General features: G+C 38.6%; 12 protein-coding genes across 16 annotated transcripts in view; 8 read left to right on the forward strand and 4 right to left on the reverse strand.

Annotated features, from left to right (window-relative positions):
* The window catches only part of LOC134800258 (uncharacterized), a 10,278-nt gene extending 5,240 nt beyond the window's left edge, over nt 1–5,038 (forward strand). For both annotated transcript variants that reach the window (XM_063772766.1, XM_063772767.1), the window contains exon 4: nt 4,850–5,038. In XM_063772766.1, the coding sequence (XP_063628836.1) occupies nt 4,850–5,032 (183 nt within the window). In that variant the 3' untranslated portion in view covers nt 5,033–5,038. The remainder of the gene's footprint in view (nt 1–4,849) is intronic.
* Nucleotides 5,039–16,166: 11,128 nt separating this feature from the next.
* On the forward strand, nt 16,167–42,929 carry LOC134800268 (fatty acid-binding protein). The gene is made up of 4 exons (XM_063772778.1): nt 16,167–16,323; nt 39,493–39,659; nt 40,995–41,105; nt 42,408–42,929. The coding sequence occupies exons 1-4, from the start codon at nt 16,254–16,256 to the stop codon at nt 42,456–42,458; spliced, it is 399 nt and encodes a 132-aa protein (XP_063628848.1). The 5' UTR covers nt 16,167–16,253; the 3' UTR covers nt 42,459–42,929.
* A 2,559-nt stretch (nt 42,930–45,488) lies between these two features.
* LOC134800279 (unconventional myosin-XVIIIa-like) lies at nt 45,489–187,597 on the forward strand. Its single transcript, XM_063772789.1, has 21 exons — nt 45,489–45,810; nt 71,667–71,846; nt 83,822–85,045; nt 90,139–90,276; nt 157,207–157,389; nt 157,818–157,997; nt 158,397–158,521; nt 160,347–160,484; nt 160,938–161,081; nt 161,376–161,605; nt 162,492–162,633; nt 165,883–165,993; nt 166,755–166,884; nt 167,768–167,864; nt 168,396–168,519; nt 169,056–169,203; nt 169,804–169,904; nt 181,358–181,494; nt 181,667–181,842; nt 183,109–183,194; nt 187,411–187,597. The coding sequence occupies exons 2-21, from the start codon at nt 71,679–71,681 to the stop codon at nt 187,595–187,597; spliced, it is 3,969 nt and encodes a 1,322-aa protein (XP_063628859.1). The 5' UTR covers nt 45,489–45,810; nt 71,667–71,678.
* LOC134800221 (uncharacterized) lies at nt 101,923–104,886 on the reverse strand. Its single transcript, XM_063772719.1, has 4 exons — nt 104,735–104,886; nt 103,825–103,948; nt 103,299–103,543; nt 101,923–102,536 (listed from the first exon to the last, which is right to left on the reverse strand). Exons 1-4 carry the CDS (start codon nt 104,876–104,878, stop codon nt 102,096–102,098), a joined length of 954 nt encoding a protein of 317 aa, XP_063628789.1. The 5' UTR covers nt 104,879–104,886; the 3' UTR covers nt 101,923–102,095.
* An 11-nt stretch (nt 187,598–187,608) lies between the features above and the next one.
* On the forward strand, nt 187,609–327,341 carry LOC134800160 (unconventional myosin-XVIIIa). 4 transcript variants are annotated; one of them, XM_063772634.1, is made up of 18 exons: nt 207,102–207,410; nt 230,776–230,903; nt 267,198–267,470; nt 293,716–293,805; nt 306,231–306,374; nt 306,852–307,085; nt 309,577–309,693; nt 310,483–310,644; nt 310,896–311,072; nt 311,531–311,660; nt 312,273–312,420; nt 313,239–313,344; nt 314,446–314,643; nt 315,491–315,700; nt 316,317–316,483; nt 317,643–317,852; nt 321,510–321,617; nt 325,564–327,341. In XM_063772634.1, exons 1-18 carry the CDS (start codon nt 207,359–207,361, stop codon nt 325,649–325,651), a joined length of 2,742 nt encoding a protein of 913 aa, XP_063628704.1. In that variant the 5' UTR covers nt 207,102–207,358; the 3' UTR covers nt 325,652–327,341. The 4 variants fall into 4 exon arrangements, with proteins under 4 accessions (XP_063628705.1, XP_063628704.1, XP_063628702.1 ...); XM_063772635.1 differs by lacking the exons at nt 207,102–207,410; nt 230,776–230,903 and adding an exon at nt 187,609–187,743; XM_063772632.1 differs by lacking the exons at nt 207,102–207,410; nt 230,776–230,903 and adding an exon at nt 253,497–255,731.
* A 1,908-nt stretch (nt 327,342–329,249) lies between these two features.
* On the forward strand, nt 329,250–353,813 carry LOC134799951 (AP-1 complex subunit beta-1). The gene is made up of 18 exons (XM_063772381.1): nt 329,250–329,301; nt 329,494–329,679; nt 329,812–329,982; nt 331,362–331,559; nt 332,893–333,010; nt 336,024–336,214; nt 336,985–337,167; nt 337,757–337,939; nt 340,938–341,132; nt 342,182–342,274; nt 344,056–344,177; nt 344,642–344,832; nt 345,491–345,585; nt 349,802–349,906; nt 350,276–350,423; nt 351,367–351,484; nt 351,895–352,021; nt 352,665–353,813. The coding sequence occupies exons 2-18, from the start codon at nt 329,572–329,574 to the stop codon at nt 353,064–353,066; spliced, it is 2,748 nt and encodes a 915-aa protein (XP_063628451.1). The 5' UTR covers nt 329,250–329,301; nt 329,494–329,571; the 3' UTR covers nt 353,067–353,813.
* Nucleotides 353,814–355,002: 1,189 nt separating this feature from the next.
* LOC134799952 (PAX-interacting protein 1) lies at nt 355,003–403,592 on the reverse strand. The gene is made up of 16 exons (XM_063772382.1): nt 403,395–403,592; nt 400,741–403,305; nt 400,189–400,356; nt 399,330–399,422; nt 398,261–398,339; nt 396,017–396,153; nt 392,873–392,957; nt 391,704–391,827; nt 388,588–388,672; nt 378,995–379,171; nt 378,065–378,211; nt 377,436–377,648; nt 363,523–363,675; nt 359,654–359,732; nt 357,804–358,017; nt 355,003–355,967 (listed from the first exon to the last, which is right to left on the reverse strand). The coding sequence occupies exons 1-16, from the start codon at nt 403,488–403,490 to the stop codon at nt 355,403–355,405; spliced, it is 4,980 nt and encodes a 1,659-aa protein (XP_063628452.1). The 5' UTR covers nt 403,491–403,592; the 3' UTR covers nt 355,003–355,402.
* A 17,493-nt stretch (nt 403,593–421,085) lies between these two features.
* On the forward strand, nt 421,086–435,487 carry LOC134800184 (serine protease gd-like). Its single transcript, XM_063772671.1, has 9 exons — nt 421,086–421,402; nt 424,277–424,436; nt 424,996–425,277; nt 425,629–425,761; nt 426,516–426,721; nt 431,367–431,528; nt 434,492–434,607; nt 434,935–435,079; nt 435,264–435,487. The coding sequence occupies exons 1-9, from the start codon at nt 421,190–421,192 to the stop codon at nt 435,470–435,472; spliced, it is 1,626 nt and encodes a 541-aa protein (XP_063628741.1). The 5' UTR covers nt 421,086–421,189; the 3' UTR covers nt 435,473–435,487.
* A 995-nt stretch (nt 435,488–436,482) lies between these two features.
* On the forward strand, nt 436,483–453,457 carry LOC134800181 (serine protease gd-like). The gene is made up of 9 exons (XM_063772666.1): nt 436,483–436,771; nt 447,312–447,468; nt 448,304–448,474; nt 449,064–449,376; nt 450,211–450,416; nt 451,361–451,522; nt 452,132–452,247; nt 452,669–452,819; nt 453,204–453,457. Exons 1-9 carry the CDS (start codon nt 436,559–436,561, stop codon nt 453,413–453,415), a joined length of 1,701 nt encoding a protein of 566 aa, XP_063628736.1. The 5' UTR covers nt 436,483–436,558; the 3' UTR covers nt 453,416–453,457.
* Nucleotides 453,458–454,131: 674 nt separating this feature from the next.
* Nucleotides 454,132–459,661, forward strand: LOC134800214 (N-glycosylase/DNA lyase). Its single transcript, XM_063772711.1, has 6 exons — nt 454,132–454,301; nt 454,392–454,757; nt 455,193–455,304; nt 456,193–456,363; nt 457,131–457,322; nt 459,535–459,661. Exons 1-6 carry the CDS (start codon nt 454,225–454,227, stop codon nt 459,613–459,615), a joined length of 999 nt encoding a protein of 332 aa, XP_063628781.1. The 5' UTR covers nt 454,132–454,224; the 3' UTR covers nt 459,616–459,661.
* Nucleotides 459,662–460,806: 1,145 nt separating this feature from the next.
* Nucleotides 460,807–469,746, reverse strand: LOC134800206 (beta-chimaerin). Its single transcript, XM_063772698.1, has 8 exons — nt 469,555–469,746; nt 469,266–469,467; nt 468,743–468,973; nt 467,870–468,093; nt 467,154–467,405; nt 465,444–465,575; nt 461,836–461,941; nt 460,807–461,187 (listed from the first exon to the last, which is right to left on the reverse strand). Exons 1-8 carry the CDS (start codon nt 469,586–469,588, stop codon nt 461,019–461,021), a joined length of 1,350 nt encoding a protein of 449 aa, XP_063628768.1. The 5' UTR covers nt 469,589–469,746; the 3' UTR covers nt 460,807–461,018.
* A 4,314-nt stretch (nt 469,747–474,060) lies between these two features.
* LOC134800273 (RIMS-binding protein 2) lies at nt 474,061–513,744 on the reverse strand. The gene is made up of 21 exons (XM_063772782.1): nt 512,956–513,744; nt 491,733–491,936; nt 490,978–491,182; nt 489,648–490,574; nt 489,446–489,569; nt 488,709–488,886; nt 487,968–488,100; nt 487,232–487,422; nt 484,503–484,706; nt 484,221–484,418; nt 483,454–483,648; nt 482,978–483,256; nt 482,017–482,076; nt 480,886–480,969; nt 479,887–480,126; nt 479,045–479,263; nt 478,699–478,929; nt 478,348–478,510; nt 478,082–478,216; nt 476,583–476,656; nt 474,061–475,128 (listed from the first exon to the last, which is right to left on the reverse strand). The coding sequence occupies exons 2-21, from the start codon at nt 491,928–491,930 to the stop codon at nt 474,757–474,759; spliced, it is 4,410 nt and encodes a 1,469-aa protein (XP_063628852.1). The 5' UTR covers nt 491,931–491,936; nt 512,956–513,744; the 3' UTR covers nt 474,061–474,756.
* Between the last annotated feature and the right edge of the window lie 4,203 nt (nt 513,745–517,947).

Genomic DNA, 517,947 nt, shown 5'->3' on the forward strand with positions numbered 1-517,947 from the left:
TTATTTATACGTCATAATTTCATAGAAATTTTGACGTTTAAAATAACACTCGCACTGCGTGTGTTATCAAAATCGTTGCAGAATTATCTTGGTCTAACTCTAGTAATTTTCTTAAAAAACTGCTTAAGTAACATCAATTTCAAGGACATTGGGTGTTGACAGCCCCATAATATTTGTGTAAAAGCGGTTTTATGACATTTTTTCAACGATTTTATCAAGTCTACAAAAGGTTCGGTTTCGGTTTCGGTTTCGGCCGAAACTAGAGCCAAAGCCGAACATTCGGTTTCGGTTTCGGTTTCGGCAAAAAAACATGTTTCGGTCGGACACTAATATTAATTACACGATGAGTCGATGACGCAACGGCGATGACGCAACATTCAACTGTTCGTTAAGAATCATATTGTTGTACCTAATTATTTCCAGTTGTTACAGAATACTCAAACGCAATTCTTTCTCGCTTTCTATTTCTTTGCGAGAATGGATTCCATAATAAAAGTTGTTCAGTATGACGTATGTCACTACGCAGAGTATGGCTGGTGGTTACCCTGTATTAAGGCTCCGCCACATTGACGCGGAAGCGTTCCGGAGCGGAGCGGTCGCGGAGCGGCGCGGTAGCAAGGCGGTGATGTGTCATTATTGAGCGCGGTCGGCGGATTGAAAGCGTTTTGATCGCGGACCCGCGTTGCAAGTTACCTACGGCTACAGTACTACAGTATAATACTAGTGGCGCCCTCGTTGTGTACCAATGGAACTAAAGTTGACAACCGGTTTAGCCTGGCGGGTATTGGTAGGTAGTAATTCTGTTGATAATCATATTTGTTATCTTCATATCACGAAATATATGAAAGATGCAAATATTACCCCTTGTTTGTGGTATTATCAATTGATTTAAATAAAAGGCATAAGTATTTATGTTTAAAAATAACATTGTATTATTTATGAAAAAAATTTTTACATATAGAAATATACCTACACTGAAAATTAAACCCTGACAACTTAATAAAAAATAGACATTAATAAAGCGCATTCACAAAGTTTTCAGTATAATACAAATAACTTTCATCATCATCATCTCAGCCATATGACGTCCCCTGCTGAACATAGGCCTCCCCCTTGGACCTCCATACGTGCCGGTTGGAAGCGACCCGCATCCAGCGTCTTCCGGCGACCTTAACAAGATCGTCTGTCCATCTTGTGGGTGGACGTCCTACGCTGCGCTTGCTAGTCCGTGGTATCCTCTCGAGCACTTTTCGACCCCATCGGCCATCTTCTCTGCGTGCAATGTGGCCTGCCCATTGCCACTTTAGCTTGCTAATCCGGTGGGCTATGTCGGTGACTTTAGTTCGTCTACGGATCTCCTCATTTCTGATTCGATCACGTAGAGAAACTCCGAGCATAGCCCTCTCCATAGCTCGTTGAGCGACTTTGAGTTTTGAGATGAGGCCGATAGTGAAAGACCACGTTTCGGAGCCGTAAGTCATCACTGGTAACACACATTGATTAAAGACTTTCGTCTTGAGGCACTGAGGTATGTCGGACGAAAAGACGTTGCGTAGTTTCCCGAACGCTGCCCAACCGAGTTGGATTCGGCGGTTGACCTCTTTCTCGAAGTTGAACCTACCTAATTGAACTACTTGTCCTAGTGTCACGTAAATATTCCTTGCCCGGCTGTGGGCTTTCCCTGAGGACACTCACGGACAATTAAAGTTACTAAATTAAATAAAAACTAAATCTTACCAAAAGCTCAAGCAGGTGCTAAACTTATTTCCATCAGCTATTCAGGGCAATAAAGGACATGAAATGAAAGTTAGTTTTTGTGACACATCATTTATTACTAATTCGAACACAGGCAGTTATTCTACATGTAAATCATTAAGCTAGCGTAAGCACCTTATATTATAATGTCAGGCGATAGAGCTGGGTCGTGCCAGAAATGGTTCTAAAATGATTTACAAGCAGACCTATCTAAATTTGTTAGTCCCTAGATTATCATTTGCCATCACATATGATTCTACTAAATTCTTTAACTTTAAATTTGGAAAATGCTTCTAGGATGGAAGGAAAGCGTACACCAACCTCATAACACTGTTCCACCAGTTCAAGCCCGACGTGTCATCCTCCGCTGTGCCGGAGCCGATTTGCAGCAGCGGGACTCTGACCCGACACCGCAGAGCAACGCCGAAGGACTAAGGTCTCAGTTTGAAGGTGACGTCACCTCCATCCAGCAGAAGAGCGAAATTCTTATGGCGAACTGCTCACCAGTCACACTTGAAGTTTTAGGAATATGGACAGACTTCCATACTCTGATATGCGAACTGATTTCACATACGTAGTAACATAAAACCGAAAACCCCAATCAGCTGAAAGAAACAATTCAAGATTAATAACTAGAAGCATGTGCTCTGCTAACCTAAGAGACATTATATGATCTAAGTTTCTCACCAGCTGGAAATTCCTAGAGTGGACTCATCTCACAGCTCTGATATTACGTCCCACCAACATTGTTTTACCAGCAGACTGGAAACAAAGCGAAATGGTCAAACAAGGATTCAACAAGGAGTTGCACCTGAGGACATCTATATATTATCATATTCTACTTACTGTTTGTGGCAAAATAACAACAGCATGAGCTCCCTAGCTCATGGATGCAGCGGCTACTGCATAACCAAGCCTCTGATCGATGCTACCAGAGCATGATGTACTTCGCTTCACTGTTCTATGTATAAAAGATGCCCATCCAGGGCGAAAACCAGCCAGGAAATGATCTCAAACCATTCTGTCCCTGGGATGACACAATCAAAATAACAGTAACTAATGAAATTCATGGAATAATTTTATATGCAAGTATAACCCAAAGAAATAAATCATATTCAATTATTTGAATATATTTCAACCTATTTTGTATTTATAAATTAAGTTTTTGATTTAAATATTTATTAATATTATTCCATAAATTTAGGATTTAATTTGAAGTAGCAACACCATCAGCTTCAATTTGTTTCCTATTGGCTGAAAGCCTGTCATGTATATTGTTGCTACATCAAAGACCTCCTTGCCATAGAACAAAACTACACTATATTCGAGACAATCCTAAAAACGTTAAACTGAACTAACCATACAATTAAAGTGCCGTGTCACACTAGGTAGATGTACGAGTCAACAACTTCGAGTACCGAGTTCCCAACAGAGACAAATAACTTTAGGCATATAATAATAGGTAGGCCTATTACAATTTACACACACAGATACACTAAACTTTACACACGGCATTTTACACAGATTTCCAACTTGTATTCATACATTTCTTCACGGTTAATTAATACGCTTTCCAGATGCGTTATGACTCGGTTCCTTCTGAACCCACTAAAGCTGTGAATTTCACTCAAATATGTATCTTCAACAGCCGTTGCCCCGCATTTAGCACATTTTCTATGTGCATTGCTGTAATCCATGTAGGTACAGACTTACAGAGTCTTAAGTGGTAGTACCGCTTCTTCTTCTTCTTCTTCTTCAGCGTGTGTTCGCCCACCGTTGGGCATACGCCTCTCCAATCTCTCTCCATTTTGAGCGGTTGTTAGTCTCTCTTATCCAGACTGGTCCCGCAGTCTCCTTTATGTCATCGGACCAACGGGCATGCCTACAGAGATGTAGTACCGCTACGTTGTATTTATTATTTAAAAATTTAATGACTAAAATTTTCGTTATGAACTTTAACCACAGCAGTTGGACAGAGTCATTGACAAATATATTTTTTTATTATGGTGGGTAGACGTACGTACTTCTACCCTCCATATATTTTATGAACATTGATAAAGACAGTTAGAAGCAAATATTCATTATAAAACTTAATCGCGTGTAATTAAGTCCCGCTATATGATTAATACCTAATCTATAAAATTCGTGAAAATTTAAATCACAGTTGGGAGCAATGTTGCTGTAGAAAAATGTTTTTATTTTTATTACTGGTAACTTTTTCTAGGACGCCAAAGCACACATAGAAGCTTCAGGCGCACACATGCGCAATTATAATAGGACATAACTTTCTTAAGCCCCCTCCAGACTATGTGCGTGAATCGCGGCGCGACGTCGCGAAGCGAACATATCGCGAAGTTGACGTATGACTCCACACTCGCACACTTCACGGCGATTTCGCAGTTTGGTTTGCGGCAAGATGGCGGAAAAGCATCAGCTAACTGACTGATCGGAGTTTAACTGTTAGTTATCTATGGCATCGTACGTGATTTAGCTGTTTTTTCATTTTGTTTTCTTGTGAAACCGTAAAATATAGCTGCTTAATATAATATAATCATAATATACATAATTAATATTTATCTTGCCACAGAAGAGCCAAAATTGTGTGTAATGTGGAGTCTTGCAAGTTCGCGCTTCGCATCTCCTTTGACGCGGGCCGAAATACCGACAAAAAACGGAGAACAAGGCGCGAAGGCGTGAACAATCTGCGAAATCGACGCCACACTCGCGTTCGCGGCTTCGCTCGCGATTCACGCGCATAGTCAGGAGGGGGCTTTAGGAAATGAACAGGCCTTGGTGACGAGTGAGTGACCGCAACCGCGCCGCTTCCGCCTCGCGACCGCTCCACGTCGGTTCCGCATTCGGTCGGCGTATCGAGGGCGGATTGAACGCGGTGCCGCGCTTCGGCAATGTGGCGTAGCTCATAACGTTCAGCCCGCTCCACACTCGCGTTCGCGGCTTCGCGCCGCCGTGAGTGTGGCGGTCGCTTTCTGTGCATTCCCAGTTGCGCGGTACCACGCGCAATCCGCGTAGGTTCCGCTACCGAGCCAATGTGGCGGAGCCTTTATTATATTTAAATTTAAACCTACATTCACAGGGAGAGTACCAGCTAGACAACTACCTCGTGGACGTAGAAGAGCTGTCGAAGAAAGGAGTATACGGCGAATACCATGGGCAAGGCTACATAGTGAAGGACGGACAGGACATTGCGTGCTTACGAATGTCCGTTAAGTTCGAACCGATTGACAACTTTGGCTCTATGCCGTCGCTGTATGGTTAATGGGGTTAAAGTATTCCAAACAATAGATTCCAAATTATTGTAATTGTGCAATGGAAATAATTGCTTTCGTTTAACCCTGACTTCGCACTTCCTTTGACCCCCTTTTTACATTTTTTTCTTAAGGCGACTACCCACCGCTACCGGTGGGTAAAATATCAGATTCTGTCAATTTGCCCCATTTCACACACAAGCGTACTTCACGCACACTACCTCACTTTACTGGGACAGGTCAGTGACACATCATGTTTTTTTAAGATTGGACTTTTAGTTTAGTATTGACCACTAGCCTCCTTTGAGGGTAAAAGCGTTCCATTTAAAGATGAAAGAAAGAGAAACAATGCATTTAATCTTGCTTTCCTCTTAAGGCGACGGTAGCGGTGGGTAAAATATCAGATTCTGTCAATTTACCCCATTTCACACACAAGCGTACTTCACGCACACTACCTCACTTTACTGGGACAGGTCAGTGACCCATCATGTTTTTTTATGATTGGACTTTTAGTTTAGTATTGACCACTAGCCTCCTTTGAGGGTAAAAGCGTTCCATTTAAAGATGAAAGAAAGAGAAACAATGCATTTAATCTTGCTTTCCTTGTCTGTTCATGTCACACGTGACGTACCTATTTAATTCATTTGATTGTTGACTGTACTATAATACTGTACTGTACTATTATACCTAATATTGCTTTGTCGAGATACGCGTTTTGTACAATTAAAGCGAATAAAACAAGATGTCATTAAGTCAGATGTAAAATGTTATTTACTACTCTATACGGTTTTTCATAAGGTGCAAAATCCATTCAATAGGAATTTAATTAAATAAAGTTTCGGCGGGGTGGCAATTCCATTTTGGCGGATAAAGCAAAACAGAATAGTTCTATCGAACCAGCTTACAAATTTTCACGAGAATCAGTTGAGAAATGTGATCTGCAAAGGAGAACATACAAAAGCATTTTTGCCCAAGCTGAAACGGAGACCTTTGCTAACGCTCGGCCAATGATGGTTTAGGTACCTATAAAAAATGGTTGTCCCTGCTGTAATTTTAATATCTTTATATTTCAACCGGTATAGTTTTACCTTCAAAAATAATCGGTATCTGCATAACTTGATTGTTAGTAAACTAACCTGGAAAATAATCTCAAAATCACCGAAACATTTATGTACAGTCACCTGCAATAATATGTTACGTCATTAGCGCCAACTTTGCCTACAGGGAAACTTTGCCCAAAACGACAATTTTAAACAAATTCGTTAATGTAGAAAAATTGATAATAGTTATGGCCACCCTGCTGTTTTTAGTAGAAAATAGGTTATATTTCTGACAAAGTATATGCCAAACTTGTGCATAACTTGACTTGGGAATTTTGAGCGTGTTGTATTAGGGTATATTTCGGCGGGCAAAAAATTGATAAATAATGAATGCAAGTAGAAAAAATTGAGAACCCTTTGACAAATATTTCCGGGTTTCAGTTATAACACATGAAGCATAGATTATGTCTATTGAGATTTAAACTAAAAAGGCCTAAATACACAAAAGTTTTAGCGGTGGGCAAAGTAATCCGGTAATTTGGCATCCATACCAATATTGCCCACCACCAAAAACGGATTAGGGTTGTCACTTTCATCTAATTTACCCATTTTCGCAAGTAAAAGAAGGTTATGTTTGTACACTAAAATAAGTTTATAAATATATACTGTATTTAATTTGGCTTATTATCCTTTGTACTTGAGACAAGCTGCAACTTGAGACAAGCTGCATTTAAATATTCATGTATGTATAAGTACTTACCATCTTTTTCTGTCCCTTCCGCAACTGCCATTCAAACTCATTTTTATTGTTTTACGTAGTTCTTAATTAAATTCTCAATATGTTTTGTCGTAGTTCTAGTAATTGTAGTTAGTATGTATTATTTTCGCTTATAAAACTTTCCAACACGTGAACTATTATGGCTCACGTATATTTGTTGTTTTTGCTTAACGCGTTTTAATCCTTGCTGTGTTGTAACAGATGGCGCCAACTGCTCGACACTTATGTCACAATTGGTCGCGTTCACATTTTAGTCTTTCGCCATTATTTCTTTTGGTTTTTATTTTATTTCCATAAAATGTAATTATTTTATAATATTAATGAATTACTGTTATTTATTTATTTCCAACTCGTTTGTTTTTTTGCCACTGTTCATTATTTAAATGTTGTGTACTTTCCGTTTCCGTGATTCACTCGTCCATGGCCCCGACGGAAGACCAGCGTTGGCCCATCAAGGCTAACACCATGCTGAGTCGGGACCATTTCGTGGCTATTTACTTGTTCTGTTATGTAATGATATGTGTTGTAATGTTAAGTGTAAATTTTAATTTTCGTTCTTCTTTTTTTCTCTTTTGTCTGTTACCAATTTTTTATGCCACGAATAAACTATTTCTATTCTATTATATTCTTTATTTAGATGTTTTATCCCGTTAACGAATGAAAACACAACAAAAATCATATTTTTGGCCATTAAACTATTGTAACAGATTTTCTCAAAAGTGACAACCCTAGCCTTTGTAAAATGCTTAGGTGAGCCTTATTTGGAAATGGGCAAAAACGGGTAGGCAACATTGCCCAGCAAATTTATTTAATTTTTTTTACACTTATCGCTAAGTTATTAACAGGGAATGGTAGGATTGCCCAAAACCTTTAAGTGATCCTTAGACATCATCATCATACGAGCTGTATTTGAATACCAAATTGACGTGGGCAATGTTGGCGAAAACCCCGGTTATTTTTTATTTTTTTTAGTTGCCCGCCCTCTAAAACGCAAAAAAATGGGTAAAAACACGATAAAAAAAATTTTTCTTCACATAAACTGATGCGTTTGATCACAATGGACGTGCTGAGCAAAAAAAAGTCATATGATGTGATTTTTTTTGAGAAATTCGTGTTTAAAAAAAAAAGCGGGCAAAGTTGGTGATAATGAGTAATGACGGAACCTACTCTTCGAAGGCCGCAAAAATATGTGACATGCTCTTATAGTTCTACAAATAAGATCGTGTCAGATATTTTTGCGGCCTTCGTTGTGTAACATAAATTGCAGGTGACTGTACATTTGGAATAATTATTTTATTTAGTTTCAACGAAAGTTTCAAGTTTAGTACGAAAATACTTCAGATATGCAATATGCACAAAATGTAGACCTAATCGAAATAAAACATTGCTTTGTATAGTAAATTTATAAAACATTCGATACATAGGTATACATAACAATAACCAGGCCACAGCGCTAATTGGCCTGTAAACTTCATCTCGGTCTCCAAAGCCGCAAAAATTTGCTAGTACTTAGTGCTGGTCTAGCCGTTATTTTTTCTTGAAGATTTTCAGAGAACCGCACGTACACGCATTATACATAGACGGAACGAACGGCATAATCATAATAACTTATTCGTCGCAATCCATGGTATTACAGATCTAGGTACAAGACTTTCAGGTATTACTTATACCAAAAAGAATAGATAGTATAGAGGGGTCCTGTCATTGTAAATTTTGTAGTCACTGTAAATTTACTGCCATCTATCGACACACGACTAAAACTCAAAATGAAAACGTATAAAGTTATCAAAAAATGTATACATATGGATAAATGATTTTATTATTTTTATATCATTTTGATCCATGTTCATTCACTGATATCTATGTGTTAAAATTGTTAAATATGAAACGGTGTCGTCACGCCATCTAGCCGAGGATAGGCTAAAGGTGTGTGCGGCATCTATTCGAGAACGACTTTTTACTTGAATTCCGAGGCACGTTTTTTCCTTAGACTTTATTCGTCTTTTACGAAGTTACATATGTCTTTGCTTATACGAATTACATAACTCTTCCTGTTAATAGGCAATATTTTAAGATAAAAGTTCAATAATATAATACAAGATTACAGTTGTCATCAAAATTCATTGACATACAGAAGTCAAATACGTTTTTAAAATGACTCAATGATACCAGCATAATAAAAATTGATCCCAATCAGTAAAGATGAGTCTTTAAACTTTTTTCATTTTAAGCGAGTTTTGAAGGAATATAATACTTAAATTCGACTGTTAATGACCCGTAAATAAGAGCAAATCAAATTTAAATGAGACGCGAGCTGATATTTATGTACCCTATTTTTTGAAATACAATTTATCTACTGGTATGCTTTCTCGTGTGCGTATATGATTTAATGTCAATATAATTGTCAAGAGCAAGAAAATCAAGCTGTCATTTCCATTTGAAGAAGTACACGTGTGCTCCGGTGTAGCCCCAACGGAAATTGTTCGAAAGATTACATTTCAGATTGAATTTCTGTGTCTTTGTGAGTAAAAATATAAATCGATAATAAATTGGTAGCTGAATTATCTAGCTTCCAAAATCATACAAGGTCGTTTCTCAAAAAGTTGGCACCGCCAGGTTAAAATTTATGTTTTTCAAAAATTTTGGATTTTCGCATTTTTTTTTTATTGGGATAGTTAAAAGGCAACTTAAACTATTAGAAAATGTAGAAGGGAAGCAATTCCTTCAATTAGTTTAGAAGATATAGGCGTTTGAAATTCAGGAGAATGATATCAAGGACAGGTGAAAGATATTTTGTCTCCAGGTTATCGATAGTAGAAGCAGGTTATCGAGAAATAAGTACAAATTCCAATGAAAATATTGACAGGTTATCGAGAGGCTACATTAACCTGTGTCCGTTGCCGTTAACCTGGTTTCTTGTCATCATTCACCTGAAATGGGTGTCATCCACCTGTCCACCACGTCAGTTTTAATGCCTTCTAAAAATAATCAAAAAATGTGTCATTTTCTATAAAAGGGGACCTTATTGTCCACTACGATGATTAAAATTTTGGATTCTGACCCACCTCACCTTCGATTCGATTCCCAATTTAACAACAAGTTTCTGTGAATAAGTAAACATTCAATCTTGCTGTCTATTCACCCTGGCAGTACCTAGTGGAACTCAGGTTTGGTGCAACATAGGCACATGCAGTTTTGGTCATCCAACTCGTCTTGGTGAGCACATAGGAGAGCAGAACTCAAGATAGAGCTGATGCTGGACCATCGCAGTACCTAGTGGAACTCAGGTTTGGTGCAACATAGGCACACGCTGTTTTGGTCATCCAACACGTCTTGATGATCACTTGGAAGAGCAGTACCCAAGATAGAGCTGATGCTGAATCCTCGCAGTACCAAGTGGAACTCAGGTTTGGTGCAACATAGACACACGCTGTTTTGGTCATCCAACACGTCTTGATGAGCACTTGGAAAAGTGGTACCCAAGATAGAGCTGATGCTGAACCCTCGCAGTACCTAGTGGAACTCAGGTTTGGTGCAACATAGACACACGCTGTTTTGGTCATTCGACACGTCTTGATGAGCACTTGGGAGGGCAGTACCCAAGAGAGAGCTGATGCTAAACCCTCGCAGTACCTACTGGAACTCAGGTTAGATGCAACATAGACACACGCTGTTTTGGTCATTCGACACGTCTTGATGAGGACTTGGGAGGGCAGTACCCAAGATAGAGCTGATGCTGAACCCTCGCAGCACCTAGTGGAACTCAGGTTTGGTGCAACATAGACACACGCTGTTTTGGTCATTCGCATGCCTTTAAGATTTGAGGAGTTCCCTCGATTCCTCATGGATCCCATCATCAGAACTCGAGATTGACAAAAATGTGGCTTAAAAACTTAACTTGCTTAACAAACATAACGAAGAGGACAAATCTTCAAACGTGAACTATGCGTCGTTGAAGAGTTCCGTTCTGATCATCATCAGCAGTTCCACTTCATCAAATGCGACAGTTTTTAATAAAAATGCTTGATTTTCTGATGAAAATACAAAAATCTCTATACGCATGCCTTTAAGATTTGAGGAGTTCCCTCGATTCTTCATGGATCCCATCATCAGAACTGGGTTTTGACAAAAACGGGACCAATCTGTATGCATATACATACAATCAAAAAAAGAATTTTCAAAATCGGTCAGGTAAACAAACGTTAAGCATTAAGGTTTCAGATTATCATCATCATTCGCTTGCCCTTGCTCATTCATTTGGGGTCGACGCAGCATGTCTTTTTCTTTTCATCCATACCTCTCTCTCTCGCTCGTCATCTCATCACACAATAAACAAAATGAGCATGTTTTCACCTTTTTACAAAACATTTTAATAAATATCTAAAACTAAATACCCTCATAAGGTACCTTTTCCGTGGGACGTCACAAATCTACTTACGACATTAGTGTAACAAAATTATTTTTTTCTTAAAAAAACCCAGGGAGGAAAATGGGGTGTACGTTTGTATGGAGAAACAGTTGTCCACTAACGACTTAATAAACATAATCACTGTTTGAGTATATGTAACGTGGATTTTAAATAGTTATCGTTCACCTGTCATATGGCAAGTGAATGACGCTTCATTCACCGGCCATTGCATCATTCACCTGACTTTTTTGGATAGGTTAACGAGACTTAAGACAAAAGTACACAAATTTGAATAATATGCAGCTTTAACAGACAGGATAGTTTTTATTCCTAAATTAACACACAAAAGCGATATAACCGCGATATAATTATATAGTTACGAGTATTAGTTGTGGTATCAGTGACATTAACCTGCCGCAAAATCTCATCCACCTGGCAGTTTTAGCCAGGTGGACGATATGCAGGTGATGGGGAAAATGGCAGTTATATCGCGAATACACAAAATGTATTAGCTTGATGAACTCCATACTTAGGCACATAAAACTAAACTATTGATTACGTTACATATCTTAATAGTAATGCGATAGGTTACATAATTAGCAAGATATCGACGCCAGGATAAAGAGTACTTACCCATTACAAACTCCAATTTCCGATACTTTGTCGTTTGTGTTTTATTTGCGAAGCACAATAACCACGTCTTCGTCCTGCCAGGTGATAGCTGATGAGTGACGGCTTCGGCTTGTGCGGAGTGAGACGGGGTAGGTGCGGTGGGGGTTATACAATCGTCGTGAACGTGACGCGCCAGGTGAATGTTAAGAATTGCCTTGGACAAACTTTGAAGCCGAAGAACTTAAAATATAAGTATAATATTATTATGCGATAGTAATACTTTAAAAGTTAAGGATATATGTTAATAAAATACGGTAATGGCGTTAAATTAAGTTAATAATTTGTGTGGTTTTCATAGCTCGAAACATCAGTACCTCGCGTTGGGACACGGCAGGTTAACGGATAAACGTAGTTACAATATTTTTTTTTGTAATCAATATTTATTCAATCTTTTTCAAAGTATTAGGCCTCTGTGTAAAAAGTCTCTCTAAATATGTGTTAAAATTTTATATATAAAAATTATACATAATTATACATACTCACATACTCCTTTGGCATACTAAGGTGGACTCAGACCGAGCTGGACGCCCTGGATCGGAGGGTCCGGTCACTGCTCACCACACATCGCATGCTACACCCACGCTCGTCAGTTATGAGATTGTACATCCCACGGAAGTGTGGAGGCCGAGGCTTCCTAAACGCCAAGGATCTCCACAACCGCGAGGTGTACAATCTCAGGAATTATTTCCTTAACAACGAGTGTGGGATGCATCGTGATGTGGTGGCAGTAGACAGGAACCTCACGCCGCTCTCCTTGGCAAACGAGAACTGGCGCAAACCTGTGGTACTAAGTACTGCGGATCGCAAGGCGGCATGGGAGAGTAAGGTGCTACACGGGCGGTTCTACAAGGCCCTCACGGGACCCGATGTGGACCTGCTCGCGTCGGTGAACTGGTTACGATTCGGGGACCTCTTCGGAGAAACCGAGGGTTTTGCCTGTGCAATTGCGGACGAAGTGATGATGACGAACAACTATCGGAAATATATCCTGAAGGACGGTACGGTCGACATTTGTCGGGCATGCCGCCGTCCCGGAGAGTCACTCAGGCATATCATTTCCGGTTGTTCTCATCTTGCTAACGGCGAGTACTTGCACAGACATAATCTCGTAGCCAGAATTATTCACCAGCAACTTGCTCTTCTATATGGCCTTGTGGACCGCGAAGTACCGTACTACAAGTACTTACCTGCGCCTGTTCTCGAGAATGGTCGTGCCACGCTCTATTGGGATCGATCAATCATCACAGACAGGACTATTGTAGCCAATAAGCCTGACATTGTGATAATAGATCGATCGCAACGTCGGGCCGTGCTCGTTGACATCACCATCCCCCATGATGAGAATCTCGTGAAGGCCGAGAAGGACAAGTCCAGTAAGTACCTAGACTTGGCTCACGAGATAACCGCCATGTGGGATGTTGATTCGACGATCATTGTCCCGATAGTCGTTTCAGTGAACGGTCTAATAGCGAAGAGTCTCGACCAACATCTTGAGAGACTCTCGCTAGGTGGTTGGATCAAGGGTCAGATGCAGAAGGCGGTGATCTTGGACACAGCGCGGATAGTCCGCCGGTTCCTCTCTCTGCAGCCCTGACCACCGGTAGCTTGGGCCTTGCCCCGCTGCTGGCGGCACCCTAGGTTAGGTTTTTTATAATGTGTTTATATGTATTTTTTATCGTTTTGTAAGTGTTTTTATATTTTACTTTTATACTCACATTCTAAAATCCTAACCTAAGACCCTAATTGAATAAAGTTTACATACATAATGAAAAAAAAGTTCTAACATAAACCTATTTACAGGTGGCGGTGCCAACTTTTTGAGAAACGACCACAATAATTCAATTACTGTCAAAGACAAAATTGTTTTGCTTCTGTCTCAAACGGAACTCCATATTTTGATTTTTTGATACTTTTAGTGTCGATGAGTCGGTACACGGTTTCTTCGTGAATAAATTTTGCGTGTAATTTAATGCAATTATTAAACATTTATTGAACAAATTATGGTTACAAAGTGAGGTCTAAATCGAAAACGTCATATACCGGCCCCTTAACCAGAATCATTGCTACTATTGAGCGTCGAGGTATGAACTCACGACCACTAAAATCTCTATGGGGCCTGCTCTCCCAGCATTGGGGGCCCCCTTTTGTAAGTATTAGGCTGCGTCTCCACCAGAGATGTGCAAGGATAAGTAGCGAGGGATGTGTTTGTTAAGAACCAATAGAATCACTTCATTTGTTTTCCTCGCTCAGCGTGCAGTGATTCTGTTGGTTCTTAAAAACACATCCCTCGCTATGGCATCCTTGCACATCTCTGGTGGAAACGCGGCCTTATGGTCCAAAAGGGATATAATATAAGTACTTAACACTGGTCCTTTGAGAAGTATCTAAAAATGACTATTGAATGTCATAAATAGATACTAGGATTATCTTGCAACAATAGATACTATTGGAGGTTTATAAATAGATCGATGGATCAGTGACCATTGCTTTGAAAGTTTTGTTGCTCAATCGTTCGGTGAATGTGATAAATCACTATCGTTTTGTGTCGTGATTGCGCCTGATTGGATCATTCCGGTGACTTTGAGAGGTTTGAAATTAAAAGAACGTGAGGAAGAGAGTTTGCAGTCTTATGCCTTATCCTCGTAAGGCACAATGTGTAGAAGTAGAATAATCGCGTAGTTGCGTTATATTAGGACGACCCCGTCCTAACGCTATATTATCGCAAGTTCGCGAATTTTAATCGTGCGAACGCGCGATTATACATATTGAACTCGAATAGGTGTCTTAATTGACAATCGAGCGACTCGCAGGATTAAATATCAAAAATGTAGGCGCGAAGGATTATCGTCTCATAGAAAATTTAGAATTTCGCGCCTTTTTCTACTGACAAGATTTGCTTGACCAAGTATAAATAAATAAATATTATAGGACAATTTTGCTTTTTTTAATTTTTATTTATTTATTTTATTTTATTTTAGTATAAAATTTGCGATAATCGCGTAGTCGCGTTGTACCTACCTATTACCTATAGGATGATCCCTTATAATGTAGATACACACTCCGTTTCAATCTAGGTAATTAGAACTATTAAGAACCTTTCATAAACCAAATAAAGTAACATTTCTTTTTAAAAATACGGAATTACCTATTCCCAATAATCCCAATTTACTAATACAACATGGTTCAAATTAATAATAGGATTTTTTTGTATGGCCTTACGAGGTTATGGAAAATGGTCGAATTAATGCATAGTTTAAACACTTTAAACCAATCGAAGAATCGAGTGTGGAGGGAGTAGAAGCGGAAAACCAAGGAAAAGTTATATGAGCCAAGTAAAGGAGCATGTAGGGGCCGTGTCGTACCAGGCCCCGTAGCCAACATGCCAATCGCTAACGCTACGTAGCGAACGACACGCAACTGTCACTGTCACACTAATATGGAAGAGTGATAGAGAGACACAAAGCGATTCGACGGCGAAACGCAAGCGATCGTCACCTTGGCTAGGCCGCCTGGACACTAAAGGGCTGGCTTCGGATCGACCAAGGTGGAGACAACTTCATCACGCTGCACCGACAAGAACCCAGCTCTTAAATTGAAAGAAGAATGCATAGTTTAAGATGCAATATTCAGTACCTATTCGCAATGAGGTGTGAGTCATTTTTGAGTTGAGATGAGCAGAAGGGTAAACAACAAATTTTTGCTCCCTTGTTATACAAAATTACAAATAACTAGGTATTTCAATAGAAATAAAACTTTTAGGTAGGTACTTTCCATTACGTATTTTTGCATTTCATGACCGTATTGTACCTTGCCTACTCGTGTCTCGTAACTACACTCTACCCTTCGTTATTTATTAAGGGTCAATGAATAGGGGTGCGCGTTGAAATCATAATCAAGTTTTGTGGGTAACAAAAAGAGATGACAATATAGACGAAGTGTTGTAAACTTGTGATCTAAAACATCGATTAAAATAAATTGCTAGAATGTTTATCGCATTACGCACAACATTTCATTATGAGGTCACATAGGACTCGGGTACATGAGAGTTCATTCAAATATTCGTAGTTACTGAATGCTTTTCAGACCAACCGCGGCGTTTTGCACAAGATTACTCTGTTTGTGCGAGTCCATTGAACTCGGTCTCGATAACCGAGACGCATCACTACCAAGGTCGAATGAGTCAGTTCGTTCCGTTCACTCGTTCAGCCGGTCTCCCATTCACTCAATGAGACGGGCATGCGTGCTGTGGCTGTGGCGCGTTTATTCATTCGTGAATCGTCCGGTACGGCGTCAGCTAGGTCATTTTTTACGAAAGAAATAAGTACAAATTGAAAATGGAATTCGTAGGCAAGAAATACAAGATGTCGGCGTCGGAAAACTTCGACGAATTTATGAAGGCTTTGGGTGAGTTTTTACTTGTATTTAATCAATTTTCTTTTAGAAATCGATGCCGGCCGGCTTCTCGATGTCTTAGCCGGTCGACGGCTCTCTGCGTTACCACATACCTAACTGTTTTGCAACTCCCTGTTATTTAACCGGTCGATTGAGTTTTATGAGTTTTAAGATGATTTTTAATGAAGTTTCTTGAACGTTTTTACGGAGTTCTTCAAGACAATTGCTAGGTACCTACGCAGGCCAGATCCTACATATAGGGTTGGAGCAGGTTAATTACTACTTCAACTATTTTTAATTAATTAATTTACAATGCAAATTCTGTATAGGTACATTAACTTAGTAGCATTTTTGAGCCAGCATTTTCAATATTAACACAATGTCTTTTATATCAAATTAAATCGCGTGTTTTATTTCATAGTTTTCTAAACCGGAATGTATTGGCAATTAGCAAGACTGCATGTTTTTAAATAAATTAATAAATAAAAGGGTAAGTTTCGATCGCAAGTTTTCGATGTATTGAAACTTATTATAGTTAGATTTAAAATAATTTCTACAGTCGAAATTTAGTAGGTACCTAAAGTTCCAGGAGTTTTAAATCTTTTTTATTTTCAGATATTCAAAATTGAAATTTATAGACTACTTTTATGTGTGTAATAAATAATAATCTTTCTGTGAATGGGTAGCAATGTAGCTTATGTAGCCGGCATAGTCATTATCGAGTAATTCAGTGACACCGCATTGTAATGTTCAATCTACCCGCCATTATGCCGGTGGATAACGATCTGCCGTGCTGGGTTAAAATGTACCTATGCTAATCCACACACCATCCACGCTGTTCACTGACCAATCCTCAACCTTGTTGCTATGGTATAAGGTCCATTGATGATCAGTTATGAGTGGTGCTCTGGTGCTATTTAGTTCACGAGATATGTACATACTTCGATACCTACTGATATAAAATGGATAGATACTTGGTATATATGGCTTAAACCAACCTTTAGAAAAAGAATTTTCGGCTGAAACATTATTTTAAGCTGAAACCTGCCGGAACCAAAACCGTAAATTTCGGTAGGACACTACCGAAAAATATACAGTTTCGGAGCGCTGCCCTCTTAAGCTAAAGAGCCGTATTTGCATTCAATTTTCATACAAATTGACTGCAAATACGGCTTTTTAGCTTAGGAGGGCAGAGCGGCCGTAAGGTTCAGAGGGCCTACCGCGAAAATCGTAATTCGCAAATTGCGAGGATCTTTTTCTCTTTGCCAGAAAGATGCCCGCAATTTGAAACAGTTTTATGGCCTAAACCGAACCTTCGTCCGAAACATGATTCTTATGCCGAAAGTGAAACCGAAACTCTTAACACTTGTAAAATGGCATGTGTTTTACACAAGTCTTTAATCGCCTACCTACTTATTTAGCTAACATGATTGTTACATTTTTACAGAAGCTTAAACTATGAAATGTCAGTGTAAAATAACACAAACGACTATTTATTTATACTGCTATTATATTAATGTATCCTGGAATAGCTACTGGCCACAGAATTACAAAATAATATCAGTGCCACATCAGTGCTCAGTCAATCGAGAGTCTGGCAATTGAAACCTAATCGGTTAGTACTGAAAATTACCAAGGCCAAACTCATAAATAAATATAATATAGGTACGTAATTATTAGCACATCAGGTATTTGGTTTCGTGTTAGCTCATAATATGGCAGCGAAGCGAATCAATACGATTTTCACAATAATAAAACCACAATACTTACATCGGCAGCTAGAAAGGTACCTCTACCTAGACATAGTCTCGGTGGAACTTAGTTTGTATACAATTTGCCGTAAGTATTAGGTCATTACCTATGAAATTGGCGTTTTGTTCGGAGAATTTCAACGAAACACGAATTTCCATACAATTAATTTTGCGGATATTTTTTTGATGGCTAATTCAAACCAAACAAAATTTTTCCAGTAATTTTTGACACCTTTAAGGTATGTTTTCAATATCTCCATTTCTTGAAAATTGGTACCATTAGAAAAATATAAGTAATTTTAATACTCGAACCGACAGCACATGAAAAGACCTATTTTCAAGGCTTAATTCTGAACACTTAACAATAAAAAATAACAATTAATTGTATGTAAAATCGTTGTTTATTGAGTGCACTAGTTTTATTGTAATTGTGTATGTACTTTTGTAAAAAAAAAAAAACTAGGATCAGACTTATATCTATGAACAAAAACGCCAATTTCATAGGTAAGGACCTAATACCTACTGTAGGTAGGTACCTACTTACCTATTTGTAGTAGGTACATATTAGCCATGCTTGGCCATGCCAAAGAGAATGGCCATGCTTAATCATGTATTGATAGTACTGATACTAAGTTGTTAAAATTAATAACTATATGCGTATGTTAATTAATATTTACGTAGGTTAGGTTACTATACAAGATTATTAACACATAAACTTAACACCCGCGTGTACAACTGTAATGTAGGTACGTACACCTTTGTGTTTAAAAAAGCTGCCAAGCAATAACTAATAGTTACATGTTGATCCCAAGCATTATATTAGGTGAATAGGTAGCATTCGGGTCATTATATTAAGTGCATGCACGAAGGATGCATGTCTCCTCAATGATTCAAAGATCATCTGAGAGAAGCAAAGTTCGACACGCGAAGATTAAAAATTGTTCCATAATAACTACATATAAGATTAATTGGCAATGCCCTATCAGGGCGCCATGTGTTCTACAAATTTTATTGTAAGTAACAAGTTTACTATGTACCATAGGTTCGCAATAAATATTTCTATTCTATTCAAACAGAAGTAGGTACAAACTACGAACCGTTTTAGCTACACAGTGGATTATTTTTAATGATAGTGTTTTAACAGAACGTATTAAAAAAAACCGCAGGTTCAGAACAACAAAATTGTTATGATCACACTGTTTTGAATTTTAAATCCAATTTACTTTCTTGAATTAGATCTATCAGTTTTGATTGATACGGATGGACATAATATAAAATGCTAATTTATACCAATTGAGCGCGGGGGAACGACTACTTATTCATAGAAACTTGAAATGTAAGATGACTTAGGCCACTTAGGGGAATCAAAATAGGGGAATAATTTTATGAAAACTGATATATTTTTAAAGTCTTAGGACAAAATAATTTAAAAAAAGAGGTGTATCTTCGTTGAAAATAACTTTGCTGTATCTGTCCGCCAAGCGACAAAGGGACACATTTTATGTTACAATAAAAAAAATCCTAATTCAATTTTTTGCCAGATCGAGCGTGATCATTGCTTTTAGTTTACCACTTCCCACTTAGCACGTAGCGTTGCCAGTACAGTAGGTGTTGTATGTGCAAGTAGTACAACTTTGCGAACTAATGTAAATTATAAACATACTTAGTACAGCTAAGTATATGTACACAAACGCACACATACTTAAGTATGTAAATAAATTGTGTGGAAAACCTTTGTTAGTATGATCTCTAACTTTAGTCCGTCTTGCACTGTACCTACGAGTATTGTATATATAGGAGTAATTTTAACGACTTATAAAAGATATACGTTTATAAGTCGAAATGCAGTGTATAGTTAGGTACATTTATTACTGAAGCTAAGAGACATACAGTTCTGTCAGCCTTAACTTAAAATGTATAAACCCATCCCCATTTTTATATACGACAACGCACTTACAAGCCCTCCGGTGTAGCGCATGTCCGTCGTGACGGTAATTGCTTACCACCAGGCGATGTCTGCTAGAATATCATTTAAAAAATAAGGGTCAACTGTCAAAATCAATTCTCACGTTTCTGTGTTGTCGAGGCCTGGCTTAAAAATACACATTTCCACGACCGGGGTAAAGTGCCCGTAGAATCGTTCTCGCTAGTTTTGCCTGCTCACCAAAAAAATATCGTAAAGTGGTGTTCAACCAGCCAATACGTGACTTTGGCACATATCCGAGTCCAGAAGGCGATGCAAAGTCCAAGCGCGCTTGCATCACGGACGTGGACAATTATAGCATGAGTCGGCGATGTCCGCAAAAAAAATGAAATTGCCACTAAATTTGTTAAATTAGCTATAAGACCAGTATAAATACGGGTTAGCTTTGGCATTGAGTTTGTTGGCTGTGTAATTTATAAACTAGAATAAATGTCATGTTCATGCCCTCACAGTGTAGCATGTACTATTTCTAATAAATTATATTTAACACCATGTATTCTGATGCATCACTGTACTATAATACACGTTTACAATAAACACAAATACATATACAAAACTGACCAAGGCCTCCAGTGCCCAGGGCAACGCAGGGGTTTATAGTAGTTTCTACTTGAAATAACACAAATTAAAATTATTTTCATAGAATAATTAAATTATACTCCGAGTAATACCTACCAACCTACGTACTGTGTAATTTATCAATAGATCGACCTTGCACTTGAACAAATAAACATGGAAAAGAAAAGAATATAATGTTGTATTGTAAAGTTTCTTCCAAAAAAGGACATGCCATGCCGTCTGTCTAGTTGAGAAAATTAATGATACCTGATTATACTTGAAATAATTTATGGAAAGTTTCGACGTTATATGGAAAACAATACGTGTATGTGTAGGTATAGTAATATATTAGTCACATATTTATAAATATAAATAAATACCTGTAGTCTGTATCATTAGGTATTTAAATAAAAGTAAACAAACAATTTCTAAATTTTCGGGTACTTAGTTATAACATTTATTGGTTAACCAACCAAATACAAAACCGCCTGGATCAGTCACTGAACGAGCCGACTTTTTAACCCAACTTTAACCTACATTATTTGATCATGTAATGTTTTCATCTACCCTCAACTTGTTTAAGGAGCCATTTGAGGGTAGTTTTTGTCTACTTTAATTTAAATACCTAAAGATACAGAGTATACCTAATCTATGAAAATATTACAAGTCATGAATAAAGAATGAGAGCTCAAACTTTGAAACAAAATAAATTGAATTTTTAATGACCTGATTTTCACATTTTTATCAACTTATGCGGCATACTTTTTTTTTTTATTGCACAAATTCCATCGATGAACAAGTGTTTGAGGCACAATAATCATTCATAAGGCATTAGATATAAAGGTCCTTGTTCTTTACATGAAAACAACAAGTATTCAGTTCCTTATCGTGTTGAAGTTGACAGTGCATGCTTTATTGAAAAAAAAAGAAGGTCAATCTTATCACATTATGAAATGCGCGTTCATTTTTATAGCGATTCTTAACTATTGCTATGGTTTTCCTGTGCCACGATAATAGTCTTTATTTTATTTTAAGCTGCAATTTGGGTAATTCCGAAGGAAAGACACATTTAAAAAAGTGGTGGATAATTCCGAAAAGAATTTCCATGAATAAGCAAGGAAGTTATGATTTGTTTTTTCGATAAAAAAAAGTTTTCTGGTGTAAAGTTTGCACTTTGTCAGTTACTATGTTTCGGCTTTTTGCCATCAATACTTAACGTTACGACTATAACGGACATAATTAATTGGTAATTATTTCATTGGCCGGGATTATAATAACTATCTCTATTTTTAAAATGATGCGTTTACATTAACAAAGTTAAAAACAGTTCATAATTAGAGATACGACTTTATTATAAAGACCAATTCATAAACTGGTTTGCATTGGTTTTTTCCATGTTGTTATATGTATAACAACAGTATAGCTATGTAGCTATAAATATAACTGTGGTGCAACAATATAGCTTTTTATAGACGTGTTGATGAAATGCTGAACGGATCAGGTTTATCAATTGTTTATTGCACTCTTGACCAAAATATATCGCTATCAGAAAATCCATAAAGTTTAACTCGCTAAATTAAGTGGATTAACTTACGTTGGCATGATTGATACTGATAAGTTTCGAAGTCTCTAGATAATAAAGCTACCTGCTACCATACCCCCAAACGTTAGGTATAGCCGGAGAGCTAGCCACGGAAATAGGTATGCAATTTATAGAGCAACGAAATCCCTCTAGTCAGTGTGCCATACTATCATTATTAATTAATCCGGGCGCCTGGCAGCTGTTCAGCGGTGGGTACGGGAGTGGATGGCCAACAAAGGGGTTGTAAAATCAATTGAAGGTGTGCAATTTATAGAGCTTTGGTGTGATATAATAGCTAATTATGTATTTAATTCAAATATTACAATGCCAGGCGTTTTATTTGGGGGAAAAGTAGTGTCAGGTGATGAAAATACACAATCACTTGTGCGCCTGCAGGAAGATCACGAGCAAATTTCACCTGACTCACAATCTATGCGTAAAGCAATTGTAATTCCTGCAGGCGCACAAGTGATTGTGTATTTTCATCACCTGGCACCACTACTTTTCCCCCAAATAAAACGCCTGGCATTGTTATATTTGAATTAAATACATACATAATTAGCTATTATATCACACCAAACACAGAGCTCTATAAATTGCACACCTTCAATTGATTTTACAACCACTTTGTTGGCCATCCACTCCCACACCCACCGCTAGACAGCTGCCAGGCATCCGGATTAATTAATAATGAGAGTATGGCATACTAACTAGAGGGATTTCGTTGCTCTATAAATTGCATACCTATTGCCGTGGCTAGCTTGGATATCGGCAACTACCGTACCCTACCTATACTATACCTATAACTATACCTATAGTCTGTATCTTTAGGTATTTAAATAAAAGTAAACAAACAATTTGTACATTTTCGGGTAGTTACAACGTTTATTGGTTAACCAACTAAATACAAAACCGCCTGGATCAGTCACTGAACGACCTGACTTTAACCTACATTATTTGATCGTGTAATGTTTTCATCTACCCTCAACTGGCTGAAATAGCCATTTGAGGGTAGATTTTGTTTAGTTTTATTTAAATACCTAAAGATACAGAGATGTCAATTTCACCATTTACTATTCTTAGTCGTCATCGTTGCATTTTAATAAAATAAATAATATTAAATAATCAGCTGTTTGAAAACAATAATCTTAGTTATGACTTGAGTAATTATCCCAACAAAAACTTAAATGTGAAATGATGCCAGCAAGTCAATATTTAGAATATGTGTCGTTCTTGACTCGCCCACTAAAGAATTGAGTTGAGATCTATATGGGTGCCAAGTTCTGTGCTGTGTAGAAAATCCTGAAATTATAATGGATTTGACTTGGCTAGTTTTTACCAACAAACCAAATTTTAGAAAAGTAACATTGACAATAATAGCCATAAAGCCACATAATAATAATAGGTATACGTAGTTATTTTACGACACATTTAACGTTTTAAATGCAAATTGCAATCATTATGCGCGTGCCCACCATGACCTGCGCGGTCTCGGATCAAGACCCGGGTTATGGATGACATAGGGCGATTGTGCACTACAAGGAATTTTACTGTCCGGCAGTCCGAGTTTTTACGGTCCGATATGGCAATGGCACGCCATTAAATGTATTAGGTCATTACCTATGAAATTGGCGTTTTGTACGGAGAATTTCAACGAAACACGAATTTCCATACAATTAATTTTGCGGATATTTTTTTGATGGCTAATTCAAACCAAACAAAATTTTTCCAGTAATTTTTGACACCTTTAAGGTATGTTTTCAATATCTCCATTTCTTGAAAATTGGTACCATTAGAAAAATATAAGTAATTTTAATACTCGAACCGACAGCACATGAAAAGACCTATTTTCAAGGCTTAATTCTGAACACTTAACAATAAAAAATAACAATTAATTGTATGTAAAATCGTTGTTTATTGAGTGCACTGTAGTTTTATTGTAATTGTGTATGTACTTTTGTAAAAAAAAAAAACTAGGATCAGATCTATGAACAAAAACGCCAATTTCATAGGTAAGGACCTAATATATAGTAGCTTTTGCACTAGACGTAATTTTACTAGGGATGTACCGACTAGTCGGGAAAGCCGACTATCCGGCCACATTTGTAATCGGCGATTAGTCGGCGACTAGTCGGCAAAAATGGCCGATTAGTCGGCACTTTATAGTGACAGAAAAACAGAAAAAAAAAGAAATCAACAGTCAATATTTACCATATGTTTTATGTTTATTTTACTAAAATACCTATTCAGGGTGCATACGAAAACTTTTGTTCATATAATTGACCGTTTGATCGTTATCATATGTTGGTGGGATGTTGTTTTTCTCTACAGGGGCCCGATTTTTGAATTTTGACCGCTAGATTTCGTTTATTTCGTTCAATAATATCTTCACTACTAGGCATTTAAATTCTACGAATAGAATTGAAAACGAGTGGTCAATGCCACTCGATTCCATATTTCTATCGCTCGTATTTCAAAAATTAGCATTTCGCCGTTTTCCACCGATTTTCGAGTGACGAAGTCGAGCAATCGAAATTCAGAAATCGCTCCCCAGGTCGATCTCAACTGATTCTCGTGTAATTTCATGTGCAAGTTCGATAGTTAATTTTTTTTTATTATTATTCAGTTTTTGTTTTTTTTTAATGGTCGAGCCATGAGGAACTAATTATGTTATTGCAAAATTTAGAGACTTAGGGCACGTTGCTCGTATAAAGACGCTGACCACAGGGGATAGGTTCTTAACTGGCGACTACGTACGGGAAGTAGAGCCTTGGAAATACCTCCTACAAGCTGTACTGACGGTCTGCTCAGGATCGCAAAATAAAAGAACTAAAGACAGAAATTGAACGAGGATTATCGTGATAGGTTTTTGAACCTGTAGAGAACACCTTTTAGCCAAGCTAAATTATGATGAATAGCGCAACCAAAGGAGCAAAACTATTGTTTTTCACCTGAACTTATACGAAACTAATGATCTGGCCGACTAGCCGACTAGTCGGCCGACTAATCGGCCATTCGAGCGCCGATTAGTCGGCTAGTCGGCTAGTCAGCAAAAACAATAGTCGGTACATCACTAAATTTTACCGTCCGACATTTTACTTTTCCCCATTCCGGACAGTCTTTTTCCGGTCCGAGATGACAGCTATGAAAAACGTGTTTATGCTTGTGCACTGCGTCTGGAATTAGTAGCCGTAAGCGATATTTATGTATGCTTGATACATTGTTTATATTCATTTAATTTGGTTTGGATTTATGTAAGTAAATTTAAATAATGTACTGTTTTAGGTACTTACCTACATATTAGAAAAAGTCTGCTAATTTTCATATTCCGGCCGCATTCCTGACAACCGGCTAAAATTCCTGACATGTCAGGAAAATTCTTGACATCTGGTAACCCTAGGCTAGATGCTACGAAAAGTCACGTGATTATTTCCATAAATTATTTAAGTTTAAATTGGCGTTTTCTATCAACAATTGTCATCTTGGCTAGTATAAGGTACCTGCCTACAGAAAGCAAACTAGTCAGAGCCACACCCGTTAGCTGGTTACTAGAAATCCATTTTATCGATTGTGAAACGATAAGGCAGAAGGCCTATGATGACCGGCTTTTTATCATTTATCACCATGCCTGTCACATTTTAACAAGTATGTACCTAAGTGCGAAAGTGACGCATGACGTGACAGATGATAAAAACGCGACCATGATACATCGGCAGGTTTTATGTTAAAGATAAGACATGATCTAGCAAGATCAGGTCCATCGGGTGCAGATGGCATTATATGTCTTACTTATCTGGCCCTTATATTGTATTTTTAGGTATTTAAATAAAAGTAAACAAATAAGTCTGCCGTAAGTCGGCAGAATTGTGCTGGACTCATATTTCTATCTAACATCTGTGTTAACCATGATTCTAGCAAATAAATAAATTACAATTACAATAATTTGTACATTTTCGGGTAGTTATAACATTCATTGGTTAACCAACCAAATACAAATCTGTCACTGATCGACCTGACTTTAATCTGACATTATTTGATCATGTAATGTTTTCATCTACCTTCAACTGGCTTAAGGAGCCATTTGAGGGTCGATTTTGTTTACTTTTATTTAAATACCTAAAGATACAGACTTTAGTTCTAGCTCTCATTCTGACTCATTGTGACAACAGCAGCGGTTTCGGCATAAATATCATGACCGAAACTAGAGCAAAACTGAACCTCTGGTTTCTGCAAAAAAATGGGTTTCGGTCGTAGGTACAAACAGTAACGCTCCTACTGGACCTTATTACAAAAGGCATAAGGTAACGTCCACCGATGTACAGTTAACAGTGTGGGCGGTGGTACTGTAATTTATTCGAGCGTTAAGGCTTCGTCACACAGGCGCGTTTTCCGGGCGGGGCGTGAGCGGAGAGTGAGCGTTTTATATGTAAAAGCGACGCGCCCCGGAACCTTTAGTGCCCTGTGTGACGGAACCTTTAGTGCTCCGCTTTTTGGTGCCCATTGTAAGGCATAACTGGTATAAGGTGTGTTGTACCCGATCTTCCCTACGCGATTAGCATATTAAATAAAAAATAATTCTTGTCTTATCATTTTAATGTTTATATTTTAATGGCTTGTACTTGTAATTAAATCAAAAATACACATAATACAATAAAGAATTTTAATGACTTTCCCATTAGATATGAGCGCCGCGCCGGCGCGCCGCCACCGCCGACAAAATTTACGCGCCGCCGCCGCCGACGCTGCGCTATCGGCGTGGCATCGGCGTGACCTTGTTAGATACTACTACTTTCAGAATCAGTCAATATATATTTTATCTAGTTTAGATCTGTAACGGCGCCAGCCTGAATAGCTTATAGACATTGAAAAGGTATTTTAGGTCCATATAATTCTAAAATATCGATGATAAATTCAAACTTTTCTGTTTGGTAACCGCGCTACTAGTGTTAGGGCAACGAAATGACTAATTTTGCCAGCTGGCTAGCTCATCCGTCATTCACCGCGAATTTAACCATTGCAAGCATGGTTGAATGTCTTTAAACGGTGTAAATGGGGGTTCATTTCAGATATTAAGCGTTTTCACGCCCAAAGGTCCGGCCGTTGGCTTTGCACGGAAGGCATCGGAAACGGAATCGGGTCTCATTTAAGCTTGGCCATTGTTCAAATTTCAAGTTTTGCTCTCTCGCAGCCTAATCTTTGACCTCGCATCGCTCGCATAGAAGTAAGCCGCTATCTGAACCTCCAAGTTTTCGGCCCTGTTTGGAGCCTAACTTTTAGCCTCGCTTTTAAAATGCTTGATCATTGGTTCTTCTCCGATCTTAGCTCCACTGCAGCACGGCCTTGGGCCTCGCACGAATGCACCTGCAGGTATGCTCCAGGTCTTTAACACTATGGCCTCGGTCTTTATCGGCCTTCGGACTTGCTTACACTGGACCAATTCCAGGCTCTGCTGTCTTGCAGCTTGGCCTTCGGCCTCGCACAGAAGCGCACCGTAATCGGCACACCGGCGCATTCTGCCGTCAGCCAAGCTCACACTTGGCGTTCGATTCTTAGCTGTATGCTTACCTGCAGCTCAGCCTCTGGCCTCGCATGGGAAGGCGTCGGAATCAGGTCTTCGGTGTTAGGTGGAGCTCGGCCTTGGGCCTCACTTTTTGACATAAACCGGTTTGTTGGGTCGATATTGGTTAATAACGGAGCTTGATTTTCCTCACTTCGGCTCTTTGGACTGTCGACCAGACGTTTCCCTGATACAGTCAATCCGCTACTTTTTACTTAGCACAAAAGATAAGGGCCTCGCAAAGATCTTCCGGCCAGGGTCTCGCCAAGATTAAGACCGGCTCTGATGCCGCTCGATACCGTTTGAACCTACTATATAAAACTTTTTTCGTAACTTTATTCAATAAATTTTACTTGAAATCGAAAAAGGCACTTATTTTATAACTTTGTTACAGCAAAAACATGTAATTTCGGCAAAATTTTGGTTAGAATTGTTTTTTCATTAATCAAAGGTGTTTCAAGGCCACGCCGCCGATTCGCCGCCGCCGCCGACCGATTTTGACCGGCGCGCCGCCGCCGGCTAAATGCCTATCGGCGCTCATATCTATTTCCCATACTAAAGTCATCATCATCAATATAAATTAGTCAAAGAGCTGCCGCGTCGTACGATCTTTTCAAGACCAATTATACAAAGGCATGAGACGTCTAGCGATTACCCATTGGTCGCTCTCTGTCGGCCAATTGTCATAAAATGGTCGACAATCAGCACCAATTGTGGCCAATCACGAGAGAGGCCCGGGTTCTGTAACGATTTTCATCCTATTCCGGTGTCTAAGAATTGCAACTGTCTCTGAACAATTGATAATAATTAGGGTATAGGTAATTTTATGGATTAAATCTGAATGAAATAAATGTAGTTCGAGTTAAGACTAAGAAAAGTGTGCAGCGATTTTAGATAGACTACGCAGTGTGTTATTTTAAATCATCGTGCTCTCACACTGTTGAATGCGCTCCTGACATCAGCTACTGACTGCGATATGTTTGCGTGGCGACGATGGACGGCTGTGTGCAGTGAATGTCTGAGGTATTGTGAGAGGATGGATGATTTGGATGATAGTCGTTGTTCAACTGTAATAATTTAGTCAATCTTATAAATGTATCATAATACTGTAATCTAAATGTAACTAACTTTCATGGTGCATTAGTTATACACTGTAATGTCATGTAAACGTGTTTTCAATAAATAAATATATAAATAAACGTCAAACTTCTATGAATTTATGACGTATAAATAACAGTTGCACTGCGTGGGCTATCAAAATCGCTGCAGACTTTTCTTCTACTAACTCTAGGTGTCATCCCGTCGTCTAAATTAAAACAAATCATTTTTGGTCTAGACTCTTCTAACGGATGTCTATGACATATCTGACAAATATGGTCTGGAAAAAACAGGGTGCCTACGCCCAGCGGTTTACAGCGTTTATCTGAGTGGGCAAGCCGTAGGCGTCATAACAACCGTAATAACATGAGCGTTACACATAGTCATTAGGTGTGTAGCCAAGGTGCCAATCGTTTACGCTCCGTAGCGAAAGAAACGCAACTCTCAGCTGCACTAATATGGAAGAGTGATAGAGAGTACCGTATCGTTCGCTATGGAGCGAGCGATTGGCATCTTGGCTACGCAGCCGGTTTGATTATTTTGGTTCATTGAGGCGAACGGTCATACGGATGACGGGAAGGTAAATTGGTTGGCATGTTATTACTTGTTATTTATAACAAGGTAGTCGAGATGCAACTTGAAGAGCGTCAGAATTACATTACCGCTGATGTATCTATTATATATGGTGATTAAATTGTCGGTCGATTCTTAATTTGTCATGTTTAGTTGTTTATAAGTACTATAATATTAAGTTGATTGTTACCTAGTTACCTACATCGATATGTGCCGATGCACTACCTACTTTGAAAGAACTCATATCTTGTTCTGTCAATCAAAAGAAAAATGTGGTATCTACATGCTCAAAGGGTATCTACGTATGGGATGCATACAGATGCCTTTCAACTTTGAGTAGCAATATGATATACGAGATGTTTCAAAGTAGTGACGATATGTATTAATATGTGATAATACTTAATAAATATCATGCAATCAATTTAATATCGCCGCGGCAAATATCTCTCGATCTTCTTTAAAAAATACTTAAAAGTTCGGGTAACAAATACCTACGTCCTTATCTTGATATCATCAAAACAAGCAATAAAATAACTCTTTATTGGCATGTATGTCGGCGGCCGATCGTAAGATCAGGCAGATCGTAATGTTCCTGTGTAATGTTTTGACGATTGTCACATTAACTCAATAGATAGGTAGGATAGGGTCGTTAGGTTGCTTCAGATGCCCGAAGGGCAAACTGCCCAGAAATAGTCAAAGAAGGAGTCAAAGATTTTCACGTTTCACGATATGCCTAGGAATTTCACGATATGCCTGATCTTACGATCGGCCGCCGACATATATATTATAGGTACCTCAGACAAAAACAAAACTGATAGGTAGAGGTTAAAGGACAGGAAAAGTGATAAACCATCACAAAAAACGATATCTTTCAGACATAACACATTCTTTACTTTAAACTGAAACTAATGACATACATTATATCTGGGAGAGCGGCGAGCTTTGCTCGGGAAACATATAAATTATAAATCTATGATAAAAACTAAACAATGCGCGTTTTCCCAGAGAATACCTAAGACATATCGAAATCCTTAGAGCCGTTTCGTTTCGGAGATCCCTGAAATATATACATACATATATATAAATAAATAAATAAATATACAAGAATTGCTCGTTTAAAGGTATAAGTATGAAGAAAAAGAATCGAACGTTGTTGCGCCGCGCAAGCTGCAGACGTCGGTTCGATTCCGGCCTCGACCAGTGGAGGGCTTGGTCACTTTTTCTTTAGTAGGTATAAGTATGACATCTATTTCAGTTTATAGATTATATACAGTTCGTAGACTACTTAAAAAAAAAACAGAAATAAAAATATATATTTAAATAAAATAATAGTTATTTGTACAACATGAGATCAAAGTTTGATATTTCTTCGAGTGCTTATTTTAAGTCCCGTGCAAGCGAAAGATTCTATAATAGATTCACGAGCGTAGCGAGTTAGAATCTTGAGCGTAGTAAGGGATTCAAAAGCGCACGAGATGTAAATAACTTTGATCTCGTGTAGTACCTACACAACAATTTTCACCCTAAGCAGTGAGAACATACCTAGAGGGACAGAGATAATAGAACCCAAGTATATCGAACTTGTATTAGACCCCGCATGTTGAAATGACATTTGACTATAAAGGCCACTTAAATGTCATTTTGTCTCACTCAGTGAGCAAAATCGCATTTTGCTCACTGAGTGAGACAAAATGACTCAGTGAGCAAAATCGCATTTTGCTCACTGTTTTTAAGAAGCAAAGTACCCTTGTTCGAGCTGCTGAGGTGAAAAATAAATTGTTTCCTAGTTGATTATCTTCAGCTTTTATGAAATCAGGTTTATTGTGTCGGTTCAAATTGGAAACGTATTTGCGATAATTACGATGGCATGTGGTGATTGTCGACACGCGACCGGCGATGCGGGCGTACAGTAGTACACACAGCAATACTTGTACTCCTAAAGTACATCGGTGCACCTTATTACAAAAGGCATAAGGTCCACCGTTGTACACTTAACAGTGCGGGCGATTGTACAGCAAGTAATCGATACGGAAACTCAATCTGACTGGGAGATGACAAAGATAGGGGCTTAGCTTGATGAATCTCAATACGCGACGGACCTAAAGCCGACCACTGACTAACAGTCCGCCGGACGATATCGGCCGGTCAGTTGTTCGGAACTGTCAAATATTTGTTCTAACTGACAGGCCTATATCGTCCGGCGGCCTGTTAGCACAAAATAAATAATAGTACTAGGTACAGAAGACTCACTCTCTAACAAAACGCGTCTGTTACGATCAGGACAGATATGGCCGCTATAGTTCGTTTTTTTAGCATTAGAAAAAAGGTAAACAATCTTGACGTGTCTTTTAATTGAAAAACACTTTAAAAATAAGTCACGGCAAATATGTAACAATTATGAATCTAATACGTTCATTTTTATACTTCTGCTTTCATAACTATAGCCACCAAAATTGGTGTGGAACGGATGTACTTGTAGCTACCTGTTGCAAAGCGACGAAATCGCGGACTGAGCCACGCCTGCTGTTAGTCAGTGATCGGCTTTAGGCGACTGAATGGCGCTAGTCTGACCAAGCTAACTCTGCGTGGCATTTGCAATTACAAAGTCAATGTCATCATTAATGTCAAATGTTTTTTTTGTCATTATTATTATCGTGTAATGCTTTTTATTTTTTGTTCTCTAATTAATTGACTTGTGTAATTGTGTACATATATGTATAATGTTAGGTTTAATTAGTTTTAGGTGTGTGTTGTGTTTTTATCGTTGTTTTTGACATGTAGCTACGTTTACACCGTAGTAAACGATCTGAATCTGAAATCACTATCAAAATATAACGCTTATAATGACATATCCCCTAGCCGCCCATGCAGAGGCCTATAAAAAGTCTCCCGTCTCCCGTCCCGTCTCCCGTTCCATTGTATCTTTATTTTGACAAATCAAAATTGTTATTTTTTTTCGGCATGTTATGATGTCTGGGTGGCTAGAGTATATAAGTACCTAATAGGATTACTATTTCAATAGTTTCTCCTTAGCACTCCGTATTCTGTAGGTATCGAGGTTTTCAGTCTCTTGCGATATCGATACTCGCTTACGTTTCGCCGAGTAGAGGTGAGGTGACGCGTTGGACATTGAACCGCCTATAATTATCTCCTAGTCTATTCATAACTATTTGTTTGTTTTCCTCTATCTGCAGTTGAGATGACTGCTCATTTTATTATGCTGCTTACATAATATTCTTGTTTACGCCCACCCAATATTCTTATCAGAAATGAAACGGATTTAATGGATTATTTTTCCTGTTGATATGTGGATTATTTGAAGCAGTTTATAAATAAATGGATACTGAGTGTGTTTTCTTTGAAGCAGTAGATACTGAGTGTATTTTATTTGAAGCAATGGATAGGTATAGGTTACCTACGCTACAAATGTAAGAAATTTATATCGTATCGAAATCTAAAATAAAAGAACATTTTGTCAAAGTCAAAACCTGGCAACTTTGTTGCACTTTCGGGGGTATTCGTTTATAAATAAATGGTTACTGAGTGTGTTTTCTTTGAAGCAGTGGATACCGAGTGTGTTTTATTTGAAGCAATGGATAGGTATAGGTACCTACGCTACAAATGTAAGAAATTTATTTCGTATCGAACTCTAAAATAAAAGAACACTTTGTCAAAGCCAAAACCTGGCTCCTTTGTTGCACTTTCGGGGGTATTAGGTGTCCGCTACCTAAGTAATTCACATATAAGTCCGTACAAATACATAAGTAAGTAAATATTCTTTATTGTGCACCATAAAGTTAGTGGCCAACTTTTTAAACGTGAAATTTTGCGGCAATCAACATTAAAATATTCCTGTGGTCCAAACTATTCTTTGAACATGCGAATCGTTATCGATAAAGTCGGTAAAAGAGCAAAACTAAAACGACTACCAAATATTTCAAGCCGTTGCCCTTGAATATTGCATTCCTCGCGTGTAGTTTTTTGTCCTCGGTAATAATGGTTGCAAAAACTTAATTGGTTGGCTGTCGTACCAAAAAGCCTCCCATTGGCGAATACTGTAGTGTAGTTTAATTCTTTTGCAGTTAGACACTGATGATTTGGCAGTGACTTGTGTAAAAACTCGCGTCTAAACATTTTGGAATTGGAGTGCGAAATAGATTCTAAGCTCCTTTAGGATAAATTCAGAAAAATAGGAGGGGTTATGGGGTTCTTAATGTAACCTCACGAGGCGAATAATGGCAACATTGAATGACTAACCCTGCCTTTGTGTTAAGATGTAGTTCAGTACTGCATTCTCAACGTGGTCTGCACTTACCTACTCGAATGATCCCGTAAACTGACGAAATTAGGTACAACATGCTCACACACATGGTCAAAAACTAATTTATTACTTATATATAATAAGTGTTATAAAATGAATATAAAACTAAAATTAACTACAATTAAGATAACTAAAGCAAAAAAAAACAAAATACCTATCAAAATTTTTCGCCCCTGATAGGGTGCCCATCACGCAGGCAGCGTTCCCGCGCTGGATTGCTATGGCCAATCTTTGCGCGAGAAAGCTGCCTGCGCGAGGGTGACCTGTGGCCTAGTACAGTCGAGTTCATAAATATGTATACATTTCTTCATCTTAATCCATTGCAAAAAGGTGGTAAAATGTATACCTACATATGAACTCGACTGTACAGACCTGAGTTTATGAGGCTATGATATTAGCTCTAACTGTATGTTGCAAGTGTAGGTAATTTAAATCAAGAAAATAAAATAACCCATCTAACAATAATATGTTGCGGTAAGTAGGTACCTACTTTCGACATATTGCATATAAAGCTGTCTATAGTCTAGTATCTTTAGGTATTTAAATAAAAGTAAACCACGAAGAAACAAACGATTTGTACATTTTCGGGTAGTTATAACATTTATTGGTTAACCAACCAAACACAAAACCGTCTGGATCTGTCACTGAACGACCTGACATTAACCTACATTATTTGATCGTGTAATGTTTTCATCTACCCTCGTATATTTTGTTTACTTTTATTTAAATACCTAAAGATACAGAGTATATAACGCTGCCAACATTAACAACCAACAGCATAAGAAAGTATTTTCTCCATGTCGTTACACTTGAACAGCCAGGCCCCTCTAATCCAATTCTCAATCATTATGCAGCCCGCATGAACCAAAGCACTCCCTCCGGACTGCACATTGGACCTGCATTGGAATGCAGTTGCCGAGAACTGACACACTAGAGGGAGCATGTAGCACGTAATATGGCTATTTTCTACTAGCCGCCCAAAGACCTATAAAAAGGTCTCACATTCCATTCGATTTTGAATTTTAATCTTGACAAATCAAAAATTGCTTTTCTTGGCAAATTTTGAGGTGTAGCCAGCTAGAGGATATATAATATCGTTAAATTTTTGCGGATGTTTTGTTTATGGTCTTGTTGCCAAAAATATTTCAAGGCGGAATCGATTTTGAATTCAGTAAACGATTCAAAAAGCGTAAACAAACCAATTTACCTTTGTAATCCGAACAAATGATAATTATCTACGTTAAGCTTGTTTTTATTGACATTAATTTTATTTCAAGTGAAAAACACTGTTTATTTGATAAAATAGAATTCACGAAAATATTAGGTTACCTACTTGCAAGTAGGATTTTATTTTTATTAGCCCACATGAAGTCCTATCAGGGGATACTTGCGTGGTTATATTATACCTAGTGGAAGGTAGAGTAGCCTAGTTTTAGGTGAAATCTACCTATTTAGTTTTGACACGCAGCCAAAGCTACACAGCTAATGAAGAAACAGTAGCAATCAATAGTGTGAGTTGAAACTAACTGGCTGCGGTTTGTGACCCAGTTGTACAAGTATAAAAGCACCTGTCTGGCGACTCGGTCTTTCTCTTAATCATGCATGTGCTAACTCGGGGCACGAATACTTAAGTGATTAGGTATGTTATTATTTATGTCTATATTTACCTAATCATAAGTCTTAATATCAGACTACGAACCTCTTTATAATAATAGAGAATTTTCGAAGAGCACATATATACTTGGTCAAGCAGATCTTGTCAGTAGAACAAGGCAAGGCAAATTTGAAAAATGTAGGCGCGAAGGCATATCGTCTCATAGAAAATTTGAATTTCGCGCCTTTTTCTACTAATAAAATTTCGATATAAGTAAAATATGTAGTATATTATACTTATATCGAAATTTTATTTATCGGCATGAAATCCCTAAAATGTGCCAGAGTTAAAACGGTATGCTCATAATGCAGTATCTATGAGAGGTAGTTCTATGTGTGCAGTAAAACGGTATAATCAATTCTTCAAACAATACGTCCATTCAAAAATCGGCCGTATCCATGTAGAAATAAGGTGCAGTAGAATTGAGACTATTGTAAGCATGATTGCGCTAATGCTTCAGATGAAATATAGGTACTTGAAGTAATGCCGTTGGACGAGACAAGAAAGACGTTGAAATATCTTGTTTGCTTCTGCGCACCGTTTGCACATCGGTCAAATACAAATAATCGCATCGTGTAAGAAACTCGCTGAAATTTAGCTTGCCTGCAAACATTGTAGGTTTTTTTTTATTTGGTGTCGATTTTTCGTCAGGTTTCGATGAAATTGGTAAGTTTGAAGAGTTCTTCATTCTGGGCAGAATAAACAGGAAATCTTAATTGGGATTTGTAACTCAGAAAAAGAGTTTGTACTGGGTACCTATTACATGCGGTGAAATTGCGCTGCGCTTATTGTTTAAACTATCCACCAGATTATATCTGACGAAATGGAAAATCAACAGCCTATTAAGACAACATTATCAATTGATTAAAAGAAAAGTATGTATAAAAATAACATTTAATTAATATACATATTTTCCGGAATGATAATGTATGACCTACAATGTATGGACCAGGTTCTGGAATTCTACTAAAAGCAAATGACAAATGTGTTGGTCGGCGTCTACACACGCCAGAACTGCGACTAGCTAATATTTGACGTCATTGAAGAGACAAATAGAGGCAGAATTTAAGTGGCTTTGGCAAATAGGCTTGTTAAACAGATTATTGGATTAAAGTAGTTATCGTGTCGTTCGCGAACATAGGTAATCAAAGTCCATAATAGTTGAGACTCCATTTAGGGATCTAAATATGCGAATACGAGCATATAGGTTACATGAGACCCACCTTATGTACTCTATATACACCGAGTTAAGCATTAAGTAGAAACCCTCCAAGATGAGCTAGCTAAGTAAGGAAAATTTAAATGAAAAATAAAACCAGGAAACGTAGAAAACCATCCTTGGTAACATTAGGATCCAGGGGACTTGAGCCGATCGAAAAAAATAAACATTTTATTTTTAAGAACAAGGAATTCGCATACGTGGCAAACAGCAAGATGAATAGAATCAGCTACCTACATATCCAAGACTAGATGTGTACTTTGGCCGCATTACAGACATATACGGAGTAGTTGTTTGCATATCTATGTATAGGTAAGTACTAACACAGTATAAGAACAGTAGTGAATCTTCATAGAAATGTGCCGCTACCGGCTTGAATGTGTGCGTGCGCGCCGGGCGCCGTGTACGCACGCGCTGCCACGCACACATTAGCATAATATACGGGGGAATACGGTGGCGGCAGTGTGGGCCGTACCGCGACTGTGATCGCGCGCATTCGAGTACGCTACGCTACCCGCCCGCTCGCATTTGTCTGCTCTGACGGTACGCCTTAATTTTTTTGATCATGACTATGAACAGAGGCAATAGTATAAGTAAGGTACTAGATTGAAAAGCTTGATTATATCACTATTGTATACAATACTTTTTCTACGAATCAACAAAAATAATACTTTAAACTAGTAGAATCATACAAACAAACCAAACCAAAAGTATACACTGTATACAGCTAAGATACGGGAGCAGCCGCGATACCTTCATAATACTGGTACGCGCCCCGGCCGCCGCGTTGGTTGGTCAATGACACCTTCTCGTAACTCATGAGGCCCTGGTACTTGCTCCGCGCTAAATTCAATTTTTAGACAGTTGTTTTCCCGATTTTGGCCACCGTAGCCTATGGAGACTAACAAGCAACACTAAGTGGTTTTCGTAGTCTATGGATGTTGTTATATTAAGGGTGTCACATGCGCGTTTCTGATTTATTACCCAATTGTTTCTACTATACAACCTAAAATTAATAATTAATTTGAGCTATGGTTTTGTTTCGCCCTCTTGACCGCGGCGAGCTGTAATTGGTCATTTTCATTATAGTTGACTAAACTGTATCGAAATGAATATTATATTTGAGTTGGGAGCCCGTACATTAAAAATACCCATTTGCAGTTTGGTATAAGAAATCTTAATTCAAAAATTACAGTCGTACAGTAGAAAAAAAATATAGTGTCTCAATAACGACTCCTCAAACCCGGACTTGTCATTCTTCATAATACCTACTTGCCCATGCTTCCCTAAAACCTTTTTACTAAATTTATACGTAAGGATGAGAATTTACTTTACTTTAACCGCTAACAATAAAGCGTTCCGAACATGCAGAAACCGGAGGATTTTTTTCTGTATCGAATTTATAATTTTTTTAATATCTGCCATTTCCTAATGTTAATATTTAAAAAGCGTTTTATTTATACTTCATTTATGAATTGATAGAACATTTCATTATATTATAATAAATAGAAACGTAGTGCTACTCATAATATGCAAATAATATTTAACTAAAAATAAAAGTGACAACCCTAAGCGCAACGCAAGAGTAGGCAAATAACTTGCCGAGCGGCCTTAGATTCACTACTGTTCTTAGTGTACTGTGGTACTAAGTACCTAATCTCTGATCTATCCGACAACGTCGGAACGCGCGGACACGGTGGGTGGTCTCAATTTTTGCTCGGATGCTGTATACGGAATTACGGCATTTTCGCTTTGTCATGAACTCACATCCCATTTTTCCTCGGATATTATGAGGATCCTTTGTGAGGTGTTCAAAATTACCTGCACAAGTGCACACGCTCTTATTCTCTTAAAAATATACTTGGTTGTGTTAAAATCATTTTGGTCGCCGCGCCTGCTTTGTAATTTCTGCTGCTGGATGTACCTTTCTTGAAGCTCTTATCAATTTAATGTTTGTACTGTTTACGTACCTAAATTCAAACTTTAGGCAAACTACTTATATAAATAGGTACCTGTCGACTTCACACGTACCTTTCAGGGCGGTTTCCTAAATCAATCGGGAGTTAATTTCCCTTTTGTCTTCATGAATGAATGCACGTGGGACCTCTTGACCTTGCCTAAAATTTTCCATAAGATTAGATTATTCATATTAACAACATCAACTTGTTGTCATTATTATCAGTATCAATCACAAAGTCAACTGTCAAAACCCATCCTTAGATAAATGGAACACCTAACTGACCTATCTGTGACTAAACTCTGACAAACCCACCTCTTTATGCAAACTGACAGTATCTTATCTGACATGTGTCACGTCCGAAACTAAAATAGATATTGGTTTCACGTTTTATCATTAAGATTAATCCATTTTCCGTTAATTTCAGAATATGGCTGTTAATGTAAGCTTATATCCGTGGGAGGGGAGGAAATATAAATTGGCGTCTTCAAAAAACTTCGATGAATTTATGAAGGGTTTAGGTATGCTCATCGTTAAGATAAGATCTTCCTACGGAACGCCTTGGTTATTTGTTTTATACCCTAGTAAACTAGGCACTTTAACATTCGACTAAATAACCAAGGGTACCTAAACAAGCTTCCGACGGTTCAGGATCACCCTGACCTTGGTCGGGACGCAATACAATTTGGTGGCAAACTACCTACTATGCGGTCAGATTCTACCACGCTCGCATTGCTCGAATGCCTCGCTAGGTAGTAGGCGCTAAACACTGGTTAATATGTGTTGGCCCAACATTGTTGGGTGATGATAATCCACTATGAAATTCTACAATTAAGTGGTGAAATTTTCTTTATTTCACCTCTATACTTCGATGTCTCGCTTACTGCAACAGGCTAGAAAAAACTAATTTGAAAAATTTGTTTCCAGGTGTGGGTCTCATCACCCGCAAGGCCGCCAACGCAGTGACCCCCACCGTGGAGCTCCGCAAGGACGGAGACCAGTACACGCTGGTGACCTCCTCCACCTTCAAAACCACGGAGATGAAGTTCAAGCCCGGGGAGGAGTTTGATGAGGAGCGCGCTGACGGCGTCCAGGTCTGTTCTTACTATTATTTCGTCTATCAGTTTAAAGTCAACGAAAACTGGCTCCATCACCAGACTTATAAACTTGCAAGACCCCCACCGTGGAGCTCCTCAAGGACGGAGACCAGTACACGCTGGTGACCTGACCAGACCACGGAGATGATGTTCAAGTCCGGGGAGGAGTTTGATAAGGAGCGCGCTGACGGCGTCCAGGTCTGTTCCCACTGTTACTGGTCCTGTCAGTCTAAGGTCAACGAATGTAGGGCAACAACTTGAAGTACTGAACAATACCGTTGAAAGGTGCCAGACATATGTCGTCAGGGTCTTACAAATGCCACAAAGATAATAAATAGTGCCATAAGAATTTTGATACTGCCATACAATGTCCAAAAAAAGCCATATACATGTCAAAAGCGCCTTATAAATGGCTAAATAGTGTCATACAAATGTCGATATTTAAACGTCCATATCTATAAAAAGTAGAGTGGTGCCCGTACAGTATATTTTTTGTGAACCATCCTAAAACGATGATTATAAATCAGATTTTCCAAAAATAAAAAATTGCCGTACATATGTCGAAAAAACACCCTCTTCAGAAATGTACCCTTTATAACAACTTGTTGCGGGTTTGACCTTATTTTGATACTTTGAAAATCGCTCATACTGATTGGTGCGTGCAAAATTAAGTAAAAGTCGTGCAAGCGTGAGATGCGCGCCAATGTAGACGATCGTCAAGGTCGTATCAAAACCATAACAAATGATTAAATTAGAAGTTGAAAGTATTAATCAAAAACAAGCAGTAACAAAAACAGACTAGATTATCCTTAACTCGAGAAGTCTCCGAGAAAAAATTGAAGAGTTCCGCTATTTACGTCGTCACGCCTGACTATTGCCACAGTGGTAGTAAATGTCAACTCGTGTACTTAACTAATCAAATGAGTCAGTAAGCGAGTTGACTTGTTTTGTTTCATGACAGTTATTTCCAAATTTTCATGAATCCTACCTAAATCAGGCGTGGCTCACTCCGCGATTTCGTCGCTTTGCTACAGGTAGCTAAAAGTACATCCGTTCGACACCAATTTTGGGGAAAGCCATAAGCCGCGCGTGGCGCTGTCGCCACCTAGCGGCCATATCTGTGCTGATTGTAACAGTCGCTTTTTGTTAGAGAGTGAGTCTTCTGTACCTAGTACTATTATTTATTCTGTGCCTATATTACAATTTAACAGACAATCCATAAGGCACAGGCATTATGGTAAATCGCTCTCTGACCCAAGTGACCCATAATAACATAGATAATAGATAAAAATGCACTTACACTAATTACCGATTACTTATTTGTATTTCCAGGTGAAGACTGTGTGCTCGTTCGAAGGCAACAAGCTGAAGCAGGTGCAGAAAGCCCCTGACGGCCTCGAGGTCACCTACTTGCGCGAGTTCGGCCCCGAGGAGTTGAAGGCGGTAAGGGTCCAGTTCCTATTCAAATGGAGTACCAACTGAATCTGGCTTTTCTATCCTTTTTGAGTCGCCCCACACTAGCGTCTAACGAGCGTCGGCGTCTATTCTACTAGCTGCTGCTTGACGCAACGTTGGCGCAAATACGCGTCACGCCATTTTCCATAGCGCTGACTAGACGCTAGTGTGGGGTGGTCCTTTAGGTTCTTGTGCTAGCAGATGCGACAGAACTCATCATATCATATCCTAGGATTGGTACAAACAAGACCATATATATAGCTTCGTCAGAAGCTGCTAAAAAGAGGCGGTCTACTCGTGCAGTCCTTGCTGAGTTCATATAGGTTGATATAGGCTAGCACCAACCATAGCCAAGTGTATATTCCGGCCATTTTTTTAAAAAGGAATTAGGTAATATGTTAAATCGTCCCGCCGTCTCCTTTATGTACCTAGTCCTTTTAAAGTTACACGAAAAGAAGTTCTTAAAAGTGGACTTTGTTAGTCTGGTAAAAGTCATTTCACCCTCGAACTACTGACGCTCTCATCCAAAATATAATCCAATGTTCAATACACATCAAGTTATTAGTATGAAGTCGTTATCTAACAATGTAATGTACATACCTTCTACTGCAAGTCAGGGTCACCGAGATAATGTCAATGCTAAATGCTAATGCACATAAAACGCTGTCTGGATATGATAAAGATGAATCATTTTATAGTTTGGTATGTACTGTCAACGTACCTGACTATTACTTATTACTATTCGGTCACTTACAAGTATATCTTACTAGCTTTTGCCCGCGACTTCGTCTGCGTGGAGTTAAATAGTAATTTGGGTAGCTTATTTTTCATCCAATCTGCTTTTTATCGATTCCCCATACAAACTTCCATCCCCCTTTTCACCCCCTTAAAGGGTGATTTCTGTGATAAAAACTACCCTATGTCCTTCCTCGGGACTCAAACAATCTCCATACCAAATTTCAACTAAATCGGTTCAGCGGTTTAAGCGTAAAGAGGTAACAGACAGACAGACACACTTTCGCATTTATAATATTAGCACAGAATAACTAATAGTACTACCGATATTAATAGTATGGATTAATAGATTATCAATTAACTTGGAAAAATCACATAGATGACTTATGTAAGTACTTGAGCTAATCGTGATATAGTTCTAGTAGCATGGACTAGTAGTATTAAAAATCAGATACGGCATATTTTTTGGGGAAACTGTAAATCGCGAGGCCGCTTAATTATAGCCCAAAAGTAAGAGATAGATCGACTAAAAACTGTATCTTATTTCTTTCACAGGTCATGACCGTGAAGGACGTCACCTGCACCCGGGTCTACAAAGTACAATAAGACAACCACTCAAGACTGCAGGGCGGCGCCCTACTTTTGTCCTATTACTTATAGCACAACTATTTTATAAAATTAAATTATGTTACTACGCTCCTACAACTAACTGACTGTCCTGTGAAGCTTGTGTGATCACTGATCAGCCAATCACAAAGCAACAGCTGATAGATTTGACCAATCAGAACGCAATTAATAGATTTGACCAATGATCACACTCAACTGACTTCACACCTGACGATTTCAACGATTTTTTGAAACAAAGCGCAGATGGCAGTCCTTTATTTGTAGAGTTTAAACGAGTATATTATTCTGTCAAACATATTGACACTGCTTGTGAACTCAAATGTTTATTTTTGTATGATTTGGTATGCGTGTTTGCCAAAGTTAGGTTAACCCTGTACTACGCGGTGATGCGAACGTACTAGTGTATGTTTGCATAAGATATGGCGTGTTAAATAAACTCGTTTTATATAATTGTTGTTTTGTTGTTGCTTAGGGCCACTTGCACCATCTCACTAACCCGGGGTTAAGCGGTTAAACCGTTAACACAGTGTCAAATTGTCCTGGTAACCATGGTAACTCCAGGTTTAACCGGTTAACCCCGGGTTAGTGGAATGGAAGTGGCACTTAGTGTTCCTTTTGTTTCTTCTTCTTCGCGTAGCCTTTTCCCATATCATTTGGGGTCGGCTCTCCTCATCATCATCCTCGCCATTAGGCCAGGCGTATCTGTTCTGTGTCGTCGAGACATCTACAAACTTGGGCTTTCTTATAGCTAGATGTAAAAACGGATAAAAAAATAGATTAAAAAGATTCAGACGGCTAAAAACTTACCTTTATATTATAAGTATTAAGTTTTAAGCGAGTTAAAAAATATTCATGATACCATAATTCTACCTCCCATACAATTTTTTGTATGTCTTTCCCATCACGGAACAATGGTGTTCCGGAGGTTCCGGACCTTTGGGAGGCGTGCGCGGAACCGAAGCCCACACGTAGAGTCCCTTATGACACATTAATGAAATGTAAGGGGTACACCGAGCGGATGCTGCCCTTGCCCATAGACCGCACGCAGAGGCAACACCCGCCAGGGTGTAAGGTATGTTGGGGTAATATCGGATGCGGGGGAAGAACGTAGGAAATTCATTTCCGCCAAAATAGGCTTTATTTCTTAATTTTGACAACAATGTGCAAGACGCTATTTCATTGCGCTTCGGACACCAGTGTCCCTCCGCCTCTCAGTGATATCGGATGTGTTCTACGCGCCTTTAAAGGGAGCAAGGTAATTTTGGTCATTTTTCTGGCCATCCGATCTTCGCCCTGTAATTTATGTCGAGTATTGTGATAAAACTGTGGTTGTTTTTGTGATTCAGTTGATGTCAAATTTCGTTTTGAAGGTTTATCTTTAAATTAATCCAATCAAAACAGACCTAGGACTGCTGTAGACCGATTTCCGATCTTTACCCTTGCAGGTAAAGATCGGATAGCAACAATCCGACCTTTACCCATTTAAAATTCAGCAGTGATAGTCAAACTTTGTTTTTTTATGACTGCAATAACTCTGTTTTTATCGTAATTATTTCGTTCCTTTATTTTTATTCGAGGACGGTAATTCAAAAGGAAGATATATTAGCAGTGTACGTTGCTATATATGTATGAATGTATTACTTAGGAAATTGTTTCTATTGACATATCACACTTTGAGAGCCACAAATTTACCAAATTTTCGTATATGGGTCAAGATCGGATGCAAAAATGCAAAGTTTTAAACATTTGAGGAGAACTTTTAAGTTTCCAGCTATTCGTGGCTGAAATTCATATACGTTGGAGGAGGTTAAACATCGGATATACTCTTTTAGATACCTTATTATCTGAGCATTAGAGCCGGTTTTTTTTCGCCATCCGATGTTCCTCCGGGATGACAAATTCATCGTTACCCTCGAATAAAAATATGTCTCATCTTTACACTCGTATAAAACTGAAACCGTTGAACATTGAAGGTTGCCAATATTCAGGCTTAAAGTTCGGTTATTATTTAACGATTTGCACCATATTTCTAGAAGCTGACACGTACTGAGCTCGAGAAAAAAAAATATTTCGCGAGGTCTCCCAATTAGTCCCAAATCCGTCCGGTATTACCCCAACATACCTTAAGGACTATATTTCACTTCCACCACTGGAGGTTATGGCTCTAACGACTCCACTCTGGCCGGCCGGCTAAGGCAAGCCCTAGGCAGAGAATCCTGTCCCACCCACCCTCCTCAAAAATAGTAAAAAAATATAACATCGATTTTCACTGCGAAATCTGTGTTAGAAGTTGCAAAGGCTAAACTAAATCATATTTATGTAAATATATTTAATTATCAGTAAGAGATATCGAAAAATCGCTCTCTGTGGAGATCCTTGGGGGAGGCCTTTGTTGAGCAGTGGACGTCTTTCAGCTGAGATGATGATGATGATGATCGAAAAATCTCACTGCCATCAGATAGGTACACTATTTGTGAATGTGATATTCCTATGATAAAGTTTTTAAATATAAAATCAACGACTTCGGAATCCAGCAATATAAAAACTAGTTTCGCCGTCCAGCCGAAAGTATAATATTACCGCCATCTATCGGGTGTTTTAAAAAACATTTGGTTAGTATTCATATCTTCAGCTTTAATCCAGTGAACACTAGATGTCACGACTATTAAAATTAATACCGCTATTCGTCACTAGATGGCGCTTTCGAGAGAAACTACTGCAGAGGCGTTTTTCAATTTTTTCATACCAATTTTATTACGACTGTAGTAGTTGTGCTGTTTATATAATATTTTTCTCATTCAAATAATATAAATAATACTTCATCAAGTTTTTTATTTTTATTATTATTTACAACTAAAATACATTTTATTATTCAACGTTAAAAAACCCCATAACACGACAAAATAATATAAGTCTCGTTACTAACTTCCATTACCTATTTCAGTTGGCTTCTCAATTTGGATGTATTATAATTTGTACTACGGTTATGCTGCGGCCCGGTGTTGAATCGGCCGTGTTGCCTGCAGTTCGTATGCTATGATTAGTTTATTTGTGCCTTGAATAGGATAGCCTGTGTTCGGGCGCATTGTACAGAACGCGATTATTATCGACATCTGTCAAATCTTCAATTTTACGTGTTTTGTGATAGAGATGGTGGATTCTTGATTTACTTGCTGTGCCGGTGCAAATTCACTCAGTGTTCAGTTAAACTAAGCTTTATAATGGTTGGAATTTGTGATTTTGTGTTTTGTGTATAGCAGGCTCGTAGCCAAAGTGGCGTTTGTGGATTGAGGATCACACACTTGCTTATTTGGATTAAAATTACTCTCAAGTAAGTAAATATTTACTTAACATCGTAACGCTATGTTACAGTTTTAACATGATACTATTTTACGGAGCAGGCGGGTGCTGGCTAGGTAATATGTTGTTTTTGTGCGGCTAAAACTAGGTACCTAGTCAGTTTAGGAACTGTTCATACGCCCATTGGTATTTTGTTGTTTTATGCATTTAATTACACTACTGCATTCCAAGTTATTTCCAAGTTGGTTCTCGGTTTCGTAATACTATCTTAAGGTTGTTCTTCTGTTTGTTTACAAAAAACAAACAGTACAAGTGTAATCAGTGAATATTTGTCAAAATGTTGATATGTTAATTGAACTTTTAATTTATTAGATAGTTGTCAATAATTAATTAATCAAGTGTATTAATTTATTAGATAGTAGTCAATAATTAATTAATCACGTGTAACAACCAGTAGTGATAAGAAAGTGAACAACAACTATACAAAGTACAATACAGTTAATAACTTCATAATTAATTATTAAAAACAGACCACAACTATATATGTAGGTAAAACATGTAGGTATTGTATTATTTACCTCATTTAAATTTTCCTGTAAATTGCCAATTGTATAATATCAACCCATTCCTGACAATCTAATGTAGGCACATAGTAAATTTTTAGGTGTAAATTGTAGTTGTAAATAATTGCATAGTTAGCAAAATGCAGTTACAATGTGGGATTTGCCAGAGTAGTTGACCTTAGAGCAATTTACCCTACTAAGTTATGCTGAATTTTAAGTACATACCAAATATACTCATTGTGTATCTAATAAAAGCTGGTTTTGCTGCTGGTGGTCAAAATTCATGGTTGTGCTGTATACCTGTATAGGTATAGTCAGAAAAAAAATGTTCTCATAAACATTTTAAAAGATAAAATCTTTATAATTAGGTATTATGATTTATTATTTGTCTGTCTTTCTATATCTTGGGATCATGCGGTCCCAGACCTTTGGGAGGCGTGCATGGGGCAAAAGCCAACAGCGCAGAGGCCCTTTAAGACAAATTAATCTAAAAGCAAGGGATACATGTGGCAGATACCATCATTGAATGCACAATGTGATACATCCGGAGATGGTCCCCGCCAGGTGCAAAGACTTGCAGTGCAGCACTTTTGTGCTGCGATAGGAACTAAGGTCATAGGCTATAGATATGACTGTTGGATGGACTGGATGGCTATGGCATGTTCTGCTTTAAATCTTAAAGATATTAAAAAGACGAAAGGCGATTTTTTTATTCACAGCTGCCAAACAGCCTAATTATTTTAATCAAAACCAAAATATTACTTTGCTAATCCGTAAGATAATGTGCCAGTCAATCTGTGCTAACCTGTAATTGCAAAGTAATATTTTGGTTTTAATTAATATGGATTTCCGCAAAGTAACGCCTGATTCTATTCATTATTTGCCAAAAAGCCTGACAAAACATCACAACACTTCTGTGTACGCTTCTGCGTACACACATATATTTACTACACTACACAAATGTGAAAAGCATTTACTAATAGTCACTATCACAATGGTGTGTTTACGTTCCTAGTGTTTTGCTGTTGGTGAGGCACCTTTATGGCCTCATATGTATAATTGTATGTAGGTATTATGAGATTTATGAGGTGAAAATAAGAAAACTGTGCTCCCTGAACTCACTTCACCCTCATCCAAACATCTATAGATTTTGTTGAACCTACCCACCTTCTTAAAATCCTAAATAATAAATATCCCTACAGGACCTAAGACGTTTAGCCAAAACACGTTGGCAGCGGTACGTATAGCCAAGTCGATCTAAAACCAACTTTATTAAGTTAAAATTAAGGTGCATTTTACGTCAGTGCGTGTTGCCCGGCAGAGGGGCCGGGCGCAATCGATAGAGGGCCCCCGGCCGTCAGCTGAGCCGTCTGGGTGAGGGCATAATTACTTGTGATAACTCGGTTTTTACTTCAAATGTGAGGCCGCAGTTAAAGTTCGGGAGGTCATTCAAAGCGAGCATCACTACACCTTATAAAACAAAGTCTTCCGCCGCGTCTGTTTCTGTGTATGTAGGTATGTTATGTTCGCCATAAACTCGAAAACTACTGAACGGATTTTCATGCGGGTTTCACCTATCAATACTTAGAGTGATTATTGAGGGTTTAGGTGTATAAATTGTTAAGGTTTTGTCTAACCCGTGCGAAGCCGTGGCGGGTCGCTATCTAGTACCTACTTAATAATATTCTTGATATTATACCCCTGGTATTAGTATATCGCTAAAATAAAACTGCAGTCTGGCAAGAGCAAGTAATAGATAATACTAGTAGTAACAGCCTTTTTTGTACCTACATAGGCTCCATAAGCTCGTAAGCTACGCGCATGCCAAGTTTCATGCTTTCTTCCAGATGCGACTGTATTTTGAACTAAAAACTCGAACTATAGAGGTAGATAACTAGATATTAAAGATAACTTGTAAGTTGTGTTGTGAGACTTGTGAGTGAGCCTATATTCTCCTTTGCGTGCACGACCACAGTGCGTTGTAGGGTTGATACAACATGACGTCCCTTTGGACGTATCAACCCTAATAATTGCTCGGAGCAATGCTGAGCCGAACGGAACCGAGTTTGCCCGAAGTCAGGAGTTTCGCACCCCTGACTGAAACAAGGTAATACTAAGCCTTTTTAACTTTCTTAATACTACCGTGCTTACTACATAACCTTGACTGGTTAAATGTGTCACATTGGTTGGTCACGCGCCTGGACTGGCTGAACCAAATCGAAGGCCACCCATTATTTACAAGCCTTTTATTCTTTTGTTGCGTATGGACAAAAATAAAACGCCGCCGACTCGCGTATAACTATGTTTCCCAAGAATGTTACCTAAGCTTCAAATCAGTAGCGATCTGTTGATTCTTTCTTTTTAAATTCGACTTTTATTAAACAAATTTAATCTGCAAAATTCTAACATACTCGGTAATGGGAATTTTAAAAACCTGTGCACACCGGCTGCGTGTGCTTGACGTGTACGTGCGCGTGCGGCGTTGTAGTATACAGATCCTTATTAGAGACGGTACACCGCTTGCATGACGTGTGCGTGTGCGGCTCCAACATTTTAGCGCACGCGCACGTGCACATCACGCACACGCAAGCTGGTGTGTACAGGCCTTAAACTGAAATAAATGACATATACTGAGAAAAAGTGACCAAGGCCTCCGTGCCCCAGGCCGGAATCGAACCAGCGTCCTCTGCTATCGCGGCAAATATAATATTTTCTGAAAATAATTTAATTTGTTCTAATACTTCTAATAGTAACGGGAATTTTCATTAGAAATCGTCACAAAACTGACGGTCAATGTCAAATATACATTTTGTCAGGAATACCGGTTAGACCGTTACCGAAACACGACTTAAGTCGCGCTTTAAATTACAAGTTAAAATGAAATTGCCGAAATATGCGATTTATTGTGTAAATATGAACATTTTAGGTGGTACAAAGTGCGATAGTGGTCTTTGCTTTATACTCGTAAACATTTGGTCCCATTTTGGTTGGGTTGACTTGACGCAGTGCTCCTTCTATGACAACGCACGCTCTACGAAATAAGTCATTGATAGCACCTTATGGCATAGATTAACAACTAGGACAACTAGGTCGAAGTACTAAACTATCCCCTGTTAGTAAAGTGTATTACCTACTGTAGTACTTCTTTTTTAACTGCATACCGACTCAACGTTTCTCTAACTAGAAACGACCATCCGGTCAAACAGTGGTAATTATGCGGTTTATGCCTGGTTTTCCACTCCAAATTGCCTGTATCTTCTAGTTAAATGCATTCCAGTCACACGCGTAATATTAGATAATGTTCAAAAGCAATTAACGTTGTGTCAACATTAATTATGAACTCGAAAAGGCTACTTTATCCTTTTTCACGGTAGCTACGGATAATTATCCGTTGATTAATTAATCAAGGTGGTATAATAGCACCCTACTTTAGCGTAGACATGGCGTGCGATTGACGACTAATTTGGATCTAATTCTGTAGACATTGTTCCTGTATTTCTTTTCTAAAATATGTAGTAGATTCGTGATTGCTAAGTTTACTTGTGCCTATTAGTCACATTTTTATATGCATGCTTGTTTTAGTCTTGCTCGTTATAAATCTTTTTCACTTCTCATGCTCAAAAAGTGCACCTTTATGTCGTGCGTAGACGACATAAAATCGCATTTTATGCTCTAGACTAGAGCATAAGAGTAAAATTTTCTTCTAAGACTAAGGTAATCGGTCTCAACAGCCAAACAGTTAAAACATATTGCACAATTTACTGAGCAATAAAATTGTGTAGATGACAAAACTTGTTATATTATTTTATTTTTGCTACAATTTATTAGAAATCTGTATTTTCTGTCATTAAATTTAGTAAATCACATAAAATAGGAGTCGATTATCGTTCAAAAATGCTCCGAAATGTTTGACTTGGCAGTAAACCAAGCGTCTGAAACTCTGATCACATGTTGAAAAAAAAAAAATTAAAAAGTTAGTTGGCGGGAATTGGTTATGTATTATGTTCTTTCGCTTTACGACATTTTCGTGGTGTAAATTGCCGTGAAAAATATAATTTTATTTTCCTCGCAATCGAAGTGAAAAGCAGAGTGTACAACAAGGGCATAAATGTCCATTTTTACCCTCGTCTACTATTTTGGTCTTCGCTTCGCTCAGACCAAAAAATTGCCTCGGGTAAAAATGGGTCACTTTATGCCCTTGTTGTACAATCTACTATATCACGTCAAGATGTAGCATACTCCTCCTCCCTCCTCCTCCCGATAGCGACATAAGCTGTGATAACCATCAGCAAATCTCTGTTTCGCACAGTGTTCCGATTATCGGACGTTGCATTGCATGGTGACGTCAATGCTTGCAGCTTGGCGGTAATCCCATCGTGATATTGTTATCCGATTAGTCAATGGGGGCAATAGTGCATTCTGTTCCAATAAAATGGACGGCTACCATGTGGAATGGACTTTGTTAACGGTCTAATGTTGATACTTTATAAGAAAAATAAAAAATAAAAAACCTTGCTATGTTAAACAGTAATCTCTGCATGTATTAACGGCTTTTGGGAATTCTCCTTAAAATATAATAATGGAAAAAAAAACAACGGGTTGCACTCCGGGAGTGCCGACAGAAGTGAAAACTTAATGACTAGTCCAAAATGTCTGCAGCACTATGTATAATTGACCCATCCTCCTTTCTATTGAAAAACTTTAGTTCAGAAATTGCTGGCCAGTGAGCTTAAATTTCCGTTAATTGTTTAAAATTCGAATAGAAATTGTAAAGTTACCTTGCAGACCTCGCATCTAAATATATTTGGTCATGATATTTTCAGTTTTATTCACCAGTACTAGAGTTCACTTTTATTAGCGATTTCATCAAGATGTAGCTTTATTGAATTATATTGAAGTCATATAAAGTTAGAATGTAACTGTGAGATCCTCGTATTTCAGCCCGTACAAGATTAGAACATTGAGCTTTATTGCTTAATATAAAAGTCCAGTTTTAAATAATTGACCTGATTATGATACGTTATGACTAAAGTTCTTTGGTGAATTACATTGTCCGTCACACATGACGTCAGCGCGTTACGCGTTACGCTGTCTCGCGTTTATAATTTTTTCCCCACCTCAAACAGTGCACAGCGCAGCGCCGCTAAAGAAGTTTTCACTTCAAAAAATATTTGTTCCCGGATTATGAAATTTATGAACTTATAGAAAAATAAGTTTATTTAATCACTTAGAAATTTATCTTATGAAGGTGTACTTACGAGTATACTGCCGTCTAGTAATTACCCACAAAACAAACTTTATTAAGCTAAAACTGACAATAAGTTTTTAGTAAGATTACCATTTAATATTTATTTATTTAATTATTCCAATTTCCCGCAAAACCTGATATGCTATTGCAATTGAAGAAACATTTATAAAAAACGAAAATTATGACATTCAAGAAGCTCTTTAGAAAGTAAAACGGTTGACTGGCAGATAACGTAAACCGCGGTAAAGCCATTAGTGTTGAGTTAACATTAAAATTTTATTTTACGGCCTGTTTACTACTACAGATAAGCGCGGGAGGACTTTCCAAACTGGACGCAAATCGATATTTTAACACTTTCTTTACCAGGAACTGTCTTGTCTAGAGCCAGACGGGATCAATTTCATTCATTTAAGCGCTTTCCACTGCGTAAAAATTAACGTTAATTATATTTGATGACAAGAGAGCGCTGGTAGCCTAGCGGTAAGAGCGTGCGACTTCCAAGGCCTGTGCACACCGGATGCGTGTGCGTAGACGTGCACGTGCACGTGCGCGTTGTATTATACATATCCTTACGAGAGACGACACACCGCTTGCGTGACGTGTGCGTTTGCGGCTCCAACATTTTAGCGCACGCGCACGTGCACGTCACGCACACGCAGCCGGTGTGCTCTGGCCTTCAATCCGAAGGTTGCGGGTTTAAACCCCGACTCGTACCAATGAGTTTTTCGGAACTTGCGTACGATATACAATACAATACTCTTTATTGCACACCTCACATACACGTAGTAGTATCATTTGTAATTTAATTTACCAGTCGCTTTCCGGTGAAGGAAAACACTGTGAGGAAACCAGACTTGTGCCAATAATCCCTAGCTGTCCCTCTGGGCAGGAAGGTCAGAAGTCAGAAGGCGTTGCTTTCGTAAAAACTAGTGCCTGACGCCAATTCTTTGGATTAGTTCTCAAGCGGACCCCAGGCTCCCATAACCCGTGGCAAAAAGCCGGGACAACGCAAGGAAGATGATGAATTATCATATTTGATATCTGGTTAATAGGTTACTTACACTTTTATGAAACTGGAATACGTAGTCACCTGCATTCATATGTTACTCTTCGATGAAGGCCGAAAAAATATGTGACACGCTCTTATGGCTCTACAAATAAGATCGTGTCAGATATTTTTGCGGCCTTCGTTGTGTAACATACTATTGGAGGTGACTGTACTAGAATGCATTGAGTCATGTCATGAACATACGACGTCGGGACGTCGCGTGATATCGCGGTCGTGTACCGAGTGGCCATGAATAGTTACGAGTCTGGAAGTGATTATCCTGCACAATCAACACATGCTAACCCCATATGAGCTTGTGAGTCACAAGTTGTGACACAGTTCACGTATGAAATCTGGAATATCGCGCCGAGAAAGCGGAAGTATTTTTGAGTTTCGACCGCTCTATTTGGTATATTTCGTTTAATACTATTTCTACTACTAGCTAGGCAAATTGTACTAATAGAATTGAAAACGAGTGGTCAATACCACTATAGATTCCCAATTTCTATCGCTCGTATTTCAAAAATAGGATTTCGCCGTTTTCCATAAATTAACGGAGTGATAAAATCGAGCGCTCGAAATTCAAAAATCGGCGTCTGATCTGGCGTCGGAAAGTCCACATGGAATTTTTTTTTAAACCATCTTATATTTTTGTGTATGAATTAAAATATTCCATTTCCATAAAGAAAGTTTCCCCTATTTTCCGTGAAAATTTCCTGAAATATCCTTTATATATCTTTCCGTAATTTGCACAATTGCGCATTATTTGTAAGCTGAAAGCAGAAGGGTGTGTGCCGCATATTCGAAGTCAGTCGGGGCTCGATTACGATTCTTCAGAGTTCAGATTTCGAGCGCGAAAAGTGCATGCATCGTATGCAGGTTAATTGTAAAACACGTAAAAAGGAAACTAGGTGAATCGATCGTTAAAATAATTAGCTACGTGGTGTTAGTTCACTGTTGCACCGTTTTTATAACAGACATGCGCTTGCATAATCTGCAGTCACGAACAATTACTTTAGTGTTTTCAGTCGTATCTTATACCACAGAATAAATAATAGTACTAGGTACAGAAGATTCACTCTCTAACAAAACGCGTCTGTTACGATTAGGAGAGATATGACCGCTAGGTGGCGCAAGCGCCACGCGCGGCCTAGCCACCAAAATTGGTGTGGGACGGATGTACTTGTTGCGACGCGTCAAAATCGCGGAGTGAGCCACGCCTGCTTATACACAAATTACACAATGGGTATTCTGAAAAACTTGAAAACAGTATACAACTAGCTGATGGTAATGATTTTATTTTACGAGCTTTTATTCATTTTAGGTGTGCACAATGCATATTATCCACATATTTTAAAGTTTAGGTTTGATTTTCAATTACATTTAGTGCAATATTGCATCCACGGGTTTATAGAGTCTGTGCGGAAAGAGAAGAGTCGTGGAATGTAATAACCTAAACCCATGTAATAGATTCAATGACTGAGGTGCGTGCCAAGAGTTAGGAGCTTTCAAGTTTGCAAATTATTTTGTACCTAATTACCCTTAACTTTTATAATACTAGTTAAACAAATCGAAATATAGTCCGTATAGTCGAACGTAGAGGCAAAGCTATGGTTAAGATAAATACATCAAATTGTCAATATCCAAAGAGGAAAATTAGGACTTCGTTTGTATCGGGAAACGGTCGTCTACTTTCCCCCTAAGGCCAATTTAAACCAGGCCGTATCCAAAACAGTTTAAGACTTTGTTCTTAAACCAGATAACATATTTGAGCAACAGTACACTTGTTAAACAAATGTTTGTTTTCCGCATGAATTACTTTCGTTTGTATCTATTGTTGATATGTGGGTTACTTCACAGTAATCTTTGTGTACACATACGTGAACGATTTGTCTGTTACAGGTTAGAATTTAGTTAAAGAGGCCGGTTAAAATTACAAAATATAATATAAAATTGTAGTATAATAATATACTATAGCTCTTGAGGGTTCTGAGTTGCCCTGCGGAAAACTAAACGTACCAAGACCATATTACATATTATTAATAATATTATACATATAGGTATACGTCACCTCTATATTTAAGCATAATCATGTGTTTAAAATTTTAAATTATGAAACGGCCTCTCAGGGTTTTAGAATACGAAATGCAGAATACTGTTTTTATTTCATACCACGTCGATAGAAATTGACAAGCACATGGGATATGGTTAAGCGGACACCGCAGCTTACAGACGCTTGTAACTCTTGCGATGCTACACACGGTTTGGCAACCCTTATCGAGTGAGTTCACAGGACGCATTTAGAAACATGAAATTACAAACTAGTTCCATTGGATTCCCTATCATGAATGAACCATCGTTGACATTAAATAGACCGTTTGAAAACCTTATTACGACGATATAAGGCCTATAAATTGGTCAGTGTGATGCGGTTTGTACTCGAGCAACACAGTTGCAAGGAAATTGCACTGTTCCGTCATTCATGTTTCATGCCAGTCACAATTGCTGCCGTCTGGCCCACTAACACTGTTGCTTGCCACGGAACATTCAATACATTCATCCTTTGGGCTTTTCATCATTGTCTTCCTACGCATTATGCCATAAATTCCGTACATAATTTTGGAAAAGAACTGCTGGATCGATTTATATCAAACATAGCTAAGAACCACCGCAAGGAAACTCGCCTTCACATAAAAGACCGGGCAAGTGCGAGTCGGACTCGCGCACGAAGGGTTCCGTACCATAATGAAAAAAAAAAACGGAAAAAAAATGCAAAAAAAAAAACGGTCACCTATCCAAGTACTGACCACGCCCGACGTTGCTTAACTTTGGTCAAAAATCACGTTTGTTGTATGGGAGCCCCATTTAAATCTTTATTTTATTCTGTTTTTAGTATTTGTTGTTATAGCGGCAACAGAAATACATCATCTGTGAACATTTCAACTGTCTAACTATCACGGTTCGTGAGATACAGCCTGGCGACAGACAGACGGACGGACGGACGGACCGACGGACGGACGGACGGACAGCGAAGTCTTAGTAATAGGGTCCCGTTTTACCTTTTGGGTACGGAACCCTAAAAAACCGCATTGAAATCGTTCCATCCGTTTGAGAGCTACGATGCCACAGGCAGACATTGGCGTCAAACGTATAACACCCCTCTTTTGTGCAGGGGGTTATAGTAGTTTATGTGACTGCTACATAATGAAAGGCATTAAAATACGAGTGTGGGTTTATGAAACGAATGAAATGAGTTTCATAATAGTATCACACGAGTGTTTTAATGCCTAATTATGTACAGTTACATACACTGCTTTATCTACACACATATTATAAACTTTCTATGATATATTTACTAACCTCATATTACAGCCGACATTGGGGCACTTTCCTCTCTGGCGGAACTCGCGGATATGAGATGGCGTCTCCGAAATATCTTTATCGCACATTTTACACGAAACTTTTGTTATAGTTACTTTAAAAACAACAAAACAAATTATTTTTTACTTACAAACTAATTAAAAGATAAACTGTACGTCAAATGGCGGCAAATGAAAACTTTTTTCACGCATGTCACGCATCCGTTGTTTTTTTTTTAATTCAAAGACAAACTAGAGTCGGGGTCGATTACCATATCGTCCGATACCAACTTACAAGCGAGATTTGTCAATATTGTATGCAATTGTCATTTGATTTCGAATAAAACGTCATCTCGACTGATATTAGAATAGGGGTCAAATCAAATTGCCTTTTTTTCCAGAGATGTTCGAAATTTGAATGTCATTACCAAATCGATTTTGATATAGTAATGAAGCTATTACCACATTTTCACAGATAAGAAATTTGCTGTAACAAAACAGTTTATCGTAATGTGGGCCATTATTTACGGATTTTGAAGGTATCATAGAGAGTTTATGATATGTGTGTAGATAAAATTAAAAGTCTGACGATCTAATTAAGAAAACACTGTTTGATGAAAGCAGCCTATTTTCCAGCAGGCCTAGTCAGGATGAAAACTGTACATCGACAAACGAAAAAAAATGTATCGGATTGACAGAGATGATACAAAAAGTCACGTCACTATTTCCTTACATTATTCAAGTTTCGATTGGCGTTTTCTATCAACGATTGTCATGTACCCCCAGGCGTCTCAAAGCTTTTGACCATGAAAAGGTCACACTTCTACTTCGATAAATTCGTGCTGCCAAAACTTTGCTATTCTGGCTACTGTTGCTGACGCCGGCCCTGCCGTCGGCTCTCTGTCTTCCTTTTCGCGGGCCGCAGTTTAGAATCCCCGCCTTAAATTAGCACAGAATCAAGTTACACGTGTTTGCTACAAAAGAAAATAACTGTGGCAAATAGACTTTCAATTTCCGTTACCATTTAAGAACTTCCGTCCGACAAAGAAAGTAGAACAGCACGTGTAACAACTTGTACTTCAGATCCATAGGAATCGGAATAATTTTGAAAATGGCAACTAACTAAAACTTTACTGTATTCTACAGCCTACAGCTAAACGTCTTAGTATTGATGAGAGGCCGGCAACGCACTTACAACACAAGTATCTTGTGTTGCGGGTGTCCTGCCAGCCATTCGTCTGTTAGTTTGCCTCCTATTATCATAAAAACTAATTACCAAAACAACGACGTACGATTACCAAGACGTGTCTTGGTCTTTGTAATCTTTGCCGAAGCATAAAAGTTCCCAATAATGTATAAAGTGCTTCTTATAAGTAGTGGAAGATTAAACCTTGCTTGCGTCTTGCCTGATCGCATGATTGCAGCGCTTTCGGTGCTTTTATTCTATCTGAAATAGTTCGTAAGAAGTTATATGTAATTGCTTTCTAATATATGTACTTAGTTGTTTGCGACCAAACTTCAATGGCTGTGTTTTGGCTTAGTTGCAAATTAGGCTACATTCTGGTGAAATACCAATGCGCAACTACCTTGCTACCCGTCTCAGTTGAGAGGTAGGGCTTTAGACTCATTGTTTATTAACAGTGCTGCAACAGCTACCTATTTAACAACACAGTAATGACTATTGTTGTTATGACTCCAATTATCACCTGCATTAGATTAACACAAGACAGCTAACACAGTTAATGTGGTTATCCTACTTCACACAGGGAATAAGTAATCAGCTAAGTACTCCCATTCCATGAATCCACGATGGAGTTGCGTTTCAAGTAATTAGTGCAACTACGTGACCTAATTAGGGCTGGTACTGTGTTTCGCATTATGCCGGGGCTTAAGCTAAACTCTAAATAATTGATGTTCGGCAAACTTTTGAGAAGAAGGGACAACCGCAGTAGATATTAGCAGTTTTGGGTATCTCAAAGAACCACAGTGCTGATTTCAGTGGTATTCTAAATGTTGCCCGTGAGCCCCAGTTTGCCGACCCCTAATCTAGCCTATCCCATGCTCTTACATATTCAAGCGATTTAGGTATAGTTGTGCTAAAGGCGAGGCGAGGCGTATATAGTAGTAAAGATCTTGAGTTCAATGTCTACCTATACTTTGTATACACTACACTGTTCATTGTAAATGTTTTATATGTATAATGAGAACCTGGTGGCTGCCAGCCCTAACCTTCAGTCTTAATTGATGGTATTTGTGTTGAAATGGTGTGTGTTCCACGTTGTGCGTCATATGCTTTTACTGTGCGGTCAGCGTCAAATACCTACTTGTTTAGCGTTCTGCAAACAGGCTCAGAGGGCCTACCGCCTACTGCGAACACCGAAAATCTAAATTCCCTTATCTTCCTCTTTATCGCTCTCACCCATTTGAGTGATAAAGAGGCATATAATGAAAATTCGATTTTCAATGTTCACGTTTTAAGGCCTGGCCAAACAGCCGGCGCGACGCAGCGCCGCGTGATGCCGACGCGATGCCTGTTCAAACAGGGCGCGCGCGGATCGCGCCGGCCTCACGCTCTCAACACGCCCTCATCGCGCGCGCGAACGCGGCGCGGCCGCGCGGGAACGCGGCGCACCGCTCGCTGCCTAACGTCCGATCCGACTGATCTGATGTGACCCAGCGCGACGCGGCGGGCCGCCGCGTCCGCGCGGCGCAGCGCTGCGCACGCGCCGCGTGGACGCAAGGGGCCGCGCGGCGCGGGGCGCGACAGAAGCGGGGCGTGATACCGGCGGGACGCAGTCTGTTTGACGTCGGTAACCTGTTAGCATGTGTCGCTGCGTCGCGCCGGCTGTTTGGCCAGGCCTTTAAAGTTCCAGTTTTTGTTACAAAATCAACAATGATTGAAATCATCTCTGAGATCACAGTATCCTTTCCAATCAGGTCCATTTCGTCTCCGATGCCATAATTTGTCTTATTTCATCAATAGGAACACCTTATAAAATAAAGTCCTCCGCCGCGTCTGTCTGTTTGTGTGTTTGTATGTTCGCGATAAACTCATAAACTACTGAATGGATTCTCATCCGGTTTTCACCTATCAATTGAGTGATTCTTGGGAAGTTGTAGGTGTATAATTTGTTAACCCGTTCGAAGCCGGGGCGGGTCGCTAGTAAAGTCTAAATAGGCGCTTTCGGCTGCGGAATTTCGTATCTGAATAGTCATCATCATCATTATTACCACCAATAGAAACAGTGAGATGAAAAAAAATACCGCAATCTCAATTAGTAAGCAATTAAGCATTTACAGCTTAATTAAACAAAAGAAAGGCGCACTCACCCAATTCTGAAGGCCTACCGCGAAACACGAAAGTGGAAATTTCGTTATCTGCCTCTCTATCACTCTTGCTTATTCGAGCGATAGAGAGGCAGATAACGAAATTCCTTTTTGCGGTAGGCCCCCTGATTCACGCGGAGTAATTCGCCGTGAGTATTACGATCGTATTCCGAATGCGTAGTTACGAGACATTGACCTTCTGGGCTCTGAATAGCTATCCTGCGTTGTGTAATTGAAAATGTAACTGTACTATACACATGGATATGTGGAACTGGCTTGCGTGCCTAGAAGTCGAGGTATGAAATAATTGTACTCCAGACTGTGATGTCATGGTCATTCTTAGGGCTTTGTAATAATTGTAATAAAAAACAGCGGGTCTACCGCCATCAACATAGGAAAATCGAGAACGTTATCTTATTCTCTGTCGCTCGAATATGGAAGAGCAAAAGGGAGTCAGAAAACCATTTTCGATTTTTCGATGTTGGCGGTAGGCTCTCAAATTTGCGAAGTCCGTTGTCCGTCCGTCAGTCTGTTCTGTCTATTTTTGTCCGCGGCTTAGTTTAGTGCCCCTAAACGCTAAAACTAGTGTTGACCCTTATATAAGACTCTCGAGGCTTAACGCCTCAAAGGCGGCAAAGACGATTCTCAAATATAGTCGAGTCTTCAAGACTTACGAGTCTTGACGGCTCGAGTCTTTAAGCCTAAAAATAAGCGTTATTCACAACACTGGCTAAAACTATTTTATATAGTTTTGCGTCTTCTGTCCAAGTTGCGGAATTTTCAATGATAATTTCGTATATTCGTGGATGTTGGTACAGAAAACCGCGTAAATGCAGTCATTATATGTTTAAGCGTAATAATTAATCTTGATTCTCATTATACCCCATGCTGAGTACCCTATAATGTTAACCACTGATTATATAATAGTTCTTCTTTACTCCGGCTGACTGAAGACTAGCTTCCACTAACTAGATTAATAGCTTTCGCAGTAACAACCAACGCCTTACGTCATTAGTTTACGGAATCAGAAGCCCGTTCCCTCGGGTGGGTGCTATTATTATACCATTCATCGTAAAAAGATGGATTGCGAAAACGGCTTCCGCAAACCTAATTAATCAGCCACAATACTAGAACAAGGTACTATGTTCCACTAATTTGTCATGGAAGTTTTTACGTTAAAAACGTACCACGAGGAACGAATTTACTCCGAAATTGGAAGGGTACCAAGCAATTCAATTGTCGCTTTGGAGTACAACGACCGTGCCGAAAAGTACGTGATGCGCCGTGTCCGGACGGATGCGATAGAATAGCCCTTAGAAGAAGAACGATGTATATGCCTATACAGGCTCTAGTCATACGAAGCTTTACGCTTGTAGATCTTATGTCTAACGGGGTTGCAGTATCTGTAATGCATCATGTGGGCCAGGCTGTGATCGTTAAAACGAAACTTTTGAAACTTCAGAGCTCGTATAAGAAAAGATGGTATGAAAAAAAAATATTTAAAGAGCTTTAAATTACTTTAAAGACGAAAACGTGGAAGGATGATGTTTCGGATGTATGATCCTCAATCAAAAATATCAATATACTACTTTTACTCTAAGATTTATGTTAGTTAGTAATAGTTAGTGTTAGTAAAATTACATCTCAACTTCAATACGATATGGCACTGCTTTGCTTTGGTAAAGAATATTCAATACTAATCTTATGTGCAGTGTTGGTTAGTTGTTTTGGTTTGGTTTTTCATCAATGTTTGCTTTTTAGGGTTCCGTACCGTTACTAAGACTCCACCTGTCCGTCTGTCCGTCTGTCTGTCTGTCTGTCTGTCTGTCTGTCTGTCACCAGGTTGTATCTCATGGGCCATGAAATTTTCACAGATTATATATTTCTGTTGCCGCTATAACAACAAATACTAAAAAGTACGGAACCCTCGGTGGGCGAGTTCGACTCGCACTTGTCCGGTTTTGCGATTTGTAGAGTTCTAAGCAAGAAATATTATGTCAATACTCAATAGATATTGTTAGAATACAAACTAATACAAAGCCTTTCTAAATATCGTGCAACCATATTCGGACACCAATTATGCATATTTGAAATTTGAACAAAGCGTAATGCGACCTTTTGTTTGAATTAAATATCAAGTGCAAAAACGAGAGTCAAATAGGTTGGCACGTTCGTTATCCCCTCGTTCAACACAATAGAACTTTAACTGGAGTTGACAGATCGTTTGGTACAAATTGGCTATTTCTGTACACGCTACTCTTTTTACAATAGAAGGAAGTCAGTAATTACTAATTAGCAATCTAAATATTATTTCATGGTTATTATTAACAATAAGCCACTATAACATTAAAAGCGAGCCATGTTTTTAATAATATAACTGATCTAGATCTTGATGAAAGATTTAATATAAGTACAGAATTACAGATCCAGAAAGGCAGAAAGTATTGCTCAATTAAAAAGCACGTAAATTGAAATCTATAAATTTAAATAGTAGACTTAAAAGCTCTTTTTTCCTGTCCAAGTTTTATATTTAATCTGCAACATTACGTTTCGGTAATACTTACTCTGCAACTGCAACTTCAAATCAAGAGTGTATTCAAAGAGAAGGATAAAATAACCAAAAAACTTTGACAAATCCAGCATGTGTTGGGATGGTGCAGGCAAATATGAAAAACGGGTCCGTAATGAGCTGTCACTGAAGGCGCTAGGAAAAAGCTGCCTATCACTCCTACAGAAAATAGAATATTAATAAAAACTGATAATTATTTAAATTAAAATTAGCTTTATATTCTAGTAATCCTAAAATCCAAAAATCCTTATCAATTGCATACATTTTTTCATTTGAAGATTACATATTTTTTTTTCGTTACACCCTTTATCTTTTTCTAGGTCAAAGCATTCTCAGCTATTAAAACTAGTCGAAAGAAGTCTATAGAGTATTGATAACAGAGGCGTTTAGTATTGTCTCCGCAGTTCTCAGGCTATTAGCAGCTAATATAGGGCTTCTGTAATCCGTACCAGCACAATGGTCCAATTACTCGGATACAAACCTCACCCGCAATCTACGGAACCCTATTTCATTGATCCCAAGACGGCGAAGTGACAATTTGAGGGCTAGGGAAGAAAATAATCTATTGAGTAAATGATCCTGGATTGAGTAAAGTTATTGTTAAGTTATGAATGAACTAAACTTTCGCTTCTTCCCTTCCTTAAACTACGAGTAAATATGTCGCTTCAAACAAGTAACTATATTGATATTGATATCATTATTTAAAACTACTACTTCTATCAGTCATAAATTGTTTTCTGTAAGCATTAATATAATCTTTGTACTCCTTTCACATGTCGTTCTTATGGTTATTGTAGTTACGCTCGTTATTTACTTAATATACTACATAATACATATACATACTCATAACTGCAGTACGTTTCACACCTTACGCTTGCATGTTGTTGTTGATACTATGATACTCATCTCGATTGTTAGATGTTAGGGTTCCCCCACATATGTCGACGCGGAATCGGCAAAATCTCGCTCTTATTGCGCGGACATAAAACTTTTTCCTATCGGCTTTTGCCGAATGCGCGTCGATATATATGGGTAGACCCTTACTGTGTCACTTGTTTAATAACCGTATCGATCGGTTGAAACTACAAACATCAGTATTGGCAATGAAGTATTAATTACTCTCTACTTCATATTAGCTTCAGCATATCAAATTGATACCTTGAGAAGGCTGGCAGCTTTTCGGTGAGCGATTCTTAGGCATGCGGCAGCAAGTCAAGGAAGCTAGGCCCGAGGATATATTATTACAAATTTCCTATGTTACGTTCCACTGCCTCTCGCGACAATCACTTGTGCCTCGAGATCTGTAGGGCTAAGATGGTCGGGTCTTTATCATTTGTCACCATGCCTGTCACGTTCTAACAATGTAAGTGCGAAAGTGACGGGCATAGTGACAGGCGATAAAAATGGAACCATGCTGCCACCGCTGGCAGCGATAGTCGGCGTTGCGTAAAAAATACTATTACTCGTACAGCTTTGAAGCCGAGGCATCGAACTGGTTTTGGGTTGGCCCCGTGCGGTGTTTTTATTCATGAGTCATGAGTCATAATTTATTTGTATCGGTGTTGATACGTACATGACGGTATGTGTAGTATTTAGGAATTATTATCACAAATAAAAGGTAATTTTATATAAATAAGCTTATTTAGTGGATACAATTAATCATCTTTGACATGATCTCTTCAACTAGACTTTTATCGACCGGGATATGGACCTTGATTACCTTAACCAACCGTACCTGATAACTAACCGTGAATCATTCAAAACTGTTATGATCTCTTCAATTTCGCAGTTCAGGTGATTTGTGTCCAACAGCTTCTCACCGATTGATTGAGTAAGGAGATGTTTTTACCCCTCCTTAATATAAAATACTTTTACGCTACCCTGTTCACGAACATAATTATGAATATAACTGGGGATAATGCGGATGGAACAAAAACAAATCTTTATCTAATAGCAGTAATAGGAAAAGATATAGTAGGGCATGATTATACTAAAAAGCTTTGATGAATGATACTACTAGTTGACATTTCAATTGGAGGCAACAACTTTCAGATAGCATTGATCTAGAATAAAAATTGCAAATATTTACAATGTTCGCGTGTTTTCCATCTACGGCTGCTCTCATTACGAATAAAGATGAAAAAGCCTCGAGGCTGGTTGCGTAATCAGGTGATTGAACTCCAGACGTGTTGCGTACTCATAGTACTGCGTGCGAATCGAATTGTTACTCTTATTAGGGTTGATGATGAAGGTTATTGTGGTTTCGCTAACTTTTTGCGATCGTTTTGATTTGATTTGTAATCGTTTTTTAAATTTACTGTTTGCTTTTAATGTAATTGTTGATAATTAGACTCAAAATCTTCAATGACATTATTACTATCATCTAAACATTCTAAACCATCTTTACTCTCAAGCTCGAAAACAACGGTACTATAATGTTTTCCATAATTACCGTAAACAAATTCTATTCAAGTTTTGTTTGTTCCTGACAGCCCTGCAGCACAGATTACACACGCATCGCTGATAACGGTTATTGCCAACATAACTTGGTGTAACAATATAACACTTAGACGACCGTGTACTAACAAAAAACTTTATGCGTTTCTTGTCTACAAATTTCACATGCTGACAATAAAGTTTACGATCATACTCGTAAGCCGCAATTTTGTTGTTGAAATTGTCTTAAAATGTTCTCTCTTTTATAGTAGTTTTATCTCTAATAGTTTATACGTGATTGACTAAGTAATGGTCTGTCTGGACATAATATAGGTAATGGGATCATAATACAGGTGTAAGAGTTATTAGTAGATACTAAAACTTTTGACAATTTAGAATCGTCATAAATCTTAATTCAATATTATATCAGTAAGTAGGTACTTGTGCATACGGACTATATAATTGTGGCTGGTGTGGCGATAGCCTGAAGCTATATGACCTTTACTTGTACAATCTGATCTCATTCTAAAGTAATGGTATGCAGAGATGAAAATGATCAAGTCCCATAACAATGACCGGCGGTATTTAGTTCTAGTTAGCTAAATATGCGTTACGTGGTGCATTCCTCTCCATTGTTAGATTATTACTCGCATCGCGGCGGTCGCGCGTGTGACATGCCTTTATGTTTTGTCATGTTGCATGGCGTTTGACACTGTCTTACACTACCGTAAACAGTTGTGTGACGTTCGCGCCCATTTTCTTCCATATGTATGTTCTAGAATTATCATCGTGTTTGGGTTATTTTATATGTGCATGTACATTAATCCTGTTAAACGAATAAATAAGGGTTTGTTAATTTTATAAGTGCCACGCCAGTAGTAAGTTTGCTTGATGGTTTGCTTCTTTTAATTCTTTTTTTTTCCTTGTCCTCAACTTCTCCTTAGCTAATCAGAACTAAACTTTCCGTCTAAAACGGTACATTTCGTTGTTCTGTTAATTATTATTTAAGCAAATCATGAATTAAATGTAATAAAAGTTTAGCATACGCCGATCTGAGAAAATTTTTCTTCGCATTATTTTTGTTTATTTTATCCGATTACGTTTATTATTTCTTTCAACTTGTTAGTACCTATCTTCGAGTGAATCATCATTATTTAACTATTAACCTCCACCATTTGCCGTTATTTATTCTTTTTGTTCTCAAGAACGAGTCGGCAATCGGCATTCATCAGAGCCTCTCACAATGACCACTCATTTCAGATTCAATGAAACTGATTTAATTGATTGTGATGCCTCATTGACCAAAGCCTTTTTATTATCATAATTATCATAAAATAATGCGAATTCTCTCATTGAAGAAAGTGATGTGGATTGATGTGTGACGTATTAGCTATTGTTGTATACTTCTCCTTTTCATATGGCTAATGTGAGGCCTGACGATTTGTACCAGTTCTCGAATCAATATTAGCTGATGCTTTATCTCTATCAATCATTATATTAATTTCACCTGTCGTTATTTATTACTGAACAGTATTTACGGGAGATGATTGATGGGATTGAGGATTCAATATTATTACACAATATACGTATAAGGTACAGTCACGTCAGTCACGGACTTTACTTATTAGCCATTTAGTTAGGTTTTTCTTTACAGTAACGATTCATATTGTAAATGATAGACGACCAAATTAGCCTAAATGATTATACTTCAAATAAACTGAGAGTTAACAGGTGATAAATCACCAGATATGAGTGACGCACCTAAGCGGTATTCGAGAAAAATCTACCAATATGGAGCAACTCTCGCACTAATGGGAATGTACTAATATCCTCATACTACCTTTTAATATCTGGTAGATGTTTACCCTTACTATGCCTTTAATAGGTTAATAGCTACCGTTTTATAGTTTTCCGGAAATAAGTATCATTAGAGCAAAGTTATATTGCATTCCTGAACATTGACCTCTCTTATCTGTTTTAAAAATTCCATTATTGATTTATAGACCAGCTTACTTAATATAGACTTAATCCTATTACTGAGTCCATTAAATGTTGCAACATTTACGATAGCTTAATGATCTATCCTTATTTAGTTAGTTTTTAGCTGTCCTACGTATGCACCTTATTTGTCGTTTGCAGTGATTATAAATGTTTCTACTTAGTGTTTCCTCTAATCATTGACACACGGATTATAATATCCTTGAGTAGGTATTCTTTAAAAGATAAAGATAAAAAATATTTTATTTAAGTAGGCATATTACAATGCGCTTATGAACGTCAAATAAAGCTGGCGGCTCCGACCCTACACCTCTGCCTCGAGAAGATTTAGTTAAATATACGGGTAACGGTAAATTATGAATTAAATATAAGAGGAAGGAAGTATAGCTACTCGTATTTATATAAAAGTAAACATTTGCATACCGGAAACCTTAACACAGCATGAGTCTCTAAGGACCCTGTGTCGATAGATGGTTATTCTTGTCGCTTCCTGACCGCAAGCGAGCAATCGCTTCAAAGAACCAGACAGACGGTATATATATTATAAGAACATGACCTCAAAATACGTAAAGCCTTTGAGTAGTTGGAGATCACACTATGGTGTGACAGACAGGGAATTGGTAAGTATTATGGTTGGCGTTAAATAGAGAAAAGTGCCTGGACGGAGTAAAGCAGAAAAGAAAACTCATTTAGTAATGTGGAATGGACAAGATAAAGAGGACACAAAAAAAATATTAGACACATTATCGAGTTTTACAATTAACGGCATAGAAGGAAAGATTGAAGTCAATCGAGGGAAAAAACCAAGGAAAGAAGGAAGTCACGTTGTTTAATCGATTAAGGAAATAAAAGTGACACTAGACAGGATTAGTGGGTTCGTTGATCGAGTATAAACCCACGCTTTACAGTCAGCAGTAGAGAAACTGACTGAGATGACTTCCTTCTTTCCTTGAGAAACTGAAACCCCGTGCTACAAACTTTACTGTATGCATGTAGTCAAATTTCGCTGCATCTGATCGGAATGTACATCGACAAGGACAAGAATGTGACTGGATATCGAATGCAACTGGCAAATTGATATTTTTTTAGCTTGTTTGGTCTAACCTAACGCGATCAGAGACGAATTGTGGCATATTGCCTTTATGTCCACCAGAGACTATTTCTTTACGATGATTAATTCCAGTCGGGTTGAGACGAACTCTCGCCTGCTCTCTGTATGTGACAAGGAATAATAATCTCATCAATGTGAGCGGCGTCGCCTAGTCTCGCTATTCAGGCCGATGCCCACTGACCGTATATTCTCTACTAATTTTTATACTTGTCACGCTGCGATTGAATAGTTTATTTCTGTTTGGCTCCTTTTAGCTCGTAGAGACTTCTGTGTCGAATGCTAATGACTATTACGGCATACGATGACTTGTCATTCTTATTAGTATTTTGGCCAAATTGCACAGGTTGTAACATATTGAAGTCAATAATGGATATTGGATATTATCACCAGAACAAAAATCAGCTTCTTGTAATTTTGAGTAGTTTGAGAAGTGGTAAAAGAATGCAGCAATTAATTTGGCTATAAATATAATATACTACACGTTAAGTTTATTCAGTCGATGGTTTGATGGATATTTTATTCTGTTTTAAATGTTTTAATTCCACGACGCTATAAAATTAGTATGATAATTTTCCCTTTAAAAAAATATTTAAGTGCTCATTTGACTGACAACCTTTGACTGTTAAAAAAGTACCCACTCACGCCGACTGCGTTGCAATCAGTCGTAGAACGCGAAGAAGATGGTGTTCAAATATTAAAGTGTTTTGTTTAGTAAAACGAACAATTGTCCGAAGAAAGGGTCCCAAATGAGTTGCATCGGTCGCATTTGGGTCATTCCATCACCATTATTGGAGTGCAGTGCGTCGACTCGACGTTTCTAATTTACATGCGTTCTTAGGATGCGATCTTAGGATGCGTTCATAACTTGTGACTCTATTACGACTATGACACCATTTATCTTTAGGCGCTAGGGATATTTTCTTTAAGAAATCAGTGAAATAACGGATAAATTACTAACTAACACTTTACTTAATTTTCAGCGAAACGAGCTCTTCATTGATTTTTGATAGGTGAAAATTCCAGGGTGCGTAGACAAGATGCCAATATTGCCAATAGTACCGCTTCGTAGCGTAACGTAGTTATCTCTCTCTGTTACTCGTCCTTATTAGCGCGACAGAGACAGTTGCGTTTCGTTCGCTACGGAGCGTTAGCATCTTGTCTACGCGCCCTGGGTTCACGATTTCACGGCGATTCTCGCCATCCTCATTATCTATTTGATACGTTCGTTTGTTTTGGTTGATTTTATAATTTTTACCAGAGTACGTAGTCATTTAAAACACAACCCGTTACTAGCTAACATTTAGCAAATGTTTCTTGCTCTTTTATCCGAGCACAAAAGCTTTGATTAAGGCCACGATTGACGTCTGCGACAGACTTTATCCAATGGCTCGTATTCAAGTCACAATCGTACAGAATGTGTCGACAGTTAGCTCGGATTCGATTCTAAATAGTAACGGTGTTCTGTCTTTGTCACATCATGATGGCTTTTGGTGAATACTTTGGGCGTTGTTGTAATTTACTAATGTAACTACCACTATGTCCTTTTACTTAAACGGTAGAGAGGGCGCCCGGAATGCGCCAAAATCGTTGCGTTGAGAAGGCGGGTTACAACGAACGTTGAACATGTCACCTATGTGTCTCGTCCACATTTAGCCACAGCAATATTAATTTTTGTATCAGTAGCGCCAATAGCATGAGCAAATTGTACCTATTAGCTGGGTTGCTTTTGTAAATGTAATGGGTTGAAAAAATTGAAAATCTAAAATTAAAAACATTTTTTTTATAGACGTGACGGACAGCTTTAGGTAAATAACGGTTACGTCACTCATCGTCATGTCATGACAGATGGTGAACAAATTGGGCGGTGCTGTGATTTCCAAATATCACTGACAAGAGATTTGCGGTGCGGAACGTTATAAATAACAAACGTAATCTATTCCAGTAAAAGAAGCTACAACTACATCTGCCATTAAATATAATATATATGAGCGGTCAAGGTGCTCACAAATATCTGAACAAGGCTTTGAAGTTAAATTGAATATTTATGATGACTCCCACTTTGATATCTTTCTACCTACTGGCGACTGTCAAGAATTACAAATAAACTGAAAAGGTTCCTTAAATAGATCCAGCAATCGAAATTGGCTGGTATCTTTGGTAAGTCTGTTCGGAAAGAGAAGAGTCGTGGAAGGTATTGGGCCCCATACATTACACGACTCTTCTCTTTCCGCACAGACTATACGTCTCTGACTGACAGCAAAAGGAGAGAATTTTTTAATGTAAATTTAAAAAAAGTAATTTATCCTGCTTTTGCTAACTTCATTCATGAACTTTCCATTACGTAGTGGCATGATGCTATAGATCCCGGTGTGACCGCATCATAACCCGAAACTATTTAAGTGCACGGATGCAAGTCAATAAGCTTTATTAGGCTGTCCGCGGTAGCCGCCTTCATTAAACCGGGCTATCGGGCTTTGTTTCCAACCAAAACTGTTTACATACCAACGTCTACCCTGTTAATTGATCGTAACCCTTGATGCAAAGGTATTAAGGTTCAACGATGATCAGTTAAAGATTCTTGCTGGTACCCAATCGTCGAAATTTTTTTCTGACCATTCGTAACCTTTATTGCAACGAGATAAGATCGACCATTGATTAGTTAAATGTGTTGCTGTTAGTTCGGGCATAGCATATGATATATTTGATTGCTGGAACTGTAACTGGTACTTCAGCGTTCTATGTGATCTTCGTGTATTGGAAAACTAACGGAGTTCGATTGACAGCCTGAAGTTATGTTAGTCATACTGTGAAATTTACTTATGAAATAGTATACATTTGCCAATCTTTGTTTTATGTTTATGCCCTGTTCTTTGAAATTTAAAGGTCATTTACCTTCGTCTGTAACTGTAAGGCAGCTGTTCCACCAGTGACTATTGAGAAGCAACTAGCAGTAGAAGAGAATTTTCTTTTAATACAGCAAAAAAATATTGCGCTGGCGCTGGCAATAAATGTGAACGGGCTGTATCTGCAATCAATGATTGTTATTATGCTGCTATTTATCCTGCTTTAGCTACCTTCGTTCATAAACTCTCCCAAGATATTTCGCAAGATGCTATAGATCCCGGTGTGTTCATTAAACCGGGCTATTGGGCTTTGTTTCCAACCAAAACTGTTACAACATACCAACGTCTACCCTGTTAACTGATCGTAACCCTTGATGCAATGGTATTAAGGTTTACCGATGATCAGTTAAAGAGTCTTACTTAACCCAATCGTCGAAAGATTTTTCTGAACATTTTTAAGCTTTAATGCAACGAGATAAGATCTACCATTGATTAGTTAAATGTGTTGCTGTTAGTTCGGGCATATGATATATTTGATGGCTGGAACTGTAAACTGGTACTTCAGCGTTCTATGTGATCTTCGTGTATTGGAAAACTAACGGAGTTCGGTTTACAGCCTGAAGTTATGTTAGTCATACTGTGGGGTTTACTTATTGAAATACATATTTTCCAATGTTTGTTTTATACTATGTTCTTTGAGATTTAATAGTCTTTTACCTTCGTCTGTTAGGCAGCTGTTCCACCACTGACTATTAGTGAGAAGCAACTAGCAGTAGAAGAGATTTTTCTTTTAATACAGCTGTCGGTAAAATATTGCGCAGGCACAAAATGTGAACAGGCTGTATCTGCAATCAATGATTAATATATGCATTTATTTTATAATACATATTTGAAAGCTGGTCTGGCTATGCGAGAAAAAGCTGCTCACTATCTGCTCAAACACAGAAAGGTCTATTAAGAATCTTTGAGATACTTGGACACATACTATCCTCAAACTAAACTGACTACAAGGGTCGTAGAAATTCTTTCTCGTCGGTCGTAGCTAGTAGGTAGAGCGAGAGATGAAGTGAGATGACCCCGGTCCTAAGTCCGATTTATGGTTACTATAGACTAAAAGGGGTTTAGTCTCAAGCTGTTGGTCATGCTATTATGATTGTGTTCGTTGGTCACATCAGTTCCTAGTCCTTTATCTCTTTGTCTCTACCCTGTATCTCAGTGAATTCAATATCTACTTCATGTAATGTCAAATGTGGCATTCCATGCCTAAAGGGTCTTTATGTTCCATGTGCTGGACCCTCTTCCGGTTCAGAGCCACAGATTGTTAGGTTAAGAATTTGTATTATGTATAGCCAAAATGCCATCACTAAATTGTAATTTTGTTCCAGAACCCGGTCGCCATGTTCAACTTCATGAAGAAGTCGACCGTCCTCGCCGGCGACACGGGGGGCTGCGAGGAGCGGGACGGGGAGAAAGAGAGACGGAAGAAGGAGAAGAAAGAGAGAAAAGAACGGGAGAAGCGGGAGAGGATAGCGGCGGGGCTGGAGGAGCCGTTGAGGCTTGAGGAGGTAAGGCTTTCTTAAACTAACACGGGGGCTGCGGGGAGTGGGACGGAGAGAGAGAGACGGAAGGAGAAGAAAGAGAAGGAACGGGAGAAGCGGGAGAGGATAGCGGCGGGGCTGGAGGAGCCTTAGAGGCTTGAAGAGGTAAGACTTTATTTTTCAATTTAACTAGGAATATATTTTAACGTCCTCCTAGCCTAGTCGGCGACCCTGCCTATGAAGCAGCAGGTCTCTGATTCGAAGACTAGAAAAATCTCGCGTATTTAGTTCCAACTTAAGTGATCAACAAGAATACTACTAACAACAATCCTATTTATGGAGAACGAGTTATTTACGTTATTGTGCAATACTAGTTTCGTCTAATTTATGCCGGGTGCTTGAACTTACAAGTTTTAATCTAATATTGTTCCACATTCTTGCTAGAATACAGTAAGGTCAAGTTTACACGCCCACTTTCGATATTAAAAATAATAATATATAGCCATGAACTCTATTAACTCCAAACATACCTGGTATACCTACACATATGTACATTAAGGGCATGCTGGGTCCACACCTGTCAATTGTCAGCTTGGTGAAATAGGCCCCGGATGTCTTAGTGAGGCACTTGTCCCACCAAGAGCGAGTAAGCGATTAACTATCGGCGATTTTCTCGCCCAAGAAACGAACAAAAGATTAGGATCCTGTGTTAGTAAAAGAGACACATATATTAATAGTTCATCGCTGGCTGTTCACACTGCCGGCGAGAACACTCGCTCTACTAGTTTGTTGCCGCGATAAGATAAAACTAGCTCAGCGGGGCAGCGGTACTCGCTCGGCGATGCCCACCTCGTAGTTAGAACTCAAGCTGCGAGACCAATCAGTCTGCGTGTTCGGCTACGCTGCACCGCCCGAGCGAGTGACGCGAGTAATAGCCCGTCGCACTCGAACACTCGCCTATAGCCAAGCGACAAAACTATTGGAGCTAACACTCGCTTCTCGCCGCTCGCCCACTCGTTTGGTTACATATCAGAATAACGAAAACTGATTTACCTAATGTTGAATCACCTATGCTTGATTCACCTATTTTTAAATTACCTATCGATCATTTTACCTAAACATTGACTGACCTAAGTTTATAATACCTAAACTCAAATAACCTAATGGACGAAACACCTAATGCACGATATACCTAATGCACGTTTTACCTAATGCACGTTTCACCTAAAGCTATTATACCTAATGCACGAATCACCTATAGCTGATATACCTAATGGATGATACACCTATAACTGATATACCTAATGAACGATATACCTAAACTTGATTTACCTAATGGACGAAATACCTAAAACTGTTAAACCTATCGAGCGAAATACCTAAAGTTGATATACCTCCTGAACGAATTACCTAATGTCGATATGCCTAATGCACGGAATACCTAAAGTCGATATACCTAGCACACAATACATATCATTTTGCCGAATGATCAAGTGGCAACTCAACCCAATAAATCGTATGATTTCCCAACCTTGCAGTAAAAACTGTTTGTTTGGATAACAACTTAAAAAAACACTTTTCAAAACGCTACGTTTTAGTAGTAGAATGATTTCGTAAGTCTAATACAAAACAAAAAAACTTTATTTTTGTAAGTTAACATGACGATGAAATAAAAGTCAGTTTTGGCACTGTTTGGTCGCAGTTAACCTAACACGCTCCTCCTCGCTTTGCTCGTCGTCGCACCTATCTCGACTCTGTCAACTGACTAGACCTTATATTATAATAAAAAAACAGTAAGCCAATTTAATGATTTGGCTAAAAAAAATATTACTATTGTTGTTTGTCCTATTAATATTCCACTAAACAATAATTATATTTTCGATTTTGATTTTAGGTATTTCGTTCATTAGGTGCATTGACTTCAGGTATTTCGTGCATTAGGTGTATCGAATTTAGGTATTTCGTCCATTAGGTATATTAACTTTAGGTAATTCAATCATTAGGTATACCGACTTTAGGTAATTCGTGTAATAGGTAAGTTAATTTTAGGTAATTCGATCATTAGGTTTTCCGACTTTAGATAATTCGTGCGTTAGGTATATTAGCTTTAGGTATTTCGTGTATTAGGTAAATCGGTTTTAGGTATTTCGAGCATTAGGTGTTACAACTTTAGGTAAATCGACCATAGGTATTCTGAGCTTAGGTAAACCAATTGTAGGTGAAACGTGCAATAGGTAATTCATTCATTAGGTGTTATGAGCTTAGGTTAATTGGTCATTAGGTATTTAAAAAAATAGGTGAAGCGAGCATAGGTGATTCAACATTAGGTAAATCGATTTTCGGTATTCTGATATGTAACCGACATAATTAGAGTGTCAATTTTATTATTTTTAGTTTATCCTAGAACACTAAAACGGTTCAATCAATTATATTACCAACTAGCAACCCGCCCCGGCTTCGCACGGGTACCTACTTCAACGAATTTTCACAAAACCTTAACAAATTATACAACTTAACCTTCCTTAAGAACCACTCTATTGATAGGTGAAAACCGCATGAAAATCCGTACAGAAGTTTTTGAGTTTATCGCGATAATAAAGACAGACAGACGCGGCGGCGGGGGACTTTGTTTTATAATAATACTAGCGACCCGCCCCGGCTTCGCACGGGTTAACAAATTACACACAAACCTTCCTCAAGAATCACTCTATCGATAGGTGTAAACCGCATGAAAATCCGTTCAGTAGTTTTTGAGTTTATCGCGAACATACAAACACACAACCAGACAGACGCGGCGGGGGACTTTGTTTTATAAGATGTATTGATAAACTGCTCTAGCAAAGTCCACACCGATTTCAACGCATCATAAGTTAACTCAGATAAGTTTTCCTCATGCATTATGCAAAATGTAACGGTTGATAACCACGTGTGTCTTCCAAACGATTATTTATGGATTGGAAATTGGTTTATTGATATTTGCATCGAACAATCGAGTTATGATAAGACCAGTTTACCGACAATATAAGCCCAATTTATTCATATCTCTTTTAAATTCCAACACATACAACTTTCTCTTAAACTGTCGCATTAGTGCATACGCTTGCATGGTTTTAAGTTTATAGACCGCGAGCCACGAACAGATTTTCCATGACCAATCGCCTCCCGGGTGATAACTCGTATATTGGTTAACGGCTATGTATGATGATCCCTCATGGACGTCAGCTGGCACTCCATTGGTGGGTTGAGGAATGGCAGCCACCGAAACATGTAAAAAAATAAAAAATAAATTGTCATCGCCTCCCGTTTCATACTTTGTCAGAAGATAGTTTAGATGTTATTATAAATAAAAAAACCGTCAGCCGTTGTATAGCGGTGGAAACACCGTCAGCTACTAGAATAAACATGTAAAAAATAAGCGCTGTACCTTTTTATTATAGTAATAACCAAATCATGAAACTTTGCATGTAGGATTTTATTACGCATTTCAATAAACGCCTTATGGATTTGTGGACATGATCAACTGACGGTCATTCATTCCACCGCGATACAACCGGCTGACTATTTTTTTAATTCATGATAGCATCTAAACTATCATCTGTCAAAGTATCAAGCGGGAGGCGATGACTGACGATATTTGCTCCTGGCCCGCGGTCTATTAAGATTCAAATAATCCACTGAGCAAAGTGAGATTTTAGGGTTAACTAGGGGTACACTAGGGGTGACAGGTTTGTAAGTTCCATGATTACTATCAATATTATCATGTGATCAACGCATTTCGCGTACCATATCACGCAATATGATATGAATATCACAGTAATCCAAACGATTTGAAATCGCGTTAATATTGACGAACGTAGTTCCTATAAATATTATTTTTAAGATCAAACATGGGAAGGAGCCTGACAGTTCAGGAGTTACAGAGGTTGAAAAATATGTGCGTATCGCGAGGTCCATGTTGGGGGATAACTACTACTAAATAAGGCTTCGTTAACACTTTTTATGGTCCCGTACCCAAAGGGTAAAAACGGGACCCTATTACTAAGAGTCCACTATCCGTCTGTCTGTCACCAGGCTGTATCTCATGAGATACAGCCTGGTGACAGACACACCGGGATACGGGAACCGTGATAGCTAGACAGTTGAAATTTTCAGATATGATGTATTTCTGTTGCCGCTATAACAACAAATCAAAACCCTCAGTGGGCGAGTCCGACTCGCACTTGTCCGGTTTTTCATTTACCCATCCCTAATAAAATCACATTGCACAACGTCCTCTAGGTACTATTCACTGTCATATTTTGTCAATAAAATACCATCAAGGTTTTATTGACTATTAGTATTATGACCGCTTGCGCCACGCGATACAATCACTTATTTATTTGCATTCACCTGACTTGTTAGATAAATCAATGACGTTCACGTTTGAGAGAGAAATGGTGTAAGTGGCATTTATTACTACAGGTACCTTGCGTATGTTCTTCTTCTTCGTCATGTATGAAGAAGATCGATCTATCAGGGATTTTAGCGTTCAAAATTTTTCAGATCTATTTATCCTGTCTGCCTGCCTTACAATTTTATATCGGTAAAAGGCCAATGTTAGAGAATCTTTATAATTACTACTGATACACCCATAATAAGTCTGTTGGTATTATGTTCAGCGATAATTAAAGGTTTCGGAGAAAAGAGAAACGTAGAGTCTTTACCTATTGATCGATTAAATTGATCAGTAAGGTCAATACGGGTAATTTAAGTGTGGCATGATATGGGTAAGTGTGGCAGGCCGTCACATTGGGCCTGTTTACACATACATTAGTGTTTATTGGGAGTTCAAACATTTGACACTATTATGCGCAAGTAACAAATAGGCAATGTATGAAATGAACTCGCTATAGGTACTTATCCTAAACAGGTCCCAATGTGAAGACCAGCCATACTTGACCTTACATCAATCAATAAATATATTTTTGTGGTTCATATTTTACTAAATATTTATATACCTACAAACATATCGTGTGTGACGTTGTTTCTAAGGCTTGGCTTGAATATAAAACACGGTCAGCCTAGTTTACTCAGCGGACAGTCTGAGATTGTAAACTTCTTGCGGAACGGATTGTTCGGGGTTCTGCAATGATGTTGATCTTATTTAAATGTTAGATTACAAAATTGACATCAGCTGACCGATCCAAGAATCTAAGATCTTAATCCGTGACTTCTATATACTTTCAAAGGTCAAGAATAATGTATTAAAATGTAATGTAAGTTTCGTCATATACTGGTTGAGAACCCAGCTTCTGCCCGCGACTTCGCCTGTGCAGAGTAATGATTTCCGTGACACAAAACCTTAACAAATTATATAGGTACCTAAACCTTCCTCAAGAATCACTCTATAGATAGGTGAAAACCGCATGAAAATCCGTTCAGTAGTTTTTGAGTTTATCGAACATACAAACACACAAACAGAGAGACGCGGCGGGGGATTTTGTTTTATAAGATGGAGTGATGATAAAGGCTTGGCCACATACAGAGCGCGACGCAGCGCCGCGTCCACGCCGCGCGACCGCGGCACATGCTAACAGGTTACCGACGTCAAACAGACTGCGTCCCGCCGGTATCACGCCCCGCTTCTGTCGCGCCCCGCGCCGCGCGGCCCATTGCGTCCGCGCGGCGCGTGCGCAGCGCTGCGCCGAGCGAACGCGGCGGCCCGCCGCGTCGCGCAAGGTCACGTCAGTGGGATCGGACGTAGGCAGCGAGCGGTGCGCCGCGTTCCCGCGCGGCCGCGCCGCGTTCACGCGCGCCTTGAGGGCGTGTTGAGAGCGTGAGGCCGGCGCGATCGGCGCGCGCCCTGTTTGACCAGGCTTCGCGTCGGCATCACGCGGCGCTGCGTCGCGCTCTGTGTGTGGCCAAGCCTTAAGGACGGGCATGTGAATCTGGAGATGGTAAATTGGTAATATTTTTTTATCGTATATGAGTATTACCTAGTAATTAGTATTGATAGTAATCTAAATTTAAATTTACCTATAGGTATGTAATGTATACTGTATGTCATCCGGTTATAAGGTTGAAGGGTTCTAATGTAAGATGTTATCTGTCGCAATAGGTCATGATGTTCCGCTCCAAGCGTGCCATCGTATTACCCAACATTAACAATAATGTCAGGCATTCAGCAGCCTCCCGAGGCAAGTAAGTACCTACGCTATGACGACCTAGATACCGGGGAACAGGTCAGATCCTCGGTGAATTGTACAATTTGTACACTCTTGCTTGATCGCATCCTTAATAGTGATGTGCCGACTATTGATTTGGCCGACTAGCCGACTAATCGGCGCTCGAATGGCCGATTAGTCGGCCGACTAGTCGGCTAGTCGGCCAGATCATTGGTTTCGTATCGTTCAGGTGAAAAACAATAGTTTTAGTCCTTTGGTTGCGCTATTTCATCATATTAGCTTGGTGTTCTCTACAGCTTCAAGGACCTATCACAAGAATTCTTGTTCAATTCCTGTCTTTCTTTTATTTTGCGATCCTGATCAGATCGTCAGTACAGCTTGTAGGAGGTATTTCCAAGGCTCTATTTCCCGTACGTAGTCGCCAGTTAAGAACCTATCCCCTGTGGTCAGCGTCTTTACGATCAACGTGCCCTGTCTAAGTCTGTAAATTTTGCAATAACATTAATAGTTCGCCATAGCTCCACCATAAAAAAAAAACAAATCCATACTATCCATACTAATATTATGAAGGCGAAAGTGTGTCTGTCTGTCTGTTACCTCTTCACGCTTAAGCCGCTAAACCGATTTAGTTGAAATTTAGTATAGAGATAGTTTTTATGTCGGAAATCATCCCTGAAGAGTGCAAAGGGGGGTGGAATTGAAAGAGTTAATGAAACGCCTAATAATTGAAGTAAGCAATGCGCGAATTGAATGATTCCTATTAGCATTATCCAGGCGCTATACCTACGAGTACTTTGGCTTTTGTCACTAATTCCACGCAGACAAAGTCACGGGCTAAAGCTAGTACTGAATAATAATAAAATTATTTAACTATCGAACTTGCCCATGGAATTACACGAGAATCAGTAGAGATCGACCTGTAGAGGAAAACACCATCCCACCAACATACGATAACGATCAAACGGTCAATTATATATGAACAAAAGTTTTCGTATGCACCCTGAATAGGTAAATATATATATTAGTAAAATAGACATAAAACATATGGTAAATATTGACTGTTGATTTCTTTTTTTTTCTGTTTTTCTTGCACTAATAAAGTGCCGACTAATCGGCCATTTTTGCCGACTAGTCGCCGACTAATCGCCGACTACAAATGTGGCCGGATAGTCGGCTTTCCCGACTAGTCGGCGACTAGTCGGTACATCCCTAATCCTTAAAGATCATCTTCACATCAAGCAATCATCTCATCTGTCTTGTATGTAATTAACTGGTTTGGTTTGGCGTAAATAAATGTATTTTCTTTTTTTTCTTTCATGCGTGTCAAGCACCTACAAATTGTGCTGCAATTTGATGTTTACTTTCAATCTTTTGGTCTTAGTCGATCCCATCAGATGTCTATTGGTTTAAAAGTAGGTGTCAATAGATTGACGTCTTTCAAAATATTTGCAAGCACCTTTACGTAACTGAGGGCCTACCGCGAACCACGTTCGACGTGTTGCCTCCCCGTCACAGATACGTACGAATTTACAAGTGCGACAGAGAGGCAACACGTCAAACGTGGTTCGCGATAGGCCCCCTGCGATGGGCCTAACAATCACTTGAAGCTGGTGGTTAACGATCAATCGCGATTTCCAATCGTATGTGCTTGTCAAGCATGCTTGATGCTTGATCGTCTGCTCAAGAGGCTGCTGACAAAAGGTACTTAAGTCCAATCCAATGTAATAAATTTATTAAAACTCACTCACGTATTTTAAGTCGAAAATTGCTAAATAAATCGCCAATGTAGGTATCTGCAAATGTCGACGACATTAAATTATTTACTAGGGCCCAATGTGTAGTCTCCGACAACTGTCAAGGAAGCGGGATATTAAATCGGAAGAATCCTTTGTTATCTCTCGTTCCTATCTCCAATTCTCCGTGTACTTAGTTAGGTATTAGACGGAAGTGTTGTGCCAGTAACCCATTCGTTTATCCCTAAAGGAAGCGAATTTGAAAATAGTAAGAGGACTACAAACGTAAGAAAATATGATTGGAATTCATTTATGCATTTCTTTCTGTGACATACCTATTAGAAAGAAAACTTATTTTACAGCATTATGGAACGAAACATTAATTATAACTAACAGAAACTATGCGCAGCTACACGAATCATAAAACCTTGTTATTCCTATAAATATGTGTAAAGCTAGTAATCATTATCTTGAAGAAGCACGACATCCGACAATAAATACTACTGCTAAAACTGATGTATTGTGCTGACCATTATTAAACCTTATCTCTTCGCAATAAGATTCACAATCGTTTAAACAATGACCATAGTATACACCACCTAATTACAGTCCATCGAGAAAAGCACGCCATCCTATTATGCTATTACCATCCATCAACATAATAGGGTATCTATTGATTGATGCCTAATATTATGACAGGCTCAAGTACGCGCAGTGATAGTGGTGAAATCTTATCTTTTATCGGAGATTGGGTTTTATAACTATTTGCTTATAGTTGGTAGACTGAGTCATGTTGAGTTACGCCTTTATTTGGTTTAGGCGTGGTCATATGAAATATACATTCTTGGCATTTGTACTAGACGAGCTACTTTAACTGCTTATTGGTATAGGCTATAGTGATTTGTAAAAAACCGGCCAAGTGCGAGTCGGACTCGCAAACGAAGGGTTCTGTACCATTATCTATAAAAACGGTCATCCATCCAAGTACTGACCCCGCCCGACGTTGCTTAACTTCGGTCAAAAATCACGTTTGTTGTATGGGAGCCCCACTTAAATCTTTATTTTATTCTGTTTTTAGTATTTGTTGTTATAGCGGCAACAGAAATATATCATCTGTGAAAATTTCAACTATCTAGCTATCACGGTTCGTGAGATACAGCCTGGTGACAGACAGACGGACGGACGGACGGAGAGCGGAGTCTTAGTAATGGGGTCCCGTTTTACCCTTTGGGTACGGAACCCTAAAAAAATTGTGTCATATTTTGACGAGATAATAGGTCCCAAAATGTTCATAAGTAGTTTTTATTTCGTCCACTTTGCTCAGCAAATATATGCGAATAGCGATCCTGATTTCATAACATAGAAAAGTACGGTCGAATTGATAGCCTCCTCCTTTTTTGAAGTCATTTAGTAAATAACTTGGTCTTTTTATTATGACAAGCTACATATGATATTAAATGTGCTATTTCGGTGTACTGCCATCTCGCCGAAATATTTTTCGCCTAATTTCACTTCCCAACCAACTTATTGCAGTACTATTAGTTGGCAAACCAATGCTTAGCATATTTTTTATTTGATCACAATTTTATTTATGTTCATTTTACCACGATTTATTTAGAAAAGCAAGTCACTAAGCAAATGTTTTATTATACCTAACTATTTATTGTTAAATGCCTAATGTTTGCCCAAATTGAAACTTTGCATACTTTTTATTTGATCACAATTATATTTAGCATTTTTTTTAAGACCCGTAAAACGAAACTGTTCCCAGATATAGGTAGGTTATGGTTATTTTTTTATGACCCTAAAAACTAAACTGCTCCCAGAGATAGGTAGGTTAGGGTTATTTTTTTTATAACCCTAAAAACAAAACTGCTCCCAGAGCTAGGTAGGTTAGTGTTATTTTTTTTATGACCCTAAAAACGAAACTGCTCCCAGGGATAGGTAGGTTAGGGTTATTTTTTTTTATGGCCCGTAAAACGAAACTGCTCCCAGGCCTAGGTAGGTTATTCACAATATTAGGCGAAAAATAATTTATGCCTATCAATACATTCGACATAACAATAAAAGACATTTTGAAACATGACCAACTAAATATTATGCCATACAATAATATTGTAAATAATCATTTGCGACATGTTATATATGCGAAACATTGGTTTGCCATCTGATAGTTTTGCCATTTGATACTATGGGAAAAATAGTTTGGGAAGTGATAATTTGCCATACAATTTTCGGCCACATATTAGTAAAGCGCTATTTCTACTGTAAGTTCTACTTGAATTATTTTGATAAATGTTTTCACCGTTTGCATTTCGGGAAAACACTTAAGATAACATCAGCTTCATAATTCAGTTCAGATGTTTATCTTTAATAGTGAATGGAGTGAGTAGCGTAGATATAGCCTTATCAAAATTAATGAACGTACTTCCGACGTTTGGCGTCACGATATAGCGTTTTCACCGGATATACTAATAACGAAGTATATTATCTGCGAGTATTTGTATGAATGTTATTTCTTACAACGTGTCAGACAATCCCGTATTGCGGTCAGTTCGTCAAAGTTCCACATACAAAACAATTGCGCATCGCATAGGGTAACGGTCGCTCTGTAACAGAGACGATGGGAGAGTTTGTTCCGTCACGGTCGCCGCTCGCGGAACCGCTGTACCATCACACAGATCACGAATACCTTATCGCGACTGAATAAGGGCGGGTATCCTTTGGTAATGCCTGATAGGGTTTTGTACACTGGTTTGAAATAGGCCGATAGAAATGACATCCGATCTGCGTTGTTCACAACATCACAAGGCTCAGACTGACCATTAACGTATGGAAACCAGTATCTCTTATGGGCTTCAATAATTATAACAAATCTTTAGGTCAAAACTTAATATTTTCACATCACCGCCATTTGTTACCTATAGTTAGATATATAGTTGATTTCATGTCATTATTACTTGTTAGTAAATTAACTTGGCACTATGTCGCTATGTCGGGAGTCGTAGAAGACAAGGCGAGATGCCTTTGCCCAACAGTGGGACACCATGATAGGCTAGCAAAAAAAAACTTGAATCGTCCCGTTAAAAAATAAATGTTGGCTAGTCTGCATCTAGTCTGTAGCTTTAAATTTCTAACTGTAAAAATCAGCAAGACTATTATTTGGTTTTGGTGCATAGTTTCTTCTGAGAATTTTACTAAAGCGGATACAATTAGTCAATTAACTTTGAATAGTTTTATTTATGCCTTAGTTTATGCCGCTCGAAATTCCTTTGATTTAAATCGGCAGCCTCCATAGCATTGCGGCCAATTACATACGAATGCATTTAAAAGGTCGCGGTAATTCCCAATAATCCTTATTCAATAAAACATGCGCAACGGACCAATTACGTACACTGTTAAAAATTATGTAATTTTAAATTAAATTATGTAATTTTACATGCAAAAAAATTACATTATCCTGTAAAATTCCCGAAACATCTGGGAAATTTACGGAAAAATATGACATTTTACGTAATTCTCGTAAAAATTTACGAGAATTACGTAAAATGTCATATTTTTCCGTTCCGGGAATTTTGCATGTAAAATTACATAATTTTTAACAGTGTAGTTTTTGCACGCTACTTAAATAACTCGGCAAAACTCAACAGTTACAAAATGCAGTTCGACCACAAATTTATGGACGAAAATATATCAGTGTCCAGTTTTAAAATGATACCTTTTTTTCCTACAAACAGCCTCAGCGGTTGTGCACGCTTCTGTAGGAATGCGGCTTTTTGCAATAGCAGGAACTTGTCAGGCTTCATCACTATTCAATACCTCTGTCTGCGGCGCGAAACCGAAAGTCAATTATATCTGCAATCCAATTTGTTCTCGCTGCGTATGTTTATTATTACATGCGAACATCAGCTGATTTATAACCTGTAGTCTTATGACGATTCATTCATAAACACAGGTAATACGTAGTAACGCGGCAATCAAGAATAAATATCTCGACCTCGATAAATACGATACGATTTTATCAGATCTTTATGATCTTGTTTAGTTTAACCTTCATTGTCATTCAACCGTGACTTGCTTAATCAATATTGTGTTTTTTCAACAGGTCCGACGCTCACTCAAACTGCGAGGCAGACGCAAAGAAAAAGAGAAACTCCCCTCCGGCATCACAGCTGACTACACCGCTTCATTATTCGCGCATCTCGAGCAAGACTCCAATTACTCTAACTATCCGCTAATACCCACCTCGGGATCCAACTCCAATCTCAGCGACGAAAATAACCATCTTTCTCCCGGATACCCCACCACGCATGTTTGGAATAGAAAGGAAGGCGTTCTTCAGTCGGATAGCTCGGAGACATCGCTGAATTCTCTAAACAACCCCAATAATGCTAATAGTAGCCCGCGGCAGCCACAAGTACTACCTCCCATTCCACCCAGACCACCAAAGCGTGGCATACTTAAAGGGCCCCGACTTAGCAATACTAGTTCCAATTCCCAAGAAAGTAACATACCAACTGTTGACACCGTCGATTACATCAACGGCCAAGATTCCAATGTACTAGCGCGTAACACGCAGCAAAACGAACTCATTTCGTATGGAATACCGCCGTCTAAAAGCACCTCATCCAGCGATGATATGCAGCAAGTACAGAACTTTACTAAAAAGGTCATCCACAGTCCAGTTGAAAATCAGGTTAAGAATAATTACAAGAACGGTGGCAACCCATCTATCACCACTCAGGACATGGATGAGATGCCAAAAACGAATGGTAGCAGTTACTTAGGAGTGACATCAACATCTCCAAGCGCTGATTCGTTGACTGACACAACTACTAATTCATCATTCGCTACTCCGCCCTTTTCTACATCTCCTGTGGGCGAATCTCAGGGCTTCCATAGATGGTCACGAACAAGCAATTTCGAAGACGTTTATCTCCCTTTACCATCCCTAAAACCGCTGCAGCTTCCCAAACCAAGATTGCTGACAATCCAAAGGCAGAAAGCTCCAAGAAATGATTTCGGCTTTAGTCTTCGTCGCGCAGTGGTACAAGAAAGAATTTTTAGCGGCGATTGTAACGGCCATGAAGAGAACGGATTGACCAATGGTGATAACAAATGCAACGGTAACATTACTAGTGCAGTTGCTAGCAAAGTTATACAGAAAGCTGTGATTCTCGCAGAGCCAGGGTCCTATCCTGGGGCCAGTGAGTCGGGCTTACTGCCTGGTGATAGACTCCTGGAAGTCAACGGGGTTAATGTTGAAGGCAAGAGTCGAGAGGAAGTTATAGACCTCATCAAAAGCAGTCAAGATTCTGTGACCATTAAGGTAAGAATACCCATATTTTCAAAACTCAGGTAAATGCCAGTGTCACCAGGGCTCTTGACTCAGAGTCATGAAAAGTTACGTTTTTATTGGAAAAGTCACAACTTTGTCCTTGCATTATAAAATAAAAAGAAAACCGGGCAAGTGCGGCCGTAAATAAGTCACGCACTTGTCACAAATGAGGGCCTAACGTCACGAAATTTTGTGACTATCTCGCAACACTGGTAAATGCTACCTGGTACTGCTACCTGGGGCCCATTTCTCGATCGATATTAGTCTAATATTATTAGTGTGTTGTCATGGCAACCCATACGATTTGACAGTTCGTGGTCGAATAATATTAGTCTAATATCGTTCGAGAAATGGGCCGCTGACCAACACCACTCAGCATGATAGCGTTTTTCGTTTCTCGTCATTGTAAGGTTTAATCAAACATTACGGTTATCTTTATGAAGAAGGCAATGTCATCATTTAAAATAAAATATGGCTACTAAACTTCATGCCAGTGAAAGGCATTTAGACCCCCAAACAGTTAATAACAGTAATCTGGCAACTTTAAGATTTTTTGATTCAGCCGCTCTCAACTAATAACTATAGTATGTTAAATCATAATAAATATACCATTAATTTTCGTTAAGATTAATTGCCTCGTCCAAGTGGCAAAAGCTATGGCTTTAACAGTTATAAATGATTTCTTATTTAAACGTCATAATGTTTAGATGAAAGTTTTCGCAGGCATTTTGATTGGATCGGACGTTGCCGGTTGGGACTTAATTATTTGTACAATGTACACTGTCTAGAGTCGTTGACTTAAGTTAATTAAACAGGAGATGACTGACAAAGCTCTTGTAATAACAGTTCAACATTGTTAATTGACTTTGGAATTACAGTAAAATATGGAAATGTTCCTAAATCATGTAGTACACGCAAATTTGCCAACTGTTTACTTATAAAGGTGCCAATTAGAGGACAATCACCTATGCTTTATCTAACAAACATTAGTGTGAAACATCGCACACGCCAAGTATTTGTGCTAAGATGTTTGCACGCTTTTTGTAGTAGTGTTTACTTTTGGTAGCATTTTTATCTTATCTCCTGTATGTAATCAATTATTTTCGCAATTACATAGTGTTTGAAAGTGACAGTAGTCTTTACGCAGCGATAAATGATAAATTAAAATACTCAACCATAGGTGATAAAAATAGATGCAAAAAGCTATACGAGTCTACTCATTCAACAAACATTGAATGCCTCCGGTGCCGTATCGAGGTTAGATTCAAATTGGCTAAGAAAACTTAACGGGATACTCAAGTACGCGATTAATTTATGTAAAAACACATGCTCACGCAACTTTCCCTGCGACCACTTTCATGCACAACGGCATTGATTATTCAGGTCTGTAATGCGATGTCTTAAGAGCGCTCTTACAAGAAAAGTCGAAATAATGCAAAATTGATGATACTAGTCGACGAAATTCAGGACTTTGCGCTCATTATTAGAAACAATGAGTACTTGTTCCAGTAAAAGCGTCTTCTTATCTTTATAAATATCGTTGTAAATATTAGAAAAAGGACTTATTAAATTAGTAATGATTTTTTTTCTGATGGTCGTTTCCGAAAAACCCCGTGAAGCACTGAATGGCGAGCTCTTATTTGGAAATGTTGAGAATTTTACTCTGCTAAACCTGGCTATTTTGTATTACTAATACCCTGTACTTTAGGCATATCAAACTATATTTTACCTACATACCTTTGAGAAAGAGAAAATCAAAGTAAAACGAACTCGATTTTCTCTCCGAAACAAGTGTCAATTCCTACGAAAATCTACTTAATATCGAAGTCATTTTCATACTCAAGCAATCTGCAACGTTTGCTTATACTGTTGGTATACATTAGTGTTTATGAAATTCTACTATAATTTTTTGGCAATTTTTTGAAAACTACTCTATATTACCGATGACGCGCGCTGCGCCAGCTCAGTGCCGCGGCAGAGCTTGTAGAGGCAGGACGTGTGTCGGTCGGCTCCGCACATTTTCAACGGCGACGACGAGGTTTTTTATCATTGTGTGCGGCGGGCGCCGTGTAAAACGCTATACTGTGTGCGTGTAAACCGCAACGAGAGACTTTGATCCTAGCACCGTTTTTATAGTATTATAATTTATAATGGTACAGTTTAATAAACTACCGGACAGGATTAAAAATATTTGAAACGACCTGACATTCTATATGTATTTATTTGACTCAAGATAGTACTCAGGGTCTGATGATGGAGCCGGAAGGTGGTCACCGGTACCAATCAACCATGCAACTAAACCACTTCGTGTTTAGGCTCGTTTTATTCATCTCAACAAGATCTTTGACACAAGATAGTACTCAGGGTCTGATGATGGAGCCGGAAGGTGGTCACCAGTACCAATCAACAATGCAACTAAACCACTTCGTGTTTAGGCTCGTTTTATTCGTCTCAACAAGATCTTTGACTTAAGATAGTACTCAGGGTCTGATGATGGAGCCGGAAGGTGGTCACCGGTACCAATCAACCATGCAACTAGACCACTTCGTGTTTGGGCTCGTTTGATTCGTCTCAACAAGATCTTTGGCACAAGATAATACTCAGGGTCTGATGATGGAGCCGGAAGGTGGTCACCGGTACCAATCAACCATGCAACTAAACCACTTCGTGTTTAGGCTCGTTTGATTCGTCTCAACAAGATCTTTGACACAAGATAGTACTCAGGGTCTGATGATGGAGCCGGCAGGTGGTCACCGGTACCAATCAACCATGCCACTAAACCACTTCGTGTTTAGGCTCGTTTTATTCGTTTCTACAAGATCTTTGACACAAGATAGTACTCAGGGTCTGATGTTGGAGCCGGAAGGTGGTCACCGGTACCAATCAACCAGGCAACTAAACCACTTCGTGTTTAGGCTCGTTTGATTCGTCTCAACAAGACCTTGGACACAAGATAGTACTCAGGATCTGATGATGGAGCTGGAAGGTGGCCACGGGTACCAGTCTACCGTGTAACTGAACCACTTCGTGTTTGGGCTCGTTTGATTTGTCGCAACAAGATCTTTGACACAAGGTAGTACTGAGGGTCTGATGATGGATCCGGAAGGTGGTGACCGGTACCAATCAACCATGCAACTAAACCACTTCGTGTTTGGCTTCGTTCGATTCGTCGCAACAAGATCTTTGACACAAGTTAGTACTCAGGGTCTGATGATGGAGCTGGACTGTGGCCACGGGTACCAGTCTACCATGTAACTGAACCACTTCGTGTTTGGGCTCGTTTGATTTGTCGCAACAAGATCTTTGACACAAGGTAGTACTGAGGGTCTGATGATGGATCCGGAAGGTGGTCACCGGTACCATCAATCAACCATGCAACTAAACCACTTCGTGTTTGGCTTCGTTCGATTCGTCGCAACAAGATCTTTGACACAAGTTAGTACTCAGGGTCTGATGATGGAGCTGGACTGTGGCCACGGGTACCAGTCTACCATGTAACTGAACCACTTCGTGTTTGGGCTCGTTTGATTCGTCGCAATAAGATGTTTGACACAAGATACTACTCAGGGTCTGATGATGGAGCTGATGATGACAGACAGGTACCCGTCGCCACCTTCGCGCTCCATCATCAGACCCTGAGTACTACCTTGTGTCAAAGATCTTGTTGAGATGAATAAAACGTGCCTAAACACGAAATGGTTTAGTTGCATGGTTGATTGGTACCGGTGACCACCTTCCGGCTCCAACATCAGACTCTGAGTATCACCTAGTGTCAAAGATCTTGTTGAGACGAATCAAACGATCCTAAACACGATGTGGTTTAGTTGCATGGTTGATTGGTAATGGTACCTTCCAGCTCCATCATCAGACCCTGAGTACTGTCTTGTGTCAAAGATCTTGTTGAGACGAATCAAACGAGCCCAAACACGAAGTTGTTTAGTTACATGATAGACTGGTACCCGTGGCCACCTTCAAGCTCCATCATCAGACCCTGTGTATCTTCAGTGTCAAAGATCTTGTTGAGACGAATCAAACGAGCCTAATCATGTTACTACATGGTTGATTGGTATCCGTGACCACTTTAATCATCATCAGATCCTCAGTACCAGTTCGTTTTTAAACCCTCGTTGATACAAACTTTACAACCTATAGGTACCAAATGCAATGACGAAACATGTAAATAAGCGAGTAGGTACCTATAATTTCTTTCGAGTAATATACCTTCATAAGTACAAGTATGGGGCTATTCATAAATTACGTCGTTTCAAATGGGAGGAGTGGGGGGGTCTGGACATCGGATGATGGTAACATGACGTAGGAGGAAACAGATTCATCCGAAGCTTGATTTTTGGATGATTTGAGGGGGGGGGGGGGGTCAAAAATCGTCAAAAATAGATGACGTAATTTATGAACAGCCCCTATGTACATTTGCACTGCATTTAGTATTTTCGTTCTTACCAAATAACAGTTTTAGAACTTTAAAAGTTAAGTACAGTTAGTGTTGTTATGGTTGATTTCAATATGCTTCGCGAAGGATCAAGAATGTTTAATCCATCATTGTAGTGCGAGTGTGGTAGAAGGGATCGGCGTACTGAGCTCGCACGGCCTGCCGCAGCGCGTAAAATACCTAAACTCGCTCAACGCCGAAATGTAATAGCGCTCTTAATAAAGGATTATCCAAGTGATTTGGTGCAAGACTGCAATCATTTTTAGAGCCCCGTACAATACTTTGTTCACGGTGCTCTTATGGGATCACTTCGGTCTTGTTTGTAGCTAGGCTGGCTGTGTTTAATAGCTAAATCATAGCCATAAAGATTTTTTTTAAGCACTTGAAGCTTTTCGGATTTGCGAATCACATACAAACAAGACAAGATACAATAGCTCTGGTTAGTGATGAATGTGATGATGATAAAATACTTGAATGACATACTATTATAACCCCAGATGTTCCAAAAAGTTCTACGCGATAAAAATAACTGTGAACTTTTAGGATACAAAATTTCTTGGGTGACTCTCGAAACACCCACGACCGCAGTGCGTTAGCTTTAAATGTAATAGCTACTCACCTCTGCAATATTGAACAGGTGCAGCCGATAGCCGAGCTCTCGGAGCTGTCGCGAAGAAAGGCGGTGGACGGCGGTGGCGACGTCGAGCTCTCGGACAGCAACGTCCGCGGCGGCACGCTCAGCCGCTCGGGCAGTCGCCGATTCACCAGCACCCAGGTAAGTGTTCGACACCAGTGTGATGGTTGATGACAGGTGCAGCCGATAGCCGAGCTCTCGGAGCTGTCGCGAAGAAAGGCGGTGGACGGCGGTGGCGACGTCGAGCTCTCGGACAGCAATGTCCGCGGCGGCACGCTCAGCCGCTCGGACAGTCACCGCTTCACCAGCACCCAGGTAAGTGTCCGACACCGGTGTGATGGTGGATGACAGGTGCAGCCGATAGCAGCTCTCGGAGCTGTCGCGAAGAAAGGCGGTGGACGGCGGTGGCGACGTCAAGCTCTCGGACAGCAACGTCCGCGGCGGCACGCTCAGCCGCTCGGGCAGTCGCCGCTTCACCAGCACCCAGGTAAGTGTCCGACACCGGCGTCATGGTGGATGACAGGTGCAGCCGATAGCCGAGCTCTCGGAGCTGTCGCGAAGAAAGGCAATGGACTGGAAGAAAGGCTACGTCCGCGGCGGCACGCTCAGCCGCTCGGCCAGTCGCCGCTTCACCAGCACCCAGGTAAGTGTTCGATACCGGTGTGATGGTGGACACAGTTTCTGTGAAGTTGATTGACTTGTTTTGTGTAGGTATACCTAGTAAAATTGGGGTTACAATGATCTTGCTAATGAATATTATGCCAATCAGTTCCTCCTTTTATGCAGTTTTACTCTTTTTGACGCCTCGATGCAATTTTAAGTTGACTGGAAATTTATTGAAAATACAACGGAATTGAAACGGACCCTAGGCTCCGAAGCAATATGGAGGATGCAACCGGGATAAACGATAAAATGAGAGAGAGGAATATAATTTTCGGGGCTGGAGGATAGGTGCCTTTCTTGCATTTCTAAAGGCCTTTGCCATATGACATGATTAAGTCATCCTGACTCTTGATTGACCTTTCCCAATGAAATCAATTTAATACTCATATCCTTAATCATTGTTCAGTCACCTGCAATAATATAACACCACGAAACCCGCAAAATTATCTGACACGATCTTGTAGATACACGACACGATGAGAAGAGCCATAAGAGCGTGTCACATATTTTTGCGGCGTTCGAAAAGTAACATTATTGCAGGTAACTGTACTACAATTTAGGTGCCCCTGGCACGTGACGCAACGTAATCCGTCATACGATACTCGTTCCCACTATGATGTTGGTTGCACACGCAAATTGGCAGGCATGTCAAAACGATCGAGTCAACCGGCTGAGGGCCCTTGCCGCAAAATCAAGTGCCTACGTCGCCTGTTGACATTACTTTGATCTAGATTTTGCTTGTGTATTGCTAATTAACTTTAAGCGTGCTATAAGTAGGTAAGCACATTGAGGTAGTGTTTTCTCCCCTTACCAATAGGTAGGTACGCGTTTTGATGCTACTTCAGTGATTAAAAAAACTTATGTATAAACTGTCAGATTATCGCATTTAGGTGCTAAGGACATAGGCTAATCAAATTAGATCGATAAAAAGCATTTTGTGGAATGAATACTTGAGCAATCCAAGGAAAAATATATCACCCAACTCTCCCAAAACGTATGCACACCTCCTGGGATTGCGCAAACTCCAATTACACGCATTTAGGACCAAAGGAAGGTATAACACGATTTCCAGCTTGCTGGAAATTAATTCTTCGAAAAAATCTAATTTTATTGGCATAACATCCCATGCAGCCTTTATATTTACTGTGAATTTGCTTGTTTAAGCCTAACGCTTCCCTTGCTACTGGGGTGCTATCGTGTTTGCTAACATATAGGAAAACGGCCGGAAATATTCAAGGGGTACACATCCCTCTTCAAACACAACATACTTTATTGGAAGAAATGCTTTACTTTAGTCCTTTTAGCGAAGAGAATACGGGAAATATAAATGAATTAGAGGTCGTAAGTCTATGTCACTTGGTGTGGGTATTGGGGTTGATACTCGCACACAGTTGAAAGTAGCAAATTGACCAGTATCTTGACTCTACACAACTACAGATATACAGGGTGTCCCATAAGTGACACGTCACAGTGACACTGGAGGTAGACCAGGCCAAAAGGACCCAAACCAACTTAACATGACCCCAGTAAAAGTGGCACGGTTTTCGAGTTATTGCCAAATTAAGGTTTTTCATGAATTTTGACCGTTTTTAACATTGTTAGTGCCAGTGTGCATTCGGAAAGGTCTCGAAGTTAGTTTTGTTTATGTGTACGGCATCATGAATAGTTAATTAAGATAACAGAACAGGCATTTTATCGATAAACAATGTAAAATGCAAAAAAGTACTGGTTTAATCTTGAATTAAATTCACAGCGAAACATTAATTTCGACTTTGACCACCTGTCGTGAAAAAAAATTACTAGTAAAGTAATGTGCAAATAACGTCAAGCTATTGAACATGTTATGCAGATTCAGAAATGGTATAACACATGTACCTTCCTGCAATAAGATAGGAATTATTATCATCTTTCGAAAGCCTTATAAAAAATAAGTTAAAACTAGGAAATCTGCAAATTCTGCAATCCGTTGCTAGTTAGTAAAAATAACGATTTATGGTAAGATTTTTGTAACTCTGGATACAGAAATAAAAAAACGCCTATTCAGTATTTGCCGAAGGCCTAAAAGAAAGAGATGGAAAATGGTTATCTCCCTTTTTAAGGATATCATTGAGTTGATAAAGGTTCAAAGAAAATAAAATACTGCAGGTTGAAGTTTAATCAATTTATTAAAATAATTTTATTTTACAATAGGAGCTCGAATCGTTTTCCCCGGCTCGTATGTACGCTTGGCACCGTCTTGTAAAACTTCAAGTTAATTTTCTTAAATAAATTTCGGATATGTTTCGTGCTGCCTCGAACATGCCGCCGTAGTTCCTCTTGGGACGCTATTGGCTTGGAGTAAAATTTATCTTTTAAGTATCCCCAATAAAAAAATCTAATGGGCTTAGGTCCGGGGAACGTTAGGCCATGCCACTGGTTCCAGTCGGCCGATCCATCTTCTTGGAGCTGGAACCACAGCAAGATGGCTGCCCAGAACACTACGCTCGCGATGTCCGCGACCACCTAACACAGAAATTTCCAGATGGATCAGCCGATTGGGACCAGTGGCATGGCCGCCGCGCTCCCCAGACCTAAACCTACTATTTTTTTTCATTGGGGATGCTTAAAATGCTTAAAAGATTAAAGTTTACTCCAAGCCAATAAGGTCCCAAGAGGAACTACAGCGGCATATGTTCGAGGCAGCACGAAACATATCCGAAATTAATTTAAGGAAATTAACTTGAAGTTTTCCAAGACGGTACCAAGCGTGCGTACGAGCCGGGGAAAAACAATTCCAGCTCCTATTGTAAAATAAAATTATTTTAATTAATTGATTAAACTTCAACCTGCAGTATTTTATTTTCTTTGAACCTTTATCAACTCAATGATATCCTTAAAAAGGGAGATAACCATTTTCTATCTCTTTCTTTAGGCATTCGGCAAATACTGAATAGGCGTTTTTTTATTTCTGTATCCAGAGTTACATAAATCTTAACATAAATCGTTATTTTTACTAAGTAGCAATGGATTGCAGATTTCCTAGTTTTTGACTTATTTTTTATGAGGCTTTCGAAAGATGATAATAATTCCTATTTTATTGCAGGGAGGTACATGTGTCATACCATTTTTGAATCTGCATAACATGCTCAATAGCTTGACGTTATTTGCTCATTACTTTACTAGTTTTTTTTTTCACAGCAGGTGGTCAAAGTCGAAATTAATGTTTCGCTGTGAATTTAATTCAAGATTAAACCAGTACTTTATTGCATTTTACATTGTTTATCGATAAAATACCTATTCTGTTATCTTAATTAACTATTCATGATGCCGTACACATAAAAAGAACTAACTTCGAGACCTTTCCCAGTGCACACTGGCACTAACAATGTTAAAAACGGTCAAAATTCATGAAAAACCTTAATTTGGCAATAACTCGAAAACCGTGCCACTTTTACGGGGTCATGTTAAGTTGGTTTGGGTCCTCTTGGCCTGGTCTACCTCCAGTGTCACTGTGACGTGTCACTAATGGGACACCCTGTATATTCTGCATCTTGCGGAAAGTTTCAACAAATTGGAATAGTTCTCGGAAATACATATTAGGAAAATTTCATAGGAAATTAAGGAAAGTTTAATTTTGGAAACGGAAAATTTCGATCCCAAGATTTAGTTAAATTGCTGATTTAGTTTACACATTTTCAGCAGTAATATAATAGGTGTAACATTTCGATTTAATAATATAAAGAAATCAAATAAAATAAAGTTAAGCTAGTGCATATTATATTATAATACCTATTCCTATATACAGTAAGTTTTTCTTGCGGTCAGAGCAGATATGAATTACAAAATAGGGCTCATGAAATATTTATAAGCGCAATGTGCGGCAAATCAGTTATATAGACTGCAGTTATATATGACTATATTTATTATTCCTGACGGTCAAACATTCGTTTGGTGAAGTTAGGTTAGGATATGTGACGTTATCAACCAAAAGGTACCACATTGTCGGTTGTCGATAAGGTTCATTTCAAATTGAATTTATATAGAAATAGCGCCTTATTGACAACCGACAATAAGTACCCTTTTGGTTGAGAATGGCACATATGTTCTTTAGGCATTATTAAGAAAAGCCGGGGTGGTTTAATAAATGTGAAACTATTTACTTCCAATTTCATAATTGCGATAGTCCCCACACTTTTAACACATGTCAAATGTTGTGACAGTCCCATAGTGATAACGTGACGAGGTCTAAATCTCAGCCCCTAATTCGTGCTCAGGGCTCCAACAATGTCAGAACATGACGTATCTACCCCTAGCATAAACAATGAATGACGCTAGGAGCATAGATTAAGTAGACCTACAGGATTAGGTATATTATATAGGATAGATATCCCGCACAATCGTCGAAAATTTACATTAAGTATAATATATACTTAGTTTAAGAAAAACGCATATATACGAAAACAATTGCATTGGGTCATGGATGATTAGTCGTATCGTACGGGTCGTATACTTGTTTGCCACCGACGTGGTACCTATACAAAAAGGTACCGTATTCTGCTATAGCTAGGTGTTTATTCCGGGAGCTTCTGGGCATTAAAATTACCTACATACTTCTAGAATCAAGAAATCAAAATTCACTTGTTCTGTATAAATTTGCTTCATTAAATGTTTTCTTTAACATAGTTTATTCTGACTAGTTATGATCATAAATTTGCGGGCAAGTCATGTCTCATGCACCCTGTATGTATAATCTACTGTATTGTACTTACCCTAGCCTAAACAATGGCCGACCATAAACGAGTGAATGAATGACTTGAATGAGTAAGTCACGCTGGAAGATTGATTGGGTCCTTTATTTGCAGATATTTGGAAATTTTGGTCTAAATTTACAAAATTTGTGGAATAAATGTTTTATCTAAAACTTGCATAGACAACCCATGTCACAAGCACCCTAGCCTAAACAATGGCCGACTCCAATACCAATAATGCTCGACAATGAACGAGTGAATGAATGAGTGAGTCACGCTGGAAGATTGATTGGGTCCTTTAATTGCGGATATTTGAAAATTTTGGTCAAAATTGTCAAAATTTGTGGACTAAATGTTTTATCTAAAACTTGCATAGACAACCCATGTCACAAGCACCCTGTATAATCTGTACCCTAGCCTAAACAATGGCCGACCCCAATACCACTAATGCCCGACAATGAACGAGTGAATGAATGAGTGAGTCACGCTGGAAGATTGATTGGTTCCTTTAATTGCAGATATTTGGAAACGAGTTTGAAAGCTATTTGGTACGTTTTTGAGGTTGTTCGATGTAATATTAATTTGTAAGTCAATGAAACGTTTTCAATGTCATTTTTGTTTATATTTTGAGTGTTACTGACATTCGGTAATACCTTCTCGTATTAAGGGACTTAAAAGCTTAAGTATACTGTATTATTTTGGTACCTCTTGATTGTGTAGGTGGTGAGATAAGCTTAATATTTATAGTAAAATAAGACTGTCCGAGGGAAGTTTGGTGATGTATTTAGAATTTACTTTGCATACATTTTAAACTAGAATATTCACTCTTAACCTTTACACTTTTTTTCTCACTACTTTCAAAATCCAACAGATAAGGCTGTAAGTTTAAACAAGATAGCACTTTTATTCTGAGCCGTCTAAGTGCTAGCTGAAAACTACAACTAGGTAGACTAGACGTATATAATAGTAGTCCCAAGTACATCGTTAGTTCCGACAGTGGGAATCCACGCACTATTCATCCGGCCACTCAGTCGGGACTCTGAGGACCCTTGTCTCGCCTCTATGCATCTTTGATGTGTATGCAGGGATGTTAGTTCCGCCAACATCGAGCAAGGCTTTAGATCCAGTGTAAATGCGGGACTCCAGTAAATCTGAACCCAAAACATCAATTTTAGCTCCTTAACCCGAGGAGCGCCCTAGTATCACACGTGTGATGTTAACTCAATTTGGGTCGTAGCGACTCAGAATCACACGTGTGTTACTACAGATCAATATGGGTCAAATTGCTTTGCATCAATTTGCTTTATGGTGGACATTCGACAGGTTAAGTGATCCAAATAACGCGATTTTACGAAAAAATGGCTAGTCGCAATCGACATGCCGCCTCGCGTCAATCTTGCAAAAAGTTCTTCTGGTTTACCTAACTTTAATTTTCATTCATTCAGCCACTCAGTCGGGAGTTAGTCGGGACTCTGAGGACCCTTGTCTCGCCTCTAGGCATATTTGATGTGTATGCATGCAGGGATGTTATACCGAGGCCTTCGTCTTAGTCCATAGAACCAGGATGAATGCGCTGGACCAATTCTGAAAAGGTTGACTTTAGTAGCAAGTTAGCAGTAGCACCATAAGGTGTAAAATATTGTTAGGCCGCATAGATTTTGATATTTGTTTTTCATATGACTCGTTGTATTTGTTTTATTAATTTTTAATATCCTTGAGATGGCGGTTTAATTTAGTTTTCAACATTCACTCACCACTCTGTCATCCGCTGTGAGAAAGGCAAAGAAAGTTGTATAAACTCTTATTTATATCTTTTAGTATTTTCATCAGGGATCATATTAACGCAAAATAGGCTAAATACAATCTGCTCGGTGAGCTTTAGGAATAACATCACATCATACTTTTGATGATAAAAAAGGTGTAAATTTCACGTAAAACTACGGTTAACTTACGTCGTTTTGGTATAGGTATTTAAACGTTTCGGTGAATGTCCTACAACACTTCACTGTGTCTGTACCTAATCTATAGCCGTGGCATATGCAATGCCTAGCTTTGGTTTACATAGTGTAGACACTGTGGTTGTTTGTGATCGTTTGTGAGAAGCCTTTGATGTTCGTATGTAGTTTACAATAAATATTTACTTGCTTTGACAGGTTATGTGCCTTTGAGTTACGTAGCGCCTCTAAGTTGAGGTTCCTTTGAGATTTTATGTATTCCAGCTGGATTGTAAGATAAAAAGCAGTCATGCATATAAACGCTAGGGTAAGTATACTATGTATGATGAGTGATGACGGCTTTATGATGAGGAAAAGTTATATAACTCGTGCTATTTCGTGACAGGATTTTATTAACAACTTCGCCTCACGAGTAAGCTCTTACTTGAGACAAATCCGGCCCATGCCGCCGTGGCCCGGGTGGCCGAGTGGTCTAAGCATCTGCCGCGAATGCAGCGAACGCTGGTTCGATTTCAGCCCTGGGCGCTGGAGGCCTTGGCCACTTTTTCTTTCGTGTATGACTTTTATTTCAGTTTATAAATGTAATCGGTTGAAGACTCCATAGACCTAACATATTAACGCCCCTAAGATTTGAGTGCCCAGCCAAGATGACAAATCGTTATTAAAAAACGCTACCTAATAATCGAAACTTAAATCATCAATGCATTGCTGCTGGACCCTTGGTCAATCTTCAGTTACTTACATACTCTGTGTGCTACAGGCACGGCATTGATGACGCGCGAACTAGACTTAAAGTACGCGTAACCACGAAGCTTATCAAGACGAACAGTCCATTACCTAGCAATTATCGGCTTGTAAACGTAATCGACTGATAGCGGGGCGGCGACCCCGTCTAGACGGCACGCCCTCCGGGATCGGGTCGTGCGTGAAATCAGGATTGCCTGAAAAGGGCAATTTTGTTGCACCTACAGCTTAAATAAATGTGCCTACCTTGGTCTACAAACTACAATTTATGTCAGGTTGGTAAAGCGGTGATTTCCTTGTTTGTCTATATTTTAGTAGGTAATAATAAGAGCTAAGTTCAGCGTGAATCTATCGTCAACAATTTACTATAATATTATCCTTTACGAGTTGTGTATAAAATACATTATGTTCAGGAAATTTCCGATAAAATTTGCTTGTTGACTATCCACCATCCACATGTGTCATGTACAGTCGATGTCAAAAATATGTTTACATTTTTCGGCTTATTACAAAAGAGTAAGGTGCAAAACTGTAAACATATCTTTGACTTCGACTGTACATCTATTCCACCTTTAAAGTATTACTTATATTAATCCTACGTTGAATACTAGTTATTTAGTTACTCACCTATTAGTATCAGAAAGTAGTTTTTTGCTAAGTTGGTGGTGGTTAACCTTTAAGCGAGGAAGACGTACAGCGTGGGAAAAAAGGACACTTTCGTGGGTGAACTTTCATGATATTTGACAGAATTTCAACTATCATATACCTAATTTATCCCAAGAATGTAATGGGCGACATGGCGCCACAATCATGTGTCAATATAAGGGCAAAAAATCGTCCTTCTTGGGAGTAACATGCGCTAGCGTAAAACAACACCCCATATAAGCAAACTAAGTGTTGAAGAAAATAACCTATTACTATCACATTCCCTTTTATTAGAAGACGCTCCCCTGCACGCTAAACATCCATTTTAATTATCCATAATGTCCACAGAAACATCTTAAACGACTCTAATCGTACATTAAGATACGCCCTTTCTACACCCCTATTCACATAAACTGGACACATCGCAGGGGCATTCCAAAAAAGGTCTACTTTGTTGGGGACATGGCGCGTCTGACAGCTACCTTAATAATAATAACCTTCAGATTTTTTTAGCTAAGTTATTAAATGTTATATGCCAAATATCGGCTTCTTAGCTTTATCAGAAGTGTTTAAATACATAAGTTTTTTGCAAAAAAATCATTTTTGGTACAAGCTTTTTTAGCTGACTGTACATTTCTTTCCACAGGCAACTAATACTCATCGAGACAATTCTAACAACTCCAAACACAATTCGGTTGCGTTGTTTTACCACAGTTCCTATGGCCACCTGTTTTCATCATCACTATCATCAGATCAGCTCGACGGTACCATAATATTGCATTGTCACCACTCCAGACCATCCATCCATCACCAGACCAGACTTACATTACATATGGATGCAATTTTTCAGCCTCATTGAAAACCGGGAAGTGGGTCAAATTTAACTAGATTTGATTACAGACAGAACGGGACATGTAAAACTAAATAGAAGCTTGTAAAAAATAGCGTCACGCAACCCGACACTTTTCTGTAATGTCCTCGCAGTAAAAATGAGCAATAAATCGACTTATAGCTTTCTTGTTTAGGGCGACCCTTCTGTTGTTGGGTTGGTTGGTTCATTGGTTTTATGTGTTCAGTCGGCTTGATGTCCGGTTATAAATGTCCGGAAGTCAGGATGTTTGGACACTGACCCGAATTGACAGGACTATTTACAGTATCCATAGCAGTTTAAAAACGCAGCTGATGGTAAATAATAAATATATTAAATATGTAGTACCCAAGTTGACATTTGTGGTTCATATTTTTAAAAACATATAAAATACTTATTTATTAAATATTTAACATTATCTTTACTATTCTTACATAAAATTACATTATTATTAAATTTTACGTACTTTTAACTTCAAAAATGTGACTTAGGTAATAAAAATAAGTCACACTGTTCACACGGAAATTATAATGAATCGACTTTTATGTAGTTTGGCGTACATACGCACTAGGGTATTCAATACCTGACTTTTTTTAAGTACCTACCTATCTAGAAACCGCCTGTGGAGATGGTAGAAATGACACAAATCATATGCCACTAGTAGTCGCGGGCACCCAGTATCTTAATAATTCGCTCGACATCTTGATCTAGATATGACAAGCGAAATGAATGCGTTTGGCATCAGTTTCGCCTAGCCTAGCATCATTATAGCCTACGCTGGTCTAGGTGACATTCCGAAACGTGTCGAGGTCGGGCGGCTTTGGGACCAGTTCGTTACGTAATGTCATAAGCAGGTGCATACGCATACCACGGACAAAGTAATAAGATGAGTTTAAACTAAATTTGCACATACTTGGCTGTAAGAATGCATTGTACTCCATACTTGACGTAGCACAACGCATGAAAACTTTGCATGATCTCACAGTATAAGTAATATTGTAGCAGCTAATTCTAGCTGAAGAAAATGGCTTGATAACTTAGGTCATAAATCATAATGTACCTACTTATAGTGCGAATAGTAGAAATAAAATAAAATAAATAGTAGAAATTAAATTAAATGGAACTAACAGATTTCCATACTAGAGTCTGTTCGGAAAGAGAAGAGTTGTGGAATGTATGGGGCCCATTCCGTTCATTGGGCCCAATACATTCCACGTCTCTTCTCTTTCTGAACCATGCGATGTTTAAGCATTTTACGTCAAAAATGTGACAATTACGTAGGAAGTGGCGCCCTCAATAATATTCTTACAATTTCTTGTCGGAGTACATAGAGCCATCTCCAACAGCTGGGAAATGTGCAGACCAAAATTTTTTTTACGCATTAATTGTTTAACAACTACCAACCAACTTTTTGCACATTGACAACTAAAGCAGTTACAGTTAGAGTCGGACCAAGCCAACTCTGCAATCTCTGCATGGCATTTACAATGACTAAGTGTGCCAATGTCATCATTAATGTAAAATTTCCATGAAAATATGATGTTTATAATGGTACCTCCTCTTTGTTCTGTTAAAGTCTGTGCAAAGTTAACTTGTGTTGCTTAACTTCAAACTCGGGTAAATCCATTCGACCCTCTCAGCAAATATCTACCCTATTACCTTTTCTTTATACCAAAATCGCATAATCTGACAGATGGATTTACCCCAGTTTGAAGTTAAGCGTCTCACTTAGACTAGTAACATGTCAGTGACACTAGTAGCACTATAGTTCCGTTTTCTTTAGCATTAGAAAGAAGGTAAGCGATCTTGACATGTCTTTTAATTGAAAAACGCTTTTTAAAAATCAGTAACTATTACTTATGAAAGCAGAAGAATATAAGTGATCGTATTATAGATCGTTTCTTTAGCATTACAAAGAAGGTAAGCGATCTTGACATGTCTTTTAATTGTAAACGCTTTTTAAAAATCAGTAACTATTACATAAGAAAGCAGAAGAATATAAATGATCGTATTAGATTCATAATTGTTACATATTTGCCGTGACTTTATTTTAAACCGTGTTTTTCAATTAAAATACACCTTTTTTGAATGCTAAAAAAAACGAACTATAGCATGAAGAATTGTGATTGCTATTATCAATCAAGCAACACGAGAGGTGAAGTTAGTATAAGGATAAAGAACATGATAAGATATATTATGCCTTTATTCAGAAACAGGATCAATAATACCACTTTCCAGTCACAGCATAGGAGCTTCATACTTCGTATGTAAAATCATAATTTCAAGTCTTAAACACTAATAACTAAAACAATGCACTCCACTGACAGTCTTAAACATCCTGTACATGTCACAAATAACCTAAAAATTCTGTGGGCTTCTATCAAAACTCTGCATTTCATATTTTGCAATGACATTGCACACTTCCATTTTCACTTTAGGTATTAAATTTGGCTGTAATTTCTTTACGCTGGCCGCCATACTTCTGAAGAACACATCTATTTCATTTGTGTTCTCTTTTAGCACCTTTTCTATGAGTTTGTCCAGCGTCTGGCTTCTTTGCTCAGGCGTTTTTGGTTCCTCCACGTATCGGAGCAGTTTTGGCCCGTTCATGAGTATTGGTTTCGGCAGAATCTTGATCGGTTGCAAGTTGCGGGGCATTGGCACGGATTTCTTTCTGCCGGCTTTCTTGACCACTTTCTTAGGGGGCTCATTGGTTATTATTTCGGTTTTTGGCAATATTTTGAAGAGCGGTTGCTTTAGCTGCTGGTGTTGTTCTGTTGGGCCGTCCACCACTGTGATCTGGAAACATAAATTTAACCAAATTAGTTTGTGTAATTAGGTGGTCCTGCTGTTATTGTATAAAAAGTTATGCCTTTTTAAAGTCCACATAAAAGTTTATGTATTTTTAAAGTTTTATTTTTATCATACAGTTTATATTTAAAATGCACAAGTAAATCTCTAGATTTTGTGGCACTGATTGACTAGCACATTATCTTTTCCTGGATTAGCAAAGTAATAATGTTGGTACATATTAATTAATATGGATTTCCGCAAAGTAACACTCTATTCATTATGAACTGTAACCCCCTTATTCATAAACGTTTACTAAAGTTGACAAGCCGATAATAATCGTTTGTCCCTTTCCGACGTATTGGTATGATGGAAAGGGACAAACTATTACTATCGGCTTGTCAACTTTAGTAAACGTTTATGAATAAGGGGGTTAGTCTTTAACCGTCCAAGTAGCTCCTTCGTATAGTAATTACTTTACCAGTGTATTGTTATATCCCATGCACTAAAATGACAGTTTAATCGCCCCGATTTGTCCAACAGATCTGATTCAAAATTGAAATGGTAATGTATATGACTCTAAGCGCCACTTGCACCATACCATTAACCCCGGGTTAACTGGTTAAACCTGGAGTTACCATGGTTACCAGTCAAAATTTGACACTAGGGACCAAATTGGCATTTTAGTGTCTGGGACATTATAAACAAAGCTTAATACTGTAGGGATCACACCTTCGCACACCTGTTTCACTATTCTACTAACATACTTACTTCATAATACTCCTGGCTATCAGTAATGACCTGCTGTTCCGTCACAACCTGCTCCTCTTGCACCTGCTGATCCTCGTCCTCCATGGTAGCCTCCTCAAGCACCGTCTCAGTGCCGTCCATAGAAGTCTCATCAAGGTATTGCATCTTCTCGAACACGGGTGCCTTGGTTTTGTGCATGGTGCCCATCCGCTTGCTCCTCATGTAGCCATCTCGTAGACCTCGCCAGCGCTTCTTGCATTCTTCAACTGGAATTATTGTTTTTGTTTTTAGCCACAGCTCTCCTGTCCTGTATTTTAGAGTCTGACGTAGACATTTTATAGTTAGGCGGTTACTCGTATCAATTTTGAACTATTTGACACTATATTTTAATAATATGATTTGCAATTTAAGTTAAAAAACTGTCTGAGAATCACCTACAAAACGGTTATAGGCGTATTTTATATCACACTGATGTGCGGTGCAGCATGCAGCACAACTTTTCACTCTGTTACGATTTGGTTACGATACAAATTCCCGTTTAGCTTACCTGGCTTGTCCAATGCTTGAGCTATTTTCTGCCATGTAGCTTCTCGTGCTAAAATATTCTTTCGCGAGGGATCAAGAACGTTGTACAAATAACTGTGAGGTTGCACTAATTGAGCTAAAGTTTGATCTTCTTCTAGAGCTGAGCGTTTTTTTCCGTAAGTGTTTTTAGAAACACTTTCTTGTGCTGTAACGAAATAACAGTTTGTGGCAGGAACGACAAACTGTTTTTATAAAAACGATGACAAAGAGGCGGCGACATACGATAACATAGTCGCGCATAACGGACGCAACTATCGCAAAGCAAAACGCAGCTCTAAAACTGTTTTATTCGTTTTCCGATGAGCAGGGACAGATATAGGTTATTGGCTAACGAAAGAGCGAGATAGAGATAAAAACGAAACGAAACGGATTGAGCTTTGTTCAGGTAGACGCTAAGCACGCTTTTTACCAGGCCATTATATTCAAAAACTTTAATGTTCGTTAGACAAATAAGTGCTTTATTTTCTAAGCATTAGGGTTTAAATTAAGGAATCTTTTAATGCGTAAATTTAAAGCAAGTAGCGAAAGTAGCGTCAATTGAACAACATTAAAAATTATTCACGCTTAACGAACACTCGTTAGCATCATGAATTGAGAGGCCATTTTATGTGTGACCTATCGATTTATCTTTATAAAGTACTGAAGTTAGGGGTCAAGTTATATTAGACGTTAGTGAGACGATGCAAATTAGGTTTTTTTGAAATGTGAATTGCGTATTTTACGTTTTATTACTTCAATATGCGATTTCGTTTCGTTTCGTTCGACACACACAGGGAATCCAGTTATTTTAGAAACTGTTTTTGTAAACAGTTACGTGGTTAAAAAAAACTGTTACGTTTCGTTTCACGGAAAACTCGAAACGACCCAGCTCTATCTTCTTCGGTGCTCCAGCCAACCGCGTTCAAAGGCATTCTCGTTTTCGCGTGCGTCACAACTACAAAACAAAATGTCTGCCTGCCTATCACGAACGAAAATAGCCGCGCTGCGCAGCACGACGTCACGAGCAGTGTTGCCATTGTTATACATTTTTCATTCATTTTCTTAGCAACATTAAGCTGGTGTAAGCGCCATCTCTTCGCGAGTAGCAGCATTTATATACTACACTTACTTTTTATACTTGGCAGAAGCATATTTGCTACTCAATGCTAGATGGCGCTGTTTTCACTGTTTTATAACGCCATCTAGTGAAAAAGCATTACATGAATATAGTTCGTAAAGTGATCACTAGATGGCGTTTGAAAGTAAAAATATTGTGAAGTTTAAAAAAAAAAACTATTTAATTTGATATGATGATAGCAGATAGATTGGTCACATCATCTGTTGTAGATATTGTCGATATTGATGTATTTCTTAAGGTTTAAGCTAGTGTTGCCAAAAGATGTCTTTAGAGTTTATAAGATTCAACCTTTAACAATTTTTGGGATGATATAAATAGGGCATCCGCTAGCTGGCGCGGGTGCACGCAGCGGATGCAAGCACGGTCGCACGCGGGTGCCATTGTATTGTAGCTGTAGGTACAATCCGTCACTTAGCATCCGCGCCAGTTAGCGTGGTTCATACAATTTTTCGTTAAACCTCTTACCCGCTCCGTGCAACCGCGCCAGCTAGCGGACCGGGCGGCCATATTAAGACAAATATTCCAAATAGATTATCTTTTCGAGTGTGTCGAGTTAGTAAATGTGCCTAAACTAACTGGGCTAACTGTACACGAAAAAAGACTATACTAAAAGCTTTTAAAATGTAAATTTATACTGGGTCAAGCAAATCATGTCAGTAGAAAAAGGCGCGAAATTCAAATTTTCTATGGGAAAATATCCTTTCGCGCCTACATTTTTCAAATTTGCCGCCTTTTTCTACTGACAAGATCGGCTTGACCCAGTATAAATTAGATTTATTCCAATAGGTGTCTGTGTCAAAAGCATTTTGTAGTAGCTGGTTTGTTAGTGCACGACACCTTGCATTTTGAGACTATGCGCTGAAACTTGGCACAGTTGATTGTTAGCTAGTCTTGAGCAGATACAGACCGGGAGCCGTGGAGAGCCACCTCTCATTTAGTGGGGGGAGGGGGAGAAGTTCGGCGCCGCCGCGCTTCACTTGGAGCAACATTTCTCTAAAACTATACCTATTAGGGCATGTGATATATCATTTTCGGATAAATTAAGGATGAGAAATCTATTTTTAGAACAAAAACAATGCACTTACTAACAAAAAAAAGCATAAAGTAGAAAATACTAAAAAACGAATTTTAGCTTTTTTTATAATTACCATTTTTTTTAAAAAGCGTTGCAGGTATCTGAAAACAAAAAATATAGTCGTAAAGCTACATTTATTACGTTTAAAAGAATATATGGTTTATTATACAAATCTGTTGATAAATGGGAGATAAAAAATAATATTAAGCGTGAGTCAGAGTGATGATACCTGCAACGCTTTTAAAAAAAAAATGGTAATTATAAAAAAAGCTAAAATTCGTTTTTTAGTATTTTCTACTTTATGCTTTTTTTTGTTAGTAAGTGCATTGTTTTTGTTCTAAAAATAGATTTCTCATCCTTAATTTATCCGAAAATGATATATCACATGCCCTAATAGGTATAGTTTTAGAGAAATGTTGCTCCAAGTGAAGCGCGGCGGCGCCGAACTTCTCCCCCTCCCCCCCACTAAATGAGAGGTGGCTCTCGATGTCTCCCGGTCTGTATCTGCTCAGGACCAGCTAAGAACCAACTGTGCCAAGTTTTAGCGCATAGTCTCAAAGTGCAAGGTCCCCATACAACGGTGTGCACTAACAAACCAGCTATAGCTCGCGATAAGGCATACAATATAAGTAATATAAGCACAAAATACCATTCTTATCAAAAGCTCTCTTTGTTTGAGCTTCGTCTTGTATGAGTTTGTTGTGAACTTAACTGATAAGATAGCACACATACATTTAGAAGACGTTCTATGTAATCGTTTAAGAACAAAAGAAGAGATTGTCTTTTATTTCAGGGCTTGTTCAATGTTACTTATTGCAACCGAAAATAAACCAGCAGAGACCAAAAATCGGCTTAGAGTCTGTGCGGAAGGATAAGAGTCGTGGAATGTATGAGGCCCAATACATTCTCTTTCCGAACAGACTCTACTAATATTTTCAGAACTAGAAAAGATTAAAAGAGTAGTGTTCGTTGGTGACACTAGTGATTGCTCCTAATGGGCAATACAAAGTCGAGATCCTTTTAAGATCTGGTAGTAGGTACTTAACTTTAGAACGCCGCAGAACACTAGATGGTCCACACCCAGAGTTAATCAACTGTAATTAGCGCAAAATCGCGGCCATTATTCCTTATAGAAGCGTGAAACTAAAATAAAACCGCCCCAAAGCCGTCTGAGTATTTACTCTATAAATAAAGGTTGCCGACATAATGGTACTATTAATTAATTCTTGCATCGCCATTCGGATCTCTTTGTGGAATACTGGAGATTCCGGCGGTCTGATGGTTTTGTGATAAAAAAATATACGTATTTTAATGTGTATAATCCTAGTTGCATCAGGACTTTAGGGATTTATATGGATGTAAATAGGATGAAAGATTAGGCGAGTACGTACCTACCTATCCTATCTGAAATCAATAAATAAATCAAATCAAATCAATCAAAGTTATAAACTACTTAAGTAGGCTGTTTATTATATTAATTTGAAATTCGTAGGATGAAACCAGCGTTTTTCAGTGGTTATTTTAAATGTCAGACTTCTACCGGGTGTGGCCTGTAATACGAGCAAAAAATTTAAATGTAAGCTGTACTCCTCATACTGACCAACATTTGTTCAGCTACTTTTAAATAACTTGTGGTTTGATTAATAATACACTTTAAAGTTTATTCTAAGACGCAATGTATTGCGAATTTTGTTATGTTTAAGGCGTGACAAGCAACGTCAATCATAATGATATGGCGTGGCGATGGCGTGCATTGAAGATAATATTTATTTTGTATGAAAAATAGGGACTCTAAATACTTCATAATTTTTAAAAGTTGTTGAACAAAAGTGTCACCGTTTGAGGCGTACAATCTATGTTTTAATTATTTGCTCGTGTTACAGGCCACACCCGGTATAAAATTATGACGAAATAACAGTTGCACTGCGTATGCTATCAAAATCGTTGCAGACTTTGTTGGTCTAACTCTATTCACTTTTGTAATCTCCACTTTGGTAATGCGACATATTGCGAATAAAATGACTAAATATACAAATTTTACAATACGTGTATACTTTTAATTCTACTTAGGAAAAATATTTAAAAACTCTGTGTTTAAATATTTTAAACATTGGTCTGCGCATTGTCACATATGAAACTAATTCCATACCATTAGGGTGGCGACCGATGGAGTGTGAATCCGTTCCTTGCCGCCTTTGTCCCAGTGTTTAATTGACTGACCGGGGGTATAGGGTTATGTTGAATTGTTGCTATTGTTGTTTGATTTGTCAATGATATTGGGAAGTGGAGTGTAAAAAGCTGGGTAAAAATCGATGAGAATCGAGTTCAATATACACACCGCCAGTGCTACAAATTCGGATCGTATTAAATATCAATATTATTGTCATATTCGCAGCTGTTACAGGTCATCTGAAGAGAATGTATGAGATTTATGTACATAAGTATATATGGAGATACCATACTTAGGAGCGTTTTACACAATACTTAGCCTTTTACTTAAAATATGATCTACGCAACATGAATTATGCACCTTGACTGTCTACTTACTTAATTTTTATAATATAAGAGGCAAACGAGCAGACGTATAGCCCGATGGTAAGCAATTACCGCCGCCAATGAATATCTGCAACACCAGAGAGGTTGTAAGTGCGTTGACGGCCTTTGAGATGGGAGTACTTTGATGACCCAAAACCTTTAAAAATAAAATAAGTATATGAAAAGATCAAAAACTCCTAATCATCACTCTAAAATAATTATCAATAGATATATCATACTTAGATACTTAGGTACTTAATTCCATATGTTAGTTTTTATGTGATTTAAAAATAAACAACTAAAAAGTCGCAACTTTATAATCACTTCTCACAAATCTCAAACCGCTCTTAAAACCTACACCTGGGTCCACCCTAATCTGCATCGCTCGTACCTATCTCGCGAGTCTCCTCTAAGCGTAAACAGTTAAAATCCACACCGTGCTCGTCGCGCACGCGCCGGCGCTATAACCGACGCGCGAACCTAATTCTATTCGAATTTCAAATTTGAACTTTTAACAGTTTTTATTTAATGAGTGTTTTATAAAGTGCCAGTGTGAAATTGTGGTTAGTGTTTTTTTATGTGGTTAAGAAATAAATAACAAGATATTTTTGCTATGTTACGGTGCAGATCGACGTTGACAACAATTGTCAAGCTGCTTGACAGCTCTAGTTTCTTGACAGGCTACCGTAACAATGTCTGAGTGACATTTCTATGCTCTCGTGCTGTTACACACAAATTCGTTGTGACACAGTGATTAATTCTACGCGTTACTTGCCTAATTGATTAGGTAACGGACTGGAAGATTAACTTGTACCGATGTTGTGCATGTTTTTGAGATTAGTCTCCATTTTGTAATATATTGACGAATTCGCGAATGTAAATGAAATGACAGTCGTAAAATATTTATGTTACTTGCCGACCGTTATTTAGAAACACATAATGACTAAGTTGTGTAAAGTTATCGTCATAATATATTCATTATCATTTTAATCGCCAGCTTGCATACCTATGTGCAGGCCTCCAAAAGGTTTAGGGGCTATATCCACTCAAATTGGGTACCTACTTCACATACCATGTTGTTTGTTCTCATCAATGTTTTCTGAAGTTTTTTCTTCACCGGAAGCCAACTGAAGAATAACAAATGACATTTTGTACATGATTTCCGAAAAACTTATAGCTCAGTATGTACTGTGTGTAATTTTATGTACATTATTGCTTTTTCAAATTGTTCAGATTTAAAAGACAAACTTATTTTTGCTCAATACAAAAATAAGTTTGTTCTAATTATTTTAACCTAGGTAAAAATAAATTCCTAGGCTTTGACGACGGGGCAGCCCTAACCAACCACTACCATTAACGAACCTCTCTTCATATAGGTATCTTTTCCTTGTTGTAGTTTAAATAAACTTGTTGTTGCGAAAAAAAAAAATAACTTATGTAAATATTGACCACTTCCTATTAACCGGTTCAGCTGAAATTTGGAGCAATTCCTTCTGCTGATCTGATAGGAAGCTGATCTGATGATGCAGTCGGAAGGTAGCATCGAGTTTAGGTTCATTAGAAAGGTCACGAGAAATACTTGATAAATATATAAATAAGAATAGTTAAGTAATAAATTTAGTTTTTTTGTAAAGCAAAGAACAGTTCGCATTGCGTCCTAACCCATCCCCGCCAAGTATTTATATCCCGCAAAAACTTCAATTAATGGTCCAGTGATGCAGTGATACCGTCTCGGCGCGCCTGGAACGAAACTGTGCTCCTATAAAAGGCACAGGATTTACTGGCTCGACTTGGCTTGACTGGCCTGTGGCTCGTGCCGGCCTATTTCCGTGCTCGAGCCAAATGGGATTAGACCTAATTTAAATGGAATTGCAGATATCGCGTTACTAATGCGAAGAATGTCTTCGTCTTAATTATGGACTGGGATTATGATGATTTTAAACGTGCATGTGTGCCTACTGATACCATTACCTATCAAGGCTCATCATACATACCTACTTCATATGGATAGCTTCGTATTTCAAACCTCGACGAATTGGGGGTATAGCTACTTAACGCGACCATCATTAATTGGTAACGCCGTGGGGTTAACAACTGTAAAGGTTTTTATAGGTGGCGCTAGCAAAGGTTTTACCTGTCTCTAGTTCTGTTCAATGAGATTGGTCCGAAAGGGCTAACTTTCAGGTCACAAATTTCAAAATAAACAAGTATTTGACACTATTCGTAGGATTGACATGTAAAATCTATGGTGGCAAAATCTGTAAATACTTCCAAAAGATAAAAGAAATTATACATTTTTTTTAAATCCTATACCATACTCTAGTTGCTTGCCATTCTTAATGTCCTATTACCGTCCATTAATTATCTTAATATGTATTCATCTTTATATTCGTTTGTAATAAAAACAGGTAATACTTATTGAGAAATAAATGAATCTAAATCTAATCAATAGTAAACCGTAGGTAAACTAGATTCCCGAAGGCTAACGATTGGAAATAAATAATTAGTGCAGTTAACTATTATGGTCACCTTAAGACAACATGTGGTCAACCGTGATCATGGACCGATTAACTCATTTTATCTCGTCATATGTTTATTTCTCGAGCAGTTTGAGTTTAATGAAACATGGCTTCATTAAAAACCCGGCCAAGTGCGAGTCGGACTCGCGCACGAAGGGTTCCATGCCACCGCAAAAAACGGTAAAAAAATCACGTTTGTTCAGTTTGTTGTATGGGAGCCCTTAAATATTTATTACTCTATGTTTTTAGTATTTGTTGTTATAGCGGCAACAGAAATACATCATCTGTGAAAATTTCAACTGCATGCCTGGCTATCACGGTTCATGAGATACAGCCTGGTGACAGACAGACAGCCGGCCGGACAGACGGACAGCGGAGTCTTAGTAATAGGGTCCCGTTTTTACCCTTTGGGTACGGAACCCTAAAAACAGGGAGTTTATCAGATCAATGTCCAATATGGCATGCAATATTTAAGATTATTATTTTATCTTCATCGAAAACGTCAACTACTCAGGTTATTTAAATGATTATATTGACGCAAGAAGACAAAAAATGTTGCTTGTAAATAAGTACCTACCTACCACCTATCTACCTATACTTTTTTCCTACAAAATACCTCTTAAATTAACTCGTGAAGTTTTCAATTTGTCACTATCTTACTGACTTATTTCCGAATTTTCTTTATTCGTGTATAATTGACTAGGCTTTTTAAAAGGTTATACAGGTTAAAGTTATTGACATGTACTGGAGTTCAAGCGTCCAAGTCCAAACGTATGCATTCGGTAAGTGGAGTGTTTGCTCAAAAATTTCACTGCACTCGAATACCGCCCACGGCCAGCCAATACTACGAATGTCACTTGGACTTTACCGGAAAGGAACTAACTTAAAATATTTGTCATTGAAATTAATGACGTTCGTTTTGGACAGAAGGTTTAAGTTTTAATAGAGAATTGATGTGGGCGAGATGCTTTTTCTTAAAACCCACTTGAACTATGACTTCCTATAGATACGTGTTAGGAGGCAAATGTAAAAGGAAATTGTCAAACATTGATAGTACCTATAAATAGAATATGTGACAGTCAATAATCATTATTCTATATCTTTCCTTAGCATTCAGCTATAACTTTATTCGTTTGTCCGGTTTCTTTTGTTCAGTGTATAATAATAACACAGATAATTATAATGAAACTTATGAAGATCGTTTTCAATTACAAAAATTCACAAGTTAAAACAGAAAATCTCACGTATAGAAAGTATTATTGATTGGCAATTAGCATTGTTGCGTTTTTATAGTCAAATTCTCTAAGATAACCTTTCATCAGCCCTTAACCCACAAAAGAAAACGTTATGGTATAGGTCATCATAGACATCCATAACTTAGACCGAGCAGATAAATTGTATGTATTTGTATTCGTCATTCCTTTTATCCAATCGAGATGACGAATACCTGTTGTGCCTGTTAAACTCAGAGGGCCTTCCGAGAAAAACGAAAAGCAAAATTTCTTTATTTACATATGTCTATCGTTCGGAATATGCAAGAGTGATAGACAGCAGGCATTTCGAAAATTCAAATTTCGTTATCCAAATTTCAACTATCGTATTTTCGCAGTAGGCCCTCTGGTATCTGGGCTAATGTTAAAACAACAGCATTGATATGTTGGTTCAGTCGAGTGTCAACTGATTAACTGCACCTGCCCGGAGCTTGTTCCTTAATGTTGTTCCACCAGATATTTCTGTACCTACAATTCTCTAGATTTGAATCAGCAGTACCTGAGCAGTACCTGAATCAGTATTTTTTGAAGTGAGTTTTATACATTGTTCTGTCTAATGTGTCTTTAAAGGTCAAATAGGAGTTTAGCATGCTCAAGTCTCCGATTATTTGAGCATATTTCAATAGGTAGAGAATTATGTTGCGAGAGGGCTGATTTAGTTAGACGGTGCGCGAACTCGCATGCGATTTTAGCTACATTGCGGACTGTTGGTTACGTCCAATCCAACCGACCGATCAAAACCCGCAATGTAATGAAACTCGCATGCAAGTTCTCGCATCGTCTAAATGAGCCCAGTGGCAACACACGGTCGTATTTGCAGAAATTTGGTTCTGCACATCTCTTTGCTGTACCTACATAGTAGGTAGATGTAGGTAGTTATTTGTGCAAAAACATCCAAGTAAGTTGTTGACTTCCGAATTTCGTGCGTCACTTTCGCTGTCACCGTCATTCAGAAGTACAACAATTAAAAATTCACGCTAATTTCGGCATAATATTAGTGAAACTATGTTGCAAAACGTATGTTGTCTCATTGTGTAGCTCCAGCTGTGAAATTCGAGTATTGTACTTGAGGCGTAGGCGGCGCGGGGGCTTTGTTTTCTCCCATGCTAATTTATGATAACTCAATTTAAATTGCATTGATGTTGTTTAAAAACCGATCTTGCGTCCGACGCATTCGAAACTATAGATTTATCATAGACAATTCTATTTATTACTCATAGTTTTCAAATATTCACAAATCAAAAATTATATTATCTCTTTAAAATTTTGTTGGTGACAGAATTTTTTTCCACCAAATATCACTTTATCACCAGCGTCTTAAGTGTATATTCCCATTTATGTCGCGCCTTTGTCGACCGGATCTTTGTCTCTATTTCGGTGCGGAACTCCGATGGTGCCCAATAAAACGTCAGCTTCGATATCCGTTCTTCTGGTGTTTATTTTAGTCCATTAAAACGCGACGCTGCGAAAGTTGCATCTATCCACAGATCTTCACTATTTAATTTATTCATTAGCGCAGTGTGAATTCCCGTTTTCTTACCAAATCAATTTATGCAATTTGGACATCTCTATTTATTGGAACGCGAGTTGCGTTTGTTACCATAGTCAAATCAGAATTGCTTTTATGATGGCTTTTTAATATCTTGTTTTCGTAATGGAGTTGCGACCTAGCTTAGTAATTGATATCCAACTATACAGGATTATCTACTGTGTGTACACAATTATTATAATTGGGCGGTGATGCATCTGCTAAGATATCATCAATTGCAAATATCACTTGAATTACTGGTTCATCTAAAACTAGTCTCATGAATGGTAATAATTTTTTGTCTGCATCTCACCTACATTCATTTCAATTCTTAATATTTTTGCATTATTTTTTTTTTACATGCTTTTACTCAGATTCACTTTGTATGTTTAATTGGTTATGTAAATTAGAACTACTTCCCAGTGTTTGATTGAACAAAAATTATTCCTTGTGTGTGAAACAGGTATCATTTCAGCATTTTAATGTTTGTGTAACCGCTATTTCATTTTACAATGAAGTCTTACATCTAAGTACCTAAGATTTTCCACCGCAACACACAGTAACAAATACATTTGACATTTGCCATACCCCACGGGCGATGTGAAGGATAACGAGTCAGAATTACCGATATTACTGTCTTGTACATCGATTCGTTGCATTGTCTTACCTCTGTCCTATCCATACTCCTTAGGAAAGAAAAGGACGTATGACACTAGACTTGACATAGAAATTCTACGTTTTGAAATATGAATACGTGTATGCTAATAAGCAGGTGTTGCGATTACGATTAGCATTTAAATGACGGGTGTATAAACAGTAGTTGAGATGTAATGAGTGACGTGATTTATAAAAATATTGTTTTAACTTTTTTTTTTCTTGTAGACGAAATGAAACTCGAGGACCGGATACATAAAAGTAAAAGCCACAAACCCACGCGAATAATTAAGTTAGGTCCGTAGTTTGGTATACATGCAACACAAGAAATGTCCCTAAATCTATTTACCTTAGTTTCTGTCTTTAGTATAGGACAGACATATCATTAATTGTTTCTCTTCTCTGCTCCGCTGGATTACAACCAATGCAATTGGTTGATTTCCGCACGTCTCTCATCTCTGCCTCAGTGGAAATGCAGCCTAAGGTATCTATACCTACTCTGACGTAGACACTGATAGTGTTCCAAAGCTCATCAGTGGACTCCTGCGATACGCACACTTTTATATTAAGCCAGATAAAACTGTCGATAGATGTTCATGAGATAATTATCTCGATTGTAAGAGATAAGCATCACAGGCTTTTGCGTCTATTACAGTCGATAAGATATAAGCAATGATACTGTCTACATTAAATAATGATATGCTAATGAGAAGGTAAATCTTATTGAAAAGCTCCTCGTTCTGCCCGCATTGGTAAATGCAACCGGTGATTAACCCAAAGGGTTAAGCTATATTAAAATCAAGTTTCCCTTAAAGGAAGCGATTATCTGATATCCTGAAAAGGAACGCGCATTCTAAGTAGGCATAGCTTCAAAAATCCGTGGTTAAACAACTCCTCCCGAATTCCAGATGCAATTGTTTTGTTTTAATATTTCTTGTATAAATAAATAAATAAATAAATATTAGGGGACATCTTACACAGATCAAACCTAGCCCCAAACTAAGCAAAGCTTGTACTATGGGTACTAGGCGACGATATACATACTTGTATAGATAAATACATACTTATATACATAGAAAACAACCATGACTCAGGAACAAATATTAGTGTTCATCACACAAATAAATGCCCTTACTGGGATTCGAACCCAGGACCATCGGCTTAGCAGACAGGGTCACTATCCACAACATATATATATGAATATATGTATATGAACATATATATGTATATGAACAATATGTTTTATTAATATAATATTTGCTCAAGAAATTGCATAGGCTCTAGAAAATCGACCCATTTCGCCGTGACTTGGATGGTCGAGTAGTTTAGGCATCCGCCGCGAATGCAGAGGACGCTGGTTCGATTCCAGCCCTGGGAATTGGAGGTCTTGGTTAAGTACTTTTTCTTTCGTGTATGATTATTTCAGTTCCTTTATAATTTATATAGTAGTGTTTCTATAGGTACTTATAATAACACAAATCAAACTCTGCACTCTCCAAATTGGCTTTACACGCAACAATATGTGATGTGTTCTATTATTTAAAAAACTAAAAATTTGAGAAATATGTCGGGGCTACCTCTTATTAAACTTGGACTCAGTCACTTTAAGAATGCATAGTGGCTTTCGAACCATCAACCGATGTGTCGTTTGATTTAAATTTTCACCAAATATTTAATTAAGCCGTTCGTTTTGACTTTTATTTTATACGAGGCCGTGCCGCCTCATGGTACTCACGATGGTGTCATTTAAATAGGTACTGGATTAAGCGCGTAATTCTAAGAATAAAACAGACCATTGTGGTTTGCGGTTACTGTTAAATTGAAATGGTTTAATTTAAATACCTACAATGTAAGCCCACCGGTACTATGTCTGGCTACTTCGAAAAGGATAACATGAAAAACCTTGGGCGATATTAAATCAACAAACTGTTCTGCAGTTTGGTGAAATTTCAAGGCTGCAAAATTTGTTTATTGTGTATTGTTAGAAAATAAACTAAAAAAAAAGTAAAAAAACTTGTAGTGATAAACTAACACCACTACCTACTGTGCTGCAGTTCCCACGAATATGATTTACTTAGTCATTTTATTTTTATTTTTATTTTATTATTGGGAGCCTATAATGTCCCACTGCTGGGCAAAAGCGTCCCCCCACTTTTTCTAGCCTTCCCGATCCTGTGGAGTCTCTGGCCATTCCTTTAAAAAGGAGTCTAACTCGTCTCGCCATCGCCGACGTGGTCTGCCAAATCCTCGTTTTGAGCTGGGCTGCCACTCTGTGGCGATCTTGGCCCACAGCTCACTCGGCATTCGGCAGACATGACCAGCCCAGTCCCACTTTAATCATAAATAGTGGAAACAAATACCTAGATACAATATGGCCGTAGCCACAGTCACTTGCACGGACACAGTCGTTTGCACGTCAAAAGCCAAGTTTAACATATTCTTTGCTGACGATGGCGATGCTCAGATGCCCTCAATGTCGCCACGGCGTCGTCTACGTGTCGTGCCCGTCCCTGTCGGTGTAAACCAACCGCAAGCCCACGCGTGTCGTTAATTTAATGAATTTTAATGCATCCTCACTATAATAAGCGGTGATATTTATTCGTTACTGCATTATTTACGATATTCAATTATAATTAATTCTTAGAAGACGTGATCGCGGCCGGCTCAATCGCGGTTAGGCTCTTTAATTAATTATTTTTAAAATAATAAAATTTAATAATAGACAATTTTATTATGATAATGAAGTTAGTTTTATCGGGTTCCCGTCTTAATATCACACTATATGTTCAATTTGATAGAATGAACTATAAACTGCTTCACCTACACGGCTACCAGGCCAGGCTACCCAAAGTCACACATTCTTAAATGTTCTCTGTAATGTTCATTGACTCTTTTTTATGGGACATTTAATTGATTATTTTTTTTATAATTCAAACTTTTACTCGCGATTTCGCCCACATTCCTTAATCGAATTCGCATACAAAACTTTTACCCCTTGATTTTTGACCCTCTTACGTATAGAATAAATACTGATCTACCGAGTACCAAGATTTGTCAAATACCAGGTTCCTATATGTGCCAAATTTCATCCAAATCCGTTGACCATTCTCCGCGTCACAATAACAAATGTCTCTCAAACTTTTACGTGTACAATATTACATCGTAAATTAGGTATTTTGTGTTCTCCGTGCGGAAAGCGTAACGTCAACTTTCGAAGCGCTAAACGAAGTGGCCGCTTTCCGGTTCCGTCGAACAGAAAAATAGCATACACACCTCGGCCAGTAATACAATATAATATACCTACTACATATTTCGATCTTATCAAACTTCGAAACTGCCATCCACAGGGCCCAAAAAACCCAAATAAAAACTATAATATATAATTGAATAGCAACATGATTACGATTAGTATTCAACGTGTGAGCGTAAAATCTGTCGGCATTGTCGATCGGCCGTTGCATAAATTATTCCACCCTGTTTTGCGCCCGCGCCGCGCCAAGGACTCACACAGGCCAATTCGAACGCACGCTGACATCAGATTGATATTGGAATCATCTTAGCTATCGTGCGTCTCGCCCGCGCCAATACGTGTACGGATATGTACGAGCGAAAAACACTATAACTAAATAAAATGATTCAAATATGTTCGTTCGAATTGGACTGCCAGCGGATTTTACGAGATCTTTGCCGTCGAACGGAAATTTAGCTAAGGAATTTATTTAGTGTCAATTTGGGCTGATATTTTAGGGTTTTGGAGACAAAAATAAAATGAAATCATATTTTTCCCGTTTGGTCAATGGCCACGCTCTTGAACTTTTCAACACTTAAATATTATAAAAATAACGACGATGAGCGAAAAAACAAGTATCTAATGTTGGTTTAAAAAATTTAAGTGATCTTAGCAAGGATTGCTTAAAAAACATATATTAAATATAAGTAGATATTATTATTTTAAGGATGACACTTAGGTACCCATATCAATGTATGATTTTTACATAGGTAGGTAATTAATTTGATTAAATTGTTTACAAAGTTAAAGCCCTAACTTGCCTAAAATTTATGAGAGTCACATTTTAGGTTTTACGCTACGTCATGTTTTGATTTTCTTACGTGTTTATCTGAAACTAGATTTCAACATTAGTTTTACATAATATTCGTGGTAGACTGATAAGAAATTTCATCGTCGCTTGTTTTCTCGTTAGACATTATGTAACTTGCAACTATAAAAACTATAAATAGATGAACATGACTGACCTTGATGTTTGATAATTTGCCATTGGTACTTTCTTGTTTTTACTGTCAAATATACTTTATTCATGTAGGCCTAGTAACAAGAACTTATTGCAAGCACTGTTAACGGGTTAACTAATTATACACCTAAACCTTCCTGAAATACCACTCTATTGATAGGTGAAAATCCGTACCGTAGTTTTTGAGTTTAACTCGAAAGAGATAGACGCGGGGCGGCGGGGGACTTTGTTTTTTATAAGGTGTAGTGATAATAGGTTTCCACCTGTTTCCACATTACAATACAAATTATTGACCATCGGGTCAACGCGGAATTTGAACCCGCGTCTCGCAACTTTCGCGGCTTTGAATGTTTTTTTCAATATTTCTCGTTTCTCAATAGTTTAATGCAGCGGTCGGCAACCTTTTAGCAGCCAAGGGCCACATAGTAGTTAACGAAGTTGCCGCGGGCCGCACTTTGGTAATATTTGTGACTTTAGCAGACATTTTCGTTTGTCAATATTACATACAAAATAGCCAGGCAGGCTCGCGGGCCGCAAGAGAGAGGTTGGCGGGCCGCATGCGGCCCGCGGGCTGCTTGTTGCCGACCGCTGGTTTAATGTATGGAAAAATTAGATTTTCTTTTATACCAGCGGATACCGTAATCTAAGGGCGCTTACTATTCTGGAGTTGCATTATTTAACTAAATAGAGTACTTATCCGAAAACATGCTCTCACTTCTTGTATGTGGTTTTTACAAGCTTTTATGTAACTTGCAATGTTTGTAATACTTATGTTTGTTCAGATCAAATCATGCAAGCTAAATTTACTTTCCATTATTTGATTGAGCTTAAACTTCACATGTACACTGGCGTTCAAAAGTGCGTGGACATGTTTCAACCGTAATATCAAGGCATTACGGTCGACATCTGTAGGTACATACCTACATATGTAAGTTGGGTGATAATCAAAATTAAGATAATGCAACATAATGCATTGTCACCCAATTTATTGAATTTTTCCTTTGTAAGGAAATATGAAAATTAAATAGAAAATATTAGTGACATTAAATCCGGTAGCATTTCCATTTCAGGGCATTTTAATTCATGAATAAAACTCATATGACGGATCAGCACTGACAATGGAAACTGGGGTTATGCAACAGCAATTTCAATATATCGTACGCTGGCTATCTGTGTCGCCGACGAATTTGCATGAAGCGTTGACCAACGCGTGCGCAGCGCTCAGGCGAAGAACAGTACGAAATATTAATAACAAAACTTACATGAGACACAGACATATATTAAATATATTAAGAAAGAGTCACTCACGTATTTTTCGACTTAAATACGTGAGTGACCCGTTCTTAATGTATTTAATAACAGTCCGAAATATTAGTTTTTCTGTTAATCAGTGAATACTTTAATAGAGGGAGTCACAAACGCACTGATAGGTAGCACAGGAAGAGGAGGCGGTAAAGTCGAAGAAGAGCCTAGTTCTGGTATCAATCGAGGTCTCTCTGTTTGCAACACCTTGTAGTTTTTGCATATAAATATAAACATTACCCATACAAACGTTGACCGTTGACGTTGCATGCGTTTACAGACAGTCACAATCGTATTATTGAACATTTAGTAGGAATACCGAACGTGGCCTTTAAAATTTTTTGGCATTACACTTTTTGGGTCGATTGCATCAAACTGTCTGTCACCGTTAAAGCATTCGCTAAATTTTATTGCATAGGAAATTTTAGTTAACTGCCGGTGTCTGTCAAGTGTGAATGGTGCAACTGGCCCTTAACCGGCCGTCAGCTGTTTACAATGTATATGTATGTATAGTGTATACTATACAGAGACAGAGGTAACTCGCATTGTCGTACCAAAGCGTTGTCCAGGCTTCAACACCCTTAATTAATTAATAATTACAAGACCGCGATATGATTAGATATTGTTGTTCTAGCCTAGCCAAATTAATTAGTACTGTGTACAGCACAATGTTATCTATTATCATTCCATTAATCAAGGTCATATTGTAATATTATATGTAGTGGACTATCATCGATAAATTTTAATTTCGTTCGTCCAAACCCATAGGCCCTAAAAAACCTTGAAACTTATACTTAAGGTAGTCTGGAAGAGATCGCTTTTTAACGATAAGACCGCCTGTTGTTACCTGGTTCTTATTTTCCTTTAAAATTTCTTTGTACATGTATGTAAATGTATAATTTTTGGTGCAATACTTATTTACTTTTAATACTTAATACATACTTCTTTTGAAGTGACTTTAACATCTTAAAACTTTTTTCTATATATACTTACCTATAGTACAATAGTCTGTGTGCTATGTAGATTGCTAACATCACTGCAAGGCATATTTACACACGATGTCTTCGTCTATCGTATTTCTCTAAGTGCATTTTGTTGTACCGTGAATTACCGATTTAGTGATCTCTAATCTCCGACTCGTTTATTGAGACAGTTGGTAATTAGGATCGACTTGCCTGGATATATTTAACATGTCCCTAATGTCCAGCTATCTCTTGGAATGTTACAATAATAAAATCACTAGACACACTGATTAAAAAACAAAATTGCTTTGTCATAATATAGTGTGGGGTATCGTTGGATAGGTCATATCAAAACGAATAAGGGTCTCCAAAAAACATTTTTTGATATAGTTAATATTTACGGAAATACTCGCTCCTAAAGAAAAAAATATGTGGCCCCCCCCTCTAACTTTCGTACCATGGGTCCAATAAATATGAAAAACATCGTGAAATAAAAGCTTAATAAGTAAATACTTTCAATGAAAACTATAGCGAACATGATCGGTCCAGTAGTTTTTGAGTTATTGCAGTAAATCTTCTTTTCTTAGCAAAAAGACGTACAAAGCGCTGCAAAGGTTCTCCCTTATGCTTGTAATGTATTTGTTACCTACAGTTAGCATTCAGGATAGCGAAGGTGATCACATTGGTAATAGTAACAAATTTGATCTTCCTTTCATATATACAGTGAAACCTGGATAAGTGAGACTTCAAGGGACGAGCAGATTTGTCTCACTTAAAGAGGTATTCCACTTACCCAGGCTCTCAGTTAGCCAGGTACAAATAAATTTCTGTCTCATTTACAGAGGGTCCCATTAATAGAGGTGAGAATAGAGGATATATCTCAGTTATAGAGGTGGTTAATAAGGTATTTTGTAATTATCTTTAAATGTTTAGGTAAAGTAATCCTTGTCCCTAAATATTTTTTAAGTCTGTTTAAATATTTCTTTAAATGTATTTTGAATGATTTTCCAAGGGATAGATTTTTTCAATCAACACGGACTTCATTGCGTCTTAGAAATTTGTTAAATGAAAATTTGTTTATTCTTTTTACTTATCAAGATTTCAGCTTTCGTTTCGATAGTTGTAACTACATAAAGTAACTAAATGAAACTTGAAGTCGTTTAGACACAATTAAGCAAATGCGGAATTTGTGGATAGACTAAGAGTTAGTAAGAATACGGAAATAGATCAATATTGTCCAAGTTAGAGAGGTCATAGATTGACCTTATCTCAGATACAGAGGTAATTCGTATACAATTCTAAAAAACAATTAGGAAAATGTAATCTTATAAATATAGTCTCAGTAAAAGAGGTAAAATACACTATCTGTTTCAATTATAGAGGTAAATGTGACTATAAAATTACAACAACTAATCCCAGTTATAGAGGTTCGTTTTATCTCACTAACAGAGGTAATTCAGTGCTAAAGTGTCGGGACCGCACCATGAGTCCCAGCTATAGAGGTTTCTCACTTATCCAGGTCCCACTTAACCAGGTTTCACTGTAATATAATATAACTCAGCCTATATACGTCCCACTGCTGGGCACAGGCCTCCTCTCATGCGCGAGAGGGATTGGGCTATAGTCCCCACGCTAGCCCAATGCGGATTGGGGACTTCACATACACCTTTGAATTTCTTCGCAGATGTATGCAGGTTTCCTCACGATGTTTTTCCTTCACCGAAAAGCTAGTGGTAAATATCAAATGATTTTCGTACATAAGTTCCGAAAAACTCCTCCTTTCATATAATTATATCATATGTTTATGATTGTTAAAAATAAAATAAGAAGAATTTCCATCTAGAATCTCAACTGCTGTTATAGCATTAGGTACCTACTGCAACATGGAGCCCTCAATTGAAGTTGGTTACCGAAGGTGACGGTATAGGGCCCCGTTCCCACGTCTGGTGAGAGCAGATAGCGTTGTGTGCGCAGCGATAACTAAATTAACAGGAGGTGTACTAGATAACGAGGTTTTCTATTAAAAAGCCTTATGTGTAACTCTGATCAGTTATATGTACTTGAGTTGCATCAAAATTACTAAAAACGCCTTCCTTCCGGGGTTAAAGATTTTGGTTTAAAAACAAGGTTTGTGCTGAATTTTTTACTTGATTAAGTGATCGAAAACTAAGCTTAAGTTATAAGTAACTGTTCATGTAGTCATCAAAATATTTAAGGTAAAATGAAATAATTCAACCATATTTCTGCGCTTAATGATACATTTATTATCAAAACAAATGTAGATATCTAATTTATTGATGTGGAATCTGAGTTCCCACATTGTTGAGTATTGATACACGAAAGGCTAATTACATACCACCTAAATCTCTGTAATTGTATGACCCATAAAGCATATCCTGTGCAAAGTCTGTCACTAGATAGGCAATCGCGCAAAGAGCGAATACCTCGCAAATCGGTTCCAAGCTAGTCTATTGAATTTCGCGTCTTTTGCATACGTAGCATAAGGACCTAACTAGAATGACAATAAGTACGAATATATTGGCTTCAATTTTTTTTGCTGTTGTCACTTTCGATCTCCGTGGGCAGGATTAGTCATCTAATCCGACGTGCACAATTACATAATGAATATTTATAGATGTCGGAACACCTACTGCGGTCGCTTTTCCTTTCATTACCAGCTGTAAGTTTGCAAGCATTGATGAATGGCTGGACTAGGTTTAATTATATGTATTAGTTAAAACTACTGTGTTTTTGTTCAGCCGCCATCAGATATGTTGGAGCAGCCAAGATACTCAAAAACATGCACTTAAACGACTACGTTTTGTCGGATATTTGTGAACATCTTTTATTTGATCTTTTTTTTTTTTTTTTATTGTGTATTCTATATGTAGTTTATCAGAATTATTAGTTGTTCAGTTGTTTTCCAATGTTCTAATAAATGCCTCTGTTCACCTTGCACCATTTTTACATGTCTCTGTTTGGCCCGATGGTGGACTGGTAGAGAATGCCATTAGGCATTAAGTTCGCCATTTATACATTATTTTTATGTTTTGTGCAATAAAGTTTAAATAAATAAATAAATAAATAAACATCTTGGCCGCTCCAATAGGTATATCTGACGGTGACTATACCGCACTAGTAGATTTTACATTGTGTAGACAAATCGCATTGATCTATTTGAGCCAAGTTATCTTAAAGTATTCGGAACTGAGGTAAGTTACCTATTTGACAGCAAAATATTGGTCTTCAGAACACAGCATGTGACTCACGTAAGACATTTGGTACAACCCAGGTTTTGTCTCCTAAATATGAATGCTTATTGCAAACCTATATAGCACCATAAAATCATGAACGCAGCGTATTTATTTTTTGTGTTTACTGAGAATACCTACCTGTCCCAAAGGTTTATAGTTTCAAGAACTAATTTTAAGTTAATCGAATCGGATAGTGTTCAATTCATATTTTCCCTTTGAGTGAAATAAAACAAACTCATATCGAAAATTACGAAACACATTCTTAAACTAATTTCATGTTGGAAAGACTCGTTTCCCAGCTGTTCAAACAGCTCGCGTAATAGATTGCTAATATATCTAATTTATAACAAAACAGTACATTTTGATTATTTATTGGGACAGTACCTCCCAGAATGATCAATTCAAATCGGCTTGTTATAATAATATAGGAGCTTTTAGTTATCATAAATAAATAAATAAATAAATAAATATTAGGGGACATCTTACACAGATCAAACCTAGCCCCAAACTATTAAGCAAAGCTTGTACTATGGGTACTAGGCGACGATATACATACTTGTATAGATAAATACATACTTATATACATAGAAAACAACCATGACTCAGGAACAAATATTAGTGTTCATCACACAAATAAATGCCCTTACTGGGATTCGAACCCAGGACCATCGGCTTAGCAGACAGGGTCACTATCCACTAGACCAGACCGGTCGTCAAAGGAATATCATATATATATCATAGGAATTCTTATTTTTGGCTTCAATGTACAACTAAGCAATTAATCCCTTTTGCTTATGGTTTCGCTTCAAAGTCACCATGCAGTAGGTATAAATATAAATGCTAGCCAAAAGTCCTTAAAACAATGTATATATTCGAAAACTGCACTGGTTTGCTCAGTTAAAAATACTCGGTTAGAAGTAATGCGTTCTATATAGGTATATCAACGTACGCGATAGATCTAAGTACGTAGGTACTTCCATTGGCCCTTCTGTGGCTTAACATGGCCGTTGTCTTTAAAATTGAGTAAGGTAGGGCCAATTTAGTTGGACGTGTCGGACAGAAGTGAGTGCGTGCAGAAACACCACGCGTGGCGTGACCTGCGGTGGCATTTCCATTCCCTTCCCGAGTACAGACATCGATTGCTCTAACAATCCAGTATAACTAGTAAAAGTTTGCTCTACGACTCTGCATAGTTAAAAGGTCAAGTAACACTAGACCGTAGAGATTTCGACTCGAAAGCGCTCGCGCAGTCTATCAGAATACGCGACCAGTGGCTGACTCGACCGTTATTATGCCGAAGTCACGCCCACGCTCCTTGTCTCTACATCGATACCTTCGATGCCTTTGATTAATCTACGCTTTGTATGTCGTATCTTGAAAGATTCGTCAAGTTGACTGCCTAAACGGGAATATAGCTTTATTGATTCTACATGGCGTTATCTACTAAACAATAAGAATGAATAGATTACAATATTTATCAATAATTTAATGGCCCACCGGCACTGTTTTTGCGGTGATTCTTATTCCTCTATTTTAAATAAAACAAACTGCTTACTAACAAAATTAATGATCGATCCACGTTCACTGTAATCTCACGATTTATATCGTCTATCTGCACCGTAACTTTAGTAAATGCTCTCATTCAAGTGACATTCGCTATGATCCGATCAATACAGTTTCAACTCTGACCCCAGAAAATGCCAAACGAAGCGGGCCGGCCGCGTGAGAATATAACAGCGGAATATTAAGCATGAAGAATGTTCCACGTCCAAGGATCGTTTGAGCAATCGCTACGGGGCGGAGACGAGGTCTCCCCCAGCGGTAATAAAACTTTAGCCGCTCTTGCTAAGATTCATAAGCACTGCACTGGCAAAGCGCACGCTCTAGGATGCGCCGATCACAAGCACAACCCGCTTGCCAAATCTGACTCGAACACCAGTCTCCAATCAAGAAAATCCTTCCGCACTGAATGCATCATTGAAATACAAGATGACAAGAATCTAAATTCAATAAAAAATAATGACGGCTCTTACGCAAAGTCGTTCAGCAACAGCACCAGCTCTTACGAAGGTCACAGCGACACCGACTCTGAAAGTGCATTAAAAAATCGTCTGGATTCAAAAATAACCGATCCCTGTGAACGCTTATTTTCTCAGAATACGAAGGCGTCATTAATGAAAACTGCTCGCATGAGATACGCCGATGACAGTGTGATTTCCTCGATGCATGATGAAGTAGATGGTGATAAAAGTAAACCTTTCTGTAGAACACCATTACGCGGAAGCTACAGGGAAAGAAAGACTACAGTTGTTACAATAGATGAAGTAAAATCTGATGGCTCCAACAATGACGAAGATTTAGCCAACGCTGTGCTGTTTGACGAAAAGCGCAAAACGCCAACCCAAAACAAAATAGGAATACAGCGGAAAAATTCACCAGCAGCTGTCGTGAACGGCAAAAATGCCGTAAACGGGACGAAACCTCCATGGCGCGGTGCGAGCAAGAACAGTATTCCAACGGAGCCCTTCGTGCGCCAGCCGTCTCTGCGCGGCAGCATCAAGAAGAAGACCGTGAAGAATGATGGAATCCCTTGGAAGAGGCTCTATGAACTTTCGCTGTGGAGAAAGTTCGGAGTGAGCTTCGCCGCCGTCGGGTCCGACACGGAGCGCGCGCTCCTGCGGCCGTGGAGCGAGCTCTCTTCCCAGCCCCAGCCCGCGCTCTCGGTAAGTACCACAGACACAATTTACTGACCATTCCTAAACCTTATTTCACCTTCATAAGGTATATCAATGAGATTAAGGGTGCTGTTAGTATTTACGTCAATCACCCGCCGGCAGCGCCTGCACTTTGATATCTCACTCGTCTTATTTGGCAACGGCTGATCACTGCACCGCCCCCTTATCGATGGAGAGCGCACGAATCTGAATGCTATTAAGTCTGCGGAGGCGGCTATTCGATAATGCATTCAGTTATGGCTCTTGTTTGTAAAGCATACTTCATAATACGACTAGGCTGCTCTCAATGCTCATGGTGTTTGCACGTATTTAATCTTATCTTTTGCTGTACAAGGTGACCCTCCTTTATTTGCTTTGAGATTTTAAAACTCTGTAAGGATTCGAAAGTGCTTGCCAATGTGTGACTAATACTACTCAAGCGTAGATTGTAGATTTTTGCAAACGTATCCCAAAAAACACTGAAAATCTTACTAACTAACCAACTGCAACGAAGATGGAGAATTTAAGTGTTATCGGATATGTTACTATCATAGAAGTACCTATTTATACAAGGTTAGGCAAAAAAAGCAAACAAAATGAAAACCCAATTGCCGATTCACCTTTTCCCTCTCTAAACTGTTTATTCATTACCCTTATCTGAATCAAACTTTCGTTTTCCTGGGATCACGAATAGCATTTCAATCATATCGCACGTAACTCCGGCCCCCGTATGGAGTAACCTCGCGCCGGCGGCTAGTGGGCGGCGCGTGATCTCGCGGTCGTTACGGTTTTCATCGTGAGACCTTTTGTACAATTTGTATGTTAGATTTACTATCTTGAGCTTGTTAAGTAGCAATATCAGGCGTATCTCTTTTATTGTTAACGAGCTACTTGATCACGTCAATTATGTTGTAGTCTTAACGACAGATTTTTTGTAATAGAGTAATTCTGGGGTAGTTGGCCATAGTTTTTTTATAAAAATAAGTTTACGTATAATTAAATAAACCTTTGTTTCTTCATAAACATTGATCAAATAACTTTCGAAAATGAAACAAACAAAATTATTTCTATTGCGATGAGCTTGAAAAAATGTTTCAAAAAATTTTACAACTGGCTATCTCTCCCGAGGCGTCCGGGAGTGATGACCATACCATTACAGGAGAGACGGCCATAACATAACTCTTCATTTTAGTATAATGTTTATTTTTATTTTTTATTTCCCTAGTCCCTTTTCTTCTTAAGACCCCGTTTAGGCCACCTAATACCAGCAAACAGCGCACTCAATGCCCAAAATGCAATCATGGAGGAGGAGAGGCTCGTGATATTTTTTCCCAGACCTGCAATAGTTATCTTTCTAAATGAACTTCATTTTCCTTTTTTATTCGTTATCATGCATAGGGGGACATCGTCACTGGTATTTGATAACCTTTGGAATACCTAATCTGTGATAGATACATCTTCATCACTGTGTGCCTTCACGGCCATATGGCCATAATACCCCAACTTAAACTGGCCATCTCTCCTTTTCGTCCGGGAGAGAAGACCACGCCTAAAATCAAAACAAGTTGATACTCGAACTTCATTCTTATTTAGGTTAGAACAAAACTACAACCGTATACTTTGCACCAAAAGCAAATGACACCATTATAATACGACACTAGCATCACCACCATGTAAAATATGAACCCTCTAAGAAATATTTGCACTAGTCAAAACAATCAACAAGGATATTACGTACTTTTACAATTTTATCCCCAAAAATTTTGGCCACATTCTTGCTCCCAAGCATGACGTGAAGCGTACTAAACAAGAACTAGCGACATCTAGCCATCAGAACCATGAAATATTTCGATGGGCAAACTCTCCCTTATGACCATCTATCCCGGAATTACCCTAATTTAATCGGGTGTTGCTTGGTAAAACTATCTGTTAGGATGAGATGAGAGTAAATTCAATTTATCATTCTGATACGCGCACCGATTGCGCCTGTAAAATGAGGACAGTATCCCTTAGGTTCGAGGCCAACCAAAATAATTCATGGTGGTTATTGTAAGTAAACTGTTTTCCAAATCAAATCCTATCTATAACCGTTTGTCGGTTCTTACCTAGTGCTAAGACTTCCTTACTTCGGCTTTACCCATGCAGGTTCAGTCTTTACGAGGTCAGTGCGTAACTAGCTCTGTAGAAGTTATATGCACTATTAGACAGAAAAAAAATACTACATACTATGCTACTGTAATTTCTACTAATTGTATCGTGTAAAACCCTCATTATCATATAGCCTAAAGGTGACGTTCGGTTGCCAACTGCAGCTAAGAAAATTGACAGTGACAGCGTCCGCGTCAAGGCACCAGCGGTAATGCCGCTACAGTCAGCAGCTGCAGGTGCTACCCGAACGTCACCTTAATACAGCGGTAATTGACATTACTTATAACATTTGAAGGACAGAACCTGAACACATTGCAGTATAAAATATCTTGAGAGGTGTCTAGGCGGCACTTGAATGCAGATGAGGTTGATTTGTGAGCCGACAGCCGGCAAGAATCCGATGAGCTCCATGAATATGTTAATGGATCGTGGATCGAGAACCCTGGTACGGTTAGGCTTGAGGCACATGCCATAATGCATCAAATGCATTCGATCGATTGTTATCAAATCAATCAATTTCAAAGTAACTCAAGTAGCTCTCAATATTTTTTGTGTTTTATATGTGCAATTTCAGTTCCTTCTGATAGAAGTAATATGCTTATGGAAAATGTGAGTGGAGCAGATTCACTGCTGCCATGTAGACACCAATTTGTGTGGAGAGCTTTAATTGGAGCTAAATACCATGGCCGGCATTGTCTCCGAGACCACGGGGACAATGCCGTCCTCAAAACATCGGAGGTAATTTTAAAAATTAGTTATACGCGAAAAAATCCCGTTTTATAATTAAATAATCTGTAAACAAAAAGGCTGTAACAGCTACAGCACCAATTCTAGCATTTATTTCATCGTCTAAATCGCACTTTGCTGTTATTCGCACTTCAGAAATGCGAACGTCCTGAGGCATGCAAATTTCGTAGACATTGCTCTATATCTGATGCCCAAAATGCGCTCGAATATTTATTTAACAGGAAAATAGGGTACGCAAGCTCTCTAAAGGCGCATCAGAGAGTGGAATAGCTACACTCTAATAACGTTAATTAAAAATGCCTACTCCAGAGCACACAATCGCTTTGGTCAAAATCGGTCAGGAGAATCATCATCATCATTATAGTGACCGTTACTAGAAGACATAGCTTGTATTAGTAGACGATCTCCTAGGTGTTTTATCCGCCTTAGCTCAGCCGGCGTGGGTTCTCGCGATTTGCAAACGGAGAACAATCGGACAAGACGTTATTCAAATGGTGTAAAGCTATTTAAATACTTCATTACGCGTTGTTAATATGCTGCGATTTGTCTTCGGTTTCCTTGTCTCTGACTTGAAGGCACGATTCAACATTGTTCTTTGACAGCTCGTGACATCGCAAACTTGTCACTGCATCGCGTTAAGCAGTGTTTCCGCTTCAACTTTCTAAGATATCTATTTAATGATTGTCAAACAGTAAAATTTAAATTAAACTACAATGAAAACAATGTATGTATTCGCCATTTATAAGTCTATGATTTTGAGAGTTGTCATTATTGCACTGTTGACGTGCTACGAGTTTTTTTTTATTGTGGTCTACCCTGTGTAAGCTTTTAATGGTACATTTCAAACGTAAGAACGCTATGTCATAAGTCGCCATTAAAACTAGTCGAATTTGCCTTTAGCTATTCTGCGTAGTTCACTTTCGCAACGTGACATTGACGTGTGACTTCACGACGTTTCTAGCTTTGAATGGTATTGTTTCAGTGTTTACTTAAATGGTAAAATACCTACTAATAGGTAACTACAGTACGATTTATATTAAAGTTTTAAACTGTAATTGATGTCATATACTAAACAAAACGTTACTAAGCCCTCCAGTGCCGGCGGGCGGGCGGTTACGAACGCACTTCTTCAGCTTACGCGGCTAACACACTAGACCTCTAGGCTACACCTGTGGACCTCTAGGGAAAAACACACATCAATAGTACAAAGGCGAACTGACTTGTTGAAGTTATTGATTAACATTAAGTAAGTATTGAAAGTACTCCGAGATATGTAGAATAGACATTTTCACTCACGGTCTTTCCGATAAATTCGCTTTTGATAAATTAAGTAGCTACAGCTTTGCATTGCATCGCGCAATAATATTTGAACTATTCAGTAATAACTGTCAGTTGTCTCACATTACTCGGTTTCTAATAACTCAATAGCAATTTGGCTTCAGATACTACCGTTTATTACGAATCGCAAATCAATCACGCTATCCGTCAGCGTGTGAAAGTCGATCATTGTCAAATAGCTCGACTTTGCTGGACCAGACAACGGTTTCGCAACTGAAATTATTTTCCTTTGCCTCATTTGTCTATTTATTTTTGGGTACGAGACTTAGGCTAAACATTTCTTAAAAAGAATACTTATGTATGTAAAAAAGTAATGTGCCAAATAATAGTTCAAATATCTGGAAGACCGAGCTTGCTCTGAAAACATATAAAAACTCTAAAATGCGCTATTTCCCAGAGATAAGACCTAGATCGGTTTTTCGCCCCCGAAAACCCCCATATAGCCAATTTCATCGAAATCGTTAGAGCCGTTTCCGAGATCCTTGCTCCTTTAAAGATATAGATACTCGAAGCACACATCTATTCTTATTTATTTTAAATATACTCGTAATGTATCTAGTTACCTATTAAATCCTTGAGCGTAAACCTTGCTGACGTACCTACCATTAATTACCCAAACGAGATTTCAAAAATTCCCTCTGATTACTAAGCACGAAGATGTTCGAATCGAACGTGAACGTAGATGAAATATGCCTCGCACCAAGGGCAGCATAATGTCAAGCCAAGCATAATTCGTCTCCTACACACCTCACCCATTGTGAAATCCACGGCGTGTACCTAATTATGAACACATTGTTGCATTTTTGTGTTCGCATATTTTAAAGCCTCTTTGTTTTATAATTTAATTTCTTGTGAGGTTTTGTTGTCGATTTAATGTGTTTCGAAATAGCGACATTGTTTAAGCTTTGTGGTCGGAGTATTGAGATTTATAGCGTTTAATAAATGCCGCGTACTAATTTACAATGTGTACTCACTCGGAATTACGAAATATTTACTACCTACATACCTAACTTAAATAATAATGGCGTTATTTAAAAACGCGCTACAAGCTTCAATTAGCTAAAATGTTTTGTATTTATTTGTCATATAGACTTTTGTGTTTGCCAGTAAGGGAAAAAACATAAATACATAATTAACAAATTGAGGCTTGTAAAGTTTAATGAATTAGGGGGTTAAGGTTTCTCGCTTGTCATGATAATGCTATTTATGAAAGTCAAAGTCAAAAGTCAAAGTGTTTTTATTTGTGAGTATATGTCAAACTGATTACAGTGGCGGTAAATAAATATTTGTAGCACTATATTCTCAAGCCTAGTGCTCTTTTTGCTAAACATATTTCTCCTTATCCTGTTCTTGAACGTCCAATTTTCACGAGTTGCGTTCTTTCCTTCTCATCACCGTCTCTATCGCGGTCTACCATAATTGATACCATGATGCCGGATTCAGTTTACGAGTATGGCACCATTGGCACCTATGTGTTGATTTCTTGGCAATTAAGCTTTCAAATTTAGTAGCTGGCATTACCAAACTCTCGGAACTAAAAAAACTGCAAATAAAATCTTGTGTGCCACACAATAAATTGACTTTCCAAGTTATTTCGTGTCTCTTAATTGCTCACGCGTGATTAATTCGCTTTTACTGTTCTTGTTTTAACTGTCCCATGTCCGTCCAAGGATTGATGGCTGCAATTTTGCGACGACATATTACTACAGTAACTTCCGCAAAGCGGTATCAAGATAAAATAAAATTAGGGAGTTGAACTTTATTCTGCTGTGCATAAAGTAATGTTTTCAGCTACACGTTGTGAGAGTTTCGAGGTAGCCCGCTGTTCCTCGATTAGGCGAAAGTCGCTACTTATTCCAGTGTCGCACTGATGGTTATCTGGCCGGTGCTTTTATGCGGGTTGTGTATTCCAGATTTACATCAGATTATAGAAAGCTATGTTTTTTTCCAAGCAAGTTGTACTTATACTTGTATGAGTATGAGAGCTACGCTACGGGTCTGATGGCCTATTTAGTGTTTAGCCGTGAAGTCCGTTTTTACAAGTTAGTTATTTTCATCTCGCAAGCGAGAGACAGTGGAGATGATTTCGAAAAATTAAGTTCGCGATATCGTGCGTTAAAAGCAAGATAAATCTTGCACATCATCAATTTATCAATTCGTCACACTTAATAGGATCTGTTGCACTAAATATATTTGTCGAACTGATTAATGTGACGTAGTTATCTATCGTTTGTCACGTGATAAATGCTAACATATTAGTTATTAGTCGTTTAATTATGTATTTGAGTTGTACCTTGACATAATATTGACGGCACGATAATCTGACACTCGAACAAGACAATTCATCTTTGCTTGTAATTTTTTATAGGCCTTCCGATGCTACACATGCATTTCAGCACTCTGATTGCTGCATTTAAGTGCAATAAAACTCCTCATAAATATAATATGCATACGATGGAATTGTTATGCGTTCCGTGAGTCAGTATCATTATCTGTCAGTTGTAAATTATACGTTTCATTGATATATTGAATGTCAATTAAATGTGTTTGCATTATGTGACTCAAACGGCACTCCTTTTGCAATGCTAGCCTTACGTGTACCTACTTCGTCTTATATTATCATTTACACCGTGCTAGGGCACCCTAAAATATTACCTACTACTAGTAGTAGAAAAATCCTGCATAAATATTTAAATATTTATGCATTAGAAACCTTTGATCATGAATATCATGATATTCATGATACACCACATTCGCAGTACAAAACTTACTTAGAACGCACAGAGTGCTAAATCACTAAGCGCCACTTGCACCGTCCCACTAACCGCTTAAACCTGGAGTTACCATGGTTACCAGTACAATTTGACACTAAGTTAACGGTTTAACCGGTTAACCCCGGGTTAGTAGAATGGTGCAAGTGGCACTAAGCTGAGGTAGAATGGGCCGTACCGTGTCGAAACGCTTTACATAAAGAATTATACCCATAAATCGAGTATTCAACACTTCGACGGCTATCTGCCCTTTCCGATGTTAATTACATCACTGATCCCTATCATTAGCGGAGCCGGGTTCCGGCCAACGGGACGTCCCCGTAAGGAGTTGCGTCAGTTATAATTACTAGGAGATGACTGGGATGCTGCATCGCTGTTCTATACGCATAAGCTTGGACCAAAGCTTAGGTACACCAGTTTAAGTGAACCTATGTGAAAAAAGTATACTGTCAAAAATTTCATTTTTGATACGAGCTGTTATCGCTGACTGTACTTTTCTTTCAACATGCAACTAATACTCGTCGAGACAATTCAAAAAAACCCAAATGCAATTAGGTTACGTTGTTTTATCACAGAGTTCCCATGGCCACTTCCTGTCTCCATCATCAGATCAGGCCCCAATTTCACCACGGTGACAGGTGCGACAATTGTAAAACATCACTGTTGCTGACGTCACAGGCATCCATGGGCTACGGTTACCGCTTACCATCGGGCGGTCCGTATTCCTGTTTGCCATCTTCATTGTATTATTTAAAAAAAACTTTATTATATCGGAAAAAAACAGATATTTCTCTTGCTAAGTTTATGACAATTGTCACAAGAAACACTACAATTGTCACGAAATTCCGACATATAACTTATTACCTGTCAAGAATTACCTACAATTCTTCTAAATCTTGACAATTGTCAGAAACTTCGCAAAAGAAATATCTGTTTCTTCCGATATAATAAAGTTTTTTTTAATAATACAATGATGGTGGCAAACAGGAATACGGCCCGCCCGATGGTAAGTGGTAATCGTAGCCCATGGATGCCTGTGACGTCAGCAACAGTGATTTTACAATTGTCGCACCTGTCACCGTGGTGAAATTGGGGCCTGCTCGATGGTACCATAATAATGCATTGCCACCCAACTTACATATGTCTAATTTAGCTTGCAAGATTTGACTAGAACAAACATATTATAAACAATGAAACATTGCAAGTTAAATAAAAACTTGTAAAGAATCCGCCTGTTTGTTTGGATTGGTACCATCGCGCTCCGCGATTGGTGCGCCATTTAGGGTCCTAGCTAAATTGGTTGTTTAATACTTACGCTATAGAAATGGCATAACAATCCCGTGTGGTGACTGTACATATACCTACCCTTAGTGATTTTTTATACCACCATGAGGGCCAGTTCTACCAACCATATTTAGCGGACTGATCAGAACTTATACCGGGTGTGGCCTGTAACACGAGCAAATAATTAAAACATAGATTATACTCCTCAAACGGTGACACTTTTGTTCAACAAGTTTTAAAAATTTGAAGTATTTAGACTCCCTATTTTTCATACAAAATAAATACTATCTTCAATGGACGCCATCGCCACGCCATATCATTGTGATTGACGTTGCTTGTCACGCATTTAAACATAACAAAATTCGCAATACATTGCGTCTTAGAATAAACTTTAAAGTGTATTAAAAATCAAACCACAAGTTATTTTTAAAAGTCCCTGAACAAATTTTGGTCAGTATGAGGAGTACAGCCTACAGTTTAATTTTTTGCTCATGTTACAGGCCACACCCGGTATAATTATTTATTACGACCGTGACTGTAATGCCACTAGGTTTTAAGCTTAGCCGTTCATTGCAAACTTTAAACCAATTTATTATTAACTGTTAACCGTTTCTTAATTAACTAATAACTGCCATGAATTATGTTAGAGCTAAAGCTCGGAAATTACCATAATTAAAAGACATTCAAATATCACTAAATCAAAACTCTATTTTAAAGCCTGGTTACTAAGAAACGATGACAGTTAAACAAGATTGCTACTGCTTCCAATTTTCGTTTCCTCCATAAAAATAATAATTTCCGATCACAGTGGGATACATTTAGTAGAAAATTAGGAATGTAAATAGAACTGGATTATTAATTACTTTAGGAAGAAACTATCGTTATTCAACATTTATTGGTCCTCGTGTGATTAATAATTTGTTAGACGCTAAACGTTTACTGCTTGGCTCTAACTAGATTACTGTTTTATATTTATTTGGCACATTTTACTGTTTCTTAGATTTATAAGTCAGTTTGCTTCTGTTACAAGCAATCGGCTACTTTTCTACTAGTCAAATCAGCTTCTTTTTTAGAACTGTCAAAACGATTTGCTAAAATGGAATTTATATGAACACGTGTATGTATAGTGACGTCACCGTCAACCCACCTACTTTTTTTTATTTCAATCCGATTTATTAAATATAAATTGTGGTTAAAAATAACTGCTATCTATGTTTTTCAAATAATTATCTGGTGTTTTATTTCGTGCACTGTGAAATAATTTATTTTAAATAAAATCATGACCATAGCCACCCAGTATTATAAGACTCTCTATTCCGAACCTCTCAGTCAACACCAACCTTCGCCCAATGTAGAAGAAAGCTTCAAGACCATCCCGCCAATTACAGAACACGAAGTATATATGGCTCTTCGAAAAATGAAGTACGGTAAAAGCCCTGGCGAGGATGGGATCACTACTGAAGCACTGAAAGTAGGAGAACAGACTTTGATCCCGTATATCAGCAAACTTTTTAACACAATAATAGCCACTCAAACCTTCCCACAAAAAATGTGTCATTCCAACATAATTCTGCTATATAAGAAGGGAGACAAGTCTGACATAGGAAATTACCGTCCTATCAGCCTTGTCTCCCATCTATACAAGATATTTCTCAAATTAATAGAAAATCGGATCTCGGGAACACTCGACCGTCATCAACCGCCCGAACAGGCTGGGTTCCGCCCAGGCCTCTCCACCGCCGACCACCTACAAGCCCTTAATCAGATAATTGAAAAATGTCAAGAATACAATATTCCAGTCTACATCGCATTCGTCGATTACTCTAAAGCGTTTGATAGTCTTCATCACGATTCCATTTTCACAGCTTTACACAGTCAAGATATAGATCCTAGCTACATCCAGCTTATAACCGCCATTTACCGAAATAGTACAGCCGCCATAAAACTGCAGTCTTCTGGTCCACCCTTCAATATTCAAAAAGGAGTCAAACAAGGAGATCCGTTGTCGCCGAAACTGTTTACCAGCACACTAGAACAAGTCTTCCGCAAGCTCGTCCCGAGTTGGGGTGATAGGGGCCTTGTCGTTGGAAATAGAAGACTAACTAATCTTCGATTCGCCGACGACATTGTTCTATTCTCCTCGACTGCTTCCGAGCTACGATCAATGCTTCAAGACCTCAGCAATGCAAGCCTCGAGGTTGGACTTCGGATGAACATGTCGAAGACCAAGCTAATGACAAATAGCAGCACCCCACGTAGGATTGAGATAAACGGAGAATCGGTTGCATATGTCCAGGAGTACATTTACTTGGGCCAACTAGTTTCCTTCCAGGCGCGACAAGAGAAGGAAGTCGAAAGACGGACTGAAAACGCCTGGAGGAGCTATTGGTCCATGAAACATCTGATGAAAGGCGATCTCCCCCTGTCACTTAAGCGGAGACTCATGGACATATGCATACTTCCAATTCTCACCTACGGTGCACAAACTTGGTCCTTGACGGCGTATCAGAGGTCCAAACTAGGGGTTTGCCAGCGAGCTATGGAGCGCAGCATATTAGGTGTGAAATTAATGGATCGTATCCGGAACACCACGCTGCGCTCCAGAACAAAAATAGTCGACGTAGCTCGGAAAGCGGCCAAGCTAAAGTGGGACTGGGCTGGTCATGTCTGCCGAATGCCGAGTGAGCTGTGGGCCAAGATCGCCACAAAGTGGCAGCCCAGCTCAAAACGAGGAATTGGCAGACCACGTCGGCGATGGCGAGACGAGTTAGACTCCTTTTTAAGGGAATGGCCAGAGACTGCACAGGATCGAGAAGACTGGAAAAAGTGGGGGGAGGCCTTTGCCCAGCAGTGGGACATTATAGGCTCCCAATAATAATAAAAGGAAAGTACTTACCCAATTAAAATTTAAACTTTACAACACACTTGAATTGGTAAAGTTTGCAGTGTAACCTGAACTATCGTCGGTGTAAATACTAAACTGGTAAATTACAAAGGAATACACTATTTATAGAATAACGAAACTAGATAATTATATTTCTCTTCACCACTTATATTTATGGTTTGTCTACGGATCATTACGTTAGTGTATAATGCTGACGTTGTTGCTATGCGGCCGAGGGGTTCAAAATTACCTTGACACGCTCTTATTCTCTTAACAATAAAGTCGCGTCAAGATCATTTTGAACACCTGGCCCGCTTACCAACGTCTGCTGCTGACTGTATTATCACTACACCTTATAAAACCAAGGCCCCCGCCGCGTCTGTTTCTATGTGTGTATGTATGTTCGCGATAAACTCAAAAACTACTGAACGGATTTTTATACAGTTTTCACCTATCAATAGAGTGATTCTTGAAGAAGGTTTAGGTGTATAATTTGTTGAGGTTCTACCCGTGCGAAGCCGGTGCGGGCCGCTAGTTAATTATAATAATACTCGATGTAGCTACGTCTCTCCACAGCACAGTAGGAGGAATAAGTATTAAAACTCTTTGTATTTAAGTGGGTTCTTGACCTTCTAATTTGCCTTTCCTATTTCCGCCGACACGGTGCAAATCAAAACTTGAGTTAGCTTTCTTTAGCACCTTTTTAACGTCTATCAGTTCAACGCCTGTTGGTTGGTGTAAACTGACGTAAATGCAGACGGGACTAGGTCGGGACTATATCAGGAACCGCAGCTAGGGTTACCAGATACAAATTTTACATGACATGTCAGGAAAATTCCTGTCATCTGGTAAACCTAACCGCAGCCAATAGGACAATCGTCATAATGATAATCGATAAATATTAAATTAACGATAAATAAATTAACCCTACGCTAATTGACACCAACATCCATTTTATGCCAAAAGTGTTTTAAATAATTTTGGAAAAAAGCTGATATTCTTTGATTTGCTGGATTGTTTTCGATGAAACATAGCTAAGACCTATCGCAGAAAAACTCGCTTTCTCGAAAAAAAATCGCATTGAAATCGGGCCATCCGTTGGAGAGCTACGATGCCAAAGCCAGACATACATTGGCGTCAAACATAAAGTCTGTCCACGATAAAAAGTGGTCGGTGTTATAACGACAAATTAGAAAAAAAACTAAGAAAAACAATTTCATGGGCTATTTAAATTAAAGCTTTATTAGTGTTCTTTAAAATTAATAAACCTCCTGTTTAACAAATTAACACTGGTAAAATGCCCTGACTTTGCTTCGGACTCCTTCCATCAATCTCTGTACATCACTTTCGGTCACCTTTTTACATGTCGTATCCCACATTCTTTTGAACTGTTTCTCATTTGTAGCAATTTTACCACTATTTTTCAATTTTCTTTTCATTATTGCCCAATAACGCTCTACCGGCCGGAGTTCTGGGCAGTTTGGTGGATTTGCTAATTTCGGTACAAAGGAGATATTATTTTCAGTGTACCATTCTAAAACAGATTTGGCATAATGTGAGGACGCTAAATCAGGCCAGAATATGACAGGCTCGGTGTGGTTTCTTATAAACGGCAATAAACGTTTTTTTAAACACTCTTTCGTGTAAATGGATTGGTTAATCGTACCCGTAGTAACAACGATTTGCTTTTTTGACCACATGTACAGATGGCTTGCCAGACAAGGAATTTTTTTGCAAATTTATCAAGTTTTTTTGTTGTAAATTTTTTATCGGCATTCCCTCTTTGATTTGCCACATAGAACTGCAAACCTGGTAATTGCTTAAAATCTGCTTTCACGTATGTTTCGTCGTCCATCAAAATACAACCAAACTTCGTCAAATATTTTGTATACAACTTTCGAGCCCGGGTTTTACATAATTTATCCTTTGTAGCATCGCGATTAGGAACTGTAGTTGCCTTGTACGATCGTAAACCTGCACGCTGCTTGATTTTTTGGACATACGATTTCGATACCTTACATTTTCTGGCGACGTCACGGACAGAGAGAGTTGGATTCTTCTTAAAATGCTCGATTACTTTTTTTGCCTTAGTTTTATCAGCAGGACCGCGTTTTCTACCCGAACCACCTTTTCTTGAAACAGACAATCTGGACTGATAATTAGCCAATACCTTTTGCACGGTTGACTTCGGAACTTTTAATAATTTGGCTAACTTTCCTTGTGATATACCGATATTTTGGTTGTAGGTGTACACGATCTTTTTTCGGATGTCCAGTTGGCTAGACGACATTTTATAAATGTTACGAATTTATAAACTCCAAATAGCCCTAAACGATAGTTTATTCTTCCCGCTATCTAACAATCAAAGTGACAGATGTCAGTTGTCTTTTATTTTATTTTTTATTGTTTATTAAATGCTGACCACTTTTTATCGTGGACAGACCTTATAACACCACTCGTTTCGCGTCGGGGGCTTAAAAATGAAAAATATATCGAGACAAAAAGGTAAAGTCATCAATATCATAATTTCCATATATTATTGAAGTTTTCTATAAACAGTTGTCGCTTAACTAGACTTCCTAATGCGAAAGGCTGTGACATTGACAGCTGTGTAAAAATCTAGTTTACTCTTTTCATTCACATGTTGGTGGGAAGGTTCTTTTGTTTTTCCAAATTTGTAAAGTGCAATGTTTACAAAAAGCGTCAACAATATCAGCATGGTTACGGTTAGCGATCGGTGTCGCCGCCCACGCCTCGTTGCGAAAGGCAAAGCTCGGTTACACATTACAGTTATAACTTTATGTCGTTTCGAATTAGAATCCGTGTGTTATTGAAAGTAAGTGGCTATTGTTAAATGTATAAAACCGGTATTTATTCTCTGAGTGTGCTGCACGTGACTTCTTTCAAAAAGTTTGAAACCACGAGCCAAAAAATATATGTCTCTGTTTTTAGACTCGTGGAATTTGTTTAAAAAAGCGTATTATTACACACTTTTATTTAGCATTGCATGTTACCCATTTTCTTATTTACCCAAATTTTAATGTTATATCTTAAATTAAACGCAACATATGCATAATAAGATTCATGAACATGGTAATAGATTTGTCTAATAAATATAATACTGAACGCGATCCCATGCCACTGTATCTATTTGTGCCTGTGTCATTAATCTTTATCTCCAGTTATATCTATCACCACTGTATAAACATTGACGCTGCCATAATCGTTAAAGTATGTGTATATTTATTTACATTCACTTTGCTCCGATGCGTTTGAGGTTGAGGCACATAAATGCATTATGCTTATTTCGTATTACACACACAGTGCACCGCTTGTACGCAGTAAGTAATGTAACGTGTGTGTAACCAGAGATTATCGACTTGCGAATATCAATAATAAACTGTAATGTCTAGACTTAAATTGCAACTGAAATTGGTAGGCAACGCGCATGTAACACCCCTGTATTGCACCCCATCAGGCGGGCCGTATGCTTGTTTTCTACCGAGGTGGTATAATGAAAACCCTAAACCCAAAAATATGAGCACCATTGTGAAGGCATAAGTTAGCAAAATTTGCAACATTTGATAGTGTCAATTCGAGGAACCTGCAATGATCTGTTTTAAGATTATTGATATGACAGATGGAAAGATTAATCTTAAATGATAATTTATGCATAAAAAAAACTTAAATCTCGATCGATACCGCACAATTTCCATAAGTACAAACCCACCGTGGATCCAAAACGCCCTTAGGCAAAAAAAAAAATACCTTAGGAGACCACAAAAAAGACCTTAGGGGCTGTCCATAAATTACGTCATCGATTTTTGACGATTTTTGACCCCCCCCCCCCTATAATCATCCAAAAATCATGCTTCAAATGACCCCATTTCCTTCTACTTCATGCTACCGTCATCCGATGTCCAGACCCCCCCCCCCCCCTAATTTGAAATGACGTAATTTATGAATAGCCCCTTAGGAGAGAACGCTATGTGCTTTTCCATCTTAACTACGACTAAATAAAACGAACGCGTGGTCAGAGAGAGTTAAGCTAGTTAAGCATTAAAATAAAGATTAACTGCCCAAATTTTACAGTAGGTATCCCTCGTATTCCATTAAATCAGGAAGTTGAGTCAGTCACTTAATTACTGTCTCAAATATGTGCAGTACGACGAACTGCATGCTTGCATATGATAAGCAGTCACTATATCGCCGTTCAACTGTTTATTTTAAGACCCTTCCCTCGAGTGGTTCCTGCGATTATTGTTTGTACACAAATATATCCAGCACAGAATCAATTGGTCAGATAAGTACTATGCGTGTGCTCTCATTGGTTGATTGGTTGAATTAATTTCCTGGACGAACCACTATAACATGACCTTGTTACAAATATACGTAATTGAAGAGAGTCATTATACAGGTTTTGGAACATTGGTCTCATTGTCTTGGTAATAAGCGAATGGAATATCACTTCTTGACTGATACATCTGGCCTTTATCTTCTAGTTGCAAACATATAGGCCGTTCTTAGTATAGTTAGTATTGCATGCCACTTGATCGCCAGAGATATGATGTGCTTATTGAATTAGTGGATCGATTTCGGATCTATTTTAAAGCAATACCAAACAATAGTTTGAGTGTTTTTAGTTTTGGAGTGCTTTTCATAATTATGACGCTCCTGCAGATAGATTCCTACAGCTCATGCATAACGACACAAATATTATTTTTACTACCATGTCGGTGGTAAACAAGTATACAGCCCACCTGGTACCGTAGCTTATGAGCGGTGGTAGGTTCAGGGGTGTAAACAACGTTGCCCACCCTTTAGAAACCTATAACTTGTACTCTTCTTTATTAAAACATCTCGCGCCAGCCCTTATGAATCTGACCTGTTAAGAGTATCTATTTTTGGAATTTTTCAAATATGTTTTCTGTTTACCTTTTGAAATGGTGACAGTCCCAGGTACGACTGCAATGATGTGCATACAAAATCAGAGATCCGAGCGTCGGATAACACCGCGTCATTTGTATTCTCAATCTGTCACCTTCCCTTATTTGGTGTGATCCTTTTTATACAATAGATATATGTATTATGTTGTTTTTTTTTACCTTTTTTATACCAAGAAGGCTGCATTCGTATGGCCTTTTGATATCTGTAGCTTTATGGACTCTTGGAAGTCCATAAAGTGAAAAATACGCTTTTTCGAAGATTGAAACCTTGGTTTTTATTTCTAAGAATTGCTTAATCTCGGTAGACATGAAATTATACTAGGTACAGAAGCGTTTTTAACAATAGGTAATGTTCCTTGAACCTGTTCATCCTGGCGCCTTATTTGTGACTCGTAGGTTACAAAGGCACCAGGGTCAACGCTCTGTCATATCATATATTATGCGACTATTACTTTATTACTTAATAAATATCTTACGCACTATAATGATTTGCTTGAAGTCACCTCAGCCAATGAGCTTAATGTTGTCGGTATGCCTACACTACACCATAATACATTCTATGCACGGTGAAGATTTCCGGACTGCGACTCAACACCTCGCATGGCATTTCCGACGTACCAGACAACGTACGGCTTCCACCACTTTCTACAGAAACTATCCCTTCTCTCCTCACGCTAAGGTTCAAAGTTGTAAACCAAGCGTTTATGCGGGCCTAAATCAGAATGCATTATTATATGTCTTAGCTGTTCTATTTCCATGAATGGTGGATCTAAAAATGGTGGAGCTATTCTGCCGCGCGTGGTACGGAATACCGACACGTTTTCGCTTATTTTAGAGCTCGCGCTCGCTTAGTCTTAACTTCTATCTCTATCTGACTTAAGGCTTGTCCTGTATGATAAAACGGAATAGTGATATGTTTTTATGGTCGTCGTGCTAAGCTTCTAGCGCGCATATGTATTCCAAGCGAGGTGTCAGTCAATGCGGGTCTGGACGTGCATTTATATTAGATACTATAGTTCGCTATATTCGTCTTTACTGCCTTAGATGTGGCGGTCGCTTTATACAAAATATATGGCATATAAAAGGTCGTAAATATGTGGTAATAAATTATTGTTTTCTCTTACTAGGATATCCTGAATTTTACGGAGAAGGCACGTGAATAGAAAAAACCGTTTGATCTTCTTTGTATATTCTGTAGTTTAATTAAATTCACAGTTTTGTAGTCTACGATACGCAAATATGGTGCTTGCTTGGATCCATTCAAAACAGAGATTCAGATATCCGCTTCTTTAGCTTTAATAAAACATATGTACAATTGTACATACTTGTAAGTATATGTAAGTTGTTTCAAATTGTTTACCATGTCCGGTACTATCTTGAGACTTTTTGAATTACGTGGATGCCATAAATGGATCTACTTACCTACTATTAAATGTAAAATGATATACTTTGTACATATATATTACATTATACAATGTTATTTATTTAACTCAGTCTTATTTATGCATCTGAAAATTAGGTACTGTAAAACCACCCAACTTATGGTCCAAAGCTTATTAAAATATCTTCGTAGGTATAATTTTTTAATGACATAGTTTAGAGGCAAAATATTTGTATAAATGAGAGAAAACTCGGATTAGTTAAAACAATAAGAACATCGGTATTCTTACTTGAAAAACCTTTGACACAGTGTCAATTTGTGCTGGTAATTATGGTAACTCCAGGTTTAACCGGTTAACCCTGGATTAGGGGGATGGTGTAAGTGACGATTAGAGTGAAAAATAACTCACAAACAAATAGATTTAGAAAAATAAACAGTAATATTTCTAACACTAGCCGTTACATACCGTTTCTCCCCATAGCCCGGGATCATGACTATCAACATTTTGACGTAACAAAATAATGACTCAGCCGCCCCGATTTGGTCAGACCACGCCGGGTTCCCTTTTAGGCTACGCATGAGACATTAAAAGATTTCTAAATACGACTCTTAACGACCTTGTCCCTGCGGGGAAAAGCGTGTTATTATCCCCGTTATGGCTTAATCTCCAATTGTGGATGGTGATTTGGATAACTTGTTAATTATATACTTAGATATCATAAGATTGACCGGTCTTTGTTAGGGCTCATTTAGATGGTGCGAGAACTCGCAAGTTTCGTTACATTGCGGTATTTGATCGGTCGGCTGAATTGGATGTAACCTCAATAGTCCGCAACCCTCCAAGCCAAGCTTTGTGATAAATAAGGTGGAAATAGTCAAATTGATCTCATAAATATTGTATTTACCGTCATAAATTACTTTGACATAAACAAAACCGTTACTGTACAGACATTTATTGTCAATTTACCGCTGGTCGACGTCGTTTCTATTCAAGACTTCAATGTTTAGGTAGAACGGCGACCCTACAGCGCGCGAGCCGAGCGAGCGAAGCGAGCGTGCCGCGGTAGCGGCCGGCGAAGCGCCAGAACCGACTTTTTTTATTATAACCTCAACTTATTTGTATACATTTGAATACATTATACCATAAATACTTATAACAAATATTCATTATATCCAGTAAACGTTATATCGAATAGCTTTTATATCGATTAAACATTATACCCCATGAAAATAGGTATTTTGTTGTTATATCAAAAGTTCATTATACCGCTTAAGTGATTATACACCATGAAATTATATCAAAAGTTGTTATATCTTTTGAAAATATATCAAAAATTGTTATGCGGATCATTACACACCCACACCGTAACAGCATTAGAAAACTCATTTATTGTGTATCTTTTTACATACCTACCTACTTATAATATTTTTTAAACTTGATGGGTAGGATGACAGCTGTCATTTCAATAAAATTTTGCGAGATTTGGCGTTTTTAGGTTATAAATTATACGTAGATGACACCTGTCATCCTACCCTTCGAGTTTGAAAATATTATAATATATCATATGCCCAATTAACCGTATTGACCTTATCTATAGTTTTCTTGTATCAAATTTTGCAAGCATTTGAAACCTATCGGTGTGTAGTGTATCTATTTATTATTTATCTAACTATGGTTACAATGTATATATCATGGTACCACCGAGTTAATTCGAGAACTTAGCCTGAAATTTACCGTAAAAAGTCCGCAATTAAAATACGCATCCGATCGATTTTCGGATATAACAAACGTCACGGCGAGTGATTGATATCCACGTGAAAAGGACAAAGATAATCACATTCAGTTTTAACGTTTTCACACGATAGATATAGCAAGCGCAGCACCAGCACCTTAGTCAATTTGTGGCAAACTAGCAAGCGCCATCCATTTTCGCCTTTTTAATAAATCTAAATCTATTTTATTGCGATAGTAAATCAATAGATTTACTATTATTGACTGACTGATTGATAGCTCGTTTACTGGTGTTCAAGGATCTATTACTTTTTTTTAGCAGGTATCCACATTTCTTACACCGATGGTCTCCTATTTTTTACCAAGTTCTAAAAAGGTAGTCATTTTTCTACACGAGTCATAAAGTGATCACTTTTTCTCGATTTGTGCTGATATCAGCAAGAAATCCCGCTTTCTGATGGGTATAGGTTGTGTTAAAAAATACATAAAAAAAAATATTTAGCACCCTGTTTTTCAATGGATATAATTAAGTAACTATAATTGATGGACTTTATGATACTTTATTTACAGTGTACACCCTTATGTTAACTCTTAACTGCAAATAAAACACGGAAGGACAGTCGTAGTTACAATTTATGATTGCAACATTATTTATAAAGATCACATTTCAAACTATATGTGTTAAGCATTAAGAATTTTATTGTACCAACATTAAATTGCCTCTTATTCCCCTTACGACACACTAATTTGAATAGTGGAAGTAACAGTATTCATATGACTGTTGTTCGCATAGTTTATGGTGTGGTGACATTTACACTGATAAGTTACCAAAATAATAAGGTCGATTTTGTATAAATACCAATGTTTATACATAATAAAGTGCGGCCAATCCACTTACTCGACGGCTATTTATATTCTTAATCAATTGGTTTCTATAGTGCGGTGAAGCCGACTAAATCTGGGACGAAATCGATAGGTAGATAGAATACTCTTTATTGGCACACATCAGTGAAAAATACAGCTTAAAGAAAAAACAATCGATTAAAGATAGAGGAAGACAACAGGCGGTCTTATCGCTAAAGAGCGATCTCTTCCAGACAACCTAATAATGAAATAAATATTACTTGTAAGTTATTCCTTCTCTTCCAAACTTAGGCTCATGTTTATCGTTGATGAGGTTCTTACTCTTTTTTGTCATCTGTGTATAAATCTCGTATACATATCCTACTAAAGTGTCATTCTATGGAACTTGCTAACTATGTAAACAAACCGCCATATTGATGTTGTCAAAGAATGATGAATTTACTAGTGACTTTTGTTTACATAGTTAGCAAGTTCTATAGAATGACACTTTACTACATAATTTGTAGCTTACTTCTCTCTCTCTTCCTTCCTTGCCGTATCCGGCAATGGCGACTCCATCAACAATTCTTATCCGGATTATGAAATGCCCTTATGTGGCTCGCAAAACCGAACTTTGTCTTACTTATACCTATTACTAACGGCTAAGTTAATCGCCGTTCTTATGGAGTCAATCGAACCGATTCTAATTGCTGCAGTTGACAGCGGGCTGGTCAGATGTCACGGCAGAATCGAGACCTCAACGTCGACAGGCCACTATTAATGCCAATCACCATTTAATTCCATTGCTATATAACCATCGTTCGACTCAGCAAACCAGTCTCAGTATGATCTCTGATTGTTTACATTTGTAACTCATCACGAGGCCATATTTTATATTGGTTAGTTCGAGTCGAACTTCTAGGACAATACGAGGCCGGCAAAACTGACGATAATGATAGAGATGCACAGGAAGGGCATTCCTGAGTCTGCATATGAAATTACCATACACATGCGGTAACTGTAATAAACACGCGCAGTGTCACAAGGTGAAATTGTGGATGTTAAACTAGTTTGTAATATCGGTGAGGGCGCAATGTTAATAGTGCCCATTGACATGGATATCTTCGTACTGATTGTCGCAATATGTGGTACTAAATATATGTTGCAACGTAGTTGCAACGAGAATATTTATTTGGAACTGTACCTTTCCCTGCTCAGCCTTTCATTGCGTTACGGTTTACGTTAAAAACAGGAAAACGTAGGTTCTGGTTTGTCTGATGTGCAGGAACAAGACTTATAAAAAAACGACATTGTAGAATTGGCTTAAGGTGCATCAACAGTTCAACACCGCAGTAAACTTTTGTGGAGTACCTAACTGTGGGGTGGAGAGTGTTGAGCACAAGGTAACTTTGTTAGTTACTTACTGTTAGTGTTGTTTGTTTATTAACTTCGGACACATTCAATCACATTAAGACCTGGACAATTCATCGTGCTATGATCGGAGCGGAGCTGAATAACGTTTATTAGAGGTAGTACGCTTAGTTTTTGTGGCTACGACTTAGACTCTTAATTCTGGGTTGCATTTCCACCATCATCAGCAGCCTATATGCGTTACAAACTCTCACTGAACAAAAAAGCTGGTGTCGAAGCTGGCCCAATGCGCATTGGGGACTACACACGTACCTTCGAATTTCTTCACAGTAAGTACCTACTTTACTACTGAGGTCCTACTCGTAGCAAAACTAGATCCTTCCTGATATTATCATAAGTTAATTATAAATATACAAAAAATATATTTTCGATATTCAAAGCCCTCTCGCGCATGAGAGGAGGCATGTGCCCAGGAGTGGGATGTATACACCGTGTTTTTTTTGATTTCCGTTAATTTCAAGGGTGCATTCCTGAGCTTAAATCAAGTAACTTTCTCAAAGACACCGATGTTCTAATTAAGTCCATTTCTGAGATAATCCATAATTTATTTTTTTTCCTATAAGGCCTGTACAAGCGTGTACACTTGCCTTAGGGCCGGCTTACATATTGATTAGTGTTTAGAATGAGTTCATACATTTGCTACTAAACTTAAGTACAATCTCGGTCGATTGATGTACGAAACAACATTGATATGTCACAGATTTCAATTGTTTGGTTGAGTTAAATGTAATGCCCGTGTTACAACAACGCTATATGCTACATTTAATTACTTTTTAAACAAAAAAAAAACAAAAAAGAAAACAAAAAAAATTTTTTTTTTTGAAAATTAACTATGCCATTTAGTTCTTATAAACGTACTTAACTATACCCCGAAGTTAACGGAATTCAATAAAAACACGGTGTATAGGCTGAATTATTATTTTTATATTTTCGATAGGTAGGTAAGTTTAACAAAGTAATAACATTTCATGAAAATGCCCATTTTTAGGTAATAAAATGCATAATGCTTATGGAATATGCGGCGTTTAACTCGGTACCGTTTATTATAAATATTATAATATAATACTGTAATGTAAATATGTTTATCTGAGCCAATTATTTTCCGTGTATTAAAATCAGGTTCTATCTATGCAACTAAAATCCGGTTGTCCAACATGAGTAACGTTGACGCCGGCTAGTAAACATTCGCCACTATTGTTAAGGTAAATACTACAGGGAACTAAATTATAGGCACATTCGTCGAATACCTATGCAAAACCGTTAAGAATAATTCTATTTAACATTTAACTAGACATGGCCAGAATTTATCGCGTTTGTTTAAATCAATTCAATTAAAATTCTGAGTGTCTAATAATATGTAAATACCGGTCAAGTGCGAGTCGTACTCGAACACCGAGGGTTCCGTACTTTTTAGTATTTGTTGTTATAGCGGCTACATAAATACATAATCTGTGAAAATTTCAACTGTCTGGCTATCACGGTTCATGAGATACAGCCTGGTGACAGGCAGACGGACGGACAGCGGAGTCTTAGTAATAGGGTCCCGTTTTTACCCTTTGGGTGCGGAACCCTAAAAAGGTTGTGAGAATGCGAATTGGGTAAACATAGATTACCATAAACGTGTTCTACGGTAACAGATGCCCGCACTGGGTCAACCGTACGCAACACACACCTGCTATTCGGCCATACTATTAAACGTGACTGTAAAACGCCATTACTATCCAAACTTCCCATCACGTCCAAGTCCTAGCGGAAAATTAAACCGTTTTCCCAGCAGCTAGAGTCCATTCTCTAGCGAACTTTTCAAGTTTAACGAGGTTGCGAAAGTAACCGGCGGATACCCTCAAAGCGTGGGATGTATGGATAGTAACATGCATCATGTTGTAACCGGACTGCGTTCGAAACTGTTTCCGGAGGCCTAAAATTAGATGTAATGTAAGTTCTACGTTCACTGCAAATAGGTTACCATTTATCTTGCTTTAATGAAGTTTAATGCATGGATGTCTTTTACATTAACTTCTGTGCACCCTTTTCATCTTTGGTTTCAAACTAAAAGGAAATAAATTAGTTGTACTTTAAGGTTAATACTGATCAAAGAAAACATAAAAATAAAAACGTATGTATTTTTGGATGTTGTACAGTCGCCATCAGATATATCGGAACGGCCAAGGTGTTCATAATATCTGAACACGCACTCTAACGCCCTGACAATAGAGGCGTGTTCAGATATTTGTGAGCGTCTTAGCCGCTGCGATATATCTGATGGCGACCGTACTTACCTATGTTTAGATGCAAGGTGCAGAAATTTTCTAAAATTTCGGAAAAGTTCTCGAAAGCTTCTTACATTTTCATAAGAACTAAAGTAGCTTTCCATTTTGGACATTCTTAATTTTCTGCATCATGCCTTGCCAATAGCGATTTTACATTTTTAGAAGATTTCGTTGACTCATCAGAAGCTGTATTTAGGCGTTTGAAAAAAAAAGTAAACTGTAAACGTCAAACATGTAGGTATACGTACCAGCTTCCAAGTGATATCAAATAAAGTGCATCGCACCAATTACGTTAGCATCAGACGCAGTAAAACGGGAACCACCCATGTAGCACAAATTGATTCGCAATTTCCCCTGACAAAGTGTCGACAGCTGACGATTTATACCGTCCGCCTATTTGGTACCGCTGACCGATGACAACTGTTACCTCCGGCGTATATGGACGATAATGCCTCCCTAGCGGTACACTGATACCATTCTACCCCGTGGACGTGTGGACGGTGGACGGGAACCATGTTAATGATGTGGGAATATACTGATTGGGAGTAAAGATAGCTGGATTAAGGCGTGAAAGTCAAAGGTGCTTGTTGGTTGTTTTTTGCTCGAACCTAAAACAAGGTTGTAAATATCTGATTTCCATCACTAAAGCTTGTTGAACGTTAAGGCATCCTGATTGTGTACAATATGGCAGAAGTTTCTGTCTCTTCATAGTATAAGTAAACTGCGCTGTAAAATGTTGATTTAATCGTATGGCATTATACAAATGTGAATTAATAGATACAGAAAAATCATAAAGTAACTCCTAATGTTGATGTTTGATTAGTTTAAACCTTTAAAAGATACCGCTAGATTTAATAACTAAGGAAACGGAGACTCTACATCTGGCCGAAGTACATCATAAACATAATGAAAACCAAGATAAACTGCAGTCTACCGTATTAAATCCTAATAATATGAGCATAAGCCGCGTAAGTCACAAACGCTATCTCGCCGCAAACATCAGAATATTGATTTTACTATTACCACTTTCTATTTACTAGCGTCCTAAGACTAATGCAAGGACACTAAGCGCGGTGTCCGATAAGGTGGTTTACGGTGTCGCCGTTCGTTGTTTACTGGCGTTCCGGGTCTCAGCTTTGTCTGATCAGCTACCGGGGTATAAAGAACTACAATAGTTCTTAGTGCGTAGTCTTAAGAACGTACGTGCGTAAGTTTATCTGCTTACGCATTTGTCGACGTCCACAACGCTTTGGCACTGCCTGTTTTATATTCTCTCGATTTACAAATTTTCAGTTTTGCTTGGTTCCCGTGTATTGCAAGTTACAACACGGTTGCCGGTTTTGTTTAGTTTAATATAGAATATAATTAGGCAACAATGTTAGGTATTTTAGTAGATAACTGCTCTGATTTACGATGTTGTAGAAAACAGATATAATAATTGTATTTTGCCGATTTAGATTGTGGTACAAATACGGATGTAATTTATGTCTTAACAGATAATTGCATTGAGTCAATTAGCGTAGGAAGGTACATGGATATGTATGTGTAATACGAGCTTCCTCGTCCGTATGTTCGTGTGTGGGCTCTTTGTAATTCCCAACTTGATCTCGACGAAGTATACGTATGACCTCTTAGTCATTAGCAATTATTTGAAACCTCGTTTCTACTGGTTCGCCTAAAGCGTTTGGCAAGCATTGAGAATGTAGACTTGTAGAGTCTATAGGGAAAATATAATTACCTAGCAGCACTTTTTGCAGATTACCATTTGATCTTAAGCATACGGCTTGGCTTATCTTATTTGTATGTAATTTCACAAAAAATAAAACTACTTTTTATAAGGATAATCGTTAATATTGATAATGAACTTGTGAGTTCAAACGTCAATGCCTACTGTAAGCGGATTTAGCGGAAATCATGTCGTATTTTGGACGCAATTCATAAAAACTAAGGTTCTACGAATAAGAAAACAATATACCTATATAACATACTAAGTATATAGCCAGCTTAATAATAATAAGGTGTAAGAGCTGGTATTGTTTGTTATGTCACACTCAAAATATTGCAAAGTCGTGAAGAGCTTCAACACTCGTTCTACAATCGATTTAAAGAAGAAAAATTCGTCCACCCATGTCATTTCTGTTCTAATAATATCTCCGAAAGAAAGAGTACCTAATAGACTTATATCGACGGATGGACCGTGATTACCTTTTGTATTGTTTTCGAGCTCCTGACATTTCGACGCAGTTACATGTATCTTGTTCACGGGTAACCGTGAATCATTCAAACTGTTAGAGTATCTAATACTTTCTTTTAGGAAAAATAATCAGAAGACAAACACTTACGTACCTATTTAGACGTTTAAGGATCCCTACTTCGTTCAATTTACCTAAGTATAAAGCCACGGCTCGTTTTCAGTACACCAATAAAGCACTTAAAGTACTTAAACAAGCTGTTTTCACTTTCTATCGGAAATTACGTCACGCGATGACTAACTTTACTTTTATTTTTAAAGCCAAGTAAAGCACGCCGTGGGTGTCAATGACAATTCCTGAGCAAGCCTTGTCTTAAAATAATTTACTTACATGAATTGACATTTAGATATCGTTCTTGGAACTCTCCTGATCAGCGTATCTGCAGGACTTTAATGTAATATTGTAACGTGAAACTAATATACTCTTATAACCTTTCAGAAAGTGCATATGTTGTAGTACTTGTAGTATAACTATCACCTCATCCACGCCTACTAGTTGTATATCACTTAGCACTGCACGCCTTGTAATTTCAATGGGGAATGCAGTTGACTGTTGCGTTCGAAAGCGGATGCACGAGCTAATAATAATCCCAAGTACTATCATTTGAGACAAGAAAATACTGTTCACACGGTGTGAACACAACTTTACAGATATTAGGGCCGTCGCAAACCAGCGTCGAAACAATTCTTAAACTTACTTCACTGCACTCCTTCAAAAAGAAGACTGCGTGGCTTTCAGCATCGGAATAGTTGCTGTTTCTGTTGTCAGGCACTGATAAAATAATTAAATACATTTTTTGTCATGTTTTGAACAGCTTGTGGTGCATTTTGTAGTCTCCTCGCTTGTGAGTAATAACAAAGATACGAGGCGTACGAGCCTACTTGTTAAGTTTATTTTTTTTATTAGCCTGGTTAAGTATCCCACTGCTGGGCAAAGGCGTCCCCTCGATCCCTCCACTCAACCTTGTCTTTTGTAGTTTCCCGCCAATCCGGATAAAATGCGTCCAAGTCGTCCCGCCATCTCCTTTTGGGTCTGCCTGCACTCCGGCCAGCACCATCTGTGGTGTTCCGTGGGTCCCACTCCGTAACCATTTTGGCCCACCTTTCAGGGTGCATGCGGCAGACATGTCCAGCCCAGCCCCACTTAAGCTTAGCGGTCTTGACGCCTGCATCTACAACTCGAGTTCTGGAGCGCAGTTCCGTGTTTCTGATTCTATCAGTCCTGCGAACACCCAGTATACTGCGCTCCATCGCTTGTTAAGTATTTTTATTTATTATTGGTTTATTCAAAGATGTTTCATGTTCTTACAGACATAAAGCTGTCATACTATTGACCGATATTGCAGCAAATTCTGTTGATGCAATTGCCGCCGCGAACCCGCGATTACCCGCAGACTAATCGCAACAAAATCGCATACGTACGCGCACTCTTACCGCATCGTCTCAGCTTGACAAGTTTCTGACACGACTCATGTTAATATCGCGTATAATTCGTGGACGGCGTAATGCCTCCAAATTGGCATGTTTGCTCGAAACTGAGGGCCTACCGCGAACCACGTTCGACGTGTTGCCTCTCTGTCGTACTTGTAAATTCGTACGTAAGTGTGACAGGGAGGCAACACGTGGTTCGCGGTAGGCCCTCTGATTTCGCTCGTTGCTCCTCCGTGTTCCTCGAACTAAGTGAATATCAGTAATGGTTGGCAATTTGTTGTAAATGCTGTTGTTGAGGGCCAAATTGATTCCGCATGGCTACGTAACGCGACCTTATGCTAATAGCGTTTTAACTTGTAATACGTGTTTTGAAGACTGAAAGCAGCTGTTTAAAAAAATATACAGTATATTTTCAGCATTTAGTTGTAGATACAAAACTGTACCCAGTTGAAAAATTAAAATGCAGTTAAAAATCTCAAGTTTTAAATCCGGTGCACAGTACACGGGAAGATACACAATTTAAACTACATAGGTGTGGGAAATAAAGGCTAACCATTCCTTTCTTTAATTTTCATAATTGTCACTCGAAAATACACAACAATTCTATGTATGATTTAGATTTAGATATATTCGCTTTAGGTATGCTTAGTTAGAGGCTTTGCCAATAGCCGCGACATCCTAAGCGTTTTTAACCTCTAGCCCACCATACAAGGAAACTTGGCAATCGAATTTGAATCAACGGTATTAGAAAATACAGTTGAATTTGTTTTGTTTTAAAATCGAATGAAACAAAACAAAAGCAACTCTGTTTCATTTAGTTAAGATTTAAATTTCATGGACGTAATTCAATTACTAATTGAACCCCAAGAGGTTAAATGTATCGAAATTTATTTTTTGATTTTCGGGTTAAAGAATTCGGGTTAAAGAATTTTTATTTTCTCAAAAAGAAATTTACATTTCACTTATATGAGAAACATTTTTCTATAACATTTGATTAATAGGTATATAAAATTCATATTATTTATACATTGCGTAGATAAAGTATTAAAATTTTACAATATTTAATGTTTGCTTCGACAAACATGCATTATTATAATACGATAATTGAAAGCAATAATATTATAGATTTATTTCTAAGTACTAATACTATTTCTAAGCATGCAGCTATCACTAAAATTAAAATTACATGTTTTGTAATTAAAGGAATTATCATACATAACTATAAGGTCGAGAGATCCAGAAATTACACATTTAAAAATGAGGTAGGCATAGAATTGCAACCGGCAAGTTGCACATTTTTTCCAGTTCTTTTCTCTTTTGACTTATCGTTGTACAAAAATGCCTGTCCGACTACCGATCACACATGTGATGCGAGAGCTAATGGTCGCTAATATCACACCTTTTACGGATCGCACCGACCTTCCATTCACTCTGTTTACAGCTTATGACAGACGGCCTATGTTGCAGTACAATTAAACAGTATTGTGACTTATTACATGCAAACAAAATGCGCCATTGTAGGGTGCGTTTCGACCAGAGATGTGCGAGGATGCGTTGCGAGAGATGTGTTTGTTAAGAACCAATAGAATCACTTCATTTGTTTTTGTCGCTCAGCGTGCAATGATTCTATTGGTTCTTAAAAATATCCCTCTGGTCGATTAGTTTAAATAGAAGTAAAAAAGTTAATCATGTGTCAGTTTTGATATTTATGATTACCTTTTCCAGCAGAATATTTGTAACTTTTGCTATCATCGAATCTTTAAAAAAATAAGCACAACCACTTTTAATGTGCGCCTCTAATCTCTATTTATCAAAATATACACATCTTCGGGTATACCTCAATGTTTCTGGGCGGCATAGTGCACAGTTGTACTCTTAATTGTATCATAGATTCCAGTACGTTTCTAAGCCATTTCTCATCTAAAGAAACTACTTAGATTCTTTCAAGATTCCACTATTCAATACTGCGAGGTTTTTCTATAACAGAAAAATGGTCCCCAACAGCTGGTTGTTTAAACGATACGCAATGGCGTAGCTAGGCGTGGGCAAGTGGGTCCTCACTCACGGCCTCGCACTGATGAAGGGGGCCTCGCGGAAGCCAACCCTTTTTATTACCTTGGGAATACACATTGAAAGAAAAGGGCCTCGCAGATGCGACTTCGCCCTCGGCTAAATTAGTTCACGGTACGCCACTGACGTTACGTACTGAAACCGCTACTTTCACTGTGTCTTCTATTGCGGCCATTGACGACGCTCGGCCGTTGCGAGCTACGCACAATACGCACATTGCATAAGCTACGACTTTGAGGGAATTAGCGGCTGTAGGTTGAAGGCGTCCAAGACCAACGCTGCCCTAATGGTGCGTCGTATTGTGTTTCTTAATATCCTCTACATTGAGATTCAGATGAGCTCTTACTTGTCTTTGATAAAAGCTGTCCCTATTTAAACATTCTCTCCTGTCTTTAAGATACATTTCGCTGAATGATTGATTGCTCTCGGTCGGTAACTTGTCAATTTTTCTACTAATGCCAGTTATTTGTTTTATTTTTAACAGTTGCTCGATTTGTGCATTAGTTCTAAGTCGGGTTTAAGTGGAAGCATGATTCTGTTACAAAATGTATCTTTAGTTAATATGAAGAAAGGCACTTGAAAACTTAAGACAGTATATTATCATAAATTCCTGATTTGCTTTTTCCTTGTTCACAGGCTAAGTCAGAAGAGCAGTTAGCATGCGAGAAGGAATGGCTGAAAGCTGGTCACATGTGGCTCGCACACCGCGGCGGATTCACTGCCGTGGTGCGAGAAGCAGACGCCGACGCGGGCCGTGCGAGAGTGAGGGTGCTGCAGACTGGGGAGGTGCTCGCCGTCGACGAAGATGACTTGGAGAAGGTATGGTTATTAGAACATAGTTGGCTGGTGTAAGAATGACTGAAAGCTGTGCAAATGTGGCTCGCACATTGAGGTGGATTGATGGTGATTGTGCGAGAAGGAGACGCCGACGCGGGCCGTGCGAGGGGAGGGTGCTACAGACTGGGGAGGTGCTGGCGCAAGATGACTTGGAGAAGGTACGTCCAATAGAACTGTCATGCAAAGTCTACTGGCGTGAGGCGAGGCGAGGGCCACTACAAAATGTTGACATAAAGTGCTTAAAGAGGCGAACTGAAAGTTATTGAAGGCAGATTTTGATCACAGAATTCAAGATGTTGAGACTAATAACCAGGCTTCATATCCATATTGTTGTATTTTGTCATCAATCATCAAATCTACGGGCAGCCCATACACATTTTATATTTTTTATCATTTTATTCCTGTTGCAGGCCAATCCACCTCAGATGGAGCGTTGCGAGGACATAGCCTCACTCCGCTGCTTGAACGAGTGCGGCGCGCTCAACGTCCTACGGTCGCGGCATGCCGCCGGGCTGCCTCACGCCCGCGCCGGCCACGCGCTCCTCGTCCTCGGACCGCCTAAACGCAGCTCCCCCATCTATACTGAGAAGGTAACACCCGTTTGAAGGAGCCCTAAACGTGCTCAACATCGTTTCCTGCTTGATCAAGAGTGGCGCCTTATCAATAATACTGTCGCAAAGCATCCTTTGCAAGGAGAGATTCAGACATACTGAGTGTCTGAAAACATTGAAATAGAATCAGATGGGAAAATACAGTCAGTCGGAGTCAAAACCTATAAACCTAAGTTATAAACTAAACTAGATGTCATATTCGAAACAAAAGTGACCAAGGCATCCTGTTCCCAACGTGGAAATCGATCCTTTAGCACATTATCGTATATGTAGGTACCTACTTATCTCACCTCTTTTAATCTTTTTTTTCCCAGATTATCGCACTGTAATGGTCTTCCATAACAGTACCAGTAACCTTTCGAGTGTCGAATGTTTCAGGTATCAGCGATGTTCCGCGGCTGCCGCGCCGACGATATGCCGCCGCACATATTCGCGGCCGCGCAGTCCGCGCACCGCTGTATGCTGGCTTCGAGACGCGACCGAGCCATTGTCTTCACGGGGAGGTACGTTAATTGACTGCTGTGGAACTAGGCCTGCCTGGAAGTAACTACGGCAATTGTGCTGATACTGTAAAATATTAACTTAATAATCAGATACAATAAGGCCTACACCCAAATGTCTACTGTCATTTGTCAACAACCCCCAATATTTAATTCTGACCAAGATTATATGTTACGGCCTGGCCATTACATTGCGCGACAGGCTTCGGCTAAGGCGACAACCATAGGTTGGAGCGAGACATCGATTGGACTTTTCGTTCCTACCTATGGTTTTCGCCTTAGCCGAAGCCAGTCGCGCAATGTCGTGGCCAGGCCGTTAGATACATTGTGAGTTTGCATGGGGGCGTCTTAGCTAAATCAAGTATGGGAAAAAGTGGTGAAAATGGATATTGAAATATATCTGTAATAGTTTATCAAATTTTACGATTTACGCTTATTTCTTTTACTGTGTCTAAAATACATTTTGTACACAATCCCCAAAACAATTAAATAGAAATTCTCAATAACTTAAATATAGTCGTACTATGTTTAATCCTTGATTACATTTGCTCTATAATTTCCCAGCAAAGCGTACGACAGTGTAAATGTATGCACCTACAAAACGCGTTTCTAATGCACGATTTACAACCTAGCTTTAGGACTTAATAGATAATTACTTTTGTCGTAAATTGCTACCGCGATCGTATCATAACCCGTCTGGATAATATCCTTTATTACTTACCACTTCATTGCACTAACTTAATTTAAACCTTTCTTCATTAACTTAAAGCATATTTTTGATTAGCAACCTCGACGTAGATGTTAATCCTTCGCAGTGTCCCTAAAAGGCGTTAAACTAGAAATTATAGCAGAATGTGATAACAAAATTGGCTTCATGCTGCGCATGGACATAGATCATTGATATTCTCTGTTTATACTCCATAATTTTATTAAAGTAGACCTTATTACCGAATAATAAGTTTCGTTTTTATATGACTAGCCGATCCTGTCGTTTAAAGTATAGTAAAGTGTAGTGTTAGGATAATATTTTACATATTAATAAAGCATTAAATGATGCTCGAGTTCAAATTTCAAGGTTCGTTTTTACATGCTTTTAAATATGATTTAGAGACGAGCAATTTTTTTTATTTTTTTCGTATTTCAAACTTGTATAAACAACCGTCTCGTAGCCTTTTTTCGTTTTTAGATTTTGCGCGTACTTAATGTTCAATTTGTCAAACTTATCCGAAACCAGTTTGCCACCAATGATGCAAAACAATTTTTTGTATGTTTTTATTTGTCGTCATTTTTATCATCTAAGCATTTTACTACCCGTCAAATTATACTTGAAAAGACCTTAGGCAGATGCGGAAACGAAGATAAAAGAGGGTAGTATGCAAAGGTTTTAGAGCGCTGGCAACGCACCTGTTGCACCCCTATAGTTTTTTTTTAACATTAGAAATAAGGTAAACAATCTTTATGTGTCTTTTAATGGAAAAACACATTTTAAAAATAAGTTACGGTAAACAACTATGAATCCATCCATGTAACAATTATGAATCTAATACAATCATTTATATTCTTCTGCTTTCATAAGTAATAGTTACTGATTTTTAAAAAGCGTTTTTCAATTAAAAGAAATGTCAAGATCGCTTACCTTCTTTCAAGTTCTTTCTAATAAAAAACGAACTATAGGAATGCAAGCGTCCATAACCCAACGGTAACCGCTTTTCATCAGGCGGGTGTAGCCTTGTTTGACACTGTACCATAGAAGACAAGACCGACATAAATCTGGCTTAGGTAGTCAAGAAATCACACTTTAATTTTCTATTAAATGGTCTTTTTTCAGATCCGGATCAGGCAAAACACTAGCTATGAGACATTGCATCTGGTACCTGGCAAGTGCGTACCCAGCCCAAGGGTCCAAGCTCACCCCGGAGCGACTGAGCGCCGCCATGGATGTACTGCATATGTTTGGATCGTGTCGGTAAGTTCATAGATTGAGTCCATTTCTCTATTCCTACCCGCTTTAAGCAGCTTCTGACCATTTCTTCAAAGAGCTCATCTTGCCATCGCCGGCAGCGGTGCCGAGCCCTCGTTTTGAGCTGTCAGACTGCCACACAGTGGCTGTCTTGGCTCAAAACTCACTCCGCATGCGACAGACGTGACCCAGCCCCATTTCAACTTCATGGATAGTTCAATTAATTATATAGTTGATTATTGAAATTGCTTTTCCGTTATGTAATTTAAAGTGCTAGTATATTCCGACTTGATTTGATTCTCCATAAAAAAAATTGGAATACTATTAATCTGCGGGAACACTTTTTCTTCAGCAATTGATTAGAAAAAACATATAACAAAACTAGATAATGATTTGAAAATGCTCGTAACTATTCATACAGCTCACTCTTTTTTTGCAATAACAATATGATTATTGCAGCACGGGCTCCAACCCGCATGCGTCGCGCGTGGTGTCCCTGGTTTCCCTGGACTTCGAAGGTGGCGGCGCGCTAGTGTCGGCCTCCGTTCAGACCCTGCTGCCGGACCTTCGACCAGGACGGTCCCGGCTCACCGCATTGCATACGTAAGTGACTTAGGCTACCTTCCAAGTTAGTGATGATACCGACGGCTCTCATTTACTTGTTGAATACTACGCCGAGAACCGCAAACAAGTTACTACACTCACTACAGTGACCATCTTCAAAATTGATTTCTACTCACATTTCAAAATTCTCTGAAATCATTTGTGGAGTCTTGTAAAACTGCATCGGATAAAATAACATAGATGACCAGGAAACCAATCAAATTATTTTTAAGCACATGACTTTGTAAATTATAAAAACAAAAGATATCTTCTCACATATCATTATTTTTCTAGACTATTCCACGGCTGCGACGGCCGCCTCCGCCGCGAGCTGCACTTCGACCAAGCCCCCGTCAACGCTCCCAATCCCTTCCTCACGTCGAGCGAGAAAGCCGATGCACCAGCTGACTTCTCAGCTCTCAAGGAAACCTTCCAGTTACTGGGAGTTACTGAGCAGGAGCAGATGGCTGTGTGGAAGATACTGGCTGCTATCTGCCATCTCGGATGGGCTGGGGTAATTAAAGGTAAGCTTCTAACTTATTTCTCACGTCGAGCAAAAAAGCCGACACGCCTACTGACTTCTCAGCTCTGAAGGAAACCTTCCAGTTACTAGGAGTTACTGAGCAAGAGCAGATAGCTGTGTGGAAGATACTGGCTGCTATCTGCCATCTGGGATGGGCTGGGGTAGTTAAAGGTAAGCTTCTAACTTATTTGTGCGTCGAGCGGGAAAGCCGATGCACCAGCTGATTTCTCAGCTCTCAAGGAAGCCTTATATTATTAGGGGTCACTGAGCAGTAGCCGATGGCTGTGTGGAAGATACTGGTTGCTATCTGCCATCTGGGGTGGGCTGGGGTGGTTAAAGGTAAGCTTCTAATCTAACCTATTTCTCACATCGAGAGATTAAGTTGATGTAACTACTGACTTCTCAGCTCTCAAGGAAGCCTTCCAGTTATTAGGGGTCACTGAGCAGGAGCAGATGGCTGTGTGGAAGATACTGGCTGCTATCTGCCATCTCGGATGGGCTGGGGTAGTTAAAGGTAACTAAGTAAACTTATCACTTATTTCCCGCGCCGAACGGGAAAGTTGACGTAGCTATTGACTTCGCCCTCAAAGGTAAAAATGTAAGCTCCAGTAAAAGCGTCTAGCCCTTTAGTGCACGCGGGGCGACTATTAAATACCTTAAGGGGCCCACAGATTACCAGTTCGCCGGACGATATCAGCCTGTCAGTTAATCGCAAAAGGTGGCAGTTCCGAACAACTGACAGGCTGATAAGTGATGATTAGTGATGAAGCCCATTAAACCTTTAAGAGTTCTCAGATTTTTATCGTGTGTGCTCACCCTCAGTTTGTGGAACCATAGTATTGTTAGAATCATAAGACGTATATTAAAGTAAACTCGTCATATTCCAGCGAACTCCGGTTCCGGTATGAAGTACCAGTTCGGCAACGCGGGCCTCGCGGCGCGCGTGCTCGGCGTGACGGCGGAGGAGCTGACCCGCGCCGTGTTCGTCGCCACCGGCGCGTCCTCCCCGCAGCCCAACAACAACCTCAGGTACTACATGTGTGGCTACCACCAGTTTGGCACTGACATAAACTCTAGCGTGAACGTATACATTTATACATTTTGCTCGTATTGACATATTAGTGCAAGCGAGATGTATAGTATAGAAAGTAAATTACGTAGACGGTGACGTATTTTGGCAGCTGCCCTCAGCGTTCTATTAAAAAACCTACCTTGTACGAGTATATCGTGCTCGTTTTCTGAAACCCCTGGATTCGATCAGATGTAATTTCGCGCCGGCAATTAGTTACCTCTAAGTCCTCCGGACGATCATACACGCATTTAGCATGCCTTAATCCAAAGACAATAAAGACCATGAATTTTTCGTATTCGAGCATCGCTGTTAGTATGAAATATCATTTGATACCTATTTTCCAATCATTTTCGGTGACGAAACCGAACGAATCGTAATAAAGACGCGACAGTATAGCGTCCGCGGGCCAGGCTGCGTGAATATGTGTCGAGGGGATACCCTTCTAAGACCCAGAGTCATTTTTGCAGTTTTGAATTTGGAGTTTACAGTTTTGAACCTTCTTTTATTCCATTATAGTTCAGAATTCGATTTTAATTAGTTATTTTTAAAGGAATTCAGGACTTAGGAGGTACGACAAGTAGCGATAATAGTCGATTGTCACAAGGAAATAATTCTGCTAATATATGGAACATTCACATAACGTCAATGTGGCTAATTCCGTCATAGGGGCTATTCCGTCCACTAGGGTTTTTCTCGAACAACAAACAACATTGATAATTTCGTCGACAAAGCAGCGATTGCTATTAGTTTAAGCCGGCGGTCGGCAACCTACGGCCCGCGGGCCGCATGCTGCTCGTGAAACTGTCACTTGCGGCCTGCGAGCCTCTCTGGCTATGTAATATTGAGAAACGACAATGTCTGATAAAGTCATAAATATTAACAAAGTGCGGCCCGCGTCAACTTACTCATCGTTAACTACGCTACTAAAACTACGCAAAAAAAGGTTGCCGACCGCTGGTTTAAGCAATCAAAAGCAAATGGTTTTTTTCCTACGATTGAAAATCAAAGAAATATACGCTCGTGGACGAATTAGCCCCTATGACGGAATTAGCCACATTGACATTATTGTTTTTTATACCACCTGTAGTAACAAATGATAAGACCACAAATTCAGTTTATACTAAAGATATTTTTTTAAACTTAAATTAAACATAACAACATGTACTCTTTTTTAACTTATTTTCCATCTATCTCCTTACTAAACTCGGCCTCCTTATTGAACTCCGTCTGATCAGAGCACTGCTCTAACAGCACACACTTCGTCTTCGCCTCGTCCCAGACTTTAGCCGCGTCACAGTCGCAGCGCGAGTAGTCGCAGTATTGGCCCATGACGCGCGCGACTGGGGCGCGACACGTTCGCCGCGACAGAGTGTCGCCCCCGCAGCCCGGGTTGTACGAGTACGTGTCTGGCGGACATTGTGACAAACCTGCAATGGAATACATTTCATTTTATAATGTACCAAATGTAATATGTACAAAAATATGCAAAAAACTTTTCAACAGTTTAAATGTCATCAAATTCATTTATATTCATAGTGATTCTTATTAAAAGTAATCTAAACTGTTATGATTTATGATATATTGTAGTACTTTAATGATTTACAAAGAAAAACAATCGACAGTCGTGAAATAGGTGTCTTTGCGAACTCCTCTTCAACTGAATCTTTTTTATTTAATAAAAATGGGGTATATCTAGAAGCATTAATAACTAAAATGGCATACCTAAACGTCACGGAAAACTGATGTTTGATACATGAATCACCGAGAATAATTATAACAAAACAATCATTTGACCAAATTGAATCTAATGATATTACCTATTGCCTATTTAAATGATACAAAATTCGATTACAAAAACATCACAAACTTAAAACACTATGTACTTACATTCTCCAAAGGGACCATAAATGCATTCCCCGGCAAGCGTCCCCAAAACACATACACAAAGAATAACCAAATACACTCCACAAACACGCATTTTGCTCTCGAAGTTAGTAAGTCCACTAAAAGATTCGAAACATGTTTTGCTCTATCTTATAAAGGCAGGCGGAGAGGATTTTTTTTTTGTTTTTGCTTAGATAAAACCAGATAGTGCTTTACAGATATAGACGACGAAAGGTCAACGTGTTAAGTTAATTAAATTGTATACAGGTTGCAATTAAAAGTTTTTTTCAATTTATTTACTTACACAAAAAGTACATGTACACAAACAAAATTTATAATATCGCCAAACTGTGACAACTGGTCACAGTTGTTGGCGAAGTATCACTACACCTTTTATATAACAAAGTCCCTGCCGCGTATGTCTGTTTGTATGTTCGGTATAAACTCAAAAACTACTAAACGGATTTTCATGCGGTTTTCACCTATCATAACAACCCCGAAATCGCGAAAGAAATTTACCCTTCCATAGAAAATGAACCAAAATGTATGAAACAGCCAAATTTTTTTTTGCGATTTCGGGCCCCTATATCGGAGTTGGTCCCGTAGTGGCAGTTGCTTAGTATAATCCCAAAACCTCCGTGGCAACGGGAATGAAGTTATTTTTTAGCCACCATGTATACAATTCTTATTTTACCATTTTTAGTGATACAACGAAAACAAGTAAATAAAATACGTATCTTAAAAAAAAGATGACTGATGATCTCATAATACACAAGCCACAACAATATGAATGTCATTGATGGGTCAAAAACTTTTTATAGTTCGTTTTTTTTTAGCACTAGAAAAAAGGTAAACAATCTTGATATGTCTTTTAATTGAAAAACACGTTTTAAAAATAAATCACGGCGAATATGTAACAATTATGAATCTAATATGATCATTTATATTCTTCTGCTTTCATAAGTAATACTTTATGATTTTTACATGAGCATTTTTTTTTTTCAATCAATACCTAGTTCACAATCTCTCAGCGATTGCTTTTAGTTTCAGCAATCAAAAGCAGATGGGTTTCTTTTCCTACGGTTCAAAAAATAGAAAAATACGCTCGTGTACGGAATTGTCTCTATGACGGATTTGGTCGCATTGACCTTACCGAAATCGTTAATCCTTTACTGCATGTTTTAAAAAATATTTGTTTAAATTAGAACTTTAATAGCGGTAAAGGGTTAAATTTTTGCTGTCCGCAGGAAAGCCGCCGGTTTTCCCGAACGTCTTTCACCCTGTTGGACAAATATTTAAGTTTATCTTATATTTCGTTTCAGGACTCCTTCGCCATCAACTGAGAGAGAGATTTCTGGCAGCGAGGCCCTCGACGCTTTCGTCACCGGCCTGTACAATGAGACCTTCAATATCATCGCTGCTCTTGTCAACAGGTATGTTATTATAAATTATCTACTTTAAGGATTTTAAATAGGAAGGCGCGTGAGGAGAACGTACGTAGGTCACTAAATAAAAATAATAATAAAAAAAAAACATTTATTCAGATGAAATAAACCCTATTTTACAAATGTTTTTCTTCTGCCAAACTGCAGGGCAGTTTTGCAATAGACAAATATGAAACAAATAGGAGGCCTATCACATATACTTTTTAATAATATATTTCCATAGACAATGATTGGCCGGAAAACATATACTTTCTTTTCAAATTTACTCAACAAAAAAAAAGATATTAATTTAAAAACCGTCGGCGTAAACCTAAGGAATAGGCCACATCTTTGTTTCATATTTGTCTATTGCGAAACTTATCTAGTGACCTATGTATATATAGGGTGCCCAACTGGTAAACATATAGCTGGCAGATCTAGATCTCGTTGGAAATCTCAAGGATCTGACTGCCTTAGGGAATGCGAACAGTTAGCAATCTAGCGGCGCATTGGACAGATCTGGACTCACGTCACAGGATAAATAATAGTACTAGGTACAGAAGGTTCACTCTCTAACAAAACGCGTCTATTACGACAGATATGACCGCAAGGTGGCGCAAGCGCGAGCAGGCGTCCGTTTAGCAGCGGTACTTGGCAACTCCTATGGCTAGACACCAAAATTGGTGTGGGCCGCATGTACTTGTAGCGACGCAACGAAATCGCGGAGTGAGCCACACCTGACTCACGTTAACGAAATTATGTATTTTCAGGAGCATCTCAACATCAGCGCGGACGTCAGCATCTCTGTTGCTTTTGGATGCGCCCGGTGCCGACAACCCTATGTCCTCTGGTCACCAGAGTGGTGCTCCACTCTCCAAACTACTCTCCAACTACCTACAGGTCCGTTAAATGATTACGAAGGCGTTATTAATTAAATATGAATAAACGTGATCTCAATTTTGACCATTTACATATTTCGACGACCGGTCTAGCCTAGTGGGTATACCCTGCCTATGAAGCCGATGGTCCTGGGTTCGAATCCCGGTAAGTGCAATTATTTGTGTGAGGTACCTGAATCATAGGTGTTTTCTATGTATTAAAGTATTTATAATTATATTATATACCGGGTGTGGCCTGTAACATGAGCAAAAAATTAAACTGTAGGCTGTACTCCTCATACTGACCAACATTTGTTCAGCGACTTTTAAAAATAACTTGTGGTTTGATTTTTAATACACTTTAAAGTTTATTCTAAGACGCAATGTATTGCGAATTTTGTTATGTTTAAGGCGTGACAAGCAACGTCAATCACAATGATATGGCGTGGCGATGGCGTCCATTGAAGATAATATTTATTTTGTATGAAAAATAGGGAGTCTAGATACTTCATAATTTTTAAAAGTTGTTGAACAAAAGTGTCACGGTTTGAGGAGTACAATCTATGTTTTAATTCTTTGCTCATGTTACAGGCCACACCCGGTATATCGTTGTCTGAGTACCCACAACACAAGCCTTCTTGAGCTTACCGTGGGGCTTAGTCAATTTGTGTAAGAATGTCCAATATTTTTTTTCTAACAACCATGCCGCCATTTAAACACAAATAATTACTGTGCTTAAATTGAAAAGTACGCATTAGCAAAAGGCTGATTATCTTACCTGTTCGAAGTAAAAACAATGTGAGGTAAACGTGGAAATATTCCAAACAACGGCTAAAACTTGTATGAAATCCGTTTTTTGATTATTTATTATTTGATCTTACTAAAATGTTTATAAATGTTCACAGGAGCGTTTGCAAGCTGTCTTCCACGACGCCCTGTTGGTGGCGCCACGAGAGCGCTACGCACAGGAAGGCATCACGCTAGACGACGGGGCTGAGGAAGGTAAACCTTACACAATTTCTGAGCACGTAACCATGGTTACAATCATTAACACATTCATTCCACTAAGTGCTACGTGTTACGCTCGTAGCGCGTAGCCACGTCTTCGCCATATGGAGCGCGTAGTCACCACGAACAGTGTACCCGACAGTCGGGGTCTTGGCGCTGAATATGTTAACGCCAAACGAAAAGTAAATGAGTTTTTAGCAAAAATTTCATTATTGGCACAAGCTTGCATCGCTGACTGTACTTTTCTTTTCACAGACAACTAATACTCATCGAGACAATTCCAACAACTCCAAACACAATTAGTTTTCCGTTGTTTTATCACAGAGTTTCCATAACCACCTCCTGTCTCCATCATCGGATCAGCTTCATATCATCATAATATTGCATTGTCATCCGATTTACGTATGTATGCTTAATTTCAGTACAATCGGAAAAAAGTTTGTAAAAAAAATGTATTGAAATCCTAGTTCGATTTGCTTAGAATTTCCTCATAAACCTGATTTCATGATTTGTTTTTATTTGCAGATTGGCTGTCAGAGACCGTGAACCCGGGACCGATGGTGGAACTGCTTGACAAGTCTCCGCAGAACTCCATCGTTCGCAGCTCGCAGGCCGACCTGCGCGAGTGCGATCGACGCGGTCTTTTATGGTTTGTTAAATTATTCTTTGCGTCATTATTGGATACATAATCTGTAAACTATTTTACGGTTTAAACTCACGTGTTTTTAGTCACTCGCGCGACATGTTTCGGAGAGCCTAGGTGTAGGTCTAACAGTGTTTCAACGGCCGTGCTTCGCGTACTGCCACGCTGCGCGCACGCTGAATGAACTGGTTTGGGTCACCTAATACTTGTAGCGACCTCCCCCAACCGGTTCTCTCAGCCCGCGAGCAACGTGCAACACGGCGCGCAGCAGTACGCGAAGCACAGTCATCGTGAACGATGCTCGCACTGTTAATGCTTGAGAAAGGAGACCTAGGCTCTCCGAAAATGTCGCGCGGGTGACTAAAAACAAGTAAGTTTAAACCGTAAAATTAGTTTAATGTTAGTATGTCTCACGACAGTTTAAATTCAGGGCCTTTAAACATATTTTAGTTTATCGGCTTTAGTCAAATTTTGATACTGATAAATAAATCGCATTTTGGGCCCGCAATATGAGTTTACAATAATTTGTATTTTGTTATCAGGCTTTTGGACGAAGAATCGATGTATCCCGGCTCATCCGACGACACGTTCTTAGAGCGAGTGATGACGCACTACGGGCCGCCGAACCAAACTCAATATCTAATCAAGAAGGCGCCGCACGCACGACAGTTCGTTTTACAACACCTCCAGGTAACTACTTTTGGACGAAGAATCCATGTATCCCGGCTCATCCGACGACACGTTCTTAGAGCGAGTTATGACGCACTACGGGCCGCCCAACCAAACTCAATATCTAATCAAAAAGGCGCCGCCCGCACGCACGACAGTTCGTTTTACAACACCTCCAGGTAACTACTTTTGGACGAAGAATCCATGTATCCCGGCTCATCCGACGACACGTTCTTAGAGCGAGTTATGACGCACTACGGGCCGCCCAACCAAACTCAATATCTAATCAAAAAGGCGCCGCCCGCACGCACGACAGTTCGTTTTACAACACCTCCAGGTAACTACTTTTGGACGAAGAATCCATGTATCCCGGCTCATCCGACGACACGTTCTTAGAGCGAGTGATGACGCACTACGGGCCGCCCAACCAAACTCAAGATCTAATCAAGAAGGCGCCGCACGCACGACAGTTCGTCTTACAATATGCATTTTACGAAAAAGTGTCAAAAACTTGTGTACAACAAAAAGTAGAAATTCAATATGTGTCATTTAATTGAATATTTCAAATATCGTGTCTAGAGGGAAAAGTGTAGAGCTTTAATCATGTTTTTTTTTTTTCAGGGAACAAATCCAGTCCTGTATGACGTGACTGGGTGGGTAAAAGCGAGCAGGGAGAGCCCAGTGACAAAGAAAGCGCTTACTTTATTGCAGGAAAGCCAAACGTAAGTTGATCTACTCGTATTAACGGTTTTGATGTAGCTAAACATGATCAGAGCTTATCGTTCATTTGCGTTCGGAAAATGACTCACTGCTGTTACTCAGATAGGTCACAATAGCATTTTATACAATCGTGATATAATAGAGAGCTTTTCAGTCGAGTACCGTTACGAGATTGAAAAGCTTGATTATATCACTATTGTACTCGTATACAATACTCTTTCTACGAGTCAACAAAAATAATACTTTAAACTAGTAGAATCATACAAACAAACCAAACCAAAAGCTAAGATACGCGAGCAGCCGCGATACCTTCATACTGGTACGCGCCCCGGCGGGCAGGTCAACGACACCTTCTCGTAACTCATGAGGCCCTGGTACTTGCTCCGCGCTAGATTAAACTTTTAGACAGTTGTTTTCTCGATTTCGGCCACCGTAGCCTATGGAGACTAACAAGCAACGCTAAGTGGTTTTCGTAGTCTATGGATGTTGCTATATTAAGGGTGTCACATGCGCGTTTCTGGCTTATGAAGCAATTGTTTCTACTATACAACCTAAAATAAATAATTATTTTGAGCTATGGTTTTGTTTCATCCTATTGATCGCGGCGAGCTGTGATTGGTCAATTTCATTATAGTTGACTAAACTGTATCAAAATTAATTGACCGAAGCGAAGCGAAGGTCTACGTTTTGACTCGGGCATTTTGCTTTCGTATGTCCGGATGTTCTCCTCTACAGGTCGCAATTCTTAACCGATTCTCGTGAAATTTTGTGACCGAATTTTATGACTAAATAAAATTTTTTTGTCAATCCGGTTTTTGGAAATTTTTAAAAATGGCGGAGTCGTGATACCTGGCGCCTAAACAAATAGTCGTATCGATATCATAAGACTTTTTTCTTTTTGAAACATGTTTACAGAGTTAATAGCAAAAAATGCAGAAAAAAATTATCGCTGGTTTAGGCGGTATTTAGATATTTAATTTTAACTAATTTTAATTTGAGAAGGAGTAGCTAAATTTCGTCAACCCATCTAAGAACTATTTGGCTCAGTTTGTAAACGTTCGCTTTTTCTGTTTGCACAGAGGGTCTGGGTTCGATCCCCAGTAATTGTATCCTGGGATATTATAACTTTTTGTATTTTTTTACACATAAATTTCGTATTGTTTTTCTTTAATACACCGTGTTTTTATTGAATTCCGTTAACTTCGGGGTATAATTAAGTACGTTTATAAGAACTAAATGGCATAGTTAGTTTTCAAAAAAAAATTTTTTTTTGTTTTCTTTTTTGTTTTTTTTTTTTTTTGTTTAAAAAGTAATTAAATGTAGCATATAGCGTTGTTGTAACACGGGCATTACATTTAACTCAACCAAACAATTGAAATCTGTGACATATCAATGTCATTTCGTACATCAATCGACCGAGATTGTACTTAAGTTTAGTAGCAAATGTATGAACTCATTCTAAACACTAATCAATATGTAAGCCGGCCCTAAGGCAAGTGTACACGCTTGTAGAGGCCTTATAGTAAAAAAATAAATTATGGATTATCTCCGAAATGGACTTAATTAGAACATCGGTGTCTTTGAGAAAGTTACTTGATTTAAGCTCAGGAATGCACCCTTGAAATTAACGGAAATCAAAAAAAACACGGTGTATTTAAAGCTCTTAGCACCATGTTATTTCAAGCTCTGAGCCACTAGTATTATAGTTGAGTTGGGAGCCCATACATTAAAAATACCCAATTGCAGTTTGGTGTAAGTAATCTTAATTCAAGAATTACAGTCGACGAGTAGAAAAAAAATGTGAGTGAAATGTCCAAAGACAACCCATACAACCATTTCCAGTCGCCGTTACGACGCGGTGTTGACACATCTTGTGTCGACACCATCTGTTTCGGTCACAATTCCAGTCGCAGAGTCGTCGCCGTGTCGACACAGTTACCAGAAATGGGGAAGGGTCGACACATGACACAAAGTGACATAAAGTGTGGTCGCCGTGTGCACACATTGTTTCGGGTTTGCGACTACTTTATGCCAAAATCATTCGTTCATTCGTTCATTTTGTTCCTGTCAAACGGAAACTGTCAGATGGAAAAATACTTAAATAAAAATAAGTGACATTAATACGCCATCTCTTAAACGGATTACAAGACGTAATTATATATTGTTTGCATTTATATTACAATATGACTTAAATTATTATGGGGAATTAAACTGCTCGAGTGATTTGATAAACTAAGTGTAATATAATCAACGCGCCACCACATTGTTTTAGTTTAGCCGGAAATGAAATTGTTTACTTCTCAGTGCCTGTGTTCATAACTATATTATTTGAAGCATTTTTAGTACTTCGATGCGTATACTATACTTAAATAACAGAAATAACGCTTTACATACTACGAAACTTGTTAATTATGATGTATAAATATGGTTCAAGGCTGAGAAATATTGCAGTCACAAATGTTTCGACTTTGTGTCGACTCTGTGTTGACACATGACACGCGCTGTCAAAAGTAATAACAAAGTTACTGGTATGTTACTGGATTTGCAAAATGGCTCCTTGTGTTGATTTGTTTTCAGATATTCTCAAAGTGTAAAAATGCCGTGGTCAGAGATGGGCATTAATCGATTAACTGTTTATTCGACTAATTAATGGAATAAAAAAAGTTAATTCTCAAATTTTAATCGCGATTAGTTTAGTCGACCTAACATAGATTGAAATTGAATTAATCTGAATATTAATCGAATAAATTATCGATTAAATCTCGATTGAAAGTTGACAGGGGGCCATTTTTGTACGTAAAAATAATAGAAATGTCTTGCATGCAGATGGTAGCAAAACACTTTGTCATAAAAGTCGAGATGGGTGTCGATATATAGGTTTTAGGGAGTGCCGATTTCGAAAATAATTACCATTTTGGAATCCGAAATGGCGGCCATGCACTGTGTCATAAAAGTCGTCATGGGTGTCGTTTTATACGTTTTAGGGGGCCCCAATTTTGAAAAAGATGACCATTTTGGAATCCAAAATGGCGGCCATGCACTATGCCATAAAAGTCGTCATGGGTGTCGTTTTATAGGTTTTAGGGGGCGCAGATTTCGAAAATGATAACCATTTTGGATTCCAAGATGGCGGCCATGCACTATGTCATAAAAGTCGTCATGGATGTCGTTTTATAGGTTTTAAGGGCCCCGATTTAGAAAATGATAACCATTTTGAAATCCAAAATGGCGGCCATGCACTATGTCATAAAAGTCGTCATGGGTGTCGTTTTATAGGTTTTGGGGGGCGCAGATTTAGAAAATGATAACCATTTTGTATTCCAAAATGGCGGCTATGCACTATGTCATAAAAGTCGTCATGGGTGTCGTTTTATAGGTTTTAGGGGGCGCAGATTTCGAAAATGATGACCATTTTGGATTCCAAGATGGCGGCCAGGCACTATGTCATAAAAGTCGTCATGTATGTCGTTTTATAGGTTTTAGGGGGCCCCGCTTTCGAAAATGATGACCATTTTGGAATCCAAAATGGCGGCCATGCACTGTCATAAAAGTCGTCATGGGTGTCGTTTTATAGGTTTTGGGGGGCGCAGATTTCGAAAATGATGACTATTTTGGATTCCACTTTTATGACAAAATACGTAGCCGCCATCTTGGATTATAAAATGATCATCGTTTTCGAATTCTGCACTCCCTAAAACCTATAAATCGACATCCGTGACGACGCAAGTTATCTTTATTTTCAGATCTAACAAATTGCTACAGAATACAAAGGACAAAAAAGAAGCGAGGAGGTAATGAAACATGCAAAAATACAGATGATTCCTCGACGCAATTGGGTGATTCTTAAATTGTGTCCAGATTTTTTTTGTCATAAAAGTTTATATTTTTCACATATTACTAAATCTATGGCAAAAGTTATAATATTGCAATGGATTCCATCGCATGTAGGTATAAGTGGCAATGAGACAGCTGATGCATTAGCAAAACAGGCATGCAGCGATGGCATTGAATTTCACTTGAAACATTATATGGGGGCAATAATGACTGTTTACATTTAGTCAAATTAAAGTGTCGCGAATTGTGGAAGGAATATTTCGACGAGAGATCTAGGGACAAAGGTATTTGGTATAAGACAATACAGCCACAACCCTTTAATTCTCCTTGGATTGATAATAGTGTGTTGTGTAGGCAGGATCTAGTTTTATTATTGAGATTGCGCTCTGGACACATTCCATTGAATAAGTTCGCCTACCTCATGCGTAAAGTGAATTCGGAATTATGCACCTTATGTAATCGCGTCGAGGATGTGTATCATATTTTAATGGAGTGTGTCCGAAATGAGCGACTTAGAAGACAGATATTTCATGACAATGACAGTTCCATTGGGTTATGTAATACCTACCTTTCGAACCCCATGTCTGAGGTTGTTGAAAAGGTACTAAATATTGTTAAGTGCGGTCTGAGGGACAGAAATGTGTGATGTAATAAAACTAGATGTAGCTATTTACTTTCTTTTAACTTTGTTAATTAAGTCTGTTTTTTATGGGGTGACATATTCGTTCAATCGAAAAAGCCCCTTAATAAAGGAAAAAAAAAAAAAGTTCCGTGACATTTCGACCTTGTAATTTTTTAAGTAAATGTTTTTGTTTATCTATGAGGATCTCACTAGAATAGTATAATCAAGGTATGTTTATATTTGATGAATGAAATAGTAACGCAAAAAAAAAATATATTTGTGTCTTATATTCCTGCCGAAGACTTTTATTTTACCTTTTCCTTCTACACAAGTTTGGCCAAGTAATAAGAATTTAGGGCACTCAATTTTATTTTCACTTCTACAACAGTAAAGCTACGAGGCCATGTTTTGGTATCGTTTTCGTATAAATTCGCAGTACCAAATTTAGTTAAGGTATCACATTGACACCATTCCGAAGTAAAAACATATAAACTTATTAAAATACTTTCTTTTAAACTCCTCTTCACGCTTAAACTGCTGAACAGTTTTAATTTAAATTTGGTACACATATATTTTGAGTCCCGAGACAGGATATAATAAGTTATCTCAAAAATCACCCTTTAAAGGTGTGAAATGAGGTGTAGGGGGGAATTCAGAATTGACTTCTTGAAGTTAATACTGTTTAAGTTTAGGTTTGAAGTCATGTTTTTTCATCATTTTTAACTAAATCAAAGATGTAGACCATCCCAAATTTCATATAAATCGGTTCAGCGGTTATTGATTTCCCGTACAAATTTCCACGCCACTTTTCACACCTTCAAAAGATGATTTTGGTTATAAGATCTATCCTATGTCCTGTTCCGGGACGCAAACTATTTCTATACCAAATTTCAACGAAATCGGTTCAGCGGTTAAGCGTCAAGAAGAGTTTCAAAAAAACCGGCCAAGTGCGAGTCGGACTCGCGTATTAAGGGTTCCGTACATTAAGTCCGACTCGCGCTTGACTGCACATTTCTAATAGGTTTTCCTGTCATCTATAGGTAAAGAACTATTTTGTGTATTCAGACGGACATACATACAGACGCACGAGTGATCCTATAAGGGTTCCGTTTTTTCCTTTTGAGGTACGGAACCCTAAAAAGATTTATTTTTATTTTGTGGAATGGTGTCAATGTGATATCTTAAATGGATTCAGCAGCCCAGATTTATACGAAAACGATACCAAACACGGCCTAGCACCTTCACTGATATAGATATATCAAGATAAAATTGAGAGCCCTCCCATACAACCATTTCCAGTCGCCGTTACGACGCGGTGTTGACACATCTTGTGTCGACACCATCTGTTTCGGTCACAATTCCAGTCGCAGAGTCGTCGCCGTGTCGACACAGTTACCAGAAATGGGGAAGGGTCGACACATGACACAAAGTGACATAAAGTGTGGTCGCCGTGTGCACACATTGTTTCGGGTTTGCGACTACTTTATGCCAAAATCATTCGTTCATTCGTTCATTTTGTTCCTGTCAAACGGAAACTGTCAGATGGAAAAATACTTAAATAAAAATAAGTGACATTAATACGCCATCTCTTAAACGGATTACAAGACGTAATTATATATTGTTTGCATTTATATTACAATATGACTTAAATTATTATGGGGAATTAAACTGCTCGAGTGATTTGATAAACTAAGTGTAATATAATCAACGCGCCACCACATTGTTTTAGTTTAGCCGGAAATGAAATTGTTTACTTCTCAGTGCCTGTGTTCATAACTATATTATTTGAAGCATTTTTAGTACTTCGATGCGTATACTATACTTAAATAACAGAAATAACGCTTTACATACTACGAAACTTGTTAATTATGATGTATAAATATGGTTCAAGGCTGAGAAATATTGCAGTCACAAATGTTTCGACTTTGTGTCGACTCTGTGTTGACACATGACACGCGCTGTCAAAAGTAATAACAAAGTTACTGGTATGTTACTGGATTTGCAAAATGGCTCCTTGTGTTGATTTGTTTTCAGATATTCTCAAAGTGTAAAAATGCCGTGGTCAGAGATGGGCATTAATCGATTAACTGTTTATTCGACTAATTAATGGAATAAAAAAAGTTAATTCTCAAATTTTAATCGCGATTAGTTTAGTCGACCTAACATAGATTGAAATTGAATTAATCTGAATATTAATCGAATAAATTATCGATTAAATCTCGATTGAAAGTTGACAGGGGGCCATTTTTGTACGTAAAAATAATAGAAATGTCTTGCATGCAGATGGTAGCAAAACACTTTGTCATAAAAGTCGAGATGGGTGTCGATATATAGGTTTTAGGGAGTGCCGATTTCGAAAATAATTACCATTTTGGAATCCGAAATGGCGGCCATGCACTGTGTCATAAAAGTCGTCATGGGTGTCGTTTTATACGTTTTAGGGGGCCCCAATTTTGAAAAAGATGACCATTTTGGAATCCAAAATGGCGGCCATGCACTATGCCATAAAAGTCGTCATGGGTGTCGTTTTATAGGTTTTAGGGGGCGCAGATTTCGAAAATGATAACCATTTTGGATTCCAAGATGGCGGCCATGCACTATGTCATAAAAGTCGTCATGGATGTCGTTTTATAGGTTTTAAGGGCCCCGATTTAGAAAATGATAACCATTTTGAAATCCAAAATGGCGGCCATGCACTATGTCATAAAAGTCGTCATGGGTGTCGTTTTATAGGTTTTGGGGGGCGCAGATTTAGAAAATGATAACCATTTTGTATTCCAAAATGGCGGCTATGCACTATGTCATAAAAGTCGTCATGGGTGTCGTTTTATAGGTTTTAGGGGGCGCAGATTTCGAAAATGATGACCATTTTGGATTCCAAGATGGCGGCCAGGCACTATGTCATAAAAGTCGTCATGTATGTCGTTTTATAGGTTTTAGGGGGCCCCGCTTTCGAAAATGATGACCATTTTGGAATCCAAAATGGCGGCCATGCACTGTCATAAAAGTCGTCATGGGTGTCGTTTTATAGGTTTTGGGGGGCGCAGATTTCGAAAATGATGACTATTTTGGATTCCACTTTTATGACAAAATACGTAGCCGCCATCTTGGATTATAAAATGATCATCGTTTTCGAATTCTGCACTCCCTAAAACCTATAAATCGACATCCGTGACGACGCAAGTTATCTTTATTTTCAGATCTAACAAATTGCTACAGAATACAAAGGACAAAAAAGAAGCGAGGAGGTAATGAAACATGCAAAAATACAGATGATTCCTCGACGCAATTGGGTGATTCTTAAATTGTGTCCAGATTTTTTTTGTCATAAAAGTTTATATTTTTCACATATTACTAAATCTATGGCAAAAGTTATAATATTGCAATGGATTCCATCGCATGTAGGTATAAGTGGCAATGAGACAGCTGATGCATTAGCAAAACAGGCATGCAGCGATGGCATTGAATTTCACTTGAAACATTATATGGGGGCAATAATGACTGTTTACATTTAGTCAAATTAAAGTGTCGCGAATTGTGGAAGGAATATTTCGACGAGAGATCTAGGGACAAAGGTATTTGGTATAAGACAATACAGCCACAACCCTTTAATTCTCCTTGGATTGATAATAGTGTGTTGTGTAGGCAGGATCCAGTTTTATTATTGAGATTGCGCTCTGGACACATTCCATTGAATAAGTTCGCCTACCTCATGCGTAAAGTGAATTCGGAATTATGCACCTTATGTAATCGCGTCGAGGATGTGTATCATATTTTAATGGAGTGTGTCCGAAATGAGCGACTTAGAAGACAGATATTTCATGACAATGACAGTTCCATTGGGTTATGTAATACCTACCTTTCGAACCCCATGTCTGAGGTTGTTGAAAAGGTACTAAATATTGTTAAGTGCGGTCTGAGGGACAGAAATGTGTGATGTAATAAAACTAGATGTAGCTATTTACTTTCTTTTAACTTTGTTAATTAAGTCTGTTTTTTATGGGGTGACATATTCGTTCAATCGAAAAAGCCCCTTAATAAAGGAAAAAAAAAAAAAGTTCCGTGACATTTCGACCTTGTAATTTTTTAAGTAAATGTTTTTGTTTATCTATGAGGATCTCACTAGAATAGTATAATCAAGGTATGTTTATATTTGATGAATGAAATAGTAACGCAAAAAAAAAATATATTTGTGTCTTATATTCCTGCCGAAGACTTTTATTTTACCTTTTCCTTCTACACAAGTTTGGCCAAGTAATAAGAATTTAGGGCACTCAATTTTATTTTCACTTCTACAACAGTAAAGCTACGAGGCCATGTTTTGGTATCGTTTTCGTATAAATTCGCAGTACCAAATTTAGTTAAGGTATCACATTGACACCATTCCGAAGTAAAAACATATAAACTTATTAAAATACTTTCTTTTAAACTCCTCTTCACGCTTAAACTGCTGAACAGTTTTAATTTAAATTTGGTACACATATATTTTGAGTCCCGAGACAGGATATAATAAGTTATCTCAAAAATCACCCTTTAAAGGTGTGAAATGAGGTGTAGGGGGGAATTCAGAATTGACTTCTTGAAGTTAATACTGTTTAAGTTTAGGTTTGAAGTCATGTTTTTTCATCATTTTTAACTAAATCAAAGATGTAGACCATCCCAAATTTCATATAAATCGGTTCAGCGGTTATTGATTTCCCGTACAAATTTCCACGCCACTTTTCACACCTTCAAAAGATGATTTTGGTTATAAGATCTATCCTATGTCCTGTTCCGGGACGCAAACTATTTCTATACCAAATTTCAACGAAATCGGTTCAGCGGTTAAGCGTCAAGAAGAGTTTCAAAAAAACCGGCCAAGTGCGAGTCGGACTCGCGTATTAAGGGTTCCGTACATTAAGTCCGACTCGCGCTTGACTGCACATTTCTAATAGGTTTTCCTGTCATCTATAGGTAAAGAACTATTTTGTGTATTCAGACGGACATACATACAGACGCACGAGTGATCCTATAAGGGTTCCGTTTTTTCCTTTTGAGGTACGGAACCCTAAAAAGATTTATTTTTATTTTGTGGAATGGTGTCAATGTGATATCTTAAATGGATTCAGCAGCCCAGATTTATACGAAAACGATACCAAACACGGCCTAGCACCTTCACTGATATAGATATATCAAGATAAAATTGAGAGCCCTAAATAAACTTTCAAGAGCGGATATCTCAAAAACTATTCAACATATCGAAAAAATTGACGGAATAAACTTGTAACAAATTAAATTACCTTTCATTTTGTATAAGTGGCCATGTCGCTGAGATGCATAGTTTAGATATAATCGAAAAACGGGAAAATGGGACCTTCAAAGCCCCCTCTCTCCCCCCCGCTCAAGGGCTACGGCCGGGGACTTTTGATATGTTCACCTCCTAACTTGTCAAACCGAGTTACGGAGTCAAAAATTGTGTTCCGAGCATTTCCCTCTACAACTTTTGGAGCATTCGTTGCCTGACCTAAGTAGCTTATTGAATTTCTTTAAAAACTTTTCTGTAAAAGGTTGACGGGTGTTGGGTGTTTATATGGTTTCGGTCGATTATTATCATTTGCATTGCCCATGATGACTTACTAGAATTACGAGCACACGAGACACTAATAGTAGTTTGACAAACCTTGGTTTTCAAGAGGTATTTTATATTGACATTTGCTGTCACAAATTTGCTGTCAGATTTAGTCGCAAACCGCACGCAAAGTGCACACAAATGTGTCGACACCTTGTTACGGAAAAGTGTAGACACGGCGACGACACTTTGTTTCGAAACAATTCTAGACACATTGTGTGGACTCTGTTACGACACATCTGACATTTAGTTACCACTTTGTGATTCTGCGACTGGAATGGTTATATGGGCTAAATAAACTTTCAAGAGCGGATATCTCAAAAACTATTCAACATATCGAAAAAATTGACGGAATAAACTTGTAACAAATTAAATTACCTTTCATTTTGTATAAGTGGCCATGTCGCTGAGATGCATAGTTTAGATATAATCGAAAAACGGGAAAATGGGACCTTCAAAGCCCCCTCTCTCCCCCCCGCTCAAGGGCTACGGCCGGGGACTTTTGATATGTTCACCTCCTAACTTGTCAAACCGAGTTACGGAGTCAAAAATTGTGTTCCGAGCATTTCCCTCTACAACTTTTGGAGCATTCGTTGCCTGACCTAAGTAGCTTATTGAATTTCTTTAAAAACTTTTCTGTAAAAGGTTGACGGGTGTTGGGTGTTTATATGGTTTCGGTCGATTATTATCATTTGCATTGCCCATGATGACTTACTAGAATTACGAGCACACGAGACACTAATAGTAGTTTGACAAACCTTGGTTTTCAAGAGGTATTTTATATTGACATTTGCTGTCACAAATTTGCTGTCAGATTTAGTCGCAAACCGCACGCAAAGTGCACACAAATGTGTCGACACCTTGTTACGGAAAAGTGTAGACACGGCGACGACACTTTGTTTCGAAACAATTCTAGACACATTGTGTGGACTCTGTTACGACACATCTGACATTTAGTTACCACTTTGTGATTCTGCGACTGGAATGGTTATATGGGAATACAGACATACATTTTTACATTATTTTTAGATCTAAATGGAATTAGATTTTTACAGTATACCTATAGTAGTCAGTGGTATTCGTGTAAGTGAGAAATAGTATATTAAATACCTAGTGCAGCAAAATAAGGAATGTCTCACATCACAACATGTGATCCGAGGCTTTTTTATTTACTGGTCAAGGTGTGTATACTATTATTCTGTTCGACGGAGCCGGAAAACGGCAACTTCGTTTAGCACCGTGGGCCGAAAGTTGACGCTTTGCGGCCGAAAAATAGAAAAAGGACTAGTCTTGCGAGAGGTACAGCATGATTGTTGTCATCACTGTGAGGATTTTATACGTACTATTATCTACTCTGTGGCGTAGTGCCGAGCGTGCCTTTTTGGTTGCAGCGAGGAGATCGGGCGGCTGTCGAGCTGGGCGCGCGGCGCTTGCGGCGCGGGCGCGGGCGCGTGCGCGTGGGGCGCGGGCGCCGGCGACACCGCCACGCTGCGCCGCGCCTCCTCCATCCGCCGCACGCTCACCGCTGGTAGGGTTCACGAAACGAAGTGTGCCGATCTCTCGAACAAGTTTCAACAAGATCGGCTCACTTTATATTTAGTCAATTTTAACACTGAAGCTACTATCATAACTTACTCTCATCATCAATATCATACGGAGACTCTTGACGCAAAACGTTATACTATTTATTATTTATACAGGAACAGCGGGCATGAAACGGCGCTCAACAGCGTTACAAGCCAAGTTCGTAGCGGACGGCATTGTGGACACATTGCGTCGCTGCGGCGCTGGCGGCGTGCAGTTCGTGTGCTGCCTGCTTACCGCTCAGCCTAATGACCAAGCCGATGATGTCAATGTGCCGCTGCTGCGCTCGCAGGTATATGGTTTTTATTCTTAATACCTTGTAGCTCGATCTTGTCAAGTTCGTAGCGGACGGTATTGTGGACTCATTGCGTCGCTGCGGCGCGGGCGGTGTGCAGTTTGTGTGCTGCCTTCTTACCGCTGAGCCTAATGACCAAGCCGATGATGTCAATGTGCCGCTGCTGCGCTCGCAGGTATGGTATATGGTTTTTATTCTTAATTCCTTGTAGCTCACTCTTGTCAAGTTCGTAGCGGACGGTATTGTGGACACATTGCGTCGCTACGGCGCGGGCGGCGTATAGTTCGTGTGCTGCCTTCTTACCGCTCAGCCGAATGACCAGACCGATGATATCAATGTGCCGCTGCTGCGCTCGCAGGTATATGGTTTTTTTCTTAATTCCTTGTAGCTCTTGTCAAGTTCGTAGCGGACGGTATTGTGGACACGTTGCGTCACTGTGGCGCGGGCGGCATATAGTTCGTGTGCTCCCTTATTACCGCGCAGCGAAATGACCAGAGCGATGATGTTAATGTGCTACTGCAGTGTCGCAGGTATTTTTTAATGCCTTGTAGTTGTAGCTCGATTTTGTACCGGGCAGCATGATAGGCATATTATGTCGCTGCGACACGGGTGACGGAAACGTACGAACGTGTCTTGCTATTTCAGTCAGTCTCAGTGCAAAAAGTACTGAGGTTGACTGAAGTAGCATGACAAATACGAACGTTTCCGAGAAAATACAATAGGGTATTTGAATTTTTTTTATGAATGGTATTTATCGATCAGGTTTGGTTTGAGGATCAAATGTCTGTATGGGACCCATTGTCTTAAAGCAATACAAAAGTCGCAAATGATGGTCAAAGTCTGGCACCCGCACTTTACTGACGAAATGCTTCTAACAAATTGCCAATACATCGTGACGTCACGATGTAACGTTAGAGCCGTTTCGATGTATGGAAAACAAGGAAATTGCGATTTTGTCGGTGAAATATTGCGTTTATGTATATTGTTGGTATTCAATACTTTTTAAATAAAATGTAAGGAATCGAATGATACCATTATTTATTTTCCTATTTGGAAGTTAATTTTTTTTTTAACTTTGAGGTCTTGTATTTTCTTTATTATTCCCATATATTATTTGAGTTTCCAATTTATTGTGATAAATTGCTTATTTTCTATCTATTTAACTAGATTTAGTTTTACAGTTCACCATGTGTCAACAACCCTATTATGCACTACATCTTTACATACATGATTCATTAGCTAATGCTGCCATGTTGCCCGCAGTTCCGTGGCTTCCAGCTTCTGGACGCGGCGCGCCTCTACAAGCAGGGCTTCCCCGAACACATGCCGCTCTCCGAGTTCGCCAGGAGGTACGTCAGATTTTATGGAACTTTGACCATGGCCATTCGTAATCCTTGTTACAAGGTTATAAGGCCTATAAAGAGTCAATGTTGCTGATATAATACCGTTTAGCTGAATCTATGCACTTTTTCTAATTATTATTAAATATTAAATAAATAAATATTATAGGACATTCTTACACAGATTGACCAAGTCCCCCAGTAAGCTCAAGAAGGCTTGTGTTGAGGGTACTCAGACAACGATATATATAATATATAAATACTTAAATACATAGAAAACAACCATGACTCAGGAACAAATATCTGTGTCATCACACAAATAAATGCCCTTACTGGGATTCGAACCCAGGACCATCGGCTTCACAGGCAGGGTCACTACCCACTAGGCCAGACCGGTCGTCAAAATTATTTTCATTATTTTTTTCAATTTTATCATTTAGATTTGTGATTTCTTTATGTTGACTGAAGATATATATTTAAAAAAAACATTCTGTTATAATATTATACATGAGGAGCTTCTATTCAAAACCGGGTTTGTCACAAAAAAAAAGTTAAGTTAATGTTATCTGCTTTAGAAAGTCAAATTTCGTTACTGCGTAAATCTTATTTTCCCAAAGTATTATGATTTTTGAAGTGAAAACTTCTTTAGCGGCGCTGTGCACTTTTTGAGGTGGGGAAAAAATGATAAACTCGAGACAGCGTAAGGCGTAACGCGTAAGGCGTAACGCGTAAAGCGTAACGCGTAAGGCGTCTCTCCTCTCTTTCTACCGCACGACGAAAATGTATGCCTGAGCCTGCTATTTCATGTAGGCGGCGCAGGGCGCTTGCGTGACGTTATGTTATGTGTGACGGACAATGTCATTGGTTTTTGATTTAAATGTCATCTAGAGAGTTTCCCTCAAACTGGTATTAATACTCACAGTGATGTGCTTAGGGGTTTCAAGTAATGCGACGATACAACGCTAGATGGGTTAACCTCAATTATACATAGTGCTGCAGACATTTTGCACTATATGGCCCTGTTATTAATATTTTGAGTTACAATGTCGTTGAGTTTTCACTTCTGCCGGCACTCCCGGAGTGCAACCCCTTGTTTTTTTATAGCGGGATCATATGCAAAAAGAGTTTTGCCCACAAGAATTTCTCATGCAAAAAGTGATTTGTCACTTCAGCCAATCGCTAGTCTGTTTTGCCGTTATTTATCTAAGGAGAAAATACTTTTTGTTTGGTTTGATTGTCATCTTTTCAAAGGACCCTTACTTCAAACCTCTGGCGTTACGAACAAAATGATTCAAAGAGTATAATAATATATGTATATATTAAACAAATTATTGTATGGGTAGTTATTCCGAATAATTTTAAAACGGTATTAGTCTGCAATATTATTTTTAGGTAAATAATAGCGACAAGTTTCAGTTAATCATCATCATCAGCCTACTCTCGTCCACTGCTGGACATAGGCCTCTCCTATTGCACGCCATTGAGCACGATTTGAAGTTCAGTTGTATCAATAAATAATGGTTTTTTTTTTCATTTAGGTATCTTAGTTTGACACCACGGTTTGACAAATCAGGTTTTGAATATAAGCTCCTCGCATAAATACGACATAATCTCAATGTTAGAGAAATAAATTCGACATGAAATTACCAATGCAAACTCGTAAACATCACGTCCTTGGTATGACTGGAGACATTAACCCCTTGCATTCAATCGTTTTTAGGGTTCCGTACCCAAAGGGTAAAAACGGGACCCTATTACTAATACTCGGCTGTCCGTCCGTCCGTCCGTCTGTCACCAGGCTGTATCTCATGAACCGTGATAGCTAGGCAGTTGAAATTTTCACAGATGATGTAGTTCTGTTGCCGCTATAACAACAAATACTATAAAGTACGGAACCCTCGGTGGGCGAGTCCGACTCGCACTTGTCCGGTTTTTTTTTCTTATTGGTCCGTTTTACATCGCCTCAAAAACTGGTTATACCAGACACCTTTACTCGAGTGTCTTGCGGTAAAAGACGCAATGTTTAGCAATAATTTATACATATTACTAAGGGGCAAACATTCTTATTTTGTTTAGTTTTTCTTGATTGACTAAAGTTATTGTTTAAGTAGTAGTAGTAAAGTAGTAGTAAAATACTTTATTGTACAAAAAGAAACATACAACATGAAAGAACACACATCATTAGTACAAAGGCGAACTTATCCCTTTCAGGGATCTCTTCCAGTTAACCCTTGAGCAATTGAGGGAGAATTGGAGAACGGTAGACATAAAAGCTGTACTAAACGGCATAAAGATAAAATATTTAATATCCTACAAGATAGGTAAACCTATATCCTACTATAATTATGTATATACAAAGTATGGGATATGAAATATAACAAACATGCAAACACTATATATATTTAAAATATATAATACATATAATACATTATATATGATATAATACATATATACTAAAACTACCTAACCGCATACATCTTTTAGATTGAAGTTCCGTCAGAAAGCCATAACTTTTTTAAATTCGCCTTTAGCGATGCGACCGATTGACACTTTCGAAGAGAAGACGGTAAGGAATTCCATAATTTGACAGAGTACACAGTAAAAGACTTGTCATAGGATCGGTGTTTGTGTGGCGGGATAGCCAGAGAGAGATCTGCACTGGAACGGAGCCGGTGCCCGCTGCCGTCTGCTAAAAATTTAAATCTCTCCGAGAGATAAGGGGGAGAAGAGGGAGAGAAAAGGACGTTGAAGAGAAGGGAAAGTACATGAATGTCTCTACGACGCCGAATGGGCAGCCATTTGAGTTGGGAGCGGAAAGATGAGTGTTTAAGTAAAATGATTCTAAAATACATCGTTTTAATACTTTTGATTACATCACGCAATAAGAGGGCGTATTGTCCAATATTTGACTATTTGACTACGTCAAGTTGAGTTATTAGTCCCATTTCCCACTTAATTTTAACCTTGTGTTGAAATATCCTTCTAACGTTTTAACTTCTACTGGGAAGGCGTTCAGATAAATCGTATAGTATAATAATGAATGCTTCTATACCTTTTTTTTTTGACGGAGTGGGAATGCGTTTATGCACGGTGTGTGGGACTCGCCGCTCCTTTCCCCTCTCCTGGCAAGAGAGGGGGAGAATGGCCCTACCCACTAAACCCACTCCGGCGTTTCACCCTCTCTGCCGTTCGTGAGGGCGCACTGGGATCGACTGGGATGACATTCCACCACGGCGCCCTCCGGCAGCCTCGGCTTATCGCCAGGGCCCCCTCACAACGGGGGAGGATCAGAAACGCTTGATTCCCCCCTCCTCCGACGACGTGTATGGGGCCGTGCAATGCGGGTTCGGCACCCGCTGGCCCTATACTGGGGCTCGAAGTGTACCTACGAAGTGCATTATATAACAGTTATTTGCCCTTTACTAATGTGATTACTTTTATAACTATCACGGGACTTAATCGCGTAAAACTTACATTTATTTTCTCAAAAATGGACGGCAAAGTCGACTTTGACGTCTAAAAAATAGGTCGCGAAGCGCGTAGTTTATGGTCAGTCAAAAATTAAAAAGTTAAAAACATTGCAGTCTCGATTTTGGGACTGCAATGTTGCATACAAATTCCATTATTTGTCGAGTTCCAAACTTTTTAAAAGTTGAAATGGCCATATCAAATGAAGGCACAGGCCCATTAAACAGCCAAACAGATGATTAGTACCGCGACTATTTAGCTGTCTCAAATAGGTTGGCGTATTTTCGGCACTTCTATTTTTTTATTAAAAAAATAAAAAGGCGGCAAAGCTAATTTTTTCAATTGTTTCTACTTTTTTCTGTGAAAATATATACGTAAGAACGTTGCTTCTGTAAAATATTTCTAAAATATGTATATTTCTCGCACCATTTTTGAGAAAAGCACTATATATGACTCGGCTGGAAGGCTACTTGCTGGCTTCGGATTCAATTAAACGGACTCCCAAGGTCGTCCGTTTAATACGAATCCTCAGCCTGCAAGTAGCTACTTCCGTGCCTCGACAATAATGTACTATTATGGCCTGACGTTTCGAACGTGACAGTACGTTCCTGGTCACAGGCAGAATCCCCTCTGTAACCTCACGTTCGAAACGTCAGGCCATAAATAAATGTAAGTTTTACCCGATTAAGTCCCGTGTTAGTTATAAAAGCATGAGTGTAAATCGTGTTAGTTATCAATATATAAACCATTACCACAGGTACCGACTGCTCGCAACATCAGAAAGCGAGTCAGAAGAAGCGCCGCCGTCATCACCCCTTTCGGATCGTCAGGTCGTAGACGATATGCTGCTCGCGCTGGACCTCGACGTGACCAGCTACCGGCTCGGGCTCACTCAGGTCAGTGCAATATGTGCCTTATTACACACCACACAAGGTCTATCATAGGTCACAGGTACCGACTGCTCGCCACGTCAGAAAGCGAGTCAGAAGAAGCGCCGCCATCATCACCCCTTTCGGATCGTCAGGTCGTAGACGATATGCTGCTCGCGCTGGACCTCGACGTGACCAGCTACCGGCTCGGGCTCACTCAGGTCAGTGCAATATGTGCCTTATTACATACTACACAAGGTCTATTACAGCTCGCCTTATCGGCATAGTAACTAACAACAGCATAGTTCAGACGCGCATTGTATATGCAATGCACAGTTTGGGTGCAATATGGACTTTTTGTACCGCGACGGTTGACTGAACTATCTCTTCATTCTCTTCGACCGCGTCCGGTAAAACACAGGACTGTTTATTTATTTATACACGACCCAAGGTGGATAACGTAGTCCGGTGGTAACTGACGGTTGTCCACTGTCCAGCTACTCGGCGTCACCCAGGTCAGTGAAATATGTGCCTTACCACAAACGACACAAAGTGTATGACGCAGTAGGCAGGGACTGTCTTATCCAAATCAAGGTGGTTTACACGGCGTAACCGCTATGTCGGAAACGAAGAAAATTGGAGACTAATGAGCCGAGAAGGAAAGTAGGAAAATGAGCTCACTGATGCATTAAACGATTTTTGTGTCTTGATCTGAATCATAAAGAACAAATTATTATATACCGTTTACCTACAGTGATTTATTGATGTTTTAGTGTTTTTAGAAAATCTTAGAATATCTGCATGGTGCGATGTGAAACACTAACGCTAACATGAGAATTCTCACTTCGAAAAGTTCGTTTTCTCCGAATCCTTCCAAACCTTGGAAACAACATGCTTCCCTTCTCGGCATTATCCAGGAAAATGAAACAACTTGCTTGTTTATTACCAACCATTTAGCTAGATCTAGTTCAAAAGATTATTTACAGTACATATGGTCCTATTTTCCCGCACTAGTGCATAAAAGGTTGACTGGTAGAGAATGCCTTATGGCATTAAGTCCGGTAAGGTTTTTCTTTTGTGCAATAAAGATTAAATAAATAAAATAGCACTTGTCGTGCGTATGTCAAAAGTTTAAAGAGCCATATGTACCTACTGTAAAACGTTGTACGACACACGCGCGAATAGGTAATTCGCAACTCGTGTCGATTTAAAATACTCCCTTCGGTCGTGTTTTAATTTATCGCCACTCGTTTCGAATTTCCTCTTTTCCGCACATGTATTGTAAATAACTATTACGTTGGTATTAGTACAAACACAGAAACCGCGAATTACTTCACATTTCGGGGTTGGTCCCATAGTATAAGCAGTTTAATATCTACTCACAATCTCCCAAAATGAGGCTAAAGATTGAAATTGCAACGACTGGAACATATTACGACTATTCGCTTTCACATAAATAAAATAGGTACCTACTTAATAGTGGGATAGTAAATGATCACGTATCAAATTAATAATCTCCTTTTTTTAAATGGTTTATAAAAACGACAAAGACAGATTAATATGATACTAAAATACAGCCGAATGAGACAACACTTTAAGAATCGACCTTGTTTTAAATGCGGTTCAGTACGTTTTTCTCTGACAATTGTTATCTAGACATTATTTCACGGAGTTGATTTGTTTTTTTACTATTCAATCAATTAGTTTTGAAAAGAGAGAATGGAAAGGAAGTAATAGATATTTAAATTGTATGCAAAGAATACTGAGACTATTATAAAAACTTGGAACGAATCTAAGTAAGCACGACACAAAAGATTGTGTTAGGTCAGGGAATGATGAAGTTTGAATGGCCAATAAACAAATAATAGTGTCGTATTGTATAATACTGCCTAGGTATGGCTTTTACTCTTTTAATATTGTTTTTTTTATTCGATTACAGAAAAAAATCAATTTCATTTTGGTAGGTATTAGAATTAGACTCGTTTCGCTTTCTTTTTTTTAAATTTTTTAATATAAGAGGAAAGTAAGTTGACTGACTTGGTTGATTGGTAAAATGAAGAGAATGCTTTGTGGCATTAAGTTCACCGTTTGCACGATGCATCATATTTTGTACAATAAAATTAAAATAACCGAATAAATACAACTTTTAATGTAAACTAGTTATTTAAAACAGATTTACTTACAAAGAAATAAAAATAAATGATGCGTGATATATTGTTCATCGTCGACACTATTGTCTTAAAATCATTGAGATACTTGCTTACGTCTTATGGTCATGGCAGTAATATTAGATCGAGAAAAAATGGCGATCGATATCACATGCGGGGAAATGCGGCCAGTGTCCTAGGGACTACGCCCCAGGTGACATTAGGGTTCGTAGAAAATTGACTTAGTACCTTTGTAAATATGTATTGTAAATAACTATCACATAATTAGATAATTGAATATATTATATTTGTTTATGTTTCATGTTGTTGATGATCCAGTGCCAGGTTAATAGCCACAAATTGAGTGAAAAGGGCTATCAACTAAGCCCCATGGGCATTTCGCTTTCGATGGCCATCACGGCTATCAACAATTACGGTAAAAACAAGAGAATAAATCGGTCAAGAGCGCGTCGGGTTATGCTCAGTGTATGGTTCCGTAGCAGCTAATACTTACACTATTTGACATTCCTTTTCTTGTCATTCGATTTCGAATAGTAATTATTTTTGAAGAGATGCGTTTTTGTTTTAAGTAGGTATGTAGTCGCTATGGACTTAGGGGGTTAAACAAAACTCCGGATATATACAAACCCAGTTGGTTAACCGTTGTTAACGCTTAAATCGGTTTCAACTCAACACAACTTAGGAACCTAAGATATTATGGTAAGGTATTGATGTATGGAATCGCGCACGAGAACGCAAGTCATGCTAGACCGCCAGACAATGTTATAATATAAATAGATTATATTATAATCTCATGCTTTATGCTTCCCACTAAATAACAACGCCCCCGCTCACAGCTCATGCTATATGACATGAAAATCCAGCTTTTTTGTAGCTTTTAACCCTTTAACGGGCAAGACTGAAAAAAATCCTCAATTCGAGCCTCATCGCCAATCTATAGTCCTAAAAATTCCGTACAAGAAATAAATACAAAAATATGATGTTGCAGGGTGGTCTTTTTGAGACCGTTGCCCTATAAAGGGCAGGGCCCGTGATTCAAGGTTGACAAACCGAAAGATAATCGCTGGTATTTTACAGTCTTCTAACTCCGGAACCTTAAAAACTTTCTGTTATCCAATGACCTTACTATTAGTTATTCTGTGCTTCGATATCTATTAGACAACTTAAAAAACAGAGAAACTTGTTGCAATCCGATGACCTCAGGGATTTCTAGAAAAAGGAATAAGACATGTTTGTTACTGAACCAAGTAAATAGAAAAACGAAACGCAGAGCTCAGAGTTGACACCCTTAGCGCCACTTGCATCATTCCACCAAAAAGGGGTTAACTAGTTAAACCTGGAGTTACCATGGTTACCAGTACAATTTGACTCTGGGTCAACGGTTTAACCGGTTAACCCGGGTTAGTGGAATGGTGCAAGCGGGCCTTAGTGGCTCTAGAAACTTTAGCGATACTCTATGCTTGTTTCATGTAGTTAAACTTTTTTTTATTGTGTTATTTTCAGTTAGGTTAATCCCACCAAAAACATAAGCCAAGTTCAATACAAAAATTATGCTTGGCTGTGGGCTTCGCCGCAAAAAGAATGGAGATCTAAATGAGTGCCAAGTTCTATGCAGAATCCAAATATGTATTTATAGGAACAAAATAACATTATGAACAAGTATTAAACTCTATTTCTTTGCTTTATTGGATAGCTATAACAATAGCTGTTATTAAAAAAAATGTGAGATTTTAAAGTAGGTTAGATTTGACTTGGTAGGTATTGAGATTTAATGTTACGACACACCGTTGGCCGGTTGTTTAGCGCGTATTACAAGTCTTTTGTATGGGGACACCACTTATTTTTTGACTTAACTTTATTGTTATAGTATTTCTGTTATATAGCAAATATAATAATACATATATTGGGATAGTTTCAAATATCTGCTTGTAACGGTTCCAACGCTACATATAAAAAAAAATAGTATGCCCCCCCCCCCCTATTTTTTAACTTTTTTTTTTATTTTTAGATTTTTTCCTACGCTTACACACAATTACCGAGCTGGATTACAAATTTCATCCTTCTAGGTCACCTGGAAGTAGGTTAGATTTAGGTACTATATGTCAGTCAGTCAGTGCTAAAATTTACGACTTTTTGACCTTCATATCTTTATAACCGTTTGAGCTAGCTTCATGAAATTTGGGCTTCTAGATGTCCTTATGGATATAATTAAACACACGTAGTTTTATGTGTTTACGTTAAAGAGGTTTTGAGTTATAGAAGGGTCAAAAGTGGCACCAAGTGGTTCGTGTAATATTACACTCGGCGCTGGCTAGCCAGTTCCTTTGCTTGAACTTGGCTTGACACGCTGCCGCGTGTCTAGACTTTGTCTTATAAAGTGGCAAAAGCTTTGCAGAGCTTCAAGGTTCCTATTTATTTAGTCGTACGGCATTAATACAATTCATGGTAGTTTTACAAATTTACAAATTAATATCTAGCTTCTTCACCCAATGGGGCACTCGTGGACAATGTAGTAAATGGACTGTAGGTACAGGTGCTCCACAGTCGCACTTCGGTGTATCTCGCCAAGGTTCATATAATTCTCGTAATAAAACATTATAAAGTATGGAACCCTAAAATGTTTTATCTGAATGAAAACTTTGGGAATTTTCCCATAAAATTTAATAGAACTGCCGCGATTATGATATATCGCCTTTCTCTTTCACATTATTAAGTTTTTCGAAAGAGTTGTATATCAAGTGATCTGTTCATCGTGTTTTTCATCTGGTCGAGCCCACGCAACGGTAAATTATGATTATGAGCAATAACGTTTTCGTGCGGAGATCTGCCGAACTCTGTATAACATGTCATCAAGTTATTTTCCATCAAAATTACCAACAATTTGATTTTGAAAATTCTCATACATCTAAAACCATCGTATCTGACGTACCTATGTAGCAAGTGATATTAGGATGTCTATACATTTCGTGTATAGTTTTGGTATTTATAGGTTTTTATATTTTAAGAATTATAAGTATATGTTATATGTTGTATTTATTTATTTAATTTTATTTATTAGGTCTTTATTTTTAATAGGCACGTACATTCTAATTCTTAATAAATACTTATTATAAAAGCATCATCAATTTCGCTAAAAATACACTTTTAGCTAAGTCATATAAGAAAATAAAAGTAAAAGTGAAATGATATATTCTACTTTTAAAACTGATAACATTAATGAACATGCTCACTTTATTTTGTTATCATGCTAATTACATGTCCACCCTTAAATGAATTAAGTACGGAAAATTTTCATTCACATGTGAGTGAATATCTAAATTACGTAAATCATAAAATATGCGCTGTTATTTCCATTTGGCCGATTTGTTAGGATTCCGTGCCCGACCACATTACTAACAGCCCAATTCGAACTATACGATACGTCAATTAATAGAACTAGAAACGATATGGATTAGATATGTCAGTGTTAAATGTAACGTTCCTTCAAACAAAGACGTCACTTTTGTCACTGACATATCTAATCTATATCGTTTCTAGATCTATTAAATGACGTATCTTAAAGTTCGAATCGGGCAATTAGTCGCATGCATCCGGATAGGTGGGCTAAGTAGCCACCAAGTGGATGCCGACGAAGAAGCGTGGGCGGGGCAGGCCCAGGCGGAGATGGCGGGACGACTTTGACGCCTTCCTTAACAACTGGCCGGAAGAAGCGCTAAACTGGGAGTCATGGGAGAACCGGCACCAGGGGAAGAGGCCTTTGCCCGGCAGTGGGACACTCTAATAGGCTAAGAAAAAAATGAACCATATTATAAACTATTATTAAAAACTCTACCACAATAGGGATGATGACACATGTTGAATTTTATAACAAAATCTTGTAAAATAGTTAACAAATGAGCAAACTATCACAATAATGTGGATATTGAAATAATAAATGGAAATAATACAAAAATACAGGACCGATAGTCGGAGTTTGACTATCATTTCTGACTTTTGTATTGCTTTAATGAGTTTAATGCAATGGGTCCGATATAGACGTTTGATCCTAAAACAAACCTGATCGATTGATACCATAAGTAAATGAAAATTTGTCATCTAGCCTATTTGAATAGACTTGCCAACGGAATCAATGGGAAGAAGCAGTTACAATAAATAAATACTTAGTTAATATAAAATATAAGTATTAAGTATACAATCTCCTTAATTTCAAATTTATTAAATCATGGTGGTGATGTTTCTTGGAAACATTTTCCATTGATAGAAACCTTACATTGAAAATAATTGTTTTATTTCAATATTCTAAACGCTTGAATTACTCTGTAATCAAAGACCGACCGTGCTTAAGGGCTCATTTAGATGGTGCGAGAACTCGCATGCAAGTTTAATTACATTGCGTGATTTGATCGGTCGGCTGAATTGTTGTAACCTCAATGGTCCACAATGTAACTAAAATCGCATGCGAGTTCGCGCGCCGTCTAAATGAGCCCTAATTCACAGTGCAGTGTCTGAGGACCTACCGCAAACCACGTTCGACGTGTTGTCTCTCTATCGCTCTTGTAAATTCGTACGTAAGTGTGACAGGGAGGCAACACGTCGAACGTGGTTCGCGGTAGACCCCCTGGAGTTACACTTTAGATGAACGTAATAGTTGCCTGCAAAAGTGAAAGCCGCCTTATGCAATAATTGTCTTCTATGTAATGCGCGTTAGGCTTTGTAGAATATTGTAGAATCAACTGTTTTAACTACATTCAAGAGCAATGAACTTAGGTCACTTTATGTGGAAATTTCGTTAGAAATTGACCCGTTTATAATTTCTCTTGAGTTACAAACCATAGTCACCTGCGTTTTTGATACATATGTGTTTGTATAAATATTTTTGTTGGTGTGATTACTTTTAATAAAATGGGCGTCATGAATATATTTTGCAAAATATCCGCCACCCAAAGGTTGTCTGTCTTAGAGCATTTAGTAACTGGAGACGTCATGGCTGTCATTTTCTGTACGAAACAGTCTGCCGATTTTTGCGATGTATTGCTATTTCTACATGATTTGTACGTAACGTACAAATAGCCATGTCAGTCCATACAAAAGTTTGCAGAATTGTGCAAGTTTTTCGGCAGAGGGGTAAGCTCTTAAAGGCGACTCCTGTTATTAAATGCTCTAAGTTGTCTGTAAAGTTGTAGCCGCTGTCTCTATTTTATAAAGTTCCTCGCAGTTTTTAAAAATGTGTTATCTTCAATATACATCTCATTTAAGCAGTCGTAAAAATATCTAGCCGTTGCAAAATTGTCTGCGCTAATAACATTAATAACGCACTCAAACACATCTTAACATATACTCTTATTTTAAGTCGTAGAACGTTAACCACGGGTGTGTTTATGTATTATGAATGCGTCGGGTGCGCTGTTATTTTTTGCAGTTAAATACATCGGCAGGTGACAACCAAAACTCAATAATTGCAAAAAAAAATATTAAACAAAAATCAACCTTGTTTTGTTACTAGTACGGTTTACTATGGGCCCAGAATAAATAATAGTACTAGGTACAGAAGATTCACTCTCTAACAAAACGCATCTGTTACGATGACCGCTAGGTGCAGCAAACGCCTCGCGCGGCCCTTGGCTAGCCACCAAAATTGGTGTGGGACGGATGTACTTTTAGCTGCTTGTTGCGACGCGACGAAATCGCGGAATGAGCCACGCCTGTCCATAGCCCATAGGGCTCTGATTTGTGGTGGTAGTTACTGATTTTCACCTAGCGATATAGGTTACGGACTGGCTGTACAAAATTGCCACTGTTGAAATTGAAAATGTTCTAACTGCATCTCCTAAAAAAATCAGGAAGTATCTATAATCGCTTCCGGAGTTATGTAAAACTGATAAAGTTATGCACAATGTGCATTTACAAACAAGATCGGAAGTAGGTCTAGACAAACGGCCCGTCCCACTTCGGATATTAATAGCAAGCAAGTATCAAAAACATTAGTTACACAAGCGTCGTCGTAACGCGTTACGTCACTTGTGTTACTTTGGAGCCTGCGCCGGCGCGTAGGGGTCGCAGTGACCCGGCATATAAGCTAGGGGTTATAATATAAGCAGAGATCGGCGGGGGTGAGCTATTTGCCTTATTGACCGAAGCGAAGCGAAGGTCTACGTTTTGACTCGGGCATTTTGCTTTCGTATGTCCGGATGTTCTCCTCTACAGGTCGCAATTCTTAACCGATTCTCGTGAAATTTTGTGACCGAATTTTATGACTAAATAAAATTTTTTTGTCAATCCGGTTTTTGAAAATTTTTAAAAATGGCGGAGTCGTGATACCTGGCGTCTAAACAAATAGTCGTATCGATATCATAAGACTTTTTTCTTTTTGAAACATGTTTACAGAGTTAATAGCAAAAAATGCAGAAAAAAATTATCGCTGGTTTAGGCGGTATTTAGATATTTAATTTTAACTAATTTTAATTTGAGAAGGAGTAGCTAAATTTCGTCAACCCATCTAAGAACTATTTGGCTCAGTTTGTAAACGTTCGCTTTTTCTGTTTGCACAGAGGGTCTGGGTTCGATCCCCAGTAATTGTATGCTGGGATATTATAACTTTTTGTATTTTTTTACACATAAATTTCGTATTGTTTTTCTTTAATTTACTATACACCGTGTTTTTATTGAATTCCGTTAACTTCGGGGTATAGTTAAGTACGTTTATAAGAACTAAATGGCATAGTTAATTTAAAAAAAAAAAAAATTTTTTGTTTTCTTTTTTGTTTTTTTTTTGTTTAAAAAGTAATTAAATGTAGCATATAGCGTTGTTGTAACACGGGCATTACATTTAACTCAACCAAACAATTGAAATCTGTGACATATCAATGTCATTTCGTACATCAATCGACCGAGATTGTACTTAAGTTTAGTAGCAAATGTATGAACTCATTCTAAACACTAATCAATATGTAAGCCGGCCCTAAGGCAAGTGTACACGCTTGTAGAGGCCTTATAGTAAAAAAATAAATTATGGATTATCTCCGAAATGGACTTAATTAGAACATCGGTGTCTTTGAGAAAGTTACTTGATTTAAGCTCAGGAATGCACCCTTGAAATTAACGGAAATAAAAAAAAACACGGTGTATTTAAAGCTCTTAGCACCATGTTATTTCAAGCTCTGCTCGCGAGGTCTACAGCTCACAGAGCCACTAGTAATATAAGGTAAGACATGTCAAATTATAAGGTAAATAGCCCACCCCCGCCGATCTCTGCATGGTTATAAGAGATCCAGCAAACATCGATCGGAACCTGAGGGTCTACTGCGAAAATCGAATTTTTCTATCGCTATGCAAGAGTATAGAGAGGCAGATAACAAGATTTCGATTTTCGCGGTAGGCCTTCTGTTCTATAGTTACATATATAGCTGCAATGAGACACAGACGTGTCTTCAGAAGATCTGTCCGCAGACATATCTGTGCCTAATTCCCAACATACTCGTACATTAACAGATTGGTTCCCTAGACATATCTGTCACACATATCTGACGGACACATCTGCACGTAAATCTAGCTGTAAATGAAACTTTCTATAGATTTAAGTCTGGAGAAGAGAGATTTTATTAGCCCCTAGTTGTACTGTTTTCCGCTGAAACGGGAGTGAGATTTCTATAAGAGCAAATCGTATAATCAGTAAACAGCACATCCTTTGAAAATTATCATTAAAGCGCATTCTTAAGCTCGGTCTCTTAGTTTTATTTATTCAGACGCTTCCCGTCCTATCGTAGGCATACGAGTAGTAAGACGACGCAACCTCAAGCAGAAAACTATTTTAATGTAAGTATAGCTTTCGGCTTAATAAAGAAAATAAAACAATACAATGCATTGAGAAAAAAAGAACCTATCTTATCAGTTTGATTTATTTATTTTGTAACCTCGTAACCTCGTAAAAGTATCTTTCTCTCAAAGGCAGCGACGCGTCATCGAAGTGAGACGAGACCTCATTCGCCGCGGAAACTTGACTGTTACGTGTTACATCACTCTTCCGACTGCAGACGACTTCCATGTTAGTCATGCTTGCATGCGTTAGAACTTAGAACAAAGTTTTAGGTACATACATATATTTAGTATAATAATATAACCGTTGGCAACCATAACTCACCTTGCCTCACGTTTATTTTAAGAAAATATGTATGTATCATAACAAAAATAAATCAATTATCCATCGTTATATTATTTTTTATTTCCCGTATTTTATTCACCGAGTGAGCAAAGCGGCTCCGTTACAGCTTGCGCAAAAGTCCGTTCCTCCGTATGTCTGTCAGGCTGTTCTCCTCTACGGGCTGCATTACTCAACCAATTTTCGTGAAAATCTGTTAGCAGGGTCGATATTAACTGATATTTATGTTGCTTTATTTTTGAATTTTTATTCAAATTGACGAAGACACAAGTTTTAGATGTTTAGATTAATATCAAATAACTTACTCTTAATTTTGACTTTCTTATTGTTTTAACTCACTTTGGGTAATACACATTTATTCATAAAAACGAGTTTAAATGAGGTCATTAAAAATGATGACCTATTGAATTATATAAGCACTACTATCATAGGCGCTCACTGAGCTTTTGCATTGTCATAGCGTCATCGGTCATCGAAGTATTACGCGACCCCAATTCTTACTCGAAACTGTTACATAACGCAGCCACTTCAGACAAAAGTCACATTGTATACGATTTGCACCTTTAAGACATGTGGGTCGAGTGAGTTCGAGAGTTATTTTGTTACTTAGCTAGTGACATATTAGTAGGTCAAGAGAAATTACGTTACGTTACGTTAGTTTTATCTCGGATATTCTTGGCACATTTATATCCTCACATACTTTTTTAGGGCTTCGTACCCAAAGGGTAGAAACGGGACCCTATTACTAAGACTCCGCTGCTGTCCGTCTGTCTGTCTGTCACCAGGCTGTATCACATGTACCGTGATAGCTAGGCAGTTGAAATTTTCACAGATTATGTATTTCTGTTGCCGCTATAACAACAAGTCCTAAAAACAGAATATAATAAATATTTAAGTAGGGCTCCCATACAAAAAACGTGATATTTTTCCGTGCGCGAGTCCGACTTGCACTTGGTCGGTATTGATTTTTTTCTATTTACTCTCGTTATCAGTACAGGCGACCAGCTTCTGAGTGAGTCCCAACCCCCAACTGTGCTCGTCCTCACCAAGACACTCTTATGCTCACGATTGATTAAATAATACATGCTGCCTAAGATCGATTAAAAACTAGTTTGTCTAGTCTGGCTGAGTTATAAACAAAAACCTGTTTTGGTGTAATATGCGGAAATATGTTAAACTACCTACCTAATATATTTGTATACAAGTTTCTGATGCTGCATCATTACATTTTGTAACTGAATTCTTCATATGCTTCAGGCTCTACTTTGACGGTAGACAATAATTAGCTGAAGTTGTTGATGTGATGATAGTAAATAAAGGTAAGTGGCGTACTAGAAGAGAGGCCTATGCTCAGCAGTGGGCGATAAAGGGCTGATATGATGATGGTGATGAAAGGTAAGGTAAGGTGGGGTGAGACTAACATACTTAGTTTATTTTGCTCGGGGCAAGACAAACAGTATGAGTATGAGGACTCCATAAAAGTGATAGTCTTACCCCAGTGCTATCACTGCTATCCCAGTCCCAGTATCCCCGTGCTATCTTAACCCACCTTACAAAAGTAAATTCGCAATAGACCTGGTTGTAAATGTGATTTAATATGTGTTGATGATTTATGTATTAATACAGACGCCATAATGTAGGTTATCAAGATACAAAAGCTTAACAGAAAATGCAATTAAGAACGCTCATCTAAAACAAGATAAACATTGTTTTTACTGATTAGAATATATCATGATTAAATGTAATTTACATTTTAACCGAGTTATTGTTATTTTTAAGTTTTTGCCTCACGTAAATATTTAATATATCAGCTTTTAGAACTCTTTTAAAAACGGATCCATGTGGATTCGCGAGGTCTGCAGCTCACAGAGACACTTCTAATACACTCAGCGTCAAAAAAATCGCACATCTTAACTTTTTTCTTTCAAGCGGTTTTAAACCTTATATTATATAAGGAAAGATAAGACTATGGGGCATTATTTGAAAGGTTATGAAACCCTCTATTGGAAAATGTCGTAAAATGGACGATCTACCCCATACAAAAAGAAAATTTTCAGGAAAAATGAATCAACGTGTATTTAGGTTAAAATTGCAAAGAATAAAAACACTACAAAATCAACAGATACAGAAAAAAAATACTTTAAACTAAACTTAAAACCTCTAGTGCTGCCTCCTCTCCCTCCCTCCGAGTAGCTTCCATGCGACGAATCATGACTGTCATGAGTGCCACGATGCGTTTTTGAGGAAAGTTGTTCCACTCCTCAATAATGGTGTGTTGAAGCCTGTCGAGAGTGGCAGGAGCAGGATCATGCGATCGCACCCGCCGTTTTAGCTGATCCTAGAGATGTTCGATAGGGTTCAGGTCAGGGCTCCTTGCTGGCCACTCCATTACGGTGATCCCAGCCTCACACAGTTAGTCTCACAAAAACAACGCAGTGTGGCAGCGGGCGTTGTCATGCATAAACTGGAAGTTGGGTCCAACTAAACCATCATATGGGACCACTTGCTCCTCCAAGATCTTCGTTATGTAACGCCGAGCAGTCAGGGATCCCTGCTGTGACCACCTTCAGTGCGGAAAATGCACAGGAGTTTACTCGTCGATCGAAATGTCGCCCCAGAACATGCGAGATCCGTCCCTTTAGCAGACGGTTTCTTCAGTGCAGGCTTGCGTGAATTGCTCTCCCTGCCTCCTATACACCCCCCTGCACCTGTCGTTGGTGTAAAGGTACACCCTCGTCTCGTCGGAAAAGAGGACATTCCTCTATTATATTTCGTTCGTTTCATTCTTCCAGATATTACATTTACCAGGTAGTCCTTTAAACCTACAGGCGACTTTTGCACAATATTAAGAGACAGTCAATTTACTATTTAACTAATTTTTAGTTCCTTCATTCATTCTCCTACCCTTTCCGTATTGCCTCCTGGTTATTCGATGCTCTAGCTTTAATTGGGGGCCTGTAGCAGTTCTACGGGGCAACATCCTCTTCTCTTCCAGCTTTCTTCCGATCGTAGAGATGCTTACTGCTGTTCTTCCAGCTGCTTGAAGCTGCTGCTGCAGCTCAACAGCCTCGGAGAAACGGTTCTGCAAAGAGTTCGATACAATTTACCGGTTGTCTCTAGCGGAAAAGCAGTGTTGTCTTCCAGACCCAGGCCTCCTGATGTAACCATCAGTCACCTGGAACCCCAGCAAGACTCGACGCACTCGGAAACCGCTTCTGTTAAAATTTTCAGCAACTTCATACTGCCATAGTCCTGTTTGCAGCAGTGCCACCTCTTGAGCTGCTTCTTCTGGCCTGGTATCCATGTCCAAGGGTTTATTCTTACTGTAACGGTTCATTAGTGACCTCAGTAACCTCTGGAGAGCGCATGACCAATAAATAACCTTTAGCCTCCATTTTATACCCGTCCAGGATTGTACAACAACGGACCGATTAAAATTGGATCTCGGTCCTTTTTTAAACAAAACGTCGATGTTCGGCGATGGTTGTTTTTACGGACAATTACGATTTATCTTTTTAAAGTGCATTAATTGCGTTTTCAAATGATACCAATATTGACATGGTACAATGCACTGGATAAGAGCTATATTTGCTTGAAACTATTTTTTGGCGAGGTGCGATTTTTTTGACGCCGAGTGTATATGCGCGCTACATCATGTTATTGTGGCTGTAAATGTTACAATAGTAATAAGTTTCGTCTCGATTTTTTATTCAAAAGCCATAAAGGTTTATCGTGCGCAACCTCAGTTATGGTCAGTGGTCAAGACTTTCTAAGCGTTAGTTTATTTTTAGTTGATGTTACATAAAGTCGCGATGGGAAATGCAAGGGGAATGTAACTGAACAATTTTGTTCGGTCATTAAGGTACAACTATTATGTTTCCATTGTCACAACATCATCATATCAAGTATTTCTGACTGTACATTGACGTTAGGTACGTCAGAAATGTTAGATACCTACTGATATTCGTTATCGATATGATTTAACTAGTTATATACCTATCTATCTAATACCTTTAAACGAGCAATTGTTGTTTATTTATTTATATATATATTTCGGGGATCTCGGAAACGGCTCTAACGAATTCGATGAAATTTGCTATATTGGGGTTTTCGGGGGCGATAAATCGACCTAGGTCTTATCTCTGGGGAGACGCGCATTTTTGTGTTTTTATATGTTTTCCGAGCATAACTCGGTCTCCCAGATATTTTTATTAAAAATAGAGTGCTTCTTACGCTTTATTTTTTGTTTTATAAATTAGATACTAATTTTTCGCTTAAAAGTTTAATTAAAGCAAAAAAGAGTCCTATTATTTAATAACAATATATAATAAAATGTCCCAACTTAGACGAGAAAGTTTAGATTAAGACGCTGTTAGTTCACGCTGACAAAATTCTAGATTGTTACGAGATGTGTAGATAAAGTGTTATGAAATTAAAAAATATGGGCATAATGGGCACTGATCAAAAATATCATACACACGACGACTTGTTAAATATTTCCTTGTGCTTTAATTCGAAAAAAATGCTAAGTACAGACTATGCTAATTCATCAAAATATTCTGCGTTCACCCTATGTACGTAAACGCCACAGTCTCTGATTTTTTAATATCACACCTTGAAGCATCTACGTTATTCAGGTTCGCTGAACGTGATAAATTGCCCCAAATATCTTTATATAAATGCGCTTACGATCGCAATTTCTCGTGGAAAGTAGTTCACTTGATCCTGGCTAATGAGCCATACGTTTTTCGGAAGTATTAAATGCAGAGCACGGTTGAGCCGGTTCGGCAAGGGCCCAGTCGATGTAAGATAAACGCTTTTACTTAAAAAGTGCTCCATATAAGTGATATGAAGTGATTATTTTGCAATTAAAGACACTTCGAGACACAATTTGACGTTATACAGGGTATACAGGCTAAAATTAACTGCATTCCCGTTGCCAGGGAGGTTTTGGGATTATACTGACCTACTTATACTATGGGAACAACTACGAAATCACGAAAAAAAAACGTCACTTTTGACACTTGTTTGACACTGACATATCCAATCCATATCGTTTCAATATCTAGTATTTGACGTATCTCATTGTTCGAATACGGCTGTTAAAGTTTGAACCGGGCCGTTATACCATATTACCGAAACTAGCCGAATCTTCTCATGCATGTTAACCGCAAGTCGCGAATGTGATCCAAACGAGTGAATGTACGCAATTAGATAGATGGAATCGCTTCTAAAAATAGCTTGTTTTCTATTTTTAAACTATATCCGATGCGTGGCTTTATCGTACATAGTACAAACAGCAACACTTCTAACTGTACATCAGTGGACCTTATTACAAAAGGCATAGGTCCACCGATGTACAGTTAACAGTGTGGGCGAAGGTATATAACAAATTGCATAAGCACTGTAATTTGAATTTGAAATGCGTAAAAGTATTTAATAACCCGTTCGACTTGTCATGTTAATGGAAGGGCTTAATACCTTATGTTATAAGTTATAACCATATTTAGTGTCAAAATTAGAAAGTAAATAAGACATCGGGAAATAATATGATGGCTGGTTAGGTTAGAGATTTTTAATTAAATTGGCGTAACTCTACCATTCCGGACCCATGGCAATTCCTCAATTATGCAAAATGTTAGATCTCTCCCACCAATAAAACGTTAAGGGGCCCACTGATTAACAGTCCGCCGGACGGTAACGGCCTGTCAGGTGTTCGAAACTGTCAAAATTTTGTTCTAATTGACAGGCCGACTAGACTTAATCAGTGGGCCTTTAGAGCTTGATCTCTGTGCCACCTGAGCCTCTGTAAATTCAACACTAAAGGGGCGTCCATTAAGTACGTGAGGGGATCAGGGATGTGAGGGAGTAAAGTCAAGCCCAAGCTCATAAAACTTTTCGTAGGAGGAGAGAGGGGTTTCGTCAAATATCACGTCACTTTTTTCGGGCAAGAAATAGCATAAAATGTGAGAAAAATCTGATTATTTGAATGTAAAACGTAGTTCTTAAAATATGCCGAAATCTGACATAATTCTTCTATATATAAATGATTTAGCATATATTTTTTTATCAATCCAAAGCATTTAAGCTCAGAATTTGTTTGAAAATATCTCAAGGGTAGGGGGAGGGGGTCGAGACAAATACAAGAGCTCCCTTACAAGAGCTGGCATCAAATTTCTAAGAAAATTAGCTATAGATAGACAGTATAGCAACCTTTAGCCTTTACTTTCTATATTTAGAAATATATTAACCCGTGAACACAGAGATCAGCGTATAGATATTCTCATGCATATTATAAAATTCTATGGGTATTTCATAGAAAAATAATGACTATTACATATGTCATTTCTTTTGTTTTTACTATAATTACTTTTATTTCCACATATTTTACATTTCTATAAGATTGAGACGTTTCATTGTTTAAGATAATTTCATGAGAAATACTCAAACTTTTTCGTAAACATGAGACTGCACCTTCCGACTCGTTTATAACTACACATCGGTAACTCGTGGCATTTAGGTAGCACTCAAAAGATTAGTTTAATTAATTCCTTTTTTTAGTGGTTTCTTTTTCTCGACTAGTATAGGAAGAACATTGTCACATCACTAGTCTGTTAGAAACTGTCAAGTGCCACGAGTTACCGATGTGTGCTCATCACTAATCTTTTAAGTGCTACCTAAATGCCACGAGTTACCGATGTATATTTATAACATTTTATTATAACATTGCTAGTTCTCTGCTTTATGTGGGTGTAATATAACTCTCCGGTAGGCAATAACGAATTTCTCACCATTACTGTTTTATTGCTTACTCGCACAACAAGGCTATTACATACACACATCTTATGTTTATTAGATAATTTAACTTGTAAGTATATAAAAAGTTATTAAAAGTGAAAAATCATATCTTAATAAATTCGCTTTTTATGTTATAGATTTTAGTAATTGGTATCTTACAAATTCTAAATTATCCAAATATATCCATTATCCATGAACAAGTTAATCCTTTGGAATGCAAAATAGCTAAGCCCGTGGCCTCTCAAGTTCTTACGGTTTAAATAAACACAGGTAAATTATAATCAAAATGTAACAAAAACAATTCTAATAGTAATTTCGGATATTACGGTTATCTGAAATATATTATAGCTAATTGAAAGACTGGAAATGCCACATATATGATTTGACAACCCTATTAGATTCTGTCCACCTTACGCTGGAACTTATCGTTTACCGCAAATTATACCTGCCTGCGTATTATGGATGGCTTTATCTTTATCCACGTGATAAAATAACTGTCACTTTTTAACACCATGGGATAGAAAGTGACGGTCAATTAATAGATCTAGAAACGATATGTATTAGATATGTCAGTGTCAAATGTGACGTTTCTTCAAACAAAAATGTCAATTTTGACACTGACACATCTAATCCATATCGTTTCTAGATCTATTAATTGACGTATCTTAAAGTTCGAATCGGGCAGACAGTCAAAACTTAGCAATCATCACATTTATATTTCAGGTATTTCAAGTATATAAGTAGTTAAGTACTTACAGTTACAATATGTATTTGTTGTGAGCTGACGCAATCTTGCAAATAAAATGTACTTACTTGGAAGCCTGGCGCTTGGCAATGAAAGTGTTAATTAAAAGTTATTTCTTCCGTGCTATATACATTTCTTAGTTTTTCCGTAAACAAGAGAGCGCTCGGAGGCTTTAAAGGCGGAATCGTGTGTCAGGGAAAATCAGGTAAATTGATAGCTATAATTGTTTTTCGACAAGAAAGGTAATAGGAAAACCAGTCTAACCATCGTATCATCCATCGGGAAATAATACTTATGTTCTGTATAACTGGCTGATTTTGGGATTGTGATCCTGAATGTCAAAAACGTGTTAGATGGTCATACTAAACAGATTTTCCTATGGGACTATCGAACAGGTATTACATTAAATCATAGAGCAATTAGTACATAGTCATAGTTAAATAAAACAGAGTGAAATCGTGGCTCAAATGCCGTAAAATTTAACTAAAACATAAACTACAAAATTATTCCTTAAACAATTAGACGTGACGTGGTCGTAAGACCAGTCTTGTTATATATAAGTACTTGACCATCGGTCAAACTTCCTTATTACGTAATATAAATCTGTACCAAAATGAGGAAGCCTGAAGGTCAGCCTGCGTGCGAATGTTACGCATAACCTCCAAATGCTTATGAACAATTGAACAACGAAACAAATTATATAGTTATTTGTACATGCAATCCTCAGCAAGCAAAATATGCATGTAGGTCATCCTGTTTCATTGAAAACATAAGGCTAATCTCATAATAATCTTACTGTTGGTACATGTACATAACATTTACCTAGACGTCCTAGACATTCAGATCGCGAGATAATACATTAGGTAAACCTAGCTTTATTTAGTTATTTATAATACACACTTCTTTCATTTCTTACAGCAAACTTTTATTTTTGTACTTATTTGCTGTAAAAACATATAATCAAATACTATTAATATAATATAATATGTTTTACGACAGTCCGTTTATGTCATAAAGCAATAACAAGTATGTACCTAATATAAACAAAAAAATATAAACTACATGTAACTAAAGAAACTAAAATTATAAATGTTTATTATTATAAAATTTCATTTCTTATAATAAAGGAATGTCTATAATTTGAATTTAATATCAATTTAATTTCAAACTTATCGCTCATATCAAATGCTAATGGATAATATCGTTAAGTCCACACGATTAGCGTTAAGTTGAGTCAAAATAAAATAATAGTAAAACTCTATCATATTGTTGTAGACATCTGAAGAAGGTTTTTGTTTGTGTATAATTTAGATCCTAGCTGCTAAACATTAACGGATTAATGCTGTTAACAATGACTTTTTATCTCCGCTAAAATCTTCTCTGATTAGGGAATAAACATCAAACAATTACAACCGGTAATTAAATTCGCGATACAGCTCAACATCAAAGACAAAAAGACGCATCATCTATCAAAGCTCAGACATACATGCAACCTTCTAAGTGTACCTGCGGGCTCAGCACGGTTCCATTTTTATCGACTATCACTATGCGCGTCCCTTTCGCACTTACATACTTGTTAGAACGTGACAGGCATGGTGACAAGGGATAAAAACGCGACCGTGCTAAGCCGCCTGGTTGCATTTAATCTAAGTTGTGCAAATACGGAACAGATCGTCGGGTTACGTGAACGAAAGGCCGGCGCCTGCGCGAGCGCAGTCTTGTACCGATCCGCACCGCGCTCGCGCGCACTTTCGCTCTCAATCCTACCGCAACGTGCGCGCCTGAAATCCGATGCTCCGTACGAAATCCCTTCCCAATATACAAGTGATATATTTTTTATAAGCTTTCTGCACTGTACAAAAAACAACAAGTGGACAAAAGACGGCTTTGCTTGCTTTGTGGTGCTAAGTGAAGTGTAAAAGGGACTATGTTTGTGATCCTTGCGTTCATCGGTGTACGGTTCGCCTTACATGTGTCCAGGCAGAGTGCTAGGGCGCTCGCTGACGAGTGCTACACCAGAAAGTAATTATCTTGTCATGCTAGTGCTACATATGGTACCTACATACACTCACAATCATATATACATACACTACACAAATTATTCCCTGCGTACTTGCTAAGCCAATTAGCGGTATTGCGAATGAAAATTGATTGCAAACATATACTTTAATTTCTGTATCTAAAAATTCAATTTCCAAAATTATTCATTTTAGATATCGCTATTGGGCTTAGGAGGGCTGTACTGTCCTTACAAGTTGAAGTAACGCAATTTTTTTTTTACCGATAGACCTTCCTCAGTTGGACAAACATCGCCAATTTTGTGTCGTTAATCGAAGGTAATAATTATATGCCCTTAATATTTTGAAAACTACGTAGGTACTTGAAATGCAAATAGCTAACTCGCAAATGGCCATGTTACGACTTGTCAGTAAAGGTATTCGGTCCCTGTAAACAAGGGCTCTAGTCAAGTCGACAATCGTTGATTTGATAGAAACGCCAATCTAAACTTGAAAAAAGTGAGATGATTTTTCGTTAGCATATATTTACGTCATCCCGATATGTTTTTTTATTTTCGTTTGGGGCCTCTGTCCTGTCCATCTTGGCTAGACCCCCTGAAGATGAACTTGACACATATTGCGTAGACGTAACATTAATGAATATTTACAAAACAACGGTAGGTATAAACTAGTGATGTACCGACTATTGATTTGGCCGACTAGCCGACTAATCGGCGCTCGAATGGCCGATTATTTGGCCGACTAGTCGGCTAGTCGGCCAGATCATTAGTTTCGTATAAGTTCAGGTGAAAAACAATAGTTTTGCTCCGTTGGTTGCGCTATTCATCATATTAGCTTGGCTAAAAGGTGTTCTCTACAGGTTCAAAGACCTATCACATGAATCCTCGTTCAATTTGAAAGGAAGAAAATACATTTATTTACATCAATCAACCAGTTAAATTACAAATTATACATGGACGTAAAATTTCTGTCTTTAGTTCTTTTATTTTGCGATCCTGTGCAGACCGTCAGTACAGCTTGTAGGAGGTATTTCCAAGGCTCTATTTCCCGTACGTAGTCGCCAGTTAAGATCCTATCCCCTGTGGTCAGCGTCTTTACGAACAAGGTGCCCTGTCTAAGTCTCTAAATTTGGCAAGAATATTAAAAGTTCCTCATGGCTCCACCATTAAAAAAAAAACAAAAACTGAATGTTAATAAAAAATAATATCGAATTTGCACATGAAATTACACGAGAATCAGTTGAGATCGACCTGTAGAGGAAAACACCAGCCCACCAACATACGATAACGGTCAATTATATGAATAAAAGTTTTTGTATGCACCCTGAATAGGTATTTTAGTAAAATAAACATAAAATATATGGTAAATATTGACTGTTGATTTCTTCCTTTCACTAATAAAGTGCCGACTAATCGGCCATTTTTGCCGACTAGTCGCCGACTAATCGCCGACTACAAATGTGGCCGGATAGTCGGCTTTCCCGACTAGTCGGCGACTAGTCGGTACATCCCTAGTATAAACAAATCATTACCATTAATTAATTTAATTGACTGACTCAATTAACCTGTAAGTTCATTGTTAACATTTCGGTATACGTCAGGCAGATGTTTTTTCCTGTTTAAATAGCGTATGTATTTATGTATATAGGTCACACATGACATACTCGTAATTGAATAGTTAATATTTGCTTCCTGGTTTTACTATAAATAATACATACATATGTACCTATGCTCAGTGGCGTAGCTAGCATGGGTGGCACCCGGGGCGGAAATTGTGGGTGTCACCCCAAAATTCAATCAAAATTGTAAAATATGTTTAATATTTTACAATTATAAAATTACGTTTAATATTCCATAGCTCACAATTTACTCCATCGCTTTCATTTTAGATTCCATGAACTCTCAATAGTCCACACCCTGGCGGGTGTTGCCTCTGCGCGCGTTCTATGACACGGGCAAGGACAGCATCCGCTCGGTGTAACCCACATTTCATAAGTGTCATAAGGGTCTACATGTTGGCCTGGGCTCCGCGCACGCCTCCCTAAAGTCCGAGTCATCATTGTCCCGTGAAAGATATACAAATAATTTAGGTACGTTAAAAAAAATTAAAAACTTTTTTGCCAAGTGCGCGATTTCAAAGAGATTCTGCAAAATCCCATTTCACAATGAATTTCAAATAGTCCAGAGTCACCCAATTAGAAATAGTGACATAGCTTCTCAATTACAGAAATAATCACATAATTAAAAAAAACTTTCTGAATAAAAAAACCTACGAGGCACCAACATATTATTGTTACATACCAGGAACCCCGAGAGATTTTAACCATGCATTTCTGAGGCCAAAATAAGGAAAAAATACTAAAAGAGTTTACGTCAATTTCGCCAAAATAAAATTGTTTTTCGATTTATTGTACATAAAATGTAAATGCTATAATTTGTAAAACTGACACCCAAAAATAATTTTTACTTTTTTTTGTCAAGTACAGAAATAATCACAATTAAAAAAAAAACTTTCCAAATTTGCGAAACTTTCCACATGAGAATTTCTCGTTTTTCGATTTTTTGTACATAAAATGTAAATGCTATAATTTGTAAAACTGTCACCCAAAAATAATTTTAACTTTTTTTTTGTCAGTTACAGAAATAATCACATAATTTAAAAAAAACTTTCCAAAGTTGCGAAACTTTCCACATGAGAATTTCTCGGTAACTTCTGAGAATGTTCTCGAGAACGAGAATTTATTTATTTATCGTAGTTTATACCATGAATATTCACGATAGTTTAGGTGTAGTATCCTTACCCCCAGAAAATTCCGACTTTTGGTCTACCGCTTCCGGTCAGAAAAATGTATGACGGCCCGGCCAAACGGTCAGACCTAGGTGGGGGGTGCTCGACCAAATGTCATATTGACGCCGCCATGTTTTTTTTTCAATATGGCCGACTTTTTTTTTAATTTTTTCAAGTTTGCACTAGCGCGCTGAAATTTTGGCCACGGAATCTCGGGATCCCCTAAACACATATCAAAAATTGTTTTTTTGGAAAAATGCAACAATTGCGGGAAAACTGGCCACTTTTATTTTGTATGGCAACTTTTAAACGGTGCGTGATAGGTGGGGGGTGCTCGACCAAAGCGGCTACCGCGAAAATCGAAATTCGCAAATTGCGGGGATCTTTCTCTTTTACTCCAATGAAGGCGTAATTAGAGTGACAGAGAAAAATCCCCGCAATATGCGAACTTCCGATTTTCGCGGTTACAGCCCAAATGTCGAAGAGGGCCCCGAGACAAAACAAACTGCATTAAAAAAAAATGGCCGACTTTTTTTTTAATTTTTTTCAAGTTGGTGCGAGCGCGCTGAGATTTTGCATGGCGGGAGATAGAGGCCTCTAGATTCCTATGTCAAAAAAAAGTTTTTTTGGAAAAATCCAAGATGGCGGAACAATAATTTCCATGTTCTGAGAACATTCTCGAGAACGTTTCCGCTTTTTGGGAATGTTCTGCAATTTGTACATTGCTATGCTGGTGCTACTGGACTATGAAACTAGGCGAATTCCAAAACAGTTTATAGGACATTTTAGTCTTTAAATATGATCAGGAATATTCTGTCAAAATCTCTCGGGTTCCTCGTGGGCATGTTGTATATTATTTACTTAATGGCGGTTGTGCAATCTGCCACAGTTTTACGAATTTTTATAGATGGCACTACTGATGTTCACGGTCGGGTGTCACCCCCCAAATGGGTGACACCCGGGGCGGGCCGCCCCCGCCGCCCCCCCCTAGCTACGCCACTGCCTACCTATGCTTATGTAGGACATCACAATTACGTTACATTAAATAGTTCAATCCAAGTCAGACATTTTAGGGAAATCTAGATTCGTTTCAGCAATAATTATTGCAAATGTAATAAATTACGAAAACAGTTTAAAAGTAAGTTTTTGTCGTTGTTAAGTGACAAGGTTAACTTTCCGTTTAGTTACTATTCTAGGTAGGTAGTTTATTTTTTTTCACATCACCGATTCGGAAAAGGGCTTTTTCTTCCCCGCTAGGAGGGATCAAAGTGGCACTTTTCCTCCCTGCTAGGGGGGATCAAAGTGGCACTTTTCTGTTCTTGGACACTGTTTTTGTTATTTTTTGCATTATTTTTTTAGCTTGAATAATATTTTGAATCATAATAATTTGTGTCAACACTAAGATTGTTTTATTCTCCTCGTAGTTGATGTGAAAAGCAGTATGTGTCACACGGTATAAAAATTATTTCGTCTTGGGCGTTAACACTTGAATCCCTCATTACGCTCAGGATCCTACTTTAGAATCCCTCACTACGTTCGGGATTCTATTGCACCATCCATCGCTTCATTTAGGATTCAACGTAGGCCCTTGACGGAAATATATCATTTTGATCCCTTGTAACACAAACTACTAATAATAATTCACACTTATCTTGATAAGGTGTTCATTGTATATTACCTTGATTATTTAAAAAAATGGGAACTCAATAGGAAAGTTATATTGAAAATCGTTAACTCATACTTGTATGAAATTTGTCGGTTCCATACTAAATGACAGCTCACCTCACTACATGAACTGAAACTTAGGTAGCTTTATACCTGCTCTGTCATAATACTGCCTATCAATACCTAACATAGATGAATAATTAATTAATTAACTATAAATATGACTCCAGTAAACATCCGCAGTTGTTGTGTAAGCATCTCTCTCTCATATTTTGCCCAGCGGATCAGCATTGCCATCCAGCGGGGCAATGCGGCCAGCCTTCTGGGCACCCCACCGAGGGACTTTTAATTTAAGTGTTTTTATTATGTTATAAAATAAAAACCTCATGTTAAAGATGCAATTACAATGCATGTAAAAACATGTAAATATCCCTTAATTATATACCTACTGGTTAAATATTATGACATTGAGTAAAAACAGACCAAGGAGATAAATTGTCTGCAGATTACATGGAATTAAACCGTGTAGGCATGCATGTGATCATAAGAAGATGATGCATTTACGCTTCCAATCTGCAACCTTCTACGTATCGTAGACCTCGAAAAGTCGATTATCATACAACAATACGGCAACCCTTTTTAAATTATTAATATAATTATGAGGAAGCGGTGTAGGCCTTGCGCGTCTTTCTCTTTTAAGGGGCACGAAAAAACGCTCGTGCGCTTACTATATTTTTAACGACTTTTAATTGTGACCAAATTTATCTGATGATGGACATCAGGTCAAATCAATATAAATTATTTCTTGATTTGTGCTATACTTTATATATGAAATAAAAAACAATTAAAGGTTATTCTGGGAAAGATCATCTATCAGGTAAGACCGTCTACATGGTCTTTCGTCGCTTCTTACTCTTGCGTTTGTGCACATACATCACTTACAGAAGGTCAGTAGAGTAGAAAGAGCGATGCTCTTCTGACTGAATACGAGAGTTATAGCCGAGCCTATGACCGTCTTCCCAATAATAAATATATATTTATATATACTTATATTCGGTATACTCCACATTGACCTTAAACACAAAAATTAACGATTGGCGTCGTGAAAATATAAAAAAATCTACTGTTTTCGTTGGTATAGAATGCAACATTGCACAAAGTTTGCGTTTTGTGCGATAAGTTTTTCTTTTGTGCAGACCTTAAAAAATTGGCATCATTACCTTTAAAAAAAAAGCCTGTTTGATTGGCTAATCAAACAGTGCTTTTATAGCATAAATGATTTTTTACAGAGCGTAGTTTATTGTCAAAAGTGTCATTAAAGTGTAAAATTGTATTTAGTTCTAAGACAACTTACCAATATTGTACGCCTTTGTAAGGCAGGATATGGAGCACATCAATCATTTGTACCACATTTGTAAACCCCACCCATAACCATACAATAAATATATTTTTTATTTTGAAAGATTAAATAAAAACATTCTGCTTGTAAGGGCACTTTACCCTTGAACGTAAACGATTGGTGCGCTCGCAAGTCTGTACAAGAATTAATGTCTTCTTCGCAAACCACAATTATTTACTACCATAAATTAAGTTAATGCGTTAATCGTTAAAATTATGACCAATCTTAAAAAACCTTACTTCGTCGTAAAATACTTATATATATATGATTAAATGTCCAACGATTGCAAAAATGCAGTTAAATGCATCGGTGAGGATTTACAATTCATTTTTAAAATTGGGTTCTTGACCTTTTAATCTTTGGTACTTAATTCGGCATTAAGTCTTTCGTGAATTCTAAACACGAACAGTAAACTTAGCTAGACGCACAAGGTTAGATAGAGTCTGTGCGGAAAGAGATGAGTCATATAATGTATAGGTTCCTTTATATTCCACGAGACCAACGTAAAACTTTGTCTTTTGCCTTTTTTCTTTCCAACTCACAGCCAAGTGAGGATGTTGATTTTATTAGCAACTGAGCCGTTTGTCAAGGATTATGTTACAGAAAGAAACATTCAAAAAATTAATTGCTTTACCCCGGAATTTCTTAACAACAGTTAAAAGTAAAAAAAAAAAATCATAACTCGAAAACTACGACGTGAGGAATCTAAAAAAATTTTTGGACGTCAATGTTTGTTCCATTCTGTATAACCTTCACACATCTACAATCGAGCCCAAACAACAATCCATGCGTTAACTAAATAAAATAGTATTTGTCAAACATTGACAATATTGACATGAATATATTATAAGATTTATAAGAGATGTTGTTAAAGTGTTTGACCCGCATTACGAGCGAAGAAATTGATACATTAACTCCCGAAACCTTACACTCGCTTCTTCTTTACCTATAGTTTGTTTAAATAAAATAACAAAACATCTTATGACAGATTTGTTACGCTTCAAAAATGAACTCGTCATCTATTCTATTATATCTGTTAGATAATAGCTTCAAGTAAAAGGCACAGCTATTTGAATATAATTACCCGTTAGATATACTTTCATTAAGAAATATATTAAATCGACTCGCCCAATAGCCGTCAATGGGAAATCACCATGGGAATCGAACGAGTAATGGAGATGTAATAACGCTTAGAAATCGCTTTATCTCTTTTAACAATTTGTTTTGCCATTAGAAATGTCTAAACAGACGCCAATAAAAATGATGTTAAATCTTACGTTTTTTTTTACGAAAGTCATTAGAGGTTAATGTTATTGTGGATAAATTCGCTCGAATAATGACATGGCAGGATCTATGCAGTTAATAACACTTTTCGTAAGTTCTGTTAAGAGATTCATAAACTTTAATGATTTCCTATTTTGTTACCAATTTTTAATATTATAATTTATTATTTTATTTTTGTAAGTACCTATATTTGCAGAGAATTAAATATACTAATACATGCAAACATATTTCCTGTAATTTAATGACTTTAACATACATATTTACTATAAAATAGTTATTACAAATGTCTTTTAACTTCATATTTATCACCTTTCTATCTATTTGTTATATCTCTATCTATGATGAGCTATCATTATTTAGTTGAAGTACTACTCAGTTCCACAATAATAATGGTTTATTGCAAATTGAAGCCTAGAAAGCAAAAAGTACGCCAAATGCATACAGGTTGCTATAACTTATAGCTTTTTGATCGTATAATGATCAAACCCTTCTCATTAGTGTAAATACTGATTAAAGATATTTTTTTTGCATATTTACGTGTTTCTTATTTGTTTAAATACTTAAGACTCTGACTTTTCTCAAAACACATCTCATATCACCTTCATCACAGCAGACTTGTAAATGCACCTAGAAAGTTTCAGACGAAAACTAGTACTGTAGTTGTAATTAAATAAATAAATTATAAGTTGCTGACTTTAGTCGTAAATCTTGTTTATAATATTAGTATGGAATTGCCTTATCCATAATTCTATTTACCAACAAATAACTTGAGGCTTCTCCTACTACCGAAGACAATAAATGTAAGTGACTATTGAATATAGTGATTTGACTGGCACTATGTTTTCCTCACGACGTCGTTTGTATGTGTTTAGCAATGTTTCTTGTTCTACTAAGTTCAAACAGTCAATAAAATTGATAGCTTTTTCTATTTTCTAAAATCCTACTTACGCAGATTATTTTCACGGAAGTTAAATATGATTGACATTCCAATTTACTTTTTCCTTAAACAAATGCGATATAACGACTTTGTGTTAACGTTTATTCTTTTGTTAATCTCTTTATTGAATTAAACTCTGATAGTGATAGCTTATTAATCATGGTACCTAAAGTTTGATTTATTATCTTTGAATAAGAAGATGGGCAGGGACTCAATTCGTCATTTTTAGGGTTCCGTACCCAAAGGGTAAAACGGGACCCTATTACAAAGACTTCGCTGTCCGTCCGTCCGTCCGTCCGTCCGTCCGTCCCTCCGTCTGTCTGTCGCCAGGCTGTATCTCACGAACCGTGATAGCTAGACAGTTGAAATTTTCACAGATGATGTATTTCTGTTGCCGCTATAACAACAAATACTAAAAACAGAATAAAATAAAGATTTAAGTGGGGCTCCCATACAACAAACGTGATTTTTGACCAAAGTTAAGCGACTTGGATGGCAATTGGCAACATACTTGGATGGGTGACCGTTTTTTTTTGCATTATGGTACGGAACCCTTCGTGCGCGAGTCCGACTCGCACTTGCCCGGTTTTTACGTTTGTTATTAAGCTCTTATCGCAAATGTTTTCATGATGTATATACATATGGCTTCTGAATAATAAAATTAGTCAATTATATCTAAAGTAAACCTTGGGCACTACCCTACGTAAGTACTGTAAGGTTCCAAAATTGTTATTACACTTATGTTACTTAGTTTAGTTTCATGTATGCGTGTCATAATAAGCAATTTATTTAAAATATTTCATAATTTCTGAACGACTCGACAATTGAGAACATATTATATCAGCGTTGGCTGCAGGTTCCAAAATTGACGGGTCGTTGCCCATGGCGGCAAACTAGAAAATTAAAAAAAATAAAGTTGAGAAACAAAGTAGGCGGGAAAGTATATATCAGCGTTGGCTGCAGGTTCGAAAATTGACGGGTCGTTGCCCATGGCGGCAAACTAGAAAATAAAAAAAAATAAGTTGAGAAAAAAAGTAGACGGGAAAGTAAAAAACAAAGGAAGATATTGTGGAGAGCGGAGATACAATTCTATGAATAAAATGATTATTATTGTATCTGTTAATAAATATAAGTTTGTCCTGCATTTCTTGGAGTTTCGCTGACTATAGGTATCTTACAGTACTTGAATAAAAAGAAATCTTGGTAATTGCGTGAAAACACGAGACAATATTTTTTCGAGCACAAAACCTAGCGAGTTATATATTTTGGCATTGTAATACGTATGTACTGTAAATTTCTTAAAAATAGAATATGTTGGAGGAACTTAAAAAAGCTTCCGATATTGCATTGAATTGAGTTACTTTGTTAATGAAAGATCCATCTGTCCGATCTTATTCACAATTTAGAGCAGTTAGTTAAAATAATTACAATACAAACCATTATCAATGATTGAATCTACAAGTACGTGTGTTAGTGCGTATTAATCAGACAAATACCTTAATCTGAATAATACATCTTCTGTAGACATCAATGAAGGGCCATCAACCAACTCGTTGTTGCTTGCTGATTGAGTCATTAAAAAAAATAAAGTAATTAATAATGTCCACGATAAAGGATCTCCAGTTTTAAATGAGCGCGTCGATCAAAGGTTTTTAAACGGTCAATTTCCTTTTGCCTTGTAGCCAAAGTCAAAAGTCAAAGTCGAAGCTTTTTATTTGCGAGAATCATGGTCAGATACAATGTGATGGAGTCGTTTTACAGATTTATATAATAAATGTACACATTCAGTAACATTGATTGAAACACCGTTAATTTCCCTGTTTTGTTAATATCAGAGGTGTCAGTTAGATCTTACCCCGAAATGTAGAGATATATGCAGGCATTTTTTTCAATTTTTGGGGGTAGCAGATACTTTTCGCGCGTTATTCTGTTCGCTAATTGATCTGACACTTTTGACCCCCGAACCTTGATGCTGGCAAAATTGTCCCAATGGACAGATGCCATAAGAACTAAAAACTGAACAACTAATTGATATGACTGCCTACGAGTAGTACTCGTATATGTCACTAAACGTCGTTTTTCGGCTTTAGTTCTTTTCGATTGTCAGTATCTTTAGTAATGAATTTGACTGATGACTGGACTGTAGTTCATACCATATATCAATACGACCAAGTATGTGTGTCTTTAAAATTAACTGTAACGCGGTGTAGAAAATCTTTTTTCCCACGTTTTGAAATGTATATTCTGTTTATTCAACGTTTCGAAAGAAATGTCAAAAGTTAAAGTATGTAGTTCAAGAGTTGTCATCAACGTAATTTATGGAAGCATGACCAAGCCATATCGCATTTACACAATCTTATTGAAACATAACGACATATATCTGTAAATTATTTTTTTTAGCTTTTTTCTCTGTAGCATATTATAAACTGACAAGAAACTTAAAACCCGCGTGGGTAAAAAGTGAAATATCTAAATAAATAACCAAAAATGTCATCACGAATGTGACGTAATCCTAGTAAATTGTCCAACGGATGATGAAAGAAGAAAATTGTTGTTATTGTTTGTAACAATTTTGTTATTTAATACAACCTTTTACTATGTATTATTTTGAGTGTGCGTAGAACTACAGTGTAACGAGCGAGACGAATCTCTAATTTTCTCAACGGAAAGTAACCGGTTAGGTTATACTCCACTACAATATTAAATGCTGTTAAACTTATTACTTTAATTATCTAATTATCTTCGTTAAGGTAATTAGAGGGACGGACTGGGCCGTTCTGGCGTTGTTGTCACTTTTCATCATATGAGGCTCATCGTGACGGGAATAATTCGTGACTACACCGTACACCGCGGGAAGAAGTTGATAACTCGAGATATAAAATTGAAGAAATTTGAACTTAAAACAGAATTACATAAGGTTTAAATTTCTACAATTTTGTGTCTCGAGTTATTAACTTTTTCCCGCCGTGTACGGAATTTGATATGTTTTACCACCGCATGTATTGTTTATTTAGTTACCTCTGAGAGTGTTGGATGCCTAAGTGATAATGACATTAATGACATGCGACTTTCAATCCGGAGGTCGCCGGTTTTAAACACCGGCTCGTACCAATGAGTTTTCGAAACTAATTAATGAAATACCAGTCGCTTTTAGGTGAAAATAAATCCAATTGAGGCCTATTCCCCTCTGGGTTGAATGGTCAGACGTCATTCGCTTTCGTAAAATCTAATGCCTATTACAATCCTTGGAATTAGTTGCGAAGCGGACGTCAGGCTCCCATGACCCGTGGCAACAAACCGAGACAACGCTAGGAAGATGATGATTTCAAGTGTCCCCACATGAGAATCCCGTAGCGTAGAAGAAAGGAAATATAACCATGATAAACCGTCAGAGGCCGTTCGTAGCCAGATAGACCTACATTTTTGAATGCGACATGTAACTAAGGTAAACGTAGCGTAGGTACCTAATTACGTACGTTTATTTGATTTATTAATCCTCTAATTTTCTAAGTTTAACACAGTGTACTGCAATGTACGTGTATGAGGACATTGCGGGTCAGAGGCCGCAACAGTGTGCCTACGATAGCGTACTTAAGTACCTTTCCTTTGCGGTTTAAGGTACCTTGCATGTCGCAATAAACTTATATCTTTATTACTATCTAGACCGAGTTTCACTAGGAAAGATGCGGGTTGGTAGGGCGGGTTATATTTATGTAGGTACCTATATACATGTCCATACTAATATGAAACAAGCTTTGTTTTTGGACGACTCTTTACTACGAGACTAACGGCCAGCCAGGAATCGCGAAAACAACTGAATTAAAAAACCCAATTTGCAAACAATATTAGCTTTATAAATTAAATTATACATAACAATTTTTTGCTTCATTCCGGGCGGATAATTCGTTGGGTGTAACTTATTACTCTTATTAGACAATACACTTTTTTATAGCGAAGAACATTACATTAATAAAATTCAAATACTGAAATTATTAAAAGTTACTTTAAAAACGGTAGACCGCGTTATTCACAAGTATTAACCATAATAAAATTTAATGGTTTCATCCTGGTAATATTTCTCATATGACCTTTGTTAATATCCGATTCACCAATTTACGAATATGTCATGCTATATCGATTCGATAAGTCATAAGACCTTAATTGGTAGAATAATCTTTATTCTTTATTTAATAATAGATCGATTGTTATTAAGGTTATACTAATAAGTATAATCTCAATAGATCTATCGGACAATAGTCCGACCCTATTGCGACATTATATTTTAGACAACACATCACATCACATAATATTGACTGTCAATAGGGCAGTAAATGTCAAGGCAAAGCCTTGTGTATGACAATCAAATAGCGGTAATGCATGATATGTACTCGTGATGTAACACGTAATCTAGCATGTTCTATGGTTTATATAGTATTTTTCATGTAGCTTGCGTTTTAAGGTTATAAATTGTATGAATATGACCAGCTGTCACCGTACCAAGTTTAAGTTTCAAGTGCCAAACAGAACCCTATTCATAAGCTTACCCTGTTCGTCTTTCTACGTCCGTTTGTCAGCCAGTTATGAATATAAACAAAAATTAAATTCAACCGGGCACACAATGTAGCGAACTTTGCATTTTCTCTCTCTTTTTGAAGTCAATTCTGTTTTGCTAAAATTTGCTCTGCGAATGACTGTGTCGCCGCCCCGTATGAAAATTTCGTTATAATCATAATCATAATCTTTATTGCTTGTGAGAAATGGGTTACATTGCCAGTAATTACTATTGTAACAATATTTCTTGGACTCACCAAGACTCTACCTTTACAGGTGTACAAACAAATATTTCCTATGTTACCTACATAGCAAATGATGTCAAGTATTAATACAATCATAAATCACAATCTTAAAGTCTTAGTAACAACTCATGCAATAACAAAACGAAATAAAATAAAATACAAATAAAGTCAAAGTCATACACAATCTAATCCCATTAAATCATTATTTAAAAATTCATTAATACTATAAAAACATCTATGTATTAGCCAAGCATGGACTTGTGATTTAAATATATTCAAATTATTATTCTTAAATATGTCAGGTAATTTATTATAAATACGAATACACATAATATACGAGTTTCTTGAGGAAAGTGCCAAATTAACAGAAGGTTTATGTAAAGTAAACTTATATTGTGTCCTTGTCGCGCGTGGACCCATTGTTTGGAACTCCACAAACAAGTATTTATACTTGTGTACAAAAACACACACTTCGAAAATGTACATGCTAGGAAAAGTGAGTATGTTATTTTCTATAAAATGAGTACGACATGAGCCCATATAGTGTATGGCAAATATGGCTCTTATACAACGCTTCTGTGTTATAAATATTGCGTCTTTTTCAATACATTATTATCGTTCTATACATTAGACGTTGTTTCCACATGTGCGTCGTTATATTTTTCTTACTTCGCTAATAGCCAACGCACAGCGGTTTTCTCCGTAGCGTTTTCACCCGACCGCCTAATTTCTGCTTTCTTTCGCGTGCACAGGGCACAGAGATAAAGGTTAACCTATTATGAGAGGTTATCGGTAATTGGCTCGTACATGGTACTTGCAACTTGTGTGCTGTGGCTGTCGTAAATTGCTGTACTACTTTAAAAAAATCTATCGAGAACGAGATACGCGAATGACGACTGAACATTGTTTTTTTTAAATAATGTTATTCAACTTATTTTTGAATTCAGTTCATTCAGAATTGAAATTATATGCTTCATAACTTATAAATAATGAGCCCTTGAGTTCTAGTTTTGCGGAAAGGACACATTCTGTCATGTTTTTGGTTTTGGTATTTTTTTCTACGTAACCGTGAAAATGGTCAAATTCTCATTAAAATATAGGTCGCATTTTGGATGTTCTTGTCTTCACGCTTTACGCTAAACCCGACCACTGACTAACAGGCCGCCGGACGATATCGGCCTCTCAGTTAGAACAAAAATTTGACAGTTCCGAACAACTGACCGGCCAATATCGTCCGGCGAACTGTTAGTCAGTGGTCGGCTTAAAGCAAGATGGCATCATCAGTTAAAGAGTGTAAGAGTGAAACGTAATAATGTCCCCTAGGCATCGTTGGCAAAGTTATAGTCTAGAACTAAAATAGATGTAATTAACCACTCCTACTTTACGGACTCTGTTTTCTATCTGGTTGCCGTTTCCGTATAAAGAAAAGTTACAGATCTCTTACCTAGATCGTGAATATTACTATAAGACTATATTGTTATGACTATGACAGATGGATGCGAACGTTTCTGAGAAAATACGATGGGAAAGGATTATTCACCACGTCAGTACTTGAATGGTCGCTATCTTACAAAACCGACGTTTGACAGCGAAAGGTTTTATAGACTAATGTTGTCCCTTTCTAAATGGCACGATGACAAATTTTTCTCGTCTCTATACTGTGCCTTTAATTATTGCCCGGAACAGTCGCGAGCCGAACACACCCGTACAACTGAGAAAAATACCACTGGCCACTGTTGATCTATAATAAGTGTACCGTGTTCCTAATTATAGATCCTTCCGTATCGCAGTATTCGCAGTTATTTGATTATGGACACAGCCCAGTTATTTGCCCCGCAACTGTCAACCACTTAGCAAAATTCAGACTAGCTTACTTTCTTTTAGTTTAGTAGTAAACGGTGTCACGTAAGATATCATTTTAATTTAAAGCAGGTATTCTAGAGTGCATAGGATATGACCAAATGGCGGGAAAGAGGGGAGGCCTTTACCCAGCAGTGGGACACTCCTATAGTCTAATAAAAAAAAATGTAGAGTAACTTACATCAGCGATGAAAATGTCACACTGTATAGAAATCCCATAAAAACTGACCCGATGAAAAAAAAAACAACGGATTGCACTCCGGGAGTGCCGACAGAAGTGAAAACTCAATGACTAGTCCAAAATGTCTGCAGCACTATGTATAATTGACCCATCCTCCTTTCTATTGAAAACTAGTTCCGAAATTGCTGGCCAGTGAGCTTAAATTTGTAGCGTTAATTGTTTAAAATTCGAATAGAAATTGTAAAGTTACCTTGCATACCTCGCATCTAAATATATTTGGTCATGATATTTTGAGTTTTATTCACCAGTACTCGAGTTCACTTTTACTAGTGATTTCATCAGAAGATTTAACTTTATTGAATTAAGTATATTAGAGTGATATAAAGTTAGAATGTAACTGATCCTCGTATTTCAGCCCGTACAAGATTAGAACATTGAGCTTTATTGCTTAATATAAAAGTCCAGTTTTAAATAATTGCCCTGATTATGATACGTTATGACTAAAGTTCTTTGGTGGATAACATTGTCCGTCACACATAACATAAAGTCACGCAAGCGCCCTGCGCCGCCTACATGAAACAGCAAGCTCAGGCATACATTTTCGCCGTGCGGTAGAAAGAGACGAGAGACCCCTTACGCGTTACGCCTTGCGCTGTCTCGAGTTCATCATTTTTTCCCCACCTCAAAAAGTGCTCAGCGCCGCTAAAGAAGTTTTCACTTCAAAAATCATCATACACAAACGTATAAAAATGACCAAAACTGCTGTCGATCGGAACGAGCCAAGAAAAATCTGGGAAAAATTACTTAGCGTATGTATACGAATATTGCAATGATTAGTTAGCAAGCAAGATTGTCACTAAAGTGGGATACCTTCTTCTGAACATACTTATTTGCTTAGCGACCGAATGTCAAGATCACGCAGTTTAGAAAAAGTTCAAATAATGTTCACCGTTCTATCACGAAGCGGGTGTTGAATTTAGATATTTGTAGAGAGCTGTGTGCGATCCGAACCGCTTTTTACACACACAAATTAGAATTCATTCGCTTGTTGTCATCATTTTGAATTCTGGTTTTTGTTTACAATAGTTATGTAATTATTAGACAGTATGACAAAGAGGAAATCTTCTGTTATTTATAACTTTAACTATTCCACTAATATTGCTTTGATTGATTATCAATTTGTCTGGCTGCGTAATATCATCGACAATCAAGTGTCGATTTACGCCACAATACGCATGTTCACTTTTACTTAGAGCCATGTGACACGATCGTTAGTTGTCATCTAACCCTTCTTAGAATGCTGGGAAATTATTTCTCACTTCTGTTCTTATACATATGGTCGTATTTTTCGTTTTTATTAAACTGTCCAAAAACATCCGTTTCTACCATCACAGTCTGTCTTATTATGTGACTGCCTTATCTATCTTATTAATTAAATCTGAATAAAAAGCTTATCTTTAATTTGGGCGTTATTTAAATATGGTGTGTGATAAATCATACATTAACATACGTAAAATACGAATTAACACTCATTTGACTCATTGAAGAAAGGTCAAGAAAGTCAACGAGAGCGTGTTTACAAGCAATTATTTATAAGAACTTTTATATAGGACAAAAATAGCCACACTCACAACAATTATCTTATTACAACCATATATTTTCTCAGTAATAACCCATAATTATATGTATTTGAACACATCACTTTGATTGATTTACTACACTGGTTACTGCCACGATTGGAATCTATTAAACGATAGTTTTAGGCCTACATTTGCCGAGCAACTGTCGCCCTTACGTTTAAAGCCTATAATTACAACTTCCACTGTCACGTGCCAGTCAATTTTCTACTCGGTTTAGGACCTACTCTGAACTTGATTTTGCCTTAAGCGTATAGAGCAAATGCCTACTTAATTATAGTATTAGATTGAGGCCAACATCTGTGGCGGTGAAGGTATATAGGTACTAAGACATCCTGCGTTAGTAAAGTAAACGTAAGATAAGTACTAAAGTAATACTAAATAGTATCTGGTCACGGTTGACCAGTCACCGCACATGCATAAATATATCAGGATCGAGAATTACTACACCTTATAAAACAAAATCCCCCGTGCCGCGTCACTCTGTTTGTGTGTACATATGTATCTTCGCGATAAACTCAAAAACTACTGAACAGATTTTCATGCGGTTTCCACCCATCAATAGAGTGATTCTTGAGGAAGGTTTAGATGTATAATTTGTTAAGATTTTGTGTAACCCGTGCGATGCCAGGGCGCGGGTCGCTAGTTATCTACTATACTAAGGTCTGTTTTTTAACACATTCAATACCACTAAGTGCTACGGGTTACGCTCGTAGCGCGTAGCCACGGTTTCGTCGTATGTAGCGCGTAGTCGCTACGAACAGTGTACCCGACAGTCGGGTTCTTGGTGTTGAATGTGTTAAACTATAAAGTACTACGCCATACATTTTCTACGCAAGAAACAAAAGCGTAGCTTACTATTTCTTATGGGCAGTAGGTACTTCATAGTATACTTTCAGATGAACATTACAAATTTGGCTTTTTATTTTTACGATATTTTTTTGAGAAAGTTAAAGTTTGCCCAGCAATGCAATACCGTTTCTTTATTTTTAACCGACTTCAATTTCATAGAAGGAGGAGGTTCTGTATTCGGTTGTGGCTATTTTTTTTTTTTTTTCTATGTACGTTCACCGATTACTCCGACATCCGTAGTCCGATTTGAGTAATTCTTTTTTTATTTGAAAGGAGCTACCCCCGAGTTGGTCCCATTTTAATTTGGTTCTGTTCTGATGATGGGATCCATGAGGAATTGAGGGAACTCCTCAATTTTTAAAGGCACATGCATGGTGTTTTGGGCGTTTTCTTAAGCAACTCGAGCATTTTCTCCCAAAAACCACCAATTTGATGAAGTAGACCTGATGATGATGATTATTTAGATGATAATGATGATGATTTCTTTAAATGTAAGTATGTTCAGCGATTACTCCGGCACCTGTGATCCGATTTGAGTAATTCTTTTTTTGTTTGGAAGAAGTTACCTCCAAGGTGTTTCCGTATTATTTTTGGTTCTGGTCTGATGATGGAATCCATGAGGAATTGAGGGAACTCCTCAATTTTTAAAGGCACGTGTTAAGTGATTTCGGGGTTTTCTAAGGTAACTCGAGCATTTGCTTCCGAATACCACCAATTTGATGTACTGCAACTGTAGCCTTACCACGAGTTTGACATTGACATATTCGCTAACGTCTTATGCATCTTTTTTCTAATCGCTCCCCCATTGCTGAGGATCGTGACTCCACTTGCGCTTTATAAATTGCCTCCAACTGTTTCGGTCTGTGGCTTGATGGAGGGCGGTGGTAACAGGTAGCTCCAGCTGTTCGGAGATCTTATGCATCTAAATGTAACTTTTTATGCATCTCGCTCACACTAAGGTTAGTACGAGCGAGATGCATAGGAAGTAAGTTACACACATGCTAGCGAATATATCAATGTCAAACTCGTGGTAAGCTGGTAAGGCTACTGATCGGGGGTTAGGGTTAGGAGTTAAGGGGTCAGGGATTAAGGGGTCGGGGAATGGCGGTTGAAGGGTTGCTGGTTCAGGATCGAGGGGTTCCTGGATCAGGGGTTGATGTGCTGTGAGGTTGAGTGATCGGGGGGCTTAGGGATTGGGTCAGTGGCGGGGCGGGCGGATGGATTTCGTTGACAGGAATTATAATTTCCCAGACGGACTCGAGAAAATTCCTGATTACATATTTACTAAAGTAATAGGTACACGAATTTAGTGTTAAACATGATCTTGTTTTTTATTCATGCGTCGCGCTCTTAACAATGCGTTAAAACTAAAAATGGTAAAATAAAAACTTTTTACAAAAAAAAAACCGACTTCAAAAAGGATGAAATAAAATATTATCCTTTTTGATGTCTATGCGTTACCAACTGATATGTTTGAAGTCGGTGCCAAGCCAAGTAGTAACAATACCAGTCAAAAATAATCAGCTTTATGGCTATAAATCCTATTAGAACTGTACTAATAACTATTATAAATGTGTAAAGAATTCTGTCTGCCTCTTTGTCGCCTTTTCATGGCTAAACAACTGAACCGCTTTAGGTGAAATTTGTCAAGAAGGTAAATTCCTTGAATTTTTTTATATTTTGAAATGTAGTCCTCTGGATAAGGGAAATAACTCAGTCCCAATCCCACACTTGCGTGATATAGACTGTTCGAGCATTAGTAAGAAATGCTCTTTAAAAAATACAACGCAAAAAAATGCATTTATATTTACACTAATGTGCCGACAAACATGGTACGGACTGCGCCAAGAAGGTTTGATCGTGTGTTCTGAGGTGTGTTCTTAGGTCCAGTCGACGTCAATGATATGTTTACACTTTTGCACCTTACTCCTTTGTAATAAGGCGAAAAGTGTAAACGTATTTTTAACGTCGACTGTACCTACAGAAAGTACGTTCATGTCGTTCATTGTCGTCGTGTAAGGCAATCCAACGTAGGTAAATCCTTATCGAATCGCACCAAAGTCATGGTATGCTTCAAAATTTGGCTTGGCACCGACTTCAAACATATCAGTTGGTAACGCATAGACATCAAAAAGGATAATATTTTATTTCATCCTTTTTGAAGTCGGTTTTTTTTTTTTGTAAAAAGTTTTTATTAAACATGCTTTGACAATCAGATAAAAACCATCTGCAAACCATATAGGAACGCTATCTCGGGTACACGTACACCACCTACACGCGCCGCAGTCTTGAGGTTCATTTCGACTTGAAATAATACAGTTTTTGATATGGAGTTGATACGGCCACTTTTGTATAAGATCACGATGATATCTGTGTAAGTTTGCATTTCAAAGTAAATTGCGTTACATTAGACTCGTAAAATTTAAATTGACTTACTGAAACAATTCTGTCAGTCTGTCACAAGTTATACAAAGTCAGGATTTCTACTGACTTTACAAATGTTGTGAATGTTGTGATCCGCAGCAACAATTTACAAACAAACATTTCAAGTTAAATACATTTATTTTATTATTTTTATTTGTTAGCCTGTTGTGTTTCACTGCTGGGCAAAGGCCTCCCTCCTCCCTCTCTTTCTTCCACGCGTCTCGTTCTCTTCTTCCTCGCGTTATCCCGGCATTTGCCGTTGCAAATTGGATTGCTCATGGGAGCCTGGGGTCCGCTTGACAACTAATCCCGTGAATTGACGTAGGCACTAGTTTTTACGAAAGCGAGTGCCATCTGACCTTCCAACCCAGAGGGGAAACTAGGCCTTATTGGGATTAGTCCGGTTTCCTCACGATGTTTTCCTTCACCGAAAAGCAACTGGTAAATATCAAATGATATTTCGTACATAAGTTTCGAAAAAACTCATTGGTATGAGCCGGAATTTGAACCCGCTACCTCCGGATTGAAAGTTGCACGCTGTTACCGGCCACCAGCGCTTTTACCACGCGTCTCGTTCTATGGCAATATAAGGCCAATCTTTCCGAAAGACGTCAAGATCGTGCCGCCATCTCCTTCGAGGTCTGCCGTGACGGCGCACTATGTTTGGTGTCCACTCGGTAGTTTTCTTGGCCTACAAGTCGTTCAATAAAAACAACGTAAATACAATGCGGAATTGCGTCCCCGAATTCTTTCGTGTACTCGCCATGCGACGTGTCTCTCATCTAGATAAGAATTGCCCCTAAATCTGCTCCAAGAGAAAATCCTCCGCTTTCGAGACATTTTTGTTACTCAAACTCGCAGATAATTTACATTTCTTTGCGAGGCAATACCCGCTAAATGTACCAGCATGTCTTGGGCATAATGCCGTGGAAGATTTAAATGCAAATAAAATTTCATTGACGGCTAAATATTTTTCACCTTTCGCCACATTACTTAGGAGAAATGGATTGCTTACTATGTGTGTAAGAAAGTTTTACTTCAAAATTTTATTTCAATTTGCATTGTGTCCAAAACAAGTTTTTTTGGAAATGTTCCTTTTTATTCGACTTGTTAATGAAATGATCCTTTCCGATTTCAAGCAATCCCGTTACTTGAACTTGATCATAAAAGGTTTGAGGTTAATATCCGTAGGTACTAAAAACTTTTAAAACTGTAGAATGCAGTTTCAATATGATGACATTCTCATCAATATGATATATTTGACGACCGGTCTGGCCTAATTGGGTAGTGACCCTGCCTATGAAGCCGATGGTCCCGGGTTCGAATCCTGGTAAGGGCATTTATTTGTATGATGATACAGATATTTGTTCCTGAGTCATGGTTGTTTTCTATGTATATACTCGTATATCGTTGTCTGAGTACCCACAACACAAGCCTTCTTGAGCTTACCGTGGGGATAAGTCAATTTGTGTAAAAATGTCCTATAATGTCCTATAATATTCTCAATGCAACGAAAATCTGTACGGTCAATGAATTTTATTTCTGTGCCACTTTGTACCTTGCTACAGTGACTATGACCGTGACGCTGAAATCATAATTCTTAAGATTGTAGATTCAGATCAAGCTAAGTCGGCAGTGATTTTGGTAGCCTAGACTGTACAAGTGTTATTTAAACGTTGTGATTTCATAGAAATTTGACATTTATAATGGTAACACTAGCACAGACTGAGCTATCAAAATAGCTGCCAACTTAGATTTGTCTACTCTACAAACATTTTCGAATTGTATCATTACTTTGGTCGATTTGTCTCCATAACAAACGAAGGTATAATATAAATGACGGATGTTTCTTGTTTTCTTTTCACTTGATAAATCATTTTCACACGTATTTATGCATATCAATTCAAATGTCATCAATAAATATAATTATGATACATTAGCAGATCTTTTCGTTCAATCAACTTGCCACTATCAAAAGTAGGCTTTAAGATATGCTAATAAAGACAGATCGAGTGTTCAAATAGGCCTAATAACAAAAATATAAACAGGTTTTCTATTCATAGATCATAGATCGATCTTCTGAAATAATTATAGCATACTTAGATTTTTATGACAGCGCGTGTTAGGGGGCCCACATGTTACCAGTTCGCCGGACGATATCAGCCTGACAGTTGTTAGGAACTGTCAACTTTTGCGTTTAACTGACAGACTGATATTGTCCCGGGAACTGGTAATCTGTGCCCCTTTCGTTTTGTAGCAAATGCCTATGTTCGATTTATTTATGTATTAGGAAATGTGGTAAATATATTCCCACAGCCCGCTAAAGGGTTTAGTGTACAAACAGCAACACTCTTAACTGTCCACCGGTGGACCTTATGCCTTTTGTAATAAGGTTTACGAACTGTCAGTTAACACAGTTAACGGTGTGGGCGATGGTACATGCGAAAGGCTGCTGTATATTTTCATGCGGATTATTTTAGAGTTAGACCAAGAAAAGTCTGCAACGATTTTGATAGCATACGCAGTGCAAGTGTTATTTACACGTCATAATTTCATAGAAAATTAACGTTTCGGACAGACAGACGGACATGACTAAACTATAAGGGTTCAGTTTTTGCCATTTTGGCTACACAAACCCTAAAAAACCCGCACCGCGTTCTAATGCAATAAATGAAGAATCAGCGCAATAACATCTCGCATAGCATTCTCGAGAAAGGAAAATCGACATCGACAAAAATCCCGCGCGATGTCTTTAGACCGCTCCAACTGAATGTTAGACACAACCATCCTCGTCGGCTGCGCAAGCGGCTCTGTTTACGGAAACAGGAATCGCTACTGTCGCTGATGTAACAGCTGTCTGCCCCCTCCCAGTAGTGGGGGGAACGAGAGCACGTATAGGCTGATGTTTTAGTTGACTAGTCTGGTATTATACGACCGAATTGAGATGTTCGCTCGGTTAGGTTAGTTTACTACAGCTTCTACAACTTGGTTCCTTTAAAATAACTTATTTAGGAAATAAATACATGATATTACAAGACAAAATTAGTCAAGACACTTTAATAGATGGGTATATATAATAATTTAGTAAAACTTAAGATGGCATTTCAGTTAACTTTTGAGGCAGATAATAATTCAATACGCAGCTGAAAGAATGAAATATAGGATAGTCACACTGTATGTAAACACCAACACACTCATGTTACGACACACAACACTTACAAAGAACACACACGGGTCATAAATAAATGTAGATGTCTATCTTGTATCTGAATTTATTTGAGAGTAAAATTATCTACAGGTAGATATAATGCTGAATACTACATTAAAATTAAATTTTAACTTCAAAATCAGGAAAGACATCTTATCTCAGGATCTGATTAACGATAGAAGGAATAGAAACAAACAATATGTTTATAGACCAAGCGTTGGCGTTGCAATCAGACATCCGAATTACGATTAGCTTAGTCTGGTCCTGTGACAATCCGAAGACCCACACACACACAACAGTACCACATGTAGCACCGGCTACAGCACACAAATTGCACAGATGCACCACCGCCGCCGTGGAGCTGTCGGTGCCAGAGTGGGTGCACTACGCGTGCGCGGCGCTGTTCCTGCTGTGGCTGGTCCTCGGCCGCCGCTCCAGCCACCTGCCTTCCACCTCGTGAGCCATGCGTATGTAATTTACACTCAAGTGCTTCGGCTTTCATGTTTCACACGTTACAATTCTGAAGCGTTTTGCACAACGGAATGCATCAAATGCAGAATCAATATCGGTATCGATAAACAGAAGTTTCTTTGAGTCGCGGGAAATCTGCGATCATCAATTTTTAAACCATAAGGAATTGGTTTTTGAACGTTCACATCATAAAATTCTTAAGCTTGCGTCCAATAATCAACTCCCTTATTTCTCGAAACTCAATTATCAATATTTCCCCGCGATTCTAAGTAACCCCATTGTACGGTACTATCCTTCGTTAATTATAAAAAGTTACCCATCGCTTACCAAATATTTGCTGATAATGACGAAAAAAAACCACGGTTTAAAACGCTGACTATCCATTCCATTGCTAACGATAAAAGTGTGATTGTTAGAACTTAATTGCTATTAATAGTCGGATCGAAAAAGCAAATCACTTGTTAATTTGCTTTAACTCCTCCATTGCCTAAGATCCTACTCTAACCTAAAACCTATACGACCTTCTCAATTTAGCCGCATGACACCAAACGCTCGAAAAATAACATCAACCTGTACACGCCAGTGACGTATCTCGCTATGCCCCTCCAAAGCCGTGGCGGACCGAGTCTACGGCACGGCCAGACGGGCAGTCGCTCTCGGTCAGGCGACCGGAGCGGTCGGGCTGGAAACATGTACCTAGTACCTACACATCAGACATATCGGAACGGACAAGGTGTCACAAATATCTGAACATGCTGTTATTCAACTAGGGGCAACTAAACTACGGCTGGACGCTCTCGGTCAGGCAACCGGAGCGGTCGGGATGGGAACATGTACACCATAAGATATATCGGAACGGACAAGATGCTCAGAAATATTTGAACATGCTGGCAACATTTACCCCTTTACCAGGTTGACATTTCAAAAATGACAATCGAAAGTCAGTCTTACTCATCGAAAATAGAACACATGTTTGAAGTGCCGTATGTGGGAAATATATATCCATTAGGTAAAGGGTTAACTAGGGAATTGGGCTGGTTCGATTCCAGCCCAGGGCAACTGAAGGCTTTGGTCACTTTTTCTTTCGTATCATCTATTTCTGGGATTAAAATTATCGTGCGGCTTGTATTATACGCATTACGCGCAGGTAAATTATGCACACCTATTGCTAATACCTTATGATCTGTATGTTATGCCTTTATAAGGTATAAGGTTGACAGGTATTATGCAAAATTGAACTCTATTCCCTTTGAAATAAAGTTCAAAATCAGGTGGGAAATGTATTCCCTCTGCCTTATAAAAGCTTAATTAGATTTTTGCTTAAACTACAAAGACGATTCGGCAATATGGGTTTTTCCAAAAACAAATTACACGCCTGTAGTGTAGAATATTCGAATTTAATGGTTAGAGAAAGGGTTAGTTGGCATTTATAAAATTAGAATACTTGGTGGACGACCGCGCGAAACCGCCTTTTCATACAAACATAGTCTCGATTTTTATAAACCATATAATTAATCACTAGCACTGGTACCTTTTAGCTTCCAGAAAACCGGGCTTTGGCTATAAAGTAAGTAATAGTATTTAATCCAGATTTTCATCAGCAGCAAATACCTTAAGCGAATTACTCGCACCATACAAGGCATGCTTAGGACCAGTAGACCGGTACTCGAACCATCAGATCCGTATGATAAATAGCAGTAGCTTTCCAAACTGCATCTGTTAGTTGTTTTCGCCATTTATGTTAATGCTTTAGGCCCGATTTGGTCATATTGGAGTAAGGAGAGATTAACTGCTTGGATCATGGAACCAAGATCAACTTGTTGTTATTTTTGTCCTACCTAATCTTTGCGATCTCATATAGTGATCCAAAAGACTCGAGCCTTTGGAGCTCTTTTTTTAGGGCGCGCCTCATCTCTTGACGCCTAAAAGGCTAAAAGCCTATTTAGCTCTTTAGCCCCCGAGCCCTAAAAAAAGAGCTAAAAAGGCTCGAGTCCTTTCGATCATTAATCTCATAGGAAGAATATTATAGGGCCACTATACAGCTGAATGCGAACGATAGAACGTCAATTGTCATATAGTGGTTATATAACGAAAAAAGGAATACTAATAACAAAAGATACGCAACAAGGAAACACATGTCGCCGCTAGCCACTCGCATCTAGGGTTATCACAAGTTAAGACTTTTCCTTACTTTCAACATAGCATAAATAGTTTATAGGTACATATAAATAATTGCATTTATGGTGACCATCATAAGTAAACATATTAAGTAGTTACCTACATCATAGTAGGATATCGATATGAACCCTGAAACGGGGCAGCAATAAAATTGACAATTATATAGCGTCTTCAGCTATTCGATCCTATAAGTTACCTACATATATATAAGTATACCTACAGGTTTAAAGGAAAACAATTGAGTGAGGCGATTTTATGAAGGTTACTTTGTGGTCTTGACCACCTCGAAAGGATGGGTGAAGATCGGGCAGTCAAAAGAGCTTACTTAGGTCGACCAACTGGAAGCCGTCCTAAATATCGTTGGGTGGATAGAGTGGAGGCAGATCTCCGGCAGCTCGGCGTCGGAGAAAGCTCGCGTGAATCCCCTCTGGACCGAGCAAAGTTGCGTGCTCATGTGTTGTATTGTAGACCAAGACTCATATTGGGTCATCGCGTCAGCCAAGTAGTAATAGTACTAGTAGTAGCTCAGATTATATATGGTAGTAGTACTTTGTGGTATTCGTGTAGGCTTTTAGGAGTTCAATTAAGTCATTTTGGTACCTAATTTTCACAACAATCAAGTTATAATTTGTGATTTTATAGCAGTGGGTACCGTACAATATCAACAGAACAGAAGAACAGAACATATTTATTTCATAGTTTGGATGTTACATAGGTGAAGTACAGTGATCCCCACACTAGGCTTAGCCTGTGACGTGGGGATCTAAGCCAAATACGATTTATTATTAAATCTAGGTACATTAAAATTAAAAACTAAGAATTTTTATTAAATGACTGAAGTGAAAGTGTTTATGTGAAGGTTTGTGTGTATGTATGTGAGTATGTATGTATGTACGTATTAACTACGACAAACAGAAGAGAAGAAGAGTAGCCGTGCATGTTATTCATCTTTTGGGATCTGACGCAAAATAATGTTGAAGTCTATAACTAACTATAGTCATTTCAAAATGTCCTCTGACTCATCATAACTCCAAGAAAATAGTAGGGGTTACAATTTCAACAATTTCATAAGTTTTCATATAAGTGTTGGCAACCCTGCCGGCACGTGAAAGTCCATGAATAACCGGGATGGCATTTCCTCTCCTCGGCCACCGGCCACTCCCTACGTATAAAACTAAAAGCACGCTTAGAAAGCAGTGGGAAATATTGTCTTGCCGGCGTATAGGCGACATCAAACCCATTTGTACCTATAATGTTACCAGAGAAAGATATCAGAGGCCAGTTTGTAATCTGCTACCTTGGGAAACATTTTGTTTAAAGCCTGCGCGAAGTGCATTGAGAAAGCAATTGAAAATATCGTCTAGTCCGCGTATATTTAGGTGACATTGAAACCATTCGTACCTATAATGTTACCAGAGTAAGATACCAGGGACTAGTTTGAGATCAGTTACGTTGGGAAACATTTTGTTTAAACCCTGCGCGAAGTGCATTGAGAAAGCAATTGAAAATATCGTCTAGTCCGCGTATATTTAGGTGACATTGAAACCATTCGTACCTATAATGTTACCAGAGTAAGATACCAGGGACTAGTTTGAGATCAGTTACGTTGGGAAACATTTTGTTTAAACCCTGCGCGAAGTGCGCTGAGAAAGCAGTTATAATTGTTATAAAGTTATAAATATGTGGCGTCCCGTGTCTAAAGGGTCCTTATGCTCCATGTGTATAAGGACCCTTCTCTAATGGAAAGCCACAATTATTGTGTACCCTGCGTATAGGTGACATATAGTAACCATTTGTACCTAAGATGTTACATGAATAAAATATTATTATCATGGTTTGAAGATGTTCTGTTACCAAGAAACATTTTGTCTTGACTCTATTAGTTTATACTTGGCTTGCAACTCTGCTTAGTTGATACTCTTATGGTAGCTTTTCCTTTGCAACTTAAGAGATCTCACTACGCGTTGCCTACCTTATTGATTATTGGTTATTGTTTATTGATTAACCAACCAAATACAAAACCACCTGGATCTGGCACTGAACGACCCGACTTTAACCTACTTACATTATTTGATCATGTAATGTTTTCTTTTCATCTACCCTCAACTGGTTTAAGAAGCCATTTGATGGTAGATTTTATTTACTCTTTTTAGGGTTCCGTACCCAAAGGGTAAAACGGGACCCTATTACTAAGACTTCGCTGTCCGTCCGTCCGTCCGTCCGTCCGTCCGTCCGTCCGTCCGTCTGTCACCAGGCTGTATCTCACGAACCGTGATAGCTAGACAGTTGAAATTTTCACAGATGATGTATTTCTGTTGCCGCTATAACAACAAATACTAAAAACAGAATAAAATAAAGATTTAAATGGGGCTCCCATACAACAAATGTGATTTTTGACCAAAGTTAAGCAACGTCGGGAGTGGTCAGTACTTGGATGGGTGACCGTTTTTTTTTGCTTTTTTTTGGTTTTTTTTTTTGCATTATGGTACGGAACCCTTCGTGCGCGAGTCCGACTCGCACTTGCCCGGTTTTTTAAATACCTAAAGATACAGACTATAGTTCAAGGTTCAAGGTAGGCAATGAAAAAGGCACTTGGGTAATGTTATCTATTAAAAGAACCTCCGTAAACATTGGGATATTATCTTAGGTAAATTTATTGCTTGACCGCTTTCGATGTTTATCCAAGATCATCGAAGTGGAACAAAATAAGACAATGTCACCGTCATTCATCAACGATTTCTCGTGGAATCCGTTAACATTGTTGCCCTTCAATTGATAACGTTAGTTATTTACTTTATTATTCAAATTAGTTACAAATATTACAGTATACTACCAAAGTACTGCGAAACTACAAAACAAACGAAAATACAAAGTAACAAAATACTTAAACAATGCAAGTAAATACAAAACGAATACAATAATTCGATTTGGGTGACGACGTGACAGCGTGGCTCCGTTGCATCGTCTGATTTAGAGAAGAATTCGACAGATTTGCCCCGGAATCGCCAAAACACGACATCCTTTATTATTAGTATTATTACCTCTATCAATTACCAGCCATAACTGACTTGACAAAGTAAGAAAAATGTCTTGTCATTTCTTGCACTTTGTGCTGCTAATAACATGGTGACTTTATATCGACTTGGTAACGTTACCAAAGAAGATTACTTCCCGAGCAAAAGTCTCACGGGTGGAACACGCTATACGTGTTTTAACTGTTTAAAGGTACACTCGGCAACGATCGTTACGCCAAACCTGTGACGTAGAAGTGACAAACCGGGGATAACAAAACACAACAAAGTTAACAAAACACAACAACAAAATTAACAAAATTAAAAGTAACTGCCCATTGTAAAACGGTGCATCTTCACTTCAATGAAACCATTAGGTATTTACTTAAAATTAATGCTGGTTTAACGCGAGGATCAACTACCTAACAGGTATATAAATAACAGGCGACCGGCTTGTGATCTCAAGAGCAACATTTGAATTACTCGTGATCAAAATGTATTTCAATTTTATTATATAACGTTTTGATTAGTATTGCATATGACAACAAAGCTTGTTTCAAAACATTTTGTTTATTAAAAGCTTTGTATTTATTACATTTTATCAGTCAAAACCTTTGTGACAGAACTTATGGACTGACTGGCTACTTTTTGCGCGTTGTTTCACCCGCTACTGATGCTGACTGTACCAACGAGCGCTGCGGGCTCAGCACGGTTCCATTTTTATCGACTATCACTATGCGCGTCCCTTTCGCACTTAAATACTTGTTAGAACGTGACAGGCATGGTGACAAGGGATAAAAACGCGACCGTGCTAAGCCGCCAGGTCTCGCTGGACCCGATATAAATCATCTCGGACATCTGCCAGCGCGCCGCCGGGCCTTCATCGCGCTTGTATTCGTATTATGCATACATTATCATACATTTAGTAAAACTTGCTGCAGTTTGCACTTGGCGGTCTTGGCTAGGCTATGTCACAGTCTATAAAACAATACAGGCATTCGACGAAGCCGTCTAGACAGGGCAATCGTGCGGGGTGCGAGGGGCGAGGGGTGGGCCGCGCGCACCCGAGCTGCTTGCATCGCCACTGTTATTAGCTCGGTATTACTTACAGAGCTAGCGTGTTTTATTAATTTACTACGCGGCCTTAAAGTCTGTGACAACGCAAAAATATCTGACATGATCTTATTTGTAGAGTCATAAGAGCTTGTCACTTATTTTTGCGGCCTTCCAAGAGTGACATATTATTGCAGGTGACTGTACGTATAGCCCTATCTTAAGGGGCCCACAGATTACCAGTTCGGCGGACGATATCAGCCTGTCAGTTAAACGCAAAAGGTGACAGTTCCGAACAACTGACAATCTGACAGGCTGACATCGTCCGGCGAACTGGTAATCTGTGAGCCCCTTTATGATCGTTACCAAGCTAGCCTACAATGTAAGAGATGCGCAAATGCATTCATCCCATAAATCTTCGTCAACGACGCCTACCCGCTCGCTCTCTTCTCATTTGAATTGCATTTGAAATTGTTACGAAGTATTGCTTACGGGAAACCATAATTCATTGAAATAAACGATGGACTGGTGAATATTAGTTCAGTGCTAGTACAGTCGCCATCAGATATATCGGAGCGGCCAAGGTGTTCACAATATCCGAACACGCGCTCTAACGCCCTGACAATAGAGGCGTGTTCCGATATTTGTGAGCACCTTGGCCGCTCCGATATATCTGATGGCGACTGTACACTCAGATACAGTGAAAATAGGTTACTTTGTGTTTAAACCATATGAATTTAGAGAAGACACCAATAATGCTAGTTTCAATATATTAATCCTTGAAACACAGTTTGATATTCTTATAACCGAAATATGTTATTAAAATATAATTGAAATTGTAATATTATTCGACGTGTTTATTTAATATATGCTAACAAATTTTTATTTTGTTACAGGTAAGTTAACATTTTATAATGGAGCTCCACAACTGCACCTACCATTCAGGTATCATGTATTTACTAATAAATGCTGTCATTCAGTAACTTAAACTTAATTCAGTAATTAAACTTAGATTGTATTGTAAATAGTTCCTACCTAGCCGAAATATATTGCTCCTAATAGCTAATAAAAAATGGAGCGGTTCTGAAACCTTGACGGTGAGAAAAAAACTTTGGTCCTTCCAGATTAGCAAAAGGTCCAGTCTTAAGGGGCCCACTGATTAACAGTCCGCCGGACGGTATCGGCCTGTCAGTTAGAACAAAATTTTGAAAGTTCCGAACAACTACTACTATTAAACAAGTAATATTATGTTTTGCGTTTACCATAGGTAAACCTAATACCTATTCGCGATGACAGTGCATAAAGAAGCTCATACTAAAGTTATCCGATCTTATCTAACAGACCAGACCGCATGCTATTTCAGTCTCGGCCGATGCCAAAGCCCCATTAGTTTTACAACCGGACTGAAACTTTATGCTAATTGATCCAAACTGCGCTAATACGGCTCTAATCGCTAACGTGTATCTCATTTTCTTAAGTTATCAAATTAAAGGTGTTTTCCAATTAAGACGGAGATGTCACAAAGATTTGATTCTTGGGCGTTTCATGCTTGTGAATATTTTGCACCATAAGATCCAATAAAGGCAAGTAATCTGTCAAAAGCTCAAAACTTTTCATACTGTGTATGTAAATCCGTTAAAATCCTAGTGAACCTGACTTTTAATAGGATTTTTTTTGGTACCTGCAGTTGAAATATCTAAATATAAATTCAATACATACAATCGAATCGAATTTGAACATCGAATTTAGAAATATAATATTGATATAGCAAGTATTATTATAAAACAAGTTTTATTAGGTGGTTAACATTTCTAGCACCCGCAAGTTCCAAATATCATAAATTAAATCTTATTTTGGATACGTTTTGGAATTTGATACCTTTTTGGCAATTTGATCACGTTGGCAGGCAACAGCCGAAGAATCTTACACTTTACTGCTAACTGTTGAGTCTATTTCCATCCCATTGCCGTTCCGATCACGTCACAATTATCATTCATGTTTATATTCGTAGACGCCAAGACGGACCGAGTAACATAATGTTAACCAACTTAACTAACTTACATATGATAAGCTTAATATCGATAATATCTTTCGTTCTTAGGGGCAATTTCATTGTATTTTGTACTTTAAAGCGCGACTAAAGTCGTGTCGTGTATTAGTAACGTCTAACCGTCACAATCCTGACAAAATGTATGGGATTTGACATTGACCGTCAGTTTTGTGACGATTGCTAACCGGCCGTAAACGGTACACAGTTAAGTGAAAATGCCCTTAGATAAAGTTGCTCAATACCCGCTTGCTTGCAAGTTGCAGTTGTATTACGCGTATTTGTTAGTACGATTGCCTTCTATTAGTTGCACCGCCCGCTGTCGTTGACCGGTCGCGCTATGTTATTCAAATGAGCCTCGTGTATACAGACTCTTCATTGAAACTTTGCATATGTTTAACACTCGCTTGTTAACAGTTCTTTGGGAACATTGTAATGCCACACCTATTGACCATTAGTAGGTCCTATGTCGTTGTAATACGGTTTATTAATGATCAGTAGTGACGGTGGTAGGTTCAACTACTTACTTGCCCTCTTTCTGAGCGATGACTGAGCTTGAACTTGGGCACAATGTTTTGTTACATTGTCAACTATGAGAAGGTACTTGTCAGGGCGTTGTTAATATTCGTATAGTTCAAAAAGACTTCTAAAGTGTTTGAACTTTTCGTTTGTTTAGTGCAGGTTTGTTAAAGGCAACCGTTTCGTAAATATTTCAAAGTTGAAGTGTTTCTTAAAATACGAAATAAACGTACGTTATAAATACGAAAGTACGTTACCTAACTCTGTCCTTTTCTCTTTCTGTTCCCTCTTCACGCGTGTGAACCGCTGAACCGATTTAGATGAAGTTCTGAATATAGATAATTTGACTCCCGGGGAAGGACATAGGGCCGTTTACATTCCGGAATTTAAAGGGGGTGAAAAGGAGGGTGGAATTTATAATCGTAGTGGTATATGTATATACTAATCTTATTCAACGCAGACAAAGTCGCGGGCATTAGCTAGTATTTTATAGGTACCTTGAAGAAATCCAATGAAACATATAATTAATATAAAACATTTATACCCTGTGAAACCTCTAAGTGGACACTTAAATGGATACTAATTTCCAGTATTTTCACATTTATTAAACAAGTGTCTATGTATTCAATTTATCTTAAACTTTCCCGTTAATGGTTTTTCTCGTTAGTGAAAGGTCGTACGTCTGTCTTAAATTAGTTAGAAGGGATGCCAGTGGACAGCGTGACATGTGTTTACGCGCTTAATTAGGTACATTTTTAACTTTAGCTTATGTACTTATATATGGGACAGATAAATTATAAAGTCAAGATTAAGCGTTGATAAAATGTTTTTTATTGAGTTAACCCAGGAGTCCGCATGCGGCTCTTTGAAGAGTTTGAAGCAGTACCGTCTCTACCATAAGGGCACACGGGGCCCGTGCCCATGACCTCCATCCTCAGGGGGCCCCGAAGGACACAGCAACAAGTATATTTGATTACCCATAATAAATAGAAGATCAGAGTAGAAATGTTAGTTTAATTCGCTTTTTACTTTCCAAAAGGGCCCCAAATTCTTATCTGCCCAAGGGTCCCAGCATAGTTTAAGACGGTCCTGGATTGAATGTATAATTGCGTAAATGAACACTTGAGATTTCTTAGACCTTTGAAATCAGCATTTGCGGCTCTTCGAGATTCCTAAAACTGTGATATCTACTGCTGTAGGTTCTTTTTCTCAAAAGTTTGCCGACCGCTGACTTGACCCATATAGGCCTAGGTATCAGGTCATTTTCGGGAATAGTAGGAGGGAATGCCTGTAACCTCCAGGAGTTCAGACCAAAAACTATTATGGGCATAAATGAGTTAAGTCAGTGTGTGTAAGGCGATTTCTGTAATCTCAATTAAAGATTTTACAATGCATAACTTTGCTTTTATTAGTATGTAATTATTATTTTCAAGACCTAAAACAACCATAGGTATCAAATCATAGGTATCAATCTAAACTGAGCAAACCACTGAGAATCAAATCAAATATAATGCCAGATTATTAATATAATTAGTAGCTACACTAACTACCATATATTATGGTTTTTATAGTTTCAATAATTAACAATATTAGACATGCTTTTTGTCATTAAATTACATGCAGCATGAAACAACCATCCAAAAAGACTATGTAACAACTTGTGTATAACAAAACCACATAATTTACACAGTTATGGGCCGAGAATCGAATGAATACTAAACACCCGTGAGAAAAGTTTTTAAATATTACTTCTGTAACATAACAAAGGAGGGAAATTGTAAGAGGTACTAATTTATTTTAAATTGGGTAATTAACGAGTATTTATTATCACGGCTAAGGTTATAATTGCTTCGGTCTTATTTTTAAATTTTAAGCTTAATATAAGCGCCCCTTGCACCATTCCACCAACCCGGGGTTAACCGGTTAAACCTGGAGTTATCATGGTTACCAGTGCAATTTGACACTGGGTTAACGGTTTAACCGCTTAACCCCGTGTTAGTGGGATGGTGCAAGTGGCGCTAAGAGGGCAGAACAGGCGGGTTAAATAACGAAAATGTATCTGGAAAGCAGACGCTGGAAGCAGAAAGAAGAAACGTTCTTTAGAGATACTGTAGGTAAGTTAAGATTTAAGATCAAGGTACGCTTACTGGATTTACCTGGAAACCAGTTTTTATTTCAAATGTATTTATACATATGGCTCGTGCACCTTCGCCGGGGAAATCGGCAAAAGTGCACTTTCGAGATGCCGCGCGTCGCACGGCGCCTGCCGGTAAAATGTCGCACTCTCACCACAGAAAGGTTGCTATTGCGAATGTTTCGCTGTGGCGTCACGGCTCGCATGGCTTATTTTTGTGATTGTGGTAGATGTTTTGTAGTACATATTTGACATTAGGTACAGCCTGGTACAGCAAATTTGCTTACTCGATTGGAGTATAATATCAATTCCATGTCAGTTTCAGTTTTTCGTAAACGAACGCGTGTAATTAATTAATTGGTCGTCCCATCAAAATCTTGTTCTAAATCGCGTTTGGTAAAAACGCCCTCTCTCTCGAAATCGTATTATTAATGAAAAAGAACATTGTAAGGTACACGATATACATTATTTAGTTTAGTTTAGAGTATTGTTTTAGATAATCGACACAGATACTGACAGATAAATACTTTAAAAAGTGCATATTATGCATGTTGTCTACAAATTTGGTACAACATGAAAAAGACAAAAGAAGTATTGTGTATATACATAGTTTTCTTTTAGGTATGTAACGATACATGATTTTGCCGATACGTTACCGACACCGATTTTTGAAGTAAATAATCGGCGATACCGATACAGATACCGATATCAATGGCACATTAGTTAGTTAATAAATAAAACAAATAAGGAATTATATACTTAATATGCATAAAACATACTTATGTATAATAGACCCTCGATTTTGTGAAGTGTGAAAAACTGTAAAACAAATAAAGAAAAATGCCAAATCAAAATCAAAGAAAACAATTATTTAGGTAACCATCAAGCAATCAATGCAAAATTAAATCCAAATCACTTTAAAGGTAGATTTTTTGTTATGGAAACAAAGTTTATTCAAATTATTAGCAGCGTCATTCGTTTCGCGCGCTTTTCATATTCGGCCTGCTCATTATATCGGCCGATATACCTATCGGTATCGGTATCGTTACATCCCTATTTTCTTTCATAACATTTAGGCGTTCGTTTTTTTTTTCTAATTTTATTTACGTTTACATTCTAGATATTGATCGATGCACTAGCAGCATCTTAGCGGCACTTTTCATTGCCATGGTTTTTCATCGGGTCGATTAACTTTCGTTAAGTGAAAACCGTGCGAACCTTTGTCGCTCCGCACTGCAATTTGCAACAAAAACTTTTTTAGCAAAAACTTTCATACAGGGTGGTCCACAGAGATTTTAATTTTTGAGAACACCATTTTCTGTGAGAACTATATGGATTTTGAGTAACATGGCACAAAACGCCTTAGGAAATGTTTCTTGGGGTTTACAAAAAAAATTTTTGTTCGATTATTTAGTTGACGCCTGCAGTCAAACAAACAAACAAACAAAATTTACTTTATTCATGTAGGCCTAGCAACAAGCTCTTATGAATCGTAATTAATCTTAATCTAATTATCAGAGCAATTTATTGATGTTTAGTATTATTCCATAATAAAATTGGATTATTATACATATCAAATTTAACACTAAAAATTTCACAAAAGGATCGTCAAACATTAAAAAGATTGTATAAAAAAATACTAGTCTAGAATTTCTAGAATAAAATCTAAATGTCAAAAAAAAAGCATAAATGACAAAAGAAGTAATAGTATTACATCGGAATATCCATTTCCTCATCAATAATCAAATATACCTAATAAATAAATAATCATTTCGAATAACAATTAATCCCACGTTGTAATATCATTCATGTAGTCTTGTGTGGTATAATAAGCTTTAGAAATAAGTTTACGCTTTACATAATTTTTAAATTTATTAATAGATAATTCAGTAATATGGTTTGGAAGTTTATTATAAAATCTTACACAATTACCCATGAATGATTTTTTAATTTTATGGAGCCGAGTGAAGGGCACTGCGAGCTTATGTTTATTTCTAGTATTAATATTATGAATTTCACAATTTTTCCTAAAATTTACAATATTTTTATGTACATACAGAATATTCTCATAAATGTATTGACAGTGCACTGTCATTATGTCAATTTCCTTAAATTTATCTCTAAGTGAGTCTCTATGGTTCATTTTGTATATTGCTCGAATAGCCCTCTTCTGCAGAACAAAAATGGTATTTATCTCTGAAGCACCGCCCCACAGTAAAATACCTTATGCCATAATGCTATGGAAGTAACTAAAATATACTAATCGAGCTGTTTTCACATCAGTTAACTGACGGATTTTGCTCACTGCAAAAGCTGCAGAGCTCAGTCTATTCGAAAGAGTAGCAATATGGGGACCCCACTGGAGTTTAGAATCTAAAGTTATACCAAGAAAAACTGTACTATCAACTAATTCCAATTCCTCATCCTTCACAATGACACTTGTTTGCACATGCCTTACGTTACTACTAGTGACAAACTTAATACATTTAGTCTTTTTCTCATTTAACAGTAAATTATTAACATTGAACCAATTTACTACTTTTGAAATAGCATTGTTTACATCATTGTAAGCTTGTTGCTGTCGTTTGACTTTGAAAATAAGTGAGGTGTCGTCTGCAAACAATACTATATCATGGTGGGTCTTAATAAGGAATGGCAAGTCATTTATGTAGATAAGGAACAGGAAAGGCCCCAATATTGACCCCTGTGGAACACCCATAGAGACCAATTACCCAGGTGATCGCTGTCCATTCACATCGACCCTTTGTATTCTACCATTTAAGTAGGACTTAAGTAAATTCAGTGCCGATCCTCTAACTCCGTAATAATGAAGTTTCCTGATTAATGTTTCATGACAAACACAGTCGAAGGCCTTAGATAAATCACAGAAGACACCTAAAGCATCTCGTGACTCCTCCCAGGCATCGAAAATATGCTTAATTAGCTCAACACCAGCATCGGTTGTTGAGCGACCCCGTGTAAAACCAAACTGCTTATTATGCATCAAATTATTAACGTTAAAATGTCGTACTAATTGAGAAAGAACTAATTTTTCAAAAATCTTGCTAAATGTTGGTAGCACAGATATCGGTCTAAAGTTAGTGGGGTCAGAGCTGCTACCAGATTTAAATAAAGGAATTACTTTACTATGTTTCATTAGATCAGGAAACTCGCCGCAATCAACACTGTTGTTAAATATAACTACCAAGTCAGGCGCTACAATTTCTACTAAGGATTTGACAGCATGGACAGAGACTCCCCAGAGGTCATTAGTTTTTTTGACATTAATTGATTTAAACGCCTTTATTACATCTGAGGTACAAACATGTTCAAAATGAAGGTCTCCACAACACTCTGGAGCGTTATGTTTTAATAATGTAACAGCAGATGAGGGTGATGAATTTAAATCCTTAGTTGTGGATACTGGTACCTCGGTGAAAAATTTTTCAAATTCTGTAGCTACTTCTAAATTGGAATCTATAATTTTGTTATCAATGTTTAGTTTAAGTTCTTTAATTTTATGTTTCGAGCGACCAGTCTCCACATTTATAACTTTCCAGGTTGCTTTAACAATGTCGGAACTACTTTTAATTTTCTGACTTAGATAATTTCGCTTAGCTATATGACAATCTACTTTAAACTTCTTCGAATACTCCTTCACATGTTCTTTAAATTCATCACTCTGATTAAACCGCCGTTCCTCATATAAGACATACAGTTCACGTCTTCTTTGATGTAAGTCCGCAGTAGCCCACTCACTAAAAACTGATGCACCACTAACTACAACGAGGTGAATATCGCATTATAATGATCCATAAAAGTGTGAAAGAATGAATTATACATACTATTAGGACTCATATCGGAAGACAAAAAGGGTAGCGCCTGAACTAAACTTAGCTTCATTCTTTCCACGCGGTCCGAGGTTACTGGTACAAAAGTTATTTGTTTTCTCATGGTATTTCTCCTTAATGCCTCAAATACCATTAATTGACCTAAGTGGTCTGATTCTAAATTGCTGATAACTTTTTTAGCAATAGGAAAAATATCTGTGAAAATATTATCTATACAGGTTGCACTAGTAGCAGTCACTCTAGTGGGCTCCATAAACATGTGGTTGAGATTACAAGATTTAAAAAGATTCAATAATCTACAAGAAATAAGTCTCAGTTTAATACAGCATTATATAATTAATTGACAGATATCGACAAAAGACAGTCGTTAAACATATCCCATCCAGTTCATTCGAAATGATAACTTAAATAATTTTGTTGTAAAGTTACATATTATGTTAAGACGCGATATCGTACTGACGATTTTACAGTACTGGTGCTGTTGAGAGGACTATTAGACTATAGGTTATTCTTGAGGCCTATTATGTATGTTCTTATGTAGTTGTTCTTAGAAATATAAATAGAAAGACAAACGCACGGGAGTAGCAAAATACAATATTCATCAATAGGTAAGATAATCTCCCAATATAGAGATTGTAGATATCTGAGTTATGACCTCTTAATATGAAATAAACAGATTAAGTTTTTTTATACGATTTTAAAATTTGTTGCCATTTCCTATACCATCCTGTATGAATAACGGTATCGACTAATTACTTAGATCAATGGGTTCGTATGATCTACCACAGGCGGTAATTAGAAAGTAACATTTCTTTCGTATATTACGGAGAGTGTTAAGTAACTGATATTGACACGAGCAACACAATTTACTGACCTTTGTTAGATCTTATCTCGTTGCAATAAGGTATACGTTTGACCAGTTCAATGTAATAGTATTAGTAAGTACTTGACAAAGCTCTTTGGAGGAACAACTGAATACGATTACAAAATCATGACTCGTTAGAAAGAGGAGTGCTGTCATGAATACTGCTTATGTTATGAGATCAGTAGAATGTTTGAGTATCTGAGTCATTGATTGTGTATGCAAAGCTTCAGGAGTAAGACCATAAAATTAATGAAAAACTGGACAAGTGCGAGTCGGACTCACCCCCCGAGGGTTGCTTACTTTTTAGTATTTGTTGTTATAGCGGCAACAGAAATACATCATCTGTGAAAATTTCAACTGCCTAGCTATTACGGTTCATGAGATACAGCCTGGGGGCTATTCATAAATGACGTTATTTCAAATTGGGGGGGGGGGGGGTCTGGACATCGGATGATGGTAGCATGACGTAGGAGGAAACGGGGTTATTCGAAGCATGATTTTTGGATGATTTTAGGGGGGGGGGGGGGGTCAAAAATCGTCAAAAATAGATGACGTAATTTATGAACAGCCCCCTGGTGACAGACAGACGGACAGCGAAGTCTTAGTAATAGGGTCGCGTTTTTACCCTTTGGGTACGGATCCCTAAAAACGACCACACTCGCAACTTCATAAATGCCCTTGTTTATAATTAGGTACGCTGACAATTAGCTTCATGCATGAATTTTTTGGAAGATGTCAATCTATTTTACTTTGCGTGAGATTCAAATGTTTCTAACAAACCCTGCCTATATCTTCTGCTACTACCCAGAAACTACAAAATTGCACAAATAAACCGGACACGTGCACCACGAGTGAAAACGCCGCATACGAAAACCCCACAGGACGCAGCTGCGCCAAAACGTATTGGAAAAATAAGTTTTACGTTATTTACGCCGTCAAATAATTTTTCGTAATTAAATAATAAATATCAGGGGACATCTTACACAGATCAACCTAGTCCCAAACTAAGCAAAGCTTGTAATATGGGTGCTAGGATACGATATACATACTTATATAGATAAATACATACTTAATACATAGAAAACACCCATGACTCGGGAACAAATATTTGTGTTCATCATACAAATAAGTGCCCTTACAGGGTCACTACCCACTAGGCCAGACCGGTCGTCAAGCGGTCATTAATATAAAGAATCTAATCAAAGAGTTTAATATACATTTGGGCAATAAAAAATATGTTATAATATTACGTTTTTAAACTATCATTATAATTTTTTTACAGATTATTGCAAATTTCACATTTTTGCAATAATTTCGTATTGTTGAATAAACACGTTTATTGAACAAACATTGTAAAAAATTGTTCATGCATGTAGCCCATTGTCATCATCATAATGAGTTTTCATTATACCGAATTACCTTCCAGCACTCTCTCTTTTTCACCTGCAGGGTTTTGACCACTCGACGCGTTACAATGAGGTATAACAAATTAAACCTTACGAAAACCTATACAATATCGGCCTCCAAAATGTAGTTCTTCGGAGTGTCAAAGAGAATGTTTACTCCGGTGGAATGCAATCGTTTCCTGGCTTCCCTAACACAATAGAGCATGTTGACAACTCCTAGAGACCCGTTACGGTGGCGCTGCGCCTGAGACTCTGAACTCTTGAGCCCTGAGCAAACAAGCCGGCCCTTCGCGCTACTAAATATTTGTACACGGTCCGAGCTGCGAGGCACTGTGTACAATGTAGGTACATGTCACCTCTTCAGTTTTACAAACTAACAGACTCGTTGTAGCAGTAAAAAAGTAAAACTATTTCACTCTGTTTTTGAGCTCACAAATATGTAATTTAATTACTTATTCGTTTTCATGACATAATGTAAAATGTGTTATTTTTTATACCCTTAATGTCGTTGTTACCATAGTAACTCTAACGATCTACCGTAAAGCCTACATACCTAACCTATCTACTGATACTGCGCTTCATACAAGAGCTGCTTCGTTAAAATAATGGTAACAACGTCTATAATCGGACATACATAATATATAGAACACAATAAGCTATCGAAGATCAATTTAAAATCCTTCTAAAGGCATTTATTTACAAGTAGCTCTGTAATGCATAGGCGATGCCGCTATTATAAGAAGAAGTGTTTCTATTTTAGAACATCAATACGCAATTAGTAGCAATAGATCATAGTCAGCTCCCAAAAGCTTTGTTACTAATTGCCTACCAAATTACTTTGAACTTTCATCTGTATATGAAACAGTACATATCTCGGTTCTCGTTATTGTGGTGTCTGTATTGTCGTTCCTGTCTGTTCCATAACTGAGTATATGTTATATTTAAAACGTCTTAACTGATACGGTTTATCTCCAAGTATTAGTCGTTATTTATGAAAAGGGTATGCAGGAAGTCGAGGCAAGTTAGTTAGAAGTGTTTGAACAGCGCTCATTCCGACCTGTTACAAATGTTACAATCCTTTGTAAATTAAAGCTATTCTTATCGAAGTGAACAATGTTGCGTGTTTAAACACTAGTATGGAACAAGCACTCCTGCTTACATAAGTTAGACTAACTGTATTTGTGTCTGTCGATGGAGCATTCCATGAAATTGTCTACCGTTTGTCCCGTACAAACGCGAATTTTCTGAAGATTTGCAGGTATAAGAGTTTCCTTTTCTATGACAAATGGTCAAAAATATGCACAGAAAAATAATCGTCTGCTTCAAATGCCGAAAAAAAAGTCGCAACACGGGAAATAAAATGCGTTTTTACGGGACAGCCCGTGGAATGCTCCCGATGTGGGTAAACGTTTTCCATTTTTCCCTTGCGATTTTTAATGTACGAAATATAAATGTTTCAGTTCGTTCAGTGTACCCGTTCAAAAGTATAATTTGAAGTTATGTATCACAATTTTTTATTTTGAACATTTATTGGTCTACCAAAGTACAGATGCAGAGAATAATCCTGTCCCATCGATTTTCTCGGAATTCTTCGTATTTGTCATGCTACTTCAGTCAACCTCAGTACTTTTTGTATGAATGTTTGGACGTACGTAAATCTGTATAAAAGTATTATCTTATGGCATCAATACCTATAGTTCCCATAAAGAACTCATTCCTATTTCAACTTTGAAATTATATTATCAATTGATATACGAGACGTCTCAACTCAACGATGTAGTGACAGAGTTCAAATCTATCAAGGCGTTTGGTGCCCAGATGGTTAACAAGTTTAACAACAATTGCCTACGATGCTGAGATTGACAGATACTAGTACCAATTTGCGAGTTCAATTGGATTGTTTGGTTTTATTATCACTAATGAGTGATAATAAAACCAAACGTTTGTATTTATTAAACGTTAGTACTATTTAAAGGGGGTAGGTATTTATCATGCATCCATATTTGTTAGGTTACATACGTCTAAGTTACCTACCTGGAAATTGTCTTCAAATGACAAGAGGCAATCTGCTCGATTCGAACTTTAAGATACGTCAATTAATAGATCTAGAAACGATATGGATTAGATGTGTCAGTGTCAAAAGTGACGTTTTTGTTTGAAGAAACGTCACATTTGACACAGACATCCATCCATATCGTTTCTTGATTTATTAACTGATGTATCTTAAAGTTTGAATCGGGCCGAATTAACAATTAAATAATCAGTTATCGCCAACGTAAGCCCCTTCTTGTACCTTGTACAGTCGACGTCAAAGATGTTTACACTTTTGCACCTTATGCCTTTGTAATAAGGCGAAAAATGTAAACATATCTTTGACGTCGACTGTACAACTTGTACCCAACCTAACTTGAATGGCTTAGATACTGGTGACATTAGTGACTAACATTCGCTTTTTCATTTATTTAATCTTTATATCATAAAACGCGGCATTAGTTAATGATGCAGAGCATTTTCTAATAGTCAACCTTCGGCTGGTCATCAGTTAGATAACTATTGTTATTTGTTTGATCTGGAGACAGAATATCCAAATTAATTCTCTTTTTTGATAGAAATTCAGCATTGTACAATTTTACATCTTCACGAGTCCATTAGATATGATTGCCCCTGACACATGCTTTAAACTCTTTAAAGCATGCAAATTAGCGCACGTGTCCGTCTGCCTCGGTTCAACTCAATTAAGCCATCGCGACACGTCACGATCTTAATGGACGTCTTCATACAAATAAGACGTAATCTACACTCTCTGGAGTTTATTTACCCTCGTAAGTCCCCGCGTACTGGTGTAAGTACAAATTCAATTCGAGTCGTGAACTCTTACAGAAATAAAAGAAAGAACCTACTAAATTCAAAAACAAAAATGTACCTGGATAGCCAAGATGAAAATGGTTGATATAAAACGCCAACCGAAACTTAAATCGGAATCTGAATAAAATCTTAACCACATAAATTTAATCAAATTTAGGCTTATCTATTTTAAATATCTTGCGGAGTAACTAATAGATCATACATATGCAAAGGAAAGGCAGAGTCATCTACAAAATCGTGGTACAAGAATTTTACGAAGGTAAGTATTTGTTACGTTCTTTTGAAGATATAAAACTAGCCAAGTTAGCACTTATTTTTGAAATTTTAATGCCTTTTTATTCCTTATTTCGATGGTATGCACATAGCTTTAAGGAGTAGCAATTTCGCGGTTAATCTAAAAATGACAAGTAACGCCCGTAGCGACCACATCATTGCTCTAATTGTTCCAGTGTCCTTATGACAGCCTACTCTGGATTTCGAACTGTGTCTTGTAGAGGTTAGCCGTGTCATCCTCTATTCTACGTGCCCAAATTGGCGTAGAACTGGTAGTGTGGCGGCCATTTTAAAGTTTTTCAATGCTTTTATGTATTCTTTCGTGACTCCTCTTCATCAATCTCCTCGTCAATAAGTAACGCATCATTGAAATGTGAGTACAGGAGCCCAATGCATTAATTAACAACAAATTATGTCTTTTTTAATTACTCAGACTAACTCTGAAGTTTAGAAATGAGTATCATGTTACATACGTTAACTGTCAGTTCAAAATAACTGTTATGTTTGATGTAACAGGATAACCGTGTTGCTGGAATCGGGTTGCGATGTTAATGGACTAACTGACGGTTTGATTATTTTTCCGACCTCATTAGTTGGCTAGTAGGGATGTTGCGAATATTCGCATCCGCATCCGCGGAACATCCGCATTATTTTCAACATCCGCATCCGCATAAAATCGATGCGGAGCTCATCCGGATGCGGATGTCGACCAAGTCGGAAACAGGAACGTCTTAGTGGCGGCGTAAGGCTAGGTAATTTCGTCATTATATAATAACGCAATCGTCTAGATCCCGAAAATTCGACCAAGTTACTGTTTATTAAATAAAACGCCCCTATATTCTTGCTCAAATACTAAACGTTTCGTTTTTTAAAATAAAAATTACTTAAAATGTAATATTTGACGTTTTTTAAGTACCAAATGTTGACATCCGCACCCGCGGATGTGAGGCTTTAAATATCCGCATCCACATCTGCGGATGTCAAAAAATCTGCATCCGCAACATCCCTGTTGGCTAGCATGAATCCTTACGTGGCAAGTAGGTTACCTAGATAGCGCTTTGATGTGTGTATCGGGATCGGTGTGGACATAAAATAAACATTAACGATTTTATGTTCGAAAAAAGTTAGAAAAGCTGGTAACATGATAACATAACATACATACGTAGTTAATAATTTTATTATCTATTATACTTAAGTCTAACGCAGTCAATTAGTATAAAAGTCAAATCTTCCAGTGAGTGAAATAAAAAAGCTTAATTAACAAGCTTATTGACTTGGGGGAAATGGACGTCGACTGATAACTTTTTGTTGGGTGAAAGAATTACATGTACTTGCAATTAAACATATGATGGATGCTGGCGGCATTTCCTCGTTGTATCGCAATGCTGATACGTTGTGCGAGGCAGCCGCCACCTCTTCGGTCCCCAGTTACGTCAACCAGACGCTTCGCGTTTCTGCGAACAACTTGTGCGCGCTGGGACCCCATGGACCTAGAGTTTCAACTCCAAATGGTACAGAATGGTACTCTCTACCGTGGCTCTTATATTTATTAATACGTTTTACAATGCCTCAAGGGCTTATTTTAGATTTAAGCTAGTTATTAATTTCGTTTAGTAGTACCACTGTATAATATCTTGTATGTAAATAAATGATTTTAAGCGTAAAAAAACATGATTTAATTAGATTATTTTGTAAAATTATGTCCTTTGTTAGGAGATGTAATTATAAAAGTCTAATGATAAATTATTGTAATGTGTGAAACTGACATAATATTGGCTGGTTACTTATGAACAACATTTCACCTATTTCTCTATGTAAGTACCTCTCTTCACATTTCTTGAATATCCACGGAAACTATATTGGTAGGGTCTTGTCGTACTGGCAGTAAATTATAAATTAATCCTCAGCTTTATGTCGCATTTTATGAGCGTGCGTTTAAACGGCCTGTATAATTTTCACTTAATACCGTAAATTGATTGGCCGCCGCTGTGTACGATTCGAGAATATTAACTAAGTAAAGGCACTAAAATGACACAATGCAACTGAATTTAAATATGACCGACTGTTAAAAAATGTTTTGACTAGAGTTCACTGAACTTACCTACCATTTGGTATTTTGAAAAAGCTAACCGTCTACTATACTGGTGATACCTATGTAAAATCCATATTGTATAATGCATAAAATACATAATATATGTGTAAGTGTACATACCCAGATAACCTCCAGTTAGGCGGCAATGCTAATGTTATATTATACCATTCTAAGTAACCATCTATTCTCTCGCAAAGCTGAGAGTAACGTGCTCTATTAGCTAGAATACGACAGCATTTTTTTGTTTACAAGCAAGCAAGTGCATTGCATCAATGGCTATGGCAGTCACGTCTTAGCGGCTGAAGTGACATTGACTTTCTTGTCTCGGGACTGATAGCGGCGCAGCCAGCCTGCGCCCGCGTCGTCGGCACATGTCGGCCGCTCGCTGCCTCGCGCGCGCGCATCTACGCTGCGACCGCCCGCGTGCCGGGCCCGCGCCATGCCCGCAGTGAAAGTATTCAACATATTCGGCGGACAGAAGCCGTCCGAGAAACATCCACCCGCCAAGGGGGCGATGCAAAAATTCTACAGGACATTCTCAGTCGGCAACGAGACTTCCGAAACTAAAGGCAAAGTGACCGCGATTGCCGCGTGCCTCGAGAAAAGAATCAGTGAACCCGCAGTGAAACTTAACAGTGATAATGTGCAAAAGTTTTTAACTAAAATCAACGTTAATGAGACTTTTGTGAGTTCGCCCGATAAACCGCGACACCACGCTTACGAAAATGTAAACATTGCCGGCGGGAGTGTACCACGGGAAGAGAAACTACTAGACGAGACTAAAGGATACTGTTCGATCTATGAAAATATTACTGTACTCGGTAAGGTTACTGCTTCGAGGGCTGCACAAAAAGAGGCAAACATAAACGCGGAATCAAAACTTAATAAAGCTCTTGAATCTTTCGATAAAATACTATCCGAATTTTCAACAAGCACATCGGAATTCACTGTGAATAAAACCGAATTCATTCCACCTAAATTGCAAAAATCGAAAACCTGTAGCATCATAGAATCTCGCTGTATTCTAAAACAGTCTAACTCCGGTCCTCAAAGTGACAGCAAGAAACGAAACACTGTTTCACGAAATAATTCTATAGATAAAACCACCAGTCTCTGGAATCTTGACGACATGAAAGGAAAAGAATTAACAGCTCCTCTCATGCCACTAACTCCGACACCTACAGACAAGATGAACCCAGATAAGTATGCCACTTATAAAATATCATCTAAAAACTTGTCTCGAACGAACGGCATTAAAAGCGAAGAGTTGAAAAAACTGGATGTTAAAACAAGAATATTGAAGAAAACGTTATCGAACCCGCCGTCGACTCCCGTTCCGGTTTTATCAAAGACAAAACCAGTAACAAAAAATGTCGTCAAAAAAGTGAGTGACCCAAAGAAAACAAAACCTAAGGTATACACAGATAATGGATCGACAAACACGAAAGCATGTTTAGAACGGAGAGAGCCACCCAAATCCCAGATGCTTAAAGCTAAAAGTGTTTGGGAAATAGGGAACGAGTCAATGGTTTCATCGAACTTAGAACGAACCAAGTCGACCACTTCTATCGCGGGCTCTCCCAGCAAGATCCCGGTGATCAGGAGTCAGATGCCACACAACAAGTTTAGCAGTACAAGGGCGCTATTTTCTCCCACTCCGGTTGATCTAAATAATATAGACCAGGCCAGAGAGTGTGCTCAGAAAAAGAAGGTAAATGCGCCTCGAAAAACTACAGACAAACCTGATATAATTAAACAAATAAAACAAAAGTCTTCACTCAATCTCAAATCGGACGTGAAGCGACAACAACTCGATAAAGCAAAAAAAGACGACAAAAAAGTTCTTTCAGCTTCGACTCCGTCTATACGAGATTATACGGATGAAATAAGCGCGATGCGCGCTAAACTGCAGCAAAGAAAAATAAATAACAAAAGAGACATTGTCACAGTGATGCCGGAGCTCAAACGAAATGGAAATGAACCGGATGAAATTGATTCGACACTATCACCTGTCAAGTCCATCGTAAAAAAATTAGAGCTCAAGACTGCTATGGAATCAAAGGCGGAACCGGCACAGTTTATCAACTGTAAGGTGATCCCTGTCGTGCACAAGGAGTTTTGCGTGGCGAACACGACTTTTCATAACCACTTGAGCACACTCGTCGGCCGACAAATCAAGTACACGGAATCCAGAGATGACGTAAAATCCGTGCAAGTTGACAATATAGTTCCAAAACACGCAGAGGAAAAGATATCGGACTCTCACTCGGACTGCAGCGACGACTCCGGTCACGTTTCCAACGATGCCGCGAACGATAACGACTCGGCTTTCGATAACGTGCACGACATGAGCCCTGTGCGCACCGATATCGACGAGGTGGATTGCAAAATTTTCGACGGTCCTAAACAGTTCAGGATAGATGTGTCCGAGAATGCGAGGAGCGTGTGTCCCGTGGTGGGCCGCTGCGGGCGCGGCATCGAGGTCGCTAGCGGTACCCGAGGCACCGATGCTCCGAAAGTGGACGAACAGGTACGCGACGCTGTTTACATACAGATACTTACAACAACAAATTGCAGGTTGTCTATGAGATGCTGGAGCTAGTGCTACCACCGGCATTAGCTCATATCTCCGCTGCCGATAACATATCTATCTAACCAATTAAACTCGTATAACTTGATTCACAACTCGAAAGCTGTTTATACTCTGTTTTATATTAACGACGTATACAGCTCAGCGACACCATACCATCCTATTTTGCTTATACTCGATATTTTTAACTAATAACATACTTGGCACGTTATGTTCAAGCCAAAAATGCAAACGTGCAAGCGCATCGATGAATAACCTTACCATGTAGCTATTTAAATTTAACCATCTGTCTGAATTATTGGGTCCTTTCACATACCTACATGAATTACCATAATATATTAACGACGACACTCGTAAATTATTCGATATTTATTATTCGCGACTCATAATACCAATGATCATAATTCGTGAATAAAATAAAAGTTCCCGAAAGGCAATTTCGCGGAGTCGCCTAACATTACCATAATAAATTATTAACGGTTTGCATAATTTAGCTTCCGTGCTCGAGTATTGAAAGCTTACCCGTTCAGTTCTGAACGGTTTTAAGTAAATCAATGACAACAGAAATTATGTAATAGTTGCGGGTAATTCTCCGTAACCTAGAATTCGAAATATTTGCCACTCGAGTGCTTAATTTACATAAGAGGAAAATTGATTGCACTGCGTCCCGTTGTCGTTATGTAATTATCTGATGTTTTAAACACGTTCTTTCAGACGTTATGTCAAGGAATAACGTAATGTTTAAAGATCTTAATAAGTTGCATAACTTAAATGAGCCCATTACTTGGGCCCTGATTGGTGCTCAAAAACGTCCGTGCGGGACATGTTTGGGAGATAAAGCCCGAGCTGCGCGTGGGCAATTTATCACATACGAGACACGCGACAGGTGCACCGCAGGGGTCATTATTTGGGCGCTTTATATTCGCTCTTACTTTCACCGAACGGTTTTAAGTCTTTATTTTGTGTCGTCTGATGTGGTTTGGCGCGCTCCAGATTATGTGAGCGCTCTTTGTTGTGGAAATGCAGATTACTTCGTTCATAATTACAAATGTATAGTTGCGCAATCATTGAAGCTTAACCAGACTTGTTTGCATCCGTCTGTCCATCTCCTTTCAGTGTAAACACTGCTTTCCAAGATTTAAATGCAGATCTCACCCTCTACTACGTGCTGGACTGCAGGTAAATCACCTGCCACTTTCCGTTTTTACTTTCTCACTTCGCGATGTCACAGCAAATATTACGTGCACCGAGCTATAGAGGAAACTTGCAATATTATCTATATGAATATTCATACTAATGTCTACAATACACGTTGTTTACAGCGTTTACAACTACGTTATTTTCACCGCATAGTGCATTAAACGTTGAACTCTTGCGTATAAAGTAAGTAATGAAAGGAGTCTTTATTGATATTATTTGACTTTCTACTCGCTGGTTGGTTTTACTGGCTGTTTGTAAATCAATTAGCGTCTCGCCGCTACATTTATAACTTGCAAACTGGTAATGGAATCGTTGTATTAAGATTTTGAAGATTAAGATATTCAGTTTTCTTAAACAGGGAAACGCTAGTATGTTGTCAGTAACATTTGAACAACACACTGTCGTGATCGGCGTGCGGCACTTTCCACAATAGCGTATTACTATTACTTATTCTGTGGTATTAGATCCGAGAGAGGCTATGTACTATGTAATGTGCCTTTAAGATAGGGTACGTGAGCCACTTAAGGGCGCACCAGAGAGTGGATCAGCTACACTCTAATAACACGAGTTATAAATTGCCTACTCCAGAGCACACAGTCGCTGTGGCCGAAATCGGTCAGGAGAGCATCATCAGTGTGCCTTTGAAAATAAAGTTTTGATGCTGACAGGATATAGAGTGACAGGTTAACCTAAGAATCGTTACTCGGGACATGATAGAGACATAGATCATTAAAATAATTACGGTGGTAATTAAGATGGATGCTTCTATCCAAAACCCATGGGCGGGGCCGTATGTTTAGATTAAATTATTAAATGCTCAACGTTCGTGCTTGCCTTAAAACACCATGTTTCATAAGTGATGAATACCTTTAGTTTAATTGCATTACATAACTAAGATAAATGCCCGATACGCCCTCAGGCATACGTTTCGACTCATCGACTTTTCACTGCGTCGAGAAGAAGAATTTAGCAATTCCAATTCAAGACACAATTCTCGTTTGCATTACATTCAATGTACCAAGTCACGTGTTAGATTTCGTACAAATTCGCTCACGGACATAAATTAGACAATAGCCACGTACATATATTATGCTTCGCATCGATTCTTCGTATCATATGCTTATCACGCACCAGCTTTCTAGCGCAATGTTGCGGGGAAAGCCATATCCTTACGATGAAGCTTTATATTTACTTGTAGTATGTTATTTTGTATACATATCGCTATTTAGTTTATTGAATTCAGCTTCAAACTACTTTATAACGTGGCTGTTGATTAAACGGTCTGACCTCTCTGAACGAGTCTTATCATAGTAAAAAATATATTTATACGGACTTAAATAAATAGATTGTTTTTACCATCGTCGGCACAACGTCTGGTTTCTTTTAACCGCAAATTACCAACAATAGTTTTCCAGTTAAGGCTCGTATCTGTTGAGTTTTATTATAAGATGCAGAACAAGTTAAGCGAGTATATTAATAATAGCTACCTATGTCTCGTTTGCGGCGTCTATATGACTCTCTTGTCTAACTTGTTTCTGTGTTTTGTGTTAGGTCAACTCATCTTGTATGGATAAGATAAGATAAAGATAAAAAATAGTTTATTCAAGTAGGCATATTACAATGCGCTTATGAACGTCAAATAAAGCTACACCGGCTCCAACCCTACACCTCTGCCTCGAGAAGATTTAAATCCCCCCTCAATTGGAAGAGGGTATCCCAATATGGGACCGGCAACAAACTCGGCGGGACACATCTTTACAAAGCATTATTACATCTTATAATTAACATGCATTACGAGTAAATAAGAAAAATACAATTTAAATTATTATAGAATTCATGCAATTATACACAGTAGGTATATTACTTTATAGAAATTTGATTAAAAAAAACATATATGTACATGACATCATACAAATACGTAGCTCTTTCAGAAAACATATGGTGGTATTGGTGGAGGAGTAAGCTTAATGCGGTCCAGTTGCTATCAGTTCTAAAGAATTGCTTCGAAATGTGGACATTACTATTAACAGAGTGCAGTTAATTATTGTAATGAATTATTATTAATTGACTTGATATTCTGATGATGTTTATCACGCATAACGATGTTGAGAAGGCAGTAAGTTAGGTTCATTATTATGTTATGATAGAAATTTATCAGTATTTGTAGTATCATTGAATTTTTTACATATTCCGGTCGTTACGACTTAGGCATACCTATTTAGGTAATGTTCATTAACATGGACCTACCTAATAATGCATAAAATTGATAAAATAATTGTAAAGAATTCTAGAATCCATGTCTGGCATAATAAGAAATATGTATAGGTAATAATAAAAAGAGCTTAAAATGAATTATTAAATAAATAAAATAAACCAAATAAATATTATAGGACATTCTTACACAGATTGACCAAGTCCCCCAGTAAGCTCAAGAAGGCTTGTGTTGAGGGTACTCAGACAACGATATATATATAATAGGTATATAAATACTTAAATACATAGAAAACAACCATGACTCAGGAACAAATATCTGTGTCATCACACAAATAAATGCCCTTACTGGGATTCGAACCCAGGACCATCGGCTTATTCACAGGCAGGGTCACTACCCACTAGGCCAGACCGGTCGTCAAATTCAAAATCAAATTATGAATCTAACATTGATCTAACAATAGAAGCCGTAAGTCCAAGTATCAGTCCAAATCGAACTTACAAGTAATAATATGTCGAACAAGGAAGTCGGCGCTATCTTCTGGCTCATAATAGCAGTCTCGTAACGTGTTTCACTTTTAGCAGCACGGTTACACGGTAAACACATAATTATACACATTGAAAAGAATATCGATCGGCCGTCACTCATCTCTTGCAGGCCAGTTCGGACGTACATAGACTTCAGAGTCATATTTGAATCATGTTATTTAGTTATTATGCGTCTCGTCCGCGCCAATACTTTTAAGGGTAAGTTCGAGCGAAATTCATCACGATAGCTGAATGACATCAGTTAGGTGGAATTCTGATATCAGTGTTCGAATTGGCCTGTTGATCTATCCGTCGCTGCCGATTCATTGTGTGCCTACTATATCATTTAAGGTTGCTAACGTGTAAAAACTCGCTCAAATATAGATTTTAATCTCTAAGCTGCAAGATCCAAAGTGGAATAACAGTTTTAATATGTCATTGGACATGTCAGCGTGCAGATTTGTACATTTTGTTGTATTGTCTAGTGGGGAAAGTTGTTATTGTTACATCGCGAGCTTCCAATTTCTCGATATATAACGACTTTTGTTATCGAGATTTTTATGAAAGTTGTATGCGTTTAATTTCCATATAAGTATTTCATTTTATTAAAGTTTATATGGATGTATGAACCGTATTCGTGTAGGTTTTTAAATGCCTGACCGGTAGCAGAAATTAATATGGGCATAATTATAAGCTATAGTTAGTTGTCACGTTCTAAAAAAACATGCCGAGAATTGCTTGGTTCCTAATGAGGGAAAACTTTCTTTTACATATGGATGTCCAATTGTTGTAGTAAAAAATACACCTAAGTATAAAACTTATGTGACTTTATGTCTGTATATTATGTATGCACACAGACATGGACATGCACAGCACTATAAGCAATAAGGGCATTTTCACTTAACTGTGTTTCACCACCTTTATCGGCCGGTTAGCAATCGTTACAAAACTGACGGTCAAGTCGGTCAATGTCAAATCCCATACATTATGTCAGGAATGTAACGCTTAGACGTTACTGAAACACGACTTAAGTCGCGCTTTAAAGTGCAAGTTATAATGAAAATGCCCATAAACGACAACATAAAATAATGTTTAGACTATGGGTCGGTTGCACCAAACTGTTCGTATCGTTAAAGAGTTCGCTAAATTTTTATGTATGGAAAGTTTCATAGTAAAGTGCCGGGGCGCGCCGGCTGACGTTGATCAGTCTGTCAAATGTGGTTGGTGCAACTGGCCCTTAATGTTTAACGCTAGTGATGAAGCAGTTTTCTTTTTTCTTTTTCTGTATTATACCTACGTTGTTGCATCGAATTTCTTAGTGGTTATTTAAAGAATAATATCAGAACAACATTGCTTTGATTAACACTAATTAAACACAAGAGGTTTATGAGACAAAGCAAGCTATTAAATAAATTAATACAAGTGTTTTAAATGGCAATAACATTGCTATACATGCATGCGTAAAGGTAATAAAATTAATGTCTCAATCATTCTCCATTACCCACTTTATTAACGACAGTTCTCCAATTTTACTACGATACGCAAGTGTTCAAGAGCAATAGTATAAAGCTAGGCCTTTGACATTAGCAACCTAGATTTCATCTTAAAATTGCAGCCGCAGGTGCCGGCCGCTTTGCACCGACTAGCCCACAAACTTGCTCGATTTCCGTCAAACGATATATGAACTTCCTACACATCACTGTTTTCAGTTTAATTGTTTCAAATTTGGACTCTATTTTGTACAGCGCTCGGTTACATTTAGCAATTTCTTATAGGAACAGATACGAGGGTGAGTTAGTAACTCTGAGTGCGCTCACTCGCTCGCCGTGTATGGCGAAGTGATTTGTAATATACGAGGAAACTGACAACTTTCTTCCGCTCTACAACTGTATGTGGTTTAGATTTATCGTCGTAGGTACGTGTGATTACTTTGTGCGGGTGTCTACAATAAATTATGGCTTGTGAATGACAAAAAACGTTTGGGAACAGGTATAGGTACATGAGTAGTACCAAATTTAGATTAAAATTTAAAATCAGATGAACAAGATGTGTTTTTGTAACATAGTGATATACTTCCGTTTATTGTTTGTAATTTATTTTCTCGTGCGAAAAACTGTGATTAATATTGTACAATTTTTCCACTGTGACTCACATTTTGTTAGTTTCATTAAAACGGCAATGTTTTAAGTGATTCGTTTTTGTCCGGTTCAGAAATAAACACATAATTGTTGAATTAAATATTACTCAAATATCTTCTCATATTGCTTCCATCCATATTGTCCATACTAAAAATATAAATACGAGAGTAGCTGCTTGTTAGCCGTCAGTTGTTATTTTACGGCTAAAGCAGTGAAGCCATTTTGAAGAAGTTTGTCGAGAAAGAGAAAATATTTGTAAGCTAGAGCTTGGCCTACGAGTAGAGCTTGTTGGGGACAACTCAAGACTACTGACATGTGGAAGGAAGAAAAACTCTCAGCAGTAAATAAAAAACAAAGAAGATCACTGACTTATTTCCGTACATCTAAAGTCGATAACTTTCGATGCATTATTAAAGATAGTTCGATGTATTACTGTTCCGCCTGTCTTAGATAAGCTTGTTATGATTTATGATGTTAATTAAGCACAACACTATTGCACAATTCTGCAGCGGGTGTCAAGTTTCTATTTATAATTATAGATAAATGATAAAACTGACATGTATTGCAAACATATCGTGGTATAAAGTATATATACAATATATACACTTGCACCTTGTAGGTGTATAATATTTTTCTGGACCTCTTTATACAACGTGTCCCAAAATTCAACGATAAGCTGGCACCAGAAGATGGACCTGCTCATGTATACTCGAGGAAAAAAAAATTAAAAAATTGTAGACATGGTCGTTAAAAATACCACTAGGCGTGTCGATTTTCATTTTTTTTTGTAATTCCATAATAAATTGAGATATTTTTTTTTCTCGAGTAGTCATGAGCAGGTCCATCTTCTGGTGCCAGCTTATCGTTGAATTTTGGGACACGTGGTATGATACGTTTTATTAAACTATTTTACGAAAATCACAGATTAACATTTTCCGTAGGACGGTTTCTCGATGAAATATAATCCAGCATAAGTATGCAGCATGTAATAGAACAAGATATACCCCAGCCTACTTATGTCCAGTCGGAATTTTTCCTACATTGCAAAATTTCCACTTGAAATAATTCGGAAACTTCTCCTCTTTTTGTGGGAATGGAAATCTAAATTCTCCATTTCCTAAAAGGAAAGTATTCTTTTGTTTGTTGTGAAATGTTCCTGAAATTTATTTATTTAAACTTTATTATAAAAATTGTTCAAATGGCGGATATGCCTTATGGCATTCTCTCAAAAATTTCGAAAACTTTTCCAATTGTTTGGTAACTTTCCGCAATTTTCACATTTGTACCCCAGCCTGTGTGTGTTTCCGAAGCTTTCTTAAAATTTCCAGTACTTAGCGCATCCTGCTTAGAAAGCTCTCAGTGAAAACTTGACCAGCATATGGGTCATACATTGTTTCCTCTAAACAGTTTCTCGCTGTAATTAAACGACACGAACGTTTTCTCTAACCACTGCTGTTGGCTAAAGTAACCTGTTATTATGTTTGCTTGTTGCGAATCGGTCGACAAAACAAATTGCCTTTAAAGTATTACTTGTAAGCTGTACGACTATAAAATTAAATAGGTGGGTGTAGGTTTGAGGACCGGTCTGGCCCAGTGGGTAGTGACCCTGCCCGTGAAGCCGTTGGTCCTGGGTTGGAATCCCGGTAAGAGTATTTATTTGTGTGATGAACACAAATATTTGTTCCTGTGTCATGGGTGTTTTCTATGTATATATGTATTTATCTATATAAGTATGTATATCGCCGCCTAGCAGCCATAGTACAAGCTTTGCTTAGTTTGACACGTGTAAGATGTCCCCTGATATTTATTTATTTATTGAAATAGAAATACGAGTTGCAAACAGAAAGCTTTGTTTTCAATAAAAATACATTTTAGCTGCTATTTATCATAACTCTATCGCACTGCGGATATTTGTAGTGATTTCAGGATTGTTCCCATCAATTTAATAGTACAATAAGTTGTTTCGTACAAGTATGACTTACATAATTATTCATCTAGCGAAGTACCTATGGTGTACAAAATACACTTTTTTCAATTTCAACCCCACATTCTCGCATTGTTGCTAGCATAAACATTGATAGCTTATGACATAACTATCATGTATCGAAGACACTTCTCAATTAGTCATCTTTATAATTACGCCTAATGTCTATCGATTAGGTATATGAACTTCAGCATGTCTAAAATGAAAACACCCATATTTTTCGCTACTTTTGCGCTTTTCCGTGCTGTGTTCCCATATGTTCTACTTTACTACGCGGGTGCTAATAACAGTGCATGTTGATCTCATCTCAGGTCCGCTAGCGGTACGACACTGACGGCCCGATTCGAACTTTAAGAAACGTCAGTTAATAGATCTAGAAACGATATGGATTAGATATGTCAGTGTCAAATGTGACGTTTCTTCAAACAAAAAGGTCACTTTTGATATCTAATCCATATCGTTTCTAGATCTATTAACTGACGTATTTTAAAGTTCGAATCGGGCAGTGAACCGAGGCGTTAGCTAAGCGGTGAACTAGATGTTTGCTACTGTTTACTTGGATTCTTAGTTTCCAGTTAGGGTGGTTAGAGGCATCATGGCTTGTCGGTCGCGAGCGTAAACAAGAAAATGGGTTTGTTTGTATATGCAACTGTAACTTGTTATACAACTAAGCTGTGCTGCGACAGCGCTATTAATAGTTAAATTTAAGCCGTAGATACTAAAGTTGTAGTTCGATTGGGCTGATTGAGTATTAAATTGAGCAATACAGGTATCATAGAGTTTGGAATATAAAAACAAAGCTAAGGTACATCTTTGCCTCCGTACAATTCTAACTACAAGTTTTTAGTTATATTTTATAAAAAACAAAAGAAGACGCTCAGTAAAGTTATAAATGTATGCGGAATAACGTAGATACCCTGGCAAAAGATATTTTTAATTTAGATAAAGATAAAAGATATTTATTCGTGACGATCACAAAACATGTACGAACATGTACAGACAACAACAGCAAGAAAAGAAAAAAATATAATTAAATATACGTATACAAAAAGAAATAACGAAATTTCAATAGGAAACTTAGGTAACCCTGTTCCATTATTTTGAAAATAGCCCGAAAGCTACATTGCTCAATGAATAGATAATCCGGTTACATTGGCACTATTGTCCGAACAATCTACCTCATTGTGGCACTGCCCTACTTAGCTGATTGAGGCATAAAGGCAATGTCTGATGAGGCTTGGCATCCTACTGCTACCGGCATCGAGTTACCATGATACGACTACAGTAATATGATAGTTTATGATCTTGTTATGAGACGCAACGAAGCTTGGGATCATGTTTGATAAACAGATTTGGCTTCTTTCGATGTTTTGAAGTATGTTGATACGGTTTGAGAAAATTTTGTAAACTTTCTAAAGTTTGCTTGGAATTACGAGTATAAACAGAATTAGTTTCTATTGTCGTTTTAGAGTACCTAATGTTGTACATGAAATAATAAAAAGATTTATGAATAAACACTTTTCGATAACATGATGATAAAAAGACATTAACTTTTGGAATTAATTTTGTTAAAATTTAAATGTCTCGAGTTGGACATGTTATACCTATCTAGAAATTGCAATATTCCTGTCTACTTTGTCATAGTCACACTGTCAACTGGATTGTCATCCCACTAAAATTAAGAGATATAAGCTCTCAAAGACCTAACCAACCGTGTGATCACCGACACAAACTGGCCAAAGAAAATGAATATGCAAGAAAGGCGTTATCTGTCAGTAAGACGCCCGAAATCCTCTTCGAGTCGTATTCAGCATATTTGGGGTTCGCCTGGAAAGGTGCCAAATTAAATAAATACAAGAAGTTATTTAATTAAAATTCGTGCAAAATCGCCTGGACATTTTATGTTGCTTGTATACATTATAAGTCGTATTAAGTAGATTTATTGACCACTTAATTTATGAGAAGGTACTTTATCGCACAATTACCTTGCAATAAGAAAACAAAGTGTTTTCAGAGAATACGAAAATAAACTTTTATCTAATCAACATCTAAATCTGAATATAATAAATAAGAGGAAGCCTGAAAGTTGCCCCCATAGTAGAAAAATGAGAGAAGATATGAAACGAACGCAAGTGTATGATGAGATGACGGGCGAGAGAGAGGTATTGAAGAAAAAGACCAAATGAATGGGATAAGGGCAAGCGAATGATGATCAAAACTGTATTTTGCTACTTTCAAATTGAAGCTTTGAAGGTAAATAAAACAATAACAAATAACTTTTACGATGTTATTAGTAGTATCTTTTTATGTTTTATCTTTAACACACTAATGGTAATGGCATTTCAAATCGAGACCACCAAGCTGTGTCTTTGGGTTACTACAGCGTAATTTGATCCATAAATGGATGAGTGGCATTAGTGGTTGTATCTCCTTATCATCGTCGAAAGTTGATGATTCACTCACTACGCAGTGTCAATTTCTATCTGTGACGTCAAGTGTTATGCCTTCTTTATACTTAGCTTAGTACTGGGTCGAGTATGTTTATATACAGATTTTGTTCTCAGTCCATGCGTCTTCCTTAAAGATTTTGATTATTTTGATGATCTGATCGGTCTTGATTTTGATCCCATTGACCTCGTTTGATGCTTTTGCTTTAATGGATTGATTCTTTAACCTCTAACTCCATATTTATCTCAACAAGCACGATATTTCGGTAACTTTTTCATTAGATTAGCAGTATACAAGGTCCGGGAAACAGATAGAAACAACATTAATGTTTAAATAATGTTGTAATACTAATAATATGAAGTATTAGTAGTAGAAACTCACTTTTCAAATCAACTTTTTATTCGAATTGAGCAGTGTACATTAGCCTTAAATTGACTATTGCGAGTTAGTTACTAATGCTGATCATTGGTTTTGTTATATAAATGGGAAATTGACATTCTTTTTACGCGTTCTGCGTTGCAATCGCCTAATACATGGTATTACAGGAACTTATTGGCAATAGAAGCTATTTCCTGAACGATTTGCACGTTTTTAGTGCGGTTGGATCATTTATCACCGATTCGGTTTTCCTGATGGTTTACGATGGCCGTAGTAAAAATCAAGTAATGCTTTATAATGATATATTAGGTAATTTAGGTATATTTGGGAAGGCAGGTGGTTTATTTGGTTACTTCGATTGATTTTGTGTTGCTTAACCTGTTATGGTCAATGTATTGTGTTTTATTTTATATACAGTGCACAACTTCTTCAAATGTACCTAGTCAGATAAGTTTTCACAAATGAATTATGTTTTCAAAGTCGTGTGTGTTTTCAAAACGATGTGTTTTCTTGTTTCAGATTATGTTCCGCGGCGGCGTCGTCGGCGGGCTGGACGCGCGCCGCGACGCCGCGCTCGCGCGCGTTCTGGTCCGCCTGCAGGCGCGCGCGCGTGGTCTCATCGCGCGCCGGCGCGCGCAGCGCCTGCGCACGCAGCACACGGCCGCGCGCTGCGTGCAGCGCAACGTGCGCGCGTTCCTCGCCGTGCGCGACTGGCCCTGGTGGCGGCTGCTCGTACGGGTTACACCGCTGCTGGCTGTGCACAGGACCGAGCATCGGCTTAAGCAGGCGCAGGTATGTGCACTTGTTATTCAAGAACGAACCTACTTTGTTAAGTCTACTAGTTTTGATAAGTCTAAAGTGTATTAAAATAAAATTTTGCAGTTAGCTTGTCAGCTGCCATCATAATAGCCAATTCCTCTCCTATAATGCTCGCAAAACGAATTGACTGCTGCTCGCGACCATGTTTACAATTTATGATATGACTGATATCTAGATAGGTATAGGTACACAAATGCCTATTTATACCTATCCTCACATTTTAATTAAAGTTATAAAAACACCATCCTGACGCGACAGTCCCATTAAAGGGGCACGAAAACAAACAGACAAGCAGATGATAATTAGAAAAAAAAAAAACAAGATTTAAAATAATCCTCTCAAACGTGCCCGATCACTCATTACATTGAAACAGAGACAGATAATGGAAAGACCTCACACATAACGCAATACATACAAAAAGGAATTTAGATTAACGATCCATTTCCAAGTTATCAGTTCACATTATTAGGACGGTTTCACCCTTAGTCACTAAGCTATGACGAGTCACGTACGAACTACGAGTAAGTATGTAGTCTATCTATATCTATTTGTAAAGTGACAGGGCTGTGATATTTACCTGTTGTATTCTGTGTAGTTTTACTAGTGACTGGGAAAACAATAGTTATCAACATTGATGTAATATTGCCTGAAATATTGTTATATCATCATATCATCAACCGATCGAATCGAATCGAAGTTTGATCTTGGGACTTTATGGTTTAGTTAGCCCTAGGTTCATGGTTAAGTTGTTAACACACATTTGTCACGTGTGTCCCACTGCTGGGCACAAGTGTCACTGTCATAATAACAAAAGGGTTAGAGATGCAGTCCCTTAGCTAACGCAATGGGGATTGGCACCCATATTTTGATACTCTACTGCAGACTTTTACACAAGCATAAATCAAATAAATCAGACTGTCTATCAGGTAAAATTGTCTACAAGCTCTTTCGTCGCTTCTAACTCGTGCGCTTACAAATACTCCAATTAAAAAATGTAATGGGTAGAGTCTGTTTGGAAAGAGAAGTGTATTGGGCCCCATACATTCCACGATTCTTCTCTTTCCGCACAGACTCTAGAGCAGAAGGAGTGGAGTTCTTCCTTTCTGTCTGTGTCTGAGCGAAGTACGAGAGTTCTTGCACTTTGACGGTGTCCTAACCAAAATTGTATATACCAGTCATCGCCACATGGCTTTGAGCTTGTCAAATACAGTATGCTACAATATCCTAGTAGTGTCGCAATTCCCAATTGTCCTCTGAGGCGGGGTTATCTTAACAACTGCTTCCTGATTGCAAGACGCTCCGTGAAATGGGTCGGTGCCCTGTAGCGCGGGTCAGCTGATAATTTTGACGTTTACGAAACGATGTTTATATCTGTGACATGTCTGTTGTTAACTGTTTAATTGTCAGTCGCTTATCGTCGATACCTAATTATAGTACTTAATAAGTGTACGACCAAAAATCTTAGGTCTCAGGTCAACGTGAGGAAGACCATCTAGCTTGATAGCTAGATGGTTTAGGATCGTCCACAGGCTCTTTCAATCCTTCTAACTCATACTCCACGAAGGAGGGAAGCTCTTTCTTTCTGTGTCTGAGCGAAGTACTTATACAAATATTAGATTTTTTGCCCTATCAAGATCTTCTGAACCAAAAATGGTATAGGCCGGTCTTCCCTACATTTACACTAACACTATATCTGGCTCATAGCAAGCAATGGAGTTGTAGACCGTTACACGAGGCCAATAATCAAGACAGTCCATTAATTAAACCATGCATTAAGAAATTAAAACTGAACTGAAGTTGAACTTCTTGTATACTCGTAGTAAACCAACTCAATATGAGTCACTTAACTTCTAACTCGGGTAAATCCATCTGTCTGATTATGCGATTCTGGTATTAAGAAAAGGTAATAGGGTAGATATTTGCTGAGAGGGTCGAATGGATTTACCCGAGTTTGAATAAGCGACACATAGTATTTACTATATGTGTCGCTTATCCACAATCCCTCTATATACTGGCCATTAAACTATAACAGTATCTAAGCAACGAGCATTTCCGTGTATGAAGCCGCCTGATGCACTTTTTACTGCACACCGCAGAGTGACATAAATTATGTATACGTCGCCACACGTCGCGTTAATTTTACTACTTCTGAGAACCGCGGAAGTGATGCTGCTAGTTTAAGAGCCAACAGGAGTGGTCATTCCTCCATACAAACGTAGTCCTCGTTTTCCTCCGTGGTTTTTGAAGCTAGAGCAATGATTTTTTCAACACAGATTAATATTGTCAATATCTGTGTCGGACCGTTTTGCTTTTTTTGATATTTTTGTTTTTTAAGGCGCTAGAGCCCTTCAAAAACGGCCAAAATGGCCTAATAGACTATGCCGCAATGAGAGGCGTGGTATTCAAAACTGATATCAATTAGCCAAAAAAGCAAAACGGTCCGACACAGATAATTTCATAATCATTTAGATTTCCAAATTTGGTTACGATTGGTTAAGTTTTGGGGGAGGAAAAAGAGGACTACGAAACCTCGATTTTTGTCATTTTTACGCAGGATTTTTCGCCTCAGCTGCAGTTGTCCCTATCGCACTAATTTTAGGGGCGGAGTCAAGTTTCTAAATACGTACACAGCCAGAAAAGTGATGGGCAATAGTCGACATTTAATGTCGATAATCTAGTGATGTAAGAAGTTATCGATAAACCGTCTTGTGTGAAAATATCTAGATCCTAAGATACAAGGGGTTTTGGGTTGAGAGTAGGGAACACATTTTTGTAGTTATGATATACAATCTATTATGAACTTTTTGATTCTAATATTTCAAATTAGAAATCAAAATCAAAAATATTTTATTGCATGGTTAAAATGGGTTAACAAAATTTTTAGGTACCTACAGGCACGCTTCGTAATTGTCGAGCAATTTAGGGTCCTAGCTGAATTGGTTGTTCCATACTTACTCGTGCTCTATGGAATGTCCAATTTAGCTAGAACCCTAAATGGCTCAACAATCACGGAGCGTGACAGTACCAATGATTCATGTTCTGTATATCCTGCCCTACAATGGCGTTAATATTTGGTTGTCATGTCTATACTTCGTTTTTAAGCATTATTGAAAAAAAAAAAGTAAATACTTACTAATATTAACCACTAAGTACATAACTATTACAAAAAAAGGTAAATAATAATTATACGATTGCATGCTTAAAAAAGACACGTCACCTTCACTCTAATGCTAAACAAACGAAGAATAAGAACTAACAGCGATAAGACCGCCTGTTGCTACCTTTATCTACATTGTAAATCGGTTTTAGGGTTCCGTACCCAAAGGGTAAAACACGGGACCCTATTACTAAGATTCCGCTGTCCGTCCGTCCGTCTGTATCTCTGTATCTCACGAACCGTGATAGCTAGACAGTTGAAATTTTCACAGATGATTTATTTCTGTTGCCGCTATAACAAAAAATACTAAAAACAGGATAAAATAAAAATTTTAGTGGGGCCTCCCATACAACAAACGTGATTTTTGACCGAAGTTAAGCAACGTCGGGCGGGGTCAGTACTTGGATGGGTGACCGTTTTTATAAATAATGGTACGGAACCCTTCGTGTGCGAGTCCGACTTGCACTTCGCCGGTTTTTTTTTAATTTGTTTTTATGTTTGTGGTGTAATAAAGAATATTTTAGAGTCAGACCAAGAAAAGTCTACAGCAATTTTGATAGCACACGCAGTGCAAGTGTTATTTATATGTCATAATTTCATAGAAGCGACGTTTGAAATAATACTTGCACTGCGTGTTCTATCAAAATCGCTATAGATTTTTCTTGGCCTAACTCTACTTTAAATTACAAAGTAAGGCCTAAATTATAAAATAAGGCCCATCAATGTTTTTTTTTTGTGTTTATTAAACTTGATATTTTGTCTATAGTATTAGCGGACATGGCCTCAAAATTTAAACCCGCTTAAGAATCGGGCCTTATTTCGTGCATTATATATGTCACCGTAAAATTGTAAACACTCGTCAGTTTATAATATCGCTAGTTAAATTATAAACTGACGGTAGGGAGATTACAATCTAACCTAACCTAACCTACGTTAGATTATAAACTAACGGGTTCACGATTTTACGGTGTCATATACAATACTACCCATTTTTGTGTAGTCATTATTTATACTATAGAAGCATTGTTTGAGTAGCCAATTATTTAAACAGTATTTTTTTAAAGGGCAACGGTGGCAATATTTTAAGGTCTGGATAATAAGATACAGATCTTAATAAGGATATCAATGTAAGTGAATGTTACCATGACTACCAAACAAACAAATGTGATAGAATTTGCCAGCTGGCATTGTAACATTCAGACAGTTACCTATGTACCTAATCTGAAATATGAATAAATTAGTAATATTTTAAACAGGAAAGTAAACCGAATTTTGGCCTTTTGCTGGACACAATCACAATAGTAATTTGTTTTACAAGAGGGCAAAGTTTATCGCCACCGGTTGATGCATTTGCAGCACCAATGGTAGAAAATGCAAGCTCATCATCAACTGCATAATCGACGTTTGATATGACTATTGAATCCGAGCTTTTTGATCATGAATCATGATAAAACAAAATTTTAGAAGGTCGCAGAATAGTGGATTTAAAATATTTATTTTCTGTGATCTCAAATATCAGGCACGATCATACAAATTGTACATTTGCTGATCTTGCCTTTGTCATTGAAAGACGTAAGGGTTTACACAGAGAATATATATTTAAGTGTAATATGTGCAAAAAAAAGGAAACGATACACTCTGAAGACCCAAAAAGAAAATGTTAGTAAATACTGCTCCTCCCCATGGTTACTTGGTTCCTTATTCAACCTACCTGAAATTAAACGAGTAGGTTAGTAAATTATATCATTTTACATTATAAAGTTAAATGTTTAGGTATCTCAATCACTTACTCACTGGTGGACATGGACGCAAAATTTTTGCCCATCTACTTATACTATCTTATAAAAAATGAAATTTTGAAAGTTAGCACGCTTAAAGTTCGTTTTTTTTGCATTAAGGTAACAGATTTTGACATGTCTTATTAAAAATTACCATTGAAAAATAAGTCATAGCAAATATGTTAGAATTATAAATCATATTAATCATATTAATGAGCAAGAGCACCCTAAACCGGCGAGCGTGTATGAGGAATGTTATGAATGTGAAGGAAGCGAAAGTGGTATATCAGGATCGTAGCAAGTGGAAATCCGTGGTCTCTGCCTACCCCTCCGGGAAATAGGCGTGATTGTATGTATGTATGTATGTATTAATCATATACTTTTTTATATTCTTTTGCTTTCATAAGTAATATAAACTAATTTTTGAAAGCGTTTTTCAATAATTATTAATAAAAAGACACGTCATGATTGTTTACCTTCTTTCTAATGCTAAAAAATAACGAACTATAATAACCGGGCCTTATTTGGTACAGAACCTTGATTTGATAGGTACATCGGATATTCTGGGCCCCTGAGTTTGTTACGTAAAGGACAAAATGGTGACATGTGGTTAGAGCTGATACTGTTAAACTAGTGGTTCTGTGCGCTAAGTATAAAAAATAAGCTTCAACGAACTCATTAAGCCTAGAAAAAACCCTACACCCTACTGCCACTTAAGTCAGTCTTGAGTCTTTGAATCAATTTCCGTAGTAGTACTACTACTACTAAGGTACTAGGAGGTAATAAGGCCTGTAGTAGGTATAATAAGGCCTACCTGAAAAATAATGTTCTTACAACAGTGTAACCGTGTTAGTTATTTGAGTAACATATATGTAAAGTGATACAATTAAAAGCTAACAGCAAACCAGTACATAAATTATATCTTATGTACTTCTTATGAATTACACTCTTATAAAGGTTTCGGCTAATTACGCTTAATTACTTGAATAAAGGTAGATGAATTGCGTGCGGTCCAATAGGTAACCACAACTCACGGAGTCCAAAACAATAAGCTGATCAGCAAAGTCAAGTAAACAAAGCCAAGTCACAGTAGTAGAAAGATTATCGAGTTCCGTAAACGTAAGCCGGGTCAAAAAATTCAATCGCAACACAGTAAGTAATAAGTAAACGCCTCGTGGCAGTAACGCACGAAAAATAACATTGCAAATTGTCGGCAATGAGGCGCGCGCGGGTGCAAGCGTACGCATCTGTGTGCGTGCATTACACACACAAATACAGTCTCTCACGCCCCGTCAGAGCGACGGGTATATTCAGCTTGAAATCTCAAAATTGACTTTTAGCTCAGCTCCCGTTTCGTCTTAAGTATCAATTTGTCAAGCTCCAAATAGGCCTAGCCTAGTGCGGGGACCTCTGGAAATTCTTTATTATTTAGCCCATGCTATGCACCCACCCGATGTCACATAAATTTCTGTATTGTACTAGGTATCTGTTTTGTGTGCAATAAACTTATTTTTATCTTCATTATCTTATATTACAAATCTAAATACTTTTTAGGGCATGCATTAAGAGGTTAGTAGAAGACAGCTAGTTAATCTATACAGAGTTTCCATTTTCCCCCCCGGATGGTGACTTTATGGAAAATATTTGTACACAGTTTATACATCAAACTGCTTAAACCACGGCTATGACCCTTCGATTCGTAAAAATACATATATTGTCTACAAATTGCGTAAAAATATTTTCTATAATGTTAATATACAAAAATAAATGGGGACTAAAGGGGCCCACTGATTAACAGTTCGCCGGACGATATCAGCCTGTTAGTTAAACGCAAAATTTGACAGCTCCTAACAACTGAGAGGCTGATATCGTCCGGCGAACTGGTAATCTGTGGGCCCCTTTACTGCGTTTGTGTGGAGAAGCGGTCAGGAGCCATCCCCTTTCCTCTTTAGGAGGCACTGTCCGGGTTGGGGACAAGAAATAATCTAAAATGCATGATATTAAACTTTCTCGCTCCCGAGACGTAAGCACATATAAAAGTTGGCTTGAAAAAGTCAGATCAGGCAGACATAGCCATGTCCCTGAAATTAAATCGTGCACAGGTACCGTGTTTTTTTTGTTTTACCGACATTCCTGCCTCGAAAGAAACAACATTTCCCAAGTGCAACAAAGTGAACAGTCGCCATCAGATATAATATCGGAGCGGCCAAGGCTCTTACAAATATCTGAACACGCCTCTATTATTAAAGCGCTAGAGTGCGTATTCAGACATTTTTGAGCACCTCGGCCGCTCCGATATATCTGGTGGTGACCGTACACCAACCATCATTTACTTTTTCTCGATTCCCGTGGTGTCTGGACCATTGGTCACGCCTTCTGCGTTCAGATTCGTTCCAAGCCCATCTCGCGTTAGCTACGTCTCGTCTTCCGGGTGGCCACCATAGGATACGCTGTGATATTAGTTTCAAATTACTCTTTAATTCATGGCTTAATTTTTATTTGCTTTCAACTCCGGACGCATTTCATTTTATTTTTCAATTAAGGACTCTTTGATGTTGGGTTTGGCACTTTTTCTTATGTTCTTACAATAAATATTCAGCATTTTGTATTATTTTTATATCCTGTAGATGAAATGATAAATTATTTAGTAGTAAAAGGCAGAGTTATTTACTTCTGTATTTTGGCACCTGTGACCTCACCTCATATCCAAACACTGCTATATTACCATTAAATTAGACGACCAGCGAGTATTTGCTTTCCCTCTTTACATTAGGTACACCTGGATGACGAAACGCTTTGTGTTTGTGTCTCTCTATCACTTAGTGCGACAGTGACAGTTGCGTTTCGTTCGCTACAGAGCGTAAAGGATTTGCATGTTGGCTACGTACTCTGACTTAGATTTTTAATAAATATGTACTGCCCACATCAATTATTAATAGTTGAAAAATGTTTTATGCTATCTAAATATAGCATCCAAATAAAGATGTTGATAACTTTATTGCACAATTATGCAAATTAGGAACCACCGGAAATACCTCAACCTCATAACATAGCAGTAAACAAGTAATAAATTACGAGAAAGTGTCTCCTGGCAATGTGTCGTAAATGTGATTTTTGCAGAAGCCTCAATTTGACATGACTGGCGTGTAATAAATCAATATATAATCATGACTGTAATTACGTGATTTAATTATCGTAAACTTGCAATTAATTTGAAATCGTGATGTGTTAACACCTTAATCGAGTGCTTAAAAACATCACCGTGTATATTTTCAATCAGACGGGTATTATACATTCACGCTATTCATTGGTATAAAGTTTACAATTAAAGTATAAATGAACAAAATATTATTTATTTCCATTTAGGCCTATTATTTTTTACTTAACTAAGATGAATCGCAAGCTATGAAATCAGTAGAGCCGATTTTTAGGCTGAAATAAAAAAATATATCTACAGACCAACGTACAGAATACACACGTTCATTTGCAAGGAAAAATAATTATTTGTTTTACAAGGGGGCAAAGTTGTTGTTTAACCGCTCGTGCTAATATTGGTTCGAAAAATGGAATCTTGAGCGTTGCGAGGGTTTCAAAGCACGAGGGTTAAACAAAATTTGCCCCCGAGTGAAACACAAAAATTTTCACCACACCAACCCGAAGCAAATATTAAATGTAAAATATCAAACAAAATGAAACCAAATCAAATTCAAATGAATGTTATTAAATATTTATCATCCAAAATCATCATTTAAAAGTCAATTCTACCAGCAAACATAAAAATACAACTCAAAATTTGCATTTGATTACTTTGCCTCACATGTGAATAAAATGCAACTTTGCTAACAGGTTTTAAAGTGCAAAGTAAGCCTTTCCGAGCTGGTGTGGTGAAAACATAATTGATCGATCGAATCCAAGTAAATGTATATTGTATCAGTAAATAAACTTCAAACAAGATACGCAGCAATTTACTGTTTTTCTATAATGTTCCCACTTCCATATTTAGATTACTAATTGGTGACTGTGTCGTTCCATTAAATTTATGGTTATTAGTTATTACAACAGCATACCAAAATTCAAGTTACCATTACTAGTTGAGCAATGCTATAATTTACCGAGAGTGGTCTGGGAAACTAATAGCGAATATAATAAAGATAAGCTCATGGTATTCAAATATCGAATTGAAATTAAAACGCCGAATATTTGGAAATTAGTCTCGATAGGCAAGTCTACCTAGTTGTTATTAGGCTCATTATTATTTGATATCCTATAGATTACTTATAGAAAGTTAGAATTAGAAATTCCTTGTCTATAGTGGTTAAAATATTATTTGTCCAATGAATTTAAATTAATCAGTAACAGCATTATCTATCTTCTTATCTTTAGTTAATTTAGTTATCCATACTATCTTCATCTAATGCATGCGTTAGATAATTTTACATTAATGATTCATAAGATAACTTTACCTCTACACCGACATTGATAACCTACAGCATAGTTCGTTTGAGACGTCACTTCACTTATGTAGTTCTCACCGATTCATGCTTAAAAGTGGGGTGGTCTCACATTAAAGCTATAAAAAACCTCACACATGTGAATGAAAGTGATTTGAAACAAAAAGGACACCTCCTGCGTCGAATGATCTATAACCCTCCGCCCTGTAATCAACTTTTTGTACGCATGCGTGACGCAACTAAAGCACTTAACCATTACCATATTGAGATATTTACAAATTTTGTTTATCTTCTTGTGGGCGTTTATTTTTCATTCATAGATGCATCTCATTCTTAAGCACATTTTCCTATCGGGTTTATTGTAGCGACTACAAGACCAATTGAGCCATTAAAACCGTCCTTTTACAAAAGCCGCATATCGAGCCCCAGATTATCGTATCTCACGAGCCATCTTTTTTTTTTTGTCGATGATCGTCGGTGATTTCCGCATGATTGCGCGCGCGCCGCGCCTCCTATGCGGACCAATTATGGTCTACCACAGTCTATGTTGCTAGTGCAAGAACAAACCAATGTAATGTGGCCTCGAGATTCGTAAAAACTGCCTGAAACTAGAAAGCCTCTCTATAATGGTTTGCCTAAGCTTCCGATTCGCTAGTGCTTTGTAGTCAGAATGACGCCGCCGCACCCCGAGTGCGGCCATTGAACAAGTTGTAGTTGCTAGTGGAGCAACTTACTCGTAGGCACTTCCTCTAATCTAAACGTGGTTGATTGCTTGGGTGGTCGATGTGTCGCTTATAAACATCTCTAGCTCGTTCCGATTAAGATAGTAAGTATTCCATTCATAGGCTATTAAGATTAGCTTAGCCATTAGCTGCATTTTGCATAGGCAATACGAGTGTACTATCATTAAACGGTATTTTCTAGAAGTTAAAGTGTCTGTGACGTGTGTATTCGTGCAGGCGGAGCTATAAAATTCAATCAATACACCATACCACTGCATAATACATACATTGTTGGATTCGCTTCGCTAATAGTGTAGTACGTGTAAAAATGTTAATTCAGCGATTAACTTGGTTTATCCGGACAATGCTCTTGGATCCATACGGGGCGTATTCGACTCGTCAGAATTATAGGCCATGACATGACCACTATTTATCAACTTAAGCGTATAAAGAAATTTAAGCCAATAATCACGATTTTGTAACTTTGCAATTACTGAAATATTTTCAAATATCACGTTATTAATAAGTCCCGTAAGGTCCTTGAGTGGTCGACGAGAAAAACTAACCACATGATTGGTAATTATATTTTCATAATAACAATGTGATCACTGATCAATTATACTGTACCGTATCTGCAGACTATTCTCCCAGCGATGGCAACTAGATTAAGCCCGCGCTCCGCAGGCCATGTTCAATCAATTTAATCTTGATCACTCCCGGTATTGGACACTTCCTTTAACGAACCGGCCCTGTTGTGAAATTATGGCCCGGGTTTTATGGCCCGGCTAACTGCTACATTTGCAGGCGCCGATTAGATTTGCGAAATTGGCAGTTCTGCCTTCCTGCTCGCGGCGGTATCATGTTGATGGATTAAACGGTTACTTCATATTTTATGGTTGTGTTGGCGCGATTACATTTTATAGCGATAGGGGCACGTGAAAGTTCTAGGTTTTGACATGTCTCTGTAATTTGCACTGTGTAACTGCTTTCTAATATGTATTAACGGTGGAAATATAGAAGCGTTATCTATACCTATTAGTCTTAGATAAAGACAAATTGTCAAAGAAAGTACATTTTTGTCTCCTGTGCCAGGAGTGGCTCACTCCGCGATTTCGTCGCTTTGCTACAGGTAGCTAAAAGTACATCCGTTCCACACCAATTTTGGTGGCTAGCCATAAGCCGCGCGTGGCGCTGTCGCCACCTAGCGGCCATATCTGTCCTGATCGTAACAGACGTTTTGTTAGAGAGTGAGTCTTCTGTACCTAGTACCATTATTTATTCTGTGCCTGTGCTATAAATACTGGGTACATTTTTGAAATTCAAAATGTTTGTTGTCATTTTCTTATTTAATTTACCATTTACTTTGATCGTAAGCCTTATTCTTGCGGTGCTTTTAAGCGGTATTCTTGCTTGCGGTGGCTTGGGCATGTGCAGCGTATGGATAGCACTCGTTTGCCTAGGAAGATTCTGTTGAGCAAGATAGCATTTCAAAAGCGCCGCATTGGACGTCCCTTGCTGCGTTTTAAGGACTGCGCGAAACGCGACATGGTCGCTTTTGATATCGATAGGGACACTTGAGAGGAGCTCGCGTCAGATCTGGATGGAGGGGTACCATCGCGAAAGGTCGTGAAATCCACGACAACGCATGGTTCCAAGACCTTGCCCGAAAACGCGCAAAGAGGCACAATCCACCTGATGATGCCGACATCTCGCTGCTTCAGCTGCCATAAATGCGGTCGCAAATGCCGGTCTCGCATTGGCTTATACAGTCACGAGCGACGTTGTTCCTCGCTTACAGACGCTGCATAAATCATCTGTCAAGATGTTAAAGGCCTGAATGAAGCCTTATTCTTAGTACTAACTTTCAAATTCTCACTGTTAAACACACACACACTATCAAACAGCCCATCTTGTTTCGGAGAACTTCACGTGGGCAATATAATTTGAATGAGAATGCAATACAAATTTTCCGGTCATTTTAATCGGGATCGAGTCGAGTAACTGTACATGCAGCAAAAACAGCAGCGGATGCTATAATGCCTACTATATGCTAGTGGTGGGTGTATAGCGGATCACATAGTTCCCACGAACGACCCAGTCCTGGCCATTTATTCCAATTTTTTACCAAGCACGGACTAACCAGAGACTGTGACCTTATGCATAACGACTACTCTTCTCGATCGTCTCTTCTCGGTCGAAGTGTGCGTTTATACTGGTAGCTTTTGGAACATTAATTTGCCAGTCTTATAAAGTTTTTGTGTAGTTCTTCTTATATACATAATACCTTTAACAGTATCTTGGAGTTTCGCGATCCGTAACTGATCCAGCCGGCGTATGATGGATACCTTTATCCATCTTTATCCACGTGATAAAATAACTGTCACTTTTTAACATGGTGGGATAGAAAGTGACGGACACCGTTTTATCACGATATCACGTAGACAAAAACGACCAGCATATCCGTACAGGATTCATATTTTATTATTTATTTAGTAGGTATTAAAGTGGGTTGAGGGTAAACACTTTTAAATCTTACTGCCTAATTATAATTATTGGTACTAACTAATTTGAATTGAATCTAATATGACTTGCATGACCTCTTATCCTCATATGTATTTATCTTATCGCTTTTCCAGCTGCATCCCAAATGATAATATCATATATGTATTAAGTTGGTCTAACTAAATGTTGGTTGGCCTACTTAAATCCAAGAATTTTACACGTTGCTATGTTCTGATCTGGTATTCTCTTTTAATCTTACAACCAACCAAAAGTCCATTAAAAAAATTAAGTAAACTCGATGAAAGGTTTTCACTCGATTTCAACAAATTCTTGTGGATTGCCTGTTATTTTTATTTAAGTATAGCCATAGACATAGGGAAAAGAAAAAGTATTCGAGCTCCAGTGCACATACTGCCAATTAAAAAGGGTATACTCGTAACTACAGAAAAACCGTAATCACTGTTTTCTTCAACGGATGGTAGCAGTAGGTGCCATGATGGCAAATAAGGTTAGTTATGATGGTAATTTATTCGACGGGTAAATAGAGCATGTCGTGTGATTGTGGTGGGTTCGATTCCATGATTGTAGCACATTGTACTGGATTACCATCATTTGATGACGGCCTCCTAGCCTCGTCGGTAGTGACCCTGCCTACGAAGCAGGAGGTCCCGGGTTCGAATTCTGTTAAGTAGTATGTTTAATGTTTATCACAAATATTTGTTCGTATTTTTCACTACTCCATGGTAATAGTTAGGTGTCATTTGCATATAATTTGTAACCTAAAAACGTCAAAACTCGCCAATTTGTATTAAAATTACACCTATCAGCGTACCCATCGAGTTTCAAAAATACTATTAAGGCGAATTTATGATAGGTACATATGTATTTTTTCTCAAACATGCAATGAAATATTGATGTTATGTTCCTTATAAATGGCTGCGAAGTATGACGTTTCAGGTGCGGCTAGGACAAAAGGTCGTTAATGGAATTTCATACACATCTTGCAGGCCTACGCCGGCAAAGTCCTCTTTTTTAATTTTCATTTCACAGATATTTGTGACACAGCATCGTGGCATTCATCCATTAAAAAAAAAATAGAGGCAGTATTTGCTTTATGGTTCGTAATGACACTCTGCCACTACGCCTATAAAAAAAAAAAACAAAAAACAATGTTTGCTATAATTTGCAGTTTTATTTGTATAAAATCAACATGAACTTAATAAATAATACATTCTATAATTTTAAATTATAAATTTAACTACACAAATAATTAACATTTAAAATATTTCATCTAAACGTTAGCGGTAAAAAGGTCTACTCAAACACGCGTAGTTATATTTTTTAAATTGTTATGGAGGTAAAGTTGAAAAATATTCATTCTGTTTTATTGGATTTATGGTGCGTTGTTGATTTTTTGACTTTAATATGAGTTCCGACGAAATAATGAAATTAATATTAATTGTAATCGTAGGTGTTGGAATTGGCAGCGTAAGCAGAATTGATTTTAATAACTTGCTGCCTCTGCCGCCAAGTCAAAGACGAAGTATGTATATGGTTGCTTATGGCAATTTTATTATTTGAGAAACTAAGAAAAATGGCTTACAGTTTATTAGAAACAGTTTTGTGGCATATTTTAAATGAATGTAACTACAAATTCGTCAACACTGTGGAAATTATACTTATTTACTCCATGCATAAAGCAACGATGTATGTGAAACATGATATCAACATGAAAGACTATGTAAACTTACGTGACGGAAACGACATGGAGTCAGACGGATACAAGGCGAAAAAAAATCAAAGATACATGATAATATACGGGTAGTAAAAATACACGACTCGTGTAAAACATACGCGTGATAATGATTTTGGGTGTAGTTTACTTTTAGTTTTTTCTATAAATAAAACTTGGGTTTCGTGGATTTTTTATTTTATTTATTTCATTGCATGTTTGAGAAAAGCACTATACATACCTCGGCGGGAAATGGGGTTGCCCGCGCTCAGACCTATCCTTGCCAACCCTCATTTTAAATGAATTGCAACATTGATAACGGAGTTTGCTCATTAAATGTTAGGTATGTAGTGTGGCCTAAATAACAAGAACCATTAGTTTACACCTACCCTCATAAAACAAATATTTCTACTGATAAAATGAACGCATATTTAAAGAAATAATCATTGTGAGATTATTTCTTTGCGTAGTCGCTGCATAATACAAATGTGGTTTAGTTGCGTACGTCACCCTAATGTGCTGTGACTAAATAAATACCACAAAATCTAGATAAAAATACGTTTGGTGAATGGGTTGTTTTACACATACGTACACTGTATTATTGTTCTATGATTCTTGTTGTAATCAGTAAGCAAATTATGAAGACATTAAAAACAATAGTACATTGTAGGAGAGGACGGAAAAACGCTAAAAGACGGACTAGTCGTTTGAGGGCCGACACGTTAGTGGAGGCCCTCAAATAATACGAGTCCATCTTTAGCGTTTCCGACCGAGGCATTCATAGTGCTTTTCACGACTACTGCGAGGAAATAAGAAAACATTTTCATAACTATAAGTACTAGCCCGCGATTTCTCTGGTAGCAAATTACTAGCCACTGCCTGTGCTGTCTCTTGAATTTCGGTAGGCGTCAGCGTAAGAATATCATTTTCTTCATTAGAAGAACTCATTTTTATAGCGAGCGTAGATACTTACGTGTTTCTTGTATTTTTTAGTCAAACATAATTTACACTATCCAATTCAGTAAGTATTTTCTGATCCCGCCTTTTTTACTTTTTTTATCACTTTTAAGAGGCGTTTTTCTGTTATTTGCTTCAAACCGACTCTAAACTTAGAAGGGTTTTTGTTAAAAAAAAAAACACAAACAGCTACAAAAGTAAAAAAACGCGTTAAGCGTGAACTGAATGGATAATTGTTAAAAAAAAATTAACTGAATGGTTTTGACATTTCCTTTTTTTTAAACAAGAAATTGGACCTATAAATAACCTAATTTTATTTTTGAAGGAAAAAGTTGCGCCAAAAAAGACATTTTATTGATTTTTATGTTTTAGATGATACTCATTGCTGTAGCGAACCGTCACCAACGACAGATGATGATAACAATGAAACATTGTAGTAGTGGTGGTTCAGGTGCTACAGCTATTGCCTACTTTCCAGCTTGGTTTTAGACCATCTTTTGCCACATTTCCGAACAGTGGCGTGAAAACAATATGCTCTTAGAGAAAACTCGTAATGTTACAAATTATGATCAACGATCGGCTAATTTTAACCGCGTAAAAAACCGGCGAGTTCCTAGTAATTAGAGCCGTATTCTGATTGTAATAACTGGTTAAGAATTAGATCTACATTTGTTATGGCTATAACTAATCTGTCTGTGAATTCTGTGATCCGTGAATTTACAGTAATGCCAGCAAAATACTCATTTAGGGATTTTTCAAACGCAAACCTGTTCGGACACTGTCTTATTTTGACAGGGAGACTATACCAATGGCGAGCTGTCTGAATAGAAAAGGAATAGGACATGTACCTAGCCAGCACGATGGGATGGTATAGACAGAGAAAAATTGCCAGAAGAGCGAAGTTGACGAACACGAGAGACACCTAGTAGTGGAAGAGGGATTTTAGATATTCGGGAGACTGAGGATCATATCAAATTTAAAACCTGTTATTAGGTTATATTGGGCCACCTCGAAAGAATGGGTGAAGATTGTGCTGTAAAGAGAGCATACCGACTGGACGCCGTCCTGTAGGTCGTCCTACATAAGTATCGGTGGGCGGATCGAGTGGAGGTAGATCTCCGGGAGCTCGGCGTCAGTGAAAACTGGCGTGAATCCGCGCAGGACCGAGTAAAATGGCGTGTTCTTCTGTTGGAGGCCAAGACTCATTTTGCCAAACTAGTAAGTAAGTAAGTAAGTATTAGGTTATTTTGGGATTCACGGGCCTACAAATCCCGGTCTTTTGATAGGCTTGCGTGGGGATATCCAACACGTAGAGGCCACTTGGAGAGCTTTAATGTCATGTAGAACGCCTGCTGGAACCCGTTCACAGGCGCAACAATAAACACCCATGAACCGGTCGCAGCAGGCATTGGGACTATTGTAGAAAAAGTGAATAGTATACCGGTCTATGGATTGAAGTTTGGATGGACAATGAGACTGGGCTATTGTAGAGAAGTCCGGACACCTGCCATAACAATGCTAAAACACGTTATCGAGGCAGGTGGTGACTTGCCGCTGACTAGATGGGCCCCTGCAACTGCCATCGCGAAGACGACCAGGAGCAACATCGGTGTGAGCGGCTCAGGGGTGTCGAGAGGTGTGCGCCGCTTTCTACCCAGTGGCTGTTACCAGCCACTGTGCCAACTCGCGTCTTATGCATCTTTCACTTCCACCCCTGGAGCATATAGCTCTAACGACTCCTCTCTGGACGGCCAATTAAGGCAAGCCAGAGCTGAGAGTCCTGCGGGTCCCCTTGGGGTCCACTCCGACCGACGAAGACACGCCGGAGACGGAGACCCTGACCGACTCTCGGGAGCACTCCGGTCCGTGGGGTCGTTACTCCCCAACAGCTCGCCACAAGCTGCCCTGCGGGCTATTAGGTTATTATTATTACAATCAGAATACGCCTAGAAGTTGCATGCAGCATCGTAACATGGTCTGCGGTGAGCCGCTGGTTATGCGATAGCCGATAAGCCGATCTTCCGGCACACCTGCCAGGGCTATCTCTTTCCATGGCTTTTGTGGCCAATTTCATTGCTTGTTTCACAGTTTGTTGGCAATTACGTTGCAATACTTACTCAGGCGTCTGTTTTCAATTCAAATTCAATAGTCAGTTTTGTATGTATCGATCTATTATTTGCTGAATAATCGCTAAATAATTACAGCGTCTGATAATCCGATAGGAAATTTTATATAAGTAATAGGCATTGATTGTATATCACCTATGCCGATATATTTTTTACTAATGGCTTTTCTATTTTAAACAACAATATTAAAATAACACTGGTGCTGTTTCAGAAAAATAAACGGCATTTTCAGTTATTTCCTTACTGATAAAAAACGTTTCACATAATATGATAAATTTATCCAGAGAAAAGAAAATACGCATGTTTTCATTTACCGTTACTTCTGAAGAATGGTACTCGGTTAGCCCTGAGAACTATAGATACATTATGTATCGAGTGTTGTGATTTAAAAGGCAAATACAGAGATGTTGCACTTATTAATCATTTATGTATTGTTTGCTAGATGTGATTGTTTTCTATTCACTCACTTGCTGGTTTGTGAAACGTGATGCTGTAATTTTAGATTTGTATATGAAGTTTATTATTTCTAAGTTTACATCCACATAATATTTATACATACAATACCTCTGCAGGCTCCCTTTTTCTCAAAAACTTTACCAAGATAATGATACTCATAATTATCATAACTATTAATTAGTATAGCGTTAAAACCCAATGTTTTGCCTTTAGAATTTGCCCCTTTTTTTAGAAATGTTACGACTGTTCCCTCCATACCTTAGATAGCATCAGTACATTTATTTAAGATCTTCAACACCAAAATGTTAATCATAAAGCCCCATTCAGACGGTTCAAGAACTTGCATTCCATATTCAATACATTGCAACTATACAGAGTACAATTAATTCAGTCGATCGACCAAATATCGCAATGTAACGAAAACCGCATGTAAAGGCCCTCCTTTGACGCGGTAAAGTTTCTTAGGCTCCTGTTTTCTACAGTCCCTGACGAATTTAATTACTTAATTTTCTACCAGTTGTCAGCCCTATGGGTTCAATCTTGAGATTAAAGACCACTCTCTTTGCTATACTAGTTTTTAGCCCCGCGGCGAACCGGGGGTCCCTTTACCAAGATATTATCGATTTCAGATTAAAGTCAAATTGTATATTTTGCTTCGTTTAATAACAACACTTTAGTAGTTTACACAGCACAGCCATTGTTAGCCTAGCTTAATCATAATATCATAAATTTTTATTTCAAACAATATGGTAGGTTTGTACCTACCATATTATTACTGAATATTAGCCTATTCTGTCAACACTGACCTAGTAATCTTAAAAAAAACATTACACAGTTATCACGTCGTCGTCGTAAATTTAAGAGTTAGACTCGTGTCGGTGTAGCTCTCTCCATTTGACTCTATCCAGGGCCGCCTCCTTGATTTCCTCCAGTTATCACACGTACCTATTATGTATGTGACCACTAGGTACTACTGTGTATGTGGTTGTGAAAAGGTGCGTACTAACCGGAAAGTGACAACTTTTGCTGTTATTTTATTGTTGTAGTTGAAGTGGCAAAATGACAGTTTACCCAAATCAGTCAACATTCATCATATCAAAATTAAAATATGGATGGCACGTATTTAATTAGGTTTGTCGAGGTACCTAGGTATTTTACTATTTTTACTTTACACGTCAATTGTAGGTTTTCAAACCCAAAGACTATTCGTGACCTATTAGCAGGCATTCCTATCGCGAGAGCCGATACTCACATAGTCGTAAGAGATTACCGGCTCTGACTGCATACGTTGTAACGCATTCTTCCACGCATTCTGCCGTTGCGAAACGTTGCGGACGTTCAAAACATGACGTGGGCACATCAATTAGATCAAAAATTACGCCGTGCATTCTTTTTTGGAGCTCCGTACAAAACTTTGTTCACTTTATCTTATGATTACTTCGGTTTTGGAAGTCGGTTAAATGTTTTTTTTTTATATAGGAGGCAAACGAGCAGACCAATCGCCTGATGCTAAGCGTCGCCCATGGACACCTGCAACACCGGGGGCCCGTTTCTCAAAAGCTTGTAACTTGTAATACAAGCGGATGTCACTTTTTGACAGCTTTTGTTAGAAAGGGACTTCCACTTGTATTACACGTTACAAGCTTTTGAGAAACGGGCCCCAGATGCAAGTGCGTTGCATACGCTCGTACAGATGTAGTGTTTATTTATTTTCCATCGTATTTTCAAGGAAACTTACGAATGTGTCTTGCTATCTATTTCAGTCAGTCTCGGTTCAAAAAGTACTGATATTGCCTGAACTAGCATGACAAATACGAACGTTTCCGAGAAAATACGATGGAAAACAATTATGCACTAGGGTAGACCGAGGCGATTCGGATCACTGGAGAAATCGGATCAAAATAAGCATTTCTGTAAAATTTGAAAGATCGCGGTAAGTTACAGCCAGTCAATCAGCGTCCCGCGTTCGCTCTGTTCCTAACGCATGTCGCCACAGTTACTGCCATTGGAAAAGACTCACGCGTCGGTCACGGTGACACTTCCCGATGAGTCGCTCGTACAGGTGTATTGTGATTTTACCGCCGATGTAAAAAATGTGCAAATACAGTCCGTCATAAAAGTAAACGCAAAAGGATAAAGAATTGTAATTGTTGTTACTTATTGTTAATGGCGCATAGTATTTCCTGATTTGATTTTGTTTTTATTGTATTTAAAGGTATATTTCCGTTACGCGAAAATAATTCAAACATATGATATGGGGTTATTCGGATCATCTGATTGGGGGCGATTAGGATCACATTATAAAACAAGGTTTTTGGACGTTTTTTTGGCTTATTTTATGCATTGCATGTTTTAGATGGTGCGTACGTATAAAAAGAAGAGGTATCAGGGGGAATGGTCGCGAGAAAATATGACTACAGCTGCTAATAAGGTTTTAACGAAACCGCTGTGCCTACGTAGAGTCTTTTGTTACCAACATCTAATTTTCTCATATAGGGTGAATCGGATATGTGTGATTTTTCATATTTTGGTTTGCAAAAGTTTACAGTTTTTGTTTATTTTCATTTAAGTTATTCGATTTTGTTGCTAAATGGCCATTAGCATGTTTTGCAATTATTGTTAAAATATATAGTAGCATATAGGAGTGATATTATGTTGCGCTTTCTGTAGGTGGCGTGATAAAAAAATTGAACTAGAAAGGAGGAATAAAAATAATGCTCAAATGCAACATTAAAGATACCAATGATAGTTGATCTCAATTATTTGACCTTTGTGATTCTTAATCATATGATTAACATTGTTAACCATTAATAATTAAGATTTTATGACAGAGTTTTTTTGATCCGTTTTACCCCTTAAAATGGGGCGAATCGGATTTTTTAAGAGGTTTTGTATTTTATTTTTCATAAATCATATTTAAGTTTGATTTTATGTCTGAACCTTGGATTCTGTTCATTAATAAATAATTTATCCAACTGAATAGTAATAAAAACAGTATCACCTTAAATATTGTATTTATTGACCGTCAAACAAAAAATGATCCGATTCGCCTCGGTCTACCCTACGTCTGTACGCGTGCGATGGGAATACGCTCTTTTCTTGAAGCATCTTTGGATTTCGTCTTTTGCTTTCCTGGTTTTAAAGTGATATTCAGGTAGCAACTGCAGAGGGCCTACCGCGAACGACGTTCAACGTGTTGCCTCTCTGTGGCACTTGTAAATTCGTACGTAAGTGTGACAAGGAGGCAACACGTCGAACGTGGTTCGCGGTAAGCCCTCAGCTGCGGCATTCTGCTGTCACTGTCAATTTCCTTTCTAAAATGAGTATTTTAAAAGTCATCCGTAATAAATAGAGTCCCATTTATTTGTTTAATTTTATTGCTTTCTTAATATTTGGCCCTACTGTAACATTTGGCAACGCATACTGTACTAAAGACGTTTCATTACTTTTAGGATTAATGATATTGGCTATGTGACAAACGTCGATCACCGACTAATGAAGCCAATGACCCCTTGGCTAGAAAATAGTGGATGAAGCTCTTAACCGGTTATTCCCTGTGATAAAATGTTATTAACGTCTAACTAAGCTAATATTGAAATGAGAATCGTGATTCAAGTTGGACTACTTATTGGAACGAATTGAGGTACCCTGTGCCTGCTTGATTATTATTATATGAAAGTGCCAACCCATCTACTGCAGCATTGATATCGGTCGCCGATGTTACTGTTGGTTCTAGTCATGGCCTGTTCCATACACTCTTCCCTGGACCACATGGCCAAAGAAGGTGGCTGGAAAAGAAGAACTACCTATTTTAATAACTTTCTTCTTCTTCTCGCGTTATCCCGGCATTTTGCCACGGCTCATCGGAGCCTGGGGACCGCTTGATAAATCCCAAGAACGTGTGTTGACAAGTTGACGTAGGCACTAGTTTTACGAAAGCGACTGCTATCTGACCTTCGAACCCAGAGGGAAAACCAGGCCTTATTGGGATTTCCTCACGATGTTTTCCTACACCGAAAAGCAACTGATATTTCGTACAATAAGTTCCGAAAAACTCATTGGTAGCCGGGGTATGTAACTGATTGAAAGTCGCACGCTCTTGCCGCTAGGCCACCAGCGCTTCTTAACTATTTTAATAACTATTGCTTTCAATAGTGTGGACTGTTTTGTCTGTTTTTATGAAAGCGGGTAAAGCGTAATGCTATCATTCCAATTAATGAGCATCGTTACAACAGTTTATAGCGTTGTCAATGTTTAAGTTCGTTCCAGTATTGTCCAGGCAAGTTATTTAAGACGAAAAAATCGCAAGCTTCGCTACATCAGCTGTCGTTTCGTAAAACACAAACAATACAAACATGGATGCCAAAAATGGATAACAAGACCAGTTGACACAGGTGCTTGCTGCTTGATGTTTTTAGACACATCGGAATTTCAACTGTCCTGAAGTATAATTTTGGGCCAGAAACATTGTTTGGTATCAATGGTATCTGACGTGAGTTGTGGTACAATTAAATTAGGAATAAGCTTAAGCAAATATTGGGCGCCCACCGAGGGTTCCGTACTTTTTAGTATTTGTTGTTATAGCGGCAACAGAAATAGATCATCTGTGTAAATTTCAACTGTCTAGCACGTCTATCACGGTTCATGAGATATAGCCTGGTGACAGTCAGACAGACAGAAGGACAGACGGTCAGTGGAGTCTTAGTAATAGGGTCCCATTTTTACCCTTTGGGTACGGAACCCTAAACATCGTTTATAATATGACAGATGATCAACAGGCAGTGTAACCACAAGTATTATGTCACAAAGTATCAACACAATAGATGCCTTACTTTGCTGGTATAGGGGTGTTTACAAACAGCTATTAGTACGCTACCTGATCTCATGTGATATAACGGACCGCAAACCGCTCTAATGCATGTTGAAAAGCAATATAAACTTATTTTGTGTATATTTTATCCCCGAGAGTATATTACGTGCACGTTCCATAGTTTCAGATGTAATTCCAATTATTAACAGCAAAGCACAGGGTATGAGAACACACGATGGAACCAGTATTAGAACTCGACTCTCTAATAACGCATAGTTACTAGGTTACTACGGATCTCAAACTCACGTTATACTCGTCACCTGAGACTTTTGTGCAACAAATTAGTAATACGGCCATAATGCGCACGCGACGTAGACGTAGCGCTCCGCCGGACATCTCGAACGGGTCGATTTCTGCTTTCGAGTCTACAGTGGCTCCGGCGTTTCCAAGGAATCTGATTTAATGCGAGATTCGATAATTGAATTGCAGAACGGTTTAACGCGCAAAGCGTGTGATGCGTGCAGAAATATGTTGTTGTTTTGTCGATGTCGATGTTTCTTTTTTTTATATGTGACAAGGTACGCTTAAGAGCTGTCATAATACATGGATACGTTAATAAGGGGTTTAAGTATACGGTGGAGGTACAGAAACACTTACATAAATTAAAACATACTATTAGACAAATTAGACAATAACGTTAAACTCGCATACTTACGCGAGGTAAATGACAAATAAAGTCGCCAATTTTAAAGTAGTTTTATGACAATTATGACAAGATTATTAACCTCCTGATATTTTCAAAAATGATTGCGTCTGCGGTAGCTTCCAACTTCCTTGTTTGAATCCATATTTCTTAGTCATGACGACAAAGTTGCATCTTTTCCACTGTAACTTCTCATATGCGAGGTAAAGTTCATATGAAGCTAATCGAATTATATCAGCGTGATTGCCATCGCGGGTCGCGGGTCAAGCTCTTGAGCTTGCGTGGGAATTGAAAGTGCTTATTCGCGTTCGTCAAATGTCAGGATGGTTGTGGTTGCAATTAACGCTTGCATTCAGTACAAATGTGGCACTCCACTGCGCATCTAACAATGCCAACGCAACCGAGATTCGTTTCAGGCTCAACCAGTATTTAACCCGTCGAACGTCCACCATACAACAAATAGATGCAAAGCAATTTGATCCATATTGATCTGTAGTAACACATGTCTTATAACTAAGTCGCTACGACCCAAATTGAGTTAGTATAACACATGTGGTAGGTACTAGGGCGCTCCATGGGTTAATTAAATTTACCATTTATTTAGGCTACAAATATAATGACCACCAAAAAATACTTTGGTACCCTAAATAAAAAAATCATGCTTACCAAAAAAAATTACTGAACACCAAAAAAATAAGGCCTAAAATTACAAAAGTACCACCGTTTTAATTACGACTGCACTTCCAATTGTATTCAAATACCAAATATATTAAATGATCACCAAAAATCATTAATGAACACCAGATTAATGCGATATTTTGACCTAAATAAACCACTATGATTACCAAAAATGTATACATATTACCAAATAAAGTAAAATGATGCCAAAATTACTAGCCCCTCCCGCTCAACCCCCCGTTCCGCGCACCGCATACCTACCTAACCTAACCTACTTTTCTGCTAGCATACTGAAATGCTACTAGAAAAGTAGGTTAGGTTAGGTTTGAACTGCTATCAGTTAAGTGGGTTAGGTTAGCACTGCGACCCTTACATAAACGAAATGTTACTAGAAAAGTAGGTTAGGTTAGGTTTGAACTGCGACCTTTACAGAAACGAAATGCTAGTATAAAAGTGGGTTAGGTTAGGTTAGAACTGCGATCCTCACAGAACCGAGCTGCTATCAGATAAGTGGGTTAGGTTAGGTTAGAACTGCGACCCTTACAGAAAAGAAATGCTACTAGAAAAGTGGGTTAGGTTAGGTTTGACCTGCGATTCTTACAGAAAAGAAATGCTACTAGAAAAGTGGGTTAGGTTAAGTTTAAACTGCGACCCATACAGAAACGAAATGCTACCAGAGAAGTGGGTTAGGTTAGGTTTGAACTGCAATCCATACAAAAACGAAATGGTACTAGAAAAGTGGGTTAGGTTAGGTTTGAACTGCGGCCCTTACAGAAAAGAAATGCTATTAGAAAAAGGTGACGAAGTGGATTAATTAATTTAATAGGATATTAAAATATTAAATATTTGAACATTTTTAATTAAAATGTGCTTATAATTTTGGTGGTCATTTACTATTTTTGGGTTTACAGTGATTATTTTGGAGTCATTTGCTTTAATAGGATAGCAAGATTTAAAAATTTGGTTATAATTTTACATTAAAATGGAGTTCTAATTGTCGTGGTCATTTACTATTTTTGGATTTACAATGATTATTTTGGTGTCATTTTATTTAATAGGATAGCAAGATGTAAAAATTTGGTTATCATTTCACATTAAAATGGGGTTTGAAATTTGGTAATCATTTACAATTTTTGGGTTAATAATAATTAGTTTGGTGTCATTTCCTTTAATAGGATAGTAAAATGTAATAAAATTGGTAATCATTTCACATTAAAATGGTGTTATAATTTTGGTGATCATTTATTATTTTAGGGTGGTAAAGTAGATTTTTTTGGTATTAAATTTTACTAAATCTGGTGATCAGTTAAATAGCAGCCATTTATTTATTCGAATCGATAGAGTTGCTATTTTGAGAAGATTTTCTTTGCTTTGGCCTGTACCGGTGTCTGAAATGAAATCCAGCAAGTTTTTGAACCACCGACCCAATACTTGATGCAATTTTATGTCACAGTAAAACAAGCATTGATTCTTCATGAACAATAATGCTTGATGATTAAGACCGAACTTAGCATGAAAATTAAATACCGCAACTATACCTATGGACTGTTAGATTAACTATACACTTATAAAGAATACGCAGTGTCTGGAAGCCGGCCGCGGAACCGCCGAAACTTGACACCCTTCGGCCAAAACTCCTCCTTGGTGAAGGTCGCTAGATGTTCAGTCGGAACGCTCACCGCAAACAAACTCTTGATAGGATATAAACTGAAATAAATGTCATATACTAAGAAAAAGTGACTTAGGCCTCCAGTGCCCCAGGCTGGAATCGAACCAGCGTCCTCTGCTATCGCGGCAGGTGCCTAAGCCACTGGGCCACAGCGGCATAGGTCGAATTTTTCCAAGTATATGCACTTCCTACTGAAGGCTTATGGCGCCCCCTAGCCATCCCTAAGGTAGAACAGTAGGTATAGTAATAAGGTAGGGTAAGGTAGTAATAAGGTAGATCATCTCATGTGATACCGAGTTAGCGAGAGAGATGGCGCTGCCAATCAATCAAAAAAATCATTCAATCAATCAATATTAAATAATTTAATTTGTTCAAATCATTCTAATAGTCTTGATAGGATAGTTATACAAATGATTTTAGTTTTAAGCCAAGTTTAAAACGGAAACATTCCTAACGTGTACGTTTCTTTGTTTACAGGAGGAACTGGAGACCCTGCGAACTAAAGTGGATAAGGTGGAAACCGAACGCACCCATTTCAAGAATGAAAACGAAAGGCTCGAAACAAAGGTCAGTCACTTATGTACTTTCATTTCAGTCGAATATTATTTTATAGAAAATATAACAAATTAAACACAATACATATCCTCCTAAGGCCCACAGTCCTATAGTATTTGTTCAGTTCGATGAAATTTAAGCCATATTCAATTGGAACAGAGTTGCATTACTTTTGTTTCGCAAAATTTTCAAATATATAAAAATCAACTCTATTCCCTGTACTATAGGTTCAAACTTCAGTGGCAAATTTTGGGTTTTTCATTTGTATGGCTGGGCCTTATTACTATTATTATTATGAGCCTATATTGTCCCACTGCTGGGCAAAGGCCTCCCTCTTTTTTCTCCACGTATCCCTATCCCCTGAAGTCTCCCACCAGTCTCTGTCATAGGCGTCAAGCTCATCCCGCCATCTTCGACGAGGTCTGCCGTGACGTCTTACAATCCGTGGGACCCAGCGGGTGGCTGTTTTGGCCCACAGATCATCCGGCATACGGCAGACGTGTCTCGCCCAGTCCCATTTAAGCTTGGCGGCAGTTTCAGCTACGTCAGTGATTCGCGTTTTGGAGCGCAGTATTGTATTTTTAATGCGATCGGTCAATTTCACGCTTAAAATACTACGCTCCATGGCCCGCTGACAAACCTTGAGTTTGGATTTTTAAACTTTTGTCAAAGACCAAGTCTGTGCTCCGTAGGTAAGGATGGGGAGAATGCACATGTCCATGAGTTTTCTTTTTAGCGGTATAGGAAGGTTTCCCTTCATGGGCTGGGCCTTAGGAGGATATAAGAAAAACGTACAAAGAAGAAGGTGCCACGAAATGAACTCATCTCAGCACGTTGCTGGCGACTTTTTATCATATTCTTTATAAAACAAAGAATTAATCTAATTTATTCGTCGATCCATCTTGTTTGCATGAGGGCCTTCCGCTACGTTTTCCGGTAAACAAATCGCACCCCAAGAACCTTTTTGGCTTAAGCTACTGACCGACTAACCGACGATCTACTATACTCTGCATCTTTAGGTATTTAAATAAAAGTAAACAAAATCTACCCTCAAATGGCTCCTTAAGCCAGTTAAGGGTAGATGAAAACATTACACGATCAAATAATGTAGGTTAAAGTCAGGTCGTTCAGTGACTGATCCAGGCGGTTTTGTAATTGGCCGGTTAACCAATAAATGTTATAACTACCCGAAAATTTACAAATTGTTTGTTTACTTTTATTTAAATACCTAAAGATACAGACTATATTTAAGATCTCTGTGGAGATCCGTCGTGGAGATCGGAAGAGGCCCCTCTCAGCAGTGGATCTCTTTCAGCTGATACAGTCAGCAGCAGAAGTTGCTAAGTGGGCGAGGTGTTCAAAATTACCTTGACGCGCTCTTATTCGCTTAACAATAAAGTCGCGTCGAGATCATTTTGAACAACTCGCCCGCTTAGCAACTATTGCTGCTGACTGTACGATTCGGACAAAGAATAACGACGAGCTTTTACACATAAAAAAATAAATAGGTAGAAATACACTTAAAGTTCTTCACTATAAGTAGCATTACACACCTCTGCAAATGAATTCTCCCCAGCACAACATTAATTTAACTTCAGTTCCAGAATTGCGCATCCATTTCAAAGTAAACCTTAATTACGCTCCAACTACGCCTAAACCGAGTCAATCGAGAATCCTGTTTTATTAAAACAGGGTTCTAGTAAAATATGTTCAATTTATCATTATGTTTTTACGTCGCCAAGCTGGTCCTAGCTCGAAACCGGGTGTTTTAATTGCGGCGCCCAGGGCCGCTCACACGCTGCAAAAAGACAAAGGGAAGGTGGACTAACCGGATCCTGGGACGAAGATCATAAACAACAGTGTGCATCCCGATAAATAAATATGCTTTGTGATAGGTACTTTGTGAGCCGTAGGCCTCGTGAACCCCCATGGCTCTACCATTTTGTAAAAATCAAGGACTGAATAGACAAAAAATGTAAGGCGTATCCAGATTAGTCAATTTTTCGCCAATCTGATTCAATTGCCCGATGGAATCAGGAGGTGCGAACGCAAATACCAATTTGGCTCGCCGAATTCAACCGCCGATAATGACCGATATTACCGATAAAATGAGGTGCGGACGCAAGAATACCAATTTGTGAGGCCAGTATTTTCGATCTGGGGGAATTTTTCCATTTTGTGGGCTCTAATATCACCATAAATCTAAAATTGGAGATAACGCCAATTTCATTTCTAATCAAATCGACCGATTTGATCAATCCCGTCTGGATACCACTGTAACTACCGAACTTGCTCACAAAATTTCGGTGCGTAAAGGTGCGTAAGTATTGTTTTGGTGGCGTAGTTTACATAGTTTTATTGACTAGGTAATTTTGGTGTTTTACCTAAAACATCAAAAATAAAATATATAACATTTATTTCAAAACAACTTTATAGAAATACTTAGCACTCCTCTGCTATCATCACCATCAGTAAGTACATATTCATTCAAGTACATTATATGCTAATACATTAGTAGTAACATCAAGGCAAAGTTTGTAAAAAAACCCGCTAGAATTGAATACATAAATCTGTATTTTCTCTCACGGTCGCTCCACCTGTCAGCGGCTCGCGGTCTGCGTAAAAAATGTCATTCATGTTCCATAGAACGGTTCTGTCACAAGGTTTTTGCACCATGACGAATGTTGACGAGGTTCCCTAAGCTGTGTCGACATCAGTGTTTTCATCTTTATCTTGTTTATTAATTTTTAATTGGTCTAGCAATTACCATAGCGACTTTTGCAACTTTATGGTATGCAATTATACGTTGAAAAATATTTTAGTTATGTTGTTTTGGGACTTTAGTATATGGTTCTTTAAAAAAGGAATAATGTTAAAGGGACTGAATGCCGTATGTGACACTTACACCCTTGGAGTTGTAGGTGTCAACAAGCTACGGTAACCGTCTTTCAACGACAATTGTTATTCATTAATAATGTTGTTGCACAAAAAAACAAGCAAGAATAATAACTTCATATTTTTTTCCAACCATAAGACCGCATGGTACCACCATAAGACAGATTTTTCAATTACGTATGCCTAATAGGTACCTACCTACATAATACCTAATCTTCTGAATAATGTCAATAAAAATAATATACCTACATTGATGTAATGATGTACCTACTAAATGTAAGAAACATGATAGAGATCTTAAGACTCGGACCTTTCCATTTTCATTACGCTCGCCGTTCCATCACGTACACAATCGAAAGTGCCATCAAAATCACAATACATAACTCAATGCTCTCAATAGCTTATCACCTAGATTCCGAGATTGGTCTATCACAATGAAACAAAGGGTACTAAGTATCTCAAGCCTGATATTCATTCATGAGGAACGGACGCCTACATGCTCTAGTGTTGGTTGAGACTCGAGTCCTTTGAGTCTGATTTAAGACTCAAGTATGTTTTTCAGACTAGTATAATTAAAAGTGGAATTATGAGTTTCTTTTTTATTTGTTAGAGAACCGAGTCTCTTGTAGACACTAGGACAAGGAACTCCCTTTTTACCCGACTGCGCGACGCAAAGGAGGGTAATGTGTTTATCAGCCTATTTTAAATAGTCAGTCAGCAGCAGAAGTTGCTAAGCGGGCGACACACGCATATTCTGTTAACAATAAAGTCGCGTCAAGATCACACACCTGGCCCGCTTAGCAACTTCTACTGCTGACTGTACATGCGTTGTCTTCTTCATAAATCGATGGTATTCATGTAAAATTCATGGGTTAAGGGTTAATTACATACAATAACCCTTATTTTCTTTACTGCTACTAGTATTTTGATAAAACCTACAAAATTATTAACAGTTTCAGATGCTCGAGTCCTTTTGAGTTGCGCTTAAAAAATACTCAATAAAGGATTCGACGCGGGACTTAAAAAACTCGGATTTTTAGTTCCGAGTCTCGTAAAAACGAATCGAATAATTCAAATATAGACTCAAAAGACTCTAGTTCCTACCAACACTAACATGCTCCACAGTCGCTCTCCTTGAGACGTTGCGTTTTGCACTCCTGTCAGTGGTTTTGTAGCTACTACCTAGGACAGTTCCTTTTACGTTTCGTGTTTAAATACAGTGATAATGTGAGTTTCAATTAAACTTTATGAAATGCACGTAAGTGACATTGACTTATTACTTCGATAAGCTATTTAATTTGTTGTCATAAATCTTGAGCAATCAAAAGTCGCTGGCCCAATATTACAGGGTTCTATGTTTCACTTTTATCGAACTGAAATTTGAACATTGTCATAGTGACATTAAGTCGAATTTCAACTATGTTGAAAATGAAACATAGAACCCTGTAATATTGAGCCAGCGTAGTGTCAGTTTAATCACGATTCGTTTCTAATCAAATATTGCTAATTGACAAGAATTTAAGAATTAGACACGATATTAAGTTTAGAACGACCTACGTAACCGAAGAAATACTGACCCTGGCTACGAAGCTAAAGGTCCCGGTTTCGAATCCGGGTAAGGACATTTATTTATACTAGAGTTAGACCAAGAAAGAAAGATAGCCCACGCAGTGCAAGTGTTATTTATACGTCATAATTTCATAGAAGTTTGACGTTTAAAAGAAAACTTGCACTGCGTGGGCTATCAAAATCGCTGCAGAAGTGCAGACTTTTCTTGGTCTAACTCTACTTGCTTTATGTGATAAATTACCGTAATGGCTTTGTCTTATCTATGTTTTATATTCATATTTTATATATTTAAATATCATTGTCTAGCATCCACACAAGCCTATTGAGCTTGCTGCGAGATTAGGCTGATTTGTGAAGTCTCACATTTATTTGTTTATTCAACTGACGGTATCTAAGTGTAAATAACAACGACGTCAGTTCCTTGACCTAGCTAGACGAAAATACTGAAGTGCTTACATAATACATAACGAGCACAGAAGAAATTATCTGATTCTTCTATTAGAATAACATCTCTATGAGTCACGCTCTCCAGTCTGCAATGTTCTGCCGCCAGAGTGCAGCACTAGCTCCTCTAGTAAACCATAGAGTAACTTATACATACACAATGTTCACAGACAATATAATATGACATTGATGCATCAAGGCGGTTTGTTAACAAGGGCCTACCGGGAAACGCGAAAATCTAAATTTAGTTATCTGCCTCTTTATCGCTCAAATAAGCAAGAGTGATAGAGAGGTTAGATAACGAAATTTCGATTTTCTTGTTTCGCGGTAGACCCCCAGATTGTGACGGATAGTGGTAGTGGCGCCTCGTACGCAGTTTCGCGTAATATTCCCTATTCGAACATACACATTTGAGATCATTTTCTTATCATTCGCCCTTCCGCCTCGCTCATGCCAATACATTTACGAACACGTACGAGCAATATTCTCGCACGGATTATAACAAATAGACATAATTTAGATATCTAAATGTAATTTATAATTTGCCTCAGGAACACAAACACGAATAGCTGTACTGTTTATATAAGACAATATTAAATATTAAAACACCGTCTGGGGCGTCTGGTCTCTAAATATTTAATAATGTCGACAGTTTCTTTAATTAAACTTTTAACACATTTAAACTATTAGTATGGCGGTCTCGCATTTTCCGGCAACTGAATTTTAGGGTCACGTCAGTCAGTCAGTAAAACTGATGATTTTATGATTATAATAACACGTTTAATCATTTTCACTTTGAGCGCGTCGCTGAGCTGAGCGCTTGACACGCATGTCCCAATTTACTTGATTTAGTTTTTCTAAAAATATAATGTTTCACAAGTAATACTTCTAGTTAGTTAGTATCCTTTAGTTTAACGTAGATAATTAAACTAATTTGTGACATCAAATTTAAGTTAAGTTACCTAATATAAAACATACTGAAATGAAGGAAGTGTGTTAAATTCGTGGCCAACTAAAATTCGGGATTATTTTTTCTTGCATTTTGTGCATACGTTATTAAAATAGAAAGAAAAAACATCTATGTTGAAAAAGATACTAAGGATCAATCTATAATTAGAAAGTATAATTTCCTTGACACTAATCACTTTCGTTACAATGAGTGCGTGTGAAAATGATTAATCTTTCAATAAGCGTTGCCTTGTCTCAATAGATCCATCACACTTGTAGGCAATCACGTCACGTTTAATCCAAATTAAATGTTTAGACAAATATCATTCATAATCTTATTATAGACATTTAAACTTAAACACAGAAAATAGACAATTTTATTTTCCTTATCCCGTTATAGTGTCCCACTGCTGAAATTTACAAAGTTTTTCTTCAATATTGTCATCCACTTGCTTTATTTGTCTTTTTCTATTATTTCATTTATTTTGAATTGCTACACTATCAACAGTAAATAATGTCATTACTTAAAGACAAGAAGACAACGTTAATTTTACTGTAGTGTCTAGCCCGCACTATGCCTAATGAATCAGTGATCGAATGTGCAATGGAAATCATAGACATTCAATCGACTCGAGCCTGCACATTGCGTCAACTGGACGCATTGGCACACGTCGCTTCTATTTATTTCTTATTGGAACACTAACTAAATTAGAACGGCACATGCGCTTTTAAGCTTTACTCATATAGGACCTTTTGACATGTCCGCGCAGCGCTGGCGCACAGATGTTTGCAGTTTAATCTAGGATTTTGAACCATAAAGTGAATTGGCGCGTTTAATATGATTGACGTTTTGTTGATGTTATTATCGTCCTTTGTTTTTGAGATCGGGAGCGGCTATAGTTCGTTTTTTTAAGCATTAGAAAAAAGGTAAGCAATCTTGACGTGTATTTTTATTGAAAAACACTTTTGAAAAATAAGTCACGGCAAATATGTAACAATAATTAATCATATAGGTACGATTATTTACAATCTTTTGCTTTCATAATTAATAGTTACTGTTTATTAAAAAGCGTTTTTCAATTAAAAGACACGTCAAGATCGTCTTTTTCCAATGTAGTGTTCGTCGAAGCTAATTTAGCACCGATTTCAACAGAACAAAGTGTAATTACAAATGTCGTATTTTCATATATATTTGACATTAATGATGCCATTTCCACACTTTGTCGTTGCAAATGTCGTGCAGAGTTAGTTTTGTCTGACTTAACCTAATTACTTCTACTATGCAGAAGGTTCACTGCTAGTCATATATGTACAGTCGCCATAAATACATCGGAGCAACCAAGGTGTCCACAAATATCTGAACACGCCTCTATAGTCAAGGCCTCAAGGCGCTAGAGTGCGTGTTCATATATTTTTGAGCTCTTCGGCCGCTCCCATATATCTTATGGCGACTGTACCTCTGTACACCGTAGACCGAGTACTGTGTAGAAGTACCCTCATCCAGCGTACTCCCATAACCATCACCAGATTTTCGGGCATCTTGTGGAAGGCCTAGGTTACACTGTGTTTTCCGGTCTCTATGTCACTTAAAAAGAAAAATTAGTGACGGATTGAACGTCACAATAAGGGCAGTAATGCGGCGTCGAACGTCACTCATTAAGGCAATTGGCAGATACAGCTTCGGTAATAACGACACCGCAACAGTAAAGGTGACAGTCCATTTCCAACGACAGCAGCACTACCATTCATTTTACTATGGAAATTGACAATAACACCGACGCGTTCGTACTAGTACTGCAGCTGCGGTCAGAAATTGAATTTTACCCTAAGTAAGTAATGTAGTGCAGTTCTGTTAACATCCGAACGTCGCGTTTACAAGATTCACAAAATATGTCAAATACTTATTGCAGGAAATCTTCTCTCTTCTGAACTCGTCCTATTTTGTAACCTAACCACAACAGTAGGTACAGTCAGCTACAGAGAGAGGTGACCCCCCTGCATAGAAATTTGTTTGCAGGGAGAGGGGTCACCTCAAGCGCTAAAGCTAAGCGAGATTTTATTAACATCGTACTTTGTAATAAAATCACATAGTAAACAACTAATGAATAGAGTCAGGCAGTACTAAGCCGTTATACTTTCTTTCCAGTTTTACATGCAATTAATGTTTCCACCGTCCCACCGCAAACGAAGTACGCAAATAAATATAACTAATATAAATAAATATAACTGGAGGTTAAACTTATATTTTCTTCAGAAATAAATGGGTCACGATTGTGCAAAATATTCACAATTTATACTGCGCATCAAACAAAACGGCGATTAGTCTTAAAGTCATACAAACCGGGTCACGTCATTGTCAAGTGTAGATTTAACGTAACCTAATATACAATTTCATTGGTCCAGTAGGTAGGTACCAGTAATCTGTTTACTTGCAAAATAGGTTACAGTAAACATGTCAGTTCTGATATCTCGTAAACCCTGGTTTGTGCGTTCTACTTTAATTTTTATTAATATTTTGGTAATGAACCAAAACTTGGCAATCAATGTGATATCAACGGAAGTTTACCTATTACTGATTATTTTTGATTTGATTGATTTTGTTATTTGAGTCCATCTAATTTAACTTTCCACCGATTTTAATAGTACTAATTGTCATATTTTCATAGAAATTTGACATTAATGATGACATTGCCATACTTTGTCATTGCAAATCGACTCTGTCTAACGTAGCTCCGGCTTTTTTGCCACGGCTCATGGGAGCGTGGGGCTCTAATCCAGCCAGAGGGGCAAGCAGGTGTTATTGAGATTCGTCGGGTTTCCCCACGATGTTTTCCTTCACCGAAAAGCGACTGACAAATCAAATAATATCATAAGGAAGTTTATTTATATGGTTATTAAATGTATTTCGCATGCCAAGAACTTAGCGTGTTTGCGCGGTTGGCTGAAATAAACGCGTGTTTGCGTCAAAACATTGCGAATTCGTTTGTTTCCTTCACGCCTACGATATGCGCAGCTATTAGGTAATAAATATAACATAAAATAAATCTATTATTATATATATATTTGTGTATAATATATTAATGTTAATTGTAAACAAATGCAAGGATGGGATACTTAATTACAAATCTAACCTTAATTGTAGGGACTAATATTTGTGCATTATACATAGGTATATAGATGTAGAAACGATTCCATTGGTGTTACCATTTGATGGTGTCAATTTAAACTATTGACAATTAATAAAATGTAAATAATAACCCTACAATAGGATTTATAAATGATGTATTTTTTCGTAAACATGGGTTTGTTTAGCTATGATTACACAGTTGTCACTATCGAGTTTACAACTCAGTTTGACTTTTGTAATTGGTTGGCTCAAAAGTATTTTTTTCATTTTCCTATTCCTACATCAGTTCCTATTTTTTTCACGGTATAAAGAACTTGTCAATAACAATAAATCTGAAATTGTTATGTAAACATCCGCAATGTTACGTAAAATCCAGTCAGGTGGCCCACGGCCTTCACGATTTCCGGTCTCTTGCGCAGCGCCAGCACCCCCGCGCCCGCGCCTTTGACACGACATGCTTGTCGAATAACCCACTAATACATCTATTTATTTGCCATCTTGCCAGCATTGTACACCATCCATTGTTCCACACTTTCTCTCATCATTAGTTACATTGGAACCGGCTTATCGCTGTTATTGATTTAAATAGGATTAAGGAGATAGTTTCAAACTTTAGTTTTGTAATATAATATAAGAAACTAACGAAGGTCCAAACATCAGCGGTCATCGCGCATGCACTTCGACATCTACGTAAACTAAAATAGTCGAGCGGTTGCGGCCCGGCGACCGAGTTAGCCGGCGCAGTGCGTCCGCGGAGCCCTCTCGCGCCGGTTCTATTTCCAACACATGTGCCGACGCATCCAGAATCGCCTCTGACAATCGACACAACTGAAATGGCACCAGACTTTCGCCAAGGGAACTTCCGCTGCAGAAAACGCAAGCGCATCGCCTAACCTACCACCATGCCGCAAGCTCCCGCCAGCGCCGGCCCCGTGGCCGCCGCGGTCCCCAGCTCCAACCAGCTCAAGATCCAAATACCAGACCACAATGAAACAAACGGCACACACAAATCTAATGGAGTGACGTCTCCAAATTTAAATGGGCTACTCTCCCCAGATTCTAATGGACCGTTATCACCAGCAAGCTCTAACGGCCTTTTATCACCACCGCTTATCTCGGATGCTGTTCCGAAAAGACCACCCAAACCGCCATCAAGCCGACTCATATTACCGATGAAGAAAGCAAAAACGCTGCCTATTCATTTTGAGGAAGAAACAGTGCCACCTAAAACACCCACAACTCTTCTTAACGGCAAGAAACTTTACGTAACTAAAACTTTAAAAGAGATACACTCGGTTCCAGCGAATCCTCCAGACAATGGAAAACTGCTAGTCAATCGCTGTCCTAGTCCGTCTTACAGAAGGAGCATGTCTTCATCAGCTTCGGTTGAGACTGGTTCGATAGCAGAACTCGCGAAACGGCATTATCCAAACAACTTGTTCACTTCTAGGTCGCCGAGTCCATTGTCAACGAGGAGCAATGGCAGCATTTATTCAACCTGCAGCAGCAATGGAACCTACGTTCCTTTATCTCGTTCTTCAAGTGTGAATTCCTCAATTTACAGCCGCCATACAACACCAACACCAAGAAGGATGTATCCACAAACGTGTGACAGGAGAAATAGCGTAGATTTGACAGAACTGAGGGCGAAGGAACAGGCTCCCGTAGTGTTTGACGCAAACCTACAATTCGTTCTTGGCTGTAGCAGACAACCAGTAAGACAAAAGTTTAAACCTGTAGCGGCACATTTAGAGCAAGGTACGTCTTCGAACTACTTGAGCGCTAAAATCGACAGCTTCTTAAAGAAAACAGATCATGTAATGGATGAATGGCGCAGACTAGGACATAAAGATGATTCTGAAACTAGTAGAAGAATCGGAAGATCGAAATCAGCGACGAATATAATGATCAAGGGATTCACTTTGTTCAGCCGAAGCACGAGCAGAGCCAGCAGCATGTGCAGAGGAATCTCGGAAGACCGCACAACAGTCTCTGAATTAGATGAGGTTGGTGGCTCATCCAATCCCATCCCATCCCAGGTGAATCCAATCCCAATTATTTTATTTCCAGCTCAAACGCTTAAAAGCGTTTCACAATGATGCGGTATTACGATAATAAATCGTAATAAATTCTCGCGTGGTGTTTGGTATGGCTACACGCGCCCGCGGCGCTTGTTGCGTACCGTCGGCTATTACCGCATCTAGACGCTTGCCAATTTTTTTTCATTGTTGACTTCTTACGATCGTTTTACAAATGCGTGAAATTCTTGACTGTCCGTCACCGTGACAATGTAACATTGTCACTCAGGTTTGCTTGGCGGAAGTTACACGCCTCGCCGCTCTCAGAACCCAAAACATAAATTAAGTGCAACTTTGCATTCAAAGGCATATTTATGATTTACAACCAATAAACGAAACAAGCGATGTTTCCCTGGTGTTTTATGCACCGGACGTCCATCGTACGTCAGTACAACCCAATTTTAGATTGTTGTGTCTGAAATATCATCGAGTTGTTAAATCTGGGTAGTTAGCGGCTCGAATGACTAATGATGCCATTTCTTATGATCTCGGATGGAATAACGACGGATGCACGCTGGACGACCTTGTACTATTTATAAAGTCATTTATCAGTTACTGACGCCTCCTTACTCTTGTTATGACTATTTGTTTTAAATTGCTATCATTACTTATCTATTAGTTAACTTAATCACTTGCAATATTTGCTAATATTTAACTGTAGGGAAATAAACAAGTCGTTAATTATAATGACTAATATCGGCTATAAATCGTAGTAATTAATATCGTTGTTTGTTACTACCTACATGTCGAAGAATGTTTAACTATATGAACAATAACTGTTTACGCGGTTTAAATTTGAATCCATTGACCGCCTGTATTTACTCTCGCATTAAGCTAATCTTGTTCGTGGATTAAAGCCCACTTGTAACTGATCAACCCGTCAGAAACTTGGCACGTGTTTGTTTAGTTAGATAGTAATAAGCACGTTTGGTTTTGGACTGATTTCTTTATAAGATACCTATATTATTCGTAAGTTTAGGATGTATTAGGTTTAAACAAATAGCTTTATTACTCGATATCTTTTATAATTATTATAAAATGGAAAGCAACTTACAATAGTCAGACGAATATTTTCTTTTCAATTTCAACGACATTGAACAACGCTAATATTTCTTTGCGCTCTGTACCTTCTTCTGCCATCAAACTGTCTTTAAACAGAGATGGTACCTATTCACAATATAAAGTATAAGTTCACAATGTATGTAATTTTATCCTCATGCTATAATCTACAAAAAAAAATCCTTTTGACAGATTGAACCATTTTTTTCTATATCTACATACTGGATGGTGAAAATAACCTAGGTATAGTTAACTTAAACCAACGAGCGATTTCCTGCTAACAATTGGCACTGTATGGCCTGTATGTATTGTTCCAGCTGTCGGAGGTGGGCGGCGACTTGGCGGAGGAGCGCGCGGCGGCGGCGCTCGCCACCGAGCGCGCCGACGCCGAGGCCGCCGAGCGGCTGCGCATCGAGCGCGACAACCGCGACCTGCTGGCGAACAACCAACGACTGCAGCAGGTACGTGAGGGTACTGTGAGTCGGCGGCGGTGTTAACCAAGCGCGCCGACGCCGCTGCCGCCGCTTAGACGAAGCAACGATGATGCCAGCGACCGACAAAGGCCTCACTAAGCAAAAACTCACCATCCTTTAAAATATCAAGTTACCTAACCTGGACACTAATTAATTAAGTAATCGGGGATTTAATTTGTCAATCAGATACCCACTCCATATTAAAAGTCTGGTCGTTCAAGATTTTAGTGTTTTAAGGCCTTGAAATTAAGTTATTTTTGTTTGTTGTTCGTCTTATTCCATTGCGTTCGATGTTAAATCTATCTATAAGTCTGTAAGTTTAAAATTAACGACTTCAAAACATCGCACTTTGTGATACCTACATAATGTCTTACTCGTGTTCGCAAACGTTGTACGTATGTACTAATGTTTTCAACTCTATGACCGATTCAAAGCCATGATTTTAACATTTGAATTGTCCAACAGGCATCCGAACGTCTCGAGCTGGAGCTCCTGCACTGGCGTTCAGCCGACAACGGAGGCGCCGAGCCTTCCGACTCTGAGGGTTCAGAGGCCGACGCCACCGCCAACGGCGACAAGTACAAGAGGAGATACGAGCAAGCTCACAGGGAGCTGCAGTTACTGCGGGCGCAGCTGCGTCGGCAACATGAGGACGACCTCGAGCAACTTGTCACGGTTAAGAAGCAACTCGAGAAGAAGGTGAGACTCAAACAGGTGCCGGGGGCTCTGAGGCGGACGCCACCGCCAACGGCGACAAGTACAAGAGGAGACGCGCTAGCTCGTAGGGAGCTGCAGTTGCTGCGGGCGCAGCCGCGTCGGCAACATGAGGACGACATCGAGCAACTTGTCACGGTTAAGAAGCAACTCGAGAAGAAGGTGAGACACAAACAGGTGCCGGGGACTCTGAGGCGGACGCCACCGCCAACGGCGACAAGTACAAGAGGAGACGCGCTAGCTCGTAGGGAGCTGCAGTTGCTGCGGGCGCAGCTGAGTCGGCAACATGAGGACGACCTCGAGCAACTTGTCACGGTTAAGAAGCAACTCGAGAAGAAGGTGAGACACAAACAGGTGCCGGGGACTCTGAGGCGGACGCCACAGCCAACGGCGACAAGTGCAAGAGGAGATACGAGCATGCGCATAGGGAGTCTCAGTTATTGTGTGCGCTATAACGTCGGCTTTCGGCAGCATGAGGACGACCTTACAATTGGCGGTATGAACCAGCACATCAAAAATAAAAAGCTTCCTAACTGCAAAGATTTTTTGCTCAGACTAAGCAAGCATTTGTATGTTTAATCTACCAATACTTAATCAATTCAGAGCTGTCAAACAACTTGTCTAATATACTAAGGGCCGTTCCTAAACTTGGGACCGGTTGTTCGAAACCGCTTGTAAGCGTCATGTCCGTTATGTTATAAGTTATAATCCGATATAGTAACTTTGACAATTAACAGTTAAAGCCAGGAAGCAATGGCAGCTGACAGCGCAATGTCTAATTATTAATCCGTTCGTTATACGAGTATTAAAAATTATGATGCAATTCACATTTACACATAGGTACTATACACACGCCGTATCTCTGATCACATTATTCTTTATGATCTAATAATTATCATTACTGATGTAATAGTTTAGGTTGTAATTTTTTTTTTGTCTTGGTTAGACATTGAAAATGAAGTGAACGATTAAACTCGTATATTAGAGCAAGTTCAAATAGTTTTAGTAACAGGAAAATTAATGATAGTCTGAAACAGAGACAACAATAAATGTGCCGCCACCGCCCCTTTGGCAGCTCAATGAAACAAAGCTATTTGAAAAACATAAAATGACAGCTAATGTTAAACGAGGTCAGGCAACTGATATGAATGTGACTATTAATACCGACGTAATCAATTTAAAAATGCAACTCAGTTTAACTCGGCAAAAGTCGTTCACTCTCACATTACTCGAGCGCTATTTATCAGAAGTTTTCATTGAATTACCACGTCCGACGATATCTGGGTCACGGTGTGAAATGAGTTATCTCGCCCGAAACATATCTCAAGATCATCCTTGACGTGATGTGATAACTGATAAGTGACAAAATTCCCGCCGATACCATCTCTGATAGTGCCAGTTCGGTTTGTGTACCGGTCGTGGGTTATTTTACTAACCATTATTTACGAGCAATGGACGAAGAGGTCAGTGCACTTTGATAAAGTAATTTCTTACGATTATCTACAGATGAGTTTATCACCACACGTGTCGCCTTGACCACTACCCGTTGGCGTTTGGCCAGATAGTTGATTTTTCGACAGAATCTTGTCTATGTTTACGTTTACTTGTTGAAATTGTAAACGTATTAGACGAACATTCGAGAATATTATTGGATTGCTGTTTTGATGCACATGTGTGTAAATGTTGTTTTGTATACGACTCAATGTGACCTTTCTTTAACATATGTGTGTGTATTTTTACGAATGTTTAATGCGTTATGAATTTAATGCTTATATTTATAGCACTGGATTTTTATATAATATTGTAAATACTGCACGGATTATCATTTGATATTCAGAGACACCTAGTTTTTTATGCGGTTTAGAATAACTTCGTTTCAACTGCATGCATGCGTAGGTATTCCCAATCGTCCTCAATTCACACCTAACTAGCGTTGTAACTTATGAGTTTTACTTAACTTAGATTTTTACTTATTACCTCTTCCCTCTCGCACTAGATTACTGATGTAAGTAAAATTGTAAGCGTATAAGTATGGCGTAAAACTCCTTGGAAGGAGTCAAAGTTTTATAAAGGTTGGAATAGAACAACCTACATTCTGGTGCTCTACAATAATTTGACTACAATATCGCTGGCCCAATATTACAGCGTTCTGTTATGTTACATTTGCAAGATACTTTAAATTCGACATAATGTCACTATGACAATGTTCAAATTTCATTTCGATAAACGTGAAACATATAGCGATATAGAGTTAAACCAAGAAAAGTCTGCAGCGGTTTTGATAGCCCACGCAGTGCAAGTGTTATTTTTTACGTCATAATTTCATATAAGTTTGACGTTTAAAATAACACTTGCATTGCGTGGGCTATCAAAATCGCTGCAGACTTTTCTTGGTCTAACACTAGCATCTGCAAAGATGTACATAATTCACACTACAGAGATATGTTAATACATATGTTCCGTTTGTTCGTTTCAGGTACAAGATGCGTACGAGGAAGTGGAGGAGCAGAGGGCCGTGGCGGCGCAGTGGAAGCGAAAGCTGCAGAAGCTGACCAACGACATGGCCGACCTGAGGTCGTTGCTCGACGAACAGGTAAGTACCATCAAATACTTGAAGAACAAGTCAATATTATGAAATACAGATGTAGTGCATAATTATTTTCCATCGTTTTTTTTTTTCACGGAAACGTACGAACGTGTCTTGCTATTTCAGTCAGTCTTGGTACATAAAGTTTGAACTGAAGTAGCATGACAAATACCTACGAACGTTTCCGAGAAAATACGATGGAAAACAAGCATAAGCACACTGAAAACGGTTATGAATGCCAGTGTCATAGGGACTTTTGGGCCGGCTACGGCCCGGGAGGGAACTAGTTTAATTTAGTGTTTAAGGTTGACTTGACAAAGTCTGTTGCGGATTACATAATACATATATCATTTGTTAGTGGGCGACGAAGCCTGTAGCTGATTGGTTTTTGTGTCCACTTGAGGAAGCCTGCGTTGATGATCACGAACTATGAATGGAGTCGTGTGTACCGGTGTCGTAAATAATCGCAAGACAATCTTAATCTACGGATTTATAGCCAAGATTATTATCACCTTACGAGTATATTTCATGTCATGTAGTAGGTGTCTTACGGTCGACGTTGTGTCTTTATTTTATAGATTATGAATTGTCAGTTCTACAATATATTACTGAACTGGGGAATTACGTCGTTATATCCGCTAAAGACTTCTTTATTTACACTGACTTTTTGACATAATTTGTCGTTTTATCTAAGATATCTATTAGAGGGAAAATATAATACGCATTTTCTATTCTAAGTTCTAACCAAATACCAAAACATCTATTCCATCAGCTAATTTTTACGATTTTCCACAGACCTGCCGCAACAACTTGCTAGAGAAGCGGCAGCGCAAGTTCGACGCCGAGCTGCACGGGGCACAAGAAGAGCTGAAGAGAGAACGAGCTGCCAAGGAGCGCCTCTCGCGCGAGCGAGACCTCGCGCACGCCGACAAGTACGCGCTGGAGCAGAGCCTCTCTGTGAGTGCAGACATGATATACAATACCAAACATGTAGCACAGCTGAAGAGAGAACGAGCTGGAAGAGCGCCTATCTCGCGCGAATGTTACTAAAGAAGCTAACCTTATCAATGTGTATCGAATAGCATTCCATACTATTATACATACCAGAACTTTCCTCCAATCTTTGTTAATAGATAGGGCCAAAGTAGGACAAAACTGACCACATTTCTGAATATTTTTCCGTTACTAAAAATAACTCGATGTTACAGGAAGCTCGGCTAGAACTCGAGCTGAAAGAAGAACGCCTGACGGCGGCGCAGCGCGAGTTGGAGGAGCGAGGCGGCGGCGGGGACGAGGTGGCGGCTCTGAGGCGGACAAGGGCTGAGCTGGAACGAAGAGTTCGCGACCAGGAGGAGGAGTTAGACGACCTCGCCGGACAGATACAGGTCAGTATTGTTGTTAAGAGAGTGGCTTAATAGCGCTAGTAGATGCAAGCTACACCGCAGTGATCCTGTTAGTGATACATCGTGCGTTGGATGAGTTAGGGGCGGGGAAGAAGTAGCGGCTTTGAGGCGGACAAGAGCTGAGTTGGAACGAAGAGTTCGACTACCTTGTGAGACAAATACAGGTCTGTATAGTCAAGACCCGATTTAGAGCGCCATACGATAGCCCAAGAGAGCGACGAACTGATGGAATCAATCCATATGTCGTGCAGGAGACAGCGGTGAAAAAAAAAACAATTTAAGAATGAGGGAAAACAATTCAAGAATAAAGTAGGTAACAATTAAGAGTCGCACGTAGGAGAGAAAGAAAAATACCAGTCGCATGAACGACTTTACGAAAATTTGATATTTAAAAATAGCGTTTATTGTTACTTTCTCTTACTTGTGTGTGTTATTTGCAGTTGCTGGAAAGTTCAAAGTTGCGCCTGGAAATGTTGTTGGAGCAGCAACGCAAAGAGGCTCGCCTGGAGGCGGCCGCGCGCGATGACGAGATGGAGGAGACTCGTGCGAACGCGGCGAAGAAACTTAAAAGTAAGATTGGAGAGATTTGGGATGTTTTAGTTGCGATGGGAGGTGCCTCAAGACGTGGCAACCTTACAATCTTGTATGGTCTTCGGGTACCTATAACAGGAATAATATTTCAATGTTCTACCACCAGAGGCAGCAAAGCACAAACCGTAAACCTTAGAGTAACATATACCTATACTTGGCCTTAAAAAGCTTATTTTACAAGTTTTAACAGATTATTTGTAACGATTGAATCTTGATGCATCATGGCAGTTTGTTTACAGTGTGTGCTAGTGGCGCCCCCTACGTAGAGTTTCGCGTAATATAGGTAATATTACTCCGTACGTTGCGTACGCTCCCGTCTATTCACGCAGAGGTCCTACCGCGAACCACATTCGACGTGTTGCCTCTCTGTCGCCCTTGTAAATTCGTACGTAAGTGTGACAGAGAGGCAACACGTCGAATTTGGTTCGCGGTAGGCCCTCTGGATCGGACGGATATCAAGTATTGTTATGGCTTCATATGGATATGATACCAAATAAAAATTACACAGAATTTAAATCAAAAACCGTGTGTGGTGTGTGTGTGGGCGTGTGTTCTGTGCTTTTCTTATTAATTTGATCATTTTCCCCTCAGTCCTGGAATCCCAGCTGGAGAGCGAGCACTCGGAGCGCAGCCTGCTGCTCCGCGAGCGGCACGAGCTGGAGCGCCGGCTCGCGGCGCTGGAGGAGAGCGCCCGCGCCGAGACGCTCGAGCAGACGCAGCTGGTGCAGCGGCTCAAGAGGTACGCCCAGCCGTTGTTACTGAACAAAATAGTCATCAAAACAATTACTGATGTACTACGGTCAGGCGTGGCTCACTCCGCGATTTCGTCGCGTCGCTGCACATGCAGCCCACACCAATTTTTGTGTCGAGCCATAATAGTTGCCGCGCACCGCTACGGAACGGACAGGCTACTCGCGCTTGCGCCACCTTAGGGTCGTATCTGTCGTAATAGACGCGTTTTGTTAGAGAGTGAACCGTATTATTTATTCTGTGCTACGGTTGACTCATCTCGTCAACCAATCTTTTTACCGCTATGCATAACATCTGTAATCGTTAATATATTTTTCCTTTTTTATTGTGGATGTGGGTACGAGTCCCATGTTGACCACAGTTGCTCATCGTTGATTTTTTTATTGTGATTGACATCTGTATTTACAAATTATAGATCGTCATAGAAAAACCAGATGAATTTAGAATTTTATACGCGAGAATGCGGTAAAAAATCAAATATGATTTCCAATGGCTATACGGCTGTTATGCGTCCATGGTTATCTATTGCAAATATGTTTCTTTCTATCAGGAACGTGTACAGTCAGCAGCAATAGTTGCTATGCGGGCGAAATGTTCAAAATGATCTTGACGCGACTTTATTGTTAAATAAAAGAATAAGAGCGCATCAAGGTAATTTTGAACACCTCGCGCGCTTAGCAACTTCTGCTGCTGACTGTACAGAGCGGGCGAAAATTAAATTGCATAACATTTAGCCCATAAATCGTTTGTTTTAGTCTAATAGTGCTTCCCTTATGATGCTTACATAATTCTTATGTATTTTCACAGAGACCTAAAGCGGTACCGCGCGTTGCTCCGCGACGCTCAGACCATGCTGGAGCAAAAGGAAAAGGAGGGCGGAGCCAAGACACAGATCAGGCAACTTAAGAACCAGGTTAGTTGTCATTACCAACCAACCACAAGAATTAAGAACCAGGTTAGTTGTCATTACCAACCAACCACAACAATTATGAACCAGGTTAGTTGTCATTACCAACCAACCACAACAATTAAGAACCAGGTTAGTTGTCATTACCAACCAACCACAACAATTATGAACCAGGTTAGTTGTCATTACCAACCAACCACAACAATTAAGAACCAGGTTAGTTGTCATTACCAACCAACCACAACAATTATGAACCAGGTTAGTTGTCATTACCAACCAACCACAACAATTAAGAACCAGGTTAGTTGTCATTACCAACCAACCACAACAATTAAGAACCAGGTTAGTTGTCATTACCAACCAACCACAGCAGTTATGAACCAGGTTAGGTGTCATTACCAACCAACCACAACAATTATGATCCAGGTTAGTTGTCATTGCCAACCAGCCACAACAATTATGAACCAGGTTAGGTGTCATTACCAACCAACCACAACAATTATGAACCAGGTTAGTTGTCATTACCAACCAACCACAACAGTTACGAACTTGCCGGCGTATTATGGATGGTTTTATCCACGTAATAAAATAACTGTCACTTTTTAACATAGCGGAATAGAAAGTGACGGACATCGTTTTATCACGCTGTCACGTAGACAAGAACGACCATCATATCCGTACAGGTTGGGTGTACGTGACGCCCGCCCGTCGTGACCGCTACTGATTCATGCACTGGTAGTGCTCGAAAAAGGAGACCTAGGCTCTCCGAAACATGTCGCGCGAGTGATTAAAAATACGTGAGTGAAACCGTAATATTAGCTTAAAGTTAGTTGTCATTATTGACTTGCCCTTATACCATTCACTTAGGGTCGGCGTAATGTTTTATCTTCCATAATACTCAGTCATCAGTCAACTCGTTACTCTCCCCTTCCGTTTCATGTTATTTCTCATACAGTCCATCAGAAATTTTCTTCAGATTCATGCCACCCATTCATCCCATAACAAGCCTAAACAACAAAATTCGAATTTAATTTTCAGTAATTTATACACATTGTATATCACAATGCAATATGTATTATTCAAACAAATATATGTACCGTTTATCAGGTGGAAGACCTCGAGTTAGCAGTCCGCGCGGCCACGAAGGCGAAGCAGGCGGCCGAGGCAGAGGCGAGCGAGGCAACCGCCGCGCTGGAGGAGGCGAACCGCGCACGCAACGAGGCGGCTGAGCGCGCGCTCACCGCCACGAGAGACGCGGCGACGGCACGCGCCGCGCTCGACGATGCGGAGGAGGAGGCGGCTGAGGTAAGACTTTGACAAAATAATGTAAATAATCGTATATGATTCATTATTGTTACATATTTGCCGTGACTTATTTTTCAAAAGTGTTTTTCAATAAAAAGACACATTATTTACCTTTTTTCTAATGCTAACAAAAACGAACTATAACACTGGACAGATTTAGCAATGACAAAGTAAGGCATTGTAATAAAAAAATGTCAAATAAAAAAAAAAGGTTTATTTTTACACATCTGCTAAAAATCTTTTTAAGTCCTTGTTGTCATCATCATCATCCTGGCGTCAATCCCGGCTGTGCCCCCGCGCGGGGCGCGAGGACCCGGGGTCCGCCTTCCGACTCCTTCGTGACCACTTTGCCCGATCTTCGGCATCCCTGGTAGTGAGTCCGTTGGCACGCATGTCCTCCTTGACGACATCAAGCCATCGCTTCTTGGGCCGGCCTCTTCTTCCCGTACCGGGAGGAGGCGGCATGGCCAGGCATTTGTTACCCACGTAACTTGCCGGTCTGCGCGAGACGTGGCCATACCAACGAAGGCGACACTCTTGCAGTTTGTCTGCAATGTCACGGACGCCAAGACTACCCCGAATGTGGGCGTTTCGGACGCGATCCTTGCGTGAAACTCCGCACATCCACCGTAGCATCTTCATTTCCGTGACACGCAGTTCCTGCTTGTGCCGCTCTAGTAAAGTCCTTGTTGTATTGAGTACGAATTCTCTATAAATTCTGAAGAATTTAATTTTGTAATTGTCTGGTTGTGAACAACCAGATTAAAAATGTAACCTAAATAAACCTAATGATAGAGTGAAGTTAACTTTTGACCACTAGTGTATTTAACTATTTGTCATTTTCCAGTTGTTAAAGAAATACCGCGGCAGCACGAGCGCGTTATGCGCGGCGCAGGCTGAAGCGCGGGAGGCAGCCGCCAAAGCCGAGGCGGCCACCGAGGAGGCGAGGCAAGCGCGAGACAAACTCGCCGAGCTCGCGCAACGCCTCGCCAGTGCCGAGGCAGGGCATTCACATACGCAACACGAGGCAGAGCGGCGACTGCAGCTAAGGAACAAGGTACGGCAGATCGGTCTTTATAAGCCACGGCAACGGCTGAAAATGCAAGGTCAGCATAGTCTCAAAACTTCGGTAAACGTCAGAGAGCAACAAGGCTCGGAACCGGTTTTTTATTCATACAAAAAACACCGGTATTATTACGTTCTTTTTCGTTCTTTTCAGTTCTAAAGCATAAAATAATTAAAAATATTGGGCTATTTTGGGATTTCAAAAAAACCGGTTCCGAGCCCTGGAGAGCAAGAGAAAATCACGGTTGCAATCTCTTTTACTCGTCATCATCATCATTAACTTAAGAGTTATTACCCTTGTCGGTGGAGTATCTTCCAGCTTTCCCTATCCTGCGCCAGCTCTTTGACTTTTTGATACGGCACGACCCCCACTTTTTCTTTCACTTGCTCCAAAAAGCTGCGTCTGGGTTTTCCTCTTCCCCGCTTGTGTCCTATCCGCCCCTCCAGGATAGTTTTAAAGAAGTGGTCGTGTCGTATTAAGTGTCCAATCATTTTTCTGCACTCGTACTTAGAGCTTATTTTAGTTTATGAGCTACAGGCATATAACTTGCCTATGCCTATTCGTGTAGCGTTCTTAATATTTTTTACTGTATCTTGGTGTTTCACAGGAGCTGGAGTCCAGCTTAGAACTGGAAGCGACGTCACGCGCACGGCTGGAAGGCCAGCTGGCGCGGCTGCGCGACGCGCACGAGCAGCTGGCTAATGAGCTGGCACAAGCACGCGCGCGCGAGCAGCAGGCCGCCGACGACCAGCGCAAGCTTGCGAGGCAACTCAGGTAAGAGAAATGGAAAATACTACGGAAAATGAGGCTTAACAAAGGAGACCATAGTTGGTCCTACCACTGAAGCCCCATTTAGACTGATTGGATAATAAATGGAGATATTGCAAAAAATTTATTATGATTAAACAAATGTTACAAAAATACAAAAAAGATGTGCAAAGCTGTCGAATATCCCACACATTCGCAAATTCGGTAGAAATTGCGCGTTCATTGAAAACGCAATAATTAATGTCAACTAGAATTTTGTAATGTCACAGAAGAAAATTGCGTGATAATTAAAATAAAGTGGCAAATAGCGGGTATAAAAAAAAGAAAACTGGATTGTTTGATGTAGAATATCACTCAGAGTTAGATATTTACAATTGCATTTAACTAAACACTTTCAATATATTGACGACCGGTCTGGCCCAGTGGGTAGTGACCCTGCCTATGAAGCCGATGGTCCCGGGTTCGAATCCTGGTAAGGGCATTTATTTGTATGATGATACAGATTTTTCCTGAGTCATGGTTGTTTTCTATGTATTTAAGTATTTATATATTATACCGGGGGATTTCGGGGTCGTGGAGCAAGAGAGCCAGAGCGGCTACCGCGAAAACCGAAATTCGCAAATTGCAGGGATCTTTCTCTTTTACTCCAATGAAGGCGTAATAAGAGTGACAGAGAAAAATGCCCGCAATTTGCGAACTTCGATTTTCGCGGTTATAGCCCAGACATCATACAGAATCCAAAGATGAGCCTAATGATGTTGTTAATTATTGTTTATCACCAATAATGATGATTATTTTCCAGATGACAAGTAGGAAAAAACATTTTTGCATACAATTTGGTGACCCTACTCAATGTGACATCTTGTCGCTTTCCATACAGCGTATGTCAAAAGTCATAGGGTGACCATAATTACTTAGTATAACATTAATTTTACTTGAAAAATAAGAATAATTCAAGTAATTATCTTTCAATCAAATACTACCATATGATAATGTGGATCATTTACAGAGTCAGAAAAAGTGGTTCTGGATCACAACCCCGAAATCACCCTGTATATATCGTTGTCTGAGTACCCACAACACAAGCCTTCTTGAGCTTACCGTGGGGCTTAGTCAATTTGTGTAAGAAATGTCCTATAATATTTATATTTATATTTATTTTCAGAGAGCTAAAAGAAGAAAACTCCTTGCTAAACGCGAAGCTGAGCGAGGCAGGCCGCGCCAAATGCGTGGCCGAGGCGGCGGCGGCGGCGGCGGCCGGCGAGGCGGCGGCGGCGCGCGACGCGGCCCGGCTGGCGGCGCGGCGCGCGCACGCGCTGCAGGAGGCCATCGCCGGCGACCTGTCCAGCCCGGGCGACGATGCGCCCGATGACAGGTATGACACCTTTTCAGCCCTTTATGTCCAACAAAAACCTCACTGACACGCCTAGATCCCAGACGCAAGCGAAGCGAAGCTTAATGTAAACCTTACTTGAAAATGTGAAGGTTACTTTGACAGCGTCCGCCATGACACCTATAGTCGTCCCTGTTCCTAATTAAGGCGACGGTAGCGGTGGGTAAAATTTCAGATTCTGTCAATTTACCCCATTTCACACACAAGCGCACTTCACGCACACTACCTCACTTTACTGGGACAGGTCAGTGACCCATCATGTTTTTTTTAAGATTGGACTTTTAGTTTAGTATTGACCACTAGCCTCCTTTGAGGGTAAAAGCGTTCCATTGAAAGATGAAAGAGAAACAATGCATTTAATCTTGCTTTCCTTGCCTGTTCATGTCACATGTGACGTACTTACCTATTTAATTAATTTGATTGTTGACTGTTTTACTACCTAATATTGCATTGTCGAGATACGCGTTTTGTACAATTAAAGCGAATAAAACAAGATGTCATTAAGTCAGATGTAAAATGTTATTTACTACTCTATACGGTTTTTCATAAGGTGCAAAATCCATTCAATAGGAATTTAAATAAATAAAGTTTCAGCAGGGTGGCAATTCCATTTTGGCGGATAAAGCGAAACAGAATAGTTCTATCGAACCTGCTTACAAATTTTCACGAGAATCAGTTGAGAAATGTGATCTGCAAAGGAGAACATACAAAAGCATTTTTGCCCAAGCTGAAACGGAGACCTTTGCTAACGCTCGGCCAATGATGGTTTAGGTACACCTATAAAAAATGGTTGTCCCTGCTGTAATTTTAATATCTTTATATTTCAACGGTATAGTTTTGCCTTCAAAAATAATCGGTATCGCTAAACAATAGCGGTACCTTACTACTTATACGTTCACGAAATCGGTATCTGCATAACTTGATTGTTAGTAAACTAACCTGAAAAATAATCTCAAAACCACCGAAACATTTATGTACAGTCACTTGTAATAATATGTTACGTCATTAGCGCCAACTTTGCCTCCAGGGAAACTTTGCCCAAAACGACAATTTTAAACAAATTCGTTAATGTAGAAAAAATTATAATAGTTAAGGCCACCCTGCTATTTTTAGTAGAAAATAGGTTATATTTCTGACAAAACTATATACCAAACTTGTGCATAACTTGACTTGGGAATTTAGAGTTTGAGCGAATTGTCTAATATAGGGTATATTTCGGCGGGCAAAAAATTGATAAATAATGAAGGCAAGTAGAAAAAATTGAGAACCCTTTGACAAATATTTCCGGGTTTGAGTTATAACACATGAAGCATAGATTATGTCTATTGAGATTTAAACTAAAAAGGCCTAAATACACAAAAGTTTTAGCGGTGGGCAAAGTAATCCGGTAATTTGGCATCTATACCAACATTGCCCACCACCAAAAACGGATTAGGGTTGTCACTTTCATCTAATTTACCCAACTTCGCAAGTAAAAGAAGGTTATGTTTGTACACTAAAATAAATTTATAAATATATACTGTATTTAATTTGTCTTATTATCCTTTATTTAGATGTTTTATCCCGTTAACGAATGAAAAACCCAACAAAAATCATATTTTTGGCCATTAAACTATTGTAACAGATTTTCTCAAAAGTGACAATCCTAGCCTTTGTAAAATGCTTAGGCGAGCCTTATTCGGAAATGGGCAAAAACGGGTAGGCAACATTGCCCAGCAAATTTATTTTAAAGTTTTTACACTTATCGCTAAGTTATTAACAGGGAATGGTAGGATTGCCCAAAACCTTTAAGTGATCCTTAGACATCATCATCATACGAGCTGTATCTGAATACCAAATTGACGTGGGCAATGTTGGCGAAAACCCCGGATATCTTTGCCCGCCCTCTAAAACGCAAAAAAATGAGTAAAAACACGATAAAAAAAATTTTTTTCAAATAAACTGATGCGTTTGATCACAATGGACGTGCTGAGCAAAAAAAGTCATATGATGTGATGTTTTTTGAGAAATTCGTTTTAAAAAATAAGCGGGCAAAGTTGGTGATAATGACGGTACCTACTCTTCGAAGGCCGCAAAAATATGTAACATGGTCTTATGGTTCTACAAATAAGATCGTGTCAGATATTTTTGCGGCCTTCGTTGTGTAACATAAATTGCAGGCGACTGTACATTTGGAATAATTATTTTATTTAGTTTCAACGAAAGTTTCAAGTTTAGTACGAAAATACTTCAGATATGCAATATGCACAAAATGTAGACCTAATCGAAATAAAACATTGCTTTTTATAGGTAATTTATAAAACATTCGATACATAGGTATACATAACAATAACTAGAGCGCTATTGGCCTGTAAGCTTCATCTCGGTCTCCAAAGCCGCAAAAACTCGCTAGTACTTAGTGCTGGTCTAGCCGTTATTTTTTCTTGAAGATTTTCAGAGAACAGCACGTACACGCATTATACATATAGACGGAACGAACCGCATAATCATTATCATTTATTCGTCGCAATCCATGGTATTACAGATCTAGGTACAAGACTTTCAGGTATTACTTATACGAATTACATAACTCTTCCTGTTAATAGGCATTATTTTAAGATAAAAGTTCTATAATATAATACAAGATTACAAAATTCATTGACGTACAGAAGTCAAATACGTTTTTAAACTGACGCAAAATGATACCAGCATAATAAAAATTGATCCCAATCAGTAAAGATGAGTCTTTAAACTTTTTTCATTTTAAGCGAGTTTTGAAGGAACATAATACTTAAATTCGACTGTAATCGTATTGTTTTAAGATAGTTTACTGCGGTTTTCAACCATTATAACAGCAAATCAAATTTAAATGAGACGCGAGCTGATATTAATGTACCCTATTTTTTGAAATACAATTTATCTACTGGTATACTTTCTCGTGTGCGTATATGATTTAATGTCAATATAATTGTCAAAAGCAAGAAAATCAAGCTGTCATTTTCATTTGAAGAAGTACACGTGTGCTCCGGTGTAGCCCCAACGGGCATCTGACTTGAAGAAGAATTTTGAGTGATGTCGTCAATGTATGGAAATTGTTCGAAAGTTTACATTTGAGATTGAATTTATGTGTTGTCTTTGTGAGTAAAAATATAAATCGATAATAAATTGGTAGCTGGATTATCTAGCTTTCAGAATCATACAATAATTCAATTACTGTCAAAGACAAAATTGTTTTGCTTCCGTCTCAAACGGAACTCCATATTTTGATTTTTTGATACTTTTAGTGTCGATTTGTAGAGAATAACAGCAAATTAAAAATACAATGGCATGAAGAGTCGGTACTCGGTTTCTTCGTGAACAAATTTACGTGTAATTTAATGCAATTATTAAACATTTATTGAACAAATTATGGTTACAAAGTGAGGTCTAAATCGAAAACGTCATATACCGGCCCCTTAAGTATTTTAGTATCTCATTCGAGCCCGACTAACTTTACTCATGTTTTAGTCTTCTGACAACAATAACTATTAGGTGGTATTCCACCTATCCAATTTCTTTGTTCAATGTGTATTTTGTCTCACATTTTGCTTAATGTGAGAATGAGACGCAATGGCATTGGACAGATAGAATAGCACCCTAACATAAAACATCGTATTCCAGTGACAACGATAGCTACAGCTCGGACGAGTCGATCGGCACGTTCCTCGCGAACCACAAGTTGAGCCCGTCCGCGCCCTCCCGCAATAGTATGCAGCTCGACTCGCAGAAGTAAGTTCACACTTCACTAATAACTAATATATAGATGGTCAAGCAAAGGGTCTAGCAAGCTAAGTGAACAAGAAGTGCCCCCAACGACGGATTTGGTCATTCTTTCAGGTGGTGTACTGGCAGGTCCTAAGAACTCTCTATGCTTAATATCAGTCCTCGATCTTCTTTTGTTTTCGAGTTATTCAGGATAATGTAAAATCATCAGTGTATCATTGAAAGTGTCATATTTTGTAAACCGTTCAAGTTAGATTAACCAAACAAAATTATATTTGACAACAATAAAATAGACTACAAAATGAATATGTTTAACCTGCATCATGTCCTTATACTTCATTATAAAATAAAAACATTTTATTTTTCTTCTCATTATTTTTTATACTATTCGCGGAGGTACACCTACAAAAAAAATATGCATGAGTAGCCACTAATACCCACTATATACACTCTCTCTCTTCCGGGCTATATATCCCACATGGTGATGGGGTCAGCTTTCCGTGTTATTTGCTTCCACTTCGCCCTATCCTCGACGTCGTTTTCGGACACTTTACACTCAATCATATCTTTTAGCACTACGTCCTTCCATCTTGTTTTCGGTTTACCTCTGCCTCTTTTACCGGGGATGGAAAGTCGTAGTGCTAAATTTCCGACGTAGTCTGGTGGTCTCCTTCTAACGTGGCCATACCATCGCAGCCTACTCTCCTGCATTTTGTCGGCGATGTCACGCACGCCCAGGCTGCCTCGCACGTACTCGTTGCGGATTTTGTCAAGCCTGGTAACGCCGCACATCCACCTCAGCATCTTCATTTCGGCAACTTGAATGGTATGCACGTTCTTTTGCGTAACTGCCCACGTCTCGCTGCCATACATCAGTACGGGCCTTATGATACTTTTATATATCAAACCTTTCAGTTTGACCGGCATTCTTTTGTCACAGGTGACACCCGTTACTTCCCGCCACTTCAGCCATGCAGCGGCTATTCGGTGCTGAATGTTGCATTCTATATCCCCAGAAATGTGCATCATACCACCCAGATATTTGTACTGATCGCACATGGTGACTAGTTGCCCATCGATGGGTATCGGACTATCGTCGCGTGGGCTTGGTTCATTCAGGGATAAAAACTGGGTCTTGGCAACACTCAACACTAGGCCTCCGGCTTGCAACTGGTGTTTCCATGACAAAAGGGCGTTTTGTAGCTCACTACGGCTTTCAGCGCAAATGGCCACGTCGTCGGCGTATATAAATGTCCATTTTGCTGTATCTTGTGCCTCCTCGGTAAGTGAATCCAAAGCCAAGCAAAACAGGAAGGGGCTCAGTACTGAGCCTTGGTGAACGCCTTCCGTGACCGCTACTGGTTTCGTCTCACCCACCACTGTCCGCACCATCGATCGTGCATCCCTGTACATGTCGGCAATGATGTTGACATAGTGCTCGGGGACGTTCTTCTTGCGAAGGCTCCACCAGATTGTGTCCCTCGGGACACGATCAAATGCCTTTTCCATGTCCAGGAATGCAACGAACAAAGGTTTCTTTTGGAGCGATATTCTTCAGCAATCGTACTTAGAGCAAACATGGGATCGGTAGTTGACAAGCCAGGTACGAAGCCATAGTGATGTTTTGATAGTGAGCACTCTGATCTTAACCGACTATCAATCACTCTCTCGTAAAGCTTCATAGTGTGGCTCAGAAGCTTGATGCCACGGTAGTTATTGCACTCGTACTTGCTTCCCTTTCCCTTGTAAATCGGAACTATAGTGCTCAATCTCCATGCCTCTGGCATTTTGGAAGAGAACAACACCTGATTAAAGAGATTGGTAAGCAGTAGGACTCCATGTTCTTGTAGGCATTTCCAAGCTTCCACCGGGAATACCCACTATATACACATATAAAAATATTTGCATAAATCTTCGTGCGTCATGTCAAAAAAAAACATTATCGAACAAGGATCTCGGAAACGGCTCTAAACATAAAAAAACTCAAAAATGCGCGTTTTCCCAGAGATAAGACCTAGCTAAATCAATTTATCGCCCCCGAAAACACCCATATAGCAAATTTCATCGAAATCGTTGGAGCCGTTTCCGAGATCCTTGTTCGATAATGTTTTTTTTTTGACATGACGCACGAAGATTTATGCAAATATTTTTATATGTGTATATAGTGGGTATTAGTGGCTACTCATGCATATTTTTTTTGTAGCTGTACCTCCGCGAATAGTATCAAAAATAATGAGAAGAAAAATAATTTTTTTTTTTTTTATAATGAAGTATAAGGACATGATGCAGGTTAAACATATTCATTTTGTAGTCTATTTTATTGTTGTCAAATATAATTTTGTTTGGTTAATCTAACTTGAACGGTTTACAATTATAATTATTATCAATAATTATTATAATTATTATAATTATCAATTTATCAAAAACGAAGTGTATGCATATATATTCCCCATACAATCGTAAGGCGAAAACTGTTAATTACAATGAGTATGGAATTATAGGTCACGGGTACGAATGTCTGCACAACCGAATAAATAATATCTATAGCTGTAGCTGTGAACCTTTAGAATATGTTAGTACATACAAGTATTTAGGTATGCATGTAGATAACAATTTTAACTGGAAAACACATGTTACTGCAGTTTGTTCTAAACTCCGTTCAGTCCTAAGCAAGTTATATCACTTAAATAGATTAATTAATAAAAAGACAATGCTCGTTGTTTATTACGCGTTAGTGGACTCAATCATTAATTATGGTCTAAGTGTTTATGGTCGAACTTTTCATACTTATTTAGACGAAATTAGAAAAATACAGTTAAGATCTATGAAATACCTAGTTAATAAAAAAATTAAAAATAGGCTTAAAGGGAATTACGACAAATTGTACAAGATATGTAAAATACTTCCTATACATCAAAAGGTGCAATACTTGATAGCAGTAGAAAATTGTTTTGATGATAAATTTAAGGTGTTGAAACAAAGTAGATATAGAACAAAGAGCATAAGGCTTAAAAAAATTGTACAAAATACTGCTAAAAACTATTATGGCAAAAGAACTGATTTGTTTTTGATACCAAAATTGTATAACGAAATTAACTACCTAAGGGAAGAAAATAAATGTAGTAGGGCTAAATTTAAAACTGATTTAAAAAATACGTTATTGGATAATATACCCTAACATTTAAACTGTACTAAAATATACCTGAATTTAGTTGTTAAGTTAAGTTTAGTATTTAGTGCATAGCATAATATGTATGTCTGTGAAGATGAGCGCGATCTCGCCAACAAACTGCAATTGCAGTTTGGCGAGGAATATAATGTTTATAAAAGTGTTGTGTACTTTATGATAAATAAATTAAAAAAAAAAAAAAAAAAAAAAAACAAAATATGACACTTTCAATGATACACTGATGATTTTACATTATCCTGAATAACTGGAAAACAAAAGAAGATCGAGGAGTGATATTAAGCATAGAGAGTTCTTAGGACCTGCCAGTACACCACCTGAAAGAATGACCAAATCCGTCGTTGGGGGCACTTCTTGTTCGCTTAGCCTGCTAGACCCTTTTGTCAATAGCAAGGGGCGCGAAATTCAAATTTTCTATGAGACGATATTCCCTTCGCGCCTACATTTTTCAAATTTGCCGCCTTTTTCTACTGACAAGATCTGTTTGACCAACTTTATCTTGCTGATTCGACAGATCAACATGTTTTGAGAACATATTTGTATTTTGCCCATCGATAAATATAGTAAAACGGGAGCTAACTCTGTTTCTGTTTTTAATATTTCAGATGCTACAATAACCCCCATCTTCTACCCAATCTTCTTTTCCTATTTTGGCTAATCGAACTATAATTTAAAAATAAATTTAGTACTGTACATAGCTGCCAGTTTTAAAATATATATAGTTTAATGTATTGTCGGCAAATATTAAAACTTACATTTGTCCAGGTCGGCGACCCCAGAGGGCCGCGCGTCGCGCTCTAGCGCGGGTTCAGTCTCGAAGCCGCTGAGCCCCACGAAGGAGTCGTTCGCATAACAGCCGCCCGCCGCCGCCGGCCTGCTCGGCGCGCTGCCCGCTCAGCTCCTCTGCGCGGTCTTCTGCGCCCGTCCGCGGCGAACAGAACACACAGTGCTGGACTAGACACGTACACACACACCACGGTTGCAATTGTCAATGTTAATACTAAGGATCCCACTTCTGAAATCGCAGGAGATATCCCACTTCTGATGTCGTCTTTTCCACCTCGAAAGTGACAATGCTAAGAATAACCAGTGTTGAAGTGACGCTTGATACAGAATAGTCCCACTCTGATGTCTTAGAAGAAAATATTCCTCTTCTGATGTTGCAGACTATTCTAGCTCTACATATGCTATTCCTTATATAGAATTTACGCCTAATGTGGAGCTTTAAATATATGGTGCAGCGAGAGCGCAGCGAATCGAATGATATACTCTGCTTCCGAGGTGATGGAGAGTGCTACTGTCATAAATTATTTGAGATAGCACTCTATTTTACTCTTTGGTCTAAAATATAGGGAATTTTACCTTCTTGGACGTCTAAAGAGTAAACTGACAAAATATATACTCATTTTAAAGCGTCGTCCGATGAATGATCTATGAATAAACCCATTTACAATTGCAATTAAGTGTAAAAAGTGTCTGTGTCCATTATAGTGAACCGTCACCGTGGCGTGAAAAGACAATGAGTTTAAAATATATTAGTGTCGAATTGAATAAAGTATTATTAACAGTGCTTGGAATTACAGTATCGATTAGACTGCTCAACTTAATAAACTTTTTCAGAATCTTTTATATGAGCTTTGATATACACAATAGCCTAAATGAATTTGTAACTTTAACACGTTTTGATATTGATTATAATTAGAAACACTATTTATACAGTTGCGTGCGTGTTGTGTGCCCGAGAAGATGAAAAAATGAAAATGAATGCATTCCAGAATATTTATTATCTTTGTTCTTCTTGGTGCGACACGCACTGCCCGCTTTTTCTCCGTAGCCACACTGTTCTTCGACCCTATATTATAAGTCTGTCAAGCCATTTCCGTCAGTAGAAAAAAGCGGCAAATTAAAAAAGGCTCGAAGGATTATCGTCCAATAGAAAATTTGAATTTCGCGCCTTTTTCTACTGACAACTGACAGACTATATGTAATATGACGTAGATTTTTCCATAGAGCATTTTGTCTATGATTAATGTTGTTAGCTGCGTGCGACCAGCCAGTATTTAGACGAGTCGTCGAGGCGAGATCTTACAAAGTAATGTTAGGTTCTTTGTTATTTAGTTAGCTAACTTTTGTAAATAACTAGATGGCATAAACATTTTATTATTTAATTTGTAATATTTGTGTGATCAGACTGTTATTCTATGATTTATTTGTTACAAGCGAGTTGTTACTTTATGAACAATCAAACATATCTGTTAGGTAAATAGATTTTTTTATTTATCCTTTTTGACTGGTTTGTTTTACTTATAATTTTAAATGAATTAAATCTAGTGAATGTATCCATTATAAATCGTTATATATTCCTCATAATAATTATAATTATTATACTCCATTACTTCTAAAAACTTCATTCTATTTATACCTATGTAGCTATGTGTCTGTAACCATGATATGTGTAAAGTATGATATGTGATGAAATGTTACTGCATTCAATACTGGTTGTAAAGTGAAACTATTTAAAATAAAGTAACAGAAATAAATTATGCCTTATCTTTTATTAGTCATATTATACTTCTCCTTTCTCATTTTCCCATCGCCAAGGATCGTAAGGACATGTATATAGACTCTAAAATGTTATGGCGTACGTTATCAAAGTAATTTTAATGCTTTCAAATAGGTATAGTTCGTAGCTTTGTAACAGAGCCCGGCGGCTAATCCTATTGTCTATTGTTAAGTAAAACCGAACGTGTTACTTACCTGCAAAAAAGGGTCATACTTATTCTATTTGGCACCTGAGCGCGGGCTAGTCCAACGCTCAAAAAACCAGTGTAGGTGCGCTCTCCAATAACGCGCCTTTGTTACGCATCTCGATGACACATTTTAGACTGGTTCTGTAGTGTTCGACTCGCCGGCACTCAGTAACCGAAGTACGCAGGTTTTTATGCAGGTGGTTGTGGCACATGGCACGAGCGGTTTTACTTAACAATAGACAATAGGATTAGCTCGGGCTCTATTAGAAACCTACGAACTATACCTGAAGCTTAAAATATTCCCAATATTTTAAGTAGGTATAGTCGAACGGGTTTAAAATGTCGGAATGCACTTGAGAGATTACCTGCCGATGAATGGCATTGTTATCTTTTGTTAAACCAAACCGCTAATTACGTGTGTAAAATAAAAAGCAATAACAACAAAAGATTCCATACATATATAGCAAATATATAGTATGAATTATCTCAAATTATTTTTTCGGGCTCGAGTGCTAATCCGTTAAATAAAAGCCTTTGTTTCTTTTAAAAGCGGTCTACAACACGTGCTAAAGCAACCAAGTCGATTAAAAAGCAACTATCGTTATAGTATTAAGGTTCAAATTCATATGACAGCTCGTTCAGAGAACAATCAGAGTGGTCTTGTTTTTGGAGATAACATAACGTGCTATCTCCGAATGGGCTGTTTCATGAATTTGAACCATATAATTAGAATGGTAAGTTTGCTTTTCAAACAGACTTGTTCCCGTTACTTTTGTCGGGGTTATTAGTAGTAAGCATTGTAACCAGTGCATAAAGGAAACAATACCTTTTGTTTAACAAATTAGGGTCCGAGCCCGAAAAAATCACCTGAGATAATCCATACTATAACAAATCGGGATTGTCGAAGTCCTGCTTTGCGAGCACGTGTTGCATCAACTCTTGTGTGTCTGCTGGCCGCTTCAGGAACAGTTTCTCTACCGCCGTCAGCAGTTGGAGTTGGACTTGTCAACATCGGATCTTAGTAAATCTTAGTGATATGAAAAAGCGATTAGACCAATATCATATTAGACAACCTAATTTGAGCCATGAATTATGTATTCACATCGATCAGGCCTAAATTTGAACCTATATTCTATATCTTTAGGTATTTAAATAAAAGTAAACAAACGATTTGTAAATTTTCGGGTAGTTATTATAACATTTATTGGTTAAGCAACCAAATACAAAACTGCCTGGATCAGTCACTGAACAACTTGACTTTAACCTACATTATTTGATCAATTGATCATGTAATGTTTTCATCTACCCTCAACTGGCTTAATGAGCCATTTGAGGGTAGATTTTGTTTACTTTTATTTAAATACCTAAAGATACAGAGTATACTTACACTCATCTTGAAAAAAGCGTACCTATATAATTTTGTATATGAAATACATTGCATTGCAGCATTTGATCGATCGATTGAATTCGTTTTACTCAGTAGGTAAAAAGTAGGTTGTTATTGCATGGGCTGTGAAGCGCTTTTAGGACACGGACGCGTGCGTCCACGGCCTTATAAAACCTGTGGTTAAAACTTTTCAACATGAGCCTCAACATTTGCTCAACATGATACGACCAAGTTCGATCCGGTTCCGAACTACATCTGTTTGATAGTGAATGGCTTACCTAAAAATGACAGCACCGGAATCGATGACAAATCAAATGTCATGATGAAATTTTCTAATCTGTGGAAACGCCCCTCGTCGTGTCAAGCGTACGTTGTTGAGATTTCTGTATATTTTTTGCATTATTTTCGTATTTATTGGTAATATTATTGTAAATTTTGCAATAATATTGACTTTACTTTGTTCCGATTAAGAAAAATAAGTTATTTTAGTAATTACATGTTGTGTTTTGAAACATTGTATGTGTCATTCCAATACAGTGTAAACTATCGATTTTTCAGGTTCAGGGCAAGGAATAATTAGTTTATACATCAAATTTCGGTGCTTCTGGTACATCAATTAGGTTAATAAGCATCAAAATGACCGACTCAAAGTATTTTACCACCACGAAAAAGGGGGAGATATTCGAACTAAAGTCGGAACTCAACAGCGATAAAAAGGAGAAAAAGAAGGAGGCCGTCAAAAAGGTACTGTAAAATACGAGTATTTAGCACTTACCTTGCACGAAATTCGTATTGCAATGCATACTATTGAATTTACATCTATTTTGCCAAAGTTACATGCAAGGGGAAGGGTCTTATTTATTTCGGATGTTTCAGGTCATTGCGTCCATGACAGTCGGTAAAGATGTATCTGCGCTGTTCCCCGACGTCGTCAACTGCATGCAAACAGATAATCTGGAGCTAAAAAAGTTGGTCTACTTGTATCTCATGAACTACGCCAAGTCACAGCCAGATATGGCCATCATGGCTGTTAACACCTTCGTCAAGGTATGTTTCCATTGTCACTTATCTTAATTTAACAATTTGGAATTCTGTAATGAGTTAATTGGAAATCCTGTAACTGATTCTGCTTTTTCTAACTTTAAATTTGATTTGCATGGTTGAAAATTATTAATATTTTCTAAAAAATCTTTTATAGTAATATAGTAAATTCATCTTTTTATAATATTGAAGCATGGGAGTTTCAGTGTTGGGCTTTTACACAATTCAATCAAATGGAAGATGTATAATATTAAGACAAATTTCATTAATGAATAACTACGCTTAGTGTAGTTATTTGTGTGTGTGTGACTTGTCTTTTTTATCGTTTTAATGTCTACTGTACCATATTATGATGGGTGGAAGGATCTACCAACATACCAGCTTGTTAAGGTAAACAAATGATCCAAAAACCAATCGACTCATCAACTTGTAGATTTACACATTAAGTCTCCCTAACAATCTGAACTAACATGAATTACTTAGCGCACAGTAACTAAACTTAAAAGCATTTTTAATATTATTTTTATCCATGTAAAATTCAACCCTGCATGTAATAGATATTTAAGATTGCATGTTGTACAAACTGTTTATATTCTGAATTAAGCCCATCAATAGTGGATGTGTAAATCTACATTCAAATGTAAACACAGTGAGATATATACCAGTGTAATATGCTAAAGTATGTACTAAGAATATATAATACCATGCCTCATCCAGATTAGATGCACATTGGCTACAATAATCCTGTATCAATTCATACAGTAGAACCCTCTATTCTGTTACTTGAAACTAAATCCTTATCTCCTCTTGTGCTATTCAATGAATGGGTTTGGTGATAGCAAGTGATTTCACTAATGAACAATTTAAATCACATTTGTTAACATGAAATAGATTCAACAGTTTTTAACTGTGTCTTTCTACTTGTGCTTGTCAGTTTTATTGATGGCACAGTGGAGTATGCGCATTCTTAATTTTTAGCCTGGGTATGATAAAAAGGGGAAAAATATTAATGAAGGCCACTTGCATGTTTCAGGGTTAGCCAACTAACTCTAACCAGTTATTCAGAGTTTAACAGTATTATAAATGGATAACTCCGAGTTAGACGACTAACTCTGGATCACGGCAACTTGGCCTTAAACAGTGTAATCAACTTGTAATATCAAATATTTAATTGATATGACAAAATAGTACAGTAAATATTCACACAAAATTTTTAAATTATTTATCTTTGAACCATGAGCAAATCAAATAAACCTGAAAGTAGAGTAGCGAGTATAGCAGGTTTCTACTGTCCGCTTATTATCAGTTGCTTCCATATTATTCATGTATTGCTTTCTCTTTTTTACACCCAATACCAAATGCAAACTATGTTGAAACATCTCCAGGATTGCGAAGACTCGAACCCGCTCATAAGAGCTCTGGCTGTACGGACCATGGGTTGCATCCGAGTGGACAAAATCACGGAGTATCTGTGTGAACCGCTGCGGAAGTGCTTGAAAGATGAAGACCCGTATGTAAGGAAGACAGCAGCCGTGTGTGTTGCTAAACTGTACGACATATCATCAAGCATGGTGGAAGATCAGGTAATTATTTTTAATTTCCGTATTTATAGTCTATTGATTTAGGAATAAGAAAAAAAATATTAGTTTTATTATATACATCTTTAGAAATGATGTGTTTAAATAAAGTTACATTAAAGAGAACACATGATTAAGATCGGCGTTTTGTATGTTCTGGGTATTATAGGAATAGGAAGAATGCGGAAATAAAACTAATTTACATAAATTTGTTTACTCAGTGGGACTCACCCCTCACCCACCAGAAACATTTCATGCAAAATTGGCGGCCAAGAGTCATTAGATTTTATTGTTAAAAAGTTATCAGAACTCAGCAAAAGCTAAGCCCTGACTTAAGAGCCCATCAACGTGAACACTAGCGCCACTGCTAAATAAAAGTAAAAAGTAAAAATTATTTATTAACCAAGAAGAATTGCGTTTCGTTAGCGTTTTTCGACTTAAAATACGTGAGTGACCCGTTCTTAATATATTTAATAAGAAGAATTCCTTAAATACAGTATGTAAATTATCGACGACTTCCACACTAGGCTATGCCTGTGTCGTGAAAATAAGCTACATGCGGAAAAACACACACACACACACACAGACAAGGGGTCATCCATTAATTACGTCACACGTTTAGGGGGAGGGAGGGGTCAAGAAAATGTGACATGTTGTGACATGGGGGAGGGGTCACTTTAACTTCATCAGTAACCGAAAATTAATTTATATTTTTTTATTCGCTGTACAGTTAAATAATGAGTTTTTGGAAGTAATTTTCGTTCCTATTTGGTTTTGTGTTATAAAAAATATTTCTTTTACCAAAAAAATTTTTTCATTGAAAAAAATTATGCCGAGTTACTATTACCGATTTCGTTGAAAACAAAATTGCCTAAAATGTGACGTCACACCAGGTGGGGAGGGATTTGCAAAATGTGACCAAGTGTGACAAGGCGGGGGGGAGGGGTCAAAAAACCTAGAAATTCGTGTGACGTAATTAATGGATGATCCCCAAGTTGTGTAACAGAGGCTTGAAAAATCAGATAAGTACATAGTGCATGCAAACTTACAACTAAGTAATAAATAATCGTGATTATTTAAATTTAATGAAAGATATTTAAAAAAGGGGGCCGCTACGTACTGTATTTTGTATTTAAGTACCTTTTGAATACATCACAAAACACAGTACGTAGCGGCCCCCTTTTTTTAAATATCTTTCATTAAATTTAAGTTATCACGATTACTTAGCAGTGGCGCTAGTGTGCACGTTGATGGGCTCTTAACTAACCCTACACCACTCAGACTCCATTCTTATTTCCAAAGTCAAACAAGTAGTACTCTATACTAAATGATTTTGTAGGGTTTCCTGGACCAGCTAAAGGATCTGCTGAGTGACTCCAACCCCATGGTGGTGGCCAACGCTGTCGCCGCTCTCTCGGAGATCAACGAGGCCAGCGTCTCTGGACATCCACTTGTCGGTACGTACTACATAGAGAACAAAATACATAGAGTGCTCACTCCATACTTCAGATTTAGTACCAAGGTCCAAGAGACTATTATTTTCGTAGTTGACATCTAGCATCGAGTAACGGAATTACTTGACAATAGATGTAGCACCGACCGAAAAGTCTAATGTTCAACAATTTTCAGCTAATGTTATAACCGGATTAACCGGAACTCTATTTGCAACGACTTCTGCTTTTAATATTAGTTGTAAATTGTTGTACAATACTATTTTCGTGAGTCGCGACACTAGAGAATTCTAGTATCGAGTAGCGGTACTGATAATTCCGCTACCTGATGTTGAGATGTTGACTGCGAAAATAATAGTCGTTTTGGTACCAATACTGATGTATGGAGCGAGCACTCTATTCTTACTATATTTCTCTACGGTACTGGATGGATTTGTGTTTTAAATTACAATTAAGGTCTCCCAGGGCAATTACATTTATGGGCCAAATGCGACTACTCTAAAAATACAAGAAGTTAGTCTAGATAGCCACTTGTACTCATTAGCCGGGTCCACACAGAGCGAGCATACGCGCGAGGCAATTTCCTCGCGCACAAAACGGCCAGTGTAGACGTTCCTCGGCCGAGGCGGTGCGCGAGTGTAGAAACGGCTAGTGGCACACTTTTGCCCGTCATAAAAGAAAAAACCCGGTGATCTCACCCGTGGTTTTTTAGGGTTCCGTACCTCAAAAGGAAAAAACGGAACCCTTATAGGATCACTCGTGCGTCTGTCTGTCTGTCTGTCTGTCTGTCTGTCTGTCTGTCTGTCTGTCTGTCTGTCTGTCCGTCTGTCACAGCCGATTTTCTCCGGAACTACTGGACCAATCAAGTTGAAATTTGGTACACATATGTAAGTTTGTGACCCAAATACGGACATGTAACGTAAACAAATGAATTTTAAACATGGGGGCCACTTTTGGGGGGTAAATGAAAAAATGAAAAAAAATTATTTTTCAAACTATATCATGTTACATATCAAATGAAAGAGCTTATTGTAAGGATCTCAAATATATTTTTTTATAATTTTCGAATAAACAGTTTAGAAGTTATTCAAGAAAATAGGCAAAAAATGACCATTCCCCCCCCCCTTATCTCCGAAACTACTAAGTCTTAAATTTAAAAAAAAATACATAAAATAGGTCTATACCTATAGATGACAGGAAAACCTATTAGAAATGTACAGTCAAGCGTGAGTCGGACTTAATTACAGTTTTTGATCCGACCCCTACGGATTTTTTAAAGAGATTTCACTCACGTTTCACATAAAAAATACATTGTTAACAGTGCCGGATTACTTAGAGTAGTAGTTTTCTTAGAGTAATTGGTGATAATTTTCTGATAAGATAATCATTTTAAATATTTAACGGTCTTACCTACTTACGAGTAATTGTAAGGTCAAATTAAAAATAATGTTTAAAAAAATATGTTAAATTGAGAGCTAGCTCAAAGTTTTTTGTACTCGTCGACTTTAATGGTTGAATTAATAAAGACTTTGTAACCAATAAGCAAAACAAGCACGTGCTTACGGCACCACGTTCAGGGAGGGCACCAAAATGCCAGGTTGAAAAAGGTGAACAAATTTTAAAATTAGGGACAGACACATCGTTTTTACCACACGATTTTTTTAGCTGTCCAAAAGCTAATTTGCAAAAATAATGGCGCGTAATTCTTTGGGAAACAATCGGTAGCAGTAGAAGAGTCGTGATTACATGCATAGATTCGATTTCAACCCACTCTTTTGCGGTTCGGCGTTAGGTCTTATGCGAGGCCTTCTGCCTTACGGCAAAGTTGTTCTTCTGCCTTAATTACACTTGGGCGTGGATCCAAATCCAAGCTTTCCTCTTTCGCACCTGGGCCTACTGCCTTTCTCACACTTCGCCAATTCAATTCCAAGCTCTCTGCTTTCTTGCATATTTTATGCATGAAAACAACTTCGCTGAGACCCTTAAATATCGAGCCCTATGCGAAGCTAGGCTGATAGAAAACTGTCCCATCCCTTCTCTGTATGAAATCCTGGATTCGCGCCTGGTTGGGACTAAAACTAAAATTGCGTTTTTATATCGAAAAGTTTTCGCGCTCGCTTCGCTCGCGTTTTCAATTACTTTATAAGGTATGATAAAGGTGACATTCGGGTGGCGACTGCAGCAACATTACTCTGTTGCAACGTTACTGCTGCAGTACTGTGAACTTCCGTGATAAAATGATGTGACTGATTTCCATACTAGAAGTAAAAATGTACAACTGTCTATCATATTGCGTTTTTATATCGAAAAATTTCCGCGCTCGCTTCGCTCGCGTTTCTATTACTTTCTACGCTATGATAAAGGTGACATTCGGGTGGCGACTGCAACAGCATTAGGTACTCTGCTGCAACATTACTGCTGCGGCACTGTCAATTTTCGTGATAAAATTATGTGACTGATTTCCATTCTCAGCTGTAATGCGGCAATGAACTTCTCTCAATTTACCAAAAAATCAATGTAATCTTGATGACCCTAGGGAGAGGGGGCACCTAGAAATGCTTAGGGCATCAAAATATCTTAATCCGGCACTGATTGTTAAAAATTGTGTAATATACGGAACCCTTGGAACGCGAGTCCGACTCGCACTTGGCCGGTTTTTTTCATATACATTTAAAATTTTGGGTCCAGTCCCCGCGAAGTTTACGGGCGGCTGTCTGTGTTTATATTTTTCACCCATGGTATAAATCGCTCTAGACTCACTTGGTTGTTGTATTTTTAGACTAGTTGCACTTACCTTAAGCTTACCTGTGAAAGAGCCCTTGCAGAATAAATTTTAATTTCTTACCAGGGTTTAGTGTAAGTGGCCAAAACTATTACTGATGGGTGATTTCTCGTGAGACAAATCTAATTTTATAATATATAAAACTATCGCGTTTTGAGCACATATTAACTCACTCTGTGTCGAAACGTCGGTAAATAAAGGTTGATGAACAAGATCTAATTTTGTTAATCGTTGCAGAGATGAACGCGCCAACCATTAACAAGTTGCTGACGGCGCTGAACGAGTGCACCGAGTGGGGCCAAGTGTTCATCCTGGACGCGCTCAGCAACTACTCCCCGCGGGACTCGCGCGAGGCGCACTCCATCTGCGAGCGCATCACGCCGCGCCTCGCGCACGCCAACGCGGCCGTTGTGTTATCCGCCGTCAAGGTCAGACATTGAATAAATATTAGGTTAGGTTAGTTCCTGCGGGCTCATTAACGCATTCACTGCCAGGGGGTGTGGCCTAGGAATAGACATGTATGACGGTGAACGCATATATGTATACGTTGGTGGCAGTGAATGCATTTTCTAGCCCTTCTAAAATAAAACCTATACTTGTGAGTTTGAGCGTAGCAACCTTGAGTTTGTCACAGTTTTGCATTGACGGCCTAATTGCGTGTTTTAATTGGCATTAACATATAATATGTATTCTCATTTCTTTTATTGACTTTATTTTCTTTTCCTTTTGTAAGAATTTGATATGTTTTCTGAAAAAGCTACGTTAGTATGATGCCATATGTACATATGTTTTTTTTAAATCAAATTTCTATAAAGTAATTTACCTACTGTGTATAATTGCATTAATTCTATAATAATTTAAATTGTATTTTTCTTACTTACTCGTAATGCATGTTAATTATAAGATGTAATAATGATTTGAAAAGATGTGTCCCGCCGAGTTTGTTGCCGGTCCCATATTGGGATACCCTCCTCCAATTGAGGGGGGATTTAAAATCTTCTCGAGGCAGAAGTGTAGGGTTGGAGCCGGTATACCTTAATTTGACGTTCATAAGCGCATTGTAATATGCCTACTTGAATAAACTATTTTTTATCTTTATCTTTTTTATCATTTTCCTGACGAGCCCCATACTAAAGTCTTTAGACAAAACAATCCAACAGATAAGTATATAAATTTTCAAAACAATTGTTCCCCCCAGGTCCTCATGAAGTTGATGGAGATGGTATCGGAGGACACGGAGCTGGTGAGCACGCTGTCCCGCAAGCTGGCGCCGCCGCTCGTGACGCTGCTGTCCGCGGAGCCCGAGGTGCAGTACGTGGCGCTCCGCAACATCAACCTCGTCGTGCAGAAGCGGCCCGACATCCTCAAACACGAAATGAAGGTGGGATCAGGGAAGATTTAGTGTCATATCCATATCCTGATTAAAAAGATCTTAACTTTAGGAGCTCAATAGCAGAAAAATGCGATGAATGACTGTTACTCCACCGTCATATGGAGTATGGAATGACTGAGGGTTGTGACCACCATAAGTCGCTGTATGTTGTGGTGCTATTCACCCTGGCTCATTTTTTGCCTTCATAATAAAGCCCTGGAGTCTTGAATATATTATTACGATGATGATCATATCCAGGCTATTCTCACCTTTTGTTGAAGTGTCATTCATCATTCATTACATTTGCCCTCTATTGCGAAATCTACAACATAATACCACCACCATAATAATAGCACCAGATAATTATTAGAAAAACACAGATAGGAATTATTTTTAAACACAAGTTCTATTTAATAAATCGGATAGAAATATAAAAAGTAGGTGACTTGACCGTGACGTCACGTTGTGTTTCATATAAATTCCATATTAGCAAATCGTTTTGACAGTTCTAAAAAAGTAACTGATTTGACTAGTAGGAGAATACCCTATTATATCTCTAAATAATCATTCTAATACCAACACTGTTATTTGTCGCCAGGTGTTCTTCGTGAAATACAACGACCCGATCTACGTGAAGCTCGAGAAGCTAGACATCATGATCCGGCTCGCGTCGCAGGCGAACATCGCACAAGTGCTGGGCGAGCTGAAGGAGTACGCCACCGAGGTCGACGTGGACTTCGTACGCAAGGCCGTGCGCGCCATCGGCCGCTGCGCCATCAAGGTAAAATACAACGACCCGATCTACGTGAAGCTGGAAAAGCTGGATATCATGATCCGGCTCGCGTCGCAGGCGAACATCGCTCAAGTGCTGGGCGAGCTGAAGGAGTACGCCACCGAGGTGGACGTCGACTTCGTACGCAAGGCCGTAGGCGCCATCGGCCGCTGTGCCATCAAGGTAATACAACGGCCCGAGCTACGTGAAGCTCGAGAAGCTAGACATCATGATCCGGCTCGCGTCGCAGGCGAACATCGCTTAAGTGCTGGGCGAGCTGAAGGAGTACGCCACCGAGGTGGACGTCGACTTGGTGCGCAAGGCCGTACGCGCCATCGGCCGCTGCGCCATCAAGGTAATACAACGGCCCGAGCTACGTGAAGCTCGAGAAGCTAGACATCATGATCCGGCTCGCGTCGCAGGCGAACATCGCTCAAGTGCTGGGCGAGCTGAAGCAGTACGCCACCGAGGTGGACGTCGACTTCGTGCGCAAGGCCGTACGCGCCATCGGCCGCTGTGCCATCAAGGTAATACAACGGCCCGAGCTACGTGAAGCTCGAGAAGCTAGACATCATGATCCGGCTCGCGTCGCAGGCGAACATCGCTCAAGTGCTGGGCGAGCTGAAGGAGTACGCCACCGAGGTGGACGTCGACTTCGTGCGCAAGGCCGTACGCGCCATCGGCCGCTGCGCCATCAAGGTAATACAACGGCCCGAGCTACGTGAAGCTCGAGAAGCTAGACATCATGATCCGGCTCGCGTCGCAGGCGAACATCGCTCAAGTGCTGGGCGAGCTGAAGGAGTACGCCACCGAGGTGGACGTCGACTTCGTACGCAAGGCCGTAGGCGCCATCGGCCGCTGTGCCATCAAGGTAATACAACGGCCCGAGCTACGTGAAGCTCGAGAAGCTAGACATCATGATCCGGCTCGCGTCGCAGGCGAACATCGCTCAAGTGCTGGGCGAGCTGAAGGAGTACGCCACCGAGGTGGACGTCGTCTTCTTGCGCAAGGCCGTACGCGCTATCGGACGCTGTGCCATCAAGGTACAATAAACAAGATTTACTATGTACAATACTTATCTTAAAGTTAGGTCGAATGAAAAAAATTAATAAAAATACACGTGAGGTTATGTCGGGGAAGGGGGGTAGCCAAAAACCTCACCAAATATCACCAAGGGGGAAGGGGGGTCAAAAAGTACTTACCAGATGTACTGCATAATTGTTCGTATTTGTCATGCTACTTCAGTCAACTTCAGTACTTTTTGTACCGCTGAAATAGCAAGGCACGTTCGTACGTTTCCGTGAAAAAACGATGGAAAATAATTATACAATACATCTGTACGAACATGTACAGATAACAATCAGTTGAGCAGAAAAAAAATAGAACATTAAGCGTACATCACTGAATTACTTTCGCGAACAACACCCTTCGTTTATAAATACTTAAGTCAGCAAATACCTGCTTTCCCCGACCCTGCAATAATTGACTATTGTTGTGTAGAAAAAAGTTGACAGTTAAGTACCCTCGAGTTATGGGAGAAGATTTAACCTTTCGTCTGTGTTTGATAATGATAAGTATTCCGACCTTCGAGCAACACCGGCTTCCGACACATCGGAAGGGAGGGGCCCAAGCGATATCTCACCGTACAAATCTTTCTGCCATTTTTCGCGGGGGGAAAGGTGCACACAGTCGCACTTCTCACACACTTACATACAGAATCCAATCTGTAACGACGACACAAATACATAGAAAATGACACACGTCAAAGACAAATCTTGCAAACCTCGATCTCTTTTTGTGTACGGACGAGTGACAAGTGTCACAACACGCACACTAACACATTTTGGTTGAAGTATGTTATTGTATTCTGAGAGATGACAAGTCGGATTTGTCGCTCGACCGATCCGCAATTTGTACTGAGCGAGCAAAATCGATAAATCCAACAATTACATGAGACTAAAATATAATAATTGTGTTTGAATGTAATTAAACGTATGATATGTAAAAAAAAATATTACATGTGAAATGTAACACTTTCTTTTTGTAAATTTGTGTCCCCGATCTCTTTTTATAACATAAAACCGAGCAAACAGGCATTTTTGTGCAGCAGTGTTCACGCGCGCGTCTGGACTCGGTCTAGTGAAAAATCCAAGTGCAACTAGTTTTATTACCCGCGCTAGATTAGATTGACGCGCTAATCTTGTACCTCGGCAGAGGGGAAATAGTGCGAATGCCGCCTCCCTTCCGTGTTGCTCGAAGATTCTGAGAGATGAGAAGTCGGATTTGTCGCTCGACCGATCCGCAATTTGTACTGAGCAAGCAAAAAATATTACATGTGAAATGTAACACTTTCTTTTTGTAAATTTGATGTCCCCGACCTCTTTTTATAACAAAAAACCGAGCAAACAGGCATTTTTATTCACACACAGCAGCAGCAGCAGCAGCAGCAGCAGTGTTCACGCGCGCGTCCAGACTCGGTCTAGTGAAAAATCCAAGTGCAACTAGTTTTATTACCCGCGCTAAATTAGATTGACGCGCTAATCTTGTACCTCGGCAGAGGGGAAATAGTGCGAATGCCGCCTCCCTTCCGTGTTGCTCGAAGATTCCGACCGATGTTTTCAGTCAACTATTATTATTATTTTATTTAAAAAAATCTCTATGCGGCGACTGAGAAGACAAGAATTTCGATCAACAAACACATATAGATTTTGACAGCACACGCAGTGGAAGTGTTATTTTATACGTCATAATTTCATAGAAGTTTGACGTTTAAAATAACGCACTGCGTGAGCTATCAAAATCGTTGCAGTCTTATCTTGGTCTCACTCTACGAAAGTTTAATTAAGTGCCAGTAAAACTCATTTCAGGCGCTGAATTTTTAGTTTCTTGAATCTTCAAGCTTGATATTTTACCGGTGATTTTAACTTTATTTTAACTCCCGAAATAATAAAATTAAAGTTAATAGTTTATTGCCAAAACTAATTCACACTACCATTATTAATGCCAGGTGGAACCATCAGCCGAGCGCTGCGTGTCAACCCTGCTGGAGCTGATCCAAACGAAAGTAAACTACGTAGTGCAGGAAGCCGTGGTGGTGATCAAGGACATCTTCCGCAAGTACCCCAACAAGTACGAGAGCATCATCTCCACGCTCTGCGAGAACCTGGACACGCTGGACGAGCCTGAAGCCAGGGCTTCCATGGTGAGTGCGGGTTATTGCACCGAAAGTGAACTACGTAGTGCAGGAAGCCGTGGTGGTGATCAAGGACATCTTCCGCAAGTACCCCAACAAGTACGAGAGCATCATCTCCACGCTGTGCGAGAACCTGGACACGCTGGACGAGCCTGAAGCCAGGGCTTCCATGGTGAGTTTACAACTTGTACATTGTAACTTGTTGAAATATAAACATTAAGCACTAAAAAGTGCAAAACTTAATTGCCTAAATGTTTAGGCAGTGTATAGACACAGAGAATTTGAAATAGAGGAATAGGTATATATTGTCAAAATAAATTATGTATGTCGCCATCGGTCGAAAATATGGCACCATACCTTTGGCCTATCCTCGAGTAGATGGCGATACTTTTTGACATTTAACAAATTTAAAGGGGCCCACTGATTAACAGTCCGCCGGACGGTATCGGCCTGTCAGTTGTTCGGAACTGTTCTAACTCACAAGCCGATACCGTCCGGCGGACTGTTAATCAGTGGGCCCCTTATCAGTGAAAAAATAAGGATCAAAGTCAAATGGCCTTCTAAGAGTGTTAATCATTTGTGTCGAAAGATGGCAGTAAATGTACTGACTACATAATTTACTTTGACAATATTCCTCTAGTCTAAATTCTCTTTAGTATAGATATTGACTACTAAAACAGAGTGTATTGGGTGGGGTAATAGGAACCTATATAGAGGATATGCATTTTTAATTCTTAAAATCGGAAATTAAGGTACACCACAATCAAACCTCCAGATGCGATCTAAAATTTTGTTTTTAGAAATGATTTTGCTATTGAAGTTTAATATAAAGTTCCGAAGAACCACTCACATTATGTCTTATACATTTAGCCGTTGTGGGAAGAACAAAATATCGCTTTTTAGGCGACAGTATAAGTGCGAGCAAAGAATGTTACTCAAGTGCACAATTTGCCAGTAGCGTTCGTACTGGTACAATGCTCAGCGTCAGAAGCATGACCATGAGCAAAATGTAAACTGCATGTACCTTTAATTGAACTGTTCTGAAACGTTCGGTGCAGGTGTGGATCGTGGGCGAGTACGCGGAGCGCATCGACAACGCCGACGAGCTGCTGGACTCCTTCCTCGAGGGCTTCCACGACGAGAACGCACAGGTATACACACTTCCATCTTGACGACCGGTCTGGACTAGTGGGTAGTGACCCTGCCTGCGAAGCCGATGGTCCTGAGTTCGAATCCCGGTAAGGGCATTTATTTGTGTAATTAGCACAGATATTTGTTCCTGAGTCATGGATGTTTTCTAAGTATTTGTATTTTATATTTATCGTTGTCTGAGTACCCACAACACAAGCCTTCTTGAGCTTACCGTGGGACTTAAGGGGCACACTGATTAACAGTCCGCTGGACGATATCGGCCTGTCAGTTGTTCGGAACTGTCAAAATTTTGTTCTAACTGATAGGCCGATACCGTCCGGCGGACTGTTAATCAGTGGGCCCCTTTAGTCAATTTGTGTGAGAATGTCCTTATAATATTTATTTATTTATTCAATTTACATTTTGTTATTTATAGTTTTACTACAGACAAAGGGATATACGTAAAACACGTAAAGGAAATACCTACCTACGTAAAGGGTATACCTTCGATATTTTTTGGACTTCTGGTTCTTAGGCTGTCTAAGATGCCATGGAATGAACCTAATCGTTTCTTAAAACCACTGAGTCTTTGGTCAGGAAAGATACACTGTCGAATACGATCGACGATGTTATAGCAGCATCGACCACCATAATCCTTTATTCACAAAGGACCATGGGCATTTTTGTATGGAGTCTGGATCAATAACCAACAGAAATGAGAGTTAGGTCATTCAATAAGTATTTTTATATACTTAATTTCGTTATATGGTCACCAAGCGGAATTCCATTGCAGAACTGAGATATTGGTATTTTAGTCAAAATGTCGTCACCCTTATTACCTAGGCAATAGAGTCCATCGCTCGGTGAGCGCGGCAAACCGGTGCGCGAACATCTACCCTGCACCAATTATTTACTTACTAGGACTCTATTGCCTAGGTAATGAAATGAGGGTGACGACATTTTGACTAAAATACCAATATCTCAGTTCTGCAATGGAATTCTGCGTGGTGCCCATAGAACGAAATGAAGTAAAAATACCTATCTAATGACCTAATTCTCAACTCTGTTATTATTGGGACCATTTTGACGCATAGTCCTTATAGTGGCCGACGTCGCCAACTTGTGGTTAAGTGGAGGGTAGCAGTTCAGAGCATTACTTCCACGGCCGAGGCATTAATATCAATAGAATCCTGGGCATTGTTTCTGAAACGTGGGACAGCCCCCTAATGAGGCACTGGCTCGGTCTGCATGCGCCAGTTCCGTATGTACCGGGTCATAGGTTAAGTTAGTTTTGTTTTATTTATTTTTAAATTTTAATGTATTATTTAGTTTTATATGATATTAACCCTAATTTTAAGTTTAGTAATAATGATACTAACCCTAATGGACCTACGTCTGAAATAAATGTTTTTTAGGGTTCCGTACCCAAAAGGTAAAACGGGACCCTATTACTAAGACTTCGCTGTCCGTCCGTCCGTCCGTCTGTCTGTCACCAGGCTGTATCTCACGAACCGTGATAGCTAGACAGTTGAAATTTTCACAGATGATGTATTTCTGTTGCCGCTATAACAACAAATACTAAAAACAGAATAAAATAAAGATTTAAATGAGGCTCCCATACAACAAACGTGATTTTTGACCAAAGTTAAGCAACGTCGGGAGTGGTCAGTACTTGGATGGGTGACCGTTTTTTTTTTTGCATTTTTTCCGTTTTTTTTTTCATTATGGTACGGAACCCTTCGTGCGCGAGTCTGACTCGCACTTGCCCCCTTTTTATTTATTAATATTCCTGTACCGGCAGGTGCAACTCCAACTGCTGACGGCGGTGGTGAAACTGTTCTTGAAGCGACCCGCGGACACCCAGGAGTTGGTCCAGCACGTGCTCAGCCTCGCCACGCAGGACTCCGACAACCCCGACCTGAGGTAACATAGGACTATTTAACCCCTCAAGTCCCAGGCATAGATATTGTCAAAAACCTCTTTGAGAAATAGACGGGTCTGTCTTACACGTGAAATACTGTCGCGGTGCACTCGTGCTAAGGCCACTGGATGTTTTTGCATGTGATCAACTCATATTTTGTCTGAAGAGAAAGTCTGTCTGTCAGAAGATTATAGACTTAGAGGATATAACCAACGGAGACGCCATGTCTATAATTTTCGGTACAAAATAGTCTGCCGTTTTTTGCGGGGGAGGGGCACATCAAATGTATACGTAACGTAAACATAGCCATGTCAGATAAACAAACGTCAGTCCATACATGTGGTTGACATATGGTTGACCATTGGCCGCCTATTTTCGACAGAGGGGAACGCCTGTTAATGCCCACTCCGATTTTAGAGTTCATTTGCCGTCAAAAATAGTCAATTCATTATTAATGTAACGCCAGGGACCGCGGCTTCATCTACTGGCGCCTGCTCTCCACGGACCCCGCGGCCGCTAAGGAAGTGGTCCTAGCTGATAAGCCGCTCATCTCTGAGGAGACAGATCTTCTGGAGCCGACGCTGCTGGATGAACTCATCTGCCACATCAGCTCGCTCGCGTCTGTGTACCACAAGCCACCCACTGCCTTTGTTGAAGGTAAACATCTAGGCCAAGGAAGTTCTAGTGGAGAAGCCGATCATCTCTGAGGAGACACATCTGGAGCCGACGCTGCTGGATGAGCTCATCTGCCACATCAGCTCGCTCGCGTCTGTGTACCACAAGCCACCTACTGCCTTTGTTGAAGGTAAGCTTCTAGGCCAAGGAAGTTCTAGTGGAGAAGCCGATCATCTCCGAGGAGACGGATCTCCTGGAGCCGACGCTGCTGGATGAGCTCATCTGCCACATCAGCTCGCTCGCGTCTGTGTACCACAAGCCACCTATCGCACTTGTTGAGGGTAAGCTTCTAGGTCAAGGAAGTTGTAAGTCGTAGATGGAATATATTTCGACTAATATACTTCTTTGTAGTTTTTGTTTATCGCCGTTTATGCAGACATTTCAATATGTATAGACGCTGATTCTAACGCATCTTTGGCTATCGTTTAAAGAATAATTATTCGTTACAATCTAGCATCAAAACTTTAAGGAGCCGTATCGTCCTATTACGTCCGTAATAGCTATTACAAAATCAGATAGAATTTGAGATTGTGCGAGAAAACGATGAACAATTGGATGAATTTTCCAATGGCAGCTATTCGTGGTTCGACATTCTAGTGCGACAGTAGAACTGTGTTGTTGATAGATGATCTGTGCGCAGGTCGCGGCGCGGGCGTGCGCAAGTCGCTGCCGGCGCGCGGCGCGTCCGAGCCGTCCGAGGCGCACGCGCCGCAGGCCACCGTCATCCCCAACCAGGTAACTTTTATTTCCCTCATATAAATACTTCTCGGTGATTCAAGTTTGAAATTATCAACTTTTAAATATCGCTATCACGAGAGTATATTGAAACTATTTATTTTGATTGATAACTTATGATCAGAAATCAGAGGAGCGTAAAGCTCTGGTTTCAAATGATCGCGGTGCCATGGCCGTCTCCATACAAAATACTACTCATCCTTATTTAGCCGTATTATTTTGTATGGAGACGGCACTGCTATCCTGAGAAAACCGAGCATAAGGAAGATTGTGAGGCCACTATGCCACCCGGATCACGGCTATGCCGGTTGAAATGTTCATTATAATATTTAAAACTTCCGCGTTTTGAACACATATTACTCACATTTATAGACGGGTCTAACGCGAAATTTATTCAATTACATTTATTTACCGACGTTTCCAGTGAAACCTGTGTCGAAACGTCGGTAAATAAAGGTAATTGAATAAATTTCGCGTTAGACTCGTCTATAAATCGCTGGCTCAATATTAGGGCATGCAATATCGGACGACTTTCAATTCCGGAACTGGTTTTCGAGATTGGACTTCAATTCCGGAATTCCGGAACTGGTTCCGGAATTGAACCAATTTTATAATTTATTTTTTCTGATGGGTTTTTGACGAAATAAAAGAATATATTGCTATATTAACATTTATTTATCATCTTAAACGTGTAAATCTTTCGCTATTTAAAAAAAAACAACAAATAATAGCTGTACTGTGATCTTAATATTTTAATAATCAACAAATTAAAATTCCAGGAAACATGATTAGGTAACTTCTAGGTACATTTCTATAATAGCAACACTAAATAAATCAACAAAGATAAACTAGTAAATATCACACATCATTATACATTATAATTATTAGACGTCTGATAAAATAACATGAGATCTTATGCTTGGATTCATTTATAACATAAGTATTAAAATCAACAAATTAGGTACAAGTTACAATATGGCTATATTAAATTAAAGGTTATACTTACTTAAAAATTAACTCTTTAATTGCGAGTACGTGTACACCGACTATAATCTTCTTGTAGTCTTAATATAAGATAATCAACATTTAAAACATAAAAATTCTACGCACCCGATATAATATAACGAATTATTTAACAAAAAAATACGTAATAATCATTTTTAAAAATCCAACTTTCTATTAGTTTACAATTTTCTCTTGTGACTGTGAATGTGAATGACCGTTTCTCTTGAAAAAAGGTCCTCAAAAAGGACAAGGAATCTAACATCTTATCAGACAGAGAACTGCGTATTTTAGTACAAAAGTTGCCCGCCGAGGAAAATATTCGTTCATTTTCAACACTGGTTGGTAAAACTCGCAAAAGATAATTGTAAGCCTCCGTCAAGTAGACTCCTCTCTCTCCTTGGTTATCGTACATGGCCTTTTCTGCTAAAACAAAAGCATGCAGGTCAAAGTCACGAGCAACTGGAGTTCTGTTTTCACACTTTTCTAGTTCCTTTTCGAGCTCTTCTTGGAAGGTTAGTGAACTGGTTTCAATGGCTATAGTATCGTTGTTTGTAGAGCTACATTCTGGTAAATCTTCCAAGGCCGAACGTGTGTTGGTTTTGTACTTTAGAGTTTGCAACAAATTTACGACTGTATCGCAAATCTCATCACTATTTGGCTTCGGGAACGTTTCATCGTCTGCTGCTGAATAGAAACCTTCTGCGTCGTGTAGGTAGTGTAGCACACCTGCTATCAAAAGTCTCATCTCTTTTATACGTTTACTTAGGTTTGAAGCGAGTCTTAAGCTCAACGTAGTATTTTGCGTGTCTAATTTATTGAGCATAAACTTCAACGCTGTGTCTGCCGAGTATATTGTCGCTTCGCGGCGGCAAAGAGATAAAACAGTCTGTTTTACGATATCTAGGCATTGATGCATATTAGCACTTTCAAAACGCAGGTCTTGATTTTTAAAAATGAACCTATCATATCACACATGCTTGACCATTTGGTTTGGCAATCTAACTGAAGCTGAATGTTTTTCTGAAACTCTTGAGTTACGTAAGCTTGTAGGGCATCCGACTTGAGAGGCGACTTCCTTATCATTTTGACTACCCGCCGCACTTTGCTGATTAGTTCTTTATGTAGGAATGGATTGACCCGTACACGTGGTATTTCGACTTCAAATCGTCCGTTATCATCTTCGTCTTCATCGCTGCCTGTGTCAGAAATATCAGTCGGGTCAGTTCCAAATCTGTGGTTGTTTCGATAACGACCTCTGCCGGATCCTTATACACAGTGTCAATCACGCCTAGTTGGAGAACGTGAGCTTGGCACAATTGATGGTGTCCGAAAAAATAAGTTCCCATTTTCTTCATAAGCACCATCAGTCGTCAAGCTAATAACATCTTCGTTAAGAGCCACGTTGAAAATTTGTAAGTGGTTCCCCAGTATTTCAAATGCAGCATGAGCAGGCATGGAGCCAGTTATTCTGACCAGTCCAAGGTTTTTAAAATTAAAGCCACCGAATTCTTTGGCGTGTAGATTAATGTTCATGTACCTCCTACTGCGTTGTGATGTCCATTCATCTAGTGTCACTGTAAATTTGATTCCCTCTTGCTTCATATTCACGATGTTTTTCTTCAAATCCGCTTTAATACTTTCGGCGTGATTAAATACAATTTTTGCTATTGTGTTCCCGGATTTTGGAAGATCGTAACCACTTTTTCGAAATAAGCGCCGCAGGTCTTGACTTTTACAAAACAGGTTAAAACTCACACCATCTAACGCTGACATTCTAGAAACAATGGTTTCCATAGACTCGTTTTCATTCGACTTAAAATAATCAGTCAAGAGTTTTCGCTTTTTGCCTTGATTTTTAGATGGGCCATCTGCTGAAGTGGACATGTTTGCCGTTGCTACCAGAACGTCTGAAGTGTCTGTAGAAGTCCCAGGACGGCTCTCATTGTCAGACTCAGGTGGTGCAGGAAAAGCAATGTTTGGATGCCTCGATCGCAAATGTGTACGTAAACCGGTCGTGGCTCCTCCAGCAGCTTTCAATATCTTATGGCACAGTTTGCACTTAGCCGACTGTCCGTCTGTTGCGCGTAAAAATGTTTCCATATCGGTAGTGTAGATTTTGTGAAATCCACAAATACTACTTTTTGTTCTTTCGAAAACCTGAAAGAAAACTATAGTTTAATTTGAGACCCATTATATAAATATTACGTAAGTACGTATTTAATATTTAACAAAGTCGTGTAGAAAACAATACCTAGTATTTTATTTTCTTTTTTGGAGAAAATACAGATACGATACAGGCCAATAATATTTACAGGCACATTACATGCTAATTGCTAAGACAATTCCCACTAGGTATGAGGTCTATGAGGTCTGTCTGACAGTAGTTTTACAGCATTGTGATCAGAACTATGAATAAATATTAATGATATATGTATGTATGTTGTACCTACTTAAATATTATTAAAACATTAACAAACAAAACTTTAGCTAAATTGAAAGGTAAATCACAGGAACTAAATTTAGGTAAATATTAAAATTAACAAGTTTTACTTACATCGTCCTTTAGTATTGCGAGCATAACACTCAATTCAATCCTAATAACTCACAACTGTCACAACACAACTTTCTTCAACAATTTTTCACTTTCAACTGATTACATATTTCATTTGCTATCTAGAATATTTAAGTGCAAAAACAGAAAGAGACAATGATAGGATATTACTGGGTTAAAATGAATTTTGTCTCGCTTTAACCCGCCCTCGCTTGAACCCTTTGGCCATAAAATACTACCTGAGTCCGAGCGGTGCCTCAGATTAAGACAATTAACTTTTATTTAATACATGCGTGGTAGTTTTGTTCAATAACCATGTCGATATTAAGCGCTTTCGTCTAAAAATAGTAACATTTCCAATTCCGGAATTTTCGAGATTAAGTGTGCCAATTCCGGAACTGCAATATCGGAAAAATCGTCCGAGATTCCGGAATTTCGAGATTCCGGAATTCCGGAATGCAAGCCCTACTCAATATTACAGGGTTCTATGTTACATTGAAATTCGACTCAATGTCACTATGACAATGTTCAAATTTCAGTTCCATAAAAGTGAAACATAGAACCCTGTAATATTGGGTCGGCGATATGTGAGTAATATGTGAAATGTTCATTACCCAAGTTATTACATAGCATATTTGAGGGTACTGGTGTGGTGTGCAGGAGTCGCTGATCGGCGACCTGCTGTCCATGGACATCGGCGCGCCGCCCGCGCCGGCCGCGCCCGCCTCCAGCCTGGACCTGCTCGCCGGCGGCCTCGATGTTTTGGTAACTATTTTTTTATCAGCTTATCCTTATATGTTTTTTTTAGTAGCCTATATTGTGTCCCGACTGCTGGGCAAAGGCCTAATTTATCATTAAAAAACCGGAATCGAATATTATTGTATTGACTTTATAATTTTTAAATATTTTTTGTTCCTTTCGTAATATTAACCTCGTAAGACCCAGCATATAAAGTTTTCAAATTTTTAATTTGAACCTTATTCTGTAAGTAAATTGCAAAAGCAATGAAACAAAAGAAATGCTACTTTATTTGGTTCATGAAAGGTTCAAATTAGATTGCACGATTATGTACATTGTAATGTACATTTAGTCTCAGGAGGATAAATATGAATGATACTTGACAATTGTGAACAGTTGGGCGGTGGGCCGGAGCCGGCGGCGGCGGGGGGTGTGGGGGGAGTGGGGGGCAGCACGGGGCTGCTGGGCGACATCTTCGGCGCCACCGCTCCCGCCTCCTACGTGCCGCCCAAAACCTGCTGGCTGCCCGCCGACAAGGGCAAAGGTACCAGTCTTGTCACTTACCGCATGAGCTGCACGAGCACAGAATAAATAATACTACTAGGTACAGAAGACTCACTCTCTAACAAAACGCGTCTGTTACGATCAGGACAGATATGGCCACTAGGTGGCGACAGCGCCACGCGTGGCTTATGGCTAGCCACCAAAATTGGTGTGGAACTGATGTACTTTTAGCTACCTGTAGCAAAGCGACGAAATCGCGGAGTGAGCCACGTCTGGCACGAGTAACATTCACGAAGCTGCCTCGTGTCAAGAAACGTCACTAAAATATAGAACCAGTCGCTCCAGTACCTAGAATAAATTGGTCAATCTGTAGAGATGCTGACCTAATATAACAATACAACAAACGTACACGTTTTATTTTTTATTACCATTGGGAGGAGGGGTAAAATCAGGTTTCCATAGTTAGTCATAGGGGTGACCGGACTGAAAAGGTTAGGAACGACTGCTCTACAGTATAAATACTAAGGTATATTCATAACAACTGAATTCGCGGCACACCTTGGGCGAGACTGCGCGAAGAGTCAACCAATTTGATTTCTGGATCTAATTTTGCTCCCTAGTTAAGGGTGGTATTCCACCTGTCCAATTTCTATATCCAATATTTGATTGAACTTTGATGGGGCCCATTCCACTTAATATCCAATATCTTGGTCCAAGTTTTTATACTATTCGCGTAGCCATTTTGAATTATGTCATTCGTAATATTTGATCAAATGTAGGTGTTTCTAGCAAATTTGATCAATTCATCCAATTTCCTTGAATAGTGCACATTGGACAAAAATATTGGAAGGATGAAATACCACCCTAAGCCAAGGGTGATTGAGAATTTGACGTTGAACGTTGCATGATTTTGACCTGATTTTCTTCAATCTATTTCTGTTTTAATCAATCAACTCAATAATAACTACCTCCTTTGCTTATAGGTCTGGAGATTTGGGGCACATTCAGCCGGCAGGGCGGACAGCCTCGCCTGGAAATGACCTTCACCAACAAGGCCATGCAGGCCATGAGCGGGTTCGCCATACAGCTCAACAAGAACAGGTAATTCACCTTGATTAGCGTATAAGTTTGTTCTATTCATTAGTCTCCAAGTGTCCAAAACGTTACGATTTGCTTTTATTATAAGTAAGAAACGCGAGCAGTTCACACAAGCAATCCACGAAATATGTGCTACTGGAAGTAAAGGCTTTGAGCTAATACTAAACTTGCTCGTGCTGCTTGCACAAGTAGTCAAACGTCTGGGCAAACTCTAGAAGGGCCTGCGACTCAAGCGTGTACCGATGTGCGCGGGGAAGAGCTTGGCTCTCGAGCAGGTGTGGTGTGGTCTATGGCTACCGGTATTTACGAACCGAAATGCTGTAGGTACGCTCCGGGTCTAAGCTCTGTTAAATCGTTCTATGTAATAAGCTCAAGTTTACAGCTCGGTAGTAAACAATGTGTTTCCCTGTCAGTTTCGGCGTGTTCCCGGCGGGCAGCCTGTCGGTGGGCGCGCTGGCGGCCGGCGCCAGCGCCGACGCGCCGCTCGCCCTGGCCACCACCGGCCCCGTGCAGCGCATGGAGCCGCTCAACAACCTGCAGGTACCGTACCCGGCCACTACCTAGCCTGCAGGTACCGTACCCGGCCACTACCTAGCCTGCAGGTACCGTACCCGGCCACTACCTAGCCTGCGGGTACCATGCCCGGCCACTACCTAGCCTGCGGGTACCATACCCGACCAGTACCTGGCCTGCAGGTACCATATCCGACCACTACCTAGCAAACAGGTACCATACCCGACCATTACCTAGTCTGCAGGTACCATACCCAAACACTACCTAGCCTGCAGGTACCATACCCGTCCACTACCTAGCCTGCGGCATAGATAAATATAAGTAAGACAAGAATGCTAGTATGTAGCACCGACCGGAAACTCTAATCTCAACAACATAAGACTTTCCGGTCGGTGCTACATCTTTTGTCACTTGACAGTACTACTACTGCTACTTAAAGTACTGATAATTCCGCTACTCGATGCTAGATGTCGACTATGAAAATACTAATATTTTTGGTACCAAAACTGGAGTATAGAGTGAGCACTATTGTCTTACTTATATTTCTCTATGATAGAACTTGGGTTTAAAAATAACTCCTATCTGAGTTTTTCTAATAATTATCTGGTGCTTTATCTCATGCATGGTGTAAAATAATTTATTTTAAATACAGTATAATACCCTATTGCAGGTGGCGATAAAGAACAACGTGGACGTGTTCTACTTCGCGTGCCTGATGCCGGCGCACATCCTCTTCACCGAGGACGGCCAGCTCGACAAGCGCGTGTTCCTCACCACCTGGAAGGAGATCCCGGCCGCCAACGAGCTCCAGCACTCCCTCTCCGGCGTCGTCGGCACCGCTGACTCCATCGCGCACAAGATGACCCTCAACAACGTCTTCACCATCGCCAAGCGCAACGTCGAGGGACAGGACATGCTCTACCAATCACTCAAACTCACTAACAACATCTGGGTTCTACTAGAACTGAAACTGCAACCCGGGAACCCAGAAGCGACGCTCAGCTTGAAGTCACGGACTGTCGAAGTAGCATCCTGCATATTCCAAGCGTACGAAGCTATCATCAAATCGTAATCTCGTTCCATGTTAAGACGTATTAGGGAATTTTCACTTAAAGGTTACCATTTACTTTTTTCCGAAAAGCCATCGACTTTTGGTTTATTACTACTCAGAACCACGACGACTATCGATTTAAAAATAACAAAATGTGTCCCAAAAAAAATATCAGTTTTGTAACGCATTTTCACATACTTTTTATTTATTTATTTGCATAGGGAAACAAACAGCATATAATTACACATATAGTTAAAGGAATTAAGTTAATACAATTGGCAAAACAGTTTCCACTTATGGGTAACACAATTATTGCTCTGAGCGAATGAACATGCACTTATTTGTATGGTCAGTTACAAAATTGACACCCAAAATTTGTATGAAAAACTGGGGACACTTTTTCTTTGTCTCATTGAATAGTACTCGTGATTCTGAGTCTAAATAACCCAAAAGTTGATGGTTTAAAAAAAAAAGTAAATGGTACAATTTTTTCTGAAAACCCCTATTATTATACTAGTATTCTTAAGTTATAGACTTTATACGATTGTAAATTCCATTAGTGTATGAATGTTTATTAGATTCTAGCTTTTTGAACGAGTTTCGCCTAATAGTGTATTCGGGAGAATATTGCGAAGAGAAAAGTTAGAAACTATTTATTAGAGATTATGAAATGATATGCGAGTATATCGCGACGAGTGGGAGTGGGATGGAAGACTCCGGGAGAATTATGCCGTGTAATGGCTATAAATAAATAATTATGTTTAATTATTTTGACTTTTTATTCGGAAGTAACCTTGACTGAATCTACGACGACTAGAGCCAGTTGTACCAACCACATTTGAACGTCAATAGCACTTATAAGCAGTGATCGGACAAATCATCGCAAAACCATCAAAAATCATTTATATCTCAAAATAGGACAAGATTTATTAAACTCATATTATGTACACAGTATCTTTATAAAACTTCCAGTTTATACTCAAAAACTGCAGTTCAAAATTGTAAAAAAAAAAGGTATCATGTTCCATACCATAATTATTTATTTTTGCGATAAATTGTCCGAACTCTGCTTATAAGCGTTATTGGCGCCACGGGCACGACTTCTTACGGGTCCATCTGTCCAATAACTTGGTCCAATGTCATTGCGTCTCTCTTTCACTAAGCAAAATGTGAGACAAAATATACATTGGACAAAAAAATGGACAGGTGGAATACCACCCTACAACGCCTTACCCTCTCGTATGCCGCGAGTATTTTTCTCAAATAGTTACGTCGTACGCGGATCAGCGTTCATACGAGAACGTACGCCACAATCGAGGCTTTGTACAGATTTTTCTACCTCTCGAACGGTGAAATGTTATATTTAAGTTTTTTTTTTTGTACATATTTAAACTAGCAAGCGCAGCGTAGGACGTCCACCCACAAGATGGACAGACGATCTTGTTAAGGTCGCCGGAAGACGCTGGATGCGGGTCGCTTCCAACCGGCACGTATGGAGGTCCAAGGGGGAGGCCTATGTTCAGCAGTGGACGTCTTATGGCCGAGATGATGATGACATATTTAAAAGAAGCCTTTATCAATGAGACATGTCGGCCCCGTTGGGCCTCTACTTTACAGAGTTTCAATAAGTGTTACTAGATATCAAAAAAACTGTACACGAATTTCGCCGTTTTAGACAGGGGTTCCGCCAATATCGAGTGAAAAATTCCAATATCAGTTACTGCATAACGCCTAGCTTCAAATAGTTGTGCCCTCTTGTCTCGAGTCAAAACACATTCCATTAGGAAGTGCTGTACATCCTCGACGGAGTCGCAGATATCGCAGTTGGGCGACTCTGCTTTCCTCAACAGATGAGCAAACATATTCAATGCAAGTGACCGGACCGAAGCCTGTGAGCACGTACAATATTCGCCCGGTTTAAGGGCGAAATAAAATGCTATTTGAAATAAAACAACTCTTTAGAAAAATCTTTATATAATCAATCTTCTTCACTATGTACAAAATGGTCCAGACCAACAGATTTGTTGTGTATAAACCGCTTCTTACTACTAAGGCATCACATTAACAGTAATAAAATATTCGCATCTCATGGAACAGGATAAACAGGAAAACTTGTAAGGGACTCTCAAAACCAATTAGAGATTCAAAAAATAAACTAAACATCTTTCAAAAGTCAAGAAACTTAAATCATTTACAAAAGTTGCGAATACATACGAGCATAATGTATGGTAACATACACGAAATCTATGTTTTTGTAATCCATTGTTGTCAACAAAAATTTAAGTCTTTCATTACCCAACCCATTTATTGGGTAAGTTGGAAGATAATGACTAATAAGAATGTAAGATAAATATAAATTAGTCTATTTTGACAAGGAATTCTTCTATATCCAATTTCTGCCTCATTATAGCAGACAGCACCACCTCCGTACTGCAGACAACATTGAGAGTCTTCTCCGACTGCAGCAGGTAATACACCAGGTGTAAATCATTAGGCACCGTGAGCACTAAGTAGCTGAAAGGTCGTATGCTATGCATCTCTTGTATGGAGACGTAGGAGCGTCGATTCTTCTCGACTTTTCCGCCGCATAACTCTATTATTTCCGTGAGCGATGATCGAGATGGTTTCACGCAAGGTGTCATGAAGAATGTAACGCCTTCGAAGAGTTTTCTCCTCTGTTCGCCGCAGAGTAGCACCTCTGAGATGTCGCATTTGAACATTTTGTTGAAGGCGTCGTCTCGGAGGCCGTGCTGTGCCTCGTCGGCGAACTTGTTCTGACGCTGGCTCTCGAGCACCCACTCGGTGCTCAGCAGGTGCTTGACGGTGACGAGGCAGCTGACCAGCTTGCTGGTGCGCACCAGCTTGTCCATCACCAGGTGCGTGGCTTCCGCGGCCGTCGACACCACGAGACCTCCGAGTAACCTATGGAAAAACATCTTCGTTAGGAACGTACAAGTGAGACAGATCAGCTACATTTATAGGTATTTTCTATATTGCACAATATATCAATATTGTAACAGTACCTATATTCCAACGTAAAGTTTGCAACTCGAGTTCTAAAGCTAAGAATAAGATCAGTGCGACCAAATTCGTCTGCGAGATAGCTGACTCGACGATGAAGTAGTTAAATAAATTAATTCACAAATAGCGCATTGTAGTCGACTATTGGAAAAATAAGCTTTGCCGAAAGGTTTGCGAGTGGACAATGGTATACAATTTCCTGCAGACGAATTTACCGTAAAGCCCTTATCATCTATGATCCATGACCCGTTTCTAGTCTACAGACGACACAATTAGTACGAATAAAATGACACATTAAACTATTATTACTACGTATAGGACCGGCACAGAGAACCATTATTTTGCGCCATGAGTTGTTGTCAGGCGACATCAACTATGGAAGCGGGGCGTGAGTCTCGTCGTAAATGCCGTTAAAGTTGTGCTTCAATTCTGGTCGTCGTCTACAGGTTGCGATGGCGACCTAATTGTTTGGTATGGCGTCTCTATAAAGTAATAATAACTCAATGTGTATAAACTGCACAAACGACAACAAATATACATCTCGCTACTCAGGACTACTTTCCCCAGTTCCAACCCGTTACCGCTAGTGGCTACTGAGTGAATGAAATACAACTTTACTTATAACTACACGGTCAGAGTATCTTCTTTCTCATCCGATATTTTAGTGTCACTGTAATGAAATTAATGCATTTATTTTTCAGTAATGACGATAAGATTGAAAACCGGTTAGTAATCAAAGAGTCTTCTTTTCTAGGAAGTCGAAAGAGATTTTGGTATTGTATTGGTATTCAGTTCGTTGTCAATTAAGGATTTTTTTTTAATATACAGACTGTAATTAAAAATATTTTATAAAGTAGACTTTGTATAATAAACAGATATAATGGATGTCCATTTAATTTTTTAGCTTCGCGAGTCCGTTATTAGGTTATGCAGTATCGCGTTTTATAATTCTTCGTTTCTCAAATAACAGGTTCAAATTTTTAAAATTTACCCGCTCTTCGGACCGCGGGACTCAGGTCACGTTAGGTATGCCACGCATAGAAGCATCTTTTGATGGGTGTAGCCGACAGTTTGTCAAGGTGTCTCACTTAAGTCAAAGGAAGTGCACTTCAAGTTAACGAGTCTCAGGCGGGCGACCATTATAGGCCCGTCTCTCACGAGGCTACTGTCAAGCGATTTGTGTTTCGTACGCGTATCCTACGCGTCGCTTGTGAGTACCCGCCATATTTATTTCCTACGTTTCGCACACGACAAGACGCTGTGTCGAAGACGACGCGTTTGATATCAGTCGCATGAGACTGTCTTGCTGGTCGCACGCGACTCGAGTCGTATACTCAAGATGGCGGCGGAACAAGCTTTTAATATAAATTTTGTTCAAGAGGTGGAAAAGTATCCATGTTTATATAATTATTATGTAAGAAAAGATGTGACAGAAAAGGCATGGATTTAAATAGGAAATAAAATCAATTTGCCAGGTCAGTAATAACATTCTTATTAAAATTATATTTATACACAATAATTGGATTGCCAAGAGAGCGATGCATGTGGGGTTATTAGATAGTTGGCAAGATAATTTCTCAGATTTTGTGGTGATGTTGTTCCGCAAATGACACAAAATAGTCACATTTGCGTAGCACCGTGTGCGGAAACGAGTAGCACACCAGTAGGCGATCATGGTTTGCATCTCAGTCGCGTAGCATTTGAATAGTCTCGTGAGAGACGGGCCTGGTTACATACCTGACGATGGCGGCGTACTTGTTCTGGTCGGCGGTGGGTATCGCGGAGAACAGCACCCTCGGCGCGAGGTGGAGGGGCGGCGGCACGGCGGGCGGGCGCGGGGGAGGGGGGGAGGCGAGGCGGGGGCGCTTGGCGCGGCGCGGGAGGGACAAGGCCGCGCGCTTGGCGCGCTCGTGCGACTCGGGGGTTATGTTGATAGGCATCTTCCACGCGTCTGGGGGGAATATTTGTGTGAGTTTGACCAAACAATGATTGATTTAAGAAGGACGAATTGTACCAAATTGGATAGCAAAACAATATAAATCGTCGTCACAGAATAAATAATAGTACTAGGTACAGAAGATTCACTCTCTAACAAAACGTGTCTGTTCCGATTAGGACAGATATGACCGCTAGGTGGCGCAAGCGCCACGCGCGGCCTATGGCTAACCACCAAAATTGGTATGGGACGGATGTACTTGTAGCTACTTGTTGCGACGCGACGAAATCGCGGAGTGAGCCACGCCTGTCGTCGTTCCCGCTGTCTGGCTAGGCGACCGACATTGTTAAAATTGACGCAGTGTATAATTGCGAAATAGTTAGAATGCCTAATGAATGAATGTCCAAACTGATCCTGCCGAAAGATATACAACTTACGTGCAAATCAATCACAAATGCTAAAATTTACAAATGTAAACAATAATACAACTAGCCGAACCCGAAAGAGATTGGAATTATCATTGTTAATTATTTCCTAACTCATTTATACCCGCTGTGCTCTTTTAACCTTGTGAACGCCACAGACGGCAATTGACGTCAACGCAAAATCGTGAGAACGACGCCAAAGACGGCATTTGACGTCGATCGTTTTTTGATAAAAATCTACTGAAAAACACCCCACTTTTAGGTTGGCATTATTTATTCACAAAACAAAATTTGACCCCCGTGGCGTAAGTGGGACGGCAAATGGATGCGCCGCTTGGCGTTCAAAAGGTTATAATAAATAATAAAATAAAATAAAAAGCCCATTTATTCCATAACCAAAGATTAAATTTACATAACAAAAAGGTAATTAAAATCTTTTTTTTAATATATATTTTGTACACTTAAACTATTTTTTTTTGTAACTATAATTATATAATTTGGTTAGGACCCCTCACGGGTAAAGGCCTCCTCCAGCTCTTGCCATCTTTTTCTGTCTTGTGCAGTATTGGGCCAGTCCTTATCTATGTCACGGAGTTCATCTGACCACCTGGCGTTTGGTTTGCCGTGTCTTCTTTTGCCGTCTGGCCCTTTCCACAGCGTGGCCACTTTAGTCCATCTTTTGGCGTGCATTCTAGCAACATGGCCGGCCCATTTCCATTTGGACTTTAGACTGTATTCTAACGCATCTATTATTTTTGTCTTTGCTCTAATATCACTGTGTCTTATCTTATTATCCTTTAGTTTTATTTTCAGAATATTTCGTTCGATAGCCCTTTGGCAGCTTCTAATTTTGTTTTTGGCTTCTTCGGTGTATTTCCATGTTTGACTGCCGTATGTCATAGTTGGGAGTAGGCAAGAGTCTATTACTACCTTTTTCAATTTAAGTGGGAGACTGCTTTTTAGAACTTCTTTCTTACTCCAAAACATATTCCAAGTTTTCTTGATTCTTCGATCTATCTCTTCTAAGTTGTTTGTTGCGTTAAAAGATATTTGTTTACCTAAGTACACGAAGCTTTTTACGTATTCAATTTCCGTTCAAAAGGTTAAGAACAGACAACACTTTAAGAACTAAATGAGTGTAAATGGGTAATGCCCTACTACTAATAAAATAATGATAATGAGACTTAGTAAACACAAACTTTACAATAATTAGATAATTCACTTACTCATTAAATGCGAAACTAAACTGTAGTCCATTCGGAAAGGACTGGCTAGGTTGAATTGTTGATATTTCGTGTTCTCGATCTGAAAGAGAATGATATATGTCAGAAAAACGAGGAAATAAAACATTAATCATATCCAAGCAAACAAGTTTACGACTTGGCAACACCCATTATCATAATTGTAACACAAAGTGTACTTTTTGTACTGCAGTATTATGTTGCATAGACAAGTGGAATTAATCAATAAAGCTTACAACTACAACGATGAGATTGAGATATCCCATACAACCATTTCCAGTCGCCGTTACGACGCGGTGTTGACACATCTTGTGTCGACACCGTCTGTTTCGGTCACAATTCCAGTCGCAGAGTCGTCGCCGTGTCGACACAGTTACCAGAAATGGGGAAGGGTCGACACATGACACAAAGTGACATAAAGTGTGGTCGCCGTGTGCACACATTGTTTCGGGTCTGCGACTACTTTATGCCAAAATCATTCGTTCATTCGTTCATTTTGTTCCTGTCAAATGGAAACTGTCAGATGGAAAAATACTTAAATAAAAATAAGTGACATTAATACGCCATCTCTAAAACGGATTACAAGACGTAATTATATATTGTTTGCATTTATATTACAATATGACTTAAATTATTATGGGGAATTACACTGCTCGAGTGATTTGATAAACTAAGTGTAATATAATCAACGCGCCACCACATTGTTTTAGTTTAGCCGGAAATGAAATTGTTTACTTCTCAGTGCCTGTGTTCATAACTATATTATTTGAAGCATTTTTAGTACTTCGATGCGTATACTATACTTAAATAACAGAAATAACGCTTTACATACTACGAAACTTGTTAATTATGATGTATAAATATGGTTTAAGGCTGAGAAATATTGCAGTCACAAAGTAGTTGCAATGTTTCGACTTTGTGTCGTCTCTGTGTTGACACATGACACGCGCTGTCAAAAGTAATAACAAAGTTACTGGTATGTTACTGGATTTGCAAAATGGCTCCTTGTGTTGATTTGTTTTCAGATATTCTCAAAGTGTAAAAATGCCGTGGTCAGAGATGGGCATTAATCGATTAACTGTTTATTCGACTAATTAATGGAATAAAAAAAGTTAATTCTCAAATTTTAATCGCGATTAGTTTAGTCGACCTAACATAGATTGAAATTGAATCAATCTGAATATTAATCGAATAAATTATCGATTAAATCTCGATTGAAAGTTGACAGGGGGCCATTTTTGTACGTAAAAATAATAGAAATGTCTTGCATGCAGATGGTAGCAAAACACTTTGTCATAAAAGTCGAGATGGGTGTCGATATATAGGTTTTAGGGAGTGCCGATTTCGAAAATAATGACCATTTTGGAATCCGAAATGGCGGCCATGCACTGTGTCATAAAAGTCGTCATGGATGTCGTTTTATACGTTTTCTTCTTTCCAGTCGTATCCTCATTGCCTCATTGCATAAAATGATGACTATTTTGGATTCCACTTTTATGACAAAATACGTAGCCGCCATCTTGGATTATAAAATGATCATCGTTTTCGAATTCTGCACTCCCTAAAACCTATAAATCGACATCCGTGACGACGCAAGTTATCTTTATTTTCAGATCTAACAAATTGCTACAGAATACAAAGGACAAAAAAGAAGCGAGGAGGTAATGAAACAAGCAAAAATACAGATGATTCCTCGACGCAATTGGGTGATTCTTAAATTGTGTCCAGATTTTTTTTGTCATAAAAGTTTATATTTTTCACATATTACTCTCACAAGTTCCGTGACATTTCGACCTTGTAATTTTTTAAGTAAATGTTTTTGTTTATCTATGAGGATCTCACTAGAATAGTATAATCAAGGTATGTTTATATTTGATGAATGAAATAGTAACGCAAAAAAAAAATATATTTGTGTCTTATATTCCTGCCGAAGACTTTTATTTTACCTTTTCCTTCTACACAAGTTTGGCCAAGTAATAAGAATTTAGGGCTCTCAATTTTATTTTGACTTCTACAACAGTAAAGCTACGAGGCCATGTTTGGTATCGTTTTCGTATAAATTCGCAGTACCAAATTTAGTTAAGGTATCACATTGACACCATTCCGAAGTAAAAACATATAAACTTATTAAAATACTTTCTTTTAAACTCCTCTTCACGCTTAAACTGCTGAACAGTTTTAATTTAAATTTGGTACACATATATTTTGAGTCCCGAGACAGGATATAATAAGTTATCTCAAAAATCATCCTTTAAAGGTGTGAAATGAGGTGTAGGGGGGAATTCAGAATTGACTTCTTGAAGTTAATACTGTTTAAGTTTAGGTTTGAAGTCATGTTTTTTCATCATTTTTAACTAAATCAAAGATGTAGACTATCCCAAATTTCATATAAATCGGTTCAGCGGTTATTGATTTCCCGTACAAATTTCCACGCCACTTTTCACACCTTCAAAAGATGATTTTGGTTATAAGATCTATCCTATGTACTGTTCCGGGACGCAAACTATTTCTGTACCAAATTTCAACGAAATCGGTTCAGCGGTTAAGCGTCAAGAAGCGTTTCAAAAAAACCGGCCAAGTGCGAGTCGGACTCGCGTATTAAGGGTTCCGTACATTAAGTCCGACTCGCGCTTGACTGCACATTTCTAATAGGTTTTCCTGTCATCTATAGGTAAATAACTATTTTGTGTATTCAGACGGACATACATACAGACGCACGAGTGATCCTATAAGGGTTCCGTTTTTTCCTTTTGAGGTACGGAACCCTAAAAAGATTTATTTTTATTTTGTGGAATGGTGTCAATGTGATATCTTAAATGGATTCAGCACCCCAGATTTATACGAAAACGATACCAAACACGGCCTAGCACCTTCACTGATATAGATATATCAAGATAAAATTGAGAGCCCTAAATAAAGTTTCAAGAGCGGATATCTCAAAAACTATTCAACATATCGAAAAAATTGACTGAATAAACTTGTAACAAATTAAATTAACTTTCATTTTGAATAAGTGGCCATGTCGCTGAGATGCATAGTTTCCGAGATATAATCGAAAAACGGGAAAATGGGACCTTCAAAGCCCCCTCTCTCCCCCCCGCTCAAGGGCTACGGCCGGGGACTTTTGATATGTTCACCTCCTAACTTGTCAAACCGAGTTACGGAGTCAAAAATTGTGTTCCGAGCATTTCCCTCTACAACTTTTGGAGCATTCGTTGCCTGACCTAAGTAGCTTATTGAATTTCTTTAAAAACTTTTCTGTAAAAGGTTGACGGGTGTTGGGTGTTTATATGGTTTCGGTCGATTATTATCATTTGCATTGCCCATGATGACTTACTAGAATTACGAGCACACGAGACACTAATAGTAGTTTGACAAACCTTGGTTTTCAAGAGGTATTTTATATTGACATTTGCTGTCACAAATTTGCTGTCAGATTTAGTCGCAAACCGCACGCAAAGTGCACACAAATGTGTCGACACCTTGTTACGGAAAAGTGTAGACACGGCGACGACACTTTGTTTCGAAACAATTCTAGACACATTGTGTGGACTCTGTTACGACACATCTGACATTTAGTTACCACTTTGTGATTCTGCGACTGGAATGGTTATATGGGATAGTAACCCAAAAAGTTACATTTTTAACAAAATACGATCAAAGTCGTTAAATTAAGGATATTAACCCCTGGAGTCCCTGGGATTGCCAGGCAATAATCAACCTTCTGATTTTAAATTTAGAGTTCAAACTTTATTGTCAATTAGGACGCCATATTGCGTCCGCACCGCTCGAGTATGTGTTGACTGTGCCAGCTTCGTGTGTGCGTATGTGTGTTTGCGTGTGTGTGTGTGTACCTGTGCCAGTGCGCTCATGTTCCCGAGCAGCAGGTCGGTGAGCCAGGCGGGGGTGACACAGGGGATGCCCCACTCGCGTGCCCTGCGGTACTTGGTGCCCTCCGCGCGCTTGCAGATCAGTACTGTGTTATCCCGCGTCATGTACGGAGTCAACTGTGGACAGAAATTAACATAATATTTACACACTATTCATACTAATTAGTGGTAATGATGTGGGCCACGGGTACACTACATAATTCCGAAATATTTTATGGCGAATTTTAAAATATCGAATTTTATTACTCCGATTTTTAAATGCTCGACCCATCAAAATTCCGATTGTCGTAATTACCGAACGATGAAAATCACGAAGTTTTATATTTACGAATAGTAAAACCGACGATTTTTTAAATTCCGAACCACATAATTCCGAATATAACAATTCCGATAGGGAGAAACACCGAATTTAACATTTACGATTTTTGATATCACGAATTCCGAATTGTCATAATTCCGAAATTTTGAATTCCGATTTGACGTGATTCCTATTTTTTAAATTCCGAATAACGATATTCCGAATTTGTTGTTAATAAATATAGGTACCTACGTTTCTACGGGGGGTAGCAGTTCTAACGTAACCTAAACCAACTTTTTTAAAAACTGTTATTTACTGTAGGGCCATAGGGGTCGCAGTTCTAACCTAACCTATACCTACTTTTCTGTAAGCAGTAAGTTTCTAGGGGAGGGAGGGTCGCAGTTCTAACCTAACCTACACCTACTTTTCTAATAGCAGTTGGTTTCTGTAAAGGTCGCAGTTCTAACCTAACCTAACCCACTTTTCTAGTAGCAGTTGGTTTCTGTGAAGGTCGCAGTTCTAACCTAACCCACTTTTCTAGTACCAGTTGGCTTCTGTGAAGGTCGCAGTTCTAACCTAACCCACTTTTCTAGTAGCAGTTGGTTTCTGTAAAGGTCGCAGTTCTCACCTAACCTAACATACTTTTCTAGTAGCAGTTGGCTTCTGCGAAGGTCACAGTTCTAACCTAACCTAACCCACTTTTCTAGTAGCAGTTGGTTTCTGTAAAGGTCGCAGTTCTAACCTAACCTAACCCACTTTTCTGGTAGCAGTTGGTTTCTGTAAAGGTCGCAGTTCTAACCTAACCTAACCCATTTTTCTAGTAGGAGTTGGCTTCTGTGAAGGTCGCAGTTCTAACCTAACCTAACCCACTTTTCTAGTAGCAGTTGGTTTCTGAAAGGTCGCAGTTGGGTGGATTTCAAAATCCAGCGAAAACTTATGGTTCGGTCTTTATAAAAAAAACTAGTAGGTTGTGCGAGTTGCAACTTTTTTATATGTTTTTAAGAACTATTATCTTCATGTTCCTTCAATTACCATCTCCAATAACTTAATAGTTTTTTTTATATAAAATGTTTTATGTGTCTAAAATCATCACCGTCGACCGGAAAAATCTGAACCTTTTTGTTTGCAGTGAAAATTATAGCATACCTATCGTACGATTGCGATTTTTCTTTTACTTATATCTTTTCCATGTTGTTGTTTAACACATGAAAAAATATGCAATAATTCCTTCACCGCGAAAGTACATTTAAAAATATTTAAAATTTTGTCACAAATATTCGTCAACACCGTCATGGTAATGTCAATGTGAGCTTATCTCAGTGTATGAACAACGAAATACCGCTAAAGGTCCTTGCCCTATTTTTCACTTTAGTATAGAATGCCAAAAATGATTTCACTATAAAGTCACATCACTGAATCGTGAGAAATATTACGAACAAATTTGTAAAACGTAGTTTGTCACAACAGAGCATCATCACCGTTATGCTTTGGTTTAAAAAAGTTACAAATGATATATTAGAAATAATTACTGAAATGAATGGCAAACTACATGAAGTTTATTGTGTAGCATAGACATTAACTACTATTATTCGTATTCTAGAAATAAAAACAAGAAACTCTCAAATCGTCATCACCATACCCATCATCACCGGGAAAAAATGACGACCGGTGATGATTTCATGTGTATGGTGATGACGGTTCTCAGAAACTTTTCTAGTTATTTTGCTATAATTCATTATGAAATTAAGCTGTATGTTTGAAAAACGATCTCTATGTCTTCTAACACTATATAATGTCTACCTTATAAATGTAGAATAAATGTAGAAGAAGATATAACTATTTCTTTCACACTAGAGGATGCTTAGTTTTTAATTAACATTTTGACTGAAGTAGGCATAATTTAGGTCATTTAGAACTTAGAACATACAAATGTTTTTTTTTTATAATCTAATAATGTAAATCGTGCAACTTAGAGTCTGTAATTGCATGTTAGTCGTGTTAAAACAAAGTATTTAAACAAGCAACATATATTAAGTTTTAAGCGACCATAGGCTACGGTACTGGCTCACTATCGTGATGGCTTTATGTTTTTTGATAATATTATATTAATTGATGTATATAATTACAGCAATTAATAATTATACCATTGGGTAGTCACCGGACCCAATACCTAACATTTTGTAACTTATGACATGCATTACAAGTAGGGGTCTTGCAACTTATAAAACACTGATTATATATTAATATTTAGCTATTAAACAACATATATATAGATTTAAATCATTATAGCTATTTTTAAAGTTAATTAATAAAACAACAAAAATACAAACTTGTGCAATGAATCAAACTATAAAAAAAAAGTAATATATCATAAAAATTAAGCTCATTGGTAAGCCAGTAATTTTATAATATGACATAAATACCAAGTTATGCAGTAGATAAAAGAAGATGCGGGTTTAAACTGATAATAAGAGTACAATATTGTTAATATGATTTAACATTGAAAAAACCCAAAAAAATAATGAATACATAAATTGCCTATTTCGGAACATGAATTATTTAAAATTATACAATAAAAATACTTCTTAGATAGATAGATAGATAGATAAAATCTTTATTCAACCACAACTTACATGCTTTGTGACACAATAAATAATAACAAGAGACAAAAGGAAAGTTAACAAGAGACAAAAAAAATTAAAAGGCAACATACAATTTTACACTAATAGCAATAATAGCAATTTACATATTTGACATATTTTACATAAGTAGAGGGTCATGTGTTGTGGTAAAGAAATAGGCGCTGACTCAGCATAAAATACTGCGGAGACCGCAGCGCTGATCTTCCGTCAGAACCTTAAATAAACCTACAGTTATGTAGTGTCTTATATATTTATTTATATGAATAAAATGTATTTTTTATAATTTTCTAAAAATAATTTATGTAGCTAGTCTTATGTTCAAAAACATGTTATTTGTAATGTTTATTAAAGTTCTAAAGTCTTACAATTAAAAAAAAATTGTTTTTTTAATACGTTTTTAATACATATGTAAATTAGTTCCCAAATCGTCATTACCGTACATGCAGTGTCATTACCGTCTATAAAAGAGTCATTACCATACCATGGTTGTCATCACCATCTTGCGTTTTTATTTTCCGAAAAGGATAACTTCAAATATAAGCCACAAATGATTGTATAAATACCATACATATCCTCAATATACAGCCCCCCATTACTTTACCCAGCTAGAATCGTGTTAAAGGCGATATGATTCGACTCATCAACGAATCTGAGGGGGTGAGGTGCGCGGCAAACCGTGAAGCCCCGCCCGCGCGTCCCGCGACCCGCTCGCCGAGCTCGTGAGCGCGCGAGCGAACGGTAAACATAGCAGATAGGTCACAGTATAATGATCTTATGATGGCAGTATTTTAACTAGACCGGGAAATGGTCACGTTTTAGAGTTTTTATTGTATATGTACGTATGTTTTTTTTGCATTACGTATTTCTGGTCATTTCATGTAGAATTATTATTTTTATATAGACATGTGTACTTATTATTGATCAGTAAGAACATTTTAATTTCATGGCAGCGTGTTCGGGTTAAAGTACCTAAAGGAAAGTAACAATTTTAAAGGAGACGGTCAATTAAGGGTTCTATTTATAAAGGTTATTAACCTTAATCAATAATTTTACTTTACAGATTCCTTTAACTCAATAACGCTGCCGTGAAATTAAAACGTTGTTACTGATCAGTAGTACTTATTTATAAGCTCTAAAAACAAAAAAAAAACAGTTTCAAAGTAAATTTCTGATAACTTTTTGTCAGTGCAAGCCTTATGGTTTCGTCTTGGCAACATTTTACATGAAAATGTTTTTGGTGGGTCTCATTATCACAATTTCCAATACTTTTGTTGCCTAACTTAATAAATTATTGTTTACAATACCTATCGACTTTATACCTACTTTAATGATCACACAATTTTAACGAAACAATGTTTTCAAGAAAATAATTCAATTAAGTGCGAGTCAAACTCGCGCACCGATGGTACCTACATTTTATGAAGTACATTATATATATATTTTGACGTGAAACGTTAGGTGAACGTCTTTAAAAACCCGTAGTAGAGGTGCCGGACCAAAAACCAAGTGTAACGAAAAGTGTTATGGCGCGGAGGCTTATATCTCCATAACTATAATACCTATATGTATAATTTTGACATCAGTGTATAGAGGAAAGTAGCCATTACTCGGAACTACATGTGCCGCTGATTCTACGCTAGAAACGACGCATTCGGAGCTAAAATGACCCCTATTTTCAGTGTTCATTTAGTAATCACTCATCAGTCCATTAACCGATTTTGATAAAATTGGTGTCATTTGATACATCTTATTTTATTTTAATGAAATATGAGTGAAATAAAGCACGCGGAATTATAATAAGCTTCTATAAAATAAAAATGTGACAGTTTTTACAGAATTTTTATCGCTGCTCTTGTTTGAGGCCACCGTGTGCGAAAAAAAGGGCATAAAACTGACGCAAAATACCTGAAGTAGTAAGATAAAGCAAAAACGGTTCTGTACATACCACTTTTACCCTAGTAAAACATGCTAATCTCGTCAAATAATGCATTAGAATCTATGGCGGCGCAGCAGCGCGAGTTAGTTTGATAGAACACATAGAACGTATGACGGCTGCTTTACAATCTCGAGTTCCTATTGCTAATTACTATCTTAGTTGGCTACTTTCTGATGTACCTATGGGAAAAACATATTTTAGAAAAGGTCACTTCTGTGGACAATACTATAAAAGGTAACGACTCTGGTACATATATATCCCGTTTTTCTCATTTGAGTCTCAAGTACCTACTGAAAAAAAAAAATCCGCATGTAAAAATGCTGCGTGAAAAATTGCTTTTAGATTCCCTTATATTTGCGATGGCTACAGGAAAGACATGAACGAGTTTGCTATAAAACGTGTATTACGTATAAAATATCTATTCTCGTAATTTTGGGGTGTAGTTACAAAAAAAATAGTACCTAATCGTTACATTCATTACTCCAAAATGAAATGATCATATAATTAAATAGGTGTGACGCTGTAATTAATTGATTTAAAATTACCCATCAAATGCTGTATTCAAGTTCATTTAGATACAGTGAATCATTATGACCTCAAATAATCTTTACAGATAAAATTTAAGATATTACTGAAAATAATTAGGGCGAGCGAAGCGAGCCCTATCACTATTCGACAATCTATGCATTCTTGTGGTACACTTTACGGAAAAACTATCGCACTGTTAGGTTTGAGATTTAACATAGTAATTTATATTCATGTCTAGATGTGTTATCAAGCATAAAAATATCATTATATAAACATAAAAAATAAATAAAAGGGTAAATAATGTGTATTACTAGTAACGCCATCTGTTGGACTAATGTTAGTTATGAATATTTCTAACAGATGGCGTTAGTAGTGACAAGGTTAAAGGTTGTTTCGTTAAAATGCGCTGGGTTTTTGTGGCTCAATATAATTGGGTATTTGACTATACTAGTCAAACGGTTGATGAGTTTCTGTTTTCGAACTGTCAAAACGATTTGCTACCATGGAATTTATATGAAACACTAGCATGTGACGTCACAAGCAAATTACCTACTCTTTATAGTTGTTATCGGGTATTAAAATAGAAATTGTGACTAAAAATAACTGCTATCTACGTTTCTCTATTAATCTTCTGGTGCTTTATTTCTTGCATGGTGTAAAATAATTTATCTTAAGTACAGTCAAATACCCTATTAGTAGGTAATCATAATTAATTATGGGTGAAATTTAATACGTGTACGTATATATTTTTTGATTGAATCGATAATCGTTTTTACTACTATGGCGGTTAAAATCACACGTGATTGATTTCGAAATTGCGGCAGTAATGCAGTTGGCAGTAATATCGCAGTCAGCAGCAGTATTGCAGCGCGATATTACTGTCTTACTGTTTCAAATGCCAAAATCGATTTCGCTGACAGGGTTTTTGACATTCCAGGCAATAATGTAGTCGGCAGTAATATTGCAGTCAGCAGCAGTATTGTAGCACGCAAATGTCAAAATCGATATCGCTGCCAGGATTTTTGATATTTGCGGTAGTAATGCAGTCGGCAGTAATATCGCTGTTGGCAGCAGTATTGCAGCGCGATAGTACTGCCTTACTGTTTCAAATGCCAAAATTGATGTCGCTTCGGCAGCAGTATTGCAGCGCGATATTACTGTCTTACTGTTTAAAATGCCAAAATCGATTTCGCTGCCAGGGTTTTTGACATTCGAGGCAAAAATGTAGTCGGCAGTAATACTGCAGTCAGCAGCAGTATTGCAGCGCGACATTACTGCCTTATCGTTTCAAATGTCAAAATCGATGTCGCTTTCCACTCTGGACGACCAGCTAAAGCAACTACCTACTGCCTTACTGTTTCAAATGTCGAAATCAATATCGCTGCCCGGAATTTTGATATTTGCGGTAGTAATGCAGTCGGCAGTAATATCGCTGTTGCCAGCAGTATTGCAGGGCGATAGTACTGTCTTACTGTTTCAAATGCCAAAATCGATGTCGCTGCCAGGGTTTTTGACATTTGCGGTAGTAATGCAGTCAGCAGTAATATCGCAGTCGGCAGCAGTATTGCAGCGCGATATTACTGCCTTACTGTTTCAAATGACAAAATCGATGTCACTGCCAGGGTTTATGACATTTGCGACAGTAATGTAGTCTGCAGTAATATTGCAATCGGCAGCAGTATTGCAGCGCGACATTACTGCCTTATCGTTTCAAATGTCAAAATCGATGTCGCTTTCCACTCTGGACGACAGGCTAAAGAAAGACAGAGGCAGAGGGCCCTTTTTATCCACCCTTCTATCGGGTGGCAGAACTTCCTACTTCCCAGGAGCCGTGGGAATGTTTCTTCCCAACAGCTCTCCACAAGCTGCCCTGCGTTGACTGATTGTACTGGTCCATCAGCAAGCGATGGGGTTATCACATCGCTACGCCCATATTCATGTCTACCGGTCAAGAAGCTATAGGTGCTCCGGACATTTGTAAGGCTTGCTCGGAGTTTAAGCCAACACGTTAGGCCATTTTTGCATTTTAATGAGATATAGTAGTAGTAGTAGTAAAACACTTTATTGTACAAAAAGAAACATAAGATAAGACATGAAAAACACACAAACTTTTATAGTACAAAGGCGAACGTATCCCTTTCAGGGATCTCTTCCAGTTAACCTTTGAGCAATTGAGGGAGAATTGGAGAACGGTAGACATAAAAGTTGTACTAAACGGTATAAAAATATGAGAAGTTTTGGATACATCAAGATATAGATGGTTTTGGTTCCCTTATAATAGATTAAACCTATGTAATGTTAAACACTCATGTATTGAAATGTAGGAAACAAGAATATATTCGCATGAGGAATTTAATATAAGTACCTACCTATTGATATAATATAATACAAACACTCTTGATATAATATAATACAGAATGATTTGGGGTATTCATTATTTATAGAAGCCCTTATATCAAATCATATCATTTTTAGACTTCCGTACCTCAAAAGGAAAAAAAACGGAACCCTTATAGGATCACTTTTGTTGTCCGTACGTCTAATAAGACCTTTTATCTCGGGAACGCGTAGATGTATTGAGTTGAAATTAAAAGCATAACTTAGGTCCTAAAAGCTGTGAAAAATTTAAACTTCTAAGTTATCGGAAAAAAGATACGGCCGTTTATGCCGCAAAAAATGTATATTTCGAAACTCTCAAAGGAATCAAAATGTACCTATAAAGGGGGCCACTGATTAGCACTTCGCCGGACGATATCAACCGGTCAGTTAAAAAAACGCAAAATTTGACAGCTCCGAACAACTGACAGGCTGATATCGTCGGGCGAACTGGTAATCTGTGGGCCCCCTAGAGTATGGTAATTCCCGTTGATCCAGAATTTCTAGAACTATGAAATTTGGCAAGTAATATCGTCACTACAAGTACTGGGAAAATATTTGAAAACAATTTTTTTGTAAATAAATTAATAAATACGTTAAATTTGTACGGGACCCTCGGCGGGCGAGTCCGACTCGCACTTGTCCGGTTTTTTAAGATGAATCTCTTATTAAAAACTACCTTAGTAATTATAACTCTATAGGTAGAAAAACTCCGCGAGCCCAGGACAAAGCTCTGCTTTTTGCTAGTTATAATACATCAAGCATTCGCGAGATGCGCGACATTTCGGTATGGAAAAACAAAGCAATAGTACAAGAGTCTAACTAAATGCGAAGGCCGAAGGCTGAGCTCTGCGTAGGACTGATTCGAAGGTCCGAAGCGTCCGACAGACGCGCGCCACCCGTAACTTTTCCAAGTATTTTAAAGTACAAGTGTCTAAATCGCATGATCCAAACTATCCAAAGGCTGAAGCACTAACATCCTGGACGCCACGGGCCTTCTGCCCTATGCGGAGCTCGGCCTTCGGTCTTCGCATTTAGACACTTGTACTATTGTTCTGTGTTCAAGCACTAACATCCTGGACGCTTCGGGCCTTCGGCCCTACGCGGAGCTCGGCCTTCGGCCTTCGCATTTAGAAACTTGTACTATTGCCCTGTGCTAAGGAACTGACATACTGGACGCTTCGGGCCTTCGGCCCTACACGGAGCTCAGCCTTCGGCCTTCGCATTTAGACACTTGTACTATTGTTCTGTGTTAAAGCACTAACATCCTGGACGCTTAGGGCCTTCGGCCCTACGCGGAGCTCGGCCTTCGGCCTTCGCATTTAGACACTTGTACTATTGTTCTGTGTTAAAGTACTAACATCCTGGACGCTTCGGGCCTTCGGCCCTACGCGGAGCTCGGCCTTCGGCCTTCGCATTTAGACACTTGTGCTATTGCTCTGTGCTAAAGCACTGACGTCTTGGACGCTTCGGGCCTTCGGCCCTACGCGAAGCTCGGCCTTCGGCCTTCGCATTTAAACACTTATACTATTGTTCTGTGCTAAAGCACTGACATCCTGGACGCTTCGGGCCTTCGGCACTCCGCAGAGCTCGGCCTTCGGCCTTCGCATTTAGATACTTATACTATTGTTCTGTGATTAAGCACTGAAATCCTGGACGCTTCGGGCCTTCGGCCCTACGCGGAGCTCGGCCTTCGGCCTTCGCATTTAGACACTTATACTATTGTTCTGTGTTTAAGCACTGACAGCCTGGACGCTTCGGGCCTTCGGCCCTACGCGGACCTCGGCCTTCGGCCTTCGCATTTAGACACTTGTACTTTTGTTCTGTGTTTAAACACTAACATCCTGGACGCTTCGGGTCTTCGGCCCTACGCGGAGCTCGGCCTTCGGCCTTCGCATTTAGACACTTGTACTATTGCTCTGTGCTAAAGCACTGACATTCTGGACGCTTCGGGCCTTCGGCCCTACGCGGAGCTCGGCCTTCGGCCTTCGCATTTAGACACTTGTACTATTGTTCTGTGCTAAAGCACTGACATCCTGGACGCTTAGGACCTTCGGCCCTACGCGGAGCTCGGCCTTCGGCCTTCGCATTAGCTGTCCACACCACGTTTCACGTCAACCATAGCGGCTGTGTCCCTGATACAGCCTATCTCCTTTTTTTTTAAATTAAGTTGTAACTGACTCATCATCATCATCTCAGCCATAAGACGTCCACTGCTGAACATAGGCCTTCCCCTTGGACCTCCATTCCGGTCGGAAGCGACCCGCATCCAGCGTCTTCCGACGGCCTTAACAAGGTCGTCTGTCCATCTTGTGGGTGGACGTCCTACGCTGCGCTTGCTAGTCCGTGGTCTCCACTCGAGCACTTTTCGACCCCATCGGCCATCTTCTCTGCGCGCAATGTGGCCTGCCCATATATATGTCGCAGTAAGATAGATAAAGCCGTTATATAGTTATAACCCTAGGGATATAATTATATGACGTAACATAGTTATATGAAAGCGATTCATTACTATCTTACTAGGTATAGAACTATAATACGGCTTTAGTTTAGTAATATAATTATATTACTGGATTAAGTTTTTTTTTTTTTTTTTTTTTTAATTTATTGAACAATAAGCTAATTAAAGTACATTATTATTACAAGACCCATCGTGGGCAAAACCTTGAGGAGGTTTAGTGATATAGTTATATTACTGGATTATGTTTAGTGAAATAATTGTAGGTAGGAGTGCAGCGGTGCGGCGGAGGTATAGTTATATCCCTAGGGATATAGTTATATGCCGTATGACTAAACTAATGTGGTTAAAAAGGTTATTAATCTGCCAGGGATACAAAGAAAACAGTAAGTACTACACTGCTACAATTATAATACTGAACATATTCCAGTAATATAACTATATTACTAAACCAGAAACGTATTATAGTTATCTTACTAGGAATATGATTATAATACGGCATATAACTATATCCCTAGGGATATAACTAAACCTCCGCCGCAGTGCCGCACTCCTAATACCTACAATTACTATCTTACTAGGAATATGATTATAATACGTTCTATACGGCATATAACTATATCCCTAGGGATATAACTATACCTCTGCCGCACCGCTGCACTCCAACCTACAATTATTTCACTAAACTTAATCCAGTAATATAACTATATCACTAAACTACAGACATTATAGTTATATACCTAGTAAGATAGTAATGAATCGCTTTCATATAACTATGTTACGTCGTATAATTATATCCCTAGGGTTATAACTATATAACGGCTTTATCTATCTTACTGCGACATATATATATATATATATATATATATATAACATTTTCAAGAAGTCTGGTCGCTTGTGGTGAAAAAAAAATGTATGGAGAACAGAGTGGCCAACTTTCTTAAAAATAGTTTATCTAATACTGATTCTAAAATGGTATCACACATGCTATTTACATTTCTACAAATAAAGATATGGCCTAGATGGTGTTGAAGTATGGTGCTAACTAGTAAAAAAGACATAAAAGTGCGATTATCTCGAAAACCACGAAACTTTTACTAGACCTATAAGTGCATTTTCTGGACCAGCCTAAGCTGCCCTGTCGATGGTTAGAAGGTTGTCCATTAATTACTGGACACCCTGTATAGAGATGTAACTAACCCAAATCGATAGTCACAGCAAGCGATTACGATTGGATGGCACGTAGACTGAGGTATCGAATTGTGACGTATAATGAATTTTTATTTAAGGTTTTCGCGCAAGGCATTTAATACACCGACCGAGTAGGTCGCACCCATCGTCAAAATCTAAACTAACTGGGGATCTATTTTAAAGTTTATTTATATTATTTCTGTGTCATACAACCAAGCGCAAGATGAACTGCCTGTAGGCACCTTGAACTCTCAATTATATTTAATTCATGTCGACCGTGGTCAAAAAAATTAAAATGAGTGATATGTATTTAGTTCTTAAATAATTGTATTGCGATATGCCTATTAGGGTAATTTTTTAAATTATTTCAATTAGACATTTTATATTTATTTAAATTTATGATTATGATGATGAATTTGCACGCTTGACGGGCGTGGCGCGTTGCATGCGATCCAAAGCCGGGCGCCTTCGGCACCCTCATACTAAAAGCGTAACACTATACATATATTGTAACATCCCCATACTGTATCAATCCAAATAAATAATTTCTGATTTTCAAAGGAGTCAAAAAGCACGAAAGAATATAATCATTTTGCAGATCGGACGTAGGTATATCAGTAAAGGTGAAATACTGTAAATATATCATACTTACATACTCACAATTATATTATCTAGGAATATAATATTATTTACCTACATTGAAATTGGTTGCTGACCTAGTGAAAATACTGAAATATTTTAACTGTTGATGTAGGAAAGCTAGGCGCTTTCAAGCACCTCGTAAAGTATTAGATGCTTCTGTTATCAGAAAGTGTGTTTTTATAGCACTTAGTGACTTTTTCTTACGTTTCATATGCTTTGTTTCCCATTGTTTGTAAATGGTAAAATCACGTGACCGCGCGGAACACACTGACGCAGGTCCGTCCTCTACAAGCGCTGCCGCGCGACTGAAGAGGGCGTAAGTGCGTTCGCGAGTGATGGCGGTTGCGGATTTAGTAGGTATTGAAACATAGAAATTATTTTAATGATGTTACCGAGACAAAGTGATCCAAATCATCTAGATTATCTTATTACCTATACATTTATGTAAAAAACAAGTCAAAAAAGTTTGTATTGTAGCTCTGAGATTGATTTATTGTTAAAAAAAGGCGTAACTTTGGAATTTTTTTCTATCGAGCAAAGTTTATCTAATCATGTTTTTGAGATCCAAAACATATCTGCCAGATCCTTAAGTATAAGATATATTTTTTTCACAATTTTAAAACATTGTTTGTTATATTTCCGATGGATTCAAAAAACTGGTTCGCTTAGCTCCTACGGGAAAAGCACGCCTTAAATTAAACATTTAAAAAAAAAAATTTTTTGTATGGTGAAATTTTTTGTGCTGAAATCCACCCAGTTACATATAACCTCACCTAACCCACTTTTCTAGTAGAAGTTGGTTTCTGTAAACTGCGCAGTTCTAACCTAACCCACTTTTCTAGTAGCAGTTGGTTTCTGTGAAGGTCGCAGTTCTAACCTAACCTAACCCACTTCGCTAGTAGCAGTTGGTTTCTGTAAAGGTCGCAGTTCTAACCTAACCTACTTTTCTAGTACCAGTTGGCTTCTGTGAAGGTCGCAGTTCTACCCTAACCTAACCCACTTTTCTAGTAGCAGTTGGTTTCTGTGAAAGTCGCAGTTCTAACCTAACCTAACCCATTTTTCTAGTAGGAGTTGGTTTCTGTGAAGGTCGCAGTTCTGATCTAACTTAACCCACTTTTCTAGTGGCAGTTGGCTTCTGTGAAGGTTGCAGTTCTATCCTAACCCACTTTTCTAGTAGCAGTTGGTTTCTGTAAAGGTAGCATGTCCAAATGATTTAAATTCAATTTTAAGAACGGCTGACCATTTAATTACTTCCCTTTTGAAAATCACGAATTTCATTATTCCGAGTTTACAAAAGATCGAATTTCTGAATTCCGAATTATTTTATTTCCGATCGGGCAATGATATTTCGGAATAGACAAATTCGGAAAAAAAAATTCGGATTTTTAAAAATCGGATTTTTAAGCTTTCGTTCATATGACAATCGGATTTTAAGTATTCGGAAATAGCGCAGTCGTGATTTTCTTCTTTCGTGCTTTTCAAAGTCGTGATTTCGATATTTCGGACGTATAAAAAATCGTGATTATGAAAATCGAGGTTATGAAAGTCGGAAAAACATATTTCGGAATATTTGGGTGTTCCCGTGGGCCACACATATTGTAGACATTATAGTAATTAGTATAGTAAGTATTACTTGTAGTGGCTATTTCTTTACATAAAAAAAAGGAGAACAAGGGTACATGGCGGGTAGATATAAAGCTTGCATATATACCATCACTTTAGTTCCTATATATTCCACGGCGCACGTCACTCTATCCCTGGCCTGGCCTGTTCCAACATGCCGAATGTAGCTGTGGACTCACTCACCTTGGCCCCTATATGCTCGACGGCACACGCCACCCTGTCTCGCTCCTCAGCCCTCCAGCCGGACAGCGCAGCCCTGTGGTGCTTGGCCGGCCTGTCTCTGGCCGCGTACATGGCGGGTAGATGTAAGGCTTGCCACGGCGGCGCGACGCCGCGGCGCAGCATGGCGTCAGACAGCCAGTAGGCGGTTACGCAGCGCTTTGCGTCTCGGAGCGCCTGGAACAAAACATAATTATAGTAGAATACGATAATAGTTTACACTATAGGTAGTCTCTAAAGGGTGAATTTGTAGATCTTATTCAAGGTGAGCTAGCATTGTGGTGTAAGAAGTTAAGAAAAGAGAAACATTAACCTTTCGTATCGCCGACTTGAGAAGAAAAAAATCGATCTCGATAAAAATGCAAAAAAAATTACAAAAAATTCGATCATGATTCTAATTATACACATACAAGAGAGCCAATAAAAATCGTCTTGTCAATTTCCCGTCAATAAAATTAGAAACCAAAGATCTAATCAAGAGCGTTGTTTCGTATAACAAAAGATACAAGGATAACTAATATTGGCGGACCGTGACGAGTTACGTCAGAGGGATAAATGACGTATGACGGACGACGTGTTTAGGGTAGGTATACCTGCATGACGACGCCGTGCCGCTGCGTCTCGCAGAGCACGTGCGTGACGCGCGCGCAGTAGCCGGCCTCCACCTCGCCGCCGCGCCGCTGGATGCACTCCGCCCAGCGCGCCACGCGCTCCGCACCCCACGACTGCTGATACTCCACCTGGGTGAAAAATAAACATATTATTCTAATCAAAATGTGTGGCGACAGCGGGGTGCAATGAAATGAAAACAATATGCGTAACAAAGGCGCGTTGTCGGAGAGCGCACTTACACTGGTTTTTTGAGCGTTGAACTAGCCCGTGCTCAGGTGCCAATTCGATATATGCCAATGACCGTCCTTTTTTTGCAATTTTTTTTGTGATGTTTTACTTAACAATAGACAAAGGATTAGCCGTTTGGGGCCAGCTACAAATGAACGACTATACTGTCGGCGCGCCGTGTCTCCGACCATGCACCTTGGGTCCCGTGTGCGCGGATTGTAGGTACATAATGCGCGCTTAATGTGCCATTTACGCTCCACTCCATTTGTGACGAAACCTAGGTCATTTTACGATTTGATCGGAAATCACCAGGAAAAGTAAGAGGAGGAGGATAATTCCTCGATATTCCTATCGAGATGATACAAAATAGAAAAGTTATACAAATGCTTCTCAGAAAGCATGCCACTTTCCATGCCATAGTTATGTTAATTTTATTTTTTAATAAGGAGAAACGTCTGCGAACGATGATATTAAGCTTAGAATAAATTTAAAAGTGGAAAAATTTCTGTTTTGGAAGAGACTTGAACTCCAGAGGCAGCGAGTTAAGTCTCGCCCAAGACAGTAATTTTACCACTTTTAAATTTATTCTAAGCTTAATAGTTATGTTATTTCATTTATACTTCAAAATAATCTTAGTTTACACCTACATATGTACACACACACACACGTGTATGATCACTTACTATGTGGAAGACGCAGCCGAGCAGGAAGAGGTCGGGCGGCAGCTTGAGGTTGGGGTTGTGGCCGTAGAACTGCGCGCGCGGCGGCGCGGCGCGCGGCGCGGCGCCGTACACCTTGCCCGCGCCCGCGCCCGCGCCCGCCCCCGCCCCGCCCACACCCCCCACTGCTCCGCCGCCCTGCTTACAATTATAAATTAAAATTAGATTTTTGTTTCACCACACCAGCTGGTTAAGGGCCACTTGCACCATCCTACTAACCCGGGGTTAACCGGTTAAACCTGTAGTTACCAGTCCAATTTGATACTAGGTTAACGGTTTAACCGGTTAACCCCGGGTTAGTGGGAAGGTGCAAGTAGCGTTACGGCTCTTTTTATTGTTCAACAACTGACAAGAAAGTTGCATTTTATTCACGTGTGAGGCAAAGTAATAAAATACAAATTTTGAGTTGTTTTCTTATGTTTACTGGTAGAACTGACTTTTAAATGGTAAATATTTAATAACATTCATTTTTAATCGGTTTGCTTTCATTTTGTTTGATATTTTACAGTTAGTATTTTCCTTGTGTCGGTGTGGTGAAAAATTTTATGTTTCACTCAGCGGCAAAATTTGTTTAACCTTCGTGCCTTGGAACTCTCGCAATACTCAAGATTCCATTTTTCAATTTTGGAATCTTTCCCTTATTAGCATACCCGAGAAAGATTCCAAGAGGTTAAAAATAAACGATTTCACAAGAGTGTTGTTAAATGTTGAATTTTTGAATTATATTAATAAAAGAGTAGGCTAGCAGTTTTTTTTTTTAATTTATTATTTAGCAGGACCTTTATACCCTTGTATACATCGGCCCTATCATGTCCGTTTCTTATATCTCCAAAAATTATGCCATTTACATCTATATAAGTGGTCATTTAAAATAAAAATAATTATAATCTATTTGTTGAGTATAACTTCGGCTAATCTATATGCCATTTGTGCCGTGTCCGATATTGGGTTGCTAAGGATGTGTATAAAGGCACCGATGTCGTATGGCATTAGATTGGCCGACGTTATGAGCGCCTCCCTAAGGGCGCGATTTCTACTACACTCTACAAGTATGTGATAGACATCTTCTACTGATCCACAGATATCGCAGTTAGGAGACTCGATCTGTTTCATTAGAAACCTAAATTTATTGAGGGGCACGTGACCAGTTCGCAATCTATGCGCCGTTACAACAGTTTTTCGACCCATGTTAGCATTAAGGCACCAAGGAATCCGCGGAGGTTCACTTGCTATGGCCTTGTACCAAATTCCTTTTTCTTTAGAGCGTTCGTTAAAATATTCTTTCCATAGCAACTGGGTTGTGCTCCTATAGCGGCCAAAAACTTCCAAATAAGACGGTCTAATGATCGTTTCCTTTCCATCCACTGCAGCCCGTCTAGCCAGCCGATCAGCCATCTCATTACCGGCTAGCCCGATATGAGAAGGAACCCACTGCAGTCGCACTGTGCTATTAATGTGCTTTAACAGAAGGATTTTTTCCAAGATTTCATAACCAGTAGGTACCCCTCTGTGTCCACGGATCGATCTCGAAATGTGTTGTAATGCGCTCTTACTGTCTGAACATATTACTACTTTTCTAATTTGTCTGTTAGAAATATAGGAAAGTGCTTGCGAGATTGCAACCAATTCAACTGTCATCACACAAACATTTCCTACGACCTTAAACATGTTATCCTGGTCACATAAAGGATTACGTGGGTCAAAAAAAGCGGCTCCTTTTCCAAGGGGACTCTTAGACCCATCTGTGTATAAAAATTGCCAATCCTTATACTTTAGACGTAACTCCTCCAACACATTATATTTAAGACAGTTATATTCATAAGTATTTTTAGAGTCCCTTATGCAGTCTAAATTGGAGGTAACCAGAGTGTTCACATCTATATTTGATACCCACGTGTTAAGAGAAAACATTTGTAGGCGGTCAGATGAGAATATGGTCTCGTCTGCAACGTCCCTACTAGCGGTAACTAGAAGAGGCGGTTTTTTATTTACCCAGTACCTGTTCTGATTAAGCAAGGTTAAATTGTGAAGCAGAGAGTTGGTCTCGTTATTTGAAGTGGAAAGAGCCTTTAGTCGGTACTTAATTGCAAGAAACCGCCTCCTGACAAATAGAGGTGGAATGCAAATTTCACTTTCCATACTATGGATGGGGGTGGTTCGTATGAAGCCGCCTACAATCCTCAGCGCCCTGTTTTGTATTTTATCTAACTTATATGTATTGCTGTTTGCACTGTTGTCGTACAAAAAGCTAGCATAGTCGATTCGGCTCCTAATTAATGCGATGTATATTCTACGTAAGTGCTTAGGATGTAGGCCCCATGATTTACCAGCTAAAACTTGTAATACATTAAGGTTTCTTTGTATTTTATGTGTAATTTCATTGATATGATTGCCCCAGCGAAGTGACTTATCAAGCCAAAGGCCTAAGTACTTATAAGATATGACCGGTGCTAAAGGCAAATTGTTTATTGTTAGATCTACCTGTTGTCGTTTATGCCCTCTGCTGAAAATGCAATATTTAGATTTTTGTTCTGATATCTGTAAACCCAAAGTACCTAAGGTAGTAACAAAATAATCTAATGCTTCCTGAATAGCATTGCAACTAAGGGCGATATTTTTATTACTTTCATATAATATAAAGTCATCTGCATACTGACACATATGTACGTTTGTGATATCACGGCACAATTTGGATGTAGCTATATTAAAAAGAAGCGGGGAAAGGGGATCGCCTTGTGCTAGGCCTTTGCCGGTATGTCTTATTACTGTTGCTTGGCTGTCGGCTGTATCTTTAACTATAAGAATCCTATTACTCAAAAAATTCCACAGGTATTTGCATATCCGCTTACCAACTCCTAAGTCATCTAAAATGTTCATTAATTTATCAATAAGGACATTATTATAAGCGCCTTCGATATCCAGGAAGCAAGCGAGTGTGGGTACATTTGTAGTAAAACCGATTTGTATGTGAGAGATAACTCTAGTCAGACAGTCCAGCGATGACTGGCCTCGCCTAAAACCTGTCGTGCACGGGGATAAAAAATGATTTGACTCTATGTACCATTCAAGTCTTCTAACTAGTAAGAGGTGAAGAGTCTTACATAAACATGATATTAGAGAAATAGGTCTAATCTTAGGAGGTGAGTTTGGATTATTGTCTGGTTTAGGAATGGGGACTACTTTAATCTCTCGCCACTGCGAAGGCAGCTCGCCGGAATTCAGAATAAGATTGTATACATTTAACAGATATTTTTTTGCTGAGTCTGGAAGGTAGTATATCATAGAGTAAGTGATTCCGTCATCTCCTGGTGCCGTATCTTTTTTTTTTTCAAACAATTATTTAGTTCCTGAATAGAAAAACTAATGTCTAAAATAGGGTTATTCGAAAAGCATACGGGAGCTTGTGGAAGGACAAAGTCTGGGGCCAGGCTGTTTAGCATGTTTGTCTTTTCTTCGTGTGAAAAGTTGTAACTAGTTTTCTTAAAACCTTTGATCCATCTCATTCGCTGCCACATTTCAGAAGCACTTGTTGATTCATCTACACTACTACAATAATTTTGCCAACTCTCTCTCCTTGCATGTAAAATAGCCTTCTTTGCTTCAGCCGATTTCTGTTCTAAAATATCTAAATTGTGAGGTGTAGGGTTTCTCCTGAAAGTGCTCAACGCGAGCCTGCGGTTGGCTACTAATGCCGATAAAGACGGGTTCCAATAAGGTTTAGGTCTGAATTTTGTATTTGGGTACGGGCATAATTTAACAAGAGGAATACTTTCTAAGGCCGCTAAATTGATTTCTGTAGTAAGGTTATCACACATTTCTTGAACATTTCGGTCTCCATCTGGAAGCCGTAACGTTCGTTCTAAATGTTCTCGATATAGATCCCAATTAGCTAGTTTATAATTTCGTTTTTTATGCATTATCCTAATTTCCTGATATATAATCTTTAGTTTGATGATCATGTGGTCACTGCCCAGATTTTCGCTAATGACATTCCATGTAAAATTAACCGCGATATCTGTGGACACGAAGGATATATCTGGTGAAGTTTGTTGAAGTATACCGTTCACCGATTTGACTCTAGTGGCTTGACCATTATTAATTGACACAAACCCAGCTTCTAGTGAAGCGTCAAGAACTTGGGAGCCTCTTATTTCCGTTCTATAAGACCAATTCGTGTGGTGGGCGTTGAAATCTCCTGCAACTAGGCATTTCCTTGGAAAGAGTGTGAAAATATAGTCCCAATCAGATTGGGTGGTTCTAACTCTCGGTGGACAGTATACTAAAACAACGTTATGTAATATATTACAATTTAAAAGTTTTATGCTTATACATTCAATTTCGGTATTTGGTACCTGGCAATTTCGGTATAGGCAGTAACTGAGCCTTTATCGATTTGTGAGTAATTAAGCAGACTCCCCCATGTGAGTCATCCCTGTCTTTTCGAAAAATATTATAGGCGCTTATGTTTAATGGCGAGCCAGGTTCTAGCCAGGTTTCAGATATTAATGCAATATGTACCTTCTCCTGTGTCAAAAACAGGTCAAATTCTGTTAATTTGGGTCTTAGACTTTGTGAATTCCACTGGACTAAGTTAAGAGTATAATCTTTTCGGCTATTGTCCATAATTAAACATGGATAAGATATTTAAAATATCGCCGCCCTTCACGATGTCTAAGACCAATGACACTACCTGTTCAATCAAAAAACTAACTACAGCCTTAACTTTACATTCCAATGTCAGTCTTGTAGGCAGATCTCTTTAAGTTTTTGAAGTATCTCTCGGAATCTCGTGCTCTTTCTCCTCTTCTCTTTCTCATCTTCACCATCTTGTTTACCTTGATTTACCGGTGGAAGAACCGATTGCTCAAGGTCACATTTGGATTCCTCTCTGCGCTTCTTTGCCTTGATTTTTTGCCTTTGCTGTTTGTTCACCGGAGAAGAAGTTCCAGATATAGGAAGAGCATCTTTCAGTTTGCCCTCTCCCTTTCTAATATTTGGTGTACAAACTACTGCACTAGATTTTTGGGAAGTTAAGGTGTCCCGATACGGCGTATTCGTATTTAACTGGGTGTTATCAATCGCATCACTTGGTGACTCGGTAAAGGTGCTTTCTTGCTCGTAGTAAAGTTCTAGAGCTTTCTTATATGTGCAGAAGTGTTTGCTCATAATCGTTCTTAGTTTCTTTTCTTTCAAGAAAACTGGGCATGTTTTACTAAGTGCCATGTGTGCGCCTTGACAATTGGCACACGTCATTACTTTAGTAATGCAGTTCTCATGGTTTTTTCCACACTTAGGGCACACGATTTTTTTGGTCGGACATGTACGTGCTCGGTGGCCAAATTTCCAGCACCCCGAACATTGCGAAACTGGGAATATATACGGCTCTACTTTAAAGCGACAATCATATGCGTATACGTGAAACGGGAGGGAAGTCGCTTTAAAGCAGATACGTATGGCTTCACTTTTAACCCATTGGCCGTCTTCATTAAGTCGATTTAGGCGGCGAATTAAATAAATAAATAAAATAAAATAAATAAAGTTTTATTTTCAGGCATCACGTACAGTAAATAGTACACCCATATCAAATTAAATATAAAAACTTAAAACTAAAATAAACTAAAAGCAAAGTAAAACAAGTTAAATAGTTAATTGTTACTATTTTTTGTTTCCGTTTCGATGTACTGAAAGCCAATGCCTAAACATGTTACAAGTAATGTTGCGGCACACCGACATGATGATGGAGTTATGCGAGCGGCGCATCCCCTCCCAGAAGGAAGCAATGCGTGCGCGTATCACTGCAAAGAAGTCAGGGATTCTGGCTTCCGCGAACATGGTGGAGGCACTGCAGGAACGCGGCAGCCCCATCAGATTCCGGAATATATTATTATACTGCACACGGATGGCGCTGTACGATTTCCTGCTGTACTTGACCCACAGTTGACAGGTGTAGAAAGAGAGACAATATGCATTAAATAATGTACGTTTGACTCCCCTGCTACACCCGGCAAACCTGCGGGCTATCATGTTGCCACGGACAGCCAAAGCTCTTCTTTCACGTTCCATGTCACTGTCGTCCCTCATGTCTTCCGTCAGTATATGGCCAAGATATTTGAACCGCTGCACAATACGCAGCTTCTCTCCATTTAATTTGACTTCCGGTATGTTATCCGGACCCCTTCCAGCCTTGAAAACCATCAGTTCTGTCTTAGCCACGTTGTAAATCAGCCCATGAGAATTAACATAATTTTCACAGACTGAAACCAGCTTTCTCAGACCCTTGATGGAGGGGCTGAGCAGCACCATGTCATCAGCGTAGCTGAGACTGTTCATACAGACGTCACCCACGTGACACCCGACTCCAGTGCTCCTCAGCCTCCCCATCAAGTCATTGACGTAAAGGTTAAAGAGGTCCGGAGAAGTAAGTCCACCCTGGCGTACCCCGCATTCTAATCTATAACTATTAGATGTCGTGTCGCCCCATTTCACACAGTTGGATTGGTTTCCGTACCAGCACTTGAACACGCGTACCAAGTCCTCAGGTACTCCCGAGCCGCGCATTTTACCCCACAGAATTTCATAATTCACAAGGTCGAATGCACGGCTAAGGTCGAGAAAGCATGCGTAGACCGAAGTATTGTTACTCACGTAATGGTCCACCGCATGTTTCAGACTTACGATCGCGGAATCGGTCGAGAGACCGGGACGGAAACCAAATTGCGCGTCGTCTATTCTGAGAGCCTTGAGTAGTCTGGGCTGCAGCAACCGTTCAAATATCTTGCCCACCACCGTTCCAAGGGAGATTGGTCGGTAGTTAGCCGATGATGACAAATCTCCTGTTCGGTTCTTGACAATCGGGACGACAATGGTATGTATCATGTCTGCAGGAAGATGAGAGTACCGCAGACACAAATTAAATAAGGTGCAAAGTTTCCCATAGATGACGTCACCCGAATAAAGTATGTGCTCAAGGCTAAGGTCATCATGGCCTGGCGATTTGCCTCGCTTCATGTTTCTAACTACCTTCTCGACGTCTTCAGCAGAGAAACGAACAGGGTGTGACTGAGCATTGACGGTTCTATGACCCACATCCTTAAGCACACACTCGGGCACGGGTATTGGTGAAACTTTGAACCTATGACTAAAAATATCGGCTATAAGCGCCGGTTGCTGGGCACCGTCCACGCTTACTGGTAACTGAGGTTTGAAACTGTGCTTTTTAATTTCATTCCAAAATTTAGTAAAGTTCTTGGTCTTCCTAGACGCGGCTAAAATATCCAATTTAACTTTTTCTTCATTTTTTTGACACCATTTTAGTTTATTTTTGAAGAGTCTACGACTAGCGCACATGTTTTCAAACAATTGACCTGTGGACGGCTTACAAGCGGCCAGCCAACAATTAAAATGTAGTCTATAAGCACTGTAACATTCCTTAACATGAAAATTCCAACCCGGTACAGTTTGTTTCAAATGCCTCTTGGTTAAATGAGAACATTTCGTTTTCTTAGCTCCTATTGTTAAAATTGATGTAATATTAGAGTATAAATTATCAATATAAATAAAATGGTCATTTAAAAATTTACAGGTACTTAAAGTATCACAGTCAAGTGCGTTATCGCAATAATTACATTTAAAACTATCATTTATTTGAGATAATGATTTATCACAGTACGAGATATAGTCTCTGATTTGTTGATCATTCCTTATCCCCCAGCGCACTCCAGCCCGTCCGGCGTCACACCTAGCGGCGTATTGTCCTTGAGCTCGGTCCAGATCGCAAACAACGCGTAACGGAAAGTGGTCCGACCACGATACATCATTAATGACGTTCACGTCTATGATAGTGTCCCAACCAGCTTGTGTAGCAACGCAGTGATCCAGCCACCTATAGGCATTGTTAGCCTCACTAATGAACGTGAACGAGCCAGAGTTTATACCTAACTTTTCGATATCCGCGCATAACCACTTTTCTTCCGCACAGAAACTAGAGAGCTCCCGACCGAAGTTTGCACTTGGATGCGCGTTAAAGTCGCCAAGTAAGAAAGCCACCTGTATATCGCTCTCCTCTATTATTGCGCTAGCGGCCGCGAGACAGCTTGTAAATTCCTCGAGATTGTCAGGATGGTCTGTAGGCATATAGATGTTTAAAATTAGTACTGAGCGGGTGCCTAACTCGATACGAATAGCATTTATTCTATTATTTTCACACTTGATGACAGCAACGTCGGGAAACCTAGATTTCCTCCACAATATAGCCAGCCCGCCATATGGCCGGCTCCGCAATACACCGGCCGATGTGTTGACAGATGACGTCGCTGTACACGCGAAGTCCGGGTCTATGTCGTGCACGAAGTCAAGGTCGTGCGGGAGAAGCCAAGTTTCTTGACAGGCCACAATATCGGACCCTTTGCACAGTTCCCGCACATATGCCACTGATCTTTTAATCGATTTACAGTTGTATGAAACCATAATCGTCTTAGTCATATTATTATTATTGGGTGTACTATTCATAATTATATATGTGAAGACTGTTTAACTTTATTCATCATTTTGTCCAGCTTAACATATCGCTCTCGATAAATACGATACTTATTTCCTATTGGCCAAAAAGTATTGCTCAAAAATGTATTCAACTTGTCTTTACGTATAATAATTTTGAAAGATTTAAATGAAGTGTCATATTTCTGCTTTAGCATTTGGACTTCAATACATTCTTCGCCTTTTTCGTGCACATAATCTTTTAGATCTTGTTCGCTTGACGACATCGAATTGCCAAGACTACCTGCGAGACATTAAACTCTTTCAGCAGTTCCTCCTCCTCGATATCAAGGTCAATATTTCTAATCAGACCAAAACAGTACTCAGCTTGATTTGCCCACTGGCAACTCATCTTCTCATTATTAAATGCCGGACAGCTTATTAATTTTTCAGCTTGCGTTCTGAGAGATAACTGTATAAGTACCTTGTACGCGCCTTTGAACTTTACTCTCAAAATGCCACTAATGTTCTCTGCTCGTAGCATTTTTGCCATAGCAATTTGTTTGGGTAACGCTTCTTTTGACGTAAGGGCAACCTCAAACTCATCTTTCATACCTCCAGACTCGACATTACCTTGTGTTGAGAGCTGATGTATTCCGGTCCGCAATCGCCTGCGTAGTCGCTTACCTACCACGGTTGTATAACTTCCTTCGCTATCATTACCCTCGCTGTCAGGGCCCTGGTTACTACAACTACGTTTTTCAGCTAGACGCGCATTCATTCGCATTGCCCCTTCAGGAAGGCTTCGCAAACTTGCGCGATCCCAATCCATATTCACACTTTCATCATCGAAGGAGATTCCACTTTTTAAGCTCATAGAGCGAGATCCTCGGCTACATTCACTCATCCAAACAGACAGTTGAGCCGAAATTGAATCAAAAAAGCTAAATATTTAATTAAAATTTATGCGAGAAAATTTTCGACAGCCGCTTGACGTGACAGCAACTTGACAACGTTTTGGGCTAGCAGTTTGAAATAGGTTAATTATTTTATACAAAACAAATACACTTGCAATTACAAACCTGTATAGGATGGTGCGCGGGCCCGAGCAGAAGACGCGCAGGCGCCCGCGCCGGCCCGCCCGCCGCGTGCGCCGCCGTCATCAATCTGAACACAAACAAATATATTGCAATCGTCAGCAAAAAACGCAAACATCTCAACTCCAATATTAATAGCATCGTTCGCAGACGTTTCAGCTTGTTAAAAATTATATTAGTATGGGTAGCACATCGTAACTGGTGAATTTCAAATAGAGTTAAGAAGTTTGTCAGGTTTGTGACTTTAGTTTAGGGTAAACAACCAATCGTTTAATTAACGAAAATAACCGACTCAGAAAATATCGATTTTTGAGTGGTTTAGACTGACACTAGATAGAGCACATATTAACACTTATTTCGACCGATGTTTTAACATTAAGTAGTTTGCAAGTAAAATGAAATGCATTTAATTTTAAACTATTTTTATCCGGCTTAGAATAACAACTGTTGTAGAAACTAGATACTTTAATTTGATTTTTCTATGTATTCGTTTAATTGGTTGATTAAATTTGCTGTAGTCGACATCAGATATATCGGAGCGACCAAGGTACAAACAAATATCTGAGCACGCCTCTATTGTCAAGGCGCTAGGTGCGTGTTCAGATATTTTTGAGCACCTCGGCCGATCCGATATATCTGATGGCGACTATACCTATTTAATTATTTATCACATCCGAATTAAATTGATAAATAATATAGTCCCAACATATTGCTAACAAATTTATGTCCATATAACTACTTTACTACGTGCCGTTGCCGACACACGATGACACGCTTTACATCACCAAAAATATAACGGTGTTATAAGGAAAACATGTGAAATTCCAATTTCAAAGATGAAATCACGTTCTTCGTGGAAGGAGCGAGTTTCACTTATTCATGACTCACCTGCGCCGACCCGTTACGGTTCCATATTTGAATCCGTTAATTCGAAAACAACCCGATCATATCAATTTCAAAGTGACGAGACAGTTGGCTTAGGGTGGTATTCCACCTGTACAACTTCTTGGTCCAATGTGCATTGCGTCTCACCCTCTCACTAAGAAAAATATGAGACGCAAATACACATTGGACAAAGAAGTTGTACAGGTGGAATACCCCCCTAAAGGGGCCCACTGATTAACAGTCCGCCGGACGGTATCGGCCTGTCAGTTAGAACAAAATGTTGACAGTTCCGAACAACTGACAGGCCTATACTGTCCGGCGGACTGTTAATCAGTGGGCCCCTTTAGCCAACCTTAGATGAATATAATTTAACACATTCAGGGCCAAGAACCCGACTGTCGGGTACACTGTTCGTAGCGTGTAGTGGCAATGAATGTGTTAAAAAATCTTTTATTGGCTTTTAATTTTCTTGGATAGATCTCATAGTAAATCACGCTTTTATCAATCGATATGAGTTTTTTTAACACACAGATTCACATGTAAGAAACGTTTGCAGTCCTGTTTATCTTCGTACTTACTTGGATTGAAAGTAATGTCCAAAGAGTTTTTTCAACGTAAATTAAATGTATTAGAATACTTTTACAAAGGCTAACTAGCAAATTAGGCGGGAATATCGTTATATTATATAATAGTCACAGAGGCGTACCCTACTATTTATCAACACCCCTGAAAACCTCGAAACTGACTACCGTGATTCTCACAAAAAGTGCATTGTCGCCAACTTTTTACCCGACTACGGCACCGCAAAAGGAGGGTTATGATTTTAACAACTCCTACAAGGACAACGCCATTATTAACATAAATATCTGTACAATATTATATCGTAAAAAAAACCGTGCGTGGACAAGTGCGAGTTGGACCCGCCCACCGAGGGTTCCGTACTTTTCAGTATTTGTTGTTATAGCCGCAACAAAAATACATCATCTGTGAAAATTTCTACTGTCTAGCTATCACGGTTCATGAGTTACAGCCTGGTGACAGACAGACGGACGAACGGACTGACGGACAGACGGACAGCGGTGTCTTAGTAATAGGGTCCCATTTTTACCCTTTGGATACGAGTGAATTGCAAAAAAATTGTACATATACTTGGTCAAGCAGATCTTGTCAGTAGAAAAAGGCGGCAAATTTGAAAAATGTAGGCGCGAAGGGATATCGCCTCATAGAAATTTTGAATTTCGCGCCTTTTTCTACTGACAAGATTTGCTTGACCGTCTATAGTTAAGCACCTGTAATTAGTCTAAAGTTAATTGATTCCATTGTGTCACCACAGTTAAGCCATTTGAAAGTGTGTTAGCGTATGCTATAGACTTATAAATATGTGTACGAATTAAGTAGAATAAATACAATACAATAGGGATGATGACACATGCTGAATTTTACAACAAAATCTAGTAAAATAGATAGCAAATGAGCAATTTATCGCAATATTGTGGATATTAAAAAAATATATGGAAATAAAACAAAAGTACACCTGAAAGTTTCAAAATTTAAGTTTTTTTTTAACTTCCAAAAACGACAAAAATAAGGATACCATTCGATTCCTCACATTTTATCCAATAAATGATTGTATGCAAACTATATACATAAACGCAATATTTCACCGACAAAATCGCAATTGTCTTGTTTTGTTCATACTTCAAGATGGACTCTCTGTGACCTTGACGTCACGGTCACATATCGTTTTGTTCGGGGCGCTTCGCGAGTGAAGTACGACTGTCGGCCTTTGACTATCATTTCTGACTTTTGTATTGCTTTAATACAATGGGTCCCATATAGACATTTGATCTTAAAAACAAACCTGATTGATTGATACCATAAATGAAAATTAGTCATCTAGCCTATTGACGTTTTTCGTAACACAAACGAATCAATTAAGACTAATCACAACTTCTTAACTGCGCTTAATTACGTACACTTTTTTTGCAATTCACTCATACGGAACGGAACCCTACAAACGGAATGCATTGAATTACCTTAGCGTGCCGGCGGCAGAAGGCTCGTGCTCGGGCAGCGGGGCGGCGCCCTGTAGCCGGATGGACAGCATGTTGGCGAGCGCGGTCTTGGTCTTCGGGTTCACTAGCAACGCGCTGTTTGTTTACTGTATGTGCTAGTGGTGCCACCTACGCAGAGCTTTGCCTAATATTCCCTATTACCTTAGCGTGCCGGCGGCGGAAGGCTCGTGCTCGGGCGGCGGCGCGGCGCCCTGTAACCGGATCGACAGCATGTTGGCGAGCGCGGTCTTGGTCTTCGGGTTCACTAGCAACGCGCTGTTTGCCCCTGTACCAAACATAAACATTACTCAATGCGAATGGTAATTCTTGCAACCAAATTAAATAGTAGTTTGTGTTACAAGGGATCAAAATGATATATTTCCGTCAAGGGCGTACATTGAATCCTGAGCGTAATGAGGGAGTCAAGTGTTAACGCCTAAGACGAAATTTTGATACCGTGTGACACATACTGCTTTTCACATCAACTACGAGGAAATTGTTATGTTCCAAAATATGTATTATTAGACAAAAAAAAATTGTATGCAAGAAAGAAAAAATCGTGTCCTAGAACGGAAAAGTATAACATTAATCCCTCCTAGCAGGGAAGAAAAGTGCCCCTTTGATCCCTCCTAGCGGGGAAGAAAAAGCCCTTTTTCGAATAGGTGATGTGAAAAGTACAGTTGTAGTGCATAATTATTTTCCATCGTATTTTAACGGAAACGTACGAACGTGTCTTGCTATTTCAGTCAGTCTCCATACAAAAAGTACTAAGGTTGACTGAAGTAGCATGACAAATACGAACGTTTCCGAGAAAGTACGATGGAAAAAAATTATGCACTATAGTTCGTTCTTTTTAGCATTAGAAATAAGGTAAACAATCTTGGCGTGTCTTTTAATTGAAAAACACATTTTAAAAATAAGTTACTGCAAATATGTAACAATTATGAATCTAATACGATCATTTATATTCTTCTGCTTTCATAAGTAATAGTTATTGATTTTTTAAAAGTGTTTTTCAATTAAAAGACATGTCAAGATCGCTTACCTTCTTTCAAGTTCTATCTAATGCTAAAAAAAACGAACTATACATCCGTAAAGGCATAAAGAAATAAGTATGCCTATAATAAATGTTAGAAAATTTTAGTTCGTTTAAAATATGCAGATATGCAGACAAAACGGCAGATTTCTCTCGAGACTGACAGATGCAGTCACCCGTGATTCTGTCTTATTGTTTAACTGATTTTCGGTTTTAATAACGTATTTTTATTTAATGTTAGTATGTGTCACAACTGTAAAAATATGGTATATAAATGTGTCACGATGGAACTCACCCTGCGGGTCGGTGGTGGCCGGGCTCAGCAGAGCGGCGTCGGCGTGCTCGCCCAGACCCGCCACGTGCGGCGAAACGCCGCCAACCTGACAACACACACTGTTTAATATATACGAAACAAAAAACATTGTTATTAATGACGCGACCCTTTCTTTCTAACAGGTAGAAGCTGCGACTTCAATAAATGCAACTACTGCGTTGACGATGGTCTGCTCACAATAAATAGGCTAGTTGACAAGTTTAGTTTTTATTAATGGTTTGTTTTGAGGATCAAATGTCTATATCCACTCACATGCTTGATATTTTTCAGTGACCTCTATTATTATAATAAAATAAGGGTGACAGCTGGTAGCTACAGTTACCAAAAGCAAGTGAGTGGATATGGAACCCATTGGATTAAAGCAATACAAAAGTCACAAATGATAGGTACAAAGTGTGACAAACGCACTTTACTGACGAAAAGCTCCTAACAAAATGGTAATAGATAGTGACGTTGCTGTTGGTTAGAAGCCGTTTTGATGTATAGAAAACAAGGAAAGATTTTGTCGGTGAAATATCGCGTTTATAAATTTTTTTAAAGTAAGGAATCGAATGTACTGACTGATGACTGATGTAGGAACTGTATTGTTTGCATGCTGTTTGTGGACAGCTGAATAAGGAGGACAACAACAAATGTGAACATCTCTAACTGTACCCTTTTCACGCAAATAAATGATTTATGATTTTTATGATTTAATGGTACCATTTTTTTTTTCCTTTTTGGATGTTTAAAGCATCGTTAACGCCTGATAAAATTAGGTGGGGTGAACGAAATGCGGATCAGATCAGTGCTTATCAGAAATTATGCGACGACAGCCTAAAGTATATTGATTTTCCATTAGAATTAATGCAATGTTGTGGTCACCATTGTAATGATCATAACCATAGGGCCATTATAGATAAATTATATTTTAGCATCGTAAGTGTTTTGTGTCAAGCCGCAAGTCGCACTCGCGGGATTGCGAAGCGTAAAGGTCGTAAGCGGCCCGTGGTTGGCTGGAACAGGTATGTAAGCGAGGCTCACGCCAGGTTACACTTCAACACATGGGTATGCTGGGGCAAACCAAGTAGTGGTCCGGTGTATAATAGTATGATCGAGTCTCGTAAAGTTTTTAAAGGCAGGTTAAAGTGGTGTCAAAACCACCAAGACCAGATTAAAATGGATTTAATAGCGACACATCATGCTAAATCTGACTTTAGGAACTTTTGGAAGTGCACCAACAAGTTGAACGCTAAGCCTGGCACTCCCGTTAGTATCGACGGGATTTCTAACCCGAAGGAAGTGGCCAACATGTTCCAGGACCATTTTAAAGTTACGTCTTCCTTAGGACCCCCCCCCCCCCCCGCAGGTTGCTGGATGGAGAGGACTTCGGAAAGGCAACAACTTTGGTTCTCGCAAAGGATGTCAAGTTAGCGATAGGTAAAATGTCAAAAGGCAAGTCACCAGGCCATGGCCTCTCCATCGAGCACCTGCGAAATGCCGGCTTTCACCTACCGCGCGTACTTGCCATGCTCTATAACATTTGTCTCGGTCACTCATACTTGCCCCCGGACATGATCAAAACTTTGGTGGTGCCTATTATCAAGTGCAAGTCGGGAGATGTATCGGATAAGTCTAACTACAGACCTATCTCCTTGGCCACGATAATAGCAAAGGTACTTGACAGTGTGCTCAACTCGCATTTAAAAAGGTATGTGAAGCTCCATGATGCTCAGTTCGGTTTCGTACCCGGGCTATCTACGGAAGCTGCCATTCTTAGTTTGAAGCACTCTGTCAGGTATTACACCGACCGGGATACGCCAATTTATGCTTGTTTTATGGATCTTTCGAAAGCTTTCGACACGATTTCATATGACATACTTTGGCGTAAACTGGAAGGAATAGGGCTACCACCGGAGTTAATTTCACTATTTAAGTACTGGTACTTACACCAGGAAAATCGAGTGAGATGGGCAGGAGAGCTGTCGGACCCATGTGGGATGGACTGCGGAGTAAGGCAAGGGGGGTTGAGTTCGTCTTTACTCTTCAGTTTATACATGAATGCACTGATTGAGGAGCTCAGTAGCACTCAAGTCGGCTGTTTTGTTGACGGTGTCTGCGTCAATAACCTAAGTTACGCAGATGACATGGTGCTGCTGGCCCCCTCAGTCAGTGCATTGCGTCAGCTAATCAAGGTGTGTGAGGCGTACGCGACAGCGCATGGTTTGACTTACAATGTAAGTAAAACAAAGATCATGGTCTAAAGACCATGATCGAGGCGGGAAGTAAATGTCCTTTCTTTATACCACCTATCATCCTTAATAGTGTTCCACTCGAAAGAGTGACACAGTTCAAATATTTGGGACATTTGCTGACCGAAGACTTGAAGGATGATTTAGATATGGAGAGGGAGCGCAGGGCATTGTCAGTTAGAGCGAACATGCTAGCCCGCAGATTTGCTCGGTGTACAGATGAAGTCAAAATCACTCTATTTAAGGCTTATTGTACATCATTGTACACGTCAAGTCTGTGGGTTAGATATACTCAGCGAGCTTACAATGCCTTGCGCATTCAATACAATAATGCGTTTAGGATGCTGTTGAGACTGCCGCGTTTCTGCAGCGCATCGTCCATGTTCGTCGAGGCGCGCACAGACGGTTTCAATGCCGTGTGGCGCAAGAAAACGGCCTCACTGCTTGACAGAGTGCGCGGGAGTACCAACAGCATTCTAAACATGATAGCTAATAAGCTAGATTGTCCTCTGTTATGGGCAATGGGTCAGCGGACAAAGTCACTTTTGTTTATAAATTATTAAATATTTTATTAGGTTACTGTTGTTACTAACATAAATTATAAGCAATAAGTAACAAATGTATGGACCACATGTTGTCTTTAATAAAGAAATTTTAATTTAATTTAAATTAAAAAAAAAACTTTCATTATGAAACATGAAGGTTTGTATTTTTTTATAATTCCCATGTATTTTTTAAGTTTCCAATTTATTGTGATACAGTACTTAAATTTAGTTATAAAATTCAACATGACTGGTCTGCCCACAAAAAATTTGTATGCTCAGCAGTGCTGGAGCCAAGCCAAGCAGCACCGTGCTCATTCTTTTCCACGTACCTGCTTGTGCGGCAGGTGGTGGTGGTGCTCCCTCTGCGCCTGCAGCTGCTGCAGCCGCTGGTACTGCGCCCTCTGTATCTGCAGCTGTTGGAGCTCTACACCTCCGCCTGCAGGACTCGCCACGCCACCGGCGCCCACTGTTGACATTCATGTAAGTCACCAAAATGTCAAGGCTACCAAAATCTCAGGGTGACTCAAAACTGAATTAGAGCATCCCACTATCCACGTGGTCTTGTCTGTCCTACCCCTAGAGAGCAATTGCGAAATCGGAGGTGCGGAGGGAGAGCAGCCCTCGCCCGCTCTGACGGCTAGGCCACGACATTGCGCTACTGGCGGCGGCGGCGGCGGCAACCATAGGTTGGAGCGAGACACAGCGATCGGACCTTTCGTTCCCACCTATGGTTGTCGCCGCCGCCGTCACCAGTCGCGCAATGTCGGGGCCGAGCCGTGACGGAGCGTGGGAACGAGCGGGAATCAAGTTTCTGTTTCATCGATATGCCTTTTTTGCGAGTCAGGGGAAGAAGTTCTAACCGCGCAACAGCTGGTAAACATGTTGAAACCACGAAACTTCGTCTCATTTGTGATCAAAGAACCTATACCTTAATATCATAAGGTTGACTGGTAGAGAATGCCTTATGGTAAGGTTGACTGGTAGAGAATGCCTTATGGCATTAAGTCCGCCTTTTGTACTATAAGGTTTTCTTTTGTGCAATAAAGATTAAATAAATAAATAAATAAATAAATAAATTATGGAATTATGAATATAACTAGAAAGCTTCGGAGGAACGATTAGTATATATGTATTTGTAAAAAGCGAATTTTCAACCTGACTACCTACACCTGAAAAGTCAATTTTCCGAACGGGAGAAATGAAATAATTGTAGACGTCATAACAGTTTCGAAGACCTATTATAGTCGGTCCTGAAACTCATTTTTCACGATACAAACTTTCCCTTTCTGTAAAATATCCTATTTCTCTATTTCTTAGCCTATTAACAAATAACAACCTTCGAAATCACATATGTCTTCTGACATTATAATTATTATAAAATAATTGTCTAAATGTCAATAAACTTCATATAAAGCCACTTATCACAAAAAGCACATGTACCGGCCGAGAGAAGAAAATTGACTAAGTTGTAGGCTTAGGTTAGCGCTAGATAACAAAATTGAAATTATAATGCGGGCACCGCGTCACACATCACTATGTATGAGCGGTTTGCCAATACGGATTATTGTTATGTTTACCGTGATTTCTGAATATATCATCTTAGAAATGACCTAGAATATAAAATTCGGACGAAAAGGTACAAAATGATGGACGCAGACAGAAATAAAGATTTTAACACCAATAATAAATGTTGTCAGATCCACATTATTAACATATGGAAAATTTGGGATTCGAATGTGGGTCATCTCTTGAATTCATGGGTGATAAACATACATCGGATTCTAGGGGGCAAATTGTATGACGGGATCCCTATCCGTCATACAATTTGCCCCCTAGAATCCGATGTTTGGTGATAAAACACTGATTGCGCACCATATATATCGGGTGTCCCTAAAACTAACGCCAAGACTTCAAGGGCTTATAGAACTGATGAGCTACAAGATTAAGCAAATTTACCCTTAATGTAACTCTCATAGTTTTTGAGATATCGGCACTAAAAAAACAAGATATTCATTAAAGCTGTTCTATAAGCCATTTAAGTCTTGGCGTTAGTTTTAGAGACACCTGTATACCATTCCTAAATACCGATATAGAATGCTAACTTCTGAAATATACCTTATCAAATCTTTGCGTTAATGTTTAACGAAAAATAACAAGCACGTTATTTTAATTCTCTACGACAATTTTTTTATACAATCAAAATTTGAGCCCAATATTATATTTCACCTAATTGCAAAGTTAATTGTAATGTACTAAGTGTACTAAGGTATTAATTTAAAATATTACCCAAGGCGCCTCGGGCCTCACCGGCATCTTCGAGTTACGGTCGGATTAAAAAACCGTCCTTCAACATTTAAATGCTTGTTAAATTGCATTGTATGGGTAATTTAGTTCTCCGCTGAGTGACGTTGATCAGTTCGTCAAGTGTGTTTGGCTCCGCTTAGTGACGTTGATCAGTTCGTCAACTGTTTGGTGCAAAGTATATGTAAGTTGTAGCATGTGTAATTGTGTATATTTTCAAATAAACTGTTTCTCTTCACACGACCAGCTGTTAATTTATTATCATTACTTACCAGGGGACTGTGGCGGTTGCGCGGGCGACGCGGCCGGCATGGCGGTCGCGCGGGCGCCCTGCTGTTGCAGCCATTGCACCTGTACCACAAACAATGCATTGGGGTAGTTATATAGAAGCTATTAATCTACCGGCAGAGACACGGTTATTTGATAGACAAATTTATTGGTACTAAACATAAACTGTCAACAATAATAGTACATTATTGTCGAGGCTCGGAAGTAGCTACTTGCAGGCTGAGGATTCGTTTTAAACGGACGACCTTGGGAGTCCGTTTAATTGAATCCGAAGCCAGCAAGTAGCCTTCCAGCCGAGTCATATATAGTGCTTTTCTCAAAAATGGTGCAAGAAATATAAATATCATAGAAATATTTTACAAAAGCAACTTTCTTACGTATATATTTTCACAGAAAAAAGTAGAAACAATTGAAAAAATTAGCTTTGCCGCCTTTTTATTTTTTTAATAATACAATAGAAGTGTATTTTTCTGCCGAAAATACGCCAACCTATTTGAGACAGCTAAATAGCCGCGGTACTAATCATCTGTTTGGCTGTTTAATGGGCCTGTGCCTTCATTTGATATGGCCATTTCAACTTATAAAAAGTTTGGAACTCGACAAATAATGGAATTTGTATGCAACATTGCAGTCCCAAAATCGAGACTGCAATGTTTTTAACTTTTTAATTTTTGACTGACCATAAACTACGCGCTTCGCAACCTATTTTTTAAACGGCAAAGTCGACTTTGCCGTCCATTTTTGAGAAAAATAATTAAAGACTTTACTATAAGATGTGAGTTATGGAAGATTAGTGATTTAATGACAATGTAATCGTTTTTATCATTAAACCAGTCTCGATCTTCAATGACTGCTATGTGTTGCTGCTTTTTTGCGTGTTTTGCATCCCAAAATGAAAAGCATATTACGGTTGCCCCTCTACGCATAACAACAGTAACTGCATTTCATAACTAATCTGACCGCCAATACACATTGTATTGGCGGTTTCTTTTTGCTCTATACTGTTAATTAATGTTCGAGATACCCTTCGACGAATATAGTAAGCGTAGGTACCTGCTGTTGTCCGGGCGGTAGCTGACCTCGGATGAAAGTGATGCTCTGCGGAGCGCCACCCGCCGTAGGCGAGCCTGTTACTACGCCGCCCGGCTGCTGTAACAAAATCATTAAATCAATGTGGTGAAGACTGGCATATAAAATGTATTGCAGGGAAGACCGTATGGCAAGAACTCTCGTATTAGTACTTAATACGTCGCTCAGACACAGACAGAAAGGAAGAGCTTTGCTCCTTCCCCTCTACCGACCTTCTATAAGTGGAGTACGCAAGAGTTATAAGTTATAAAGAGGACGAAAGAGCTTGTAGCCGGTATTACCTGATAGACGGTCTTCACCTCATTAACCTTAATTAGTGATGCTAAAATAGAAAATGTGGCCCCAACGTTTAATAGATCAATAAAATAGCACTTTGGCGTTAATTAATATGATGAATGTGTTTGTTTTTAAGACTTCGGAGATCAAACTATGATTCATATATTTTTTTCTAACACAACTGTAATGAGTTCGTTATACAACACTTTATTAAACTATTATTAATTTAATACGTTTAATCACGTGTTGCTGTGGGTATAAAGCAATAGACACCAACGAGCGTTTGACTCAATAGGCATGCACTTCGTTTTGGACATAGATTTTAGATTAAATACCTAGTTTGTTTAATTATTTCAATGCAAATCCATTTATTATATACAGGGCAATTGGCTATTTCATACTTTTTGGCTGGTCCAATTTCTATGGGAGGGTAATATTTTTTGCCACTTCAGGGTTGGTCCCATAGTAATAGTTGCTCAGCATAATCCGAAAACCTTCCTGGCAACGGGAATGCAGTAATTTTTTGGCCAACCTGTATAACAGTTACCTGCTGGTGCTGTAGTGCTGCGCGCTGCATGGACAGCTGCTGGCGGCGCTTCTGCAGCTGCGCCACGAACATGGCGCGCTGCGTGGGGTCCATCTGTTGGAGTTGCGCGTGCGTCTGCGCGTCCAGGTGGATGAGCTGGCGACCGCCGCCGCCTGCTGTCCATGATACCTGATAATACAAACATACCATTAGTTTACTTGACTTGACTTTGGCGGCAACACACCTTACTTACTTACTGCTAGCCTTTAGGGCAACACCTAATAGGTCAACGCATTTATCTACGCTGAATTAGCTTGAACAGATAACAATGCTCTAGTTATATCAACCTGCACATAGCCTCAAAATTACTAGATTTTATTCCAAAGCAAAAGTTGTAATGGAGCAAGATGATAGGATGAGAATCACCGCAAAATGATACTTAGATAAGAATTTATGAGGCACGCAAGCTAAAATTAACATATCAAATATAAATTGAATATGTTACCATCAAATGTTGCAGCTTGGTAAAAATATTTAGCATAAGCTTTCATAAATAAATGTAGAGTATCTCACCCTTGGTCCAACAACTGTAGCAGGCTGCCCTAGCTGCTGTCGCTGTTGCAAATACTGTTGCTGCTGCTGCCACGTCACATTCTGCCCGCCCTGAACTATCTGCTGACCGCCCGGTGACACAATCTGTTGCCCGCCACTGTGCGTTATGATCTGCTGGATGCCACCGCCACTAGTCAGCTGTGTACTGCCCTGCGGTGACTGCGGCACTTGTGATAATACTTGTTGGTTCTGGCCTACAGTCTGACCAATAATCTGCTGTCCAGATTGAGTCACAATCTGCTGTGACGACTGAGCAATCACTACTTGATGCTGCTGTCCTTGCTGAGTTATAACATGTTGGCCGCCCTGTGACAGCACCTGCTGCGTGCCTTGCGTGATGATCTGCTGTCCACCTTGATTCACTATCTGACCGCCCTGGTGGACTATCTGACTTTGTGACACTATCTGTTGCCCGCTCTGCAAGGTCACCTGCTGGTTTCCGTGGACCAATATCTGCTGTTGTCCAGTATGCTGATTTATCAACACCTGCTGTGGGGCCTGCACTATTTGCTGCTGGTTTGAACCATTCAATAACTGCTGCTTTTGAACTAATATTTGATGATGCGTTTGGCCAATACTCTGACCTTGTGACCCAATAGTTTGTTGCAAAAGCTGCTGGTTACTTTGCTGTATTGTATGCTGAGGGCTAGACTGAGCCTGTTGTTGGTTGTTTATCAGAGCCTGCTGTTGCGTCTGCATAATCTGTTGCTGTAAAATGACTGGGTTTTGTGGATTCCGTTGCACTAGTGGACTCCTGATTATCTGATGTTGGCCTTGAACATTTTGCACCATTTGTATGTTCTGTTGTCTCCAAGCACCTTGTACATTGCCACCCTGCTGACTTTGAATACTTTGCTGTACAGACTGTATTTGCTGTCCTAATACTGTTTGTTGGCCACTGTTCCCGACAAGTTGGTTCAGCTGAACTTGGCTGCCTTGGCCTTGAGAGGATGAAACCATTCCCTGCTGGTTGACTACTCCCATATTCAAGTTCTGCTGCTGGTTTGTTAATGACTGGACAGTTTGTTGTTGAATCAGATTCTGATTTTGTGAAGACATTTGCTGCCCTGCACCCATGAGTTGCTGGTTAATGACTTGACTTTGATTCATGTTCTGGCTGAGCTTCTGTTGCAGATTCTGAGTGGATTGAGCCAACTGCTGAGCTATATTTTGCACGGCTTGTGAAGCGGTTTGCTGGCTCAAGCTCAAGCTTTGTTTCATAGCCATGTTTTGCTGATTTAATTGTTGCTGCTGAAGGTTATTGGCACTCTGACTCAACATCTGACTGATATTTTCAATCTGTTGCTGAGCTGAGGTCATGTTACTGTTGGATTGTGATATGTTCTGGTTCTGTTGTATATGATGCTGGCTGCTTTGGATGTGCTGCTGCATCTGGCCCGGGATCTGGTTCATCTGTGACACTAAGACATTGGACTGAGAAAATCCTTGCTGATTTTGTTGGTTAGTCTTCTGTTGCAGCATTTGCATTTGCGCTGCTAGTTGGCGCTGTTGCAGCAACTTTTGCTGTTGTATCTGTATGGCGGTGAGACCATGTGGCTGCTGTTGCTGCTGCTGGGGCTGTGATTGTTGCTGCTGCTGCTGTTGTTGTTGTTGTTGCTGTCCATACACTTGCTGCTGCAGGCCTATTTGGCCCACATTCATATTAGCTTGTGACGCTATGAATTTCTGCATGAGTTGTGTATTAGTTTGACTACCTTGGATCTGCAGATTTTGTGTCACAATACCCTGTGGGATAGACTTGCTCATGATGTTCCCTGGTTGCATAGTATTTGAATAACCCATAGAGGTCACCGCGGATGTTGGAACAGTGGAAGTGTTGACTGAAGATGGTGGGTGGTTCCAGGGCATCCTCTGCTTAAGTTTATCAAGTTTATCCAGCAGTGCTTGAGTACTCTCATCTTTAATTTCAGTCATGTTTTGGGTGGGCACTTCATTCTTTGCTATACCCTCTTCAAAGTCAAAACCTGTAATGGCACTTATGCGATCCATCAACTTGGGCGGAGGCTGTGGCACTATCAGTAACTTGGGGTGGAAGATATCAGTGACCGCCTGTATTCTGGCCCTCAAGCTCTCTAGCACCCAGTCCGGTGTCACAATCTTAATCCGGTTGTTAGGTAAACTGAGTGCTGCACTGTATTTTCTGCCGGACGCCACACCACAGATCAAATGTGTACACTGGGGGTCCAAATTGAGCTTCACTTTTCCGCCATGGTATGTGATTATAGCAAACAATGTTTTCAAATCCGCCGGACTCACTTGGGCCACACAGGCAGTCACATTTGAAAATATCTTATTTCTGTTAGGACTGTAGGGCTTGGGATTGGCAAGTCTCCGCAACCTGACGCACGCCAACACCCAGTACTCGGTCACAGCAGGTATCTGATAAATATCTTGAGCGTCATCGAGGTCTGTGTCCGCCGCATTTTGGCCACAGATTAAATGAGTAACATAGTCTGAGAAGTACTTTGTATTCTCGGCTCCGCCAGATTGCAGGAGCAACATGATCTGTAATTAAACAACATTAAATAGATATAAATAAGTTGTTTGTCACATAAACACATTAGAACCAATTAAATAAATACACAAAAACAAACCCTGTCGGACACATCGCCAGAGAGGTAATACTTGACATCCTTGAAAATTGGCTCTTGCAAAGACAAAGAATCTAAATCGTCGGCAACCGTTACCATTTTCTATATTACCACAATAAGATAAAACTTGAGATTTATAGTTTAAAACACATTTTTCTTATATACTAAACGCCGCAACTCAACAAACGACGTCCATGATGATTGATACTGATAGAGGTGCTGCCAGCATAAAAAAATCATTGTCGGTATGGATAAAAAAAGGTCTCTTCACACGTGTTATAAAATTTTTTGACATGTCTAGTTAAGCTTAAAAGCCATTATAAACGGCCGCACCGGACCGCGGTCTTGGTGCGGTCAAAATATATCTTTGTCGCTCTCACTTATAGCTGCGTCCTTAACGAACGCACGGCGGACTACCTTACACACAATCGAACATGCGCCGGATCGCACGAAGGTCGCGGTCCGGTACAGCCGTCTGTAGATCCTTTTAAGCCCCCCATAGACACGGCATCAAAGTCCGCCTCGCAGGATTGCGAAGCAGAGAGGGCCTACCGCGAAATCGTAAATCGAAATTTCGGTATCTGCCTCTCTATCGCTCTTGCATATTCTAGTGATAGAAAGGCAGATAAAGAAATTACGCGCTCTTCGATTTTCGCGGTAGGCCCTCGTATCGGTGCTCTTGCAATTGCGTTACGTGCTATTTCTAATAAAATATAATAGCTACAAACCTCGGCGATAATCGCAAGCGATTTGCGATACATTGCGGCATTTAATAGATCGTTTGAATTCGTTGCTCCTACTTAGCCAGCAATCATCCAAAATCGCAAGCGATTAGTTGCAAAGTCTGCAGAAGCTTTTAAATTTGCCAACGATTATAGTTTGGGCAGTTTATCCCCACATCAATAATATGTTTTGCATTAGTACCTACCTAACAACAGAAGCAGAAAAACAACTTATTCGTATTATAATGAACTGGTTTATCTACATGAAGTCCTTGTCACTTAAATATCAGCAGACTATTATAATCTCTGCTATTATAGCTTACAAATATGACATCATTTGCTAAAAAACTACTACAGAAGCACTTTGATCAACCAGTGAGCAATCGAGCGTAGTAGGATTTATAAAATATAATTATAGCTATATTTGTTCTAAGGGAGGTGCCAAAGGCAGAATATGTTTTAAACGAAGTAGGTGCCTAAGTAAAAAAAAAACAACGGGTTGCACTCCGGGTGTGCCGGCAGAAGTGAAAACTCAATGACAGTCTTACGTCTTACGGTCACGTGACACCTGTCGCGAGTTTAACATTTTTTTCCCCATCACAAAAAGCGTACAGCGCCGCTATAGAAGTTTTCACTTCAAACACAACGGGTTGCACTCCGGGAGTGCCGGCAGAAGTGAAAACTCAATGACATTGTAACAGTTTTTCGATCAGGTCACGTGTTCGTCTTACGAATTTTCAATCTGTCGAATCTGTCGGTCACGTGACCTGTCGCGAGTTTAACATTTTTTCCCCATCACAAAATGTGCACAGCGCCGCTAAAGAAGTTTACACTTAAAAAAAAAAGTTAAACGACCCAGCGGTTTCGGCATGTAGATGTTGTGCCACCTTTAACTGTTGTATCCTTTGGTAGACCACCAGTTGAAGATTGCAAGAGGTAGGTATATTAAGGTGGCTAAGACGCTGCCTACATAGTCGTTTTATAAAAACGCAAAAAAAAAAAAACAAACAAACAATAATTAGCAACTAGCGGCATTACAAAACTATTAGGCATACCAAATGGCAAGCTATAATTATAACGGCTTAAGTGGCACATACCAATAAACAATAAACAGAGGTGTCAGGCAAGGCGACCCGCTGTCTCCAAAGTTATTTCTAGCCGTACTTGCGAAAAACAAACAAATTCAAAAATAACAAAATTCTTTATTTCATTAAAAACCATTACATATTTTTACCAATGGCTGTGGCCTATTTTATAAAGCTACAAGTTACAATTTACAAGCGGAAGTCTCGTTCTAACACATAGGGTTAGAAAGAGACTTCCGCTTGTAAATTGTAACTTGTAGCTTTATAAAATAGGCCACTGGTGTCTCCCTGTAAGTTATTTACAAAATAACCTGTGCTGGGAGTAGGGTTGCCAGATGGTCGGGATTTGGCGGGATTCTCCCGATTTTTAGCAGGTGTTCCCGATTCCCGACAAAGTGTAAACTGTCCCGAAAAACAGCTTCACGTTATAAAACAATAATTTCAAGTTCCGAACTGTCGTCGAGCGAGCGAGCTGACGTAGTGCCAATTGATGTCATGCCGAATATTCGGTCGCCGAATTTTACATTATTGGCACTAGGGCTTGCATTCCGGAATTCCGGAATTTCGAAATTCCGGAATCTCGGACAAATTTTCCAATATTACAATTCCGGAATTGAGACCATTGAATATCGAAAATTCCGGAATTGGATTTAAGTACTTTTATTCGATTTTACTATTGAAAAGTACCAATAAACTACACAATGCTGGTGTTTTGCTACATTAACATGCCTCATTAACTTAACCATCGAATTATTTACTTTTGATACTTGCTAAGGAAAAGCCATACATTTACATGCCCAGAATCCTACCTACACGAAACCTTTGAATTAAAATTAATAAATATTTTGATATTTTGTTTCCGTTGCCGGGCGTCAGACCGTCAAGATCTCCTGATGATGCCTCGTAGAGAGAGGCGAAACGCGTGTCGAGTATTGTTCTTTTGGTGGTGGTTTGTTATATTTATTTGCGTATTTATTTTTGCGGTGGGAGGGTGGGAACATTAATTGCATGTAAAAAATACGCAAGTAAGTATAACGGGTTAGCACTGATTGACTAGCACGTTATCTTTTCGCGGATTAGCAAAGTAATATTTTGGTTTTAATCAAATGGTTTGCCAGCATTCGTAATTTTCCCAAATAAATACGCCGTAGCATTGAAGGGAATAAAAGTGACCATAGTAATAAGGTGCTAAAATAAGAGGTGCAGGACGGCACTACTCAATTTATTAATATTTTTCGATTAATAATACATTCCTAATTAAATTCTACTAATTAATTATTAGTGTTTATACTTAAAAGAACACACATCAAAGTATTTTCATAAAATAATTTGATATGTTTCCTAATAAAGTTGTTGTTATTTTTTTTATTATATTCTACTTAAAGTATCAATAAATAAATATGATTAATTCATAATAAAGTACTAAAGCATTAAATTAAATTGTCTTTAATAAACGTAAAGTATCAGAATACTTTTTTTTTATTCAAAAATCTAATAAATTTATGATTAACCCTAATTCCGGAACCAGTTCCGGAATTGGCACCCAATATCGAAAATCAGTTCCGGAATTGGAAACCGTCCGATATTGCAAGCCCTAATGACATGCGAACATTTTGAGCCACAATTATTATGAAAACTGTTCGCCATCAAATAAAGCACTACGTTTGCTAAGATATATTTTTATGTTGAACAGAATTAATGAATGTATATTAGAGTCAATCAAATCAGACCCATGATAAAAATAAAATATTTTGTAATCGATAAATGCTCAAAAACGTGCCTTAGTATTTAACTACTTTCCAAGAATACATTTTAAATATTAAATATACCTAGTTTTTGGTATTTTGTTTTGTAATTTTTCTTTTTAGGTAGATGCAACAGATATTCGGTATTCGGCCGAATAGTAGGGAACATTCGGCTGAATACCGAATATTGGGCAAAGTGTCCGAATAGGCCGAATACCGAATAGTTGCCGAATCATGGCATCGTGGCAATCGTGGCATCCCTAATATTTTTTTCCCGACTTAAGTCCCAAAATCCCGAAAAATTGATATTGTTTCCCGATAATAGCGCCTTTCGATCTGGCAACCCTAGCTGGGAGGCACCGCTCTTCCATATCTAATTTACAATTTATTTAGTATTATACTATCATATACTTAATTATTATGTGTGTGTGTGTGTGTGTGTATGTGTGTGTGTGTATGTGTGTGTGTGTGTGTGTATGTGTGTGAGTGTGTGTACTTGTGCGGCTTGGCTAGGCTACATAACCTAGCAAGTCTTCCACCTGATCGTAATTTTTATCTACTAACCAATTTACTACCTTATTTTTTACATCGTATTGTAGCTTTGGGTATATATCTAGTGCTTTGTTTAAAATATTGTATAGGTGCGAAGAACGTTTATTATATTGCCTATTAGCAAAAGTGGTGTTGGTTTTAGGTAGGTGCATGGCAATATCTTTCCTCCGTCTTGTCAAGAGATTGCGATCAAAAGTTGTGGTTTTATGCTTTCTTAGAACAGAGGTTAGTATATATAGTTTTCTAACAGTAAGCAACTTACACATTTGATATAGTTTATCAGTTGAGAACCACATCCTCTTAAAGTACATAATTTTGAAAAGACTACGCTGGGCTCTCTCTACGTCTATAAAGCGAGTCTTAGCAGCGCCACCCCAAACAGGCAAACAATAGGTTAACACAGACTGAACCAACGATGTGTAGATTTCTTTTAAAAGGTCTCTACTGTGGCCATTTAGACCCGGAACGCTTCTTGGCACCACATGTCTTAAATTTTTAAAAATCCAATTAAGCTTTCGTAAACGTAATATAACATATTCGAGATGTTGGTACCAGGACAGTCCCCGATCCACCAAAACACCCAGATATTTGGTGCTATCAACTTTTATTATAGTGGGACAGGTTTGCTGGGAGCAGTTCAGTACATTCTTACAACAGCTATGTATTTTAATGTCAAAACTATTAACAGGTTGTGTATTGCTGTATATACTATGACATATATAATTTGTTTTGGCAGTATTTAACGTAAGGATATTGTTCTTAAGCCATTCATTAATAGTTTCAAGTCCAGTCTCCGTAAATTTCTGAACATCTTCCCATGAAGACCCAGTGAAGACGATGGCGGTGTCGTCTGCGTACGAAAATATATCTGCGTGGGGGATCTTTAAGTCACACAAGTCATTGATATAGATTAGGAATAGCGTTGGACCAAGCACAGATCCTTGTGGTACACCGTACGGCACGTCTTCATCTTCACTGGTACAACTGGAGTCACCCAATTTCACCCTCTGTTTCCTATTTGTTAAATAGTCCTGGAGAAGACGAAACGGAATATCTCTTATCCCCATTCTTTCCAACTTGTGTAACAATATGGGGACAGAGACGGTGTCAAAGGCCTTTTTGATATCTAAATACACAGACATACATTTCGATCCATTGTCAAGATGGTCAACTATTAGTGAAGTTAGAGCAGATACAGCATCTTCAGTAGATTTTCCAGGTCTGAAGCCGTATTGAGATGGGGAAAATAAGTTGAATTTATTTAAGTACTTCAGTAATCTGGTATTCAATAACTTCTCTAATATTTTGGAAATTGCTGGTAAAACAGATATGGGTCTGTAGTTATTGACATCGTCTCTGTCACCATTTTTATAAACTGGTGTAATGATTGATTGTTTAAGTGGAGCTGGAAAAATTCCTTTGTCAAAACAAATATTTACTAAATGGGTAATTATTGGGATCACCACTGACTTTGCAAGCTTAAGAAATTTATTTGAGATATTATCCCAGCCTGGTGCACTATTGTTCTTAAGGCTCGATATTACGGATTGTACTTCATCGTGGTCAGTATGGGACAGTATAAAGGAGTTGGGTTGAGACTGAAGGTTTAGAAGGTATGTTTGTTGTACAGTTTTATCCGGATTAATATTTGTCGCAAGCTGCTTTCCTATATTGGAGAAGTAGCGATTGATGTAATTTGCAGAGGCAGTAGGAGTTGATTTTATATGAAGGAGTTCAGAATTTGTGCTATTATTTTTATTAGTGTATGTAATATTTTTTATATTTTTCCACAGCAATTTATTGTTTTTAGAAGATTTACTTAATAGCTCTCTTTCATAATTACGTTTAAGTTTTTTTATTAATTTATTACAATTATTTCTATATCTTTTATATGTTATTTTTAGTATTTCGTTAAAAGGATCACTTTTTAACTTGAGACCGTATTAAGCAGCATTAATTGGAAAAATTTAGGGATAAATATAAATGGCAGTTATCTAAACCACCTGAGATTCGCCGACGATTTAATATTATTTTCAGAAAAAAGGAGTCCAACTGGAACACATGATACAGACTTTACACGAAGCTAGTGCCAAAGTAGGTTTAAAAATGAACTTCCTAAAAACCAAGCTTATGACCAACAGCGTACAAAAGGCTATAACAGTCGACAACACACCTCTGGAGTACGTCGACAGTTTTACTTACCTAGGCAAACAGATATCTTTCAACAGTGAACGGCATGAACAGGAAGTTGACCGTAGAATAAAAAAATGCTTGGAATAAGTTCTGGAGCCTAAAAGAAATTTTAAAAAGTAATATGGACATGAAAGTAAAAAAACAAGTTATGGATATGTGCATTTTGCCTTCATTGACGTATGCTAGTCCAACCTGGGTGCTTACTACAAAAATAATTACATGTCAAAGAGCAATGGAAAGAAGCCTAACAAACATTAGAAGAGTGCAAAAAATACCGCACATAAATATAAGAGTAATAACAAAATTAATAGACGCTTTAAAGTATGCCAAAACTCAAAAATGGAGATGGGGTGGACACGTTGCCAGGCTTTCAGACTCTCGATGGACCTTAACAGCTACTACCTGGAAGGGGCCCACAGGAAAACGCCGTGAAGGTAAACCAAATAGCCGCTGGGCGGATGACATTAAGAAAATAGCCAGTATAAACTGGAAACATACTGCATTAAATAGGGAAACCTGTGGCCTATTTTATAAAGCTACAAGTTACAATTTACAAGCGGAAGTCTCGTTCTAACACATAGGGTTAGAAAGAGACTTCCGCTTGTAAATTGTAACTTGTAGCTTTATAAAATAGGCCACTGGAAGTCCTTGGAGGAGGCCTTCACCCGATGAGGGGTTCTGGTCCGACTAACTATATCAGTGTAAATACCTAAATAAAATGTAAGCTTTTCTTGACATACACCGAGTACTTAATAATAATTTTGACATAGAAACAATGCAATGTAATACTAAAAAAAATAACTAGATAAGATTATGTAATCGATGTACCTTCTTACATTTCTCTCCAATGACTAGAAATAAAGGCTTTTTTATTTTATTTTATTTATTTTAAGTGGCATTATACTATTTCGCTGCGATTAATTATACCTACATCACAGAATAAATAATAGTACTAGGTACAGAAGACTCACTCTCTAACAAAACGCGTCTGTTACGATCAGCATAGATATGGCCGCTAGGTGGCTTATGGCTTTCCCCAAAATTGGGGCGGAACGGATGTACTTTTAGCTACCTGTAGCAAAGCGACGAAATCGCGGAGTGAGCCACGCCTGCCTACATGTATGTACCTACGTTATTATTCTATAAAATTTTACCAATTTAGTTTTTTTCACTTTTGACATGAAAATATTTTTTGTTGCTTGACAGCTTCATTCTAAGAGCCATGACTAGACTATAATAAAATAAATAAGAGAGCTTTATAAAATAGATAGGTACCTATGATTTGTGGTTTTTATTGCACGTATGCTGTAAAAAAAGCCCGGATTTTTATTTAGCTTTAATCAACCGGACAAAAACTTGCCCATATCAATTCGTAGAAAAGCTACATTTACATTAGCAACTAACGCCACACAGCTAAAAAATGGGAACTTAACTTTTGTGCGGAACTATCTACCAGGAGTCACCGGATTTAGAAATTTTAAAATAAATATAATAAATATGCTTTTAAGTACTATTTTGGTTTAGAAGAACCGATCTTAACAATAGCTTTATGGATAAATGTAAGTAAGATTTTTTTACAATTATTATTTCGGTAGGTAAGTACTTAGGTTGTTTATGTGTCAGTGTGAAAAGCACTAAAACTTTCACATTAAAAACCTGAAATGCTTGTGGGGATTTCCTTATTTCAAGTACGTACAGCTCGTTGACATCAAAATATTACTTTCTCCCAACATGTTTGTAAAATAGGTTTAAGAGAATAGTGGTTAATGTTTTATTCATTGATTGAATTGTTCAAGTCCCGTAAGACCTCAAAAAATGGAATGTGACCTAAACTTAAAAAAACAATTTTCGGACGACCCACAAACCAAAGAGAATTAACCACTATGCACAAACAATAAAAAAATATTTCGGCTGGTCTCTAAGAGTTCTATTCTACCTGTCCAATTTATTTGTCCAATGCGCAATTGCGTCTCACTCTCTCGTTAAGCAAAATGTGAGACGCAAATCACGTCACAATCGTCACAACCTATACTTCAAGATTAAAATTATAATTCTAAACAGCTACGCACTATGCACTATCATCATCATCATCATCATATATATAAAATTGAAAAACCAGAACGGGATAAAAAACGAGGGAAGAAGCGAGATGGCGCCTTACAAATTTCTAAAAAAGTTTTTGACACGTTTCTCGAATTCGACGCACGTATGATAAGAAAAAACTGTTCAAATCAATTATCTAAATATGGGAATAGAACTAGAACGTAATAACTACCGCTTTCGACGCGTATTTAATTTACAAAAAGGAAAAGAAATTTTCATAACAATCTTCATTGTATGAACATCGGCTATTTCTCGGCAACTCTCGGTTCGTTTCGTTTCGGTGTAAAATAATCTAATTATGTTTGTCATGTTGGTATACAGTTATTCCTACGTGTTTTTATACGAAGTAATATAAAAAGCGATGTCAACCTCAACCTTAGTGTACGCCCATACGAGTGACTTATGCCAAATATGACATCAATCAAATTAATATTATCATATTATTAATAATTTGTATCTCTTTCGAATGATCCACGGAACATGGCGGATCGTGCTCCAGACATTTTTATTTATTATTTGCATTCTGCCATGTTTAATGTATAATTTTGATAGGATATTATGCAGTGAATGGCAAGCGCAATGGGTGCAGTTAATGAAGAATTCTTCTGGAAATACAAATAACTAATTCCTTCAAATGACATCATTTATTGAGAAATTTGCGAATTAATTTATCCAAATAACGGTTACAAATAAGAAGTCCCTATCACAGAGTTATGAACACTGGCAGGGTTGAATAGGTACATAATAATGTCGGTAATTAACGAAACATAAGACAAACTCTTTATTTCATTTACGCGAGCGGAGCCGCGGGCCCGCCTAGTACACTATATCATTTAAACGGTCATTTAACAAAAAAACCACACGATTTTCTGACATCTCCGCTGCTCCGATATTTCCTAGTGCGGTAATTCCCCTTTCCTGTTGGAAAGGGGAATTACCGCACTAGGAAAAAGTTATGGGCTGAGCCCACGACATGCAGGTATGACTGGGCCAAGGTAATGGAGCATGCGGGTAAAAGTAATTACTCATACATGATGTATTGGGTGCGTGTACGCAGTAAACACATAGTTTTTTTAAGAATAAGTACATGCACAGGAGGTGTCTGGTAAGCCCCAAACTAGGCTGAGCCTGTGTCTTGGGGCTTAACAAAAAGAGTAGGTATGTAACAGTTAGATAAATTTAATCAAGTTTGTGTCTATAACGACTTTTACTAAACGGTTACTAAATTATAGATACTTTGGAACCCGGATGTACTTAAATTGTAGGTACGGAAGATATGCCGGAATCGGATACAAATAATTTCATACTAATTGAATCCGCAAGACATTAAATACCTAGATATTATTATTAACTACCCGGGCCCGCAGCTCCGCTCGCGTAAATGAAATAATAAGTTTGTCTTATGTTTAGTTAAATACCGACATTATTATGTATTCAACCCTGCCAGGGTTTAAGTATAACTGTGATAGGGATTTCTTATTTGTAGCCGTTATTTGGATAACTTAATTCGCAAATTTCTCAAAAAATTATGTGATTTGATAAAAGGCAAGTATTTTTTCATCTCCGTAGGTATTTATTTAAAACTTATTTCAACATAAAATTATTCTTTATTTTTATAAGCCTAGTTGCAAAAACGTTCATTAGATTAATTTCCGCCTTAAGACGAATATGGACGACGATCGCCCATAAATCGCCTTTTCATAAAAACGTAGGTAGTCCCCATTTCCCTTTCTGGATATTAACATTACGTACTAATACGGCTATGGTGACGCAACGACCCAAAGTGGGTCCTGGCCTCCGACACCAGATCACGCCATGTTTCTTGGTCTTGCGATAGCTCTCGCCAGCTGCCAACGCCATGGCCGAGGTTGAGCAGGTCTTGAGCAACTACGTCGTTTCAGCGGTACTAAGGACGTCCACGCGGGCGTGTCCCATTTTGTTGTCCCAAGTACGCTCTCTTCACGGCACGATCCTCTACGGTTCTCTCTCAGTGTCCGAGCCACTAAAGCTTAGCCGCTTTGGTCTCTCAATATTTCGCCACTATATCGGAACACATCCTTATTTCTATGGCAACAAAGTTATATTAAGATATTTGGCTGACTGCTGACTGTACTCGCATTTGCTTATTTTCATCAGGTCGCTCAAAAATATCTGAACATGCACTTTATCTTCTTTCTTTCTTATCTTTGCCGAAGCCGTGAAAGTCAATCTGAATAATATAAGTAACTTAAAAAGAAATTTAAGACAGCAAAATACAAATTATTAATAATATGATAATATTATTTTGATTGATAAGTCATATATGGCATAAGTCACTCGTATATTAGGCTATAGACTAAGGTTGAGGTTGACAGGACTTTTTATTTTACTTCGTGTAAAAAAACGCCGAAATAACTGTATACCAACATGACAAACATAATTTAACTTAATTTAGTCTAGTCTGTAGCACCACCGAAACAAAACTAACCGAGAGTTGCCGAGAAACGGCCGATCGTCGAAGATAAATATTGTTATGAAAATTTCTTTTGCTTAATGTAAATTAAATACGGATCGAAAGCGATAGTTTTTATGCTTTAGTTCTATTCCCATATTTAGATAATAGATTGGAACAATTTTTTATTATCATACGTGCGTCGTATTTGAGAAACGTGTCAAAAACTTTTTTAGAATTTTGTAAGGCTTTTCGATTTTATATATATGATGATTTAGCATTAGGCACAACAAGTAACATGGGCACGAACCACTATCCAATTTCTTCGTCCAATGTGTAAGTATTGCGTCTCACATTTTGCTTTAAATGAGAGAGTGAGAGGCAATGACATTCGACAAAGAACTTGGACAGGTGGAATACCATCCTTACATCGGTACGACCAGACTTGGGATGGGCGACAGTAGAAAGAGAAGAGAAGAAGAAGTATAAAAACTTCACTTTGCTCGGACTGTAATATTTAAATTAAAAAAAAACAACAGCTTAATATTTATACAAAAATCTTGTATTTTTTTGTTGTACCTATTTAGTCAATAGTAAAATACTAAAACTGGTAGGTAGTAAAAAACTGGTTTATTATGTACCTACTCAAACAAATTGTTCGTAGTACTGTTTTTTAGGGTTCCGTACCCAAAGGGTAAAAACCGGACCCTATTACTTAAGACTCCGCTGTCTGTCTGTCTGTCCGTCCGTCCGTCCGTCCGTCCGTCTGTCACCAGGCTGTATCTCATGAACCGTGATAGCTAGGCAGTTGAAATTTTCACAGATGATGTATTTCTGTTGCCGCTATAACAACAAATACTAAATATTGCAGGTCATTAAAAAAACACCATGTATATAGCGGCCAAACAAATTTCTTTTGTAAATACCTTCTTGTATCGCCGTAGTCGGGTAATACGCGGATAGAATCCAGAGCGCTTGTAGATTCGTAGTTCGAATTACCTACCCGATAAATTAATGTTTTATCGGGTGCATGCAAGCAAAGCCGGGTGCAAACGCTAACAATATGTATATATTTGAAATGCGCTAATTGAGCTATTTCAAATGATATACAACACGTAATCATTACTTTTTTTTTTTGGTTCGTGACTTTATGACCTCTAGAGGGCGCCGTGTATTTTTTTTTAAATACCACATCGGTGGCAAACAATCATACGGCCCGCCTGATGGTAAGCAGTCACCGTAGCCTATGGACGCCTGCAACTCCAGAGGTGTTACATGCGCGTTGCCGACCTTTTAAAAACCTGTACACTCCTTTTTTGAAGAACCCCATACTGTAGACCCTCGGGAAAACCTCGGAAGGGAGCTCATTCCACAGCCGGAGCGTCCGCGGGAGGAAATTCCTCTTAAATCGCACAGTACGCGACCATTTAGGTTCTATGGTGTGAGGATGAACACCCTGCCGACGGCGAGCGGTGCGGTGATAGAAAGCGGCCGTTGGCATCAACATGTGACGTCATGTAGCCTATAACCAGCGGACGATTAAGACGATTCGATAGACGTTTGTCAAATTATAATGTGTACTTTAGAAGTTATGAGGGAACAAATGAACATACATACATACCGGTCAAAATCATAACCCTCCTTTTGCGTTGCCGTAGTCGGGTAAAAAGTACGGAACCCTCGGTGGGCGAGTCCGACTCGCACTTTCCGGTTTTTTTTTCTTGCGACTGTGGTGCTTCGAAGACGGGCTAACTGGTTTTCCCAATTCAACCGTACTCACGTTTTCCTTATTGAAGCATTTATGTGATACCTCGTTAGAGTCGTTAGATTCTTTTGATTAAATAGGTAGTTGAGTTGAAGCATTCTAGTTAACTATAAGTATGTAAATAAATAAATAAATAAAATAATAAATAAATATTATAGGACATTCTTACACAGATTGACTAAGTCCCACAGTAAGCTCAAGAAGGCTTGTGTTGTGGGTACTCAGACGACGATATATATAATATTAGGTCCTTACCTATGAAATTGGCGTTTTTGTTCATAGATATAAGTCTGATCCTAGTTTTTTTTTTTACAAAAGTACATACACAATTACAATAAAACTACAGTGCACTCAATAAACAACGATTTTACATACAATTAATTGTTATTTTTTATTGTTAAGTGTTCAGAATTAAGCCTTGAAAATAGGTCTTTTCATGTGCTGTCGGTTCGAGTATTAAAATTACTTATATTTTTCTAATGGTACCAATTTTCAAGAAATGGAGATATTGAAAACATACCTTAAAGGTGTCAAAAATTACTGGAAAAATTTTGTTTGGTTTGAATTAGCCATCAAAAAAATATCCGCAAAATTAATTGTATGGAAATTCGTGTTTCGTTGAAATTCTCCGTACAAAACGCCAATTTCATAGGTAATGACCTAATATATAAATATGTACTTAAATACATAGAAAACAACCATGACTCAGGAACAAATATCTGTGTCATCACACAAATAAATGCCCCTACTGGGATTCGAACCCAGGACCATCTGCTTCACAGGCAGGGTCACTACCTACTAGGCCAGACTGGTCGTCAAATGTGTAGCCTACTAAGCTAAAAGTGCTTAATTTGATGGACTATATCGACCGTTCTGACTATTTAATTTGTAAACTCATAGTTTTAATGAATTTTATGCATTAAACAATTTTTTTCGATGTCTAGAGAAACAAAGTTAAATAATATGTATAGGCTGTGTGCAAATAAGTACTACCAATCCCTATACAAAGATGCTAAAGAAGTGGTATTAGCTACTATTACTACTACTACTACTACTACTACTATACTACCACTACCACTACTACTACTACCGATACTATTTATACCTAAGTGTTTAATTTTAGGCCGGGAAGTAGTGTCATAAGGTGCAAATTTTGGTATCGGATGAATTCACTTAGCACAGATACTTACGTAAAGCTAAGCTAATTGAGCCCGGTAGACATCCGCCACCCGCTGGCAGGTAGGCTGGGGGGGCAGTCAAAGTAATTTGTAATGGATTCAAGCTTTCAACTCCTTTTTAACGCCGTTAGAGGATGAATTTTTAAAAACGCTGAAATTACTTTTCTTGTATTCGAATAATATGCGCATATAAAAAGTTTCAAGCCCCACACTCGAACAAAATTTGATCTTCAAAATCGCTTCTAATCTCTTGTACACATTATAAACGTAACCTGGTGTGCAAATTTCAACTTTCTAGCATTTGTAGTTTCGGCTGATAATAGTAATAGTTGAACAAAAAAATAGCAAACCGATTTTGATTTGTTCGTCAATATTTATATTTTTTTCTAATAAACTGTACATTAAATGTCTCAAAAATGAATTCCTCATGCCCGATTTATCTGGAAATGATACCAAACTCGAGGTGGTAGGTAAATAGAAGCCGATATGCAGCGTGTAACTTTGGATGCCCCCCTGCCTACCCACCAGGGGGTGGCGGTTGGCTACCGGGCTGGATTGGCTTAGCTTTACGTATACCACATGTGTGCCAAGTGAATTCATCCGATACCAAAATTTGCACGTCCCATACATTGGGTGACACTACTTCCCTCACTATTTTGATATTTTTGAATTTATAAACTATTATGCTAGATATAATCTAAAGATAGATATTATAATCTTTAGATAAGCTATTTAAACTGCCTATCTATCCCTGGTGTTCACTTAATTATACGGCAAATAATGATGATGGAATTTCCTTTTGCAGAGTTGCTCCTTTTGACTCACAGATTTAGGAAGGGGAGCCAATCGAATTTTTGATGCAAAATTTTGACTTAAGGGGGGGTGCCCCCCGAAATTTGTAAAAAATAAAGTTTTGCTATGTGGTCAAGTTTGGTATCATTTTCGTGTAACTCAAGGATGCTAAATTCGTTTCTGATATTGAATTTTTACTGTTCCGTATAAATAATTTGAAAATTATAAGAATAAAAATTTGCTATTTTATTTCTTTCCGAAGCCTATATTTTTCTTATTTTAATATACACACAAAAAATAAAAATTTCATGAGAAAGCCCTACTGTTCCTCGTTATAAAAAGTATATGGATATGGCATATTTGGGTCTCTATTGTTTCCCAAATAGTTTTAAGTCATAATGTATTGTTTGTCCGAATTTTCGTTAGTCATAATTGGTTTTTCTCAGAAACGCGTAACTTTTCAGGATTGCCATAAAACAAACCTAACCTAACCTAACCTATCTATAGAATAACCTTACGAAAATCCTGAAAAGTGAACGGTTTCAGTTTTATGATAATATTTATTTAATAGTTTACGATAATATGACAAACAATACATTATGACTTAAAACTTTATGGGAAACAAAGGGACCCCGGCATATTTCTTTTACAAATTATGAACGAAAAAAAAATGTAAACCTACTTTCGACTCGACCACTCATTGAACAAGATACAACGATATGAGCTACAGCTAAGTGATTTACGGCGTTTGATGATGATGAGATCCCTTTTTACATAGTGAGTCCTTAGAACCCTTAGATCATTTTAGAAAGGAGAGCCACATTGATTTTTGGTACGGTGGGGTGGGGATGAAAGAGTTGGGGTGATTTGTCCCATACAATCATAAATTTATGCAAGCACCTGTTTAGGTTTCTGCAAAAAGTTTGGTGACATTTTCGAGTAAATCAAAAGGAAGAAATCATTTAGGTAATTACATCTTATTTATTATCTTATTTTTGTTTAAAAATGACGAAGCCTGGTGCGGACCTCATCATTGGTTTGTTTTGGACGAAGCATGTTGCGGATTTGCATTTGTGGCCACCTGACGAAGCCTGCGTTGTGGATATCCTTACTGAAAATTTGATCATATTTGTTATTGTCTAAATAAAATGATAAAGTGTATTACATCTTTAAAATACAATATAATATGTAAATATTGACTAATATTTACATTATTTTCCTCCGTCCCTTAAATCGGATTACGTTGTGCACCGAGCATCAATGTTAAAGAGTGTTTACAAATATATAGGTAGTAAATCTTTAAAATACGAAATAATGTAATTATTAGTCCATTTCCCTTTTTAGGGTTCCGTAAATCCGTACCCAAAAGGTAAAACTTGGACAGGACAAGGTAAGACAGTACTTGGATGGATGACCCTTTTCTTTTTGCATTTTTTTTCCGTTTTTTTTTTCATTATGGTACGGAACCCTTCGTGCGCGAGTCCGACTCGCACTTGCCCGGTTTTTTTTTTATTTAGTCGATAATGACACCAAACTTAAAGCAGAAACCTAAAAAGGTGCTTTCATACATTTATGATTGTATGAGACAAATCATCCCCACTCTCTCATCCAAACCGCACCAAAAATCAAGGTGGCTCCCGTTCCTAAAGGCCCCAGTACACAATGGGCCATCGCCGGCCACTCCAATGGACGCATTTATGCGTTAGAGGGAGCAAGTGATATTGCTATCTCATTCTATCGCATGGCTGCGTCCCTTGGAGTGGCCGGCGATGGCCCATTGTGTACTGGGGCCTTAAAATGATTTAAGGGTTCTATTCTAAGGACTCACTATGCTAAAGGGTATATACTACGCCTTAATTCTCATAGCTGTAACTCACATCGTTGTCTATTCAGTGAGCTGGTGGTCGAAAGTAGGTCAACATTTTATTTTTTTTCTCTACAATTTTTCAAAATAAATATGGCATGTGTATACTTTTTAAAACGAGGAATAGTATGGCTTTTTCATTAAATTTATATTTTTTGTGTAGGCATTTATTCGGAAAAGAATAATATGGTAAATTTTTATTTTTCACTTCTTTTAAATTATTTATATGAAACCGTATAAATTAAATATCAGAAATGAATTTAGCATCCTTAATTTACCCGAAAACGATACCAAACTTAGGTACATAGCAAAACTTTATATTTTACAAATTTCGAGGGGCACCCCCCATTAAGTCAAAATTTTGCATGAAAAATTCGGTTGGCTCCCCTTCCTAAATCAATCAGTGAGTCAAAAGGAACAACTCTGCAAAAGGAAATTCCATCATCATCATTTGCCGTAAATCACACTTTATTGTCGTGAGTGCCACGGACTAATCATCGAAAATAAAAGTTGGTAACTTAGTAGGTGGATGTAGATACGTCTGATACGAACCATAATAGTTATTTGTTTTACAAGGGGTCAAAGTTTTTGTTTAAACCGCTCGTGTTAATATTGGTACCCGAGCAAGCGAAAGATTCCAAAATGGAATCTTGAGCATTGCGAGGGTTTCAAAGCACGAGGGTTAAACAAAATTTGCACCCGAGTGAAACACAATTTTTTTCATTACACCAACCCGAAGAAAATATTAACTGTAAGATATCAAACAAACCAAATCAAATCCAAATGAATGCCATTAAATATTTATCATTCAAAATCATCATTTAAAAGTCCATTCAACCAGCAAACATAAGAAAACAACTCAAAATTTGCATTTGATTACTTTGTGTGAATAAAATAAAATACAACATTGCTATCGGTTTTTGAACAATCAAGAGAGCCTTTACCAGTTGGGTGGTGAAAATAAATAAATGACCTACTAATAGTACAATAGAGTTATACTTATAAATAATGATAAAACCAATTAAATGATAAAATTCAGATTTTCTATTAAAGTTTCCTCTAGATCATTACGTAAGTGGATCTATTTGTTACGATATTAATTTACCTGTAATTAACTAAACTCACGTCAATATGCACGTGTTGAGACGTTATAGTCGTTATACTTTGTTTTTGTAGGCTGCCTAAGTATGCCCACCCGCAGAATCGGGGCAGTGACCAACGCATTGATTGATATATTATGCCTCATCAGTACGACCACAATTCTCGTCAGAGTCAGTGGCATTGGCAAGCCGCGGCGAGTCATGACCACACGTGTGACGTTCGTCATTCAAAAATGAGTAACTTTAACGAATAAACGATTCTGTGATAATGTGCCGATTACTTTATAGTGTTTTAGTTGCCTTAGGTGTTACAAGTTACTTGCCAGTAATTAGTCAATATGTGGACTCTCCGTGCCCAGGGACTTTTGAGTATCAAAGTGACGGTGGTGGAGTGTACGGAGTGATACACCTGCAGCCCCATGGACCTGTGTCTAGCATACAAGTTACAGTTAATTTTACGATAGCAGCTAGAGTATTTTCGGTAAGTTGCTATATTATATTATATTTGTATTTAAAACCTGTTAAAAATACCTACCCACTATCAATATATTGTTATCCAGAAGACCCGACCGAATTTTTGGTTCATAAATTTTAAACAATATACATTCCTGTTTACTATTAACAATAATAACTAGGTGCTCTCAAAAGTACAAATTTAATAATGTATGTATACAAGTAGGTAATCATAACATTTTTCATAGTCATAGCTAGCTACTAGACCAAGTACTTGAAGAAGATTGACTTTTTTATCAGGACAGGCTCAGAATATACATACCTGCCTATCATTATACACAATCATTACAATCAATAACATGAAAATGTGTAATAACAACGGTGTTGAAATTTTAAAGATATAATGAGGATGACTCACGTTAGGCCGGGCCGTGTCCGGGCCGGAGCTTCCGGCGCATCGTTTTCTATGGAAAGCATCACGTGATCGCCTGTCATGTCATAGAAAAGTAAGCTCCGGCCCGGACACGGTCCGGTCTAACGTGAGCTAGGTATAAGTTATGATCACGGAGATTGAACATGTGGCAAATAAGTAATCGTGCTTAAAATACTAAGTTGACAATGATTAACGGTTTTAATAATTTACTTATGTTGATTTATTTATTTATGTGGGTACCTACTTACTAGAGATGCAACGGATAGTTGTTTGGCCAGATACCGGATACCGGAAATTCGGCCTGCCCATCGGCTTTTCAGGTTTTTCAGGTGCGCATTGTGCAGGTTTTGACCCGTTTCGTAGTGAACGTTCGCGCGGACTCGTTTCTACGTTCGAAATGAGTGCGCGTGCCAGTGAGTGGAATGATTAAATTGTTTTAAAATAATAAACAAATACGATTATGACCGTGACTGTTTCTTAAATCCAATTTGTTTACCCCGAAATCAAGCAAAGTTACTATCCAGTATCGGGCCGGATAGTAGGTCACTATCCGGTCTCCGGCCAGATTTCAAAATAAGGGCTGGATAGGCCGGATACCAGATGGTAACGGAATATCCGGTGCATCTCTAGTACTTACCTACGTATGTTGAGTGTTGACATATATTTAATTACTTTAATTAGGTATGTAAGGCAAATGCTTAGACCCTAAATTTTCATTTGACTCTAAAAAAATGTTTGTTCTGGCCTAAACCTTATTTCTACTCTAGTATATACCTACCTATAGTAACTATTTTTTATAAATAAAACAAAACCTATTAGGCGGTTATATAACACTGGATGCGATTCGCACGTCTTGCCTATTTGATGCGTAGTACGCGCTAATCGCATCCAGTGTGTTAACCGCTTAAAAATTATACTGTAAATAAAGTATTTATGGTAATGTAATCGGAAGATATTGCTAACGAGTAATTAAAAATGACGTGTTATTGTAAAATTTAAGCTAAAATACATATAAATGAAAATTATAAAATTATAAAGAAATATTTTAACTTATTAACCATAGGTATAATGTTTGTAGTACACTGATGCACAAAGTGCAAATAATGAATACGCGCGTTAGAAATGTTAATATTTACACTATAGTGACTCAAGTAGGTAGGTATACCTACTTAATCTAACGTAAAATAAGCAAATGGATAGGTTATCATTTATATTATGGTATTTTCGGCGGAAGTAGTATTACGGGAAAATCCGTGACAAAATTGATCAGAGGAGTTAACCTGTTGACAATCAAAGAAAACCACAAAATAAATAAGTAGGCAGTAAAGTTCTGCCTACATCGTAGTTAGGTACCTATTATGATACCGTACATCTTGTGTATGGAATGTCGTAAAACAGGCTTTCTACATGATATACATTTTCCTTATTTATGTATGGCCTGCGTATAGCATCAAAATTATTCACGCAGCACGAGACGTGGATGGCATGAACTATAATCCGGCTCGAAGAACCACTTTTTGATACTTTATCTAATCAACTAAGGAACAAATAAAATCATTATACTTGTTAAATATTTTGTGTTCTTTTGTTTGGCCAGATACCGGATACCGGAAATTCGGCCTGCCCACACAGAATTGATAATAGTACTAGGTACAGAAGACTCACTCTCTAACAAAACGCGTCCGTTACGATCAGGACAGATATGGCCGCTAGGTGGCGACAGCGCCACGCGCGGTTATGGCTAAAATTGGTGTGGAACGGATGTACTTTTAGCTACTTGTAGCAAAGCGACGAAATCGCGGAGTGAGCCACGCCTGGCGGAAGAGAAGAGTCGTGGAATGTATGGGGCCCAATACATTCCACGACTCTTCTCTTTCCGAGCACTTTTTACACAATAGTTTTATTACAATATTATAGGCCGTTTCTCTTATGTAGGCTAGCTCTATCAAATACAACCGTTTTATAATTTGCGTTGGGAATAACGATATTTTTAGAGTATGTATGTAATTGGAAACAGAAACAATCGATGTTATATTTATTGCACAAAAGAAAACTTACTGTACAAAAGGCGGACTTAATGCCAACAAGCATTCTCTACCTGTCAATCTTAATGCAAAGCAGACAGATTGTGGGCGGTTAAAGGATGACTCACGTTAGACCGGGCCGTGTACGGGCCGGAGCTTCCGGCGCATCGTTTTCTATGGAAAGCACCACGTGATCGCCTGTCATGTCATAGAAAAGTAAGCTCCGGCCTGGACACGGCCCGCTCTAACGTGAGTCATCCTTAACTTGCCATTTAAATAATATGTACTTTGTATTTTTACAAAACTGAGGTAGCTAGGTTATCTTATCCTTTAATCGAGGTAAAAATATTAGCGTAAGTACGAAAATAAAGCATGATCCCCTCTATAAAACATTATTCCGGCGACATCGATGTTCTTAAAAAATATATTTTTGCTTTTTTTTCAGAATTATGCGGGCCGTCTAGAGCCAATTAATCCCTCAGGGTTACAATTCAATCAAGACTCGCCTAATATAGACTATCGAGTCGATTTCCCCGTCACCACACCATTACCGAGGCTGACCTACCTCATCGTCAACGGCAACGTGTTATGCTTCGGTCCTGGAGGTAATACCTGTTTTCGGTGACCTGATGTCTGACCTAGTCGGTAGTAACTATGTCTATGAAGCCGATGGTCCCCGGTATCATGAGAATTTATTTGTGTGATGAGCAGGGATATTTGTTCCTGAGTCATGAGTGTTTTTCTATGTACATACTTACGAGTATTTAAGTATTTATATATTCTTGTCTAAGTACCCACAATTAAAGTCCGCGTCCCACTGTAAGTACAATGGCTTACTGTAGGACTTAGTCAATTGACCTACCTATCGACCAAGTGGGTAATAAAATTACATTGATTTGATACACTTTAATCTTTAATATAGTCGTAAAATTTGATGGAGACTACTTAGTGCTGTCAGTTAATCCTCGACCGAGTGTTAAAAAAGACTAGATTTAGGACTGAGAATAGATTTTTTTAAGAAAGCTAGTTTCAGATTCTAGAGTCCTAACTTAATCTAACTCTCAACATTAGATCGAGGTGACGAAGTCATGCCATCACTGCCATCAGACCAATTCGATTTTTTACAATGTTTGCATTTGCATGAACAGTAAAATATTTTTCCAGATGTGCCCCAGCCTAATTTATACGTGACCACAATCAGTCTGAATCACATGCTGTATCTACGAGGGGGAAGACCAGGAAATCCGGGCTTCAGCCCAGGATTCAACCAAGGATTCAACCAGGGTTCCAATACTGGGTTCAATCAGGGATCCAACCAAGGTTTCAATCAGTTCAACACCCGCCCGAAGCCCCAGGATCCATCTATAAACATCATCTCTTCATCACCGGACGCTCAAGTGATTACATTTAACGTGGATAGTGATCGTACCGGTAGTTGGAATGAAGGTAAGGAGTAGTTACCTAAGCAAAAGTAAAAAATATAAGGAATCACATCTCTGTACTTCCTTAGATCACTAGGTTACATTCGGTTCGAAGGACCATGATTAATTGCTAGTATTGCTACATTTCTTTAGCCTCATATGCATTTAAAAGCAGTTTGCTTTAGTTAACCAATTGCCGAGATTCCTTATACTTAATTACTTACCCTAACTTAGACTGGGTATACAGGGTAGGAAGAAGCAAGCTACATTGATACATCTGGCCCGAAAGATAGCATAGTGTTATACTTAGGTCAGCTTTTTCCTTTCATACTTAATATAAAACATTTGTGTATTAATGTGAAATGTCTATTTCCAGGATTCCCGCGTCCACAACAGCAGCCGCAAACTCAACGGCCACCGCCACCACCACCACCAGTCGAGTACTATCCAGAATTCACCACCACTACTAGAAGACCGCCACCTCCACCGCCGCGACCTCAAACTACTTAGTAAGTCAAATCAGCAGCCTGCGTGGTACGGGGGCGACGGAGTAAGACGACTAAGGGTGGCGGGGAAGGTGCGGGCGGCAGGCGTACGGCGCCCGCACCTTCCCCGCCACCCTTAGTCGTCCTACCCCGTCGCCCCCGTACCGCGCAGGCGAGGACTCATTTAAGCGGTCGGTGTATACGCATCATTGTACTTATACTATATTACTTCGTAAAGACGGGCCTAACGGGCACTACGAAGTGGGCCAGAAAATTGTGACCACGATCTACTACGTCATCTGATACAAGGATTCATAAAAGTGATACTAAGTTTAAAAAAATAGTAAAAGAAAAATAGAATTGGCCGAAAGCACGAAAAAAGTACCACATCCGGTTACAGCGAGGAAATACCTACGGCCAGCCTTCTGGTCGCCCGAGGCCTCTATTAGGCGCGTCGATAAATCTTTATATAGCCGACGCGCACTTGGCCCCCATGGCCCCAGGGTTTCCACGCCAAACGCCGCAAACATGTAGCTGGTTCATAGGGCGGCATATTTGCGGCGTTTGAGGCTTTCGGCCGAGGATGCCGCAGCACCAGCGTTGCTGACACCTTGGCACCGTCCGCTGGGCTCGAGGACTGCCGGCACTTTCGGACTAACAAGGGCCCGACGGATGACATCGTTAATACTGGCGTGTCGGATTCTACCAGCGCTCCGGACACATGAGAGGCCATTCATTGAGATATCAAGATGAATAAAATCTAATTATTCTATTCCAGCCCGTCAATGCCTTCGCGAAACCCCTCCTTCAGCTCTGAGTGCGGCGTGGTTGCGGGAGGCAACGAGCAAGTACCTCTGATCTTCCACGGGACTGGCTACACGCGAGGGGATTGGCCGTGGCTGGTTGCCATTTACAAGCGAAAGGATGGCAGCCTCACGTTTGCCTGCTCTGGAACGTTGGTGTCTGACCGACATGTTGTGTCTGGTGAGTCGAGTTAGTCGAGTTTAACATAGACTCATTCATTTTATGACTTAATAGATGATTTGCGTTCTGTCACAGAATAAATAATAGTACTAGGTACAGCCCATATAACCATTCCAGTCGCAGAATCACAAAGTGGTAACTAAATGTCAGATGTGTCGTAACAGAGTCCACACAATGTGTCTAGAATTGTTTCGAAACAAAGTGTCGTCGCCGTGTCTACACTTTTCCGTAACAAGGTGTCGACACATTTGTGTGCACTTTGCGTGCGGTTTGCGACTAAATCTGACAGCAAATTTGTGACAGCAAATGTCAATATAAAATACCTCTTGAAAACCAAGGTTTGTCAAACTACTATTAGTGTCTCGTGTGCTCGTAATTCTAGTAAGTCATCATGGGCAATGCAAATGATAATAATCGACCGAAACCATATAAACACCCAACACCCGTCAACCTTTTACAGAAAAGTTTTTAAAGAAATTCAATAAGCTACTTAGGTCAGGCAACGAATGCTCCAAAAGTTGTAGAGGGAAATGCTCGGAACACAATTTTTGACTCCGTAACTCGGTTTGACAAGTTAGGAGGTGAACATATCAAAAGTCCCCGGCCGTAGCCCTTGAGCGGGGGGGAGAGAGGGGGCTTTGAAGGTCCCATTTTCCCGTTTTTCGATTATATCTCGGAAACTATGCATCTCAGCGACATGGCCACTTATACAAAATGAAAGTTAATTTAATTTGTTACAAGTTTATTCAGTCAATTTTTTCGATATGTTGAATAGTTTTTGAGATATCCGCTCTTGAAAGTTTATTTAGGGCTCTAAATTTTATCTTGATATATCTATATCAGTGAAGGTGCTAGGCCGTGTTTGGTATCGTTTTCGTATAAATCTGGGGTGCTGAATCCATTTATGATATCACATTGACACCATTCCACAAAATAAAAATAAATCTTTTTAGGGTTCCGTACCTCAAAAGGAAAAAACGGAACCCTTATAGGATCACTCGTGCGTCTGTATGTATGTCCGTCTGAATACACAAAATAGTTCTTTACCTATAGATGACAGGAAAACCTATTAGAAATGTGCAGTCAAGCGCGAGTCGGACTTAATGTACGGAACCCTTAATACGCGAGTCCGACTCGCACTTGGCCGGTTTTTTTGAAACTCTTCTTGACGCTTAACCGCTGAACCGATTTCGTTGAAATTTGGTATAGGAATAGTTTGCGTCCCGGAACAGGACATGGATAGATCTTATAACCAAAATCATCTTTTGAAGGTATGAAAAGTGGCGTGGAAATTTGTACGGGAAATCAATAACCGCTAAACCGATTTATATGAAATTTGGGATGGTCTACATCTTTGATTTAGTTAAAAATGATGAAAAAACATGACTTCAAACCTAAACTTAAACAGTATTAACTTCAAGAAGTCAATTCTGAATTCCCCCCCTACACCTCATTTCACACCTTTAAAGGATGATTTTTGAGATAACTTATTATATCCTGTCTCGGGACTCAAAATATATGTGTACCAAATTTAAATTAAAACTGTTCAGCAGTTTAAGCGTGAAGAGGAGTTTAAAAGAAAGTATTTTAATAAGTTTATATGTTTTTACTTCGGAATGGTGTCAATGTGATACCTTAACTAAATTTGGTACTGCGAATTTATACGAAAACGATACCAAAACATGGCCTCGTAGCTTTACTGTTGTAGAAGTCAAAATAAAATTGAGAGCCCTAAATTCTTATTACTTGGCCAAACTTGTGTAGAAGGAAAAGGTAAAATAAAAGTCTTCGGCAGGAATATAAGACACAAATATATTTTTTTTTTTGCGTTACTATTTCATTCATCAAATATAAACATACCTTGATTATACTATTCTAGTGAGATCCTCATAGATAAACAAAAACATTTACTTAAAAAATTACAAGGTCGAAATGTCACGGAACTTGTGAGAGTAATATGTGAAAAATATAAACTTTTATGACAAAAAAATCTGGACACAATTTAAGAATCACCCAATTGCGTCGAGGAATCATCTGTATTTTTGCTTGTTTCATTACCTCCTCGCTTCTTTTTTGTCCTTTGTATTCTGTAGCAATTTGTTAGATCTGAAAATAAAGATAACTTGCGTCGTCACGGATGTCGATTTATAGGTTTTAGGGAGTGCAGAATTCGAAAACGATGATCATTTTATAATCCAAGATGGCGGCTACGTATTTTGTCATAAAAGTGGAATCCAAAATAGTCATCATTTTCGAAATCTGCGCCCCCTAAAACCTATAAAACGACATCCATGACGACTTTTATGACATAGTGCATGGCTGCCATCTTGGAATCCAAAATAGTCATCATTTTCGAAATCTGCGCCCCCTAAAACCTATAAAACGATATCCATGACGACTTTTATGACATAGTGCATTGCCGCCATTTTTAAATTGAAAATGTTATCATTTTCGAAATCTGCGCCCCCCAAAACCTATAAAACGACACCCATGACGACTTTTATGACATAGTGCATGGCCGCCATTTTGGATTCCAAAATGGTCATCATTTTCGAAAGCGGGGCCCCCTAAAACCTATAAAACGACATACATGACGACTTTTATGACATAGTGCATGGCCGCCATCTTGGAATCCAAAATGGTCATCATTTTCGAAATCTGCGCCCCCTAAAACCTATAAAACGACACCCATGACGACTTTTATGACATAGTGCATGGCCGCCATTTTGGAATCCAAAATGGTTATCATTTTCTAAATCTGCGCCCCCCAAAACCTATAAAACGACACCCATGACGACTTTTATGACATAGTGCATGGCCGCCATTTTGGATTTCAAAATGGTCATCATTTTCTAAATCGGGGCCCCCTAAAACCTATAAAACGACATCCATGACGACTTTTATGACATAGTGCATGGCCGCCATCTTGGAATCCAAAATGGTTATCATTTTCGAAATCTGCGCCCCCTAAAACCTATAAAACGACACCCATGACGACTTTTATGGCATAGTGCATGGCCGCCATTTTGGATTCCAAAATGGTCATCATTTTCAAAATTGGGGCCCCCTAAAACGTATAAAACGACATCCATGACGACTTTTATGACACAGTGCATGGCCGCCATTTCGGATTCCAAAATGGTCATTATTTTCGAAATCGGCACTCCCTAAAACCTATATATCGACACCCATCTCGACTTTTATGACAAAGTGTTTTGCTACCATCTGCATGCAAGACATTTCTATTATTTTTACGTACAAAAATGGCCCCCTGTCAACTTTCAATCGAGATTTAATCGATAATTTATTCGATTAATATTCAGATTAATTCAATTTCAATCTATGTTAGGTCGACTAAACTAATCGCGATTAAAATTTGAGAATTAACTTTTTTTATTCCATTAATTAGTCGAATAAACAGTTAATCGATTAATGCCCATCTCTGACCACGGTATTTTTACACTTTGAGAATATCTGAAAACAAATCAACACAAGGAGCCATTTTGCAAATCCAGTAACTTTGTTATTACTTTTGACAGCGCGTGTCATGTGTCAACACAGAGTCGACACAAAGTCGAAACATTGCAACTACTTTGTGACTGCAATATTTCTCAGCCTTAAACCATATTTATACATCATAATTAACAAGTTTCGTAGTATGTAAAGCGTTATTTCTGTTATTTAAGTATAGTATACGCATCGAAGTACTAAAAATGCTTCAAATAATATAGTTATGAACACAGGCACTGAGAAGTAAACAATTTCATTTCCGGCTAAACTAAAACAATGTGGTGGCGCGTTGATTATATTACACTTAGTTTATCAAATCACTCGAGCAGTTTAATTCCCCATAATAATTTAAGTCATATTGTAATATAAATAACAATATATAATTACGTCTTGTAATCCGTTTTAGAGATGGCGTATTAATGTCACTTATTTTTATTTAAGTATTTTTCCACCTGACAGTTTCCATTTGACAGGAACAAAATGAACGAATGAACGAATGATTTTGGCATAAAGTAGTCGCAAACCCGAAACAATGTGTGCACACGGCGACCACACTTTATGTCACTTTGTGTCATGTGTCGACCCTTCCCCATTTCTGGTAACTGTGTCGACACGGCGACGACTCTGCGACTGGAATTGTGACCGAAACAGACGGTGTCGACACAAGATGTGTCAACACCGCGTCGTAACGGCGACTGGAAATGGTTGTATGGGAGAAGACTCACTCTCTAACAAAACTCGTCTGTTACGATCAGGACAGGTATGGCCGCTAGGTAGCGACAGCGCCACGCGCGTCTTATGGCTAGCCACCAAAATTGGTGTGGAACGGATGTACTTTTAGCTACCTGTAGCAAAGCGACGAAATCGCGGAGTGAGCCACGCCTGGTTCTGTTTTGTTTCCTTAGAATTTAGATAATCACTAAGATTCTGTATTTCCTTACGTTTTTCTACGTAGTATCATCAGCTAATTAATACGTGTGACTCGGTGTGACTAATCACATGATACATATATAATAGTTATTAATTAAATTGTTTATTTTATCTCCATTGTAGAATTCCAAATTATAATTTTTTAGGACAACCACATTTAATTGATTGGAATTTTCTTATGTCGATTGTTTTTTATTAATTGCAGCTGCTCACTGCGTGCAGCAAAGAAGTACGCTTACCTCAATCAGGGATATCGTAGTCAAAGTGGGCGTGTATAACTTGGAGGACTGGGGTGATGATATCACCGTCACCAGGACTCTGGAATCTGCCACCATCCATGAAGGGTTCAATTCATCGACGTATTCAAGTAAGTTCTACAAGAAAATACGTTCATACCACCGCTGTAGGTATTGTGCCCATAACCTAAATCAATAAGTACCTATGCTAATACTATATATGTAGGTAGGTATACCTCAAATATTATTTAGTGAAAACCATCATGTGAAACTATTCGGGATTACAATTGACTACAAGCAAAGAGAATTGAGTAGTTATAGAGGCTTGTTGTCATAGTAAATTTTGTAGTCACAGTAAATTTACTGCCATCCTTCGTCACAGCGTCACAGGATTTAAACTTCTAGAACGCCATTTGACTTTGATCCTTGTTCTTTCACTGATATGTGTTAAAATTGTTAAATATCAAACGGTGTCGCCAACTACATGAGTATAGGCCAAAGGCATGCCAAAGGTATAGCGCCATCTTTTCGAGCATAATTTTTTCTTGATTTTCGGAGGCACATTTTTTCTCAGATTTTATTTATCTTATTCGTTTCATAGATCTTTGTTGATGCAAATCAGTATTAAAATCATCATTGGCCCGAGTTAATAGTATTTTCTATCAATTAGTGTCATTGCTGGGCTTAGGTTTTCCTCCTCAGCTCTAACGATCATCTTTAATATAGTTTGAAACTGCTTAATATTGATTAATGTATGGCACTGCTTAAATCCTTAACCGCAAGCATGTGGGCTGTTGATTGCGTGCTTTAAGTATATGTAAAATTAAAAATTCGAGGTGAGGTAAATAATCGTATTGGTAAATCCACCTATCTATTAAAATTAGTGATTCAACGTTTGAAATCCTCTTTGTCAATAACGTTACCCAACAAGCTCTTCTTAAAAAATTAAACGAATTTAAAATTGATCGATGGAATAATATTAACATCAATAAATTGCTCCGATAATTAGCTTAATAAGATAATATACAGCATGTATCTGAACGAAAAGCAATTACTCAAACCCTGTAATGTTTAGGTCATTCATATAGGACGGGTCTAAAGCATGCAAAGCTCTGTATGCACGGAGTAGACTCCAGCTGGAGCAAAAAGCTTTGGAAACTTAGCAAAAGACAACTCCAAATCATAACGGGGGTGTTTACTGGCCATTACGGGGTCAAAGGAATTCTGTCCAAGATGGGACACTCTGACAACACCGATTGTCGTATGTGTGGCGAAGAGGAAGAGACAGTGAAACATTTAATGTGTGAATGTCACGCCCTCGCCAGACAAAGAATGAAGGACTTCGGAGCAGGATATCTGGAACCAAAGGAATTTAAAACGGTACCCATGAGCTCCATCATCCGACACATATATGGATATGGTGGGAAAAGCTCTTGAGTAGTTGACGGATCTTCTCTAGGGGGTAATTGCACAAAAGATCCCTATGGGTCGAAGTGTGTCCGCAAGGGCCCCCAAAACAATAAGATAATTAAGATAAGATGTTGAGGTCATACTGAACCCCGAAAACGCGGAAAAAAATTGGATGTTTCATACATTGTCTGTCTGATGTCTGATGTTGAAATTTCCTATGGGAGAGTCAATTTTTTTTTCGCGATTTCGGGGTTGGTCCCATAGTAAAAGTTGCTTAGTATGACCTAAACATTAACGGGTTTGAGTAATTGCTTTTCGTTCAGATACAGGGTGTATATGTAATAAGAACTAACCATTTATAAGTGCTTATTGCTAGGCCTGGGTCAATTTTCAAATAGGCATTTTTTGCTGTCCCACGGCTAAAACTCGAAGTCCATAAGACTAAAAAACTGGGTATGTATATATTTTCATTCAATGTATTATAAGCTTTAAAAATCATGCACAGCTGTACCTAAAATATTATTTCTGACAAAATCGCATTTGAAGTCCCAAAAACGGCGAAATTTGCCGTTTTTCGCGTGTCCCAGTGGCGGCATAGCGCAATAAAAAAAATCATAACTTTGGATGTAGGCAACGTATTATAAACAACTTTGTATTTTTATAAAGAGCATTTTCTAGAGAATTGATTTAATCATATTGATAAATTAATGCGTTATTTAATAAAACAAGGGAAGCCTTTTTATCGCTGTCCCGCGCGGCACCTGTTTCGTTATGACTTAAATATACCCCCTATAATCTTCTTTGTCTATTGAATAACGGTTAGATTAAATTTACGACGCAATAGTCCGGTTAGTTGGGCATCGATTGACATCGAATGTAGACGCGGAAACAGTTTAAATTATTTAAAAACAGGTAAGAATCTCTTTCGATATATTTTGGTACGACTACAATGACATTTGTATGGACGCTTAATACGTTGGTACATAGTTGAAATATAAATGTTTATTTTATAATAATAGTTGCAAATAAAGTGTTAAAATATATAGTAAAAATAAATAATTGAATCAGTTGTATTGTGTAGGAAATATCGGTAAAAAATATTATTGGCGACATGTCGCGACATTTGTATGGCGACATTTATACGGCTATTTTGACCATAAAAATGTCGATTGTGGCATACAAATGTCGACACAGTGTCATACAGATGTCGAGAAGGTGCCATACAAATGTCGTCAGGGTCTTATAAATGCAACAAAAATAATAAATAGTGGCATATACATGTTGGTACTGCCATACAATGTCGAAAAAATGCCTTATACATGTCAAAAGCGCCTTAAAAATGGCTAAATAGTGCCATACAAATGTCGATCTTTAAACGTCGATATCTAGCTAACTATAAAAAGTACAGAGGTGCCTCGTACAGTATATTTTTTGTTGTTAAGAGCCCTTTCTAAAACGATGAATATAAATCTGATTTTTCAAAAATAAAAAATTGCCATACAAATGTCGAAAAAACACCCTCTTCAAAAATTGACCCGCCTACATTAATAAAGTATATATTTGAATTGAATTGAATTGATTTTATTACATTAGATATTTATGTAAATTTTCTACTTTCCTCATATTACCTACCTACTTACTAACAGAACACAATAAGCAAACTAATTGTTTTGTTTTTTCATAGATGACCTCCTTGTGCTCACTTTTGAAAAAAGCGTAGAGTTCAACACCAACATCAGGCCGGCGTGTCTCTGGAATGGGAACAACGATCTCAACAGGATAGTGGGAGCTTCAGGGGTGGTATGTTATTATTCGTTACTTTTCGTTGATATTTTAAAACTAGCATTAATCATTCCTGACCGCAAATTCATCAACGACTTCGCTTCGCTTCATTAAACTGCCTACTCAACTCTTATACTTTCAACTCTATTTTCATTTTAACTTTCTAGAAAATTACTTATTTTGGGCCCGGGCCGAGGCGTCCGACATGTCATTTTCAATCACGGCTGATCGGTGATCACGTGGTGCTTTCCATAGAAAACGAAGCGCTGGAAGCTCCGGCACGGCCTCGGCCGGGTCTAACATGAGTCATCATTCAGCATTTAAGTATCGATTTGTCTTTTATAGGTAGCGGGTTGGGGGTCAAGCGAACTAGGCCCAGGCAGCAAAGGTGAACCTCGCATGGTGCGGATACCCGTGGTCAGCACCGCCATGTGTCGGGCTAGCAGACCTGACTTCCACGTCTTCACGAGCGACAACACCTTCTGCGCAGGTGGGTTCTATAAAATGATGAGCAGAAATTGAAATAAAATAAGAATCATTTATTTACAAACAAGATATATTAAAATTACTTTCATTCATGAACCTAGCGGTAATAAATTATTTCTTCGGTTCCAAAAAAGAGGTTTAACCTAAACGTTGTGGAATTAAATAAACTTTATATGTACTTGTTACAGGTGATCGTAACGGCGCTGGTCCGTGTTTAGGGGACTCCGGTGGAGGGTTATATATTCTGGACGGAGGTCGCTGGCGCCTCCGCGGCGTAGTCTCACTGTCGCTTCGACCAGAAAATGGGGAATCTACATGCAACCTCAACGAATACGTCATTTTCACTGATGCGGCGAAGTTTATACAGTGGATTAAAAATGTCATAAATAGTATATAATTTAGATAGGTAGTGATTTAGAAATTGACTGTTAGCAATAGAAAAATAATAGTGTTCAAGAACATTTTTATGATAATAAAAAAGTATTTTTGCCTAAATTGTTTTTATATTATTTTTGATAAATGATAAATCTTAATGTGTAAGAATTCTAACGACAGAGTACTATTTATTATACCTACTGTGTTTCGGGACAGCGCATCTACGCCATCCTGACCCCGGGCCGATAGTCGACAGTGCATTGAAACTCTTGTAAAAGGACCCGCCATCGCGCCACTTGCAGAATGATGTCGCGCTTGGAAAAAGTGGAGCGAAGGGCGCGGCGGTGCGTGACAATTGACGACTGGCCTAGCAAATACTTGAACTTTATGAACTTTCTCAAAGAGCAGACTAACCTAACGTCTGTAGTTAGTAAGGTTGACGAAATATAAAGTGAGCCGATCACTCAAACAACTTTGAACGAGATCAGCTCACTTTATATTTCGTCAACTTTACGCATGGAATTTTTCATCTTCTGGAGACATTTATCGGCTATAAAATGCGACGGGTCGAACGAAATACGTTACTATCTACTGGTCGCTGTAATAATACTCCACCCACACCGTATTTGCTGGCGTCGGTGTGGAGTTCTATTTCAGCTTTTGGGCCGTAAATTGCCAAAAAAGCTCTATCACCAACTTTAATTTCAGGATCGTTAATGCTTCTTCCTGATCTCTAGTCCATTCTCAAGTAACTTCTTTAGCCAGTAAATTAGTCAAAGGGTGAGCTCATGCATTGATATATGCCTCATTAGGACAACCACATATAATACAGTGGGACTAACCAAGATGCCAATCGTTTGGGCTACGATAACGAAACGCTTTCTGTCTCTCTATTACTCTTACTCTTAGTGCGATAGAGAGACAGATAGCGTTTCGTTATCGTAGCACAAGCAATTGGCATCTAGATCTAGCCAAGGCTAGCCAGTTAGGCACCCTGGTCACTTGTTCAGAGTCAAGTCAGTGGCAATCCGCGGCGAGACTAGACCACACGCGTGATATGAGTCATTCAAAAATGAGTAACTTAATGAAATAAGACGATTCTGTGATAATGTGTCGTTTTCTTTATAGTGTTTTAATTGTCTTAGCTTGTACAAGTTACTTGCCAGTAATTAGTCAGTATGTGGACTCCCCGTGCCCAGGGACTTTTGAGTATCAAAGTGACGGTGATGGAGTGTACGGAGTGATACACCTGCAGCCCCATGGACCTGTGTCTAGCATACATGTTGTGGTTAATTTTACGATAGCAGCTAGACTTAATTCGGTAAGTTGCTAAAGCACATACAAATGTTATATTACATATATACCTATCCAAAACCTGTTAAAGGTACTACTCAATATTTCTAGAAAACCTAACCGAATGTTTAGTTCATTAAAACAACATACGTTGACTTTGTTTACTTAACAAAAATGACTAGGTGAGTTATCATAGTAACACTATAAAAATATTTATTTCGATAAAGTTTAGTTTCGATAAGTAGTCGACAAATTCGACACTCACTAACTTTGTAAACCTCTTTAGATATGTCAATCATATAAGCTCAATATATTAAATGTGGTAGCACTTATTCCGCAGATGAAAGTTTTGTTTTTTTAGGTTAAAACACAAAAGCATAGAACCTAAAAATCCTCCATCCATGGGAATTAGTTCTCGCCCAAACCCTATTTCTAGTAATAGTAGTAATAGTATAGGTAGTGACGGCTACATAATGAAAGGCATTATGATACGACTGTGGGTTTATGAAACAAACGAAATAAGTTTTATAAAAGGATCATGCGAGTGTTTTTTATGCCTCATTATGTACATTACATACACTGTTTTATCTACATACATAGGTATTATAAGCTCTCTATGATGTGTTCAGGAACCGAACCGCATGTTACAACTAGCGTTTCGGCATCGTTCCTCTGTCGCAGAACCCGCGGATATGAGGTGGCGTCTCCAAAATATCTTAATCGCTTATTTTACACTAAAGTTTTGCTATAGTTTCGATTTCGATCGAATAATACGTGCATCTCGAACACTCTCGACTAATATTAGAATAGAGGTCAAATCAAATCGGTTTGTTATTCAGAGTCAGAGTGGTTCCAAATGGGTGAATTGCAAAAAAAAACGTAGGTATAAGCATATATATAGTTACTAGATCGAGATCTTTAATTAGTCTTATGTTAATTAGGTAATTCCATTGTGTTATGAAATTTAACGAAGTAGTTAAATTGTATTGGATTGTATTTATTGTACTTAATTCATACACACTTATGTGTGTAGACATATATGTCTATAGCATACGCTAATACACTTTCATGCATATTTATAACGGTTTACCTTTATTTTGCCGTCAATTTTTCTGCAGATTTTCGTTTCACAGAAAACTTTTCAAGTAATTTCAAATCGCAAAATAATCTTTACATAGAATATTTACTTCAAATAATTTTAGTTCGGATTTATTTTCACCAAAAACTTAAAACATTAGTTTTGTTTCAAGAACAATTTGTTCATGTAATTTCATTTCACAGAATCATCGATCTGTAGAAAAGTCACTTCTTATAAATACGGTTCACCAAAATTTAATATACTTACAGAATAGTCATTTAGTCGAATTTTATTTATTTAGTCGTTAAATTAACGCAGTCTGCATCTCTGGAAGGAATTCGTTTCCGTTGGGGGTTTCCGTTCTAACCTAACCCACTTTTCTGGCAACAGTTCGTTTTCTTGGGGGTCGCAGTTCTAACCTAACCTAACCTAACCCACTTTTCTGGCAACAGTTCGTTTTTTTAGGGGTCGCAGTTTTAACCTAACCTAACCCACTTTTATGGAAAAAGTTCGTTTTTATGGGGGTCGCAGTTCTAACCTAACCTAACTCACTTTTTCTGGCAACAATTCGTTTTCTTGGGTGTCGCAGTTCTAACCTAACCTAACCCACTTTTCTGGCAACAGTTCGTTTTCTTGGGGGTCGCAGTTCTAACCTAACCTAACCCACTTTTCCAGCAAGGGTTCTTTTTCTTAGAGGTTGCAGCTCTAAAGTAACCTAAACTCCTTTTTTAGCAATTTCAATTAATACTACGAGTATGTGAAAGGTAATTTAGTAAAATAATAATTGTTGAAATTAATATTCTGTGAACTGTAGTGTCGCAGAAATAATATTCAATGAATAATAATAATAAGTCTTTGTTTTATTTAAAAATCTTTGAATAAATATTCTGAATTTTAATCAAGTTACAAAATATGTTTCTTTGAAATGAATAATCGAAAAAATAGAATTAGTTGTAACAAAAATGTGCGATTCGATTATTCTATGAATAATTTTCTGTATAACAAAATTCTGCAAACAATTTGACGGTAAAATAAGGGTACACCATTTATAACTTAAAAAAAACCGTCAAGTGCGAGTCGGACTCGCGTTCCAAGGGTTCCGTACATGACCCAATTTTTAACAATGCATTTTTTTTATGTGGAATGTTTTTATTTTGAAATGTTTTTACCCGTAGGGGTCGGATCAAAAATTAAGTAATTAAGTCCGACTCACGCTTGGCTTTCTTTATTACGAATTACGATACCGTACATCTTGTGTTCGGAATGTGGTAAAACTGGCTTTCTACATGTATATTTTTCTTATTTATGTATATGCATGGCCTGCGTATAGCATCAAAAAAACGAGACGCAGAACGAGATACAATGGATATCATGAAGTATAATCCGACTCGAAGGACAACTTTTGATGAAAGACGCGTTCTTACTTAACTCACAGCAACGCACTTACAACCTCTCTGGTGTTGCGGTGTCCATGGGCGGCGGTAATCGCTTACCATCAGGCGATCTGTCTGCTGGTTTGCCCCCTATATCATAAAAAAAATCAACTAAGGAAAAAATAAAATTATTTTATTAAGTATTTTGATTTATGTTTTAAGGATGACTCACGTTAGACCAGGCCGTGTCCGGGCCGGGTATTCCGGCGGCGCATCGTTTTCTATGGAAAGCGTCCCGTGATTGCCTGTCATGTAATTTGAAAAGTAAGCTCCGGAAGCTCCGGCCCGGACACGGCCCGGTCTAACGTGAGTCATCCTTTAAGTAGTCACACTACTAATATAAACTATACACTGCATACTTAATACGTCAGGGTGGATTTCATCACCAAAAATTTCACCATACAAAAAAATATTTTTTTTTAATGTTTAATTTAACACGATTCTAGCTGGGTAAAGTAATAGGGGGTTGTATATTGAGGATATTTATGGTATTTATATAATCATTTGTGGCTTATATTTGAAGTTATCGCTTTCGGAAAATAAAAACGCAAGATGGTGATGACAATCATGGTATGGTAATGACTCTTTTATAGACGGTAATGACACTGCATGTACGGTAATGACGATTTGGGAACTAATTTATATAATGTATTAAAAAAACAAAAACTTTTTTTAATTGTAAGGCTTTAGAACTTTAATAAACATTACAAATAACATGTTTTTGAACATAAGACTAGCTACATAAATTATTTTTAGAAAATTATAAAAAATACATTTTATTCATATAAATAAATATATAACAAGTATTTTTATTGTATAATTTTAAATAATTTATATTCCGAAATAGGCAATTTATGTATTCATTTATTTTTTTGGGTTTTTTCAATGTTAAATCATATTAACAATATTGTACTCTTATTATCAGTTTAAACCCGCATCTTCTTTTATCTACTGCATAATTTGGTATTTATATCATATTATAAAATTGCTGGCTTACCAGTGAGCTTAATTTTTTATGATATATTACTTTTCTTTTGATAATTTGATTCATTGCATAAGTTTGTATTTTTGTTGTTTTATAAATTAACTTTAAAAATAGCTATAATGATTTAAATCCATATATATATTGTTTAATAGCTAAACATTAATATATAATCAGTGTTTTATAAGTTGCAAGACCCCTACTTGTAATGCATGTCATAAGTTACAAAATGTTAGGTATTGGGTCCGGTGACTACCCAATGGTATAATTATTAATTGCTGTAATTATATACATCAATTAATATAATATTATCAAAAAACATAAGGCCATTACGATAGTGAGCCAGTACCGTAGCCTATGGTCGCTTAAAACTTAATATATGTTGCTTGTTTAAATACTTTGTTTTATCACGACTAACATGCAATTACAGACTCTAAGTTGCACGATTTACATTATTAGATAATAAAAAATAAACATTTGTATGTTCTAAGTTCTAAGTGACCTAAATTTTGCCTACTTCAGTCAAAATGTTATTTAAAACTAACCATCCTCTAGTGTGAAAAAAATAGTCATATCTTCTTCTACATTTATTCTACATTTATAAGGTAGACATTATATAGTGTTAGAAGACATAGAGAACGTTTTTCAAACATACAGCTTAATTTCATAATGAATTATAGCAAAATAACTAGAAAAGTTTCTGAGAACCGTCATCACCATACACATGAAATCATCACCGGTCGTCATTTTTTCCCGGTGATGATGGGTATGGTGTTGACGATTTGAGAGTTTCTTGCTTTTATTTCTAGAATACGAATAATAGTAGTTAATGTCTATGCTACACAATAAACTTCATGTAGTTTGCCATTCATTTCAATAATTATTTCTAATATAAAGATATAAAGATATAAAGATATTTTATTGAGTTAATAAAGGTGCTTAAACTACTTACATAACTTACATTGTATTATGGTACAAAACCAAATGGCAAGTAAGTGTCATCTGACCCCCGTACTAGTGTGAACTGTATCACGGTGGGTCAGGATTCACCGTCCTTACATTTTATTTTCAACACAGGTACCAATCCATTTATTTTATGCTTAGCAATTATAATATTACATATTTGTATTACAAGATAATAGAATCGTAATATTTAACATGACGACAAGGTAAACAAAAGATGAATAGCAAAACAATTTCTTAACATCTGGACTGCGGCCGTTGCCGGGCCGTATTAGACGTAAACAAGTAGTATATGCAAAAACTTAAGATAATTTGTTTTTTAGAACTTTATATTTAAGTTACATTGATAATGTTTAAAGCACGCGTACCTATAATGTGTGTGTGTGTATGTATGTGTATGTGTGTACGTATGTATGTGTGTGTGTGTGTGTGTGTGTGTGTGTGTGTATGTGTGTGTGCGTGTGTTACACTAAGTTTTTTAGTAATTTTTCGGTATTATCGTAATTAAGATTTTGTAAATAGCCTTGTAATGACTTTTTGAGTGTATGTAAATTTAGTGTTCGCAGTTTGATAACTTTGCTTATTTTATTGTATAACATGGGACCTATAATGTTAAAGAATTTTTTACAAAATTTAGTTTTGTGTGGTGGAATAGAGTAGACGAAGTCATCTCTCCTTCTAGAGGCAGAGAAGTCTGGAATATATTTATGCTGTTTTATAATTAGTTGTTTAATAAATAGTTGTCTTACCGTTAGTACTAAGGTGTCCTTATACAGGATGGTGGTTGGATAACAAAATTTATTAAATGTTATAACCTTAAGCACTGCACGTTGAGCCCTTTCGAGTGTAAGTATAGAAGTTTTTGATGCTCCACCCCAAGCAGTAATGCAATAAGTTGTCACAGATTGACAAAGAGCATAATAGATAGATATTAAAAGTTTCTTATCGCACACATGTCTGAGATTTTTGAATATAAATATTAATTTTCTAATTTTATTCGCAAGACTAGAGATGTGTTCACGCCAACAGAGATTTTTATCAACTAAAACTCCTAGGTACCTAATAGATGACGTTTCGGAGATAGATTGGCATGAGCAATTAGCTTCCCCTCGACAACAATGTATTTTAATTGATACGTTCGTGCATAGCGACTGCTTATTGTTCTTAATACTAAATGTTAGATATTTCGTTTTAGTGTAGTTAAGTGTAAGTAGATTATGCGAGAGCCACTCATGTACCAGATTAAAACCATTTTGGGCTAACTTATTAACCTCCTCCCAAGAGTCACCACAGAATAAGATAGCAGTATCATCTGCAAATGATATTATTTCGGCATTACCAATATTAAGGCGACATAGTTCATCAATATAGATAAGAAACAAGGTTGGGCCTAGGACACTGCCTTGCGGCACCCCATATTCGATATTGTCCTCTTTGCTATATAAGTCTCCAACTCTTACTGACTGCTTCCTATTTTGTAGATAGTTACTGAAGATATGCAGTGGCGTACCCCGTATGCCTATATTTTCCATTTTCTTAATAAGCAATGAGGCAGAAACTGTATCGAAAGCTTTTTTTATATCTAAAAATATTCCAATAGTTTTTTTATTATGATCAAGTTTATCAACAATATAATTAGTTAGTTGTAGTACCGCATCTTCCGTAGATTTGGATACTCTAAAGCCGTGTTGATTTTTGCTAAGTAGATTGTTTGTTTCGAGGTAATTTTTTAATCTTTTATTTATAATTTTTTCTAACACTTTCGACAATGTAGGTAAAAGGGATATGGGCCTATAATTTGAGATACAGTTTCTGTCTCCAGACTTGTATATAGGGATCACCACAGATTGTTTAAGATTATCAGGAAATGTACCTGTTTTTAAGCATAGATTACATATAATAGTTATAGGCAGGGCTAGAATATCTGCGGCCAGACTTAAGAAATATGTAGATATGCCATCCCACCCTACGGTCGAACTTGTTTTTAGGCTTCTTATGGTGCATTTTACTTCTAGCTCATCTGTGTCTAACATCACCATAGAATTGACCGGGGATACGTTTGAGACCATCTTTTTTATACGCTGCGTTTCTGATAATCCAGTTTTATTTATGATGTCACGAGCTAAGTGTTTCCCTACACTTGTAAAATATTCATTTGCATAATCAAGTGAGTCTTGAGGAGTCGCTTTAAGTGTAAGGATATGATTTTGTGGATCAGAAGTATCACAATTAGATTTTAGGTTGCTTATATTCTTTATAAGTCTCCACTGTTCCTTTAAGTTGTTACGGTGTTTGTTTATTTGTGATCTTTGATACTCTCTTTTTAATTTTTTAAGAATATTGTTGCATGTATTCCGGTATCTTTTATAGGTAGTAGAAACTATAGAGTTATTAGGATCCCTCTTAAGTTTTTGGTGTAGCCTATCTCGATTTCTTAGACATCTTATTAATCCAGGAGTGATCCAAGGTTTTATGTTAGTTTTCCTTCTTGAGATTTTAACATAAGTCGTATATTTTTGTATAGTCCTATTAACTAGATATAAGAATGTATTGGTTATTTTATTTACATCGGGTTCGGCGAGCACACTAACCCAGTCTATCTGCTTTAGCTCATAGATGACTGAGTGATAGTTAGTTTTCTTAAACGTACGTTGTTGGTATGACTTATGTGTCGTGAACTTAGATATAGCCAAAATGACTGAAGAGTGATCCGTGGTTGATGTATCACAAACGATTGTAATATTAGGAAGTACAGTTCTTATAATGCAGTGATCCAAACAGTTGTTACCACGTGTAGGAAGAGTATGTGAAGGAAGAAGTCCATGAGAAGCTAGCATATTTAGATAGTCCGCTGCTTTGGGGTCTAAGTTGTTATCTATTATATTTATATTTAAATCTCCTAGTAAAATTATATTTTTAAATTGTTTAAGGTTCGATAAGATGCTATCTAATGATGAAGTAAAATTGTCTGTATTCCTAAACGAGGGAGGTCTATAAATCGAAACAAATGCATATTCTACTCCAAGTGTTGAAACAAGGCAGTTTGCTTCTAAACATTCTAGAGGTTCAGAAGTTTTTAAGGGGATATCAGACTTAAAATAAACAACTATTCCATCATTTTGATTTATGTGTCGGTTACTTTTGACAGTATTATAGCCTTCCATGTTAGGTATGGAGGTATCCTCTGTAAGCCAACATTCTGTCAATACTATAATATCGAAAACCATTTCGAATCTTTTTATTAATACTTGCAAGTCATCAAAATTGCGATTAATGCTTCTGATATTCTGTGAAAGAATTTTTGTGTGTTCATTTAAATTTGCAAAAACACATTTACAGCATTCAGGAGAGTCCACTGCCACCGACTTGCCGATACTGACACTCGTGTCAATATCTTTCATTAAATCCTGTATATTAGCCATAGTCTATATATGTGTATATCGCGATTATACAAATTACAAAGATAGTCGGGGTACAGTCTTCTCTCATATACTGGAAATGGAAATTTTCAAACTTAGTGTAGTAAACGGAGAGTGTTATGTGCGAGTAATGTGTTCTGTGTATGCAATTGTTAAATAGGTTATTCTCTGTGAAGCGAATATTAGCATTATTTGTATATGGTATTATTAAGAATGTGTTAAGGACATTGTATGTACGCGTGCTTATGAACAAAGTAAACTTACAAGCTAGCATGGTAGATAGTCATTGGATTAAACCGTTTCCTTGAAGCTCCTCTATTTGCTTTGTTGTTTTTATCCAGATAGCTGACGATGCATCAGTTTTCTTAACAAAAACTCTGCCTTGTCCAGTCCAGCAGTGCTTGAAACCATGGTTTTTGCGCAGATCACGAGCGTAGTAGAATAGTTTTCGAGCTGCAGGTGTCAGAGACTCAGAAATGTATATCGGTTGCTTGTCTCCTTCGATATCAATGCAGTGTGTATTCAATTTGTCCTCTTGGTGCGAACTATTATAGTCTTTCAACGTTTTAATTAGGGATTTGACTTGCTGCGTGGTCTGATATTCAGCCACAATCAATTTGTTTTGCCCACTTTTAATACGTTTAACTTGTCGGATATAATCTGGACTAAATGGAACTTGTAAAGCACTATGTACCTTTGACAGCAGATCAGTTAGGTTTTCGCCCTTTGCTTCCGGAATGTTTCTAATTTCCAGCGTTGTTGCGCGTTGTGTTCTTTGCAGTTCCTCTACTTGGTTTTCAAGTTGATCTATTTTGTTTAAGGCTTCGTTATGCTCTGCGGATATTTTCTCAACTTTTTCATGTAAATTTTCATATAATAAGGTTGTGCGCTCAAGAAGTTTTTCTATCTTTGAATTTGTTTGAATTATTTGGGCATTTTGAGAACGCAGTTCATCAATGGCTTCATTAAATTTTGAGTTTTGGGCTTCACGGTCCGCCTTCACACTAGCCACCATATCTTGAATTTCTGCCCTCAAGGATGTTATGTCTTCAGTGTCGTGCCGTTGTTTTCGTTTCCTCGTAGCCACAAAGTTTAATGTGTCCGGTTCCTTCGACAAATCTGGTTGTGACGCTGATCGGTCTCCATCAGGTGAATCAGGCATGTTTGATGCGATGATTTTAAATATACTACGCTTGGCCGCACGTGCACTGATAAACGGGCAACGGAATGCAAAAGATGAGTAGTGAAATTGCAATCTTATTTCTTAGTCGATATCGTGTAATTTTAAGCAAATGCTAATATATTTTAATGATTTTACAACTAGACACAGACTGCTCAGTACGAGTTTCGGACGCTGAATGAAATATATCATTTGTAACTTTTTTAAACCAAAGCATAACGGTGATGATGCTCTGTTGTGACAAACTACGTTTTACAAATTTGTTCGTAATATTTCTCACGATTCAATGATGTGACTTTACAGTGAAATCATTTTTGGCATTCTATATTAAAGTGAAAAATAGGGCAAGGACCTTTAGCGGTATTTCGTTGTTCATACACGGAGATAAGCTCACATTGACATTACCATGACGGTGTTGACGAATATTCGTGACAAAATTTTAAATATTTTTAAATGTACTTTCTCGGTGAAGGAATTATTGCATATTTTCCCATGTGTTAAACAACAACATGGAAAAGATATAAGTAAAAGAAAAATTGCAATCGTACGATAGGTATGCTATAATTTTCACTGCAAACAATAAGGTTCAGATTTTTCCGGTAGACGGTGATGATTTTAGACACATAAAACATTTTATATAAAAAAAACTATTAAGTTATTGGAGATGGTAATTGAAGGAACATGAAGATAGTTCTTAAAAACATATAAAAAAGTTGCAACTCGCACAACCTACTAGTTTTTTTTATAAAGACCGAACCATAAGTTTTCGCAGGATTTTGAAATCCACCCGTCAACGTACGAATAATTATAAGTACTTAATCGTTTACACTATATGTCGTTCTATTATGTAGGCTCTAAATCAAATACAACTGGTTTCTAGTTTGTGTTGGTAATACCGTAAAATGGGGTGAGTAGGGATTGCGAGGAGAGTCGGGTTATGAATGGGGAGAGAAGGGATGACAGTGGGGTGAGATGGTTTTTAAAGGCTACTGCTACCTAAATAATGTATTCCTATTACAAATGGAGCTATAGTATAATATTCATAATAAAAAGAATCGATTCAACAACGTTTCAAAATCACCTTTTGTGTGAAATCCCATCTCACCCCAACTACGAGGGACTACGGGGTGAGGAGTGATTTTGTGTTTATCGTTAAAGTTATGAAGTGGAACTACCTAAAATCACAAAAAAACTAAAATACAAACGACCGGAACGTTTATTAATAAAATTAAGTTTGCATAAAACGTAAAAATAAAATGTTATCGAGGTTTTGAATGTCAGTTTTGTCCCTACTCACCCCATTTTACGGTAACGATATTTTTAGAGTTATTGGACTAAAAGTTAAAAAATAATTATATTTTTTGTACAATACACAGGTAGTTTATCTCTCATCCCGTAATTGAGATAAAATATATTAACGTAAGAAAATCCGGCATTATTCCCACTATACAGTCTATACATTACTCCAGCTACAGCGACCTCTTTGGAAAACTATATGTTTGCTTTATTTCAGAATTATCCAGGCCGCCTACAGCCAATTAAAACCTCAGGATCACAATTCGATCAAAATTCACCCATATACTACCGAGTAGATTTCCCCGTCACCACACCCTTACCGAAGCTGACCTACCTCATCGTCAACGGCAACGTTTTATGCTACGGTCGTGGAGGTATTGCCAATCAAGTTTAACCTATTATACATACACTGATTAATAACATTAATAAAGTACACAATTTATCACAACTCCAATAGATAACTAAACTATAAAACTTAAAAGCTAAATCTAAAAATAAATAATACTACTACTACTGCTGTGGCGCAACTTGCAAATTGGAAAACGACCCGAAGTGGATCTTGGCTTCCGATTCCAAAGACCGCCATGCTACTCTGTCCAACGCCGTTTCTGTCCAGTCGACGGCGCCGAGTTCGCTAAGGTCTTTCTGCACTTCGTCTCTCCAGCGGTACCTAAATAATATCAATCTTAAAATAAAAAATGTACTAAAAAATATCCCCCTGCAGCATTGCGCCGTAGATTCTGGCAGCATTTCTTCGATGTACCGCTAGACTAATTCTTTGAGCGAGGAAGCTGCCAGCTCTGTGGTCACCGGTGACCTCTGCTAACCTTTTCAGATAGTTCCTATTAAGGAGCGAATTTGATGCAGCTCAAGTTATGTAGAGAACGAAGAAGTGAGTCTTAAAGATTTGATTCAAGATTCAAGAAGGCTACTTTAAGATTCTACTGAGGCCTAACCTAACCCAAAATAGTAGAGGTGATGAATTGAAATTATTCAGACAAAATCGCCAATTCGAATTTTTAAGCACGTTTGCATTTGGATTAACGGCTCGGCCACAAAATTGCGCGACTCGCGACGGCGGCGGCGGCAACCATAGGTAGGAACGAAAGGTCCGATCGCTGTGTCTCGCTCCAACCTATGGTTGCTGCAGCCGCCGTTGCGAGTCGCGCAATGTCGTGGCCGAGCCGTAACAGTAAAATATTTTTCCAGATGTGGCCCGGCCGGATTTATACGTGTCCACAATCAGTCTACAGCACAAACTGAATTTACGAGGGGGAGGACCGGGAAACCAGGGCTCTATCAAACTCATCTCTTCATCACCGGACGCTGACGTGTTCGCACTTGACGTGGATGGTGATCGTACCGGCACTTGGAATGACGGTAAGGATTAGTCATACCATACGTTATACGCAACTAAGCATTGGTACGACATACAGGTAATCTGTAGCATTCTGTAGTTCGTTTTTTTAGCATTAGAAAAAAGGTAAACAATCTTGATGTGTCTTTTAATTGAAAAACACGTTTTAAAAATAAGTATGTAAAAATTATGAATTGAATACGATCATTTATATTCTTCTGCTTTGATAAGTAATAGTTACTGATTTTTAAAAGGCGTTTTTCAATTAAAAGACATGTCAAGATCGCTTACCTTCTTTCTAATGCTAAAAAAAACTAACTATAATCACATCTCTGTACCCTTAGGTCACTTATTCACATCCGGTTCGAAGGACCATGATCAATTGCTAGATTTCTTTATATTCGTTTTCATTAAAAGCGTTTTACTTTATGCAGTTGCAGAGGTTCCTTATCCTAACTTAACTTAGCAGGGACTACACGCAGTGTTCAGGCCCGAGAGGTCACGTAGTGTAATAAACTTCTTCATTTCATAATATTAATCGGCGCTGATTACAACTTCGTACCGTTACGCAATATTAATAATTTGTTTATTAAAGTGAAATGTCTATTCCAGGAATACAACGTCCACAAAAACAGCGTCCACGGCCTGCTCCGCGACCACCACCACCACAAGATGAGTATTATCTATTAGAATTACCACTCCACACCACATCTACTAGAAGACCGACTCCTCCGCCACGACCGGACGAGTACTATCTATTAGAAGTACCACTCCACACCACAACTACTCGAAGACCGACATCGACAACTTCTACGCCACCACCACCAGCAACAGACGAGGACTATCTATTAGAATTACCACACCACTCCACAACTACTCGAAGACCGATATCGATAACTCCTCCGCCGCCACCTGAATCTATTCAGTAAGTTGAATCAGTTATGCCTGCACTTAAGTAGTAATAGTCTTTAGAATATTTTTGTATCAGGATAATGTGATTTATATATGTAAGTAGGTATTTAGAAATCCAAAACAGTTTGTATCATTCTATTTTTTTTGTTATTATGTAAATTACTTTGAATGGCTCATGTTTTATTATGGTAAGATTCCATTCCGAAGGTCAACGATGAAATAGTTATTTGTTTTCAAGCAAGCGAAAGATTCCAAAATTAAAGAGGGTTTCAAGGCACGAGGGTTAAACAAACTTTGCTCCCGAGTGAAACACAACATTTTTCATCACACCAACACGAGGAAAATATCTCTTCTCTATTATTCCTTTTCTCTATCCTTATTTCTGTAAATTTCCTTTCCTTTTCATCCTTGGTGGTGATGTGGCCCTTTCGGCCACGACACCAATCCTTTCACAAATGAAAGTTATTTAAATTATTTAAATTTATCATTCAAAACCATATACTAAAATGTCAGTTCTATCAGCAAACATATTAAGAAAACCACTCAAAAGTTGCATCAAATTACTTTGCCACACAGTTATTGAAGAATAAAGAAAGGTGGTGTGGTAAAAAAACAAAACTTGCCCACTTACGTTCAGGCCTCTTCGGCCCATAGTGGCTTCTGCTAAACCTAGGTACTTGAATAATCTTCTAATACCCGTTTGATTAAGCATTGCCCGCGCGGGCTTATTTATCCTTATTATATCTAATTTAAATTAATTTAATTATTTAAACCCTGTGTCATATTAACTACTTACACATATCTGAATAAAAACAAATCAAATTTAAATCCGAATATTCTTTTCCAGCCCACGAATGCCTTCACGAATCCCCTCCTTCAGCTCTGAGTGCGGCGTGGTTGCGGGAGGCAACGAGCATGTGCCCCTCATCTTCCACGGCACTGACTACACGCGAGGGGACTGGCCGTGGCTGGTCGCCATTTATAAGAGAAAGGATGGCAGCCTCACGTTTGCCTGCTCCGGGACGCTGGTGTCCGATCGGCATGTAGTGTCTGGTCAGTCGAATACTCGAGTAACATAGATTTATTTTATTAAATAGTCTTGATATTAGCACATTTATAGGTAGCAAATATGCTAACGAGCGGTCTGATAGTCATCTCAATGCAATATGACGAGTTGGCAACTTTTGTGGCAGACCGGTTTTCCTACAAAAAGTGCCCGGTGCCAAGTAGATGCAATAAGCGCTAGTGGATCAAAAATGTATTGCCGACGTTTGAGCTTCAGGAAGCGCTCCTTGGAGCCCTAGCTGTCATAAACAAACTCCGAAATATTTTGATTGATTAAATTTAAATTAAGGTGAAGTTATAAACTAAACTAACTAAACTAAAGGCGAATTTAGGTAGGTATGTAATTTTGCCAGCCCTGGTTTTCAATCGATAACTCCAATGATAAAGGGATATGATCATAAAAAATACGATGCCCGTTTGCTTTGGTATCCGTTCAGTGTCCCCTTTATTAACTTTATGACATGACTAGCCTCTGCACGTGACTTTATCTGCATGGGATGATGATGATATTAGTGATTGAGAAAAACTATCCTATGTCCTTTTCCGGGCCTCAAACTATCTCCATACTAAGTTTCATCTAATCTAAATCGGTTCAGTGGTTTAAGCGTGAAGAGGTAACAAACAGACAGACAGAGAGAGTTACTTTCGCATTTATAATATTGGTAGGGATTCATATAATCGCGGTGTTTAAAAACATCGATAACTTGTTTGTGTATTCTATTTGTTTCCTTAGATAATCATTAAGATTCTGTGTCTCCTCACGTTTTTCCAAGTATCAACAGCTAATAATACGCGTGACTCAATCACAACATTATGAATAGTATATTCATTGTTTATTCTATCGACGTTGTAATATTCCAAAGTATAATAATTATGTTAGGACAAGCACATTTAATTGTTTGGAATTTTGTTAGATTTTTTCTTTATTTCAGCTGCCCATTGCCTGCAGCAAAGAAGTACGCTGACCTCGATTAGGGATATCGTAGTCAAAGTGGGCGTGTATAACTTGGAGGACTGGGGTGACGATATCACTGTCACCAGGACTTTAGAATCTGCCATCATTCATGAAGAGTTCAATTCTACGACGTATTCAAGTAAGTTCTACAAGAAATTATTTTTAGAGTACGCGCTGTGGTCGGCCCATAACCTATCAAAGCAAGTATTCCTCGAACATTATTAGTGAAAACTATTAAAGATGTCGGAATTACAATCTAGTAAAAGTCAGTATAAACAATGGCCCGATTTAACAGTTTTCTTTGTTCTATCAAGTGCCTTTGCTACTGGGCAAAATGTCGTCAACTTATTTTATTTCATTTCACCCATTTATTTATTTATTTATAAGTAACAACTGTTTTGCGCCAATTACACTTGTACAATTGGCTACTTTCCTACTAGTGAAATCAGCTTCTTTTTTAGAACTGTCAAAACGATTTTCTAATATGGAATTTATATGAAAACGTGTGTAGTGACGTCACAGTCAACTCACCTACTTTTTATTCCATCCGATTTATTAAATAGAAATTGTGTTTAAAAACAACTGCTATCTATATTTTTCTAATAATGATCTGGTGTTTTATTTGAGGCACGGTGTGAAATAATTCATTTTAAGTACAGGAAAGTACCCAATACCCAAATGCAATCACTATAGAGTCACAGAAACACCAGAAAACTATATGCAAATGAATTGTTTTGTTTCTTCACAGATGACCTCCTTGTTCTAACTTTTGATAAAAGCGTAGAGTTCAACAACAACATCAGGCCGGCGTGTCTTTGGAACGGAAATAACGATCTCAACAGGATAGTGGGAGCTTCAGGGGTGGTATGTTCATATGTGACGTTTTCAATCACAAGGTACCACATTGTCGGTTGTCGATAAGGTTTAATTCAAATTGAAGCCATATGGAAATAGTGCCTTACTGACAACATGCTGACAACCGACAATAAGTAGTTACCTACCCTTTTGATTGAGACTAGCATATATACTCGTATATCCTAGCTCCTTGTATATTTTTTGATACTTGTTCCTTCCTAACCATTCCTGACTGCCGCTTCATCCGGGACTTCGCGAAGGAGTATACCTACCCGACTTCCTCCTCTACTCTCATACTTTCCACTCTACTGCATTTCCAACTTTACTTTCTAGAGGATTATATTCCACCGTTTAATTATTTAGCATCTACTTCTAATATAAAGAATATTAATATATGAAACGGTCGTGTCGATTTGTCGTTTTTTTATAGGTAGCTGGTTGGGGGGCCAGCGAACTAGGCCCAAGCAGCAAAGGCAAAGGTGAGCCCCGCATGGTGCGGATACCCATCGTCACCACCAGCATGTGTCGGGCCAGCAGGCCCGACTTCCACGTGTTTACGAGTGACCACACGTTCTGCGGAGGTGGGTTCTTATAACGTATAGTTGGTCAAGCAGATCAGTAGAAAAAGGCAGCAAATTTAAAAACGTAGGAGCGAAGGGATATCGGCCCATAGAAAATTTTAATTTCGCGCCTTTTTCTACTGACAAGATTTGCTTGACCAACTATATATAAAATTAAAAGACAAAATTAAAAAAAAAATTGAAGTCCGTCATGAAGACATGAACCTAGCGGTAGGGTCTGTGCGGAAAGAGAAGAGTCGTAGAATGTATGGGCTCCCCTACATTTCATGACTCTTTTGTTTCCGCACAGACTCTAAGGGCCGCTTGCACCATTCACTAACCCGGGGTTAACCGGTTAAACCTGGAGTTACCATGGTTACCAGTACAATTATTTATTTGTTACAGGTGATCGTAATGGCGCTGGTCCCTGTTTAGGGGACTCCGGCGGAGGGTTATATATTCTGGACGGAGGTCGCTGGCGTCTCCGCGGCGTAGTCTCACTGTCGCTCCGACCAGAAAACGGGGAATCTACATGCAACCTCAACGAATACGTCATTTTCACTGATGCAGCGAAGTTTATAGATTGGATTATAAATGTCATAAGCAATAAATTTTAATAGTGATTTTGAAACTGACTGTTAGCAATAGAAAATAATTAGTGTTTAAGTCACTTTTCAAGTTTTCAGGTAATAAAATCGTCTTATTTTCCTAAATTGTTTTATTTTCGATTATTAAACGTATTGCATATAAAATCTAGAACTCGCGGTCCATGTCCCAATTCTTTAAGAAAAAGAGGCAGCGCAAGGGCATCTTTTTTATTAAAATCGTATTACCAGTATCAGCAGTTCATATACGCAGGGATCGGAACCGGTTTTTTGCAAAAACTTCGAAATAACCATATTTTTCGAATTATTTTATACTCGAAATGTAGGACTCGGTTGTGTATTTAGGTAACGGCTTCGTATTGTTAAATTGCCCAATTAGAAATGAAATAATTAACAAAGAACGAAAAAATACCGTTTTCGTTCCAAAACAAAAAATACCGGTATCCGATCCCTGCATAATATACGAGTATAGTATCTTACTAGTTTGTGCACATGACCAAATGACACACATCGTTGTTCTAGTTACATAAATTGATTATGATAAATCGTAGCGTTTATAAATCCCTTAAAGACAGAGATTTGAGACAAAAACGCTCTAACCACTTGGGCACATGTGTCAGGGCCTTTAATTAAGTATTGCTAGCCTAAAATAATTTGAAAGCTGTAAGTTTGACAGACACTAGTGACACTGACAGTGACATTTGACATAAAATCAACCGAATAACCGAATGAACAATTCAACATATTTACGCGCCGTTTCAGGGCTATTATTGTTTTTAAATGAAATACCTGAATTTAGTAAGTAATAATTATTAAACAAAATGTCTTGGAACCTAATTAAGTGTAAACATCGAGAGGTTCAATTGATCGGAACTCTTAATGGAGGACAAAGCTTCAGGTAAAAGGATATCAGCAATATCAGTTAAATGTAGTTTAACCTGATGAAATACTGTTTTTTTACTAAATTATGTAAATTATCTTGTTGTAGATGGACATATAATCAAGAAAATGATCAATGGATCGGGATTTTCTCGAAGACAGTGTGGAAACTGCGTCAAAAAGATGATTGCTTACATTACCAAGTCATAGGTTCTTTGTTGAATAAATCTACTAAAAATAAAGCAAAACAAGTTAATAACAAAGCGGAAGTAAATGAAAACGGGTTATTTACGAGTTTGCTCGAGAAATATTTTCGCTTGGAAGTGGATTTGGGTAGTTATTACAAGAAATGGTCAGAAAGCGATGAGTTGTTTAAAACGGCAGGGCAGCAGTTCTACGGTATCAGGATGCTGGCGCAGGAGCCTGTCGAGAACCTGTTCTCGTTTATTTGCAGCCAGAATAATCACATATCAAGGTAAGTACTAGTAAAGCACTTTAAGATACTCTTTATACCTTAAAGTGCTTTAATTTTGGTGATGTGGTTTACAATTACCATACAAACTGGAGCAAATCATATTTATTGGCATTATTGTGAGCTGTTTGGCCTCTTACTGATTCTAGGTTGATAGGTTAAGACTATACAATTTTGTTATTAAAAAAAGTCCATACATTACACTAAACAACCAAAAACGGGAGAGATATGGGAAGTGTTAAGAATGCAAACAGAAAGCTGTAAATATGCGTACCTGCCTTTATTCATATTTCATTATTTTTACAATGAAATATTAAAATTAAAGTCAGAGAAATATTTTGTAATTTGTTTAATTTTGCTATAGACATTTTAGTGCAGAAAGATAAGATTGCACACACACAAGATTTGTTTAACCAATGGTTGTGTCTATTATTTCAGGATATCAAGCATGGTTGAAAAGTTATGCTCTAACTATGGAGAAGAAATCTGCACCCATGAAGGCACCACATACTATGCTTTTCCTGAAGTTGAAAAGCTGTGTGAGCCAAAGGTAACTTAAAAGCCATCTGTTTAATTAATCAAAATCACTGCTCGCCCTTAGAGTTGGTCAAACACATATAGTTTTTCTAAGATAGCTTATACTCGAGTAATTAGGACAGGTAGTAATACTATGACAGGGTAGTGTAGGGGTCCAGGGTGTTAGCCGCGATAGCTGAAAACTCCCATTTGAATGCAGCCTCTGCAATTGGAGGGCTTAGAAGTGAAAATAATAAAACAACAGTGAAAAGCATTAAAGTTAAATTAAAGGATCAAGGATTTGTAGCAACATAGGAACCACATTTTAACTTGCTCAGTAAACTTTGTTTTAGTTTTCATGGCTTTGGCTAGTGTCATAATTGTGATGTTCACAGTGCTATGTGTAATGTTTGAAAGTAAAGAATCTACATACTTAGCAGTAAAAATATACATACACCTTGTCTCTGTTAATAATCCCATTTCATTTTATTGAGAGTCCAACCTAATCAGCAAGGCTCTGCTGTATATAGGGTGGACAAAAAATAAGTGCATTCCCGTTGCCAGGGAGGCTTTGGGATTGAACTGAGCGACTTTTACTATGGGACCAACCCCGAAATCGCAAAAAAAAATTGTCTGGTCCATTTTCTATGCGAGGGTAAATTTTTTTTCGCGATTTCGAGGATGGACCAATAGTAAAAGTTACTCAGTATAATCGCAATGGTATCCCAAAGGGAATGCACTTATTTATTGGCCACCCTGTATAGAAATATGTATGTTGCAAATAAGGTGAGATGGAGTAACAAGGTTTTTTTTTCTTGGGGCCACACAAACACCATTCCAAACATATAGTTCTTTTGTGCCTGTTCATCTTGACCCCATCTCACCTTTTAACACTTATGAATTATTCACCTTTTTATTAAAGATGGAATCTCAGCTACGTGAGCTTGGGTTTGGCTACAGAGCCAAATTTATCCAAAAGTCGGCAGCGCAGATTGTGGAGTGGGGGGGAGAGGAATGGTTCAAGTCCCTCCAAGAGATGAAGTACAAGGATGCCAAGAGTGAGCTCATGAAGCTGCACGGAATAGGACCTAAGGTATATAATGTGAAGTTCATGTTTTAAACACAAAATTTCACGAGAATCAAGTTGAGAAATGCGTTTTGTAGAGAGAAAAGCCACATATGAAGGCAGCCCCAAATTGAGACGGGGACTTTGGCTCACGCACAGTCAATTTATATAGATTTGTATTGTGAAAAGTTTATTTTGCTTTCCCAAGCCCTACTAACTGTATGAAGCTTCTTAAACCAATGGTTTAATAGAGAGATAGTAAATAGAAATGTGGGGTTCACGAGTAAGTGATTTAAATGAACTATATCTTTTGATTGAACTCGCTTAATTCCTCTTCAACTCACTGATGATTTAACTCGCTCAGTCGCTCATCTATCTCAGTGTTCCTTGCGCGCTCTTTCCCACTCATGATTCAAATGAGCTGGCCGAGCGTGGCGAGCGACTGAGACGATACGAATAGGTTTCGGAGCGGTTCGGAAGAATTCGGAGGGTGTCGGGAAAACATGGCGGGATCGTATCACGTGATTAGCCGCCATCTTGGTCGCACTTACGGCTGTGTGTATTTGATTGATTGACATTTCCCTCTACTCACTCTTGAACAATATAGTCTACAGATCCACTGAGCGAAGTGAGCGAAATGAGTGATATATCACCGCGAGCGAAAGATATGAATCAATCTTTTCAACTCAGTGAAGCGTTTTGCGCTTCTTTATAGTAAAGGTACTATGAAATAGTGTGTGTATGTATATACATTTGATGGCATCTCAAAGTGCATTTATGTTTCATTTATTTAGGTGGCCGACTGCATCTGCCTTATGTCCCTCCACCACCTGGAAGCCCTGCCGGTGGACACGCACGTGTACCAGATCGCGACGCACTACCTCCCTCACCTGCGCGGCCGGAAGTCCGTCACCGACAAGATGTACGCGGAGATCGGCGATCACTTCCGGAACCTGTATGGAGACTTGGCCGGCTGGGCGCATACTGTGAGTTTTCACTTGTTTTTACTCTGTATCTTTAGGTAGAGTAAACAAAATCTACCCTCAAATGACTTCTTAAGCCAGTTGAGGGTAGATGAAAACATTACATGATCAAATAATGTAGGTTAAAGTCAGGTCGTTCATTGACTGACCCAGGCGGTATCGTGTTTTCGTCGGTTAACCAATAAATGTTATAACTACCCGAAAATGTACAAATTGTTTGTTTACTTTTATTTAAGTACCTAAAGATACAGACTATAGGTTCTGCGCGAAAATTTATCCGCGTAGAGTTTGAATTACCATTTTTTTTCTTTTTACGTAAGATTTTATATCTTATTAATAAATATGAAATTTAATAATATCAAAACACGTCCTTAATGTCTTGTGATGATATTCATAAACGCACTACAAGCCCTAAACTAGCTATACTGAAAATCGTAATTAGATTCCAAAAAAAGTAAGACATTGTTGCCACTGCAATCATTTGTTTGTAAAATAGTAAATTCCGTTTTATAAATAAACACGCTAAGATAATTTATTTATTGGTAATTTTACTCCTACGATTAAAAAAAGTACTTTTATTTACTTATTTTAACATAAATACAAGACGCGCTAGTAAAAAGTGGCAACATTGTCTTACTTTTTTTGGAATCTAATTACGATTTTCAATTTAATAATCGTTTGTCTTAATCTGTAGTTTTGACTAATGGTGCAGAGGTATGGATATAACATTATATAACATTGTGTGACAGGGAGAACATAATAAAACACTATCACGTTGTACCTGTCACACGATGTTATATAACAGTCAGCGTGTGAGCACCATAATGTACTTGCAAGAAAGGGATATATATTTGTCGCCCTAGGCCCCAGGCCCTGTAGCCGCCCCTTTCTCAGCACCATCATATTGACTACATTTTGAGTTATTTCTTGTTATCATCAGCGAATTTTTGTCACAATTTGCCGGCCCTAAATATCTTGCCGCTCTAGGCCCGGCCCTACTGGGCCTCAGGGCAAATCCGTCACTGAATGGGCCTCATTGGCTTGTAAACTTTTATGAATATAGGGTTTCGTTTTTTATACCCGTTCGTTTTTATGGCAAACCTTCAGGCGGCCTCAGGTACCATCGGCCACACTGTTAACTATCCATCGGTACCTTATGTCTTTTGTAATAAGGTCCACCGACACTTAAGAATGTTGCTGTTTGTACATTTTTATATGCCCGTATGATGACAATAAGCTATAGGCAATCACTAATCACATATGCTAATGAGCTAAAGTCTACCGATTTCAAGCGTTGAACAAATGAACCGCACTGGAAAGTGCCCACTTACGAGTACATCGTATATTTAAGAGCTCTTTTCTGTGGAGCAATTCCCATGTATGTCGGTCGTCCGTCTTCTCGCCTGTAGGCCTAGCACATGATTGGCGCGACAGTATCTCGGGGTGAGATAGACTACCTGTCTTTTTCTATGCTAATGAAAGAGGGACGGGTAGTCTATCTCTCTGCGAGATACTGTCGCGCTACATGTGCTAGCCCGGCTGATACGAAACGACGTTGAGAACTCAAAGTAAACATAACATTTGGTCCTTCGAACCGGATCGTATCAAATCAAAGCAGTCTCGGAAATGTTTTTAAATACAAGGTAAACCGTTTAAACTTCTGTAATATGTAAGTAGTACTTATACTCCCTTACATGTGGTACTCTGTAACACGTAGAATTGCTAGTAAAAAGTAATCAATACTAGTAGTACCTATAAGGGTGAGTGTGGTATTTCGGTGGTTCTGTGGGAATCTTCCTTATCCTACACAGAAACACAGAACAAGGTCACACAACACAAAACTGTGTCGCTCAAATAATTGTTATAGTTGGTCAAGCAGATCTTGTCAGTAGAAAAAGGCGGCAAATTTGAAAAATGTAGGCGAGAAGGGATATCATATCATAGAAACTTTGAATTTCGCGCCTTTTTCTACTGATGAGATTTGCTTGACCATCTATATTATATCATGTATGTTAGTTTGAAAAATATGTATCTATGGGCCTTATTTGCTTAAAAATAAATGACTTTTGATACTTGAGTACCTAGTAAAAAACTGCAATGCAACCTATAAAGACCTAGCTAGATGTTCCATGGCGGATAACACCATTGTTTTGATATTTGGCTGAATAAAGACTTGTCGAGGACAACTTATTTGTATATGTTTTATTTATTGCAGGTACTGTTTTGTGCAGATCTAAAGAAGTTTCAACAAAATGGCGACGATGAGTGTGTCAAACCGAAGAAGAGGAAAAAATGATCTGTAATAATCAATAATATTAACAAATAAAAGAGTTGTAAGATGATTAATACTTTTATTTAATACTTTAGTTCATCAGTATTGTGATTACATAAAAAATAAAAAAGTATAAAAAAATACCTTAAAATACATTGGTGTATATTTATTATCTCTATCAGTATTGAATGCACATTCGCAACGCGTTAAATGCATTTTTAATTTACTAAATATTTTGATAACTGCATGGTGAGATCCAAGATACAATGGATTTCAAAACTACCAAATGTACCCTACAGACTACGGATAGCACCCCTCGATTGGGGATAGGATTTTTGATAGCATATCTGTGGTACAGTCCGCTGCAGAGAAAAGGTACCCCCTCTGCATAGAAGTTTGTAAGCTAATAGTATTGCTCACTGTAGCCTTCAAGTAAACATTTGAGGTGACTATTGTCACGAGTTTGTATTAAAATAGTTTAGCAATTGTTTTGTGTGTTGTCCAAAACACGAAAGATAGAATTTTACGATTTCTAATCTTTATGACAGTTGCCTCTTTGACAAATAGACCGAAGATTAATAAATTTGTCTTCATTAAATATTTCGTTCAGGATTTTTATTGAAGTGAAAACTTCTTTAGCGGCGCTGTGCACTTTTTGTGATGGGGAAAAAATTTTAAACTCGCGAGAGCGTAAGACGTAGGACACGTGACCTGATCGAAAAACTGTTACAATGTCATTGAGTTTTCACTTCTGCCGGCACTCCCGGAGTGCAACCCGTTGTTTTATATTATTTGTTACTCTTATAAGTAAGTCGGTGTCTAAGTAATAAGTATAACCTAAACTTATAACACAACCTGGAATGGTCATAAACGAATATCTTTTTGAAAGACCAATTATGTAATATCACAATTTTAAACAGGAAGATAATGTAGCTTAATTTCTATGAGATTTTTAACAACATGAATTGCACACGTATTTTCTCCTTAATTTCCTTTGGTTGTAATAATCTTTAGATTTAGACGCTAATTTAGTATAATATATATTACCTTATTTCTTAATTAACTAAGTATTATGCTAAATACATAACAAATAAACATAATCATAAAGATTTAAATCGGACAGTAATTATTAACACATTAATTGCCACTAAGTACTACGGGTTACGCTCGTAGCGCGTAGCCACGTTTTCGGCGTATGGAGCGCGTAGTCGCTATGAACATTGTACCCGACAGTCGGGTTCTTGGCGCTGAATGTGTTAAAGTATATGATATACAAATTGATTTTTAAACCAATAATTATAAATTAGCCCGCGCGGATTTCGAAGGATAGGCTAGTGACCTCATTTTGGTAGATATGGTCCTTCGAGCCAGATCAGAAGGTGAGTATCGATTGTTTTAAATGAGTTCGTGTCTGTCAAACCATACATTCACTTGTTCTGATAATAGATGGCAGGGCAGTAGTCGATGAGGGCTTGTAGAGCGCGGATCTCGAAGGACAGGTCGGTGACGGCTGGGGGTGTAGCTACTAAAGTGGGGGCTAGCACGGTGCTCAGGTTGTGCGACCCCATCTTGTTCACCTCTGACATTTGGGATACTCTGCAGATATAAATAAGCATTAGAATTAACAATTTGTCAGTAAGAAGAGGTCGCGTATAAATAAAAACCGGTCAAGTGCGAGTCGGACTCGCGCACGAAGGGTTCCGTACCATTACGCAAAAAACGGCAAAAAAATCACGTTTGTTGTATGGGAGCCGCACTTAAAGATTTATTTTATTCTGTTTTTAGTATTTGTTGTTATAGTGCCAACAGAAATACATCATCTGTGAAAATTTCAACTGCCTAGCTATCCCGGTTCATGAGATACAGCCTGGTGACAGACAGACGGACAGCGGAGTCTTAGTAATGGGTCCCGTTTTTACCCTTTGGGTACAGAACCCTAAAAAGGGTTGGCAACATTCTTTTACCACCTCTTACGGCCTTCGGCCCGCCATTTCGCTTGTCTATTTAAGACACTTTTCCTATTGGGCCGTGTTTAAGCTCCAACTTCCCCCTCTCGTGTGACGCTTCGGGCCTTCGGCCCTACGCGGAGCTCGGCCTCCGGCCTTCGCAAGCCTCAACGCTTGTTACAATCGCCCACTGCGGTGTCCACTTACCGTCAGGCGGGTTATATACTTTTTTCTCACCATCATAGCCGGTATAAAAATACCAATTTACAAAGAGCAGTGAAGATGTTTCAGATCATACCTGTATAAATGTTGGACCATGTATTGCAGGCAGTTGTAGTGAGCTTTAGGTAGAAGTTCCAAGCATTCACGCAGCATGCCCACTTGATCTGACGGGGTCTTCATTTCTGGAAATATAAAGTAAGTATCTATTGTTAGAGAAAAATCGAAAAGAAAAATAATCGAATGGACTTAGAAATTAGGTCGGTGACATAGTTCACAGAATTGCAACGTTTAAGTAACTGTGGGACATTGCTCGTAGAGACGATGGCCGCTTGAGCAGAAAGGTTATTGATTAGTGACTAGTGACTACGTTACGAACAAGAATTTGCAGCCTGAAAAGGCTCTCATGACTCCCATCCCAACTAGGTGGACCGACTATCTGGTTAAGATCGCGAAGAACTATTGGATGAAGGCAGCCCACGACTGATGGTAGTGATGAATCTAGATCTATGGCCAATGAACTCTTCCCTATCGTTATGACGACGATGACATAAGGGTGTGATTCCACCTATCCAATTTCTTTGTCCAATGTGTATTGCGTATTACATTTTGCTTTAATGAGAAAGTGAGACGCACTGACATTGAAGAAATTAATTGGACAGGTGGAATACCACCCTAAGCGAAATATAGCTTTTAACAGGATCATAACCTACATTAAAATAGATTACTGCCTACTGGGACTCGGGTGCCAGCTGCCCACAGACCAACCCCTATAGACCGAGCTTATAGGACGACTCGCGGTCACCGCCCGTATGGTGTATAGGTCAAATATAAGATTGTTCGCGCGCCGCTCCGATCAGTTGCGCCCAAGGTTACGACCTGTTAGCAGTGTGCACGAGTCTAAGAAAATATATCGTAAACTATTGAATTCATTGGGAAATCATGGGATATTGCAGCGTAAAATGGTGTGGCAAGTCATCTAAGACTTCTACTTACAAAACAGATGGAATAACATCCCACAGGAAAGCGAAATTCATTATTTCATTGAATAATGTTTCTTGTCCGCGGGGTTCATTTTATACTGGTCAGTAAGCAGAGGCGAAGTATGTCCGTCCCTTTTCGTCAACTTGAAAATGCAATGCGCTATCCCTTTCCCTTTCGACTAGTGATGTGACGATGATGGTTTTTCAGTTGCGGAAACTTCGTGCTTCGTCATACCGTATTGTACCATTTTAGACATAATATATAGGTAACATGTTGTGTAAGTGTTTTTAGAATCCTCTAGGCCAGCGGAGCAGTTAGGCCGCATGTCACGAGTTGGACCTGATGATGAACTTCAAAGAAGTGCGAGGGAACTCGGTGTTGGTTTGTGATAGAAATATGTTGTATGGGTTATTTAGAATCCTCTAGGTGAGCAGTTAGGTCTCATGTCACGAGATGGACCTGATGATGAACTTCAACGAAGTTCGAGGGAACTCGGTGTTGGTTTGTGATAGACATATGTTGTATGGGTTTTTTAGAATCCTCTAGGTGAGCAGTTAGGTCTCATGTCACGAGATGGACCTGATGATGAACTTCAAAGAAGTGCGAGGGAAGTCGGTGTTGGTTTGTGATAGACATATGTTGTATGGGTTATTTAGAATCCTCTAGGTGAGCAGTTAGGTCTCATGTCACGAGATGGACCTGATGATGAACTCCAAAGAAGTGCGAGGGAACTCGGTGCTGGTTTGTGATAGACATATGTTGTATGGGTTTTTTAGAATCCTCTAGGTAAGCAGTTAGGTCTCATGTCACGAGATGGACCTGATGATGAACTTCAAAGAAGTGCGAGGGAACTCGGTGTTGGTTTGTGAATTTGTGATAGACATATGTTGTATGGGTTGTTTAGAATCCTCTAGGTGAGCAGTTAGGTCTCATGTCACGAGATGGACCTGATGATGAACTTCAACGAAGTTCGAGGGAACTCGGTGTTGGTTTGTGATAGACATATGTTGTATGGGTTTTTTAGAATCCTCTAGGTGAGCAGTTAGGTCTCATGTCACGAGATGGACCTGATGATGAACTTCAAAGAAGTGCGAGGGAACTCGGTGTTGGTTTGTGATAGACATATGTTGTATAGGTTATTTAGAATCCTCTAGGTGAGCAGTTAGGTCTCATGTCACGAGATGGACCTGATGATGAACTTTAAAGAAGTGCGAGGGAAGTCGGTGTTGGTTTGTGATAGACATATGTTGTATGGGTTATTTAGAATCCTCTAGGTGAGCAGTTAGGTCTCATGTCACGAGATGGACCTGATGATGAACTCCAAAGAAGTGCGAGGGAACTCGGTGTTGGTTTGTGATAGACATATGTTGTATGGGTTTTTTAGAATCCTCTAGGTAAGCAGTTAGGTCTCATGTCACGAGATGGACCTGATGATGAACTTCAAAGAAGTGCGAGGGAACTCGGTGTTGGTTTGTGATAGACATATGTTGTATGGGTTTTTTAGAATCCTCTAGGTGAGCAGTTAGGTCTCATGTCACGAGATGGACCTGATGATGAACTTCAAAGAAGTGCAAGGGAACTCGGTGTTGGTTTGTGATAGACATATGTTGTATGGGTTTTTTAGAATCCTCTAGGTGAGCAGTTAGGTCTCATGTCACGAGATGGACCTGATGATGAACTCCAAAGAAGTGCGAGGGACCTATGACCTTAATAAAACGGACAAAAGAAAATAATTGTATGAGATTTTGGCGACACTTTTTTCTCGTATCGAAAGAGATTGCGATTCTGAGTGGAAATAATATAAAAATTCTAAACTTTAAAATTCAAGTTCTGGGTACTTTAAACAGAAATGCCCTAATATGTTAAGTATAAATATCAGGTACATTGTTAAATTACTTAATGAAATATTAAATTAATCAATAAGTATAATTATTAAGTAAGTTTACTCTAAGTATACTAAATTGGTAACAATTTTACCACAATAAATTCGATGTCACTGGTAGCAGTACCCACTACCTGTAATGAACATGTCCCATCCCTACATTTACACGTGTCAGGCCGCCATGTTTAAAACGACCAATCGCAACGCCGTGAGCACCCCTCCCGCACCTCACAGTTTGGTGATTTGCGTCGGGAACAAAATGGCCAATATTAGGTTTCTAGAGGCGGTGTTCTGTGCAGCTGCCACTATACATGATGTACTCAAGCGGATAAGCATGACTCAAACTTGGGATCCACTTGATTTGGCTTGTCTTTGGATGAACTGGCTTAAGCTGCTCCGTATAGAAGGGTGCACATACAAGGGTGGTGACCAGGGCCGTCTTAAACTATGCTGGGGCCCCTGGGCACATAAGATTTTGGGGCCCTTTGGAAAGTAAAGAAAGCTAATTACTTAAGCTAACATTTTTCTACTATGATCTTCTATTTATTACGGGTAATCAAATATACTGTTAGGGCCCATTTAGACGATGCGATAACTCGCATGCGAGTTTCATTACATGGCGGGTTTTGATCGGTCGGTTGAATTGGACGTAACCAACAGTCTGCAATGTAACTAAAATCGCATGCGAGTTCGCCCGCCGTCTAAATCAGCCCTTACTGTCTGTCCTTGGAGACCCCCTGAGGATGGGGGCCTTGGGCACGGGCCCCGTGTGCCCCTATGGTAAAGACGTTACTGTTGGTGACTATATAATGTGTACTTACGCGTGGCTTGCACGAACTTGGGGTGCACGTCGTAGGTGATGAGAGGCACAGGCAGCAGTCGGAGATATAACTTCAAGGTGCCGGCAACAACGTTAATGTTGCTGAATTGACTCAGGTCTGCTGCTTCGCCATCTGAAAACACGAGAAAAAGAGTTACGAATTGTTTCAAATTCTCTGTATTTGAGAAAGATTATTATTTAGTTTTGTAATGAATTTCAAAATTTAGATGGCAGTCGCTTTCGTAATAATTACTGTCTGTGCTGATTCTCATAAAAAGCGAGCTATGACAAAAATACAGTAAACCCTCATTACCATATTAAATTTAAAAATCTTCGTACCTGCAGCGAAGGATCAAATATTTTTGGTCTCTATGGGTGTACCACAGGGGTCAATATTAGGGCCTTTCCTGTTCCTTATCTACATCAATGACTTGCCATTCCTTGTTAAGACCCACCATGATATAGTATTGTTTACAGACGACACCTCACTTATTTTCAAAGTCAAACGACAGCAACAAGCTTACAATGATGTAAACAATGCTATTTCAAAAGTAGTAACTTGGTTCAATGTTAATAATTTATTGTTAAATGAGAAAAAGACTAAATGTATTAAGTTTGTCACTAGTGGTAACGTAAGGCATGTGCCAACAAGTGTCATTGTGAAGGATGAGGAATTGGAATTAGTTGATAGTACAGTTTTTCTTGGTATAACTTTTGATTCTAAACTCCAGTGGGGTCCCCATATTGCTACTCTTTCGAATAGACTGAGCTCTGCAGCTTTTGCAGTGAGCAAAATTCGTCAGTACACTGATGTGAAAACAGCTCGATTAGTATATTTTAGTTACTTCCATAGCATTATGGCATATGGTATTTTACTGTGGGGCGGTGCTTCAGAGATAAACACCATTTTTGTTCTGCAGAAGAGGGCTATTCGAGCAATATACAAAATGAACCATAGAGACTCACTTAGAGATAAATTTACGGAAATTGACATAATGACAGTGGACTGTCAATACATTTATGAGAATATTCTGTATGTACATAAAAATATTGTAAATTTTAGGAAAAATTGTGAAATTCATAATATTAATACTAGAAATAAACATAAGCTCGCAGTGCCCTTCACTCGGCTCCATAAAATTAAAAAATCATTCATGGGTAATTGTGTAAGATTTTATAATAAACTTCCAAACCATATTACTGAATTATCTATTAATAAATTTAAGAATTATGTAAAGCGTAAACTTATTTCTAAAGCTTATTATACCACACAAGACTACATGAATGATAATACAACGTGGGATTAATTGTTATTCGAAATGATTATTTATTTATTAGGTATATTTGATTATTGATGAGGAAATGGATATTCCGATGTAAGTAATACTATTTACTTCTTTTGTTACTTATGCTTTTTTTTTTACATTTAGATTTTATTCTAGAAATTCTAGACTAGTATTTTTTTATACAATCTTTTTAATGTTTGACGATCCTTTTGTGACATTCTTAGTGTTAAATTTGATATGTATAATAATCCAATTTTATTATGGAATAATATTAACATCAATAAATTGCTCTGATAATTAGATTAAGATTAATTACGATTCATAAGAGCTTGTTGCTAGGCCTACATGAATAAAGTATATTTTGATTGATTGATTGATTTGGTTTCTACTTAATTGTAGGTACCTACTGTATGCATATTACTCACCTTTGTCAAAAGCCATCTTCAACGCCTCAATCTCGTCAGCGAAGCCGGACACCCTGTATATGCCCTCAGAGTCCATGCCCCTTGCTTCTATCTCGGTCACACACTTGCGCACGACGAACGGCAACGTGCTAGAGTGCGCGTTGAGCAACGTTGTCAGATCTATGCCAAATACGCCGCGGATCTTCTTCAAGTCGGGCACGCAGTGGTTTGGGACGCGTTCCGAGCATTTTGAATGGGCTATGAAGCCGCAATCTGGAATTTGTACGTGGTTAGAATCTGTTGATGAAGATGACTAGAGCAGAATGTTGATCATACAAAAGTTGCCAACCCTATGCACCAGTTATGTACCTACATACACAAAGATAAGTAATTTGTAAGTAGTTTATAAATAACATGTAAGTATCAGACGGATACGAGTGCAGATCAGCTATTGGCTTCGTCACAGAACAACCAATGATAAAATCTACAATAGGCAGTCACAATTTGGCTTGCAGTAAGATTTGAGAAGACATAAATGACCACCATGCAATCTCTTTCTGTATGTTTTTATACAGAATCATTGGGACTATGAAGTGCCAATGAAGCTTGATATAGTGGATCTTTTGAAATATGGTTCATTAAAGGGTTGAGGTAAATTTAGTCTAGATTAAACATGAGCTTGAAACATTTGTAGCGTAACAACAGGAACAGGTAAACAACTTGGAAAGACATAATACCTTCACATTTAACACCTTGCGCAGTGAATCCCCAAAGAAAATTTGCACACAGCTCACACCAATTCAGGCCTTTGAATGTGTGAACCTTAAAGGTATGGCTTTTACAGTATTTGTTAAGCAGAGGGTTGTCTTCAAGCGAGGGTGTGAGGTCTAACACAGGCTTCTTGTCTAGTTCTAAGGTGCTTGTGTTGTCTGTAGTTGTTATTGGGAGTTGTCTGCTCACTCTGAAATTGAAGTAATACAATAAACATCATATTGGGTGGAACAGAATGAAGGACTAACGCACAAACGGGGAATTGTTTAGGCTATGAACTTTATTTTTCACTTATTAATCACTGTGCAAAAATCTGCATGTTTCAACCCTAGCAAGTAGATCCGAGCATCCTCCGAGCATCAAATGTATAGCAAGTTAATGACATGTGTCAATTTAAAATGTAAATAACTTTGTAATGGTAGGGTTGTCACTGATAAAAAATATTTAATTTAATGATTTTGTTTTACTTTTTAATCCAGCTTTACGATTATAATAACTCGATTGCAGATCACTTAGATAACACTATCCTTTCAGCTCAGTCTCTTGAAATGTTCCACCCAGTATAAGTATTTATTCCTTTCATATATTTATAATCAGAATAACTAGTCTATTACTTATCCAGCTTCTGTGTAAGTAAACCAAAAATTTAATTTTGGCTGGTCTTGTTGAACTTTGTAGAACTTTTACATATGTTTTTGGAGAAAATCATAACTTAAATAATCCACTTGATTTGGCACAAGACACAAGAAGTATAGGTACAATAGTTTCCTCTTCTAAAAAAACTCAATAAAAGATGATTCTACCACATCAGAGTATGTAAAGCATGTTATTAAACTTACTGCTGCTTTCTTTGCAAAGTATTTAGTTTCCGTCTGTTCAATGTGACATAAGGGCTCTCTGTATAGCTGGTCCGAGAGTTGATCATCTCCAGGATGTGCCGAGCTTTAAGCTCCATGTGCGTTGTGATGAGTCCATCTGCAACCAGGTCATAGATGCAGTCATACCGCTTGTCTTTGAGGTAGTGTGTGCCATCGTAGTATAGCTTGTAATGGTGGATCCTGTCATCAAACCTGCAAAATAGGGACCAGCATTACATTATATATATACAGTAGTAGTTGTTACATTATATTATATAGTATCATAAATTCTTTCACTTCCAGTTTAGTTATTCATTAATATTTAAATAGATTTGATTTGCATTTCTATTGTTCTTCCTTTATAAAACTTTATCAACAACTTATTACAAGTAAAGTAAATTTTAGTTCAAACAAGTATTACTTACATGGATTTATTCCTAAAAGATATAAGGAGTATTTAAAAATATATAATATATTTTAAATCGGCTATTGAAACGAAACTTACCTCCACGTTAAGGTGTAAAAGTCATTAAAATCATTTCCTTTTCTAATAAGATATGCACCATTCGGTTCATTTTGTAATCGTAAAGTAGCTTCTTTGTGACCCATAATGCCATGGTATTCCTTGCCGTAAAACTCGGGCTTATCCGGACAGTTCTCACAAATTATACGGTGCGGCTTCGGGGCTTCTAATTGTATGCGATATACTGCAAAATAAATATTTATCTTATGAGTGATTACTCACGTTATTCAGCACCTTTCACAAAAGAGATCGATACGATCACTATACTTACGTTCGGGTTTCCAAATGTTTCTGAGATTTTCCATAACGAATACGTATTATTTTATTCTTATTTGTGATTTGTTTCACCGATATTCCTTTTAATATCTCAAGGTATAACGGACATTTATCGAGGAAATGAGTAAAATAGAAAACGTAAACAAAACTACTTTTGACAGTTCTGACATACTGTTTACGAAGATAGCTTTATTTAAAAAAAATGCACTAACCCATCATTAACCATAACAGACGGCCTAACATTACGTACAAGGTGTATAAGCCGTAACAGACTATTACACCGTACCGCGACCTTGGTGCTGTCAAAATCTGCGTCCTTAACGTACGGACCACCTTACATATTATCGATACATGCGCCGGACCGCACCAACATCGCGGAGCGGTGCGGTAGTCTGTTACGGATTTAAATATGGAGTAATATTTTTAGTGTAGCAACATTCGTTCTGGGTATCCCCCGCCATTTTGAAAAAGTAATATGAAACAAGTTTTCTTTAATGATATTCGATGTTTAGTAATTTAGATGGTGTTTGATGTAGGCAGGTATTGTAGTATGTGTAGAAATACAATAAATAAAGAAGCGGCATTTGTATTATTTATTTTGTCTCAGCATATTTCATTGGTACATTGTTAAAGATTTATCCATTATAGTGTTTGCCATAATTCATCATTAAATATAATATACAACTCTTTATTTTAAATTATGCACACATGAATGCACGATTAATATACATAATTTATATTATTTCGTATAAATAACCATACACGGTACAAGTCGTGATAAAAGATATGGATACAGATTTATAACAATGTATAAACAAGTGAACAACTTTGAACGGTGTTAGAAATAACGCTAGATATTTATTAATGATAGAAAATGTTCAAATAGTACAGGTTATACATACATTATATAGATATGTAGCGTAGTGCTTAGCTAAAACATCCGCAGGCGCGCATTATGTACAACAACCGAATTATACATACATAGTTATACATTCACGTGGACTAATCAGTTGCAATACATGTTACATACGAATGGTTATTATTAGGAATCGCAAGCTAAATCTGGATTTATATGTTAAAGGTTTAAACTGGGTATACCGAAGCGATTATTTAAAGGACTTAATATGAATCCCTTGTACGAAGTGAGCAATCTCGAAATAGCCTACTCGAAGCACGCTCCTGGCGGCCAGTCACCGCCTGAGAGCCATTATAACCATCCGACCTAAGCACCCGTTCAATTAAAAAAAAGTTTGGCAACGGGAAACTAAAAGGGCGTGTCGTATTAACACTAAATATGCACCATGCTTTTAGCACTGAGGTGTCTATTGTCAAATGCAACAGTAAACCGGACCATAGACAAAAAATGCATAGAATGTTCACTCCATACTTCAGTTTTAGTACCAAAAAGACTATTATTTTCGTAGTCGACATCTAGTACCGAGTAGCGGAATTATCAGTACTGCTACTTGACAATAGATGTAGCACCGACCGAAAAGTCTTATGCTCAAAAAATTTCAGCTAATATTATAACCAGATTAACCGGAACTCTATTTTCAACGACTTCTGCTTTTAATGTTAGTTGTAAATTGTTGTTCAATACAATTTTGATGAGTCGCGACACTAGAGAATTCTAGTATCGAGTAGCGGTACTGATAATTCCGCTACTCGATGCCAGATGCTGCGAAAATAATAGTCGTTTTGGTGCCAAAATTGATGTATGGAGTGAGCACTCTATTCTTACTATATTTCTCTATGACCGGACTGTCATATTGCTATGCTAGAATACGTTTCACTTTCTTTCCTCAGCTGTGTCAAAATGTTATGCCAAACTTTTTTTCGCTCGTAACAGACACTTCAATCGTTAACCATTTTACAATGTACAGTTAGAGTTTAAGTTTAATTGCCAACGCATAATAAACAATTTTAGTTAACAATCTAAGATATCGTTACAAAAGTCTTCTTTTCTTACAAATTATGATGATGCGGGATAGAAATAAATATTAACAGGCATTTTGGTTCAACTTTCATGGACACGGGTTTGTCAAAAGGGACGAGCTAACCTTCCATTTGTTAATCATATATACCTAAAGGCCCCTGTACACAATGGGCCAGCGCCGGCCATTCCAAGGGACGCAGCCATGTGGTAGAATGAAATAGCAATGTCACTTGCTCCCTCAAACGCATAAATGCGTCCCCCAGACTGGCCCACGTTGGCCCATTGTGTACAGGGGCCTTAACGTAGAGGCTCCAGTACCCGACACAGCTCCAATAATCGACATTTTCAATCATAATGTCATAGAAATAAAGTTGACAGCAAGGTATCGAATATTGGTTCTTAACATGTCTATTATTGGAGTGTTTACGCTACTTGGGCAAGGTTTCATTGTTTGGAGTAAACACATTCAAAATCCAACGATTCAACATCAATTCATCAATGAATTTCACAATGACACAAAAAATTTCCCGCAAAGACAAACACTGCTGTCGCGCAACACATATTTTGTACGCTATATTTATTAGGCCCACTTGCACCAACCCAACCCTTAACCCAACCCTTAAACCGCTTAACCCAACCCGGGGTTAAGCGGTTTAACCGGCAACCCAGTGTCAAAATGTACTGGTAACTCCAGGTTTAACCGGTTAACCCCGGGTTAGTAGAATGGTGCAAGTGGGCCTTAGTGTCTTAAGTGAATGAAAACATTAATTATTTCACTAAAACATTTACAATTTTCACTAATTAAGTAGATCACTGACATTATTCAGCATCAGGTATAAAGCTTCACACACCTTACAAAACTAATTCAGTAACTGACGCCAGGGACGCAGCTATATGTTAGAAACGGCAGAGATATCTACATTGTTCTACGTGTTGTCTCCCTGAGGTCAGTTACTGAATTAAGTAAGGTATGTGAAGCGCTAAAACACCACGCAAGTAAAAAAAACTGAGAGAGCCTACCGCAAAAACCGAAATCTGTAGCACTTAGAGGTCTTAGAATGATCGTAAGTGTCAGGTTTGACCCCTGTTTAACAAATTAATTTTGAATATATTTTCACATAGCAAAATTTACAAATTGTCATTACAATCTTGTATGTAATTAACTACTTGCCTAAGCGTTACTAGGTACAAGGTAGACTGTATAATACTAGACAATTAAAATGTCAATGATCTACATCAAAATGATCGTGAATGAACACATAATATTTGTGTCAGTACTCTTATAATAGTTTACTAAATTAACCTTAATTAAACCATAGAACCAATAGGATAACATTTAAAATGATGTAATATTATTAAGTAACAATTCAGTCAGAAATTCAGAATGGGCACACAACTTACTTACTTTTTTGCTGCTTTATAGGGCTTTGTAACTTTTTTTTCGGTGTTTTAGTGCACAATGTCGTGTAAATCGATTCCATTTGTTTCTAACCGGCATCGCGACTACACAAATGGGGTACATAAATCGTTATCCCTTTCAAAGCAGCTTTGCTACGAAATGCTACGGCGTAGCCCGTAGCAGGCTAAGACTAATCTCGTAGTAAAGGATAATGCTTAATGCTACGTGCGCGCGCATATAATCGGCCGGATTCGAACTTTAAGATACGTCAGTTAATAGATCTAGAAACGATATGGATTAGATATGTCAGTGTCGAGTGTGACGTTTCTTTAAACAAAAATGTAACTTTTGACGTGTCAGTACACATCTAATCCATATCGTTTCTAGATCTATTAATGGACGTATCTTGAAGTTCGAATCGAGCAGAATGTTAAATCATGCCATGCGCGCTGAAAGGGTTTGAAAACATTTAAATGACAAGTGGACTAAATTATTGAAGGCATCAACCTAAAACAATTTATTGTATGATTTAGTATAAATGCCTCATGTTAGAGTAACTGAAACATTACCTAGTATTTCCAAGGAGTAAACATGGCTGACTCTTATAATTTTCGTCGAATTGGTGATTCATAAACAGGCTTCTTTTGATAGCTATAACTATTAGTTTCGAAGGAAAACAATTTGAAGTTAGAACTCTTCGATATTTCTTAGTGATAAATGACGCAGAATTATTAATGTAGTACAATTATTATTATTAGAATGATAAAGATGGTATCACGTCTACTATCACAGAATATTATTATTTCGAGAATATCGTGGGGGCGTGCTGACGCTCGCACAAGATGCCTACTTCAGATAGTTTACGTTTAACATGTTAACGTTGTTACACTACCTTCAAAAATATGCAGGAATTATTATAATAATGCTGGTATCACATTGATGTACGTGAATATGATAAATTTATAATTATTTTCTGGCAGTTTGACTCGGTAAGGCCCGGAACATAAATAATTAAATTTGGTTCCGTCTGAACAAAGCCGCGAACCATATTAGCAGTTCGTGTGGTTCCATTGTGACGTCGCCTGTGAGAACTCCCAACAGGATGGGTTGCCGAGCCCCGTCTCGTCGTGCGCTGACATGCCTGGCGAGCTGTGGCGAACAACATTGCTTGCCGGAGCTTGTCAAGCACGTCGACGGACCCTCAGATGTCACCTGCAGCAAACTCGAGCATCCTCAAAGTCTTTTCAATACAGTTCTTGGTCAGAAGGACGGTTGCAACAGGACATCTTTGCATTTTTGTATATTATTATTTTACCCGAAACAGACTAGTTAAGTATTTCAAACAATATTTATAAAAAGAGAGATTTAAAGGTTTAATTCCTGTTTGTAAGTAAGGAAACCTCACAGCTAGCGATCGTAAACGTAACGTAGAAAATCACAACAACTATGCCACGAGGACTGTAAAGTAACAACTAGACAATAACTTCATTATAATTTCATATCTATACATACGACAATATGCAGTTACAATGCTATAATGTGTAAACAATTTATATAATCTAACAGACGGGCAGGATGTCCGAGAGATAGAAAACGTACACGACTAACTCGAGGCGGATGACTCCACCCCGACCGTGGAGAGGTAACTATCGAGACAGCACTAATATTGAATATTCACTAGACTGTGCGTTTATTGAATTCATTTAATATTTACATTTCTTACAGTACTCTCGTCGGCGCGTAGCACCGTTCGGTCAGGGCGCGATAATACCAAACACGGGCCCTACGCGCGCGCGGCCGGTCCGCCGCGGCCGTCACGCGGCATGCGGCGGCTCGACGCCGCGGAGCCCGGGGCGCCGCCATTATTTGCCGCCCAGCCCGAACTTCATGAAGATCAGCTCCTTGCCTTTGCTGAGGATGTCGCCGCCGGGGGCGGTCATCTCGGTGAACTTCTGCATGAGGTTCGGCTGGGAGGTGGGCGGCTGCTGCTGCGCGGGTGTCTGGAGCGGCTGCACGGCGGGCTGCGGGACCACGGCGGGGCCGGCGCGGCGTGCGGGCGACGCGGCGGCGGGCGGCGCGGCGGCGGGGCTGCTGCCGAGCGAGCCCAGCCCGCCCAGCGAGCCCAGGCCGCCGGCGGCGGGCGACTGCACAGGCGTGCCGACGTTACCAGCGCTCGTGCGCGCGATCGTGCTCGCCGGCGCCGGCGCGCTCGCTGCGCCTCTCGCCCTCGCCTGCTGCATCCCACCAAATTACTCATCACGAATATCAGTACAGATCACACGTGCTGTAGCCATGAAGATCCGTTATCACCGTATCAAAGCATCCATAAGATACTTGAGATTACTTAATTTTTTTTATCGAAGTCTAATAGCGTGTTAGATGGATACTTTGTCACTGGTGAGAAGCGTAACCATCATAAGCCCTTTGAGGAACGACCAAAAATATATTGGCCGCAATTACGGCAAGTGTGATCTAAGCGTGATTTTCGATTACCTACCTATAGCAATGCATTTTGTCGATCTTTAACTCTTAGTGGCCAGTCGTAAGTTGTAACATTTACATTCACAGGTATTCGAAGTTATAATGACTATTTAGTTTTACTGGTGAAAACAGTTCTAGATAAAAGTGAGGAATATAACTAAAGTTAGTTGACAAAATTCATTGCAAGGCAAATATTTATTCATTGCAAATATATTTGTGAAAACTAGCCACTAGTTAGTACTATTTGGTTTATTAATGTAATAGCAATGATCATTAAATTCATTAACTGTGGATCTTTCTTTCAATCGAATGTAAGTAATTTACATGTTATCATGCGTTATGAATAAGTACGTACTTATGTGACAAATTGTGATATTGCTAAATGTATTCACTTTAAAAATACTTACAATTTATACAGGAATACTCAGATATATCGTAAAAAAAGAAAAAAATGTGCAATAATTTAAAACATGCATGCCATTCAATAAAGCCAGTGAAAGATGCTTAGAGGGAAACTTTAGTAATTAGATGAATCATTTACGTTTAGGTATTTGATGTTAGGTGTATATTAAGTTAAAATTGTACGTTCTCATCATGCTTTAATCAACTACAACATAAAGCATTCAAAGATTATTAAGAGCTTTGCGATTACTTCAAGAAGTTGTTTAACATCTTTAAATCAATTGTAATAAAAATGCTGGAAAACTATGTTCGCATGTAAGAATTCGCATTAGAAAATTCTGTAAACACTCCCATTTGTTGATAATATTAATATCGCATATTAATATCCATAGCGCATTAACTAATAATCGCATAGCGCTTGAAAAATCACACTCACAGGCCTCTGAGAGATTGTCATTGCAATACGGTGAATGGTCTATGGTATATCTGATGTGAGTGAAGTATACGCCAGTGTCAGTTTGTACTAGTCGCTGTATGTGGCCAGTCTGGCATGATGCTAGTGATGTTGGGCAATGCCGAGCGTTGGCGTCGGACTATCAGACTACCAAACGCCCTCAAGATACACTGAGCGTAACAATGAATCGCAAGGTAAACATATACAAATAAACAAAATAATGAAGAAAAGAAAGTGAGAAAATAAATATAGAGAGATGAAGTGACAGTTTAACAAAAACGACTAGAATCGTTGCATAGTATATTTGAAACAGTATTGTTGTGGGTCGATTATATACCGTATTATTTTTACCTGAGAATTCACCTGTTCTGGATTACTGGCGCAAGTGTTGTGGTCTAACTGAGAAGGGGGAAGAGGGCAGGCATCTAGCAAACAGACAATACACACAACATATATAGTGACCACAGACAACCACTTGAATCTTGGATCACACCTCACGCACCTCGTGACTTCTGTGCTGAGTATGTTGCGTGTATTTGTTCAGAGCCTACCCACTCTCGTGGATCTAACGACCGCGCCCAGACCCAGTCGGGTCGCACGTGGAAACAAAATAAAAACAGGACAGAGAGTTGGATAGATAACGTAGACAAAAATAATATAAGGTGTCCTGCAACGCATTGTGACGAGAACACTGTATTATTGATCCCGAGCTTGTGTAGGATACAATGGGATTTAACAGGCTTGTTAGTTATGGCAGTTATGGTAAATCCGAGTGAATCCAGAACGTTTTTTTGAACGATGTTTGTGACTGTGTAATCCAAGATAGTGTAAATTAGCAAAGTGTACACCAAGAGTCTTTGTGCTCCGTAGATTGCAACCGGACTCGCGTTGTACAAAAACATCCCGTTTCAATTAGAATTTTAGCATTATTTCAGACATAGGTATAATTAGATAGTCTTTGTTAATTCCAGCTCAGAATGAACATTGAAATCTCACAAAGTTATTGAACAATATTAATCATCAATATGACTTAAATAGAGCAATTAGTTATTCCTATGTAGAACCGCGAGCACTAAGTCTTGATCACACCTATCGTGCTTTGTACCATTAAATGCACAGGAAAATGCTGTCTCATTCGTATGCCCCGTCGGTGTGATCAGGACGAAAGGGATGGATAACGGAACGTAATCTCGAGACTGAACTCGTGACCCGCCTGTGCGAGTCCCGTCGCAATCGCAACACCGTGTACAGGAAAGATGATAGAGGGTACCAGAGCGAAATAGCTAGCGTCTCTCAGTAGTCACATAGCAAGTCCAAGGTGCAAACATGAAACACTCAAAGCTCTCAGTGATCTGAACGGAACCTAATCGTCATCACTGAACTTACCAAACTTTGTCTTTATTATCTTTATACAGCTAACAGGGAGAGTAACTAGGACAGCGAATATTGAAAAGCCGGTCGCGGCTAGGGTTACCATCAGGAAGTCGAAGGGATAGGCGAGAAAGGGCGCGGGAACTTTGGCCGTTCTAAAATAACCCATAACCCACACTTATTTAGATTTTGAAAACTTTATGTTATTTCTAAACGTAAACAGGAGCTCTTTCTCTCATCAAAGTCCAGAAATGGAGAACGTAACTGATTTGATTTGATTTGGTCGTCGGTAAAGAGAAATAATATAAAATCTCCAAAATCTAAAAAGTGGAGGGTACGGTTTTTAGAACGGCCCACCTATATCACCGTGTTACGATGCGAGCCTTGGGTCCACCTGTGGCCTTTTGCAGCGTTCCTTATCAGGACCCGGTAACCCTAGTCGCGGCTCTACACAGTACATAGAGAGTGTGGAGTGGTACCTTTCCTCTGCTGGTTGCGCGGCGCGGGCGCCACGTTGTCGCGCGGCGGCGGCGGCGGGCCGCGTGCGCCCGGGCCCGGCGCCGCGCCACCGCCCCGCCCGCGCAGCGCCGCCCCTCCCCTGCCGCCCACAGCGCCTGGGAAACAAAACCAACTTAGCTTAGCGAGGAAGATGCTGGGTACGAACCCGCGCACGGCGTTTATCTTCATGATGAAGAAACTGTCAATATCTATCTTTAGGCTGAGACTGTTGAGTGTTGGCACTGACCTTGCCCAGGCTGGCCGGTGCCCGCGTACTGGTCGTTCGACTCTGCGAGGAAGTTGCTGGGCACGAGCCCGCGCACGCCATCTATCTCCGCCATGAAGAAGCCGTCGTCGTCCATGTCTCCGTACACGTGGATTATCTGCCCCGTCTGGAAACTTAGCTCCGCCTGGAAGGAATTTTTTTTTGCTAAGTCACAGATCGAATAGAGCCTCTGTTATAAGTTCATTAAACTTAGTGTTGTTCTTCATGGACTGGTTTGATTACGAGTACGTCTAGTGGTTGCCAGTCACGCTATATACCGGATTGACTTGCGAATTCTACCTTAAGTGGTAAAACATATGCAGTCGCACTTACATCAGCATCCACGTTAGGGCTCAGTTCCTGCGGGTCGTAGTCGAACAGCGCCACCATGCGGCGCACGGGTTGGTTCGCGTACGAGTCCGTCCAGCGGTCGCGGGGCTTGCTGGCCGCCGCCTGCCCCGCGTCCGCCTCCGACACCTCCACCACCATGTTGTGCGGCACGTAACCCCGTCGCCCGCGGCACTCGCCCCAAAAGAAACCGTCTGCGTCCTTGTCTCCCCACACCTGTGAAGTGTAAACGAAATGGTATATATTTGTATACTACTTTAATAAAAAATGGTGATTGATCTCAAATTTTCTTGACTCGTTCAACGAAGCTGTTGCTGGCGCAATAACACACCTTGATGATGTCTCCATCACTAAACGGCAGTTCTTCATCGCAGCTCTCCGGGTTAGGGCTCATGGTTGCCGGATCGTAGTCGAAGAGCGCCATGAAGTACCGACTTCGTTTGGACTGCGGGTGCTGCTGCGGGTGGCGCGGGGCGGCGCCCCTCGGCCCCTGTGGGGCGCCCCCGCGCGGCCCGTACGCACCCTGCTGCCCTTGTTGTTGTTGTTGTTGCTGCTGTGGACGCGATCACACGTTACATTCAGACCAATCCCGTGACAGCCAGCAGGGAAGTGGGCAAAGGAAGTATATAAAAGCCTTATCGAAACAAAAAAGTCCGAATTCAATAACATTCGGAGAAGGATGACCTTGTTCACACGTTAAATGTTCTTTTCAGGTAAACCAGGCAGTGTGAACAAGCTCGCTCCCTTGCGAACTTTTTGGCAAATAAATAAGTATTGTAAGTTAGGGTAATATCAGGAGCGGGCAAGTGTGGAACCCGTGACTGCACAGGAGACTTAACGACGTTTTCCGAACTCCCCCGCTCCAGACCTTGCCCCAACTTACCTTAATTGTTTTTATACTCTCGCTGCCAACTTCCCTGCTGGCTGCCGCGAAAGTGAGCTGAAGAAATTGTTCCCTAAAAGACAAGCATTAGAGGTTCATCGCAAAATGCAAGCAGAACTGTTCAATAAGACTTGAGTTGTAATAAGGTCAGAAAGGTACAAGTTGAAAAATTAACTACGAATAGGTACAACATGCCTCAATATCACGAAGAAAAATTTAAAGATTGCTTTCCAAAAGCTGATCGGGACAGTCAAAGATGAAGTTAGTAATGATTAGGAAGGTGAAAGAACCTGGTGGGGGTTAGGAGGGCGGCCCCTCTCGTGGTGGTTCCTCGGCGGGGGTTGGTTGTAGGGCGGCATGGGGCCGGCCGCGGGGCCCGGGGCGCCGGGGTACGGAGGCTGGCTACTTGGGTACTGGCCGGCTGGCTGTGGTTGATAGGGGGGTTGCTGCGTGCCATGGTAGGCTTGTGTATTCGGGTACGGCTGACCCGATGGCTGCTGCGACGCTTGCGCTGGTTGGGACGGTTGCTGCTGACGTCCGTACGAACCAACACATTAATAAGGTTAGATTTTCCATAAAAAAGCCAATAGCAATAGTTCAAGCTCATAGCCACAATAATCCTTCATCGGCCTTATGCGTCAAGCGATAAAAACGTTACCTTCTCCTCGGGCGATAAATAGTAAAAGACATTCCGTTGTAGCTCTAGTCAACCCCCATGCACAACGAAAGCTAGCGTGCAGCGCTTACACTTGGAACCAATCATTCAATAGCAGACATTACAATAAGTTAGTTGATTTTAACTCAGAAGTGCTTGACAATAAATGCGTTTCAACTGTTAAACAGAAAGACTCGTCCGGAATCCGTTAGTTACGTATATCGTTATTGAGTTTTAGCACCCCGCCTAAGTCCTTAAGTTAACATTTATAGGTTGAGTGTGGTGGTGTGTGACGGGAGGTGTGGGTCGAGTGTCGCGTCGAAGCCAAGACAACATGCAGGAACAACCATACAAGACGGCGCGCATGCTCGAGTGAATGATCTGTATCGAGTGCTGTGGTGTGGTCAAGGTTCTAGACTGGCCTAACGAGCGTCGGCCGGGCCTCGTGGAGTGCTTGTGTCACCCTACGTGTCGGACGTCGGACATTGAGGACGTACAGTTACAAGTGAAGATGACAACACAGATACACCGAAAAGTGGAAACTCGTGATTTGGATAAATTCCGCAAAAAGTTGAAATTGAGAGAGCTTTGTGATAGGTGAGCACATCGATGACAGCTAGGAGAGATCGCAGACCTGCTGGCGGCGGCGTTCCTCGTCCTCACTACCCAGCTCCGCCGCTCCCTCTTTAGTGATTTCGATGGCCGGTATCCCCGATTGCTGATACCACACGGTCATTCAATATTTAGCATAGAACAAATTTACTCTCAAACAGGATAAAAGAATATCAAATTAAATGTTTTATGGATACAAGTGCTGACGGGATGGTCCATGTTGATGGCGGATGGAAACAAAAAGTTGATGGCGTCGCTCGTGATCGTCACTTGGAGCTTGTTGCGTCAACACATTTGATATTATACTTATATTTAGGATAACATGAAGCAGTTTCACTGACGCGTGTCTACAGTAGGGTGTACAGACACTACGAGTAGAGCAAGTGAAGCCGTTCAGGAAGCGAAGTGGAAAGTGGAAGATCTTAGCCGTGGAAGCGACTTCTCCAATAGCTCGTGATTTGCTGAAGCTTACTTTTTGGTTAATCATTTTATTATATTTCCCGTTATCCTCATGTGTTATCTAACGCCGGATATTTGATGCGAGTGACATTTGATGTGTTTATGAGTTGGGATTGATAAGTATGAGTATGATTTGGATGTTAACTGTTTATCATAGTATCTAGAAATACAGTAGGTTAGTCTTAAAAACTCTCTACAAATTCAAGAGCATTTCATGATTGAAGAGTAGAATTTAAGAATGATTGTCACAATGTATTGCTTGTACTTGGGGTAATGTATCTTTTATCCCTCTATGAATCTATTAAAACTTCTAATATAAAATCATTCACTGAAATAGTTGAGGAGAAAGTTAAAGTTTCCATAACTAATGTATGCGTAAAATATATATCTCAGTTTTCTACAATCTTGTTTCGTCTACTTTTAATGTGAATATAATATTAATATAGAAGCGGGTAAATATTTATTTCATATGCTGATTATATGACTACTTTAGTATGTATAATACGATACTATTAGAAAACGGGCACACTGTGTAAGTTGATAACCAAATAATATCAGAACTCATTACATAACTATTAACTCAAACAAAAGGCACTCTCAAAACAAACTCATTCTAAACAAACTAAACTGGTGAATAAGAACGTTAGAAAGAAACAAAAGAAGATATTTGAAAAGACGTGTTAAAATTCCTTACCGAAGGGGTTATTTTGTCGAATATACTCTTTAGGAGGCCTGTGCCGAATCCACTCGCGGGCTACGGAAAGGTGTAACAGTTATGTGAGAGAGCGAGGTTAGGTTAGATAGACTATAGGTGGCATGATTCTATCATGAGCTTCATGGATGGTCTGTCTGTGTCACAAAGTACAAGCTCTTTAACTGTTCTAAGTAGGTATATTTGTAAGGTGTCGTGCGTTGTATCGGGTATCGGCCAATAGCACTAGGACTACTACTGATCTAGTCGCAAGCAGTAGGTATGCATTTAATTTTGAACGTTCGAGCCGAGTGCATAGCTATCGATGTCGCGCGTGGTGGTGTCGCGTCGCGCCCGCGCCGGCGCCGCGGATACTACACGGACTGGACATGTAGGAGATGCCAGCGACAGAACCACAGGAGATAGTATAAAGAGTGCAGTTTGCAACACTGATGTCACGCGACAAACCGTCCCAGGCAGACCATTACTCCGCCAAGATAAAATAACACTAAAGAAGCATGGTCGGGTCACCAGGACCGTTTATCACGTTAGAAGAGAGCATATGACACTGATAATTATAATGATAGCTAAAGACACAGACGAAGAAGATCTTCAGAGATAAAATCAAAATATGAAGCTCATTTACATACTTGACCAAGATCATATAAAGAAAATGTACTGGCGAACTCAAATACAAAGGTACACACAAAATATAATACAACACTAATTTGCAAACCAATGTAGACAAGGTGCCGTGACAACGAACATTTAGTTACAAATTTAATGAACACATTTAGCGTTAATATAATTCTAAGGGGCATTTTATTAAACACTTTATTGTCCAGAAAGATATAATATAGAGTTTCATGTAGTATCCAAGTGTATTAAGAGTTTCTTTGCAACTGTTAAATTCATTAATATGAATACCTATGTTTGCAGAGTTAGTAAAGAAATAAAAGGTCACCTGAGCGGCATGCGGATCGTGTCGGTTGGCGGAGGGGAATATCTCCTTATCCGAGAGGTTTTCGTCGTGTTCTAGCACTTGCTGGTGCTGCTGGTAGGGCTGCGGGCGCTGCTGGCCACGGAAGCCTTGTTGCTGCCCAGAGGGGCCCATAGGACCCATAGGGCCCATAGGGCCCATGGGGCCCCGAGGCCCACGGTTCACGACCCCGCGCAGTACCGCTGGCGGGATCGGAGTTGGCGCGCTGTCTCCCGACTGACTGTCGCGAGACTTTGTACGAACCTGGAAGCAATAAAAATAAAATAACAAAAATACATTTACTCAATACGATTTCAGTGCAGGTTATATAATTTTAAAATATATTTTCAAGTGCTCTTTTTAGTAGATAAATATATTTAGATACCTAAATTGAAAGTGGATAAAATATTGCCAAAACGCAGCGTCCGGTAAGCCATAAAGCTACATCGAACCGTACTCACTGTGACACATTTGGGATTGAGGCCGATCAGCTTTCCGATGTCGATGAGCGCGTGATCTCCGGTGGGGGAGTCGACGTCGGTCACCTTCTTGCCGTCCGCGTAGACGGCGTACCCCGTGACGGGCCCGGAGGCGGGCGGGCGCAGCACGGGCTGCCACGTCACCAGCAGCGTGCCATCCTGCGGGCCCGCTTCCACCTGCGACACCGCACCAATCACCACCAACAATCCAGCTGAATATTCCTCATGCTAGCCAATTGGGTTTTGACAATATTTCTATCGCATGACCAGCTTCGAACACATCAACAAGCCACATCGACGGAAGAGACAGAGGCGGGGGCGCTAGGCTAAACGACACAGGGAAGGAACCATCGATTGAATTTTGTAGGTGAGCTGGATTTATGGTTGCGATTGACGCGACATCCTCGAAACGGTCGGGCGTGCTGTGTGCTTTGAGGTTGTGTTATTATTTGAAAGAAATAGGGTTGTGTTAGTTTCCGTGTATAAGTATATAAATATGTATCTTATCCATCACACACTTTGTGGAGCGTTGGAAGCTGACTTATAGTGCGTGTGCTCACTTCTTAAATATCCAAGTCAATGAAATTGTCCATTGCCCACATCATGTTTTGGAATGCCCGAAATGAATACATACAATTACATACAAATAAGTTACAATATCAGCGAGCGGGGAATGTGTGTGTACATAAATTTGGGTTAAAGCATGCTTGGTACACTTCATGCCAGTGGCAAGTCGTGGGTACACGTACCATGATCTCGGCGGGCGGGTCGGGGAGGCCCTTGGGGAGCGTCCGGAAGTCCGTGTAGGCCCCGGGGGCCTCTTCTATAGGTATACCAGAAGGCGGTCCGGCTCGTAAGTGTTTTGCTCGGACCGTTACTCTATACTGTGTGCTTGGAGACAAACCGGTGATCGTGTGGCGGTACACTCCGGGCTTTACTGTTCGAACCTGTAAGAATTGTAACAGTTAATTAATAGTAATATTTCTTTTGCCGAAATAATACAGGAAAAAGGTTTCTTAAGTTAAACTAACCTCAACATTATTAACGCAAACGACGTGCTGGTGGTTCGAATTAGCCGGCAGCCAGGAGATAACAGCCTGCGAGCATGTCACACCGCTGGCACGTACGCACGTTGGGCCCATGTTAGCCGTGTCACGCCCGATCACCATGGTGCAAGCTGCGTCACGGGACGTGCGCCGTGTGACCGTCACTGAACGCACGCTGATCCGGTGCGGCTAGAAATTAAATTATGTTTAAATACTTAGGTATTCTCCAGATTTGTGGCTGCGTCTAATAGTGCTAATAGACGGGCGTACGGGACCGACCTTGGTACGGTTTGAGGCCTGGTCGAAAGAATGTAAGGTGGTTTGCCGTACGTCCTTTAGCAGCTATGAGTGAGAGCGAAAAAAAGATATGCTGACGAGACTAAATTCCTTTACCTATCCTATATCTTATAATTTTATTTTACTTACTTTTTAGTGTTGACCTAAAACTACCTAAACTGTGAGATTACAATCGGAGGAAGAGCGGATGGATTGTCTAATCTAAATCATGGAACATCTATCAAATATATTGGTCAAAAACAAATGCAAGTAAAAATACGCCATGTAATGAATTCGAACCTTAATTTACTATAAAAACTGTAACTTCCATCCCATAAATGTGCCCAGCAATAATCGAATAAACGTTTACCGAACCCTCCTACTGTAGCAACAGGTAAGAAAGGTTACCAGCATAATGAATGAATTAATTAAGTAGTTAATTTGTAAAACTTACACTTGTTTGAAAGAAAACTTTAGAACAAAATTGATATATTATGTAATTGCCAGATTTCAAAAATAAAATTTTACTTTACTTTTCCTTTACTTTTTTACTTTATATATATGAATACACGTTGACCGTTAATCTTCGATCAGGACTCGAATGTTCACATCTTGTAAGATATATATATAGGTATATTTTTTTAAATTCTATACGGCTTTGTTTTAGGACATCAAGTTAGTGGCCCCATAGACAAAATGCCAATCGCTAACGCTCCGTAGCGAACGAAACGCAACTGTCACTGTCACACTAATATGGAAGAGGGATAGAGAGATACAAAGCGAATAGCGAAGCGCAAGCGATTGTCACCTTGGCTAGGCCGCCAGATCACTAATTTAAATAATCGTGTTTTTTTACGATAGTAGAATAAGAACATTATTATAGGCAGTAGGGAATGTGTATTTTACTACCTTTTAGTATGACATTTGTTATATTATGTAAAAGTACAAGGTGTTACATTCATATAGGGCAGTGAGGGAAAATCAAAACTTTCAGAGACAGCTCAATCAACGAGTTGAACATGAATCCAATTTTGGATATAGAAATACTCAATAGACGTTCGGAAAAAGCGTGGTTCTTATAATTTGTCATTTATCTAATATCTTGTGTTGTCCTATTTGGATGTAGGTAACACCCCGTGAAGTAGTCGTAATTTTAGTACCTAATTCTAAAAGCAAAATATACCGTCAAACCAACCTACAAGACTAATTACATTAGGGAAAACTAGAATTCGAAGCCGGATATCGACATGACACTTTTCGATTTTAAAACTGATATAGAAGTTCATTAACCTTCCGCCATTATAATAGAAACAGTTGGTATTTTATTGACGTAGTGACTCATGTAGATATCCAACGGTTAAAAACTCTTTTTAAAACGGAAAACTAACACTCTCTTTACTCTACGCCTAAAGTGAGCAAAAGTAAAAATATTTTCTAGTGATCCCGAGATTACAATTACGTTAACTCTGAGGACTAAGTTGAAATAGCCTCTAGCTAGAATATTTTCCGGCGACTACCGACTAAGCGTAGCTATTTACCGCAGAGATACATAACCAATGTAGGTAAAAGTATGGTCCACAGAAAATAAGAAGTCAAATCGCACATTTCAATACTTTTCGCAAATGATAAATCACGCTAAGATTAGAGTTTGGCCATTGGAACGTTATGTATGTTGCGTCTAATTGCCCTTTTCATACATTTTGTATGAAGATATTATATGGGTTGCGGTAATTAGACCGCAGACATATTTTATGAGAATTACCCATACCATAGTTGGCGCAGTCAGTAGGATGAACTACCGCGTTAAGGGGCCCACTGATTAACAGTCCGCCGGATGGTATCTGCCTGTCAGTTGTTCGGAACTGTCAACTTTTTGTTCTAACTGACAGGCCGATTCCGTCCGGCGGACTGTTAATCAGTGGGCCCCTTAACAATCAGTTTGACAATTTGACGTTTTATTTGCTACGGACCATTTGCGATGATTGAGCAAAGTACATGACAAAGGCTACATTATATATTTTGTACAATTTTTACCCTGCCAACCGGGAATGCCTTGAAAATTCAAATGTGCTTTATTGACAGATCATACACAAGCTATCATACGTATATGTCATATCTATGCTTAGAAATAGAACTAGCGGCGGGATAGGGTATATCTAAGCGTAATTTTGTATCGGTTGTATTAAATATCAAATCAAAAGGTATTGTAATGTATGTGTAAGACTATAGTGAGCATATTACATTTATTTCGTGAGAGAGTTTACCAATTCATATTTTATTTTAATCTGCGGCTGTAGCATGGTAGGATTTTTATCGCCTGTCACTATGCCTGTCCCTTTCGGGCTTATATGTATACTTGATAAAACATGACAGGCGATAAAAATGCGACCATACTACAACCGCTGAATCCCAATCGATGATAAACAATAGACACTCACCCGATTAGAGTCGACTCCTTCAACCAGAGCGCGTGTCCTCTCCGAAGCCTTCACGGTTGTCTTCAGGACTCCATCGACGTACACATGGTAGCTCTCGATATTGGCTTGCTGGACGCCCTCGGGCGCCGTCCAGCCGATGAGCACGGACTTGTTAAGCTGCCGCTCCAGTGTCAGCTGCCGCGGCGCCGGGACTAGCGACGAGAAAAACAGCTCGGCTGGCGTGAATCGCAATTGCGAAGTGCGGGGACATGCGAAGCGTGCGGCGGTCCAGGGGAAGACAAAGGTATTGCTGTAGATGGCTATGTCTAATGCTAAAGCTATGACAGTTATAAAATGTCTTTCTATTTATGCTACTCGTATAGTCAATGATCTGTCATGGCATATTGTAAATGTGGTCATGTTCGGCCTGAATTATACTATCTAGAAAAGCTCTGCAACTCTAAAGATGCGTAAATTGGCTCGTTTTTGTAAAGGTACTGCTTGCTAAAAGCTACTTAAAGCATTAGTGCTCTTAGGTTTTTTTTTCTGTAGAATTTTAACTATTTTTATGGCAATTTTTCGCAAATCAACAAACTATGATCACTAAAGTTATCTTTAGTTGGTAAAATTTCCAAAACATGCATATCAATGACTGGGTCTGTGCTTTGTGTGGATGAAAATTGACTTCAAAGCTATAAACTATATGAATCGATATTAATGATCTCTCTAAGTGTAGCAAGTCAGAACTAGAGCTTACCGTTGTCGTCATCTTCAGGTCCCTCGCTGAGGTCGGCCACCTCGCTGAGTCGCGCGACGTCGCGACTGAGCGAGAGGTCGCTGATGGCTGTCGTCGCCGATTCGTCGGCGTCTCGGAGTGTGGCTACTACAGCCTGCAGAAAGGTAACGTTATCATTACCATTCCATTCAGTTACAAGAAGTTTACTAACGGACAACGCCATTCCTAGAGATATCTAGAACCTCCGCAGCAGCATTTGTCGCATATGAGCACTACTCGACAAATCACTGCGATATTAAACGTTCGCAGTTGGTACAAAACAAATAATATATTTAATAAAAGTTTCTACGGATCGTAATAACACTACTTTGTAAAGAAAACCCAGAACTTTAGGAACAGGCCCCGTAGCCAACGTGCCAATCGCTTACGCTCCGTAGCGATCGACACGCAACTGTCACTGCCGCACTAATATGGAAGAGTGATAGAGAGACACAAAGCGATTCGATGGCGAAGCGATAGCGATTGTCACCTTGGCTAGGCCGCCAGTAACTTCATATATAAACTGCAAAGTTCGATTTGAAGCAAAAATGTTTTGCGCACTACGTAAGGTAATTTAACCTTACTGTAAAGTGTAGTTCTATCTCGTATAGGGTCCTGTTACAAGACACCATTTGCTTCTACAGAATGCTACTTAATAGATAGTCACGTATTGGAAGACAATCAAGTACACTTAGCTGCATGGTTAATAAGTTAATTACGTACCTGATGGAATTCTAATAAGTCGTCACCCACAAGCCGCTGGACGAAGTTGGCGGGCACGAGGCCGCGGCGTCCGTCCAGCAGCTCGGCGTCCAGCATAGCGGCGTTCGAGTCCGGCGGCCCCCACACCAGCAAATAGTCTCCTGCGCTCACGGATAACTCCCCTTCCGCGCTTTCGATGCTGCAGGAAATAATGATATCAGCAGTGAAATCACGTAATTAACAGCGACGATGTCAGTGGCCAATGAGTGATAGGTGTCGGTCGCACTTTAATCGTTGTCATTCGCTTTAAGTTACGCGCTGAATGACTCATAAAACTGAGCACAATTTTACTTCTTACGTGAGATGCAAGTGTATGGCCCCTTGGGCAGACTGTATGCAATAGAAAGTCTTCCATAGAATTCAGTCTTGGCACTCTGCCATTCAAAATAGAACACGACGAAAAATTTCGCATGGACCCGCCGCTATGCTGCCGACGAACTAGCGGGCCAAGGCTCTCAAGGGGATAAATTATTAAAAACGGATACTTTAAGTAAGTGATTAATGAGGCCTGGATTATTGGCTTTGGCACATCCTGTAGCACAAGTGACCATGTCTCCAAGTATAAATATTTTAGTAGCATTGTCCCAATATTTGGACATGCTCCAAATGCCTCTTGACTTTCTGAATCGCTTCGTAAGTAAAACTTACACCGCAGTCTACTATATTTTTTTAAATCTATAATTATCGATGATACTTACTCTGGTGGATCGTAAGAAAACCGAGCGATGTAGACACAGCAACGCCCTTTCCCAGGAATGTCCAGCATGTCCACCTGACCCTCCTGACTTGGGGCGGTGCCGTTCATATAATGTGTATTCCGAACTGAAACAGACATTCATTGTTAGCCAATGCACTATCAACAGAGATCAATAGAGATGACATGAAAAGAAATAAACTTACTGTCCATTTCCAATCCAGAGTTAGGCATGATTCTAGACAAAGCTCTTTGATTTCGGTCATGGCTGAAACCCGAATCTAATGCACCTAATCTATCAGTTCCAAATTGGCTATCTAATCCTAAGCTCCACCCGGGTTGGTGCGGCGTGACGGGCGTCGCCACTCGCCCCACGCCTGACGTGGTCGTCCCGTATCTCCCGATCCCGAGGTCTATTTCATCTAGCGGCTTCAGTTTAATGTTCATAGCATTAGTTCCTATTCCACTAGACAGCAACGGATTTGTGTAGGTTCCAGTCCCAGCACCGTATACATTAGTGCCAGTCAGACTCGTATTTAATCCTCCCAGTTGCGTGGCATTCGTCAGGTTCGAAAGGGCGTTTCCCAACCCGCCAGTGTACGTGGACTGCATTCCTCCAAGAGTGCTAGTCAATCCTCCAGATAAACTGGTCTGCACATTGTTCAAGCAACTCGTCAACCCAGATCCCGCCATGGTTCCAGTTAACGTAGATCCGGTCAAGCCTCCTCCTAAACTCATGCCCGATACGTTGCCAGTAATATTTTGCAAGTTGCTCTGCAGTCCCGCTAGAGTGCTGGATAATTGTCCGATATTGTTGACAAGTGGAGCTGTAACAGGGTTTGTGAAGGTGACTTGGTGACTGGGATTCGTCAGTCCGTAGGTATTTGTTGAGTAGGCAGAGACTGGGTTCGTATAGGAGGTAGGGTTGTGCGCGCTCATGGAGTAGGCGACGGAGTTGGAGCTGGGCGCCGTGAACTGGCCGGTGGCGTGCAGCGAGGATAGCGTGGGCATGGTATTGCTCTGGCAGATGGCGACCTGATGGTGCCCCGCGCTCGTGTACGAGTGCGGCAGCGGCGACGGCGCCGGGGAGTGGAAGTCCCCCAGCGCTTGGTTGGAACCACTCGTTTGCATACCTGGACCAAATAACATGGCCATAAGTAGGAGAAATTTATTTGAATATAATATATGGTGGTAAAATATAAGGCAACTTAAAATTGTAAAGAATTAATGACCACGAAGTTATGGTCAATACAAATCTAATGTACCAATTGAATAGGTATGTACTCGTATCTCTGTCATAAGACCCGGAACATTCCAGAAATCAAGTAGAACGATTATTGAATTGTTATTTCATACTGTTGAAGATGAATTAATATACTAGGTACCAACTCGACACGAGTATGAAATATCTCGTGGCCTTTGAACATGGGAAAATCCCATCACTAGCATGCTTCTAATCTACATAAAGCATCTTACCTCTAAGCTTAATTCTACAAAATTAAAAAAGCTATGGATACTTACATCTGTGCAACCTACCGTGCGTGGTGGAGCGGGTGTGCTCGAGCTCGGCGAGGATGCGGTTGTCCTGCTCTATCTTGGCCATGATGCGCTCGATCTCGGAGGCGGGCTGCTGGTGCTGCTGCTGGTGCTGGCTCCACGAGGTGGCCGGCGCGCCGCGCGCGCGCAGAGATGCCGACAGCTCTAGTTGTAGCTCCTCGCACCGCACCGTTTCTAACGCCGCCTGTTTACAATAGTCACTTTGTATCTGTGCTAATGTGAATTGGGCACTTGTTGATTGTTCGACGGCGTAGTCACACCTTATGCCTGTGCTTCTATTGGCCAATTAGTCAGCATATTACAAGTTAAATAATTACAGTATAAATCGTTTGTCTAGGGCTAGGGAGTAGCCAGAACTAGGTGGGTACTTAACCTTTTGGACGCCAATGACCGATATATCCGCACCACAGGTTCAAAGCCAAAGACCGATAAATCGGTCACAGACCACAGAGCAACATAGACCTACGTTCATATGCATAAAATTTAATTTCAGTTTTGACACTTCGGTGACGTGGCGTCCGAGTGACAGCTTTTGTGTTTGACACGGCGTCGAAAAGGTTAATTGTGCCCCCAGAATCTTAGAGGAGAAAGAAAACCCTATCATAATACTAGACAGTCGTACAATGTCCTAAGAACGTAGGTTCTATATCTTCAGCTAGTTGAATCGATACAGCAGCGATTGCGGCGACTGGTTGACAAACTGCGCGAGCGTTCGCGCTCTTTTTGTATCCTACCTTCTTCTCCAGCTCCCTTGCCCGTGACTGCAGCTGGTCGACGGTGTGCGCATCGAGCGGGCTGCGCTGCGCGGAGCGGAGCTGCGCGAGCGCGTCGGCATGCGCTCGCTCGGCGTCGGCGCGTGCGCGCTCCGCGTCGCGCAGCCGCCGCGACAGCGCGTCCGAGTCGCCGGACATGCCGCCGCCGTAACCGCTCATTCTCTGCTAAAACAAATATTCAATTCAAGAAGCTGTGTATGGTTTTTGAAACAAAAGAATGATCAGTGTCAGTCAGCGTCAGTCGGTTTTAATGGTACTTTACTTAGATTACTTAGAAGCTGAACAGAGCCCATTTATATTTAGGTTTGCCTTGTAGCTTTATTAATTTACAACCTGAATGTATATGATAACTGTATCAATTCAGAAATATATATAGAGAAAATAGAAACCATAGAGAGAATATTCGTAAGTACCTCATAATTTACTTATTCAGTAATAGGAAATAAATATACTTAATAGGGTATTTTCCTACTAGTCAAATCAGTTACTTTTTTAGAACAATCAAAACGATTTGCTAATATGGAATTTATATGTAATATTACATCGTGACGTCAAGGTCAACTCACCTACTTTTTATATTTCTATCCGATTTATTAAATAGAACTTGTGTTTAAAAATAACTCCTATCTGTGTTTTTCTAATTATTATCTGGTGCTTTATTTCATGCATGGTGTAAAATAATTTATTTTAAATACAGTATAATACCCTACTGAAGATCGTATAGGATTAATCTAGATAAAGAAGACACGGAAATAAGTAGATAAATTGAGCTTAAGAGGGAATTAAATTGGGCATTATCGTAATGTGCTTATTAAAAATTAATATAAATGCTAAATTTTTGCGTTAGCTCCCTCTTAATTCTTACAAAAAGCTACCATTTTAATACCTAGTACTAGGCTTAGTTTGTAAGTACACATTATAAAACTAAGCTTACTAGGTAAGTAAATCGGCCATATCGTGCATTATGATGGACCGTCAGCAAATATCGATTAGTCGTTATCTCGCTGACGTCGTACCGCACAATGGGCTCCCAATATCGGCCCCTCCATATCCGAGAGATAGGGTGGATTTCACTAAGAATGGGGCTGTCTACTGGATGCTAGAGCCTTATTAGCAGTTTGACAGTCTGTTCGGCTCGCGTGATAGCTGCTGTATAAGGCGAATGTCTCTTGGATCGTAAGTAAGTACCGGTATATATCAATGCGTTAGCCTTGTTTATAAATGTTACATGTTTCAAATCATTAGTGTAAGTAGTTCTCGAGACATTTGTAAGCAATTACCGTTGCCCATGGACACCTGCAAATCCTGCAATACCAGAGGGGTTGCAATACGTTCAGATTCAGATTGTTTAATACGGTGTAAACGCCGTGTCAAAACCATACAAAAATAAAAACACACACACCTAAAACGAATTAAACCTAAACTATACAATACACATGTTGCCGGCCTCTAAGAGGGAATACACTATTTTCGATCATCGTATCAATCAGGGATGTACCGCGGGCGACAGTTTATCAATGTTCCATTGTTTGACCGCGAGTAACTAACGGCAATACCATACGTTAACAATTACCTCCTAGACAAATATAAACTGACATCTATGCTAAGATCAGCACACCAATATTGTTTCTCATGAGATGACCTACTCGTATTTCCAAAAGAGCTGATAAAGTGAAATTGTTACTAGTTTGGTACTAGAAAAATAAAATAAAGAATCCATATTTATTGAAGCAAGCAGGTCAGAAGCCGCCTTTCTGGCTGCCAGAGCAACGATGTAGAACGCCACACGGATATTGAAAGTCGCCACTTAGTCTCGCCAAAATTATCTATTGACCCTGAATTCAAAACAAGTGAGTTCTCTCCTTTGCGGTTTAACGATTTTCTTGGCTAACATTAACCTAGCTATTTTTAGGGCTCTATTGGGTTACTTTATTACGCAAGAGAAGGGATATAATAAATAAATAAATATTTCGGGACAATCTTTCACAGATCAACCTAATAGGCCTTAACTAACCAAATCTTCTACCACAGTCTGAAAGTGAACATACTTATACATATATAACATTATAGATACATAAATAATGACTTAATTTGGAACTGATTTAGTGGGTAGGTACTAGTTATATCAGTAACAACCTAACAACCCTCTCTTCCGCTTCTTAAAACACCCGAATCATCATTTGGTACCTACATCCAAATGATAATCAACAAACATGAAACACAAAATGTTCCCGACATTACAGAATCAGACACGAGACGTCGCCACTCCGTCTAGCCGGGTCAGCTGGGGCGGCCCGGGTGCCTCAGACGCGCCGGCGACGCCCGAAGGACGCTTCTAGAGGTGGGCGACCCGGTTGGTACAGGAATCTGATCCGAGTTTGAGAAATGATTTTGTTGATCTTTTTAACAATCCGAAGTTGTGTACGCAGCTAACAAAGAGAATAGAGTGTATAGAGACAGATTGTCAAAGTAAATTATGTAGCCACTGTAAATTAACTGCCATCTTTCGACAGAAGATAAAACTGTTAGAACGCCATTTGACTTTGATCTTATTATGTCACTGATATGTGTTAACTTATTTAATAGGTATTAATATTAACGCCATCTACTCGACTATAGGCTAAAGGTATGGTGCAATCTTTTCGATAATGGCGCCATAACCTTCAGCCTACTGTCGAATAGATGGCATTAATATTTAACAAGTTAACACATATCAGTGAAAGAATAATGATCAAAGTTAAATGGCGTTCTAACAGTTTTAATCGTCTGTCGAAAGATGGCAGTAAATGTACTGTAGCTACATAATTTACCATGACAGTAACTCTCTATTTCAAATTCTTTTTGCAGCTAATAAACAGTAGGTAAGTAGGTACGTTTCAATGTTATGCCATTTTCAGCGCACTCTGCTCGTTTTACCAAAGATTAAGTAATCTTATCTTGTCCCGTAGGTCCTATAAACGGAGAATGTAAAGTGTTACTTTTACTGCACACGTTAGAGAATAGAAGGCCGAAGCCGAGTCCTGATTACGAGATTACCTGGAACCGTTCCAGCTCCGGAGGCACAATGGCACCTCAAGGAAACGTTTTATTAAAACCGTCTTATTATTCTAAGTTTCTAATAAGCGGCTATTTAGCGTTTGTCTGGAAACTTTTGAACATTTTGTTTGACATCTACTTTGTAGGTACCGTAAAATGGAGTGAGTAGGTGCAAAACTGACATTCAAACCTCGATAACATTTTATTTTTACATATGCAATCTGAATAGTGTATATAATAAGTGTTCCGGACGTTTGTATTTTAATTATTTTTTTTTTTTTGGGTAGTTCCATTTCATAACTTTGACGATAAACAGGAAATCCCACCTCACCCCGTAGTCCCTCGTATTTGGGGTGAGTTGGGTTTTCATACAAAGGTGATTTTGGAAAAAAGTGGGATCGTTTTTTTTTATGAGTATTACTATAGCTCCATTTTAAATTGGAATACATTATTTTTGTAGCAGTAGCCTTAAAATTCTATCTCACCCCCCTTTCATCCCTTCTCTCCCCATTCATAACCCAACTCTCACCACGAACCCTACTCACCCAATTTTACGGTAGGTACTTATACCAAGAGTCCGTCTAAGCTAACTTTGTATATGTCGCAGTAAGATAGATAAAGCCGTTATATAGTTATAACCCTAGGGATATAATTATATGACGTAACATAGTTATGCGAAAGCGATTCATTACTATCTTACTTGTAATGTAACTATAATACGGCTTTAGTTTAGTGATATAGTTATATTACTGGATTAAGTTTAGTGAAATAATTGTAGGTAGGAGTGCAGCGGTGCGGCGGAGGTATAGTTATATCCCTAGGGATATAGTTATATGCCGTATAGTACGTATTATAATCATACTCCTAGTAAGATAGTAATTGTAGGTATTAGGAGTGCGGTAGTGTGGCGGAGGTTTAGTTATATCCCTAGGGACTAGGCTAGGGATATAGTTATATGCCGTATTATAATCATATTCCTAGTAGGTACGATAACTATAAATATATATAAAAATTCAGGACGAAAGAGACAAAGCTGCCGATAACATAAAAATAGCTGCTCAAAAAATGAAAACACAGTCATCAAACAAATTTCCTGAAATCGACGTTGGATCTTCAGTTTTGATAGAGATACCAAAGGTAGATCGTGGACAATTGGATCAAAAAAATATATTGGGAAAAGCTTTAGAAAAGCGAAATGAAAGTCATAAAATTGGAACTTCAGTTGGTATTCTGAAAGATTGGTTACCCAGAAATGCAATACAGCTAACAAACATTACTTTGAATGATCCTATACCAAATGAAGAGTTGTCGCTGAGATAAATATGCCAAAAATTATCGCCATTTGGTGGCCAAGGTTATTTTAAATGTTGTAAAAAATCAAATACACAGTGTTCTACTAAAAGATGCGCCTGCAAGAAGCATTCAGTACTATGCAATTCTAGATGTCATAATTCCGCGTCATGTAAGAACAAAAATTGAAAATATGGTGAAATACTGTTCATTTTTTCAATAGATTTTATGTATCTTGGATTGGATTTGATGTAAGTATCTTAATATTATATTTTCATACTGCTATTTTTAAGGGTTTATGAGTCATTGCGATCGATTCACGAAAGCTGGCGCGAGATTTGACAGAATATCAATGAAAATAGCTGTCACTCAGTAGAAATCTCGCGCCAGCTTTCGTGAATCGACCTGTACTTTTACGTAATATTGCTAAAAAGTATTAAAACTAATTGCAACCAACAAAGTTGATTATGTAATAAAAATAAAATAAAATATACTTACTGTTTTCTTTGATTCCCTGGCAGATTTATAACCATTTAACCACATTAGTTTAGTCAAATACCGTATTATAATCATATTCCTAGTAAGATATTACTATCTATCTATAGATATTATTACTATCTTACTAGGAATATGATTATAATACGTATTATACGGCATATAACTATATCCCTAGGGATATAATTATACCTCCGCCGCACCGCTGCACTCCTACCTACAATTATTTCACTAAACTTAATCCAGTAATATAACTATATCACTAAACTAAAGCCGTATTATAGTTATATACCTAGTAAGATAGTAATGAATCGCTTTCATATAACTATGTTACGTCATATAATTATATCCCTAGGGTTATAATTATATGACGTAACATAGTATCTATCTATCTTACTGCGACATATACATAGAGTAGAATAGGACAAGTTAAGTAGTGTCATTATATACGTCATATTTTTATAGATATTTGACATTAATAATGATATTTTCACACTTTGTCATTGCAAATGCCATATAGAGTTAAGTAGCTTAGTCCGACTCTACAATGAAAACCTTTTGAGAGTTCCGTAATCAAAAATCCGTCATAGTTTCACTATTTCCGTCTGTGTGTATGTTTGTCTGCTGTTTTATGTTTAGCTCGGGGTCTTGTACACATATTAATCATATTATCATAAGCTAACGAAGACTAAAGGATGACTCACGCTAGACCGGGCCGGAGCCGGGCCGGAGCTTCCGGCGCTTCGTTTTCTATGGAAAGCACACCGTGATCACCGATCACCGGCAAGGCCCGGTCTAGCGTGAGTCATCCTTAAGGGCTCATTTAGACGGCGCGCGAACTCGCATGCCATTTTAGTTACATTGCGGACTATTGAGGTTACATCAACTCAGCCGACCGATCAAATAACGCAAAGTAATTCTCGCAAAGAGTTCTCGCACCATATTCTGAGCCCTAAGTCGCGTAAAGTATAGTGAAAAATATTGTAACCGCAATTAGATAGCTCATTTTTTAAGTAGATAGAGAGATTCATCGGTTACTTCTGATGAATATGAAAACTGTTTTCAAATTACGTGTCGCGTCGCCAAAAGCTACTAAACTATATAAAACGGGACGCAATTTAAAGCAGCGACAGGGAAATATGTGTATCTTCTTTATCACTTCAAAAGAGAAGATTTTCTAATATCGATGTTCTATTTAACCGTCCTGGGATGACCCTTGTTTGCGATGCCAAGCATGCGCGGTCACTGCAGCGCGTTCTTATTATCAATTTAAGTTCAAAACTACCAGCTGCTGCGAAACTTTTTAATTTCTTATTTTATAGCGGCTAGTTTTTGCACGTATAATGAAACCTTTTATTGTAATATACGCTTATACATTATGTATGATGGTAGAGTCTGGCTACTGAAATATTACACAAGGTTTTGGCGGGAAATTCAAAAAATCTTGGGCTGATCACACTTTGTGTAATAGGAATTATAGTTTTCATACTAGAAAATATTTTTGATTTTCTGTGCACACGTAAAGTAGGTAGGTACCTAAGGAAATTAAGTTAAACATACGTTGACGTGCACTCAAAGTCAGCGCATATAATTTCTACCACTACGTAAAGTACAGTCAACGACAAACACATGTTTACGTTCCAATGTTTTGATTTTATTGATATTTTCCAGAACTTCTAGTTTATCCGTTTCTTTACACACTTGTCCTGTTTATGAGATTAAGGTATTAATAAATTCACCTATTTTCTCAAAGTTATAGGCAAATGTTAGAACTAGTACTTAAAGTATCAAAATATATAATAGAGCACCAACCTACTAAATTGTTTACGACTTGTAAAGCATTGCAGTTTTTCATTATACCACGCTTCATTTCGACTTCGCACATTGTCGTAATTATTTACGAGCTTAAATAATAGTTTGCGGACCTCACTCGGTATAGTCATTATTAATATTATTTAAAATAAACACGTTATAAACCCATTATATTCATTCATTCTTTTAAAATTATGGCTTCAGCCCATTGGGGCTATTTCGCCAGTGTCAAGGTCGTAGTAGCAGGGTAAAACGATTGAAATTGTACGGTTAGTACAAGACAGTACAAACCCATTATAAACCGCGAATAATTTGAATGAATGCTTCGAGCAACACGGAAGGGAGGCGGCATTCGCACTATTTCCCCTCTGCCGAGGTACAAGATTAGCGCGTCAATCTAATCTAGCGCGGGTAATAAAACTAGTTGCACTTGGATTTTTCACTAGACCGAGTCCAGACGCGCGCGTGAACACTGCTGCACAAAAATGCCTGTTTGCTCGGTTTTTTGTTATAAAAAGAGGTCGGGGACATCAAATTTACAAAAAGAAAGTGTTACATTTCACATGTAATATTTTTTTTACATATCATACGTTTAATTACATTCATACACAATTATTATATTTTAGTCTCATGTAATTGTTGGATTTATCGATTTTGCTCGCTCAGTACAAATTGCGGATCGGTCGAGCGACAAATCCGACTTCTCATCTCTCAGAATACAATAACATACTTCAACGAAAATGTGTTAGTGTGCGTGTTGTGACACTTGTCACTCGTCCGTACACAAAAAGAGATCGAGGTTTGCAAGATTTGTCTTTGACGTGTGTCATTTTCTATGTATTTGTGTCGTCATTACAGATTGGATTTTGTATGTAAGTGTGTGAGAAGTGCGACTGTGTGCACCTTTCCCCCCGCGAAAAATGGCAGAAAGATTTGTACGGTGAGATATCGCTTGGGCCCCTCCCTTCCGATGTGTCGGAAGCCGGTGTTGCTCGAAGAATGAATGACATAAATTGACAATAGATTTTTAACTTTTTTTTAAATCATAGATAATTGGTGATACAACAAGGAAATATCTGTCAACAAAATTTGGCTAGCCAGACTAGTAAAATTACAGGACTCATTTATGGTCAAATAAAACGGATGTGTGGGTCACACCTCGTACAATATTTTAAACCTTATCCTTACTGACCGAAGTTCTTAATAAAGAACAATATTGGTGTAAGTACCTACGGTGGGTCTTGATCAGAACTTTCAGTACCAAAGAAAAAGAATCATTAGTTGAGCTTTGGGCAATTCTTTAAAAAATCGGAACTTCTTTTAATAATGTTAGAGCTGAAGGTTAATGTGGTCAACACTGATCCGGCTAATGGGACGATGTAAAATGTGTTGGATAGACATTTAGAGTTCCCTATTCTGTATCATAATTATAAGCGCAATTTCACCGTATGTCCTTATAAAATCTTCCTCTAAGTTACGAAAAACGTGTGGATGTTTCGTAACTCAACGGAAAAAAATTCAGGACAGTATTCGTGTTTATTCTGACCAGAATCCTCCTCTTCAAACTAGCCAAATTTTATCTCAATCTAACATAAAAATCAACTTATACCTAACTAAAAACGCACCCTTCATTTCGAACTTCTGGGCTGCGCTGAGGGCCTACCGCGAACCACATTCGACGTGTTGCCTCTGTTGCACTTGCAAATTCGTACGTAAGTGTGACAGAGAAGCAACACGTCGAACGTGGTTTGCGGTAGGCCCTCTGGTTTTATTATACTTACTCCGCAACACGTGACGCTTATTGGCGTCACCACCCCGAGGTTTAGACGGACGATGCAACTCCTTGCGAAACTTGTGGATATTGCGATGTAGGAAATTAGATACAATAACATATGAAATAGGGGATGTAGCGTGATGAAGTTCCTTCACGAGGGATTTTACTTCTTGCAGATGTGTGACGGAACAGTGTGTAAAATAAAGTATTACTCATTCAGCGAGCTGAAATACTGCTTGGACACATTGGAATTCATTCATAATGGTACTGCACTTGCTGGGTGTAGATGCCTTCAAAGTGGAAATCCACTACGGTCAAATATTTATATCAGATATAAGTAGGTATTAGTGTAGGTACTTAGGTTTAGTAATGTAAACGAGTAAATTTTTTTTTTTTAATTTTGCGAGCAACAGAAATAGACAGCTGCCAGGAAATTGGAGAACCGAAGTGTAATCGAATGTCTTAAACCGAATATGTGCCAAAATTATTCAAATTCCTACTTTAAGCTTTTATGGTTTAACTTCTTCTCATTAACGAATATTTTTACGAATAATTGTCTAAATAGTTTTTTTTGAGTACTGTAATTTATATTAAATTTTGAACACAACATTATTCTTTTTCATAAGTACTACCTACCTGCCTAAGAACTGCATCGTTGCATGTCTAGCAATAGCCAATTAGAGTTTTTTGCGATTATGTATGCAATTACTTAGTGTTAATTTAGACTTATTTCGTTAATGCCTGCAAAGAAGTGAACTGGGCACGGAATTCGTAAGCCTCCTTTGAAGTCGCGTGTGGTAGTTATCGATTCCATACTTCTATGCAGCGTAAGCGAGGGGTAAGGACCTAGGTTGATTGCTAGTGAATAAATACGTCTTGCACGACGAAACTGTATGATGTTGTAACAACGTTTTTGATTAATTGCGAACGAAAACCTGCAAAATTAGCTACGAGAATAAGTCGGTCGGCATACGCTCATACGAGTGTCAAACAAGTGTCAAAATTGACGTTTCTTCACACAGAAACGTCATTTTTGACACTTGTTTTATAATTACATATCTAATCCATATTAATCCATAGTATTTGACGTATCTCATTGTTCGAATAAGTACGGCTGTAAATTTCAATAGTCATGTTGTTTATATAAATCTTTTTAACATCTCAACAGCCCTGACTTACTTCGTTCAGTTTTTGCTTTGCGAATTTCTACTTGTGTCTGCCCCAAATGGGACAGCATAATACGCTATTTATGCACATGGACCATAGAGGTGCTGTTAGGCAAATTTAGTTGTTTAAGAAATAGTTTTAGTTTAATTTAATTTATTGTATTGCATTGTATGGATCTTGTTATCCGAAATATTAAATAAATAAATAATTATTTTGATTGCGTCTGCGTTTAAATAGGTTAATTGTCAATTTATAGATAGGAATTCACGCTACATACCTTATGTAAAGAAGTTATTTCAATTTCAAAATGAGAGGTTAAAATTAATACATAGTTGCACCGTCTTATAATTTGTTACAATAAACTATTAAGCTATTTCTTCACTGCACTATCTAGACAAGCTAGAAATTACACTAAAATATATTCACATTTTCACCAGAGTATTAACCATTAGGGCTTTCGCAAAAAGCTTTGGCTAACCTCATTAGTCTTTTAAGACGTCTAGACAGGATGAGGGTTCAAACCCAGCCAGACTAGCGTGATAACGATAATCGTTAGGCTGATTCTCATTTAACAATTTGATATGGGTCTCGTGTTATACGCACTCAAATAAGTGATAATGAAATGCCTTATGAAACAGCTCCTGATTACATATATGCGTTATGTTTTCGGAAGGTGGAAAATTTCTAGAGAATATTAGTAAAATTTTACAGGTAACAAAGGAAACTTTCATTTTGGAAATGGGAAATTTCAATTCCTATTATAAAACAATGAAAAGATTCCGAGATTTTGAAAAGTGGAAATTTCACAATATGGAAAAATTCCGACGGCACGCCAGTTCTCATGATTGCATTTTGTGAGCACCAATCAGCGTAAGCTGCTAATCCTGCTCACGGTCAAAGTCGTATCAAAATAAGACGAACACAAAATCAAAAATTTAAAACAGAATCGGCTGTTTCTCAAAGATTATCCCCCGAGTCCATCGGATAAATCTTACACGCTCAATCCATCAATATTTTGACGCGCAGCAGATCACTAATGGCTTTTGAAGTGATCCGATGATACGTGGTATTCGGATTTCTCGAATGACGGGAAATTATGGAGCTACTTTTTCTGATAAACGATACTGCAATTAGGTATCCTGATACTGGGACCCTGGGTAATATGAATATTGCCATATATCTAACATTTCCCAACTAAACAAAACATAAAAGAGTCTGTCTTACATGGCCATGCCATTGCCGCCTAAGATAATAGCCACGTAGGCCACGTCACATCTGTCGCTTTCTTGAGTCGAATTGGGCTCCTATGCGCGAGTCAAACTATGTATACCTATGCGCGAGTCAAACTATGTATACCTATGCGCGAGTCAAACTATGTATACCTATGCGCGAGTCAAACTATGTATACCTATGCGCGAGTCAAACTATGTATACCTATCATCATCATCATTTCAGCCTATATACACGTCCCACTGCTGGGCACAGGCCTCCTCTCATGCGCGAGAGGGCTTGGGCTATAAGTCCCCACGCTAGCCCAATGCGGATTGGGGACTTCACATACACCTTTGAATTTCTTCGCAGATGTATGCAGGTTTCCTCACGATGTTTTCCTTCACCGAAAAGCTAGTGGTAAATATCAAATGATATTTCGTACATAAGTTCCGAAAAACTCATTGGTACGAGCAAGGATTTGAACCCGCGACCTCCGGATTGAAAGTCGGACGTCATATCCACTCGGCCACCACCGCTATTACTCGGCCACCACCGCTATGTATACCTATGCGCGAGTCAAACTATGTATACCTATGCGCGAGTCAAACTATGTATACCTATGCGCGAGTCAAACTATGTATACCTATGCGCGAGTCAAACTATGTATACCTATGCGCGAGTCAAACTATATCACTGCAGTCACAAACATTAAAATGGGATACTTTGTACGATGATTTATATTTCTGTTGTCGTTAGTGTAGGTACAGTAGGTATCGATTTCTAGTCATTAGCATTACCCGTTAGACATTTATGGAAATACAATCATGAATAATTGGACATGTCTCAAATTTAATGATTACTGTTCTAATGCGTGATTGAATTGTATAGAGGACATAGAGGTCTATAAATATACAAGGTGGTGCTATCGATTGATTACATCATTTAAAGGAAAGTTAACTCGAAGGCCGAGGCCGAACTAGATACAATTGGATTGATTTCAAAGGGTTACAGTGTACACAACTAGGCCCCAAATACATAGTACTACCTACCTAATAAATAAATTATTTGTAATTCAACGGGGCATGTTGGCAGCTACGGTCCGGGTGGCACTTTTAACTACCGTAAAAAAATATTTCCTAAGGCTCCCAAAATTTATGCACACCTCCTGGGATGGAGCAATCTCGGATAACACGCGTTTAGGACCAAATGAAAATATTAAAACGATTTCTCAAAACACTATTTTTGGATCTAATTTGATTGGCCTTTTATCTACTGATGTGCGCCCGTGCCATCGGAATATTCCAAAATAATTCCAAGAAAATTTTCACATTGAAAATTTTCGCCAATTTGACATATTTTTAGATGTGAATCGAAAATTCCCGTTTCCAGAATGACAGTGTCCTTAATTTGTTAAAATATTGCTAAAATTTTCGATTTTTATTCCATGTTTTTTATTTAACTTTTCGCAACATGCACATCTGTAGTTATAAGTTAAATTTATGTCCTAGTGCTTGTTCGTTAATTCCATTAGTTTACAGCCGTTTATCAGCTCTATTGCTTGAAAATATGATTGAAAGTGGTAAGAATTGATTGAGACATTTACGTAAAGTACGCTAACACGAATGAAGTATGAACAGTGATAGGTATAACTTAGTATGAAGGACATATGAATGGCTTATTTGGGCGAAATAAAGAACTACGACAGCCTGGAATGCAATTACATCGAGCTGGAATGCCTCACACTTACATCTATACCCACATACAAAACCTACCTACAGGCGTGACTCATAAGTAGATATATCAGATAGTAGGATATTAGTATTAGTATAAAAAGGTATCTCCTGAATACTCTATAGGGGATGTGTTACCCTACAGAGTATTCATGACAGACTTGCCTAAGTATTTTAACTCCCAAATGTAAACCTATTATAATATTTAAATTTTATTAAGTATAGTAGACTCCACAGTCAAACTAAATGTAGTTTTGTGGAGCATTGTCCTTACAAAAAAGTTGTAACTTCTTGTATAATAAATAACTATAATAAATAAATAGTTGAGGGCCTACTACATAATACCTACTACATTACACGGCTGTCAGCCATTGCGACCTTTGCGATCTCAGGAATAAGTAATTTTAGGGTACCTATTCCTGAGACGTAAAGAATAAAAAAACGTTAACGAACCTAGCTTTTGGAATTTGGATAGCTTTAAAAATATGATAAAAATGTATTAAAACACCGTCGGTGAGGCTATATGTAGCCCGAAGCAAAAACACAAAAGGAAATGAATGATTCTGAATGATGTATGGTTCAAGTATCAACTTATCCAAATGGGATATTTCTGCTTAACCGCGTCCATTTGCTTCCCGTTATTTATCTTCATGCTAGAAGCACTTGTCGTTTAAACACGTCCCTCGTTTCTTGGCGTCATCAATCTTGTCGCATAAACACGTCGGCAACAGCCCCGTTTTTAAACATGTCCTCAATCGACATCTAAATATGATGTATGGATTAAGCATTCGCTGATTTAAGTATCTTCCTGGTTTGTTTTTGTACCTACAGCCTACAGAGATGCAAGATTACCCTGATGTAGGCTTAGCACAAGAATGGCACGACACTATCTCGCCCGCGAGATAGACACCCGTCTTTTTCTCAATGTACTAAAAATACCATTATATTATTATACCATGAGAGGGACGAGATTGGTGGGTTTAAGAGTTCTATCGACTTTGCAACAAAATGCGTGCGATTTTCGTAATGCAATTTTGCGGAATTTAGTCGATCGATTGATACCTAATCGCTTCCGATTTTTTGAAGTGAAAGAAGAAAAAGAAGGTGTAAAACATAAAAAAATACAAAATACAGTGCTTTATAAAAGACGGCCCAAAAGTACGAACAAATATCATAAAAGAACTAATAGCTTCTAATAGAGAAAAAAAAAATTTTTTTTTTCTTTATTAAGGGGCTTTTGAGAATAAAATCTTAAGACTTAAGTGAAGTGTAGGTATTTATATAGAAATATGCATGTAATATATGGATGTAACTGTTTTAGCGATAAAAATTGTTCTGATTTTGTTGCTATTAAAAAGGAAATCATTGTTTTTACTTCCGCTTTGTATTTATTGCCCATTGACTCGGCTCACTAAGTATGTGCACGTAATATTGATAAAATACATAAGTTGAATCCGCATTGGGCTAGCGTGGGGACCATAGCCCAAGCCCTCTCGCGCATGAGAGGAGGCCTGTGCCCAGCAGTGGGACGTATATAGGCTGAAATGATGATGATGATGACATAAGTTGACATCAATTTGACATTGAATGTTGGGGAAAAAATCTCGTGTACCTACGGGGCCCAAAGATTACCAGTTCGCCGGACGATATGAGTCTGTCAGTTGTTCGGAGCTGTCAAATTTGCCATTTAACTGACAGGCTGATATCGTCCGGCGAACTGGTAATCAGTGGGCCCCTTGCCCTTACTCTCTCCTATATTTATCAATTACATGAGCTGTCAATGATGTCATCGGTAGGTGCGTTATCACCTTCGAGCAACACCGGCTTCCGACAGTTATCACTGTTATCAGACGAGGTAATAAATACGGCCCACGAAAATCGATATGATGCAAAGTAAATTTAAAGTGCACCAATTCTTAATCTCCTCATCAGAACTGAATTTTAACTAAAATAGGATGATTTCGAAATAATATTTTTCCGAATTGATTGAAAATGATTGGGCTTAATAAAACCAACATACAATCGAATTGAGACTCTCCTTGATCCTTTTGAATATTGAAATCGGTAAAAATTATAACTAAAAGAGTAGATAAAAATCTGTTAGCTGTTTTGAGGGTTCCGTACCTCAAAAGGAAAAAACGGAACCCTTATAGGATCACTCGTGCGTCTGTCTGTCTGTCCGTCTGTCACAGCCTGTTTTCTCCGAAACTTCTTCTTCTTCTTCGTCGTAACCTCATGACTGAGGGTCGTGACCGCCATAAGTTGCGTTTTCTTGGATTGCTCTCCAACCTGGCCGATCTTCTGCCTTCCGCATAGAGCCCTGGAACTTGACGCCTGTGACTGCCTCAATGGCATCAAACCAGCGTGTGGGTATTCTGCCTCTGCCTCTTCTGCCCTCAACCTGGCCACCGATCATCAACTTCTCTAGACTGTCGGGTTCCCGCCGGGCCAAGTGCCCAAAGAACCCGAGGATTCTCCTGAGACAGACAGTAGATAGACGGGTTTTTATGTTGAGCTCGTTCAGAATAGACACGTTGGTGCGATGCGCTGTCCATGAGATGCCCAACATTTTGCGCCAGCACCACATTTCGAACGCGTCTATTCTTGCCCTTGTGCGAGCTTTTAGGGTCCAAGTTTCCGCTGCATAGAGAAATATGTAGAAAACGAGAGTGCGCATGAGGCGTATTTTTGTGTTGCGCTTGATGTTTCTGTTTTTCCATATTTTCCCCAGCCGGTTGACAGCTGATTTGGCCATTTGCCCACGCCTTATCACTTCCTTATCGCAGTCCCCGTTATTACAAACTAGTGACCCCAGGTACACAAATTCCTGCACCGTATCCAGGTTACGCAGTTCGTAAGTCCTCTGCATCTGGTCCGCTCGGTCCACAAACATAAGTTTGGTCTTGCTCCTATTGATGAGAAGTCCATATTCTGCGCTGACATCCTCGATCCTGCGCAATAACTCCGAGAGTTCGGCTTCATTGGTGCCAATAATGGTGGTGTCATCGGCAAACCGAAGGTTGCTTATTAATTGGCCGCCAACCCTTACACCTCTCTTCCAGCCGTCCAGTACACGGCGCATTATATGTTCTCCGACCAGATTAAAAAGCTGAGGGGAGAGTATGCAGCCTTGCCTGACGCCTCTTTCTGTTTTGAAGGGATGGGAAATGTCGTCATCTAACCGCACTCTAGTGCTACCGTTCAAATCGAGGTTCTTCACAAGGAATACTAGGTGTTCTGGTATACCCATTTCCTTCATTACTCCGAACATTTTGTGCCAGCTGATGCAGTCGAAGGCTTTTGCGTAGTCGATGAAGCAGAGCACCATCGGTACATTCAATTCTCTGCATTTCTCTATGAGCTGCCTAATGTTCAAGATTTGCTCACGCGTCCCTTTGCACTTAACAAACCCGGCCTGTTCTTTCGCGATTTGTTTTTGAATGAAGTGCTCCAGTCGTTTGTTGATAATGCTGAGCAAAACCTTGCCTGCATGAGAAATGAGCGAAATGGTCCTATAGTTTTCACATTTAAGGGTGGAACCTTTCTTGTGCAGAGGAATTATGATCGATTCCGTCCAATCGTCTGGCCAGCTACCCGTCCTCCAGACTTTAAGGCAAACGTTGTGGAGAATTTTTATGCCATCAGTACCTAAATGCTTGATCATTTGTGCGGTAAGACCATCACCACCACAAGCTTTCAGCTTTAGCTTCGCAATTGCAGCTTCCACTTCGCACATTAGGATATCTGGTTCTTTAACTGTATAATCAAGCCTGTTAATGTGTGCCTCTTCCACATTTGAACTGTAAAGCTTTTGGCAGTAGTTCCTCTATCTTTCCAGAACACGCTCCTTTTCAACGACGGGTTTGCCACTCTCATCTCCGATGGACCATGTCTTCGGTTTGTATTCCTTGGCGAGTAATTTGACTTTCTGGAACAAGTCCTTAGCATGAGCTGCATTCGAATGCTTTTCAATATCGTCACATATTGAGTCGATATACTTGCTTCTGTCTTGTCTACATAAACGCTGAACGCAGGCGTTGAGCTGAGCATATTCCACTCGTTCTTCCTCTGTAGACAGGCCTTGCAACTTCAATGCTTTCCTTTCTTCGACAGCGTTCCAGGTACTGTCAGTCATCCACTCTGCCTTGGCACCAGTACTTGCAGGAAATTGTTTGGCTGCATCAAGAGCAACGGCTTTCAATGACTCCCAGGTAGCGTTTGCGGATTCAAAAGGGTCAATATCCATTGTGCACAAACGGGATTTGACCAGATCTTCGTAGGGTTCCTCAGCGCCCGTCGGTAACTTTATGACCCTCGTGGCTTTTTGATACCTTATCTCTTTTAATCTGATCCTGAAGGTAGCAACCAACAGCTGATGGTCGCTGCCGCAGTCAGCTCCAGGACGTGTTTTTGTGGATAGAATAGACGATCTCCACCTTCTACCTACCAAAACATAATCTATTTGGTTACGATGCCCTGTAGGAGATTGCCAGGTATAGAGACGTCGCGGATGTTGCTCAAACCACGAGTTCATGATGGTTAGCCCATATTCGGCACAGAAGTCGAGCAATCTCTCGCCCCGCTCGTTCCGTGAACCTAGGCCATAGCTCCCTACAACTTCTCTGAGGTGTTCATCGTGACGAGTGCTTCCGATTTTTGCGTTAAAATCACCAAGGATGATGGTTGTCTCCTTACTCGGGACGTCCTGGTATAGCCTTTCTAGGTCACTATAAAACTGGCTTATGCTCTCCTCTGACGAAGTTGATGTAGGCGCATATACCTGCATCAGCACAATCGGGTTAGGGTGCGCCGCAAGTTTCAGGGTAGCAATTCTGTCACTGAAGGCATTGTACCCTAGCACCTTATTACGCAACTGCCTAGAAATTAGGAAGCCCACGCCGCTGAAACTGTTGTCCTGACTACCGGCATTGATCCTGAGCATGCCACTCTGTGATATGCAATGGCCACTCTCCTTTATATGCGTCTCACTTAGGCCCAACACGTCCAATCCATGTCTAGTCATTTCCTGTTCTATTATCTCTATCTTTCCAGTCATCTGCATGCCACGCACATTCCAGGTCCCTATCTTGAGAGCATTTTCTTTGGTAGTGAGTCGACTTGTGTGTGGTGGTATCTGTCCAGCAGTAGCCCAATTTCTGCAAGGAGCCTGCGGACGAACTCGCTTGCAGCCGGTAGCCAATTTCACACCAGGAGACCCGGAACCGCCCTGGCGCCGGGCGTCAGCCGGGTCGCATGACCAGTCGTTACTTATCACATTAGCTCTACTCATGGTGGTTTTCTTGGGATTTTAGATGCGGTCGTTTCCCGTTCCGTTCCGCCCCAGACATTTTAGAGGGTATTTGAACCTCAAGGTCGCTGAAGTCTCTTCTGGCCAGTTGCCTGGCGAGGTGAATGGTTATACCGCCATTTGCTCGGTCGCCAGAGCCTCGTCTGTTATCTAGCAGGGGGCACCGCGATGGCTGGGAACCATCGCCATCGGCTATTCATAACGAACCACCGATGCGGGCAGGACAGGTTGACAGTAGGGTCGGTTAGATGTTATTACCGTTCACCCCTTACCCCCTTGAAAATAATACACAAAATAGTTCTTTAATACCTATAGATGACAGGAAGACCTATTAGTAATGTGCAGTCAAGCGTGAGTCGGACTTAATGTACGGAACCCTTGGAATGCGAGTCCGACTCGCACTTGGCCGGTTTTTGTTGGGTAGAATACTTAAATTACTTAAACGAGTTGCGTGTAAAGTGTTAATGTCGCATGTTGATGATGGATTTTAAAGACCTTTTAATTGGGGGTTTGCAAGTAGGCACCAACTACTGCGAAATTAAAGTTGTTAAGAAATTATTTGACTAAGTCTGTTAAGAAAGTATAATTCGCTAGGTACTAATAACATCTCTCTAATTATAGAGAAAATAAACGAATATCACCTTGCCGAGGGGTGATTTTTTTATTGTAGTTTAGGTTTAGGGATGTTTTATTTTTATTAATTTAGAATAGTTAGATACTTTTAGTTTATAAGTTTTTATACAATATTCATTTGTTTAATGGTTCAATAGAGAAAATATCTTGTAGGTACATTGAAGTGCCATAAAACTGAAACTGTGATTGCTCTGTAAGTTTTGGTCAAAATAAAAAAAATCGCGTTTTCTGCACACACTAAACATAATTTCTTTTTACATCTTGCCAAAAAAAACATTGCAGCGAATAAGAAAACTTTTTATTGTTATTTAGGTACTTAGGTACACAGATAAAAATTGCGAGTTTCCTTTACAACTTTAATGTCTGTTTAGGCATGTCTAAACCAAGCCACATAGTGGCAGTGTCACAGCTAAAAAGGCATTTTCACAAACGAAAACTGATGTTCACAAAAAAAATCCTTATCTCTAAAACAAAGTCGATTTCAGGAAACTTTGTATGACATTTTAGTCTGTAAATGCGGTCAAGAATACATCTTTAAAATCTGTCGGGTTTAATAGGCCCACGGTGTATAGTATGACTGCATTCCAAGATATTTGTGAGTAAAGAACGCGAGTACCTCGGTCCCTGCTCAAAGTAGGTCACCAATAAAAGTTACCAAAACAACATCTGGACCACACCGCAGCACGTACGGATTATTAAACATTATTCATTCAGTACATGTAAAATACAATTATTAAGGTTAAGATTTGGTTGGTTAGTAATTACAGTAAGTGAGCCGACACTGATACGTTCGATTTAAGTTTCAATCGAGCATAGGTACCTACTTGTTTAGTGGTTCAGAAATTAAAAACTAGTGGTATAACTCAGTGAAAAAAAAGGTTTTTTTTAATATAAAAAACCAGCCAAGTGCGAGTCGGGCTCGCGTTCTAAGGGTTCCGTACATTACACAATTTTTAGGGGTCCGTACCCAAAGGGTAAAACGGGACCCTATTACTAAGACTCCGCTGTCCGTCCGTCCGTCCGTCTGTCACCAGGCTGTATCTCACGAACCGTGATAGCTAGACAGTTGAAATTTTCACAGATGATGTATATCTGTTGCCGCTATAACAACAAATACTAAAAACAGAATAAAATAAAGATTTAAGTGGGGCTCCCATACAACAAACTTGATTTTTGACCGAAGTTAAGCAACGTCGGGCGGGGTCAGTACTTGGATGGGTGACCGTTTTTTTTGCCGTTATGGCATTATGGTACGGAACCCTTCGTGCGCGAGTCCGACTCGCACTTGCCCGGTTTTTTAACAATGTATTTTTTATGTGAAACGTGAGTGAAATGTCTAAAAAAAATCCTCGATCGAAAAATAAGGGTCGGATCAAAAACTAAGTAAGTGTCCGACTCACGCTTGACTGCACATTTCTAAGGTTTTCCTGTCATCTATAGGTAAAGAACTATTTTGTGTATTTTTTTCAAAATTTTAGACCCAGTAGTTTCGGAGATAAAGGAGGGGAGGGATGGTCATTTTTTTCCTAATTTCTTGAATTACCCTAAAAAAATGTTTTTTTTTTTAATATCAATCTAATAAGATTTTTACAGATATTAGGTAATTTTATAGTACAGTCGAAGTCAAAGATATGTTTACACAATTTGCCTAAGGACTATGGTGCAAAAGTGTAAACATATTTTTGACGTCGACTGTACATATGGTGCTAGCGGTTACTGGCACTATACATGCGTATGTCGAAAATTTAAAGGGCCTTATGTACTGTAAAACCTTGTACAATGCACGTGCGAAAAGGTAATTCGCTACTTTTCGCACTTGTATCGCAATGTACTATTAATAAATTTATGACCTTTTTACCCAACCATGGGAAGAGTGATGATTATGATTTTATGTATGGTTGTAAGTACATTTATACATAGGTATGTATTAAGTATATATTGTGTCGTATGTTCCACCGTAGCATCCAAATTACTGAACTGATTATTGTAAATGAGTTTTCAATCAGTTAATTTGTATCACGCAGGGCTATCATAGGCTTCATATTTAACCGACTTTTTAACTCGTAATAAGGAATTTTCTTTTACTTACGTGAAAATGTACTATTGTATGACCAGAATACAGTCCTAGCTAAATCTTTCTGCATTTATTAAGTATGCTTTCAAATTTTAAAATGCAAAATTAAGAAGCCATAACCCGTGTATGACCCACTAAGCTGACCTAAAACAGCTTGAAACAACGGCTCTTGTAGTATATAGTGCTTGCCTACCTCATTTTACATACTGAGACAATAAGTAGCTAACAAAAATCTGGATCTAACAAATACCATCAAACCTTTATTACAGAAAGGTCAGCCATCACAAATGCCAAGTTCATCAAATATAGAAGGCATCCAAAACAATAAGGAGATTGATCAATACAACGGTTGCCTACAGGGAACCCAACTATTTACAGGCGCGATACCTACAGGCAATATGGCGGCCGGCTGGCTCGTTACTTTCACATTACCACCTCTAATCGGTTCCTCGGGCTATTCCACAGGAAATATAAAGAGTTTTCTCGCAAGGGATAACGACGAGGCGATCGATACAGGTCGCACTTCAATAACCACTTGTCTTTTACACGAATCAGAACAGCTACGCTTTGTTATCGTTCATATCCTTACCTATAGTTTAAGCCTGTCGCTCGAGGAGTACTTAGCTACGGATGGTAGTTGACTAGTTACTTACCGAGGCAGCTCCTTCCGCGGATTACATGGGATCCAGAGCACAGTGCACCAAGCTAGCGGGCTAGTTCGTGTAACAGTTGCACCTTCGAGTGGGCACGTCTTGCGTAACATTTATGTAACAGGACACATGCCTCACGCGAGCCAAACCGCACCGTCACAGGCTCGCGCCCCAGGCCTCGGCCTACATCCTGCCATTTTGGAATCGAGGCGGGCGCTCGGGGCGGCGGCGCGGGACCCCCTAACTGTAATCACAGCGCGCGTCCTCAGCTCGCGGGCTACGGTTTCTATGTTATAACCGGGATGTCACAGCGGTCACTACGTACGGAGGGAAAATAAAAAAGTGTGAGTCGGTCGGGCGGAGCGGTCGGCCGGCTGTAAGGGGCACATGCCTGCCGCTCGATAGGCGGGCGCAGGCGCGGGGCGGCGGCGGCGCCCCGTGACGTCACACCGCACTCGCGACGCGCGGCGCTGCTCAATGAGCCGCCGTGCTCACTCCGGCACCACACGCCTTCATTATTTAACAATCACTGTCACTCCGTACCTCGGATTAATGGCCCACTGACCGACTGCAATCAGATCTACTATCTCGGTTTCATCGATTTTATGGAAATTCAATTCGGTTCATGTTTTAACGAATGCAGTTTCGAGGTGGCGTAATGACTGCGCATAATAGTATGGAAATGAGGTGCCAAGGAGAGTATTTTAATGGGCCACTAGACTATTTTAACGTCACCCTACACCGACGCATTTTTGAAGGACACCCTGCGTCGTGAAAATTATTTGCATATTTGCTCTCCAAGTTATGGACCCTACATTAATTCCTTTCATATTTAACCATGACCTTCTGAGGTAATTTGTCACAATCGATAGATTACTTATGGCAAACTGTTCTATATTATTAAAACTACGCTCGAGAGCTGACTGAATGAAAATTTTCCCTAGAATATAACCCATTCTAGATACTAAAGTATTTGAACAAATTAAATTATTTCAGAAAAATATTGTTTAATTTGTTTTTTTATCAAGTAGAAACACTACTATATAAATTATAAACTGAAATAAATGTCATATACTAAGAAAAAGTGACCAAGGCCTCTAGTGCCCCAGGTTGGAATCGAACCAGCATCCTCTAGTATCGCGGCAGGTGCCTAAGCCACTCGGCCACCGGGCCACAGCGGCATAGGTCAAATTTTCCAAGTATATGCACTTCTTACTGAAGGCTTATGGCGCCCCCCGTTCTAGATGTTCTTTAGTGTACTTCTTACATTACATACATTACTTAGGACTCTTAGGAGGTATCAAATGTTATTTATATGACTGTTTTCTTCTTTAATAAGGACGTCGGTATCTAAAACATCTAAGTCAGGTATTTTAATTCTTGATCAAACAATATACCTATCCACTATGCAGGTTTCGTCCAAAATGCACTTTAAGGGCATCCTCAATCCTCACCAAAACTTATTACCAACTTAGTACCACAAGGGGGCTGTCGCAAATGTTGATAATTCAGTACTGTAATTAGAATCCATTTCTACAGCTCTTGCACTATTGGAATGACGGACTGACGTTGACTGAATTTTCGAAGTTCGCGGTTCCAGAAGGCGTACCGAAAAAATCGGATCGATTATTTTTTTTTTTTTTTTTCAGTACACACCTGCAATAATATGATAACTCTTCGAAGGCCGCAAAAATATGTGACACGCTCTTATGGCTCTACAAATAAGATCGTGTCAGATATTTTAGCGGCCTTCGTTGTGTACCATAATATATGGAACGCCTAGTATGTTAACCAACATATTAATTGGCTAAATAGGATAACGTACCTTTTGCGCGTAGATATGCATCACTGCCAATAGAAGATGAACTGATGTGTACAATTTTAAGCTCCTATTACACTTCCTGCACTTCAAGCGGATTACACTAACGTCATTTTGCATATACACCTTGTTTACAACTTCGCTTGCACAGGATTCCTCGTCACTTGCATTACCATCATCGCTTTCATGTACTTCAACATTCTGTGTATCAACTCTTTTCGAAACTATACTTCTTTCGGATTCTACGTCACTTGACAAATCTTCATTACTTTTAGTCACTCCATCAGTACGAAAGATTTCAATCTCACTAGATTCTACATAAATTGAACTGTCACTTTCATTTATTTCCTCGCTTCGCGTATAAACTTTTTCAATTGTCTCGTTTTTGAACTCATCATTTATTTTATCCATATCGTTTGCTTCATTTTCATCCGTTTGCCTTTCCGTGACTTGATTGTCTCTTGAGCTATAGAGAGATCTATTTGCCTCTCCGTTTGTTTGTGTAATAACTGTTTTAAAGGCTCCATTTTCATTATTCTCTACATTACTAGATCCTTCACCTTCCTTGACGTCTGTTTTAGAAACTGGTAAATTTCCATCGTTCGCTACTCTCCCAGATTCAATCCACACTTCTAGATCATGTATTGCACTACTTGATCCGGTTTTGACACAGAAAAAGTTCAATAGACATTGTCCGAAATCATCGAAATAATGTATTAGGTTTTGCAAATTCATTTTGTTGATTTAAATATACATACGTGATTGAGAATGTGTGGTTTGATATAGCAATGAGTTTTTGGCTTTGTTTCCCAATAGCACAATAAACTGATAACGGTTTACCAGTTAATGAAAAAGTGATAAAACACTGTGCACGTCTACTCAGACTTAATTATTTAAGCAACTAGATTGCTAACTAGCTTTATTTTTAGATAAATCAATGCAAGAGATATTTTCTAAAAAAAAAAAAGAAAAAAATGGCTTCGATCTTTGAAGGTTCTGTACAAATTTATTTTGCCTGGGTATTATGGGCCATTTATATATTTATTTAAACTTTATTGCACAGTAAAAATTGTACAAAAGGCGAACTTAATGTCAGAAGGCATTCTCTACCAGTTAGGCCACTGTTGTCTTTTAAATAAATAAATTGATTGATCGATTAATATACCTATATCCCATAATGTGCCGGGACCATTCTATTTCAATTTTAATAGGGCTGATTTTTTATTTGTTGTCGTTTTCTTTTCGTCAGTTTTTGTTACATAGATAGGATTCTCTATTAGTCTATTCTATACAATATAAGCGCAATTTCTCCGTATGTCGTAAATAAATCTTCCTGGTTACGAATAACGAACATGTATGGAATTTCCGTGTTTATTTCACCCGGAATGAGGAGTTTTTCAAACTTACCAAATTTTATCAAAATGAGACAAAAATCGACACCAAAATAAAAATCGGCCCAATAATGAAATATTCTTTCCTAGTCTATGTGACTTGACTCACAAACATAACGATTTGACTACACAATGTATTGTTTAAGAAGAACGGAACCTTAAAAGGGGGGTTATAACTGTCGCAAGGGTGTCGGGTGTAACAAATCCTCTCTTTCTCTTTCTAATGCTCGTTCTTATCAGTGCAATAAAGACGGATATCTATTTCATGACACTGCATTGAATTGGCTAATTAAAAAGAAAAAGATGGCATAACAAAATTATGTCATGCTTGTTTTTTAGGGTTCCGTACCCAAAAGGTAAAACGGGACCCTATTACTAAGACCTCGCTGTCCGTCCGTCCGTCCGTCCGTCCGTCCGTCTGTCCGTCCGTCCGTCCGTCCGTCTGTCTGTCACCAGGCTGTATCTCACGAACCGTGATAGCTAGACAGTTGAAATTTTCACAGATGATGTATTTCTGTTGCCGTTATAACAACAAATACTAAAAACAGAATAAAATAAAGATTTAAATGGGGCTCCCATACAACAAACGTGATTTTTGACCAAAGTTAAGCAACGTCGGGCGTGGTCAGTACTTGGATGGGTGACCGTTTTTTTTTTTGCATTTTTTTCCGTTTTTTTTTTTCATTATGGTACGGAACCCTTCGTGCGCGAGTCCGACTCGCACTTGCCCGGTTTTTTTTATAGGGTTTAGGTTCTATAAAAACTTAAATTATAAATGTGCATTTTTAGTTTTGTTCTCGATAACTGCTCTAACAATTCTAAAGGCTTGGCAACGCGCTTGTGATACTACCCCTGGACTTGCAATCGTCTACGGAATTCGGTAACTGTTAACATAAGGCGGAAGACGTGATTATGAGTTTTTCTTGCTTAAAGTCATGCATTATTTTTTATTGAATCTTTGGAACTATAACTTAAGGCACAGAGTGTATAAGATAATTTTTAAGAAAAAAAAACTGACTTCTATGGGGGCCGGCCTTCTAGATGGTGCACTATGTAGAAAAGGAGGTAAAACCACCCACTTTTCTACTAGCATTTCGCTTCTGTAAGGGTCGTAGTTCTAGCCTAACCCAATCCACTCCTCTGATGTTCGGTTCTGTGAGGATCGCAGTTCGAACATAATCAAACCCACTTTTCAAGTAGCATTTCGTTTCTGTAAAGCTCGCAGTTCTAACCTAACCTAACCCTTGTTCGGTTCTGTGAGGATCGCAGTTCAAACCTAACCTAACCCGCTTAACGGCGCATGCGGTGTACGGGGGTTTGAGCGGGTGGGGCTAGTAAGATTGGCATCATCATACTTTATACCTACATTTTATGGTAGGTAATCATAGTGGTTTATTTAGTTAAGGTATCATAGAGGTTTTCCGGCTCAAGGTCCGGGTCTGAGTCCGGGTCCGAGTCCGGGTCCGAGTCCGGGTCCGGGTCCGAGTCCGGGTCCGGGTCCGAGTTCGGTTACACGTCCGGGCCCAAATCCGGGTCCGAGTCCGGGTCTGAGACCCCGGGTCCCAATCCGGGTCCGAGTCCGGTTCCGAGCCCGGGTCCGAGTCGGGGTCCGAGTCTGGATCCGAGTCCGTGTCCGAATCCGAGTCCGGGACCGAGTCCTGGTCCGGGTCCGAGTGTAGGTCCGGGTCCGAACCGGAACCGGGTATGAGTCCGGTTCTGGGTACAAGTCCGGGCCGCAGTCCAAGTCAAAATCGAAATTCGAAATCACCAAACGTGTACTATGCG

Source organism: Cydia splendana, chromosome 19 (genome assembly GCF_910591565.1).
Source record: "Cydia splendana chromosome 19, ilCydSple1.2, whole genome shotgun sequence".
In the NCBI taxonomy this organism is placed as follows: domain Eukaryota; kingdom Metazoa; phylum Arthropoda; class Insecta; order Lepidoptera; family Tortricidae; genus Cydia; species Cydia splendana.

Bases quoted from the DNA above. Each gene is read 5' to 3' on its own strand.
- LOC134800268 (XM_063772778.1), top strand. From the start codon at position 16,254: ATGGAATTCGTAGGCAAGAAATACAAGATGTCGGCGTCGGAAAACTTC. The intron at 16,324-39,492 runs GTGAGTTTTTAC...ATTTGTTTCCAG, and splicing joins CGAATTTATGAAGGCTTTGG to GTGTGGGTCTCATCACCCGC. The intron at 41,106-42,407 runs GTAAGGGTCCAG...TTTCTTTCACAG, and splicing joins GCCCCGAGGAGTTGAAGGCG to GTCATGACCGTGAAGGACGT.
- LOC134800279 (XM_063772789.1), top strand. From the start codon at position 71,679: ATGTTCAACTTCATGAAGAAGTCGACCGTCCTCGCCGGCGACACGGGG. The intron at 161,606-162,491 runs GTAAGCTTCTAA...GTCATATTCCAG, and splicing joins ATGGGCTGGGGTAATTAAAG to CGAACTCCGGTTCCGGTATG. The intron at 169,204-169,803 runs GTAACTACTTTT...TTTTTTTTTCAG, and splicing joins TCGTTTTACAACACCTCCAG to GGAACAAATCCAGTCCTGTA.
- LOC134800221 (XM_063772719.1), bottom strand. From the start codon at position 104,878: ATGGCAACACTGCTCGTGACGTCGTGCTGCGCAGCGCGGCTATTTTCG. The intron at 103,544-103,824 runs GTAAGCTAAACG...CAATAATTCCAG, and splicing joins TCAAGCATTGGACAAGCCAG to TTGAAGAATGCAAGAAGCGC. The intron at 102,537-103,298 runs GTAAGTATGTTA...TTATGTTTCCAG, and splicing joins ATAGCCAGGAGTATTATGAA to ATCACAGTGGTGGACGGCCC.
- LOC134800160 (XM_063772632.1), top strand. From the start codon at position 253,641: ATGCCCGCAGTGAAAGTATTCAACATATTCGGCGGACAGAAGCCGTCC. The intron at 311,661-312,272 runs GTAAGATTGGAG...TTTTCCCCTCAG, and splicing joins CGCGGCGAAGAAACTTAAAA to TCCTGGAATCCCAGCTGGAG. The intron at 314,644-315,490 runs GTAAGACTTTGA...GTCATTTTCCAG, and splicing joins CGGAGGAGGAGGCGGCTGAG to TTGTTAAAGAAATACCGCGG.
- LOC134799951 (XM_063772381.1), top strand. From the start codon at position 329,572: ATGACCGACTCAAAGTATTTTACCACCACGAAAAAGGGGGAGATATTC. The intron at 329,983-331,361 runs GTATGTTTCCAT...AAACATCTCCAG, and splicing joins CTGTTAACACCTTCGTCAAG to GATTGCGAAGACTCGAACCC. The intron at 337,168-337,756 runs GTGGGATCAGGG...ATTTGTCGCCAG, and splicing joins TCCTCAAACACGAAATGAAG to GTGTTCTTCGTGAAATACAA.
- LOC134799952 (XM_063772382.1), bottom strand. From the start codon at position 403,490: ATGGTAACGGTTGCCGACGATTTAGATTCTTTGTCTTTGCAAGAGCCA. The intron at 398,340-399,329 runs GTACCTACGCTT...TTTGTGGTACAG, and splicing joins TACCGCCCGGACAACAGCAG to GTGCAATGGCTGCAACAGCA. The intron at 378,212-378,994 runs GTAAGTGATCAT...TTTTTCACCCAG, and splicing joins TCGGCTGCGTCTTCCACATA to GTGGAGTATCAGCAGTCGTG.
- LOC134800184 (XM_063772671.1), top strand. From the start codon at position 421,190: ATGTGCCGATTACTTTATAGTGTTTTAGTTGCCTTAGGTGTTACAAGT. The intron at 421,403-424,276 runs GTAAGTTGCTAT...CTTTTTTTTCAG, and splicing joins TAGCAGCTAGAGTATTTTCG to AATTATGCGGGCCGTCTAGA. The intron at 424,437-424,995 runs GTAATACCTGTT...ATATTTTTCCAG, and splicing joins GTTATGCTTCGGTCCTGGAG to ATGTGCCCCAGCCTAATTTA.
- LOC134800181 (XM_063772666.1), top strand. From the start codon at position 436,559: ATGTGTCGTTTTCTTTATAGTGTTTTAATTGTCTTAGCTTGTACAAGT. The intron at 451,523-452,131 runs GTAAGTTCTACA...GTTTCTTCACAG, and splicing joins CAATTCTACGACGTATTCAA to ATGACCTCCTTGTTCTAACT. The intron at 452,248-452,668 runs GTATGTTCATAT...GTTTTTTTATAG, and splicing joins TAGTGGGAGCTTCAGGGGTG to GTAGCTGGTTGGGGGGCCAG.
- LOC134800214 (XM_063772711.1), top strand. From the start codon at position 454,225: ATGTCTTGGAACCTAATTAAGTGTAAACATCGAGAGGTTCAATTGATC. The intron at 454,758-455,192 runs GTAAGTACTAGT...CTATTATTTCAG, and splicing joins CAGAATAATCACATATCAAG to GATATCAAGCATGGTTGAAA. The intron at 456,364-457,130 runs GTATATAATGTG...TCATTTATTTAG, and splicing joins TGCACGGAATAGGACCTAAG to GTGGCCGACTGCATCTGCCT.
- LOC134800206 (XM_063772698.1), bottom strand. From the start codon at position 469,588: ATGGAAAATCTCAGAAACATTTGGAAACCCGAAC. The intron at 469,468-469,554 runs GTAAGTATAGTG...TTTATTTTGCAG, and splicing joins AAACATTTGGAAACCCGAAC to TATATCGCATACAATTAGAA. The intron at 465,576-467,153 runs GTGAGTAATATG...TCGTGTTTTCAG, and splicing joins GAAGATGGCTTTTGACAAAG to ATGGCGAAGCAGCAGACCTG.
- LOC134800273 (XM_063772782.1), bottom strand. From the start codon at position 491,930: ATGAGCGGTTACGGCGGCGGCATGTCCGGCGACTCGGACGCGCTGTCG. The intron at 488,887-489,445 runs GTAAGTATCATC...TATTTCCTGCAG, and splicing joins TTTTCTTACGATCCACCAGA to CATCGAAAGCGCGGAAGGGG. The intron at 488,101-488,708 runs GTACGTAATTAA...ACCTTTCTGCAG, and splicing joins ACTTATTAGAATTCCATCAG to GCTGTAGTAGCCACACTCCG.